Genomic DNA, 576,716 nt, shown 5'->3' on the forward strand with positions numbered 1-576,716 from the left:
TACTCCACCCTCGGAAGTCGTTCTCAGCTGACTGGCAGGTCTCTGGTCCCACAGGAGAGCCATCTTATGGGAGAGAGCCCCAGTAGGCCTGGCTGCAGAGAGGGGTCCAAGGGTTTGAAGGGCCACGGTTGAGTTTCTACCTGGCTCTTCCCACCCAAGGCCAAGTGTGACGACTCCACTCAAGACATCAAGGCGGACCAGGATTGGTACGTGAGCTAGGCTGGAGATGCAGTGCACAGACCAGGCAGAGGCCGGGATGGGGAGATAGGCTCAGGGAGGCTGGGGGCATATACAACCATAGCAGAGATCCTGGAAATGTCAGGGTCCCGTGATCCAAGTCAACCATGCACAATCAGCCTGGGTGAGTACAGACCAGACACCGTGGCCGGCAGGGGCAGGGCTGTGCAGTCACAAGCAGGAGGCTGATGATCTTGGAAGAGAATTCCTCACAAGGAGGCAAAGCTGATGACAATAAGAGAAATGGGAATAATTTGTGAGGGAATTGCAGTCCATAGGAGGAAAGCGGTGGAGCCAGGAAGGAAACTCAGGTCTTTCTAACTCCGAAGTTAATAGGCCTAAATTCTGTGCTTCACGTATATCCTGCTCCTTTTCTATGGGAACAGTGCAGGGTGGTGAGAATATCATGAGAGAACTGCATGAGTTTGGGGGTCGTAATGATGTGTAATGGCGTAATGACTGTGAAGAATAGAGCATGCAACAGAGGCTTAACAAATGGGAGCGCCCTTGCTCTCCTTCCTGAGAGGCTGAGGCCATGACACATCCGTCTTGGAATCTCTCATTTAGCTAAGCACAGAGTGGATACTCAAAAGTGTTTATCAAGCTGGAGAACATTGCTTCCAAAGTCCTCATTTTATAGATGGGAAAACTGAGGCACAGAGACCCAGCATCACAGGAAGGGAGTGGCAGAGCTGGTCCAGGAGGCTGGTGAGGCTCAATCCCTTGCAGCAGGCCTCTGTTCTCATCCCTCACCAGCGATGGCCTTAAATGTGGGCCTGTCCTTCTCTGACCCTCAGTTTCTTCATTAGTTGCAGGGGCATAACCACTCCCTGGCAGGTTTGTGTGATGTGAGATGACGTATGAAAAATGCAGGTTGAACATTGGGGTGACTGGTTTTTTTGTCCTTCTCTCTCCTCAACCAGCACTATAACTGACTCATAGGTAATCCTGGCAGGGAGGGTCCTCCTAAGGAAATATTCCCCTAAATTATGTTTTCAGTGACTGGAAGTACTAAAAACATCCCTGCAATATGTAATTCAAACTAAAATCACTTAATCTAAACCACAAAGCAAATGTAAAGAAGCCCAACATTTTCTGATTTTTACCATGATGCTACACATTAACGTTTTTTAAAAATATCAAATACTGACTTCTTTCTTTCTTTAAAAATAATTTTTTTAAAGATGGTGTCTTGCTCTGTTGGCCAGGTTGGTCTTAAATTCTTGGCCTCAAGCAATCCTCCTGCCTCGGCCTCCCAAAGTGCTAGGGTTATAGGAGTGAGCCACTGTGCCTTGCCTTGAATTCTTTCCAAAATTTATTTATTTATTTATTTATTTATTTATTTATTTATTTATTTATTTATACAGAGTCTTGCTCTGTCGCCCAGGCCAGAGTATAGTGGCACGATCTCAGCTCACTGAAACCTCTGCCTCCAGGTTCAAGCAATTCTCCTGCCTCAGCCTCCCAAGTAGCTGGGACTACAGGGAAGTGCCACTATGTCCAGCTAATTTTTTTGTATTTTAGTAGAGATGGGGTTTCAACGTGTTGTCCAGGCTGGTTGTGAACTCCTGAGCTCAGGCAATCTGCCCACCTTGGCCTCCCAAAGTGTTGGGATTACAGGCGTGAGTCACTGCACCTGACTTTTTTTTTTTTTTTTTTTATGTTCCTATCTAGCTGGTGCCCTAAGCACATGCTCTGTTTTTCCATTGCATAGGCCTGCTCTGCCAAGACAGCAGTGTGAGGGGAAGGAAGTGCTTCTGGGCCTTTGGACTGAGAGGAGCACAAACACCTCAACTGGTTGGTCTGTCCTGTGGCCCCATGTAGGTGGGGCAGCCTGGGCTCATCCCCGACTTACCCCTGGCTCAAGGTGAGTTGATAATCTAGCCCTGTTGAGAGTCTAGTTCTAGTTCTATCGCCCGCTTACTGTGTAACCTTGGGAAAGTCACAGCCCATTTCTGGGACTCCCTTTTCTGTCCCAATCTGTATAATAAAGAGGTTAGGTGAAATGCCAGCACTTTGGGAGGCCGAGGTGGGCGGATCACTTGAGGTCAGGACTTCAAGACCAGCCTGGCCAACATAGTGAAACCCCATCTCTACTAAAAATACAAAAATTAGCCAGGTACGGTGGCATGTGCCTGTAATCCTAGCTACTCAGGAGGTTGAGGCATAAGAATCACTTGAACCCAGGAGGTGGAGGTTGCAGTGAGCCAAGATCGTACCACTGCACTCCAGCCTGTACGATAGAGCAAGACTCAGTCTCAAAAAAAAAAAAAAAAAAAAGAGGTTAGGTGAAAACTACTTAATCACTAATGACCCCTTCATTCCTATTTGATGATTTATCAGCAAAACAAGGCCAGTCGGGAAAGCCGCATTCTGGAGCACTAAGCTCCTGGGAAGGGGGTGCAGTATTAAATAGAAATGATCTGAAAGTGCTTCTGGTGTGGCGAACACATAAATAGACAGTGACAACCCAGTGTAATCATAATTACAACAAACAGAAGCCCAGGAACTTCAAGAGCCCAGGAAAGAGGCTCCTGATATGGTCCAGCCAGGAACATAGAAGACCTCTTGGAGGAAGTAATTAATATTTGAGCTGAATTTGGCAGAAGCACAAGGCAAGAGCAAGGAGTTGCCATTTGACTAGAATAAGGAGAAACAAGGCTGCAAGAAGACAGGCTTTGAATAGCAGGCTAAGGAATCATCCTCTCATGAAAAATCCCACAAAGACTGGGTGGGAGCCAGGACACCAGCTTTAAGGCCTACTTCTGCTATGAATTTGTTGGTTGACCTTGAAAAGACACTATTTCTGGACTTCAGACTCAGCATCTGTCTCTCCTGCTGTTTAATAGAAGTGAGGGAGGAGGTGGGAAGAGAGGCTCAGTCAGGCTTGACGGCTCTGAATTTCTACCCCTCAAACCCCAACTCAGCCTAACTCGGTGGCATTCAATCCATAATTGACTTCCCTGAGCTGTATCAATGTTCAGAATAATGTAGTTTGCATCTCTGGGTATTAGAAAAACCTGGTGATTTGCTTAGGCAGGATGGTTCTGTTAACTGAGGGTTATCTCTTAAGTGGAGGTGCAGCAGTTTTGCTTTCCTGCTTGCGTAATGGGGGCCAATCTGTAGAATACTCTTTCAAGGGAGCATTCACAATGGAGTGGTCTGTCCCATGTGTCTTTTTGTTTATTTGTTTTGTTTAAAAGACAGGGTCTCCCTCTGTTGCCCAGGCTGGAGTGCAGTGGCATGACTGTAGCTCACTGTAGTCTTGAACTCCTGGGCTCAAGTGATCCTCCTGCCTCAGCCTTCTGAGTAGTGAGACCACAGGCACAAGCCACTGTACTTGGCTAATTTTTTAATTTTTTGTAGAGACAGGGTCTTGCTATGTTGCCCAGGTCGGCCTCGAACTCCTGGTCTCAAGCATTCTCCCACCTTGGCCTCCCAAAGTTCTGGGATTACAGCTGTGAACCCCTGTGCCCTGCCTCATGTGTCTTTTAGAAAGACATTTTACCAGCCTTCACTCTCTGACAGAGAACCAGGCCACCCCACACTTAGGAAACTAAAGAACAAACTTGGAAATTTACAGTTTGCTGCTGATAATATCAGCCAAAGATATGGAGAAGGAAAGAGAAAACATTTGCCCCAGTCTCTCCCCTCATGAAAACCTGAACTTCCAGATTCTCCAGGGAACCAACTATAGAAGAATGCTGCTCTGGGAGTTAGAACTTGGGTTCCAGTCCTATCTCTGTGGCTCGCTGGCCATGACAGTATGGGAAAGCCCTGGATCTTTTTGTGTTTTGCCCTTTCTATATTGAAAGAAAAAGCTGGCCAGGTGTGGTGGTTCACACCTGTAATCCCAGCACTTTGGGAGGCTGAGGCAGGCAGATCACTTGAGGTCAGGAGTTCGAGTCCAGCCCGGCCAACATGGTGAAACTCCATCTCTACTAAAAATACAAAAACTAGCCGGGCGTGATGGCACATGTCTGTAATCTCAGATACTCAGGAGGCTGAGGCACAAGAATTGCTTGAACCCAGGAGGGCGGAGGTTGCAGTGAGCCGAGCTTGCCCCACTGCATGCTAGCCTGGGCGGTAGAGCAAGACTCTGTCTCAAAAAAAAAAAAAAAAGAAAAGAAAAAAGGAAAAGCCGACTGGATATTTCCAGGTTTGGTACTTTTATGATTCAACGGCATGAGAGTTATTTTATTAGTGGTAAGAGAAATAGGGAAAATCAGAGAGACGGTACTCTTAGAATCTTCAGGGTCAAGAGGCGATGATGTAAACATAAACGTGAACTTGCTCCTGGATTGTTTATTCAGAGAGACATCCCCAACATAGTAGAGCAGTCAATATTCTCCCTCAGTTAAAGATCTCCGGTTCTGTGGGCAGACAAAAGCACACATCTCTTCTTCCTTGACAGGGGGAGAACAACCTCTAGGATGCGGTCTTCTGCCTTTGGGCACTTGTCACAAGATGTTCTCTAGCAACAATGGCTCCCAAGACTCCCAAGTTTCCAGATTCCTGTAGTACCATCTTATCTGGGGTTAGGGAAGACTACAGGATAGTGATAATGACATGGTTAATCAAGAGCACCTGCTGAACAGCGTCGCTCATAGGAGAGAACAAAAGTCATGCTCTTACACATGGACATCCTCCAATCTCTATTTCTGCTATTGGGTAGAACACACCTTTAACTTAGATTCCAATCTGGAAGCAAGTCCCCTCACAAAAGGCATCTTTTGCCCTTCCTTTTACTGTAATATGACAATAAACATTTATGTATGTATGTATGTATATATTTATTTATTTATTCTTGAGACAGAGTCTTACTCTGTCACCAGACTGGAGTGCAATGGCACGATATCGGCTCACTGCAACATTCACCTTCCAGGTTCAAGCGATTCTCCTGCCTCAGCCTCCTGAGTAGGTGGGATTACAGGCATGTGCCACCATGCCCAGCTAATTTTTGTATTTTTAGTACAGACGAGGTTTCACCATGTTGGTCAGGCTGGTCTCAAACTCCTGACCTCATGATCTGCCTGCCTTGGCCTCCCAAAGTGCTGGGATTACAGGCATGAGCCACCGTACCCAGCCTTATCTTTTTTTTAATCTTATTTTTCATTTTTAAATTTTTTTGTAGAGACAGAGTTTTGCCATGTTGCCTAGGCTGGTCTCGAACTCCTATGATCTGCCTGCCTCAGCCTCCCAAAGTATTAGGATTACAGGTGTGAGCCACCATGCCCAGCCTAACAAAAGCCGTTTAGAGGAACATCAAAAACAGAAAAATGTAACCAATGGTGACAGAAGTCACAACAATAGCTACATTGTGGGTAGGGGAATTTATTGGATCTGGTGCAAGGGAGCTTTCTGGGTTGCTAGAAATGTGCTTTATCTTTAGCTGTATCTCTATATAGATTTGTATTTATATCTATAGTTATCTATATATTATTCATCCCAAATAGTTTTGGGCTTTATTACACCTGAGTACCTAAAACAAATGAACAAACAAAAATAGCTGAATACCTTGTCTTACCTCTTGGTTATATGTCTTGATGTGAAATTGCTGAGTCACAAGTTTAAGAAGCTGTTGCCACACTGTTATCCAAAGTGGTTGTACTAGTTACCATCAATGTATGAGGGTACCAGTTACTCCATATCTCACCAACACTTGCAGTCCTTTTAAGTTTAGTCATTTTAGTGAGTATGTACTATTAACATCCTGTATTTTAATTTACATTTCTAGAAGGCTAATTTTTTCATATGCTTATTGGCCATTTGGACGTTCTCTTTTGTAAAGTGCCCACTTATTCAAGTCTTTTGCCCATTTGTCTATTAGGTCATCTATCTTTTTCTTACTGGTTGTCGAGGTTTTTATATATACTGGATACATGGCCTTCGATAAATGTATTGAAAATAGGAAAATATCTTCTAGTCTGGTTCCTGCCTTTTCTTATTCTCTTTGTATTGTATTTATTATTGTCTTTTTTGAGTGAAGTAAAATTTACTTCTACTGATCTATTTTCCAGGTCTCTAATCCTATCTTCTGTTGTGTCCAGTTTGCTATTTTACCTATTCAGTGAGTTCTTAATTTCAAATATTGGATATTTCAGTTCTAGAATGTTTGCTTGATTCTTTTTAAAATAGATTCCAATTTTCTATTGAAATTGTCCATTTTAAAATCCATTTTGTCAACATTTTCTCTATTTTCTTTAATATATAAACATAGTTATACTAGAGTCCTTGTTTGCTAATGCAGGTAATGGGATCATCTGTATGTCAACTTTTATTGTATATTTTCCCTCTTGATTGTTGGTCACATTTTCCTGCCTTTTGCAATAATTCATGTTGTGCACCAAACATTATTTATATTAGATTCATAGAGGCCCCAGATGATGTCTGTCATCAGACAGATTCCTCCCTTTTCTTTGTTAGGCAGGTAGAGTAAGGTAGGCTGGCCACCTAAAGCCAATTAAGGCTTGAGTTAGGTTAGGGCTGAGTTTCAGTTCTAGTAAAATGTAGTCCAACTTTGGCTTGTTCTTGTTCTTCAGTTATGACCCTCCTGAGTTTTGAGCTTATAGCCTGGTTGATCCTTGTCTCCTCAGCCCTGAAGGAGTATGGGAGATTTGCATCTATCCTTTGGTGGTTTTGAGCTTAATTCGTTAGCTGCGTTCCCCATCCTGCCTTCCCCCCGCCCACTGCATACACACATAGCTTCGAATCTTTGTAAAATGTTTTGAGAGGAAATACCAGTGTGTGTGTGAGGAAATCCCTCTTCCTCTATTCTCTTAAGCATCATGGGAATCATGGAAGATTTTGTTTTGTCTTTTAGAGGCCCTCAGCCCAGCTTTCTAGCCTCCCTTGCATAGCCAGAATTCAGATGTCCCATAGGGAAAACTTGTTATGCATTTAGAGTGCCTCAAATTTCCAATATGTTTTGCTAATCCTTTTTTAACTATCACAAGTCTTACTGGTTTCTCTTTCTCTCATATATGACTCTCTGCCTGGTCCAAGTCTCAGCCACAGTATGGTCCCCAAATCAAATACTCCCGGAGAACAAAAGAGCTGGTGATTATTAGTTAACTTTGGAGGGTCCCCACCCATTGGAGTTTGACTTCATCACATCCTTATGGCACCCATATTCCTCAATTTGTTTAAAAATGTGATTTGTGTAATTTATCCAGGTTTCCCTAGTCATTGCAGTGAAAGTGTTGGGCTATCATGGTCTATTATATCCAATGCAGGAGCAGAAGTCCAGACACCTAGCTTAAATGGAGTCAGAAAGAACCACTACTCAAGGCATACAAGAAAGAAACTTAATAAGAGTGTGAGCAGCTGCATATTACACACAGCCTTGGAGAAAGGAGCCCCTCAATGGAACATGGTGGAACTTTGAGTGAGCGCAAAAGTAGAGACATGAGCTTAAGGACTTGATTTATGAGATCTGACATCAGCCTAAACCACACAGCATGGAACCTTAGATGAAGATCAGCAGAAGCCTTTCCAAAGCACTTTCACAATTATAATTCAACAATCAACTGTTTAGATTTGATTTTCCCAGTAAAATATAAACTCTGGGAAGACAAGAACTTTGCTTGCCTCCTTCGCTTTGATCACTTCATCACCTAAACAAAGTGTACAGACTTCTATTTGGTAGGTTATTAATTAATTAATAATCAATATTTGACAAATTTTGGGTTCACATGGTAAAAGTCAATACCATAGCCCCTCATCAGTCCTCTACAGTTGGTTGTAAATAATTGTGCCTATATTACCGACAGAGTAAACATTATAGAATTATCACTCCAGAATCCTTTGTTTCTATGGTTTCCAGATGTTTCCAGTGTCTAGATGTTCTAGCTGCCCATCTCTGAGAAATCCAGCTCTGTCTCACCATGGATGCCACAGCCTGTAGTGAATCAGTGGATGGCTCACCCATCTTCTATCTGGTGGGCATCCCCTCTCTGCCAGAGACCTTCTTCCTCCCTGTGTTTTTAATTTCCTCCTCTTCTACCTTCTCATCCTGATGGGTAATGCCCTGGTTGTGGTGGCCGTGGTGGCAGAGCCCAGCCTCCACAAGCCCTGTACTTCTTTCTGATCAATCTCTCCACCTTGGACATCCTTTTCACCACAACAACTGTCCCCAAGATGCTGTCCCTATTCTTGCTTGGGGACTGCTTCCTCAGCTTTTCGTCCTGCTTACTGCAAATGTACCTCTTCCAAAGTTTTACATCTTCATCCTGGTGGTCATGGCCTATGACCGCTATGTGGTTATCTGCCACCCACTGCACTACCCTGTCCTCATGAACCCACAGACCAGTGCCACCTTGGCAGCCAGTGCCTGGCTTACTGCCCTCCTCCTGCCCATCCCAGCAGTAGTAAGGACCTCCCAGATGACATACAACAGGATTGCCTACATCTACCACTGCTTCTGTGATCATCTGGCTGTGGTCCAGGCCTCCTGCTCTGACACCACCCTCCAGACCCTCATGGGCTTCTGCATCGCCATGGTGGTGTCCTTCCTCCCCCTTCTCCTGGTGCTTCTCTCCTATGCCCACATCCCGGCCTCGGTGCTTCGTATCAGTTCCCGAGAAGGACGGGCAAAAGCCTTCTCCACCTGCAGCTCCCACCTCCTGGTGGTGGGCACCTACTACTCATCTATTGCCATAGCCTACGTGGCTTACAGGGTTGACCTGTCCCTTGACTTCCACGTCATGGGCAATGTGATATATGCCATTCTCACACCAATTCTCAACCCTCTCATTTACACTCTGAGAAATAGGGATGTAAAGGCAGCCATCACCAAAATCACGTCTCAAGACCTAAGCTGTGACAGGAGCATTTGACCTTTAAATGCAGCTAATTCTGCTTCCAGAACACCAAATAACAGTGCTTAGCACAGAATAAGGACTCAATACATAATAATGAAATAATGTTAATTTTTATAGGAATCTTTAGTTGTTGTATAAAATTTAGCTATTCAGTAATTCAAGAAACCTTTTTTTTTTTTTTTTTTTTTTTTTTTTTTTTTTTTTTTTTGAGACGGAGTCTCACTCTGTCGCCCAGGCTGGAATGCAGTGGCTGGATCTCAGCTCACTGCAAACTCCGCCTCCCGGGTTCCCACCATTCTCCTGCCTCAGCCTCCCGAGTAGCTGGGACTACAGGCGCCCGCCACCTCGCCCGGCTAGTTTTTTGTATTTTTTAGTAGAGACGGGGTTTCACAGTGTTAGCCAGGATGGTCTCGATCTCCTGACCTCGTGATCCGCCCGTCTCGGCCTCCCAAAGTGCTGGGATTACAGGCTTGAGCCACCGCGCCCGGCCGAGAAACCTTTACTAAAATAAAAAATCTTCATGGCAAAAAATTCTTATAAGCAAAGTCAAAAAAACAAATAAAAAACATATCACAGGGAAATGCAAATACTCATATTATACAAAGAATGTAGAAGACTGAAATAAACATTTCAATAAAAACATGGGCAAATATATGCATAGACAAATCATCAAAAAAAAAATGCGGTGGCCTTTAAATAATGAGTCTTCACTTTATAAAAAGAATATGAATTTAAATTGTGCTGAAATGCTATTTTTCACTTAGTCAGATTAGCAAAAATCCAATATTTTGACAATATGCATGTAGAAAAACAGAACTTTTATAACTTGCTTATGAGGATACCAATTGGTATAACACTACCACAATACCTACCAAAAGTACGTATGCATTTACCCTTTGACTCAGCAGTATCACTTCTAGGGATCTATCCCCCAAGGAGTCACTGTCAATCATTCATTAGGTTACGTATTCATCACTACAGGGAACTTATTGAATAAACTGTTAAAATGCATGATGCAGTAATAAAAAGGAAATGAGGAAGCTCTCTACTGATATGGTATCATCTCTGGGATATGTGTTAAATGAAAAAAAGCAAGCTGCAGAAAAGTGTTTTTGTAAGAAAGGAGATAGTTTGCTTAAAATTTCGGGAAAATACTAGGGGGAAAATGCGAACTCATAAAGATGGTTATCTATAAGGAGAGGGAGGGAACAGGAAGGGACGGAACCGGAATGGAAACGAGACTAGATATATGTAATTATTTTTACACAGTTCAAAGAAATCAGAAAGAAAAACCCCACAATTCCCTCAATTTAAAATAAACAGAAGCACTTGACCCTGGCTGTCTCTCAAGTTAGTGGCATGACCACACAGAAAATTACTATAAGTGACTTTTAAACAATATTTTGAGTATACATCCTAAAACGGGTATACTAAAAGGACAAGAAAAATCACATCTTCAACTGCATTGAGGAGTTTTTGTTTGTTTGTTGTTTTGAGAAGAGGCCTTGCTCTGTCACCCAGGCTGGAGTGCAGTGGTGCTATCTCAGCTCATTGCAGCCTTGACCGCTAGGGCTCAAGTGATCCTCCCACCTCACCTCCCTGAGTAGCTGGGACCACAAGCACATGCACCACTACTCCTAGCTAGAGGAGTTTTAAAAACATGCATATTACAGTTTTACCTCTTTAATATATATTAGATGTAAATTACATATTTCTATAACCAAAACCATTTTTATCATTTTATTTTACCATGCATGGTTTTATATTTACAGAGAGTTCCAAAGATATGAGAGTTCCCATATATCCTTCACCCATCTTCCTCTGTGTCAACATCTTACATAACCACGATACACTTATCAAAAGTAAGAAGTTAACATTAGTAAAATACATACTATTAATTGTACTAGAGACTTTATTCAAATTTCTCCTGTTTTTCCAGTAACATCTTCTTTCCATTCCAGGATCCAATCCAGGATGCCACATTGCATTTTATTATATCTTCTTGGTTGCCTGACCTTTTATTGGTCTTTCCTTGTCGTTCGTGACCTTGACACTTTTGAAGAGTCAATAGTAAATTTGGCTAAGTGAAAGAATCCAATCTAAAAAGGCTGCAGACTGTATGATTCTAACTGGAATTCTGGAAAAGGCAAAACTATGAAGACAGTAGAAAGCTCAGGGGCTGCCAGGGACTAGGAGAAGGGAGGGATTAATAGGCAGAACACAGAGGACTTTTAGGACAGTGAAACTATTCTGTATGATACTACAGAGGTGGATACATGTTATATATTTGTCAAGACTCATAGAATGTACTACACCAAGAGTATACTATGGGCTTTGGGTCATAATGCTGCATCAGTGTAGGCTTGAATGTAACAAATGTAACCACTCTGGTGGGGGATGTCATTCTAACAGTTATGTAGTGGTATCTTATTGTGGTTGTAATTCAATTTAATTACATTTCCCTGTAACTAATTGTGTTGACCATCTTTCATGTGCTCATTTTCTATCCATATATCTTTTTTGGTGAAGTGTGTTCAGATACTTTGCCTGCTTTTTAATCCAGGTTGTTTGTTTTCATAACATTGAATTTCAAGTGTTCTTTATATATTCTAGGTATAAATTTGTTATTAGATATTTGATATACAAGTAGTTTCCCCAGTCAATGACTAGTCTTTGAATTCTCTTACAGTGTCTTTTGCAGAGCAAAGGTTTTCAATTTTGATAAAGTCTAACTTATCATTTTTCCTTTATGGATTATGATGTTTTATAACATACCTAAATACTCATCACCAAACCAAAGGTCATGCAGATTTTGCCCTATAGAAAACAAAGTTTCCAGAAGTTTTCCATTTTTGATTTCATTCTGTGAACAATTTTGAGTTAATTCTTGGATAAGGTGTGAGGTTTAGGTTGAGTTTTTTTTGTTTGTTTGTTTGTTTTTTTTTTTTTTTTTTTTTTTTTGCGTATGAACATCCAATAATTCCAGCACCATTTGTTATAAACCATTCTTTATCTATCAAGTTGCGTTTACACTTTTGTCAAATATCAGTTGCTTATATTTGTGTGTATCTATTTGTGGGCTCTCTATTCTGTTCCATTGATATATATGTCTATCCTTTACCAATACCACATGGTCTTGAATACTGTAGCTTTATAGTTAGTGTTGAAATTCCATAATGTGACTCCTCCGACTTTGTTAATTTTTTTTATAATTGTTTGGTTATTCTAGTTCCTTTGCTTTCTAATATAAATTTTAGAACCAACTTACTGGGATTTGGGGAGGAGAGGGACTATGTTAAATCTATAGATTAAATTTGGGACAACTGACATTTTAACAATGTTGAGTCTTCCAATCCATGACTATATCTCTCCATTTACTTAGCTCTTTAATTTTATTCATTACAAACTGCATTCCTGGGATGAACCCCGTTTGGTTGTGACATATTTTTCCCTTTATATATTACTAGATTTGACTTGTGAATATTTTGTTTAGGATTTTTGCATCAAAATTTATGAGAGATACCAGGGTGTAGTTTTCTTGTAATTTCTTTGTCTGGTTTGGTATTAGATAAATGCTGTCCTCATAAAATGAGTTAGGAAGCTTTCCTGTCTATTCCACATTCTCAAACACATTGTATAGAATTGGTGCTATTTCTTCCTTAAATATTTGGTAGAATTTGCCTGTAAAATTTCCAGGGCCTGAAATTGTTTTACAGGAAGTTTTAAACTACAAAATTAACTATTTAATAGATACAGAAAATGTTCCATTATCTATTTCTTCTTGAATGAACTTTATAATTTCTGCCTTTTAAGCTATTAGTCCATTTTGTCCAAATTTAGAATTTATAAACAGAGTTGTTTGTACTGTTCCCTTATTATCCTTTTAATGTCTGTGATGTCTACTCTTTCATTCCTAATATTGGCAATTTGTGTTTTCTGTTATTTTTTCTTGGTTAGTTTAGCTTTAAGTTTACCAATTTATTGATTTTTCAAAGAATCAGCATTTAGTTTGTTTCTTCTAATTGTTTTCCTGTTTTCAATTTTATTGATTCTTCCTCTAATCTTTGTATTTTTTTCCTCTACACATTTTGGGTTTAATTTGATCGTTTCTTGACGTGGGAGATTAGATCATTGATATGAGACTTTTCTTTTTCTTTCTCTTTTTTTTTTTTCTTTTGAGACGGAGCTCGGTCTCCCAGGCTGGAGTGCAGGGGCGCGATCTCGCCTCACTGCAAGCTCCGCCTCTCAGGTTCACGCCATTCTCCTGCCTCAGCCTCCCAAGTAGCTGGGACTACGGGCGCCAGTCGCCGCGCCCAGTTAATTTGTTGCATTTTTAGTAGAGAGGGGGTTTCACCGTGTTAGCCAGGATGGTCTCGGTCTCCTGACCTCGTGATCTACCCGCCTCGGCCTCCCAAAGTGCTGGGATTACAGGCGTGAGCCACCGCGCCCGGCCAAGACTTTTATTTTTCAGTGTAAGCGTTGAAGTCTGTACATTTCCCAATAGCTCCCACATTAGCAACTTCACACGAATTTTGATATGTTGCATTTTTATTTTCATTTCATTCTAAATGTATTTTAAATTTCCCTTAAAACATCCTAATTGACCCATGGTTATTTCAAAGTGTTTTTATTTAATTTCAAAATATTTGGAAGATTTTCCCAATCACTTTCTGTTACTATTCTCTAGTTTAATCCCCTTATCGGTCAAGAATATGCTTTGTATGATTACTATTCTTTAAAAAGCTTTTCTATTCTTTTAAATTTTTTGTTTAATGGCCTAAAATATGATCTATCTTGGTGAATGTTCTGTGCACTCTCGGAAGTGTATTCTGCTATTATGTGGAGTGTTCTATAAATGTCCATTAGGTCTAATTGTTTGATATTGCTCTTTAGGCCTTCTATATCTTAACTGATTTTCTATCTGCTTGATCAGTTCCTGAAAGGGAAATATTAAAGTTTCTAACAACAATTATGGATTTGTCCATTTCTCCCTTCAATTTCACCAGTTTGTAAGAAAATTTCCACTTTTTAGATTCGGGGGTACACATGCAGGTTTGTGACATAGGTAAATTTCATGATGCTGAGGTTTGGGATATGAATGATCCCGTCACCCAGATAGTGAGCATAGTACCCAACAGTTAGTTTTCCAAATCTCGCTACCCTCCCTCCACCCTCTATTAGTCCCCAGTGTCTATTGTTGCCATCTTCATGGTCATGAGTACCCAATGTTTAGCTCCCACTTATAAGTGAGAACATGCAGTACATGGTTTTCTGATCCTGTGTTAATTAGCTTAGGATAATGGGCTCCAGCTGCATCCACGTTACTGCAAAAGACATGATTTCATTCTTTTTTATGGCTATGTAGCATTTCATGGTGTATATAGACCAATTTTCTTCCTCTTTTTTTTTTTTTTCTTTTTGAGACGGAGTTTTGCCTTGTTGCCCAGGCTGGAGTGCAATGGCATGATCTCGGCTCACTACAATCTCCACCTCCCGGGTTCAAGCAATTCTCCTGCCTCAGCCTCCCAAGTAGCTGGGATTACAGGCATGTGCCACCATGCCTAGCTAATTTTGCATTTTTAGTAAAGATGGGGTTTCTCCATGTTGGTCAGGCTGGTCTCGAACTCCCAACCTCAGGTGATCCACCTGCCTCGGCCTCCCAAAGTGCTAGGATTACAGGCGTGAGCCACTGTGCCCTGCCATATTTGGACCAATTTTCTTTATTCAGTCCACCGCTGATGGGCATCTAGATTGAATCCATGTCTTTGCTATTGTGAATAGCAATGAACATATGAGTGCATATGTCTTTTGGTGAATAATTTATTTTCTTTTGGATATATACCCAGTAATGAGATTCCTGGGTCAAACGATAGCTCTACTTTATGTTCTTTGAGAAATTGCCAAACTGCTTTCCACAGTGGCTGAACTAATTTACATTTTCACCAACAATGTGTAAGCATTCCATTTTCTCTGCAGCCTAGTCAGCAACTGTTCTTCTTTGACTTTAGTAATAGTCATCCTGACTGGTGTGAGATAATATCTTATGGTTTTGATTTAAACTTCTCTGATGATTAGTGATGTTGAGCATTTTTTCATGTCTGTTGGCTGCTTATATGTCTTCTTTTGAGAAGTGTCTGTTTATGTGTTTTGTCCGCTTTTTAATGGTATTATTTGGTTTTTGCTTATTGAATTAAGTTCCTTATAGATTCTGAATATTAGACCTTTGTCAGATACATAGTTTGCGAATATTTTCTTTCTTTTCTTTCTTTCTTTTCCTTCTCGCTCCTCACCCCTCCCCCGCCATCCTTTTTTGAGACAGTCTTATACTGTCGCCCAGGCCGGAAGGCAGTGGCGTGATCTCAGTTCACTGCAACCTTGACCTCCTGGGCCTAAGCAATCTTCCCACCTCAGCCTCCGGAGTAGCTGGAACTACAGGCATGTGCCACCACACCTGGCTAATTTCTGTAGAGACAGGGTCTCTCTACGTTGCCCAACTGTCTCAAACTCCTGAGCTCAAGGGATCCTTCCACCTCCGCCTCCCAAAGTTCTGGGATTACAAGCGTGAGTCACTGAGCCCAGCAGTTTACAAATATTTTCTCCCATTCCGTAGGTTGTCTGTTTACTCTTTTGATAGTTGCTTTTGCTGTCCAGAAACCCTTTAATTAGGTTCCACTTGACAATTTTTGCTTTTGTTGCAATTGTTTTTGAGGACTTAGTCATCAATTCTTTCCCAAGGCCAATATTTAGAATGGTGTTTCCTAGGTTTCCTTCTAGGATTCTTATACTTTGAGATCTTTACATTTAAATCTTTAATCTAGCTTGAGTTATTTTTTGTGTATGGTGAAAGGTAGGGGTACAGTTTCATTCTTCTGCATATGGCTAGCCAGCTATCCCAGCACTATTTATTGAAGACGGAGTCCTTTCCCCATACTTATTTTTGCTGACTTTGTTGAAGATCATATGGCTGTAGGTGTGCAGCTTTATTTCTGGGTTCTCTATTCTGTTCCATTGGTTATGTGTCTGTTTTTATGCCAATATCATGCTGTTTTGATTACTGTAGCCTTAGAGTTTCAAGTCAGGTAACGATACCTCCAGCTTTGTTCTTTTTGTTTAGGATTGCTTTGGCTATTTGGGCTCTTTTTTGGTTCCATACGAATTTAAGAATAGCTTCTTTTTCTAATTCTGTGAAAAAATGATGTTGGTAGTTCGATAGGAATAGCATTCAATCTGTATATTGCTTTGGGCAGTATGGTCGTTTTAATGATGTTGATTCTTCCAATTCATGAGCATGGAATGTTTGTCCACTTTTTTGTTTTTTTCAGCAATGTTTTGAGTTCTTCTTGTAGGGATCTTTCACCTCTTTGGTTAGGTGTATTCCTAGGTTTCTTGTGCTTGTGTGTGGCTATTACAAATGGGATTGTGTTTTTTTAAGTTGATTTTTAATGTTTATACACATTATAACATTACGACATGATGTTGTAATGATGTACAAAATCTTTATGATAAATAAAATTATTGCACTTAATATCATTTCTCTGAAAAATGACATTTATTAATTTCATTTTTGTGAATTTAATTTCATTATTGTGAAAACAAAAATCATCAAATTCCTTAATGCTGTATCAAACATAAGCAATACCAGTTCAAATTAGAGAAAAGGTATGCCAACACCAGATTTTGACAACAAAAAGAAAGTTAAAACCCTAATATTTGTCTAATCTAGGTCAGGTAACCATGGAAATGAAAGAATATTAAAATTATTTCTTTTATTATAGCATGATAATTTTTATTATAGCATACATTGAAGAAAATCATAACCCCATTAAAAAGTGGACAAAGCAGGAGTTCGAGGTCAGCCTGACCAACATAGTGAAACGCGTCTCTACTAAAAATACAAAAAATTAGCCGGGTGTGGGCTGGGCACGGTGACTCATGCCTGTAATCCCAGCACTTTGGGAGGCCAAGGTGGGTGGATCACAAGGTCAGGAGATGGAGACCATCCTGGCTAACACAGTGAAACCCTGTCTCTACTAAAAATACAAAAAATTAGCTGGGTGTGGTGGCAGGCGCCTGCAGTCCCAGCTACTCAGGAGGCTGAGGCAGAAGAATCGCTTGAACCTGGGAGGCGGAGGCTGCAGTGAGCCAAGATCATGCCACTACACTCCAGCCTGGGCAACAATGCGAGGCTCTGTCTCAAAAAAAAAAAGAAAAAAGTGGGCAAAGGACATGAACAGATACTTCACGAAAGAAGACATACATGTGGCCAACAAATGTATGAAAAAAAGCTCAACATCACTGATCCTTAAAGGAATGCAATCAAAACCATGATGAGATATTACCTCACACCAATCAGAATGGCTATTACTAAAATGTCAAAAAACAGCAGATGCTGGCAAGGTGGTAGAGAAAAAGAAACACTTTTACACTGTTGATCAGAGTGTAGATTAGTTCAACCAGTGTGGAAGACAGTGTGGTGATTCCTCAAAGACCTAGAGTCATAATAGTACCATTTGACCCAGCAATGCCATTACTGGGAATATACCCAAAGGAATATAAATCATTCTATTATAAAGATACATGCATGTGTATGTTCATTGCAGCATTATTCACAATAGCAAACACAGTAAATCAACCTAAATGCCCATCAATGATAGACTAGATAAAGAAAATGTGGTACACATACACCATGGAATACTATGCAGTCATAAAAAGGAATGAGATCATGTCCTTTGCAGGGACATGGATGGAGCTGGAAGCCATTATCCTCAGCAAACTAACGCAGGAACAGAAAACCAAATACCGCATGTTCTCACTTATAAATGGGTGCTGAATGATAAGAACTCATGGACCCATGGTGGGGAACAACACACACTGAGGCCTGTCAGAGGCTGGGGGGGTGGGAGGAGGGAGAGCACTGGGAAGAATAACTAATGGATGCTGGACTTAATACCTAGATGATGGAATGACCTGTGCAGCAAACCACCAAGGCACCTGTTTACCTATGTAACAAACCTCCACATCTGCACACGTACCCCTGAACTTAAAAGTTGGAAATTAAAAAAAAAAAAACAGAAATCCCATGTGTTATTAATCCCAACTATCAATAATAATTATCGCCCTGGTGTGATTCCATCCTGCACAGCTGTTCTCTTGAGCAGTGGTTGTTTATCTCTGTCTGCCTTCTCTCCCACCTAAGGGCGTGCCGCCACTCGTTGGCAGATTCGATGGACCTACACATGAGCCCCCTGAGGCTCCAGAACTATCTTTTCAGTTGGGAACTAAAGGCCAACAAAGATTATCACTTTAAGGTGGATAATGATGAAAATGAGCACCAGTTATCTTTAAGAATGGTCAGTTTAGGGACTGGTGCAAAGGAAGAATTGCACATTGTTGAAGCAGAGGCAATGAATTGCGAAGACAGTCCAATTAACGTAACACTGGCAACTTTGAAAATGTCTGTACAGCCAACGGTTTTCCTTGGGGGCTTTGTAATAACACCACCTTATGGTTGAAGTGTGGTTCAGGGCCAGTACATACTAGTGGGCAGCACTTAGTAGCTGTGGAGGAAGATGCAGAGTCAGAAGATGAAGAGGAGGAGGATGTGAAACTCCTGAGTATATGTAGAAAGCAGTCTGCCCCTGGAGGTGGTAGCAAGATTCCACAGAAAAAAGTAAAACTTGCTGCTGATGAAGAAGATGATGATGATGAAGAGGATGATGATGATGATTCTGATGATGGGGAAACTGAAGAAAAAGCACCAGTGAAGAAATCTCTACAAGATACTCCAGCCAAAAATGCACAAAAGTCAAATCAGAATGGAAAAGACTCAAAACCATCATCAACACCAACAAAAAACAGGAAAAAACTCCTAAAAACACCAAAAGGACCTAGTTCTGTAGAAGACATTAAAGCAAAAATGCAAGCAAGTATAGAAAAAGGTGGTTCTCTTCCCAAAGTGGAAGCCAAGTTCATCAGTTATGTGAAGAATTGCTTCCAGATGACTGGCCAGGAGGCTATTCAAGATCTCTGGCAGTGGAGGCAGTCTCTTGAAGAAAATAGTTTAAGCAATTTGTTAAAAATTTTTTGTTGCCGGGCGCGGTGGCTCACGCCTGTAATCCCAGTACTTTGGGAGGCTGAGGCAGGCGGATCACGAGGTCAGGAGTTCAAGACCAGCCTGGCCAACATGGTGAAACCTAGTCTCTACTAAAAATACAAAAATTAGCTGCGCATGGTGGTGCATGCCTTTAATCCCAGCTACTCAGGAGGCTGAGGTGGGAGACTTGCTTTAACCCATGAGACAGAGGTTGCAGTGAGCCAAGATTGTGCCACTGCACTCCAGCCTGGGCAACAAGAGCAAGACTCTGTCTTATTTCATTTCTGTAACAGTTGATATCTGACTGTCCTTTTTATGATGCAGAATGAGAACTTCCCCTGCTGTGTTTGATAAATGTTGTCCAGGTTCCATTGCCAAGAATGTTTTGTCCAAAATGCCTGTTTAGTTTTTAAAGATGGAACTCCACCCTTTGCTTGGTTTTAAGTATGTATGGAATGTTATGATAGGACATAGTAGTAGTGGTGGTCAGACATGGAAATGATGGGGAGACAAAAATATACATGTGAAATAAAATTCAGTATTTTAATTAAAAAATAATAATTATCAAGCAACCATGCTGATAGGAACAGCTGAATTATATTTCTCTTTTCTTCTTTTCTTTTCTTTTTTTTTTTTGAGACAGAGTCTCACACTGTTGCCCAGGCTGGAGTTGCAGTGGTGAGATCTCTGCTCACTGCAACCTCTGCCTCCTGGGTTTAAGTGATTCTCATGTCTCAGCCTCCCTGGTAGCTGGGACTACAGGTCATGCCACCACACCCAGCTAATTTTTGCATTTTTAGTAGAGATGAGGGTTTGCCATGTTAGTCGGGCTGGTCTTAAATTCCCGACCTCAGGTGATTCACCCACCTCTGCCTCCCAAAGTGCTGGAATTACAGGCATGGGTCATCGTGCCCAGTCATATTTCTATTTTCTTTGCTAAATAATTATTTTATAAAATTACTGACACATTGAAAGACAATCAAAGAGTATAAAGCCAAAGATATGTGGGGGGAAGCATTAGATATGTCAGGGGGCTCAGTAATAAAAATGTGCATTTTTTTCTGGATTTGGAGGCATATGTAGTCTTTTTTCTTTAAAAAAAAATTTTTTTTTGAGACAGAGTTTCGCTCTTGTTGCCCAGGCTGGAGTGCAATGGTGCCATCTCAGCTCATTGCAACCTCTGCCACCTGGGTTCAAGCGATTCTCCTGCCTCAGCCTCCTGAGTAACTGGGATTACAGGCACATGCCACCACGCCTAGCTAATTTTTGTATTTTTAGTAGAGACAGGGTTTCTCCATGTTGGTCAGGCTGGTCTCTAACTCCTGACCTCAGGTGCTCCGCCCACCTTGGCCTCCCAAAGTGCTGGGATTTTGGGTGTGAGCCACTGCGCCCGGCCTTATTCATCTTTCTATAGATTCTAGTTCTCTCTTTAATTCTCCATTTCTCATATTTTATTTATCTTTTCCTCTTTTTTGTAATATATTTATTAATCATAGTTATTTTAAGGTCCCTGCCCGATAACTGTATCTGAATTATCTGTGTATTTGCTTCTACTCTCTTTTTCTCCTCTTGTTTTTGTTCATTTGATCTTTCATTTTATTTTGTTTTAACCATGACTCATATTTTTTGATTGGTTACCTGATGTCAAAAATTTTTTAAATTTAAAGCTCTGGATGATTCAGTTTTTTTCCTGAAAGAGTTATATTTTTCTAGCAAAGAGTACTAATGGATTGCCTTGTTGTGGCTTGGTTTTAGGCTATATTATGTCATGTTTATTTCAATTTTGCTATTACTTTTAGGGTTTAGCCGTAATTCTAAAGCCTGGAATTTCCAGGGTCTCAACTGAAATTCTGGGGTACTTACAATGGCCCCTCCATTTGCATGGAGCTAAACTCCAACCACTGAATCTCCAACATCATGTGGCTATTACAGTCTTTCTGAAGCTCTCTGGCTTCCCAGATGCTGTATTCTTCTGGGCTCTTTGAGTCTTTCCCTGCATATGCGCACCTTAGGAGTTGGTCAATGACAAGGGGTAATCTGTACACAGGGTTTGCTGTTCCTTCTCTGCACTGTCATCCTCTCCTAGAATTTGCTTCTTAAGTTCCAGTCACTTTGGTAACCTAAACTCCAAACAGTGGGGCTTGTGTTTCCTAATTGGGCTCTACTTTGCCATCCTGCAAGCTGGGAAATACCTTAGGATAAAAAGTTGGAGTCAGGTGGAACTAGCCTCATGTGACTCCCCTCTCAAGGACTGCAGTCCTTCAAGACCTGCCATTGGTGGCTCTCTGAGGTCTTCAGACCATTGTTTTACATATTGTCCAGCTTTTACAGTTGTTTTTGGCAGAAAACTTAGTCCCAGACAAGCCACACTGTCATACTCAAAACTTAAAAGTCCCCTTTGAATTTTCTTTTCTTTTCTTTTCTTTTTTTTTTTTTGAGATGGAATTTCACTCCTGTTGCCCAGGCTGGAGTGCAATGGCACAATCTTGGCTCACTGCAACCTCTGCTTCCCGGCTTCAAGTGATTCTCCTGCCTCAGTCTCCCAAGTAGCTGGGATTACAGGTGTGTGCCACCATGCCTGGCTAATTTTTTATTTTTTTAGTAGGGACATGGTTTCACCATGTTGGTCAGGCTGGTCTCGAACTCCTGACTTCAAGTGATCCACCCACCTCGGCCTCCCAAAGTGCTGGGATTACAGCATGAGCCACCACGCCTGGCTCCCTTTGAATTTTTGAGGTAAAATACACTATTGAATCACAGCACAGCCCACTTGACTTTTAGAGCAAATTCGTGCTTTTTTCTGTAGTTAACTATTCTCCTTCTGAAAAATAGTGCCTGGCCCTGGAGCAGACTGAATGGCTGACTAGGGAACACTGAATGAATATGAGTCCCACGCTGTTCCTTATGAGTTGGATATTAATTTGAACAAACCAAATATAAAATTGAACATGTACAGAAACATCCCTTCTTCAAATGGAAGTAATAAATGTTATTCTATTAGGCTCAAGCAGATCTCGAAAGAGCTATTAAATTGAGTGAGTAGGCAGCTCACACTCCCATGACACCCAGTCTTGCTGTGGTGGCAACTTTCCATTAACTCTAATATATGATCTCATGGGAAGTTCCCTATAACCAATTCCCTGACGAATAAAAACATTCAAACCTGGTTTACAAATATTTCTTCAAAATATGCTGGGGCCACCTGAGTGGACTGCTGCTGCATTGCAGCTCCATTTAGGAGGGCCCCAAAGGATCGCCAACAAGGTAAATCCTGCCAGTAGGCAGAACCTTTGGCAGTGCATCTGTTTTTTCACCCTGGTAAGTTCATCTCACCTGAAAAGTGAAATGGAAAGAGGTATGGATCCATAACAGAGTATGGGCAAATGCTAATGGTTTTGCTGGGACATTCAAGTACTTAGAAAGAAGATTGGTGGAGAAGAGGTATGGAGAAGATTTAAGGTGGTAGACCTCTAAGAATGGGTACAGATTGTGAAGATATTTGTGTGCCATGTGACTATTTACCAGAGGGTATCATGGCAGAAAAAGCTCTTCAAAATCAATAAGAGTAGGCAAAATCAGGTAGACAAGATGATCCATCCATGAAAATCAGTTAGACTCTCTTTCCTAGATGCTTCAGTGTTTGCTCAATAGATTCATGAATAAAAGGCACAGTGACAAGGAATGAAGTTGTGCATGGATTCATAAAGGCTGGTCTGGCTTAGCTTCTGCTATATATACAATATGTCAGCAACAAAGATCAACACTGAGTCTATGATGTGAACCATTGGCCAAGGAAACTGGCCAGCTATGGGTGACAGGATGAACACACTAGATCCCTTCCATCATTGATGGGGCAGTGGTTTATCTTTATTGGAATAGAAACTTATACTGGATATGAATTTGCCTTTCTTACAATGTTTCTTCTGTTATCATTTTCTGTAGATTTAATAAATGCCTTATTCATCATGATACTATCCCATATGGCCATGTTTTTGACAAAAAAAAATCAATTTTATGGCAAAATAAGTGAAGCAGTAAGTCTCATGCCCATGGAATCACTGATCTTACAATGCAGCCCATCACTCAGAAGCAGGCGGCCTGCTAGACTAGAGGAATAACTTATTGAGACTCAGTTTTGGGTGTTGGCTGAATGATAATACCTCAGGGCTTGGGTGCTGTCTTGTAAGCTGAAATACATACTTGTAACCAGTATCCAATATATAGAGCAGTTTCCTGTCTAGCCAGAATACACAGGTCTGAGAACCAAGGTAGGAAGTGGGAGTGCTTCTTCTTATTGCCCCTAAGAACCCAGTTCTAAAATACATAGAACCTGAAAGGGAATTGGGGGGAAAAAAATAAAAAAGGAGAATCAAATGTGCTTCCGCCTCCCTAACTTTGGATTCTGCCAGTTTATGTATTTTAGTTCCTAAGCATGGAATAGACCTACCAGGAGTGAAATAATCATTTCATTGAACTGGAAGCGGAGATTGCCACCTGAACTTTTGGGTCTCCCCATGCCACTGAATTAACTGGCAAAGAAGGGTACAACAAATACATCTGATTAGAAAGAGAAAACAGGGTTGTGACTATGTAATGGGAGGAAGAGGAGGTATTTCTGGAACCAAGCCCTTCTCTGAAGTGCATATTAGCACTTCTGTGTACATTTAGAGAAGTAAGTGGAAAACCAGCAAACCAATAAAGGAGGATCTTTAATATTTAATAGCTCCAGGCCCCATCTTCTTGATTATTATATACTTCTGTTGCATCAGTCAAGGCACTAGGCAGGGAATAAAGCCCTAGGTCTAAATTCCAGCTCTTCCTCTAGCCATCAATGTTAAAATGGACCAGCTGTTTCACTTCCTAGACCTCGTTTTCTTTCTCTTGGACTTACTGTATACCCTATTGTTAATTTCTGTCTTCTCTGCTATTGTGAGGATAAGAGAGGATAATGAGAATAAAGGCTACACCATTGGTTTAAAGTTTTGGGCCCTTGAGGGCTGTTAATAATGATCTTGTTATTATTTGCAAAGCCCAGGGACAAATACTACTTCTTTTTTTTTTTTTTTGAGACGGAGTCTCGCTTTGTCGCCCAAACTGGAGTGCAGTGGCCGGATCTCGGCTCACTGCAAGCTCCGCCTTTCAGGTTTACACCATTCTCCTGCCTCAGCCTCCCGAGTAGCTGGGACTACAGGCGCCCGCCACCTCGCTCGGCTAGTTTTTTGTATTTTTTAGTAGAGACGGAGTTTCACCGGGTTAGCCACGATGGTCTCGATCTCCTGACCTTATGATCCGCCCGTCTCGGCCTCCCAAAGTGCTGGGATTACAGGCTTGAGCCACCGCGCCCGGCCTAAATACTACTACTATCACATACAAGCTGAAGAAGATGCCAGGGAGTTGATCCCTGAGGGATGGTGAGTGTGGCGTGCCATGGAAGCACCATTGAGAGAGAAAGTACCCCAGGAGGCCTGCCAGAAAAGAGGGGCCTGAGGGTTTAATGGGTCATGGCTCAGCCCTAGCCTGTCGCCTCCTCCAAGGTCTCGCATGGAGGAACACAGGAGATACCAGTGTGCAGCAGGCTCAACAGGTGAACATTGCTGGAGATGGGGTGCCCAGAGATAGGCAGAGAAATCTGGGATGGGAAGACAGGGACAGGGTGTCCAGGGACTACAAACCTGGGCCAGAGGTCAGGAAGGCAGATTTAGTATGCACAGAGCAGGCACCCAGGATCCAGGTTGGAAGATGCCTGGGATCCAGTTGCATGCCTGGGCTGTGAAACCTTTGGCCAGATATCCTGACAGGCCTGTGCAATGAATGCACTCACAGACAGGATTCAAATCTTCTTGACCAAGGCCTTCCTGCAGGGAGAAAAGACTGTTAACAGCAGGAACCACTGGAAACACTAGCAAACTTTGTGCTCTTCCATGTTCCGGGCTCTTTGTAAGCATATCTAAGCATTCTCTACATAAAGAAAACCCCATGAGGTCACAGATCAGGGGCAAAAGGCTCAGAGAGGGGAAAGTGACTTGCTCAATGTCACACAGCTGGAGTTAGAAGCAGGGATTGACTCCTGAGCCCACACACATAACCACTAAGGTGCACATGACATAATGAAGGTCAAGAACCCGGTTCTGCTGCGGTGTTCCCTCAGTGCAAGAGCCCTCATCCTCTCCCTTAGAGGCGTGAGTCATGTGACATCTGTCCTGAACCCCCACTCTGCAAAACGCAGAGGGACACTCAGAAAATGGCTCATTGAATTGGAAACCTCTCAGAGATGATTTCCTCAAACCCCTCACTGTATGGATGAGAAAATCAAGACTCAGAGACCCACAGTCACAGAAAGAGAGTGTCAGAGCTGGCCCAGGAGGCAGGACTGTGGGCTGCCAGGCTCCAGGTGCAGCCTGTGCTCTCACCCCTCACCAGCTGTGACCCTGAAGGAGGGCCTGGCCTTCTCTGAACCTCAGTTTCTTCATTAGTTGAAGGGGCATAAGCACTTCCTTGCAGGGCTGTCTGATGGGGAGAGATGATGTACAGAAAGTGCAGGATGACATTTGGGTGATCAGTTTTTCTGTCCTTCTCTCCCCCCACCAGCACTGTAACTGACTCATAGACAAACCTAACTGGAAAGGTCTGCTGGACAAGTTCTGTGCCCTGGGAAAGTGTCCTTTTAGCCCTAAGCACAGGGCTGCATTACTTAGAGATAGCAAGTAATTCAAAATAAAATAACTCTAAATTGTACAGAAAGTCCAGCCAAATTCTGATATTTCCTATGATGGGCTAGTTGAATGGTGCTTTGAAATAATACATATTAAAATCTCTCAGGAAGTATTTTTGGTGCCTCTGCTTTGCTGGTGACCCAAGCCTGGTCTGCCTGTTGGCTAGTCCAGCACCACCTGGCTGTGAAAAGCCTCAGGCTGTCTCTCCACCAGGGGGTCTCAGCATCCATGTCTCCTTCTGCAAAGCAGTGGATACAGGAGAGAGGAGGAGGGGCAGCTGGACTACATGGCCTCCAAGGGCCCCTCTAGCTTTGACCTTCTGAGTTTCTGTCCCTCAGACCCCCAACTCAGCCTAACGTGGGGACAGTCAGCCCATGACTCACTCTCTGAGTGCAGCAATGTCCAGGGAAGTACAGTTGCCCGCTTTGGGTATGAGGAAAACCTAGCTACTGAATCTGTTGGGACAGGGTTCTGGTTAACTGAGGGATAACCTTCTCAACTTGGGACAAAGCAAGTTCACTCTTGCCAGGTCTTGCGACATTATTTTAAAGGAGCATTTGCATTCCTAGACAGTGATTTAGTACCTACCATATAAAAACCCAGAGGAAAATTTGAAATTTAGTTTTGTTTGATGTTATCAACGAGAAAACAAAAAAGGGAAATAGAAACCTTTGTCTTAAAAGACTTCCCCTTGGAAACTTGGACTTCTGTATTCTTCAGGAAACATGTATAGAAGAAAGAACACTGTCCTGCCAGTGTTTCTGGCTCTGCAGCCAGCTGTCCGTGGCACCCGGGAAAGCCCCTAGCCTTTCTGTGAGCAGCCTCTGGACTATGGGGGATAAATTATTTGGACTTGAAAATAAACATCTTTTCCATTTTTTACATTAGTGATTTTATCCATGAGAGATATTTCATTAGAGGAATGGGAAATTAGAAGTGACTCGGGAAAAATAGTGGAAACTGCTCCTGAATCATTGGGATTAATGAGACAGTAATACAAACATCAACAAAGACTTGTGCCAGGGGTCCTTTAGCGCAAGAGACAAGCCTAAAGTAGAGGGTGAATCAGTACTTTCCTTCAGCTCAAAATCCCCATGTCTGTGGGTTGAAGCAGTCATTCCTGGTTCCAAAAGGGGTTCTTTTGACTCGGAGCAGCTACTACAAACAGATTTCCAGGTGGTTCTTTTCTATCAGTTATGCCTCCCAAGTTTTCCCAGGTTACCGTGACACTTTCTGACTAGCAAAGAAGCAGAGAAGCCTGCTGGGTAGTGGGAATGCAGTGGTCAAACAGGAGCACAGCTGAGCTGCAGCAGCCAGCAGGGAGGGAAGCTCAAAGGAGTTACAGAGACTGTCTTGGATTCTCTGTTGTTGCCCAGCTGTGGAAGAAGCCATTATCAGGAACCCAGTCTGGAACGACTCTTCCTACCAAGAGCATTCCAGTGTCACTCCCTTCACTGTAACATAACAAAGAGCCCCACAGTCAGAGACAGGATACAGAGAACTCAGCTTAGATGGAAACAGCAGAACCACTGCACCAAGCAAACAAGAGAGAAAGGAGCCATTCCCTAGTTAATAATTATGATGGAAAGACAGCATGTTGCAGTAAACCTGGGAGACATCAGCCCTCCCTATTCAATGTGGTAACAAAGATGCTGTTTTAAAAAAACTTAAAGCAAATGCCAAAAGAAAAATGAACTTGGTGTTCTGGTTTAAGAGATCTGGGCCGGGCGCGGTGGCTCAAGCCTGTAATCCCAGCACTTTGGGAGGCCGAGACGGGCGGATCGCGAGGTCAGGAGATCGAGACCATCCTGGCTAACATGGTGAAACCCCGTCTCTACTAAAAAAAAAAAATACAAAAAGCTAGCCGGGCGAGGTGGCGGGCGCCTGTAGTCCCAGGTACTCGGGAGGCTGAGGCAGGAGAATGGCGGGAACCCGGGAGGCGGAGCTTGCAGCGAGCTGAGATCCGGCCACTGCACTCCAGCCTGGGCGACAGAGCGAGACTCCGTCTCAAAAAAAAAAAAAAAAAAAAAAAAAAGAGATCTGATATCCCCAAAATAATTATATGGAACATGTTAAAGTGCACTAGAAGTTCTTCCAAAGCACTTAACACAATTACAATTAAATAATTATGTGATTCATTGCTTAATGTCTTTCTTCAGCCCCACTAAGTTGTCTACTATATATCCAGCAAATAACACCTGATTTATATATTGTAGGTACTTTTTCCATACTTGATTTAAAAAGGAAAGAGAGAATTCTGGGATAGGATGAAGAATTTTGAGATAAGATAGAGTCCATCATCTATTTATTATACAGTGATCATTTAGTAATTCTCCTTACAGAATCTCTGGTTGTTTTGGCTTCCAGATGGGCCTGGTTCCCAGGTGTTCCCAGTACTCAACTTCAGAGCCTCCAGCTTTAACCCACCATGGAAACAATCACCTGTAATGGATCAGGGGACTCCTCAGCCATCTTCTACCTTATGGGCATCCCCTCTCTGCCAAAATGCCTCTTCCTTCCTATTTTCTTTGTCTTTCTCCTCCTCTACATGCTCATCCTGATGGGTAATGCCCTGATCCTGGCGGCTGTGGTGGCAAAGCCCAGCCTCCACAAGCCCATGTACTTCTTCCTAATCAACCTCTCCACCTTGGACATTCTTGTCACCACAACCACTGTCCCCAAGATGCTGTCCCTATTCTTGCTTGGGGACCGCTTCCTCAGCTTCCCTGCCTGCTTCCTGCAGATGTACCTGTTCCACAGCTTCTCCTGCTCAGAAGCCTTCATCCTGGTGGTCATGGCCTATGACTGCTATGTGGCTATCTGCCGCCCACTGCACTACCCTGTCCTCATGACCCCACAGACCAACGCTGTCTTGGCAACCAGTGCCTGGCTCACTGCCCTCCTCCTGCACATCCCAGCAGTGGTACAGACCTCCCAGATGGCATTTGACAGCATTGCCCGCATCTACCACTGCTTCTGCGACCACTTGGCTGTGGTCCAGGCCTCCTGCTCTGACACTACCCCCCAGACCCTCATGGGCTTCTGCATCGCCATGGTGGTGTCCTTCCTCCCCCTTCTCCTGGTGCTTCTCTCCTATGCCCACATCTTGACCTCGGTGCTTCGTATCAACTCCCAAGAAGGACGCTCCAAAACCTTCTCCACCTGCAGCTCCCACCTCCTAGTGGTGGGCACCTACTACTCATCCATTGCCTTAGCCTATGTGGCCTACAGGGCTGACCTGCCCCCTCGACTTCCACATCATGAGCAATGTGGTATTTGCCATTCTCACACCCGTTCTCAACCCTGTCATCTACACACTGAGGAACAAGGATGTCAAAGCAGCCATCACCAAGATTGCATGTCCCCAGTAGCCAAAGAATGCTAGGAAACCCTGATTCAAAGAAATAACTTCATCTTCTCTCATAAACATCAATAACATAGAAGGGAAAAATGGAAAATTTAGAAAGCCCAGTAGTCAGAACACTCAATCTCAAAATATAGTCCTAGGTAGTCCTCCATTGTAATCAAATAATAATTTTTTTCTTAATTCATAGAAAAAAAGAATAGGATTTTTAAATTCAATTTTAAGGTGTGAACCCCAAATTTCACAAGACTGTGAATATAATTGAGGTCACATTACCATTAATTCAAACAGTTTTGATTCTTGGAGATTCCAAGTATTTGATTAGCAAGAAACTCTGTCTTTTCCCTTGGATCTCTTCTGTCGATGTTTCTGAAAATCCCTAGCATTGCTGGCTATTGGATATGAATTATTCTTGCCCTTTTTGGTGAAATAGCAACTTAGATAGAAATATCCCTCAATAGAAAAACTCTGAAACGCTCACATCTCAATCCTTGTTGCTTGAAAATTCACTGCCACCACTGATTTTCAATACCAGTCACACAGGAAATTTGCCTCTGCTCTCTAGACCTGTGTGATGTCCTAGAAGCAGAGCATGCCCCTCACGCAGCTTATGCTCAGGCAAGCAGTGTCCCTTAGCACACCTGTTTGGGTAAAAAGCAGTAGTTATTTTAATTCTCAGCACACCATAGTTTCCCACGGTAGCTAAGTAGAGACACTGGGTGGCTGAGTGGAGAAGTTTCTCCTTATCAGAGGTATGCTGTTCCTGGGGCCACCACCCTTTCTCAAAGTATGGTCCTAGATATTCCTCTTCCTGCCCCAAGTGGCAAGCCCAGGCTCATTATTCCCTTCTCCTATGGCAAATTTCCTCTTGAAGACCTGTCAGGTTTGTCCATTGAGGGACATGTAGAACAATGAAAAGTGTTAAGGGGGAACCCAGGTGACAAATATCCTCATTGCTGGCTCTTCACAGATAGCCTCATTCCAATTTCTAGAGTCCCAGTTTTTGTCAATCAAGGCAATACTGTTAACCATTCTCCTATTGCATAAGACCCAATGTAAATGGGACCTCAATGGGTGCAGTTCAACAAAGGATATGATTTGTTCCTGGACTCAGCTTTCTGTGATATCAGAGATCCTGCTATGGTCAGAAAGGGCTTCCCAAAACAGGGTGATATGAAGGCTCTGAGTTTCCTTGTTTACTGACCCTGGGCAGCTGGGATTGGGATTCATGTTCCTTTATCTAAACATTACTAATTTTGCAAGACATTTACTTCCAACTCCTTGAAACTGATGTCTAAATGTCAGTGGGACCTGACACACATCCTCAAGGTCTAAAGGAGGTAGCCTAATAAGTCGCCTTGCCCTAGAGTTCCATGCACTATCAGAATTTAACCTAAGGATGTAGAGGGGAAATTTTTTTTACTGTCGACTCCACCACCACCCAATAAACAATTCCCAAAGTACTCCTGTGTTACTACCAAAGTTCTGTCTGGGGTTTATCTGTTCAGAACCTCCCTTCTGGTACCAATTTCAGTTTCAGATCAGGGCTTTGGTTTGCTGTGTCCCCAGATCATGACATCTTCTCATCTTCAGCTCCCCTTCTAGATAAACAAAGAATCACATGTTAAGTGAATGATAGTGATATGGAATCTCAGGCTAGTTCTACCCTCACTCAGTATTTTCCTGTGGTTTCTCCTAAACATTTATCATGAGTAGACATGAAATCATAGCAACAACAACGTTTTTCACTTGTAGCTATACCTGCTAATTGGTAGTCTGTCCGTATTTCCCAAGAAAAAATTGCCTCAATGTTTGTACATCAAAGGACACTATCAAGAGAGTGAAAAGACAATCCATAGAATGGGAGAAAATATTTGCCAATCACATATCTGATAATATTAATAACTATTATTAATAAAATAATAACAGATAATAACTATTAATAAAATAATAACCAATAACCATTATATTAATACTTCATATAACTTTATTATGTTAGTATATGTTATATTATATATTATATAATATTAATATTATATTATTATAATGACATAATAATTTATAATGATAATTAATAAAATATTTAATAATAAAATTATTGTTAATAAAATAAATCAGAAAATGATAAGTGTTGATAAGAATGTGGAGAAATTGGAACGCTTGTGCATTATTAGTAGAAATGTAAATGATGCAGCTGCTATGGAAAACAATATGGCAGTTTCTCAAGAAATTAAACACATAAATACCACATGACCTGGTAATTCCACTTCTGGTTATATATCCAAAAGAATTGAAAGCAGGGTCCTGAAGAGATGTTTTTATCCTTATGTTCATAGCAGCATTATTCACAATAATCAAGAGGCAGAAACAACCTAAATATCCAATGACAGATGAATGGAAAAACAAAATGTGGTATATACACTAAATGGACTATTATTCAACCTTGAAAAGGAATGAAATTCTGATACATGCTACAACATAGATGAACCTTAAAGACATTATGCTAAAGGAAATAAGCCAGACACAAAAGGATAACTATTATATTATTTCACTTACATGAGGTGCTTAGAATAATCAAATTCGTAGGGATAGATAGTAGAACAATGGTTACTAGGAGCTGAGGGGAGAGGAGAATGGGAAGTTATTGTTTTATAAATACAGAGTTTCTGTTTGGGATGACTACAAGGTTCTGGAAATGGATAGTGGTGATGGTTGGACAACATTGTAAATGTACTTAATGCCATTGAGCTCTACACTTAAAAATGGTTAAATGGTAAATATTATGTTATGTATAGGTATCATAATTTTTTAAAGTTAAATAGTTTCAAGCCAGGCCATAGAACACAGGTCACGGATAGCCTGGGAGTTGGCTGCTTTTTGTCAGATGCCGGCTCTGGACCAAACTAGCTGTGGCCAGAGGGAAATGTATGAGTTCAATCATATGATTTAACAGGGGCACCTAATCAGTGGAAGTGACTGGGGGAGGGAGGGTGGGTGGATTGGGAAGATATCAATCAAAGGATATAAAATTTCAGCTAAGCAGGAGGAATAAGTCCAAGAGATCTATTGTACAACATGATGACTATAATTAATAACCATGTATTGTATACTTAAAAATTGAAAAAGAATAGATTTTGTGTTCTCACTCCAAAAAATTAGTATTTAAGGTCATATACATGTTACTTAGTTTGATTTAGCCATTCTGCAATGTATTCATATTTTAAGACATCATGTTGTACACCATAAATATATAGAGTTTTAATTTTTTTTTCATTTTTTTTAAATAAAAAGAGATGAGGTTTTGCCGTGTTGCCCAGGCTGGTCTCTAACTCCTGGGCTCAAGTGATCTGCCCGCCTCTGCCCCACAAAGCACTAGGATCACAGGCGTGAACCACCAAGCCCAGCCAATATATACAGTTTTTGTTTATTGATTAAAATAAATAAATAAATAACCTACAAAAAGAATCAGTGGAGCAGTTTGTCTTAAAAAGAAGGGTGAGAGGGAGGGAGTTTGAAGCCCTATACACTTGGTGGAGTCTTTTCACCCCTGTGAACCTGAGGTGGTGGTTGTGAAGGTATCCCTAGACACCTTGGCTCCTCTCCATCCCCACATCCTTGACCCGGGTGCAGATGTCACCATCTGATCTCTTCTAGATGAGCACAGCATTCTCTTCACGGATCTCTCTGCTTGTGTGTCCATGTTCCCATACATAAAGTGGCCAGAGCAGGCTTTCTGACACACAGATCTGGTCATATTACCACCCTCCATGTGACTTAAAGACTCTCTCTGATCCAGTCCTGAACGATCTGTTTGGCCTCAAGTCTCGCCATTATCTCTTGCATGGCAATTCTGAATTTCTTTTCAGTTTCTCAAACACACCAAGTTCTCATTCTCTCTTCAAACTCTAGCAAACTCTTCTCTCTTCCTGAAGCACTTTTCCTCCTTGTCCATCTCACTAGCGTACATTTTATTCAGGCTCCTCCAGGGAATTATCCAGGAAATTAGAGAATTAGAAGCCTGCCCTGGCTCTTAATTCTGAAATGTGAGGTAGATGTCATTCTTTTCGTGTGTGTATGTGTGTGTGTGTGTCTGTGTGTGTGAATACATACATACATATATATATGCACAGAGTGGCCAAAATTCCCAGTCATCCTATGAACGAGAGAAAGAGGGAGTCTCACTATGTTGACCAGGCTGGTCTCCAGCTCCTGGTCTCAAGAAACCCTCCCACCTCAGCCCTGCAAAGTGCTAGGATTGCAGGTGTGAACCACCACACCCAGCTGGTGCCCTGTAGCACTTTATAATTCCACCATTACGGCACTTTTTTTTTTTTTTTTTGGACCTTAGGAGAAAAGAGTTCAGAGCATGGCATACTCATTAGTTTCTGCAGGCCCCTTGCTTGTTTTACTTATTTTCCCCTTTCAATCTCCTTCCCACATAAGCACAAAGCATAGTGCTGCTTAGTGCATGTATGTGTAATTTGAATTTACAATAAAATAATTGTTTCATGTCTCAATTTATTTCTTACATTTTTACTCATTCTACTTTTTAAAGATATATTTATGTTGTTATTTATACCTCTAGTTTCATTGGTTTCAACTGATACATAATATTCCATAGTATGATTTGATCACATTTTACTTTTCTCCTACTGAAGGGTGCCTAAATTGCCTCTAACTCTTTGCTACCTTTATGTCTTGATGAATGTCCTTGTGTTATGTCCCTTTACAGACCCATGGAGCATTTTCCTGAAATATATACCAAGGAGTAAAATACATTAGTCATAGAGTATGCATAACCTTTAGCTAAATACAGTCCATCCTCATCGTTTGAAGATTGCAAATTTGCCTACTTGCTAACCCCAACACTCACAGAGCTTGCAGGGTCATTCTCGAACATGCACACAGTGGCCAAAAATCTGAGTCATCCTATGAGCATGTTCCTAGCTGAGATCGAGCAAGATGACGTTCTGTCTTCATGGTTCAGCTCTGTAAATAAGTGTCCTTTCGGCGGGCTATTTAGAGCCATGTTTTTCACATTTTTGTGCTCTTTTTGTTGGTGACATCACTGTTTAAAGTATTTCCAGGCATGGTGCTGAAGTGCTGTCTAATGTTTCTAATGCAAGAAGGCTTGTGGGAAAAAAATTTTGTGTTAGATGAGCTGTGTTCAGGCTTGAGTTATAGTGCTGTTGGCCATGACTTCAGTGTCAACAAATCAATAATACATGTTAAATACAATATCTTTAAACAGAAACATATGTAAAACCAGGTTATGCATTGTTTGATTGATAAAAATGTTGTAACTAGAGGCTTGCAGAAACCTAATCCTGTATTTCCCCTAGAGAAATGATTCAGTATTCACTAATTCAGTGTTTGCAGCAACTTTATAAAACATAACTACTGTAAATAATGACAGTTGACTGTACTTTGAGATTGTTTCCTAGAATGGCTGTGCCATTTAACACTTCCAGCAATGATGAACTAAACAGTTCCCATCTTTCCACATCTTCAGCAAGACGTGCTATTATCCAGTTTTCTAATTTTTGCCATTCTTATCAGGCTAAAGAGCTACTTCATTCTGCCTAATATACATCTTTCTGATTACTAATAAATATAAACATTCTTTAAATACTTGTTAGCACTTAGCATGCCCCTTTTGCAAATCTTATTGAGAAATTTTGCTCATTTCTTTGGATCTTCTATCTTATTGTATTGCTTTGCAGAACTTCCACATGTTCATGCCGTGTCAACTTTAAATTGCAAATATGTTTTCCCAGTTTGTAATCTATCCTCCATTGAGCAGAAATCTCTAATTTGATGTAGTCAAATCCATCACATTTAAACTTTATGGCCTGTGGAGTTTTAGTCTTTTATTCTTTTTGTATCATAAAGGAATTTCCCAGCAGTTTTTTCATTAGCTTCCCAGTTTTATTTTTCAAACTTATATCTTAAAATCATGTGGAGTTCCTCTCTGTTTAAGGTATAAGGAAGAAATTCGTTTCTTTTTCTTCATATCAGAAGCCATTTTTTTCTAAAATCTATCTTTTAAAAAAAAAATTTGTCCTTCCTCATTGTTTTATAGCACCATCTTTATCAATATCAAATTCCAACACACCTCATCTACCTCTGAGCTATTATATTCTATTATTATTTTGTCTATTGTTATGCCAGAACAATACTATTTTATTATTCCAGCTTTGAATTATGTCTTCTATCCTAGCTGGTAATGGAAGCCCCTTCAATCCTTTGGTACTTTTAAAAATTGACTTAGCTATTTGCTTGTCTTTATTCTTTCATTTAAATTTTGGACCAGGTGTGGTGGCTCATGCCTGTAATCCTAGCACTTCGGGAGGCCCAGGAGGATGGATCACCTGAGGTCAGGAGTTCGAGACCAGCCTGGCCAACATGGTGAAACCCTGTCTCTACTAAAAATACAAAAATTAGCTAGGCATGGTGGCAGGTGCCTGTAATCCCAGCTACTCGGGAGGCTGAAGCAGGAGAATTGCTTGAACCCAGGAGGCAGAGTTTTCAATGAGCTAAGATCGTGTCATTGCACTCTGGGTGACAAGAGCAAAACTCTGTCTCTAAATAAATAAATAAATATTGCAGTAAGTTTGCAAGCTCTCTCAAAAATTCAGCACAATTTTCAGGGGGTTGCATTATGCTACTCCTCCCACTTATCTGATACACCTCCCCATTTATTTGAATCTTCTTTCATTTAAGTTTTTAATTTTTTTCAACAAACTTGGTAGTCATTTTTGGTAGGATAAACTTTTTTATTTATGTTACCATCATGAAAAACATTAAAAATTTTTTCTAATTGTTATGCTACAGAAAGAAAATCAGTTTCTAGCTAGTATATTGGTTCCCAACAACTGCCCTTATCACACTGAATTATAATTACCTTGTTGTTACTTATATGTGTTTTTATGAGAAGAATGAAGCCATGTGAGGATGGAAACTGGGCCTTTTTTTCATCTCTGTATCCACAGCACCTCTCAGAGGGCCTGGGACACAGAGTGACTTAATTAGTTCAGCCCATGGGACATGGTGTCACTCACCATTAGTTCCCTCCCTCTCTCTGAACAAACATATCATCAGATTCTACATTGCATGGATGGATAGACTCATGTCCAGAGAGAGAGGACCAGAGAAATTAAAGAAAAACTAGAGCTACAGCCCCAGTTTCCTGGCTGAGGTCCATTTCATTTCCATTAGGCTGTCTTCGCTCATTAAGTGCCCCTCCCCTTAGCCTTATAAGAAGAATGAGTAAAAACAAAGTCAAAGGTCCATTCTCCTCAAGAGGCTTGATGATATGGAGGGTGATTCATGGTGACACAGAATTCCAGGGTGACCCTTCTTTCAGTGCCTGATCCTCTACACCAGGGGTTCTCAAACTTTAGTGTGCATAGAAATCATAGTGACAGCTCATGAAAACACAGGTGCCTGGGCTCTAACCTGATTTTTTTAATCACATAGATCTTGGGTGGTGCTGAAGGATTTGCATTTCTTTTCTTTTCTTTTTTTCTTTTTTTGTTTTGTTTTTTGAGATGAGTCTTGCTGTGTCACCCAGGCTGGAGTGTGGTGGTGCGATCTCGGCTCACTGTAACCTCTGCCTCCTGGGTTCAAGTGATTCTCCTGCCTCAGCCTCCCAAGTAGCTGGGATTACAGGCACACACCATCACACCTGAATAATTTTTGTGTTTTTAGTAGAGACAGGGTTTCACCATGTTGGCCCGGCTGGTCTCAAACTCCTGACCTCAGGTGATCCATCCACCTCGGCCTCCCAAAGTGCTGGGATTACAGGCGTGAGCCACTGCACCCAGCTGGATTTGCATTTCTAACAGACAAAAACACAGAGCAAGCACTCAGTAAGCATTAGCTTTTAATATTATTGTGCAGAATTGATTAATTTAATGTCATCCCCATAATATTATTCAGTGTTGCCCAATAACTTTCTCCTTAAAGATAGTGGAAGAAAAATGTTTTACATAAAAGCAAACTATTTTCCTTTTTTGCTGGGTAATGAAATGCTTCGAATCCAGCTAGATTCTTTTTTTGCCTTAGCTGACAGGAACTCAGCCGCTTCCTCATCTTTTGCACCTCTCTTGTTCAAGTGCCTAAAAATATCAATTGTTCTTCTCTCTCCTCCTAAATTATTTTTTGTCATGTTTTTTCCTTTTTTAAAAACTTTGTCTATAGTTTCTAAAGCTATCTCAAATCTTTCTGATACATAGAATATAAATAAATATATATGTATTATAATATAAATGCATAGATATAATTATGAAGACTTCTGCTTAAAACAAATTAATGACCATCAGAAAAACCTTCAGGAGTGTATTAAGTCCATTCTTGCAATGCTATAAATACTTGAGGTTGGGTAATTTATAAAGAAAAGAGGCTTAATTGGCTCATGGTTCTACAGGCTGTATAGGAAGCATGATACTGGCATCTGCTTGGCTTCCTGGGAGGCTGCAGGAAAATTACAATCACTGCAGAAAGCCAAGGGGGAGCAGGCACTTTACATGGCCAGAGCAGGAGCAAGAGAGAGAGTGAGGGGGGAGGTGCCACACACTTTTAAACAACCAGATCTCACAAGAACTCACCCACTATGATGAGAACACACCAAGAGGATGGTGCTAAACCATTCATGAGAATTCCACCCCCATGATCCAATCACCTCCCACCAGGCCCCACTTTCAACATTGGGGATTATAATTTGGCACGAGATTTGGGCAGGGACACGATCCAAACCACATCAAGGAGTAAATATTATTTTGTGTTACCTTTTATTCTCAGTAGATTGTCTTGAATAATCTCTAGTTTCAGGGAAATTTCCTGTCCCTCAGCTGCTTAATTAATGCTCCTCATGGAGAGGTGGCTATCAGACCTGAGTAGTATGAAGGAAACATTAGGGTGCTACTGAATATCAGACCCTAGACAAAGCCAACAGTTGCTCTATGGCACCTTGCAAGAGCCTTGTGAGATTCCACTGGCATTTCTGTATCTTACTGGATGACTCCTCTAGGTTCCAGAGGCATAATATTCAGAGGAGTCCTAGCCTCCAGAAAGCTCAGAGAGCCCTAGGAAAAGGTCTGGGGAAGGAACCTATTGCCCTCTCCAATGGGCTCATCTGCCCAGTTTGGGATCCTATTCATGTGAGTGGTCACTGGGGAAGGCTTGGGCACCCTAAGCATAAAAAGAAAAGAAACAGCCCTAAGAAGATTGGGTGGCATGGGTTGGGGGTGTGCCAGATTCGGGCTCTAGGCTCTGAGGGAGACTGTGAGGTACCTGGGCAAGGATCAGGTCAGGTTCAAGATGGGACAGTCAGAAGAGAAACTGACCCCTGGGACTGTAAATTCACCATCTACCCCAGTGCCTCCTTATAAATGTCTGAGTTGCCAAATATGTTTCTTTCCTGACTTTAAGTCCCTGACAGCTCAGAGATTCTAGGGTCAGGAGACCAGGGGTCTGAGCCCAAGCTTCTCTGATTCGGAAGACTCGTGACCCCCAAGGCAAGATTCTGAGATTCAAGATTTTCCTTCAAATATCCTAATATTCTATTATGTTAAAACCATTCTTAGAGTATAAAACCATTCTTAGAGTATAAGATTCTAAAGTTCTCAGGTTTGAGGTCTATGGTTTGAGATTGTAAAATTTTAAAATTTAGAAACAAAGATTCCAAGGGGAAGAATGTAAAAATCTAAAATTCCATGATTTTAGATATTTTAGAATTTTGGAGACTAATATGCTAAAATCTTTAGAATCTAAGTTTCAATGATTCCAAATTCTTAAAATTTTAAGTCTAAGAGTCTAACAATCTGGGATCTGTAGCTCTATGATTTTATACCTATTCACTGGTGGTACCTGAACAAATAAATAAACTTTCCAGCCCACCTGCCAGGAAGTGCTTGGCACCTTCCAAGATGATACTCAGGGGCAAACCTACATGAAGGTCATAGCTGCCACATGGTTCAGTCACTTCCTGGTAAGGTCAGATCATTTATGATGTGAACCTCGTCTCCACCTGCAACATCTTCACTGTGGTACTGGAGTGGATACCTATTACTTTCCTGTGTGCCAGGCAGCTCTTGTTTTTAGGAACTGCAATTCCCCCAACTCCATGTGATTCCAGTGGGGCTGGTGACCACACAGCACCACGTTCTCCACCTCAAGGATGGGCACGTGACCCGTTCTAACTAGAAAATTCCCATGTCCTGAATGCAGCAATTCTTCCACAAATGAGCCAATACTTCATACGAGAGACAATTGTGCACTTTCATCACTTGGGATCAGGAGCTGCAAGGATGGAGTAAGCTCTGTTAGTCAGGATTTGCTACTGGCCAACTGCCCCATCCAGGGAAAAGAGCCAGGGCTGAGTTATTCATTAGGAACTAGCAGAAAAGTACCTAGGGCCCACTATACTTTCAAGAGCCCAAGAAAATGTTTTAACTCTTTCAAAATCAGAAGAAATGAAATACAGTTCAGCCTGGATTATATTCAACTTTATACCCATGCAATTGTAAAAATATAATTTTTAATATTGTTATATGGAGGGAGGAACCCAAAAAGCAAAAGTACCAAGGGCCCATGAAAGTTATAATGTGACTCTGGAAAGGACTTACCTGAGAATGAAACCAATATGGGGAAAATATCTTTGAGAGATGGAGCAAAACAGAATGATCGGTTGAATTCTTGGGTCAGCCACATTAGAAGCCAAACTGTCCCCGTGGACATCCCAGTTAAGTGAACAAATGAATTTTGTGTTTACTCAAGCTGGTGTGTTGGACATTGTCATTATCTTGGCTGCCCAGAAGCGTCCTATGTTTGAGGAGTTTCCCACCTTCTCCTGCCACTGAAGAAGCCTTTACTTGCTTTCCAACCTCCCTTGCAAGTAGAGCTCAGACATATGACCCAGATCTCTGGCCCCATATAGATTTCGTGAGATACCTAATATCCTTTGGTAAAATAATCTGTTGATTAAACCAGTCAGAGTTGTTTTCTGCTATTTGCTAGACTGGTACAGCTAGTTTGAGCTAAACTTCTACCCTGTGCAACCAAAAATGTTTTGACTAATACACAGCAGAGCTCTCCTCTGCCCGTCCTTTTTCAGGGTTCAGAGACAATCAGTTGTTGTATCTTCCCAACAGCCCAGCTGCTTTGTCCCTGGAGAAAGGATAGGTCAGGGTGAGTCCTACCCAGGACAGGATCACAGGGACCAGAACAGCTGCAGAGCACAGCTTGAAAAGTCAGTGTGATTTCAAGACTCCTTAATGTTTTTGTCCTTTTTCTCCCAGACTCCAGCCTCTTCTTTACTCAGGACTTTACTTCTGACATCATCTTTAGAAGGTGGGGTGCAAAGAAAAATTATTTTGTTTGTTTCCTTCTCCCACCCACAAGCACCATAGACATTCTCCCACAGGAAAGTATAAGAAAGGTGTCTCCAAGTTGCCTAGATGGATGGACCTGGAAACAAAATCAGAACCAGCTGCAAGGACAAGGCTGCTAGGAAAAGCAGCTGATGGAGAAAAGCTCAGGAGGAGGAAATGCACCCAAGAGCGATGTGGAGGGAGGACAAGGGAAGGGCTCAGGAGACTCAGACCTACAATTTAGTCTAAGTACCTGTGAAGTGGTCTCTCTGCCCCATGGCCACACAGCCAGCACTATCGCCTCATTCACCACCACCATCCTGAGGCCTTCGTCCCAACCCATCCTGTACTCCCAACCCGATTCTAGTATTCTGAAGATACTGACTCCTCATTCTCTTTCCCACTGATGGTCTTGTATTCCCCTACAGATCTGATGCTTCAGATCTGTATCAACTGCCTTATTTGAGTATGGCCCCTACTTTGCTCTTGGGCCTCTTGCTCATCTCAATTCTGCTTCATCTTCTGATTGTACCTGTATCCTCTCATTACCCTGCAAGGCCTGGAGGTGGAGACCAGGTGATATGGTTTGGATATTCGTCCCTGTCCAAATCTCATGTTGAGATGTAATCCCCGATATTGGAGGTGGGGAGCCTAGCGGGGGTGTTTGGGTCAGGGGGGTGGATCCCTTATGGTGTGGTGCTGTCCTTACCATAGTAAATGAGTTCTCATGACATCTGGTTGTTTAAAAGTGTGTGGCACCTCCTACCTCCCTTGCTCCTGCTCCCGCCATGTGCAATGCCTGCTCCCTCTTCACCTTCCACCATGATTGTAAGCTTCCTAAGGCCTCCCCAGAAGCAGATGCCAGTGCCATGCTTCCTGTACAGACTGCAGAACCCTAAGCCAATTAAACCTCTTCTCTTACAAATCACCCAGTCTCAGGTATTTCTTTATAGCAATGCAAGAACAGCTTAATAAACCAGGTGTAAGTCTTCTCAGTCCTTGGGACTCAGCACAGAGTCTGGCACAGAACAGGGGCTAAATCTCGTGACCGAATGAATTGTATGGTGAATAGCAGGTCAACAGGTCATCAGTGGATGTTGGTTGATTGGTTTTACAAATGTACTCATTTAATAGAGATGTTTCTTGGATTAATTTACTGATGACTTCCAGGTTACAAAAAAAGAGAGAGGCTCTCCCTCTTCCCAATGCCTAAATGGAGGGAAGATAAAAAGTATAAAAGAAAATTGTTTACCAGAAGATTATTTGGTATCCTTGAAGTAGAAATCCCAGTGAATGCAATGGAAAGTGTATTCAAAGATAAACAGCAGAAAAGTTCCATGAAATAAAGAACTAATTCTGCAGCACTCTAGGGTACCTATTCTTATTTCAAGAATAATTGGTGCAGGAAGATCAATACCTACACATACCTTGATTAAGTTATCAAACTTCAAGGATAAAGATAAAATATTTCAAGCACTTCAGAAGGAAAAGTCTTCTCCTCAGCATTATTCAATGTCACAACATTGTGGAACAATGTCTCTGAAGACATTGAAGCCCAAAGGCAACAGGCAAATATTCTCAGGAATTCAGAAAGTACAGCACCTATGAGCTTTTCATTAAAAAACCTACTACATAAAGAAATTCAGAAAACCAATGGTTAAGTCAAAATAAAGCATTATGGAATAGAGAAGCAGTGACGAATGATTATGAGCACTGCAAAATCTGTTTAAATGTAGAACTAGGACTAAAGAAGTTTGGGAATTATAACTACACAGTAGAAATCAATGTTTTAAACCTTGACCAAATAAAATTAACGATATAACTAACATTTCTGAGGATCAAAGGAAGGTGAGAATAATGTACAAAGTTAACAGAGTCATGCATCACTTAAAGTCAGAGATATATTCTGAGACATGCATTAGGCAACATCATTAGGCAATGTCACAGTGTGCTTACACAAACCTGGATGGCATAGCCTACTACACAGCTAGGCTCTATGGCATAGCCTGTTGCTTCTAGGCTACAAACCTGTACAGCGTGTTACTATACTGAATACTGTAGGCAATTATAACACAATGGTAACTATTTGTCTGTCTAAATGTATCTAAACAGAAAAGGTACAGTAAAAATATGATATAAAAGATGAAAAGGCTACATCTGCATAGGCCACTTACCATGAATGGAGCTTGCGATACTGGAAGTTGCTCTGGGTGAGTCAGTGAGTGAGTGGGGAGTGAATGTGAAGGCCTAGGACATTACAGTACACTGCTGTAGAGTTTATAAATACTGTATACTTAGGCTACATTAAATTTGTTAAAAATATTTTCCTTTTCAATAATAAATTAACCTTAGCTTCCTATAACTTTTTAACTTTATAAACTTTTAAATGTTTAGAAGCTTTTTGACTCTTTCATAATAACACTTGGCTTAAAACACAAACATACTGTACAGATGTACAAAAATATCTTTATATCCTTGTTGTATAATTTTTTCTATTAAAAAAATATTTTTTCCTGGCTGGGTACGGTGGTTCATGCCTATAATCCCAGCACTTTGGGAGGCTGAGGCGGGCGGATCACGAGGTCAGGAGATCGAGACCATCCTGGCTAACACAGTGAAACCCTGTCTCTACTAAAACAAAAAATTAGCTGGGCATGGTTGCGGGCACCTGTAGTCCCAGCTACTTGGGAGGCTGAGGCAGGAGAATGGCGTGTCCCCGGGAGGCAGAGCTTACAGTGAGCCGAGATCATGCCACTGCACTCCAGCCTGGGTGACAAAATGAGACTCTGTCTCAAGAAATATATATATATACACACACACACACACACATTTATTTACCTTTAATTTTTTTGCTCAAAACTAAGACAGAAACACACACATTAGCCTGGGCCTACATGGGATCAGGATCATCAGTATCACTGTTTTCCACCTCCACATCTTGTCCCACTGGAAGATCTTCAGGGAACAATAACATGCATTGAGCTGTCCTTCTTCTGGAATACCTCCCAAAGGACCTGCCTGAGGCTGTTTTATAGTTAACTTTTTTTTTAATAAGTAGAAGTACATTCTAAAATAATGATAAAAAGCATAGGATAGTAAATATATAAACCAGTAACATAGTCCTTTATTATTATCAAGTATTATATAATATAGATAATTATATGTGCTATACTCATATATGACTGGCAGCACAGTAGCTTTGTTTATACCAGCATCACCACAAACACATGAGTAATGCATTGCACCATGAGGGCTATGATGTCACTAGGTAATAAGAATTTTTTTTTTTTTTCACATGGAGTCTTGCTCTGTCACCCAGGCTGGAGTGCAATGTCACAATCTCGGCTCACTGCAACATCCGCCTCTTGGGCTCAAGTGATTCTCCTGCCTCATCCTCTCGAGTAGCTGGGATTATAGGCATGTGCAACCACGCCCAGCTAATTTTTGTATTTTTAGTAGAGACGGGTTTTTACCATGTTGCCCAGGCTTGTCTTGAGCTCTTGACCTCAGGTGATCCACCCGCCTCAGCCTCCCAAAGTGCTGGGATTAGGTAATAAGAATTTTACAGGCTAGGTGCAGTGGCTTATGCCTGTAATCCCAGCATTTTTGGAGGCTGAGGCAGAAGGATCACTTGAGGCCAGCTCGAGCAACATAGCGACACGCAGTCTTTACAAAATTTTTAAAAATCCACCAGGTATGGTGGCATGTGCCTGTAGTCCTAGCTACTTGGAAGTCTGAGGTGGGGGAATTGCTTGAGCCTGGAAGGTTGAGGCTGTAGTGAGTTGTGATGCCTCCACTGCACTCGAGTCTGAGGAACATAGTGAGACCCTGTCTCCAAAAAAATTTCTTTTTCAGTTCCATTATACTCTTATGGGATTATCATTGTATATGTGGTCCATCATTGACAGAAACATTATACATGCATGACTGTTTCTTCTAAAATTGAAATGAGAAATTTAAAAAAATGACTCCAACCTCAGTGTTTTTCATAATCTTTTAATTTCTTTCTTTTTTTTTTTTTTTTTTGAGACGGAGTCTGGCTCTGTCGCCCAGGCTGGAGTGCAGTGGCTGGATCTCGGCTCACTGCAAGCTCCGCCTCCCGGGTTAACGCCATTCTCCTGCCTCAGCCTCCCCAGTAGCTGGGACTACAGGCGCCCGCCACCCCGCCCGGCTAGTTTTTTTGTATTCTTTAGTAGAGACGGGGTTTCACCGTGTTAGCCAGGATGGTCTCGATCTCCTGACCTCGTGATCCGCCCGCCTCAGCCTCCCAAAGTGCTGGGATTACAGGCTTGAGCCACTGCGCCCGGCCTTAATTTCTTAATCCTTATGTTTCTTTAACGAGTTAACATCTCTTGAGCTGAAGATACATTTATCTGAAGTTCGTTGGTTTCTTTAGTTTCACCTCAGTTCTTTTTTTTTCTCTTAAGTAGAATAAAAGTTATTTAATAGGTACAGAGTTTCAGTTTGGGAAAATGTAAAAGTTCTGGAGATGGATAGTGGTAATGATTACACAACAATGTGAATGTACTTAATGCCACTATATTGTACACTTGAAAATGATTAAAACTTTAAAAAATTCCTGTTCTCTTAGGAAAGCACTAACTGTGGTTGGCCATATAATCAAGTAAGCACCAGAAATGGATTTCAAACCTGTTCTAATCAATGCTGCTATAGGTATGGTAGAGAGAGCTCCTAACAGACTTCCTCTCCTTTCCACCCTTCCCCACAGATAACAATTATAAACTCTGGGGAAATTTTTTTTTTTTTTTTTTTTTTTAACTACTTGAAGATTCTGGAGAGCAACAAAAAGCAGGCAGAGCCTAAAGAGATGTCAAAAACTTGAAAAAAAGTGTAAGTGCAGGATGATTTTCCTGATTTTACATACTACATTTATAATGCCAAGCACAATGACTAACACTTTAATAGAAAATCTGCATCCCTCAAGTCAGAAGAACCAGAAGACAGACGAGAACAACCATCATGTCTGAAAAGTCAGCAGTAAGATGGGGTAGGGAAGTCAGGGTAGACCAAGATACATTATAATCAAATTGTCAAAAGACAAAGAGAGAATCTTGAAAGCAGCAAGAGAGACCTGAATAGTCACATGCAGGGGATCCTAAGGAAGACTTACAGCTGAGTTTTCATCAGAAATCACAGAGACCAGAGGGCATCCAGAAAGGAAAGAACCAGAGAGAAGATTGAGTTCTATGTAGAAACTCTTCCTACATTCCCGGGATGACCCTGAACCATGAGTGTCTGGGGAAAACTCAAAGCAGCATGCAGCTAAGTCTTAAAAAACTTAATTGATATTTTAGTTACAACTGACTGCAAGCAACACCAAACTTATAGTTTGAGTCCAATCAAGTAATTTGCTTAAAAAAAAATCAACCAAGTAACATCACTGAGAATGATGAAATAGAAAGTGCCAAGAATTTGTTTCTCTACTGAAGCAACCATGGAGTTGGCAAAAACTAACAGAATCAAACTTTTTTAGAACCCTGGATCCAATTAAGAAAAAAACTTACAACAACCATGGAATATTTCATGAAGAAAGAGGTGCTACATTTTAGCATTTAAGGAAATCTCTTTCAAGACACTGACCACTAAACTAACAGATGTAGAATTCAGTGACCATATACAACAAAGAATACAGTCTTTGCCAAAAACAGTTTGAAAAAGTCACAAAAGAAAAATATGATGGCAGCATATAACAAACAACAGCAGCAAACTCTGGGGAGGGTGAGGAGAATCTGATTTCCAGAGTTATCACATTAGAATACTCAAAATGTCCAGTTTTAAACCAAAAATTTATAAGGCATGCAAAAAAACAGGAAAACATGACCCATTTACAGAAAGCATAAATTAACAAAAACTATCCTTGAGGTAGCTCAGATATTGAGCTTCCTAGACAAAGAGTTTAAAACACTTGTCTTTAGTATGTTCAAAGAGTTAAAGGAAACTATGAACAAAGAAACAAATAAAACGAAAAGATGTCTCAATAAATAAAGGATACCAATAAAGAAAGAAAAATTATAAAAAGGAACTAAGTAGAAATTATGGAGTTGAAAACTATAACTGAAGTGAAAATGTTTACTATGTGGGTTCAACAGCATATTTGAGCAGGCAGTACAAAGAATCAGTGAATTTGAAGATAGGTCAATTGAGATTACCCAATTGGAGGAGCAGAGAGAAAAAAGAATGAAGAAAAATAAGCAGAGCCTACAAGACCTGTGATACATCATCAAGCATACCAACATATGCATTACGAGAGTACCAGAAGGAGAGGAGAGAAAGGTACAAAATTAATATTTGAAGAAATAATGGCCAAACATTTCCCAAATTTGCTGAAAGACATCAATCTACACATCCAAGAAGCTAAACACACCTCAAATAGGAGAAACTCAAAGACATTGATACCAATATATATTATAATCAAATGTCAGAAGACAAAGAGAGAGTCTTGAAAGCAGCAAGAGAGACCTGAATAGTCGCACACAAGGGATCCTAAGAAAGATTTACAGCTGATTTCTCATCAGAAACCATGGAGACCAGAGGGCAGTGAATTGATCTATTTAAAGCGATAAAAGAAAAAAAGTCTGTCAACCAATAATTCTATATATGGCACAATGATTCTTCAAAATGAAATAGAAATTAAGACATTCTCAGATAACAAAGGTTGAGGGAGCTCATCACCAGCAGGCCTTCCCTATAAGAAATACTGAGGAAAGTTCTTTAGGATAAAATGAAAGGACAGTAACAATGAATTGATGCCACATAAAGAAAAAGATAAGATCTCCGGTAAAGACAGCTACGCAGATAAATATAAAACCCAGTATCAGTGTATGTTTGGTTTACAAATCACTTCTTTTTTCCTATATGATTTAAAAGACAAATACAAGAAAAATTATTAATCTGTAATTAATAATATAATCTGTAATTAATAATAAAAATTATTAATGTTAACAAGAACACAATTTCTAAAGATGTAATTTGTGACAATAACATAAAGGAGGAGAAGACAGCAGTACAGGCACAGACTTTCTGTATGCTATTGAAGGTATCAATTCAAACTAGATTATTATGAATTTAGAATGTTAGTTGTAATTCTTAGGGTAACCATTAAGAAAGTATCTTTGAAATATCCAGAAAAAAAATATGAGGAGGGAATCAAAATGGCACACTACAAGAAAACCAACTAAACACAAAAGTTATAATCTCTTGGAAGCTCTATGGCCCTGCCTACCACCTGAGAAACCAGAATACTTAAACAGGTTTGCATCCTTCCTATAAAACCACAGCTGATGTGATCTTGCAAGTGCCACCTCCTGGCTGAAGGTCAATCAACACAAAACCAGTGCATTAAACAAAAACACAACCAAGGACCCTCACAGAATCCACTTCACTCTCCTGCTACCTCCACCAGAGCAGGTGCTGGTAGCCACAGCTCTAAGACCTGAAGATAGATCACATCACAGGACTCTTTGCAGATGCTCCTAGGACTAGCCCAGAGCCCGGTAGCTCCACAAGGTGGCTAGATTCAGAAGAGCAAGAACAGTCACTACAGTTCAGCTCTCAGGAAGCCCATTCCTAGGGGAAGCGGGAGAACACCACATCAAGGGAGCACCCGGTGGGACAAAAGAATTTGAACAGCAGCCCTTGAATTCCAAATCTTCCCTTTGACATAGTCTACCCAAATAAGAAGGGATCGGAAAAACAATTCTGATAATATGACAAAGCGAGGGTCTTTAACACCAAAAGATCACACTAGCTTACAGTGTGAACTCAGAAAATCTGAAATAGGTCTCAATTTAGACAGTTTATTTTGCCAAGGTTGAGGACACACCTGTGACACAGCCTCAGGAAGTCCTGACGACCTGTGCCCAAGGTGGTTGGGGCACAGCTTAGTTTTATACAGTTCAGGGAGACATGAGACATTAATCAACATACATAAGAAGTACATTGGTTTGGTCTGGAAAGGCAGGACAACTTGAAGCAAAGGTAGGAAGACTAAGTGGGGAGGAGGTTTCCAGGTCACAGATAGGTGAGAGGAACAGTTGCATTCTTTTGAGTTTCTAATCAGCCTCTTCAAAGGAGGCAATCAGATGTGCATCCATGTCAGTGAGTGGAGGGGTGACTTTGAATAGAATGGAAGGCAGGTTTGCCTCAAGCAGTTCCCAGCTTGACTTTTCTCTTTAGCTTAGTGATTTAGGGGCCCCAAGATTTACTTTCCTTTCACACCAGCAATGGATCCAAATCAAGACGAAATCTCTGAATTGCCAGAAAAAGAATTCAGAAGGTCAATTATTAAGTTAATCAAGGAGGTACCAGAGTAAAGTGAAGTCCAACTTAAAGAAATCAAAAACATGATACAGGATATGAAAGGAACATTATTCAGTGAAATAGATAGCATAAATAAAAAACTATCACAACTTCTGGAAATCAAGGATACACTTAGAGAAATGCAAAATGCACTGGAAACGCTAAGCAATAAAATTGAAGGAGCAGAAGAACTTCAGAGCTCAAAGACAAGGTTTTTGAATTTACCAAAACCATCAGAGACAAAGAAAAAATAATTTTTAAAAATGAACAGAGCCTCCAAGGAGTTTGGGACTATGTTAAACGTCCAAACCTAAGAATAATTGGTATTCTCAAGGAAGAAGATAAATCTAAGAGTATGGAAAACATACTTGAGGAAATAATTGAGGAAAACTTCTCCAGCCTTGCTAAAGATCTAGACATTCAAATATAAGAAGCTCAAAGAACACCTGGGGAATTCATCACAAAAAGATCATCGCCTAGGCACAGTCATCAGGTTATCTAAAGTCAAGACATAGGGGCCGGGCGCGGTGGCTCAAGCCTGTAATCCCAGCACTTTGGGAGGCCGAGACGGGTGGATAACGAGGTCAGGAGATCGAGACCATCCTAACACGGTGAAACCCCGTCTCTTCTTAAAAAAATACAAAAAACTAGCCGGGCGAGGTGGCGGGCACCTGTAGTCCCAGCTACTCGGGAGGCTGAGGCAGGAGAATGGCGTAAACCCGGGAGGCGGAGCTTGCAGTGAGCTGAGATCCAGCCACTGCACTCCAGCCTGGGGGACACAGTGAGACTCCGCCTCAAAAAAAAAAAAAAAAAAAAAAAAAGACATAGGAAAGAATCTTAAGAGCTGTGAGGCAAAAGCATCAAGTAACTTATAAAGGAAAACCTATCAGATTAACAGCGGATTTCTCAGTACAAACCCTACAAACTAGAAGGGATTGAGGTTCTATTTTTAGCTTCCTTAAACAAAATAAGTATCAGCCAATAATTTTGTATCCAGTGAAACTAAGCTTCATAAATGAAGGAAAGATACATTCTTTTCCAGACAAACAAATGCTGAGAGAATTCGCCACTACCAAGCCAGGACTACAAGAACTGCTAAAAGTAGCTCTAAATCTTGACACAAATCCATGAAATACACCAAAACAGAACCTCCTTAAAGCATAAATCTCATGGGACCAAATAACAATAACACAATGAAAAAAAAAAAAAAAACCCCAAGGTATTCAGGCAAAAAAATAGCATGATGTATAGAATAGCTCTCCACATCTCAACACTAACATTGAATGTAAATGGACTAAATGCTGTGCTTAAAAGATACAGAATGGCAGAATGGATAAGAATTCACCAATCAAGTTTCTACTGTCTTCAGGAGACTCACCTAACATACAGATTCACATAAACTTAAGATAAAGGGGTGGAAAAAGATATTTCATGCAAATGGACACTAAAAGGGAGCAGGAGTAGCTATTCTTATATCAGACAAAACAAACTTTAAAGCAGCAACAGTTAAAAAAAGACTAAGAGGGACATCACATAATGATAAAAGGACTAGTCCAGCAGAAAAATATCACAATTCTAAATATATATGCACCTAACACTGGAGCTCTCCAATTTATAAAACAATTACTACTTGACCTAAGAAATGAGATAGACAGCAACACAATAATAGTGGGTTGGACTTTAATACTCCACTGACAGCACTAGACAGGTTATCAAGACAGAAAGTCTACAAAGAATCAATGGACTTAAATTATATTCTACAACAAAAGGACTTAACAGATATTTACAGAACATTCTACTCAATAGCTGCAGAATATACATTCTATTAATCAGCACATGGCACATTCTTCAAGATAGACCATATGATAGGTCACAAAACAAGTCTCAGTAAATTTAAGAAAATCGAAATTGTATCAAGTACTCTCTCATACCACAGTGGAATAAAACTATAAATCAACTCCAAAAAGGAACCCTCAAAACCACACAAATACATAGAAATTAAACAACCTGCTCCTGAATGATCACTGGGTCAACAATGAAATCAAGATGGAAATTTAAAAATTCTTTGAACTGAATGATAATAGTGATGTCACCAGTGGAGAGTGTCCAGGCTCTTGGCATCTTGAACAAAGAACTGGACAAAATGCACAAACAAAGCAAGGAAGGGAGGAAGGGGTTTACTGAAAATGAAAGTACACTTCACAGCGTGGGAGTGGGCCCGAGCATAGGAGCTCAAAGGCCCCATTACAGAATTGTGGGAAGTTTACCCCCTAGAGGATTCCAGTGGTTACTTTGGGTACACCCTATGTAAATGGAAAGGATGAAGTAAAGTTACAAAGTCATTTACGGCGTACGCCCTATGGAGAGGATATTTCCTGTCATAGCTGAAGTGTGAATCAGCCTTATGTTCCCTGCCTCCAGACCCTATTTTCCTGCCTTGGTGACATAACTTATCAAAACTTCTGGAATACATCAAAAGCAGTGTTAAGAAGAAAGTTCATACCATTAAATGCCTACATCAAAAAGTCTGAAAGAGCACAAATAGATAATCCAAGGTCACATCTCATGGAACTGGAGATGTAGCAGGACAAGCCGCAGACAAAACTCCTCAGACACGGGGTTAAAGAACGAAGGAGCTTTATTCGACTGGGAGCTTCAGCAGACTTGCATCTCAAAAGCTGAGCTCCCCAAGTGAGCAATTCCTGTCCTGTTTAATGGCTTACAACTCTAAGGGGGTCTGCGTGAGAGGGTCGTGATGGATTGAGCAAGCAGGGGGTACAGGACTGGGGGCTGCATGCACCGGTAATTAGAAAAGGACAGAACAGGACAGGGATTTTCACAGTGCTTTTCCATGCAATGTCTGGAATCTATAGATAACACAAGCAGTTAGGTCAGGGGTTGATTTTTAACTACCAGGCCCAGGGCATGTGTCAGGCTGTCTGCCTGTGGATTTCATTTCTGCCTTTTAGTTTTTACTTCTTCTTTCTTTGGAGGCAGAAACTGGGCATAAGACAATATGAGGGGTGGTCTCCTCCCTTATTCCTCCTTGAGAACTTCACTCATTAGTGGGAGCTCTCACTTTCACCCTCACTACCCATGTCTTCTTGTAGGACAGATTGATAGTGATTTATATAGTATACTTGTGCTAAAGCATTTTGGTGAACTAAGGTAGCGATGAAGCTTTTTATCATTTGAAGGAGTACAGGTAGCAAACAAGGGAGTAGTAAGAAGGTTCCTATTACTATTATAATCTCTATTATAAGAGTTTTAAATCCTCCTAGCGCTGGGAACCATTTTCTAAACACGGCCTTAGGATTAAATCCATGTCACGCTTGCACAGGCACATATGCCAGTTTTGTCATATCTTTAACTATGTCTTCAACTACTTGCCCTTGATCATCTAGGTGTAAACAGCAATTGGTAAGGTTAAATTTCCCACAGACCTCTCCCTCAGCTGCTAGCAAGTAGTCAAGAGCCAACCTATTTTGATAGATAGCATTTCTCATCTGAGTTTCTTGCCGGGTCAGAAGAGTCAAGACTCTGCCGGTTTTATTAGTGATTATTTCTAAGACAGCTTGTAACTGTATGATTTGGTTGAGCATGTAAATGGGAGTCCAGTATCCCCATGAGCCATCTTGTGCCTAAGTAGCAGGCCCATAGTATTGTATGACTTTCTTAGGGGGGCTGTTTATCATCTTTCCAATTAGCTATAGCTATGTTTCTCTTTCTGCGGGAAGCATAAACAGGGAAGCCCAGGAGTTTGCCTGTTTTTATGGGCAGTAGGAAGAAGGAAGGTTTAATAGTGCCAATAACACAACTACCTGCCCACTGGTTGGGTAATCTGGCATAAGCTCTATGCCCACATATCCAGTATAATCCAGTGGGGGCTGTCCAGTCCTGGTGGAACTCCGGGTGGGCCCACACGGTTTGCAACTTTGGGAATTTACTAAATGGATTTTTTTTTTTTTTTTTTTTTTTTGAGACAGAGTCTTGCTCTGTAGCCCAGGCTGGAGTGCAGTGGCGCGATCTCAGCTCACTGCAAGCTCCGCCTCCCGGGTTCCCGCCATTCTCCTGCCTCAGCCTCCCGAGTAGCTGGGACTACAGGCGCCCGCCATCTCGCCCGGCTAGTTTTTTGTATTTTTTAGTAGAGATGGGGTTTCACCATGTAGACCAGGATGGTCTCGAGCTCCTGACCTCGTGATCCACCCGTCTCGGCCTCCCAAAGTGCTGGGATTACAAGCTTGAGCCACCGCGCCCAGCCTAAATGGATTTTTTTTAGTATGGTTTAGACCTCACCAGGTGACCGTTTTTAATTTTATTTTAAAAACTGTGACTGGCCGGGCGCGGTGGCTCATGCCTGTAATCCCAGCACTTTGGGAGGCCAAGGTGGTGGATCACAAGGTCAAAAGATCAAAACCATCCTGACTAACATGGTGAAACCCTGTCTCTACTAAAAATACAAAAACAATTAGCCAGGTGTTGGCAGGCGCCTGTAGTCCCAGCTACTCAGGAGGCTGAGTCAGGACAATGGCATGAACCAGGGAGGTGGAGTTTGCAGTGAGTTGAGATTGCACCACTGCACTCCAGCCTGGGCAACAGAGGGAGGGCAAGACTCTGTCTCAAAACAAACAAACAAACAAACAAACAAAAAAACAAAGCTGTGACCACAGGGGGTTCAGATGGGTTATAACACACGTCAGGCTGGTCACTTCTTGGGCTACATACCTTGTACTGGGTGGCATTATACAAACAAGTCCTTTTTAAAGTTCCAGCACATTTGTAATAACTATAGAACAAAAAGACAGTTTTAACTTTTTGCTCTACCTTAGTGACCTGATGTATATGCTGGGAACAGCCCTTAGTTTGAGGAAGGTCAGTTGAAGTCCGTACTGTACAAGTCCAAAACTTAAGGAAAATAAGTCCCACAGTGAGTTTCCTCATGCTTTGGCTGTGCGTGGATCAGTCAGCTTCTTGGTGTGACTGGAGCAGCGCTTGTCATCTTGTTCAGAGTCACTTTGTAGGGATTGTCCGGGCTTGGTCTCTCCTCCCAGGTCTCAGGTGCTGCGGGTTTCACGTGGCTGCTGTGGATCCAGGCTGGGATTCCTTTCACTTTTACGGCTGTGGGAGTGGTCAAGATGATGGTCTGGGGTCCTTTTCACCATGGCCACAAGGGGGCTCGTTCTAATTCTTGATCTACACCCGATCACCTTTGCTATCTTCTGTACCAAGTCAGTCACAAATGCCGGCCCATTGTCCAAGCCAATTTGTAAGGGCAGTCCAAACCTAGGGATGAGATCTCCACATCTGGGCATCTCGCTGAAGTCTACTTGGAGATCTTCAAAGGGGGCTGCTCTATAAGCCTGTATGCCGGGCAGGACGGTTGGACCTTGCCTAGCATTGTGCTGCTGGGAGGTGACACACGGCTGCGCCACTGTTTTGGCAAGGGCTGACAGACGCGAGATGTAGAAGTACCAGCCTAACAACTTTTCAAGTGACTCTTGGCCTAGGTGGGTGGTCTCATGCACAGCCAGTACGACTGCCACTCCTAGTAGTTGTGGCACGGCTATTCTTCCGGCCGATAACCGGATCCATCCTTCTTCTATTACCTGCCCTCCTTCTGGTTGATGAAATGCCAGGGTGAAAAGGATAGCCAGTTGGACTAAAGCACAAGTGCCACTCTAGTTATTGGGCAGAGTGTCCAGTAAAAGGTCCACCACAATACCATCACACATCCACTCAGGGATGAACAAGGGCTGATTTATTGGTAAGCTCTTGAAAATTCTTAAGCTCACTGCATCCCTTCAGGTCTCCAAGGAACGCTAAGTTTCCTCCCTGACATGAGAGACACGAAGTGAACGTAGTGTTGGGAGACGGAAGCTGGATGGCCCTTGGGGGCTGACCCGCAGGGTGTCAAACTTCAGGATATAGCAGAGAGAGAGTTTGGCATGACTTATTACTCCAAGCTGTAGAAAAGAGCTTGGAGTAATCCTGGAAAAGAGCTACCAATCCTGGAAAAGAGCTACCATGCAGTCCATGCCTGGTTGACTGGAGGACCACCTTAGTGGAAAGGGGACAATCTGGACCTCCGGCCTGCCATGTGCACAAGCATAACAATTGCTTTTGTTTAATCGGCAGATCGAATATTTGATTTATTCCAACCAGGCATTTGCATCTTGGTATCCTGTCTTAATTGTTGAGGTTTGTTTTAAGTCTATAACTTCTATGATCCTCTAGTAAAATGAATGTATGCTTTTAGGAAATTACAAAAACCAGTTGGGGCAGTCCATCCTTGCTCTTTAGTGGTTCACAGAACGTTGGACCAACTACAGCATAAAAACTCTACATCAGGGGAAAGACTCCTGGTTGATACTGGGGTCTTTATCAAAATCTCCTCAGATTAAATGGTCCTAATGTACTAATGCCTAGTCTGAAGAGAGTCAGGAGGGACAGAGGTACTCTTCTGAAGTAGAGAGCAGTCTTTGACTTGGCAAGTCTCCACAGGGTGTAACAAGGCAAGCATTAAATGCAATAGTTTGAGGTGAAATCGACTTGGTTATGTTAATAACTAGATGGTCAGCAATAGAGTGAGGAAAGAAGAAAGTGTAATAGATGAAACAGTTAAATTTTTCTTAGCTGTAGTTCAGTAGGGTTTTCCCCTGCGACTATGGCCCACGACTCTGGAGGGGATGGGGCTTTCTTGACTCCAGTGTGATGAGTCCATCCCTTTTTCACTGTACAAACAGGAGTCTTGGTGGTTAGCAGCACAAGGTAGAGTCCTTCCCAGGCTGGCTCGAGTTTTCCTTCTTTCCACCCTTTGATGAGAACGTGATTTTCAGGCTGGTGCTGGTTTATGGGAAATTCTAGGGGTGGTGGTACATGTGTTAAAAGACTTTTAGTTTTGAGGGAAAGGAAAGTGGAAGATAAACCAAGTACGTAATTTTTAAGAAATTGACCTTTTGTTTTAAATGTGGAGACATCAGCAGTGGACTTTATAGTCCTTGGTGCCTTCTTACTGAGAAATTTCCTTTAGCACCTATTTTATTAGTTTTTAGACCAAAGAAAGCCAAACACCATTTTATATTTGACAATACTTTCTATATGATTTTTATACCAGATAAGCTAAATTTCACGTTTATATTAGGGTGTTATTAATGTTAAACTTAGTTTTAATAAAACTTTGTAGACATGTTTATTCAATTTTTAATGTCTGATCATAAGGTAAGATTTTTATAGACTCTTTTTAACCTTTTATAATTTTTGTTAAAGAGCAGGTTAGTGCTTTAAGAAAAACCTATTGTGTTTTTACTTTAATGTCCAGTTCACAGAAAAACTGGATGATACCCCTTTAACTTTTGCTAATATGTTTACACACAGAATTTCCTTTATAATTAACGTTTCAAAACTTGTTTAAACCTTCAAAACAAAATTTTTTTAACCTTTCAATGTAGGTAAAAATCCACATTCTTATGCCTCCTTATAATCCTTTTACCAGAGGTATATTTTACTTTCCTTACACACCTTGCACATAAACTGTTTTTTCAACACTTTTACATTCAGGAGGCCTAATTACTTTTAAATTATACAACATTTCTTGCATACTTTTTTTTATAACTTTTTTTTTTTACTACTTTCACAGACAATTCTTTGACATGTTTCAACTTTCTGATTTATTATAAACATTTCTTTCTTTAAACAACCAGTTAATATATTTCAGGACAAGAATTTACCGTATAACATTCTTTTTACATAAATTCTGCTCTCCTTTTTTTTCGAAGATGATAACCATTCTTTTCCAAAGTGAACTTCCTTTATGTCTGTGGACTAGACTGTCTAAGGCCACAAGATTAGAAGTTACTATAATACATGTTACACTGTTAACTTTTAGCAAACTTTACTTTTGTTGAAAACCTTGTAAGTTTGGGATTTCCATTAATTAATAACCTTGTAAGTTTGGGAATTCCTTATTGCTATTAATAAGACCTTGTTTATTCCAAATTAACTTAGAATTGGTATAGATAGCTTTTTTCTCCCCCCCTCAATTACCCTGGAGGAACCATCTATCATCCTGTCCTGAAGGAAGTTCCTCCTAGGTCTGGTCGGACCTTTGTATGGTAATTAAGATTTAGTTCCCCTGTTAGGAAACCTGCTGGGTTAAGGGAATTTTCAGTGATTAATGTTAAATCATTTTTTTTTTAACAGAATGCACCTATACATTAAGATTTTTAAGTTAGTAAGCTACCTTTTTGCCTTTTTTCCCCCCTTAGGATACTTCTGAACTGGTGAGGTGTGCTCACAATGAGGTTTCCTCTAAAAGTTATTTTTCTACTTTCTTCGGTTAGCAAAGCAGTTGTCACTACAGATTGAATGCATTTGGGACATCCATGGGTTACTGGGTTAAGGATTTTTGATAGGAAGGCTATGGGTTATCAGTGGCCTCTGTGCTTTCCTTACAAGGGCATATGCCCTTGTTTACATTGACAACAAAATGGTATTGGAGTGTTATAGGGTTATGGAGAATACCTTTAATTATCAATTATAGGTTTTAAATTTACCTTGGCTTTTAAAGGAATAGGGTAACTGTTTTTTTCTTAACTATTTGCATATCTCTCTCTTTCTCTCTTTGACTTTCTGTTTCTCTCTCTGACTTTCCTTTTGCCTCTGTCTCTTCCTCTTTCTCTGTCTCTCTCTTTCTCTCTCTCTCTCCTTGACTCCCTCTTTATCTCTCTGTATCTTCCTCTCTCTCTTTGCCACTTTTCCTCTCTGTCTCTTTCCTCTCTCTTGCTCTGCTGGTCTTTCCTTGCCTCTGCCAGCCTGTTATGCTGCTGTTCTCCCACCTCAACCACTGTGGGAGGTTGAGGGGCATCTAAAACCAGCTGTAATCAAGTATCTACATATGGGAACTGGTCTGGGTGCCCTGGCTTACAGGTTACCTTGTGCTATACCTTTGAAACAAGGGACCTGTTCAGGCTTCCTTTTGATGGTCAACCCACTTGTAATGCTGGCCAGTCTATTTCATACAAAGTTCTAAGTTTTCCTGGTGTCATAGTAACACTGTAATCTCCCTTAAATCCTTTCTCGAAATTTTTCAACATAGTTCCTAGTGGGGTGGGCTTACTTTGTGCCTGACCCAGGCTTCCTCGAGACAAAACACCAGGGTCATACCACATGCACACCACAAAATAAAGAAAGGGTAAAAAGGACACACACACACTTTTACAGTTTATACCAAATCAGATCAAAACCAAAATCAGAATATCAAGAAATCCAAGCCAGGTCAAAACCAAAACCAAAGTATAAAGCAATCCAAGTCAAGTCAAAAACAAAAATCAAAGTGCCAGTACAGGCACACTGTGGGTGATCAGGCCATGCTTCCACTCAAATGGAGTGGGCAAGTTCCAAAGACCAGTCTTACCAAGTTTCAGACGTCCGGACTCCAAGTGCCAGTTCCTTCCCAGGGTTCAGTCACTGTGTTGATCCTCCGTAGGGGCCTGCCACATGCTGCTCTGGCAAGGCATCCCACCGGGGCAATTGCCTACCTGGGAGCGCCCTTTGGATCCGTGTTGCTCAGGCTGCTCTGAGTCTCCCACAGGGATGCTCCACAGGGTTGGGCTAAGTCGCCTAAGGGGCTGCCTCGACTGTCCGCCAATCACCTCGCTTCCCAGTCAGGGAAGCAAGAAATGAAGTAGGACGAGCCGCAGACAAGTCTCTTCAGACACTGGGTTAAAGAACGAAGGAGGTTTACTTGGCTGGGAGTGTCAGCAGACTTGCGTCTCAAAAACCAAGCTCCCTGAGTGAGCAATTCTTGTCCCATTTAATGGCTTATAACTCTAAGGGGGTCTGCGTGAGAGGGTTGTGATTGATTGAGCAAGCTGTGGGTACGTGACTGAGGGCTGCACGCACCAGTAATTAGAACAGAACAGAACAGGACAGGGATTTTCACAATGCTTTTCCATGCAATGTCTGGAATCTATAGATAACACAAGCAGTTAGGTCGGGGTTGATTTTTAACTACCAGGCCCAGGGCATGCGTCGGGCTATCTGCCTGTGGATTTCATTTCTGCCTTTTAGTTTTTACTTCTTCTTTCTTTGGAGGCAGAAACTGGGCATAAGACAAAATGAGGGATGGTCTCCTCCCTTAGACAAACAAGAATAACCCAAACTCATGCAGTGGTGCATGCCTGTAGTCACAGTTACTTGGGAGGCTGAGGCAGGAGGACTGTTTGAGCCCAGGAACTCGAGGCTGCAGTGAGCTATGATTTTGCCACTGCATTCCCACCTGGGTGACAGAACGAGATCCCATCTCAGAAAGAGAGAGAGAGACAGACAGACAGAGAGGTACTGGCATAAATATAAATGTATAGGTCAATGGAATAGAATTAAGACTCCAAAAAATAAACCCATGCGTCTATGGTCAATTGATTTTTGACAAGAATGCCAAGACCATTCAATGAGGAAAAAATAGTCTCTTCAAAATATGATGTTGAAACAACTGAATAATCACATGCAAAAGAATGAATTTGGCTCTTTACCTTACACTGTATACAAAAATTAACTCCAAATGGATCAAAGACCTAGCGTAAGGGCTAAAACCATAAAATCCTTAGAAGAAAACATAGAGGTACATTTTCATAACTTTGGATTTGGCAATGGTTTCTTAGACATAACACAAAAAAACACAGGCAATAAAAGAAAAATAAATAAATTGGACGTCATCAAAATTTTAAATTGTTATACTCCAAAAGACACTATTAAGAAACTAAAAAGACAACCCATAAAATGGGAGGAAATATTTGCAATTTGTATATCTGATAAGTTACTAGTATCCGGAATACATAAAGAATTTCTACAACTCAACAACAAAAAACAAACAACTCAATTTTTATTTTTATGTATTTATTTATTTATTTTTATTTTATATATTTTTTTGAGACAGAGTTTCACTCTTGTTGCCCAGGCTGGAGTGCAATGGAGCTATCTCAGCTCACTGCATCCTCTGCCTCCCAGGTTCAAGCAATTCACCTGCCTCAGCCTCCTAAGTAGCTGGGATTACAGGTGTGCACCACCATGCCCAGCTAATTTTTGTATTTTTTAGTAGAGATGGGATTTCATCATGTTGGCCATGCTGGTCTCAAACTCCTGACCTCAGGTGATCCACCACCCTCAGCATCCCAAAGTGCTGGGATTACAGGCGTGAGCCACCATGCCCGGTTTTCAATTTTTAAATGGGCAAAGGACTTGAATAGACATTTCTCCCAAGAAGATATACAAATGTACAATTAGTGCATGAAAAGATGCTCTACATCATTAGCCATTAAAATGCAAGCCAAAACCACAATGAGATACACTTCACACTCACTAGAATGGTTGTAATCAAAAAGGGAAAATAACAAGTGTTAGCGAGGATGTGGAAAAATTGAAACCCTTATACATTGCTGAGAGGAATGTCAAAGATGCAACCGTTTTAGAAAAACAGTTTGGCATTTCCTCAAATAAACATGGAATTACCATATAACCCGGCAAATCCACTGCTGGGTATATATATCCAAAATACAAAATTTGTACATGAGTGTTCACAGCAGCACTATTCACAATAGCCATAAGGTGGAAACAACCCAAATGTACATCCATTGATGAAAGGATAAACAAAATGTGGAGTATATATACAACGGAATACTATTTAGCCACAAAAAGAAATGAAATTTTGATGTATGCTACAACATGGATGAACCTTGAAGGCATGATGCTTAGTAAAATAATCCAGACATAAAAGAACAAATATTGTGTGATACCACTTATATGAGGTATCTAGAAGAGAAAAATTCACAAGACAGAAACTAGATTAGAAATTACTGGGGCTAAGGGGAGACAAGATAGAGAGTTACTGCTTGATGTTTATAGAGCTTTTGTTTAAAATAATGAAAAAGTTTTTGGAAATAGATAGTGGTGATGATTGCAAAACATTGTGAATGTAATTAATGCCATGGAACTATACATTTCAAAATGGTTACAATGGCTAACATTATATTGATTTTACTATAGTTTTAAAAAATTAATAATTTAATATATCAAAACCCATTGAATTGTACACTTTAAATGGATGAATTGTCTGTGTAAATGGGTGAACTATATCTCAATAAGGCCATTTTTTTTAAAAAGGAATGACATATTGATGAATTTACTACAACATGGATGAACCTTGAAAACATTACGCTAAGTGAAATAAGCAAATCACAAAAGAGCACATATTATATGATTTCATTTATATGAAATATCCAGAATAGGTAAATCTATAGAGACAGAACATATATTAATGGTTTCCTGGGGCTGGGAGGAATTGGGGAGGGGGTAAGGAAAGTCACTGCTAACAGGTGATAAAAAATATTCTAAAAGTGATTTTGGCAATAGTTGCACAATTCTGTGAATATGCCAAAAACCATGTAAGTGTACACTTTAAATGAATGAATTGTATGATATGTGAATTATTATTTCACTAAAGCGGTTTTGTTTTTGTTTTTGTTTTTCAGATGGAGTCACGCTCTGTCGCCTAGGCTGGAGTGCAGTAGCACGGTGTCGGCTCACTGTAAGCTCCGCCTCCACTATGCACTACTAAAGTCCTGCACCACTAAAATCCTCCTCTTAGATGATAAAAACAATCTGTGATTATCTTTGCACTTGTACTTTTGCTGCAAATGGACAAGGTGCCCCCAAGGTCTGCCAATCCCTGAGGGGCCCAGCCCAGCAGAGGAAAATGGGTCTGTCTCAAGCACATACATACATATTTACCTCCCCTCTTCCCACCTCCCAAGCTTCCAGTTGTCTTAATTGGCCTCCAAAAGAGAAACATTTCATTGAAGGGCCCTAATTAATCCCTAGGAATCTGGGTCCCCACATTCTTCTCTCATCCCACCCCAACTCCCCAGTTATTTGTTCCAGACAAAAAAAAAAAAAACTTTGTAGACTCCCCAAGGAAAGAGAAGCCTTAGGAGAGGGCCACATGTATGGTCTGTGCTGGGTGTTGTAATGAGGCCCCAGGAGGCCCTTCCTCACCAGGGGCCCAGCACTTGAAAGTGAATGCTGAGTGCCCTTCCCTCACACCTGCAGGAGAGTTCCAGCAGCATGCCCACAGCCACCTTTACCCCACATTACAGGCATTTCTGCTCTCACCTAGCTCCTCACAGGCATCTCTGTTCATACAGCTCTGTATGTCCTGCAGTTCTGGAGGCATGGTCTGGGTCACTGCCATGACAGAGTGTCCCTGCTGGAGATGGTTCTGCCCTCACAAGGGCCACCTCACCTACCCTGCTCATCTTTCAAGGCCCAGGGCAACCACTCCTCTTTGAAGTCTCAGCCAAGTGCCAGACAAGCTGCCTCACCCTCCCTGGGGGCATCCATGGTTTGTGGCTCGTGGCAGAGTTCTTAGCACTGCAGGCTCTGGAGCAGAACTGGCAGTGTATGTATTACACTCCCTGGCCAGATCGCAGATCCATAAGCATGGGGAAGCCAGATCTGAGGCAGAGGCTTCAATGTCAGTTCTGCTGTAGTGCTGTCTTTACTCCAAAGTGGAATGTTCTGTGGTGTGCTCATAGCTGTTATTTTAAAATGGGGTCTGTACTCAAATAAAATTGTGAACCAAGACATGAAAGTTTCCTTACTACTTGTTAATATACATTGTGAATCTCTAAGAAGGTGACGGTTCTTATGTAACAGTTCCTAGACTTTTTTTGACTATAGGATCTTTTTTATTCCTGAGCATCTTACAGGATCAGCATTCTATGGAATCATTCTGGGAAACTCTGACCTAGATTACAACTCATATGTAGCCAGACCAATTGGGGGGAAATTTAGAGCTTCGCCTCATACCGTACACCAGAACAAACCCAAAATGAGTTAAATAATTAAATGTAAAAATGAAACTATGAAAGCTAAATGAGGAAAAAAATGAAAGGAAAATGTAAGCAGGGCCTTTGGATTCCCAAGCCTGGCACTGAGCCTTGCCACTGTGCTCGATAATTATTCATGGAATAAACACAGGGTTTATGATGTCACTGATGGACATGCTATGTAGGTAACATTCATTTTTGCTATTTTTTTTTTTCTGAGATGGAGTTTCACTCTTGTTGCCCAGGCTGGAGTACAATGGCATGATCTCGGCTCACTGCAAGCTCCGCCTCCTGGGTTTAAGTGATTCTCTTGCCTCAGCCTCCCAAGTAACTGGGATTATAGGCATGTGCCACCACACCCAGCTAATTTTTTTGTGTGTTTTTAGTAAAGACAGAGTTTCTCCGTGTTGGTCAGGCTGGTCTCGAACTCCTGACCTCAGGTGATCTGCCCGCCTTGGCCTCCCAAAGTGCTGGGATTACAGGTGTGAGCCACCGCACCTGGCCAATTTTGCTTTTTAAATAGGCTGCTTTAGCTTAGATGAACAAGTTTCCATTTTGGCCAAATTCCTCCTATGAAATTGCATCTAAGAAACTAATAACCTCGTACTTGGAAAAGCTCCCTAATGGTGCGACTTAATGTGGCCATCAATTGTGCCTGCTCTTTACTACAGAGGCATGAAATAGCCTTTCATTCAAAGCAGTGATTTCAGACCTGAGTCCATGGTTCTGATGGTTGGCTGGGAGGTGGAGAGGGACCAACTCACACAGGCCCTTCCCCAGGCAGAAGCCAGGCTTTCTGACCAAGAAATCATCCTCTTAAAAGGTCCTGTGGGCCTGGGCCTCAGAAACAACCCATGAGGTCACATGTATCCTAAGCTCCTAACTGGCCACCTTCACCTGTGGGTACCCAGGAGCCTGCATACCTCACGTCCTGTATCTGCAGTTGGCCACGAATTCCTGCCAATTCTACCTCCACAACATCCTTGCTTTCCTCTCTACCTACATCACTGCAATGATTTAGCCTCATCTACTCCCTGCCTAAGGGTCTCTATCTCCCATCTCCTGGCCTGTGAGGTATGAGAGGTCAAAGACCAAGTGTCCCTGATACCCAGCAGAGGAGCTCATGTTTCTGAATGGGTGGGTGGCTGAACCTGGCAGGAGCAAGTCCTCATCAGAGACGGAAATCAGGTTGGGAACTTCAGCAAAGGCAAGCCCAAGAGAAGGAAGGAAGTTGAGCCTCTTCCTAGTGAACTGGTGCCTATACAATGCCATGAAGCTGTCAATGGCTAACACTTACAACTCTAATACTGATCTCATCAGGATGGAGACTCCCCAGCCCCAAGCCTGCATGAGCAATAACTTTCTGGGAAGAAATGCCAGCCAGTTATATATATCACCTTCTCCATGGGCAGAGGCCAGCAACCAGATGTACTACTAGGATGAAGGAGAGTCAATCTCTCTCTCTGGGCCCACAGAAGCCGAGATCAGCACTGGTTATTTTCTGAGTCCTTGGCACATGGAAGCCTGGCAAAAGGGAAGGCTTTGGTGAGATATGGATAGATGTGGGTAGGTAGGTGGGTAGATGGGAAGGTGGATGGGTGATGAATAGGTAAAGAGGTGAATGGGGTGGCCTCAAGGTTGGGCCCAGAGCACTTCCCTATAGGAAAGCCTGCTTTCTAGCACTCTCCTAGCCACCACCCTAATCCCTCAGGTCAAACGTAGGCCATACCTTAACTCCTCTTCTCTCATCCCATTTGCTATTCACCTTGGGCTGGACTCAACTGTCAGGAGATCTCTCAAGTCCATCCTCCTGACCTCTTCCCATATTGAACCTCATTATCCTTCTCTGGCATCATGGCCCCAGCATCCTTCCTGACAACCTGTCTTCTGTGGCGCCCTCCAACCTACCTTCCTTTTTACATGCCAGAGATCTTCCTAGAACACATGTGACCGTGACATTCTGTACTTGAAAACCTTCATTGCATCCTCATTTCTTGCCAGACAAAGTCTGGGCTCCTTGGTCTGGCATTCAAGGCCCTGTCTCTCCTGGCTTCAAACTACTTATCTGCAGGTGTTTACATGGCCCAAGCCACCATTATCCTATACCACAGCCAAAGAGAGGATTTATGCAAATCCCCTCATGGCAGATGGATAGTAAAAAAGCCTACTTTTCCTGGTGAATGAATTAGAAATGGTGTCCATTGAGGGCAGAGGCAGTCCGCAGACAGACAGACACACACACACACACACATGCACACAGAGAGGGCTTCCTGGGTGGGCAAGGGCTAAATGGTGGCCTTTGTGCACAACTGTTGCTGCCTCCCAGATGAAGCATGCACTATCCTGTAGGGAGGGACAAAGAAGCCTTCCCTTGCCTGTGGCCCTCTCCCTGGACTCTGAGCTCCTGCAGGGAAGGCTTCTACTCATCTATCACAAGCCCTTCTCAGCACTTACTCCTCTCTGTCTCTTTGCAAGTCCCCCATGCCCCACACTCCATGTCATAGAGTGGGAACATAGTATGCTGGGAGGGCTCCCAGCAAAGACCTGGGGCCTTGGTTTCTGGTCTCAGGCCCAGCCCTAAGATGCTGGGGAAACTAGGCAAATCCTACCCCTACCCTGGGCCTCAGTCTTCCCTTCTGCAATCTCTGAGGATTGGATTCAGTGGACTAAAAGCTCTGATAAGGGACCCTGTGCCCTGGGAAGGGGCCAGAAACCACAACATCTGATAATTGATTAGGCCTAGAGAAATGCCATCCTGGAGGTGGGCCGTCTCTCTCTCATTTTCTGCATCACCTGATGCTGGGCCCAGAAGCACACCCTGCAGATAACCCTAGCCTCTCCTGAGAAGTCTCTTTTGCCTGGGCCAAATGTCTCCCAAAGAGTGGTGCTGTTCTAGGAGAAAGTGAGTCCCTGTCACTGGCGTGCCCGAAACATACTAGATAGGTACTTGGCAGGATGCTGTAGAGGTCCTCACAGCTCTGACTGTAAATGCTCACAAATGCTTGCCCTGGCTACCTTGATTCCCCACTTTCCCTATCCCACCTCAGGAAGGCTGGACATGTGGCCAGGAGGTAAAGTACAGAGATGTGGAAGCCCTAATGGGACAGAACCAGCAGGGGGCGAGGTGAGGATGGGAATGAGACCGGCAGAAACCTCTTTCCCTGCCCTGAGTCTCCTGCTGAGTATCTCACCTCCACCACTGAAGGGAGGGCTGATGGCCCCTTCTGTCCCAGCACATGGAGTGTTCTCTCTATGGTTACCCTACTCCAGCCCTGTGTCCCCCACCCCATGGAGCAGGCACAAGGCAGAGCTCCAGCCCTGCTGTACACTGACTTGCTGTGTGACCACTGCTCCTCCCTGGGCCTCAGTTTCTCCATCTATACAATGTGGGGTTTTAGGAGGTCAAGGTCACCTCTGGGGCCCCTTTGGCTCAGACATTCTCCGGTTGTCAGCAGCAGGAGGGAGAACAGGCAGCAGTCACACCTGATGCTCTGGGGACTCCATGGAGCAGGAACCCTATGGGGCGTGGAACTCCAGAAGCTTCTGGAAAGGCAGAACAGGAGTTTAGGCACAACACTGACCCCACCTACTGCTGTGTTCAGGGCCACAGGGCCTCCTCCTGGTCAGCTTGGGGAGGCCTCATCCTGGAGTCTGAGCTGGAGAGAGGGTGGTAAAGAGGCCAGCCTGAATGGTACAGATAGTTGGGGCACAGGAGGAGTGGGAGAAGAGACAAGATAGGGCCAGATCATGCAGGACCTTCCATGTGACACTCAGGAGCTTGGCTGAGAGCTGTGTGGGGAGCACAGGAAGGACTTGATGCAGGCGAGGGGCATGGTCAGGCACATGCTTTCTGAGTCACTCTGACTGGAGTATGGAGGGGGTGGATGGAGGCTGGGAGGCCAGAGGCTAGTGCACTGGTCAGGAAGAGAGAAAGGAGTACTGAGGTGAGACAGTGGTCATAATTAGAATGGAATGGGGGTGAGGGAGGAATGGATTTAGGGAATACTTAAAGGGAGAGAGGATAGAACTTGGCAGTTGACTTGCTCTGGGCTTGGGGACCCTAATTACTTCATAGATCACCTATGTAAATTTTACAGATGGGGAAACTGGGACCTGGAGATGATCAAGAACTTGCCAAAGATCACAGAGCTAGACAGTGGTGAGACTGGTCCAGAACCCAGGCTTCCTGGCTGCCAGCCCTAGACACTTTCCCATAATGACGCAAGTACTAGACGTAGGACTATGCAGGTTTCCCAACCTTGAATGCCAAGTCTGGGAATTTGGAACATTTCTGTGAGCAATTAGGAGTCATTGCAGGTTCTTAATATTTGGCAGCATTTCTTGTTTGCCTTCCCCCAACCAGAAGGTTTCCAGTTGCTAAAATGCACAAACTGGCTGCTCCTAGGCCAACCCAACCCCTTCAGTCTTTATGGAGAAGAGGGAGGCATCCTTTCCTCTTTACAAAGAGAAAGCACAAAGCCCTTAGAGGTAAAGAAACTCACCTAAAGCCACACAGCAAGTTAGCAGCCCAGATTTTCCCAACTCCCAGAATAGTTTTCCTAAACCCTGGTAATGAAATCAAGAAGGCTAAAATTACTGGCCTAGAGAGGGGAGGGTCTGGTTCAAGGTAATCACAAGCGGGTAGCAGAGCAGGACCTAGAACCCGAGTCAGACCCCGGGGGCCAGTGCAATAGCCAGCTAGCTGTCCCCACTCCCCACCATTGCCCTTCTTCTGTGGCTGCAGTCCTGTGAGAAAGTCTGTATCCTGGTTCTGCCTCCACAGTCATTGTGCTCTCATCTGTCTTGTCAGGGGCCAATGCTGGGACATCTCCAGGCTGCCTTCAATTATGAGCCAATAAATATGAGATGCGCTGTGCAATGAGCGGCTGCTTGGGCCGCCAGCTCCACCTCCACCCCCGCCAGCTTCTGTACCAGGCAAGATTGGATTTTGTGTCATTCATTTTTTATCTCTAGTCCCTGTCGGATGGGGAGATACATGACGTGGGCAGTGGATAATTTTATCCTTCCCCCGTGTAGCAGATGCAGCACTGAGGTGGAGCGTAGGATGTCCTCAGGTTGCCTGCTGCCCTCACATGAGGAGGTCCCCCACCCCCAACCCACTCCTATTCTCCACTGGGGCAAAATGGCATGTGTAGAGGAGAATCCTAGGCAGGAAGATGAGAGACCTGGGTTCAAGCCTCAACCCTGTTGCTGACCCCTTTTGTAACCTTGAGCAAGTGTCTGAAAATATTTGATGAGGCCTTCTTTATATCAAGCCCTGTGCAGGAGGGCAGGGGGCTGCAAAGAAGAATCAAACCCAATCCCTGACCTCAAGGAGCTAGCAGTTGACTCAAACAGACATCCCAAGGAGGGGTGGCATTCATTGGCACTGGGTGTGACGAATGAGGATTTGCCAGGTAGGATGTGAGGGAGGGGAGGGAGAGAATCCATTCGGGCTTAGGCAGAGGGAACTCCTTGAATAAAGCATGGCAGAAGGGAGTGAGTGACCAATGTGTGCTCAGAGACCTGCACGTATGGCTGGGGCATAGGGTAGATGGAATGGGGGGAGAAAACCATTTTAAGAAGGTGAGTGTCATGATCAGATTTGACACTTTAGAAAAATTTTTTCTAAATTCACTTTAGAAAAATTTTTCTGACTACTATGTGAAAAGCAGATTTGGCAGTTAACAGAGAGTGAAGACAGAGAGCCCAGTGAGGAAGCTGATGTGATGGTTCAGGAGAGGGAAGACCATATCTTAGGCAAAGCAATAACAGTGGAGCCAGAAATCATCATCATCATCATTATAATGAATACTATCATTAAGTGTTGCTAGGGACAGGCAGTCTTAAGTATGCACATCATTGTTTCTAATTCTCACAATAACTCTTCAAAGTAGATTATTATCCCCATTTTGTAGATAAGGAAATTAAGACTTGAATGTATTAAGAGAGTTGCCCTTAATATACAGTCACACAGCCGATAAGTGATAGAGGCAGGATTTCAACCCAGGTCTGTCTAACCCTGAAGCCTATTCCTGTCCAACCCAGGTCTTTCTACTGTGTTCTACTTCCTAGAAAGGAAGGTACAGTTTCTGGAGAGCCTAAAGGGGCATAGACTCTACCATGGTTTGGATATTTGTCCTCTCCAAAACTTATGTTGAAATTTGATCCCCAGTGTTGAAGGCAGAGCCTAATCGGGGGCATTTGGGTCATGGGGGTGGACACCTCATGAATAGATGAATGCCCTCCCTTAGGGGTGAGTTCTCAGTCTATTGGTTCTCATGAGAGCTGGTTGTTAAGAAAAGCTTGGCACCTCCCCCCTCCCTCTTGAGAGCTTCCCCTCTCTCCATATGATCTCTATACACACCAACTCCCCTTCACCTTCACCCATGCATGTAAACAGCCTGAGGCCCTCACCAGATGCAGAAGATGAATGCTGAGCTTTCCAGCCATCCAGAATTGGGAACCAAATAAACCTTTTTTCTTTATAAATTATCCAGCCTTATATGTTCCTTTATAGCAACACAAAATGGACAAAGGCAGACTCCATCTGATTTTTGTGAATCTTTGGAAATGGAAAGCAAAAGACAGAGAGTGTTTAAAAATGATGTGCAAGCTTCTGGGCAGGAAGATTGAGTGGACAGAGAGAGAGAGAGAGCACAAAAGGAGGAGCAGGCTTGGGAGAAACAGGTGAGTTTGGTTTTGGCCAGTTGAACAGGAGGGCAATTGAATATTTGGGTGTGGAGCCAGGACCTGTCTGGAAATAGAGATTTGGAAATTGCTGACAAATGAGTACTCACAGTGTGTGAGTGGTTTAGGTCATTAAAGGGAGTGTGTATGGTGAATGGAAGATAAAGGGTGGGATCTTGAAGAATTCCAGACCTTAGAAGATGAGCTTAAGAGGGCAGATGAGAAAGTAGAGTGGCGCAATATGAAATTGCTTCAGGAAGGTCAAGAAGTAAATGGTCCCTGATGCTGCCCAGCAGTCAGTAAGGTGAAAGCTAAAAACTTGACCTGGGTTTAGAGACCAGCAAGCAACAGTGGGGCAGAAGAGCTCCGTGCAGCAGTTATTGGAAACCTTGGCAAGGTAGTCTTCATGGACACAGTGTTAACAAACAGTTGGAGGGACCTACACATACTCTACTTGTGGCCCTGAATTATCTCTGGGCTCTGGGCATGGGGAGAGTTTTGACCAGCGTTACTGGGACACTAGCAACTCCTATCCAACCTCTCCCAGGAATCCTTAGCCAAGTGAGGGAAGTACCAGTATTAGGAAGGGAAACAGGAGAGATGGGGGTATGACAACTGAGAAACCACCAAGAAGGTAAAAAAGAGACTTATTTTAATACTGTTTACAAATAATTTTAGTTACCAATAAAGAACTCACAGTCCACCGTGGCCAAAATGTTAAATGGGTGAAGAAGAATAAAAACTGTGTGGACGAAGCGAAACAGAACAGTGCAGGTATTGGTCTGTTGCCTTTAAGGACACTTTAGCTGTTGTCTTTATACTTGAATGATACCTTGGCATAACATTAGAGGGCATTTGAGCAGAAAAGCAAAACTCCAGCTGCATAGAGAAGGCTCAACTGAGGTGTCATCACCAATTGAGTTATACCAAAGTATTCAGTATTTATCTTTGCTTGTCTTTCAATCTTGATAAAAAATTTGTTTCAGAACTACTAGAGCTGTGACATGTCTTACAATTTACAAAGCTGATTTCAAATTTGATTGACAGTATTTTTAGGCTATTGAAGGGAGTATTTTTTTCCTTCGGAAATGTGGCGGCACAATCTTCCTAAGCTTAGGGCAGTTTAGGCAGAGGGGGCGGGGGAGTGGAGGCTGGTGTGAAGAGGGGTAAGAATAGCTAGCAAGTAGAGAAACTCAAGAAATTGGGCTATAACAGAGAGGAAGGAAAGAGTAGTGACTGCAGAGTAACATGGGTTTGAGGACACTTTTGAGATGGGAAAGTTGTAAACACATTGAATGCTAAGGAGCCAGGGGAGAGAGGAAGCTTGAAGAGGTGAGGGAGGGATTGATGGAAGCAGTTCCTAGAGGAAGTAGGCAGAAAATGGGCTCCCAGACCTTGAACTGGAGTGAGGCTTTGAATCCTGGCTCCACCAGGACCATGTGACTTTGGTCCTTCCTTAAGCTAAGGCAGAGATTTGCAAAACAGGGATCCTGATAGTGTCTATCCTATAGAGTTGTTATAAAGATTGAATGAGTTGATACAGATAAAGTGCTCAGAACAGTACCCAGCACATGTTAAGTTCTTAACAAAAATTATCTGTTAGTAGTAATAAAAATCAGCTGTTAGCTAATTCATTTTGTAAAGCCAGAAAGAAAGGAGAAAATATTGGTGTGGGCTGTGGAAACTCCATTTGGAAGGGAGAAATGATGATAGAGTTCACACCAACAGCTTTGCTCTTTGCACCATGCTCAATCTCAGTTTTCTCATCTGGAAAAACTCCATCTCAAGGGAAGATTGCAAAGAGTTCTTAACATAAATGAGTAAAGTACTGAGCATGGGGACAGGTACTTAGAGGTGCTCAGTGAATGATAGCTACTTATAAAGCTCTCTTACTCCCTTCCCAGTGACACAGAACTTGGCAGGGAGTCTGCTGATGGAGAGAGCAGAGCTGAGGTTGGGAGATTTAAGTGCAAAGTTTTTTGAAGAGCAGGGTGCTGTAGAGGATTGGGGCAGGAGGATCACCCTTCCCCAAGTCCAGGCTGGCCAGGGAAGGAAGGGAGGCCAAGAAAATCTGCAGGAATAAGAGGGATCCAAGGCTGGAGGCCTCTGCAAAGGTGAGGGAAAGGGGAGGGGCCGGGAGAAGGGTCTATGGTGGGAGAGGAAGATTTCTGAGTTTCATTCAATCAAAGTTTTCTGAGTGCTATAGTATGCCAGGCACTGTTGTAGCACTTTATATACATGAGGTAATCCAACTTCAACCCCTCCCTGCTGCCCATCCAGGGCCTGTCACTCCCACAAATCTATGAGGGCCTTGCAGACCATAAACCAGTCTACAAATCTCTGGCAAGGTTGGGCAGGAAGAATCAGAGGGCCAATCAGACTCCCTCTATCATGCATATGAATTGAGCAGGATGGGGAGAAACTGCTAGTTTCTACAAAGGAGCCCAGAGGAACAAACTGTGGAGTTGAATTGTAGCCATGAGCAGTCACATGTAAGAAAAAGTTGTGCTAGAACACAGATTTTGAGGAAGCAGAAGCTGTGACACAGACAGGTGAGAAGGAAAGAATATACCTATGAGTAGTGGAAGGTGAGCAGATAGCAACAGAGACCCATTGACAAAGAAATGGAGGAGAAGCTAGCCCCCAAGTGACCTGTGTTCCTTCCAATGTGCAGGTTCCAGTTCCAGTCCCCAAAGTTGGCTTCTTCCCCAGCCCACTTGGTTGGGCTCAAGTGGTTTGCCGCTCTTTGCAATGGAATAAATCCAAATAAAGCCTATTCCCATTTTGCAGATGAGAAAACTAAGGCCGAGAGGGAAAATGACTTCTTCTTGGGATCCACCCCTGCCCCCCATCTCCCAGTCCCTTTTAGGTTCCTACTTGGGAGACTTGACATTCACGCAAGAAGTCCCCACAGTGGCTAAGGATCAGGTTTTAGGGCTTGATGAGAAAGCAGGGAAGGGATTCACAGGACCCAGGCAGGAAGGACGAGGGCCAGACCTGAGCAGAGGGGGCAAGAATGAAAGTTGTCTCTGAGTGGGTCCTAGATCTAAATAGGACCCAATAATCTCCTTGGAGCCTCATGACTTCCTAGTAAAGTCAATGCCATCATCTCCATTGTATAGCTGGGAAAACTGAGGTTTGAAGAGGCTAAGTCACCTTCCTAGGGTCACATAGCCAGTAAGAGACAAAGCTGAGGCTTCCCCTCTGGTCTCAGACTCCAAGTGCAGGCCCTTCCTGCTGCTGTGCAGGCCCTTCCTGCTGCTGTAGCTGCCCATCTTTTCTGGATAATCAGCTTCACTCAGAGAAGAGCTCTCAGCCTGCCTTGCTGTAGAATGGCTGTGGCCTTGGCCCAGTCCAGTTGCCTCCCTCCCTGGATCTTAGCTGAGTGGGGAGGGGGTCCACTAGATGTCTGAGGTCTGCCTGCCTGCTCTTCTAGTGGGTTCCAGTCTCTCCACAGCTGGGCACCATCCAGGCTACTCCCCATCCTACCTCCTTTATCTAATAATTAATCTCCAGCCAACAGTCCCAGCTGCAGTGCTTTCATCATCCAATTACGAGAGTTGCTGGCACAATAAATCTTGGTCACACAAATGCAGGCAAATCTGCAGCTATTTACATGGCCATTACAGTGCATAGGACATTGGGACTTAGGTCATTTGCCTTTCTGACATGGAATCCTGCCCCCACCTCCTATCTTCCCCATCTTCTTTCATTTTTCAGTGGCAGCTGCCTCCCTCCCCCATCATCTCCCAAGCACCTGCTCCTCCATTCCCCTCTTGGGCTGTAGGCCAAAGATCAGAAGACTGTGTGACCTTGGCCAAGTCAATTCTCTGAACTTCAATTTCTTCACCTGTAAGACGGAAAGAGCATGATTGACCTTATAGGGTTTTGTGAACACTAAATAACCCAAGTGCAGTATACATCTCACTGGCGGCAGGTACGGCCTACTTCAGTGGTCTTTGCTATTTTTTTTAATAGCTATGTATATAATTTAATGTATATTAGGAAAGATATATCAAACCAATGATTTCATGAATATTATTCCTTAGGAGACCATGAATTAGGTATTTTCATAAAATATGCTAAAGAAAATTATTAAGAATCCATGGATTTAGCAAAAATCATGCAGGAGGCATATGAATGAGAGAAACTTGAGAAACGTTAACATAATGGCTGTGTGCTGCTTGCCTTCATCAATATTTGCTCTGTTCTCCACCTTCCCTCAGTTTCCACAGAGAGGTATGTGGCACCCTACAGAAGGAGGGGACTCATTCTGTTCTGAGAGGCTAACTTGCTCTAGTACATGGCCCTTCATTCATGTGAGAACCACCTCCCTCCCCCTGGGGCCTGTCCCATGCAGGCCCTGTGCTGGGTGCTGGGAACACACAGCTCAAACGGCAGTTCAGGGAACTCCCAGGAACTCTCCACTGAATCTGGAAAGGGAGCTGTCATTACCTTTACTTGACAGGATGTAGAGCAGGACTTTCCTTGAGTTCTGGATTTGTGGAATTGCAGTGAAGGCCCAAAGCTGAGGACAAGAGGCTCTAAGACCACACTCTGTAAAGAGGGACATGAAGGAGCATACACGTGCACACACACACAAAGAAAGGACATAAGAGGGAAGAGGGGAGAAGTCGGGGTGGCCTTGTGAACAGTGTGGTGTTTGTGCTGAGAGTCACTGCCATGATGGGGAATGGAGAGTGTGCCCAAGCCCTGCACAGAAGCTGGGCGTGCCTGCCAGAAAGGGAGCCTCACCTGGCATCTGGGCAGAAAGCTTGCTGCACCGAGAACTCACAGGCCCACCCTGGGGCTGCCACTGAGCAGCACAGAGGTAAAGGAGTATCCAGTGGCAGGAAACCTGCTGAGAGGGTCTGGTCCGTCCAGCAGAGCCTTAAGGGAACATGGTGAGTTCTGCAGGAAGAATGCACAGGACTCTCTCCCAGTGTTTCCTGGCTGTAGGCAGGCATGGAAGATGACAGGAGTTTCCATGGCTCCATGCAAAGAAGCACACAGATAAAAATAGGGGAAGGATCCACAGGGCTGTTCAGATGGCCTCAGACCAGGTAAGCCTGACCCCACCTAAACAAGAGGCTGAACCCTGGGCCTCTGATGGATTCCAAGGAAAACTCAGCTGCCCATCTCTGAGTGGGGCTTGGCAACAGCAGGCACAGAGGAGAAACTGAACATTGTGCCAGGAAAATCATGCCCACCAACTCCCAGCTAACAACAGGTCGGCAGAGTCCATCAGCCTTGGAACCAGAAGCAGATCCCATGCTCACATGCACATGCACAGACACATAGAACTTCCTCATCTGTAAAGCCACCATCCCTCTCGGGCATCAATTTCCCCCTGGGGCAGTTTTGAAAATCCAGGCAGAGACTGCTGTTCTGCCACCAACCACAGGCATTACTGCTTAAAATTCCAGGGTGCCTGTGGCCTGCAGGAAGTTGGGGGAGATTGCCACCTGGTGGTCAATTTTGGCAATGCCATGGAGCTTGTAGCAGAGCCTGGGACTAGGAGTCCTCAGGCTCGCCTGGCCTGACTATCTGTATGACCTTGAGCAAGTCACTTCCACTCTTGGAGACTGTTTTCTCAACTAAAATGGGGAATAATGATGCCAGCCTTGCAGAACCATAGTGAAGATTAAACCCACTGCACTACTGTGCCTGTCTTGAGCAGGGCTTCCCTCAGTAAAGGTTTGATTCACCTGGGTCTTGTTCCCACAGGATATGAGCAAGGGTCAGCTCCAGGAGACAGAGGGGGAGGTGAGCCACGCTCATGGAGATCCCCAGCTCCCCAGGTTTCTTTCACTGCCCGCCACCCAGGACCGTCTTTCTGTGTGTATGGAACTGTTCTTAACCTAAACCTGGACAGCTCTTTGGATTCCAGAAGTTCAGAACTGTGAAATGCTGATTCTAGAGTCTGGATCAGGAGAGCTCATTCCAGGCCTAGTTCTTTCACCAACTTGCTGTATAGCTTTAGTCAAGTCACCTGGTTAATATCTAAGCTTTTGTTTCCTCTTTGTACAAAGCAGATAATGATTCCTGCCCTGCCTTTCGGCTCTGCATTGTGCTATAACTCACTTCGTTACCCTCAACTCTTGAAGGAAAGTCTGTTACATGCACATGCTTGCGCCTGGTGCTTTGGGGAATGAGGCAGCAAGGGCAGCATCAGAGTCTGGAGCAAAACAACTCAGTCACAGTCACAAGAATGCAATAGCAGCAGGAATTAAGAGTGAGAGGTGATCAGAATATAAGCTCCCAGGAATTCTCAGGATCTCGGGAAAGACTCTACACTTTGCACAGAATATAGGATGATGACTTGCAAAATCTTTTTTTTTTTTTCTTGAAACAGAGTCTCACCGTGTCACCCAGGCTGGAGTGCAGTGGCGAGATCTCAGTTCACTGCAACCTCCGCCCTCCGAGTTCAAGCAATTCTCCTGCCTCAGCCTCCCAAGTAGCTGGGATTACAGGTACCCACCACCATGCCTGGCTAATTTTTTGTATTTTTAGTAGAGAGGGGGTTTCACCATCTTAGCCAGACTGGTCTTTAACTCCCGACCTCGTGATCCACCCGCCTCAGCCTCCCAAAGTGCTGGGATTACAGGCGTGAGCCACTGCACCCGGACAGTGACTTGCAACATCTTAAGAAACTGAGGGAAACTGTGATCCCAGAAGGGTGGAGGAGCAGACAATCTGAGGACTTCCATGTTACCCAGATCTCTGACTCACTGGAGGGACTGTTCTGGGACTTGTGGGACTGTTCGCTGGGAGCCTCACTCCCACATGGGAAGGACTGACTACAGTATTATTATCCATACCTATCCACCTGAAGTTGTTCCTGAGCCTTGGACAGAGCTGTGCAGGGCCCATGGTCTCCTCTGACTACTCCTTACAGATACCTCAGATTTTAGACTTTTGTCTTGCTAGCCCCAGGCAGTCTTACAGATAACATGTCCTAATTTCTGAAAACAAATTCAGACCTAATCTCGTTTGGTAAAAGAGACCAAAATGATGAGTTCTCAACTCTGTACTCAGTTCAGGTGACCCTCTCAGGCTTGGGGACAAAGCTACTTGCCACTCGCCACTTACTCACAGCTGCCCACCCTATCATTTTCACTTATATACACACTCATTCAACAAACTCTGTGAGGCCCATACTCTGTGCCAGGCCCTAGGCTGGGCACTGGGAACATAGAAAGGATCAGATGTGGTCCGTGTCCTTGAGGAGCTCACAGTCTAGAAAAGGAGCCATATATAGCAACAGAACATTCCACACAGAATGGGCAGTGCAACGTTAGAGGGGGCACAGTGGAAGGCCAGAAGTGGGGCCTACCTGATCTGTGGTCAGGGCAGGCTCCCCAGGGAATGGCATATTTAAGCTAGATCCTGAGAGGAAAAGGAGGAATTCTATCAAAGAAGGAGAAAGAGCATTTCAGACAAAGCAAGGTGTACACAGAGGCATAAATACTGTGACCTGTTTAGGAACATTGGGCTGTGTATGGAGGACTGTTGTGGAAGATGAGGTAGAGAGATCAGGCCCTGAACACCAAGATAAAGGCTTCATCCTCCTGGTGAAGGAGCCATTACGTGGGAGAATGGATTGGAGGGTGGCAGGGAGCTGAAGGAGCAGTGAGGAGGACCTGCTTGAGCAGTCTTGACCAGATGTGGCAGGCCCATAGCCTTCACCGCCTCCAGTCCCCCTAAGTGGGTCACTGTGGTTCCCTCAGACACAGGAGAGACCCCTTATGGCCCCAGTCCCACTGACAGACTCTGCCTCCCGGGCCCACTGGCCCTTCCCAGACATGAGAGTGGTGTATTAGTCTGTTTTCATGCTACTGATGAAGACATACCCGAGATTGGGCAATTTACAAAAGAAAGGGGTTTAATCGACTTACAGTACCACATGGCTGGGGAAGCCTCACAATAATGGTGGAAGGCAAGGAGGAGCAAGTCACATCTTACATGTATAGCAGCAAGCAAAGAGAGGGCTTGTGAATGGGAACTCTGCCTTATAAAGCCATCAGACCTCATGAGACTTATTCACTATCACGAGAACAGCATGGGAAAGACCTGCCCCTGTGATTCAATTACTGCCCACTGGGTCCCTCCCACAATATGTAGGGATTTAAGATGAGATTTGGGTGGGGGCACAGCCAAATCATATCATTCTGCTCCTGGCCCCTCCCAAACCTCAGGTCCTCATGTTTCAAAACCAATCATACCTTCCCAACAGTCCCCCAAAGTCTTAACTCATTCCAGCATTAACTCAAAAGTCCACAATCCAAAGTCTCATTCGAGACAAGGCGAGTCCTTTCCACCTATGAGCCTGTAGAATCAAAAGCAGGTTAGTTAATTCCTAGATACAGTGGGAGTACAGCCATTCCAAATGGGAGAAACTGGCCAAAACAAAGGGGTTACAGGGCCCATGCAAGTCCGAAATCCAGCAGGGAAGTCAAATCTTAATGCTCCAAAATAATCTCCTTTGACTCCCTGTCTCACATCCAGGTCATGCTGATGCAAGAGGTGGGTTCCCATGTTCTTGGGCAGTTCTGCCCCTGTGGCTTTACAGGGTACAGCCTCCCTCCTGGCTGCTTTCACAAGCTGACATTGCGTGTCTGCAGCTTTTCCAGATGTACGGTGCAAGCTGTCAGTGGATTTACAATTCTGGGGTCTGGAGGACAGTGGCCCTCTTCTCATGGCTCCACTAGGCAGTGCCCCAGTAGGGATTATGTGTGGGGGCTCCAACCCCACATTTCCCTTCTGCACTGCCCTAGCAGAGGTTCTCCATGAGAGCCCTGCCCTTGCAGCAAACTTCTGCCTGGACATCCAGGTGTTTTCATACATCCTCTGAAATCTGGGCAGAGATTCCCAAATCCTACTTCCTGACTTCTGTGCACTGGCAGGCTCAACACCATGTGGGACAGGAACCATCACATACGCATTGTGCACACATTATGGGCTAATATGATTACTGTAGGAAAAAATAATAATGAGGGCAGCTCCCATGTTTTGAACACTGTGGAAACTGCCAAGGCTTGATGTTTGCACTCTCCAAAGCCATGGCCTGAGCTCTACATTGGCCCCTTTCAGCCACAGCTGGAGCAGCTGGGACGCAGGACACCAAGTCCCTAGGCTGCACACAGCACGGGGACCCTGGGCCCAGCCCATGAAACCATTTTTCCCTTTAGGCCTCCAGGCCGTGATGGGAGGGGCTGCCATGCAAACCTCTGACAGGCTCGGAGACATTTTCCCCATTGTCTTGGGGATCAACATCCGGCTCCTCTTTACTTATTCAAATTTCTAGAGCCAGCTTGAATTTCCCTCAGAAAATGGAATTTTCTTTTTTATCGAATTGTCAGGCTGCAAATTTTCTGAACTTTTATGCTCCACTTCCCTTATACAATTGAATGCCTTTAACAGCACCCAAGTCACCTCTTGAATGCTTCACTGCTTAGAAATTTCTTCTGCCAGATACCTTAAATCATCTCTCTCAAGTTCAAAGTTCTGCAAATCTCTAGGGCAGGGGCAAAATAACAAGAGTCACCTTTGCTCTAGTTACCAACAAGTTCCTCATTTCCATCTGAGACCACCTCGGCCTGGGTTTCATTGTCCATATAATTATCAGCATTTTTGTCAAAGCCATTCAACAAGTCTCTAGGGAGTTTCAAACTTTTCCACATTTTTCTCTCTTCTTCTGAGCCCTCCAAACTGTTCCAACCTCTGCCTGTTACCAAGTTCCAAAGTAGTTTCTGCATTTTTGGGTATCTTTCCAGCAATGCCTCACTATACTGGTACCAATTTACTGTATTAGTCAGGGTTCTCTAGAGGGACAGAACTAATAGAATAGACATACAAAGGGGAGTTTATTAAGTCACATGATCACAAGATCCATAGTAGGCCATCTGTAAGTTGGGGAGCAAGGAAAGCCAGTCTGAGTCCCAAAACTGAAGAACTTGGAGTCTGATGTTTGAGGGCAGGAAGCATTCAGCAAGGGAGAAAGATGTAGGCTGGAAGGCTAGGCCAGTCTAGTCTTTTCCCATTTTTCTGCCTGCTTTATAGTCTAGCTACACTGGCAGCTGATTTGATGGTGCCCACCCAGATTAAGGGTGGGTCTGCCTGTCCCAGCCCACTGACTCAAATGTTAATCTCCTTTGGCAACACCCTCACAGACACACCCAGGATCAATACTTTGCATCTTTCCATCCAATCAAGTTGAGTCAGTTTTAACCATCACAAGTGGGAAGAAGGCAGGGAGGGGAACAAGCTCACTTTATCTCCATCTCAAGCCCATTACACAAATGCGTTCTAGATCCTCTCAATAAGCTAAGAGGTGAGAGTTGTTGTGCCCACTTTACGGAAGAAGAAAAGTATTAGTGAATTGCCCAAGGTCTCACTCAGCTAGTTAAAAAAGGCAGTGGGTGGGTGGGGAGAGAAAGGAAGGAGGGAGGGAAGGGAGGGCTTTAAAAAAGTGCTAAAACTTGAGTTAGAATGAAGACTTGTCACTTCTGCTCAAAGCTCCTCTTCACTGCAAGCATAACCTTAATTTTTCTCTCTTCTCTAAGAGAGAAATGACATTCTCCTAAATGTCATTTAAGTGCTTTCCTCCCTACCTCCCAGTCTTGTCACAGAAAATAGATTTTACTAATTCCTATCCCAAGATCAGAGGCCCCACTATCCAGTACAGAGGTCTTTTTCAAGAGTGGTCTAGAGTGCTCTAGGCAGAGCAGGCACATCCTAGAGGCATCCCCACATAGCCCTGAGAGAGGAGATCTCAGCCTGGCTCACAGGCCCAGGTCAACCTCTTTCAGATAGTACAAGGAGAGTCAGCCTTTGGTCCCAGTATCCCCAAAGAAGCCAGGCAAGGACTCCTCAGCTCAGCATCCTCAGGCAGCCATGATTAGCCCTACCTCAGACACCCCAAACCAGGATTTCCCAAGGTCTACCCAGTGCTAATTAGAAAAGGTGCCCCTTCTGACAGTTGCAGCCTTATAATTGCAAGGGCTAGGAGCTCAACTCTTGGCTGGATTTCAGGCCTCATTTGCCTCTTGGTCAGATACTTCTGTATGGGGCACCAACAGTAGCAGCCCTGCCCAAACACATCCACCTATCTGAGCCCCTGAATCTGGAACCAATCTGTCCCTAGCTGGTGAGATCAGCCTCAGCACCTTAGCAAGTATAAGTGTGCCTGTAGCCCCATCAAGTTCAGGAAGTCTGACAAGGATCTGCCCCAACTCTGGGCCTAGTACAAGACCTATGCCCTCTCATTTGGAATGCCTGAAGCACTGGGATACTCACTTGCCTTGGAAGCAGACATGAAGCCTACCCTCCCAAGAGCTGTAAGGACATTGTAGCTTTCCTCCAAGTGAGCATCTTCATATGAGGGGTGGAGATTCTTGATTCTGGCCTCAAGATTTATCTTTCCTGTTAGGTCTTCCCTCACTGATTTCTACTGCCACCACCATGCTGGCCTTTGGGAGCCTCACTCTCCACTTTCAGGGCTCTAGGTCGGATGTGTTCACCCAACTATTCCTTACAGCCATTGACACAGCAGATGCCAGGCTAGAGTGTTCAGACCAGGCTTTAGAAAAGGTTCCTGAGCAGCAACAAAGAACATACTATGAACCTGGATAATTGGACTGGCAAAGTAGATCTTTCTCAGCTCCAGTCTGAGATTCTCTCAATGGCACCTTCCTGAATACATGGCTCACTTTAACTCGGCCTGCTAGGGATCATCCTTAGGGTCACTTCAATGCCATAAAGTCTCAAATGAAAGGAGTGTGTCAAGAAAGGCAAGAGTGTCCTATCCTGCCCAGGACCTACATTTGAGTTTCCAATTTTAAAAGATCTCTGCTTCTCCAAGTGATTAAAAATAGAATGGCCATTAATTCTTTCAACAAATACTTAAGTCCCACTATGCTATGGGATGGAATAATATGGTAAACAAACAAACTTGGCACCCCCCCCAAAACTCGTACCTGCCCATAGGACTTGGTGTTAACCCAAAATGCATGGCCTATAAGCATAATTCAACTTCAAAACAGAAACCTGAGCTTCCGAACCAGGCACATAGAGTAGCAGGAAAGGCACTGCAGCTTCTTAAAAATTTTCCAATGCCTTGACCCCAAAGAAACCTGAATCTGGGGTCGTTTAGGGGAGGGAGCTAAGGAGAGAGGTATCAAGAAACACAGGAGGACCTCTGTCTTTGGCCACAGTGTGGCCACCAAAGGTAGAACATGAGAGTCCAGATCAGACAAAGGGTCAGGTTATTGTCTGGATGATGGGTACAATGAAGCCCCACACTTTTCACCCTTGAATCTCATATTTGACCCATAAACTCATGGAGTTCAGCAATCTCTAGCTTGGCAACTGTCCAGACATAGCTTATGCTCTGAGGTCTGACCCTTGTTCTCCCCTTTGCAAGGATAAAAAGCCCCTTCCACACAGCTGAGTCCTTGGCAGCGCAAGTAACTCGAGGTCTGTTTGTCCACAGCCTATCCAGTCCTCGGGTGAGCCCAGAGTCTTACAAACATGCTGTATGGGTGGTGAAGCATCTTGTGCCCACTTGTCCAGATCTGTGCTCATGCTATGTTACCTTTATTGGAAAGAGTATCAGTAGGAATTCCAGGTAATTACTATGTCATAAGAAAGCTAAATTTCTGACCAGGAAGGATACAGCTGACTAACAGACTAGAGACACAAGTTGGACAGCTGTTTGGGAAGTGAAGCTTGATTCCATAGGAACAATAGTAGTGACAGTCTGTATTCCTCCTACCTCAAGAGGCTGGCAAGAGTGTGAGTAGGAGGCAGGTAAGTCAATAGATGAAGAAGAAACTACCATAACATAATCCTACTCCAAGAGTGGTCTGTGCACCCGCAGCATCGGCATTATTTGGGAACTTGTTACAAATGCAAATGTTCAGGTCCCATCCCAGATTTACTGAATTAAATTCTTGTGGAGGGGGAGGCTTGAGGGGCAGTGAGGCCAGGAAACTTTTTTTTTTAAACTTCTACAGGTGATTCATATGCACCCATAAATTTGAAGGTATTGCTAACACGTCTTAGTTCAGGCTACTATAACAAAAACACATTATACTAGGCAATTTTTAAACAGACACTTATTGCTCAGAGTTCTGGAGGCTGAAAAGTATAAGATTAAGCTACCAGCAGATTTGGTGTCCGGTGATGGCTTGCTTTCGGCCTCACAGATGGCACCTTGTTGCTGCATCCTCACATGACTGAAGGGCAAAGGGGCTAGCAAGCCCCCTTGGGTCTTTTATAAGGTCACCAATCCCATTGATGAGGACTCTGCCCTTGTGGCCTCATCACCTCCCAAAGACCCCACCTCTTAAGACCATCATCTTGGGTGTTAGGTTTCAACATATGAATTTGCGGAGGACACATATATCCAGACCATCACATACACATTGTGCACACATTATGGGCTAGTATGATTACTATAAGAAAAAATAATAATCAGGGCAGCTCCCATGTTTTGAACACCTTATATGTGCCAAAGGTTTAAACTTTTATCTAAAAAAGTTTTATCTATCTCCAAGTTGTGACTCAGAGATAAAAGGTATTTTTATTATTCTTTTTTTCTTTTTTTGAGGCAGGGTCTCACTCTGTTGCCCAGGCTGGAATGTAATGGCGCAATCACGGCTCACAGCAGCCTCAACCTCCTGGGCTCAGGTGGTCCTCCCACCTCGACCTCTCGAGTAGCTGGGACTACAAGTGTGTGCCCCTACACCTGGCTAAATTTTGTATTTTTTTTGGTTGAGACAGGGTTTCACCATGTTGCCCAGGCTGGTCTTGAACTCCTCACCCACCTTAGCCTCCCAAAGTGCTGGGATTACAGGCGTGAGCCACCATGCTCAGCCTATTCTAGCTTTTACAGATGAAAAACCTATAAAGATATTTTCCCAAGTGACTCAACCTTTCCAAGGCTGAGTTTCCTGATTTGCAGGCTGGGGACAATGTTTTGCTTCTTCGGCTGTTGTGAGGATTAGGGACGACGTGTGAAGGACCATCCATATTGCAATGGTGGGCTGAGACCTAGCCACTGGGTACAGCTTCAGAGACTGCCCCATAGTGGGGAAAGGCAGAGACAGGGTTACTGGCTGTAGTCCCAAACAGAATCTATCTCCAACTTGTGACTCAGAGATCTGCCTCATGTCACTTGGCACTAAGTCAGCTTCATCTGCTATCAAGTTCTGTTTACCCCTTAAAATAATCCAGGTTCTCGTTTCTGATTCTATTCCTAGTTGGTGACAACAGAAACTATGTTTAGGATGACTCTGAGTCTTGGAAGCCATCTGATCTGAAGCTTGGGGGCACTGGAAAATAATCTCCAGCTAGGTCTGGGCTTCCCAGGAGAGAAACGAATGCATTTCTCTTGGATAAAATGGAAGGGGAAAACCTTTGGTTTGAGAGGCGACTCTAGTGCACGCTAAGACACATTATTACAGTTGCCTCATCAGCTGTCTCTTACCAGCTGCTGAATGTCCACCATGTTCCAAGGACTTAACAGGCACTATCTCTGCCTCATATCAACTTGCAAGGTAAGCATTGCCCCTCAGTTCTGCCTCTTCTTTGCTGTATGACAAAAACAGAGGTTTTTGTCACACTTACTGGTTGTGTGACATTGGAACATATTGTGTAACCTTGCTGAATCTCAGCTTTTCTAGCTCTAAACAGGCTTGTTGAATTAAGTGAGAGAATGTATAACCCAAAGTACATAGTAGGCAGTTTACAAATGTTATTCCCCTTGAACTCTTCTTCCTATACTGTAATATGCCTGGCCTTGTGGTAGGCACAGAGGACAGAGACCACTTAGACCAAGTCCCTTCCCAACTACTTGGGGCTGAGATTTCCCTCTTCCATACCCAGGCTGGGTTGTTCCTCATAGCAGGGGAGCAAAAAGTCTGGGGCACAGTCAGAAGGTTGGTGAAAATCATCAGGCCTTCAGTTGCTAAGGATGGACTGAGGCAAGGCATGATGGCCATCCACCTTGGAGTGCCCTCCTCAGTGAGCCCTGCCTTCCTCCCCTCTTTCTGCATCACTCTCATTTTTAGCATCCAACTGTCAAACCTTGCCAGTGCTGAAGGATAATGGAGATCAAAGGGAGGATGGCAATTTATCTTCTTCCTATTGACACAACACTTCACTGTTTGCTAAACTCTTCTGAGGATTCACTAGCTCATCAGATCTACAGCACTCTCTGGTGAAGGGGCTGGGCAAGGGTTGTGCTCATGATAGAGCCGAATCAACTGGTTCCCAGGAGGGCCAGTGACTTGCACAAAGTCATCCATCAGGTTACTGACAAGCTCTAGGACAAGGACCTTGAACTCCTGGCCCCTCCTAGTCCAGTTCTCTGTTCTAGCCCAATGTCTCTCCTGGTAGTGTACTGGTAGGTAATACTGTTCATTAAACTTTAGTATTTAATTTCTTGGACAATCTTCATGTGACATCACCAACAGGTTAACAAAGCCTTTAAAGCTCATAGTGATTGGAACCTGCAAACACACCACTAGAACTTAGCGAAGTTGATCAACCTGTGATTGTGTTGCCTACCACTTAAGATGTGTATGCTGCCTGTTGCATGGCTCTTGCTTCAATTCCAAGAGCAAACTTTCACTTTGGGAGGTACTGTGTCAGTTGCTATCACAATGTTCATTGGTACTTTTGATCAACTTTATACCCTCGTTCCAGAGCTTAAAGAATTCACTACTCCAGACAGATCAATCATGGGAAAAGAGGGTCAAAATGCTCCATGGTTCATGGCTGACTGGAACAAAATGAGCAACTTCAACACAAGTGCAAAGTCGCTAAAGCTGTCTTCTGATGTATTACATTGTGTGCAAGCTGAGTGGCAATCCAAAGCAACAAATCACCAAAAGGTTTAATGCTCTACTATCTGCTGTCAGGTCTGGAGGTGTCTCTGTCAGTTGATCTAGATCCTGTGCTTGACTTTAAAGAGGCTGCATCATGGTAAGCATGCAAAGGCCTTGACATCAAAATCACATACTTTTGTTTTAAACTTGATGCTGACCCAAGCCTAAGGATGACCCCGTGTGCCTTTATAAGCCAATTTAAACTCATTGCCACATTTTCTGAAATGACACCATATGTGATAATGCATAGGTTCACTGAGGAAGGTTTCAACCATGCAGCTTTGTTGCCTGGAGTAGGTCATGACATCATGAGGTTCCTGAGGGTTGGAAGACGCCTGATTGAGGAACATGGTGAGGAACGATTTCCTTTCCTCAAAGTATTTAGGCTACAAGGATGTGAGGAATTATCACCCGCTAAGTCCCCAAACCTCTGCATGGCTGTAAATGCATGCAGATGGAAACTGGACACGTCATCCAGGGACTATCAATCAACCAAGGAATCTTTGTCAACACTGCCAGATCATGATATTGATAAAGCAGTCTCAAAGCCACCCCTCAAAAAGGCACTTATAAGCAAAGAGGATGAAGATGGATTACAAACTACATACAATGTAACCAGAGAGGAGATCAAGGTAGCTTTAACACCCAAGCCAGGCAATGAGCAAGTGGGGATTCTATCAAGGCTTCTTAAGGCGACATAGGCAAGAGAGTGCATGCAAACTAAGGAAAAAAAAAAAAGTTAACTCCTCATGGCTTACATTTCAGTTCCAGGTAGTGACTAACAGGTTTAGGTACCAATTAATCAAGTTTTCTGAGGATGGGTACTTAAATTCTTTCGCTTGAAAACTATATATGTATGTATAATTCAAGCTAGCTTAAGAAATAAACGCTGGTAGGTCACTGGTTCCCACAACAGTGAAGGACCCTACTGGCTATCATCAGGACTCTTGCCGCCTCTCAACCCATATCAGTTTCTGCCTGGCTCCTTTCTTTTAGTTTTCTACTGACACAGGCATTCTCCACCAGCCAAAGATGTTTTTCTGTGATTCAGCTTTCCAAAAGTGCTGGGATTGCAGGTATGAACCACCATGTCCAGCCTGAAAGCTTTCCAATAGTGAAATTAAGAGAGCAGACTGACCTACTAACAGAGCTTAAGGAGTTATGCTGAAACATTTCGCCAAATTCAGTAGTGCCTTAAACATCTCAATGGAACAAAGTCAAGTAAAAATTAGCAGTTAAGTTAAAGCTATCATTCCACTTGATTTGGCTAGTAATAAATATTTGTGGCCCCTTCAGCTACAAGTTGGGAACAATCTCAAGGTGTTTTGAAAAAAGGTTAAGATACGCAGTGGCAAGCACCAGTATTGGTGTCAGTGGTGACTCTGTACTTCTGGCTCCTCCTCTTAAAAGCTAGTGTATGATATTGTGCTCCGTAACCAGGCATTGTAATCCCTGCTCTGCTTCCCTTAATAGGTAATTATGTTCAAATAACAATGTGTAAAAGTGCAAAGGATTATCATTAGTAAAGTTTCTGAGAGTAAAAGTTCTTATGAGAAACCAAGAAATTGCCTCAAACTAGATATTAGTATAATAATCATCTTACAGTTTAAGAAAAAAGAAACAATAGTCACCAGAATTAAGTTCTTTATTCCTCTTTGTTGTTTCAAAGAATGATGGTAGTTTTTATAGTACAGAGTATTTCTGGCGCTCGGTATCACAAAGCCAAGACATAGAACACATCGAGCCTCAGCAACTCCTGAGAAGCCTGGAAAAGTTGTAACTATAGAAAATTCAACTGGGGACAAAGGGAAAATACCAGTGAAATAAGAACCCCAAATCAAGGCTTGGCTTGATTAGGCTGCCCACTCTTCTCGAATAGGCCATAAATTTTCCCCACTGCACCTTTTGGGCTGTGATCCTTGGGAAAGGCAGGGACAACCAAGCTTAAGACAGAGAAAGGCCCATCCCAGGAAGTGTATAACTGACCTGGAAGCAGGCCAGAACAGAGAATATACATTGAGGGTGAGTGTTCAGCAGGTTTTGAATGCTACACAATCTACAAAGGGATGCAACATCCTTCTCCCTACAGCGGAAGTCCCCCGGCCTTCTCAATTAGCTCCAGAGGCCAAGGATCGTTGACTCATTCATTCAGTGTATCTTTACTGCCGGCTACTCTGTTTCAGGCCCTATGCTGGGTGCTGAGGACAAAGAGAGGAATCAGACATAGTCCTTACCTTCAGGGAATTCAGAATACGATAGAAAAAAAGCTTATACTTTTAGATAAGCCACTGTGATTCAAGGTAAAAAGGACACAGTGAGGAGTCAGTCAAGGAGTTCACAGCCTAGCAGAGGCCTAGAGGGCACAACATAGACAATAATACATGGCAGCCTACGGTAAGGACCAAAGGGAGGCCCAGACTGTGAATTCTGGCACCGCAGAGACGGATGCGTGGCCTACTGAAGAGGTGGATTATGGCCTACTCAAGAAGAGTGAGAAGCCTAATCTGGTGAAAGTGAGATATCAATTTCTACTGCCCTGGGGAGGAGGCTGTGCAGCCTCAGGTTGACCTTTGTGGGTCCTTTGGGCTACCAAACAGGCAGGGTGAAAAACCTCTTACCCATGGCTGAAGCCGCTTGATGTCCTGTGAATATCTGAGGGGAGACTGGTGACCAGGGGAAACAAGTCCAAATTAAGTACCCAGACAATGGCCTGAGGTGAATAGTAAGAACATGAACACAGCCAGTAGGCTGTGTCGGCAGGAGGCTGGCCTGGGTATATACCAGCAGCAGGAGGCCCCTACCCATGCTTCCTGCACTCTCAGTGTTGAGCCATGTGTGCTGGAAGGATCCATTCTAAGAGTCCAAGGAACAGGAAGGGGGCTCCTGAGGGTAAAGGACCGAGGCCTATGTAGTCCTCTCTATATGCCTATAGACAGGCCACCCGTCTGTTTTCCTCTTTTCTTCACAGCTGCTACCACCTGCCCTGTCTTTTCCACCCTGTCAATCTGAGTGGCTGAAATGGGTTCACTTAGGGTACCAGTATCATGGAATAGCGCCCAGGTTGGGTAATGGGGACAGAGTTGGAGTGTCTATAGCTGTCTTTGTTGGTCATCTGGAACTTGGACAAGTTAAGCCAGCTTAAAGTTGCAGTGTTGGGTTAGGACCTTCTCCATAAGCTAAGTGCCAGCCTGTGCAGGTCTCTCTTCCTTTCCACAGGTTTCAGGGAACAGCTCCAGCCTGTTGTCATTTCTTCTTCACAGCAGCTACCACCTACATCATCTCTCCAGCCTAGGCCTCGTGTCTGTGACACTTTTTCTTCCTAAGGTGCCAGGACTCTTCTGATCTGTTCTTTTTCTTCACAGCTGCCATCACCCACTCTGTTCCTCTCTCAAGTCCTTATTCTGGATTTCCCCTGTTCCCAATCCCCTTTTCTTACTATTCCTGAGATAAGCACATAGGCCTGCCCCAATTAAAGAGTTTTGATGCTAGTCATTAAAGAGAAAAAACATGAGGTAGGGGGAAGAAGTAAGAGGAGGGCAATTTAGAGATGGACCTCTTATGAGTACTGGTATTAGACATCTCTGGGTCACAATGGCACAGGACCAAGGTCCCTGCCTTGACTCCCTTCTTGAGTAGTACTAAAGAAGTTGATATTCTCATTCTTTTCATCCTTTAGCCCTGGTTGTAGGACTTGGCCATCCTCCCTATTGCTATCCACTTGCAGTATAGTGTTTAGGAAAGCTTTGCTTAACAAGGAGTTTCTACCACTTAGGAGGGGGCTGCCCTTTTAATCCTCTCCCCTTCCCCAATTCCTCCCTGCACCAATCCTGCCCATCCCTAGACCACCACTACCCTCCACCTGTCAACTTGACAGAGGTTTTCCCTGACACTGGGCCTCATATAAGGAAGTAAAGTGCGCATTATTTCACCCAACAGCTGGAAGGTCCTACATGTCAGGCTAAATGTAAACATCTTTACATTATAATAGGCAATAGGGAACCACAAATGATTTAGAGCCAAGGAATGGCAGTAGAAAGTACCTTGTATTAGGCACTTAAGAAATATTTAGATAAATGTATACATGAGTGAATAAATAATTGTGTATTGGGAAGATTACCTTGGCAAAGGTAGGAGAGGCTAAGGGGATTTTTAAAAGCCACTCTAAGTCATGGCTTAAGCAATCTGCTAAAGTAGGTAAAGTTAATCTCGACTTTCATCCTGTAGGACTCTCTCTACCCAGCTAGTGCAACAGTAGCCCCTAGCTCCTAGGCTATATTTCATGACTAAGACTTGTTCTCTGTGGTCATTATACAACACCAAATATATTTAGTTGATACCAGTTTAAGCATTAGCCTCCTAAAATAGGTACAAAAAAATAAACCTCTCATGATAGAATTTCTGTTGCAAGAACAGGCTATGGGAGAAACAATCTAAGATAGGAACAACCAACATGGTATCATCTAAGAGACTCAGCATGGACTAAGTTCAGCATGAAAATCATTAGACAAAAAGGCATCCCTATTTCACAAGTAGTGATTTCCATGGGCCTATACAAATAGGCCTGATTCTGAGATTTGGGGGTCCAGAGATCTTCCTAATGGTAAAGATCTTCTCACAGGTAAAGGAGTAGCTGGGCCAGGACAATATCCTGAGAAAAAACAAAACAAAACAAAAACAAACCCAGAAGCCTGGACAAGCCTTGGACAGACGACTCCAGGCACACTGAAGATGCAACTAAGAAAATTACATCAGGAGCTACCATCACCCCAACATATAGCCCAACATCTACAAACTCTCCCACCAGCTACATTTATTTTCTTGAATTTTCTCCCTCTTCTAGCCCCATAAACTGGTGAACTCCTTGAAGGCAGAGACTGTGGGAAATTCTGTCCAGTGTTTTAAAGTCCTAATCCATGTCCTTTTCCCATCGGGAACATCCTAATAAGTGAACTTAAGCCCATCCTTCATCAGGGTAATGCCACCAGAAGATACACTGCCACCAGAATAATACACACTATTATCCAGTACTACTGGCACTGAGATTCTCATTGTCCTCCCTAGAAAATGATGTTTCTGGATGAGGAAGAGAAGGTAAGCAGAACTACAAAGCTATAGAAGGTAGGAGACTTCATGATTCTTCTGTTTTGCTTAATTCCTCTAGGATAGAGTGTCTATAGAGCTCTGACCATTATTAGAAGGGTGTGGGTATTTTTGTTATTAAAAATGGAACAAATCATATAGATCTAGTCTTCCTTCCTGCCATGACACCTGCCTGTAACCTCACACTTGGATGAGGGGTAAGTCATGTGAAAAGATAAGTCCTCTGATTTCCGTTTTGACATCAGAGTCTTCTATACAGCCAGGACTTACTGACCATGAAAGATGCAGGCACTATGCTTCTCCTAGGGATGAGAAGATGAGAAATCTTAGAACCAATACTCTCATTTTACAGATGGAAACCTGAGGTCCAGAGAGTTCAGGTGACACATCCAAGGTCCAAAAGCAAGTCAGTGGCAGAGCCAGAACCACATCCTGGTCTTCCAACTCCTAGTTCAGTGCTTTTTCCACTGTAGTAGCTAAGGCAACATTTTCATTTTGCTCTTTGGAGGGGGAGAAGTGAAAAAAGGTAGGGAACAGAATATTAAGTTTTTTGATTCTCTGTAGACTTCAGTAGCTTCTGTTAACCTGGCTGTAACTGCCATTTGCATCTATGGAAATTGGGTCCTAAGCCAATTAATTGCTTTTGAATTGGCTCGGGTTCCTACCAGGGCTGGTACAGTCCCCCTGCAGGTGGCTCAGGATCTCCCGGTCTGTAAACAGGCGGAAGGCAATCTGCTCACACTCTCGCTTGGTCCCACATTCAAACAAACACCCAAACAAGCCCTCCTCCTCCAGAGCAGCCAGATCAGAGTAGCCACAGGGCCCACAGTGCAAGATCCAGGGGCGGGACCAGCAGGCAGCCTCCAAGGGGGTCTGGTTGAGATAGATACCTAGGTCAATCCTCCGTTTCCTACTGGTTGGGTGTGAGTACAAGAGCCATGATTCTGACGGTGTTGTAGTTTCCTCCTCCAGCCTCCGTGAACTGCCTGGAGAGCTCTGCTGAATGGTGGGTACATCTTTGCTATTAGAGTCCTGGCACCTATGCGGGATCTCCAGGGGCCGGAAACTTACCACACTCCCTTGGCAACCATGTGGGGGCTCACAGAGCTGTTGACTCAGGGCCAGCCTCTGAAAGCCTTCACCATGGTCAGTGCTGAGAGCCTCTGCCCGGCACCTGTTTGGTGTCCGGGCACTGCAATATAGCACAGGGTGGCCAGCCCTTCCAGTCACCTCTGCCACTTCGCATTCTACTGTAACCATAGGCCTAATGAGTCTCCCATGGTGCCATGTGACCCCTAGGTCATCACTATAGATCATCAGAGAATGAGGCCTGGTTTTACATGGTAGCTGGAAGCAAAAGAACCAGGAAGGGATGTAGTAGGTATACGCAGGGATGATGAGTCTCCCTGACTGCAGCTGGATGCCATGACCTGGGCCCACAGCAAATGTGGCCCAGTGCTTCAGCTCTGAGCCAATGACCTCCTCAGTCAAGTCCCTCACCTCACTCCATGAACATCCAGCATCCTGACTGCAGACGAAGCAAAGGCGGGCAGCATTCCTGCCTGACACAATCTGTTGACGCTCTGTGACATGGCCCTGCACACAGATGAAGAACAGGAACACACAACCACTCTTCCGTTCCCATACAGGACAGGGGTTCATGGTCCGATGCCCAGGTAGTGTGGCTTCCATCAGTGGCTGCAGGGGCCCCCACTAGACAAGGAGAAGGGAAAAAGTAGGAGTGAGATACTAATAGGAAAACGTGAAGCTCATTAAAATATCAGTATTTTTCATAAATAAGAAATGATATTGAAATCTATAAAATCATGAAGGCCTAATTACTCACTAAATTCTCAAATATTACAGGATAACTTACAAAGCTGGAAAGAGACAATGCTAAATGTTGTACAAGCTGTCTCCTCTGTCTGGAATGCTCTTCCTCATTTCATCTAGATTTCCAAATCATCCTCCATACCCAACTCAAAAGTCACCTCCTTTATAAAGCCTTCCATGAAACTCACTCTCCTCCCCTAATAAATTTATTGTATAACATTGTAACTTTTTGTGACTGTCTTCCTTTTCTAGACTATGAGCCTTCTGAGGGCTTATACTATTAGTTACTAATATTGATTCTCCAGCACCTGGTACATAATAGGAGCTAAATATTTTTACAAAGAAAGAAAGAAAAAAAAAAAAAAAAAAAGAAAAGGAAAGAAAAGGAAAGGAAAGAAAAAAAAGGAAGAGAAGAAAAGTAAGGCAGACAAATAGGGAAATTTTAGGCAAATAAAGGGAAATTTAAGACAAATTTTTTTCCTTCCAGTACTACACTGGGAAGGCAATTCATAACTTTTGTTGAAAGCTCAAGCATAGATTCAGAGACACCTAGTTCAAACCATGCTTTCATCACTTATTTTGTGACTATGGACAAGTTGCTTAATCTTACTTTACCTCAATTTCTTCATCAGTTAAATGGAAAGTTTAATAACATCCTCACAAAGGAGTTATTATAAGGATACAATGAGATAATGCCTAATCAGACATATTGCAAATAAAGAAAGAAAGACCTAATCTCCCTAACATATTTTCAAAACAATAGTAGAAATTGGTAAGACAATTTCCAGGAACCCAACAGAAATGGGCAAACAGCAAGATCAGACAACTTACAGAAAGAGAAAAAAAGTTCAGCTTCACTCATAAGAGAGAAATGCAAATTAAGACTAAACTGACAATGGCCAGGCACAGTGGCTTATGCTGTAATCCCAGCACATTAGGACAGCTTGAGCCCAGGAGTTCGAGACCAGTCTGGGCAACATGGCAAAATCCCATCTCTAAAAATAAAAATAAAACAAAATAACTAAATTGATATAACATTTTACATCTGTTAAATTAGCAAAATCATAAAGTTTGACAATACTGTGTTGGCAAATGTCAAGAAACTGGCACTTTCATATATGGATTGAAGTGCAAATAGTTCAACCTGTATGTAGGACATATATCAAAATTACAAATAACATTTATCCTTTCCCATCATGCCCAATTCTGGGAAATCATCCTAAGATATATCTGCTCATCAAATTAAGTATGTATAAGATTATTCAAATGCAGCATTACTTGAAGTAGCAGAATACTACAAACAACTCAAATATTCATCAATAGAGGATGGGTGAAATGAACATGCAATACATGGGGTAAAACCTTTTTTCCATGTATAGTGATATGGAAAGATTTCCATAATTTTTTTTTTTTTTTTTTTTGAGATGGAGTCTCTCTTTCTGTCAACCAGGCTGCAGTGCAGTGGTGCTATCTCAGCTCACTGCAATCTCTGCCTCCCAGGTTCAAGCGGTTCTTATGCCTCAACCTTCTGAGTATCTGGGATTACAGGCTTGCACCATCACGTCCAGCTAATTTTTCTATTTTTAGTAGAGACGAGGTTTTGACATGTTGGCCAGGCTGGTCTGAAACTCCTGACCTCAGGTGAGCCACCTGCCTCGGCCTCCCAAAATGCTGGGATTACAGGTGTGAGCCACCGCGCCTGGCCTGATTTTCATAATATATTCTTAAACAAAGAAAGCAAAATACACAATAGTATATGTAGGATGCTACTTTTTGCATCAGAAACATGGAGGAAAGGGACTTCTGGTTACAGCAAACTAAATAATTGAACCAATCCTTCCACTGAGAACTTGAAAAAATAGATAAAACATTTAAAAAAAAACCAAAATATCTGAAAGCACCAGAGAGCAGAGAACAAACATGAGAATGAAGAATTACACGCTAAGTTCATTCAGAGAGGTTGGCTGGTCCCTTTTCCCCTTAGGGCATCCTACTAATTCTCAAAGAAGTAACTGAAAGGCTGAGAAGCTGAGCAAGTCATTTGACAACCTTATGGAGTAGGAGGACAAAACTTGAAGGCCTGGTAAACTGTCATGTAATTTGAGATGGAACCTTAAAGGGCCAAATCCAAGGAATAAGGATGGAACTGAGGCAGAACAGCCCTTAAAACCATCACCTGAGAAAACTGGCTGACATTATCTACTGAGGTAGAAGGTACACATACCACATGAACCAGTGATTCCACTCCTAGCTACATACCCAACAAAATGTATGCCTGCAGTACCAAAAACATGTATAAGAATATTCATAGCAGTATAGTCTATACTTATAATAACTAACCCAAGTATCCAACAACAGTAAAATGGATCACTTAATTGTGGTATGTTCATCCGATAGAATATTATGTAACAATGAAAAACAAATTAGGGTTACACACAACAATTTGGATAAATCTCAAGAATACTGAACAAAAAAAGCCAGATCAAAAGACTACATAGATTAAAAAAAGCAAAACTAAACTCTAGGGCTATAAATCAACTTAATATAATTAACTTCTCCTTCGGGAAGAAGGGCGGGGCCATAAGAGAAACTTCTCAGATGCTGACAACATTCTATTTCTTGGACTATTAGTTCTATATATGATGAGTCCACAAGTGTTGGCTTTGTCGTAACTCACTGAGCTGACACTTATGTTTTGTGCATTTCACATTTATGTTTTATGTTTTCTGCATATGTTATCACTTCACATTTTTAAAAGTTTTTAAAAGGGCAATTAAGAGTACATACTTGTTTTGCTTTGCTTCTGTATGAAGCAGCACTGAAAAGATAACAAGAAACAATAGTGATTGCCTATAAGAGATAGGGGAATGGAAATGAGAAACATATCTTTTTATACTATTTTTATTTTTCAGCCATATGAAATGTATTAACTACCTAAAACAAAAAATAAATTTAAAAAATTAATTTCTGTATAAATGGACAAAACAGATTAAGCAGGCTCAGATCATAGACTCTCAGAGCCATTTGCCTGAGGCCAGGAGTTTGAGATCAACTTGGGCAACATAGTGGGTCCTTATCTCTACAAAGCATTTTTTTTTTTTTTTTACATTATCTGGGCCTGGTGGTAAGTACCTGAAGTCCTATCTACTTGGGAGGCTGAGGCAGGAGAATCAATTAAGCCCAGGAGTTTGAGGCAGCAGTGAGCTATGATCAATCACTGCACTCCCCTCTAGGTAACAGAGCAAGACCCTGGTTCAAAAACAAAAAAGAAAACTAAGCCATAATGGACCATAAGGGTTATCTAGTGCTAACTCCCATTCCATAGAAGAGACCCCTCGCAGTCTTCTGGATAAAAAACCATTCCGTCCTTGAACTACGCTAGTTCAAAAGGGAATTCAAGATCTCTGGGACAGCCCATTCTATACCAGAGCACCCTAAGCACACTAAACATGCCAGAGATAAGTGATCAAGTCAGCTTACTTATTAAGCAGTCTAGTTTTTGGGAAGTCAGAAGTTTAGTCATCCTTAGTGGTTGAGAGGAGAAAATAATTTGAGCCAGATATATCTAACATATATATAGTTGACATGAAGGTGGAAGAAAGAGTAAACAAAGCATGAAAGCCTTGGAATCTAAGATGATCTCAACTAGCTGGAGCAATGGGACATATAAAACAAGCTGAGGCTTGACAGAGGTAAAACAGGTTGTGGTTTAAAAATGTGCATGGGGAAAACTGATTAAAGAACAAATGTAGGCCAGGTGCTGTGGCTTATGCCTGTAATCCCAATACTTGGGGAGGCCAAGGTGGGTGGATCACTTGAGGTCAAGAGTTCGAGACCAGGCTGGTCAACATGGTGAAACCCTGTCTCTACTAAAAATACACACAAGAAAATGAGCCAGGCATGGTGGCACACGCTTGTAGTCCCAGCTACTTGGGAGGCTGTGGCAGGAGAATCGCTTTAATCCAGGAGGCAGAGGATGCAGTGAGCCAAGATCACACCACTGCACTCCAGCCTGGGTGATGGAGTAAGACTGCATCTCAAAAAAAAAAAAAAAAAAAGAAAACGTAAAACAAGAACAAATGTAATGGTCAACAAGCATATGAAAACATGTTCAGCATCACTAATTAATGGGGAAATGCAACTAAAAACCACAATGAGGTATCCCCCTCACACCTATTTGGACAGCTACCACACACATACACCAGAAAATAACAAATGTTGGTGAGGATGTGGAAAACTAGAACCATTGTGTACTGTTGGTAGGAATATAAAATGGTGTAGCCACTATGGAAAATGGCATGACAGTTTCTCATTACATACAAAATTATCAAATGATCCAGCAATTCCACTTCTGTGTTTACATCCAAAAGATTTAAAAGCAAGGTCTCAAAGAGATATTTTCACACCCTTATTCATAGCAATGTTATTCACAATACCCAACAGGGAAAAGCAACCAAAGTATCCCTCAGGAGATGAAGGGAGCCCGTGCAACATATAGAAACCCCGATTTCTACAAAAATAAGATAAATTAGCTGGGTATGGTGGCATACACTTGAAGTCCCAGCTACTCAGGAGGCTGAGGATTGCTTGAGCCCAGGAGTTCGAGGTTGCAGAACCATGATCACGCCACTGCACTCCAGCCTGGGCAACAAAGTGAGACCCTGCCTCAAAAAAAAAATAAAAATAAAAAAATAAACAAAATGTGGTATATACATACAATGATATATTTTTCAGCCTTAAATAGGAAGGAAATTCTGATACATGCTACAACATGGATGAAACTTGAGGACATTACATAAGTGAAATAAGCCATCACAAAAAGACAAACACTGTACAATTCCACTTATATGAGATATCCAGAGTAGTCAAAATTATAGAAACAGAAAGTAGATTAGTGGTTGCCAGGGACTGAGGAGGGAGAAATGGGGAGCTGTTCAATGGGTGTAGACTTTAGACTTTCAGTTTTGAAAAATCAAAAGTTCAGCTGGGCGCGGTGGCTCAAGCCTGTAATCCCAGCACTTTGGGAGGCCGAGACGGGCGGATCACAAGGTCAGGAGATCGAGACCATCCTGGCTAACATGGTGAAACCCCGACTCTACTAAAAATACAAAAAACTAGCCGGGCGAGGTGGCGGGTGCCTGTAGTCCCAGCTACTCGGGAGGCTGAGGCAGGAGAATGGCGTGAACCCGGGAGGCAGAGCTTGCAGTGAGCCAGGATCCGGCCACTACACTCCAGCCTGGGTGACAGAGCGAGACTCCGTCTCAAAAAAAAAAAAAAAAAAAAGAAAAATCAAAAGTTCTGAAGATTGGTTGCACAATTTGAATATACCTGGCACTAATGAACTATACATTTAAAAATGGTTAGGATGGTAAAATTTATGTTAGATATATTTTACTACAATTAATTTTTTTTTTAAAAAAGAGAACAACAAATGTGAAAAAGACTTGGATGTTTTGGCTGACCATCTATTCTACATAGTCTACACAGTCTACACAATCTACATAGTCAATTGTGCTATGTAGCTACCAAGAAAGTGCTATTTTACCTTCAATTGCATTAAAGGGAATACAAGATAGGACAGGTCACCTCATTGCTGAGCTGGTTGGTCTACCCTTGGAGTCCCAAGTTCAGTTCCAAATATCCTACTTTAAAAAAGGACACTGCCATCTCAGACCGGATCCCAAGGACATACTTTTCAAGGGACCAGAAACCAAATCAGGACTGTGCCCTAAGAAGTTACAGAAATAACTGAAGTTGTTTAGCCCAGAAAACAGAATACTCAGAGGGCATGAATGCAGCTTTCAGGTACTTCAGAGAGTAGTTCTCTGAAAAAGAGATTGTATCTACATTTTGTATAGATTGACTGCCCCAGAAGGCAGAACAAACCAATGGGTATAGAGAAGTAGAGATCATCTTATTCACACGCAAAAAACAGCTGCCACAGCAATCAGGTGCTCATTTGAAGAGTTGTGCAAGGAGACCCTTAATGGAAAATGACAAATGTTTAGTTCTTACTATGTGGTATCTATTATTAACTATATGTTGCAGATGATAAACAGAGAAGAGTCAAGTCTCCAAGGTCACAAAGCCAATAAATGATAGGTCTTGACTGACTCCAAAGCCACGCTCTTAACCACTAAGATTTTAGTAACTACCAATAGAATACAGATTTCTATACTGGGAAAGAAGTTGGGCTCATGATTCTTCTAACTTCAAGATTCTACAATTAAATAAATCAGAGAATGAAATAAAGAGAGAATGAATTAAAGGGGACATGTCTGTGAATGTGTATGACTACTGAGTAATGGAGTTATGCAACAGTTGTGGTCTGATAAAAAATGCTTGCTTGGCTCAGTGGCACCTGCCTGTAGTTGCTCCTACTCAGGAGGCTTAGGCAAGAAGATTGCTTGAGGCCAGGAGTTTGAGGCTGTAGTATGCAATGATCACGCCTATGAATAGCCACTGCACTCCTGCCTGGGCAACACAGAGAGGGCTTATCTCTAGACAGACAGACAGACAGATAGTTAAAACTTAAAAGGCTGGGCACAGTGGTGTGCACCTGTAGTCCTAGCTACTCAGGAGGCTGAGACAGGAAAATTGTTTGAGCCAGGAGTTCAAGACCAGCCTAGGCAACATAGAAGTTGTATCTAAAAAAACAGTATTTTAAAAAAATGCTTAACAGCCTACTGTCTTGATCAAAAACAGTGCAACATGACCGATGACCACAGGCAATGCTTGCCCTAGAAGAAAGGAAAGAGCTAGAATCCCAAGTTCTACTGGGCTGTAGGGCTGGGCCTCTGTGGAGGCTAGTTATACATGCAGAAGTCTGGTCCTGGGAAGCCATGAGAAAGACTCATGACAAGATAAGGTGAAAGAGCAGGAACTGAAAATCCCACAAAATAAAAAACTTCACCAAGAGAAATGTGAGCCAATGTCATCAAAAGCAAAGACAGGGATTGATGGCAAGGCCCATGTTCAAGCAGAATAGCATTTGTACTGTGTACTTTAACAGCAGAAGGTTATCTGCTATGGATATGAAGATTTAATGGTCAGATTTGAGGCATCTGTAGGTAAAAAAGCAGGGTAGGTTAGGAGTATTAAAGTGCCTAGTAGATAGATATAGAGAGATGACACGGCTATATATTTTTTTACGAAAGACTCTCAAAACCATTGTCTCATTTGTCTCACTTAAGCTAGCCTTGGAAGAGAGGAAAGCAACAATAAGAAATACAGGTATATGTGATTTACTGCACTTTGCTCTACTGCATTTCTCAGATATTGTCTTTATAAACTGAAGGTTTGTGGCAACCCTGAAGTGAGCATGTGCTCACTTCATGTCTTTGTCATGTTTCAGTTAATTCTCACAATATCTCAAACATTGTCATTATTATTATATCTGTTATGGTGATCTTTCATCAGTGATCTTTAATGTTATTACTGTAATTGTTTTGGAGTATGACAACTGTGCCCATATTACATGGTGAACTTGATAAATGCTATATGTGTTCTGACTGCTCCACCAACCGTTCTCTCATGTCTCTCCCTCTCCTTCAGCCTATTCCCTGAAACACAACAATATTGAAATTAGGCCAATTAGTAACCCTATAATGGCCTCTAAGTGTTCAAGTAAAAGGAAGAGTCCCCCATCTTTCACTTTAAATCAAAGCTAGAAATGATTAAACTTAGGAGGAAGGCATGTTGAAAGCCAAGACAGGCTGAAAGTTAGGCCTCTTGTGCCAAACAGCCAAGTTGTAAATGCAAAGAAAAAATTCGTTTTTTTTTTTTTTTTTTTTTTGAAACAGAGTCTCCCTCTGTTGTCCAGGCTGGATTGCAGTGGCTCGATCTCTGCTCACCGCAACCTCCGCCTCCTGGGTTCAAGCTATTCTCCTGCCTCAGCCTCCTGACTAGCTGGGATTATAGGCATGCACCACCACGCCTGGTTAATTTTTTATTTTTTTTTTGTATTTTTAGTAAAGATGGGGTTTCAGCATGTTGGTTAGGCTGGTCTTAAACTCCTGACCTTGTGATCTGCCTACCTTGGCTTCCCAAAGTGCTGGGATTACAGGCATGAGACACTGCACCAGGCTGAAAAGTTCTTGAAGGAAATTAAAAGTGCTACTCCAGTGAATACAGGAATGATAAAAAAGCAAAACAGTCGTATTGCTGATAGGGAGAAAGTTTTAGAGGTCTTGATAAAAGATCAGACCAGCCACAGCACTCCCTTAAGACAAAGCCTAATCCAGGGCAAAGCCCTAACTCTCTTCAATTCTGCGAAGGCTGAGAGAGGTATGGAAGCTGCACAAGAAAAGCTGGAAAGTAGCAGAGGATGGTTCATGAGGTTTAAGGCAAGAAGCTGTCTCCATAACATAAAAGGGCAAGGTGAAGCAGCAAGTGCTGATGGGAGAAGCTACAGAAAGTTATCCAGAAGATCTAGCTAAGGTAACTGACAAAGGTGGCACACCAAACAACAGATTTCCCTGTAGACAAAACAGCCTTCTACTGAAACATGCCATCTAGGACTTTCATGGCTAGAGAGAAGTCAATGTCTGGCTTCAAATCTTCAAAAGACAGGCTGGTGACTTTAAGTTGAGGTCAATGCTCATTTATCACTCAGAAAATCCTAGGGCTCTTAAGAGTTATCCTAAATCTACTCCGCTAGTGCTCTACAATAAAAAAAGCCTGGATGAAGCACTTCTGTTTACAGGCCCCTGTTGAGACCTACTCCTCAGGAAAAAAGATTCCTTTCAAACTATTACTGGTCATTGACAATGTACCTTGTCATCCAAGAGCTCTGATGGAGATGTATGAGGAGATTAATGTTGTTTTCACAGCCACTAATATAACATCCATTCTGTAGCCCACAGATCAAGGAGTCATTTCAAATTCCAAGTTTCATTATTTAAGAAATACATTTCACAAGACTATAGTTGCCATAGATAGCGATTCTTCTGATGAATCTGGTCAAAGTAAACTGAAAACCTTCTGGAAAAATTTCACTAGTCTAGATGCCATTCAGAACATTCATGATTCATGGGAGGTCATAATATCAACATTAAGAGACATTGAGAAGTTGATTCCCACAACTCATGGATGACTTTGAGGGCTTCAAGACTTCAGGAGAGGAAGTAACTGCAGATATGGTGGATAGCAAGAGAATTAGAAGTGGAGCCTGAAGATGTGACTAAATTGCTGCAATCTCATGATAAAACTTGAACAAATGTTTTGCTTCTTACAGATGAGCAAAGAAAGTAGTTTTTTGAGATAGGATCTATTTCTGGTGAAGATGCTGTAAACACTGTCAAAATGACAACAAAGGATTTAAAATATTACATCAACTTAGTTGATAAAGCAGCAGCAGGGTTTGAGAGGATTCATTTATGAGTTCTACTATGGGAAAAATGCTATCAAATTCTGTAGCATTGCATGCTACAGAAAAATCTTTTGTGAAAGGAAGAGTCAACTGTTTCAGCAAACTTCACTGTTGTCTTATTTCTTGTTAGGGGTAGACAGGGTATTGCTCTGTCCCCCAGTGGCACAATCGCAGCTTACTGGAGCCCTGAACTTCTGGGCTCAAGCAATCCTCCCCCTCAGCCTCCCAAGTAGCTGTGGACTACAGGTGTGTGCCACTACACCCACCTAATGTTTTTTATTTTTATTAGAGACAAGGTCTTGCTATGTTGCCCAGGCCAGTCTTGAACTCCTGAGCTCAAGCAATCCTCCCACTTTGGCCTCCCAAAGTTCTGGGATTGTAGATATGAGCCACTGTGCCCAGCCCATTGTCTTATTTTAAGAAATTATCTATGTAAGTAAGAAATGCTTCAATAATAATAATAATAACAACAACAATAGTAATAATACACTAAGTCTTCAGCAACCACCACCCTGATAAGTCAGCAGCCACCAACATCAGGGCAAGACCTACTCCAGCAAAAAGACTGACTAGCCAAAGGTTCAAATAATCATTAGCACTTTTCAGCAATATTTTAAGGTGTGTACTTTTTTTTAGACATAATGCTACTACACACTTAATAGATTACAGTATAGTATAAACATAACTTTTATATGCACCGGGAAACCAAAAAATGTATGTGTCTTGTTTTATTGTGACAGTCACTTTATTGTGGTGGTCTGGAACCAAATCCACAGTATCTCTGACGTATGCCTATTTGGGGTCTGAAATAACCCCGTAGCTTCCAGGTCAAAGAATAGCAACCTTTCTTTCCTCACTAAAAATACAGTCAAAATGTTCTACTGAAGAGGAAGGGCTCCAACTCCAGTTCTCCCACTTATTAGATGTGTGACCAAAGCAAATGAGCTTAATTCTCAGAACTGGTTACCTCCTGCAAAGTGGAGACAATAAATTATACCTCACATACAGCATTTAGTAGTAGAAGTGTGGTTATTACTGGTATCCCCCCGTCATCTGCTAAATGTGGTCCTGAGCAAGTTACTTACCTCTTGGAGCACCAGGATCCACCATCAGCAAAACTGGACTACCAATGCTTACTTCCCTGGGTGATTTATGAGGACTAAATGGAATATAAATGAAAGGCACATCGTACGTTAGCTGAATCTAAATAACTGTGGAGGTTTCTGGAGTCAGCAACTGAGTTTGAAGCCAGCTTCTACTGCTTTATTATAGCTGTATAACCTTGAGCAAATGGCAACCTCTCTGAGTCTCAGTTTCCTTGTCTGTAAAATATGACTGAAAACAGTACCTACGAAACAGAGTGGTTGTGAGGACCCAATGTGCCCCTGGAACACAATAAGCACTCAGTGAGAGCCATTGTTTTTGCTGTTTTTTCTGCCTCTGCTCCCCACATGGCTTTCCTGTACTGATGAGAAGAGGCACAGATCCTGAAGAGCTCTGAGCTTTGTGAAGAGAAACTGAGGCCCAGACTCAGATCTGGGATGAAGAGTCACCTGTACCAAGTGCCCAATCCTCAACCCTCGCCTCAGCACCAGGTGGAGAGCATCCTCATCCTTGCTCGTGGAACGCTTCTCTGCAAAGGCCAGGAAGGTGTGGGTGGGGGGTATGTAGAGCAGGGCTGGGATCCGGTAGGTAATCCCTCTGTCATCTTCCTGCCGGAACAGAGGGCTGTTGAAGGAGCATGTTGTCACTTCTTCCATGACCTCTGCAAGGATAGAAGGCAGCTCAATGTGTGTCCATACCCAAATGCTGGCCTGCATATAAATTCTGCTTCATCATTTCACTTCTGGAGAGCAAAGGGGAGGCACAGATACATATTCAAATGTTTATTTATACAAGAGTAACATATGCTCTCAATAGTATAAAGCAAGCAGTATACATTCTTATTTAACAAATGAGAATTTCATTAACTCCAGACCCTGTGGGAATTCTGTGTGGCCTGTGTCAAGTATGTATCTTGGAGCAGAGCGGTTTTGCATTTGTTTTTGCCAAGCATCCAGGGGTATTACCAGCCTGAGGTGGTTTTTAATGTCAATTCTTAACTTGGAGTTTCTAGGCCATTTGGGTATCTGTACAAGTGAATGGCTGTGGTTAAGAATTTTCTGGGAAAACTTTTTTTTCTGTACAAAAGCCTAGGATAAAAGGCAATCTTCTTTGTCTTCTCTCTGTGACAGTAGGGAGAATTTTTTTTTTTCCTAGTAGATTTGGTATATGTCCCCTCCAAAACTCATGTTGAAACTTAATCCCCAATATGGCAGTGTTGAGAGGTGGGGCCTCTAAGAGGTGACTGGGTTATAAGGGCTCTGTCCTCATGAATGAATGAATGGATGAATGGGTTATCAAGGGAGTTGCATTAGGGGCTTTATAAGAGGAAAACCAGAGATCTGAGCTAGCATAGTCAGCTCCCTTGCCATGTGATGTCCTGTGCTGCCTCCAGACACTGCAGAGTCCCTACTAGCAAGAAAGCCCTCACCAGATGTGGCCTCTGGACCTTGGATTTCTCAGACTCCATAACTGTAGGAAATTTTTTTTAAGTTATCCAGTTTCAGGTATTCTGTTATAAGCAACAGAAAATGAATTAAGATACTAGTCCACCCTATCAGAAGGTATACACCCTACAGAGGGTGCAGATTTTCAAGGGACCTAGTTTCATGTGAGGATTTCACATGCCATCCTCTGTCAAAAACTAGAGTCTAACCAGGCTGGGCGTGGTGGCTCACGCCTGTAATCCCAGCACTTTGGGAGGCCGAGGTGGGCAGATCACGAGGTCAGGAGATGGAGACCATCCTGGCTAACATGGTGAAACCCTGTCTCTACTGAAAATACAAAAAAATTAGCTGGGCATGGTGGCGGGTACCTGTAGTCCCAGCTACTCAGGAGGCTGAGGCAGGAGAATAGTTGCAGTGAGCCGAGATTGCATCACTGTACTCCAGCCTGGGCGACAAAGCAAGATTCCGTCTCAAAAACAAAACAAAACAACAACAAAAACCCACTAGAGTCTAACCCATGCGGACCTATAGCTTCATTTGGTATAACAACAGGCCTATTAAAGTCCAAGTTTCTAGGTGAGACATCCAGTACAGCTGAGGGCAGATTAAGGAGCTAATCACTCTGGTTTTCAGTTCACGTTTGGTTTCTTAGTCCCTGGAGATTTCTCTTACTTTCTCACAAATTCAGCTATAAAGGGCTTTGTTATTTTTTTTTTCTTTTGAGATGGAGTTTTGCTCTTGTTGCCCAGGCTTGAGTGCAATGGCGTGAGCTCGGCTCACTGCAACCTCCACCTCCTGGGTTCAAACAATTCTCCTGCCTCAGCCTCCCGAGTAGCTGGGACTGCAAGCACCTGCTACCATGCCCAGCTAATTTTTTGTATTTTTAGCAGAGACGGGTTTCACCATGTTGGCCAGGCTGGTCTCAAATTCCTGACCTCAGGTGGTCCACCCACCTCGGCCTCCCAAAGCGCTGGTACTACAGGTGTGAGACACCATGCCCGGCTGCCTTTGTTATATTTTACTCCCCATTTTACAGTTTGGCTACCCTGCCATAATGCTCACAATGGAGTCTCCAAGTATTCTTCTTAAAGAAAACCAGTTGTTCCACTCCTCAGAGGCCCAAAAGGGGAATCAAGCCAGACAGACAAAAAGCAGCCTTAGAATTACTTTTTCCTCAAATCAACTGTCATCCAAACCCAATTTTACAAATCATTCGTAAATATTATCAGGCTGTAAGAACGATTTATTCAATAAATATTTCTAGGTGTCTCCTCCATGTCAGGCTCTAAAATAGGTGCTGAGAAGATAGAGAAGGATCAGAGGTTCCTGCTCTCAAGAAACCCAATCCAAGTGAGGGAAACAGACATATACATGGACAATTAAAACACGATGTAATAAGTGCTACTTTAGAGGTAAACACAATAGGAAGTAGAAAAACATAAAAGTGGCATCTGTCCAGATCAAGGCACCAGAGAAGGATTTTTGGAGAGAATTATTGAGCCAAAAGAGCTCCTGCCTCATATAGTCACAGGCTCTGCCTGGAACATTCGTTTCAGATAGTCACATAACACTCTCTCAACTTCTTCAGCTCTGCTCAAACATCATCCAATCAGTAAGGTTTCTCTGTCAACTTCTTTGCCCCAGCCTATCTTCTTTCCTTGTTCTATTCTCCACACCACTTACCACATTTTGATGTCTCCTATGTTACATTTGTTTAATACATACCACAAAATGGAAGCTCCAGAAAGGGCAAGGGTATGTCTGTTTTCTTATTGCTCCACCTTGACACCTAGAACTATGCCTAGTACATAATAGGTACTCAACAAATTTTTGTTGAATGACTGAATGAATGAGTGAGCCGGATCTTAAAGAATGAATAGTGGGTTAGCCAACTGAGGGTGAAAAGAAGAAGGGTAGAGGACGAGGATGTGAAAAGCGTATAGGTGACAGAAAACAACCTATAGGTTCGCCAACTGAGGGTGAAAAGGAGAAGGGCAGAGGACAAGGATGTGAAAAGCCTATAGGTGACAGAAAACACAGAGAGTTGTGGGGCCTCTCAGTAGTTTAGTATGACTACAGTAAGGTGGAGTGCAAGGGATGGGGCAGAGGTGGGACTGAAGGGGTCGGTACAGTCCAGATCCTGGGAGGCTTAGATACTTTATTAAGGTGTTTATTCCACAGATGGGAGACCACTCAAGAGTTCTTGACAGAAGAATGGCACGATGATTTTAGACCAATCTTCCAGGAAGCTTTCAGGACAATGAACTATAGAGCAAAGTTGCACTGCTTTTGGTTACAGCCTCCTAGTGTCAATCAAGACAAACTTTTATCAATAGCATATGAATACTTAGTCACTTGTTCCTAACTTAAAGAAGGGAAAAGAACTATGGCTCAGTATCATGAGGGGAACTGCGGGAGTGGCCTTGCTGAGTCCAGAAGAAAAGCCTCCCTTCATTTCAATCCCAGGCTCTCAACAGCAGAATCAAAAGATAGGCAAGGGGAGACCATCTTCTCACCCAATACTAGAGCACACTTCTCTCCCCTCAATTCAGGCTCTCCTCCCTGGGAGGGTCAGGCTTTGTTCTCAGCAAATAATCTGCCTCTGAGCCAGGCTGGGGTAATGGTTAAGAACATAGGATTTGGACCAGGCCAGGACTATGTGACCTTGGGCATGTTACTTAACTTCTCTATGCTTCAGGATCCTCCCCTATACAATTCAGTAGAGTAGGTGATAGAAATAAAATGCTTAACTACAGTGGCTATTACAAGGCCTGTGACATAGTATGAGTGCAATATATGACAGTTAGTATTTTTAAACTACCAACTAATGTATATTCTAGTTTTATTCCTTGAATCCTGTGGATAACAATGACAATAATAACAATTACAACTCCCTTTCTTAAAAACATTTAAATCCCTCTTTATTGCTGAAAGAGAACATACTTTAAACTCTTAACACTTTAATTAGAAGTTAAACCAACACTACTACCATCAGACAACATGTGACTATTAGTTAAATTTAAACAGGAATTCTCCAGGTGATAAAAAGAATGGATAGGCATGGAGCAGGATAGGGCTCAGAACAGGAAAGGAAGAGGCTGGGTGCGGTGGCTCATGCCTGTAATCCCAGCACTTTGGGAGGCTGAGGTGGGCAGATCACTTGAGGTCAGGGGTTCGAGACCACCCTGGCCAATATGGTGACACCTCGTCTCTACTAAAAATACAAAAAAAAAAATTGGCTGGGCATGGTGGCATCCACCTGTAATCCCAGCTATTCAGGAGGCTGAGGCGGGAGAATCACTTGAAACCAGGAGGTGGAGGTTGCAGTGAGCTGAGATTGCACCACTGCACTCCAGCTTGGGCAACACAGCAAGACTCTGTCTCAAAAAAAAAAAAAAAAAAAAAAAAAGGAAAAGGAGAGGAAATAGGGAAATCACCAAAGGAGAAGCACAACTTGTCAGATGGGCTGGATTCATGTCTCAGCTCCATTTCTTGCTGCATGACGTTTTGATGGTTACTTAACCTCTAGATCTTGGATTCCTTGCTTATAAACTATGGATAATAATACCTACCTAAGCAGATCAATATGAAGAACCACTCAAAAGTGCTCTATAAATTTTAAAGTCCTGTTTTAATAGGTGTCTTTAATTATAAATTTTGATGTCTTCACAATTTCACTTATGCTTTATTATCACTACAACAATTACAGCCATTAATTTTTGTAATTATACTGATCGTGTTGATGACAGAAGTAACATAGATGGTGATTCTGGCATTGCCACCCAAACTATTTCACACAAATCAGGTGCTGGAAACTGGGGAGAGAAAAGAATCAGATATGGTCCTGCTCTGGGGTTCATTTAGGCAGAGAATTCAAATGATTAATTGCTGCTCGATATAATCACTTTCCCATCAAGTCCTCCCCGCTTTCTTACTGGGAGAGAGTATAGCCTAGCATGGACTCTGAAGTCTGACTTATCTTTGACACTTACCAGCAAGTCACTTTACTTCTGAGCTTCAGTTTCCTCCCTTATAAAATGGAGATAATACCGCCTACTTCACAGGCTATAATAACGTAATTCCACAGCCTCCAACTAACCCAATGAGCCTCCAGTGAATCCCAGAAGGAGGCCTCCCTATCTTATTTATTCACTCCTAACAAGTAATATTTAAGGAGCACCTATCACGTGCCAGACCTTTGAAGATCTGTAGTATAAACCACCTCATGGTATATAGATGGGAAAACTCAGGCACAGGATGGGGGCAAAGCTTACTGAATGCCGCTCCACAGTAAAATCTGGACCAAGACCCAGGTCTCCTAAGTTGAAACTGAAGCTCAGGGATCTTTCTGCCGACCAGAGACCTCTGGTAAGAAGGGGTTTTCCAGTTTCAGTCCCCTTTCATCTCTGCAGTGATAATTCTGAGGTTTAAGTTAGGCTTCAGTGAGAAAAATAAAAATAGGACTAGCCAAGAATACTCCGGCCAGGTCAGATCCTAGCGGACAGGGTGGCTCTGTCTCAATGATCCAAGGCTGGATTTCCCAAGCGCAGATGGTCTTGCTCAACCTGTCCCCACAGTTGAGTCCTCCTCGGGGAGCTCTCCTGTCTCCCAACCCCGCTCACCTGCACTGGACCCCGGCTCCTCCGTCTCTGTCGGTGCAGAGCTGGACGCCGGGGGTTCTTCCATGGGGCGCGGGGACAAGTTCCCAGGTCTCATTCGCCGAAGCCTGGGAGAGGCACCGGCCCCAAGGCTGGGGAGACGGAGACAGAGGAGGATAGAGAGGAAGAAACAGCAGAGACGGAGGACACGGAGACAAACCCCGAGAAGCGAAGAGCTGGTCGACTGCCGGAAAGAGGTAATGGCAACGAAAGAGGCGGACGCAGGCTGTAGTCAGTGGCGGTTGGGGCCAACCGTTGGCCTCCTCCGCGAGCCCGCCCCGTCCCGCCCCCTCGGCGGTGCCCCTCCCTCCAGCCCGCAGCCGGGTACCCACCACTGCACTGGACCAGCACCACCTCTACCCTCGCCAGCTCGGCTTAAGCCCTGGGCCTACCTCAGTTCCCAACGGCCGCTTCCTCTCTTCAGTCCCACAGCCTCGAGCTCTTATATTGGTCTGTAGCTCGGTATCACCGCCTAAAACTTCCCCGGACAGCCTGAGAGTTGAGCAAAGGTTCCAGGCCTCAGAGGGTACCCTACAAAAAGGAGGTCCAGAGCATTGGCTATCCTCCTTGCAAAATATGAAAATGAAAATGTATTCATATGTATAATTTATGTGTGTATATACACACATTTACATACACAGATTTTTCACATAGCACTGAGTCCATTCTTTCGTTTCATAGTACCTGAATTTAAGCCCTTCTCTCCCCAACCAAAGAGGAAAGGACTGATCTAAGGTCATTTTTTATCTGGGACTAAGTATAACATAAAGGAAATAGGCTGGGCCTGGTGGCTCATGCCTGCAATCTCAGCGCTTTGGAAGGCCTACGTGGGAGGATGCCTTGAGCCCAGGAGTTGGAGGCTGTGGTGAGCTGTGATTGCACCACTGCACTCCAGGCTGGGTGACGGAGAGAGACCCTGTCTCTAAAATATAAAAATTTTGAAAAGAAGAAATTTTACAAACACCAATAAAAGAAAAGACAGACTGCTAACTTAGAGGACATAAAAATGTAAAGCTTCCGTAAATTTGAATTTGTGATATTTTTTCTCATTAAAAAAAAAAATCCTGTGCTGAGACAGGGAACATACAAGATGAGTCTGGAACGTCGTGGTGCCGTAAAGAAAGAACTCACAAAATGATGAGGGTTCTTTGAAAGAACATAGGAGCCAACCTCAATACAACCTGCTGTATTTTTCTAAAAAAAAAAAAAAAAAAAAAAAAAGGCCTAGAACCAGAGGCCAACTCAATCGTAATAAGCCCAAATAATGGAAATAATGGGTCTTAAACTACTATTTTGTCCCCAAAGGAACTAGGATTCCATGGAAAAAATGGCTGATTTTAGGTGCAGGGAAGAAAATGTATAAGATTAGCCTAGAACATCTTGTCTTAACAGAAAGCAAGAAAGCCATAAAAGACTATTTCAGGACATGTCAAAAGAAGAGTCAATTTGAAGGTAATTCCACTGGCCAAATATGGAAAAATTAGAACATCAAAAAGAACAAGGACTGCAAAGAAAGTTCATATTGACATATGAAGAAAAAAGTCACTTTGGTCACCTCAGAGTTTGCTAAGGAAAGCAGCTTTTTATTCTGCCTTTCCTGTACAAACCATATTTCTGGGTAACTAAATAGTTGATGGGGAAAAGTTCTCCTTCATGAAATAATTAACTGACCAATGCCAAGTGAATGATAGAATGTCATCATTTTGTCCTTTAATGACAAAATGAATTTAATGAATCTAGACAGCAATTATCAATAGCTACTAAAAGCTACACCCTTATTGCTCACCTTTTCTTCCCTTCCTACTTTCCCACCTCATTATGGCACTCCCTGCATCTCTCACATATACTACTGCCCTCAGATCCTGGTCTCAGAACTTGCCTCTGGGAGAACTCAAATAAAGACCCTATACCAGGAGATAAGAACAACAAAACAGTAATGAGTTAAGGATCTCACTTAAGAATGTAGAAAAGGAAGAATAGAATAAATCCCAAAAAGGTAGAAAAGGAAATGATGACAATAAGAACAGAATAAATGAAACAAGAAGCAAAGTACAATAGAGAGGACCGACAAAAGCAAATATTAGTTATCTAATATATGTAATGAAGTGGACAAACCCCCTGGCAAGACTCATTTTTAAAAGTTATAAATGATATTAATGAAAAGGAGACTATAAGTAGGGATAAAACAGATATCAGAAATAATATTATACAAACTTCATTCATTAAGTTTGAAAATCTAGATAAAGTTAATATGGTTTTAGAAAAAGTTACCAAACTAAGATATAGAAAATGTGAAGTCTTACAACTATTTAAAAATCTCAATCAGTAATTAAAAATCTGTTCACAAAGATAACACAACTATCCCAATTATTCCAATCTTGTATTTCCTTCATTAATAGAAGCAATGTAAATTGGTACAGTCACTTTAGAGGAAAATTTAGCAATACCTAGAAAAGTAAAAGTGTATATCCTCTCCCACCAAAGAATCCCACTACCTGTATTAGATGTATCCATACAAGAATGTTCATAGCAGCAAATGTTTAATAGTGAAAATTTATAAAAGACCTAAATGTCCATTAATAGGGTAAACTGTCATGTTTAACAGTATACAGCAGTGAAATAGAATAAATTGTAGCTACAGGTATCAATCTAAATTACCTTCACAAACACAATATTGAACAAAAAAGCAAGTTGCACAATACAGAGAGAATGGTACTTGTGCAGATTTACCATAGCAGGTCTAACAGTGCTGTCCTTATAAAGGCCTGCTTGCAAGGTTGGTGTTTTTTGACTGGTGTCTGGAAACCTGGCTCTCAAGGTGTTCCCAGTCACCAGTCAAGTGAAAAGGGTAGTTGACTATGCAGACTGTTTAAATGCAGTATGATTTATGCTGGAAACCTGCTTGCTTTCTAGGGGTCTTTATTATGTGCTACGCAGATGGTGCCCACATGACCAAATCTCAATAATCTGTGGGTACTCTCTAATGGGCTCCCTGGATAGAAACATTGCACACATGTTGCTGCATTTTTGTTGCTGGGGCAATGTGGGCTCTTTGCAATCCCTCATGGGAGGAAGAGCACAAGGAAGCCTACAAATGGATTCCTCCAGACTCTGCCAGTGTCCTTTTCCCTTATGATCCAGATATGTGTCCTTATTACATCGAGGAATAAATCTTAGTCATATATGCTGAGTCCCATGGGTCCTCCTAGCAAATATCTGAACACGGGGTGGTTTGGGAGACTCTCAATCAAAAACCACATATAAAGTTTAAAAACAGGTAAAACAATAACCATATATATCATATAAGAGCTCCCAAGGAGGTAAAAATAAAATTAAAAAATCACCATATGTCTCTACATATCTGTATATATCCATATATATAATGGACACATATGTATGAAGAAAATGCTTAGGAATAATAAATACCAAATTCCAGGTAGTAGTTACTTCTGAAGGTGCAGGAAGTAAGATGTGATTAAGGATACCCAGAGGACTTCAATTCTATTGGTAATATATGTATTTTTAATGCAGTAGGTTCACAAGTATTCATCTTATTATTCTTTAAGACTTATTTGTCTGAAACACTTCCTTTATAAAAACTGGGTCACTCAAGTCCTGGGGTTCTTTTTTTTTTTGAGACAGAGTCTCGCTCTGTCGCCCAGGCTGGAGTGCAGTGGCTCAATCTTCACTCACTGCAAGCTCTGCCTCCTGGGTTCACGCCATTCTCCTGCCTCAGCCTCCCGAGTAGCTGGGACTACAGGTGCCCGCCACCACGCCCAGCTAATTTTTTTGTATTTTTTTAGTAGAGACGGGGTTTCACTGTGTTAGCCAGGATGGTCTCGATCTCCTGACCTCGTGATCTGCCCACCTCGGCCTCCCAAAGTGCTGGGATTACAGGCGTGAGCCACCGCGCCCGGCCATCGTGGGGTTCTTTATCAGACTTCTTCAAGTTCACAATCACCAACTCTGTGGATCTCAAATTTTATAGACCCAAAGCTAATATCAAATCTTTCTAAATTATTTGAGGTAAACTCAGATGGTCTCATCTTATGCCTGAGACAGTGAAGTTAAGGAGCAATTTCTGTATTTGGAGGTAGAGAATCCTGGCTCCAATCCTCTCTTCCCACTTCCCAGCTGAGTGATCTTGGCAACTTATTAAACTTCTGTGCCTCAGATTCCTCATCTGTAAAATGGCCCAAGTCCTCATTCATGGCTCAGTTTTCACTTCCTGTATGAAGACCTCCCAGACCTCCATGGCAGAACAAATACTCCTCTTCAAGCCCCCATAGCTCTTTGCACCTCCTTCTATTGTGCTGAGATTGTCTAAGTGTCTCAGCAGACTGTGAGCAACTAAAGTGAGGGGATCAGGCCTGGCGCAGGTGTTAGCAGAGCAGAATTATGTAAAAGTTTGAAGGAAGAGGGATGCAGAAGGGTATTAAGAAGTAATGCGATCAAGTAAGACGGCACAGGAGTATCGGGGGAACTTCCTGTTACAGAAGTTAGGGAGCTTCCAAGATATGGGACAGGCAGAAGTAGGAGTGGGGCTGTCAAGAATTGTGAAGGGTCTGAGATTTTTATCTTACCTGCAAGCTAATAAGGTAGCCTGTTACTACCTGTAAAAAGGATAGTTTGTTACTTACAGCAATAGCAGTAGCCAGAGTACCAGCATTTGTGCCAGTTCTGAGCTCCAGTTCCCATATGATGACGCAGAGAGTCAGATGATACCTCCACATGCAATGAAGTGCACTAAAGGAGAGGAACTTTGAGCGTAAGGAACTTGAATCTTCAATAATGGGCAGTGGGCATGTGCACCTTTTGCTCTGATACCTTCTAAGGTTGTTTGCTATACAAACATTCCTGGACAAAAAGTCTGGAACAAAGATAGTCAGTGTCTCTCTTTGCAAAATATGCAGAAATGCTAGAGACCCATGAAAATTGTCTCCCAACAAGATGTACCTTTCATTTCTGTGCCACCATGAGTATGCCACTCCACCTGTCACTCTGATTAAACTGACAGAAACTGGAACCAGGTCCATTAAAGTCTTTTATAACATTTAATTAAAGATACTATCAACAGAACTCCATGTAACAGGATCAGACCAATCAGTATTGACTTCAGTCATATCCAAGGGCCTGTATCCAACAAAGTGGGAAAAAAAAAATCAACAAGCCATCAGGATCTACCTTAGAAAGTCAAGTGACATTCTTGAGTTTCTGTATTGACCTTGTACTTGGTCTGAGACATTAATCCAGTCACAGTGGGATGTATTAGTGATTGCACTGACTCCACTTTGGCCCACAAAGAGGAAGAGCAATTCTGTCACCCATAACCACCTGGGCCAATGAGTTGAGGCTGATTTAAGTGCCATCCAGAGCTGAGGTGGTGTCACTGATGACTACAACTAAAGTCAAGAACAAATTCCTTATCAACATTTCCAATAGGATGACTCTCAAGATAGTGATACTGTTGGGAGGCAATCTGCCACGAGCCCTGAGTGTTCCTGCATTTATGTTCTTCCTTCATATGAATTTAAGGCTGTGATGATTCTTCTTGGGCTGTACCTCAGTGTTCTGTTGGCAGTAAGCTACCTTGAAATGAGCAGGTTTACCTATTGCTCACTAAGTTTTGAGGACCCTACCCCCACCACCAAGCTTGGAGTCTGCATTTGTAGGCATTCATCTAGGCCTACCTTGTGGCACTTTTGGGGGTGTAGGCCATAAGGAGAACAGCTTTGTGTCAGTCAGCAAAGCCATGTATTTACTTTCAGTTCAAGTGGCTACCTACTTGGACTCAACAGCTAAAGTTTTTAGCTCAAAGTTCTATATCTTTATTGCTGCCATCATTTATTTCATCTTTGGGAAATCATTCATCAGCCTTGGCCGTACTGCCTTTCAGCTGGAGCCATGAGCTTGCTGCCTCATTGTCAAAACATCCTCCTGCCTCCTGCCCAGAGACTGAGCAACAACCTAAGTACAATTTGGGCAGCATGGTTCAATCCTACCTCTTGCTCCTTAGCCTCAAAATATTCTCAGGTAGGACTCTTTCTTCAGGTGGGACTTTTCTCAGGACTCTTTCCTCCTCCCTCACTTGGGAATATCTGATTTGCTACCAGATCCCAAGGAATTTCTTTTATCCCGTAATCCAGCCCATGAAAGGCCTTTGTCCTTTCTCTTCTAGAAAACCATGTTGGTCAGGATCCAATTTTCATTACTAAAACTTTCACATCTGTGAATTTTATCCTACTTGTAAGCTAACAAGTTAGCCTGCTATGCTTTCATGGATGTTGCCAGAAGACATGAGATGCCTGGGTCAGAGACAAATAACTTTATTACTTATGGTATAGCCAGCAACATGAGCATGTTTGCACCAGCTGCCCATGGCCTACACCCCACAAAGTGCCACAGGGTAGACCTAGATGGATGCCTACATATGCAGACCCCAAGCTTGTGAGGGGAGGGGTGCTCAAAACTTTCATAGTAAGCAACAGGCAAATTTGCTCATTTCAAGGTAGCTTACTGCTAACAGAACACTGAGGTACAGCCCAAGAAGAATCGTCAGTCTTACATTCACATGAGGCAAGAATATACATGCAGGAACACTCACAGCTCACGGCAGATTGTCTCTCCCAAGTTTCTCTTTCTCCAGTGGCTCACCTTTGACAGTATTAATCAACCAACTCTGGGGCACTAAGAGCCTGACAACTACTCAATCCTCATCAATTGCTTCCCAGAACAGTTTGTCACAGGGAAATCCCTCTGAAAGGGCTATTGCTCCTTTATAGCAGCCAAGAAAAACCTGAGACTTTTCCTGTTGTGTCGGCATGGGTCTAAGCCTGGAATGATAGACTGTAGGAGGGGGTTGGCTCTAAGACAGCCCAACAGTTTCCATTCTTCCTTAACAAGCATTATGTACCCTGAATCCCTCTATGCCCAAGTGAATAAACCAAAGTTCTAACAATTCACCTGGTTTCTGTCCACAGGAGTAAGGAATTTCCCTTCCTTGAAGCTCATGTAAGTACGTGTCTCTGTGACTGTTATCTGAAAGGAGAAAGAACCCGCTGCCTATACAGGAAGAATGTTAGTAGCAGCAGTTAAAATGGGGCAGATCTGAGGCTGAATGCCAGATTAGTGATGAAGTACTTCTTTCTAGAAGACAGTAAGCAACAACCAGGACATAGTTTCAGCAACCGTCTTTGAATCTGTTCCAGGAACTCTGGAACCACCTCCCCAGTTCCTTATTAACAGACAATGATGTGTGTATGTATTTAAAACATTATTCTCAGACGGGGACCATAGGGTGGGTTGTTAGGAATACTCTAATTTAGTAACAAAAAAGGCTGTCAGTGGGGACAGGATATATTCTAAAAGTCTTTTACAGTTTTCTCTGATGACTTCCACCATGGAGAAAAGGTTTGGGGTGTGGGTAGGGCTAGCCAGGAGTGGAAAACGTAGAGTTAGTGAGAGATGGGGCTCTAAGCTGAGGAGGAACTTGGGTCCAGAGAAGAACACAACTTGTGTGTATGCAAACGGACTTTGCATCTTCTTCCATTCCCCGAAATTGTTCTGAAGCAAAACTTGTTTCTACACATACATAAAAGCATGACAAACATTAAATACACATTAGCAGCTGAAATTTGCAAATAATGAAAAAACATTAGGATCTTTTTCCACTGTCCTCAGTGGCCTTCTATGTTCTCAAAAGAAGTCCGTCTGAGGTTAAGTGTGAGGAACTGAGAACTTCACTCATGATGATGCGATGGGTGTCAGGGTTTCCTGGTAGCAAGGCTGTTGCAGACCTACTAGAGGGTACAGAGCAGCCCAGCAGCATTCTGGACTGGGCTGAAGTGGCCACTCCGTAGATGGATGTGTCAGAAGCTGGCCAGAGACTCTACAAAGTGTGCCCTTGCTGAGGCTTGAGCCTGCAGAGGGTACTGTTTGTTCATGTGATGAAACACTTCTAAAATGCCGCAAGTGAAAAGACAGGGGACCAACTGCAACATGTAGCTGGGCTGATAACCCACTTCTTCAGCAAACCTAAACTGCTTCAACTGGTTTCTGGAGTCAGGGAAAAACCTTAAAAGAGATCCATGTAGTCCAAGAAGTCTCAAGCGGGGCTTATAGGCACCTTTTGGGGATATGGCACCCAACATTTTTTGTAATCGTAAGAGATGTTTTATATTTCCCGGGGGTAAGGAGTCTTCATAATCTCAAAAGAATACATTCTCTCAAACTTTTTTTTAACAAGAGACTTCACCCTAGAAAAAGAATAGGATGTATTCAAGGTCACAAATTAGAAAAAAGTTGCCAACAACCCAGGTTTCTTGTCTCTCATTTGAGGACCTATTTTCTTCCCCTCTCTTCAATCCACATTCCTTCCTGGAATAGTGAAAAAAACTGGGGAAAAATTATGATTAATAGGGAATTAAAGTAAAAACACTTATACTAAGAATATTATGTAGCTATTAAAAATGAGACTGACCTGGCCGGGCATGGTGACTAACGCCTGTAACCCCAGGACTTTGGGAGGCCGAGGCGGGCAGATCACGAGGTCAGGAGATCGAGACCATCCTGGCTAACACGGTGAAACCCCGTCTCTACTAAAAATACAACAAAATTAGCTGGGCTTGGTGGCACGCGCCTGTAGTCCCAGCTACTCAGGAGGCTGAGCCAGGAGAATGGCATGAACCTGGGAGGCAGAGCTTGCAGTAAGCCGAGATTGCGCCACTGCACTCCAGCCTGGATGACAGAGCAAGACTCTTAAAAAAAAAAAAAAAAAGAAACTGACCTATGTGTGTGTGTATATATATATATACAGGGGTTATCACCCCAGCTACTTGTTGCAATTGGTCCCCTGCCTTTGCACTTGTGGCATTTTAGGACAGTTTCTTTTATATATGTATGTCAGACTTTTTTTTTTTTTTTTTTTTTTTCAGACGGAGTTTCGCTCTTGTTGCCCGGAATGGAGTGCAGGGATGAAACCTCGGCTCACTGCAACCTCCACCTCCTGGTTCAAGCCATTCTCCTGCCTCAGCCTCCCAAGTAGCTGGGACTAAGGCATCTGCCACCATGCCCAGCTAATTTTTTGTATTTTTAGTAGAGATGTGGTTTCACCACGTTGGCCAGGGTGGTCTTGAACTGACCTCAGGTGTGACTTACCTGTCTTGGCCTGCTAAAGTGCTGGGATTAAAGGCGTGAGCCACCATGCCTGGCCTCAGACTCATTTTTAATAGCTGCATTATACACACACACAGGGAAAATGCCTAAGACATATTAAGTTTAAAACACAAATTACAGGACATATATCAATATAATTCAATTTTTGTTAAAAAAAAGTGTATGTGGAGATACATATTTGCATGTACACGTAAAGAAAAAAGCATATTGGGGGAACTCTAAGGGATCATCATGGAGAGGTTATTCACTGTCTCTATCTGCAAGCCTTGAGACCCCTGTGTCTAACAGTACAGTTGGCCCTCTATATCTACAGATTTAACCAACCATGGATTAAAAATATATTTTAAAAAATAACAAAAAAAAAATAAAAAACCAATACACTATAACTATTTATGTAGCATTTACATTGTATTAGGTATTATAAGTAATCCAGAGGTGATTAAAAGTATATGGGAGGATGTGTGTGGGTTATATGCAAATACACTACACATTTTATATAAGGGACTTGAGCATCCTTGGATTTTGGTATGCTTGGGGATCCTGGAACCAATCTCCCACAAATACCCAGATGACTGTAACTCCTCCATTGTAAAAATACACTTATCTGGTTACATGCTTTCAGAAACTTTAAGAAGCTCACGGATTAGGATTATCACCTTGTGGGAGGGAAAGGAAGCAGAAACCGGAAGCTCAGAGAGAATTCTGCAACTTACCCAAGGTTTATAGGAATGAAGAGTACAGAATCCAAGGCTTTAACTTTCTGTCCAGTGTTGTTCACAATTCCCTACTATGTGGTGTGAGATAGGACAACCTTCCCAAGACACACAGGAAATGCGATAATGGTAATTTCTTACAAACTAAATATAGTGTTGGGGACTAGGCTCAGTCGGATTTTGTAAATCTGCAGGGAAATTCCTAAAGGTCAAAGGATCTTGGCAAGCACCCAGGTCTTCTCTGACCATACTGGGAAAACACTGGAAAAACTGCTGTTTTGTCTCTGCAGGACCACAAACTCTGAAGCCAGACTCCCCAGGTTTGAATCCCAGTTCTAACACTAGCTGTGTGACAATTATTTAACTTTTGTATCTCAGTTTCCTCATGTGTAAAATGGGGATAATAACAGTATCTACCTCTTAGGATTGCTGTGAGCATTAACACATGTAAAGTACTTGGAGCATTTCTGACACAAAATAAGTACAGAATGTTGTTATTATTGTTGTTATCACTGGAAAGCTAAGAGTTCCTCAGCTACAGGTTCTCAGGGGCCTCTGACAAGTAAAATAGCCTAAAAACGAAAAAAACCTATAGTAGAAAGATGTTAACACTTGCTTCTCTGTTCTCTCCATCAAGACTATGACTCATTTTTTTCACATCTTCCTTCCTTTTATTGAAAAAAATTTTAGAAAATGGCAGTTAATAAAAGGCACAAACAAATCAACAGGGATATACTAGTGGAAAACACAATATAAAACTAAAATGCCATTGGCTTCTTTAACTAGTTAAAAGCACAAAATGTAACAGGCAGAAAGTCTGTTTCAAACAAATTAAAAAGCTATGTTTTTTTTTAAATTCTCCCCAAATCAGATATATACACACCCACAAAAATAGTGTGTGAAGGAAAGCTGTCATACACAAGACGTTGTATCCTGAATTCTTCAAGGAAACACATATTGAAATAGGAATTAACAGAGTCAGCAACAGATTAATAATTTTTTAAAATTGAGTCTTAAAATGCTACATGGCCCAAAGCTATACTATATAAAGTATACTAGGTACAAAAGAAAATGTCTGTACAGCTTTTAGCAAAACTACTTTCCCAGAAAAGCAAATTAAAATAATGCAATCAGCAGATCAAGGAGACTACAGCTAGACATCAGAGCTACAACTTCTCATATCTGTGTCAGAAAATCCTATTTATCCAGAATAGACTAAAATTTCAGGACAAAACAGGGACTTTTAAACATTTCTTACTTTACCCATTTTAAGTTCTTTTTATTTCTCCCACCCCTCAAGCCAGTAATTCAGCAAGATCCAGCAGAAAGAGGGCTACTTTTAGAATTGGCTATTTTATTTTTCTTTCTATGGCGAGACTGTCATGGAGCCTGGATATTTCAGGCTCATATGCATCCATGACCAGTGTCCCACTGTGGTCAAAAAACTTAGCAATGGACTTGGTGAACTCGGCTTCCCGCTGCTGCTTTGTTCTCCCACTGATGAAGGTCAGCTTCAAGGTGTATTTGTCATCAAACCTAAGCATGGGGGCAAAGATAACAAATCAAAAACCAAACACAGAGATTCAACCAGTAACAATATGGCACCAAGTGATTCCGAAGAAAAGGAGTAAGTTGGGCACCGGTGATACAGGGAACAAACACATCCTTTAAAAGCAAAAACAAAAACAAAACCCCAGGGCTCCTAACTCTTCAAGATACTAGTTCTGATTCTTAGGTGTTGATATATCTTTCCTGCTTTAATTACTGTGTACCTCCTTTACCTTGCTGTAGACTTTTAAGCCATGTGGACCATCTTCTCCCATCTCTGAACTTTGTATTTGCCATGCTAGATAGGTCTTCCTAGAAGACTCTTCTCCCCTGTCTCACCTGACAAGTTCTTATTTGTTAACACTATACTTGGGCATAAACTTTTCGGGGAAAGCCTCCCAATCTGGGTCAGATGTGTCTCCTCTGTCTTCCACAGCACCATCAATCAATATTCAACTCAAATACTGACCTCCTATCGTATGCCAGGCCTAATAATAGGATCCTATGGTATCAACAAAATTACCTATCTGTTGACATGATGTGTACTATGTTCTTCACTAGACTGGGAGGTTTCTTTTCCCTTTGTTTCTGGTGCTTGAATCAGGATTGTCTAGGAGATTCTTGAGCAAAGATTTTTGTCTTGTTTCATACTCTTAGCTGGGTTTCTAGTAGGCAATCAAATTTTTATAAATAAATGAAGAACCCTTGCTTTCAAGGATGCTCTCCAATCCCAGGGTGTCTAGTCCTTACACTCTGTAATCAATCTAGCTCCAGGTTTTACTCTGATCACAGGCCAGGGATGCCAAATGCTTTACTAAATGAACTCCAGAGACTCCTTATCTATATTTTAAGGTACCCTGAAGGCCATTACTATGTCCATTACTATGTCCATTCAAGAGGGTTTAATGACACCAATTGCTGGTAGGCTGACATCCCCCACCCTGTTTCCATGTATTGGGACATATTCAGTGGATTGTTAAGCTAGTATTATCTTTAGATGAAGCAGTTTCTTGAGGCTCTATTTCTGCATGTTTAAAATGGGAGAACTTCCATCTGCTTTTAGGATTACTGTCATGACTAAAACAGTGCCTATCATTAACTAGTGCTCAAAAGATCACAGCTCCTCAGTAATTGCTGGTCTAGGCAGTAACTACCAACTTGGAGAGCTAGTCGTGAAGTTCCTTTAACTATTTTCAACACCTCAAAAGATTTTCTCAAGTTCTGACCAACTGCTACTAATTGATATCACAGTAATTTTTAGATTTCTGTGCCCAGTTTTATTAGCAGTTACATGGCTTTGGTGGCAGTCCATGAACTGATGAGTTGTGATCTGACACATTTTAGAAATGTTCATTAATTCAGATATTTATTAAGCCTACCTATATGGGTCAGGCAGTTTTAGATGGTAAGAATATATGGCAGTGAACATAATATAAATGCCTGCCTTTTGGGACTTTCATTTTAAGTGTGTGTAGGGAACAGACAGTATAAAAAAATAAGATGTTCTCTTAAACAGGTGGGCAGAAAAACCTTCACTAAGCAGATGTTTGAGCAGAGCCAAGAAAGGTAAGAGAACAAGCTCTCTGGAAAAAGAATGTTCCAGGCAAAAGCAATAGCAAGTGCAAAGGCCCTGAGGCAAGAACATGCCTGAAATGTCTTAAGAACAGAAAGGGGCATAATGTGAACAGAATGAAGTGGGAGAGGATGAGAGCCATAGGAGATGAGGGGTATGTTTGCATAGGTGTGTGGAGTGCAGAGAATAGACATGTATGGACTTCCAAGCCATCCTCAGGATTCTGGCGATTTCTCTGAGTGAGTTTTGAGCAAAAGACTGAATTGATTATGTTTCAAAATGATCACTTTGCTTGCTGTCCTGGGAACAGACTATGGGTGGGGAGAGGGCTGCAGAAGTCCATTAGAACATCATTACAGTAGGCTGGGCGCAGTGGCTCACGAGGTCAGGAGATCAAGACCATCCTGGCTAACATGGTGAAACCCTGTCTCTATTAAAAATGCAAAAAATTAGCAGGGCGTGGTGGCGGGCGCCTATAGTCCCAGCTATTTGGGAGGCTGAGCCAGGAGAATGGCGTGAACCCGGGAGGTGGAGCTTGCAGTGAGCCGAGATCACGCCACTGCACTCCAGCCTGGACAAAAGTGTGAGACCTCGTCTCAAAAAAACAAAAAAACAAACAAAAAAAGAACATCTTACAGTAACTTATGTGACAGAGAATAGTAGCAGCAGAGATGGTAAATGGTCAGACAATACATTTAGATGGTACAGCTAACAGGATTTTCTGACAGAAGGACTGAGAAAGAGGAGTCAAAATGACTCCAGAGCTCTGTAAGGACAGCACTGCCATTTACTGAAGTGAGAAAACTGAGGGCAGGTTTGGACGAGGCAAAGATGAGTAAGGTTTTGGACATGTTGACTTTGAGATGACTATTGGGATCCAACATCAAACAGAATGCCGGAATATATTTAGAGTTCAGAGAAGAGATTAAGGATGAAAATATAAATTTAGAGATCATCATAGAGAAGAGGTTCCAGAACAAGCCCTGGTGGCATTTCAAATGTAAAAAAATGGGAGATGAAGAATCACAAAAGAGACTGAGGAACAGACATTAAGGTAAGAAGAAAATTACAAGCGTGTGGTATCCGAGAAGCCTAGTTAAAAAAAAAAAAGTATTACAAGGTAAGGGTAATTAGCTATGTCAAATGCTGCTGACAGGTCAAGTAAGAGGACAAAAGAGAAGACAAGAGTAGATCCAGGTGATAGCACAAAAGGAAAAGGAGAGTAGAGAAATGAGGAGACTGTCTGAGGAGCAGAAGGGGAAAGAACATTTTTTTTTTTTTTTTTTTTAGTTGGGAGAAATTACAGTATATATGTATGTCAGACGGAATGATCCAGCAGAGGGAAACATCAAGTAAAGGGGAAGGGATAGAATCCCATAGACCAGGGAGGGAAGGTCTTAGATAGGTACTTGGAAGTAGGTAAGTAGTGATGGTAGACTTATGATGGCTTCTATCTTCCCAACAACAAAGCACTGAGAGTAAAGATAGGGGAGGAGGCCTAGGAGGTTTGAGGATAGGGAAGATATGAAAGATCCTCCAGGACAGGGAGAGAGTAACTGGACTACAGAAGTGTCATGGAATCTAAGCCAGGTAAGGAGGAAGTGAAGTGGGTTACAGATGCCACTGGGGCAGAAGAAATGCTGTGACAAGAGAACTAGAAGGAAACAAATTAGAATAACAGGAAGCAATGGTCGGGGTGGGACACTTAAAACTGAAATTATTGAACGTAGTTTGTTCTTAGTAATTGCAAGGTCTACTAGGATATGTCTATGAAAGTAAGTGTTTAAGACATGATAGAAAACAGGATAATGGGAAGAAAGGAAGTAAAACTGAGAGGCCAAATTACTAGAATAATTATCTATGTGAATATGGCAATCACCAAGACTTATGAAAGGACAAATGTTAGAGAGTGCCAATGAGCCAGGAATTATCTTCAAAAGAGCAGGTCTGTATTTAACTGCAAGGAAGAGGCATAGAAGTGGCACAATGTGATGACATGCATTCAAAGGAGGAGGGGAGCGGTTTAGGGAAGAGGAGGCATTGGAAGCTGCAAAGGGGAGACCCATTTCTACCTGTAGTACCAGAGTAATGAAGGCTGTGAGAGAAACATCAGCTACCACTTGCAGTCTGCAGAGGAATTACGTCCTCAGGGATTATGGTCCGGTTTCACTTAGGGCAAGAAAGAGAAGGGAATGTTCATAGAGACGGCTAGGTTATAGGGGACTTTGTGGATGGCTGACAATGACTTGGCTGCAGGCAGAGACTAATTAGGAGGTCATGGCTGCTGCCCAACTCAGATGAACGTCAATCATTCACATAACAAAACATGCCACACCAGGCCCTTGGCTGGGTCTGGTTACCAAGGGGTAAGTGAGAAAGTCCCACCTGGGCTTAGGTTTCTAGTGTAGAGTGAACGGTATAGGAGCTCACGCTTTGGAGGAGGGGGGCAGGCCCGGGAGGAGACACAGACAGTAAATAATTATAGCTCCATGTGGTAATTAACAGAGGTAAGCATAAAATGCTTTTAAGAATAACTGGGCGTGGTGGCTCATGCCTGTAATCCCACCACACTGGGAGGCAGAGGCTAGGGGATCACTTGAGGAAAGGAGTTCACAACCAGTCTGGCCAACATGGTGAAACTCCATCTCTACAAAAAATACAAAAATTAGCTGGGTGTGGTCGTGGGTCCGTAATTGCAGCTACTCAGGAGGCTGAGGCAGGAGAATTGCTTGAACCCAGGTGATGGAGGTTGCAGTGAGCCAAGATCGCATCATTGCGCTCCAGCCTGGGTGACAAGAGTGAAACTCCGTCTCAAAAAAAAAAAAAAAAAAAAAAAAAGAATAACCAGGACCACCTAATTTAGAGTAAGGCATGTCAGGGAAGGCTTCTTGGAAGTAGGAGTGAGCCAGGTTACAGAAAGACAGCTAAGCCAGAAAGAAGAACATGTTTAAAGGTACGGGGTCACTGGGAAACTTGGATAACTCAGCATCTTGCAAATTCCATAATATTGCCAGGGTGAGAGACTGGATTTTGAGAGGGGCATAAAAGAAAGCTGCAGATGTCACTAGGGGATGAATGCTGTAACACTTCATATGCTGAAGGAGTTTAGACTGTATAATGAATGTGCTGGGGAGTCAAAAAATCACTTTTCGCGAGAGAGTCATGTGCTGTCTGCACATGGCAACTGGTAGTCTGTGAAACCTTTCATTGCCATTGTCATATCACATGACCTGGCAGTAGGAATAAGACATCAGAATCAGCTACTGTTAAGCTACTAAATCCGTCTGTGAGGTGGGGGAGGGGGAAGACATCAGCAGAAAGTGGGGAACAAAGCAAGAATGTTCACACTTCCACTCCACCAACAATATGGCAGTTGGTAAAAATCAGCAAGAAACGTGAAAAAATCAGAACCCTTGTACACTGCTAGTGAGACTGTAAAATAGGGCAGCCACTTTGGACAACAGTCCGGCAGTTCCTCAAACAAAGAGAGTTACCATATGATCTAGTAAGTCTTCTCCTAGGTGTATTACCCAAGAGAAATGAAAACATGTCTACCTAAAAACATGTACACAAATATGGATAGCAACATTATTCATAATAGCCAAAAAGTAGAAACAACCCAAATGTCTGTTAACTATCAAATGGATAAACAAAATGGAATATTGCTTGACCATAGAAAGGAATAAAGTACTGGTACATGCTACAACATGAATGAACCTTGTGTACAGTATATATAGGAAGTAATGGCACTAAGTGAAAGAATCTAGTTATAAAAGACCACATATTGTATGATTCCATTCATATAAAATGTCCATAAGAGAGAACAGAGAAAGTAGACTGGTGGTTGCCCAGGGCTCAGGGAAGTGGAAGGATAGGGAAGTGATTAGCTAGAGTACAGAGGTTTTTTTTTTTGAGGTGATGAAAATGCTCTAAAATTGACTGTAATAATGGTTGCAAATATCTGTAAATACACTAGAAACTTTTGAACTGTACACTTTAAATGGGTGAAATGTATGGTAGGTGAATTATATAAAAGTTATTAAAAAATACAAAAGTCAGAATAAAAATAACGAAATTACAATGCCGCTAAGTTTTAGAATTCTGCAACTCTGCTTCAGTGGCCTGGTAGAGGATGCAGATTATGATGGCTGGGGCCAAAGGGCAGCTCGAAGCCCCTGTTAGGAGACAAGCAAGGACTCAACTGCAACAACAGAATGAAGGTCTGCTTCCCTTTCTCATAGGCGCCTCTACAAGTTGGCAATGAGAGAGTCTGTATGGCACAGATGCTACACTTAATTTCATATGTAAATAATTGTACTTATAATTTGTGGGGCTATTATGCACTAGTTAAGTATAATATGTTTTTAAGATAGTGACTACGAGTATGAATTCTGGTTTCAAACTTGGGCTGGAATTCCTGCTCTACCACTTTTGGGCTATATGATACTGGAAGAGTTGATTTAACCTTTGGGCCTGTATTCTTACCTATAAAATGAGTGTTCTAAAATCCAAATGAGATAATGCATTTAGCAGAATACCCAACATACAGTAAATGTTCAAAAAACATTTGCTATTATTATAATTGGTATTTCAAGTTCCCAGAAACTCTAGACATCATTTTTGACCCCGCTAAACCTGATAATTTATATGATTTACCCAAAGTTATACAGCTAGAAAGAAACTGAACTGGAACACGAACCTAGTTCTTGGTACCTATAAAACACATGTGTGTCAGCTGCACAAAGTTATACCTAACACTGGTCAGAAACAGACTGTAGATTGTGCTTTTTTTGAGTTGCCCAGTGCACTGCTCCCGAGCTTCTTGACTGTATTCATGGAGAGAAGACAGGATCATAGAAGACACAGAAGCTAATGGAGTTCTTCAAAGATAACTGATCTCACATCTTTGGCGTTTATAGTTTTGTACACTTAATCGTCTCTGTTACCTGGCCACAGGAAAAAAGAATCATTCTTCATTCTTCCACCAAAGCACTTTCTCCCACAGTTTATCCTCAGAGCATTTCTGTGATAATGCAATCTCAGAACTACAGGGCTAGGACAAACCTTCTAGATCATTCACCCTCCTCTCTTCATTTTATATGACTAGCCCTATGATCCATGTAGAGTAGGCACATAATAAGTCTTCTGTTGATAATGATAACATGCCAGGGCAAATCCAACAACAGGATTGAAAAATCTGTGAGGATAGTCATACCTTTTAAGACTGGAGGACAGCTGCCAAATATCATCAGGATCCATTCCTGTAGGATCTTTCCTGTGGGCCACGAGAAAGATGCTCTTCTCCTTATATGAGGTATAAATAGTCAGAATCCCCATCATCACAAAATAGGTTCAAATAAAGTTAAGGAAAAAATACTCAAACATAAAAGAGAAGTAACACAAATTGACAAGCAAGAGATATAAAAACTTTCATAATGATAGTCCTAAAGAAGACAGCTTTGTCTTGCTGCATAAACACTGAAAATTTAGCTATTTCATTTTCATCCTTGTGTTTATGTACCAAGAGAAACAAGGTTCTCTCTGGTTAATTCTGCAAACATCTCAAAAAGGAAGACAAGAAAAAGATACAGAGCATAAACTAGCTCTCATCTTTATGTTCAAAGACAACATGTATAATAAGATACCTAGTTTGTCAAGACTTTGTCATAATAGTGCTTATTTCTTTATAAAAAACAACTAATAGTCCCAGTGGACTTGACCATGTTCAACTGATTTTAAGGGTTATAAGAAGAGAAGAAAAGTGACCCAAAATAGTTTACTATAGGAGAGTATGTCAAATAGTACTACAATTACTTCCTGTATGCACATAGACTTTTTATTATATTATATTATATATTATATTGTTTTTGACAGTATTAAGTACCATATATAATAAGCACTTACAGTTTGCCAAAAACCGGCATAAGAGCTTTGTGTACACTGTGCCATTTAAATTTCAGAAACAAGGCTGCGCACGATGGCTCACACCTATAATACCAGCACTTTGGGAGGCCGAGGCAGGCAGTCTGAGACCAGCCTGGCCAAAAGGGAACAATGGGAAATCCCATTTCTACTAAAAATACAAAAATTAAGGCTAGGCATGGTGGCTCATGCCTGTAATCCCAGCACTTTGGGAGGCTGAGGTGGGCAGATCACTTGAGGTCAGGAGTTCAAGACGAGCCTGGCCAATATGGTGAAACCCCATGTCTCTACTAAAAATACAAAAATTAGCCGGGCATGGTGGTACATGCCGGTAGCCCTGGCTACTTAGGAGGCTGAGGCATGAGAATGGCTTGAACCCAGGAGGTGGAGGTTGCAGGGTGGCAGTGAGCCGAGATCGTGCCACTGTGCTCCAGCCTGTGTGACAGAGCAAGACTCCATCTCAAAAAACAAAAAACAAAAAAATTTAGCTGGATGTGGTGGTGCAGGCCCGTAATCCCAGCTACTTGTGTGGCTGCGGCAGGAGAATCACTTGAACCCGGGAGGCAGAAGTTGTAGTGAGCCAAGATCGTGCCACTGCACTCCAGCCTGGGCGACAAAGTGAGACCCTGTCTCAAAAAATAAAAATAAAATAAATAAAATAAAAATAAATTTCATGAACAGTGCTCGCTTCGGCAGCACATATACTAAAATTAGAATGATACAGAGATTAGCATGGCCCTAGCACAAGGATGACAGGCAAATTCATGAAGCATTCCATTAAAAAAGAGTTAAAAAAGATAAATTTCATGAACAGGAAAGGCAGGAAAATATAGTGTGAAGTATATGAACTTCAGAGTAGAGATAATCCTAGATTTAAATAGATTTAAATCTTGGCCTTTAATCAGTATAATCATAACAAATAACTTCCTTCCCAAGTCTTAGTATCCTTACCTTTAAAACTGGGATAATACTGATATTTTAGAATTACCATGAGATTTAGAGATGAAGGATATATGTAGTCTATGATACAGAAGAATTTTTTTTTTTTTTTTTTTGAGACAGGGTCTCACTCTGTCACCCAGGCTAGAGTACAGTGGCACGATCTCAGCTCACTGCAGCCTCAACATCCCAGGCTCAAGTGATCCTCCCATCTCAGCTTCCTGAGTAGCTGGGATTATAGGTGTGCGTCACCACATCCAGCTAATTTATTTTTTAATTTATCTAATTACTTTATTTATTTTGAGACAGAGTGTTGCTCTGTCACCCAGGCTGCAGTGCAGTAGTGGATCTCAGTTCACTGCGACTTCCGTCTCCTGGATTCAAGTGATTCTTGTGCCTCAGCCTCCCAAGTAACTGGACTACAGGCATGTACCAACACGCCCAGCTAATTTTTGTATTTTTGGTAGAGACAGGGTTTCTCCACATTGCTGAGGCTGGCCTTGAACTTTTGGGCTCAAGCAATTCGCCCGCCTTGGCCTCTCAAAGTGTTGGGATTACAGGCGTGAGCCACGATGCCCAATAACAGAAGATATTTATAATGGTAGTCCCTACTATTATAAATAAAACTGATATGACTAAAAATAAGACCTTGTTTTATTAAACAAATATAAGCAAACAAATGAATTACCATCAAGGTAGTTCTCTTGGGAGGCCAGATGTTTGTAACAAGATTGCTATCATTTTCAAATCGCTTTGGAATTCCCCTGGGGACTGTCTCTAGAACCTATAGAATATTATTCTTTTGAACTGCCTTAACGGTGAAAAATTCACACTGGGATGATTAATCTGATGACCGGAAGGAGTCAAGGATCACCTGGTACCACTTCTGGGGGCTATGTAGGGCAAACTAGATAATACAATTTTTGACTAGGATCTGCTTTATTAGAGGTTTGCTAACTGCCTCTGAAGATAAATCTCCAACATGAAGTTTTAAAACATATTTCAAGTTGGCTGGGCACAGTGGCTTATGCCTGTAATACCAGCACTTTGGGAGGACTGCTTGGGCCCAGGACTTTTGACACTAGCCTAGGCAACGTAGTGGGACCTTGTCTCTGTAAAAAATTTAAAAATTAGGTAGGCATGGTAGCGTGTGCCTGTCTGCTTAGGAGGCTGAGGTAGGAGAACTGCTTGAGCCAGGAGGCTGAGGCTGCAGTGAGTCATAATCACACCACTGTACTTTAGCCTGGGTGACAGGGTAAGACGCTGTCTCAAAAAAAAAAAAAAAAAAAAAAAAAAAAAAATTTAGGTAGTGGTAACATTGTTTAAAAAAGTAAACTGCCTACCAAAATTATCTGTTTTAATAGTGAAGTATAATTAAGTTCTTTTTTTGTGGGGGGGGCGGGGGGAATGGAGTCTCACTCTGTCGCCCAGGCTGGAGTGCAGTGGCGCGATCTCGGCTCACTGCAAGCTCCGCCTCCTGGGTTCACGCCATTCTCCTGCCTCAGCCTCCGGAGTAGCTGGGACTACAGGCGCCCGCCACCACGCCCGGCTAATTTTTTGTATTTTTAGTAGAGACGGGGTTTCACCGTGTTAGCCAGGGTGGTCTTGATCTCCTGACCTCGTGATCCGCCCGCCTCGGCCTCCCAACGTGCTGGGATTACAGGTGTGAGCCACTGCGCCCGGCCTTAATTAAGTTCTTGATATTCAACTTCTTGAGAAAAAAAATCAACTGGGTAGGCAACAACCATGATCTTATATTTATCATAAAAAAGGGGAAAGGAAATGATTATATATCAAATACAATATAAAATCTCTCATTTAATCTTCATGATAATTCTGAATGCTACCCATATTTATAAATCAGTGGTATTCAAATCATTTCAAAAATAAGTAAATTTTCATTAGCACAAGATCACAAATACCTTGGATTTCAAACCCACATTCTCTAGCTCCAGAATAAGTTCTTAATTCCTCTATAATACAAGTCACACTTGTATCTCATGCTAATTTCCAGTTCAGCTCCTCAGCTTCAAGTAAACTTGATACAGATCTGAGTCTTCAAAATCAGTTCCTTTCCTAATATCCTAGAATGAGTGGCTTGAAGCAGCCATGTCTAATGGGAAAAGTTCTGGGCTAGAAATGAGAAGAGCTGGGTTCACGATTACTATGTGTTTTGCTATTAAGTGCTCATATTAGGATAATAACCTCTACATTAATAACAAAAATGAATTACAATAAAATAACCATACTAAACATAAAATATCAATGACAGTTACTATATAAATGATAGATGTTTACTAGATAAACATCACAGCTCATAATATCAAATTCTAACATTAGCAAGCCCTAACATGAAAGTCTGTTTTGTTTTTTGTAGGGAGAAGTATCAGCAGATTTTTAAAAATGGCCACTAGAAAACAAACCTGAGCATAAAGGATATGATATGACGCACAAAGCCAAAACGGGTTTCGACTCTGGAAAAGGGTGCATATAATCCCAAATCAAAGCCACTATGGCAAAGAAACAGGAGATTGTACAGATGGTGAGGCGACCATCAATTAGACCAAAATTCTCCACGTATTTGTATTTTTCCAGAAGTACCTGGTGAGAAAAAGAAGGAATCAAGCTAATAGGAATACTTCCTTCCCAGTATCTGCTTTTGTTCTTGATTTCCATAATAAAAGAATCTATGAATTAACAAGAAGTTCCCTCCAGTTGGGATTTTACCACACCAAACAAATAAGACTCAAGTCTTCTATAAAGAACCAAGAGAAAAAGTTCATCAATCCCTCATATAAAAACTTTAAACTCTTCAACTTTTCCCACAGCTAAAATGTTCTTCTGACTTTTTCTGTGAGAAATTTTAGAAACTGCTTTCTGACTCAATTTCTAACACTGAAAACTAAGGTCACTCCAAGTTACAAAACGAAAAGATTTTCCAGGAGAGATGGCCATCAGCTGTATAGATACTAACCAACCCCTCCTCAAGAAAGTACCTTTTTGGCAGAATCATCCAAAGAGTTTTTCACAGCTGATCCATCCCACTTGTCAATTTTTACAGGCTTATCATCTATCTTCCACTGTAAAACAAACAGAAAAGTTGTGCATCAAGAACCTAGGCCTCTTACTGAAGGTAAAATGAACCACTTTTTAAGAGCATCCCTCATGCACACATAATATTTACTCTTTGTCTTCTGATGTTGCAGAACTAAAAGACAAAACAGGCTATTCTGGGCACACTCCTATGGGGTAGCCCTGCAAGAAGCAGTTAAAAACAAGCAAACAAAAAAGACCAAACAATTAAAAATCAGGTTGAAGGAGATGAGGTAACCAGAGTCAGGTGGTACTCATGTGATGTTGACATTGCCAGTCTCCATGCAGAGAATACAAAAACAACCCCAGAACCAGAACACGTATATGGGCTGCAGAGACTGTAAGTGTAAACTTGCATATCCCACCTTCATTTTACCCAAATGTGAGTACAGAAAATTACTCTATTTATTCATTCTTTCCTTCTGTGACCACAAAACTCAGAAAATACAGATACATGAATTTACAGACACTAACAAAATGGGGAGGATCTCCTTTAATATCACTTTGTCAGCTAACAACTTTTATTATTTTACCAGCATGTCTTAACTTTAAGACAGCAATTCCAGTATAGCCTGTTGGAAACAACACTAAATTGTAAATTACAAACCAAGTCCCAGACTCAGTCCCATCATGAGTTGAGTGGACAAACTCTGCTTCTATTTCTCTTATCTATAGAGGTTTAGAAAGTTTCTCAAACACTACTATTCAGAGGCAAATAATTCTCTCACTCACTGCTCATGTAGAAGTTCAAAATGTTACAGCACCTACGAATGCCAATTTAGCACCCTGAATTCAGCTTCCCACTTCTGGGAATATTTCTATAACTGAATACATTTGAAATGATATACAAGGCTACTCACTGCAGCATTGTCTGTAATAGTGAAAAGCTGGAAGTAACTCGAATGCTCATTTACAAGGGGATTGGTTAAATAAACTACAGTACATCCATATATCTTATCAGGGTAGAGAAATATGGGGAGGAGTAAGACTACTTACTTATGTGTGCCTTTAAAATTTTTTAACCATATGAATGTATTACATAGTAAAAAATTTTCTCAAATGCAAGTATTTAAGTAAATGTAGCTTAAGAGGAACAGGGTGCTACAAATAATCTGATAAACCTGTTTTTTTTTGTAGAACATTAATGGCCAACTCTTAATTTTTTAGATTAAGTGAACAAATATTATATTCCATAAAAATCACAAACCAGCAATCAATCCAAAATTCATTTGGATTTAGAATGGATTATTTTATGGAAAGACAGAGAATGTCATATTTATCTTTCGGATTGAGCACAAATACAAAGATAATGCCTATAAGAAACAGGCCGGGCGCGGTGGCTCAAGCCTGTAATCCCAGCACTTTGAGAGGCCGAGACGGGTGGATCACGAGGTCAGGAGATCGAGACCATCCTGGCCTACACGGTGAAACCCCGTCTGTACTAAAAAATACAAAAAACTAGCCGGGCGAGATGGCGGGCGCCTGTAGTCCCAGCTACTCGGGAGGCTGAGGCAGGAGAATGGCGCAAACCTGGGAGGCGGAGCTTGCAGTGAGCCGAGATTGCGCCACTGCACTCCAGCCTGGGCGACAGAGCGAGACTCCGTCTCAAAAAATAAATAAATAAATAAATAAATAAATAAAGAGATGGCAGTGGTGAGTACCTGCCGTCCCAGATACTTGGGAGGCTGAGGTGGGAGAACAGCTTGAGCCCAGGAGTTCCAGTCCAGCCTGGGCAATATAGTGAGAACTTGTCTCTGGAAAAAATAAATAAATAAATAAACAATAAAAAATAAAATAAGAAGTGGGATAAAAATAATTGTAAAGATTTTAAACAACTACAGAAATATAATTCATCAACCTTTTTTTTTTTTAAACTGTGATTCTATATATTATTATACAAAAGAGAAAACCCGTTCTGTGAAGTTTGTTGGGAGAAATAACATGAGCTAAAAACAGCCATACTTGAAGTGATTAAAAGTCAATCAAGTTTTTTTTTCCCTTGGTGCCTTGTAAAAGCAAGTATTTTTCTTCGAGAAAATTACTCATGGCAGCATACTGCAATATTGACTGCCATAGACTGCCAGCCTACAAATCAAACATGACATCTAATTTTAAAGATGCAAACTGAACCAAAAAGAAATTAGCAGGCTTTCTAGCTAGATAGCTCATTTACACTGTCAAGTAAATCCCTCTTTGAAGACATGCAAAAGAACCAACTTGTAGAGCCAAACCCACCATAGCATTTGAATTATTTGTGAAATAAAGTCAGAATAAAGTCATTTAAAAATTATGGGTCATTCAAAAACAGGAAAATCATATTCTCAGACACCTAGCCACACTTCACTGCCTGCATTGCATCACAGAAAAGAAACTTGCCTTTATAAGTCAGAAAATAATGTCTTAATAATTTGGGGGAATAAAATGCAGAAGCAGCCATTACAATGTATTGAAATAGCCTCAGCTCTAACTTCACTGCCTGGTACCTAGAAGCAATCTTCAGTAAGTGGAACAGAAACATTTCCAGTGAATTACGTGAAATCACAAGAAAGGTTATAATTTGACTTTACCGCAACATAGGCCATTTTGAACCTAATAGTGTCTATGGTACAGTACAGAGAACCATCTGGAAAAAGGGGAGTTGCTATTAGGGGCTTATTTTTCTGATTATTATTTCTCATCATGCTCAAAAACTGCTCATCAACTAAAATGTATGCTGCTCCTCACGTTCTCTCTACTACTAATTTGGGTATTTTAGAAGCTTTTTTTTTTTTTGGCTCATTTTTGTCTTCCTCAACACTAAGTGCAAATTGCTTTCCTTTTGTAATAATAAAAAGAGAAAGCAGAAATTAGTTTATTTTATGTAGGACCTCACAGGATAAATTACAAAGAAGGGCAGTGTGCAGAAATAAGTGAACCTGGGCCCAAGACTGCCATCTTCGGCAAGGCTTATTTGCAAAGTTGGCCCTTGGCTGGCATCTGACAAGCTGGCTGATAAAACAGTTCCCTACACTGATATAAATACATTCCCTCAGTGATAAGAATGGCTCACTGTGCCTCAACTGTTTGTATAAATGATGTGATTTATGTTGAACACCTTTCCTCCTGGAAATCTAGAAAAAATTAAAGTTCTTTATGTTGGCAGTATTCAAAATTTCAAAATGATAACCCTTACACAGGTCAATTTTCACCCACTGTAAAACTGCTATTGCCACTCATCTTTTTATTGCAGCACTAAGCAGACCCTCAATCCAGACACCAATGTCCTTCAAATTAGAAAACGAGACTTCAAAGAGGTTAAGTGCCATACAACTAGTAAATGACAGCCAACAAAATTCTTTAGGGCTATATTACAAATACATGTCTCATTATAAAACTGTCTCTTCTTCAGTGATATAAATTTATTTTTACTTGACTTAATTCCTGAACTCAATCCCAAAGCAGATTGTGGCCTTATTCTTAAAGGTGTACTGTACTTCAAATCACAAGCTAACTGGTTTTGGCCAGGCGCAGTGGCTCACTCCTATAATCCCAGCACTTTGGGAGGCTGAGGCAGATGGATCGTTTGAGGTCAGGAGTTGGAGACCAGCCTGGCCAACATTGTGAAACCCTGTCTCTACTAAAAGTACAAAACTTAGCCAGGCTAAGTAATCCCAGCTAGTTGGGAGGCTGAGGAAAGAGAATTGCTTGAATCCGGGAGGCGGAGGTTGCAGTGAGCTGAGATGGTGCCACTACACTCCAGCCTGGGTGAACAGAGGAAGACTCCATCTCAAAAAACAAACAAACAAACCAACAAACAAAAAACAGAAAACAAACTGACTGGATTTAGACTAAATACAAATGTATGCAGGCAAATGCTTTTTTTGTCACCCAATAAGGTGAATCCTTATTATCCAAGGGAGAATGGAGTCAGGATACTTTATTTTAATCCTCACTTTTCCACTTAATACTGGAAGGCATTGGGCAAATAATTTAACCATTCTAAAGCCTTATTAGTTTGCTGAATTGTAAAATAAAGAGGGTGAAAGTAATCTATTTCACAGGTTGGTATAAGAAGTAAATAGTGTAATTATAAAACATAGCACAGTGCACAGTACCTAGCAAGTACTTAATAAAAATTAGCTATTGCTGTTGCTATTAATGATATAAAACTATATAATACACTGCATCATGATTACCTGACTGTATGTATTATCTCCCTCACTGGGTAACAGGGACTACACACTTTTGTATTCTCAGAGCCTGGAACACAATATACTCTCAATAGCTTTTTATTTTTTTTATGTCTAAATACTCATAAAGAAAAAAAGGGAAGAAAAACATCTCTAAAATGTCTAAATTTAGACAGTCTAAATTTAGCAAATGTAGACATGCTCAAAATGATCTCGTTTGGTTCTTATTCACAGAATTTTTTTAAGGGATGGAGTGCAGACAGAAGGTATAATCATAGCTATCATTTCCTGAATGCCTAACATGTGCTATGTATGTGCTAAGTATTTTATATACACTACCTCACTTAATTTCCACAATAACTCTACAAGGTAAGAACAGTTAAAATCCTCCTTTCACAGATAACACTAAGGGTTTAAAAAATTTGCCAAAGATGAAAGAAAGTTGTAAAGCCAGGACTCAAAACCCATGCTCTCTCACTATTCTACACTGCTTTCCCATGAAGAGAAAGGAAAGGAATTATTAGCCATCAAAAATACAAAAGAACAGGAAGCAAAGAGGTCCCTGAAGTGACAGCTATACAATGTATCTTGATTCCTAACAAGCTCTAGTTAATAACATTTTAAAAACCTAAAAAAAAAAAAAAAAAAAAAAAAAGATGTTAATCTGAATAGGATCACAAAACTTACAGGGTATCAAAAATGTTGAATCTCCCCACTCAATGTAAAACCAACTGCAATCTGGCTGAAAACAGAGCTCAAAAAGTACTATTTTAAAGAAATTACTCCTCTACACTACCCACTGAAGAGATAAAGACAACTTTTTTTTTTTTTTTTTTGGAGACAAGAGTCTTGCTCTGTCGCCCAGGCTGAGTGCAGCGGCATGATCTCAGCTCACTGCAACCTCCGCCTCCTGGGTTCAAGCAATTCTCATACCTCAGCCTCCTGAGTAGCTGGGATTACAGGCATGTGTCATCACACCAGGCTAATTTTTTGTATTTTTTAATAGAGATGGGGTTTCACCATGTTGGCCAGGCTAGTCTGGAACTCCTGGCCTCAAGTGATCCACGTACCCCAGTCTCCCAAAGTGCCACCACACCCGGCCAAGATAAAGACAACTTTTATCAAACTAACATACCTGATGCCAGAGCTGCCTGGCTAACTAGTTAAAAGAAAACAGGCATTTGATAGCTTTAATAGAACACTATAAAGAATCATTTCAGTTACGTTTCTCCACTGCACATTTGAATAACAAAAAATTCTACGAAGACATTTCACTGAAGGTATGGCATCAGGAACTCCGTAAGTGATTAGGCAGGATATTAAACACAACTCAGGTCTGAAGGATATGCAGTCAATGCAGGAAGGCATTTTCCAAATTAACTCATTTGAGGGAATACAGCCTTCTGCTCCCCATGCATCACCAGGCTTAAAGGGATAGGGTGGGATCAAAAAAAGAGACAAAATAAGCCAGGCACAGTGGCTCACGTTTATAACTTCAGCACTTTGGGAGGCCAAGGAGGAAGGATTGCTTGAGTTCAGGAGTCTGAGATCAGCCTGGGCAACACAGCAAGACCCTATATCTAAAAAAAAAAAAAAATTAACTAAAAAAATTAGCCAGGCATGGTGGTGCCCACCTACAGTCCCAGGTACTTGGGAGACTGAGGCAGGAGGATGGCTTGAGCCCAGGAGGTGTAGGCTGCAGTGGGCCGTGATTGTGCCACTGCACTCCAACCTGGACAACGGAGTGAGACTCCATCTCAAAAAACGAAAGGACAAAATCCTTGGCCATTAGGATATGTCCAACAAAACAGAATTGTTTTGAGTATGACAACATGAACACCTTCAATTTCCTTATTTTAATAACAGTGAAAAGAGAAGTTATGCAGTGATATAAAAGACCTGAATGGATTGCTTCATAAAGTTCCCTGGCTTGATAATAGGACTCAAAGGATTCCTCAATTCACACTGGAGAGATGAAGAATTACCAGGGGTGAGAGTAGTGTCAATGGTGACCCTGTTCTGATTTAGACAGAATTGAGCATGGCTTTAAGAAAAATAAACTTTTTCTCTCCTTTATCCCAGTTTAGAAAGTAGCAGAAGATGAGGCATCTGAGAGAAACCATTTCCTAGTTATTAGGCTAAAAAACTTGAATTTTATTCTGAAGCGGGCAATGGAGAGTATTTTAAGTAGGGGAATAACAATCAAATTTATGTTTTTTTTTTTTAAAGTCATTTTAGTGGCAACCTGGCAGATGATCTGGAGAGGAGTAACACTGGACATAGAGATGCAGATGGAGCCTGATGTAAGTGCAGAGCCTCAATGCTCAATAGAGCAGCAGTAGGGAGAATGAAAGGGAGTATTTCTGAGGTAGAATTGGCAGGACTTAGTAACAGACTAGATAAGAAATATGGAAGAGAAGAGACAGAGATGACCACCTACTAGAATTAGGGCTTGGATGACTTGTTGGAGCCATTATGTCATTTTCCAAGAAGGAGGAAAGAGGATACCCATTTGTATATGTGGAGTTCTAAACTAAAAAAAGGAGATAATAAAAACTGATGGCAAACTCAGAAGCTGAGATTACAATTTCAGTTGGAAATATATATGTGACCATATCCCCCCACACACATATTTAGCAAGAAAAGAAAATGTTCAGTTTGGGGAGAAAATGATGTCTATCTTAAGAATGTGCACTGTCATCTAAAACAGGGTATCTCAAAGAGATTATGCTCTTAGCAACACACTGAATCTTCACTTTCAATCCGTTTTTTATAAAAACGGTCAAGATACACTGCAAAGAAAATTACTAGCTTAACAGTGCTTATTACTGACTGCATTCATCACTGGAGTTAGAAGTTAGGAAATTAGCATGTGTTAATTAAATTATGAGCCTGCACATTAGTGACAACCCCAGAGAAACTGATTCTTAGGTTTTATATTGCCTTCTCTACTCACCACAAACTGCATTTAGCTGTGACAGGGCTGCTTCTACATCAACTCAGCCCATGATAGAGAAGCCTACATGACTACAGCTCTTTGAGGGCCAGGTCACTGGATCCATGACTTAAAATCCTACCACTGAACCCAGAAAGTGTGAGATTTAAGGCTGAAAAGAGCTTAAAGTTAAAACAACTTGATTCAGCATATTAATCAGCAATGCTCCAATAATGAAGTATTTTTTCTACCAGCAAACTGAAATGTAGTCAACAATCCTTTCAATACTAGCAACTAACATCTTCTAAAGTCTGACTGAATTGTTGGCATAATCAACCAATATAAATTTCTTACCTTTGCAATGGGTAGACAAGAAATTAGATACACAAAAAAAATGGTCTTTACAATTGTGTTAAGGAAAATCCTATACTTAACAATGAATTATAAACTATGCTAAGTGCTAAATGGTAAGAAGTAGACATAGAGGGGCAAGGGCACACTACAGGTTCAACGATCTGCAAAAAAGATTCTGGATAAAATGTTACCTATTACCTCAGGGATATCAATCTGCAGCAAAGCTGACTGGGGAGGGTTGGAAGACAGAGGGATGTTGCCAAGGAAGACCTGAATTAAGGCACAAAGACTGGCTAGGAATGTACTACATTGATACGGATGTGTGATGAGTCCTTATTCTAGAAAGGTAACAGATCACATACTCCATTTAAGAATTACATGCAATCAGTTCTGAAAAATGCAGCTGAGTGCAAATTCAGGCGTAGGACCACACAGCTGTTTCATCTGATATCCATCTCCTACTGCTTAGAAAAATAGTAACTGTTATATGACTCTTCTAGGTTTCTTTTTCTTTTTAAGGAAACTGCCAAGTCTCTCAATAGCAATTCATTCCAGTGTTGGACAATCTTTTAAAAGAAAAAAAAATATTTTTAAACACAACCTTTTTGGCAATTACACTTCTTTATTTTCTTTAAATTAATATTGAATGGCTACTTGCTATGTGCCAAGCACTGTTCTAGCCACTAGGGATATAGTTATAAATAAGACAAATTCTGCACTCGTAGAGCTTCTTCTTGTATGGAACATAAAAGAATAAGTAAACAAATATGCATATAATTCCAGGTTGTAAAAAAGATTACACAGAAAAATGCAATAGAGTTTTTAAAAATACTAAAAAATAGTGAGGGAAAATAGTTAACATCTGAGCAGAGCTGAATAAAGGAGTAACCCATGAGAAAATCTGGAGTGCCCTAGTGAAAACAGAACACCAAAATCCCCCAAGCTTAATGTGTTTGAGGAACAGCAGAAAAGCCACGGTTTCCAGAGTCAGTAACTCAAGTAGAAACTGACAGATGAGGATGACAGAAACAGGCAGGATTAAGAACATGTAGTGTAGGGTCCAGTCCCACAGGGTCGGTGGGTTTTTCTCCCCGTGTGCAGAGACGAGAGATTGTAGGAATAAAGACACAAGACAAAGAGATAAAAGAAAAGACAGTTGGGCCCAGGTGGTAGGACCACTACCACCAAGACGCAGAGACCGGTAGTGGCCCCAAATGCCAGGCTGCGCTGATTCTTATTGGATACAAGACAAAGGGGCAGGGTAAGGAGTGTGAGCCATCTCTAATAATTGACAAGGTCACATGAGTCATGTGTCCACTGGACAGGGGGCCCTGGTAGCTGAGGCAGAGAGAAAGAGAGGAGAATAAGAGAGACAGCTTACGCCATTGTTTCTGCATATCAGGGACTTTTAGTACTACTGTCTAAAAGGCAGAACTGGGTGTACAGGATGGAACGTGAAGATGGACTAGGAGTGTGACCACTGAAGCACAGCATCACAGGGAGATGGTTAGGCCTCCGGATAACTGCAAGAGGTGGAGGAGTACAGTCTTCTCTAAACTCCTCCGGGGAAAGGCAGACTCCCTTTCCTGGTCTGCTAAGTAGCAGGTGTTTTTCCTTGACACTGATGCTACTGCTAGACCATGGTCTGCTTGGCAACAGGCGTCTTCCCAGACACTGGCGTTACCGCTAGACCAAGGAGCCCTCTGGTGGTCCTTCCGGGCATAACAGAAGGCTTGCACTCCTGTCTTCTGGTTACTTCTCACCGTGTCCCTTCAGCTCCTATCCTTGTACGGCCTAGTTTTTCCTAGGTCATGATTGTAAAGCGAGGATTATTATAATATTGGAGTAAAGAGTAATTGCTACAAACTAATGATTAATGATATTCATATATAATCATCTATATTATTTATATCTAGTATAACTATTCTTATTTTATATATTTTATTATACTGGAATAGTTCGTGCCCTCAGTCTCTTGCCTCAGCACCTGGGTGGCTTGCTGCCCACAATGTAGGGGCTACAAAATAGGCCACAATTAGGGGTGTGGATTTTAGTTAATTGAGATGGGAAGTTACTGGAGATATTTCAGCAAGAGAGTGAGTGATCCATGTTTTAAAACATCAGTCTAGCTGCTGTGTGGAGAACAAAATGTAAGGGAGCCAAGCACAGAAGCTGGAAGACCAGTTGAAACGGCTACTACAGCTGTCTAGGTAGGAGTGGTCAGATTCTGGATGTACAGCCAGGAAAACACAACGATGGGATGGCTGTGGAGTACAAGGCAAAGAGAAGAATCAAGGGTAACTCTCAGGTTTTTGTTTGAATAAATTAGATGAATGGAGGTGTCTAACTGAAATGAGGAAGACTGAGAGAGAAGCACTTTGAGGGGTAAGCAGAAATCAGGAGACTGGCTCTGGCTATTGATGCCTGATATACATTTAAGTGGAGATGACAAGCAGGCAGTTGGACATAAAAGTCTGGGGTTTATAGGAAAGGTCCAGGTTGAGAATATAAATGTAGAAGTCAGCAACTTCTACATGTTATTTAAGCCACGACATTGGGTATTACCTTGGGATGAGGGTAGACAGAGGAGACGGCCAGGGGTAATAAGCTCAGGGACTGGCAATATTTACACAGGTCAGGAAGAAGATCAAAGAATAATGAAGACAACAGAGACTAGTTGACGGAGGAGGAAAATTGGGGACAAATGGTGTCCAAGTAAAGAAAATGAGAAGAAAGAAGTGATCAATAAGTCAAATGCTACTGAAAGGCTAAGTAATATAAAAAAACTATTGAAATCTGGTAAGAGATCAGAGCAGAGAAATGGTGCTGGCAATAGCTGAAAAAGGTACCTTGGCAGGCAGATTATATATATATATATACCATTACTTTAATTACTAATTAAAAGACTCACTAAATATATGTATGTATATATACTATATATACACATATATAGTCTTTTAATTAGTAATTAAAGTAATAGTACAAAAGTAATCAGTGTCTGTGATACCACTGTGTTACATGATGCATAGTTTAAAAAAGCAAATAATCTGAAACTTTAAGGGTTACTCCATGAAAGACAAAAATAAGTTTCTAAAATTGTGATACAATTCACACACTATAAAATTCACTATTTAAAAATATGCCAATTCAGGGGTTCTTAGTATACTCACAAGGTTATACAACCATCACCACTGTCTAATTCTAGAATACATGCATACCCTCAAAAAGAAACTCCATACCCATTAGCAGTCACATCTTATTCCTGTCCCCTATCCCCTGGCAGCCAACAATCTCCTTTCTGTCTTTATGGATTTGCCTATTCTGGACATTTCAAACAAATGCAGTCATACTATATATGGCCTTTTGTGATTGGCTTCTTTCACTTAGCACATTTTCAAGATTCATCCATATTGTAGTATGTATCAATACTTTATTCTAACAGTCAAATTATATTCCATTGTATAGATATATCACATTGTGTTTATCCATTCCTCAGCTGACAGACTGTTTCTACCTTTAGGCCATTATGATAACTGTGTTATGAACATTTGTGTGCCAAGATTTCCCGTGGACACACATTTTCAATTCTCTTGGGTATATACCTAGGAGTGGAACTGCTGGGTCATATGGTTAACTTTACGTTGAATTTTCTGAGGAACTGTCAAACTGTTTCCAAGAGTGCCACCACATTTTACATCCGTTAGCGATATATGAAGATTCTGATTTATCCGTATTTACACCAAAACAGGTTATTTTCCTTTTTTCCCCCTTTATTACAGCAATCTTAGTGGACGTGAAGCGGTTTCTCATTGTTGTTTTACTTTGCATTTCTCTAATGACTGATGATGTTGCGTATCTTTCCATGTGCTACGGGCTATTTGTACATCTTCTACGGAGAAATGTCCATTTACATCTTCTGCCCTTTTAAAAACTAGGTTGCTGTCTTTTTATTACTGAGTTGTAAAATTCTTTATATAGTCTAGATGCTAGACCCTTATCAGATATATGATTTGAAAATGTTTTCTCTCATTCTGCGGATTTCTTTTTTCACTTTCTTGATAGTGGCCTTTGACACACACATACCTTTTATTTTATAATGAGTTTTGAGATCCTAATAGGATCAGTTTGCAAAACAGTATTAAAAGGCCAGCACCTTGTTTCATTAAACAAACACATACAATTATAGTAATGTCATAAAACCGTTCATCTTCCTTGTCAAAGCTAGATAACGGCACAAGCATATCATCTGGAAGTCTGGCAAGCTAAGGTATCTTCCAGTAGAGTAAAAGAGGAGACACCTAAGGACATGTGGTTGGTAGGTGACAAAGCCAAGGCTACAGCCTAGGTCTTTCACCTCACAACAGATGTTCATCCCACTACTATGTTAGCTAGCACATTAGTTAGCACTAGACACACTGTGGTATGGGAAGCAATGTGCTGAGTAAAGAAAGAGCACTGGATTAAGTACTGGGGAAGCCAGGTTCTGTAAGTGTTACTAATTCACTGTGTGGTCTTGGGCAAGTTGCTTTGCTTGTGTCCATGTCTACAAAATGAGGCTGAAGCATCAGATGAGTTTCAGGGCCTCTTCATTAAAAACATTTTAAAGAAACCACCATTAAGCAGAATAGCTTTTAAAAACAAAACAAAACAAAAACCTTAAAATGTCAGAACCAGAAGAGACTTAAAAAAATCATTTAAGCCAGTAGTTCTCAACCTGGAAGTAACTGTTAAAATGCAGAGGTAATAGAGACATGTGAAGAAAAATGCAGATATTCAGGCCTAAGAAAAGGTCCAAAAATCTGTTAATTTTAACTAATTCTCAAAGGAGTCTGATGTAAACAGATTAAAGCTGTTCTTTACGATCAGGCTGACAGGCTAGCCAGGAGACAGAAATCCAGGTATAAGGCTAAAAGGGTCCAGACAATAGCTTCTGGAAAGCATGGTTTAACACCACATATCAACTTTAATAGCCAAAACAAATTAAGCAAGCAGCTTTTCTTTATAACTGCCAGGCAGAAGAAAATGCTTTGATGTATTTGGGGCAAAATAACACACTGCAATGATCTAAGTCAAGTTATTCCGTGATGGAGGCGGAAAGATTATATTTGCATACTTATTTTTAAGATCAGGAAACAAGAATTGCTGTGTTCTTAAAGTCAGTTTCATAAGAGTAGAAATTCACATCTGCTTAGGGAAAACTAGGAGCATATTTGCATCTCTTTATTGCACTTCTTTATGGCAAGTAAAACTACAGCTGCAGAAATAAAATAAAAACCCGCCCCGCCAAAATCAAGACACATCAAATTAAATAAATTATATTAGGCTAGGTGTGGTGGTGCACGCTTGTAAACCCCGCACTTTGGGAGGTCAAGGCCATTGGATCACCTGAGGTCAGGAGTTCGAGACCAGCCTGGCCAACACAGTGAAACCCTGTCTCTACTGAATATACAAAAATTAGCTGGGCATGGAGGCACATGCCTGTAATCCCAGCTACTGGAGAGACTGAGGCAGGAGAATTGCTTGAACCTGGGAGGTGGGGTGCAGTGAGCAGAGATTGTGACAAATTGAGACTCTGTCTTAAAAAAAAAAAAAAGAAATTATATTAAAGGTAATGGCCTCATTCCCACAAAACAAAAGTCTATTAGTTCAGATCCTGCTCCAGAGAATAACACTTTTTTCCCCAAGTTCTCTCCCACAGTACCCTCAGTCTTCAAACAATTAGAGGCACCATCCTCTAAAGCTGATTCTGAAGACTGAGGTGACAGATCTCAAGTTGTTTCTGTGCGAAATTCAATGCTAAAAGTACTTATCCTGTGTTGATCACTATAGAGAAGCACTCACAGGAAAAGGGGCAAATACAAATTGGTGAAATAATACAAGATAGTATGTCATATTAAGTGACAGTTTAATTCCCATGTGCAGTGTAAGTACTAGAGGAATTCAGAGAGGGAACAGTTCAATATAAGGCTGAAAATCAAGTTTTCCAAGAAAAAGCACTCAAGCAGCTCTTGACTATTTTGTCTCTTCTGTCCCTCACTTATTGGATCTTTCAAGCACTCTTTTGTGAGACCTTTTATCTATTTCTGCTACTCATGTTGGGGTTCTCATCACCTTGTCATTCTATTTTTACCACAGACAGCCCCGCACAAAGAACATTTACTTCTAGTAGATTCCAAAGGACAGGGAACAGAGCTGGGTGTGGTGGCTCATGCCTGTAATTTCAGTACTTTTGGGAGGCTGAGGTGGGCAGATCACTTGAGGCCAGGGGTTCAAGATTAGTCTAGGTAACACAGTGAGACCTTGTCTCTACCAAAAAAAATAGTAAAATAAAAAGGGCAGAGGAAACCAAACAAAAAAACCCAAAGAACATTTACCAGCACTATACAATGTGATCCTTACTATAACACGTATGAATGCCCACAATATTTACATAAGGAAATTTCAATTCAGCAATATCACACAACTTATCCAAGGTCATGTGGCTTTTATTAGGTAGGTGCAAAAGTTATCGTGGTTTTTGCCATTACTTTCAATGGCAAAAACAGCAATTACTTTTGCACAAACCTAATAACATGCTGCACTAAAACTCAAATTTGTCTCTTTTTATTATATATTATACACTACTGTGTATATAGCCTTATTAAGAAGTCTTCTAATTTCTCTCTCTCCAAACCATCTGACTAGTTTTCCTAAAAACCACTTTACACAGTCTCAAAACCCTTCAACAGCTTTCTTCTCCTACTTCAAGCAATCCATGGCCTCCCTAATCGGATTCTATCTACTTGTCACTACAGTTCCTTTAGAGAGCCTTCTAGTCAACTCAATAACTGAGAAACATTAAACACCATCATATCTCCATCTTCACTCAAGGAGACTTTTTTACCTGGCATGTCTTTCCTTTCTCCCCCCAAATAAGGTGCCAGTTTCACTCTCAGGAATGAGGCCTTTCCTTGAGGCTCTTACTCTTCTTTTTTTTTTTTTTTCCGAGATGGATTTCCCTCTCGTTGCCCAGGCTGGAGTGCAATGGAGTGATCTTGGCTCACTGCAACCTCCACCTCCCAGGTTCAAGCGGTTCTCCTGCCTCAGCCTCCCAAGTAGCTGGGAGTACAGGCATGCGCCACCACGCTCGGCTAATTTTTAGTAGAGACAGGGTTTCTCCATGTTGGTCTGGCTGGTCTTGAACTTCCGACCTCAGGTGACCCGCCTGCCTTGGCCTCCAAAAGAGCTGGGATTACAGGTGTGACCCACCATGCCTGGCCGAGGCTCTTACTCTTATCAATAAGCTTGCAGGGATCACTCTCTCTCTCTCATTTGAACTTCTCTAACAAGTACACACTTGCGCGAATATACCATATACTTCCTTAAATAGATTCAATTACCCCATCTTCTATATTCAGCAGTTCTGAGTGCTCTCTGATATTAGGATTCTTGATTTACTCCTCCACCATCACACATTTGTACTGGACACTACAGGTAATGCAGATCATTAACGTGTACTGTCTTACTTGGTTCTTCCCAAAACCCCATGATACAGGTGCCAGAGATTCTAAAATTCCAAATGAAGAAACGTTAATTGACTTGCCAGTCTTCATACTGCTTGGAAGTAGCAGAAATACTTCAAAGCTGAAATCTTACGATCCCCAAATCCAGATTCTTTCAATAACACAATGGTGCCATATACACTATTCCATAATAATAGTATTCCATACTGCCTTAGCAGAATGCCCATACTTAATGTTTGCTGATGATAATCCCACTGCAAGGAAGAGCAAGAGCAGTTAGTGGGCCAGGTAAGCCCAGGTTGTGAGGTGCTTACCCAGGAAGAGGGAAGGATTTGTGTACACAAATGACCATCAATTCCCCATACTCTCATGTCTTGAAGCAATTTACCATCCCAACCTCCAGAATATGTTTCTGTATCTTAAAGTTTGAGTGTGAGGCCAGGTGCATGGTGACTCATGCCTGTAATCCCAGCACTTTGGGGAGCTGAGATGGGAGGATCACTTGAGGCCCAGGAATTTGACACCATCCAGGGCAACACAGTAAGACCCTGACTCTACAGAAAAGTTAAAAGCAAAAAAATTAACCAGGCGTGGTGGTGCACATTTGCAGCCCCAACTACTCAGGAGGCTGGGGTGGGAAGATCACCTGAGCCTCGGAGTTCAAGGCTGCAGTGAGCTAAGATCCATTCTGGGCAATGGAGTGAGACCCCTCACAAGAGAAGTGTGTGAGAACCATGTCTTTCAAAACCAATGACACTCAAAAAGACAAGTAAAAAGACCTGGATCTGAACCCCTCAACATAATCAAGTTTTCATTTCTTAAGCACCTATCATGTGTTATGCAAAGGGAAGTCTGAAAGCTGTTTTCAATTAAATTCAAAACTCCTGTTTACTATAGTAAAGACACCATGCTTAACAATTCTCATCAAACCAGCCCAAGGCCCTACAATGAGAGAACTGGAAGGGAATTTAGGGTTAAGTCCCTCATTTTAAGGCTAAATCTCTCACTTTGCAGATGAGCAAATAGAGAGAGAGCAAGCATATTTCAAGGTCACAAAGCTAATTAGAGGCAAAATCAACACTAGGACGAAGTTCTCCATCCATCTGTTTCTTCCAAGATGCTGTGCAAAGAGCAAGAAGGGCCAACCCAGGGACAGTTTTCCTTTTTTTCTTTTCTTTTAAGCCTTTGTTGCTAGGACTGCAGTTAAAAAAAAAAAAAAATTGGATGAGCAGAGGAGGAAAGGGACAAGCGTGAGCGGGCAGCAGTGCACTTGGTAGCAAACAGGGAGGTAAAGGGGAGAGAGGAGAGGGCGGGGAAAAACAACAGAAAGAAAGAAAAATCTTAAAAGCTTCTTGTCAGCCCAGTAGAAGAATCAATACTCAAATATTTTAAGTATTCGCCTATCATGATAAAATGCCTAAAAACTTAAGTAAGCAAAAGGATAAGAACCACTTTGGAATCTGTAGCAGCACGCAAGGGTGATGGTGGTAGGGAGTTTCGAGGATATCGATTCTTGAATCCTTGGGCTTCCGTTTTCAGCGTCTGTGAAATGGGCACTGGCAACAGTGCACCCAGCACCCCAGGGGAAAAGCGATGGACACGATTAAGTATAGGAAGAACCAAATTACCGAAAAAGCTGTGGCGACCAGGACCAGAACACTTGCGAGAAGCGAAGAAGTCCTAAAGAGGAGAGGGTTCAGATTTGAAGTGTGATGAGGGCAGGCTACAAGCGTGCGTAGGGTTGTCATAGCGGTCACACAAGGGCTCCCCTCGAAAGGCCGTAGAAAATAAGGGAGACGGGGATGGGAAGGTGGGCTCGCCGCCTCCCAGGCCTCCCCGGGATTCAACTTTTCCCAAGAACCGGCTCCTCACCTTATCCAACAAGCCGCTACGGCCACTGCCTGTCCCGCAGTTGGAACCACCGCCAGCCCCACTATTGCCTCCGAGACCACCGCTTCTCCCGCCCTGTGTAGCTGCCGCCGCCATGTTGTGCGCCTCTGCGTCTCCCTCCCCTCCGACTTGTCTGAAGCCGATTGGCTAGAGCTGACAGCGTGACGCGCCACGCGGAGTCAATCGGGATCCGTAGTTTGGGGCTTGCTGGCGCGAGGTAGTCAGAGGACGTGGCCGCGGGGCTTGCTGGGACTTGTAGTTAGACGTCCTGGCTGTCGGTTGCCGCCTACACTGTCTGCCGTCGCGTCGCAGTTACTAAGGCGTGGGAAAGGTAGCGGCAGGCACCACCGTGGAGCGGCTCCGAGATCCCCGGGAGGGTCGCAGGCGCGCATCCCTCCTGACTGGGACTTCGCCTCCGCAGACCCATCGGAGGCTGAAGCGACGCCGGAGGCAGGTGCGACTAAAAACTTAGTTTCCGAGTTTGTCTTTCTCAGGCCCAGGTGTGGAGTTTCCGAAGGAGTGGGCAGGAGCCCGTCCTTCATCCTTTTCTAGCCTGGTTGTGGCACTTACTGATTATTTTCTCAAGCAGCTGTCATTTTAGCTGTTAGTAATGTTTTCGTGTTACGGAGAACTCACATTTACTGAGTGCCTACTGTCTGCCAGGCAGTATCCTATGTGCACTTCCAGCCATTTTCTCTCTCACTGAGTCCCGCAACATCCCTGTTAGGTGAGGAGGAAACTAAAGAACCTACCCAAAGCCAGATAGCATGTATCTGAACTCGGTTTTCAAGCCGGCATTAAAAAAATCAATATATATTCCTTCTGACACTCTGCGTTTACGGTTTTAGGATGTAGTAGGAGTCTACATTTTAATTAATAATTTTTTTCACAAATATATATTGAGCACCAATATTGTACTGATGGATACAAGGGATCAAGATAGACCTGGTTGCTACTCTGGTGGAACTACTCCATGACAGAGTTATCAAATAGCAGAATTGTATTATACTATGCTCTATTAGATTGTATTGTTTTTTAATTCCTATATATCCCCCATAAGCATCTAAATAATTAAATAATTTTGAGTTGCTTACTATGTAGCAGGCCCTATTCTAGTCACCAGGGATATGTTCCTGAATAAAATAGACAAAAACTTGTCTTGGGGAAGCCAAAATTCATGTGAAAATAATTATTATCTAGGCCGGGCATGGTGGCTCACGTTTGTAATCCCAGCCGAGGCGGGCGGATCACCTGAGGTCAGGAGTTTAAGACCAGCATAGCCAACATGGTGAAACCCCGTCTCTATGAAAAATACAAAAATTAGCCGGGCGTGGTAGCGGGTGCCTATAATCCCAGCTACTTGGGAGGCTGAGGCAGGAGAATTGCTTGAATCTGGGAGGCACAGGTTGCAGTGAGCTGAGATCAGAAAGAAAAGAAAATAATTATCAGTAAATAACTAAATTATTACTAAAAAGAAAATAATTTTCACTATATAACAATAACATAAGATGACATTTCATTACCTCTCTGAAGCAATCCCTGGACACTCTAGTCAGATGCCGCTGTAGCTTGTTGCCATTTATCTTTTACAACTTATTTTTCTTTTATTTAAAAGAAAATGAGATGATATACCATTGCCCTAGTCACTTTTTTTTTTTTTTTTTTGAGACAGAGTCTCACTCTGTCACCCAGGCTGGAGTGCAGTGGTGGGATCTTGGCTCACTGCAACCTCCGCCTCCTAAGTTCAAGCAGTTCTTGTGCCTCAGTCTCCCAAGCTGTAGTCTCTGTAGCTGGGACTACAGACACATGCCACCATGCCTGGCCAATTTTTGTATTTGTAGTAGAGAAAGATTTTGCCATGTTGGACAGCCTGGTCTTGAATTCATGACCTCAAGTGATCCATCTGCTTCGGCCTCCCAAAGTGTTGGGATTACAGGTACAAACCACTGTGCCAGGCCAACTTCTCATCTTTCAAGATCCAGCTCTAATGCCACCTACCCTGTGAAACTATCCCTGATACTTGCTTCTTCTTTCTTCACCCACTGCATGAAGTGCTCCTGTGGCATTTTGTTCATGGGTTGGGTTAGTTCAATTAACACTCATTGAGACTTTTCCTTCAGTAAGCCAGGTCCTGTGTAAGATGCAGGATAAAGAGATAAGTAGGACCCAGGCCTGACCTGATCTTGGAGAGATACTCACAGCCTGGTAGTGAGGTGGGGAACAGACAAGGAAGCAGGCATTATATTACAGTGTGGTATAGTGCCTGTATTAGTCCATTTTCACACTGCTATAAAGAATTGCCCAAGACTGGGTAATTTATAAAGGAAAGAGGTTTAATTGATTCAACATGGGTTCTTTTCTATTTCCCTAAGTATTGACTGGTCTGAGAAATAAAGGGAAAGGGTACAAAAGAGAGAAATTTTAAAACTGGGTGTCCGAGGGAGACATCACATGTCGGCAGATTCTGTGATGCTCCCTGAGCCGTAAAACCAACAAGTTTTTTATTAGCGATTTTCAAAAGGGGAGGGAGTGTACGAATAGGGTGTAGGTCACAGAGATCACATGCTTCACAAAGTAATAAAATATCACAAAGCATAACTTGGACTTGGGAAGGGGAACATCACACACCGGGGCCTATCATGGGGAGGGGGGAGGGGGGAGGGATTGCATTGGGAGTTATACATGATATAAATGATGAATTGATGGGTGCTGACGAGTTGATGGGTGCAGCACACCAACATGGCACAAGTATACATATGTAACAAACCTGCACGTTATGCACATGTACCCTAGAACTTAAAGTATAAAAAAAAATAAATAAATAAATAAATAAATAAAATAAAATAAAATATCACAAAGCAAATGGAGGCAAATGGAGCAAATGGAGATCACAGGACCACAGGATGGGGCAAAATTAAAATTGTTAATGAAGTTTTGGGCATGCATTGTCATTGATAACATGTTTATCAGGAGACAGGGTTTGAGAGCAGACAACCGGTCTGACCAAACTTGATTAGGCAGGAATTTCCTCATCCTAATAAGCCTGGGAGTGCTACGGGAGACCAGGGCTTATTTCATCCCTTTGTCTACTATCGTAAAAGACAGCCATCCCCAAAGTGGCCATTTTAGAGGCCTCCCCTCAGGGACGCATTCTCTTTCTCAGGGATGTTCCTTGCTTAGAAAAAGAATTAAGTGATAGTTCTCCTATATGCTTTTGAAAGAAGAGAAATATGGCTCTGTTCCGCTTGGCTCACAGGCAGTCAGAGTTTAAAGTTATCTCCCTTGTTCCCTGAACATTGCTGTCATTCTGTTCTTTTTTCAAGGTGCCCAGATTTCATCTTGTTCAAACACATATGCTCTATAATTTGTGCAGTTAACACAATCATCACAGGGTCCTGAGGTGACATACATCCTCCTCAGCTGACGAAGATGACAGGATTAAGAGATTAAAGACAGGCATAGGAAATCACAAGGGTATTGATTGGGGAAGTGATAAGTGTCCATGAAATCTTCACAATTTATTTTCAGAGATTGCAGTAAAGACAGCCATAAGAAATTATAAGAGTATTCATTTGGGGAACTAATAAATGTCCATGAAATCTTCACAATTTATGTTCTTCTATCATGGCCTCAGCCAGTCCCTCTGTTCGGGGTCCCTGACTTCCTGCAACAAACTCACAGTTCCGCATGGCTGGAGAGGCCTCAGGAAATTTACAATCATGGCAGAAAGGGAAGAGGCAGGTCTTACATGGTGGCAAGCAAGAGAGGGCAAGAGTGTGAAGGAGGAACGGTCAGACAGTTATAAACCCATCAGATCTCGTGAGAGCTCACTCACTATCATGAGAACAGCATGGGGGACCACCTCCATGATCCAGTCACTTCCTACCAGGTGTCTTCCTCAACACGTGGGGATTATGGAGATTACGGTGGTTACAGTTCAAGATGAAATTTGGGTGGGGACACAAAGCCCAACCATGTTAGTGCCTCCATTAAGAAGTGGGCTTGATGGCTGGACAGGGGGGCTCACGCGTGTAATCCCAACACTTTGGGAGGCTGAGTTGGGAGTTTGAGGCAGCCTGGGCAACATGGTGAAAACCCATCTCTATCAAAAATACAGAAATTTAGCTGGGCATGGTAGCACACATCTGTGGTCCAGCTACTTGGGAGGCTAAGGTGGGAGGATTGCTTGAGTCTGGGAGGTAGAAGTTGCAGTGAGCTGAGATCATGCCACTGCACTCCAGTCTGGGTAACAGAGTGAGACCTTGTCTCAAGAAAAAAAGAAAAAAAAAAGTAGGCATGAGGAGACTCAACCTAAGGAGAGGGAGATACAGGAAAGCTAATCTGTATGTAGCCAGGCAAGGAAGAGGGGCAGAAATGTGATAGGCCAAAGGAATGGAACAAGCAAAAATATGCGTTACTGCGTGTGTGTGTGTGTGTGTGTGTGTATGTGTGTGTGTGTGTGAGAGAGAGAGAGAGAGAGAGAGAGAGAGAGAGAGAGAGAGAGACAGGGAGACAGAAAGAGAGAATGTTTGTTTTGGAGGAAGCACTACAGTCAGATTGGCATTAGTTGTGTCAAGTTTGAGATAGAGACCAGAGGTAACTAAAGCTAACCAGGAAGTCAGCCTCCAAGTCTGGAACTTTGACCTTTTTTTCTACTGTATAAAGTTCTTACTTGTCTTAGATAATGTAACCTAGGGGTTATGTGCCCTTCTTGGCCCATTAGTTGTAGATCCACACCTTCTCACCTAATATTCCTAATAGGGAACTGGAATTTCTACGATAGCATCCAGGTCTGCATGCCTCCTACAAGCTTGAGTGTGAGTCATCTTTTGTATTATATGTATGGCAATATCTTTTCCCGGACTGTGTCTTATCTTTAACTTTGACTTTGCTATTTTTATCTGGCAGAAATTTATTTTGTGTAAATAATCATGTAAACGATCCCTTCCTTTCAGATTTGTGCTTCATGTGTCTGATTTAAGCACTCCAGCCATACCCCACTATCATAATTATATTCTCCTATACCACCTTCCCATCTATGTCTTGTCTTTATCTCCGTCTCTGTATCTCTATCTATCTATTTCTTGGATCTTTAGTCCTATAGGCAAGGACTAAAGGCAAGACAAATTTTGGAGTAGAAGGCTCACAGTAGAATATAATTAATGAGAAAGTTCAAGAGCTGTGAATAGCAGGCTAAGAAGGAATGTAATATTTATATTACAGGCAAAGAAACAAGTGAAGAAACAAAAAAAGAAGGAAGTCAAGGGGACATTCCCGAAGTCAAAGATCAAGTAAGTACTCTGGAGACCTGAAACCAGGTCACCATATTCTTTAAGTTACTGACGTCTTCTCCGACAGCCATCACACCTAACATTTTCCAGCCGGCAAATTACATCATATCTAACATTTTCCAGCCAGCAATTTACTCATTCATTCCTTCATTTACCTCTCTAGTGAATGTGTGTGATTGGTCATGAGAGAGAGTTCCTGAAAGACATATTGACGGAATATAAATTTGTCCCCATCCATCCATCTGTCCATTAATCTTCCAAACATATTTTTAGTGAGTTGTAGGCTCTATGCTACATGCTGGGATTACACAGCTGAATAAGGTAATTATAGGCCCCACAGCAGGTGAGAAGTTGATGAGGGGAGAGCAAACAATTATAATAAAGTCATAAGTACTATACTAGGCGAAGTATGCAGTGTTGTAGGAACACATAAGAAGAGCCTCCAACCCTTTGCAGGGAAGATCAGGGATCAGGAAACTCATAGTGCCCTGTGTTGGACCAAAGGAGGTACCAACATTCATTCATTTACTCCACAGATATTTATGGAATCTGTTATGTTAGGTGCTTTGTTAGGAATAAATTGATGACTACCACTGATATTGCCCTTTCCTAGGAAGGTTTTAGAGTCTAATTGATGGGGTGTGTGTGTAGCAGATATATGTATATATATTTTGGTCCTAGGAGTGCCATCATATCCTTCACTTGGCTCGCACGTCTATTGTGTGCTTCGTATGAGCTAAGTCCCAAGGGTGGAAGAGAGACAGTGAAGTAGATGTGTTTCCAGACTTGGAAATCCATAGTCCATTGAAGGTCCCCCTTCATGATCGTTAGTAATCTTATGAGGTCAGGCCATGAAAGAAATACTGATGAAAGACTTTACAGCTTAGCAAAAGCAGCAGTTATTTCCACTGGCAGGTTCAGTGAGGGCTTTGTGGAAGGGTTGGCATCTGGGTGGAGTCTGGAAAGATGCTTTTTTTCTATCCATTCTGTCCATTATTACCTAATTTATTTCTTACTGCAATTCTCGGAGGCACAGAATTTGTATTGTCATTTTACATGTGAGGAATCTGAGGCACAAAGAGGTAAAGTTATTTACCCATGGTCACTCAGCTTGATAGTAGAAACTAGAGTCAAATTTAAAAGTTGTTGCACTTCCTATTGCATCACTCTGTATTCATAGAATTTTTGTCACTGCCAGGAAACCTTCTCTCAGCATGCCTTGATCCGAGCTTTCCACATTGCTCTTTTTTTTTTTTTTTTTTTTTTTTTTGAGACGGAGTCTCACTGTGTCGCCCAGGCTGGAGTGCAGTGGCGCGATCTCGGCTCACTGCAAGCTCCGCCTCCTGGGTTCACGCCATTCTCCCGCCTCAGCCTCCGAGTAGCTGGGACTACAGGCGCCCACCACCACGCCCAGCTAGTTTTTTGTATTTTTAGTAGAGATGGGGTTTCACCATGTTAGCCAGGATGGTCTTGATCTCCTGACCTTGTGATCCGCCCGCCTCGGCCTCCCAAAGTGCTGGGATTACAGGCTTGAGCCACCGTGCCCGGCCTTTTTTTTCTTTTTTTTTTTTTTTTTTAATTGAACTCTTCCCAGACCCTTCGAATTGTGGTCTCATCTCACATACCTTTTGTGGCCTCCCTTCCCCTGGCCAGCGGCTTGCAGGTTCCCCAATCTCTGCTACCTCAAATTGCATGAATCTATCTCAGCACATATTTGGAAATGCCTAGATCACTTTAAGGACAAATTTTAAGAGCTTGAGGTTAAAGAAACTTAATCTTTGAGGTGGTCTTGGAGCTGAATCATAAAGGATGAGATCAACCAGGTGAACAAGATGGAGAAGGGGGTTTTAGGCTGAAGGAACACCAAGAACAGAGGCAGGGAGGGCTACATGTGAATGATCTGTTTTGGGAGTGGAAGATGACACTGTGAGCCTGAATGGGTAAAACTAACTGGAGCTGGAAAGGTTAGGACATAGGACTCCAAGGACTTTCAAGAACAGGCTTAGGCATCTGACCTTCATGTTTAGTGGGAACCCAGTCAGAAAACTGTTGTACTATTCTAGGTGGGAGACGATGAATGATTTAATGAAAGCAGTGGAGATGGAGAAAAATAGACCACTGGAACAGTATTTCCGAGCTCAAATTGTCATGACTCAGTGACCTGTTAGATATATGGGATAAGAAAAGAGGAGCTGGGACTAGTATGTTCACGTTGCATTGAGTGGTGCTGTGCATCTTCAAGACAAAAGGAAATGTGTGTTATTGAATTTGAAAATCCCAGTAGTCAGAGTTTTTTTATTGAATGGGACTTATTGTTTAAATTTCCACACCATGAAAATAGAAGATCAGGCTGGGTGTGTTGGCTCATGCCTGTAGTCTCAGCACTTTGGGAGGCCAAGGTGGGTGGATGGCTTGAGCCCAGGAGTTTGAGACCAGTCTGGGCAATATGGTGAAACCCTGTCCTTACAAAAAATACAAAAATTAGCCAGGCATGGTGGCGTGTGCCTATAGTCCCAGCTATTCAGGAGACTGAGGTAGAAGGATTATTTGAGTCCAGGAGGTTGAGGCTACAATGAGCCGTGATTGTGCCACTATACTGTAGCCTGGGTGACAAAGTGAGACGCTGTCTCAAAAGAAAAAAAAAAAGATCTATCAGAAAAAACAAATGTAGCCTGGAGTTGAATCTGGCTCTCAGGTGTTTGGTTTGGCCTGCACATTGTTTTAAAATGGCAAACTAGTTGCCAACCCTCAAATAGGAGATTTCATATATAAGGCAGACTTTCCTTGAAAAAAATGTGAAGATCTGGCAACAATGACTTAGGTTTCTGTATGGCAGCAATTGGTAAGAGCTGACTAGTTGCTGCCTCTATGAGCATGTGCACTCTCTCTCTCTCTCTGACACACACACACACTCCCTCCTTCTACTTTCTTCCCCTCGCCTCCAGCTTTCTTCACTCACTCACATGGCCTGCCCAACTCCTGTAACCATTTGTGTTTGCAAGTCCTGGGTAAAATGTAGGTTTTTCCAAGGTTTGACATCAGACTGTGGTGAACAATCTGTGAATGACAAATGGTAAGTGCAGTTGTGATTAGGGCTATCTATTCCTTTGAGGAACCGTTTTTATGCCTGTTTCTCTGAAGAGAATAATAATTTGATGAAGAAAAGACTGAGTCATACCCTAGTCAGAACTATATTCTCTTTCCAGCTTTTTTGCATGTGCATGCATGCACGGGTGCGCGCGCGCACACACACACACACACACACACACACACCCCTAAAGAATTTCTGACTCACTGTAAATTGGTATTGGCGAGTCTCTGGGAGCCACCCCATAGCAGATAGAAAATGGAAGGTTATTTCTTTTGTGCTCTTTTTATTCTCTAGGTGTTAGGGAAATGGAACACTCGGGATATTTGAGATCTGTCTCCCATCACAACTGTCCCTGAGGGAGCCTGCCCTCTCTCATCCTCAGTGAGGGAACTCCTCCCCTGGATGCTAGGTGCCCTTCTTCTTGCCTTCTCAGGGATGGCTTTGCAGGTCTGCCCATCTCTCTCCTGCATTGTCAGTCTTTCCTCCCCTACTGGCTCCTTCCTCTCAGGCTACAGATGTAGTCAAGCCTTTCTCATCCTGTTAATAGCATAGTAATGGAAAATGAGCAGCATGAGTTAGCCATGTGCCAGATACTAAGGCGTTTTCTCCTGTAATCATCAAAACAGCCCTATGAAGTAGGTGCACTTACTGTCTACATTTCACAGACGAAAAAGCCAAGGCATAGAAAAGTAACTTGCTCAAGGCCAGACAGCTAGTAAGTGGCATAGCTAGGATCTGAACCCATGCAATGAGCTTCCAGAATTTATTCTCGGTAGTGACTCTGTCTGCCAGGGCTAGGACTAGGGTGGAGGCCAAGTGCTGACACTGCATTTGCACAACTCTGAGAGAGAGCACATGTCCCCCAGGTGTTCCTTAGGCACCTTGCTCACCTTCCCCCAGCACTGGCCCTGATATCACCCATCTCTCAATTTTACCTTCCATCTCACTGCTGTCTTGCTTTTCTCCTCCCTTTCACAATCAAGTTTCTTGAAAAACCTGCTTATATTCACTTTTTGTATTCCCTCGCCTTCCATTCACTCTTTCATACATAAAGTCTGACTTTAACTCCACCCTTCTTCGAAACTGACCTCCTACTTTCTCATGGCCTATTTTCGGTCCTCACCTTGCCTGACTTCCCTGCCTCTTTCATAGAGTTTTCTCTTACCTTGGCTTACCTGGCAGCTCCCACTCTCCACCCCCCAGTTCTCCTACTTCTCTAAAATTATTTTCTTTTGTGGATCCTCCAGGGCCTTGTCCTCCTTTGTCCTCACATTTTTTTTTTTTTTTTAATATGGGGTCTCACTGTCACCCAGGCATGATCATGGCTCACTGCAGCCTGGACTCCTGGGCTTAAGCGATCCTCCCACTTCAGCCTCCTGAGTAGCTGAGACCACAGGCTTGTACCACCATGCTGGCTAATTTTTTAAATTTTTTGTAGAGATAGGGTCTCACTGTGTTGCCTAGGCTGTGTCCACACATGAAATGCTCATACTTCTAATTGGTCTTGCTCCTCTTTTTCTTTTCTGTTCCTCCCTTTCTCATTCCTTTTTTCCTGTCCATCCTTTTTTTTTTAATTCTTTAGTTTATTAACATGAACTCTCATCAGCTTATCCCTGGGTTGCTGCAATACTCCCCTACCTGCAATTCCAGTTGCCACTGGGAGCTGCTTTCACCTACTGTTATTTTTGTCAGATCTCTCTTTCTAAAGCACAGCTTGGATTATGGTTCTGTCCAGCTCAGAAATTATCCATAGCTTCCAGTCACCTACAAGATGAAGCCTGAGCTCCTAGCCTGGTACCCCAAGCCCTTTAGGAGCAGGCACCATCCTTCCTATCCAACTTTATTGTTCAAGACTACCAAACATACATCCCTCTCCTTCTTGGGTCACATTGTTTCTTTACTGTGCACAACTATGCCCCTCCTGTGGCCCTTGCTGTTTGGAATGTTTATCCTTCTGTCTATCAGAAAACTCAATTCATCCCTCAAATACTATCTATCCAGTTCAAGTCTCATTATTTGTACACTATTGTCTCTAAAATGTGAGCCCCTTCTCCGAACTCTGTTAAAACAAAGAAAACTTCTAGCACAGACTTAATATGTATCAGGCACTATCTTTCTCACTTATTTGTCTTTTAAGTTAGGTATTATAACCCCCATTTTGCAGGTGAGGAAACTGAAGTTCGGAGGAGTAGAGTAACTTGCCCAGTCACAGAGCAAGGAAAGACAGAGCCAGGATTCAAACCAAGTCTGTCTGAGCCCGAGGATCATGTTCTTTCTAGGGTTCTGTTGGGTTAGGATTGATTTGAACTGAAAAACCCAGGGTCTTGTTTCCCTCTTCATATAAACAGCCAGCCCATTTCTGAAGGAAGAGCAGTGGGGCCTCCAGGTGTCAGAGGCAGGGTGTGTGCAGGGTGTGGTGGTCCTGGTGGGCTCACGAGCTGCACTGGAGTAAGAGTGCTCCGCTGTGTCTTTTCACTCTTCTGCTTCCTTGCTTTCCTTGCCTGGCGCTCAGGGAGATGGCCTCCTCAGGAATCTACAAGCTGGATGATGGGAAGCCTTACCTGAACAACTGCTTTCCAGCCAGAAACCTGCTTCGTGTGCCAGAGGAAGGTCAGGTGACTTCTCAAGTTGATACCTTTTCCTCGTACCTAGCTCCTGCTTTAGACCATCTCACATCTACTTGTTCTTCTCCAACCCCTTCACTGCTGTTCCCTGCTCTACCCAGTCCTTCCCCCTCCAGTCCTGGTAGCCTCCATGGGACTTCTAAAGTGCACCTTTAACCACAGTGCCCCTTCTGTTCAGTAACTTCTCATTGCTAACTCTTTTAACTGGCATTCTGTGTCATTCTGAGTTTAACCTGCTCTTACCCTCTGCGACAACCCATTTCCTTCTTTATGCTCTATTCCACGGTGCTCGCTTTTCACATAGCTTTTTTATTTGCCCTGAATGTTCCAGCCCTCATTCTTGTTAGCCAAACTCTTCCCATCACACAAATCCCAGCTTTTTTTCTACTTCTTCCAGTAAGCCATGTCTGACTACCCTAGTCCTCAGCGCCTCTCCTCTCGTGAGCTGTCTTCCTGTCTGTATTTCTTATTTGGTGAGTGATTATAGTCTGCCAAACTCCTTAATAAAATGGCTTAAATTTGACTCTGCTAGGTAGATTTTCAAGTATTTATCTAGTTAAAAAATTCCCCAGAGCGGGGAATTGCCGTAATAAGAACCCTATAGGTGGAACACTAAGTATGGGTTCTCTGGATTGGATTAGTTGCTTTGAAAGGGTAGGGCAGGCCGGGTGCGGTGGCTCAAGCCTGTAATCCCAGCACTTTGGGAGGCCGAGACGGGCGGATCACGAGGTCGGGAGATCGAGACCATCCTGGCTAGCACGGTGAAACCCCGTCTCTACTAAAAAATACAAAAATCTAGCCGGGTGAGGTGGCGGGCGCCTGTAGTCCCAGCTACTCGGGAGGCTGAGAGAATGGCGTAAAACCCGGGAGGTGGAGCTTGCAGTGAGCTGAGATCCGGCCACTGCACTCCAGCCCGGGCAACAGAGCGAGACTCCGTCTCAAAAAAAAAAAAAAAAAAAAAAAAAAAAGAAAGGGTAGGGCAAAGGAGAAGTACACCTTGTTTACTCCAGATGTTGTAACTTGTTGGTCACTCTGTAGATGGAATATTGGAAGAACCTTCTCTTCCTGCCTGTCCTTTCTGCTTCTCTAGAGTGATTTTGTTTTTCACACAGAGACTTTCCCTGGCCACCTACCTATCAGACACCTTCAAAGGGAACTATCAGTATGAACTCATAGTTTATCTCTTTGTGTCTCTCTCTCTCTCTCTCTCTCTCTCTCTATCTATCTCTCACACACACACAGACACACATAGATGGATAGCTACAGAAATAAATATAGTTGTATATATCTATATGTCTTAGTGTACATATGTGTATTTCCCAGTCCACTAACAGCAATGACACCTCAGCAGCAAAAAGCATACCTAGTATCTACATCTTGGTTTCTAAATACCATTCTCCAATGAAAACAGCATGGGCTTCTTGGAGAAATAGCTGTTTGCAGGACTAGGGCAGAAAAAATACAAGTTGAGTTGGAGTATCTTGTGGTGCCAGAAGTAAAGAAGTGCTCAGAAAAATAATGGGGCATGTTGAAAGGACACAGCCGACTTGAAGGTGCTCCCAATCACCAAAGGTGGGACAGTTCGAGCAATGAAATAAATAATGGCGGAATTAGGTTGTAGATCATGGAACAACAAATATTCATGAGTCTACTAACGTAAATGAATACTTGAATATGTAAATATGTGGGGGAAACAAAATAGCTCTTTCTTTTCTTTTTTTGAGATGGAGTCTCTCTCTGTTGTCCAGGCTGGAGTGCAGCGGTGCAGTCTCGGCTCACTGCAACCTTTGCCTCCCAGGTTCAAGTGATTCTCCTGCCCAGCCTCCTGAGTAGTTGGAATTACAGGCACTTGCCACCATGCCCAGCTAATTTTTGTATTTTTTATAGAGATGGGGTTTCACCATGATGGCCAGGCTGGTCTCAAACTCCTGACCGCAAGTGATCCACCTGCCTCGGCCTCCCAAAGTGCTAGGATTACAGGCATGAGCCACCACTCCCAGCCAGCTCTTTCTTATAGTAGAATTCCAACTAGAAAATGTAGAAGGAATGAGGGAAATAGAAAGTCACTATTCAAACACTACAGTAATAATTTTTGTAGGTAAGAACCCTTATAGGATGTTGCATTAGAGTTCTTCAGAGAAATAGAACTGGTAGGAGATAAACAGGACTAGTAGGAGATAGGTAGGTGGGTAGACAGATTTTTTTTTCAAGGAATTGACTTCATGTGATTGTGGGGGATGCAAGTCTGAAATTTGTAGGGCAGGCTGGCAAGCTGGAAACCCCTGGGGAGGAGCTGAAGTTGTTGTGTTAAAGCAAAATTTCTTCTTCCTCTAGGAAACCTGTTTTGCTCTTAATGTCTTTCAATTCATTGGGTGAGGGCACCCACATTACCAAGGATAGTCTCTTTAACTTAACATCAACTTACTGTAAATACTTAATTACATCTACAAAATACCATCACAGCAACACCTAGATTAGTGTTTGATTGAATAACTGCATATTATAGCTTAGCAAAGTTGATGCATAAAATTAACCATCATGGATACTAGAATAAGTGGGTAAAAGTATGATGAGAAACAGGATATTTACATAGTCTCTTTTTTCTCCTGTTGATCTCCTGACATGCTCTGAGCCTTCCTTTCTGGCCTTGTTAGGGATTTTGGCACCAACTCAGGCTGAGGTCCCTAGCAGTCAGGGATATGAAGATAGGATAAAGTAGAAGCAAAGTCCATGCCCCAGATGAGGGCAGCCCTGGGAAATGGGGTAACTGGAGTTATCAGTCCCATAATGGAAATGGGAAATGGCTCATATGAGACACAGGACAGGAACTGCATCCAAGAAGCAGGATGGGCAGCTGTGCTGTATGAGCCGGGGCAAGTCCCTGAGGCAGGGATAGTCGGCTTTCCCAGAAGATAGCCAGTGGTTAGAGGCACAAAGCTCGTTCCCACAGCACCCTTTATATTATTATTATACTATTGTGTATAAGATGTTATATTATTATGACTCCTTTGAGTTAGGGCTTCCTTTTTATTCATTCTCATACTCCCAGTTCCCAGCATAAAGTAGATGCTCAGAAAAGATAGGAATGGATGACTGTGTGGGCAGGGGTTATAGGACAGAGTTCATTCAGTCGTTTGTTCAGCAACAGTCACGATGTGGTAAGCTCTGTGCAGGCCTTGGGAATACTGAGATGAATGAGTCAGATAAAGTCCCTGCTCTTACGGAGCTTCCGCTCTAGAGAAGGAGACAGACAAATAAGTGAACAAATAAAAGAATTAAAGATTGCAATGAATACCATGCCATGAATAAACTGCTGGTGCAAGAAAGAACAGATTCCAAAATATGTTATGATTTTTGTTTGGAGGGCTTACTAGTGAACCTCATATTCTTTTTGCTTATGCACATTTTAAAATTCTTTCTACAGTAGACATGTATTATTAGGTTTTTTTTTTTTAAATGCAAACTGTCCTACATTTTCTTATTCTGAGTTTCTAACAGCATCTTTTCTGTGTACTGATAGAGGTTTGGGAAGATGGAACCCTTGAATTGAGGTCACACATTAGGCATTACTCAAGAGATGACCAGTAGAAGAGTAACTGGCATGCGTGAGAAAGAGCAATCAGCTCTACTGAGGGGCAAAAGGGAAGACTACACAGAACAGGAAATACTTGATCTTAGTTTTTGAAGGAATAATAGAATTTGGAGATAAAAAATGTGAAGGAAGGAATTGGGCAAGTCATTCCACCTCCTTTTGTCGCAGCCTTTTCATCTATAAAATAATGACAGTAACATGTTTTTCACTGGGTTTAGAGGTCAATTAAATGACATACCTAGGTAGATATCTCCCCTGCCCCCAGTTGCAGTCCTGTGTCTGGTGCATGTTAGGTAATCAGGAGCTATTTTGAGTTTTAGTATTATAAACAAAGTCTATAATTGCACTCGTTGTAACTTTGTAGTTTTCCCCTTTTCACTGTTTTAATTTTCTCAACAGGCCAAGGACACTGGTTAGTGGTTCAGAAAGGTAACCTCAAGAAGAAGCCCAAGGGTTTGGTTGGAGCACAGGCTGAACGTCGGGAAAGCCTGAAGGTGACTTCTTTTGAGTTCAGGGGGAAGAAAGGGTCTCGCCGGGAAAATCAGGTGGACCTTCCTGGACGTATCCTGGACCAGGCTTTTCTGGTGAGAGTAAATGCATCCTGGAGTGGCCGGCACATCAGCTAGGGTATGGAGGAAGTGGGGAAGGATTTACCCTGCTCTGGCACAACTACCCCCAGTCTACTCCAAACTATTAGAGTGATATTGGCAAATTGAATACAGCCAGGATAATGAAGGGACCCAAAAGTTTCTTGACATGTGAAGCTTTCTTGATAGCTACCTAGTGAGATAGGTATTGTCATCCCTTTTGTGTTGTTGCCATTGGGCAGTTGGGAAAACTGAGGCTCCAAGAGGTAATTTGCCTTGGCTGAGGTTCCACAGCTAGTAAATGGCTGATCCAGGGTTAGAACTCTGGTCTACTGACTCCAAAGCCTGTACTTTTACATTATGTGAGGTAAAAACTCTTACTGAGTTGGAGAGGCAAAGGAGCAGGTCAGGGGAAACAGTCAATTGAAAATTGCATTCCAGCACCTAGTAGGGTTGAGAGATTCCTGCTCTGCTCATTGGGGCGATCTCTACAGAATTGAGTGGGACTGGGGAGATCCTGCTCTCCCACAGACTTTGTCCTTTGACTTTAGTGTTTGGCTGAAAGCTAGGGGAGCTGACCAGATACTACTTAGTGCCTGGGGCAGGCTTTACAAAGAGGACTGGGGTGGTTGTGTTGGAAACCAGCCAGGTAGTTTCACGTCTGCTCTGAGAAATGCCTCAATGGCTTTGCTAAGAAGGATATATTTTGTAAATCAATATTAATGTACTGTCCAGTTCTTATAGCTCCCTAAGAACTCCCTGGCTGCCTGCTTTGTTTCCAGATTCTGCTGTGGTTCCCAAGAGATGGGTATTTGCACAGATCAGATGTTGAAAGAGACCTTTGTTGGTTTCATCTCACTTCAAGTGGGTAGTATAAGCTTTTTGCAGTCCTGTGGAATCAGTTTCATTATTATGTCCACTTCTCATTGGGAATGAGGAGGACTGAAATAATAATACTGAGGAGGGGCAGAAACACTTCCTGTAGTGGCCTTTTTTTCTTCCATTGTTTCCAAATACTTATACATTCCCACATTCAATAAATACGACTTTTGCCACTGTGGGAGGCAGGAGCAATAGGGATGTTTCTCAGAGTTATGGGGTATCCACTCTGCCTATTGGATGGTTTCACTTGAATGTTTCATTGACAGTTGAATCACAGCACCAATGCTCCTACTCCAAATCCCAAAACAGACCTCTTTTCCAGTATCTACTTTACTCTCTCTGTTGGCACTACTATCTACCCCATCGCCAAGCCAGTACCTGAGGTTTTCCTTGACATTTGCCTCTCCCACACTGTCCCCACCCCAACTTTTACCAAGTCCTGGCACTTTTACAAAATAGTTTTCAAATCTGTTTTCTCGTCTCGACTGTCATGACCCTCATCTGGGCCACCATCATCTCTTATTGGACTAATTCAAACATTTTCTATCTGTTGTGAGCCAATTAGGATGCTTTTATGTCACCTGAAAAGCCAGAGGCATTGTTTAGGGTAGATTAATTTACTGGATTAATGATGTCTTGCAAGGCTTGGGTTCCTTCTGTCTTTCTACTGTGCCATTTTACATGTTACCTTGTCCTCTTGGACTGATTGCCTTCGTGATCCTGAGATGGCTGCAGCAATTCTGGTCATCACATACAGAAGATAACATCCTGAGGTAGAGAAGGGATTGCTACTGTCTAATGTCTTTTCAGAAGGGATTGTTACTGTCTAATGTCTTTTCAGAAGTAAGAAAATGCTTTCCAAAACTGGTCCCCCTCCCCAACCCCAAGCAGCCAGTGTCTCATTATCTAGACCTATATCACATACCTGAACAGTTATGAGTTAGGGGAATGAGACCTCCATGATTGGTTTATACAGATCAAGACTTATTGCTTGGAGCTGTGGCTTAAGAACATTCCATTTGGAGAAATGTGAATAACACTGGTGTTCTTTTACAAGGAAGAGTAGTGGTTATTAGGAAAGTAATTAACCAATCTGGTACATTGGTCTTTCCCCTTCCTCTCCTGTCTTCTCATCTATGTGATGTAATCTGTCTGATATGTCTATGTGTAGCTGATGTTACAATTTTTATAAAATTACTATCAGCCCCCTACTAAAAATCTGCTTTCCATTTGTTGTAGGATAAAATCCACACTCCTTTGTAGAGCCAGCGTGGACTCATGATCTCATGGCCATCTCACTAACCTTATCTTGTTTTTCATCCTCTCAGAAGCACCTTGCTTTTTCCTGCCTTGGTAGACTTCATAATCCCTACTACCCACTTTTGTGAGACCTATTTAGCTCTTAGGTCTCTGAAATATTACTTCCTCAAGTAAATATTTCCTCGTTCAGACTGAAGTTAGGACCTCCTGTTATATCTCTTATAGCATCTTGAATTTCTCCTTTAAAATATTTATCACATTTATAAATACGTACTTGCTACTTGGCTTCCCATGACACTGTAAGCTCTATAAGGTTATGGAATGTCTCTGCTTTTTCTTCATTGTCTTCCCAATGCCTTTTAGTGCCTAAATATAGTGGGTACCATAAATAAATAATTAGCAAAAAAAGAATGAAGTTTGATTAAATATAGATGGAAGCTCTATAGCTAAAATTTACCTCTAACTTTTAAATTATGTCAGGTGACATAGGTAGTCAAAAGTGCGTAGAGTTTAGTGATTACAGATTTGGATTAGTAAGATCTGTCACTTGCTAACTGTGGTACCATTTTTTGGCAAGGCACATTACCTCTTTTAACCTTGTTTTTCTCATTAAAAAGGGGAGATAATCTTACTTATGTCAAAGGGCTTAGTTAGGATTAGGAGGAAGTTTGTTAATGTATTTGTTTTTTTTTTGTTTTTTTTTTTTTTTTTGAGACGGAGTCTCACTCTGTCGCCCAAGCTGGAGCGCAGTGGCCGGATCTCAGCTCACTGCAAGCTCCACCTCCCGGGTTTATGCTATTCTTCTGCCTCAGCCTCCCGAGTAGCTGGGACTACAGGCACCCGCCACCTCGCCCGGCTAGTTTTTTATATTTTTTTTTTAGTAGAAACGGGGTTTCACCGTGTTAGCCAGGATGGTCTCGATCTCCTGACCTCGTGATCCGCCCGCCTCGGCCTCCCAGAGTGCTGGGATTACAGGCTTGAGCCATCGTGCCCGGCCAGTTTGTTAATGTATTCAGCAAAGCTTATGGCCCAGTTTAGTGTTTGGTAAATATTTGGTGAATGAATGGATGAACAATGAATGAATGAATGAACAAGCAAACAAATTATGACAAGTATAAAAGATTGCCCAAAAAGAGAAGGCTGAACGATAATAGATTAAACTTTGTAGGGGCCTTAAGAGCCAACTCTTTGTATTATGTTCCAGCTAAAGCACCACTGTGTGAGGAAGCCATCAGATCTGTGCACTGTTAATGTCAGTGGCCTGAAGTTCTCCAAGGTGAGGTCCGCCAGCAAAGATGTGATTGGCGTAAGCCAGACTTGAGATGGTGCACCTGTCTGTTGTGGTTTGTCTCTTGTACCTCCAGAGTCCCTAGGGACTGGAAATCTGGTCACATGGAAGGAGGGAGAGGAGGGTCAGACAAGGATTTATTGGGTAGAAACAATATTCAGACACAAACTTTTGCTACAAATTTTATATTGTCCTTGTCCCATTTGACATGAATTAAAGAAAGTTGCCTTATGGGCCAGGCATGGTGGCTCACGTCTGTAATCCCAGCACTTTGGGAGGCCAAGGCAGGTGGATCATGAGGTCAGGAGCTCAAGACCAGCCTGGCCAAGATGGTGAAACCCCATCTCTACTAAAAATACAAAAAATTAGCTGTAAATGGTGGCGGGTGCCTGTAATCCCAGCTACTCGGGAGGCTGAGGCAGAGAATTGCTTGAATCCCGGAGGCGGAGGTTGCAGTGAGCCAAGATCGTGCCGGTGCACTCCAGCCTGGGAGACAGAGCGAGACTCTGTCTCAAAAAAATAGAAAATTGCCTTATGAAATTGGTTTCAAATTTGCCATGTAATTTTGTGGGTATATAATTCATTGTGTGACACTGAGTTCCCATCACAAAAGCCTACAAAAGACATTTCTTAAGTTTCAATGCCAGGGATTGTAATGGTTTTCCCAAGAAGCTGGTTCATTCCTAACTTACAGGTGCTGTGACTCATGCAATGAATCATGTTTCTTTCTTTGTGTTGGCTTATAGGCAGCTTGGAGCCATATTTGTGACCCACCATTAGCCAGTGTATATACAGGATATTATAACATGCATCTTTGGCATGTAGGCTTTTGTGGCATACCAAGAGAGATTACTTGTATAAACCGTAGCGTAGAGGTTCTAACCCACAGAATGGCCAAGTTTGCGGTAGAGCAGACTGCTCCTTTAACAAGGTTCTGCTTCACTTCATTTAGTACTTATGTTTTCAGAATTGAGTTACTTCGGGACAGGTTAGCCATAGAAATATATTCATCTTGTGGCTGAGAGGCCCTCCATTCTAGGCCAGCACATGGTCCTGGAGATTATAATATATAGTTTACATATAACAGTGAGACAAAGTCGTAGAAGAAGATTTCAGAGGTCCCTGTCAATTCAGCTTTTGAGGGCTACAACATGGCTGGCCAAAGCTCAGTCCCCTCATTGGATGCCATCTGTTCTTCTTTTACTTATTCACTCATCTGCTCACCAAACATTACCGAGGCCTAGTGTGTCTCTGTGCTATTTGCTGGAGGGTATAGAGGTGGCTCAGACACTGCCTAGCCTCTGGAGCATATAGTCCAGTAGGGAGGGAGGAGGCTGGGCTTAGATGGATATGGAGTTAGACGGGACTAGCTAACACAGCCAATGAGAGAAACACGAGAGTGCTGAATATGACCTCATAGGACAGGCCCCTGACTCAGCCTTACACAGGAAGCACACCCTGGAGAGGGTGGTAGCTTAGCTGAGACCCATGGGATGAGCGGATGCTTGCTAGCTTTGTGGTTAAACCATAAAGGAAAATGTCTGTGAAATTTAATTAAAAATATCTATCTAACAAAAGTTACCATAAACAAAGGTAAAAGATAAGCTGAGGCTAGGATAAGATATTAGCAAGTAATATAACCAAAAGGTATTAGGATCCAGAATATGTCAAGAGCTCCTACAAAACAATAGGAAAAAAGTGAAACCCAGTAGAAAAATAGACAGTAGATAAATATGTTAGTATGCAGAAGAGGAACTTGAAAGGTCAGCAAATACAGGAAAAGATATTCAGCCTCATAAGTAATCAGGAAAATGCAGTGCCTTTTTACAATAATCAGGCTGGAAAAAATCGAAGTTTTATAATGCCAATTGCAAGGATTTAAAGAAATAGGACTTCTCATACACTGCAGGTAGGACTATAAATTGTTTTAACTACTTTCGAGAACAATGTGGTATCATCTCATAAAGCTGTGTATTCCCCACAGCTTGATAGGAGTATATCATTAAAGAAACTCTTATGATGAGGAGGTGTGTATAAGAACATTAATTACATCATTGTTTGTAATAAAATTTGGAAACAGACTAAATGGGAATGAATAAACTTGCAATATATTCAAACAATGGAATATTGTACAGGAATTAAAATGGTTGAACTGGGGCCAGGCGTGGTGGCTCATGCCTGTAATCCTAGCAATTTGGGAGGCTGAGGTAGGAGGAGGATCACTTGAGGTCAGGAGTTTGAGACCAGCCTGGCCAACGTGGTGAAACCTTGTCCCTACTAAAAATACAAAAATTAGCCGGGCATGGTGGCAGGCACCTGTAATCCTACCTGCTTGGGAGGCTGAGGCCGGAGAATTGCTTGAACCCAGGAGGTGAGGTTGCAGTGAGCCAAGGTTGCACCATTGCACTCCAGCCTGAGTGACAGAGCAAGACTTTGTCTCAAAAAAAAAGAAAAGAAAAAAAAGATCGAACTAGAACCACATCTGTCAACATATGTAAATTTCAAAAGCTGCATGTATCGACACAGGTAAATCTCAAAAACAGTGTTGAGTGAAAAGGCAGGTTGCAGAATAATACCTACAATATTATTGCATTTAATGTAAAGTTTTACTATCTGTATCTAGCATTATATATAGTTGATAGATACACACACACGTGTATAATACAAGTATAAAAAAGGTATGGGAGCTGGGTACAGTGGCTCACACCTGTAATCCTAGGACTTAGGGAAAAGTGATTATTGTAAAAAGGCACTGCATTTTCCTGATTACTTATGAGGCTGAATATCTTTTCCTGTATTTGCTGGCCTTTCAAGTTCCTCTTTTGTATACTAACATATTTATCTACTGTCTATTTTTCTACTGGGTTTCGCTTTTTTTTGGCTGAGGCGGGCGGATCACTTGAGCCTAGGAGTTTGAGACCAGCCTGGGAATCATGGCAAAACCCCATCTCAGCTAAAAATACAAAAAAAAAAAAAAATAGCCAGTCTTGGTGGCGTGTGCCTGCAGTCCTAGCGACTCAAGAGGCTGAGGTGGAAGGATCACCCAAGCTGGGGAAGTCGAGGCTGCAGTGAGCCCAGATTGTGTCACTGTACTCCAGTCTGGGCAATGGAAGTGAGACCCTGTCTCAAAAACAAACAAACAAGCAAACAAACAAAAACTACCAACTATGGGAATGATAGTCTGCAATTCAGGATAGCTGTTATGGGATTAGTGAGGGGATACATGGACGGGGTGGTAATGGTGGTGGTTCACCCTGTATAATATTTTCTTTAAGGAAATTTAAAGCAAAGACAGCAAAATATTCAGCTGTGTTAAATACATACATCTGGATAGTGGTGATATGGGTCTTCAGAGTGCCATTCAGTATACTTTTCTGTACATTTGAAATGTTTCATAGTGGAAAAAAAGCAGGAAAATGCTTACAGCACTCAAGTGGCTGCTCTTGTGCTAAGGATGTCCCTTATTCCTGTAGGTCTTTGTTCCTTCTGACAGTGGCCCTGAAGCTTCAGCAAGGCTTCTAGGCAGGGAACTAATCTTGTGGATATTTTTTTTTCTGAAATGCTTTCCTACAGGCTAAGGAAAATGACTTCAAGCATTTTCATTCTGTGATTTATATCAATGCCTCAGAAAACCTGCTGCCTCTAGGTAAGCTTTTTCTTTCTTGAAAGCTCTCTTCCTCCTCTTAGCCAGCACAGCCATTCACATGTGTTAGGATTTGTCTATCTATCCATCCATGATTGGCCGCACATCTCTTTCTTGGGGGTATAATAGGCTGGGTCCTGGAGAGCATAAAGACCTCGATTCCAGTCCTGCTCTGGCACTACCTACTTAGAACATTTTTCTGTGATCTGCTACTTTTCTCTCTGTCAATGGGGATAATTCCCTTCTTTTTTTCCTCCCATTGCAGGATACCTCGCAGGCTCATATGAGATGGGTGTATAAAAATGTTTCTAAGCCTGTCAGGTGCTCCTGTGGGAGCATAAAACCTTCTGTTATTCAGCAAATCCACAGCAACCCCTGCTGGGTATTAGGACTATGTAAATACTTGGCTTTTAGAAATGAGTGCATCCAGTCCTGCTCTGGTGAGCTCATGGTTTGGTGAGAGAGATGGACTCAGATACAGATAGTTAGAGCAGAATGAGGGGAGAGCAGTGAAAGAGAGAATCAGGAAATATTATACAAGCATATGTGTAGGACTTCAAGCCAGGCCAGAGTGTCAGGAGGAACTTCTGAGAAGAGGAGCACCTAAGCTGAGACCAAAAAAATGAGTAGGAGTGATTCAGGAACTAGAAGGTAAGAAGGCATTTCTGACTGCTGGAGCAGATGTGGAATGGCAGCACCTGATCAGGAAGACTGGAGAGGTTTTGTATGTTTGCAAGGGAAGCATGTGGGGGACAAATGAAACTAGAGAGATTGACTTATCACTGGATTATCAAGGACCAGGAGTGAATTGGACTTAGTGCTATAGGCGAAAGAGAGCCTTGGAAGGGTTTTAAATAGAGAAGCTCAGTGGCAGTTGTGAGAAGAGTGGATTATAAGATAAGAAGAAGATGGAGGCCAGGATACCTGGGAGATTATTTCAGGTTTTTAGGGGCGTGGAGATGAGGCCTGAGCCAGGATTATGACAAGAAGAGTGCAGAGGATTGAGAGAGAGAGAGAGAGAGAGAGAGAGAGAGAGCAGAGGATTGAGAGAGAGGGAGAGAGAGAGAGAGAGATTGAGATTGGTTTAGAAGGAGTAGAAACCACAGGACTTGGTAACTGATAGACTGATAGGGATGTAAGGAGAGGGAGGAATCAAGGGGGCATTTCACTGAAACAGGGCACAGCACACTAGAGAAAAGGCAGGTCAGAGGGAAATAGGATAAGTTCAGTTTTGTTGCATTGAGTTTGAAGATTGTTTTCAAAGAAGCATGTGATGAGGTCCCGCCCTTTAGGAGACAGGGTGTTCTGTCAGGAGCTTGGGCTTGAAATACAAAGGCCAATAGGTGTATAAAAAGATGTTCAACCTCACTAATAATTACAATGGATCAAGATACTGTTTTCTGCCTGTCAAATACTGGCAGAAGTGAAAAGGGCTGATGACAGCCAGCATTGGTAGGGAAATGGATATTCTTGCATTGAACTGTGGAAGTATAGTCATTGATGTAACATCTTGGAGGTAATTTGGTAATGTTTCTTAAAATTTAAAGTAGTCATTGCCTTTAATCTAGTAGCTTTACTTCCAGGAAATTATTCTATAGAAATACACTCGTACAAGGCTGTTCATTGGAAACATCCAGAAATACTCACAAAGCAGCCTTTATTAGGTTCTACTGAACATTCGGACTTACAAGACTACCATGGGCCATATTTAACATCAGGTTCACTTAGAAGGCTCTAAATAATTCCACACAGAATGCCAGTACTGCCAGCATCAGGAGTTTCTCTTCAGTGGAGTTCCCAAAGCCATCCATGAGGCATTCTTTGTGCCCCTCCTCCCAACCCCTAGTGTCAGCTCAGGTACAAGACAGTGAGACTGTCATTGGGTGGATGCAAAAACCACCCTGGCTTAGAAATCTCATTCGCCACAGGAGCCAATATACGTTATAACACTTATAGACATAGCTTCTAGAGTTTCTGCAAAGGATATGTCCAATTATAGGAATCACTACACATAGGGAAGCCCAAAATTATGGTGCTCCCTTCAGGCGTTTATCATTCATTTACAGTTTCTCCTAGCCCAGATGTAATTTACCAACCTAGGGTGATTTTTACCACAAGTGATGCTGCCTGGAAATGCAGTTACTATACCATTGGTTTCAGGTTACCAGAGGAACAGGGCTAGAAAAAGTTCAGTTCTCATTCAGAGAGAGAAACTTTTGTTCATGTAGTTTCTTACCTTTTATTCATATAGCCTAAAGGCTATCAATAGGGAAATGGATTAGTAAACTAGCATATATCTATACAGTAGAACATCAAGAGATATTAGGCATATCTATATGTTTCGACATGAAATAATCTTTAAGTTACATTGTTAAGGGAAAAAGCAAGTCAGTACAATGTGTACAGAATGACTCTATTTTTGTTAAAAGAGGTATGTGTGTGTATTTTGATATATACATGAGAAAAAGTTGAGTGCTATATATGCAACTTTTAATACTTGTCTCTGGATGTTGGGATTAAACAGAACTTTTTATTTTTCTATGATGTTTGACTCTTTTTCTTAGTTGTGTTTTAATTTTTGTAATCAGGATTAATAAAGATAATTTTTAAAATGTGCTTTGCTGTTGAGCAGACTTAGATTCAATCCTTGGCTCTTTCACTTACCAGCAATTTCATTCTGGCAAATCACTTAGTTTGGCTGCGGCTTAGTCAGCCATAGAATGGAAGTAGTAATCCCTATTTTTCTGCGTTGTTGGAGATTTAGAGGCCATGTATGAAGAGTACCTTATACAGTGCCTGCCTAACCCAGTAGGGACACAGTAAATGGTAATTATTAATATCTTTCTCTTAAGTCCTTTACAAACTGCAGACTCTCTTTCTCCTCCCCATATAGAGGCATTTCATACGTTTCCAGCCCTAAAGGAACTGGATCTCGCATTTAATGGCATCAAAACTATCTACGTGAAATATGGAGACTTTAAGTTATTGGAAGTAAGTTGGCGGTAGGAAGTTTTTGGTGCCCACCAAGTTCCCCTGTAAGGAATGAGTATAGAGCTTTACTGATTATAACTGTTGGGAAGGGGCTTGCTGGGCCTGTACAGCCAGGCCCTTGCTTCATTGCTGGCCTCTAGGGAGGGTGGGGGTGGGAGTTGTAAGGGTAGTGATAGTGATGGAGGTGGTGGTGACGGTAGAAGTGGCAGCAAATAGTTGATACCAAAGACTTAACCATGGTGCATGGTCCTGGAAAATAAATGCCAAAGGTCATGTCCAAGGGAGTCTGTGTGGAAAAGTGAGTTTTAAAATGGAATATTATAGGAGGGAGAGTTTTGAGGGGAGATCTGGATCTAGTGGGGGTTGAGGAGCCATGGAGCTTAAGAGCTAGGTGCAGCAGATTGGACCGGCTCAACTAGAGATATTATAGACTCATTCCAGAGACTCATCGTGGTCTAAGTGAGCTGAATCAGTCTCAGTGGCTGGGATGGAGCAGGCTATAGGCCTAGTCTATAACCTTGGAGATGAGTATGAATAGGGATTCTATGGGATCAGCAGCAGAGTCTTGAACATGTGTACATTCACAGCTGTTCTTCAAACCCCAAATTAGAAAATACAGAAAAATTTTGTTTGCATTCTTGGTTTTCTCCTAAATTTTCCCATAGCCATGTATTTTCTGCACATGTCCTCATAGTTCAAGTTGATTAGTTCTTCAGCTTTCATGAAGACTTGTGGGTCACTTTTTACAAAGGAACAAAGCTTTGTCACTACCTGAGAGTCACTGCATATGTGGAGAGTAAAGGACAACAGAATTGGAGCCACGTGTGGGGCTGGGCATCTGGCCACGCTCACTCACTGAGTAATAGACTCTTCTCCACATGCTGTAGTAGAAGTATTTCAGAGTCAAATCTCAGCAAAATGTCTGCACGTCATGAACCTTGAGGTCGACCCCAAAGAGCTGTTAACTTAAATCATTTCATCAGCAAACATCAAGGGTCAGCCATTCTTCACAAAAGCCTCACTTAACCTGGTGTTGTCAGTGAGGGGAACCTTCTACAAGAGTGAGTTTTTCAGAGTTGATGGCCTTCATATGCCAAAGCTTTAAAAGGTTTTAAGCTCTTGGAATAGCCATCTTCCTAAATTGGATTATATGTCTTTGCATTTTTAAAGCATATTCTGGTGACTGTAGTGGAACCTTCTCTCCATGGTCTCAAGTCATATTGAAGATAACAGTAATTTACTATGATCTGGGACAAAAGTAGTCCTCACACTTGTCCAGGAAGCAAAGCTCTTGAAAGTTGAATAAAATAGAAAATAAGTTTACAACAACTGGTGCATTTTTTTCTGTGTTAATAAATATTTAATAGTAGATTTTGGAATAGACAGAAGGAAACAGGTTTCAGATGGTCTAGAGATATAGGGAGCCATGTCCCTGACCTTTGAGCCTGGGAGCTTCTTAAGAATTTCCATTTATTTGTTTTTCTACTTTTTCAAAGAGTAGTCATTGAGCTCCTGTGTTGTGCATTGTACCATGCATTTTGTCTTCTTACCCTACCATTTCAAACCTGTTTCAAGTGCCAGTGGGTTGAAGGGAGGAGGCATGACCGTAGGCTCTGACCCCACAACTGACTAGCTTGGATCTAGTGATTGATCATGAGTGACTTTTTTGGAGGCCTTACTTTATAGTGTGATTGCATCTGATGAAGATGATTTATCCACAGACCTACCCTTACGAAAGGGTATTTACATAAGAGAGCAGATCAAAGTTAAGATGCAGAATATAAATGAAAACAGGAAATCTCTTGCCCAGCCATCTGTTTTCATCTGTCTGTGATTTGCAAGGGCTCCCTAAGAAGGATAAACCTGTCAAATATCCTGAATTTGCAGCTCACAGTAATGAATATTTTGATGTGTAATAAAACTTGATGTGACTCAGCAGATGTAGTAGCCAGGTTAGGAGTCTTCTGTTCTTGTTTGCCAAAAAGGCTGCCCCAGGAGGAAAAGCCCAGAGTAGAAGAATTCTTTAGGAGTCAATTTAGAAAAACTTAACTTGCCATGGTTTGATTCTCAGATTACAGATCTGAAGAAGGTTCAGCTGGAGCCCTGCCCTGGCAGTCAGAAGACCTTCTTTTGTCTTGGTTTTGCCAGTACTTTGCCATGCCTACCTGGCCAAACATTGTACCCTCTCTGGGACTAACATTTCCCCTCTGTAAATTCTGGGTCAGCTCTGAAATTCTGTGGCCTGTGATTCTAAGGCTATTCATTTCTTTGAATTGCCCTTAATTCTATAGAAAGCAAATTTGGATCCTACATTATGTCAAAGCAGCTAGAATGAGGTCAGCACACTTTTTCTGTACAGCAGGCCAGACAGTGAATATTTTAGGCTATATCAAATATATATGACCATATATATTTAGACAATAATATATGGTCATAAGTAATCATAATTAGTCAGCTCTGCTGTTGTATAATGGAAAACAGCCATAGATAATATGTAAACAAATGAGAAATGAGGATGGCTGTGTTCCAATAAAACTTTATTTATTTTAATTAATTAATTAATTTTTTGAGACAGTCTCACTCTGTCACCCAGGCTGGAATAAGTGGCACAATCTCGGCTTACTGCAACCTCTGCCTCCTGGGTTCAAGCGATTCTTATGCCTCAGCCTCCCAAGTAGCTAGAACTAAAGGGGGAACCACCACACCCAGCTAATTTTTGTATTTTTGGTAGAGACAGGTTTCACCTTGTTGACCAGGCTAGTCTCAAACTCCTGGCCTCAAGTGATCTGCCCACCTCAGCCTCCCAAAGAGCTGGGATTACAGGCGTGAGCCACAGCGCCCAGCCTAAAAGTTCATGACGCTGACATCTGAACTTCACATAACTTACACATGAAACACACTCGTTCTTTTTTTGATTTTTTCAACCATTTAAAAATGTAAAAATTGGCTGGGCAGGGTGGCTCACACCTGTAATCCCAGCACTTTGGGAGGCCAGGGCAGGAGGATCACTTGAGCCCAGGGGTTCAAGACCAGCCTGGGAACAAAATGAGACCATGTCTCTACAAAAATTAAAAAAAAAAAAAAAATAGCATGATTGTGCATGCCTGTGGACCCACAGGAAGCTGAGGCAGGAGGATCACTTGAGCCTAGCAGCTTGAAGCTTCAGTGAGCCATGTTCATACCACTGCCCTCTAGCCATGTTCACACCAGGAGTGACAGAATAAGACCCTGTCTCAAAAAGAAAAAAGCAAAAATTATTCTTAGCTCATGGGTTATACAAAATAGCAGTAGGCCAGCTTCTGAGCTAGAATGCTAATGAAACAGCTCAGTATGGTTGGAATAGAGACTAAGAAACAGTAGAGTGTAGTGATATGTGAACCTGGAGGAGTAGCAGAAAAGAGACTGGGGAGAACCTTGGAAACTTGCTGAGGAGTTTAAACCTTATGGAGAATAGGGATTCATTGAAGCGTTTTAAGCTAAGTGGTAGGGTCAGAACTGCATTTTAGAAAAACCATTCTGGCTTCTGTATAAAAAATAGATTGTAGGGAACAAGTATGAGAGATATTAAGGAGGTAGATAGAATCCGTAGGCTGACTGTTCACACATGAGTATGAGGGAGAGAATGTTCCCCACCTTTCCCTGTGCTTATCTCAGGCACCTTTCCAGGTCTTCCTCCTGTAGGCTTCTCTGCTCCAGCCAAGTGGGATCACCTCATTGTCTGAACCCTCAAACTTTGGAATTTGCTCATGGTAGCAATTCCATGAACTCGGTGCTTCTGTAGTACTTGGCGAGTCTTGTCAAGCCATTTCTTACACCATGGACTTCGGTCATAACCAAACTATTCATGGTTCTCAGAACAAGCAAGGCTGCCTCCTGCCTCCTGTCTTCCATACATGCCACTTGCTGCCCTGAATGTCTCTTTGCCCTCCACAATTTGGTGAATACCTATTGGTCTCTGAGGACAGCTCAGATGTTACCTACCCTGTGAAGCCTGTCCTGATCCCCCGGTAGACCTGACCATTTCCTTCCTTTGTGCCCTGATTGGTCTGTCTTCAGACATCTATCCCAGTAGCATTGCTACATAATGAACATATACATGTATTTAGCTGAGTAGGCTGGGAGCTCCTAAAGGGCAGGGATGGGTGCAAAGTAAGCCTTATGCATAGGGTTGAGGAATGAAAGGATGATGATGATGATGATGATGACAGCCAACATTAAGCATTTACTGTATACTAGACTCCAGGATAAAGGCTTTATTTACATAAGAACCACTTATTTCTACTTTACAGATAAGGAAACCCAGATTAAGTAATTTGCCTAATATCACATGGTTAGTCAGGACTTATGCCCAGGTCTGCAGAACTATCAATTAATTATTACAGCAGAGTCAGACCAAACCCAGTCCTTCTCTGATGGTAACCTGTAGCATGTATATGTCTGACTATGTAATACTGATGTGGCTGACCAAAGACTTACTCCTGTACCAATTGAATTAGGCGCTGAAACCAACCCCATTCAATAGACTTCAGTGTATGTTGAGGAGGTGGGCACACGGAAGCACATAAGAAATAGGGGTGCATGAAAGGGAGCCAACTTGTATATATAGTGTCTACAGAAGCTTAGGAGAAGGAGAACAAATATTGGACAGATGTCATTTATCCTGATTTTCTTTGTTTCTGCGGAGAAACACAGTTTTCTGATTGACTCCTTGGCCCCTTGACCCCAGTCAACTATCTAATGAATACAGAAGGCCAGTTAGAAGGTGGTTGACAATAGGGTGAAAATTTGGGTTTATTGTCCTTATAAGCCAGTTTATTTCTTTTTATTTCTTTTTTTCTTTCTTTCTTTCTTTCTTTTTTTTTTTGAGACAGAGTCTTGCTGTGTCACCCAGGCTGGAGTGCATGGCGTGATCTCAGCTCACTGCAACCTCTGCCTCCCAGGTTCAAGCGATTCTCCTGCCTCAGCCTCCCGAGTAGCTGGCACTACAGGCATGTGCCACCACGCCCAGCTAAGTTTTTGTATTTTTAGTAGAGTCAGGATTTCACCATGTTAGCCAGGATGGTCTTAATCTCCTGACCTCATGATACGCCCACCTCTGCCTCCCAAAGTGCTGGGATTACAGGCGTGAGCCACTGAAGCCAGTTTATTTCAGCTCATTTTTTATGTGCAACTACTTTGCTCCAGGTCTTATGCTAACTTACAAGGATAGTGTTACAGTGGCATGGCACTTGACCCCACAGTCCTCCAAGTACCAGTTTATGATCTAGTCCACCACTGTGTGCCAAGCACTATGCTAGGCATATCCATATGCCAGATACCTGGCAGACTTGGATAAGTACCCCGAGTACCCTGAGAGCAGTTTAGATAAAGCAGTCTAAGTTAGGGGAGGTAGAGATTCCATCTGTCTGGGGCATTGAGAAGGTTTTACAAAGAGGCAACTTTTGAGCTGTCTTTTGGGAGCTTGGATTAGGATAATGGAAGAGGGGCATTCCCATTTAAGCAAAAAGTACAAGCAAAGATCTATAGGTGGATGAGGCAAAGAGCGGGGAGGAGTCTATTTGCCCAGCACTACAGGATAAACAAAGATTTGTAGTGGCAAGTAAGGCTAGAAAACCGGTTGGGTACTGACTCTAGTAGACCTTTAATGTTAAAGGTGCAGGAGGGTTTTTTCCTGTGGGCAATGGGGCACTCTAGAAAGTAGTTCCCACATCATATATATGAGCATCATTGTCACACAGAGTGCTTATCTTCCCCATCTTTCATCTTTGCATGGCAGTTCTTGGACCTTTCCTTCAACAGCCTGACTGCGGAGGCCATCTGTGATTTGGGGATTCTGCCACACCTCCGTGTCCTGCTCCTCACAGGCAATGGCCTCACCTCCCTGCCACCCAATTTGGCCATCGCAGAGCAGTAAGTTCTACCTCCCGGAGTCCATTCTGTGTTTTTGTGTATAAATATCCAAGGAAATAACCCATAGCAGCTTGGAGGTGCCATAAAGATAGGCTGTAAGTGCTCAAAGCAGGGATAATGCCACCTACTGAAGCTCCCAGAAAGGCCGCAGACACGTGCCGCCAATTTCCTGTGTGCTGTTAGGAGAGATCAAGATGTTTGGCAAGCCACTTTCCCTGCCTCTGACTGGTCATCTGTAAATTGTCTTACCAGACGATTCTCCTTCACGAGCCCTTTGTGTCAGCTCAGTAAGTCTGTTCACTGGTCTCTAGATAAGCTTTGTACATTCCCACTCTGCACCTTTGCTGAGGCCATTCCTTCTGGCTGGTCCTTCCTCTCTTGATAGTAATAAAAACACATATGTCGTACTTACAATGCAGCAGACACTGTACTCAGCATTATATATGTTAACTCATTAAGTCCTCATAACAGCTCTGTGAGGTAGGTCTCCTATTATTATCCACATTTTTTAGATGAGGAAATAAGTACAGACATTTAAGTAACTTGCCCAAAGTTGCGAAGCTAGTCGGTAACAGACCCAGGATTTGAACCAAGTCTATCGGGCTCCAGAGACCATGCTCATGACCATTATATTATATTCTTATGTAGATTCTGTACATTTTCTAAGGGCCAGCTCAGACCTTCCTCCTTTCCCTACCAGGAGCCTTCTCTGACTGCTTTAGCCCATGCCTCTTAATCCCTTCTCTAGGGATCAGTTTAATTTAGTGTTTCCAGTTAATTTAATACTTAGCATAGTCTATTGTGAATTATGCCTAAATATATATGTGTATATATGTAATAAGTTACTTAGATTTTATATAGTGATGATTGTGGTTGGTTAGTTACTCAAGGGGGTTGAGATAATAATAGTGATCATTTATTAGGGGTTTCATTAGTTAGGGTTGTTTTGTTTGCAAGTAATAGAAGTCCAATTCAAAGTAGCTGAAACAAAAAGGGGAATTTATTGGTTCATGTATGTGAAAAATCAGGTGAATCTGCTGGATGCTTTGGCTGTATATAGGTGCACAGGATGTTGTCAGGTCTCTGTGTGCATCTCTATTTCTTGAGCATGTGTACAGCTTCTGTTAGTCTGTTACTTGTTCTGTCATACACATGAAGACATCTTTGTTTTCCTTGGTGTTGGCTTCATTCTTTTTTTTTTTTTTTGCAATTTTATAACTTTATTTGATATAGTTGACAATCAGTGATTAGTTCTCATCCACATTGACTGTCTGTAGTTTTTGAAAGTGGTAACAGGTATGTAGGTAACCAAAGTATAGAGCTTATTTGGTGAATCTTCATCCTCATTATGTTTTCTGGACAACTGCGCATGGGTTCGGCATGGGACATTCCTTATTCCTTTGGCCCAGACAGCCTTATTGAGCCTGGTATCAATGCGCACATCTAGAGTTCCCATCTCCTTCATGGCAAATTTCTGAATCTCTTTGAGTGCTCAAGGGGCACGTTTCTTGAAGCCCACTCCATGGATGCACTTGTGAATGTTGATGGTGTATTCTCGGGTCACTACCTCATGGATGGCAGAATGGCCCTTTTTCTTCTTGCCACCCTTCTTCACGGAAGCCATTCTGCCGGGTCCTGGCTTCATTCTTAGATAAGCTTTCTCTATGAGCCTGTCAGGCTGTAGACAGAAATACAAAACCCACTTACGGTATTAAAAATAGAAGGGATTCATTGGTTTATTGATTGGTTTATTCATTTATTAATTCTTGGCAGGGAGAGATAATTGGCATTTTGTTATGGAAAGTTTTTAAACACATATAAAATTAGAGTCAATCATAAAATTGACTCCAGGTACCTATCACCCACAATTATCACCTGACAATTATCAAATTATGGCCAATCTTGTTTCATCTATGCCCCCATCACGCCCCCTCCTGGAATATTCTTAAGAAAAATCTCAGATATATACAGCCATAAATGTTTCATATTATTTCATCTATAAATATTCCAGTATGTAGCTCTAAAAGGTAAGCACTCTTAAAAATCATACCCAGAGAACCATTATTCTACCTAAAATATCACCAGTGATAAAGAGAGGGAATTGATTACGTGGCTGTTAGCAGGGATGGAAGAGCTAAGTGGAGAAGAGGGGTATGCGGCAAACAAAAAGGAAGAAGCGTTGATAACCAGAGATCAGAAGCTGCATCACTGCTAAACTGAAGTCAACAAGTCTATATCCACTGCTGGGCTTTCAGGGAGGGTGTCACTTAATTGTAGACCTGCTGAAGATGTGATGCCTCAACCAAGGCTGGAATCTCTGCCAGTGCAGTTACCATGGTTAGTACTACCATTGCTGCTGCACTATCACTGCTGCTGCAGACAGAAATGCTATCAGAAGCCAAACAAGACAGTTGCTTCTCCCCAGCTCTGGCCTTCCAGTCTCTCATGAATTCCTTCTATTGGCAGTATCTAACTAGTTGGAAAGGCAGTCTGGGAAGTGTAGTTAAGGAGGTGGCTCCAGCCCCCTGCAATACACAGAAGAACACAGAAGGAAGGGGTGAAGGCTGAGAGCAAACAGGCAGATAACTGGCACCGTTCAACCCTTGGAACCCCAATATCTACCCTCCTGCTTCCCTCCATATTTAATTTCCATACAACAATAGCAACTGCACCATGCTTTTACCTAACATGAAGGAACTCTTCCTCTTACACTGAAGACACTTTCACCATCTCCTCAAGAAGGATGAGACACAGTTCCATCAGTTACTGTAGCCATCGCTGGATGATATTTTCCTTCTAAATAAATTTATGGATATTTTATATCCTAAAAACTAAGTTGTAAAGTCAATCACCGCTAGCAGTTTAAGTGTGCATGCGAGTGCACACACACACACACACACTAAGGAAGGAAGAAAATGCACATGAAAATATGCATAGTTGCTACAGTGATCATTTCTTAACTGGTCAGGAGGCCATAGTGAATATTCGTAAATCCTTTTTTCCATCACCTATTTAATGTTCCTTTGTCCTCGTCCAGCACCGTGGCTGGTTGGGGTTCTTTAACTGATGTGGTCTTCTGAACCTTCACTTCTGAAGGGTCTGAGTCTTTAAAGGTCCTGCTTTTCCTGGGTTGCTGTAGTCTTCATTAAAAGACTAAAAGACATAGAACTTCTTAGAGGAGCCCTAGATAATACTGTAGTCCCAAAGATACTTTTTTTTTTTTACCTCAAGGTATAACAGCAATTATATTTATTTTTATAAACCGTATCAGTCACCTAGTCAGTAGAATGAACCCCTCTTTGTCTGACTATAGGTTCAGTGAAATGAGAAATGCAAGTGGCCAGTAGCAATCTTGACTTCCAGTTCAGTGGAACCATGATTGTGTCTCCTAGTAAGAGTACCTCCTTAGGAACTAAGACCTGTAAATCAGAAATGCCAAAAATTATAGAATGAGAAGCAAAAAATCTGCAAGCGGACTATTAGATATATTGTAAGAGGAGCTACTTTCATTTCCATTAATTCCTAGGCCCTTAGATTATGGTTATGAGGAAAACAGTATCCGTTTTGGTTTATGTAATACCCTATGCTGTTAAGTTAGGGTCCCAACTTTAACTATATCTATTTGGTATAGTAGATAAATCATCAAAGACTATTTCACTAGAGGATTCTGAGAAGATGATAGAGTAGAAAGCATCAAGAATGTGTCTCCTCATCTAGACAACAGTTTCATTGGCAGAATCAGTCTGATGTAACAATTTTGAAACTGTGGACACAAATAATCTTCACACTCTATTAAAAGTTTACGTCGGCCGGGCGCGGTGGCTCAGGCCTGTAATCCCAGCACTTTGGAAGGCTGAGGCAGGTGGATCACGAGGTCAGGAGATCGAGACCATCCTGGTGAACACGGTGAAACCCCGTCTCTACTAAAAATACAAAAAAATTAGCCGGGCATGGTGGCGGGCACCTGTAGTCCCAGCTTCTAGGGAGGCTGAGGCAGGAGAATGGCGTGAGAACTCCCAATCTCATGGTTCAAGTTTTAAACCTGAAAATTAGAATAATAAATATATTCATTGGGTAACTCACATGCAGCTTGCAGGAGCCAGGGTGAGCAAAAAGATCCCTGTCCTCCAAATTTTAGAGATCTGTGCTGTGATCACTGATTGCTACTTCTAATCGTTGAGGTGCAGACACAGAGGCACACAACCATTGTTGCACACACACCCATCCACAACTGTCATAAGCCCTTTCTGCTCCAGCTGAAGAAACTTCCAGGGAATTTAAAGGATTTCTTTTCTTAATCCCCATTCCTTTCCCCCTTTTTTGGGAGCCAGACATTAAAGTCTGGGACATTTAAAAGCAGCTTCCTATACAGAGGAAATGAGAATGTCACCACATATACCCAGAGAAATGCACAGGCTTAGAAAAGGCCTGAGAAGACCTTACATTTAGACCTCAGCCTAATCCTTGACACAGAGACAGCCTACAATAATCAAATACAAAACAAAAAAAAAAAAATGAGCAAACCCTGGTAAAGGAGAGAATCTGATTTCTAGAGTTACCATATTAATAGATTCAAATATTCAGCTTTCAACAAAAAAATCACAAGGCATACAAAGAAACAGAAAAATATGGCCCAGCCAAAGGAAAAAATTAAGCAACAGAAAGTATCCCTGAGAAAGGGAGGACTTACTAAAGACTTTAAAACAGCTGTCTTAAAGGTTTTCAAAGAACTGATGGAAGATATGAATAAAGTCAAGAAAATGATGTATTAACAAAATGGAAATATCAACAAATAGATAGACAACGAAAAAAGAAACCAAAAAGAAATTTTAAACCTGAAAATTAGAATAAGAAATGAAAAATCCACTGGAGAGATTCAAAGGCAGATTCGAGCAGTCAGAAGAGAGAATCAGCAAACTTGAAGATAGAACAATTAAATTTATCAAGTCAGAGAAACAAAAGGGAAAAAAATGATTGACTTGAACAAAGCCTAAGGGACCTGTGGGATTCGGATATCTTCAAGCAAACCAACCTATGTATTATGAAAGTCCCAGAAGGAGAAGAGAGAAAGCACGAAGAGATTATTTGAAGAAATAACAGCCTAAAACTTCCGAAGTTTGATAAACGACATCAATATAAACATACATGAGCCTCAGTGAACTCCAAGATAGGATGAACTCAAAGAGACCTCCACTGAGTCATATTATAATCAGACTGTTAAAAGACAGAGAGGATCTTGAAAGCAGTGAGAGAGAAGCAACTCATCACATACAAGGAATCTTCAATAAGATTATCAGCAGACTTCTTGTCAGAAACTTTTAAGGCCAGAAGGCAGTGGGCTGATATATTAAATATTTAAAGTGCTAAAAGAAAAAAAAAAAACTCAATCAGGAATCCTACATCCAGCAGAAGTGTTCTTCCAATGTATGGAAGAAATTAAGACATTCCCAGATAAATAAAAGGTAAAAAAAATTAATTACCACCAGTCCCACCCTGCATAAATACTAGAGGGATTTTTGCAGGTTGAAATGAAAGGATGCTAGACGGTAACTCAAAGCTATAAGAAGAAATAAAGCTCTCGTTAAAGGTAAATACATGGGCAATTACAAAAGCTAGTATTATTATAACAACAGTTTGTAATTCCACTTGTCGAACATTGTGGGCAGGGAAGGCAAATCTATATCCAAAAATACATTTATAATCTAGTAAACAAAACTTGCTGCTGCTTTTTAAAGTCAACTTGGTACTAGATGGCTGTATAATCCCTCTAGAAATGGTGCCATATTAGAGGCTCAGCAGTGGCTTCTGCCATTGGCAGGTTGAATACTCAGCAAGTGTTATAACCAGATTTGCTTTGGTGAAAGGAAGTGTGTAGCCTTCATCCCTGCCACCAAGGGAAAGAGGGTAACTGACATTCATGGAATGGGTTACCTTATCTTCCTGACCATTGAGTCTCCCCCACAGGGGATAGTCTTGGGGAAACAGTCATATGAGACACAAATAATCTTCATACTCTGTTCATTCTGAGAGGTTAAGTCACATAGTTTTTCTCTGTACTTTCAGCAACTTTCCCATATTTTTTCCAAGCTTTGACTATTCAGCTAAACCATCAGCCACTGCCCATGAATCAGTATAGATCTGTACTTCTGGCTATCTCTCTGACCAAGCAAATGGCTGATCAGATACATTGTTCTAAGTTCTGCCTACTTAGAAGATTTCTCTTCCCCTGTCTTTTTGGTCACTCCTATATGGGGCTATAATATTGTAATAGTTGACTTTGAGAAGGTATCAGCATATCATGCTAAGTCATTTGTAAACCCAACTGGAGGTTTTTCTTCCTATATTAGATGGCCACATGACCTTAGTTAAGGGTTGATGGAGAGGTAGCAATACAGCAGGAGAATGCACCGTAGGAATCTGAGCCATATATTCCTGCAACTTTTCCAGACTTGCTGGAGCCTGATTTCAAATATTGCTTTCACTTGATAGGGGAGTTCTGTTGCATGTTCAGTTCATGATGAGTGGCTCAGGTTGCATGATCACATGGTATCCTGTGGTCAGGTATTTGGCCTCTACCAAATGTACTAGTAAGCAAGAAATTGTTTTTCAAAAAAAAAAAAAAAAAATAGTTATCTGCAGAATAGGGCATAACTTTGCTCAAAATGAATCTGCTATGGGTACCTAGAAAAGGCTCTATTCGTAGAATGATGACGTACTTTATCATCCAAACCAGGACATATATGAGAGGGAAAAGGGACAGTATTAATAATTATTTGGAGATAACAGGTGAAAACTCAGGCTATCATTGAAATCTGGGATGTATGGTACCCTATCTGTACAGCACACCTATTTGCCATAGTCCTTTAGAAGCCATTTGGACCTGCTGAGTCACATGCCCAATGGAAGAGCAACTTGCATTACAGTTGGGAACTGTTGTAGAACCTTGCCTTGTTCTGGGCCTCACTCAAAACTAGCAGCCTTGTGGGATACTTAGTAAATGAGTTAGAACAGCACAAATGTTTTATATGTCACTTCTAAAATCTAAAAAGGGGATGGGCACGGTGGCTCACGCCTATAATCCCAGCACTTTGGGAAGCCAAGGCAGGTGGATCACTTGAGGTCAGGAGTTTGAGACCAGCTTGGCCAATGTGGCAAAACCCCGTCTCTACTAAAAATACAAAAATTAGTCAGATGTTGTGGCTGGTGCCTGTAATCCCAGCTACTCGGGAGACTGAAGCAGGAGAATTGCTTGAACCTGGGAGGCAGTGGTTGCAGTGAACCAAGATCACACCACTGCACTCCAACCCTGGGTGACAGAGTGAGACTCCATCTCAAAAAATAAATAAATAAATAAATAAAATAAATATAAAATCCAAAAAGGCCAGTGAAACTTTGTGATTTTTTTCTTACAAGTAGTATCAGATAAATAAGAAGCAAGGTACAGGATTATGTCTTTCACATTAGAAATATATCACAACATGCTTCAGATACCTGGACAACAACAAAAAATTAATCCATATCATAGTACCTTGAATTTTGGTGGGGGAGGGGGCTTACCTCCATCCTGTAACACAAAGGTATCTTACTAAGGCATCTAGGGTGTTTGCAACTTTTCCTGCTTGCCAGGTCCAATCAGCATGATATTCTGTAGGATATCAAAATAACCAAGAAGATCCCAGAGTTGATATAGCCCCAAGAGAAAAGGACAGAGGTGTACTGTTGTCCCTGTCAGGTGAAAGCAGACTGCTTCTGGTAGTTTTTGTTAATTGATAAAGAGAAAGAAATATCTGACAGGTCCTTAGCTGTATCCACAGTACCAGGGGCTGGGTTGATTTGTTCCAGTAAAAAGATTCCACATCTGGAATAGCAGCTGAAAGTTGGAGTCACCTCTTGATTAAGCTTACAGTAATTACAATCATTCTTCAAAACCTGTTTTCTGTACAAGCTAAATAAACAAAGGGTATCTTCTTCACAAGTTAAATAAACAAGAGATGTTAAACAGAGATGTCATAGGAATCACTATCCTTCCATCTTTTTGGTCTTTAGTGATGGCAGTAATCTCTGCAATTACCTCAGGGATTCAGTATTGTTTTTGGTTTACTATTGGGAAGAAAGTTTCCTGGGGTTTCAGTTGGACACTTCCTACTATAATGGACTATACTTTGTTGCTCAGTAAATAAATGTGGGTGTTCTGCCAGTTGTTTAGTATGTCTGTTTCAGTTACACATTCAGGAACCGAGGAGAAACCACAAGGTAGATTTATGACTCCACTGGGTCCGTTGTGAAACAGACTTTGGCTAAATTTTCATTCTTCCATCTGACCTTTATGATCCCCCATTTTTGAGTGAGGCATGGTCTACCATGCCTTTCATATACACAGAGATTAGCACCAATTTGTAGACACTGTCTAGTAATCCTTACGAGGCTGAATTTAGCACTGTGTAGAACTTACCACAATGTTGGAAATGTTCTATATCTGTGTTGTTCATAGTGTAGCTACTAGGCATATTGAGCTCTTGAGCACTTGAAATGTAGCTAGTGTGATATAGGAACTGAATGTTCAATTTTATTTGAGCTTAATTAGTTTTAAGTTAAATGTAAATAGAAACTGAATGAGAGGCCATAGCTCTTTCTTTGGACAACTCAAATCACTTTTTTCCCACCAGATCAAGGGTTTTCTGGTGATCTACATCACTAATAATTTCAAATCATCTTATTTCAATGATAAACATTGAAATTATTTGAAGCTAGTCTTCAGTCTCTGCAAGGTCCATACTATTTCTAGTATATACATCCTTCGAGGGTTTGGTTTTCTGATGACCTAACTTAGAGCATGAGCAGTCAGGCTTCCATTCTGTGGCATGCCTTGGATTCCAGTTTTCGGCCGCTGGCCCAGTAGGGTTGTCAGAATCTCTGCTCAACTTCTCAGCCTCTCAGCCACTTCTGGAGTCAGCAGACAGTCCTAGGGGAAAAGTATTGCATGAACCCCTTTGGATTTCCTTCTTTTTTCAAATCTTAGCACCATAATTCTTCACAGCTTGTTAGTTCCCAGGTACCTTAGGGCAGATTGTTTTTAAATGTATATTGTGTCTGGGTTTTCTAGTTTTTTACTCAGGAAAGAGTTGGTCCCACATTATTTAGTTTGCAACACTATAAACCTTTCTATTTATTTTGGTACCTAGGGTCACTCAGTATGGAAGAAGCTTAAGCTAAATTCCTGACTGGGTGTTTTCTGAACCACTCTGATGATACAGATTTGGGCTATAGTTTTTCAAGAGGACCAGTCTGCCCTTCCCCTTCTCCTTCTCTGTTCACTCCAAGACAGTTTTCTCCTGGCTATGGGATAAGGAGAATGGGTTTAGTTTTGGTTAATTTCACCCTGAGGGTGTATCCCTTTAGGATCCCAAATTCATTTAAGGGTCTCTGATTAAACTCCCCACCTTCAGGGTGCCTGGGCTTTGATTCTGTAGCCCCATGATACTCTCAAACCATAGTTCAGTTTCAACAGGATAAGTAAATGCCCTCAAGGCTTCAGTGGCTTCCTATGTTAAGTTTCTCCCTCTAGGTTTTTAGATTTGGCAAACTGCTTCCTTACTCTCTTCACATCTCTTATACATATTAAAATGATAGATCCACCACCACAGGGAATGGCGGTGTGTGCCTGTAGTTGCCAGCTACTTGAGAGACCAAGGTGGGAAGATTGTTTTAGGCCAGGAGTTCAAGTCCAGCCTAGGCAACATAGCAAGACCCCATCTCTACAAAAGAAAATAAATAAAATGGATCTTTTTTCTTTTTATATTTTATTCATCATTCTAGTTGTTTTCAGTGGAAAGCCTAGTTACATAAAATAACTAGTCTCCTCCACCCTGCACTTCCACGTTCTTATATATGAGGGGGAGAATAAATGTATTCCTACCTGCGTCAGAGTAGTGATTGAAATCAGCACGCTTTGGGGCCGGGCGCGGTCGCTCACGCTTGTAATCCCAGCACTTTGGGAGGCCGAGACAGGCGGATCACGAGGTCAGGAGATTGAGACCATCCTGGCTAACACGGTGAAACCCCGTCTCTACTAAAAACACAAAAAATTAGCCAGGTGTGGTGGCACGTGCCTGTAGTCTCGGCTACTCAGGAGGCTGAGGCAGGAGAATGGTGTGAACCCAGGAGGCAGAGCTTGCAGTGAGCCGAGATCGCGCCACTGCACTCCAGCCTGGGGACAGAGTGAGACTCCGTCTCCAAAAAAAAAAAGAAATCAGCACGCTTTGAAAGCTGTGAGTTGGCCAGGCATGGTCACTCACACTTGTAATCCCAGCACTTTGGGAGGCTGAGGCAGGAGGATTGCTTGAGCCCAGGAGTTCGAGGCCAGCCTGGGCAACGTAATGAGACCTTGTCTCTACAAAAATAAAAATAAAGCTGTGGGTCTTCAGACAAATACCATTGTCATTATTTTCTTCCCACTCATCTATCTAGATTGAGTATGCTCTGTGGGTTCCTTTTCTGCCAGCCTCTTAAACTTTGGTGCTCCCCAGTCATCCACCCTCAACCTACTATTTTTCTTAATCTTTATACTCTTTATTGGTGGCCTCCTCTCCTCGCAAGTCTTCTGAACTATAAGCCTATTTAGCCTACTTATCAAACTCCTCACACACATCCCCATGCCAAAAAGCCCTCCTCACTCTCTATTCCTTTCTTTCCTTTCCTGGCCTCATTGACTGGCACTTCTTCCCATCTACTGTGTAGTTGTCCAGTAGAAACCTGAGCAGTAGCCCAATTTCAGCCTCCCTCATTCCACACATTCATTCACCAGGTGCTGTGAATTATACTTTCTAAATTCTTCTCAAACCTGCTTATTCCTGTTATCCTCCTGTTTGGTCCCAGTCTGCAGTTTCTTGCCTCCCAACCCATCCTCCTATCTGTCAGCCAGAGTGATCTTTCTGAAATGCACATGTGATTCTGTCACTGCCCTGCTTAAAGTCCTTTAGCAGGTTCCCACTGTCCTAAAGATAAACTCCATTAACATCGCTCAAGGCTTTTTATGGTCTGACTCTGTCTGCTTCTCCATCCTCCTTTCTCTTCACTTTTTCCATTCATCATATACCTCATCTATTCTGAACTATTTGTGTCTCCATTTCTTGCTATTTTCTTTGTCTGGGTGAGTTAAGGGAATCATATTTGACCCATTCTATCTTTAGACTATTACTTGTTTTGAGCTGGAATCTGCTACTTTGGCTCTTTCATTAGGCCTACTCCCTTTCTGCTTCAGACCATACAAGTCGGTTTTCTCAGGCACCACCAGCACAGAGCAGAGGATGAATTGTTACCTCCTTTCTTTTAGTCACTATATTCCAAATAGCGCCACCTAAAAGAGCACTAGCTTTTTAGTAGCCACATCACAATCCCCTTTTACACACAATCTGTTAAACCATGTCTCCCTTATTCTGGTGTTTGCACAGTTGATGTTCTATATCTTAACACAGAAGCTGATCTGACATTTGTCCTAATGTAAGTGCTTGCTAAGTTTCATCTTATTTGTTGCAGCCCTTGGTTCAGTCTTTTGAGCAATATTTTTAGCCTGATCCAAAGTCTTACAGTGTAAAGTAAAAGAAATCCCCTTTTACCATATAGATAGAGGATCTAGGCCCAGATATGCTCAACACCAGCCAGAAGTCACACAGCAAGCAAAGCAGCAGCAGCACCCGAGCCAGAGCTCAGGGATCCTGGCCACCCTTCCCATGCATCTTCTAATATGGTACACAAATTCCCATTGCTGAATCCAGCCACTGCACATACCCTTAGCTTCTGAAAAACCTTCATTAAATCTCTCAGATTTTAAGTAGTATTAATTCTGTTTGGCAAGAGAAGTGATAATAAAAATAGCACCACTCTGAACAGCTGGAAACCCTGGCTTCTCCACTACGGACAGACTTTGCCACTTCAGAGAGCTTTTCTTCCAAAACTGCAACAGGAGGGGCTCGGTGGGAAAGCCTGCTGCTTTCCTCTGAAGGTAGGCATCTGTCTTCTCACCCATCTAATGGCTGCCCCTCTATTTTAAGATGTCTATTTTAGACACAAAAAATGAAACTTTCCCATGCTATAATTAGGGTGGAACTTTAAAAAGACAAAGTGGTGTAACTTGTCACAAGAGACAAGACAGAGCCAACTTCTGCATTATGGAGCTTGAGAGGAATTTTTTAAAGGCTTATTTCTTAGCTATTTCATACTTCACTGGAGTAAAATAAAGATTGGCCAATCAATTATAAATCAACAGTGGTGCTGTGCACTGTTCTGTAATAGCTCTCAGATAGAGATTAAAAATTCAGTGTATGAAAGTTGGTCCTTCCAGAAAGAGGAAAGGGCACATCTGTGACCTTGAAATATTATGAACTATAAAGGCTTCCTGCCTTCTCTGTTAAGTGTCTCTGGTCTTTGGACTTCAAGCCTGTTCCCTACACTGTTGCCAGGTCTCTTTCTGAAAGTTTATCTGACCTGTCCCTTTTTCCAGTCAGAACTGTCATAATCTATGGAAGTCTGTCAGTGTTAGGATACGGAAAAAAAGTCAGGGGGGAATTGATTGTAAGAACATTGGGGAATCTCACAGCCGTGCCTTAGGGTCATACTGAACGTAGGCCCTGAGGACTGTGGAGCAGCCTGGAAGTTCTGTCTCTCAGCTTTCACATCTCCTCTTCTCCGTGACTTGCCACATTTTTCTTTACAGGTGGGCTGCCTGTGTCTTTCTAGACCCTATGATGGGAAACATGGCTGCCTATAGCTTCTAATACTGTTACAGATCCAGCCACGAAGAGATTTTTTTTTTCCCTGTTCTCTTTCTTTCACATTGGTTAAGAGCATGACAATTCACTCTCCATTCCTCATGGTTGTGCTTTAACATTGCTTTTCCTAAATAGGTGCCTTCCCCACATACTTCTTTTATAGTGTTTGTCTCACTGCAGGCTGTGTGTCCACCTACTCCACAGACTGTAAGCACCTAGAGGGGAGGGATGTGTTCTTTTATTTGTATTCTTAGTACCTGGCCACATAAATATATGTTAAAGAAATCCATGAGTGTGAATGAATGAATTAATTAGTAATACATTCATTTAGAATATACCCTTTCTAAATTCACCTGTGAAATATCCCAGACTTCATGTATACATTACTGTCCTAGCTTTTGAACTCACTGCCAACCTTTGTTAAGCTCTCTCTAGCTCAGACATCAGCTCCCCCTTCCACTTCCCCATCCTTTAATCCGCATGGGGCTAGTAGATGTGAATGTGAGAGGTGTGATTTGGCAGTGGAAAGGGCATGGGATTTGGAGTCAGGCAGACCCAGGTTCTAGTTTGAGTTGTCCCACTTTCTAGCTATGAGACCAGGCAAGTTGCTCTGAGCTTCATTTTCTTAATCTGTAAAGGAGGTATATAATACCTATCCTTGGATAACACATACAAAGCACATTGCACAATGCCAGAAGTGCGGTAGGTGCTAAAGAAATGTTTGTTTCCCTTCCTCTAGTTGTGTGTGTGTTTGTGGCTTATATATGTGTATACTGTATGCATTTGTGCCTATGTGTACTATTTTGGTGTATGGGTGGCATACAGTATGGAGGGAAGAATGAAAATGTTATTTGCATCATCTGCCTGTGTGGAAGAGAGTTACCTAAGTCTCATCTACCTGGAGGACACAAATGAGGTCACATTAATGGCAGTACTTAAAATGCCACCACTTCCTGCCCACCCCTGTAATTCAGGGCATCACCCCCCTAAATCTCACTCTTAGGTATTTCTGGGAATCTTCAGAGAGTTTGAGTTTAAGAAGAAACTTCTCCACTCCTTACTCGTGTGTTCATTTTATGAAGCCACTTGAGAAGAGAACCTCACTACAGCCAGGGATGGTGCCCTCAATCCACCCTTCTTTACCCTACTAGTTGGCAAAGCTATGGTCTATAACAAGAGCATTGTCTCCTGGTGCTCCCATAGTTACCAGTCTACTAGGTGACACAGCATAACAAGGAGTCTTCCTGAATCAAAATTGTGCAGTGATCTCCAGCAGAATGCTCCCTCCAGCTTGGTCATACCTCTTTCACCCTGGCATTTTCTATAAGCACTACTTATACAATCCCCCACCCTGCCCTAACCTGGTCTCAATGATGTATGTAACCTTTCTCCATACAGAAGACGATACGGTATGTATAATAGTGTTTGGGAAAGGAGAAGGTGGGGAAGGAATTATGCTTTCTGTGCATCCCTGTGGGGACCTCTTTCGGGCACTAGAACAGTTCCTAAGCTGGTTAGGGCTCCTAATTGATTCCCTGTCCTCCATGGCTTCCTGGGAATGGTGGAGTTTGTCCCTCGATCTTGCTCATTACCCAAGATCTTTGAACTCACAGGGAGGCATCTGTAACATCGCTGACAAGCAAGAGGTACATCCTGAGGTTCCCAGCGCTGGAGACACTGATGCTGGATGACAACAGACTCTCCAACCCCAGTTGCTTTGCCAGCCTGGCTGGGCTCAGGAGGTAAAGCCATAAGCCTTTCACTGCTTGGGCCTCCTCTAATCTCCAGGCTTGCTCACACTCTGAGTGCTGTTCTAGAAGCCAAAAGGCTTGGGTTTAAACCCTAGCTCCACAATTTATCTCTACTCTGTGGCCATGGGTAAGTCATTTCTCCCCTCTGAGCTTTGGCTCCTCCATAAAAATGGCCATCAATGAGGACATTTCTGATCACATGACTGAATTAGAAGCAGCAAAGAGAAAGGAAAACAGGAGGAGATTTTACCCAGGATAGGATCCAGACCCTGACAGTAGAGACAGGAAAATTTTTTAAAATAATGAGAATCAGAAAGACAAATTTAATTCCTGAGTTCTAACTGAAGTAAATAAAATAGTGGCATTTACATTGTTAAGCTTTACTTCCCTGGAAAATTTACTTTGGATTCAACTACCATTTACTGAATACTACTTTGTGCCAGGCCATTTACATATTGCCTCATTTAATCTTCACAAGAGCCCTGAAAGGTTAATAAATATTATCCCCATTTTAGAGACAGGGATATTGAATCCCAGAGACAGTAAGTCACTGGCTCAACGCCACACAAAAGGAATAAGTATCCAAGCCTGATTCCATGTTTTTTCCCTAAAGTGGCTTGGTAAACAATCCTGAGGTATCATTATTGCTATGATTCTATATTCACTTTCCTTAATTGAAGACTGAAGAAGTTAAGCCTGGATGAAAACAGGATTATCCGGATCCCATACCTACAGCAAGTTCAGCTCTCTGACGAGTCAGTGGACTGGAATGGAGGCAGGGGAAGTCCCCAGAAAGAGCCCCAATTCATGCTGCAGTCCAAGCCAAGGATGTTTGAGGACTCAGATGAGCAACTGGATTATACTGTACTGCCCATGAAAAAGGATGTTGACCGGACAGGTGAGTGACACCCCTTGTTCCAGAAATTCTAGCCTCGTAGTGGAAATACACTTCTGAGAGTTTATTCTGAAAGTCTCACTTGGTCACGATGAATATCACGAATTGAATTTGCGGATTCTTTGTCAAGGATTTTTGCATCTATGTTTGGGAGATGTGTTGGTGTATTGATTTCTTTTGTTACAGTATTCTTGTTAGGATTTATAATCAAGGTTATGCTTGCCTGATAAAATGTGTTTGGAAGTGTTCATTTTTTTCCATTTCCTAGGAAAGTTTATATACTATTATTATTTTCTCCTTAAAGTTTGGAAGAATTCACCATGAGACCACCTGAGCCTGGAGTTTTCTTTGTAGAATGAGGTTGAAATTATGCAACTTTAGAAAGTTGGAAGAGGTGCTCCTGACACCTGAAATTTAGACCTCTGGGTAAGAGGTGCTGCTTGGCTCTTGATGTCTCTGGGCTGTGATGGGCTTTGTGTAGCTGAGAAGAAGATACTGGCCAGCTGGTGCTGGACCTATGGAGGAGTCACAGTGAAGCTATTTTGTAAAAGTTGGAAAAACTGCAAACTAGATTCAGCTACTGCTGAGGAAAGACTTGCTAGACTACAGCAAAAACAAAACAAACCAAAAACCACATTATTCCAGTGGCATTCACAGGAATCACAAGCAGTCAGGAAACCCATGGGGAGCAGATAGGAAGAGATAAGCCCCTTTTTCCTCTTCCAGCTTTGCAGTCTCCTTTTAGCACCACCCATATTGTCAGAGTCTAACAGGAAACCAGTGGTCAAAGCAGAAATATGGTTTTGAGAGCCTCAGCTCCAGCATTCCAAAGCAGAATAAAGAAAGATGAATTTCCAAGTTAAAAATATTAATAACTGGCCAGGCACAGTGACAGTTATTTTGGGAGGCCAAGGCTGGAGAATTGTTTGAGGCCAGGAGTTTGAGGCTGCAGTGAGCTGTGATCACGCCACTGCCCTCTGGCCTTGATGACAGAGCAAGACCCTATCTCTATAAAAAATTAAAAATTAGCTGGGTGTGATGGCATGTGCCTGTAGTCCTAGCTACTGGGGGCTGAGACAGGAGGATCCCTTGAGGCTGCAGTGAGCTATGATCACGCCACTGCTCTCTGACCTGGATGACAGAGTGAGACCCTATCTCTATAAAAAATTTAAAAATTAGCTGGGTGTGATGGCATGCACCTGTAGTCCTAGCTACTGGGGGCTGAGGCAGGAGGATCCCTTGAGCCTGTGGTGAGCTATGATCACACTACTGCTCTCCAGCCTGGGCAGCAGAGTGAGACCCTGTCTCTAAAAATAATAATAATAACTTAATAAAAGGCACAATTATGTTACTCAGATTCTCCCTAAAATAATTTTCTGTCTACTTAGTTTGTTAACTTTGGAAATAGGTATATTAAAGTCTATCCCCACTATTGTAGATTTGTCAGTATCTCCTTGCATTTCTGGCATTTTTTTTATTATGAAGTTGGTTTGGTTCTCTGTTATTAGGTTTGTGACTTTTATCTTGGTAGATTATGTATTTTAATCATTGTAAAATATCCCAGGTAGATAAATAATTTTGGTTTTGACTTGGGCCTCTGTTTTGTTTGATATATTTATTTTAGGATATCTTAAAAACAATATAGTACTGCATATTTTTCCTAATATGAGTCTTAATGAGTCTTTTTTCATAGAAGAATGTAACTCACATGGTGATTATTGATATATTTCACCTTATGTGTGTCTTCTGTTTACCTATGCTTTTTCTTCTTGTGAGCACTAAGTTTTCTTTCAATTCCAGTCTTTTCACTAATTGTTTAAAGAAAGAAATCTCATGTCTAGATCTCTAATGGTTACCTTAAAACTTTTTTTTTTCTGTTTAGAGACAGGGTTTTACCCTATCACCCCAGGCTGAAGTGCAGTGACACGACCGTGCTCAAACTGTATTGTTGAACTCTGGGGCTCAAGTGATCCTCCTGCCTCAGCCTCCCAAGTAGCTGGGACCACTGCACCTGGCTATTACCCTAAAACTTTTAATTCACATTTTAAAACTCACTTTTCTCTATCAACACCTAGAATCAACCAAATACATGTCTTTTTTAAATAAGAAAATGTTAATATGCATCTATCTATAAAGCCACCCTACTCCCATCACTTCCCATAATGTAATAAACTCTAACAATAATTCAGATTGGTTTTAATTTTTTAAATTATATATCAATGATTCTTTAGACTGAAAGATTGAACCTCATTCTTGGGTTCTTTATCATGTGTACATATGTATAACTTAGGAGCAGAGACTTCTATTTACAACACAACTTAGGTCATAATACAGTATAATTTTTAATCTCTTCAAAGTTCTTCTTGCCCTCTTATTTTTTTTCTTTCGTCCTTAATTCCTAGTCCCATTTCCTATTTTCATATAAATGTCTACTCTTATCTTGGATATATTTTCCTGGATATATGTATTTATCTTTGTAAAATATATATTATTTTGTGTGTAATATGTTTATAATTTACATAATGGTAATATGGTCTTGAGCTCTTTCTGTTACTTTATTTTTTCGGTCAACATTATTTTTATTTTTATTTTTTTTAAGTTTTTTTTTATTATACTTTAACTTCTAGGGTACATGTGCATAACGTGCAGGTTTGTTACATATGTATACTTGTGCCATGTTGGTGTGCTGCACCCATCAACTCGTCAGCACCCATCAATTTGTCATTTATATCAGGTATAACTCGCAATGCAATCCCTCCCTCCTCCCCCCTCCCCATGATAGGCCCCGATGTGTGATGTTCCCCTTCCCGAGTCCAAGTGATCTCATTGTTCAGTTCCCACCTATGAGTGAGAACATGCGGTGTTTGGTTTTCTGTTCTTGTGATAGTTTGCTAAGAATGATGGTTTCCAGCTGCATCCATGTCCCTACAAAGGACGCAAACTCATCCTTTTTTATGGCTGCATAGTATTCCATGGTGTATATGTGCCACATTTTCTTAATCCAGTCTGTCACAGATGGACATTTGGGTTGATTCCAAGTCTTTGCTATTGTGAATAGTGCCGCAATAAACATACGTGTGCGTGTGTCTTTATAGCAGCATGATTTATGATCCTTTGGGTATATACCCACTAATGGGATGGCTGGGTCATATGGTACATCTAGTTCTAGATCCTTGAGGAATTGCCATACTGTTTTCCATAATGGTTGAACTAGTTTACAGTCCCACCAACAGTGTAAAAGTGTTCCTATTTCTCCACATCCTCTCCAGCACCTGTTGTTTCCTGACTTTTTAATGATTGCCATTCTAAGTGGTGTGAGATGGTATCTCATTGTGGTTTTGATTTGCATTTCTCTGATGGCCAGTGATGATGAGCATTTTTTCATGTGTCTGTTGGCTGTATGAATGTCTTCTTTTGAGAAATGTCTGTTCATATCCTTTGCCCACTTTTTGATGGGGTTGTTTGTTTTTTTCTTGTAAATGTGTTTGAGTTCTTTGTAGGTTCTGGATATTAGCCCTTTGTCAGATGAGTAGCTTGCAAAAATTTTCTCCCATTCTGTAGGTTGCCTGTTCACTCTGATGGTAGTTTCTTTTGCTGTGCAGAAGCTCTTTAGTTTAATTAGATCCCATTTGTCAATTTTGGCTTTTGTTGCTGTTGCTTTTGGTGTTTTAGACATGAAGTCCTTGCCCATGCCTATGTCCTGAATGGTACTACCTAGGTTTTCTTCTAGGGTTTTTATGGTATTAGGTCTAACATTTAAGTCTCTAATCCATCTTGAATTAATTTTCGTATAAGGAGTAAGGAAAGGATCCAGTTTTAGCTTTCTACTTATGGCTAGCCAGTTTTCCCAGCACCATTTGTTAAATAGGGAATCCTTTCCCCATTTCTTGTTTCTCTCAGGTTTGTCAAAGATCAGATGGCTGTAGATGTGTGGTATTATTTCTGAGGACTCTGTTCTGTTCCATTGGTGTGTATCTCTGTTTTGGTACCAGTACCATGCTGTTTTGGTTACTGTAGCCTTGTAGTATAGTTTGAAGTCAGGTAGCGTGACGCCTCCAGCTTTGTTCTTTTGACTTAGGATTGTCTTGGCAATGCAGGCTCTTTTTTGGTTCCATATGAACTTCAAAGCAGTTTTTTCCAATTCTGTGAAGAAACTCATTGGTAGCTTGATGGGGATGGCATTGAATCTATAAATAACCTTGGGCAGTATGGCCATTTTCACAATATTGATTCTTCCTATCCATGAGCATGGTATGTTTTTCCATTTGTTTGTGTCCTCTTTGATTTCACTGAGCAGTGGTTTGTAGTTCTCCTTGAAGAGGTCCTTGACATCCCTTGTAAGTTGGATTCCTAGGTATTTTATTCTCTTTGAAGCAATTGTGAATGGAAGTTCATTCATGATTTGGCTCTCTGTTTGTCTGTTACTGGTGTATAAGAATGCTTGTGATTTTTGCACATTAATTGTGTATCCTGAGACTTTGCTGAAGTTGCTTATCAGCTTAAGGAGATTTTGGGCTGAGACAATGGGGTTTTCTAAATATACAATCATGTCATCTGCAAACAGGGACAATTTGACTTCTTCTTTTCCTAACTGAATACCCTTGATTTCTTTATCTTGCCTGATTGCCCTAGCCAGAACTTCCAACACTATGTTGAATAGGAGTGGTGAGAGAGGGCATCCCTGTCTTGTGCCAGTTTTCAAAGGGAATTTTTCCAGTTTTTGCCCATTCAGTATGATATTGGCTGTGGGTTTGTCATAAATAGCTCTTATTATTTTGAGGTACGTTCCATCAATACCGAATTTATTGAGTGATTTTAGCATGAAGGGCTGTTGAATTTTGTCAAAAGCCTTTTCTGCATCTATTGAGATATTCACGTGGTTCTTGTCTTTGGTTCTGTTTATATGCTGGATTACGTTTATTGATTTGCGAATGTTGAACCAGCCTTGCATCCCAGGGATGAAGCCCACTTGATCATGGTGGATAAGCTTTTTGATGTGCTGCTGAATCCGGTTTGCCAGTATTTTATTGAGGATTTTTGTATCGATGTTCATCAGGGATATTGGTCTAAAATTTTCTTTTTTTGTTATGTCTCTGCCAGGCTTTGGTATCAGGATGATGTTGGCCTCATAAAATGAGTTAGGGAGGATTCCCTCTTTTTCTATTGATTGGAATAGTTTCAGAAGGAATGGTACCAGCTCCTCCTTGTACCTCTGGTAGAATTCAGCTGTGAATCCATCTGGTCCTGGACTTTTTTTGGTTGGTAGGCTATTAATTATTGCCTCAATTTCAGAGCCTGCTATTGGTCTATTCAGGGATTCAACTTCTTCCTGGTTTAGTCTTGGAAGAGTGTAAGTGTCCAGGAAATTATCCATTTCTTCTAGATTTTCTAGTTTATTTGCGTAGAGGTGTTTATAGTATTCTCTGATGGTAGTTTGTATTTCTGTGGGGTCGGTGGTGATATCCCCTTTATCATTTTTTATTGCATCTATTTGATTCTTCTCTCTTTTCTTCTTTATTAGTCTTGCTAGCGGTCTGTCAATTTTGTTGATTTTTTCAAAAAACCAACTTCTGGATTCATTGATTTTTTGGAGGGTTTTTTGTGTCTCTATCTCCTTCAGTTCTGCTCTGATCTTAGTTATTTCTTGCCTTCTGCTAGCTTTTGAATGTGTTTGCTCTTGCTTCTCCAGTTCTTTTAATTGTGATGTTAGGGTGTCAATTTTAGATCTTTCCAGCTTTCTCTTGTGGGCATTTAGTGCTATAAATTTCCCTCTACACACTGCTTTAAATGTGTCCCGGAGATTCTGGTATGTTGTATTTTTGTTCTCATTGGTTTCAAAGAACATCTTTATTTCTGCCTTCATTTCGTTATCTACCCAGTAGTCATTCAGGAGCAGGTTGTTCAGTTTCCATGTAGTTGAGCGGTTTTGATTGCGTTTCTTAGTCCTGAGTTCTAGTTTGATTGCACTGTGGTCTGAGAGACAGTTTGTTATAATTTTTGTTCTTGTACATTTGCTAAGGAGTGCTTTACTTCCAATTATGTGGTCAATTTTGGAATAAGTGCGATGTGGTGCTGAGAAGAATGTATATTCGGTTGATTTGGGGTGGAGAGTTCTATAGATGTCTATTAGGTCCGCTTGGTGCAGAGATGAGTTCAATTCCTGGATATCCTTGTTAACTTTCTGTCTCGTTGATTTGTCTAATATTGACAGTGGAGTGTTGAAGTCTCCCATTATTATTGTATGGGAGTCTAAGTCTCTTTGTAAGTCTCTAAGGACTTGCTTTATGAATCTGGGTGCTCCTGTATTGGGTGCATATATATTTAGGAGAGTTAGCTCTTCCTGTTGAATTGATCCCTTTACCATTATGTAATGGCCTTCTTTGTCTCTTTTGATCTTTGATGGTTTAAAGTCTATTTTATCAGAGACTAGGATTGCAACCCCTGCTTTTTTTTGTTCTCCATTTGCTTGGTAGATCTTCCTCCATCCCTTTATTTTGAGCCTATATGTATCTCTGCACATGAATACAGCAAACTGATGGGTCTTGACTCTTTATCCAATTTGCCAGTCTGTGTCTTTTAATTGGACCATTTAGTCCATTTACATTTAAGGTTAATATTGTTATGTGTGAACTTGATCCTGTCATTGTGATATTAGCTGGTTATTTTGCTCGTTAGTTGATGCAGTTTTTTTCTAGCATCAATGGTCTTTACATTTTGGCATGTTTTTGCAATGGCTGATACTGGTTGTTCCTTTCCATGTTTAGTGCTTCCTTCAGGAGCTCTTATAGGGCAGGCCTGGTGGTAACAAAATCTCTAAGCATTTGCTTATCTGTAAAGGATTTCATTTCTCCTTCACTTATGAAACTTAGTTTGGCTGGATGTGAAATTCTGGGTTGAAAATTGTTTTCTTTCAGAATGTTGAATATTGGCCCCCACTCTCTTCTGGCTTGGAGAATTTCTGCCGAGAGATCTGCTGTTAGTCTGATGGGCTTCCCTTTGTGGGTAACCCGACCTTTATCTCTGGCTGCCCTTAACATTTTTTCCTTCATTTCAACTTTGGTGAATCTGATAATTATATGTCTTGGAGTTGCTCTTCTTGAGGAGTAGCTTTGTGGCATTCTCTGTATTTCCTGAATTTAAATGTTGGCCTGCCTTACTAGGTTGGGGAAATTCTCCTGGATGATATCCTGAAGAGTGTTTTCCAACTTGGTTCCGTTTTCCCCCTCACTTTTAGGCACACCAATCAGACGTAGATTTGGTCTTTTCACATAATCCCATATTTCTTGGAGGCTTTGTTCATTTCTTTTTCCTCTTTTTTCTCTAGACTTCTCTTCTCACTTCATTTCATTCATTTGATCTTCAATCATTGATACTCTTTCTTCCAGTTGATCGAGCTTGTGCATTTGTCATGTATTTCTCGTGTCATGGTTTTGATCTCTGTCAGTTCATTTATGGCCTTCTCTGCATTGATTATTCTAGTTATCCATTCTTCCATTCTTTTTTCAAGATTTTTAGTTTCTTTGCGCTGGTTACGTAATTCCTCCTTTAGCTCTGAGAAGTTTGATTGACTGAAGCCTTCTTCTCTCAACTCGTCAAAGTCATTCTCCGTCCAGCTTTGATCCATTGCTGGCGATGAGCTGTGTTCTTTTGGAGGGGGAGATGCGCTCTGATTTTTTGAATTGCCAGCTTTTCTGCTCTGCTTTTTTCCCATCTTTGTGGTTTTATCTGCCTTTGGTCTTTGATGACGGTGACGAACTGATGGGGTTTTGGTGTGGGTGTCGTTTCTGTTTGTTAGTTTTTCTTCTAACAGTCAGGGCCCTCAGCTGCAGGTCTCTTGGAGATTGCTTGAGGTCCACTCCAGACCCTGTTTGCCTGGGTATCAGCAGCGGAGGCTGCAGAAGATAGAATATTGCTGAACAGCGAGTGTTGCTGTCTGATTCTTGCTCTGGAAGCTTCCTCTCAGGGGAGTACCCCACCATGTGAGGTGTGAGGTGTCAGTCTGCACCTAGTGGGGGATGTCTCCCAGTTAGGCTACTCAGGGGTCAGGGACCCACTTGAGCAGGCAGTCTGTCCGTTCTCAGATCGCAACCTCCGTGTTGGGAGATCCACTGTTCTCTTCAAAGCTGTCAGACGGGGTCATTTACCTCTGCCGAGGTTTCTGCTGCTTTTTGTTTAGCTATGCCCTGTCCCCAGAGATGGAGTCTACAGAGACAGGCAGGCCCCCTTGAGCTGCGGTGGGCTCCACCCAGTTCGAGCTTCCTGGCGGCTTTGTTTACCTACTTAAGCCTCAGCAATGGCGGGTGCCCCTCCCCCAGCCTCGCTGCTGCCTTGCAGTTAGATCTGACTGCTGTGCTAGCAACAAGGGAGGCTCCATGGGCATGGGACCCTCCTGTCCAGGTGTGGGATATAATCTCCTGGTGTGCCGTTTGCTAAGACCCTTGGTATAGCGCAGTATTAGGGTGGGAGTTACCCGATTTTCCAGTTGTTGTGTGTCTCAGTTTCCCTTGGCTAGGAAAAGGGATTCCCTTCCCCCTTGCGCTTCCCAGGTGAGGCGATGGATCACCCTGCTTCAGCTCTCACTGGTCAGGCTGCACCAGCTGACCAGCACAGATTGTCCGGCACTCCCCAGTGAGATGAACCCGGTAACTCAGTTGAAAATGCAGAGATCACCCGTCCTCTGTGTCGCTCACGCAGGGGGCTGGAGGCTGGAGCTGCTCCTATTCGGCCATCTTCAATAGTTCACAGATTTGTGCTTTTTAAGGCTATTTTCTGGATCTGGTAGGCATACTTCACTTTTTTTTATTCTTTTTTCTTTTGTCTTCTCTGAGTATTTTCAAATAGTCTGTTGAGCTCACTAATTCTTCTGCTTGATCTTTTCTGCTCTCAAGAGACTGATGCATTCTTTAGTATATCAATTACATTTTTCAGCTCTAGAATTTCTGCTTGATTCTTAATTATTTCAATCTCTTTGTTAAATTTATCTGATAGAATTCTGAATTCCTTCTCTGTGTTATCTTGAATTTCTTTGAGTTTCCTCAAAATAGCTGTTTTGAATTCTTTGTGTGAAAGGTCATACATCTCTGTTTCTCCAGGATTGGTCCCTGGTGCCTTATTTAGTTCATTTGGTGAGGTCATATTTTCCCGGATCATGTTGACACTCTTAAATGTCTTTGGTGATTTACTATAGTCATCATAATCTGGGCTTATTTGTGCTTGTCCTTCTTGGGAAGGCTTTCCAGGTATTTGAAGGGACTTGGACCCCAAGCCCAATAATGCTGTGATTTTTGCAAACTTGTACACGTACCACCTTGGTTGTCTTAGGTAAGATCTGGAAGAATTCTCTGGATTACCAGCTGGAGACTCTTGTTCTTTTCCCTTACTTTCTCCCAAACATGTGGAATCTCTCTCTATTCTGAGCCATATGAAACTGAGGGTGTGGTGATTCAAGCACCCCTGTGGCCCCCACCACTGGTGCTGTGCTGTGTCAGACCTGAAGCCAACACAGCACTGGGCAAACTTCCCTTCAGGGTGGCAAGTTTCCCCAGGCCCTGGGCATGTCCAGAGATGCTGTCTGGGAGCCAGGGAGTGGAGTCAAGCACCTTAGCAATTTACACAATATTCTCTTCTACTGCAGCTAAGCTGACACTCAAACCATAGTACAAAGTCCTTCCCATGCTTCCCTCCCCTTTCAACAGGCAGAGGAGCCTCTTTGTGGCTACCACCACCAGTTCATGGGGGTTTCTGCCAGGCCACTGACAATATTTGCTTAAAGCCCAAGGAATCTTCTCTTAGCTTGTGGTAAATGCTACCAGGCCTGGGACTCACCCTTCAGAGCAGTGGACTCCCCTCTTGCCCAGAGTGGGCCCAGAAATGCTGTCCAGGAACCTAGGCCTGGACTCGGAGACCTTAAGAGCCTGCTTGTCGCTTTACCTTACTATGGCCGACCCAGTGCCAGTGGTGCAAGACAAAGTCTCTTTTACTTTTCTCTCTGCTTTTCTCAAACTTCTGTTTGAATCTTTCACCATAGCCACTACATCTGGAAATGTGCTCCATCACCCCTGAAGCCAGGACATCTCAGGCCTTAAGGCCCATAGTGTACTAACTCAGTATTGCTGCTGGTTATTCAGGGCCAAAGGGCTCTTTAGTCAACAGGGGATGAATCTTGCCAGGACTAGGTCCTTCCCTTCAAAGCAGCAGGTTCCCTTTTGGCCCAGGGTGTGTTTAGAAATGTCAGGGAGCTAGGATTATCAAGGGCCCAAGGGCTCTTTAGTCCAACAGGTGATGAATCCTGGCAGGACTGAGTCCTTCCCTTGAAAGCAGTTTTCCCTTTTGGCCCAGAGTGTGTTTAGAAATGCCATCTAAGAACTAGGGCCTGGAATGGAGGCCTCACAAGTCTTCCCAGTGCCCTATCCTACTGCCCAGTGCCCTATCCTGTGCCTGAGCTGGTATCCAAATATAAGACAAAATCTTCCTTACTCTTCACTCTCCTCTCCTTAAGTAGAAGGAAGGAGACACTTTTATTGCTGTGAACTGCACTGCCTGGGGTTAGGGGAGGGGTGGCACAAGCACTCCCTTAGCTGCGCCAGCTGGTGTCTCCCTAGGTCATGTGCCACCCTAGTTCACTGACTCCAAGCCCAGCCTAACACTAGGAGTTCCCTAAGAATTACAGCTCTTGTGTCCTAGACTGCCTTTCTAGTTTATCTAGAACTCCAGAGCACTTCAGCCAATGGTGGCAAGGCTGGCCAAGAAACGTCAGTTCCAACAGCTGGGATGGGTGATTCCCCTCTGGCTAGGGGCTGGTCCAAATTCTGCCTCTGTGCACCAGCACTAGCTAAGCCCAGCATGGCTTTATTCTCTGCTGTGACAGGGCATCACAGAGTTCAATGTAAGGTCCCTCAGTTGCTGTGGTCTCCGTCCCCAAAATGCACAGATTCTGTCTCTGCACCACATGGCTCCTGCCAGGGGATGGAGGAGGGGTGGTATTGGTAATTTAAGACTGTCTCTCCTGCCCTCCTCAATACCTCTTTCAGTGATGTGATTAAAACCAGTTACTGTGACTGCTCACCTGAGTTTTTGTTCTTGTGATAGTGCTATTCTATGTGTAGATAGTTGTTAAAATTTGGTGTTTAGGGGACGGGGGGGACAAATGGTGTAGGCTTCTGTTCTGCCATCTTGCTCCGCCCTCTTTGGTTACTGATATTTGTTTTAATGTGCACTTTTCTATCTGCTGTTAATGTTAAGCATGCTGCATTTACTTAGCTATTTGGTTTTCTACTTCTATGAATTGGTATTTCATATCCCTGGACAGTTTTAATATCTTCTTTTATTATTACCTATGTTAACTTTATCTATTATAGACGACATTTTTAAGAGAAAAATCTTAACTTTTTAAATCTTTTATTTTATTTTGGGTTCAAGGGCTGATATGGTTTGGCTGTGTCCCCACTCAAATCTCATCTTGAATTGTAATCCCCATAATCCCCACCCAGTGGTAAGTCATTGGATCATGGGTGGTAGTTCCCCCCATGTTGTTCTCATGATAGTGAGTTCTCATTAGATCTGATGGTTTTATAAGTGTTTGGCAAGTTTCTTCTTCATTTGTTCTCTCGCCTGCCACCTTGTGAAGAGTGAGAGAATCATGGCACCCTCACTTTCTGCCATGATTGTAAGTTTCCTGAGGCCTCCTCAGCCATGTAGAACTATGAGTCAATTAAACCTATTCTCTTTATAAATTACTCAGTCTCAGGCAGTTCTTATAGCAATGTGAGAACGGACTAACATGGGGTACATGTACAAGTTCATTATACAGGTAAATTGCATGTCATGGGGGTTTGATGTACAGATTATCTCATCACCCAGGTAAGAAAAGGAATAGTACTGGACAGGTAGTTCTTCAGTCCTCACCCACCCTTTACCCACCCTCCACCCTCAAGTAGATCGTGGTGCCTGTTTTTATTTTCTTTGTGTTAATATGTACTTGATGTTTAGCGCCCATTTATAAGTGAGAACATTCAGCACTTGGTTTTCTATTCCTGTGTTAATTTGCTTAGGATAATGGTCTCCAGCTCATCCATGTTTCTGCAAAGGACACGATTTCATTCTTTTTTTATGGCTACATAGTATTCCATGGTGTATATGTACCACACCAAAATATGTACATTTTCTTCATCCAGTCTACCATTGATTGGCATTTAGGTTGATTCCATGTCTTTGTTATTGTGAACAGTGCTGCGGTGAACATACATGCGCATATATCTTTGTAGTAGATTGATTTATATCCCTTTGGGTATATACCCAATAATGGTATTGCTGGATCGAATAGTAATTCTGTTTTTAAGTTCTTTCAGAAGTTGCAAAACTGCTTTCCATAATGGCCGAACTAATTTATATATCCACCAGCAGTGTATAAGTCTTCCCTTGTCTCCACAACTTTGCCAGCATCTGTTGTTTTCTTGACATTTTCATAATAGTCATTCTGACTGGCATACATGATATTAATATCTCATTATAGTTTTGGTTTGCATTTCTCTAATGATTAGTGATGTTGAGCATTTTTTCATATGCTTGTTGGCAGGATGTATGTCTTCTTTTGAAAAGTATCTGTTCATGTCCTTTGGCTACTTTTTAATGGGTTTTTTTTTTTGCTTATAAATTTAAGTACCTTATAGATTCTGGCCATAGACCTTTGTCAGATGCATAGTTTGAAAATATTTTCTCCAATTCTGTACTTTATCTGTTTGCTCTGTTGATAGTTTCGTTTGCTCTGCAGAAGCCCTTTAGTTTAATTGGGTCTCATTTGTTAATTATTGTTTCTGTCACATTTGCTTTTGGCATCTTTGTCATGGACTCTTTGCCCAGTAGTGTATTTCCTAAGCTATCTTCCAGAGTTTTTTATAATTTTGGGTTTTACATTTAAGTCTTTAATGCATCTTGAGTTTGTTTTTGTAGATGGTGTAAGGAAGGGGTTCAGTTTCAGTCTTCTGCATATGGCTGGCCAGTTATCTCAGCATCATTGATTGAATAGGGAATCTTTTCCTGTTGTCTGTTTTCATTAACTTTGTCAAAGATCAGATGATTGTAGGTGTATGACATTATTTCTGGCCTCTATAACTTGTTCCATTGGTCTATGTGTCTGTTCTTGTACCAGTACCATGCTGTTTTGGTTACTGTAGCCTTGAAGTACAGTTTTAAGTTGGGTAACATAATGCCTCCAACTCTGTTCTTTTTGCTTAGGACTTCCTTGGCTATTCAGGCTTTTTTTAAAGGTTCTATATGAATTTTAAAATACTTTTTTTTCTAATTTGGTGAAGAATGGCATTGGTAGTTTGATAAGAATAGCATTGAATCTATAAATTGCTTTGGGCAGTATGGCCATTTTAACAGTATTGATTCCTCCTATCATGAGCATGCAATGTTTTTCCATTTTTTGTGTGTCATTTCTGATACTTTTTTAAGCCGTGTTTTGTAACTCTTGTTGTAGAGATCTTTCACCTTCCTGGTAGTTGTATTCCTAGGTATGTTATTTTTTTTTGTGGCTATTGTGGACAGGATTGTGTTCTTGATTTGGCTTTCAGCTTGGAGGCTGTTGGTGTATAAAAATGCTATTGATTTTTGTACATTGATTTTGCATCCTGAAACTTTGCTGAAGTTGTTTATCAGACCTAGGAGCTTTGGCGCAGAGACTGTGGGGTTTCCTAGGTATAGAATCACATTGTCTGCAGAGATAGTCTGACTTCTTCTCTTCCTATGTTGAGGCCTCTCATTTCTTTCTCCTGCCTGATTGCTCTGGCTAGGACTTGCAGTACTATATTGAACAGGAGTGGTGAGAGTAGGCATCCTGTCTTTTTCGAGTTCTCAAGGGGAATGCTTCCAGCTTTTGCTCATTCAGCATGATGTTGGCAATGGGTTTCTCATAGACGGCTCTTATTATTTTGAGGTTTATTCGTGAAATGCCTAGTTTGTTGACAGTTTGAAACATGAATGATGTTAAATTTTATCAAAAGCCCTTTCTGCATCTATTAAGATGATCATGTGGTTTTTGTTTTTCTGTTTATGTGATAAATCACATTTATTGATTTGCATATGTTGAACCAACCTTGCATCCCAGGAATAAAGCCTACATGATCATGGTGGTTAAGCTTTTTGATGTGCTGCTGGATTTGATTTGCCAGTATTTTTTTGAGGATTTTTGTATCTATGTTCATCAAGGATATTGGCCTGAAGATTTTTTGTTGTTATTGTGTTTCTGGTGGGTTTTGGTATCAGGATGATGCTGGCCTCAAAGAATGAATTAGGGAGGAGTCCTTCCTCGTCAATTTTTGGAATAGTTTCAGTAGGAATGGTACCTGTTCTTTATACCCCTGGTAGAGTTGGGCTATGACTCTGTCTCATCCTGGGCTTTTTATTGGTTGGCAGGCGTTTTGTTACTGATTCAGTTTCAGAACTTGTTGTTGGTCTATTCAGGGATTCAGTTTCTTCCTGGTTCAGTCTTGGGTGGTTGTATGTGTCCATGAATTTATCCATTTCTTCTAGGTTTTATACCTCATATATTCGTAGTAGTCTCTGATGTTTTTTTGTAATTCTGTGGGGTCAGTGGTAACATCCCCTTTGTCATATCTAATTGTTTTTCTTTGTATCTTCTCTCTTTTTTCTTTATTAATCTAACTAGCAGTCTCTATCTTATTAACTTTTTCAAAAAAGCAACTCCTGTATTTGTTGATCTTTTTTCTTTTCTTTGAGACAGGGTCTCACTCTGTCACCCAGGCTGGATGGAGTGCAGTTGCATGATCTCAGCTCACAGCAGCCTCAACCTCCCAGACTCAAGCAATCCTCCTACCTCAGCCTCCCAAGTAGCTGGAACTATAGGTGCACATCATCATACTCAGCTAATTTTTTTATCTTTTCTAGAGACAAGGTCTCACTGTGTTGCCCAGGCTGGTCTCAAACTCCTGAGCTTAAGAAACCATCCCACCTCAGCCTCCCAAATTGCTGGGATTACAGGCATGAGCCACCATATCCAGGCTGTGGATCTTCTGAATAGTTTTTTGCATCTAAATTTTCTTCAGTTCAGCTGTGATTTTGGTTATTTCTTGTCTTTTGCTTGCTTTGGGGTTGGTTTCCTCTTGTCTCTTTAGTTTCTCTAGTTGTGATATTAGGTTGTTAATTTGAGATCTCTCTAACTTTTTGATGTGGGTATTTAATGCTATAAAATTCCCTCTTAACACTACCTTAGCTGTGTCCCAGAGATTCTGGTATTGAAGCAGCCTTGTTGTCTAGGGTGATACGTGAGGTTCATTGTCTCATGGCCAAGGAAATAAAGGATATGGACACACAAAGAGTGAGTTTAAGAGTGAAAGTTTAATAGGTGAAAGAAAGAGAATATCTCTGCTAGAGAGAGGGGTCCTGGAGAAATAAGTTGCTGGATCTGCAGTGAAATGCAGGGGTTTTTATAGGTGCCTGGTGAGAAGGCAGTTTCTGATTTACATAGGGTGCAAAAGATTGATTAGAGCAGATGTGCCATTTGCATAGGACACTAAAAACTGGTTAGGAATAGCTGTGCCATTTGCATAGGGTATGAAAAGCTGGTCACCCCTACCCAAATCTTTTATTGTGCAGATGGGTCCTCTGCCTGGCCTGTGATACATTGCCCATTCCTTTACTGTACATGTTGTAACAACAAAAAAAGGGAAGATGGAGCCTCTATGTTGGACATGCCTGGCCCACAGGTAGCCCTTTTCTATTGGCATAGCTGCTGACATTCCCCTGTCCAAGATTCCAGCTCTCTTATCTATGTTTGCAGCTTGATTTTTCAGGCTTCTCTTTGTTGGAGAAAAAAATCTTTTTTTTTTTTTTTTTTTTTTTTAGACAGAGTCATGCTTTGTCACCCAGGATGGAATACAGTGGCACAATCTTGGCTTACTGCAACCTCCACCTCCTGGGTTCAAGTGATTCTCCTGCCTCAGCCCCCTGAGTAGCTGGAATTACAGGTGTGCCCCAACACACCTAGCTAATTTTTGTATTTTTAGTAAAGATAGGGTTTCACCATGTTGGCCCAGGCTGGTCTCAAACTCCTGACCTCAAGTGATCTGCCTGCCTCAGCCTCCCAAAGTGCTGGGATTACAGGCATAAACCACCGTGCCTGGCTGGAAAAAAATAATTTCTTGTACTGCCTTTTGTTAAAAGGGAAGCTCTACTGAGGACTCTTTTACCCTCATGATCTGCCTAAATAATTTCTTTCTACCTCCTGTATCATATTTACCCCCTGAGGAGTGGAAATGCTAACAGCTGTTAAGGGTATTGGAGGACAACTCTTTCTGGCTACTTCCTGTGAAAGATGGGCATCGTGTGGGTAACAGCAGCAAAGGCTCCTTCTGGAGTTGATCTAAGGGTTCTTGGAAGAAAGGCATGTCCATGTGTGGTTCCATCTGCAGCACCATTTGGAGTTTAATAGCTTTTAGGCAAGAAGAGATACATTTTACAAGAAGGTTTAGAATATAGGGTTTGAATATGAATATTAAGAATCCCATTATTAGTGAGGGTACTGTAGGCTACAACCATGACAGTAGGGTTTAATACCTGATAGCCATTTTGATGGGTTGTAATACTAGTTGCCTCCATCAGATGTCGCTGTACTTTACCTGAAGCGTAATACAAAAGCAACATTTTTCTTTGAAAAAAAATATATTCCCCCTTGATTTGTCATTAGAAGATAATTTTAGGCCTGGGCTATCTTTTATGACTTGTGATGTGATTGGGAGGAACACATTATTGGGTGGCTAGAATAACTTTAGTGTTAACCTTGGCTAAATCTTTCCTGTAATTATTAATCCTGTTATAAAGATTATAATTAGGCAAAATATTACAGAAATTAGAATTTTCCATACAGAATTCTACATTGCAGGTGCCACAGTATATAGTCCTACTGCAAATAGCAGAGAAAGTGTAACAGTTTCCACAAGGGTGGTGTAGTAGATAATTTCCATCTAAAATTTTACTTACCAAGATATAGAATTTCCCTTTGGGAGTCTATGAAGTTACAAGTGTAATCTCATGGATAATCAAAATCTTCCCACAAGTATGCGTCAAAAAGTTCTAGTATCTGACAGTGAATCTCGAGAGGTAAAGTAGTAGAAATAACTGAAAGTATCTGATAAGGTAGGACTGAGTAGGATGAATAGCCCTTACTCATTTACTTATCTTTTATGATTTTCAGCTTAAGATCTCCTATTTCTTCACATTGATATCCAGCACATTCCTCTGGGCTCTCTGGGGTTGCTCTCTCAGGTTCCAGGCTTTGACTTGAGTGATGCATCCAGGAGTTGATTCCTGTAACATTTTTCGCTGAGGGGTTGGAAGAACAGTGTAGGGCCCCTCCTAACTTGGGCTTAGGTAGGGAGACAGAGGGCAGAGTCATTAATACCACATCTCCTGGGTTAGATAATGATGGTCCTATTTTGGGGGGTTGGGCTTCTGCTAGTTGTGTTAATTCCTATTGGAAGTAAGCTAGGGAGGTTACATGCTTAACCAATTTAGAGGTCTCTTGGTCTAATAGAAAATCATTTGTAAGGAAAGGTTGTTAATACAGCATTTCAAACAGGGTCAGACTTAACTTTGAAGGGGTGTTTCTTACCCACAGTAAAGCCATGGGAAGAAGAGTGACCCAAGGAAGGTGAGTTTCTTGGGACAGTTTTCTGAGATGTCTTTTGATAATATTGTTTGTCTTCTCTACCTTTCCTGAGGACTGGGGTCTCCAAGCACAGTGGAGATGATACTGTATGCCTAGTGCCTTTGAGACCCCTTGTGTGACAGCTGTCTTAAGCAAGGGGCCATTGTCACCTTGAAGGTACTTAGGTACACTAAAATGGGGAGTTATTTCATTAACTAACACTTTTGTTACCTCGGAAGCCTTTTCTGTACAGAATGGAAATGCTTCTATCCAGTTAGTGAAAGTATCTACCCATACCAGGAGGTATTGGATGTCCTTCTTCTTTGGCATGTGGGTGAAGTCTGTCAATCCTTCCCTGGATGGCTTCCCATTCTTTGGGTTTGAGGAGGAAGGAGATGCCTGTTAAGGGGATTATTATAATTTTGAAACACAGTTTCACTTTGTCGCTCTGGCTGGAGTGCAGTGGTGCGATCTCAGCTTACTGCAACCTCCACCTCCTGAGTTCAAGCAATTCTCATGCCTCAGCCTCCCAAGTAACTGGGATTACAGGCGTGCACCACTACACCCGGTTAACTTTTTTGTATTTTTACTAGAGTTGGGGTTTTGCAGTGTTGGCCAGGCTGGTCTTGAACTCCTGACGTCAAGTGATCCACCCACCAAAGTGCTGGGATTACAGGTGTGAGCCACCGTGCCCGACCAAGGGGATTATTTTTAAGACAGACTTCACAAGCACTAACAAGCTGCTTGACCGTTTTTAATAAGTTATCTCCTGAAAAATCTCTGGGCACACGATAAGTTTTATCCTTTCCCAAGTGAAAAGCCTGGTGAAGGATCTTAAGGACTTTACACTGGCAGGAGGCTGGCAAGTGGAGTTTGCCATCCTCTGACTGTAGCCATACTGAGAGCTGAAAAGTATACCCTTGAGAAGTGGCCCATTCTGCTTCTGCAGGGGAATACTGAGGCTTAATTTCTCTTATGGAGCCTTCCCAGATTAGAGGGGCTTCAAGTGCATTGAGGCCCTGAGGCTGACTTGCTGCTGACTTGGCTGCCTGATCAGCTAACTTGTTTCCTTAGGCTACTTCATCTGCTCCCTTCTGATGTCCCTTACAATGCATCACTGCTACCTCTCATGGAAGGAAAACCGAGGATAATAACTTGTTAATTTCCTGATGCTATTTTATAGCTATTTTATTTCTTACTTTAGTAGTAAGAAAGTGTCTTTCCTCCCAAATGGCAGCATGAGCGTAAAGAACTAAGAGAGCATACTTGGAGTCTGTGTAAATGTTAGCTACCTTTCCCTTGCTTCATTCAAGTGTTCTTGTAAGAGCTGTCAGTTCAGCTAGTTGAATGCTTGTGCCTGGGGAGAGGGGTGCACTTTCAATGTCATTCATAGTGTACATTGCATATACCACCTTATAGACTCCTTGCTTCACAAAGGAACTTCCATTTGTGAAGAGGGTCCAGTCTGGATTTTCTAGGGGAGTTTCCCTGAGAGCTTCCCTGGCTGCATAGGTCTGTACCACAACTTGTTCACAGTCATGTTCAGGTTCCCCAGTTTCCTTGGGGAGGAAAGTGTCTGAGTTTAGGCAAGAGCAAGTTTTTAATTGGATTGTAGACCCTTCTAATATCAGAACCTGATATTTAAGGAGTCAGCTTTCTGTTAGCCAAGGGCATCCTGTAGAGGACAGCAGTCCTGCTACATTATGTGGGTTATAAACAGTTAAGCCATTTCCCAGGGTTAATTTAGTGGCCTCTGGTACCAGTAGGGCCACTGTGGCAATGGCTCAGAGGCATGATGGCCATTCTTTAGCCACCAAATCAAGTTCCTTACTTAGGGAGCCCACTGGCTGTTGAGCTGGTCCTTGGGCTTGAGTTAAAACTCCCAGGGCCATTGTCTTCCTTTCTGATACATAAAGATTGAAGACCTTCCCTATGCGAAGTACCCTAAGTAAGGCTTGTTTCAACTGATTAAAGGCCTTTTGAGCTTCAGGTTCCCAGGTTAGGAAATGAGTTTTAGCCACTTGAGTTTCTTTTTTTTGAGACGGAGTCTTGCTCTGTCACCCAGGCTGGAGCGCAGTGGTGTGATCTCGGCTCACTGCAACCTCTACCTCCTAGGTTCATGTGATTCTCCTGTCTCAGCCTCCCGGGTAGCTGGGAATACCGGCATGCACCACCATGCCCAGCTAATTTTTGTGTTTTTAGTAGAGACAGGGTTTCACCATGTTGGCCAGAATGGTCTTGATCTCTTGACTTCATGATCCGCCCACCTCGGCCTCCCAAAGTGTTGGGATTACAGGCGTGAGCCACCGTGCCTAGCCTTGAGTTTCTTTTATGAGGTGATATAAGGGGTAAACTACCTCACCATACCAAGATGAGTTTGCAGAATCCTGTAATGTCCCCAAATCCTCTTAGTTGCTTCAAGGTTTTAGGGAGGGGGAAGGAGGATATTGGCTTAATCCTTTCTTCCCCTAATGCTCTGGTCCCTTCAGACAACACTACACCCAGTACTTCACTGAGGTTTGGCAAAGGTTGACCTTAGATTTTGAAACCTTATATCCTCTGTTGGCTAAGAAATTAAGAAGAGCTTCACTGCCTTCCTGAGATGCTTCCTCAGTTGGGGCACAAAGCATTATGTCATCTACATATTGCAAGACCCTGACCTGAGGATGGGAAAATTCAAAGAGGTCCTTTGACAGTGCCTGTCCAAACAAGTGGGGACTGTCTCAAAATCCCTGAGGCAGCACTGTCCATGTTAACTGGACATCTGGCCAGAGGGATCTTCGAAGGCAAACAGGTATTGAGAATCAGGATGTAACGCTATATAGAAAAAGGCATCCTTTAGATCTAGGACTGTGAACCATTTAGTTCCCTCAGATACTTGGGTTAGCAAAGTATAGGGATTAGGGACCACTGAGTTGGTGATGAGTTGGAACTATGGCCTTATTAATGATGTGGAGGATCTGATCTAGTCTCCATTCTCCACTGGATTTTTGCACTCCTAATATTGGGGTGTTGCAGGGGCTGCTACAGGGTTTGAGGAGGCCCTGCATTTTCAGGTTATTAATAATGGCTTCTAGCCCCTTCCTAGCTTTGGCTTTAGGGGATATTGTCTCTGGTTAGGAAAAGAAGTGGGATCCTTAAGGTGGATCTGGACTGGTCTATTCTTCCTTGAGTTGCTCACACTTCTGGATTAATAATAGCTTCCACCTGGGGGAGACAACGAGTTTTTCTTGGGGCTACAAGGATGCTGGCCCCCACGCAAGCAAAAATGTCTCTGCCTAATAAAGGAGTGGGACTTTCAGGCATGAGTAAGAAGGCATATGTAAATAATAAGTCCTCCCAACTACAACCAAGGGGTTGAGAAAAATATCAGGTTAGAACTTTTCCTGAGATGCCCATCATGGTCATGCTATGGGAAAAGGGGAGGCCTGGATTAGGGAGAAGAGAGATACTGGTTCCAATGTCTAGAATAAGGTCCACCTTCCTTCCTTCCTTCAATTTTCAGAATCACCTGGGGCTCCTATGCAATAATGACAATTTGAGCTGCTAGAGCCAGGGGTCTGAACCCCAGGACCCATCAGTCCTGTTGGACCATCTGTGAGACTGGTTCTGAACCCGGTAACCTCTGTCTCCAGGGGCAGTCTGATCTCCAGTGGTCCCAACCACTGGCTGGACATGCTTGAGGTGGCTTCTGCTTGCTGCCTGGGCACTCCTTCTTAAAGTACCCTGACTTGCCACACTGGTAGCAACTAATGGATGCACCTTGGGGATCCTGGACTTTGCAAGTTTGCAAAGCAGCTACTATAGGCTCTGCCCTTCTCTTGTGTTTCCTCTCTCCAGGGCCTCCTTCCAGTCCCTATTATGAAAGACCAAGGTAACCACCCTCAAGAGGTTTTTCAAGGTGCTATCTGGTCCTATAGCTTGCTTCTACAGTTTCCTTCTAATATTGGGAGCTGCCTGTGTAATAAACTTGTCCTTTAGGGTGAGCTGTCCCTTGACTGAATAGGGGATAAGGAGGTGTGGTTTATTAGTGCTTCTCTCAGCCTTTCCATAAAGGCTGCAGGGTTCTTATCTGGCTTTTGGTTTATCTTGGCCAGTTTAGAGTAATTAAGAGGTTTGGCTCTCCTAGTTCTTTGTAGGCCCTCCAATATGCACATTAATAAGTGTTTCCTTTTCCATTCATCTGTGAAGTCATCGGGGTTCCAAATCAGGGTTGTCAAGAGGGTACTGCCTCTCTTCCCTACTGGGAATGATAGTTCCCCACTGGGAATGATGGTTCCCCTATCTCTTCACCTTCCCTATTTTCTCTTTTCCTTTTTGGCCTACTATAAGAGACATATTGCTTGTCTCCAAATTTCTCTGATGCATGCAGAGCTGCCTGTTTTTCAGCTGCAGTTAGGGTTTGGCTTAGAAGCAGCATAACATCCCTCCATGAGAGGTCAAACACCTGAGTTAAATTTTGGAAAGCTATATACCTATTGGAGTCATCAGAAAATCAGCCTAAGTATCCCTTTATTTGCCTAAGGTCATGCAATGAGACGGGAACTTGAACCCTAATGGAATCACCTCCATTGGTCATTTCCTGTAGGAGTAAGAGTGAAGCTGGGGGAGTGGGGAATTTTGGAGATGGTGGAACTAGAGGAACTGATGGCACAGTTGGAGGGGGCCCCAAATAAGGGTGACAGGAAGAGCCGGGACACTCAATAGCTGCCTGAAGTTGCTTTTTTAGTTTTGGGGAATCATTACCTTTTGGATTGCCTGATATGACTGCTAAAAGAGCTTGGTTGATTGTCCAGTGCTTGCAAAGGTCTAGTAAGAAGGCCATGCCCTTGTGCAAAAGCAAAGTTTCAGGATTAAAGGAGTCTCAGTGCTTCAGAATGCACTTGAGAGGGGTGCAGGCTAAAGATGGCTGGAAAGATAGGGGAGACAAGGAGTCCCTTATTCCCCTCCTTCCTTTGGAATGGCCCAAGGTAGAGAGGAAGACAATGGGAGCATCCCCCAACTGTTTTCCCTTCTTGGTTCCCTGAGCCCCAGCATCTGTTAAAGGTGCTACTCTTGGATGCAGGCATGTCCCTCAGCCATGGATCTAAAGGAGCTAAGTGATGGATTTAGTCACATTCACCCTTGCAACTCTAATCCTCCACTGGTGATTTCCCTTTGACTTCCCAGACTTGTATGATGGATGGCTCTTGGGAAAGACTATGTAACAGCTGTATTTGCAAGTCCCCTTATGGAGAGAGTGTACTGGGTTGAGCTCTATACTGCTATTATGGCCTGGACTAAAATATTTATTGTTAGGCAGTGGTTCTGGTTAACTTTAAGACATAACAAACCCTTACTATTTAAGTACCATTTTAATGGGAGGCAGAATAGATGCCTTAAAAGAATGTAGGAACTGAATGGTGGTTTTCCTGCTGATGGGACAGTATCAAAACTAAAATTTGGTTTTGGAGGACATTTTCCTCCTCATTGTTGAGTTTTCCCATTCACAAAAGAGGCATAAAGCCTGACCTCTAATAGAGGAGTACAAAAAGGGAGGAGAATTGGGAAACTAGAGTGTTTAGGCAAAGGGCTGAGAAGATACTTCATGGAGAGGATTTCTATTCCACTAGGTGGTGCTGTAGACCTTGAAATACCGTGTGATCTCCAGACCAAGGGTAGAGAGATTGATGCTCACAGTGGGGGAAAGGGAGATCCTCTATTCCTAGAAAATCACAAAAATGGCAATCCTTTGTATTATATTCCTGGTTACTATGGCATTTGCTGATACTATCTAACAGGATTATTTCCCTGAAGTATAAAAATTCCCACAGCATTTCATACAGAGAGGAGATAGGAGACATAGCAGTCGACAGGAAAGAAGGAAAAATGCAATAGGAAAAGCTTGGAGATCCTGTTACTGATGCTCATTAGGCAGTCAGAGTCTGAGGTTAATCCAGAAGCCTATAGGTAACACCTGAGTATATCCCTGGCCAGGAACTATCAGTTGCCTCTGGACCTCTTCCAGCCCCATGCAATGGCTAGGCTCTCCGTGAAAGGAAACTGGTTTGAAACAGAGTCAACATTCCCAGCACCCTGAGGGTACTGAGGGATTCATTAAGTTTTCCCCAGCAAGCCTGTCATCTGAGTCTTGAGATGGGTGGCATGCTCTAAGGGCATCTAGGTGGCCATCAGACATCAAGTGTTTTTGGTTTTATTTTAAAATGGAGGGCAGAAGGCCCCGAAATGAAAGTAAAGATTTGGGGTCTGCTTCTATACTCACCCTTCCAATGAGTCTACCTTGGATCCCAGATGGGCCCCACAATGAAGTGGCCTCATTGGTGGGGGTGATACCCAAGGTTTGTTGTCTCACAGCTGAGGAAATCAAGGACCTGGACACACAAAGAGTGAGCTTAAGAGTGGAAGTTTAGGCTGGGCACGGTGGCTCAAGCCTGTAATCCCAGCGCTTTGGGAGGCCGAGATGGGCGGATCATGAGGTCAGGAGATTGAGACCATCCTGGCTAATCCGGTGAAACCCCGTCTCTACTAAAAAATACAAAAAACTAGCCAGGCGAGGTGGTGGGCGCCTGTAGTCCCAGCTACTCGGGAGGCTGAGGCAGGAGAATGGTGTAAACCTGGGAGGCGGAGCTTACAGTGAGCTGAGATCCGGCCACCGCACTCCAGCCTGGGTGACAGAGCGAGACTCCGTCTCAAAAAAAAAAAAAAAAAAGAGTGGAAGTTTAATAGGTAGAAAGATAATAACTTTCTGCTGGAGAGGGGGATCCCACAGAAATGGCTTGTCAGATATGTGGTTAAATGCAGGGGCTTTTATAGGTGCCTGATGAGGAGGCAGTATCTGATTTACATAGGGTGTGAAAGATTGGTTGGACCAGGTGTGCCATCTGCATAGGGTATGAAAAACTCATTACACTAGGTGTGTCATTTACATAGGGCACAAAAACCTGGTCGTCCCCATACTGATCTTTTATTATGTAGGCAAGTCCTCTGCCTAGCCTGCACCATGTTGCCCATTCCTTTACTGTACACATAGTAACAAAAAAGGGAAGATGGAGCCTCCATGTTGGACATGCCTGGCTCCCAGGTAGCCCTTTTCTATTGGCACAACTGCTGGCATTCCCCCGTTCAAACTTCCAGCTTGCTTATCTATGTTTTCAGCTCAATTTTTCAGGCTGCTCTTTGTTAGAAAAAAATAATTTCTTGGGCTCCTTCTTGCTAAAAGGGAAGCTTTGCTGAGGACCCTATCTGCCTAAATAATTTCTTTCTACCTCCTGTATCAGTATGTTGCCTCTTTGTTCTCATTAGTTTCAAAGGATGTCTTGATTTCTCCCTTAATTTCATTATTTCAAAAGTCATTTAGGAGCAGGTTTATTTCAATGTAATTATATGGTTTTGAGCAATTTTCTTAGTGTTTCTATTTTATTGTGCTGTACTCCAAGAGTGTGGTTAGTATGATTAAAAAAAAAAAAATTCTACTGAGAATTGTTCTATTCTGATTGTGTGGTTGACTTTAGAATATATGCCACGTGCATCTAAGAAGAATGTATATTCTGTTGTTTGGGGGTGGAGTGTTCTGTAGATGTCGATTGGGTCCATTTGGTCAAGTGTTGAGTTCAGGTCATGAACATCTTTGTTAGTTTTCTGTCTCAATGATCTAATATTATTATTGGGGTATTGATGTCCTGCACAATTATTGTGTGTTTATCCAAGTCTCTTTGTATGTCTCTAAAAGCAGCTTGCTTTTTGAATCTGGGTGCTCCTCTGTCAGATGCATACATATTTAGGATAGTTATGTCTTCTTGTTGAATTGAGCCCTTTACCATTATGTAATGTCCTTGTCTTTTTTATCTTTGTTGGTTTAATGTCTGTTTTGTCTGAGTTTAGAATAAATTCAACAACCCCTGCTTTTTTTCTGTTTTCCATTTGCTTGGTAGATTTTTCTCCATCCCTTTACTTTGAGCCTGTGGGTGTTATCACATGTGAGATGGGTCTCTTGAAGACAGCATACCATCAGGTCTTGCTTATTTATTCAACTGATCACTCTGTGCCATTTAACTCATTTACATTCAAAGTGAATATTGATGTTAGGATTTGTTCATTATTATGCAGACTTGTTCTTGTGGTTGCTTTATAGTGTTACTGGTCTATTTACTTAAGTGTGTTTTTGTAGTGGCTGGTAACAGTCTTTTCTTTCCAAGGTTAGCAGTCCCTTCAAGAACTCTTGTAAGGCATATCTGATAGTAAGGAAATCCCTTAGCATTTGCATGTCTGAAAAGGATCTTACTTCTCCTTCACTTACAAAGCTTAGCTTGGCTGGATATGAAATTCTTGGTTGGAAATTCTTTTTTCTTTAAGAATGCTGAGCCCTGCACAGTGGCTTACACCTGTAATCCCAGCACTTTGGGAAGCTGAGGCAGGTGGATCATTTGAGGCCAGAAATTCAAGAGCAGCCTGGCCAATATGGTGAAACCCTGTCTCTACTAAAAATACAAAAAATTAGACAGGTGTGGTGGCACATGCTTGTAATCCCAGCTACTTGGGAGACTGAGGCATGAGAATCACTTGAACCTAGGAGGCAGAGGTTGCAATGAGCCAAGATTGCACCACTGCACTCCAGCCTGGATGATGGGAGCGAGACTGTCTCAAAAAAAAAAAAAAAAAAAAAAAAACCAGAAAAAAAAAAGAATGACTGTAGGCCCCCATTCTTTTCTGGTTTGTGCTGAAAGGTCTGCTGTTAGTTGATGGGGTTTTTTGTAGGTGACCTGCCCTTTCTCTCTAGCTTCCTTTAACATTTCTTCTATCATTTTGACCTTGAAGAATCCAATTACTATGTTTCTTGGGGATGGTCTTCTTGTGTAGTATTTCACAGGGGTTCTCTGCATTTCCTGAATTTGAATGTTGGCCTCTCTAGCAAGATTGGGGAAATTTCCATGGATGATAACCAGAATGTGTTTTCCAAGTTGCTTGCTTTCTCTTCCTGCCTTTCGGGGATACCAGTGAGTCATATTTTTGGTCTCTTTACATAATCCCATATTTCTCAGAGGTTTTGTTCATTCTTCCTTACTATTTTTTTATTTTGGTCTGACTGAGTTATTTTGAAGAGCCAGTCTTTGAGCTCTGAGAGTCTTTCCTCAGCTTGGTTGATTCTGCTGTTAACACTTGCAATTGTATTCTGAAATTCTTGAAGTGAATTCTTTAGCTGTATCAGCTCACTTTGCTTCTTTCTTAACATGGCCATTTCATCTTTCATCTCCTGTATTATTTTACTTATTCCTTAGATTCCTTGTATTGGGTTTCAATTTTCTCCTGAATGTCAGTGATCTCCATTCCCATCCATATTCTGAATTCCATTTCTGTCATTTCAACCTGTTTAAGCACCATTGCTGGAGAACTAGTGTGGTAATTTGGAGGTTAAAAAGACACTCTGGCTTTTTGATATGCCAGAGTTCTTGGCTGGTTCTTTCTCATCTGTGTGGGCTGGTAATCCTTCAGTCTTTGAAGGTGCCATCCTTTGGATGGCCCAGTGGTAGCATGGGCCAGGGTGCAGGGCCACGGGTGTCCATGCTTAATGTTCATGCTGGCAGTGGCAGTGTGGTGGCAGTGGAAGTGGGTGTGCTTATGCTGGCAGTAATGGCATGGTGGGGTATGTGTACACACACCCATTCTCCAGATTTGGAAAGTTTTCTGTTATTCTTTGAATAAGCTTTGTACCCCCTTTGTCTTTCTCATATCCCTGTTTAACTTCAGCAACCCTAATATTTTCTTTTTTGATGTTGTCCCATAAATCCTGCAAGCTTTCTTTATTTTTCATTCTTCTTCATTTTTTCTACTCTGTGTATTTTCATATAGTCTTTGAGCTCACTGATTCTTTCTTCTGTTTAATTCTGCTGTTGATACTCTCTATTGCCTTTTTCATTTCATTCATTATATTTTTCAATTCCAGGATTTCTTTGATTTTTTTTTTTTTTTTTTTTTTTTTAATTATTTCAATCTCTTTGTTAAATTTTTCTGGTAAATTTCTGAATTGATTCTCTGTGTTTTCTTGAAGTTTACTGTGCTTTCTTAAAACATCTGTTATCATGCTGGGCATGGTAACTCATGCCTATAATCTCAGCATTTTGGGAGGCTGAGGTAGGAAGATTTCTTGAGCCCAGGAGTTCAAGACCAGCCTGGACAACAAAGTGAGACTCCCATGTCTACAAAAAAATTAACAAATTAGCCAGGCATGGTGGTGCATGCCTGTGGTCCAGCTATATGGGAGGCACATGAGGTGGGAGGATTGCTTGAGCCCAGGAGGTTGAGGCTGCAGTAAGCCATGTTTGTGCCACTGTACTCCAACCTGGGTGACAGAATGAGAGCCTGTCTCCAACAAAACAAAAAACAAAGAAGAAACCCCAAAAAATGTTCTTTTGAATTCTTTGTCTGAGAGATCACACATCTCTATTACTTTATGGTTGATCTTTGGCATCTTATTTTGTCTGTTTGGTAACGTCATATTTCCCTGAATGTTCTTGATTTTTGTAGAAGTGTGATGTCCTTGCCTTGAAATATTAGATATTTATTTTTGCCTTAATAGTCTGGCTTTGTTTGTGCCTGTCCTTCTTCAGAGGGACTTCCAGCGATTCTAAGCAGACTGACTTATGTTTCCTGAGCCTGGGACCACTACTGGCATCTCAGCACTGAGGGATGGTCTAAACCCAGGCTTGCTGCAAGTCTTGCAAAGACTGAGAGGGTTGCGAAAGCTGTAGCCAGAGGGACTGGATTTAAGACTGGGGCATGTTGGGATCTGCTGTAGGAATGAAGCTGGTGGTCCATCTCATTGGCTTAGACAGGTGTATGCCACCTAGCAGGTCCCTGCACAAGTAGTTCCTTGACTGCAACAAGAGGGGCCAGAGCTGAGACTGAGCCCCCTTGGGATCTGCTGTGGGATGGAGGCTGGTGTGCTTGTCATGGTGGTTCAGACAGGCATACAGCTGCCCGCATGGCTCTGCACAGATGGAATAATTCCCTGATTGTAGTGGGTAGGGCTGGAAGTGACCACAGGCCTCCTTGTGATCTGCTGTGGAACAGAGGCTAGAGAGCCCTGTCTTGGTTTAGGGAGGTGCACATTGCCCAGCAAGTTCCTGCACAGATAGGATAGTTCCCTGACTGCAGCAAGAGGGGCCAAATCGCAGACTGGGCCTCCTCAGGATCTGCTGTGAGGTAGAGCCTGGAGAGCCCAGTCTCATTGGCTCAGAGGGGCATGTGTCTCCTAGCAAATCCCTATGCAGATGAGATAGTTACCTGATTGCAGCAGGAGGGGCCAGGGCTGACACTGGGCCCCCGTGGGATTTGCTATGGGAAGGAGCCCATCTTGTTGGCCCAGACAGGCATGTGTCTCCCAGCAGGTCTCAGCACAGACAGGATAATTCTCCACTGTAGTGACAGGGGTCAGAACTGAGACTGGGCTCTCTCAGGATTTGCTGCAGGGTGAAAGCTAGAAAGCCCAGTCTCATTGGCTCAGAGGGGCATGTGTCTTACAGCAAGTCCCTGCACAGTCTGGTTAGTTCTCTGATTGCAGCTGGAGGGACCAAGTCTGAGACTTGGGTCCCCTTGGAATTTGCTGTGGGACAGAAGTTGGTAAACTCATCTGGGAGCCTCAGGCTGCGAGATATGGGTGAGTCTCCCTCTGGGTCCTTGTGCAAGAGATGGTGAGCAGGGACCTCAGCTGAGAGGGGCTGGATCAGAAAAACAGGGCAACTTTCAGGCTTACTGCCAAGACCAATGTCAGCAGGCAGACAAGCCTTTCCACCAAGGCACTAGTGTGCACTACTCCTTCTGGACCTCTCTGCAGATGGTTTTGGTTGCAGGCTCAAGGCCAAATATGGCTGTAGCCCAGGACCTTGGAAGCCTGGGCTGTTTCTAGGCTTGAACTGGGGAGCAAGCTTGGTGGATCAGCCACTGGTGTTGGTCTGTATTCTCAAAACAGTCCTTCAAGGTCTTGGGATCCACCAGTGTTTCACAAACTCCTACCTGAATCTTGATGCTCCTGCAGAGAGACTTTTGACTGTGGGTGGGTGTAGAATTTTTGTGGTTGTGAGGGGACATGAGTGGGTTATCTTCTATTCCACCATCTTCTCTCTGCCTTTTTGCATTCTGAGAGTCTCTCCACTCAGTCTTCTATTTTATGAATTAGTTCTTCAACTGGGTCCATTCTTCTATCCAGCACATGTATGAGTTATTTTCATTATAAATTTACAGCTTTGTTAGTAGCTTTGCTTCCACAGCAATCTGCTTTTGTTTCAGGAGTGAAACTTTGGCATTTCTCAGAGGATACTGATTATTCTATTTTGAAGTTTTTATAACTTTTGTTAAATAAACTTTATTCAGGTGATAATTCTTCTCTTTTTTATATTGCTAATTTTCCTCAAATAGTAAGAGATTCTTGATTGTTTAGTCTGTTCGTATAACAATGCTCAATCAGAAGCTTAAAATGCAGTAATTTCTGTGATTGTGGGGAGAGCAGGATGCGGGATCAGACAGTGTGCCCATCTTTCTAGAGGTGCTGTCGTTTTCTAGGGTTCACAGATTAGCACTCACACTTGCAGCCATGGCCCATCCTGCAGGGAATTCCTACTTTGTTCATTGCACAAGGCTTTCCCAAACTCCCTTGCAGACCCTCATCACAGGAGAAGTTATTTATGCCATGTTGTTCCATCCCCTATTACTGTTTTCTTCATTTTCATGTGACTTTTCTCGTTATAATATCATTAACATTTAGAAGGTATTGGTTAACTAGGGTAAAGGTGAGCAATGTCTGCACAGGATCTAGTCCCATCAGATGCTATGCTGTGTTAGGTTGAACTCAGCTGTTCATTGACTCATCTCATTCTGACGGTCCCAAGAATGAAATCACTCTGTACCCTCCTCCTTATGACTTTGTGCTGGTTGTTCTTGGTATCTCTTCTGAATACACTGACTCAACCCATTCTGTTTCTACTAATATAACAAATATTTCCAAATCTTCTGACAGAATGTATTCTATATATATTTTTCTCTTCTAAGACAGTTGGTTAGCTTTCTGCTCAGTATGGACTCCCCAGTAATTCTGAGGCTCAAAAGTGCTTAGGTGTTTTAAAGTCAGATAAAAGGTCAGTGTGGCTGAAATACAGTGAATGAAGGAGAGAGTATCATGAAATGGGATTGAAGAAGTAGGCAGGGGCCCAGTCATGCAGGACTTCAGAGGACTGGATAAGCAGTTTGTATTTTATCCTTAGTGCAAAGGGACTTATTACCTGATGCATGTCACAGCCAGCTCCTCTTCCTAGTTAGCATTGGGGCCGAGGACCAATGAGGACTCCCTCTAGGAGGTGCCCTGCTGCACACAGTGGATGGCAGATCTATATCCAGGGTGCTCTAGGCATCAGTCAATGCTGTCACCAACCTTCATTCTGTTTCTCTTCTGTTTCAGAGGTTGTGTTTTCATCTTACCCTGGATTTTCAACCTCAGAGGTAGGAACTGACTACTTTATATTTGTGTTCCTGAGTTAGAATATTAATTTTAATAGACAAAATGAAATAAATTAATGGAGCCATGAGACTCATTTCTATAGATCACACTGAGGGAGCCCATTCATTGTATAGGTAGTTGCCAAGTACCTACCATGTACCAGGTCCTGTGCTGGCCACAGACAGACATGTCTTGACCTTACCTGTCTACTCTTAACTTTCATTGTTCTCACATGCTGTTTAGCATAATGTAATAATGGCAGCTGCCTCAAGTGATAAAATTGGCATTGAAGTGGAGCTGCTACCAGCAGCTCCCTAACTAGAGTCCCCCAAAGCTGGAAAAGTCCTTGCCAGATACACCACTATTCAGGACCTAATCCTTGATGTCATAGGTTTAGACCCTTGATTTTTGTTAGCACAGAAAATTGTTTTTTCTCTCTCGGCAGATGCTCATGGAGACTGGTGCATGTAAACTAAATATTGATTTATTCACTTACAATAAATAGTATATCTCTTCATTTAGCCAACCTGCATCCTAGAGAGGCAGCTCAGTACACAACCTCCCCACAGATACAACTGTGTGAGAAATTCTATTAGTTAACTATAGCTGCTTGCTCAGACCAACCCAGAAACAATTCATTATTTTTCACCACTCACAATTGAGTTGATGAAGTGATTCCACTGGCTTCGCCAAGGCTCACTCATGCAACTGCATTTAGCCGGCAGGGTCGCTGTGGTCTGGGCTCAAGGAGACAGCTGGCATGGCTTGGCATCTTCTCTGTGGTCTTTTCCTCCTGGGCTACATTGCAGTATGGTTTCATTACAGCATCAGGGTTTCAGGAGAGCAAGGATGAATTGAAAGGTTCTGAAATTGAAATAGTGTCACTTCTCCACATTCTGTTGGTCAAAGCAAATCAAAAGCCCAGTATTATATTGCTGTACAATTCTGACGCTGACCCCTGAGTTTGTGCAGACCCCACAAGTTAAGCACAGAGCCCGCAAGTGAGGGTAGTTCCCAAAAAGATTTCCCTCGCTTCAGAAGCCAGACACAAGTTTAGGAGTCCCCAGGCTATCCACACTTTGACCAACTGGTGATAAATTCAAGAGTTTCCACAACCCACTCAGGTTCAGTAATTTTCTAGAACAACTCATAAAACTCAGCAAAGGGTTATACTTATAATCACAGTTTTACTATAATGCAGCAGTCCCCAACCTTTTTGGCTCCAGGGACCAGTTTTGTGGAAGACAATTTTTCCATGGACTGGGGTGGGGTGGGTGGTTTCAGATGATTAAAGTGCATTACTTTTATTATGTACTTTATTTCTGTTATTATTACATTGTAATACATAATGAAATAATTACATGACTCACCACAATGTGGAATCAGTGGGAGCCTTGAGCTTGCTTTTGTGCAACCAGACGGTCCCATCTTGGGGTGATGGGAGACAGTGACAGATCATCAGGCATTAGATTCTCATAACAAGCGCACAACCTAGATCCCTCGCATGCCCAGTTCACAATAGGGTTTGTGCTCCTATGAGAATCTAATGCCACTGCTGATCCGACAGGAGGTGCAGCTCAGGCAGTAATGCAAGCAATGGGGAGTGGCTGTAAATACAGATGATGTTTCGCTCACTCACCCGCTGCTTACTTCCTGCTGTGCAGCCCAGTTCCCAATAAGCCAAGGACTGGCACCAGTTTGTGGCCCAAGGGTTGGGGACCCCAGCTATAAATGATATGAGTCAGGACCAGCCAAATGGAAAAGCATATAAGGTGAGGTTTGAGAGTTTTCTTGCCTCTCCCTGTGGAATCAGGGCATGTCTCCCTCCCAGCACACTGAATGTGCTCACCAACCAGGAAGCTCACCCACACCTCAGAGTCCAGAGCTTTTATTGGAGGCTCATTGGCCACCTGATTGAACTCAATTTCTAGTTCCTTATCCTCCCCAGGGGTCAGGCTGGTGCAAAGCCCCAACTCTCTAGCCACATGGTTAGTCTTTCTGGCATGGCCAGCCTCCATCCTGAGTCATGTCACTACCCTAAACTCAGGTGTGACTCAAGGAGTCCTGCATAACAAAGATATTCCTATCACTCAGAAAACTCCAAGGGTTTTAGAAGCTCAGTGCCAGGAACCTGGGACAAAGACCAGACAAATTGTTTCTTATGTAACAGCCAGTCTAATTTCAGGAGGGTAAACACATGGTCTCCACCTCTGAATGGGAGGAGCAGCAAGGTCACACTGCAAAAGGGCATGTATGTGGGATGGAGGGGCTTGTGGCCATTATACAGTCTACCTCACAAGTCAAAGATAATTTGTAGGATTGCTCAGTGCTCAGATCAGCTCTCTGACATCTAAAAATCTAGAAAGTGAGTTGGATAGTTGAGACTTTTAGTGGCCTTTCTCTTATTAAAATCAGATGCATCTCCCTCTAAGACAGGGCCCTCTCTGCCCCCATCAGGGCCAGTTATGCCCTTGGGTCAGGATACTCCTCATCTTGACTCTCTGGCTTTTCCTTGTCTGTACTGCAGTCTGACTTACCCCCTTCAGTTCACACACCCTTGCTCTAAGTAGGGAATTACATAGTGGAGGAGACTGCCTTATCAGACTGCCACTGCATTCCACTCTTGCGTCTCAGAGATTGCCTTGGGATCACTGGGAGAGGCAAGTCATCTGAGTTCCCAGACACCATCACCGGTTTTTGTTTTATTTTCACCCATGACTGACCTGTCCACCCATGTGGTTTTACAAGTTGACCCAGAAGGGTACAAAATACTTGGCTCAAAGTAAGTGCCCCATAAATGTTCATTGAATGAACAAGCAAAATTTAAGTGACTTGCTTAAGATTCCATAGTGATTAATTAATTCAGCTTAAGACAGAATCTAGTTCATCTGAACCTAACCCTTAGCCCAACATCTACCCTTATAATATCCTGTGGTTCCATCGAACTCAGGAATTAGTGAGTGTAGTGAGTTATGTATGGTTAAACCAACAATGACCTTTTTCTGCTTGATCAAATATGTTGAACCTGTGGCAGTCTGGATTGTATGAAAAGAACATGACCCTGCAAGAAGGGATCCAGATGCAGCATGCCACATTCAGCCCCCACGGGCTGGCTGAAGTCATTCAGGACTGTTGTTTCATCCCCAAATGAAGACCCTCCAACTCGAGGATGTGGGCTAGCCCATCAGAGCAGGTGTTCAAGGCTCAAGACACCTCCCTCTCCCTCTCCCCACTAGAAAAATTCCCCTTAAGGACACAAGCACCTTCCCCTTTGCCTTCTGGAGAAATTTTAACCCAACTGTATAGAAGGGCCAATTCAGGGTAAGCTGCTGTAGGGCAGAGAGAGAGGGTGGGGACCAAGTACCTCTGATGTCTGCACCAGTGCTGTATTATTCTGTGGCCTCAGAAAACTTGAAAATGGAACTTTGGGTACTTGAGAATTAGCTCATCATATGACCTAAGAGAACTTGGAGCCAGAATTCTGGGCTGATGGTGACATCTACCCTTATGACCCTACATGTCTCTTTTTGGCTAAGTCTCTCTAGGAAGGTCATTCATTCCACCCTGTTCCATTGAAAGGGTCTGTTGGCCCTTAGTGACCTTATTTATTATCGGGCACTTTGATTTTGACTTTTCCTTCTTTCTAAGACAACCAAGATATGTTCACTTCCTCCCATATTCGAGATCCTTCCTGTGAAGTCACTGAAGGCCAGGAACCAGACGCTGGCCCCACCCTTCCCAGAGCTGAGATACCTTAGCCTGGCCTACAACAAGGTGACTTTCTGCTCCTCTACTGTTTCCTCAGGGGCACAGATGGGAGGGTGGGATGCAAGTTGCTCTGGCCTAAAAACCAACCTTCCATTCAATTCCCTGCATTACAGGTACATGGGCTCAGGAATTCTCAGGGTGGGGAAAGTGGAGGGAGTTCAGGCCAAGGCTGGAGTCCATCTCTTCAGTCACAGATATTTATTTAGCACTTACCACGTGTCAGGCTCTGTGGTAGGCACTAGGTATACAGCTGTGGAAAGAGACTTGGCCTCTGCCCTTTTGCAACTTATCACCTATAAGGAAGACAGGAAGACTGATAGGGACAAATCATCACAATACGAGCATGCTTAGTGTTATGAAGAAATTCACCATGTTATGAAGTAAATGATGGAGGGGAGGTGTCTAACCTAATACTTAGGATCAAGGAAGGTTCTCAAGAAAGTGGTGTTTAAGCTGAGATCTGAATCTGTGAGTTTAATCAGGTGAAGAGGGGTGAGTCAAGTAAGGGTAGAAATGTAGCTTAAGGGGAACAGCAGATACAAAGTCTAAGGGACAGATTTAACATATTTTTCCAATATTCATGTCCTGTTTGGTTTTCTGTAAAATCCCACTAATTGAGCCCTACTCAAGTCTGAAATGCAGGAAACTTGTAAGATACTCTGCTTACATTCCTCTACAGCAAGCAGCTGGTACAGCTGAACTCCCCAAGTGTTTTCTTCTAAGAGTTTTATTGTTTTAGCTCTTACATTTAGGTCTTTATTTCAACTTAGTCTTTATATATAGTGTGAAACAGGTATCAGCTTCATTCTTTTGCATGTGGATATCCAGCTTTCTCAACACCACTTACTGGAAAGACTATTCTTTCCCTCATTGTTACACCCTTGCCAAAAATCAGTGGACCATAGATGTATCACAGGCCCCTTTTCTTGAAATTGGTAATTTATGTCTTTTATTGATCCAAAATAGTTAGACATTACCTCTTTTATTGACTTTTTCTTATTAAACTAGCTGCTGGTTTCACTGGATTTCTCTGTTTTCCACTTCATTGATTTCTGCTCGTAACTTTATTTCTGTTCTTCTACTTAAAATGATTTTAATTTGCTCCTCTTTTTCTTGCATCTTAGGCAGTATAATTTTAGTTAATTGATTTAGACCTTTCTAATATAAGCAAGTAAAGCTGTACATTTCTTCTCCAAGCACTGCTTTAGCTGAGTCCTACAAATTGTAATATCTTTTCTTTTTATTTTCATTAAATTAAAATATTTTCACTTTTTCCTATGATTTCTTCTTTGATCCACAGGTTTTTAAGAACTTAGTTAATTTCCAAATATATGGGGCTCTTCTAGGTGTCTTGTATTTATTTCTAATTTATTTTGTGTGCAGATAACATAATCTGTAAGATGTCATTCTTCTGAAATCTATTTAAACTTGTTTTATGATTCACGCTATGGTCGGTCTGTCTTGGTGAACATTCCATGTGCATTTCAAAAACTATGTATATTCTGCAGTTTTGTGGGAAAGTGTTCTGTAAATGTTAAGGTAAGGTGGTTGGTTGTGTCACTCAGATCTTCTCTGTACTCTTGTCTAGTTGTTCTATCAATCACTGAGAGCAGTGTGTTAAAATCTCCAGACGTGGTTGTGAATTTGCTTATTTCTCCTTTTAGTTCTGTCAGTTTTTACTCCATGTATTTTGAAGTCTGCTCTTGATGCAGATACATTTAGAATTGTTGTATTTACTTAACGTATGGATACTTTTATAAATTATGAGTTGCCTTTTTTTGCCTCTAATAATATTCCTTGTCTTGATGTCTATTTTGTTTGATTTGCATATAGCTACGTAGCTTCCTTATACTTACTGTTTGCATAGTATATCTCTTTCTATCCATTTACTTGCAACCTATTTATATCTTTGTAGTTAAGGTGTGTCTCTTTTAGACAGCATATAATTGGTTTTTCCTAGGGTGCCAGAGTGTTTTTCTCAGTTTTTGTGCTTTGTCCTCAGTTTTCATTCTTCCCTGAGTGCCTGCACCTCAGAGGAGTTTATCTCCACATGCTCATTCCTCCCCCTAGCAAGAGACTGCTTTTGCTTGCTACTTAGTGCTTGCTAAGTAACAAGTGGTGGTAGGGGCCAAAGGGAGGCTCTAGCCCCAGTCTTAGGCAGCCCTGGGACCAACCCTGTGTCTCAAGGATGGGCTTTTTTCTTGGTCCTACCCCTCTCCTAGCAGTAGGAGACCTCTAATGTGCTAGGCCCAGGTTGGTTTCCTGCTCCACCCACAGGAGTAGTGGGTTTTAATTTTTTCCCTACCCAAGATGCAGTGCCCCAGGCTGCAGGGTTTGCTGATCTTCCTCAGCAGCTGAAGGCTTTTGTTAACTATGGAGAAGGGTTCGTAAAGCCCCCTGCCTTTTTGTGGTGGGAGCTATCTCCTCTTCCAGGCTCACACCACCGAGGAAAGCTGTCATCAGTCTTTCTCCTGCCTCCAATCTTTCTCACACTAGTGAGCGTGAACTCCCTGGATGTCTGCAGCTTAAAGGGGTTTGCTCTAGGCCATGCTTGGTCTTTATAAATTCACTAAAATTTTTACCTGATTTCTTCTTAAGTGCTTATGTGGCACTCGCATCTGCCACATTCTGCCACAGGCAGGCCAGTGTCTGTGTCCCACCTCTCCTTGGAGCTATCAGTATTTCCTTAGATTTCAGGCCACAATTGTCCTGGGATGTTAGCTCTCTATTGGACTCAAGAAAAGTTATGATTTTATAGATTATTCAGTTTTTTTCTTAAGGTTGGAGCAGCCCTCCTTCCATTTTTCTATGTTTGCACCTGAGTTTTTAAATGGTATTTTACTTTATGATAGTTACCACCTAATGTATTGTATCTTTTTGTCTATTGTCACGTATCTACTACCAGAATGTGCTTTTGCTTTTAGCAGTAGGACTTTGTTTTGCTTACATCTATATGCTCATTATCTAGAATATTACCTGATACATGATAGGTGCTCAACAAGTTTGTTAGATGAATGAATGATTTTTGTTGTTGTTGAGATGGAGTCTCACTCTGTCGCCTAGGCTGGAGTGCAGTGGTGTGATCTTGGCTCACTGCAGCCTCCTCCTCCCGGGTTCAAGCAATTCTCCTGCCTCAGCCTCCCAAGTAGCTGGAATTATAGGCACCTGCTTACCATGCCTGGCTAATTTTTGTTTTTTATTAGAGATGGGGTTTCACCATATTGGCCAGGTTGGTCTTGAACTTCTGACCTGGTGATCCACCCACCTCGGCCTCCCAAAGTGCTAGGATTACACCATGCCCGGCCCCATGAATGATGTTTTAGTCATGTCAAATAATACAGCTGTGTTGAAATACTCAATTTATTAAAGTTACAAACTTCAAAATAAATTCTGCCTTTAAACAGAAGTTATACATCTAGAATATTCATCAGAAAATCACTCAGAATATTCACTAGAAATTTTTGTGTCAAACGTAAAATAATCACTTTCACTTGGTCTTTAATACTTAGTTCCTAAATGTGACGGATTGTTACACTCTCCTTAACCCAATGAGATTGAGAAGAAATTTAAAGTTATCATTGGAACCTGAATGCATCTCCAGAAGCATTCAGCTCACCCTAGAGGGAACAGGCTAGCACCATGGCCAGATTTCGGCTTGCTGTGTCAGCCAGAATCCTAAGCCCATACCTTTCAGCTGGGCTTAATTTCACAGAAAATGTGATACACATGACCTGAATATCATTCAATTTTTTATCAATTTTTAATTGTAATTTTCTTCAACTTTTTAATCACCTGGTTTGGGTGAATGTAATTTTGCATCCTGACAAGATTAAATTCTGCATCTCCCATTCTTTAGTGATTGTCTCTTGACCCCCTGATTTGCACACAAGAGACTCTACACCCACTTTGACCACCATTATAGTCATTTATCAAAACATATTGGGCACCTTTTTAGGTTCGTCCTCTATCTCTGAAGTCTAGATAATGGCAGCAGAATTTTATATTTTACTCTGTTGCAACTACTTAACTCTGCTCTTGTAGGACAAAAGGCAATATGGCAACAAATGAGACAGGTAGTATTTTTTCTTTTTCTTTTTCTTTTTTTTGAGACAGAGTCTCACTCTGTTGCCCAGGCTGGAGTGCAGTGGTGTGATCTCGGCTCACTGCACCCTCCATCTCCTGGGTTCAAGTGATTCTTCTGCCCCAGCCTCCCAAGGAGCTGAGATTACAGTCACCCGCCAGCACACCCGGCTAATTTTTGTGGGGTTTTTTTTTTTTTTTTTTTGTATTTTTTTAAAGTAGAGACAGGGTTTCACCATATTGGCCAGGCTGATCTCAAACTCCTGACCTTGTGATCCACTTGCCTCAGCCTCCCAAAGTGTTGGGATTACAGGTGTGAGCCACCGCACCCAGCCAGAGAAAGGTAGTATTCTAATGAAACTTCAGTAAATGGATCATGGGCCAGATTTGGGCCATGTACTATATTTGCCAGTCCTGGTTTTGGTACAGCCTGTGTGCTAAGAGTGGTGTTTACATTTTTTAATGATTGAAAACAGTCAAAACAAGGATAAAATTTCATGACATGTTAAAATTAGATGAAATTCAGATTTCGGGGTCCATAAATAAAATTTTATTGGAAAAAAGCCACCACACCTATTTGTTTATGAATTGTCTATAGCTGATTTTGTATAACAATAGTAAAATTGAATAGCTGCAACAGAAACCATATGGTCTGCAAAGCCTAAAACACTTTGACAGAAAAGGTTTGCTGATCCCTGGTCTAGAAGATCAAATGTTAAAGTCTCTCAAAGCCTACTCCTAGTTTCTTTTCTCTCACTCCCTACTGTTTCCCTAGGGATGACTTCAGATACCCATTGGCTCATGAACAGTGACTCACAAATTTCTAACTCTAACGCAGACCTCTCCACTGTATTCCAGGAGGCCTCAAAGGTACCGCCAACATGCACATACCCAAAGCAAGCTAATGAATTTTTTCTTCAAATTTTATGTTCTTTCATTGTTCCCTATCTTAGTGAATAGGTTGATCTTCCATCCAGTTACTCAAGGCACAAACCAGTTGTCACCTTTGATACTTCTCTCTCTTTTGCACCTCCCCATCCTCCACCCACCCCCCAAATATCTACATCATCACCAAGTCTTGTCAAATTTAGGTCCTCATATTTCTAAAATCCATCTAATGAGTTCCCCAAGGACCCAAATCTTAAACTACCTTTTGTTTGGCCCCTACTTGCATTTCTAGCCCCATTTTGCACCAGGTGCCCTCTTTCTCTCTGCTTTTAATTACACTAGCCTTCTTTAAACTCCTCCAGCAGGCTATGAGGCCTTTCACACATTTTTCTCTTTGTATATAGAACACTTCCTCTCTGCATTAAAGTAAGACTAGCTACTGCAACAAACTTAAACATCTTAATCACTTAACACAATAAAAGCGTATTCCTTGCTTTCACAAAGTCCATTTTGGATATTCCTGATTGGCAGGTAGCCTTCCACATGATCATTCGGAGACCCAGGTCCCCTCTGGCTATGTTCTGTCATCTCATAGGGTCTTAACACTACTCAACTGGATCCTATGTATCCCATTAGATGGTTGAGCAGGGGGACTGTGGTAAAAGGAGGGAAGTAGAGGAGGTACAGGAGGGTACAGACTGTACACAGAAGTAACATTTACTACTTCTGCCCAAGTTGCATTGGCTAGAACTGGGTCACGTGACCACATGTACTTGCCTGGGAGGCTAGGAGATAAAATCCATGTGCTAGAGGTAGAGAAATGGTTTTGGTTAATACAGAGGTTTCTCTGCCACACACTCCATGCCCCACTGCGTTCACTAATTACCTCCTTCAGACCTCAGAGACACCTCTTACCTCTCTGACTGGGTCCGATGACCCTGTTACTTCATGCACCTATCTTGTGACATTTACCACATTGTAAGTCTATTCTCCTGTGTTACTGTCTCCCCAGTGCTTGTTTCCCACTAGACAGTGCTCTCTGATGGCAGAAATTGTGTCTGTTTTGCTCATTCCCAACAAAGTGCTTGGCACATGGTAGGTATTCAGTAAATATTTGTTGGTTGAATGAATAAAAATGAAAGAGAAGTTAGTTGCTCAGTAGAAATCTAGTGCTATCCAGTAAGGCTGCGGAGGAAGCTAAACTGAAGTGCCCTCCCTCTTCCAGCCCTTGGACTTTACTACCTTCATTGGGTCCTACATCTGACCCAATACCTTTCAGTGTGTCCAGGGGTCTGATAGGCCACTGCCCGACTCCTGGTCCCTTTGATCCTGATGTCACTGATACATTTCCATTGCTAATAGATACTCTCGCCAAGATGGTCCCCAGCTTTTCCAGACAGTCTGCTCAACAAAGCTTGTATATTTTTTGCCCTTCAGAGGCTGGCTTGGCCAATAAGCCACCACTTGCAGGCTGGCCTCACAGGGCATTCTCTGTATCCCAGATAGCCATGAGGTCTCTCTTAACACTGGCTCTACTTATCCCTTAGATGTGTGGGTCCTCCTTTCCCCCTATCCATCCCCAGAGAAGTGCCCAGAACTGGCTTCAGTGAAAGAGCCATCAGGAGTGTGTAGAGGTTTGTGTTGAGGAAGATGAAGTGTCAAATTGTATCCTGAAGTTAAAGTCAATGCCCTGTCAACCTTCCAGAATCTTCATGAGATAAAGAGTTTGTTTGTTCTTACCACAAATGTTTGTTCTTATTATTTTGCCACCAGCTTCCCTAATACTTGATACAGGCTACATATCCAGCATGGAGAAGAGAGGAAAAACTCTTAGCTCTTAAACACGCAACAGTGATGGTGGAATTTCAGACAGGAGGGGCAAGTCACTCTCTGCACGAGTAGGTGATATTGTAGGGACAAGGCAGCACCCAGCAGCGAGTCCCATCCACAGCAGCATGTCTTACCCAATACTACCCCCAATCCTAGCAAGCGTGTAGCCCTGCAGTGAGGGGCCTAGACATACCTAGGTAGAGGTGGGGATGGTGTCAACCTGAGAGTCTCTCTTGCATTCATTACAGATCGCAAAAGAGGATGCTGTCCTACCAGTAGCTCTCTTCCCATCTCTCTGCGAATTCGTCTTTCATAACAACCCTCTGGTGGCCCATACACGAGGTATGGTGCCCGCAAACCTGCCCCCTCTCAACCCAGTGCCCAAGGAGCAGTGTGGCACCCTCATCCCCACCTTATCAATGGCAAGCCCTGGGATCTACTCTGTGTCAGAGAGGACAAGGTTCATGGTACATTGAGGAGTAGAGGAAATAGCTCTGTACCAGCTCATCCTGACAGTAACCCTGTGAGGCAGGCATTATTGTCCCCACGGACAGTGGTAGAAACTGAGGCTCAGGGAGGTTCATGATCTGCCTAAGGTCACACAGCAAGAAAGAGTCTGAGATGGGAATGGAATATGGAATTCTCTAAATCCTGTATGAGCTCTTTTGAACCACACCCTGCTTTGTGGAACAGTTCTGTCATGACCTCATTTCCCACTTCCCAGTTGCAGAGGGGTGCAGCCCCAACTGCAGGAGCCTCTCTTCCCAGAGCACAAGGAATGGGGTGGTCAGCAGTGGAGCAACTGTGTAAGATACAGGAGCTGGAGGCATTTTAGAGTCCTGGGCCCTGGAGTGACACCAGTGAAGTTCTGATCCTCACTCCACAGTAGCTTTATTATCTTGGACAAATTCCTTAGCCTCTCTGTGCCTCAGTTTCCTTGCCTATTGAATGGGAATAATGAGGTACCTACCCCTAGGGTTGAGAATAAGTTTCATTAATACATGTAAAGCGGTTTGAATAGTGCCTGGCACATAGTAAGCCCCAGTATAAATTTTAGCTAATAGTAATCTTATTTTCCCATCATGGCACCAGGGGTCCCTCCATTGCTGAAGAGCTTCCTCCAAGAGCGACTGGGAATCCACTTAATTCGAAGGAAGATAGTAAAGCCTAAGCATCATGTTTTGATGTCTCAGAAGGAATCACGGAAGGTAGGGCTTCCAAGGCAGGACTCTCACCCCCAGGAAGACTGCAGCCTATTATAATGTATGCAAACCAACCTGGCTGTAGAGCTGCTCACTCCACAGTGCCTGGAATCTCTCCATTAGATTCAGCATTGCCTTCTCCTTTCCTTGCTTTGGGAAGAGCATTTGATAAAACAACAGATACGAAAATATATTTTAAACTCCCAAAACTCTTACCACTGAAAGTTACAGTCACCTACAGTAATTGAGAATGGCTGTGGGCCAGGCATGGTGGCTCACACCTCTAATCGCAGCACTTTGGAGGCCAAGGCGAGAGGATCACTTGAGGGCAGGAGTTTGATACCAGCCTGGGTGAGATCTTGTCTCTACAAAAAAAAAAAAAAAAAATGGCTAAGCCAGGACCAGAATACATCTCCTGCCTGAATTTTAAGGAAGTGTTTCCTTATGCTGAGAGGTCTACTTCCTTTGCCATAAAGTAAGTCAAATCCCTCTTTCATCTGAAGAATTTCAAAACTTTCTGTGAAATGTTCCTCCCTCCTGAACTTTATTAGTCCTTCTACAGCCAAAAGGTGGGCTGAGCATTGCTGATCCCAAAAGTTAAATACAGGCATTTCCTTGCCATCCCCTCTGCAGCCCGCCTCTGTCCAGCTAGGCTCTTGTCTGATGTCCTCAGAGGACTGGACAAGCATTTGAAGTCAGAAATAGAAAATCCAAGGTTTCCATCATCTTCCTTGTTGTCTGTTACCTCCTGTTAAGGATCTGCCCCATCATTTCCCATCAGCCAGCTAGGGAGGGGCAGAATCCTCTCTCTCCTTTACGAAGCCCCATGCCTAGGACTCTGTGGAGCCCTTGCATATATGCTATCTCATAATTCTCAAAGCAGATGAAGCAACAAACTCAGAGAGGTGAACTGACTTGTTAAAAGTTAGTGTGGGTCCTAGGGGACCCCTCACACCTCCTCCCATCAGAGGTTCTGACCAACCTGGGAGCTAAATGAGTTAAATAAACACAGATGCCAGTGACCAAATGAGAAACAAATCAATGCTTTGTTAATTTAGGTAAATACCCTCTATCTTGGACTGGAGAATGTGGCTTAGTCCTGAGTCAGACTGGGGATGCCTGCATGTCCCCATTGTGCATACAGAGATGGGGCTAGAAATGCAGATTAGACCCCTGGGGTTACATGGACAAGGGCTGCAGCCCCTCCCCTCACACCTAGGCATGGACAGACAGGAGGAAAATGGAGAACCTGCCAGAACAGGCCTGTAGCCAAGAAGCTGTGTGAGCCCTTTGATGTGAGGACACAAATAGAAGATAAAATAGCCTGGTCTCATTGATGAGCAGTAATCCAGCCCACGACTGAAGCAGGGCGCAGTGACTCAACCTCTGGCCAGTTAGGTTACCCATTCCTCCCTTGGAAAGAGGCGGGGAAAGTAGCTGTGGGATAGAGAAAGAGCATTTCCTCTAGCACATCTCTCTCACAGAGCCATGAGAGGGAAGGGGAACTGTCCCTTCCCTCCAGCTGCCAAGTGATGGCACTTGGTGTTTTAGATGCTGAGGTGCAGTGCTGTGTTCATGCCCTGTGCCTTGTGGCATGGATTCAGACAAAGACTCTGGGTCCCTCAGGCTTCAAGTCTAAACACTGAGGTTCTACATATTTTCCAAAAGGAGATTTTTTTTTTTAAGTAACATGTTTTATAAAAGTCATCCTTCGCCCTCCTTAGTCCGTTAGGTACGTTTGCACACACCATTTCATTTGGTGGAACTCTGTGAGAGAGGCACAAGGAGGAAATGGGAACTCAAAGGATAGACCTGTATTCCAGCCCATATTTTTCTAACTACAGTGCTTGGAATCTTTCCACTACACAACTTACATCTCTCAGTAAAAGTACAGATGTAAGTGAACCAAATACCTCTGACAAAGAGTGAAAACAATCGACTATGTAAAGGGGGAGAGGGAAAGAACTAAGCCCAGCTGAGGTAAATTGGGCACATGGACACCTCCTGGCAGCTGAGGAGGACGGGGAGAATGGTCACAGGCTTTTACTAATTAAGAAAGTTATTTTCTTGGTCCTGAACCTTCAGAGAGATCTATCTTTTGGACCTTTATATAAGGTATAGGGACCAGCATCCTGAAAGGGGCCTGGTACTGCCATCTTCCAGAAAATACAGGACCATTCCCCAACACCCTCTCCTCGGAGTCCCTGGGGAAAGCCATAGGCACCATGTTAAACCCTCATCTGAAGAGTGAGACTACTGAGGGCCAGAGTGACGTATGGTCAGGGATGCAGCATGAAGCCTGGAGCCCAGGACTGGAATTACATCATCCAGGCACTACTGCTGAATCACTCTGGGACTTGGACAGGTCATTTTACCTCTCTAAGCCTGTTTCCTCATCTATAAAATTGAGGATAATTATTCATTGGGTAGTTTCAAGGTAGAAATAAAACAACTTACATCATGCATGGGGCACATCATAGATGCCCAACAAGTATGATATCCCTTTCCACCTCCCCGTCAGTCCGTACCCAGCACTCCAGCTGCTATACAAGTGGCCTCAGGCTAGTGAGGCCCAGGAGGAGAGACTCTTGATTAGGAAGCACATTCATTCCGGCTCTTCTCCATGACAGGTGAAAACCGAAATCCCAAAGGTGCCAAAGCAGCCTCTGGTGCTCCATCACCCACAAGTGACCACAACCAAGTCTCTCTCAAAGGATATGCTAGAGCCAGAGGCAGAGCTGGCTGAAGATCTGCCCACTACCAAAAGCACTTCTGTGGAGTCAGAGATGCCCACTGAGAGTCTGGAAGGCCTTTCCCTGTCTCGCCGGACCTTCGTGCCACTGCCTCCCATCTGCTCCGACTCCACTGTGCATAGTGAAGAGACCCTGTCCCACCTGAGTGACACAGCTGTCCGCTTCAGCCCAGAGCACCCATCAGATGAGGACTCCAAGAGCACAGAGTCCATCTTCCTGACCCAGGTACCTGTATCCAGCTGTCCCTGCCCACTTGTTACTAGCTCCCACAGGTTCCTCTGCAGCCCTTAGGCTCAACTGCTGTGGACAGCTGGGAGCAACAAGCACATGGCAGGTCTGGAAATGAGAAGTCAGCACCCTTGGTGGAGCTTGCAAGCCTCTTCTGGAAGATCTCTGGTCTAAGGCTACTGATAGGGGCACCCATGGGGACAAGTCATATTTCTGTTGCACAGACAAGATCTGTGGTCTGCCTGGGGTGTGATTCCAACTAGTTTTTCAGAAGGGTTTGCTGCTGCCTGTACCTCTCTACTTCAGGGCTCCTCACTTTTGATGCTGCCTCTGGATCCTGGGAACACAGATCAGATGCAGGTCGTGCCCTTGAGGTGCTCTCAGTATAATGGGGAACACAGACAGACCAGCTCATGCAATCAGTGCTGAGACAGGAAATCCCAGAGGCTGGGAGCCTGGAGGAAGGAGAGATGCCGGTGCCCCAGCCCAGGAGGCTGTCCTAGAAGAGGCTCAACTGAGCTGAGATTTACAGGCTGAGTAGGAATTAAAGGTGAAGATATAGCAGCAAGGGCATTCTGGACAGAGGACACAGCATGAAACAGGATAGAGGAAGAAAATTAAAATGGTACATTCAGAAACCACAAATGTTTAGTGTTAGTGCAGCAGAAGGGTGGCATGTGACAAAGGGTAATATAAGGCTAGAAGAGTTGGCAGGGCCCCCTTGAACTTTATTACTGTACCATCCTTGTCCCTGATCTCCGTGCCTCCAGTCTTGCCCCTCCAATCTACTCACTGCCAGATCTTTCCAGGATGTACATCCATCCATTCATGGAGGTCTAACTCTCCATCCATCTATTTCTTTTTCCACAGATGACTTATAGTGACATATAAATTTATATAGTATAAAAGTATCTTAAAGAACTATCTCAGAACCTTTTTGGAGCAATGCAGAATATAAATAAGCATTTTAAAAGAAACAATTTGAGAGAGTTAGATGGAAAATATGGACAGGAAAGGAAATAGTACAAGAGAAATTCTGTCACTCAAACATGCACATCATGCACTGCTGCTATTATAATAAAGATGTTTTGACAAAATGCAATTCTGAGCTCCTAGCGGCCAAAGCCATGCAATCAATTATGAGTCACCATGTTGTTCAGAAAAAAAAAAAAAAAAAAATCTTTTTTTTTTTTCTGGCCTAATTATCCTGGCTATAACCTTTAATACAATGATGAATAGAAGTGGTGAGAGCAGACTTCCTTGTCTTGTGCCTGTTCGTAAGGGGAAAGCATTCAGTCTTTCACCATTAACTATGATATTAGGTGAGGGTTTTCCATAGATGCTCTTTATCTGGTTGAGGAAGTTACTTTGTATTCCTAGTTTGAGTGCTTTTTAATTATGACAGAGTGGGCTTTTCCTGTGTCTATTGAGATGATCATATGGTTTTGTTCCTTTATTGATATATTACATTAATTGATTTCCAGATGTTAAACCAACCTTTCATTCCTAGGATAAATCTCACTTGGTCATAGTATATAATCCCCTTTACTTGTGGAATTCAGTTTGCTAATATTTTTTGAGAATGTTTGCATTTATATTCATAAGTGATACTGCTTTGTATTTTTCCTTTCTTGTAATGTCTTTCCCTAGTTTGGATTTCAGGTTAATACTAACCTCAGATAAGAAGCCTCTTTTAATTTTTGGAAGAGTTTGTGAAGTATTGGTGTTAATTCTTTTTTAAATGTTTGGTAGAATTCACCAGTGAAACCATCTGGTCCTTAGCTTTTCTTTGCAGGAAGTTTAAAAATTGCTAATTCAGCTTTTTTGCTTGTTATATGTCATATATATTGTATACACATACGTGTGTATATATACACGTATATTCACAAATACACACACACGTATATACATGATGGGTCTCACTGTGTTGCCCAGGCTGTAGTGCAATGGCTATTCACAGGCACTATCCCACTACTGATCAGGATGTGAGTTTTGACCTGCTCCATTTCCTACCTAGGCAAGTTCATCTCTCCTTAGGCAACTTGGTGGTCTCCCACTCCTGGGAGGTCACCATATTGATGCCGAACATAGTGTGGGCACTCGAGGAGCATAATGCACTACAGCCCAGAGCTTCCGAGCTCAAGCAGTCCTCCCACCTCAGCTTCCTGAGTAGCTAGAACTACAGGCATGTGCCACCCCACCTGGTGAGTCATTTTAATAAATAACTACATCCCTACATGACATACAGATTTCTTATAAAGCCATTAGGATAAGCTAAAATCCTCCATGGTTTGCCATCAGAGTGAAGATAAAGAAAATACAAAATAAAACACACCCTCAGCTTGGCATATAGTGGTCCTTACTGATCTGGGTCCTGCTTACCACTGTGGTTGCCTGTCTCTTCACATTTTACTTAACTGTACCAATCTTTAGTTCCCCCAAAATAAACCTTGATGTTTCTTACCTCTGCACCTTTGCTCGTGCTGTTCCTTGTCTGAAACAATCATTCTTTCTCATCACTTGCAGTCTACACCTCTCCCCATTGCTCCGTAGGGATGGCTTTCCTGGCTCTTTAAGACTTAGCTCAGGCTAAGGCATTCCTCCAAGGGAGCTTCTTGGCTAGGTTGGGGCTTCCTCTGGGATCACCCAAAACCACTGTATTCCCTCTGTTAAAGCATTTATTAATTGTCTATTTTTATGTCTGCCTCCTTCCATCCCAGTCTTGGTCTTACTCTTGCCCTTAACAGGGCCCAGCAGAGACCAGCACAGAGATAATGCTCTGAATGTTCATGGAATGAATGAATGAATGAATGAATGAATGAATGAATGAATGAATGAATGACAAATAAATGTGTTCTCTTCCTGGGCACAGGTGAGTGAACTGCCTTCCTCCATCATCCATAAGGATGATTTAGAGTTGAAGGAGAAAGACCAAAAGAAATCACCAACGGCACCCAGAGAGGTAAAAGTGGCTCGGAGGAAGCTCACAACTGCCTCCCTTCCCAGCAAGTACCACGGCTATGAAGAACTGCTGACAGCCAAGCCCGATCCAGCCTTCATTGAGCCAAAGGGTATGTGAGGGCATATCCTTGCTCCAGGGCAAGAGGCCATCTCCACAGCCCAGAGCAAGTCAGGGTCAAGCCGAGGCTGGCACCAAGCTGTCTTTTCCCAACTAGGGTGCTGTTCTCTGTCTGAATACCTGTCAAAGGGCTCCTTTTAGGGTGTCCTTTGTTTGAAGCCCCACATATTGGGACCCCTGTCCTGGCTTGGGCCTTCACTGGAACCACAGTTTATTCAGAGATTCTAGTCGGTCTCAGCCTAGCTGTTCTGGATGATGAAGTCTCTCCTCAGGAAAAGTTTGATGAATGAACACCCAGACTGGCCAGATTCTTGAGCTTTTCCCAGCCCAGGTTAAGTTCCCAAACTGAACGTCCGAAGTCCTTCCTATCTGGTTGGAGGCAAAGGAGGCAGCTTCATCTCTGTGTTAATCTGTACTTCCAAAGCAACTGGCATTCAGCTGGACTGTTGGGGATATCAGCCCCTGCGATATAACCCCCTGAGGTTAACGGGGTTGCACTGGAGCCAGCCTTTTCCCCCACTCCAATACTATCTTCCCATTACAGTCTGTGCTATTTTTCCGTTATAATATGGGACAAATACTCACTGAAGAATGATGGACGTTCAGGCACTGGAACAGACCCGGAAGACACCTGGGAGCAGTGTTTTCTTTTGGGGACTCTCAAATCCTTTCACCTAGAGCTGCTGTGAGACTGAGGAATGAAGCAATCAGGGGAGGCATCTGGGAGGATGGGGCAGTGCCTTGACTCAGTCTTGCCTTCTTGCCCTAGGAATCCAGAAGAATGCACAGGCCCTGCAACACATGCTGAAGCACCCACTCCTGTGCCACTCCTCCAAGCCCAAGCTGGACACTCTTCAGAAACCCTATGTTCCCAAAGAGAAACGGGTAAACATCCAGCTCATTGAGTGTGTAAATGGCCCCTGAGTAACCCCCTCAGGTACAGATGTGGCTGTCACCTTGGGACCCTCTGAGGGCCATGCTTTCCCAGCACCCCCAGATGCTCCTCAGCCTGTTGCTGTGACTGTATGAAGTTAGGCCAGGAAAGTCTGTGCATAAACCTGGGATAACACCCTCCTTCATGACCTTCTGCCAGGCCCAGAGGATCCCGATTCCACCCCCAAGGAAGACTAGAACCCAACTGCTGGATGACATCTTCATTCGCTTGCGGGATCCCCGGAACATTACAGAGGCTCCACTAGGTACGGCTCTGCCACAGCTGCCAGGATCCCAGATCCAGTTCACTCCTGCTGACTAAAGGCAAAGAAAGGGCTTGTGTCAGTGCAGGAAAGGCCCCTATAGAGCAACTGCTGACATCAGTCTCTATATGTAGATGGAGAAAAGGAGAGCCAGCGTGAGGCCCGGAGTTGCCTAAAATCACATAACATGTTAAGGTCCTGAACCAGGGCTTAAGATAGAGTTAAAAGGGGATACCACTGACTTCCTACTGCCCCAAGCTAGAAAGGCCATTTTCAGCCCCTTGGCATCCTCCTGTCATGCCATCCCACTTTCCAAGGGTCTCTAGACCCAAGCCTCTTGCTTCCGGCTGGGTGGGAACCAGGGTGAGCTTGGTGCCTCTCCTGGCTTCTTTTCCTGCAGGTGCTGTCCTGCACCGGCAGACACAACGGCGGCTGGTGAACCACAAGCAGTACCTGGAGGCCAAGAGGCTGTTGAAGGAGTTCCAAGCACGTTACCGGCAGCTGGTGAGTGGCTCTCTGCGGACAGTGTTCGGGACCACCCCACTCCCCCCAGCCTGCCCAGCGCTGAGTGAGAGTCAGCCCAAGTTCGGCCGCTTCCTCGAGTTCATGGATGAATTCTGCCAGGAGCCCACAGCCAGTGACTCACAAGGCTAGGGCTGTGCATGGGGGCTGTGCGCACCATCCAACCTGTGCCTCAGCTCTCCCTGAGGGCTCCGTGCCCTGGACCGCACCTCAAGGTTGACCAGCCGGCCACAGGCTTCAGAGCTCAGCTGGGCCCCCCTCGCTGGCCAGAAGGTGGCCTCCCCTCGTTAGGATCTCCCCTCTTTGGGCCAGGCATGATGGGGTGCCTGGCCCAGCGGCAATAAAGAGTGGGTGCACAGGGCAATAGACTGGGTGCCACGTGCATTCTTTCTTGGAACCCAGGCCACAGCAGCACTGTCACACTTCCCTCTAAAAATGGTTTTCCAGTTCAGATGCAACAGGGATACATTTGTTCTCTGTTGTATAAGAAACTGACACCGGGGGATCTTAACAAATTCCTGAACAATGGCTCCAAAAAGGGTATTTTTAGAAACCAGATCTTGTGAGTACAACCCTAATGTGCAGGGACAGCGTCATCCTGTATATTCATTCTTTACTCACTCTCTTTCTTGGTTCCTTCATTAGGAGCATGAATGGTTGAATGTGAACATGACAGTAAATTGGAGCAAACTGTCAACTGGAGATAACTTATGCCAAAAGACATAGTTGTATACCATGGAAACCCCATCCCTGCTCCTAATCTTTACTGCCGTTCTGAATACCAAAGCAAGACATTCAACATAGGGCATTTCCCAGAGCACATACAGCACCAACAATCCACACACAGCCTAAGCTTAACCCATGTTTTTGTCTGAGATTGTTCTCCAGAGACAAGACTCTGACTAGAAACAGAACATCCACTTTCATGAGTTTTCTTTACTGTATTCTCAACTTGGGCCTCACCTCAAGCAGGCAAACATACATTGAAGAATGCGCTTTGGTACTGTTTAAATAACAACACATCAGCCCACTTGATTCCATGCCATGTCCTTGCTGACAGAAGCATCCCCAACAGGGCATGCCCTGGTCCAAGTCCTCTGTCTTTGTCAAAATGTTCTTCTGATGAGTTGGAGAGGAGGCAGCCAGCAGTGGCAGTCCACAAGGATCCAGGTACCTTCTCCAATCCTAAAGCAGACAGCAGGTTGAATAAAACCAACACACAACCTATTTTCTAGGCAGGAGGGGAAAAGGCCCTTAGGACAACAACATTTGTACAAAGAGTTGAGAGTAAACAGTATATCAGGCTCAAAAAAAAAAAAAAAAAAAAAAAAAAAACTATTTGTTGGCATTTAAATTTTTTTCCCTTGCATAGTATCTATTCTCTCACTAGGACTTTTAAGTGCTCTGCTGGAGGCTCAGCGTTGGTAATACCATGTTTGATGCAAACTTGAACCCAATGAGGAAGAACCCCTGCTCTCATTGGTGGCACATCTTTGGAGGGTGGTGGCCCCAACAAGGGGCAGTCTGCCTGCTGCTATATTAATCTGGAACCAGGGCCAACAGCTACTCCTGAACTATGGTATTTGAAGAGTGAGTTCATTGCCTGTTTTACCTTATATTAAATGACAGGAAAGGAAGATAAACAAACCTTGCTTTGCCTTGGCTTCAAACTAGTTCTTGATTTAAGACACCAGAAAGGGAGAGAGGGAGTCTGCTCAGAGTTTGAGGTTGCCTCTCACAAGATGATGGCTAAAAGTTGCCACCTTACTCAAAAGGCATTACGGAGGCATTTACTCACAAAGGAGAGAGAGTAAATTTTTTTCTTAGGAGGAAAAAAAAAAATACTGATAATACGGAGAATAATCTGCACATCCAGTCTTGGCACTTTTTCCTTCATCCAATTTGACTAATCTCTAAACTGGTGACCCTTGCATATATCTTAGTCTCTTTTCTATGATCTTCTTCCGAAAGCTACAGCAGTTAACAGTCATGTATAAAGATGCATTTCCTAGATCATCTTCAGAAGAAAATCTCTTCAACACTTTCCCTAGAATCTGCCCCACGACTACCCTGCCCCAGACCTGCTTTCTCTTTGAGAATTCATAACCAGCTATGTTTAGATGCCAGTTCAAAAGACCACTCTATGGGTTGATGAGGAAAAGGCTGGCTGAGAACAATTTAAGACCAGAGTGAGTTTCCAGTTTTTAAAGAAAATTTGGCTAGCTGGCTTTTAATTCTTAATTAAAATCATTAAATTTTAATTAAAATTATTCCAATCAAAATACATCACTCTCCAAGATTCCACATTCATATTACTTACTTATACTATGGAGACTTTCTCTACCTGAGCATGTATTCAGGGTCTATAGGTACATTTAACTGAAAAAATCAGGAAGAAAAAGCTAGTAAAATAGCCTCCTAAATCATTTGGGGGTATCCCCATTATTGGTGTGTGTGTCTGCGTGTGTCAAACTTTAACGATTATTTATTCAGACCCTGGAAAACTACACTATAAAATAGGGCACTGGATTGCAAGTTCCTCATTTGGTTAAAAAGAAAAAAGGGGGGGTGGGGGCGGGGGGGGCAGAGAAGAAATATAACCTGGATGATTTCCATGCCCATTCCAGCTATAACATTCTATGGCTGTGACCCAGCCTTTGATTCTTCTCTTTTCCCATTCTCCTACTAGACATTTCAATGAAAAGTTAGGCAGGAAAAAGGAAAGGAATCCCAAGTTGCTGCCAGCTCTGATGAGAGATCAGGTTGGGGGAGAGATTAGGAGGTTACTAAATTGAGGTGTGGGCCTCCCCTGACCATGTCAGTGATCCACAGCCCACCTCATTTCTTGGAGCTTAAGCTAAAAGCAGCATCTGAAGAGATGTTAATGTCCTGTAATTACTAGACGAGAAAATTCATTCTCCTTCCATAACATGACTTAGTAAAAGAAAAGCAATGGTGCAAATTCACAAATACCGATGGGGTCTCTAAAATGTAGAATGCAGCCTGCTGGGTGCTGGGCAGTATCCTAAATGGGACCAGAAATGGCTTTCCTAAGACCATAAATAAACTCCCCAGCCACACATACATTCAAATGCATTCCATTAGACATGGAGCTCCTCAAGAGGAGGAACTGCTTTATCTCCACAGTCCAGCTCAGGGCTGGCACAAGTTTGAAGCTCAGTAAATGTATGTCAAATAGAAAAAAAAGGATGAATAGCCTTCGGTCATCAGCTGCATGAGTCAGGCACCGTGGCAGCTTCCCATTTTAGTCAGTTTGCCAGTTTGTAACCAGACAGTAATCAATTAAGAGCTTTAATCTCTTAAGGACATCTTTCCTTTAGGGAAAATGAACAAAAAATAAAACACTTATCACCAGTGCTGCTTTCAGGCAAAAATTTAAAAATTAAATTAAAATTAAAAAAATAAGTGAAGCCACTTAGGAGTTTTCCGGGCAAGCCTCACCCAACAAGACTTAACCTTTTTAAAACAGAGGCAATTATATGAAAGGGGCCAGGAGTTGGATACATAGTCCCCTGATTTGCTACCAACCCAACAGGCCCAGATGACTTCTTCCAGCAGATACAATCAACGGGTCAAGAACATTTTCTCAAAGTATGTTTCCCTCTCTATGGAAAGGAGCTGACAGCCCCCTTCTGAGGGCACCACATTTCTTGGATTTCCCCTCAGACTGACCTTCACCCTCCCACCTCTCATACCTTCCCCCATAATAAGAAAAAAACCCACAGACTGCATATGTACAAGGAACAGAGTAAGACATGGGTAATTTGTGTGGTGAACTGGACTTCAGTGATTTGTGAGGAATTTGTGAAATCCTGCACCTCTTCTTCTAGCTCACAAACCCTCCCCATCGTTCTGTTTCCTTCCTTGTTCTTTTCTTTTCCCCCAAATAATCCATATTAACATATCGACTTGTAACCAACTTCACAATCATAGAAGGAGAGAGGGAGACTTTTCAGAAAGAAAAAGCATTCAGGTTTTAGTTACTAAGGATGGGAAACATCTTAAAATACAGATAGATTATCTTAGTGGTTTTTCCTTTCTCCAAAGCCAACCTGATTAAAGATCAAGCCTCCGCCCTCCTTAACCTAGACCACTCTACCTATATTGAAGGGCTGTTGCTCAGCAGGAAGTTAAGAAAGCAACTGCCAATACCATCCTAGGCATCACTGTAGGTACGAGGGGGGAGGGCAGTAAGCTGGACCTAGTGTTTGGAATATTTGCTTAACAAGAATTTGTTCTTCACTCTGCACTTGTTGCAACTGCTATGCAATTCTTAAAATGAAAGTATTAATTTGGGGAAATATTTAAAATATATATCTTTTATCTATTAAAAATATTTCTTTTTACCAAAGACAAAAATCAATTCCAACTGAAGTGTTTTTTGAATTACTGGAGATATAGAAAAAGATGGCAAGTGGAAAAATAAGTGTTTTTGCTCCTACCAACAAGACTTGCCTTCCAATAATATTTACTAAGATCAAAAAGGAAATGCGTGAAATGGCAGTAACTGATAAGTTTCCTCTAAGGGCGTTTATAGTAAGGTCACCCTCCCTGTCTTCTGTAAACCACAGCCAGCTCTTCTGTTTTGGGCACAAACATGCCCTCCAGCAGCTCTTGGAGAACGTAAGTTGTTGGTAGGGCCTAAAACTGAAGTGGTGTGACTATAAAATCGTGAGATTGACATATGTTTTTAAAACATACATCTGCACATGTGCACACACACACACACAGAACACAGAATACATACATTCAGGTGAGTGATGTTCCCCACCGAAGTAGTCGTCAAAGAGATTCTACCTATCTCAATGATGACCACAATGTTTAAGACATCTCTGGAACTTCTCTTTGGGAACCGTTTGGGAACTATGAGCTGCACAAGAAAATGGCTCTGACTGCTTTACAGCGGCACTCCATTTATTACTGCAAACCCACTTGATAAGCCACCTTCTTTCCCAGAGGCTTCAAATAGCTGCTGGCTAGTCTCAGACTTTAAATTCTCTCTCCTAACCACAAACCACCACAAAACACTGAAGATTTGCCCTAAGAAAAAGGAGGCAAATCTGAGAACACTTAAAAGGAGTTATACCATCTGCCTTAATCAATGGGTCACTGTTCTGGGCTTTGGCTTCTAGGTCTAGAAGCTGAGGAGGACCGTAGGAGTAGGCTGGAATGGATAACCATTAAGGTCCCCTCCAGTTCTAGCATTTTGGGAGTCATTGTTTCTAGTCTTTGAAGACAGTTCCAGAAATGCTTTCACCAATGGCACTGGAAAAACTAAGCAGTATCCTGCTGGGGGAGACAACATATATTGGGATATATAAGCTCTGGAAGGTCTATTAAAATGCCAGTCACATGACTTTATAGTAACAACTTATACATACATGGGGAATGCCAGCCCATCAGAAATTCCCTAAAATCATATCTTGATCCCTATTCTCAATGAGCCCAGATGGGCAGAAGCACCAAGCACCACCAGGGATGCAAAAGACACATGGTGTCAGCTGCTAAGGAAAATAAACCCCCAAAGGTCCATGGGACTGAATTTACCAGCTGCATCCAGCTAGATACCTTGTTTCCATAGTATGGAGTTTCAGTATTGTTCTCTGCCTGACTTCAGGGCAAATTTTTCGGATTTTAGATCAACATTGCAGATAACCCTTGGCCATGTGAAAAGTAATAATTAAGCCTGATTATAGTTTGTCTCATAGGCTGAAACCCCCAGAAAAGCAGAAGGCTGTAAACTGTGGGGGATGGGGATAATACATAGTATATGTTTATCTACCCTGTCGATCTTGTTTGCATGTGGATTTTGCACTATCTGTGTTCAATGCCCAGTCTAGCTTCCCCTAGGCTCCCCTGGCACACCCTTAGGTCGTAATCTATTTGGGAAACCTTTAGAAAACCCATGGGTTATGCCTCTTAGTAGTTGAGAGAACTGGAACATCTGCGCTGCAGTTTCATCATCTAAAAATGGGGCTAATGCCAGCTACATGAGAGGTCTCTTGGAAACACTAAATTAAATAATGTCTGTAAATGTGTTCTGTCAACTATATAGCATTCACCAAATGTTATTTTTTTAAACAGAGAACGTAAATTAACTTTTGTAAAGGCATAAGCTTAACTGATATAGATAGGTATTTATTTTTTGGCAAGGGACGGCAGAAAGAGGAACATAACCATTATCATTTTGGATCTGCCGAGGAACTGTTCACTTCTTTGAAAAAGATGTAATTAATTTTTGTCTGCAAGGCTGATTTAAAACAATACCCTGCTGAAAGAAGTCAGGAAGTCTATCAGTTTAAGCAGGTATCCCCTCTTTACCATTACTAACTGTGGCCATTATGTTCCTGAATGAGGCTGTTCCAAATCTCATTCCCAGTGGGTGCTGCCAGGTTTGGCCCAGAAGCCCTTAGGGATGGGTCACTTAGGCTTCTGGCCTGGGTCACAGAGAAACGGAAATGCTGCTCCCTTGGATATTGACTACAAAGTCCCTGGAACCTCTCAGAACCATATTAGACAGTGTTTTGCCATTAAAATAAAACCAAAGTGAGAACACTCAGCTCTTCAGGATAAATGATCAAGGCTGAAGACCTTTTAAAACTAGGTAACACTGTTCATTAGGTGCTACTTGGCCCCGGCCATGTTGCTGGACCGTAGGAGATACTGATCCACACTTCCTTTTCGCCGGCTCACAGTCCGCCTCTCGTTGTCAAACATGCGCTGCAACTGCAGAGCCAACTGTCGGTCCTCTTCCTCTTGCTGAAGTTTCTGCTCCATCTCTCGCAGGACTGGGTCTTTTGGGGCCAGACCCACCTCACCACTGGTTTGTCGCAGTTTTTTAAGGGAGCCATTTTGTTCCAAGTGCTTGGTCTTGCAGTGTCTTTTCCGGCCTCGACGCAAAGGAGGAAGTGGCTCTTCACTTAGGCTCTCGACTAGAACACCATTAGTCAGATCAAAATGATTTAATGTCTTCAATTGTTTCTTTGTTTTGAGGACTCCACCCAAAACACTGTTTTGGGGTAGCACTGAATTAACTGTGGTGATTTTCATGGCTCTGCTTATACAGGTTTTGTCTAAGTTGGCATCTGGAGTTGACCCTGAGCCCTCAAACTGCTCCCTCTCCAAAGAAGTCCCACTGCCTCCCACTTTGAGTTCTGAGGAACAGCAGGTTTCCAGTGGGATCTCAGTGTTACTTTTATTATCACTGTCATGTTCTGCTTTTGTTTGGCTAACAGAGGGGAAATAATCAAGATCGGCAGAGATGGGTCCAGTATACTCAGAGAGGACCTGCCCACTGGAAAATCTTGTATTTACAGCCACAGGTGGCTTCTCCTTGCTAGAATGGATACCTTCAGAACCTAGTAAGTCTTCCCCCATTTCAGGAGCCAGAGAGGTAAGAGTGGCTTTTGACAGGGTCTTTTTGATCTGTCGCTCCTGAAAGATCTGTTCCCACTTTTTGAGGATCCGTGGACTGGCTTCATAAGAAGTCTGCTTCTGCAGGCTTCTGTTTAGGTTGCGTGGAGTTGATTTGATGATGAGGGGACTTAGCACACGGCCATCAGGGAGTCTTTTGGGAGGGGTACATGGTGAGCAGACAATGGGCTTGAAATGGTTTAGTTCTTCGGAGATGCTGTCATTGCTCTCAGGGCTGATAGAACGCTCTGGCTTATGCAGGGAAGCCAAGGATGAAAGGGAGCTGAAGGGTAGACGCTTTTCGATGGTTAAGTCAGGGGCTGAGAGGCAGCGGTTGTTTTGAGTTGACAAGAGGACACCAATGATGGGGTTGGAGGCTGGAGTCATAGTTGTGACCTGAAAGAGATTAAAAAGATTATGCATTCATACACACATACATACACATTTTCCTTCATCATTCCTTTATGATGGTGGAACGACAGGGAAGGGGAGGACAAGAAAAGGGATGAAGGGTAATGTGAGCCCAAGAAGGGGAGAAAATCCCTAACTTAGAAAGCATACCATTTAGCAGAACATCCTATATACTTCAAACAATAAGACTGAAAATCTGTAGGGGGGAAAAAACTTATCTAAAGCTTTAAAAAAGGTTTCTTATCCAGGCATGGTGGCTCATACCTCCCAAAGTGCTGTAATCCCAGCATTTTGGCAAGCGGAGGCAGGTGTATCACTTTGAGACCAGCCTGGACAACATAGCAAGATCCCATCTCTACAAAAAATTAAAAAATTAGGTGTGGTCGCATGTGCCTGCAGTCCCAGCTACGTGGGAGGCTGAGGTGAGAAAGGCTACTTGAGCCCAGGAGTCTGAGGCTGCAGTGAGCTATGGTTGCACCACTGCGACACCAGCCTAGGTGACAGAGTGAGACTCTGTCTCTTAAAAAAAAAAAGAAGGGGGGATTCTCTAGTAGCCCTTATTCTACCCATCGGGCTACTAATTCAAACTTTCTTCCTTCACATCTGCTTGTGGACTTCTCCAGCATAACTAGTATGCCTGAGCTCATTCTGCTTCTTCTCTTCTGGAACAGTTTATTTTGTGACTGTGTGCAGAGGGGGTGATGGGGCAGGCCTCGCAAGCCCCGGAGGTCTGTGGCTGAGGGTGTACCTTGGCTTTGTTGCCTGGAGCTGCTCTGAGTCTGCTCTTCACTCTTTCCTGGGCTGTGTCACTACAGCTCTGACTCCTTTCCACCTTGCAGTTTAGCTTCCTAAAAAAGAATAAATTAAAAACAAGTAGTCAAAATTAGTCTATAAGGAAAAAGGATGACAGTATCTTTTTGCTTTCTAAGCCACTCACCAAGAAAGAATTCCCTTGGGCAGCTACAATAGAAATGAGTTAATTTATTAACAAAATACATTCTGAGAAGAAACTCTGCACAAAGAGAGTGCTCCAGAGAGGAGCACTATTTGGTTCAAGGTTTTGTTTCCAAACTAGACCCTGCCAAAAGGAGGCAGAACCAGTGGCTATTTTGAACATGCTTAGAGAGATGTAGAGATACTTCACTGTCCTTAATAGTGTGGATACAATGTTGAATCACCTTTACAAGCAACAGATTTTTCTTTTTATTAGACCCAAACCTCTCTTCAATCTAAATCAAGCACAAAACAAATATTGAAGTACTTACAAAAATGCACAGCAGTGCATTAGATCTTTATGTACAGAGTCAAAATTAAATGTAGTCTCTCCTTTAATCCATTACATTTGAGCTTTCAAAGGCCTAAATCCTAGTGATTTCAGAGGTTTAAAGAACACATGATTTTTGTCTTTATAACATTGAGTTTATAACCCAAACCAAACTCCACAGTACTTGGATTATATACTGAAGTCCACTACACTATACCATAGTAAGTGCCATAAGACAGCAGTTAGTATGCAACTAAACTTCCCAAGTGTTTTCTTCTAAGAGTTTTACCATTTTGACTTTTAAGTTTAGGTCTTTGGTCCATTTTGAGTTAAATTTTATAAATCAAAATGGTGTGAAGTTGGAGTCCAACTTTATCCTTTTGTATGTGGAAATCTATTAACAGTTGTCCCAGGATCATATGTAAATCTATGTTAGAATTATATGCAGATGACTGTCACCTGCCCCAGAAACAAGTAGGGACACTTCATTTCTCACTCGCCTTTGTTTCCGTTCCTCAACTCTTGCCTAAATATATGTCTGTTCACCAAGCATGTATCATATACTTACTATATGTATGCCAGACACTGATGGCCACTATCCATGCACTGAGAATACAGAGAAAAATGAGACGCAGTCTAGGTCTTCAAGGAATTAGAGTCCAGTGGGCAAATAAATAAATACAATACAGTGAAAGGGCACAACAAAAAAAAAGTATGCAAAGGAAGCAGAAATGGCGTAACAGAGAGAGAATTCTTTATAACCTGGGACGAAGTGAGATCTGGGTTGGAAATGTCTTCCTGTAGCATGTTCATTTCAAAGGATAAACACGAATTTGCCATAAGTCAAGATGGACACATAGTTATGCAGATGATCTCAAACAGAAATTATTTCTTCAAATGATTCGATTTAGCTTTGGAATGGAATGCATCATATCTACTCTTTTGTAGCAAAAGACTTGTTTTCAGAGTTTTACCATGCCAGTATTAGCCTGAAGAAAACTTGAAAAGGAGGTAAGGTATCTTCCCAAGGTGCCTCTCTTCTCCCTACATCTCTAGTAGGTAGAGTGGGGAGCATGTCCTACCCACTCGTAAGGGCTTCTATTCCAGCGTTTCTGTGTTATTCTTCCCATTCAAAACCCTCCCATCCTATGTCTTATGGCCACATAGTGTTAACAGGAGAAAGAGGTGGCCAACCTGTATCACATGCTTGCACTATACCAAGAAATTCAACATTTAACCCAAATGAAAGATGTGAAAGTTGTACTATCTAGTGGGAAATACATTTTGGAGCAGGTAGAAAATTTCAACATCCCCCTACAAAAGCAGCTGTGTAAAAGTCAGTTTGTTTGGTAGTTTACTTTAAAAAATATTGATATTCATTTGCATCCCTAGAAGTCACAGAAACTGTCAGTGGTGTAAGCCACCCAGAAGCATACTGTATGGCAGATTAAAATGCTATGGTAAATAATATATACCTTGGGTTAGAAGAAAGGGATATAAAATTGAGAGAGACAGCATTGTTACTTCAAATATATCAATTGCTTGGTGTGATTCCATTGGTGAAACAAGCAGACACCAAGAGGAAAAGATTTTCTGATCAACCTGAGAAAGACCTTTGTAACTTTCAATAGAGCAGTTCACTGATAGTTGCCTGGGAAGACACTGAGCTCCATGCCATTAGAGGTATTCAAACTGAGGCTGCATCTAGACCTTAAGTTCTAAATGTTACATAATTAAGACATAGCTTAATATAATTTTTAAAAACAGGCTATAAATCCATTTTGTCAGGTGTAAAACAGTCAAATTGAAAGTCACTGTTTTCAATCCTGCATTATCAGATACACAAATGACAACTACCTGCAGTTGGGGAGATCATCTTCACATGCCCCATAACCTCCATTTTGGCAAAAGAAAACGCCCAGGGAGGAAACATACTTGCAGTGACCAAGCACACAATGAAGAAAAAAAAAATTCTGAAAATCTAAAATCTTTTTGGTAAACTTTAGTATAGCTGAAATTGTCCTTATCTCTCCCATTCATATTTGATCAACAGACTTTTTACTGAGCACCAACTCTGTGCAAAACGTTAGAGACAGATTGATCAAAAGACAGCCTTCACTGAAAGGAGCGTCTAGACACTGAAGTCTACCACTATAGCATAAGTGCTGTAAGAGAGCAGTTATTATACAACTGAACTCCTCAAGTGTTTTCTTCTAAGAGTTTTATAGTTTAAGCACTTACATTGAGGTATCTGATCCATCTGGAGTTCATTTTTGTATGTGGTATGAGGTTGGGGTCCAACTTCATTCTTTTGCATGTAGATATCCAGTTATACCATCACCATATGTAAAGTGGCTATTCTTTCCCCACTGAATGGTCTTGGCACCCTTGTTGGAAATCAGTTGACCACAGATGTATGGGTTTATTTCTGGACTTTCAACTCTATTCCATTGATTTACATGTCTACCCTTATTCCAGTACCACACTATTTTGATTGCTATACTTTGCAGTACGTTTTGAAATCAGGAGTTGTGAGTCTTCCACCTTTGTTCTTTTTTTTTTTTTTTTTTTTTCCTTCAAGATTGTTTTAACTATTTGGGATCCTCTGAAAATTCATATATGTATTTTGGTACGTTTGTCCATTTCAGCAAAAAAGACCATTGGAATTTTAATAGATGTTACACTAAATCTGTAAAATGACTTCAAGAGTATTGCCATCTTAACAATGTTATGTCTTCTAATCCATAACACAGGAGGTCTTTCACTTTACTTAGATCTTTAATTTCTTTCAGCAATGTTTTGTAGTTTTCAGCATACAAGTCTTGCACTACTGCGGTTAAATTTATTCATAAGTATTCTATTTTTTGATGCTATCGTAAACTGAATTGTTTTCACAGTTACCTTTTTGGGTTGTTCATTGCTAGTGTATAGAAATGCAACTGATTTTTGTGTGGTGAGCTTATATCTTGCAGCTTTGCTAAAATGTGGCTATTAGCTTTAACAATTATTTCATGGATTCTTTAGGATTTTTTGTGAATAACATGTCATGTGTAAAGAGAGATAGTCTCCTTCCTTTGCCATCTGGATGCCTTTTATTTTTCTTGCCCAATTTTTCTGGCTAAAATTTTCAGTACAAGTTGAACAAAAGTGGCAACAGTAGACATCATTTATCTTGTTCCTGCTACTGGGAGGAAAGTTTTCTCTTTCACCACTAAGTATGCTGTTGCTGTGGGTTTTTCATAGATTCCTTTTATAAGACTGATGAAGTTCTCTTATTTTCCTACATGTTCAGCATTTTTCTCATGAAAGGGTATAAGATTTTGTCGCTTTTTTGTGTGTGTCTACTGAGCAATTCATTCTACTAAAATGGTACATTACATTGATCTTCATATGCTGAAACACCTTGGCATTCTTGGAATAAATCCCGCTTGATCACGGTATATAACTCTTTTAAAAAAATGCTGCTGGATTTTGTTGGCTGGTATTTTTGCTGAATAATTTTTATCTATATTCCTAAGAGATCTTGGCCTATAGTTTTCTTATGAAATATCTGTCTGGCTTTGGTATCAGGGTAATGCTTACCTCACAGAGTATTTATTCTAATTTTTGGGAGAGTGTCAGGATTCATGTTAATTCTTCTTTATTTGGTAGAATCACCAGTGAAGCCATCTGGCCCTTGGGTTGTATTGTTGGATTACTATTATTGTTATTATTATTATTATTGGTTCAACCTGTTTATATAGGTCAATAAAGATTTTCGACTTCCTCAGGTACTTTACATGTTTCTAGGAACAGGTACATTTCATTACATTCACTCTAGGAACTGGTACATTTCATCTAAATTATCTAATCTGTTGGCATAAAATTGTTCATAGTGTATAATCCTTCTTAATTCTATGTCAGTAATGTCATAATTTTTCTTCCTAATTTTGGTAATTTGAGTCTTCTCTTTTTTCTTGACCAGTCGTTAAAAATTTGTCAATTTTGTTGATCTTACGAGAGAACCCAACTTTTGGTTTCATTCATTCTACTGTTTTCCTATTCTCCATTAATCTTCAATGTAATCTTTATTATTTATTTCGTTTTGTTTTCTGTGTTTAGTCTACTCTGTGTGTTTAGTCTTAGATCTTTTATAATGTACGCTTTTACAGCTATAAATTTCCCTCTGAGCACTGCTTTCTTTACATTCAGTAAGTTTTGATGTATGGGTTTTCTTTTATTTTTACCTTAGTTTCTAACTTTTAAGTTCAGGGGTACATGTGCAGGATGTGCAGGTTTGTGTCATAGTGGTTTGCTGCACAGATCATCCCTTCACCAAGGTATTAAGCCCAGCGTCCATTAGCTATTTTTCCTGATGGTCTCCCTCCTCCCACCCCCATCCTCCTACAGGCCCCAGTGTGTGTTGTTTCCCCACGTGTCCATGAGTTCTCATCATTCGGCTCCCACTTCATAAATGAAAACATATAGTGTTTGGTTTCCTGTTCCTGCATTAGTTTGCTGAGAATGATGGCTTCCAGCTCCATCCATGCCCCTGCAAAGGACATAATCTTGTTCCTTTTAATGGCTGCATAGTATTCCGTGGGGGTATATGTACCACATTTTCTTTATTCAGTCTTATCACTGAATGGCATTTAGGCTGGTTCCATGTCTTTGCTGTTGTGAACAGTGCTGCAATGAACATACATGTGCGTGTATTTTTATGAGGGAATGATACATAATCCTTTGGGTATATACCTAGTAATGAGATTGCTGGGTCGAATGGTATTTCTGCCTCTAGGTTTTTGAGGAATCGTCACACTGTCTTCCACAATGGTTGAACTAATTTACATTCCCACCAACAATGTAAAAGTGTTTCATTTCTCCACAACCTTGCCAGCATCTGTTTTTTTTTTTTTGTTTTGTTTTGTTTTTGACTTTTTAATAATAGCCATTCTGACTGGTGTGAGATGGTTATTACGGTTTTGATTTGCATTTCTCTAAGGATCAGTAATGTCAAGCTCTTTTTCATATGCTGGTTGACCACATGTATGTCTTCTTTTGAGAAGTGTCTATTCAACCTCTGTCCACTTTTTACTGGGGTGGCTTTTTTTTTTTTCTTGTAAATTTGTTTAAGTTCCTTGTAGATGCTGAATGCTAGACCTTTGTCAGATGGATAGATTGCAAAATTTTTCTCCCATTCCGTAGGCTGTCTGTTCACTTTGATGACAGTTTCTTTTGCTGGGCAGAAGCTCTTTAGTTTAATTAGCTCCAATTCATCAATTTTACTTTTGTTGCAATTGCTTTTGACACCTTCGTCATGTAATCTTTGCCCATGCCTATGGTCCTGAATGGTATTGCCTAGATTTTCTTCTAGGGTTTTTATAGTTTTGGGTTTTACATTTAAGTCTTTAATCCATCTTGAGTTGATTTTTTAATTTTTTGTATGGTGTAAGGAAGGGGTCCAGTTTCAGTTTTCTGCATATGGCTCACCAGTTCTCCCAGCACCACTTACTAAATAGGGAATACTTTCCCCATTGTTTTTGTCAGGTTTATCTAAGATCATATGGTTGTAGGTATGCAGTCTTGTTTCTGGATTCTCTATTCTGTTCCATCGGTCTGTTCTTGTATAAATATCAGGCCGTTTTGGTTACGGTAGCCTTGTAGTATAGTTTGAAGTCAGGTAGCATCATGTCTCCAGCTTCTTTCTTTTTGCTTAGACTTGTCTTGAATATTCAGGTTCCACATGAATTTTATATGGTTTTGGTTCCATATGAATTTCAAAATATTTTTTTCTAATTCTGTGAAGAATGTCAATGTAGTTTAATGGGAATAGAATTGAATCTATAAATTGCTTTCGGCAGTATGGCCATTTTAATGATATTCATTCTTCCTATCCATGAGCATGCGATGTTTTTCCATTTGTTTGTGTCATCTCTGATTCCTTTGAGCAGTGGTTTGTAGTTCTCCTAGAAGAGGTCCTGCCTTCCCTTGTTAGCCATATTCGTAGGTATTTTTTTCTTTTTGTGTCAATTGTGAGTGGCAGTTCATTCATAATTTGGCTGTGTGGTTACCTGCTACTGGTGTATAGGAATGCTTTTGCACAATGATTTTGTATCCTGAGATTTTGCTGAAGCCGCTTATCAGATTAAGAAGCATTTGGGCTGGGACAATGGTGTTTTCTAGATATAGAATCATGTCATCTGCAAACAAAGACAGTTTTACTTCCTCTCTTCCTATTTGAATACCCTTTATTTCTTTATCTTGCCTGACTGCCCTGGCTAGAATTTCCGATACTATGCTGAATAGGAGTGGTAAGAAAGGGCATCCTTGTCTTGTGCCTATTTTCAAGGGGAATGCTTCCAGCTTTTGCCCATTCAGAATGATACTGGCTGTAGGTCTGTCATATATGGCTCTTATTTTGAGGTATGTTCCTTCAACACCTAGTTTATTGAGAGTTTTCAACATGAAGGGATGTTGAATTTTATTGAAGGCCATTTCTGCATCTATTGAGATAATCATGTAGTTTTTGTCTTTAGTTCTGTTTATGTGAAGAATCACATTTATTGATTTGCCTATGCTGAACCACCTTTGCATCTCAGGTGACATCATTAGGCTTTGTGTCCCCACCCAAATCTCATATTGAATTATAATCCCCATAATTCACACAGAGATGGTCTGGAATTGGAACATATGTTGAAAAGGAAAGCAGAGCATAAGTGTTTGGAAAATTTCCAGTCTGATGGAGCAATAGAAAACAAAAACTCAGCTGCAGAAATTTGCATAAGTAATGAGAAGCCAAATGTTAATTGCCAAGACAATGGGGAAAATGTCTTCAGGACATGTCAGAAGTCTTCACAGCAAGCCCTCCCACTGCAGGGCCAGAAAACTAGGAGGAGAAAATGGTTTTGTGGGCTGGGCCCAAGGCCTTGCTGCTTTGTGCAGTCTCTTGGTGCCCATGCCCCAGCCGTGGCTAAAAGGGGCCAATGTACAGATCGGGCCATTGTTTCAGAGGGTACAAGCCCCAAGCCTTGGTGTCTTACATGTTAGGTATTGGGCCTGTAGGTGCACAGAAGTGAAGAAATTAGGTTTAGGAACTTTCACATAGATTACACAGAATGTATGCAAATGCCAGGATATACAGGCAGAAGTCTGCTGCAGGGGTGGAGCCTGGAGCACCTCTGCTAGGGCAGTATGGAAGGGAAATGTGGGGTTGGAGCCCCCACACTGAGTCCCCATTGGGGCACTGCCTAGGGGAGCTGTGGTAAAGAGGGCTACCTTCCTCCAGACCCCAGAATGGTAAATCCACCGACAACTTACACCATGTACCTAAAAAAGCCATAAACACTCAATGCCGGCCCATGAAATCGGCCAGAGAGGGAGCTGTACCTTGCAGAGCCACAAGGGCAGAGCCACTCAAGGCCCTGGGAGCCCACCTCTTGCACTAGCGTGACCTGAATGTGACACATGGACTCAAAGGAGATCATTTTGGAGTTTTAAGATTTGGCTGCCCTGCTGGATTACAGAATTGCATGGGGCCTGTAGCCCCTCTGTTTCGGCCAATTTCTCCCACTGGGAATGGGTGTATTTACCCAATGCCTATACTCTTATTGCATCTATGAAATAACTAACTTGCTTTTGATTTTACAGGCTCATAGGCAGCAGGAACTTGCCTTGTCTCAGATGAGACTTTGGGGGGCTGTTGGAAAGGTTTGATTGTGTTTTGAAATGTGAGGACATGAGATTTGGGAGGGGCCAGGGGTGGAATGATATGGTTAGGCTTTGTGTTCCCACCCAAATTTCATCTTGAATTATAAACCTCATAATCCCCATGTGTCAAGGAAGAGTCCAGGTGGTGGTAACTGAATCATAGGGGTGGTTTCCCCCATGCTGTTCACATGATAGTGAGTTGCATGAGATCTGATGGTTTTATTTATTTACTTATTTACGAGGTGGGGTCTTGCTCTGTTGCCCAGGCAGTAGAGAATTGGTTCAATCTTGGCTCGCTGTGACATCCACCTCCCAGGTTCAAGCGATTCTCATATCTCGGGCTCTGGAGTAGCTGGAATTACAGGCGCATGTCACCACACCCAGCTAATTTTTCTATTTTTAGTACAGATGGAGTTTCACTATGTTGGCCAGGCTGGTCTCGAACTCTTGACTTCAAGTGATCTGCCCACCTCAGCCTCCTAACGTGCTGGGATTACAGGTGTGAGCCATTGCTTCTGGCCAAGATCTTATGGTTTTATAAGGGCCTCTTCCCCCTTCATTCATTCACTCCCTCCTGCCACCTTGTGAAGAAGGTGCCTGCTTTGCCTTCCACCATGATTGTAAGTTTCCTGAGGCCTCCCCCAGCCACGTGGAACTGTGAGTCAATTAAACTTCTTTTCTTTATAAATTGCCTAGTCTCGGGCAGTTCTTTATAGCAGTGTGAAAACAGATTAACACACAGGGGATGGACACTGCTTGATCATGATGGATAAGGTTTTTGATGTGCTGCTGGATTTGGTTTGCCAGTATTTTATTGAGGATTTTTGCATTGATGTTTATCAAGGATACTGGCCTGAAGTTTTCTTTTTTGTTGTATCTCTTCCAGGTTTTGGTATCAGGATGATGCAGGCCTTATAGAATGAGTTAGGGAGGAATCCCTCCTTTTCAATTTTTCGGAATAGTTGCTGTAGAAATGGCATCAACTCATTATCGTACCTGTGGTAGAATTCAGCTGTGAGTGCCTTGTCCTGGGCTCTTTTGGTTGGTAGGCTACTCTTTATTGCCTCAATTTCAAAACTCATTATTGGTCTATTGAGGGATTCAATTTCTTCCTGGTTCAGTCTTAAGAGGGTATATATATCCAGGAAGGTTTTTATTTTCATTCCTCTCAAAGTATTTTCTAATTTCTCTTGTGACTTCTTCTTTGGCCCACTGGTTTTAAAGAATGTGTTGTTTCATTTCCACATATTTGTTAATTTTCCAGTTTTCTTCCTATCAATTTCTAGTTTCATTCCATTGTGGTCAAATATATAGTTATTATTTCAACCCTTTAAAATATATTGAGACTTGTTTTATGGTCTAACATACAGTCTATATTGGAGAATGTTCCATGTGCACTTCAGAAGAATTCTTCTTGTTGAGTTGATCCTTTTATCATTATATAATGTATTTCCTTGTCTTTTGTAACAATTTTTAACCTGAAGTCTATATTGTCTGATATTAGTATGGCTACTCCAGCTCTCTTGTTTACTGTTTGCATGAAATATCTTTCCATCCTTTCACTATCAACCTATTTTTGTCTTTGGATCTAAGGTGTGTCTCAGCATATATCCGAATCATTTCTTTTTTAAATCCATTCTCCCAATCTCTTCCTCTTAATTGCAGAGTTTAATCAATTTACATTTAATGAAATTGCTGATGAAGGACTTCTGCTATTTGTTTTCTACGTCTTATACAGGCATTCCTTTCTTTTTTGTCCTTTGCTTTATTGCACATTGCTGATACTGCATTTTTTACAAACTGAAGATTCATGGCAACCCTGTATCAAGCAAGTCTATCACCATTTTTCCAACAGCATGAGCTCACTTCTTGTCTCTGTCACATTTTGGTAATTCTCACAATATTTCAAACTTTTTCATGATTATTATATCTGGTATAGTGATTTGTGATCTTTGCTATTTCCAGTATTCTGTTTGGCTTTCAACAGTCTGATTATAATGTGTCTTGGTATAGACGTCTTTATCCTACTTTGGAGTCACAGAACTTCTTGGATGTGTAGACTTATGTCTTTCATTAAATTTGGTTAGTGTTCGGTCATTATTACTTCAAATATTCTTTCTGCCCCTTTCTCATTCTGGGACTACCATTTTGTGTATATTGGTACACTTAATGGTGTCTCACAGATTTCTTAGGGTCTGTTCATTTTTCTTTATTCCTTTTTATTTCTGTTTCTCAGATTGGATAATCTGAATTGACCTATATTCATATTAGTTAATTATTCTACCTGTTCAAATCTGTTCTGTCACTGTACTTTTCAGGTCCAGAATTGCTATTTGATTCCTTTTTCATAATTTCTCTTTATTGATACTGTCTACTTAGGACATTGTTTTTCATGGTTTCCTTTAGTTCTTTGCCCATAGTTCCTTTAGATCTTGAGCATATGATTTAAAGGCCACATTAAAAATGTCAAATGTCTCAGCTTCCTTTGGGACATTTTCTATCGGTTTCTTTTTTCCTGTGTATGGGTCATTGTTTCCTGCTTCCTATGCCTTATATTTTTTGCATTTTGAATATTATAAGCTGGCAACTATGAAAATCAGATTCTCTCCCTACCCCTGGGTTTGTTGTTGCTGTCTTTTTTTTTTTTTTTTTACATTTCTTTTTTATTTATTTATTATTATTATTATTATTTAAGTTCTAGGGTACATGTGCATAATGTGCAGGTTTGTTACATATGTATACTTGTGCCATGTTGGTGTGCTGCACCCATCAACTCGTCATTTACATCAGGTATAACTCCCAATGCATTCCTTCCCCTCTCCCCCTTCCCCATGATAGGCCAAGGTGTGTGATGTTCCCCTTCCCGAGTCCAAGTGATCTCATTGTTCAGTTCCCACCTATGAGTGAGAACATGCGGTGTTTGGTTTTCTGTTCTTGTGATAGTTTGCTAAGAATGATGGTTTCCAGCTGCATCCATGTCCCTACAAAGGACGCAAACTCATCCTTTTTTATGGCTGCATAGTATTCCATGGTGTATATGTGCCACATTTTCTGAATCCAATCTGTCACAGATGGACATTTGGGTTGATTCCAAGTCTTTGCTATTGTGAATAGTGCCGCAATAAACATACGTGTGCGTGTGTCTTTATAGCAGCATGATTTATGATCCTTTGGGTATACACCCAGTATTGGGATGGCTGGATCATATGGTACATCTAGTTCTAGATCCTTGAGGAATCACCATACTGTTTTCCATAATGGTTGAACTAGTTTACAATCCCACCAACAGTGTAAAAGTGTTCCTATTTCTCCACATCCTCTCCAGCACCTATTGTTTCCTGACTTTTTAATGATTGCCATTCTAAGTGGTGTGAGATGGTATCTCATTGTGGTTTTGATTTGCATTTCTCTGATGGCGAGTGATGATGAGCATTTTTTCATGTGTCTGTTGGCTGTATGAATGTCTTCTTTTGAGAAATGTCTGTTCATATCCTTTGCCCACTTTTTGATGGGGTAGTTTGTTTTTTTCTTGTAAATGTGTTTGAGTTCTTTGTAGGTTCTGGATATTAGCCCTTTGTCAGATGAGTAGATTGCAAAAATTTTCTCCCATTCTGTAGGTTGCCTGTTCACTCTGATGGTAGTTTCTTTTGCTGTGCAGAAGCTCTTTAGTTTAATTAGATCCCATTTGTCAATTTTGGCTTTTGCTGCCGTTGCTTTTGGTGTTTTAGACATGAAGTCCTTGCCCATGCCTATGTCCTGAATGGTACTACCTAGGTTTTCTTCTAGGGTTTTTATGGTATTAGGTCTAACATTTAAGTCTCTAATCCATCTTGAATTAATTTTCGTATAAGGAGTAAGGAAAGGATCCAGTTTCAGCTTTCTACTTATGGCTAGCCAGTTTTCCCAGCACCATTTATTAAATAGGGAATCCTTTCCCCATTTCTTGTTTCTCTCAGGTTTGTCAAAGATCAGAAGGCTGTAGATGTGTGGTATTATTTCTGAGGACTCTGTTCTGTTCCATTGGTCTATATCTCTGTTTTGGTACCAGTACCATGCTGTTTTGGTTACTGTAGCCTTGTAGTATAGTTTGAAGTCAGGTAGCGTGACGCCTCCAGCTTTGTTCTTTTGACTTAGGATTGTCTTGGCAATGCAGGCTCTTTTTTGGTTCCATATGAACTTCAAAGCAGTTTTTTCCAATTCTGTGAAGAAACTCATTGGTAGCTTGATGGGGATGGCATTGAATCTATAAATAACCTTGGGCAGTATGGCCATTTTCACGATATTGATTCTTCCTATCCATGAGCATGGTATGTTTTTCCATTTGTTTGTGTCCTCTTTGATTTCACTGAGCAGTGGTTTGTAGTTCTCCTTGAAGAGGTCCTTTACATCCTTTGTAAGTTGGATTCCTAGGTATTTTATTCTCTTTGAAGCAATTGTGAATGGAAGTTCATTCATGATTTGGCTCTCTGTTTGTCTGTTACTGGTGTATAAGAATGCTTGTGATTTTTGCACATTAATTGTGTATCCTGAGACTTTGCTGAAGTTGCTTATCAGCTTAAGGAGATTTTGGGCTGAGACAATGGGGTTTTCTAAATATACAATCATGTCATCTACAAAGAGGGACAATTTGACTTCTTCTTTTCCTAACTGAATACGCTTTCTTTCTTTCTCTTGCCTGACTGCCCTAGCCAGAACTTCCAACACTATGTTGAATAGGAGTGGTGAGAGAGGGCATCCCTGTCTTGTGCCAGTTTTCAAAGGGAATTTTTCCAGTTTTTGCCCATTCAGTATGATATTGGCTGTGGGTTTGTCATAAATAGCTCTTATTATTTTGAGGTACGTTCCATCAATACCGAATTTATTGAGCGTTTTTAGCATGAAGGGCTGTTGAATTTTGTCAAAGGCCTTTTCTGCATCTATTGAGATAATCACGTGGTTCTTGTCTTTGGTTCTGTTTATATGCTGGATTACGTTTATTGATTTGCGAATGTTGAACCAGCCTTGCATCCCAGGGAGGAAGCCCACTTGATCATGGTGGATAAGCTTTTTGATGTGCTGCTGAATCTGGTTTGCCAGTATTTTATTGAGGATTTTTGCATCGATGTTCATCACGGATATTGGTCTAAAATTCTCTTTTTTTGTTGTGTCTCTGCCAGGCTTTGGTATCAGGATGATGTTGGCCTCATAAAATGAGTTAGGGAGGATTCCCTCTTTTTCTATTGATTGGAATAGTCTCAGAAGGAATGGTACCAGCTCCTCCTTGTACCTCTGGTAGAATTCAGCTGTGAATCCATCTGGTCCTGGACTTTTTTTCGTTGGTAGGCTATTAATTATTGCCTCAATTTCAGAGCCTGCTATTGGTCTATTCAGGGATTCAACTTCTTCCTGGTTTAGTCTTGGGAGAGTGTAAGTGTCCAGGAAATTATCCATTTCTTCTAGATTTTCTAGTTGATTTGCGTAGAGGTGTTTATAGTATTCTCTGATGGTAGTTTGTATTTCTGTGGGGACGGTGGTGATATCCCCTTTATCATTTTTTATTGCGTCTATTTGATTCTTCTGTCTTTTCTTCTTTATTAGTCTTGCTAGCGGTCTATCAATTTTGTTGATCTTTTCCAAAAACCAACTCCTGGATTCATTGATTTTTTTGGAGGGTTTTTTGTGTCTCTATCTCCTTCAGTTCTGCTCTGATCTTAGTTATTTCTTGCTTTCTGCTAGCTTTTGAATGTGTTTACTCTTGCTTCTCTAGTTCTTTTAATTGTGATGTTAGGGTGTCAATTTTAGATCTTTCCAGCTTTCTCTTGTGGGCATTTAGTGCTATAAATTTCCTTCTACACACTGCTTTAAATGTGTCCCAGAGATTCTGGTATGTTGTATCTTTGTTCTCATTGGTTTCAAAGAACATCTTTATTTCTGCCTTCATTTCGTTATGTACCCAGTAGTCATTCAGGAGCAGGTTGTTCAGTTTCCATGCAGTTGAGCGGTTTTGATTGAGTTTCTTAGTCCTGAGTTCTAGTTTGATTGCACTGTGGTCTGAGAGACAGTTTGTTATAATTTCTGTTCTTGTACATTTGCTGAGGAGTGCTTTACTTCCAATTATGTGGTCAATTTTGGAATAAGTGTGATGTGGTGCTGAGAAGAATGTATATTCTGTTGATTTGGGGTGGAGAGTTCTATAGATGTCTATTAGGTCTGCTTGCTGCAGAGATGAGTTCAATTCCTGGATATCCTTGTTAACTTTCTGTCTCGTTGATCTGTCTAATGTTGACAGTGGGGTGTTGAAGTCTCCCATTATTATTGTATGGGAGTCTAAGTCTCTTTGTAAGTCTCTAAGGACTTGCTTTATGAATCTGGGTGCTCCTGTATTGGGTGCATATATATTTAGGATAGCTAGCTCTTCCTGTTGAATTGATCCCTTTACCATTATGTAATGGCCTTCTTTGTCTCTTTTGATCGTTGATGGTTTAAAGTCTGTTTTATCAGAGACTAGGATTGCAACCCCTGCTTTTTTTTGTTCTCCATTTGCTTGGTAATCTTCCTCCATCCCTTTATTTTGAGCCTATGTATGTCTCTGCATGTGAGATGGGTCTCCTGAATACAGCAGACTGATGGGTCTTGACTCTTTATCCAGTTTGCCAGTCTGTGTCTTTTAATTGGAGCATTTAGTCCATTTACATTTAAGGTTAATATCGTTATGTGTGAACTTGATCCTGCCATTACGATATTAACTGGTCATTTTGCTCGTTAGTTGATGCAGTTTCTTCCTAGCCTCGATGGTCTTTACATTTTGGCATGTTTTTGCAATGGCTGGTACCGGTTGTTCCTTTCCATGTTTAGTGCTTCCTTCAGGAGCTCTTAGATAGGGCAGGCCTGGTGGTGACAAAATCTCTAAGCATTTGCTTATCTGTAAAGGATTTTATTTCTCCTTCACTTATGAAACTTAGTTTGGCTGGATATGAAATTCTGGGTTTAAAATTATTTTCTTTAAGAATGTTGAATATTGGCCCCCACTCTCTTCTAGCTTGTAGAATTTCTGCCGAGAGATCTGCTGTTAGTCTGATGGGCTTCCCTTTGTGGGTAACCCGACCTTTCTCTCTGGCTGCCCTTAAGATTTTTTCCTTCATTTCAACTTTGGTGAATCTGGCAATTATGTGTCTTGGAGTTGTTCTTCTCGAGGAGTATCTTTGTGGCGTTCTCTGTATTTCCTGAATTTGAATGTTGGCCTGCCCTACTAGGTTGGGGAAGTTCTCCTGGATGATATCCTGAAGAGTGTTTTCCAACTTGGTTCCATTTTCCCCCTCACTTTCAGGCACCCCAATCAGACGTAGATTTGGTCTTTTTACATAATCCCATACTTCTTGCAGGCTTTGTTCATTTCTTTTTCTTCTTTTTTCTTTTGGTTTCTCTTCTCACTTCATTTCACTCATTTGATCCTCAATCGCTGATACTCTTTCTTCCAGTTGATCGAGTCGGTTACTGAAGCTTGTGCATTTGTTACGTATTTCTTGTGTCATGGTTTTCATCTGTGTCATTTCGTTTATGACCTTCTCTGCATTAATTATTCTAGCTATCAATTCTTCCACTCTTTTTTCAAGATTTTTAGTTTCTTTGCACTGGGTACGTAATTCCTCCTTTAGCTCTGAGAAGTTTGATGGACTGAAGCCTTCTTCTCTCATCTCGTCAAAGTCATTCTCCGTCCAGCTTTGATCCATTGCTGGCGATGAGCTGCGCTCCTTTGCAGGGGTAGATGCGCTCTTATTTTTTGAATTTCCAGCTTTTCTGCCCTGCTTTTTTCCCATCTTTGTGGTTTTATCTGCCTCTGGTCTTTGATGATGGTGATGTACTGATGGGGTTTTGGTATAGGTGTCCTTCCTGTTTGATAGTTTTCCTTCGGCCGGGCGTGGTGGCTCAAGCCTGTAATCCCAGCACTTTGGGAGGCCAAAATGGGCAGATCATGAGGTCAGAAGATTGAGACCATCCTGGCTAACAGGGTGAAACCCCGTCTCTACTAAAAAATACAAAAAACTAGCCGGGCAAGGTGGTGGGCGCCTGTAGTCCCAGCTACTCGGGAGGCTGAGGCAGGAGAATGGCGTAAACCCAGGAGGCAGAGCTTGCAGTGAGCTGAGATCGCGCCACTGCTCTCCAGCCTGGGCGACAGAGCGAGACTCCGTCTCAAAAAATAAAATAAAATAAAAATAAAAGATAGTTTTCCTTCTAACAGTCAGGACCCTCAGCTGTAGGTCTCTTGGAGATTGCTTGAGATCCACTCCAGACCCTGTTTGCCTGGGTATCAGCAGCAGAGGCTGCAGAAGATAGAATACTGCTGAACAGGAAGTGTACCTGTCTGATTCTTACTTTAGAAACTTCCTCTCAGGGGTGTACTGCACCGTGTGAGGTGTGGGGTGTCAGTCTGCCTCTCGTGGGGGACGTCTGCCAGTTAGGCTACTCAGGGGTCAGGGACCCACTTGAGCAGGCAGTCTGTCCGTTCTCAGATCTCAACCTCTGTGTTGGAAGATCCACTGCTCTCTTCAAAGCTGTCAGACAGAGTTGTTTGCGTCTGCAGAGGTTTCTGCTGCTTTTGTTGTTGTTGTTGTTGTTTAGCTGTGCCCTGTCCCCAGAGGTGGAGTCTACAGAGACAGGCAGGCTTCCTTGAGCTGCTGTGAGCTCCACCCAGTTCGAGCTTCCTAGCGGCTTTGTTTACCTACTTAAGCCTCAGCAATGGCGGGCACCCCTCCCCCAGCCTCGCTGCTGCCTTGAGGTTAGATCGCAGAGTGCTGTGCTAGCAATGAGGGAGGCTCCATGGCCGTGGGACCCTCCTGGCCAGGTGTGGGATATAATCTCCTGGTGTGCCTGTTTGCTTAAAGCGCAGTATTGGGGTGGGAGTTACCCGATTTTTCAGGTGTTGTGTGTCTCAGTTCCCCTGGCTAGGAAAAGGGATTCCCTTCCCCCTTGCGCTTCCCAGGTGAGGCAATGCCTCGCCCTGCTTCAGCTCTTGCTGGTCGGGCTACAGCAGCTGACCAGCACTGATTGTCTGGCACTCCCTAGTGAGATGAACCCCAGTACCTCAGTTGAAAATGCAGAAATCACCAGTCTTCTGTGTCGCTCGCGCTGGGAGTTGGAGACTGGAGCTGTTCCTATTCGGCCATCTTGCTCTGCCCCCCTCGTTGCTGTCTGTTACAGCTGTTATTTGTTCAGTGACTTTTTTGAACTGATTTTATAAAGTCTATTTTTTGTCATATGTGGCCAATGAATTCTCTGTTCTGTTAGCTTAGTGGTCAGTTAGTGATCTGACAGAGTTCCTTAGATGCCAAGATTCTGGTGTTCTTTTCTTTTCTTTCTTTCTTTCCTTTCTTTTTTTTTTTTTTTTCCTGAGACAGGGTCTTACTCTGTTGCCTAGGCTGGAGTGCAATTAAGTGATTATGGCTAACTGAAGCCCCTATCTCCTGTTCTCAAGAGGTCCTCCCACCTCAGCCTCCTGAGTAGCTGGAACTACAGGCATGTATCACTATGCTTGGCTGATTTTTAAAATTTTTAGTAGGGACAAGGTCTCACTATGTTGCCCACGCTGGTCTCAAACTCCTAGGCTCAAGCAGTCCTCCCACCTCAGCCTCCCAAAGTGCTAGGATTACAGGCATGAGTCACCACACTCGGCCACGTGTGTTTTTTCTAGATTGAGACACTGCTTATTTGCTATAAACTTTTGATTAGTTTCCAGAGTTCCGATAAAGTTGGTGTTGGCTGTTTTTGTCAATTATTACTGCTTTTATGGAAGGCTTTTGGAGTTCCCTGATCTGCCAAGTTTGCTCATGTCACCAGGCAAAGTATCTTTTAAGAAACAGTGAGATATATTTAAATTATAAAGCAAGAAAGGTGTTTTATTACCATGGCACTACTCAAAAGATCAAGCAGTACTTCTAGCAACATGCAGTATAAATCTGGACACTAACAGTCACTAAAATCATGAATGTAAAAATATTATATAAAACATAAACATAATACACAGATAATATTATTATTGTTGTTGTTATTGTAACATTTGGTCAGGGGAAGAATCTTCAAAATGCTGGTACAGAATAAATAGTCAAGAGCAATAAACTTGATGTTCTTATGATTAAAGTGCCCAAACAATAATCTCACTAAAAAAAAAAATGGAAGCAGTAACTACTCCTTCCTCTTTTGTACGGAGTCCATTTCTGTATCCCTAAACTCTAACATAGTGCCTGGCATATAGTGGATATATTGAAGAAATTTCTTATAAATACATAAAAATATGTGCAGAAATAACCTCTTTCTATCCCTTAAGGAAAAGAAAGAAAACGTCAACATTTATTAGAAACCCATTATCTGTCAGGCACTGTGCTAAGTGTTTGAAATATATTGTATCTCATTTAATCCAGAGACTCTATGACATAGCTATCATCATCCCCAATTCATGGAGAGAGAAATGAGAGAAGTGATCTTTCCAAGGTCACACAGCTGAAGTGAATTATTTAAACCTATAGTATCTCTATAATTCTAAGGTCTGTGCTGTTTGCACCACAGCATACTGATCTAACTTACTCTACTCTGCCACAGAACAGACTCAAAACATCTAGGGAAGCTCTGTCTATCTGAACACATAAAGAAGGGATAAACTAGAGAAAGCAGCACTGTCTGAAAAGCAACTTGCTTAAAATTTCCACTGCCAAGAGACCAGATGGTTTCTGGGATATCTAGTTAGGCTAAAAATACCTGCACCCACAACGAGTTTGATTTACAAACAAAGAAAAGCAGGGGTAGCCAGTATAAATATACAGCTGGAAAACTAGAAGATTTAAGTACTTAAAAACACTGCTTAAAGGGTTTCAAATGGCCATATAAGATATAAAACGTTAGATAGCTTATGCTCTCAATTGCTTGCTCATTACTCTGTCTGTCTCTTACATACCTACACTATACTTGTTTCTTAAGGATACCTTCAGGTCTGACAGAGCTGAGTCGCACCAACTGGCCTAAAAGACCCTTCCTACCCTCTCCATCCTGTCACACACACACACATCTCTCTCTCACCCACCTACCCACCCACTCACTCACTCACACACACCCTGAAGTGAAACCCAGAAGCTTCTTTAGACCTTGGTGCAGCTGCTATCTACCCAGAAGTAGGTAATATTTTGTTACACTCTGGGTTATCTGCCTTGTCTACACTAGTATTCTTTTTATTTTTTTAGGTGTACATTGTAATGGTTTTTAGTATATTCAGTTATTTAACCATCACCACAATTAATTTTAGAACATTTCTGTCACCTCAAAAAGTTCCCCATACCCTTTAGCTATCACTCTCAAACCCCACTTCCTCCAGCCCTACTACTCATGTATTTTATGTCTCTATGTATTTGCCTATTCTGGACTCACGCTTGTATTCTTTTACTGATGGATAGGAACACTTGTTTCCATAGCTGTATTCCAAAAGGCCTAACATAATGCAGAAGGATTTGAGTTCTCTTAAATGAGAAATAACCGGACAGATTCTCACTTTCCTCTGTAGCAACCATGTATCTTTTTGGAACAATGGAGGGTATAAATTATTTTTTTAAAAAATGGAAGGAGAGCAGCCGTCTGTTGCAAAGGTAGATAATTTCAAAACACATATTTAAGTGCAGGGCCTTTTGTCATAGAGCTCTGATAATGGTCTGACAGAAAGAACATAGATTTGGAGTAAAAAGAGAACTGGGTTCCAATTCCATCTCTGTACTCTACTGAGTTGAGAGGTTCTTGGGTGAGTCACTTAACCTCTTTGAATTGCAGCTTCCTTTGCTGTAAAACAGTGACATTACACATTTTGCAGGATGAATGTGAGAATTAAATCACATGAGGTATGCTAGGAACTCAACATGGCAGAGAGCCCAAGGAAGCACTGAGAAAGGGCTAGCTCCTGACACTACCCCTCACCAAACTTCCAGGCCTTTCTGAAGACTATGAGAATATTTCTGTTCTAAAATGGCAGAGATATTACTGACACCTCTAAAACCTGCCATTCTCCTTAAGCTCCATGTTGCTTCTCCTTAAGCTATCTTCCTTTTCCGGCCATATTCCATTACTTTTAATAAGATTTGTCCTCTTAATAAGCAGGTTGGTAAACACTTGACTTGTTCCAATTCCTTTCTCTCTCCTCCAACACACACACACACACACCCCAGGCCACCAAGCCTTGCCATTTCAACTCACTGCTTCATCTTCTCATAATCTCCTCTCCCTCAAGCCACTATTTGACTATTCCCCACACTCAATTTAAGTTTGATCTTTATTGTTACAACTTCCTAATGGCCCCCTCCCCCTTTCTTTTCATGCCCTGGCCTCATTTCCTCCATAACTCAAAACTCTGGTTTAAGCCACCTCTAGACAGTTCCATTTTAGAGGAAGAATCTTAAGAAATCACAGAGTAAATCCCCCTGCTCTAGCTTGTAGATAAGGCATAACACTCTGCATTTTACATAGATGAGACTGAAGGAGAGCCAACTGATTTTACTCAAGGTCACACTGCTACTTCTTCCCTAAAACTCCACCCCTTAGTTCTCTGAATCTGCTTAGTTTCCTCAATCCTGAAGCTAGTATTCCAATATCACATCACTTACACATTTCTGTTACCTGAATGCTTCTGTATTTCATTTGTGAATTTTAAGGAAAGGTACCTATTTCCCAGAGGGTCTTCAGATTTCAATTCACTCTAACACTGGCTGGACATGTGTTTAGTATCTCTGAGTCTGTCAGTAAGTCTGTCTATATCTCTCCTTATACATACACTGTATAGAAAGCACAGCCACTTTAAGTCCCTTGATGTGCCACACTCTGAGCCACCAGAGATTCAGGCTTAAAAGTATCTGGAGTTTAGAAAACAAAATGATGTAGCTATGGTTAATTTCTACTAAGTAGAACACCGATCTTTCTTTTATAGCATCTATAAAAAGTATCAATATAAGCTATTGCTAAAGCATTCGAAGACTAAAAAGCAACTTCATAGCACATAAAAATTTTATCAATGTGGTCACTAGACTTCCCCCTAAATCCCATATTAATCCTATGGAATCTAATCTAAAAAACAGCCATTAGCCAATCTAAGCTCCTAGAACCCTCCTAGAGGCCCTCTGCTGCAAGTTTGACAATCAGTTCTCACAAAGCCCCAATTTAACCTACCAACAGGCACAAGGCCTATCTTATTCAAACGTTCCACAAATATTTACTGAGCCCTTACTATGTGCCTTACTATAATACTTAGGCACTGTATTAAGTATTATAATGATGAACAAGATGCTATGCCTGCCTTTGATGAGTTTAAAGTCTAGAGAAGAAGATGAACAGAGGCAGCATGAGGATCAAGGTATGGAGTACAGCAGAAAGAGCAGTAAACTCAGAGCCAAGAAGCGTCAGTTCTAACTCAGTTTCCTCCTGTTTTAGCAGTCTAAGATTTGGCAAGCCATGTTCTCTCTCTGGGCTGGGCTTTAGTCTTCCATTTAGAAAACAAATGGACTGAGTAAGATGATATTTAAGGTCCTTTTCAGCTATAAGAGTCCATGTTCCAAAAGAAGATAAAAATTGCAGCAGCAGCAGCAGCAGCAGCAGCAGCAGCAGCAATATTCACTGAAGACTTAGTATGTGCCAGAAATCTTGCTAGGAACCATTTACTTAAGATTTCATTTTTGTACGAAATGGCATTACCTGCATTACTATATCACTTAAAAAGAAAAAAAACTGGAAAGAAGACTGGTTTGATTATGTTTCTTTGTATGGTTATACTCTAGTTACAAGAAGAATCTGAAGTGATTTACAGTAAAAATACATAAAGACTAAGCCTTAAGACAAATAAAGACCACATTAAGTAATACATGTAAGAAGGGTACAGCAAAAATTATTTTTTTAAAAAATTAACAGGCCATGTCAGAAAGCCATGGTGACTGAATTGAAAATCCTGTCCTAAACCTAACTTGCCTGACAGCCAAAGCAAAGAGGAAAATGCAACTAGACATGGAGCTCTCTTAAAGGAAAAGAAGACACTAGCTCAAAAAAAGAAATCTTTTTCGTGCTGCACTATAAGATGAATTGCAACCATGTGTTTAGTTCGTTTCTCTTGGGGAAGAGGAAATGAGAAATGAAGGGAAATAAGTTTTTAAAAATAATTAAACCAGTTTTCAGATACTTAAATATTTAACTTTACAATGATATATCCTTCTTATGGTTCAAACTAATTTTTTTCAATTAACATATATTTTGTGATTAACCTAACAATAATCTTGGATAAACTATTATTCTATCTGCCTATTTGGAAAAAGTTTCATTTTCAAAGGGATGTAGAACTTCATTAATATGGCTGCAAAACCCTCTTTACTATGATTTTTTTCAAATGAAAGCAAACTGACCAACTGGCAAGACTTACAGAATCTATTGATGCATTCCTTCCAAAATAATCACCTCATCAGTCATGCCTATTCACCCTTACCTCCATGCTTTCGTGCTTAAGAAAGAAAAGTTTATAAAGTAAACAGGAAAAACAAATGGCAGATTCATTTGATTCAAATACAGGTATAAAACCTTTAAAAGTTTTTACACAGTCTTCTCTTTAGGAGAAGAATTTGCAGGAAAAAAAACCTATTGTTGTTGCTTTAACAGAAAAAAAATGCATTTGAAATATCCAAAAACTCTAAATGATGCTAAATTTTTAACTGTGGTAAAAGATAAATTTATAATTTTAACCATTTTTAAGTGTACAGTTACACTGTTGTACAACCATCACTACGCTAATTCTTTTTGAATATGTCCATATGCTACATTCTCATTGTCAGCACTAATAACTCCGTATTGTTTTCCTAAATATAATTTGGAACTAAAACTTACTGTTTTCTTATCTAAGGAAACGGCATGTTCTAAGTAAAAGATGCAATTCACAGTATTACTATAACTGATTTTGCAAACTAAGGTTTCCATGACATCAGCAAACTATTTCCTAAAAAGAAACCCTAATAAACTAAATTCGATGGTCTTGATAACTATACTAATAATTAAACCTCAGTTGTTAGGCAGAAAGTGAGCCCTGAAACCCAGAAATGTGTAATACTGATTATAGGCATTTCTTAATAGCAAAATCTTAAGTGAATATTTTCCAATAAATTAGTTCCATTGTGGCTCAATGGAACAGGGTAAGGACAAGGATGGGCTGGAAGAGGAAAAGAAGATATATAAGAGATGTTCCAGAACCACTTATAATCAAAAGCACACTCCTCCATATAGGCTTTGCAGTTTTGTCCATTAGAAAAGAATATTTAAAGTTCTATGGTAGGCATCTCTAAGCAATGAAATATTAACCTGCTACCCCCTTTAAAAGAATGAATTACAAAGGTATAAGAGACTGGAATTAGTGATAAGCAATTTATCCATTCAATACCTACTCCAACTAACTGGGGCAACTGTCCCTTGGTATAATATTTGGATTTTAATATACATTTCTTTTTTTCTAACTTGTTTTAAATTATGAGATATTAATTAATTACAGATTTCATAAAACAATAATTACTGGCTTCAGGGAGTATTTATTGTCACTCGATGGGAATGAAAAATTTGATCTTTTTCTCTTTGCAGTAGATCCCTCTTATAATCATTAAAATATGTATCCTATGAATTGGGGGAAAATACACACACACAACCAGGAGCTGAAAATTCTTAGTCAAGCAATCTTGACTTTTTTTAACTTTAGAAGGCATCTATAGTTCAAGTTCATACAATGCAAGAGTCCCATCTTCATCATAAATAGAAAGGACACTGGCTTACTTACTGGGTCCTGTTTACATCAAGCAAGCCTAAGTGGCTATGCTACAATGGCCATTCAACAAATGTCAAATGAGTCAACAAATATTATGGGAGGTACTTTACTGGGAAAAGAGCTGCCATCACCTAGTGAAGGGGAGGCATTTAAGCGAAAGGGAGATTCAGTGAATTTTATTCTCAGAAATAACAGAGGAAAATGAGACTACTCACAAATAACATATACAAAAAAGATTCAAAAATTAAAACTACATAAAGGATCATAATAGTAAGCATTTTTTAATATTTTTAAACTTTTGTAGCTTCTTTCTGTCATATTTATGAATAACTAGCAGTAAAAGTCTTATGACAGAAAGGGTCTATCTAGGTGTCTATCTAGGCTCACGCCTATAATCTCAGCACTTTGGGAGGCTGAGACGGGCGAATCTCTTGAGCCCAGGAGTTCCAGACCAGCCTGGGGAACATGGCAAAATCCCATCTCTACACAAAATATAGGGGAAAAAAAATTAGCTGGGCATGACAGTACACGCCTGCAGTCCCAGCTACTCAGGAGGCTCAGATGAGAAGATTGCCTGAACCCAGGAGGGCGAGGCTGCAGTGAGCTGTGATCACACCACTGCACCCCAGTTTCGGCAACAGAGAGCTCCTGTCTCAAAACAAAAACAAACAAACAAACAAAAAACCCAAAAAAAGAAAGGGTCTGGGTGTGTATTCACAGGAGCAGCAAAAGAGAGATCTACTAAATAATACTGGTGGAAAGAAAGAGTTGAACCCTAGAGATAAGGGTGAGCAATACCAGCTTTAAACAAAACAGAAAATGAACTGGGGTGAAGATTGTGTCTTTGGCTAGACACAGTGGCTCACACCTATAATCCCAGCGCTTTGGAAGGCTGAAGCATGAGGACTGCTTGAGCCCAGGAGTTCAAGACCAGCCTGGGTAACACAAGGAGACCTCGTCTCTACAAAAAAAAATTTTTTTTAATTAGCCAGACATGGTGGCACACACCTATGGTCTTAGCTATTTGGGAGGCTGAGATGGGAGGATCGTTTGAGCTCAGGAGATTGAGGCTACAGTGAACCATGATTACCCAATTATACTCCAGCCTGGACAAAAGAGTGAGATACTGTCTCAAAAAAAAAAAAAAAAAAGATTGTATCTTTACATCTGTTTATTAAAACAGAGCCCAGCATGTAGCAGCTGTTCACAAAATGTCTGTTGAATGAATGTATCCATGAGTCCTTCCTTCTTTCCTCCATTTCTTTTTCGCTTCCCTTCCTTCCTCCCTTCTATCTATTCATCTTTCTTTTCCTCCACCTAGCCCTTCATTATCCTTCTAGCACCCATCATCTATCCAATTCCTTCTTCCTTTCCTTCCCAGGGCCTACCAAGTCTAAAGGATCAAGAGATTCCTTGACAAAGGTCTTAAAAACTTTTCAGTTTGCCCTCTTATAACCTATAAAGATATATTTTAGGTTTAGTCACTGAAAAGAAAATCAGTTCTGCCCTCACTTCCTACTAAGTCCAGAGGGAGAGTCCGTGCATATTGTCAGACTGAAGAAGACTTTGTTGTTTCCTCCCAAGATAAAAGGGTCATACTTTGCAGCACAGCAATTAGCACAATCCTATCCTGAGGATGTCAGAAAAGGGGTAAATGTTACTTTTCCTGAAAAGTTCAGGTCAGCCCTTTTTCCCTAGTCCATATTTGAAAACCAATTCCCACCTCTTTTCTCCCCTTCCACCTCCTCACCAAAGTAGCCACAACAAATACCTTTGCTCCCCCAGTCCCTTTTATCTCATACCCCAAAACCAAAGAATGCTGACTGAATTCAGCATCAGTCTCTTACCCTGCCAGGAAAGCTAAGGAGTAGGAGTTGTTCTTGGAAACAAATGCTGAGCGATGTGTCTGTGTCATCTGGCCTCGAGAAGGTTCTTCATTCTCTGAATCTGAGAGACGTGCAGGACACTGGCAGGGAGACAAGGGAGACAACACTGTCCATTTGGAGTTCCCAAGGCATCTAGTCTAGCTATAGGTTCAAATCTCTTTCTCTATGTCACTTCTCTGTGAGCTCCAACCTGTGTTTCCAACTGCTTCCTGGAGATACCAATCTCAAATGTGGTTCAAATTCAATATATCCAAAATCAAACTCACTATATTTCTCTTCTGTAAGCCCCATAACCAACCCATCTAGAAAACTAAATGCCACCTATTTCTGTCCCTTACTTCTAATTCATAGTAACATTTGGACAGCAGCTTTAGGTACTCCAATACTTCTAAATATTTTATTTCATTTACTGTTTATGTCACTCCCATTAAAAGCAGGGTGATTATCTGTCTTTTACAGATAGCAAACTGAGGCTCAGAGTAGTTAATTTTCCTGGAATTACAGGGTTAATACATGGATAAAAGTGGTTCTTAAATTAAGAGCATTAGTCTCCAAGCTATTTCCACTCTAATCTATTCTACTTCTAGAATGTCTCTCAGATCCAACTCTTCCCATTTATATTCATGGTCATTGCCTTACCTTAGATTCTCATCATCTTTTGCCTGGACTATTCCAACAGTCTACTTACTGGTCTCATTCTCTTCAGGCTTTCTTCTCTCTAATACCCTCCACACCACCAAGAATTATCTTTCCAGCAATCACTCCCCTGCTTAACTGCTGGTGACTTCAGGATAAAGTCTAAATGCCTCAGCCTAATACCACAACCTTCACAAACTAGACCTAACCTTCTTTCACAGCTTTTCCCCCACCAGTTCCCACACATGGAACTCCCTGAGCTCTAGCACAACCAAACTATTTTTACTCTCCACATGTACCACAGTCTTTCAAAACCTCTATCTACCCTTTGGATATGCTACACCCTTTGCCTAAAATTCCATCTGCGCTCTCTGCCTATAAAGTACTCATTGGCCTTTCAGAGTCATCTAAAATATCACTTTTTCTGCAAAGGCTTCCAAATTATCCAAGAGTTAGTTTTTCCACCTTGTTTATATCCATTCATTTATCATTGTTTTACTTTGGAGTCCCTTTTTAGAGTCTTTCCAATTACATTAGAAACATCTTAGAGGTATGTCTTTTACATATAATGTAATGAAGTTTTGCCTCATTATTAAACATGAGAGTCTTTTTCTTTTAATGGATAGCAACTAATCACACTGAACTGTAGCTTCTTATTTAGGGGACTGTTGTGCTTTATGCAATGAGCCCTGTGAGAGCAAGTGACCATCTTTTTAAAAAATTTCCAATACTGTTATATAGTAGGTAAAGAAGAACCTTTTAATCAGTTGATGATTAACCAATTATCTAATGATCAAGTATTATCAAAGTAAGAGTTGTAGATGTAGGCACGCAAGGCATCACATGGCTCCAAGTACCCTGCATTCCTGAAATGCTTTGTTTTCCTCTAGGCTGACAGGCACAGCGACACAATAGACTGATTTGAAGAATTACAATTTACAGAGAGGCTTTTCAATTTTGTAGGGTATCGTTCCTCAAAGAACCCTGTTGTACAAAATATTCAATGAAGAAACTTTAATAGCACTAACCCATTATCAAATTTTATATAATATTCTCTTCTCACTCTATAAAAAAGAAAAGCTTTGATACGAATAGACTCAATAGGGAATAATGGCAATTTCTGTCTATATAAGCCTCTCTTCATAATTAAATCAGTACCAAGTAAAAAGTGTTCAAATCCTAGCTCTGTCAGCTATCACTGTCACTATGGGTTAGTTGTTGCTTTATCTTCCTGAGCCTCAGTTTCCTCATCTGTAAAATAAAGACTTCTCTGTCTACTCTAGTGACAGGCCATTAAAAATACCTAGAGTACATTAGCTAACAAGTAATAAGTGCTCAAAAAGATAGATCTTATTTGTATGAACTTCCAAACTATTAATCTTTTAAGAAAAATTTCAGTTTTATAACAGATATATGCCAAGTTCCTTTTTTTTGAGACGGAGTCTCACTCTGTTGCCCAGGCTGGAGTACAGTGGCACGATCCCGGCACACTGCAACCTCCGCCTCCCTGGTTCAAGTGATTCTCCTGCCTTAGCCTCCTGAGTAGCTGGGATTACAGGTGCCCACCACCACACTCGGCTAATTTTTGTATTTTTGGTAGAGACAGGGTTTTACCATGTTGGCCAGGCTGGTCTTGAACTCCTGATCTCAAGTGATCTGCCTGCCTTGGCCTCCCAAAGTGCTGGGATTACAGGTGTGAGCCACCATGCCCAGCGCCAAGTTCCTTTCAGTTATTGCAAAATAAATTACATTACAAATAAATAACTATTTATTTAGACAAAAGCTCTCCCACCCCTCTACATTTCTATTCCCAATATTTACCCCTCATCTTTCATCTTTGATGAAAATAAGCCCCAAGGCACTATGGATTCCTAAAATGGTACAAAGCATGCATAAATTAAATCCTTGCAGTGACATCTAAAACAATGTTGTACCTAAAAAAACTAAAAGAAAGATAATACTCAAAGTTGGCAAGATGTAAGGAAATTACTTTAGCACTCCTCACGCACTACTGGTGGGAGCATAATAAACCTATAATAAATATAAACCTTCTGGAGGGCAACCATGTAATAAACACTAAAAATGTTAAAAAGAGCACTCCTTTTGACCTGGTCATTCTACTATTCTAAGGAACTAATAAGAAAAAAATGAGACAAGTGGATTCCATCACAGTGGTGTTTAAGATAGCAAAATATCAACAAAAGATTACTTAAATAAATTCTACAGTCAAGAATATTAGAAGACCACTGGATAATGATGTGGATTATTTATTTACACACAAAAAATAGGCCGGGCATGGTGGTTCACACCTATAATCCCAGCACTTTGTGAGGCTGAGACGGGTGGATCATTTGAGCCCCGGAGTTCGAGACCAGCTTGAGCAACACAGTGAGACCCTGTCTCTACAAAAACAAAAACTTTAAAAAAACTAGCCAGGCATGTAATAGGCTCCTGTGGTCCCAGCTACTTCAGAGGCTGAAGTAAAAGGATTGCTTGAGCCCAGGGGCTTGAGGCTGCAGTGAACTATGATCACGCCACTACACTCCAGCCTGGGTGACACAGTGAGACCCTGTTTCAAAAGAAAAAAAAAAAAAAGGAAAGAAAGAACACCTACACTTTGTTTGTTTTTGAGACAGAGTCTCGCTCTATCACTCAGGCTGGAGCACAGTAGCGTGATCCCAGCTCAATGCTGAGATCACTGCTCCGCCTCCCGGGTTCAAGCAATTCCCCTGCCTCAGCCTCCCAAATAACTGGGACTACAGACGCACGCCACCATGGCCAGCTAACTTTTGTATTTTTTATTAGAGATGGGTTTTTGCCATGTTGGTCAGGCTGGTCTTGAACTGCTGACCTCAGGTGATCCATCCACCTCAGCCTCCCAAAGTGCTGGGATTACAGGTGTGAGCCACCGCGTCTGGACAACACCCACACTTTAAGATGAATTAAAACAGGTTATAAAACAGTATCTAGGCCGGGCGCAGTGGCTCATGCCTGTAATCCCAGCAATTTGGGAGGCTAAGGTGGGCAGATCATGAGGTCAAGAGATCGAGACCATCCTGGCTAACATGGAGAAATGCCATCTCTACTAAAAATACAAAAGATTAACTGGGCGTGGTGGCACGTGCCTGTAGTCCCAGCTACTCAGGAGGGTGAGGCAGGAGAATCAATTGAACCTGGGAGGCAGAGGTTATAGTAAGCCAAGATCACACCGCTGCACTCCAGCCTGGCGACAGAGTGAGACTCTATCTCAAAAAAACAAACAAAAAACCAGTGTGTATACTAGGTTACATTTTCTGAAAAGAAAAACAATACATGGTGTGTATTTATATGTTCTTAGAAATGAACATATCTATATGTTCTGTATGTCATATGGTACATATCTATAAGGATATGTACTAAAATGTTTATAGGGATCATTTCTAGGTTGGGGGATGACAAGTAATTTTTCCCTTTTTGCTTTCTAGTATAACCATAACTGCTGTATCAAATTGTTTTCTAATAATTCGATTATTGGATTAAATGTACCATAACTAATTGTAATAAACACTGTGCTCACTTTATTTCCATTCTAAAAAAAAAACACGTGATAATCTGCTACTAGAGTAAGCTTCTTCCTCCTTCTATTCAAATTTAATTTCATAAACATGTATCAAACACTTCCAATGTGCAGGGTACTGCAGGAGATTTAAATGGATAAGACATTTCCTATACTCAACAAACTTACAATCTAGTAGAGAAACACAAACACACAAAAAACCATGATGTAAAGGAAAATGAGAGAACTCTTATGCTTGGGGGAGTGGCTAATGGGAGTCGAGAAACAGAAGAGGAATTCCTATAGGCTTCATGAATGTGACAGCTTTTGAACTGGGCATGGAGAGATAAATAACCTTCCAACAGGTAAGCTAGATGGCATTTCAATGAGATGAAAATGCAAGAGCAAAGACCTTGAAAAGGGAAAGCACAGTGTATGTATTTGGGGGAAAGCAAATATATACTCCTTAGAGTTTTGGGGTATAAGCAAGGATGAAAGCATAAGCTAGAATCACACTGAGGGCCTGAATGTTGGGGTGAAGAGTCCTCATTTAATTTTACAAGAGGAGTCATTAAAATTTTGGGGACAGGAGAGAGAAATGATCAGTCTCGCTCTAATCACAATAGTTTCTATGTAAAAAATAATCCTTTGGTCAGCTTTCTTAAGATTCTTTTGGGTCTCAATTTGAATGTAGTCTTGGCCAAACTAAATGGAATTATTTGCTCAACACCGAAAACTCTTAAATTAGAGCCATTTAAAAGTCCTCGAAAATATAAAAGCAGCCCAGGCACACTGGCATGATCATGCCTGTAATTCCACACTTTGGAAAGCTAAGGTGAGAGGATCCCTTGAGCTCAGGAGTTTGAGACTAGCCTGGGCAACATAGGGACACCCTCATCGCTACAAAATAAAAAAAGTAAAATAAAAATTGGCCGGCCATAGTGCTACACACCTGTGGTCCCACCTACTTGGAAGGCTGAGGCGAGAGGACTGCTTGACCTTGGGAGGTCGAAACTGTAGTGAGCCATGACTGTGCAACTGCACTCCAGCTTTGTCAACAGAACAAATCCCTATCTCTAAATAAATAAATAAAAAACTATAAAAGAAAACAGAAAAAAAGGCAAAAATCACAAAAATCTAAAACTTGACACATTCGTAGGTCAGATTTTATTCAACGCCTTTGTAAAACTGGCTGTTATCAAGAACAAATCAGAATTTGTACTTTCTGACTCCTTTTAAGATTAAAATTAGGTGGATGCATTTGATTTCTATTTCAAAAATGGTAGTGGCAAATGAAAACATAATTAGAGTAATTTCCTAGTCTTGGCATGACCTAGGAACAACAGGTTATTTCTATCAAAGGACCATTGTGAAGGGTCAGCTCTCTCTGTCAAGGCTAGTTTATCCTTCTGGGTTGTTCTGCCTGAGGACCCTAATGGGTAGTAGAACTGTCAGGGTGAAGAGGTAGAGCTGCGGTCTTCAGAGACTACAAACCACAGCTGGGGCTACTAGTCATACAACATACTACACACACAAGACCATCATAGAGCTTATTCTTGTCTAGCTAAACTGTAGCCTCTCTAGTAGCAGTCTTTTTTGCCCTCTGTGGTTTCCAATGTTCAGAGCATTAAGAGTACACAAACACTTCATGCCTGTAAACTGAATCTTTTGGAAGGTTGAAACCCTGTAAAATGTAAGTGGCTGTTTTTAATAATTAAATAATTATTATTATTATAACTAGAATCAGAAGCTGCACATGTATGTGGCACTCAGCAAACACTACTTTACCAAGAAAGTTTAAAGAATTTTCTTTTTTAAGTTCAGGAAAAACACCCTTGCAAAAATAAAACCAAGGCCGGGCAGTGACTTACGTCTGTAATCCCAGCACTTTGGGAGGCCAAGGCAGACATATCACTTGAGCCCAGGAGTTCAAGACCAGTGTGGGCAAAATGGTAAAACCCTAGCTCTACAAAAAATACAACAATTAGCTGGGTATAGTGGCACAAGCCTGTAGTCCCAGATACTTGGAAGGCTGAGGAAGGAGGATTGCTTGAGCCTGGGAAGTTGAGGCTGCAGTGAACCATGATCACACCCCTGCACTCCAGCCTGGGCAACAAAGCAAGACCCTGCTCCAGAAAAATAAAAATAAACAAACCCAGAAGCACAAAGAAATTAAGTAACTTGGCCAAAGTTGTACAAACAGTTACAATGCTGGGACCTGTGTAAGAGGTAGACTGCTGATCCAGAGATTTTTTTTTTGCCGCCACTCAGCTATCTTGCCTGTCATTATAGATGGTAAAGCTTTATCGATTCTAGCTGCCCAGAAAGATAACCTGAAATATTAACAAGCCCAAATCACAAAATATTTTAAAAGATAGGAGTCTAAAGATGTGCTAAGTACATACACAAGCAATGTATGTCCAATCCAATATGACTTACTAAAGAAATAAAACTCAATTGTGATTATCCATTTAGGTATAATTAGTGGATCCTCCAAAAGTGCTTCCTTATGTAAGTTAAATACACAACTTGCAACCTTTTCTAGTAATTTACTTGGTAAATAAGTAATGAAACAAACTCAGGCAGGATTTGGCCCAATTAGAAGTCTAATTAAATATAGACTAAGTATCTAAACCTACCTTATATCTACACTGTGCTGCTTAGGGTATTACAACGAATAAAGGAAAGTAAAATACATGCTTTAAGAAAATCTAGTTGAGGACAGAAGACAATGTACAAATCTTAAATGTCAAATAACACATAAGTCAAAATAACAACATACATATAAATCTTATCGCAAGTAGTAAACTATACTAGGTTTCACTCACCTGCTTTTCCCACTTTTCCTTCATCTTCCCACAAGTCTCAATATCCCATTCAAAAATTATTTTCTCAAGCTCTGGCCTGGATGTAAGTTCTTCACTACTTTTAAACTGCACAGTCAATGACTGTTACTGGTCTCACAGTTTACCAACACAGGTCTTTCAGGTCCAGGTCACTTGGGCTAACCACTGATTTCTGAGGCAGGTATCCATTAAAAAGGTGATTTACTTACACGTTCCAGATTTGTTTTCAGTACTAATGGTTCATCTCTTTTTTTCTGTTCATCCATTTTCCTTTTCCCTGTTTCTGTATCCTCTGGTAACAGCTTGTGGATTTGATCTTCAGAGGGTTTTTCCTCTTGTAACTTTTCTTCTCTCAGCTAAAAATACAAATAATGCAAATACAGTAGAGTTTTAGGCAACTTTAAACTTAAAAACATATTTTACTCTGTAGTTTATTAGAACAAACAGATCACATGGCAGTTTTGAGACTATTTTTCTTATCAGATATAGAGCCCTCTTGATTTCTAAGTAAATCTACTTTTACTTGGCTCTTGCCAAACATACTCTTCAGGGCTAAAGATTTAACTGCTCTGCATTGTTAAGCAATATGAAATCATATTCCCATAAGCCAGATGTAACTGCATGGGACTAGGAGAAGAGCAGAGATGGCCACAGAAAGCCAGAGAAGCTGGATGAGGCCTCCCTGGCAACAAAAGAATGACTTAATGCAGTTCTAATGTCCTACATTTTTATGCTGTTATCCTGCAGTTACAGGATAAGTCAAGATACACAGTCTACAAAGAAATTTTGTTTTAATTTTATAATAGTAGAGATGGGATCTCACTATGTTGCCCAGGCTGGTCTTGAACTCCAGGGCTCAAGCAATCCACCTGCCTAGGCCTCCCTAAGTGCTGGATTACAGGCATGAGCCACTGCACCTGGCTGTACAAATTTATGGCAGAGAGATATGCTCTTTATTTTGGGGAGGTGGCACAGCATTATCAAAACAGAATGGGCTTTGCAATGAAAACTTTGGTGACCGTGAGCAAAGGACGCATCATTTGCTTGTCTTCAAAACAGGGATAGTGCAACTTACCCTGCAGGAGTAAATGAGATAACAATATAATAGCATTTATTAACAGAGTCTTGCTGTGTACCTATAGTACATCAAGACTCCATTTCTACTTTTTTTCCTTTTTCCTGTCTAGAGTTTTAATAACATTTAAATAAAATGATGTATATCAAAGCAATTATAGGCTACTAATACTTTTAATTATTCTTATGAAAAAATTAAGCTAAAGAACAAATAAATATTTTTGATAGGCTGCTGCCTCTGGGTTCAAAACAAAACAAACAAAAACAGAAAAAAACCCACAACAACAAAGCCTTAGTCTTATCTTTCTGATTTCTGTAGGTCTGATTTTTGTAAGCCTGAAATAATCTTTAAGATATTAGTCGAATTCATGAGGTTATGAATATGCAAAGAATACCAAACACAGTGCTGTGCCAGGAGGAGATTAAAATTTAAAAATGTACTACCATCTCTGCCCAATCCAAACAGGAACACAGAGGGAAGGAAAGCAAATCCATAGCTGGGGAGAAAACAAAACTATAGTCTACACTAACTGCCCACTTAAAAGATTTAAGGTCTTTTGAAGATCTTAGATGAGAAGACCTTATTCAACAGCTTGACTACAGGGGTGGTTTACTTTTAGAGGACAGAGGAGCATAATGGTTCAAAAGAGAACAGGTTTTAGCATCACTGGAATTATCATTTACTGAACTCTGTGTGTCAGGTGCTTAGCCAAGCACTATGTCTACTACATTGGTTTAAGTGTTAGGTAACATGTTTAAATTCACACTGCCATAGGCATGGGGAATGATATTTATCATTCCATGGGGATGGAATGCAAATCAAGGTCTATCTCAGCAGTTCTCAACCAAGAATTATTCTGCCTCCCTCCCCAACTTGCCAGAACATTTGGCAAGTCTGGAGACAATTTTGATTGTCACAACTGGGGAAGTGGAGTCTGTGTGCTACTAAACATCCTAAATGCACAGGATAGCCTCCTCCAATATATATATAAATATTGCTATTTTTAAGAAAACTAAATATGACATGTCTTGTTTTATATATCTTAGTGTTATTTTGTTTGGTGCTTAATGGTGTTAACATACTATGTTCTCTGGCTTTTCTAGTGTTTTAGAATGTGTCCTTCTGCCTCCAAATAATTTATTTTTTTCTTAATTTTATTTTTTAATAGAGATAGAGTCTCACTATGTTGCCCAGGCTGGTCTCAAACTCCTGAGCTCAAATGATCCTCCTGCCTCCCAAAGTGCTGTTATTACAGGCATCAACCACTATGCCCGGCTTCCTAATAATTTTTACTGCTGCTCTCAAAGTTTTTGACAATGTACTTGGGTTGCTGGCAAACAACATTTTCATTGCAATGCTGAGCCACTGCTAACAGACCATTAGCTAAAAATTTACAAAAGTGAAAAAAATCATGTATCCATTTAAATATTCAAATGAATCATGTTGGTGTTTTCCAATATGGAGTTCTATACAAGTTTTTGTTTCTTTGTTTTCATTGCTTTTGGTTGTTATTTATAAAGATTTGAGAACTTGGTCTCTAGAAGCGAGTTTTTATACTGAAAAAGACTAAGGGAGGGTCAAAAAATAGCTTTTTTTTTTTTTTTTTGAGATGGAGTCTCGCTGTGTCGCCCAGGCTGGAGTGCAGTGGCACGATCTCGGCTCACTGCAAGCTCTGCCTCCCGCATTCACGCCATTCTCCTGCCTCAGCCTCCCGAGTAGCTGGGACTACAGGTGCCCACCACCACGCCCAGCTAATTTTTTGTATTTTTAGTAGAGATGGGGTTTCACTGTGTTAGCCAGGATGGTCTCAATCTCCTGACCTGCCTCGGCCTCCCAAAGTGCTGGGATTACAGGCATGAGCCACCGTGCCTGGCCAGAAAGTAGCATTTTAAACGTGAATAAAAAATATCAATTGCTGTTGTTTGTTGAACACTTCTATGTTCTAGGCATTAAGTTTATCAAACTTACCTCATTTAATCCTTAAGGACTCTGTTTCTATTTATTTATCATTACTATTTTATAGAGACAAAAATTAAGACTCAATGGTTATTTCTCAAATCATAGACATTAAATACTGAAGAGCTTGGATTCTAAAGCAAACTATTGGCTTCAGATATCGGTTTCTCAACCTCAGCACAACTGACATGCCGGGCTCTGTAATTCTTTGTTGTGAGGACCTGGGCAGTCTGAGAAGGCTTATGCATTAATACTTCTGCAGGGTGTAGAAGGACAGAGCAGCATAACCAAAAAAGACAGAGAGCCAATATAAAGTGCTGCAATAGTTAGCCCATTAGTTGGCTACAGGTATATGAAATGTATCTCAAGACTGTCAGTCTGAGGTGAAAAAAAAGGAAGCATGTATCTATTGGCTCCCACATCCCACTGACCAAAGTGTGCCCCATGGAGTGTTAAATATTCCACATTGATTGGCTTGTACAACCTGAGTAAGTCCCCATGGTAGGTACTGCAATAGAGACAACAGAGAAGCCGTAGAGCTAAAAAGCAGCAGGACCCTAAACAAGAAGATAGAATGAAGCCATCCACTACTGTAAATGAGGTCATTTTTACTACTTCCATTTTCAGATGCTAATTACTAGAGAAAAGTTATTGACATCTGTACATTAATCTCATACTCAGCCACACTATCAGGATTACTAAGCAATTTTTTTCCTGAAAAGAATCTTTACTTTTCCCTCATTAATTTCTAAAACTAAAATTTTAAAAATCAAAGCATAATATACACACAGAAAAGTATACAAATAAAGGAATGATAAATTATCCATTCACCACCACCAAGATCAAGAAACAGTTTATTACCAATACAGCCCTTATGCTTACCCGTCACCCAATAGTGAGTGAACTATGGTAGAAACCATGATCCTGGTTTCTAACACCAAAAAAAATCATTTTACCTATTTCTAAATTTTATAATAAGTGAAGTCTTACATGCTTACTGAATCTTTCTGCCTTCACTCAACATTCTATTTGTGATATTCATCCATGTAGGTACAAGCAGTTTATTATTTCTTGTTTTGCTGTATAGTATTCTGTTGTTTGACAATAAAACAATTTAACCATCCTATTGTTGATGGATATTTAAGTAGTTTCTATTTTTGGCTATTTATAAATTGACTGCTAAAAATATTATGGAATATGTATGCAGGTATACACAATGTTCTCTGGAGTGTATCTTAGAACAGAAACTGCTGAGTCATAAGGTATGCAGCCACAGTTTTCCAAACTGGTTGTACAAATTACATGCCTCCCTCCCCAGTGTAGAATGACAGTTGCTCCCAGCTTTGCTGACACTCAGTACTATTTGTCAGTTTTAGCCATTCCAATGTGTATATACTGGCACTGCATTATTATTTTAATTTGTATTTCTCTAATGACTAAAGATGTACAACAGCTACAATAGCTTTACATGTTTATTATGCGGAAATACTCTTTTATGAAGTGCCTATTGATATCTTTACCCTTTTTTCTTTTAGATGTTTGTTTTTTTCCTCTAGTAATTTGTAAGACTTCTTTATATTTTTTGGATATGAAGCAGTTGTCAGGAAAAATATATGAATACATATATCTTATATATGTATGTGTGTGTGTGTGTATATATACATGTATACTTTTTTCCCCTCTCACACAGAAGCTTGACTTTCTCACTATCTTAGTACAGCTGTCACTCGGAATATGTGGGGGATTGGTTCCACGACCCCCACATATACCAAAATCCATACATACTTAAGTCTCAGAGTAGGCCCTGCAAAACCTGCCTAAATAAAAAGTCGGCCCTCTGTATCTGCAGGTTTTGCATCCCATGAATACTAATTTTCAATCCGTAGGGTTGAAAAACAAAATGTGCATATAGATAAACTCACGTAGTTCAAATATCTGTTATTCAAGGGTCAACTATACTCTTCTGAAGACAAGAAGTATCAGGTTCTAATGCAGTTCAATTTATCACTCTTTTACCTTATGGTTGGTGCTTTTTCTATCCCATTTATAAATGTTGCTTACCCCACTATCATGAGAATATTCTCCCATGTTATCTTTAACGAGCTTATTATTTGACCTTTCAGTCTACATAGAATTCATTTTTTATGTTAAGATATAACCTACATATGACACACATGGAATGTATAGTTCAATGAGTTTTGTCAAATGTATCTATCCATGTAATCATTTCCCTAATCAAGATATGGAACATTTCTGCCCTCCCCAGAAAGTCCTTTTGAACCTACTGGCAATCAATCTCCCAAACCACTTAGCCCCAGGCTACCACTAATCTGATTACTATATTAGTTTTGCCTATTATAAAAATATACAGGATGTATTTCTTTGTGTTAAGTTTCATTCACTCAGCATGATACTTTTGAGACTGATTCATCCATGTTACTGAGTTTACTAATAAGACACTTCTTTCTATGGATAAGATATAACATATTGTATGAATAAACCACAATTTGCTTATCCACAAGTGTTGGACATTTGGGTTGCTATTTAGTTCTGGGCTATTATGAATAAACCTACTGTGGACATTCATGTCATTTTGTGGACAGGTGTTTTTATTTTGGTTGGCTAAATAGCTACAAGTGGAATTGCTGCATCACACAGTTAAGTGTATGTTTAAATTTATAGAACAACAGCCAAAAGGTTTCCAATGGTGGTTATATTTTATACTCCTACTACTACTGCATGAAAGTGTATCTTATTTTGTGGAATGTCTGTTCAAATCTTTTGTCCTTTTTTTCAACCTTACTAGTTAGATTAGCAAGAGTTCTTTATATATTCTGGATCCAAGTCCATTGTTAGATACACATTTCTTAACGTTGTCAACAGGTTCTCAGAAACTGAAACTTCAAGCAAATGACATATAATAAAACAATTTTACCATAGGCTAACTGGTATAAAAGAGTTAAGTTCCTACGGCATATTTCGATTCACAAAAAAAACCAAACTTTTTTTTTTTTTTTTTGAGACGGAGTCTCGCTCTGTCGCCCGGGCTGGAGTGCAGTGGCCGGATCTCAGCTCACTGCAAGCTCCGCCTCCCGGATTTACGCCATTCTCCTGCCTCAGCCTCCCGAGTAGCTGGGACTACAGGCGCCCGCCACCTCGCCCGGCTCGTTTTTTGTATTTTTTAGTAGAGACGGGGTTTCACTGTGTTTGCCAGGATGGTCTCGATCTCCTGACCTCGTGATCCGCCCGTCTCGGCCTCCCAAAGTGCTGGGATTACAGGCGTGAGCCACCGCGCCCCGCCCAAACTTCTAAATAAAGACCCAACTACTTCTAATATTAAACACTGAGATGAATGAGAGCTACACATACATTTAAGAAAGATAAAAACAAGCAAGATAATTATTTACCCAATTTTGGTGAATCAGTGAGTGATAGTGGTTGCAGTAGTGATGCGTTAAATCAAAGAATACATGTTTGCAAAGAAAAACTCTAAAGAGCACCTCCTACCACTATGCAGTGCAAAAACAATGACAGATATGATAGGCTCACTGACCACTTTCGTACTACATAGTTCATTGTTCTCCATTTGTATGATTATCATATACTTCACAAATTGTTATTTTACAAAAATTTGTACTCATTTATTCACTCGTTTCCTAATCTATTTATTCCAGTTCAGGGTTACAGGTGGCCAGAGCCTATCCCAGCAGCTCAGGGCATAAGATAAGAACAAACCCTTGACTGGACACCATTCCATCACAGGGCACACTCACACACATACCCACTCACTCAGACTAGGACAATGTAGATATGCCAATTCACCTAATGTGCACATCTTTGAGATGTGGGAGGAAACCAGAGTATCCAGAAAAAACCCACACAGATATGGGGAGAATGCAAACTCCATGCAGACAGTGGCCCTGGCTGAGAAGTGATTTTTTTCTCTCATGGATGTCATAATGAAATGATGTTGAACAAAATAACATCATTGTTGAACAATGACCTGCTGTATACAGTATACGATATGGGTCCAGTTTCATTCTCTCACCGTATTCTTAAATTCTCTTCATGCAAGGGCAGAAATGCCTGCACAATATTTACCACCAATCCACGTATCTTGAATAATGCTCATTTCCTCATGAAAAATTATTAATATTTATCTTCCTAATTGTTTATTAATATAATTACTGATTCTAGGTGATGGATATATGGAAGTTCATTTTTATTTTTCTTCCCAGTTTTATGTCTGTTGAATATTACAAAAATCAAAAATTCTGGGCCGGGCACGGTGGCTCAAGCCTGTAATCCCAGCACTTTGGGAGGCCCAGACAAGCGGATCACGAGGTCAGGAGATCGAGACCATCCTGGCTAACACAGTGAAACCCTGTCTCTACTAAAAAAATACAAAAAACTAGCCGGGCGAGGTGGCGGGCGCCTGTAGTCCCAGCTACTCGGGAGGCTGAGGCAGGAGAATGGCATAAACCTGGGAGGCGGAGATTGCAGTGAGCTGAGATCCGGCCACTGCACTCCAGCCTGGGAGACAGAGCGAGACTCCGTCTCAAAAAAAAAAAATAATAAAAAATCAAAAATTCTGAGATCATTTATAACATCTGTTATGTCTGTTAACAAACCCCAGGTACTGGGTGATGATTAAAATAACTGATGGGTTTATAGGAGCCTATGAAGTGAAAATTCTGATTATAATCTTTTACATACTAAGTAACTACTCCAGAGTATATATTTCCTGTTAGTACTTAAGATGTTAACTAGCCATCCTTGGAACATAGGCTAAAACATATATACATGCCACACTATTTCAAATAAGGCATTTTAAAATATATTTCATAACACCCAGAACATATCTCATATCTCTATCACAGACTTCTAATATAAATTACTTGTGTTTGATCGGGCATGGTGGCTCACACCTGTATCCCAACACTTTGGGAGACCGAGGCAGGCAGATCATTAGGTCAGCAGATTGAGATCATCCTGACTAACATGGTGAAACCCCATCTCTACTAAAAATACAAAAAAAAAAATTAGCCTGGCATGGTGGCAGGTACCTGTAGTCCCAGCTACTCCGGAGTCTGAGGCAGGAAAATAGTGTGAACCCAGGAGGCAGAGCTTGCAGTGAGCCAAGATCGCCCCACTGCACTCCAGCCTGGGTGACAGAGCAAGACTCCGTCCCCGCCACCCCCCCAAAAAAATTACTTGTGTTCAATTACTTGTTTTCAAATCCCTTTTCCCCCAGATACTGTGAGCTTCTTTTAATCAGCAACCTATGCATCCTTGATTTCCACTCCCCTACTTGAGTTCCAGATACAGGGTCTGTGTTCAATAAGCTCAGTTCCACAAATATTTACAGTGCATCAGATTCTATGTGTAGGCAAATTTTTAGTGCTAAGACTATAGTCTTGACCAAAAATGACAAAGTTGCTTACAAGCAGAATGCTGTTGAAGATTGGACTAATTGATTTTTTTTTTTTTTTTGAGACAGAATCTCGCTCTGTTGCCCGGACTGGAGCACAATGGCACGATCTCAGCTCACTGCAACCTCCGCCTCTCAGGTTCAAGTCAGTCTTGTGCCTCGGCCTCCTGGGTAGCTGGGATTACAGCTGTGCACCACCGCGCCTGGCTAATTTTTGTATTTTTAGAGACGAGGTTTTGCCATGTTGGCCAGTCTGGTCTCGAACTCCTGACCTCAGGTGATCCACTTGCCTCAGCCTCCCAAAGTGCTGAAATTACAGGCGTGAGCCACCATGCCCAGCCTAGACTAACTGATTTTTATAAACGGTCCTTCCAACAAAGATATTTTTTGACACAAACCATACCTATTGTGGTGACTGTTCCATGCTTTGTGAGGAACCGCTGTATTCTCAATTCCACCATAAAAGGTAACCAACCAGACAGTGCCATGGGTATAAGGCTTATAGGGGGAGTGCTGCTCAATGGTACTTTAAAGACTAGAGCTTATATATCCATAATTTTCTGATTTTCTTATCTCAACTGGTTAAATGGACCACCATCCAATAATAGTAGACTAAAGAAATAATTTGGGAGCGCCGTAGAACCATACAGTCTCATGGTGTTTAATTAATCCTTCTCCTGATAAGGGGTAACAGGTTTTTCCTTATAAAATAAAATGATGTACATGAAACAGTAAACTATGAGTTATGAACATTTTACTCATGTTCTGGTTATCTCTGGGCCAATGGTTCTCAACCTGGGACCCTAGATTCTAAGGGGGGTTTCACAAGCTAATAATGGGAATCTTTAAGTTAATTTTTAACATTAGACACTTATAGTCCATAAGTTTCTATCTATTAAATATCACCCTCTTTGCTTTTTAGAGACAGAGTCTCACTATGTTGCCAAGGCTCCATTGATCCTCCCGCCTCAGCCTCCCAAGTAGCTGGGATTATAGGCATGCACCACTGTGGTAGCTTAAGTATCACCATATTAATAAGTAGGCTGAATACACTTTTTTTGATATCTAGAGCTTTTTAATAGAGCTATTAAAATACTTTAAATTCATATGGGGATCATGAAAGGAATATAATACAAGCTGGTAAAAAAGTTGGAGACCACTGCTTCAGAACCACTGATTCAGAACATAAACTAGTTAGATAATCAAACTGGTGTCAGAACATTTCAATTTACTTTGGTATCTAGAACAACTGATGCTTTATATCCTCTGTTTCTTGTACTCTCACTTGGCAGTAACAGCTACGGCTTCTATAGGGTCTGACTGGTTGGTGACTACTGCTGATACTATCCACAAAAACAATGTATTTGGGGTGAAAGGACTACTCTTAGCTCCCATTTAAAGCATCCTGAACTCACAGCAAACGATCTCTTGCATACAAGGTAATGTGCATAAAAGCCGTAACTTTTACTTGATAAATCACATAAATAGCACCAAAGCATCTGACTTGCTCTTATGAGTCTTACCTAATTTTGAAGAAATCACATTTATGATACTATGTTCTCTTCACTTTAAATTCTAGACCACTTTCAAATTAAATGTTAGATTTAGAATTAAACATATCTAAATATTTATGCCAAAACAATATTTTACCAATTTTCTCCTTATGTAATAAGATATTTAAAATTACTTCAATACAGGTTTTAAATTATTACATGCATTTTGTAGAGAGGCATATAAAATGAATTGTAGGCATCCAAGTTTACATATAAATTGAACCAGCAGATATATTATCAGTCATATGTTTAGCTGCCAAGCCGAAAGGCTGAATGAAAAGGGGGACAGTTGCTTACGGGAAGCAGAAAGAGTTCTTAAGTCATCAATTGTAAAAAGACAAAGACACATCTTCACTGTCCAAGTTCAAGAAAATTGAGAATTCATTTGTGTTTCGTATCAGTAACTTGCCAGCCTCCAACTATGACTTTTTGAGTTTTCCATTTCTTACCCAAAGGCAGCAAATAAATGGTAGCAACAGAAGGAATTACTTCGCGCTAGATTTTTGAGAATTCCAAATACTAAATATTAATAAGTAATACTTACATACAGTTTACTATGGACCAGGCACTATTTTACAATAACCCTATAAGCTTGGTACTATGATGTCTATCTTAACAGACCAGAAAACTAAGACATGGAGAACTCAAATAGCTTGCCCAAATTCACATACTATTAAGTGGCAGAGCCAGGATTTTAACTCAAGAAGTCAGCTCTTAATCACACTACTATTTCTCAGCTTAGGGTAAAATATCTAGATCATCTGTATTATGATTTGTTGAACCACCTGCATTTTTAAAAAAGTTTGCGATAAACAAAAAGTTTACTCTCAAATGTAAACAACAAGTAAGACCTTAAACCCTGATTTGAATCTAGAAAAATATAACCAAGTTTGCAATTTTAGAGGAACAGTCATCACTGAAAGCAGATTACTTGTGAGTTTTTAAACAAATTTGGCTAGAGATGGGCATTTTAAAAATCAGTTTATCTTATGGAATGTTTTCTACATATTATATTTTTAAAAGTTATTTCTGACTCTTGAATGGTTTTGGAATTAGGGAAAATATTGGCATACATGTGATATATTACAATATTTTCTATAATTCTATATAGCCATTAAAATGTTGACATAAATCTATATTAATATGGAAAACTTCATGTGATATGCTAAATTTTAAAAGGGCAGTAAAAGTGGCATGCATAATGTGATCTTAAATCTGTTTTTTAAAAAGTCTTAAGCTTAAATTTCTGATAAACATTTAAACATGTTAATTAAGTGGCAGGATTACTGGCGATTTTCCCTTTCTGCTTTAAAACTTTTTGATAACCTGAATGTTTTTTTCCCAATTAACAGAAATGCACAATTCTGCTTATGTTCATAAGCAGAAAAAAATAAAGCTATTCTAATTTATTAGAAGCCTCACTCATTACATATTTTAACAAAATATTTATTTTATACTAGAGACAACAGTGGCAACAGCTTCTGGAAAATTCCTTAATTTGGCTTCCAAGTAGTAGTTAAATGATTTTATTAATACTTAAACCATAAAAATAATTATACTAATATAGTAAACTTATAACTACTGATCCTGACCCTAAACAGTAAGACAAGGAAAAACAGCACACTGCAGAAATAACCTGAATAACCTGCTATTCTAATTGAATTTGATCGCGTTTTGAATGCTCCAAGTATGTTCTTTTCTTTGAAAAGCACATTATTTGACAAAACTGTTTCTCCACATCTGGGTAGTTACAAATAGCAAAAGGAGACAACTATATCTAATGTTCTTAGATCCTAAACATTCTATAAATTAACTGTTCTTCCCTCATGTAGTTAAAATTCAAACATTATATTCAGAATTTTTCCTTCTTAATACCACACCTGTTACCTGTACATCTTAAAGATGTACTATGAGATTCTGTACTTATATTCTGGTTTTAGAAAGAGATATTCTAGCACATGCTAAAAGTGGGCATTTCTTCAAACATTATATAACATTTCAAAAGAAAGAAGAAAAAATAGCAATAATGTAGCAAAAAAAAAACTCACTGGAAATCTTTTTTTTTTTTTTTTTTTTTTTTTTTGAGACAGGGACTTGCTCTGTTGCTAAGGCAGGAGGGCAGGGATGCAAACCCAACTCTCTGCAGCCTCAACCACCCAGGCTCAAGCAATCTCCCCAGTTCTGCCTCCTGAGTAGCTGAAACCACAAGCATGCACGACCACACCCGGCTAACTTTTTAAAAATGTTTTTGTAGTGATGAGGTCTCACTATATTGCCTAGGCTGGTCTCGAACTCCTGGGTTCAAATGATCCTCCCACCTCAGCCTCCCAAAGTTCTGGGATTATAGATGTGAGCCACTGTGCCCAGCCAAATCCCTAGAAATCATAAAATATATCTAGCTGTATCATGAACCAGCCATATATACATCCTTACACAAGTCATTTCTAGTAAGAGAAGGGGCTGTGAAACTAGATGATTAGAAATTCAATTAGATAAGTACTCGGTGAAGAGCTAAGTGCAAGATATTACATTAGATACGGTGGACTTAAAGAGACTAAAACAGACAGATCTATCTTGAAAGATTTGTAATCTAATAAGAAAAGCTTTTAAAATAATCTGCTTGTCACAGCTAACCTCAGCCTCGACCTCCTGGGCTCAAGCAATCCTCCTGCCTCTCAGCCTCCCGAGTAGCTAGGACTACAGGCACGTGCCACCATGTCCAACTAACTTATTTTTTTGTAGAGATGGGGTCCCACTGTATTGCTCAGGCTGGTCTCAAACTCCTGGGCTCAAGGGATCCTCCTGCCTCAGTCTCCCAAAGTGTTGGGATTACAGACATGAGCCACTGTGCCCAGCCTCTTACCATTTCCCACTTTCACTTCTAGGAATTTAATTGAAGGGATTGTATTTGCCCACATAGGTTCGTGGGTACTCAGCACAGCATTCCTTTAAAACTGGGGGAAACAGGCTGGGCCTGTAATCCCAACACTTTAGGAGGCCCAGGAGGGAGGATCGCTTGAGTCCTGAAGTTCAAGTCCAGCCTGGGCAACACACTGGGCATGGTGGCATGTGCCTGTAATCTCAGCTACTTGGGAGGCTAAGATGGGAGGATCGCTTGAGCCCAGGAAACAAAAGTTGTGGTGAGCTGAGATCACACCACTGCACTCCGGCCTGGGTGACAGAGTGAGACCCTGTCTCAAAAAAAAAAAGAAAGAAAGAAAGAAAGAGAAGTACCTATATTAAAAACACACACACCACCCTCCCCCCCCCCAAAAAAATGCTGTTCAGTGGAAAAAAGCAAGTCACCAAATATATTGTATTATTTCTCAAAAATTCTTCCCTCTGGCCAAGTGTGGTGGCTCACACCTGTTATCCTGACACTTTGGGAGGCAGAGGCAGGAGGACTGCTTGAGCCCAGCAGTTCAAGACCAGCCTGGACAACACAGCAAGACCCTCATCTCTACAGATATAAAAACTTTTCAAGTAGCCAGGCATGGTGGCATGCTCCTATACTTCCAGCTACTCAGGAGGCTGATGCAAGTGGATCACTTAGAGCCCAGGATCCAAGTCAGCAATGAGCTATGATCCCACCACTGTGCTCCAGGCTAAGTAACAGAGAGAGAATCTCTCTCTTCAAACAAACAAACGAACGAACAACCTAGCTTCTTCGAAGTATTTAGCCTTAGACTGTAACACTCATGACCCCTCTCTGTCACTCTTCTTCATTCCCAGAAAAACTGGCACTTAAATTTTAACTTCTCTCCAACTATTCCAGTGATCATTCCTGAAGGTCTCAATATTGGTACACTCTCTCGGTTCCTTCACCTCCTCTTTAAATACATCTTCTTCTCCATCTTATTTCAGCTATCTACTCCATAGTCATACCCTAAACTGTGATATCCATAACTAAACTCTCTCCCAAGGCTCACATTTAAGCCTTTTATATTGGGACCACCACTTCCTAGCTTTCCAGCTTTACTTATATATGCTAGCGATCCTACTTTTACAATTTTCACCATCAAAGTTTCCAATCCATTGACCCTACAACTCTTTCACTGTCTATCACATCCTTTATGTACTCAATTTTCCCCTTAACCTAGATCCATCATCCAGAACTGTAACAACTTCCTTGTAACACTTCCCCGTCCATCTACCGCATCTCTCCATCATACTTCTGACAGAATCACAACCCCAGTTAAACCCAATATACTGCTTACTCTCAAAGTGTCCTAACCAGTCTTATTTCCATTGTTGTCCCAGGAAACAGAGGCAGCTAGTTGCCAACCCAATATCCATTTTCTCCTTCCTTACTAAGAGAACCCTGATTTTACTTAGGAAGTTAATGTTCCCAGCTAAAACATATGCTTCCCAGCCTCCCTAGTAGCTAGGGTAGTTTGTAATATCCCCAGTGCCTCAGCACATACTAGTGGCACAATATTTCATTAACCAATGAATATATATCATGATCTCATTTATACAGAAGACTAAAGTATACGTATGTGTCTGCATGTACAGGTAAGCATATAAGGGGTCTAAGATAAACACTAAATTTGATTCTAGGTACTTCTGGGAAGGACAGTGGGAAGAAAGGTAAAACGGGACTTTCACATTTTGCTCTGATTATTTTTGCGTTATTTTTCTTATGTTAAAAAACGACAATTAACTACAACACATGCAGAAAGAAAAAAAATCTAAATATATTTAGAAATATATGGCTATTCACAGAATAAAATTTAGAAACTCATAGTGACCTCAGTAAGCATACTAACTCAAAAGACTCTGTCTAGAAAGGATGTTAAGAATACAGCTCCCTGTCCTCAGTAGGCCCCTCGGTCTTGGTTCAGTCCTGTTCTACAGTAGTCCCTTACCCCAGCCTGGTTTGTTCCCAAATCTCCCACAGGTAATAGAATCTAGGATTTTTAAATAAAGTAATACCTTTTAAAAGAACTAGAATTAGGGGAATAAAAATTCTTGTTAACTTTTTACAGCCTTTTTAAAGGTTTTTACTGTCACTTAAAGTAATAGCGTATACTAAGTGAAAAGTATATTAGTAGCATCTCACACATCGAATTAGTAATAATGAGTTGTGTAGAATTAATTTCCACTTATCTTCCTTTGCTCAGCAGAAACTTTTGAAGATCTACTGAGATCTGTTTTAGAAATCATTATGTCACTTCAATAAAATTCTTCATTCCCATTTACTGTTAATCCCTGTTCCCACACCCTGTCCCAATGGACCACTAACCTATCTGTCGCTACTATTTGTCTATTCTGGCCATTTTCTATAAATGGAATAACAATATATAATATCTTATATCTGCCTTCTTTCACTTACCACCTTTTTGAGGTTCACCCATGTGGTAGCATGTATCAGTGGTTCACTCCTTTTTATTGCTGAATAGTATGCCATTGTATGGATATGCCATACTAGTGCCTTTTAATGTTATGGCTTAGACTTCCATTTTCCAGGTTGTACAATGGATGTAGGATAACTTGGGTACTCGGGGTGGGTGAGAGGGACCAGTAACTAACTTTTATTTAAGCCAAATGATATAGATGAGTGTTTCTCAAATCCAATCCAGTTTGCGTTATTTTTCTTATGTTAAAAAACGACAATTAACTACAACACATGCAGAAAGAAAAAAAATCTAAATATATTTAGAAATATATGGCTATTCACAGAATAAAATTTAGAAACTCATAGTTTCTAGGATGAGATTATCCTAGCTTCACTCAAAAACATTATGGCATCAGCCCCTTTTAAAACCACCGTCCCATACCTCTCCTCTAACAGGAACATAAATCACAGTTCCTCAAGGTTTCCTTCTCTCTCCCAAGGTTTATAAAAACCCCTACTCTTGCCAGGCGTGGTGGCTCACACCTGTAATCCCAGCACTTTGGGAGGCGGAGGCAGGCGAATCACAAAGTCAGGAGTTCGAGACCAGCCTGGCCAAGATAAGGAAACCCCATCTCTACTCACAAATACAAAATTTAGCTGGGCATGGTGGCACATGACTGTAGTCCCAGCTACTTGGGAGGCTGAGGCAGGAGAATCGCTTGAACCTAGGAGGCGGAGGTTGTGGTGAGCCAAGATCGCGCCACTGTACTCCAGCCTGGGCAACAGAGCAAGACTCTGTCTCAAAAAAAAAAAAAAAAAAAAAAAAAAAAAAAAAAAAAAAACCCTACTCTTACTATGTCTTTTGCTACCTCCTACTCCTTGTTTTCTTTAAGATTACCTTCAAACTGACAGCTTCAAAATTTCCACATTTTCAAAATGTTTAACAAGATATATTAGAAATAAATATTGTATGTGCACATTCTGAAATTTTATTTAAGAACCTGTTCTTTTTATGTGGTCCCTGAAAATAATTTCTTTTTCAACAGAAAAAAAACTTTGTAAGTAGTTTTAAAAGAGACAAAAACCTCACAATGCCAATACAAATGAAGCATGAAGATCCAAGTCAACATTTGACACCCTCATTTACAAGCAAAGATCAAAGAACATACAGTAACTAGCCACAGTTTCCTATTATCTTTTCTCTTTAATACGACCTTTTTAAACATTGATTTTTCATTCAGTGAAAAACACCACAATAGTGATGGCAGCAGCAGCCTGCCTGGAGTGGGCACTGTGAAGATGCCAGCTGCAGTGGGAAAGGCACAGCTGGGACTGTACGCTCCACGGAGCCGGAAGGAGTCAGTGGGAGCCAGGAACAAGTAGGAGCCATGCCCACTTCTGAGTTGAAGGGGCAGGATCTCTGCCATGCCAGGTGTAGCTGCAGCCACCCAGCCATGGCTGCAGGCATCCCTGTACTCTTGGGGGATCCCAACCCCATCCCCTACCCCTACAGGCTCGGAAGTGCCTGCTCCCACTGCCTGGCCTCTCCCCACTCCCAGCACCCATGCCGATTTCAAAGGAAAGCTGTGACTGAGCCCAGGCACTGTCACTACCTGGCTGGGTGGGAGCAGACTCGGGGTGGTGCTGACATGCCAGTGCCCTGCCACCTTGGTCCCCTCTGGATTTTGGGCACCCCAGAGGACAGGAGGAAGGCTGTGGGAGTGCTGAGAGCAGGTTGGCACAGGCCTGCAAGTGCCCTGTGGCACAGACTGGGCACTGTGGGTACTGTACAGGGCAGGTTGATGGTGGCAGGAGGTAGACAGGCTCTTGGGCAGAAAGGGGCGGATCCACCTTCAAGTTGGGGATGACCTGAAGCCGGCGGTTGGGCTGCCAGTTCTGCAGACTGGAGTGAGAACTTACAGTGCTTTTTCCAGGCCTGCCGATGGACCAATCAGTATGCACTTCCTCCCCGCTGAAGCCCATAAAAGCCCTGGATTCAGCCAGACTCCAGCAGACATGGGGATGACCTGCCTGTGTAGGGGAGCTACCCACTATGGATCTCCTCTCAGCTGAGTGCTGAGTAGATGTCCGGATGACCTGCCTGTGGAAAGGAGCTACCCACCTCAGTCTCTTGAGAGCTGTACTGTCACTCAATAAAGCTTCTCTTCACCGTACTCACCCTCCAGTTGTCCACGTACCTCATTCTTTCTGGACGCGGGACAAGAGCTTGGGACCGGGACAGAAAGAGCTGTCACACAAATGGCTGAAACACGTCACTCACTCACCATGTTGCGGGCAACGAGAAAAGAGAGAAGAGCTGCAGCCCTTCAGGGAGCCCAGACCGAGGTGCTCCCGAGCCAGGGCTATGACACCCTCTTTGGGGGTCTGTGGTTCCTGGCACCTCCAAGCTTCCAGGCACCACCACGTTCCTCAGTGCCAGCAGTGGAAGCCGCTTGCAGTAGACCTGGTCCAGCCACAGCCTCACAGGAGCCAGTGCCCATGCCAGCACCTGGAGCTCCCTGCCCAGTCGCAGCCAGTATGCCTGGCTGTGCACAGCAGCTGGAACCCATGCTCGCTTGCTCACGCACCCCTCCCCTCTGCACCTGGTTCGCCTTTGGCAGGCATGGGATCCAGGCTGGTAGTGCGAGCTGAGCACAGCCTGGCAGAATGTGCGGGCAGAACGAGCCCAGTAGGCCCAAGTAAAACTTGGGCAAAGGCACCCCCAGCCACAGAGGTTTCCAGCTGGCAAAGCAACACCCCAAGCATCTTGTGACAACAGCATTATTGTCTCACCTCTATCTTATGATGATGCTTGATCCAGATTAAGTGGATCACTTACATTTACAAAGTATTAGATGCTCACATGTAGAATGATTAATCAACTATAAAGCTGAGTGAGGAATGATGGTGCAGGGAGAGGGCTGGGAAAGAATGACACACATCTAGCAACATACTTCTTATTACCAACCTTTTTCACTTCTTAATTCTCTAGGTGATTCCCAGACAATTAGTTTGAAAACATCATAAATAAGATGATATGGACACAGATAAAAGCTTTCCCAAAGGCAAATGTTTTCTAACTAGGAAATTATTTCACTATCCCCTTACTGACCTACATGACAGTTCTTTTGGAGTATTTAATAGAGTGAGCAATAACGGGTAACACCAGCTACACGTAATTAGAAGAACCTTGCGAGACAAAAATAATACAAGCAATTATTAGTAAGGGCACCTATTAAAAGTACCAAGAATACCTCTCTGGTGGCCAGTAGCAGCTGGCATGTGACAGACTCTGTGAACTACATCTTCATCTTTGAAAAGACAACTAAAAAGGTAATCTTGGGTTAAGGTTTACTCTACTTCCATTATAGCTCCAAATCTAACTAGGCTGGTATAAGGCAGTGTGCAGAAAGGCTCTGCATTATAAATTTTTTAAAACCTGGTAAATCAAGACTCCCACTAAGTATTCTTCAATGTCATTATTTCAATCTACTTTAAGAAAATTAATGACATGATAATACTATACCTTTCTCAAGCTTTCATATTCCTCACGAAGTTCCCCAGGCTTGCTTATTTTGATTGGTGCTCTGAATATAAAGTCTGAAAGAAAGGGAAAAGAAAATACTTTTTAACAGGACTTTCTAGGAAGGAACCAATATCTTGTCCTACTGCTGCCCGATACTATAAATCACATTAGAAACTGTGGTCATCTCAATTTGAATATGCATTCTTTCACTTAACAAATATTTATCAAAGGTGACAAATCAGGCACCGTTCTAAGCACTGAGGAGCAGCACTGCACAATAAAGTCCTTGCTCTCATGCAGCTCATAATCTTGTGAAAGGAAACAGACAGCAAACAAACAAGTGTGTGTGTGTGTGTGTGTGTGTGTGTGTGTGTGTGTGTGTGTTACGGCTGCTGTACTAAGTCCTATGGGGGAAAAGAAGTATAGGATATATATGGTTGTCTAGAAGGGTCTAACTAATAAAGTAACATGTTAAAAGACCTCAAGGAAAAACTACATTTAAAGCTCTTGAGTTCAATGTTACCGAGTGGCATTTAAAATAAGCTGGAGTTTTGAGATAATCATGTGGTTCTTGTCTTTGGTTCTGTTTATATGCTGGATTACGTTTATTGATTTGCGAATGTTGAACCAGCCTTGCATCCCAGGGATGAAGCCCACTTGATCATGGTGGATAAGCTTTTTGATGTGCTGCTGAATCCGGTTTGCCAGTATTTTATTGAGGATTTTTGCATCGATGTTCATCAGGGATATTGGTCTAAAATTCTCTTTTTTTGTTGTGTCTCTGCCAGGCTTTGGTATCAGGATGATGTTGGCCTCATAAAATGAGTTAGGGAGGATTCCCTCTTTTTCTATTGATTGGAATAGTCTCAGAAGGAATGGTACCAGCTCCTCCTTGTACCTCTGGTAGAATTCAGCTGTGAATCCATCTGGTCCTGGACTTTTTTTGGTTGGTAGGCTATTAAATTATTGCCTCAATTTCAGAGCCTGCTATTGGTCTATTCAGAGATTCAACTTCTTCCTGGTTTAGTCTTGGGAGAGTGTAAGTGTCCAGGAAATTATCCATTTCTTCTAGATTTTCTAGTTGATTTGCGTAGAGGTGTTTATAGTATTCTCTGATGGTAGTTTGTATTTCTGTGGGGTAGGTGGTGATATCCCCTTTATCATTTTTTATTGCGTCTATTTGATTCTTCTCTCTTTTCTTCTTTATTAGTCTTGCTAGCGGTCTGTCAATTTTGTTGATCTTTTCAAAAAACCAACTCCTGGATTCATTGATTTTTTTGGAGGGTTTTTTGTGTCTCTATCTCCTTCAGTTCTGCTCTGATCTTAGTTATTTCTTGCCTTCTGCTAGCTTTTGAATGTGTTTGCTCTTGCCTCTCTAGTTCTTTTAATTGTGATGTTAGAGTGTCAATTTTAGATCTTTCCAGCTTTCTCTTGTGGGCATTTAGTGCTATAAATTTCCCTCTACACACTGCTTTAAATGTGTGAAATACCATATGATCCAGCCATCCCATTACTGGGTATATACCCAAAGGATCATAGATCATGCTGCTATAAAGACACACGCACACGTATGTTTATTGCGGCACTATTCACAATAGCAAAGACTTGGAATCAACCCAAATGTCCATCAGTGACAGACTGGATTCAGAAAATGTGGCACATATACACCATGGAATACTATGCAGCCATAAAAAAGGATGAGTTTGCATCCTTTGTAGGGACATGGATGCAGCTGGAAACCATCATTCTTAGCAAACTATCACAAGAACAGAAAACCAAACACCGCATGTTCTCACTCATAGGTGGGAACTGAACAATGAGATCACTTGGACTCGGGAAGGGGAACATCACACACCCGGGCCTATCATGGGGAGGGGGGAGGGATTGCATTGGGAGTTATACCTGATATAAATGACGAATTGATGGGTGCTGACGAGTTGATGGGTGCAGCACACCAACATGGCACAAGTATACATATGTAACTAACCTGCACGTTATGCACATGTACCCTAGAACTTAAAGTATAATAATAATATAAAAAAATAAAAATAAAAACAAAACTCATTAGGCAAAAAAAATAAATAAATAATAAGCTGGAGTTTTATTCACAATACTGTATTTTTCCATTTCTTTCTCAACACTGCCAAAGTATTTTCCTGTAAAAACCTGCATCTAATCTTGTGTATATTTTCAGTATATAACTTGATTTGTTTTTATCCTCAAAGCCTTCAGTGATTTTGACTGGCCTATAGAATAAAGTCAAAACTTTTCAACATCATTCAAGATTCTTCAGAGATGGACCACAACTTTATCTTTCTAAAGCACTGTGCAGCTCAACCCTTGACTGTCTTGTCACAACATATACACGCCATACAGTATTTTAAAACCGTGTATGCTGTTTTCTCAACTGAAATTCCTCTGTCTTTTCCCCTTCTTTCTATGTATTTTTAAATCCAAGATGTCAGACCCATAAGAGGCACAATACATGTGGGTTATATAAATAAATGATAAAAATCAAAGCTAAGAACAGAATAAATGATAAGTCTTAAATACTATCAAAAAGGTGGAGGAAAGTATACACTTCTGTCTCCTTAAATGTACATGACACTTCTTTATACCTTCAATGTATATTTGGTGGTCTAAATATATATTAATTTTAAAGACTTAATAACTCTGCATCCCACTGAGGTTGATAAATATTCATTATAGAAAAGTAGTCTCCCCAGAAAGTTGCCTTTTGTCCTTTTTCAGTTGTCTCAACTATCTTATTTTTTTCCCTGCATTTCCCTCACACAGGAATCAACTATTTTAGAAAGACTCTTAATTAGTATACTGAGTAATGCAGAAGATATTTAGATAGAAACATTGGACCTAAAGCAAATACAGAAAACAGTAACATAAACCTTTTCCAACCACTACAGAATTATTAGACCCTATGTTCAGGAGGCAAACATTCCATCACCTTCACCCACTTGAAAAAGAAGTCCTGGGCAACATAGTAAGACCCTATCTCTACAAAAAATAAAAAAGGAGCCAGGTGTGGTAGCATGTGCCTGTAGCCCCAGCTACTTGGGAGGCCGAGGTGGGAAGATGACTTGAGGCCAGGAGGTTGAGGCTGCAGTGAGCTGAGATCATGCCACCGCACTCCAGCCTGGGCAACAGAACAAGACTCTGTCTCAAAAATAAAAAAGTCCTGATGATTATTTTAGTCCCTTAAGCACATTCAGAATTATAGGCAAATAGTGTTAAAATTAGATGCTTAAAAAAATAAAAATAAAGGGATGGAAAGCCTTAAGGCAAGTGAGTAGTTTACATCCATTTACTGAAAACCTACTACATGTATATTCATGTAAATACACATTTTTTTGCTCAGTGAATTTTCACAGAAACTTGATAAGGTAGGTATTATGCCCATTTTACAATAAGAAAACTGAGGGATTAAATGACTTAATCCAAGGTTACAGAGCTAGTGCATGGCGAAGCAGGGAGAAAAGCTTTAAAAGGAATCAAGAAGGAAATACAAAATGATTAAAAAGGTAACCCATCTAGAGCTGAGCTGACTCTCTCCCCTTTTACAAACCCCATTGTAGTGGCCCTCCCTGAATAAAATCTTCCTCACTATCTTTTTTAAAACAAGAGCAACCCATCAAGAAGATGTAACAATGATAAAATCTGTATGAACCTACACCACAGTAAAAATTAATGACTATATAGAGAAATTAATCAAAAATTAATTTAAGAAATTTTTTAACACACTGCAATTAAAAACAGATAGATCAGGCCAATCACATACCTGTAATCCAAGCACTCTGGGAGGCCGAGGCAGGCAGATCACTTGAGGCCAGGAGTTCAAAACCAGCCTGGTCAATATGGTGAAACCCCAGCTCTACTAAAAATACAAAAAAATTAGCTGGGCGTGGTGGTGGGCACCTGTAATCCCAGCTACTCGGGAGGCTGAGGCAGGACAATCACTTGAACCCAGGAGGCGGAAGTTGCAGTGAGTCGAGATCATGCCACTGTACTCCAGCCTGGGTGACACAGTGAGACTCCATTTCAAAAAACAAAACAAAACAAAACAAAATGGATCAGGCAGACCAAAAGGTATACACAGAAAAATTGAACAATAAAATTAATGTGGTCATGTGTGTATATATATATGTATGTGCGTGTGTGTGTGTGTTTATGTATATATTAAACTCCCAACGAATAGAATATATACCTCTTAAGGCAAACAATTTAAAATACTGATGATACATTAGGTCATAAAGATGCTTCAAAAAATTTCAAAGAATTTGTATTACTCTTTGATCCTGGATGCCATTTTCCCAGCCTAGTTTTCTAGCAACCAAGGTGGTAATTTTGGGCTACCTAATATTCTTTTTCAATAAGTTCCTTTTCTGATTCAATTTGCCAGAGTAGATTTCTGTTGATTGCAACAGAATTCAATTTTTTACATGGTACCTTGAAATAACCAACAAACCAGTCTCTAGTAAAACTGATTAAGAAAAAAAGAGAGAAGATAAAATTATATTAAGAATAAAAAGTTCTAAATATAGATAACAAGGTGAGTTTAAATCTCCAGAGACTATTAAAAGAATGCTGTAATGAATATCTTGCATGTATATCATTTTACATGAGTGCAGGTGTATCCATAGGATAAACTGCTAGAATCAGAATCCCTGGGTCAAAGGATATGTGCTTTTTGAGAGGTAACACCAAATTGCCCCTCTGTCATGAAGCCTATATCAATTTACAGTCCCACCAGCAACGCATGGGAGTGCCATTTCCTCACACCTCCTTTTCACTGTTTTTAGAGATGAGGCCTCGCAGTGTTGCCCAGGAGGGAGTGCAGTGGCTATTCACAGGCACAATCATAGTGACCTATGGCCTCAAACTCCTGGCTTCAAGAGATCCTCCTGCCTTAAGCCTCCCAAGAAGCCGATCTACTCACATCTTTTCCAACACCATGAGTGCGGAAACCTTTTAGCTTTGCTAATCTAACAGATGAAATTTTGCATTTTATATGCTTATATTTTATGAGTGAAATTGAGTATTTCTATATGGTTAAGAGTAATCTGCATTTCTTTTGATATGATATGCATATGCATTTCCTTACTCCTACTTACACTAACATTTTCTTCTTGATTTGTTAAGAAAAATCAGCTTTATGTTACATGACTAGCAATACTTTTCCCGGTTTATCTCTTGTGTTGACTTTGTTTATAGTGGTTATTTTTATGTAGTTATATTAATCAAACTTTTATGGCTTTTGCATTTTTTATTATATTTGGACAGACTTTCCTTTAGGCCAAGATACAAGAACAAATTCCATCACATTTTCTTCTGGGAGAATGCATAAGATTCTTCTCAGATCTACTTTTTAAAAATTATAAATCTTTATTTTTATTTGAGAAGCAACATAAGGAGCATAATCTTATTCAGGCTTATAAATAAGCATACTATCCAACACAAGAAACCAAAAATATTTTAGCAATAGTCTGTTAGAAATGGTAATTTTCACTTACTGTTGGAGAATTTGCTTTCTCTAAAATACTTCACTGATATTTAGCACAAAATGTCTCAACAGCTTAACATCTTCATTTTTTACACAGTAAGCCTGATCCCCAACTTAGAAGGTTCAACGCCTTGGATAAGTCAGTCTCAACTTCCTTTTCTGTAAAATCAGAATACCTATCATCACAGGCTATTATAAGGATCAGATGAGTGCAGTAAGAGTAAAAACACTTTGCAAACTATTTCAGCCAGTAGAGTGGCATGCAGCAGAAGTTGCTAAGTATAAAATTCTCTCTGGTATTGTTGGGACAGCATTATTTAAATTGTGGTTTGGTTCAACTTACTTGCAAGTACAATCTATATGAAACAAAGACAATCTCCAGGTGTGGTGGCTCATGCCTATAATTCCAGCAATTTGGGAAGCTAAGGAGGGAGGATCTCTTGAGGTCAGATGTTTGAAACCAGCCTGAGCAACACACAGAGACCTCATCTCTGCAAAAAACAAACAAAAATTAAACAACAACAACAAAAAAAACCCAACAATTAGCAAGGCATGATGGTGCACACCTATAGTCCCAGCTACTCAGGAGGCTGTGGCAGGACTGCTTGAGCCCAGGAGTTTGAGGCTGTAGTGAGCCATGACTGTGCCCCTGCACTCCAGACTGGGCAACAGAACAAGACTTCAACTCTTAAAAAAAAGAAGAAACAGGCCGGGCGCAGTGGCTCACGTCTGTAATCCCAGCACTTTGAGAGGCCGAGGCGGGCAGATCACAAGGTCAGGAGATCAAGACCATCCTGGCTAACACGGTGAAACCCCATCTCTACTAAAAATACAAAAATTAGCCAGGCATGGTGGTAGGCGCCTGTAGTCCCAGCTACTAGGGAGGCTGAGGCAGGAGAATGGCGTGAACCCGGGAGGCGGAGCTTGCAGTGAGCAGAGATTGCACCACTGCATTCCAGCCTGGGCCACAGAACGAGACTCCATCTCAAAAAAAAAAAAAAAGAAAAGAAAAGAAAGAAAGATAATGTTCCAACTACTTTGCTAGATAATATTACATGAAAAGTTAAATTCACTTTGGGATATTTATTTAAAAATCTCAAAGTTCATATAAGACCAAGGAGGAACTCAGCATAATGACTGAAATCTTAGGATTCCTCTGGCTTATTTGACTGCAAAAGGTGATGGGCAGGGGTAGAGGTACAGTACCAGTTTATATTCACCAAAATTAATACTGATATTAATCAGTTTAGTTGGATTAAGATGAACAATGTTTAATGCTTTAAGGATCATTTTTTGCCCCAACAGGACTGTGCTACGGTAAATGACACCATGGCCAAAAGCTCAAAAATTACATAGAAAGTAAAGTACTTCTTGAATACTAAAACAGTTAAGCATAAAAGGTTGTGAATTGGTCCAAAGTGATATTAACTTAAACATTTAATCCTATGTTCTATTTTAGCAGTACCCTCTAAAAATGCTAAGACAGAAAAAAAAAATCCTCGCCTTTTTTTTTTATGGGTTTGCAAAAAGAACATAACATTAGGTTCAGATACCTGCTCTGTCAATTAAGTGAGAGTATTTAGAAATGTCAAAACTTAAATGGAGCCTTGGGAAATTTTATACACACACACACACACACACACACACACACACACACACACACACACACACACGTTGAAGCCTCTCTTTGCCTTAGTCTTCCTGTCTGTCAAATGGGGATCAAAATGCAGGCCAAGCTACCTCACAGGAATGCAGAAGACCACAGTTAAAAGTAACAGTAGTAGTAACCAATGAAGAATCCCCATAATAAATAAGTAAAAACAGCTAACGTTTAATGAAAAGCACACTAAATGTTGCATGCATGCATACGCACAAGTGCACACATGTACACATACACACAGAGCAGAAAAGAGTTAACACGGCAGGCCTGTCTAACCTTTTCTTTCTTTCTAACACATCAGTGGGAGAAGATGTCTATCCTTAAAAAGGTCTGCTTCCAAGGATTGCCCTTGGCCGGTGCCTAGAAACTTGGGTGTCAGGAGGGTTCCCACCCTCCTTAACTGATGAGTTGTTCACTGTACCTAAACTATAGAAACAATATAATTATGCCAAATATCTGCTTTCCTGTGGGGAAATTCTGGCATGTGCTAGGTAGAGGATGCCTATGTGATCAGCTAATACAAACCCTAGTCACTAAGTCTCTAAGGAGTTTCCCTGGTTGGGAACATTTCACATGCTGTCACAACTCCTCGCTAGAGTATTAAGCACACCTTGTGTGCCTCCACTGAGAGAGGACTTCAGAAGCTTGTAATTGGTTTTCCCCAGACTTTGTCCCACACGCCTTCTCCCTCTACTGATTTTGCTCGGTGTCTTTTCACTGTAATAAATCATAGCAGAGAATACAACTACGTATTGAGTCCTTTAAGTCCCCCGAGCAAATCAATGAACCTGTGGGTGGTCTTGGAGACCTCCCAACACACACATACAACACATGTCATAAACTGAAAATCTCTTTAGATCACAGTTTCAATCTCAGAAATGAAGACAACACATCAGATAACTTCTAAAATTAGTGATTCAGTAACAATACTTTGAATTCACTTTTATTTCCTACTCAGTATGTTTCTCGAAATTTTTTTAATCTCCATTAAAGTATAATATTATAGGTAAAATGCTATTAGGATTTCAAACTTACATTAAGAGCATGTATAACATCAAAATAACTTCTCTGAAGCCTTGTGAAATGTGGTGTTTCAATCCACCTGGACAATTATGAGAAAGGAACCGGGAAAAGGCCAGAAAAATGAAGATCTGCCCCTTTCAAATCAAAGTCTCATAACATCTCTTAAAGGTGAATGGAGAACATGTATGCATTCAACAGTATCAATTACACCAAGACAGTTATTATGAAGCTTTCAGTTTCCCGGATTTTTAATAAAGAAAGAACAATGACATACAATAAAACAATTGTTACTGCTGATGTGAGACTTTACTTTTCTTAATTTTCTCTTTACTTCCCTTTCCTTCCTGGGGTCACATGTCAGCTTCCTCCACCCCAAAAGAGGAAATTGTGGGTGAAATGACAGCAATACTACCCTACCACAAAAGCAGAGCAACAAGACGTCAAGTCAGAACCAGAAAAGGCAGCATCATCTTCCTCAGTCCAGAGGAGTTAGTCACAAATCTACCAATCCTTCTACCAGCTTTTACAGGGATTTTTAAGTGTTTGGTAGCACAGAAACAACAATTCACCCTTCCTTCACCTCACAGAACAGAAATACTGGAAACTACTTCAGGTGTCACTGACATACTGAATATCTTAGCATTCATAAATGAATCTAACGGTTGAAGTACTTTCTTAATGCCTATCCTTTGACTATTACTATGCTTAACAGGAAGAGAAACTCTCTAAGGATACGATGCCTTAAGAATGACATGCACCTGTGGCCAGTGACCTAAAATGAATCTTATGTGAATTATAGGAACAGCTATAGTTCCCTGAAGATCCTTCCTGAAAAAGGATTTTCACTTGGTCAGAGTGACTGCTTATTAATAAAGGTAAACAAACAAACTACAAGACAGGCATGTTGCTAATTGCATCAAACCATCAGGAATGAAGTGTCATTGTCAAAGCATCCACACTCAATGCAAAATTAAAAATTTAACAACCTCACTCAACTGTGATGGGAAGATGCTGTCCCAAAAACTCTCAAATCCGAAGGAAAGCATCCCTTGGTACCTGAGTATGCATGAGTTTTTGCCCCTGTACATTCATTTTCTATGAGTGCAGCAGAATGAAAAAGAATTTTGGACTTACTGAGTCCCAAGACCAAGATACTCATTTGAATAGTCCCACGTACTAGCTACTTGTCTTTGAACAAATTTAAAAAATAAATAAATAAATAAAATAACTCTTTGCACATGAATTTCCTCATGTGTAACTTGGTAATAATACAACCATATATCAGAACTATAGACAAGATTAAATTAATGTTGAATTCAAAAGCTTGTAAACTGTTGTTTGCCAAATTATTTAGCACTATACAAATATATAGTTACATATAATATAGTTATACTAATATATGTTATAAAATGGTTAACTGAGGACTAATGTGTTTTCTTTAAACATACAGAGATAATTTTCTGTAATCACAAGAGTTGATGCTATACCACTTATATTTCAACATGACATAAGGGGCCATCCATATCACTGGTCCCCAGCTTTTTTGGCACAAGGGACCAGTTTTCTGGAAGACAGTTTTTCCACTGACTGGTGTAGGGGTTCTGGGGGGAGCAGATGGTTTCGAGATGAAACTGTTCCACCTCAGATCATCAGGTATTAGCTTGTCATAGGACAGCACAGCCTACCTAGATCCCTTGCATGCACAGTTCACAAGAGGGTTCGTACTCCTATGAGAATCTAATGCTGCCACTCATTTGCTGTGTGGCCATGTTCCTAATAGGCCATGGACCGGTACCAGTCCACAGCCCAGGGGTTGGGGACCCCGATCTATATGACGTGGATCTGCCTATCTCTTCATCTTCATACCACTTCATTCCCTGCCTATTTTACATTCCATCAACAACTATGGTTCTTGCTCTAAACCATGCTATTTCTGCCTCTATGCCTCTGCCTGAAATGCCCTCAGTTTCCACACTTAACTCTCCACAGTCACTTCATAGGAAGCTAAAAACAACTCATCCTTAAAACTCAGTTTAAATTTGTACAAAGCATAAGATAATAAAACAAAGCCAAAAGATGAACTTGGAAAAAGTATTTGCCACACATATAATAAAAGATTAATTTCCATCTCTATCACCACCAGCAGCATCATTACAGTGGCTGGCAGTTATGTAGCATGCCAGGCCCATTTCTAAGCCCTGAATATTAACTAACTCAACTTCATAATGACTCTATGGGAAGGTGCTATGGTTATCCGCATTTTACAGATGAGGACACTGAGGTACACAGAGTTTAACTTGCTAAGGCTACCACCGCTATAAGTGAAAGAACTATGATTTAACACAAGCAATCTAGATCCAGTGTCTGTCTGTGCATTTACCCACTATGCCTTATATATATGTATAAGCCTAACAACCCCATACAACAATGGATAAAGGACATGTACCAGCAGTTCATAGTACAGAAAAATAAAAACTAAAAACACTTTTGTATCAAGTTGGCAGAGAACAAAAAGTTTCATAAGACAAGAGTTAGCAAGGCTATGCTTTATCTTAAAGATATATATGTGTACAAATATATACATACAAGAATGTTCACTGCTGATTACTCACCATACTAAAGACTGGGAACAACCTAAATGTCCTTCAAATAAAGACTGATTAAATAATTAGATGATGGGGAGACACATGGATCTATTTCTATACTGTCTGGCTTTATTCCTGTTCTGGTCTCTGGGTTTACCTGTAATTTTTGTTAGAATGTCATTCATTGTGTATGAAAAACTGTAACAGCCCTCAATGATGTTATATTCCCACAGAGAATTCACCATGTTCTCTGATAGGCAGTTAGAATGAGAGGGCAGATCACCTCACAATCCAAACATGACATGAGCTGACTCAAAGTCAGCTGCAGTATAAAGTTTGTACAGCTCATTCTCCCCTAGTTTGTAGCCCTCCAAAGATCCAACTGAGATCAGTGTTTTCCAAGCCTATCTTCCTTGAAAGATCATGAACTTTTTCTCTTCAACACTGGAGAACTGTTCGAGTCTGCCTTGCTTTCCAGTAGCTTTCTGTGAGGCTTCTTAGCCTTTTACCCTGCACAGTTAACAATCAGCAAACACCCTGGAAGCTAGGTAGTGGGGAAGTAGGTGGAGGGGCAGGAAGCTATACATCTCTTCTCTTTGGGATCTTGGACTCTCAGGTTCTGGTTGCCTTGGCAGCTCTGAACTACAATTTTTGTATCCTCAGTCTCATGAAGAAAGCACCGCTGACGTTTTTGCCTCTTAATAGCTGCACTCTCATTTTGCCAAGAATCCACAAATGTCTGAAATCCTGGCTGCCTTGGCAACTTACAATGCCTTCATATAGATTTTTTTAAATCAAGCTTTTCTAGTTATTCTCAACAGGAGTTTTTGTCTGCTACAATCTACTTCATCATAGACAGAAGCAAAATCTACATCATAAGCAGTGGAGAATATAAGATTTTCATGATGAAACTACAAGCCAAAAATTAACACCATTTTTTAAAGTATGAAATGATGCACATAAGGCAAGTGTGCATACATATGTAAATCTGAGGAAAGGAAAAAGGATCAACGAGGCTGAATTCTTAAAGGCAAGCCTTCCTGGAGGAGGTGAATTATGTTAGGCATTAAGAACTAAGTACTAGCAAGGAAAAAGCCATTTCTGGCAAAGGAAACTTCACGAGCAAAGGCAGAAATGACTATGTTGTGTCAAATGGACTGGGATAGGGTGGGTGGGCAGTAATGCTGGATAGATGAGATTTGAAGATGTAGTCACCATAGATTAAGAGGGTAAAGAGGGAATGAACAGCAAAGAAGAAAACAAAAGTAGAGAGAATTCTTTGAGAGTCAAGAAAGGGACATAATAAAAAGCAGAACGCGGGTGATCCAAGTCCTAAATAAATGTACAACCTTACAAGGAAAGCAAAAACATACTTGGGTGAAACAACTATAGAATGTCAAAAGTTATAAAACTAAATACCTAAGTACTGCAAGAGGTGGAGGTGCACAACAGCAAAAGGAAGGCAATGAAAGAAAGCACACCTTTTACAATGAAACATATGTTAAGTGCAGAGATACACAAGAAACGAGGCAATTATCCATATTAATCTCATATTTACCTGCTTAGCAGGGCACAGTGGCACATGCCTGTAGTCCCAGCTACTCAGAATGCTAGAGTGGGAGGACTGCGAGTTTGAGACCAACCCCAGACAAAGTAGGGAAACCCCATCTCCAAAAAAAATCAGCCAGTCAAATTTACTTGCTTATACTATCTACTAAACCTTGAACAACTACTGTCAAATGAAATAAGTAAAAGGAGAAACTTCAATGTTTAAAATAAATGCACCATTTAAAAGTAGGAAGGTAGAAATATAGGAGTGAACAACAAATATACTCTAAAACCAAACTATTGTAAATAACTTTTTTTGAGAAGAAAATAAAATCAGCTAGAAATGAACCCTCTCAAAAAATAAAACAAAAATAAAACCAAACTAAAGTGTTTCCCATTTTATCTATTTTTTGGATTACTCCTTCTGATTCTCCAAGAATATAGATAGCCAAGTACCCACTGTCTTAAAACTAATGCAATTTTCACCTACCCCCTTGCCTAAGACAAGTAACAATTTACAATAGGCAATATAAAGAGTGTTTACCTAGGAACAAGAGGAAATACAGAGAGAAAGTTGAACTAAGCTATAAAATTTAATATCAATATCTAAGGCTGCTTACTTAGGTTCTATAATTTACACCACCAATTACTACTGTGTTTTTAAACTGTTCTTTGGCAAAGTACTAATCAAACAGAAATGCCACAGCCCACACAAGAACTTATGAAATGCTATGTAACATTTGATCTAGTAATTTAATTTCTAGGAACTGATCTAAGAGAGTTATCTGAAATACAGCAAAACTTTTACATAAAAATATTTTCATTGCAACATTGTTAACAATTGCAAAATAAAAATCAAGAATAACCTAACTGTCCAATACTGAGAAATGGTTAGGCTAATTATGAACAGACCATATACTTGTACTATTATTCAGTCACTAAAGCTGTATACTTTTAATAATATGCAGTATTGCTTTCATAAGATGGGAAACTGCTTAGGTTAGTGAAAGATGTAAGTCACCTGTATGGTAAATGCACCTGATAGCAGTAACTTCAGCATACCCTGAGAATAACCCATATGGTGGACACATCTGAATGTGTGTTCCAAGCTAGGGAATCTGGGAGTGGCCAACTCAGAAATTCATTCCTTGTCTATGAGGAACATCTGAGCCCCTGTCCAGTGGAACCTGGGCCATACAAGACGTCCTAACTTTTGAGTTGAATGAAGGGGGCCAGGTGGAGGTTGTTAGATAAAGGGTGCTACGTAAAAATACTATACAAACTGCAGGCCTTTTGAAAGTGGCTGCAGTTCTCTCACCCAGCCTGCCACCACTGGAGTCTCTCCCTGTATGTAAAGCCCCCAGGAAAACTCCATGTCGCGTTTATTGGCTGAGTCTCTTCTTTGGCCTCTTGAACCTGGTGCCATCCCCACCGGAGTTGACAGGGGTTTGGCACAACATCACCAGATTAAGTATACCTTATAATCTCAAACATGAAAAACCATTAAACACAGAAGCAACAATAACATACTGGAAAAAGAAACAGTGACATAATCGTAGAACTCACAAATGGAAAAAAAAATCATAATAACATATCAAGTCATCATATGTAAATGTGTAAGAATGATAGAAACAGTCACTAGAGATTAGTAGGTTAAAGAGGGAATGAGCAATGAGGAAGAAGGGAGGTGCTGTAGAAAAATATAAACAGAAAAGGCATGAAACTCTTTCCCCAAAACACTTATAATGCAATTTATTAGCTAAGATTAATTCATAAAAAGCTTTAAAAATAGTTTTAAATAACTAGGGAGATGATGACAGATGCAATGTCACAAAATAACTGCCAAATGAATCTTACAAACAAACGCAGCAGTTAAGAGTCCACAGGAGAAAGAGAACAGGGCTGGGAAGGAGAGGCAACACTTTCACAAGATGAGATGAAGCTGCATCTGGCCTGCTGACCGTAGTCTGACAATCTCTGGATTAGCAAGAAAGACAAATTAAGACAGTTGAGGCTGGGCGTAATCCATGGCTCATGCCTGTAATCCCATCACTTTGGGAGGCCAAGGCATGAGAATCTCTTGAGACTAGCAGTTTGAGACCAGCCCGGGCAACATAATGAGACCCCATCCGCACAAAAAATAAAAAATTGGCCAAGCATGGTGGTGCATATTTGTAGTCCCAGCTACTCAGGAGGCTGAGGTGGGAGGATCACTTGCTGCAATGAGCTTTGATTGTGCCACTGCACTCCAACCTGGGCGACAGAGCAAGACTCTGTCTCAAAAAAAAAAAAAAAAAATTTAAGACAATTCAGCTCCCTTCAGAAAACGAATTCTTTAAAAGACTATAGTGCAAAATGATGCTGTCATGAAAGCAGACTTTCTCACTGGTTGATTCAGAAAAAAAAAAAAAAAAAAAAAAATTAAGACAACCGAGATCAACAGGATTTGCAAAAGCAGGTTATCAGATAAGAGTAGAGTCAAAGTGAATAACGTTTCCTGTTGAATCCAGAAATGGCCCCAACAACAAGGCTTTGTTGTTAGGTAATCCACACTGGATCAGCACAGTCAAAGCAGCAAGAGGCACACGATAAAGGAGGTCACGGAGTCAAACACAGACATAGGAATGCTGCTAAGATGAAGGCTTTGGACCTTATGGCCTTTTATCCTAGGCAGACCAAGACCATGTGGTTGTCCCCACTACCACATCTACCACCACCATGGTACAAAATCCTTCAGAATTAAGTTTTGCCCTGTTTGAGGCAAAGAACTATTCCTGTTAGTCCACAAGGTAGAATGATACCAGAATTTTTAAAAGTGCAGGATTTGGAACCAGACAGACCTGCAGTCACCTAGTGACTATGTGCCTACCAGTATTTATCTTTACTAAGCCTGTGTCTTCACTCATAAAATGGGAGTAGCACTTACCTCAACACAGTTATTCATCTCACCTAATCCTCTAATACCTACTTGGTATAGATGGTAGGCATTCAATGGTAAGTAACTGGCCTCCCTGTCTCTTAGACTCTGTCTTTCCATCTATCTTTCACATTGCTTCCCATTCTTTATAAAGAGAACTGACCCTACCACCCTCCCACTTAATAATTTTTATTGGCTTCCCATTGCCTCCAAGATTTGTAAACAGGACCCAATCTGCCACTTCAGCCAATCTTCTACTATTCCTTCAATACTCCTTTTCTCCCCAGCCCTCACACATCTCCCTAATCCTAGATATGCCATATCCTGCCTCCACTAGGACTTTATATATGCCACTTCCTCCTCCCAAAATGATTTTGTTCCCTTTTCACTATATGATTTGCTATTCATACTTCAAAACCCTGTTCACTGCTCTCTCCTTTGCAAAGCTTTCCCACTAACCCAGAGAGAATTGTGTTAGCTTCCTGTAGGCCCTCATGGCATTCTGCACTTATCTCAATTGTAGTAACATTTACTACTTGTGTTACAATTACTTGACTTTGCCTCTGACTTCCTAACTTGAAGTTAGGGATGATCTCTAGGTATGTGTCTCAGTGTCAGACAATGGCTCAATTTTTTTTTTTTTTTTTTTTTTTTTTTTGCTGAATCAACCAATGAGAAAGTCCTGCTTTCATGACAGCATCATTTTGCACTATGGTCTTTTAAAGAATTCGTTTTCTGAAGGGAGCTGAATTTTGTAAAGTTTTTCTTTATAATTAAGGCAAAGGTGAATTTACTAAAGTCAAAGTCTCATTATCATCAACTTTAGATTAACACAGTCCAATCTTTTGAGGCTGCATTATAATAGTTTTATAGAACTAAACACTAGAAAATTACAAGAGAAATGGCAAAACAGAAGGAAGGGAAAATGAGTCCATAAACACCAAAACTGAACATGAGTTGTCTTCGGGCTTACAAATTTAGTTGTACATACATGTGAGGAGAAAGACTGGCATGATGGAAGTTCATGCAAAAAATAAAAAAGAACAATTTTTGTTTTGCCTGCCAATACAACCTTTGGCATCATTAATAAGAATTTAGCACTCAGATGGGAAGACAGTAAGTCATGTTATACTTGGCTCTGGTCAGGCACTAAAGTATCAGGTTTTCTGAGTGGCATATTTAAAGATGACTAGAATGGTTAAGGAATCATGACATATAAAGAAAAACTTCCCAGCTTTTTAGGAATTTTTCCTTCATTAAATATTTACTGAGTGTCTAATACATTCCAGATACCATATTAAGTGTTAAAGACATAATCCCTGACCTCAAAGAGCTCGGTGTAGTGCCAGAGACAGACATATAAATAAAGAACTTTAACCCAGTGAAATGAGGGATTCGCAAGATCAAATGGTGGCAAAAATGAAGGAAGAATCAACTCACGTTTGAGTGAGAAAACATTTTACCGAGCACTTACGTTTCACTTGGGTCTTAAAGGGTAAGTATAAATTTGCCAGGTAGGTAAGAAAGAAGAGTATTCCAGGCAGAATAATCATAGGTGAGGAATATCAGAAAGGCTTCAAAAAGCATATGATATTCCAATAACTCTGAGCAATATGATAAGATCAGAATCTTGGGGAAGGAAAAAAAACAGAACAAAGGGATGAATATGACAAGTTTAATCTAAAAACTTAGAAGTAATCATGGTCTCTAAATACTTGAAGACTGAAACTAGGGAAGCAGATTTTGATTCACTAAAAAAGAAAACTTTCAAACAATTAAAATTGTCCAAAACTATTCCTCTTTGACTAGAACAAAAAATAAAAATAAAAATTATCCAAAAATAGAGAGCAGGGAGTACAAAGTAATCAGAATGGGAGAAATATCCCTATTAATGTATATGATCAATACCTCCACAGGTGTTCAGACCTCATCTTCCTTTACCTCTTCATTGACTTAGCTCATTCCATTTCCTCCACGCTCTCCAGCAGCATCAATTTCTTCCTCTCTACTATGATAATATACAAATCTAAAATACAAACATGACTTGATATCATCTATCTTAAAAATAAAACATTCTTGGGCTCTTGTCCCCGCTGTAGGTACTGACCCATTTATCTGCCCCCATTACTGCAAATTCCTCCAAAGAATTGTCTAAATATTATATTCACTGTTTCTGCTTTCTCATTTCTTTTTTGTTTGAGATGGAGTCTCGCTCTGTCGTCCAGTCTCTGTCACCCAGTCTTTAGATGGAGTCTCCCTCTGTCGGCTCACTGCAACCTCTGCCTCCCAAGTTCAAGCAATCCTCCCACCTCAGCCTCTCAAGTAGACAGGATTGTACCGCCACGCCTGGCTAATTTTTTTTGTATTTCTTGGTAGAGACAGGGTTTCACCATGTTGGCCAGGCTGGTCTCAAACTCCTGACCTCAAGTGATCCGCCCGCCTCGGCCTCCCAAAGTGCTAGGATTACAGGCATGAGCCACCACACCCAGCCTTGCTTTCTCATTTCTAATTCTCACCGTAACCCACTCTATTAGGGCCTTTTCTTTGTCCTACCACATTACCAAAACTGCTCTTAATAAAGTCACCAAGAAAGACTTCCAAGGTACCCCAGGGTACATATACAATATAAGCACAAAAGAGTTCAATGAATAAGTGAATCTGATCTACAAACAGAATCTTTACTTAGCCTAAAAACTAGGGATCTTTAAAATTAAAATATCTAATACTAGCCTTATTTAAGTTATCAATCTGGGATAAATTGGCTCAGCTTCAGCCTTTTTTTTTTTTTTTTTTTTTTTTCTGAAACAGGGTCTCACTGTCATCCAGGCTGGAGTGCAGTGGTGTCATCTTGGCTCACTGCAGCCTCAACCTCCTGGGTTCAGGCGATCCTGCTGTCTCAGCCTCCTGAGTGTGCCACCATGCTTGGCTAATTTGTATGTGTGTGTGTGCGTGTGTTTTTAGCAGAGACAGGGTTTCACCATGTTGGCCAGGCTGGTCTCGAACTCCTGGCCTCAATTGATCTGCCTGCCTCGGCCTCCCAAAGAGCTGGGATTACAGGCATGAGCCACCGCACCTGGACAGCTTTAGCTTAACATTCTTTCACGAGGTTTGTGTCTCACTCATCTTTGTATCCCTAGCACCTGGCAGAGTGCTTGGCGCAAATATGTGGTATGTGCTCCATGAGGGTGTACAAAACGAATGACTGCATATAATAACAGTTAACATTTATCAGATATTTACTTTCTATAAGCACTTTACACATATCATTTCATTTAATCCTCACAACTCTGCAAAATAACTCCCATTATCCTCATACTAAAAAAGAAGAAATTTAGGCACAGAGTTTAAGAGGCTTGCCCAAAGCCACACAGCTACTAAGTGGTAGAACCAGTATGCAAACTCAGATCCACTAACTTCCAATCCTGTGTCCTTTCCAGAATGCTATTTAGGATGCAAAATGTTTTTATACTGAAGTATTTAGTGAAAAATTTTCTCTCTCCTGTAGGCATTTTACAACCCTTCTGACCTCATCAGAAAAGTAAACATGTAAGAATATCATTGTGCCTGGGATTCAGTAGGTGAAACATCCAGGCAAGCTCACAAAGAAAACTGGCCCGGTGGTGCATTTGCACAAATGACCATCTTTCTTCCTCCTTTCATTCATATTTAGCTTATACTATACAATTATCATCTTATTTTATATTATCCTAAGTGCTATAATCAAGTCATCTAAGCTGATAAACACATATGAGAAGCTTTAGAGAGGTATTAGAGAAATGCAACACAACAGTAAATCTCAGTCAATGAATTGATCAGGTTGGTGTTAAAGATCGACTAGTTGAGAAATTCTGAACTGAGGCTACAATAAAGTCATTTATCACACAAATATTTATGAACCTACTCCATGCCAGATACTGCAGCACCATGGAAATTTAGGCCATCCTCCCCAAATCCTACCCCAGGTCTCGGCATTTCAGGCCAAATCTCCTAGTCACCAAAAGCTCAGTTTAAGTTCTTAGAAAGTACAAAAAACAAGTACTTTTTCACTAGCAAATGTGATAAAATATTTGTGTGACTGGATTCCCAAACCAATATGTATCTATTTTGACAGTACATCTCCATTACAGATTAAATATTTCTATTGTTACTAACATTTATTGATGACATACTATGGACTATTAGTACCTAACCAATAGCTTTGGACCTTTTAATACAATCCACAATAAGAAATACATTTTACATCAATCCCCAGTCATGATCAAATACATGTGAAACTGAAACAAATGGTTCATTATGCTAATATCTATTCTATTCCTTTAAAAAATGCTAATCTTATCCCATTAATCTGATTTTACTGTTTAAACATCACTATGAAACACTTAATATTGATTATCCTATTTAAACCTTACAACAATCCTTTGAGGCTGTTACCATTATTATCTCCACTTACAAATATGGAAGCTGAGGCTCAGAAAAGCTAAATGTTCTACTCAAAGTCAAAAAATTAGCTAAGTAACTGAGGGAGCAGAATTTAAACCAGGCAGTTGGCTATGCAACTCATAGGGCAAAAAAGAGGTTCACAGTATAGGGCCCAACACAGCTCAATACATAAAGTTTAAAACAAAAAACAAAAAACACAGCATCCCTAGTAAATTAATGTTTACTGAAGGATTAAGTGCCAAGTACTGTGCTAGGGGTTTCCATACATATTCTTATTTAAGCTTTACCATAACCCTGTGTGGTTGTAGTATTTACTTTTTACAGACCAGAAAACTGAAACCTCTCAAGGACGTTAATTAAGCAGCTTTGTCAGGGTCAATGAGAAAAACTGGCAGAACTGAGATTCAAATCGAGATTTTCTGATTTCAAATTCATTGCCCTTCCCTAAAACACATGACCTGCATAAATAAAAGTGATTTTTTTTTTTTTTTAAAGACCTATTTTTCCCTTAGATCAGGCAAAGGAATCATTCATAGAACTAATTCAAATTACATCAAGAAAGTTAAAACTTTCTATTTTCCAGACTAGTTTATACATTACAGAAGCATTTTCCACAACGCTGAATACAGAATGAGTATCCCTTATCTGAAATGTTGGGGACCATCAGTGTTTCCGACTTTCTTTGGATTTTTTAATATTTGTATATACGTAATGAGTTTTCTTAAGGACAGAAACCAAGTCTAAATACGAAATTGATTTATGTTTTCTTGTTTTAAATTATTTTGTAGAGAGAAGGTCTTGATGTTGCCCAAGCTGGTCTTGAACCCCTGGCCTCAAGCAATCCTCCTACCTCGGCCTCCCAAAGTATTGGGATCATAGGCATGAGCCACCACGCCCAGCCCATTTATGTTCCATATATACCTTATATACATAGCCTGGAGGTAATTTTGTATTTTTTTTTTTTTTTAAAGACACAGTCTTGCCCTGTCACCCAGGTCAGAGTATAGTGATGCAATCATAGCTCTCTGCAGCCCCAAACTCCTGGGCTCAAGCAATCCTCTCACCTCAGCCTCCAGAGTAGCTGGTAGCTGGAACTATAGGCATGCACCAACACACCTGGCTAATTTTTTTTTACTTTTGTAGAGACAAGGGTCTCCTTATATTGCCCAAGCTGGTCTTGAACTCCTGGCCTCAAGTGATCATCCCACCTCAGCCTCCAGAGTAGCTGGGATTACAGGCACAAGCCATTGTGACCAGCTAATAATTAAAATCGTTTTGTGCATGAAACAAAGTCTGTGTTAAGTACTTACATGTAGAATTTTCCACTTGTCACGTCAGCACGTACAATTTCAGATTTGGGCACATTTTGGATTTCAGATTTTCAGTTAGGGATATTCAATCTGTAGTAGACAGAGCCAAAGACTCAAAAGCAAGCCAAGCCCAAGACTATACAAAACTAGCCCAAATCTACTTTAAGTGAAGGTAAAAAAAATTACTACAACTAGTATTTCCCCAACAAGTTACCTTAATGTTAGTATGACTAAGTATCAAAAATGCACATGGAGGCTGGGCATGGTGGCTCACACCTGTAATCCCAGCACTTTGAGAGACTGAGGCAGGAGGATTGCTTGAACCCAGGAGTTCAATAATGAAAGAAGAAATAATGGGTAAGAGAAACCTGCAACTGTAAGATTAAAGTGTACTGATTTAATTGATTTTTTATAGAATTCTGTTATTCCTAGTCATTTAATGAAAACACACTAGCCAAGAGGCTGTATGTATGCAAAGTACTATGTAACACAGGAAATAAACATATTCATGTACATTATTCACAGAGGAACTGCAAGCAGTTATTTTGAAAAAATAAAGCGCTACTGGTAGATATGTTTAGATGTCAGTAACCATGTATCCCCATAATTTAACAATTTGGGGGATATCTTTCATATCTACAGCTAAAATGAACAAATGGCTTCAGTAATCCTAAGCCTGGCCTCTACCTTCTCCTATGAACTATAATTCTTATATCCATAACCTGCTTTCTACCAAGATGAGACAAATATTTCCAGTCCCTGGAAAAGCTAGTGGCAATTTATAAGCAAACTGGCAGCTTACTGTTCCTGCAGTATACATCAAAAAAAGAAATATGATGGCTATCGCTTAGATTCTCAAGTTCTGCCCAAAGCCCAGGAATGGGCTCTCCAAGAGTCCCTGAATTCAAATTCTGAGTAAAATCTGTTCTGCTCTTGGTTCTTACAATTGTACTTTCCCTTTTTCATGCACTCTATTTCCTTCCTTTCATTATCAAACTGTGAAACAGTAGTCTAAAGCCAGGCATGGTGGCTCACACCTGTAATCCCAGCACTTTGAGAGACTGAGGCAGGAGGATTGCTTGAACCCAGGAGTTCAAGACCAGCCTGGGCAACATGGTGAGACCCTGCATAGTACTAAAAACACAAAAAATTAGCCGGGCGTGGTGGCACATGCCTATAGTCCCAGCTACTTTGGAGGTGGGAGAATCGATTGAGCCTGAAAAGTAGAGGCTGTAGTGCACCATGATTTCACCACTGAACTCCAGCCTGGATGACAGAGGGAGACCTTGTTGGGGGTACAGGGAGAGTCGAGTCTATATTGGGTGATTGTTTCTTCATTTCTCACTCAACCTATTGAAATGATTCCTATCTTTTGCACTTATATAAATGGCATCAAAGGATACATATTCTTTTGCAACTTTTCCTTTTGCAAATATTTTTCCAGATTTATCCATGTTGATATATAAATACCCAGTTCATTCATTGTAACAGCCGTAGAAACTAATTTATCCCTTCTCCTATCAAAGACAACTGTTACTACATTTTCCAGTACTATAGTGCTGTAATGTGAGCATCACTGTGTGTATGCATATGTACACAAGAGTTTCACTATGGCACACACCTATTAATGGAATCTCGGCATAGCAAGGAATCTCTCTCTTCAACCTTACTAGATATGGCCAAACTGCTCTCCAACATGGTTGCATGGCAACTTATACTCCTCCAGCAGTATACACGTGCTCATTAATTATAATTAATCAATTACAAATTATAGCAGTCTGATAGCATCACATCACTGGTTTAATTTGCATTTCCCTGATTACTAATGATGTTGTGTATCATTCCAGATGTTTACTGGCCTTTCAGTTTCCTTCTTCTATGAAATGCCTATTCAAATCTTCTCACCATTTTTCTAATAAGGTATCTGTCTTAGTGATTTGTAGTTCATATATGTTGGATATCAATCTTTTGTCAGTTATTTCACTGCAAATATCTTCTCCCAGCCTCTGGTTGGTCTTCTTAATCTCTTTTTCTGTTTCTGGTGTGTTTGTTGTTTTATGTTTCTTTTGAGGCAGGGTGTCGCTTCTGTCACCCAGGTTAGAGTGCTCACTGCAGCCTGAAACTCCTGGACTCAAAGTATCCTTCCACCTCAGCCTCCTGAATAGCTGGGTCTACAGGCACGCCCCACCACGACTGCCTACATTTTTATATTTTTTGTAGAGACAAAGTCTCCCTATGTTGCCTAGGCTGGTGTTGAACTCCTGGCTTAAGCAATCCTCCCACCTCAACCTCCCAAAGTGCTGGGATTATAGGCAAGAGCCACCATGCCCGGCCCAATTTTTAATTTTAATAAGTTTTACAGTTTGACTTTTAATCCATTTACAACTTTTTTTTTTTTTTTTTTTTTTTTTTTTTTTTTTTTTTTTGAGACAGAGTCTAGCTAGCTCTGTCACCCAGGCTGGAGTGCAGTGGCATGATCTCAGCTCATTACAGCCTCTGCTTCCCGGGTTAAAGCGAATCTCCTGCCTGCACCTCCTGAGTAGCTGGGACTACAGGCATGCGCCACCACGCCTGGCTAATTTTTGTATTTTTAACAGAGACAGGGTTTCACCATGTTGGCCAGGCTGGTCGCAAACTCCTGACCTTGAGTGATCCGCCCACCTCAGCCTCCCGAAGTGCTGGGATTACAGGCGTGAGCCACCATGCCTGGTTCTACAAATAATTTTTTGTATATGGTGCTAAAGATCTATTTTTTTTCTTGTTTTCTGTAAGGTTAGCTAACTACCCATGACAAGTAAAAATGACACCTTTACCCCAGTGCCTTGTAATGGCCACCCATTATCCACCAAATTTAAACATATGAAGGCATGTTTCTATGCTCTTTAATTTTAAAATTAGTTATTCAACCACCCTGATACTAATACCTCACTGTCTTAATTAATATGGCTTTAAACAGCTTGATATTTGAGAAAGCAAATCCACCCATCATGTTCTTCAAAATGGTCTTGACTATTCTTGGCCACTAATCATCCTTATTAATAAATTCCACTTTAAAAGCAAAGACAGTGGCTGGGTACAGTGGCTCACACCTGTAATCTCAACACTCTGGACAGGCCAAGGCAGGGGGATACACTGAAGACAGGAGATCAAGACCTGCCCTGGCAACATAGCGAAACCCCATCTCTATTTTTAAAAAATAAAAAAGAATTGGGAGGCCGAGGAGGGCAGATCACAGGGTCAGGAGATTGAGACCATCCTGGCTAACATGGTAAAACCCTGTCTCTACTAAAAAAAAAAAAAAAAAAAAAATACAAAAAATTGACCAGGCATGGTGGTGGGCACCTATCGTCCAAGCTACTCGGGAGGCTGAGGCAGGAGAATGGCATGAACCCGGGAGGTGCAGGTTGCAGTGAGCCGAGATCGTGCCAGTGCACTCCAGCCTGGGCGACAGAGCGAGACTCCGTCTCAAAAAAAAGTAAAAATAAAAATAAAAAAGAATTAGCCGGATGTGGTAGCTCATGACTGTAGTCCCAGCTACTCAGGAGGCTTGACTGAACCTGGCAGGTGGAGGCTGCAGTGAGCCCAGATCACACCACTGAACTCCAGCCTGGGCAACAGAGTAAGACTCTGTCTCAAAAGAATAAAAAATAAAAAAAAAAAGTTTCTTTCTCCTATTCCACAAGTTGTAGTTTTTTTTAAAATAATGATAAATTTTGTCAAATGCTATTTTGAGCCATCTATTGCAATGACCATATAGTTTTACTCTCCTTTAGTTTGTTAATATGGTGAATTACATTAGATTCTTAATGTTAAGCCAAACTCCTATTCTTCAAATAACTGCTACTTGGTTGTGATTTTCTAGAAATATACTACTAGATTCAGTCTATGTTTCACCTGAGATTCTAAAAATCTGTGCTTATGCCAGGTGTGGTGATTCACGCCTGTAATCCCAGCACTTGGGAAGCAGAGGCAGGAGGAACGCTTGAGGTCAGAAGACCAGCCTGAGCAACATAGTGAGACCCCCATCTCCACAAAAAAATAGAAAAAAAAAGAAATAAAAAGATAAAAAATTTAAAAAAAAAATCTCTGTTCATGAGAGTTGCCTGTACTTTTCCTTTTTCATACAGTTCTTGTGGGAATTTGTTATCAAGTTGTAAAAGCCCCCAAAACAAGTCTGGAAACATTTTGTTTATTCCCTAGAACCATCCATCCTTCAATATCTGGGTAACCATCTATGCCTGGTACTTCTTCAATGGACAGTATTTCTTCTTGCTTTTTTTATGGAAAAGTTTCAAATATATTATTAGAGAAACCAGTAAAATGAACTACCACAAATCATCCAGCTTCAGCCATCAATCATTAGCAATCTTATTTTCTGTCCTCCCCTAATCAATACCTGCTCCCTATCTCCTGGAACAAATTTGAAGTTATTTTGAAGCAAATCCCAGACATCATATCATCTTAGCTATAAACATTTTTAACATCTAAGAGAATGATTATTTTAAAATATATAACCAGAAAACTACTGTCACACTAAAAATATAAGTCTTTAATTAACCAACAAATATCCAGCTGGCATTCAAATTCTCATCAAATGTTTTCATACAGTTTTTTCAAATCAAGACCCAAGTAAGTTCATACACTTAAACTAGTTGTATCTTTTAATCCATGGGTCACCCCTCTATTGCTTTTTTTCTGTAATTTATTTGTGTAAGAAAGTGGGTCATTTGTCCCTTAGTTTCCCCATGTTCTGCATTTGGTTCATTGTGTCCACGTGGTGGTATTACTTAGTGGGCAGATTTTACTCTTTGCTAATTAGTTACATTTAAATTTTGTTTTTTTCAATTTCCAAACATGAATTGGAGGGGGAATTAGTTATCTTTTCATTATTAATTTCTAATTTTATTATACTACAGTCAGATAAGATGGTTTATATATCTTTCGTATTTGTCAAAACTTCCTTTGTGCCTAAATGAATCTATGAAAATTACATAAATGTTGCATATTTGTTTAAAAAGAATGCATGTTCTCTAATCTAAGAGGTGTATGGTTCTATATATGTGTAGTAGATCAAGCTATATATTGTATTTCTTTTCAGGATTAACCCCATCGTTTTGAGACAGGATCTCACTCTGTCACCTAGGTTGGAGTGCAGTGACACGAACACAGCTCATTGCAGCCTCGACCTCCTGGGCTCAAGCAATCCTCCTGCCTCAGCCTCCTGTATTGCTGGGAACACAGGCGCATACCACTACATCTGGCTAACTTGATTTATCATCTGGCTAAATGAGAGACAGGGTCTCATTTTTTTGCCCAGGTTGGTCTTGAACTCCTGGACTCAAATGATCCTCCCACCTCAGCCTCCCAAAGTGATGAGATTAGGATGAGCCACCACGTCCAGTCTACCTGTAAATGTTTAATGTGCATCTGACTTAAAGCCTAAAGTTGATCAATATCTCTATCTTCTTATTGAACTACGTTATGTATAGACAGAACTTTAGAAATCTGTAATGAGAATCACTTTTTTCCCCACTTACATTTTATCCTTGCCCAGTATTTTAGTTTTACCTTGGTTTTAGCCCCTACACATCAGTCATAATTATTTTGTTTTATACAGTCAACACTAGCTTAGACTACCTACTAACTTCTTTCTTCACCACAACTTCTTATATCCTATTTTCTCCCCTAAGTTACATTTTTCTTCCTGCACTATATGCTTTGTTTATAATAGTACTTTTAGAAAGTGTGGTAAATTCTCTTTTTCCTGTCTGAAAATATTTTTATTTTGCCCTTTTTTTTTTTTTTTTTTTTTTGAGATGGAGTTCTGCTCATGGTTGCCCAGGCTGGAGTGCAGTGGTGTGATTTCAGCTCACCGCGTCCTGGGTTCAAGCAGTTCTCCTGCCTCAGCCTCCCAGTGATTACAGGCATGCGCCACCACGCCCGGCTAATTTTTTGTATTTAGTAGAGACAGGGTTTCAACATGTCAGGCTGGTCTTGAACTCCTGACCTGAGGCGATCCGCCCACCTCGGCCTCCCAAAGTGCTGGGACTACAGGCGTGCGCTACCTCGCCCAGCGCCCTTACTCTTATAACTTACCTGAGTATGAAATTCAGATCTCTCTCAAGGCTGAAGATATTATTCAATTTTCTTCTGGTCTCTCTTATAGGTTAAAAGATATATGCTCTCAGTCCGATTACTGCTCCTTTGTCTTTCCTTTTTGGTTATACTTAATAGTCTTTGGTGTTCTGAAGTTTCACTGCAATGTGTTTAGTTGTGGGGTTTTGTTGCTGCCTTTCTGTTGTTAATTCTTACAGGTGCAGTGGCTCACACCTGTAAAGTCAACACTTTGGGAGGCCAAGGTGGGAGGATCACTTGAGCCTGGGAGGTCAAGGCTGCAGTAAGCTATGATCACACCACTGTACTCAAGCCTGAGCTACAGAGCAAGACCTTGTCTCAAAACAAAAACAAAAAACCTCTTGCTAGGGCCTCATGAGACTCGAACCTAAGGATTCAGGACTTTTTACTAATTCTAAAAAATTATCAAGTCATCTTCTCTTCAAATTCCACACCTCCTCCACATTTTTTTTTTTTCCTCCTGGAAGTACTATTACATGTTGGATCTTCTTGATTTGTCCTTCTCATTTTTCTTCACCTTCTTTCAAATTTTCCTTTGTTTATTTGTATTCTTGAGAATTTCCTCATGTCTATGTCCCACCTTACTAATCTCTCTTCATCTGTGTAAACTATTGTTTCACTTGTTTATGAGATTTTTAACTTCAATGACTATATTTTTCACTATGTTTCATTCTTTTTCAAATGTGCCTGTTTCATAATGCTTTATTCATTTCTTGGGATTTCAATTCTTTAAAGTCTTTAGCCACTTAAAATATGCTAATTTAAATTATCTCTCAAATTGTCACTCTCTTATTCCAGTTCCTGGAGCTATAATCCTCCTGCTTGCTCCTTCTGCTGACTCTCATTTGTGGTACAAAGCTATTTCCTCATGTGTCGTCATTTTTAATCATAAGTTCATCTTCAGTTGGGCTTATTTCTTCTGTAAGAATCCCTTGTGGTCTAAGGTATGGATGTACCTCTCAAAGTCTTGTTTTTCCTGTCTCCAGGTGACCCAGATGTATCACTAGCTTGAAGTCTGTTTTTATATTAATTTCTGAGCCATATAATATAAACCCAGTTCCCAAATGTAAGCAAAGTATAGATCTTGTGCTTCAATTTCCCAGGCAAACTTTTTTCATTTTCTCTTTGCATAGAGCTCAAGCAAATCAAGACAAGATTTCTTGTCGTCTCCTTGTGTAATAGGGAAGATTATTTTTCTAGCCCACCCTTTCACCTAGAGTGCAGCACATAAAAAATCTCAGCTTTATGCAGAAATCTTAGTTCTGGTTCCTTTTTGCATATGGTTAAAACTCAACCTGCTAGGAAGAGGACACCTGAAATAACCCTTCTCCACACTCCTCACTCTGCTCCAGGGCAATATAGCACAGGGTCAAGGGCTTACAGTTTTGGTTTGTAGTTCCATTTTTGTTTTTGGAAACTGGAGATTTTCCTATCTTTCCTATATATTCAAGAATGCATTTAAAAGAATTGTCATTCTTTATTATGCAGCTTTTGGGCTTTCAGTTTTGGTTTGTAGTTCCATTTTTGTTTTGGAAACTGGAGATTTTCCTATTCTGTATATTCAAGAATGCATTTAAAAGAACTGTCATTCTTTATTATGCAGCTTTTCTGCGTATTTGTGTCAGGAGTTTTAGCCATCTTGCTAAAAAGAGAATTTGGGCTCTCCAATCCTTTTGGTACAACACTCCCATGGGAGTGATCTCTCTAAAGTTCAAAGATGAACTCCTCTTTGAAACTGCTCAGTCTATCCTCATTCCTTAGCATTGCACTCAAAGTCCACTATTATTCAGCAACTGCCCATTTCTGCAGTCCCACGTGCTTCCACTCTCCCACATGCACTCTATACTCTAACTACTCCTGCTTACAATCCCCAGAACGCTCCTTGTTTCATGCTCCTATGCCTTTAAATGTACTGATTTCCCTCTCTCATCTTTATGCTGATGTCATCCACCTAATGAATACTCATGGTCAAATGTCTGGCATTTATTGGAGCCATTCTTGACCCATCCAAACTAGATCATCATCTTTGTGAAAATACCTTACATTTGTGGAGCTAGCTCTTTAAGTGCCAAGCATTGTAATAATTCATTTAGTCTTTAACAACAACCTTATGATTTTAATACTATTACTACTCCCATTTTCCAAATGAAGAAACTAAGACACAGAGATTGTTCAATAACATACAGCTATAAATAGCAAAGCTAGAATTTGAACCCAGGTAGTCTGTCTCCAGATTTTCCTTTATTAGCCTGCTCTATTAATATATACTATATTGCCTTCTACAATTATATCTTGCGTAACAGCTGTTGCAATACTTATCATACCACATTTCAGTTGCATATTTACAACCCAATCTTCCCAACTACACTTTGGGACAGAACCATGCTTTACCTCCTCTATTTGCAGCTCCAGTGCCTAGGCCTAGCACACAGAAGACCCTCAAATGGTTACTAAATGAATGAATGTCTGAAGTTAATGCCACAGCCAATGCTTTAGTCCAGGCCCTCTTCATCACTTGCCTAAACTACTAAAACAGTCCCTTAACGACTTCCGGTCTCCAGTTTCTACTCACATCTTTCCTCTTCCAACCAATATATATTGTCTTTCTAAAGCACATTATGATGTCATTCCACCACTTAAAAATCTTGAAGAGTTTTGTAGGATAAAGTCCAAGATTCTTTTACCCTAATACACAATGGCCTTCATGATCTAACTTTTTCAGTCTCTTCTCTACTTCCCCACTCCAGTCCACACTCCACCTATATTTAGCTTTTTGCCAATCCCTGAACATCCCAAGCACCTTCAAGCCTTTCTACATGCAGGCTCTTCTACCTGGAATGGACATCCCCTCCTTTCTCATCTGGTGAATAACAAGTATCTCCTAAATTCCTGCTGTTCAATCTTGAATTCTGTAAGTTGGAGCTATTCTTCAATAGTAATAATGTTTAGTTGGTAAAGTTGCATGTAATCTCAAGAGCTTTAAAAAACATCTTAGCACAAGGCAAATGTTTCCTGCACTGGTATAACACATAAGGATACTTTCAAATTATCGGATATGTGTCATTAAGGATAAAGAAATGAGTCATTTTACATATTTTAAACAAATCCTTACAGACTAGGGAATTCCTGTCCTCTTGCATTACAATCACATGGTTTCATTATTCATTAGTCCTAAATGTAATTTAGGCTGCACACATAGCAAACACTGTCTGTCAACTGAGTAATAAACCAGAATTACTTGCTTTTCACAGAAAGGGGAAATTTTTTAAATGCAGAAATGTTAACCCTAAGTGAACAGGGAAGTTGAGATGGGATGAGAAGGGTTAAGTGAGGCACTATCCAATAGTTTTTTATCTAGTCAATTTTCATGTTTTGTTTGTTTTTCAGAGAGAGTCTCGCTCTGTCACCCAGGCTGGAGTGCAGTGGCGCAATCTCAGCTCACTGCAACCTCCGCATCCCTACCTCAGCCTCCCGAGTAGCTGGGACTATAAGCATGCACCACCATGCCTGGCTAATTTTTGTATTTTTAGTATAGACGGGGTTTCCCCATGTTGGCCAGGCTGGTCTCAAACCCCTGGCCACAAGTGATCCGCCCACCTCTGCCTCCCAAAGTGCTGGGATTACAGATGTGAGCCACTGCGCCTGGCCTATCTATTCAATTTCTGAAAAGCACTTTCAACACCACGAAGAGAAAAAAGTTTAAACTGCCAATTTAAAAGATTCACCAGCCTTTGTCTAGCTTTTCTTCAGTCATTACCCACAGCAGAAGAAAAAGAATCCAAAAAAGTAAAAAGGTCTTGGTTTCAAATTCAAAAGCAGTATGATTTGGAATAATCATACTTGATTTTAAACAGACTAAATGAATTCTTAAAATCCATTAATCATTTTTAAATGAAACTTAAGTGTGGCTGCAATGTATAGTTCAAAATCTACCTATGTAAGCCTGTATGGTATGTTTTTTAAATCAACAGATAAGGAATGTCTCTAAATTTAGAATATAAGTTCCATGAGAGAGAGATGTTTAATATTTCATTCACTAATGTTTCCCAAAGACCTGGCACAGAGTAGGCACTTACTACACAATTCCTGAATATTGCTCAAAATGGTCCAAATATTTAATATGTCAATATATACAATGAGTTGTAGATCCTCAAAGAATATGAAGTTAAGTCTGAGTTCATTTTGAAATGATCATTGATGTAGCCCTTACACACACAGTTTCACAAATCAACAAGAACTGATACTATATCCAAAAGCAAACTGTCAATGCATAGAAGAATTAAATAAAACACATACACAGGGGTCATTAAGGTTCTGAACCTTAAAGCTTGCCAAAAAGGCTGGCAAAGAACAAAAATGTCACAAGCGCAACCAAAATTTTCAACAAAGCACAAACTCTTTACACTTTTTCCAGACAAAGCAATTCCTAAAAGGCACTGGACTTCAACAAAAGAAAAAAATAAAATTAAGAACTTCACTTAAATACCAGTGCATTTACTACAAAATTTCATTTCCAGCAGGCCTGACATTTCCTTTATCAATTGATCCAACTATGTGATGAGAATACAACTAAGCAATATATCTCCGAATATTACTAAAATTGCTATTAGGCTGGTACAAAAGTAATTTTGGTTTTTGCCATTGAAAGTCATGGCAAAAACCATTATTACTTTTGTGCGAACCTAGTAATTCTGTTGCTGTTTCCACTCATAAAAGTATATTGTAAATATTTGTAAAACTGGTATTATTAGTTTTCTTTTTTTTTTTTTTTTTTTGAGACGGAGTCTCACTCGGTTGCCTAGGCTGGAGTGCAGTGGCCGGATCTCAGCTCACTGCAAGCTCCGCCTCCCGGGTTTATGCCATTCTCCTGCCTCAGCCTCCCGAGTAGCTGGGACTACAGGCGCCCGCCACCTCGCCCGGCTAGTTTTTTTGTATTTTTTAGTAGAGACGGGGTTTCACCATGTTAGCCAGGATGGTCTCGATCTCCTGACCTTGTGATCCACCCGTCTCGGCCTCCCAAAGTGCTGGGATTACAGGCTTGAGCCACCGCGCCCGGCCATATTAGTTTTCTTTATTAAAGCTATTATGAACATTTCACTGTGAACTAGGCTGTTTCTGTTGACCCTTTTTTTATCTACTATTAACTCATGTAAACCCTTATTCTCTTATCTGTTCTGGGCCTCAGTTTTCTCTTCTGTAGAATGAGAGATGTAGATTAAAACAATGGTTCAGATTCTGGTGAAAGCTACTGGTGACTTCTCCATAAAAATGCACATATGCATTTACATAATTATTTATAACAGCAAAAGACAGGAAACAACCAAAATGTCCACCAATAGGTGGTTAAGTAAATTACGCTATATCCATTCAGTAAAATTCCATACAACCTACTGCTATGGACTTCGATGATGTACTGTTAAACCAAAAAAAAAAAAAAAGTTAACAGAACAGTGTGTATAATATACAACCTTTTGTATAAAAATGGCAAAAAATAAGTGTACTTGAATTTTCATGTAGATCCATAAACTGTGGAAGAACAAACAAGAATCTTTTTTTTTTCTGAGACAGAGCCTTGCTCTGCCACCAGGCTGGAGTGCAGTGGCTTGATGTCAGCTCACTGCAGCCTCTGCCTCCCAGGTTCAAGCGATTCTCCTACCTCAGCCTCCCCAGTAGCTGGAAGTATAGGCGTGCACCACTGCACCTGGCTAATGTTTGTATTTTTAGTAGAGAGAGGGTTTCACCATGTTAGCCAGATTGGTCTTGAACTCCTGACCTCAAGTGATCCGCCCGCCTTAGCCTCCCAAAGTGCTAGATTTACAGGCATGAGCCACCATGCTCAGCCCAAGAATCTTTGATGGGAGTGAGAAATAAGGGCGTAAGGGAGAACCTTTTTTTTTTTGTTTTTTTTTAGACGGAGTATCCCTCTGTCACCAGGCTGGAGTGCAGTGGCGCAATCTCAGCTCACTACAACCTCCACCTCTTGGGTTCAAGAGATTCTCCTGCCACAGCCTCCCAAGTAGCTGGGACTACAGGCACGCGCCACCATGCCCAGCTAATTTTTGTATTTTTAGTAGAGACAGGGTTTCACCATGTTGGCCAGACTGGTCTCGATCTGTTGACCTTGTGATCCACCCACCTCAGCCTCCAAAAGTGCTGGGATTACAGGCCTGAGCCACCGCACCCAGCCAAGGGCAATCTTTTCATTGTATATTTTGTTACATTTTTGTTTGAATCCTGTGAATGCACTGCCTATTAAAATTTTTAATTTAAAAATACTGTATATAACTTCAAGAGGATCAGACAATACACTGAAGCTAAAAGATACTTCCTAAGCCTTTCGGCAATATTTTTGTATTCTAAAATTCTTCCACTGAATAAGCATATAACTGTATATACGAAACAATCCAACAAGAAGAACATTTACGAAAAACATTTTTCACTTTGGTCCTCAATAAACATATAAAGTAATTGATGAATACTAAGTGACTCAATAGATTCTAATTTGAAATCTCATTTTAGATAATTTCCCTTAATCACTGACAAATTTTATGACAAAAACTTTTTCAAGGGAAAAAGTTTGCACAAATCATCAAGCCAAACTCCCTCTCATGGTTCAAATTCAGAACTGGTATTTCACAACAGTCTCCAAGCTTAGAAATCAAAACGACAATTTCTGGGCTGGGCGTGGTGGCTCACACCTGTAATTCCAGCACTTTGGGAGGCCGAGACGGGCGGATCACGAGGTCAGGAGATGGAGACCATCCCGGCCAACACGGTGAAACCCCGTCTCTACTAAAAATACAAAAAAATTAGCTGAGCATGGTGGCAGGCACCTGTCGTCCCAGCTACTCGGGAGGCTGAGGCAGGAGAATGGCATGAACCGGGAAGGCGGAGCTTGCAGTGAGCAGAGATCGTGCCACTGCACTCCAGGCTGGGCGACAGAGCGAGACTCTGTCTCGAAAAAAAGAAAAGAAAAAATTCTATCCTACATGGCCATATAATCACTGGTACTAATAGGGAGACCAGAGAAATACTGTCTTATATTGTGACCATAACCTCAGAATTTAAAGCAAATTAAGTAGCATATGAAACCATCACACCACATCCACAAAAATAAGGACGTCTGGGGAGGTTTTTATCCCTGATTTGAGCAGGAATAGGATAGAATTGGGTTTTCATCCTTACGCAAGTTACTCAACCTCTCTGGGCCTCAGTTTCATATATAAAATGGAAATAAAAGTACTTATCTCATAGGAATGTCGTGAAGCTTAAAAGGAATAACGAGGGCTGAGCACGGTGGCTCACGCCTGTAATCCCAACACTTTGGGAGGCAGAGGTGAGCGGATCACTTGAGGCCAGGGGTTCGAGACCAGTCTAGCCAACACAGCGAAATCCCGTCTCTACTAAAATTACAAAAATTAGCAGGGCGTGGTGGCGCCTGCCTGTAGTCCCAGCTACACGGCGTAGGTAAGAGAATCGCTTGAACCTGGGAGGCAGAGGTTGCAGTGAGCTGAGAGATTGCGCCACTGCACTCCAGCCTGGGCGACAGAGTGAGACTCGGTCTCAAAAAAAAAAAAAAAAAAAAATTGGGAGGCCAAGGTGGGCAGATCACAAGGTCAGGAGTTCGAGACCAGCCTGGCCAACATAGTGAAACCTCATCGCTACTAAAAATACAAAAAAAAAAAAAAAAAAAAAAAAAAAAACAGCCGGGCGTGGTGGTAGGCACCTGTAATCCCAGCTACTCGGGAGGCTGAGGCAGAAGAATCACTTGAACCCGGGGTGGGGGAAGGGGCAGGGGCTGCAGTGAGCTGAGATGGCACCACTGCTCTCCAACCCGGGCGACAGTGCGAGACTCCGTCTCAAAAAAAAGGGAGTGACAAGGAACATAGAAAGTAAGATGCAGGTCCCCCTCAACCCCAGGAATAAAATAGCCCGATATCCTAGGATAGTGACAGGTGTCTCTGGCGGCTTGAATCAAAACAGAGTGCATTCTAGAACCTGTGGTTTCTAGACGCTGCACTTGTATACACAAGCAATGCCTCTCTTTCCCTGCCGAAAATAACACATGGTAGAATTCCCAAAACAGAAGGTGCAAATATCTGGCCTCTCCTGGTTTATGTTTCTTGAAAATCTCATTCAAGATAAGCATTTTTTATCAAACAGAGCTGTAGATGTTGACTGGGTGTGTCCCCAAAAGGATCCTAAGTTATAACACAGTCTTGTTTTATTTTATACAGGGCACTTTTCTATCTAAAAGCTCAGAACCGAGATGCTGGTGTTAATGGAAAGAAGTTCAAGGCAAGAGTCCTACAACAGACTTTTAATTGCCAGCAAGTCAGTGGGAAACCCACACTGCCAAGGAGATCGAAGCAGCCCCTGCCAACCCAATCTTCGTTTCCAAAACTTTTAAACCCAAGCCAGTTTTCTTGGGCACTACTGGACTTAGTAGTAGTAGTATTACCAATATAAACGGCAGTCACTTACTCCTCCTCACTATGTGCCAAGTTGTGTGCTAAGCATGCATTTTCCAAGATGTATGAAAACAACTGCACATGTGTGCTCCCAACCCCCTCAGTCTGAAAAGCTCCCTTCACATCCTCAAATTCAACCTGTCCCCTAAACTCCGGATTCTCCACACCCTTCACTGACCCATTCAGGGCCAGGAGCCACATCTCTCCAAGCAATATGACCCCCAAACTCTTCATGCAACATTAAACCAAGCACTTCTCTGATCCATGGCCCCTCCCACTCCCACACACCAATTCCAACCTGCCCCTAACTTGTTCCAACAATTCTGTTTCCCTCCAAACTTCGGACTTACGTAAGGCGCCGGGAGCCCTCACCGCCCCTCCGCATGCAACGTGCCAGTCCTTAACTCTGAAGTTCAAAATTCACAAACACACTGCACCTGGGCAGAGCCCGGGTTCCAATCCCACGAGAACTCTCCACACCCGCCCGAGTAGGGCCCGGGACTCTCCACCCCCTAACCAGGCCAGGCCGGGCCGGGGCGCGCTCGGCCTCGCTCCAGACCCCAAGGGGAAGTGGGGAAGCTCCACCTGGCTCCGCAGGCGCGGCACGCGGCTCTTGGTCTGGCTCGGGCCCCGCGGCAGCCGCGCCCCCGTCCCGGCGCGGGCGGCAGCGCTCGGGTTGGCTGCGGCGGGCGCGCTCGCCCAGCACCTCTGCGTCGGCCTGGCCGTCGTCGCGGGCCCGACGGCGGGCCCAGCCTGGGCCGCGGGCGCGGCAGCGAGGGCAACCCGGGTCCGCCGCGTCAGCGGCGCGTTGGGAGCAGCCTCGGCACAGCGAGTCGCCGCACGGCAGGGCCGCTGCTTCCCCCGGGGACCCTAGGCACCCGGCGCAGCCCGATTCCTCCGGCCGCGGCGGCAGCGGCGGCTGCAGCAACGGCGGCGACAACACCAACAGCGAAGGTCCAGAAGCCGGGCCTGGGGCCCCAGTCTTAGCTGCCGCCATCTCGTCACAGCGGCCCCGCCGGCCCCGCCGACTCAGAGCGGCCGCTGCCGCCGCGGAAGAGGCCCGAGTACTCGGACCTGCAGCCGCCATCTTGTTTCCCGTTTGAAGGGAGAGTCGGTTGCGAGGGAGAAGAGTGGCGGGCGGGGCATTGCGCGGTGGGCAGCGCTATCTACATATTCATGAGGGGCGAGGCTTCCGTGAGCCCAAAGTGAGTTCTCCCCAGACCTGATTGGCCACAGGGGATACTTCATTAATATTTATTATTCTTTATATATCCAGTCATCAGCTGCACTCTCAAAAAGTCCTTGCAGTTTCCTTTTACTGAACTGAAAGAGGTGGGAACTGAGGGGCTTTATTGGCTATTCTGAACGATGTTAAACTTTGGTTTACTTATCCTGTAATGCCTTGATAACTGAGGAGAATGTGAGTTACTCAGAAACCTGCCTTAGTGTTCATTTGATGTGAGGGCCTGAGCTCTCTCCTAAGGATGGAGGTAGCTTTGCGACTGAAACCAGGGCCACCGTGGTAGCTGCCAAAAGGAGCAGCCTCTTGTCAGTGCTACCTCCTCATCCTCTCTCTCCATGTCCCTTCCTGAAACTGTGCCCCTTGGCTGGTAAAACCACACTTTCCTGGTTTTTTCCCAGCCCCTTGGCTCCTTCTCAGTCTCCCGTGTTTGGGGCTTCCATGTGGGTGTTCCTCTAGGCTCAGGCCTCAGTCCCCTTCTCACTCTGCGTGCTGCCCTGGTCCACATTTTCTTCCCTCAGGAGCTCCCAGATTGCTGTCTGCAGCCCAGGCCTCCTGAGTCCAGCCCAGGCCTCCTGAGTCCAGCCCTCCATATTCAACTGCCTGATGGAAACATCCTCTTAGATCCCTACATCCCTCATGTACAAAACTAATGTCACTGTCTCCCATCCTCTCTTCAAAACTGCTCTTCTTATTTCCTTCATTCTGTTAAAGGTCCCATCCTCCCAGGTACTCAAGTTCCAAACCTAGCCATCTTGAACTTCTCCCTTATCTCCACAAACCATCAGTTATTTAGTCCTGTCAGTTCCACTATCAAAATGACTATTTCCCCACCTCTTCATCCCATTCCCACTGCCCAATTCAGGTCTAATCATCTCTCACCTAGATTACGGCAGTAGCTGCCAAAGATTGATTGTCTCCCCTCTCTCAACCTCTTCTAATCCATCCTCCACACTCTTCGAGTTGCTTCCTAAAGGCCAGTTCTGACCATGTTACTCCTGCTTAAGCTAGGAAGAGGTGCTTGGACTTTGATGCTAGCACCCTTTCTGGATGCAGAGGTTACAGGAGAAAGAATGACCCCTCTCTAATGGAAAGGTGGTTCTGCTGCAGTAGTTCTCCCATTCTTTGCTTTCTTTGCCCTAGGATAGATTTGGAGCAGGAAAGCATTAAATAAATGACATTTCCTGGTGGAAATCTTTATAGGATAACACGAGTTTTGTTAAGAGAGAAAAGTAAAAAAGCAACATAGGCTGGGGGCGGTGGCTCATGCCTGCACTTTGGGAGGATGAGGCAGGCAGATTGCTTGAGCTCAGGAGTTAAAGACCAGCCTGGGCAACATGGTGAAACTTCATCTCTACAAAAAATACAGAAATTAGCTGGGCATGGTGGCACTCACCTGTACTCGGGACGCTGAGGTAGGAGGATCACTGGAGTCTGCGAGGTTAAGGCTGCAGTGAACCATGATGGCACCACTCACTGCATTCCAGCCTGGAAGACAGAACAAGACATTGTCTCAAAAAAAAAAAAAAAAAAAAATCAACATAATATAAGTATAACAGAAGGCATCAGAAGCCCTGGGTTTTGATGAGATTGTGCAGAGCTAGTGGTAAACCAATCCAGTGCTGAATGATTGGTTAACTCAGAGAGCAGGGGGCAAAAAAAAGAAAGAGAGAGAGAGATGTATTCCCAAGATAAGAATCAGATGGCCAAAGGACAGTCAAGAGTTGAAGAAAGGCCAATGAGTGATTGAAACAAAGACCTGTTTGCACAGAGGCCCAGACAGAATCCTGCCAGACACAGAAGTATGGCCTTGGCTGGGCTATCCTTTATCCGTGGGTCCTCCCGACTTCCATCCCAACTTAAAGTTCTTGAAGACATTTTTCCCAGATTCTGACAAAGGAGATCTGTGATCCAGAGATCAAGCCAACCATCATTAGAAATAGGGCCGTTTGTGCAAGCTGTTCACTCTCGATGGCTTGGATCTTTTAATCTGTTTACTGTTGGAGGAACTGAGCCACAGAAACATAGCATGCTTTCTTGGATACAAATAAATATAGAAAATTTCCTTTAGCAGAGGGAAAAAGCAAGAGGTCTGAGTAAAACTGGACCAGAAGCCAGGAGATCTGGGCGAGCTCGCCCAACATCTCTGCATTGGCCTGGCAGTCATCACGGGCCTGACGGCGGGCTCAGCCCAACCCTGGCCCGCTGCGTCAGTGGGCGTTGAGTGCAGCCTGGGCACAGCGAGTGGCCGCACCCGGCGCAGCTGCATTTCAAACAGCTAACTTCCCCCTGGGCCTCAATCTTTTAAACAAGAGTATTGAAGGCCGGGTGCGGTGGCTCACGCCTGTAATCCCAGCACTTTGGGAGGCTTGAGGTGGGCGGATCACGAGGTCGGGAGATCAAAGACCATCCTGGTTAACACGGTGAAACCCCGTCTCTACTAAAAATACAAAAAATTAGCCGGGCACAGTGGCAGGCACCTGTAGTCCCAGCTACTCAGGAGGCTGAGGCAAGAGAATGGCCTGAACCCGGGAGGCGGAGCGTGCAGTGAGCTGAGATCGCGCCACTGCACTCCAGCCTGGGCGACAGAGCGAGACTCCGTCTCAAAAAAGAAAAAAAAAACAAGAGTATTGAAATTCATCAGTTCTCAACCTGGGACGCACCTCAGAAACCTATATATATCAAAGTCCCGCCTTAGATCTAGTGAACCCAGAAACCCAGGTGGGGGATACCAGGATGTGAATTTTTTTTTTAGTGCCATAAGAATTGTAATGAATACTCCTAGGTAAGACCACTACAGTAGATAAATTCAAAGGACCGTTCCAGCACTAACATTGTAGAAGTCCAACTTCGATTTCCAGCCTCTTCTCTCCTCTATGCTGTTGCTGAGTAATCTTAGTAAAAGCAATAGTGGTGACAGAGAGCAAGGTACACCTAAGAAATCTGGAGAGTCACTCACTATGTGGGGAGCTAATGGCAATGAGGATGATTCTAAAGTTTCAAGCTTAGCAGCCTGGGATTGTGATGAAAATTGACAACTGACAAAAACGCATCCAAACCTCCTTTTCTTTTTTTTCTTTCTTTTTTTTCTTGTTTTTTTTTTTTTTTGTTTGTTTGTTTGTTTGTTTGTTTGTTTTTGAGACAGGGTCTCACTCTTTTGCCCAGGCTGGAGGGCAGTGATGCAATCTGCAATCACGACTCACTGCAACCTCTGCCTGCCAGGCTCAAGCAATCCTCCCATCTCAGCCTCTTGAGTAGCTGGGACTACAGGCACACGACACCACACCCTAGTAACTTTCATATTTTTTATAGAGACGGAATTTCACCATGTTGCTCAGGCTGGTCTCGAACTCCTAACCCCAAGCAATCTGCCTGCCTTGGCCTCTCAAAGTGCTGGGGTTACAGGCATGAGCCACCATGCCTGGCCCAAACCTCCTTTCTATTTGGGGAATTCCCCGTTCTGTATAGTATTGATGAGGCTAGGGAAGCTGAAGCTGAAGGGATATTCTTCTCCCTGCCCCCTAACGGCTAGAACGTGACACATGACACGTGACCCAGGCTCAGCCACCTGGCCACTCTTCTCTGAGGTTGGCATCTTCAGCAAGTGACATGAAAACATAGAGACAATTTTAGAATTATTCATAGCAACAGAGACTGTAGGTATCTAACAGCAGTGGGGGCCCTGGTGGGGGTTGAGGGGGGTGGCCCTGCAACGGTGAGGGTGGCCATGCCAGGCTGTACCTGAGGCACGGACTTGGCTGTGGTTGCCGTTGCCGAGCCTGCCTAGGTTACAGCCCATTTTCCACATCTGACACTGCAGTTTTCCTGTCAACTCTTTGTATCCTTTCAGTAAATTTCATTTTTTCTTAAATGACTCACAATCTCTGTTGTTTACATCAAAGTACTCTAACTGAGACATTAGCTTGTTGTTTTTGAAGTGTCACCTAAAAATGGTTGTTAAGGGTGCTTGGTAGATTATAAAATGATACAAGAAGCTTAAGCCAACAGCCTAGAATAGAACGAGCCCAAATAGCTTTTCTCTAAGGCCCCACCTGCACCACAGACCACCATGGGAAGAAGGACTCATAGACTCCCTTTAATGTACGATGCCAACTGGAACATGTGGCAGTGCAGCCACAGGTACCAATGCTTCCCCTCCAGCTGCTTTCTGAGGATTGTGTTGCTGTCAGAATTCCCTACCATCCTTCTCATAGCACCTCTACCCAGATAGCTCTGCATGGTTCCACCACCACCACTAACCCTTTCTCACTCCTCATTAACATCACTACAAACCTTCCCTCTTCCCTCCAGCTGATGGCTCCAGCTTCTCCTTGCTGGACTGAAAGACTCAGATATGAGCAAGACCATTCAGCCTAGTTCCAGGTGGAGACAAGGCTGTTTCTTCCTACAGGCCCAAGACCCCTTCCTCCAGCTTAAGTGCTGCTGGGTCCATCCTGAGACCTCACACATCTAAGAAGCAGAAGGCTCAGCCCCTCAGACCACACCAGTGCCATCTCTCCTTTAGCGTCCTCATCTCTTTGGATGGCATCTTCTTCCTGTACTCTTCCTTAAGTCAGATCTCCCCTGAGATTTGGCCCCTTCCATTTTGCTTTAAAGATTCTTGCTACCTTCTTACTTTTATTCATCTTCAGTTCCTTCCCTTTTGTTTCAGAGGAAGAGGTAATTCTTTTTGCAAATCTAATCCCTCCATCTGTGTTTGTCATGTCATCTGCCCAGTCTCCTCCAGACTCTTTCCAAACACTCTACAAATACAAATAAGACTTGGTCCTTGCCCCCTCAAAGTCAAAACCTAACAGAGAGGCAAAAGTAGAAAAAAAATACAGCAGAAAATAGAAGAGTTATAGAAGAATTGCAAGGGCTACAACAGACATAAACAGAGTACCATGGAAGCAGAGGGCAAAGGTGAGCAGAAACTGGGGAGATTTCACAGAAGAGGGGACATTTGAGCTCCTTTTTGAAGACTGAGGGAAGGGAGTTCACTACATGGATACAAGGGAAAACAGAGAGAAAATAAGAGCCAAGGCACAAAGGCATAAAAGTTTGGGACCTGTGTGAGACTGATAAAGAATTTGATGTGGCTAGAACATCAGGTTAGAGATGAGGCTAGAAAATCGGAGAAGAAAAGAAACTAGAATTTATTGAGCAACTACCATGTGCCAAGTGCCATGCTAAGCAACCATATATCTCTCTCATTTAAACCTAAAGTAATTGAAAGATTTAATATTTGGCCCAAGGGATTGGTACATACGGATTTGTATTTTTGTTTCTTGGTTTTTTTTGTTTTGTTTTGTTTTTTGTTTTTTGTTTTTTGAGATGGAGTCTTGCTCTGTTACCCAGGCTAGAATGCAATGGCACAATCTTGGTTCACTGCAACCTCCACCTCCCGGGCTCAAACAATTCTCCTGCCTCAGCCTCTTGAGTAGCTGGGACTACAGGCATGCACCACCACGCCCGGCTAAATATTTTTTTTTTTTTGTATTTTTGTAGAGATGGGGTTTCACTATGTTAGCCAGCCTGGTCTCAAACTCCTGACCTCAAGTGATCCACTCTCCTTGGCCTCCCAAGTGCTGGGATTACAGGTGTGTAATCTGTAATTACAGGTGTGTGATCTGTAATCCATGCCTAGCCTGGATTTGTGTTCTATAAGGATAAATATCGATTCTATAATTATCAGTGAATAATAAAAAGAATCTAAGCAGGCTTCATCCCACCCCCAGAGTTGAGATATTACTGGAGAAAGTATGGTGCAGCTAATGTTCATTCATTCATTCGTTCATTCAACAAATATCTATTGAGTACCTACTATGTGGCAGGATTATGTAAGTGCTAAGAATTCAGCAGTGAACATGGAAGGCAAAGTCTGGATGCTGGCCAGTTTGAGCAGGAACAGCATTAGGTACAGTGTTTGACACATTCCAGCTGCTGTGGAATGAATCAATGTTATCGCCTTAGTTATACTTTCATGTTTAGTGAGTTTCAAAGTACTCATTGTCAGAAAAAAAAATTCTAACAAACAAGCATGTCGATGGAGCAAAATAGTTCTTTAATTTCTTTACATTTTCCCTCCAGATGCCTATAAATCCACTTAGAATTGGCAACTAGTCTTACTCCTCTCTGCACCTCCCTCTCCTCACCTCAGTCTTTCTTCCTTTTTTCCCTGCACTCAGGGCCCCTATTCTTCTTCCTCTAGACTCTGACCCCAAGTTCCAAGCAACCAATTAGTTTCCTCTTTGATTTAGTTGTATTTATTTATTTATTTATTTATTTAAGACGAAGTCTAGCTCTGTCGCCCAGGCTGGAGTGCAGTGGTGTGATCTTGGATCACTGCAACCTCCACCTCCTGGATTCGAGCGATTCTTCTGCCTCAGCCTCCTGAGTAGCTGGAACTACAGGCACACGCCACCATGCCCAGCTAATTTTTTGTATTTTTAGTAGACACGGGGTTTCACCACATTGACCAGGCTGGTCTTGAACTCCTGACCTCGTGATCTGCCCACCTTGGCCTCCCAAAGTGCTGGGATTACAGGCATGAGCCACCGTGCCTGGCTGTTTTTTACATTTTAATTGACCAATAGAAATTGTATATATTTATAGTGTAGAGTTGTTCTTTTTGTTTTATAAGAGGATAGAGGTGGCTTTAAGAAATCCTTTAGGTTCAAGATATAGAGAATAAGAGGGGAAAGAAATTGGCAAATGGCCTTACCCAGCTGCACTCAGAGTGAAATATCTAAAAGATAAAACTTTCTGTGCTAGTATTGCTCACCTTTTACACTGTAAATCACATTTCTTATTCTTGCAGAGTCTCTGTATTTTCCCATTCTCATCAAAAAAATCCTACTACCTTCACTTTGGTCCAAATCTCCAATAAGGAGTGGGTCATGGACCTGCCCCAGGAAAAGAATGAGAAGAGTGAAAACTGCTTCTTGTCATAAATAAATAGACGAATAGTTACATTGAGCAGAATGGAGGATTTGCCTCAGAAGAGAGATGGGAGCAGAAGAAAAAGTCAGGGGAGCTACAAAATAACCACTCAGAGATTGACTTTGTCTACTTTGGAAAGAAACAGGGGAGAGATGGGTTCAGCCGGAGGCTGAGAACAGAAAGCATGATCTCCCAAGTTCCTTTGTCCTGAAGGAAGACAGGCTTCTATACCAATCTACTAGTGATCAACGAGAAACCTGATGGGTTCTGTTCTAGAATGGTCATCGTCCCAGAGTTCATTGTTTACTTGGCTCTGTGCTCTGCAATCCCATCCCTGGGAAATGCCTGCAGGCGTCTCCTGGGTCTGTGATGTTCCTCAGTTTGACCACCAGGGGGCAAACTGAGCCTACGCAGTCTCCTCCACCCAGTTTCCAAACTCCAGAATCAGAATGTCAGAGCTGTAACTGGATTTAGAAATTATCCAAGGCTTCCAATCAAACCTTTTTGTTTCAAGAGAAGAAAACCAAGGTCTAAAGAGGGGAAATAATTTGCCAAAGCCACATAATGAGTGACTGGTAAAGTAGAAACTAGAAAACAAGTCTTTTGACTCACTACTCCAGTTCTACACGTTCCACACCAAGCTTTCTCCAGTCTCATATTTAATTCTAGAATACATCGAGTTTCAATGCTGTATCTCTATGAAAAGATTCTCTCCCAATTAGATTGTAAGAACTTGGGGCAAGGGACCATGTTCTGACCAACACTGTACATCTTCTCCTGTAGCACACTGTTCTGCAAGGCAACCTGAATGCCCAATACAAAAACGAAGATTTCAACAAATGTTAAACTGCTACGTGGCAAGTCCAATAATGGTTCCTGATAACACACAGATGAAATATACCACCTCTGCCCTCACGATGCTCCCTATCTAGGGAGGGAAACAGATACACCAACAAACACCTATAATTTAAGACATGAGCATTTAACAGTGGTGTAGAAAAGGCAATATGGAAGCACAGGAGAGGAAGTGACTACATACCTGAATGGGATACAGAATTGGGTCCTAAAGGAAGAATGCGAACTCATCAGAGAAGGAAAATGGAAATTACAAATAGAAGGAATAGCAGAGTAAGCCAACACATGGAGGCATGGAGGCATGTGTTCAGTGAAAATGACTCTGAGTAGCTACACACAGTATAGATAAGAAGTTGGACTGGGGCAGAGGAGGAGGAGTAAAGAAGACTAAAAAGGAAGTCCAAGGTCAGCTGTAAAGTTGCTATTCATTTATTCAGTCATTCAACAAACATTAAATACTCCCACGTGCCATGCAGCGCTGTTATTGAGAATGATGGTGGTGGGATGATAATAAAAGTAAGGACAATAATAGTGATGATGAAAATACTGATGTGGGTGAATTCCAAGGGTTTGGGGTCTTGAATCTAGGGTTCACTCCTCACATGAATCAGATAATACAGATAAATATTCCATCCTCCATTTCTTTTTAAAATTCACTTTCTATGTCAATAGCACTCCTGCAAACATGGTGAACATTCCTAAAGCCTGCCAGACTTTCCATAAGAAGTGAAGCAAGCACCAACCCCACAAACCGACACAGTACAAGAAGGGTAAGGATCCACTGTATGTCCAGGGAAAGCAGCATTATAACAAGAAGCAGAGTGGCTAGGGTGGGCGGACTAAGCCAATTTTCCAGAAAAAGGTTAAAACCACAAAAAAGACTGTGCTGAGCCTTGAGTGCAATGAGCCCAACTGCAGAGCTAAGAGAAGGCTGACTATTAAGAGAAGCAAGCGTTTTAAACTGGGGGGAGATAGGAAGAAAAGGGCCAAGTGACCTAGTTCAAAGCTTCATCTTTTTTTTATTGTAAAGCCAATAAAATCTTGAAGTTAGGTTCACACACACATACAAAATCTGTTATGTATTAGGCATTGTTCCAGGAGCTAGGGATATAGCAGTGATCAAAAATTAAAGTCCACGGCCAGACACAGCATCTCACACCTGTGGTCCCGGTACTTTTGGATGTCAAGACAGAAGGATGGCTTGAGCCCAGGAGTTTGAGACCAGACTGAGCAACATAGTGAGATGCTGTCTTAAAAAAAAAAAAAAGAAAGAAAGAAAGAAAAAAAAAGAAAAGAAAATTAAAGTCTAGGCTGTCGCAGAGCTTTTGTGCTCATGGAGGAGACAGATAATATACAAGTGAAAACATATGTTTCCGAGAATTATAAGAAAAGGAAAGAAAACAAGGCAATAAGATAGAAAAGTACTCAAAAGCAGGCATCATTACATAGGTTGGACCAGGGAAACATCACTAAAGAAGTGACATTTGAACTGAATGAAGTGTTATCTGTAGAAAAAGTTGAGGGAAGAGCATTCCAAGCAGGAGAACTAGCAAGGGCAAAATCACTGAGGAGGAACTGGGCAGCTTGATGTACCCCAGGGACAAAAAGAAGGCCCGTGTACTAGAGCGTAGTGAGCACAGGGAGAGTGTTCTGAAGTCAGTGTGTAGACAGGACCACAGCATGGAAGGATTTACATATTTGGCAAATGATATGGATTTTATTCTTATTTATTTATTTATTTAGAGACAGGGCCTTGCTCTATTGTCCGGGCTGGAATGGAGTTGTGCGATGTTGGCTCACTGCAGCCTCCACCTCCCAGGCTCAATCAATCCTCCCACCCCAGCCTCCAGAGTAGCTAGGACTACAGGCTTGTGCCACTACGCTTGGCTAATTTTTTAATTTTTTGTAGAAATGAGATCTCACGATGTTGGCCAGGCTGGTCACAAACTCCTGGACTCAAGTGATCCTCCCACCTTGGCCTCCCAAAGTGCTGGGATTATAGGCGTAAGCCACTGCACCCAGCCTTTGGATTTTATTCTAAGTGCAATGGAAATGTTTTAAGCAAGGAAGTGACTTCACTAATTTACTTTACTTTTTTTTTTCCCCCAGAGATGGGGTCTCACCCTGTCGTCCAGGCTGGAGTGCAGTGGTGCAATCATGGCTCACTGCAGCCTTGACCTCCCAGGCTCAAGCAATTTTCCTGCCTCAGCCTCCCAAGTAGCTGGAACTACAGGTACACACAATCATGGCCAGCTAATTTTTAAGTTTTTTGTAGAGACAGGGTCTCATTTTGTTGCCCAGGCTGGTCTCAAACTCCCGGGCTCAAGCAATCCTCCCACCTCAGCCTCCCAAAGTGTTGGGATTACAGGCGTGAGATATGGCACCTGGCCTGATTTGCATTTTTCAAAGATAATTCTGGTGGCTCTTCATTCCCACCTTTGAGTGGATACAGTGCCTGCCACCTTCCGACTATGTGACCCAAGTTGTATGGCACTGTTTTCTGGTGCTCTAACTGCATCCTCACAGACCTATTGAAAGAAGTGTTTGAGAACAAACTGCTTTTCAAAAGTCCACTGAATGTGGAGGAGGTAAGAGAGCAAGGTCCTCTCTCTTTGGTACTTGGTAAGTGAGGATGCTCCAGTAGAGGAGGCCTCTGGCCAGTGGCAGAGCTTACGACTCTAGAAGAATGATGATCCCACTCCATGTCTTCTGCTGAAGACAATGTCCCCACTCAGTTTTCCTCCTAAGGGCTCTCTGACATTAAGGGCTATGTGTTCCCCATTCTGGTTGCCTGATACTTCCTCCTCTTGCTGTGTACAGATTGTCCTGGGAACAGAGGGCTCAATGAGGGAGAAAAAAGACTTGGGAATATTCACATAGCCATATGGAAACCCATGTACATACGGATGAGCCTCACTTTAAGAAGATCCATTCACTTACTCACATAGATACTGATCGAGCACCCACAATGCACCAGGCACTATTTCAGGTGCTGAGGATTCATTCATCCATTCTACAAACATTTTTATTTAGGCCAGCTATATGCACAATATCTGGAGAGCCAAATAAATACAAAAATGATAGTAGGTTCTAAATAAATATTTGTTATATAGGTGAGTAACTGACTCAGTTGAGGGGTGGGAGTAGGGTAGGAATTGTTCACAAATAAATTAACTTTGAAGGTCCTTTAAATAAGACTTTCCTCCTAATGTAAATAAATTGGACCCAGCTTTATTTATTTATTTATTTATTTATTTATTTATTTATTTATTTATTTGAGATGGAGTCTCGCTCTGTTGCCTAGGCTGGAGTGCAGTGGCGTGATCTCGACTCACTGCAAACTCCGCCTCCCAGATTCACGCCATTCTCCTGCCTCAGCCTCCCGAGGAGCTGGGACTACAGGCGCCCACCACCTCACCCGGCTAATTTTTTGTGTTTTTAGTAGAGACGGGGTTTCATCGTGTTAGCCAGGATGGTCTCGATCTCCTGACCTCGTGATCTGCCAGCCTAGGCCTCCCAAAGTGCTGGGATTACAGGCGTGAGCCACTGTGCCCGGTGTACTTATTTATTTAAATGATACAGGGTTTCATAATGTTGCCCAGGCTGGTCTCAAAGTGATCCTCCCACATCAGCCTCCAGAGAAGCTGGGACTACAGACATGCCACCACCACTGGCTGAACCCAGCTTTAAAGAGTCTATTTGTTCATTGCTTTTCAGCACCTAATCATGTAAAAGCAGTGTACTAGAGCTGGCTTTTACCAGCTAAGAAGAGCCAGGGGTTAAATTTTTAGAAATGTTGCAAGCTGGTTATTGAACACAATCATTCCTAAAAATTAAATAACATAACATATAATTAAATAAGTTACACTTAAAACAGAGGTAATAAAAACTGAGTCATCACTTCCCAATTACTACTCTAAATGTCCTTGAGGTTATTTACATCTACTATGTCAATAGGGAGGAAATACTGTATAACGTTATCTCACCGTGCCTCTCTTCTCCACTGCGCTTTCAGTGATGTCACATTGGTAGCGTGAATTGGCCACAGTGGGAGTATTTACACCACAGACGTTGGCAACTGTAAAAAACAAAACTTTTTATCCCCTGGAGAACCTGTTGTTAAAAACTTACCAGCACACCACTGGTGTAGAGTCTCTATTATGTAATCTTCTTGTGGTGAATCTTCTTTTAGAATCTTATGGACAGAATTAAACGGACTAGGCTAAGTCTCTCCTTGACACTGATCCCTATGATCCTTATCGCTATGGTAATTTTACGTAATTAAGCAACCTGCAGTGGAGAAAGTGGCCTTTTAGTCACAAATAGCATGTCACAAGAGGACTGTTTGAAGGAACTAGGATATTATTCAACAAACCTTTATTTAGCAGCAAATATGTGCAAAGCTGTGTGTTGAAGGCTAGGGAAGATATTAAATAGTAGTCTATGTTCTCAAAGAACTCACTATAGAGGAGGTGACACAAAACCTATTGAAAATACACTGTAATAAGTGCTATAACAAAGAAGTGTAGAGGGAATGGAGCTAACTCAGAGACCAGCAAAGAGGATTCAGAGCCCCTAGAATATAAGCTTCGGTGTGTGTCTTGTTCTCCACTGTGTCCCTAGCACCTAGCACTATGTCTGGCCCAGAATTTGCACTCAATAATTGTTGCATGGAGGAGTTAGCAATTATCTTAATAACCCTTGAAAAATAAGTAAGCTTGCCAGACAAATCAAAGTGGGTACAGAGAGGGCATTCCAGGGCGAAGAAACAGTGTTTGCAGAGGCATGGAGGGCCAAGAGCTTGGCACATTTGAAGAAAATGTTTAATGTGGCATGAGGGGTCCCGGGACCCAGACTGGTAAAGGTGAAGGTACGGAAGAGGGGTTCTCTGCCCCAAATCTCTAGAGAGCTCTCAAAAGACAAAAGGACTTGGCTTGTTCTGCATAGCCCTGGGGACAGAGCGAGGGGCAACGCAGGCAGTCACAGAGAATCAGATTTCAGTTTAATATAAAGAACTTTCTAACAGAGCTGTCCAACAGTGGAATGGGCTGCCTTGGCAGGCAATGAGCAAGCTCGCTATGAAGGAAGCAAGCAGATGCCAGATAAACTCTTGGTGCAACAAATTGCTGTGGGGAGATGCATTTTTTTTTTTTTCTGACTAGATTTTGGAAGAATTTATTCAGTCTCGTTTTTAAAAGGATATTAAATAATATATGGACAACCCTCTTCAATAGTAATTCTACAGAAGACACAGAGACTTTCTTTCTTTTTTATCTTTTTGAGACAGAGTCTTGCTCTGGAGCACAGTGGTGCGAACACGGCTCACTGCTGCCTCAACCTCCTGGGCTCAAGCAATCCTCCTGCCTCAGCCTTCAGAGTAGCTACGACTACAGGTGCGTGCCACTATGCCCAGCTAATTTTTTTTACTTTTTGTGCAGACGAAGTTGGGGGGTCTCACTTTGTTGCCCAGGCTTGTCTTAAACTCCTAGGCTCAAGCAATCCTCCCACCTCAGCCTCCCAAAGTGCTGGGATTACAGGTGTGAGCCACTGCGACCGGCCTGACACAGAAACTTTCAAGTGTTTGTTTCTTATGTCAATCATTGACTAAAGCTAAGGCCAATAGTGGGCTGAAGGCTTTTCCAGTCACTGAGATCTTCACTCACTCATGTAGCAATTATTTATTCAGTATCTTTGTGTGTTAAGGACTTTGCTAAATGCTCAAATTACAGATATAAATTTTAAAAGGCACCTGCACTCACAGTGCAGGGTAAAAATGCAAATAAATACTTACACTCCAAAAGCTACAATTCAAAGTGCAATGGGAAACACAAAGACCAAACATTGACTTTGCCTGGGGGACTCAGGGAAGACCTCAGAGTGGAGGTGACCTTTGGAAAGTTAAATGGGATTCACTAGATGGAGGAAGACAAAGAGTCCAGGCAGAAGGAAAACATGTGCAGGGATATGGAGGTGCGACGATGCATGGTCAGTTTGGGGAGGTAAGCAGTTGGCCAAAGTGTAGGGTAGGTGGCAATGGTAGATCGGAACTAAAATATGCGTGGTGTTCCATTCAGTGCTGACAATTTTAGATTTTAATCTATAAATGATAGGAAGTGAATAATAGGTTTTTTGTGGGAAAGTGATGTGATCAGATTTGTCAGTAGAAATGATCAGCATAGTTCTCACGGCAGGTGTGAGGAAAATAGATAGGAGGGATCCAGATTAGTGGGAGGAGACCTGTTAAGAGGCTGTTGGGAAAGTTCAAGTAAGGAATGAAGATGGCCGGGCACGGTGGCTCACACTTGTAATCCCAGCACTTTGGGAGGCTGAGGCTAGTGGATCACCTGAGGTCAGGAGTTCAAGACCAGCCTGGCCAATGTGGTGAAACCCCATCTCTACTAAAAATACAAAAATTAGCCGGGCATGGTGGTGCATGCCTGTAATCCCAGCTATTCGTGAGGCCGAGGCAGAAGAATCTCTTGAACCTGGAGGCAGAGGTTGCCGTGAACCAAGATCACGCCATTACACTCCAGCCTGGGTGACAAGAGCAAAACTCCATCTCAAAAAAAAAAAAAAAAAAAAAAAGAATGAAGATGGCCTCAACTCTGAGGATAATGGGGATGGACAGGAGGGCTGAGATGGTGGAGGCCTCTTTTGAAGTATGATGGGCAGGATGCAGAGGAACCTCATCTTAATCCACTTCTTACATCTAAGACACCCAATATATGTGCACAGCACATTTTAAACAAAGATGGAGAAAGGAAAAGATCACTGTCCCAGACCCTTGGGATGAGATTGTTTATGCAATTAAGCAGCACGGGATTTAACTCTGAGCTCCCTGGAAGCAAAGGCAAAAAAGGAAGCATGGTGACATGCATACGTTTGCATTATCTGTTAAAATAAAGAATACTCAAGGGAAAGGAAGAGACTGGCCAGATTAGAGTAGAAATTAAGCCAGAAGTTAAGCCTGAGGGCGCTGGACAGATCATGTTAGTGCCTGATCCTGAGAGCCCTAGGAAGGGCCAGTTTGGGGATCACTGGTTCCTCCTACTGCTCTCTTTTGTGGGGTGGAGATGTTGGGGGTAATACCCTGAAAGCACAGTGCAATGGGGAGCCCAGCCTTGGCCCAGAAAGATACCTTTACAGCCAGCCAGCCAAGTGTTTAAAGCCGGAAATATGATTCCCTACCAGAGTGGGATATGGCTCAGCATCCCTTCCCACCTCATACTCCTCTGGCACTCTTTGGAGTCTCCAGTAGCTCTTCAAGAGAAGCTGGGCAGAAGGATTAGGTCCAAAGCAAGGATAGATGTATTTACTCAAAGTGGCCCAACAAGTTAGGGATGGAGCCAGGACAACGACTCTGCCCTTTTGATTTCAGAGTCTGTGTGTTTCTGGTCTGGCTAGAGTTGGTTATTCTCTTCTTAGGGTCCTATTAGAGCATGTATTCATTCAACACAAGAGATGGAGCACCAGTTGTGGGCTGGGGGGTGTCAGGGCCCTATCCTCAGGGAACTCCCCTTCTGGTGGGAAAGAAAACTCTTTGACAACCAGCTCCCCCTAAAGATGACTGAAGGTGACCACCACTCCCAGAGAAGTGCAGCCCTCACTTGCAAAGGCAAAGGAGAGATCTTGCCTTGATTCGGGAGTGGGAGTGGGGAGCAGAGGAAGACCTCCAGGGGAAGGCACAGGATCCCTACGGGCCTCCTTTCAACCTGAGAATGGCGCATGGGCAGACGCAGTGGGAACAGGGGCAACTGGTGTTGTAGGCACCTAGAATTAGGACCCTTTCTCTTTGTGGGGTGAGTGCTTCGGCGTTCATTACCTTATTTCATCTTAGCAACAATCGTGGGAAGATAGTAAAGATATTTTAAAATCTTAAAATGACCATTTTAAAGCTGGGGAAACAGACTCTTAGGTGGCGTGCTGAGGACCACAAACTGAATTAAGAACGCCAGTGTTCTCATTCCATCCATCTGCCGAGTTCCGGGCACGCACCGCCGAGCGCCTTACCCTGAGCCTTCCCGGTACCCGCAGCCCCGACAGCTCAGCATTCCCCACCTGAAAGTTCCACCTGAGGTCTCCCTTGACTCTGCCCTCCTGCATTCTGGGCGTCGCGGAGAGTCAGGGGTTAAACCCTGTGGCCCGGGTGGCCCCTTCCCCCTCCGCAGCCCCCTCGCCTCCACTCGGCGCCGCGCCTGGAGCTTCTGTCCGGGAGACCCGCACGAGAGAGGAGGGGAAAAAGTGGGCCTGTTTCTCGGGTGGCCAATCCACCGAGCCCGCGGTGTCCCAGAGGAGGCGCCAGCGCTAGGCCAGCGCCAGGCCGGGCTGCCTGCTTCCCGCGGCAAAGTACAAATGCGCCCGAGCGCGGCGCCTGGAGCCCTTGGCGAGCACAGCCGGCCCGCGCTCAGCCTCCCTCCGCGGCCGCCTCGCCGCCGCCGCCGCCGCCGCCGCCGCCGCCGCCGCCGCCTGGACCGCCGCCCCGCCGGGCCCCAGGACCAGGCGGCCCGACCCCGAGCCCACTGAGCAGGGGGCGCCGGCCGCCTCTAGCCCGCGCGCCCGGAACACCCGCTGGTCCCGCGCGCCTCGCCCGGCGCTGCGCGCTCAGCAGACGCCGGTCCTCTCCCTGCTTTCTCCTCCTCTCCTTCTCACCTTCCCCCTTTCTTTGATCGCTTCTCCCTCCTGCTGGACCTTCCTCCGTCTCTCCATCTCTCCCTCCTTTCCCCGCGTTCTCTTTCCACCTTTCTCTTCTTCCCACCTTAGTCCTCTCTTTCTGCCCTCCTTTCCTGCCCACCGCTGCTTCCTGACCCTTCTCCGACCCCGCTCTAGCAGCAGCCCTCCCGAGATCTGTGGGTTGATCTGTGGCCCCTGTGCCTCAGTGTCCTTTTCGTCTCCCTTCCTCCCGACTCCGCTCCCGGACCAGCGGCCTGACCCTGGGGAAAGGAAGGATGGTTCCCGAGGTGAGGGTCCTCTCCTCCTTGCTGGGACTCGCGCTGCTCTGGTTTCCTCTGGACTCCCACGCTCGCGCCCGTAAGTACACCGGGAGACTGGGTGGGCAGAGGAGGGATGCAGCCCCTGGAATGTGCGGGACAGCGCCAGGACCCAGACCCCGAGCTCTTCTGACAGCCGTCTAGGCAGCACCTGTGCCGGAGGGGTGGAGACTCCGTGAGGACCAGTATGGGCCGGGGACCGGAGGAACTCCGCACGACTCAGAACCGAGAGAGGGCTGCTGCCAGGGACCTGAGGAGGGGCACCGAGGGCAGCGGGGGAGAGGGCAGGGCACTGTGCTTTGGGTTGGGGGAGGACTTACTGTTCCTAGGAGGGAGTCGGGCATGTCTGGCTAAAGGTAAGGAGTGTGATGGAGAAGAAAAGGCCTTTTGCCTTTGGAAAGAGTCATTCGACAGAAATGAGCGGTAATTAGGATAACCTTCCCATTCCTTTCTCTCTTTTGATCCTTGCAACTCTCCAGTGAGGTGGGTATTATCATTCGCACTTTACAGGTGAGAAAACTTAGGCTGAGTAAGGAGGAGGAACTTGCTAAAACTTACAGAGCTAGTAAGCCATCCAAAGCCAGAACTCTAGTTCCAGATCCCATGCTTTATTCCCCGCCTCACAGTGTCTAGAAGGAACCCTGAATCTGCAGCGTGAGACTCTGGGAGGAGGCAGGGCACAGTGAGATAGACCAGTGTCTTCACCATCCCAGCCCCGCTGAATGACAGCTGCTGAGAGGCCGTCATGGAGAGCACCTCTCTGATCCTGGGTTTCCTAATCTATAAAGCGGAAGTAAAAATCCTAGGAGAGTTGATAGGATTAAATTAGAGAAAACAGGTAAAGCGGCTAGCACAAGACTGGTGCTTGATAGCTTCCAAAAAAAAATCAGTTCCCAATTATGCTTTTCCACGTAGATACAGTGTAACATCAAACAGTTTACATCATCAATCTGAGCCTCAGTTTCCTCACTGCCCCCACAATAGGCTGGTGGGCCCCCTCCCCATGCCCTGCCAATCTCTTAGAATACTGTGAGGATGGGAAACCAAACCACATTCTCTTAATCAGAAGAAAGGAGCTTCATTCAAACCCTGAAATACCCATAGGGAATCTGAGGCCAACGAGGGGCAGTTGGTTTCTTCAGGTCATACATGGCACAGCCTGCGATTAAGAACCCGCGTTCCCAACTCCTAGTCTGGTGCTCTTTCCTCTCCCCAGCTCAGCTCCTCCATCTATGCTTTTCTTTTGCATGTGACATTCTGGAGCTGGTAGTGGTGGGCTTTGTTACAGTCTTGTTTCTACTCATGAGAGCAGGCTGAGTGTCTCTGGCCTGCCAGCAGCATGAGACTCATAGAAGTCTTTCCTTTACATAGAACAAGTAAGGAATTAGCTCAGTGTTGGATTCAAGTCCTGGCTGTGCCCCTTATAGCTGTGTGACTTTTGGTAAGTCATAACTTCTCTGAGCCTCAATTTCCTCATCTGTCTAAGAGAGATACTAATCCAGAACTTGAAAGGTTCTTGGGAGGATTAAAGGAGGTAATAAAGTGCCCAGCACAATGCTGTGTACTCAATAAATATCTCTTCCTTGAACCCTGAATGTTTCCTCCTAACACCTGCCTTCTATTTCTTAAAAGAGACTTTGCACAGGATACCCTCCATGCCTGCCTCCCATCCACTTCACACCTTGTTCTTAGTCCATGCAATTTTTTCTCCAGATATCATTGCCCTTGATGCATCTTAGAAAGATGTCCTAGAACGAGACTCTTATCCTACCCACACCCCACTTCTTTGCTTCCTATATCTTGTCAGCCTTTCATGGCCTTGCTTAGGTCATACCTCTTCAAGCAAACTCTCCGTGGTGACTTGATCCAGTCTGATCTCCCTCCTCTGTGCCTCCCTGGCCTTCAGCTCTGTACCTCTCAGCAGGTCCTGCCAGTATTCCATCTCTCTCCCTACAGCTTTGTAAATACAGAGCTCCAGACATGTGAGAAAAAGACTTGGAGCCAACTCATTAGGATGAGGTGGACTGGCACTCATTAGGGAATGTTAAGATTACTGGATGTTAGAACTGGTGAAACTATCAAAAACCATCTGCTTCTACCCATCGATGTACCTATACTTAGAGTTAAATTGAAGCCCAGAAAGGAAGAATGACTTGCCCAAGGTCATACAGCAAATTTATTAAAGAAAAGAACAAAATCCAGGAACAGTGGTATACACCTGTAGTTCCAGTCACCAGCTACTTGGCAGACTGAGAGGGAGAGGAATCCTTGAGCTCAGGAGTTCAAGGCCAGCGTGGGGAACACAGTGAGACCTCATCTCTTAAAAAACAACAACAACAAAAAAAAAAAAAAAAAAAAAAAAAACAGAACAGACCTGGATCCTGGACCCTGATTTGTCACTTATTGGCTGTGTGAGTTGGGACATACCACTTCTTTATCTGAGCCTCATTTTGTTTAGTGCTGACAACCTATGAATCTAGAAAGGATCCTATAGTCATTTGCCAAGATGCTATTTGAAGGTCTCTTACAAAGGTCCTCATCTTAGCTTCAGTGAGATCTCAAGCCTGTTGTGGGTCAGAAATCTGGTGATGTCTTAGGTGCTTTCAGAAACCATGCTAACAGATGGAAATTTTCAAGTCTGTGTGGTATCAGGCTCCTGAGGTGCCGGAGCCCTGAAGAATGCCAAGGGCCTGTGAACACAGGTAACAATTTGCTCCTCAGGCTATTCAAACAAAAATTATTCTCTCTTTGGTTCTATTTCCAGCCATAGATTGAGCCCTAATCCCAATACAGACTGTTTCAATTCCAGCCACAAGCCAAGCCCTAGTCCTCCAACCTTGGCCACAGGTTGAATACCAATTCCACCCCTATACAAGACCCCTTACCCAGGCTGGGTCCCTGACCTGGTTACTGACTGGTACTGGTCCCAGCCCCAGGCTGAGCCACAGACATGGGTGATGCTGGTCACTCTAGACAATCAGTCCTTTGTGGATGAGTGTCCACCAGAGGTCTACTATCTTCTTACCTCCCTCTGCAGTGCTTTCTGCCTTACTCCTCTCAGCTCCTCTCTTTGTTTCACTTCCCTAGTTGTCCCTTGTAGGTGTCTAGTATGTTCTACTTTCTCTTCCCTCCCTCCATCCAATCCTGCTTTCAGTAGAGAGTCAGTTACCAAGTAAAAACATGGGGCTGGGCGCAGTGGCTCACACCTATAATCTCAGCACTTAAGGCCGAGGTGGATGGATTACTTGAGCCCAGGAGTTTGAGACCAGCCTGAGAAACATATCAAGACCCTATCTCTAGAAAATATAAAGCAACTATCCTGGCATGGTGGCACATATCTGTGGTCCCAGCTATTTGGGAGACTGAGGTGGAAGGATTGCTTGAGCCCAGAAGATCGGGGCTGTAGTGAGCTGTGATTGCACCACTATACTCCAACCTGGGTGTCACGGTGAGACCCTGCTCAGAAAAAAAAAAAAAAACCATCTTTTTTCTTCAAGGGTTTTGTGTATTATGGTAATCCAAGCTTTCATTCCCAGGTGATGGATTCCAGGCCCTAGACTAGATGCAGGCATGGGACAGGAAGGGAGCTCCCCTGGTAGGATGTGATGCAGAGGGCAAACCTGGAATCAGAAAGTCAGGGATCCAGCCCTGGCTGTGCCATCAATTCCAACTGTGACCCTGGACAGGTTGCCTTTCTCTGCCTCTCAGTTTTCCCCCCTGTAAAGTAAGATGGTTGGACTCTAGTGAATGATTATTGAGGACAATTCTAGTTTTAACACCTCGTGATTCTAAGTCTCCAAAACCCTAAGATATGGTTGCCTTGATTCCAAGTCCACTCTGGCCTTTGGAATAGGGCTGTGGGAGGGTAGTACTCCTGCCCTGCCAGGGAGGAGTGGACAGGCAGACCCTCAGACACCAGAAAAAAGTGCCTGGATGGCCTGTGGCAGTGGAGGTAGTGGGAGACCTACCAGAGGGGACTCTGCTTTTCTGTTCAGCTTAGTTGCATCCCCATCTACCTATGCAGGTCTGCGTGAGGCAGTGGGGAGCACCTAAGTGAAGGCCTGAAGTCCGGCTCCAGGCTGACCTCTCTGGATCTGACTGGGCCGTTCTGCACCTCTCCTCTCCCACCAGCAGAGGTCTCTGCCTCACTCACTGGCGTGCAGGCTGCTGAGCCTGAGCCCGGCAACAGCTGCGCAGTTGCTCCAGCTGTTGCACCTGTTCCAGGACTGGCCTCTCAAGTTCCCCCGGCCGCCAACCATGGCGCCCGGCTCTGGGAGAGGGACCTTGAATCCTTCATATTCTCAAAGAAAAGGACTGGCGTGACAGTGGTACCCCTGGAAGGTATAGTACAGAGATCATTTCAGGCGTCCCCCTATCTCTGTCCAGGACCCCATCTTCATTCTTGTACTCAGGAGTTCTTTTTTGTATCTCGTCAGAAGCCTTCTGTTTACAAGTTAAAGCCATTTCTTCTAGTCCTGCCTAGTAGGGAATGGGTGTCTCTGTAAGCATTCTCTCCACATCTGACAACTGGCATTGAAGTTTGTGCTGGAGTGAATCAAGCTTACGCAAGGCCCGATCTCTCTCTGGGACTCAATTTCCCAGAAAGGAAACCGGGGACTAGATGTCTCTGAGTAGCTTTCTACGATTCTATGAATCTAAGCATATATGTCCAAGGCAAAAGAGAATGTGAACAGTCCCCACCCTGCTTCCTGCCCTTTAAGAGGTAACAGAGCTGCCTTTCCTGGTTTGACAGTTCTCTCCCTAGAGGCCCTTCTATGCTCCTGTATGTCTGTCATGTGCCAGAGGAAACAGTCAGGTTCAGAGAAATGCAGTTCCTTTCCCCAGGTTGCACAGCTCAGCCCCGGAGGAGCTGAGGCTTTTCTTCTGGTTTCCTTAAGAGGCCTCTCCCATCGGGTGCCAGAGCCCAGAGCAGGACTTATGTCTCAGAGGGGAGCAAGCTTGTTTGTGTGAAGAGGGGATTATAAATAAATAGAGAAAGTATGGCTGTGTGGGTGTGAGGGAAGAGATGTAAACGTTCTACATTCCTGGGCAGGCTGGCTCACTCAGGTTTCCTGAGTTCTTGCAGGCTGGGGACAGGCCAGCCACAATTCCAGACCTCTCTCCTCTCACCCCAGCCCCTCCTGATCTCCTTTCCATGGTCTTGTCCAGCCTCCTCTTCAGCCCAGAAGCTTCTTTCTAGTTGTCTTTTCTGCTTCCTATTGGGGAAGAATTCTCAACCGCACTAACCCCTCCTAACTGACCCCATAAAAGACCTTTTATCACAGCATGAGAGTTTCAAGCCAGACTGTGGGATGAACTTGGAACTTGGATGGAGACAGTTTGGAAATTTTGACTTATGTGTGAAGATCATGGAATCACTCATCCCCTTAACTGCTCTGGGCTCCTGACCTTTTTGTACATGTTGTCATTTGGTTTGGCCAGTGGTTTGAGCATTCAGATGGCAGGGGGCTGGAAAGTGGGGGTTGTCAGAAGCTAATTTCTGTTAGGTGGCAAGGTAAAAGTGCTGAAAGAGAATTGGCCCTCTTCCCATATAATGAACTACTCCTTTCGTTAAAGAAAGAGGCTTCCAGGGCCAGGCGCGGTGGCTCAAGCCTGTAATCCCAGCTCTTTGAGAGGCTGTGGTGGGTGGATCACGAAGTCAAGAGATTGAGATCATCCTGGCCAACATGGTGAAACTCTGTCTCTACTAAAAATACAAATATTAGCTGGGCGTGGTGGCTCGCACCTGTAGTCTCAGCTACTTGGGAGGCTGAGGCAGGAGAATAGCTTGAACCTGGGAGGCGGAGATTGCAGTGAGCCGAGATTGTGCCACTGTACTCCAGCCTGGTGACAGAGCAAAAAAAAAAAAAAAGAATGAAAGAGGCTTCCAGGATTAAGGACCATCAATTGGCTCCTCTTCCAGAATCTCTCCCTCTTTGTTAACTCTGTTCTTTCATCATTGATTTCGTTCATCAGGCACCAACTCTATCTATGTAGGCTCTGCATTGAGCACAAAACTTAATGAGATCTGGTCCTGGCTCCCAAGAAGGTCACAGTTTAGTTAGGAAGCAAAGCTTACTTAAGAAGTGCCTCTAATCCATTTATGATGAGCATTGTAATGAGGGCTGAACTCAGTTCTGCAGGAAAGGCCAGTGGCTGGAAGTTTGGGGCTGCTTCACAAAAAGGGTAGCATCTAAGCTGGCTTTTGAAGAATGGGAAGGAGTGGTCAAACACTGGAGATGGAGAATCCCATTCCAGGTGGAGGAAACAGCATGTTTGAAGGCACAGTAGGAGGAGGCCTGGGGGCTGGTGGAAGAGTGAGGAATTTAGCAAGAGGAGATGAGGCTGAAAACAGGGCCACCACAAAAAGTTTTGCTGGAAAAGCAGGCAGGAGCCAGCTCATGATAGGCTTGGGATGACACAGTGACATTTAGAATCTGTCTGGTAAACATTGCTGTCCAGAATTCAGATTAGATCAGCTAAGTCCAGTCACTTTAAATCTGTTGAGACAGGTAAAGAGCTTTAGCTGTGGCCTATCCAAGTGGACACTTCCTGTGGGAAAGGGAGCTAGTGTCTAGCACTTTGTATATGCCAAAGAGAAGCCTCCATGTCCTTCATGAACCACATCCACTCCCACCTCTGTGCCTTTGCATCTAGTACCCAATGCCTAAGAAGTCCTTCCCCTCCTGCATCTTGTTAATTTCTCCAAGATCCAACTCAGGCATGTTCCTAGAAAAGCCTCTCCTGAAGACCCTATGCTCACACCATCATAGCATTTGTCAGACTGAATGTATTGTATCTATATGTCTTCTTCACTAGGCTGTGAGCTCCTTCAGGAGGTGACTTTGTTTTATTTAAGTCATGTACCAGGCCCATGGATGTGTATAATATTTGACATACAAAAAGTTCAATAAATAAATGATAATGGGAAGTAATATTACTGTAGCAGTCCCCCTGTATTCATGGTTTCAATTTCTGAGGTCTCAGTTACCTATGATTAACCTTGGTCCAAAATAATAAATTGGAAATTCCAGAAATGAAGAATTCGTGCGTTTTAAGTTGCACATCATTCTGAGTGGCATAGTGAATTCTGTTGCCATCGCTCTGTGTCCCATCCAGAACGTAAATCGTCCCTTTTCCAGCGTGTCCACACTGTAGATGCTCCCCACCTGTTAATCACTTAGTAGCTGTCTCAGTGATCAGATCAACTGTTGAAGTATTGCAGGGCTTGTGTTCAAGGAATCCTTATTTTACTTCATAATGGCGCCAAAGCACGAGTAGCAATGCCAGCAATTTGGATATGCCAAAGAGAAGCCATAAAGTGCTTTCTTTAAGTAAAAAGGTAGAAAATTCATAAGGAAAGGAAAAAAATGGTATAGTGAGTTTGCTAAGATCTACAGTAAGGGTGAATCTTCTATCTGTGAAATTGTAAAGAAGGCAAAAGAAATCTATGCATGGTCTATCTAGGGTTCAGTACAAACTGTGGTTTCAGGCATCCACTGGGGGTCTTGGAATGTATCACCAAGGATAAGGGGGGACTACTGTATTACTAATGATAATAATGTTTACTGCCTGTTATGCCAAGTGCCCCACACTCACATATGCGTTCAGTCCCGAAACCTCAATCCTGTCCTTGGTGGCTCCTTTGCCCTCTCTACCCATATCCTATCCAGTCTGTCCCAAAGCCTGCCCATTGTACCTCCTAAGTGTTTCTCAAATCTGTACTTTTGCCCATCAGCACAACTTCCATCTTGGTACAGGTCCAGCATGATCTCAGAACAGGATGACTGCAATAGCCCCTCCGTGGTCTCTCTACCTCCAGTCTTGCCCTCCAATCAGTTCTCCATTCCTGTGAGCACAGTGATGATTCTAAAATGCAAATCTGATCATGGGACTCCCCAGTTTAAAGCTTTTCCATGGCTTTCCTTTGTCTCCTGGGCTCTCGAAGCCCTCCGTAAGCCTCTGCTTCTCTTTCCAGACTGGTCTCTTGCCTCTCACGTCTGCCTTCCCATTCTCTCCTCCAACTTCTGAGCCACTTTCGTCTCTGTATCCCCGCCCAAGGTCTGTGGGCATGAGGCGAGTTGAGGCAGACTGATCTGGCTTGTGAGTAGGGCTAGAAGAATGCAGGAGGCCACCAGAATCAGGGTTGGTGCAGTTGTAAATGAGACCAGGGAGATTTGGCCTTAGTGTGTGCTATGATGTTCGTCCCCTAACAGGTGCCTGGGGATGACCACAGAGAGTTCTGGGAGTCAAAGAAACACCACAGGAAACAAGCTATTAAGGGATTAAGGAAGTCTGGGGTCAGTGCCCAGATCTGGTTTTTTTTAAACCTATTTAGTTGAGCACATAATATATGTCAGGCACTAGGTGTATTACATGTATTATCTAACTTAATTCTACAGTAATTCTGAGAGATAAGATTGTTACTAGTTCCATTTAATAGATGTGGAAACAGAGGCCCGGAATGGTTAGGTAACTTGTCTAAATTCAGGCTGCAAATAAAAGCCAAATCCACAATTTGAACCCCAGCCGATCTGACTCCAAAAGGTCCCTGAGAAAAGGCATGCTTGGTCTCTGAGATGGGGAGGGATGCATGGGCACAGGTGGGATGAGACGTGGTGGTGGGGAGGGAGAAGAATCAGGGCAGATCCAAGGCCAGGTAGGGGTGGGAATGCCACAGAGGGCCAAAGGAAGTGTATGGGAAGGGAGTGAGATGTGAGACAAACTTTACCTCCTTCACACTCAGGTGACACTCTTGTGTCACTCAGGACTGGTCCTACTGTTTCCCTGAACTTCATCCTAACCGACTTTAGAGGTTCTGAGAGCCTAGGATGTATGAGACCATCAGCACATCCAAGAATCATAGAATCTTGCAATGATCAAATCTTAGAACCACAACACTGGACAATTCTAGAAGCTTTGTATTCTAAGGAAATATAGGTTCTTAGAAACATGGAATTCTCAAAATCCTGAATCTTAGAATCCTAGAATTTTGGAGTCTTCAAATGTTGAAAGCATGGATTCATAAACTATGCAGAAAATCTTTGAAGATCATAGCTTACCCCCTTCTCTTATTTTGCAGATGGGAAACTGAGGCTCAGAGAAAGGAGGATGAGTCTCTGAATGTCACATAGTGAAGCTGTGGCTTAAAGAACTAAAACTGTTTCCACCGGCCATGTTCAAGGGTTGGGGCTAGTGCCAGCACTGCAGAAACTGAGGCGGCCTGTCGCCGCCTGGCAGTTCTTCCTTCTGCTTGGTTTTGGCATGGCCGTGGGCACTCATCTCACTTGAGAGAGCTCCAGGCCATGCCACCCTTCCTTGTGCCTGTCACCTTCTAGGGTATGGTGGGGTGGGGATTGTGGCCACTGGAGGCCTCCTGCCAGCCCCCCCACATTCTCAGCCTCTGCCAGGTCTGTTGGTGGGGAGAAGGGGCCTCCTGCCTGGGCATTGGCTGAGACACTCTTTCTGTCTTCATGCTCTGAGCAGGCAGTGAGGTGAAGGGGGTGCCAACTGGCACAGAGGCATGGGCTCCAGGGCCGCCCCAAGGAAGGTAAGACAGGGTTTCTTCAGCAACAGGCTGAGACCTAAGGTGGTGGCAGTGTTGCAATCGCCCCCTCCCTGGTGGGAGGAGGGGACTGAGGAAGAAAGACATTATTCACTCCTTGGAGAGTTGGGCTGGCTCTGACCAGCACCCCAGCTGGGCCCGTGTCCCACCCTCTCTGCCAGTGGAGGCTGAGAGATAAACACAGCTCATTTGATACGGGCCAGCCGGGCCTTGCTGGCTTGCTGGGAATGTGAGCTCCACTTTGGGGAGCTGGGAAGGGAATGGCGAGGGAACTAAGTCATGTGTTCCTACTCTCAGTGACCCTCAAAGCACAGACTGAAGGCATCGTGACAGCAGTCTCAAATCTTTGTTCTAGGAGGCCCAAGAGGGCAGAGTAGGAGCAATGCAAGGGACCAGAGAGAGGCCAACTCCAGCTCCTTACAAAGAAAACCTTCTAATGGTTAGGAATGGCCCATGAGCTCCTGTTCCCTGAAGGCGTGTGTCAGGCAGGGGCTGCACGCCAGCCCAGCCCCCGTGCTGAGAGGGAATTCCTGCACTGAATGTGAGCTCTCCGCTCACCCCACGGAACTCATTACTGCTTTCAATGCTCTGCAATTCCGTTTCAAAGTCTAAGAGAATGTGATTTAGGAAGTGTGAGAACCCATGTTCCCAAGATGCTTGACTCTGGAAAATGAGAAGCAGGAGGCATGAGAGGCAACTTCTCCATTTTAGACCAACAGGGGACTAAAAGAATAAGCTAGGGAGTTGGGGATGGTGGCCGGTGGGGCAGAGAGAGAAGGCAGTTGAGCCTTTAGGCCCTGGAATTGGGTAAAAAGCCATAGGAGATGAGGTGAAGAGAAAGGAGCTCTGCTTTGGAGGCAGGAGTCCTGGGATGAAATCCTAGCGGAGGACTTGAGGCAAGTGGCATAGTCTCTGTGAGCCTTCTCATAATTGTGGTAACAGTCACAAAGCCACTGCAAGATGGATACTGTCATCTATTCCAGAAGATGACAATGTCCATTTTGCAATGGCTTTGTGACTGTTACCACAATTATCATAATAATAGCATTCAACTAAGGGTCAGAAACTGGACTGAGTAAGCACTTTACAAGCGTTATCTAATTTAATGGTCAAAACAACAATGTTAATGAGATAACTAACTTCTGTAAGGAGTTCGGCAAAGAGAAGATAGTCAATAAATGTTGGTTCCCTTCTCCATATTTCAATCTCATTTAATTCAACAAACCTTTACTGGCACTTAGCTTGTGCTGGGCCTCCCAGTTCCTCCTGAAAAGAGCTCAGGCAATGGAATGTTTTTCCCTGCTGGCGTGAAGATCACCAGGTACCTGTGTAGAGGAGGGTTGGCGAGGATAGGGCGGGAGGCAGAGGGGCAGGGCACGAGGCTGCAGTGCTGGGCTGGGAGGTGTGACCCAGGGCTGGGGATAAGTGGGTAGGATGTGGGAGCAGGAGTGGATCAATAGGTTACGAGAGGTGAGAGAGGCAGAGGTTTCAGGAATGCAGGATTGTAGGAGAGGTAGCCAACCCACGGAACAAATGACTTTAGTAATTCTTAGAAGCATTCATCCAGATATTGACAACTGATGTACGATTGCAAAAAAGTCCATTGATGTGCCAATCACAAATCATAGTAGTAGCAACGACCATTTTTAAAGATACTTGAAAGTCAGTTTCCTAACAACCTTTCCATCATGGCTCACCAAAATATAAGGACATAGTAAGGTGTGAAAGCAAGAAAGCTCCCAGCACCATGGCCTTGGGCCCCATCCCTGCCAACCCTCCTCTACACAGGTGCCTGGTGATCTTCACACCAGGAGGGCTTTGTTCAAAAGGTGGGCTACAGGAGCCAGAGAATGTGTACACGTGTGTGTGTGTGTGTGTGTGTGTGTGTGTGTGTGTGTGTATACAGGGGAGCAGGATGAGAGAGGAAAGAGGGGTAGGAAAGGAGGGAAGGGTGTGGTGATGTACTAAATAAGCCGAATGGGACAAATAAAAAGGAAACAAGCGTGAATGTGAGGGCAGAGGAACATGGGACTGAGTCAGGAGACTGATGCTGTCATCCCTGCCCGGTGACTGACTTGCTGTGTGGCCCTCAGGTGTAACTTACCCTCTCTGGGCCTCATTCATCTAATCATAATAATTAATGTTACCGTGATATAAATCTGTACAGCATTTCACTGCTTGATTCCCTAACTGCCCTGTGAGATAAGCATTAAGGTTCAGAGACAGTGGCATGGCCAGTGTTGCACAGTAAGTGTGTGGTCAAGCCGAGATTCAAACTCAGACCTTCTGGCCCCCTGCCTAGGAGAGCATGTCCAGTTGTCCAGCAGATTCTCTTTTGCCTGAGTGGCCCAGATGACATCTCTTCTAGAGCTAGAAAGAAGGAGAAATGAGACAGGGTTTTTGGGCTGGAGCCTCCTGGGACTAACATGGCACTGGTCGGTTTGCCAGGCCCAGACATGTTCTGCCTTTTCCATGGAAAGAGATACTCCCCCGGCGAGAGCTGGCACCCCTACTTGGAGCCACAAGGCCTGATGTACTGCCTGCGCTGTACCTGCTCGGAGGTAGGTTCCTCTGGTCACCTTGCCACCTGTGTCAGGGATATCTGAGAACCCTCCAGAGAAGTCACCCCAGAGGGAGGACCAGGCCTTCTAGAACTGTGCTATCAGCAGCAGCTGAGGGACTTGGGAAAAGCCATTTCACTACTGAGTACTCAATATATAGGATTAGATGGCTACTGTGTACCTCCCAAAGATAAGTCACACAAACATTAGTGGCTGGGTTGGGATGAGGACCCTGGTCTCCCGTCTCACATTCCAGCTTTCTTTCCACCTCACAGTGGTGCCAGTCTCCCTGCCTCCCATGCAGCCCAAGACAGAGCCTTTTTGACCTTATCTCCCATTCCCTCCTTTTCATGTACTATTTCCTCCAGCCACTTCGGCCCTGCCTTAGGATGTGTTCCCCCACCTCCACTAGCCCAATTACTTATTCCTCAGGGATTTGCCCAAATGGGAAAATGACCTCCACCTGGAAGAATTTTCTTCTTCTGGGATCCCACAGAAGTTTCTCTGCCCCTTTCTCCTGGTCACTATTGACCAGGCAGCATAGTTACTGCCCCTCCTAGACTGAACCTCTGAGACTAGGACTTGCTGGGCCCTCACTCATGCCTGGCATGATTCCCTGCCAAAGGCTGAACCACCTGAGGTAGAGACCATGTCTTTGTTTTCCATCTCCTCCCACCCCACCGTACCCCATAACAATCCAGCACCTCCACAGGGCCTTGTAAAATCAACTGTGTAGAATAAATGAGACCCCCATGTGGTCCAGAATTCACAAGCAAGGTATGAGATTGGAAGGGCAGAAGAGGAGGAAGTGGCTTAGGAGGCTTGAAAAACGCTTGGTTTTAGCTCAGCTGCCTGGAACCCAGTGTGGATGTCCCCAGCTTTCTTTGTCTGGGTGTTGGTGCTTGGAGGGAGGGGTAGCTAGCTCCTAGCCCAAGCCAGCCTCCCAGCCCCTCTCTTTCCCTGCACAGAGCCAAGAGAGGAATGCAGAAGGCCTCTAAGAGTCTCCCTTATTAAAACAGAACCCTCTGGGGTGGGAGCAGAAAGAGCTCTGGAGGCGATCCTGTGGGGTGGCGGAGGGGTGGCTTAGCCCCCTCCTGACTTTGACACTGGGGTCCCACTCCTCCTGGGGTCTTTCCCCCTGACTCACCACTGCTTCTACTGTGTTGGCCCCAAGTAGAAATGGGGACACAACCCCCATCATGACTGCCTCCCCTCGATTTGCCTTGGCACATCTGAGGCCAATCAGCGTTTTCAAGAAGGACTTTATGAAATATAGCCAGAGAACAGAAAGGAAATCATAACAGAAAATTCCAGACATATCATGTGGTCCAGTTGACAAAGTCCAAGTTTTTTGAGCCATTGGAGTTAATTCATTTCTCCTCTCCCAGAGTTCACATACAGTTTCCTCAACCCAGAGGACTTGTGCTGTTATCTGCAAAATATACCCTCAATCCCTCCACTTCTCTCCACCATCACTGCTCCCCGTAATCCAAGCCACCATCATCTGTCATCTCTTTCCTGGGTTGCCACACAAGCCTCCTAACGGGTCTTCCTGTTTCCCCCTCTAAATCCATCCTCCATGTGGCAGGGAGAATGGTCTGTTTTTTTTTGTTTTTTTTTGTTTTTTTTTTTTTTTTTTTGAGACAGGGTCTCACTCTGGTACCCAGGCTGGAGTTCAGTGGTGCAATCTCAGCTCACTGCAGCCTTGACTTCCCAGGCTGAGGCAATCCTCCCACCTCAGCCACCTGAGTAGCTAGGACCACAGGTGCATGCCACCATGCCCAGCTAATTTTTGTATTTTTTGTAGAGACAGGATTTTACCAGGTTGCCTAGGCTGGTCTCAAACTCCTCAGCTCAAGAAATCCACCCGCCTCACTCAGCCTCCCAAAGTGCTGGGATTATAGGAGTGAGCTACCGTGCCCTGTGAGAATGGTCTTTTCTCAGCATGAAACTGATCATGCCATTCCGCTCTTAAAACCCTCCAGTAACAGATGATGAACTCATTGACAGGCATGCAGAGACTGTGTGCTGATTGTCATGTTCTGATTTAGGGAAAAAAGGAGAGAAAAGAAAAAAAAAACCTCCAGTAGCTTTTCGTTGGACCTAAAGTAAAATTCAAATTCCCTGCTGAGGGCTCTGCTTCTGTCTTATTCTCCAATTTCTTTTCTTTTCTTTTTTTGAGATGGAGTCATGCTCTGTCACCAGGCTACCAGGCTGGAGTGCAGTGGAGCAATCTAGGCTCACTGCAACCTCTGCCTGCCGGGTTCAAGTGATTCTCCTGCCTCAGCCTCCCGAGTAGCTGGGACTATAAGCACCCGCTGCCATGCCCAGCTAATTTTTGTATTTTTAGTACAGACAGAGTTTCACCACCTTGGCCAGGATGATCACCATCTCTTGACCTCATGATCTGCCCGTCTCGGCCTCCCAAAGTGCTGGGATTACAGGCATGAGCCACCGCGCCCGGCCTTATTCTCCAATTTCATTTCATACCTGCTCCCTCTGCTGCAGCCACACTGACCTCTGTCAGTTTTTCCAACACTTGAGCCTCATTCCAACTTGTTTCCTCCACTTGGAATGTTCTTCCCTCAGATCTTCTCACGAACAGTTCCTTCTGATCTCCCAGTTCATAACACAAATGTTACCTCCTTATAAGGCCTTCCCTGACAGCTGTTTCTAACATAGTCTACTCCTATTAATGAAATAATATTCCTATATTTATTTATTTATTATTGATTGATTGATTGATTTTGAGACAGAGTCTCACTCTGTCACCCAGGCTAGTGCAGTGGCACGATCTCGGCTCACTACAAACTCTGCCTCCCAAGTTCAAATGATTCTCATGCCTCAACCTTCTGAGTAGCTGGGATTATAGGCACGCACCACCACGCCAGGCTAATTTTCATATTTTTAGTAGAGACGGTTTTACCATGTTGTCCAGGCTGGTCTCAAATACCTGACCTCAAGCCATCTGCCCACCTTGGCATCCCAAAGTGCTGGGATTACAGGTGAGAGCCACCACACCAGGTCCTCTATTTTATTATATATAATAAATTTAACGTCTGAAATCTTCTTGTTCCTACTTGTTTACTTTTCCTTTCTTTCTTTCTTTTTTTTTTTTTTTTTTTTTGAGATGGAGTCTCACTCTGTTGCCCAGGCTGGAGTGCCATGGCATAATCTTAGCTCACTGTAACCTCCACTCCTGGGTTTAAGCAATACTTCTGCCTCAGCCTCCCAAGTAGCTGGGATTACAGGCGGGCTACTACTGCCTGGCTAATTTTTGTATTTTTAGTAGAGACAGGGTTTTGCCCTGTTGGCCAGGATGGTCTCAAACTCCTGACCTTAAGTGATCCCCCCGCCTCAGCCTCCCAAAGTGCTGGGATTACAGGCGTGAGCCACTGTGCCTGGCCCTTGCTTACTTCTTTAATAGTTTATCTTTCACTGCTAGGATGTGAGCTCTGGGAGGGCAGAAACCTTGTTGGTCCCACTCACTGCTACATCCCTAGTGCTCAGAAGAGGGCCTGGCACCCAGTAGACCTGCAGCAAATATTGAGCATGAATGAGTCCACACCTACTACCCACCAGAGGCAGCTCAGCATCATGGAAAGTGCATGGGCCCTGGTGACAGTTTTTACCTGCTGTGTGATCTTAGGCAACTTAACCTTTCAAGGCTCTTTTCTCATTTAAAAAGTGTGACTAATAGTATGGTACCTTCCTCTAGGGGTGCTGAGAATATAAAGTGGGATGATTTTTATATAACGTAAAGGCCCTACCGCAATAGCCACTCAATAAATGGAGGCTATGACTTCCTGAGAGGTTCCCTGTGACTGCAAAGGGCTTTTCGACGTGCCTTACCTGCCCTTTCACCACTAACCTGTCTCCATCCTATTTCCTGCTTTGTGGTGCTAATAATCATCGCCATCCTTGGCTCCTCCAAGGCCAGAATCAAGAGACCGATTCTAACTCTTCAGGCCACACAGTCCCTTGCACTCCATCCTAGTTTCTCATCTGGGAGCCTCAGATGTCTAGCGTCTAGTTTATCCTCTAGACATTTATTAATCCCCCATGTGTGTTGGGACTCTAGAAGGCCCCTATTAGAGCTTAGCCCAATTCTGTGGACTCTGGGATGCCCCTTAGCACTGACTAGTCCTTGCAATTACCTCTGGCCATCTTGGGAAGCAGTGACCCGAGAAGGCATAGGGCCATTCAAGGGCCTTCCATGGGGCAAGAGGCTGCCTCTGAAGTGCTATCGGGGAACTCAGGTCCAGGGAGAGGGCAGGGGGAAGGAACCAGGGGGGAGAAGCAGGGATAGAAACAAACTTTGCCAACCTCAGAATCGTGAACAAAGCAGGCTCCATTCATCTAGGAGAGGACCATCGACCCCTCCTTTCCTTACTCTCATTTATTCACTCACTCATGTATTCATTCAGACTCCAGCAGCCACTAACTTGGAGCAAGGCCCTATGCCTACTATTCTTTGGAATTCGTGGTTGAATTGGTAACACAGGTGTAAATGGTTCATCACAATACAGCAGAGTGACCTTTGTAACAGAGTGAAGAACAAGGTGCGGGAAGGCTGAGGGGCCAAAGAAAAACTGCCTGGAGAGCTGGGAAGACCCCCATGAGGGGTGGTGGCCACTATCCGTTGGTTTCTGCTTGTCTCTCTCTGCGTACATTCCCCTGCCCAGTTATCTCACTTGCTATACTTGAAAAAGAGAAGGAACTTCAGGCCTCTCCTTCGGTGGTGCCAACTCCAAAGGCTTTGTGCAGGATTACCCAAACCTCCCAGAGATTTAGGGGCTGGATCATAAAGCCATCCATCTTCTCTACATTAGGTTTTTCGTCTCACACCCCCTCCCAGTCACGTGTCCTCATGTTTCATTCCTTTCTTGACCACAAGGCTCAGGCCCAGAGTTAAAAGGACCAAGCCCCAGAGTTAAAATAGCACAGTCAAAGCATTAAGATCAATGTCAAACAACTCCAGGCTTTCCCTTGTCTTTCTCTGTGAAGGGGACACAGTGTTTAAGCAAGTCCATGAACAGGTCTGACCTCCTCCAGGGTAGGGGAGGCACATGGATGTGTGGGCCAAGTGAGATCCCCTTGGTGGGCAGGAACGGGGAGGGACTGGGCGCACTTGAGTTCATTGTTTTCAGTCCAATCACAGGCTTACTACAAGTACAGACTTCTGCAGTTGGGGTGGGAGTTTTGGGAAAGGACAGGTACAGGTGGAAGATGATGGTTCTTTGAACCAGGGCTGACCCTTGTGTCCCCTTCAGAGCGCCCACGTGAGTTGTTACCGCCTCCACTGTCCGCCTGTCCACTGCCCCCAGCCTGTGACAGAGCCACAGCAGTGCTGTCCCAGGTGTGTGGGTAAGTAGCCATGCTCCTCCCCATCGTCCACTGACCTTTCTCCTACTCCCAGTGTAGCCCTCTAGCTGAGGGAGAACTCTGCAAGGAGAGGGGCAGTCTCTCCCCATCAGAGGTGTAAACACACAAAGGTACTCAAGGGAGGAAATATCCCAGATCCGCAGGCAGTGCTGGGGTAGCAGAGACTTCATGTCCTTAAGTAGGTGTGCATGGCAGGGGAGGGAGGACATGCAGAAAGTAGCTGCAGGAAACAGGGCCTTGCTTGGCCTGCTGACTGACACACTTGGGCTCTTGTCTCTCTCGGGCCTGCCAGAGCTGGAGGGTGTGGGCACAGTCTGGGAAGTGAAGGTGAGTGATCTTGGGCTTGAAGGTCCTATGGGGAGACCCTAGAATTACCACTGGGGGGCTGAGAAGGACTAAAGGAGTCAGGCCCTGTTCTCTGAGATTCCTCGCACTGCTGAAATTCAGGGACTCTATGTGTCCTGATGCTCAATGTCTATGATTCCATGATTTTAAGATTCTAAGCCTCTGAGAATGAGATTCCAGGAAGAAGAGGTCAGAGAAAGGAGAGGTGGTCTGGGAAGAAACTGGCAAAAGCAAGTGTCCAGTGAGGGGCAGTCAGAGGGGAGGCCAACTTGGAGGTGGGAGGGGAGGTTGAGAAGAAAATTGATGTTTAGAAGCGTCAAGAAAGTGGTGAAGAAGAAGCTTTAGATTCTGGTCTCGGGTCCAGGCTCTGGAATCAGGGCTTTCCTGGTGAGCTGATATGGAGTGGGGCTCATTTTCCAGCGGGAAGCCCAGTAGGGATCTGACTCGTGGCCCTGATATGGGTCATAGAGATTCCTGGCTGCGGGTCCCTGAGGGGAACAGTGGCTCTCAGCTTCATCCTGCACAGTGAAGGAGTGTCCTCATGTCTGATGCTGACTCCAGGGGCCTCAGCTCTCCTTGCTGACTTTGGGTTTCCCCCTGTGCTTGGCCCAGGCCTCTTGTTGCTAAAATGCTCTTCACTCCCTCTCTCTTTCCATCCCCTGCTCCTCTGCCTGCTTGGCTCCACAGTTCAAGACTCTGCTTGCCATTGGCCCTTCAGGAAGTCTTCCCTGGCCACTCCTTCCCGGCTGAGTTAGAGGCTCCTCTTCTCTGCTGTCACAACTTCTGTGCTTCTATCCACCCCAGCCCTTACCTGCTACAGCATCATTGCTTGTGGCCTGTCTTTCTGCCTAATTAGATTTCAAACTTCTTTTTTTTAAATTAAAAAAAATTTTTGGCCAGGCGCGATGGCTCGCGCCTGTAATCCCAGCACTTTGGGAGACTGAGGTGGGTGGATCACAAGGTCAAGAGATTGAGACCATCCTGGCCAACATGGTGAAAACCCATCTCTACTAAAAATACAAAAAAATTAGCTGGGTGGGGTGGCAGGCGACTGTAGTCCCAGCTACTTGGGAGGCTGAGACAGGAGAGTCGCTTGAACCTGGGAGGCAGAGATTACAGTGAGCCAAGATCATGCCACTGCACTCTAGCCTGGTGACAGAGAGAGACCCTGTCTCAAAGAAAGAAAGAAAAAAAGAAAAAAGAATTAAAAATCATTTTTTTTTTGTAGAGATAGGGTCTCACCATGTTGCCCAGGCCAGTCTCGAACTCCTAGAGTCAAGTGATCCTCTCACCTCAGCCTCCCAAAGTGCTAGGATTACAGGTGTGAGCCACCATACCCCTAATTTTTGAGTTTCAGTTTTTTGATGGCAAGGGCTGCATCTTACTCATTGCTCCATTCCCAATGCCTAGCATGGTGCCTGGAACAGAGGAGTGCTTAGTAAAGGGGTCTTGAATGAATGAGTGGGTTCTCTCGGGACCAGAGACTTACCCCTCCACCTGGCAGGATAAGGATGGACTGATGGGCAGGTGATGGGGAGGGGGACTCTGGGGGCCAGTGAATGACAGGAATTTACACAAGCACAGGGACAATCATCCCAGCTGGCGCCACTAGAATGTAACCCTGTGAGGGCAGGGACTGTTTTGCTCACTGCTGTATCCCCAGCACCTAGAACAGTGCCTGGCACTGAGAAGTGCTCCATGAGCCCTCATGGAGCTCGTGGAGCCCCACTAACTTGGCACCACTGAGCGGAAGCTGAGGCTGCTGGCTTTACCTTCTTGCTCTCACTGGGGCTGGCTCAGACACTGAGGGGGCTAGAGGGCTGTGGTAGGGGTCATGGGAGGGAGGACACAGTCAGATGTAGGTATCAGAGGGACCTCTTAGCTGATATGGGAAATGGCTGGCAAGGCCCAGGCCAGAGCTTGGTTTAAATTTCAAGTTGGGGTCAAATGCAAAGTCTTCAGAAAAGTGGCCTCGTTAATTTCAGCAAAGGTTTTTAGATTCACATGAAACCTCATTTTAATCTTCCTCCTGCCCCTCCCCAACTGCAGAACCTCACACTCCTTCTGGGCTCCGGGCCCCACCAAAGTCCTGCCAGCACAATGGGACCATGTACCAGCACGGAGAGATCTTCAGTGCCCATGAGCTGTTCCCCTCCCGCCTGCCCAACCAGTGTGTCCTCTGCAGCTGCACCGTAAGAACTCCTGCCTTCCCTTCAGCACAGGCCAGCGCTCTGGGCCTGCAAAGAACACAGTAGCCTGGACTGCGGACTGGGGGATTGTCCCTCCTGGCCAAAGCAAAATGAATGGGCTCAGGGGAAAGGGAACATCTGGGGTTTGGAATGTCCTGTCCCTAGCTGGGTCAGGTGACCATTCTGTGAGCTTCCACACCTTCCTGAGCCTTCTGTTTCCCCCAGTAGATGCTGCATTCCTTGAGGGGAGGAAACATATGTGTTTCATTTCTTTATCCTCTGCTGTCAGTCCAGGGCCTAAAGCACAGAAGACATCTGTAATGATTGTTGAATGAAAGAATGAATATGCAAATGATCAGTTATCAGTCCTGGGGGACAGAGACAGGGCCAGATTATCTGTAGTAAATGGAAATTTATCTGAAGCTACTTAAACTCCTCCTGCCTATTGTTAGAGCGGACCTCGGGGCAGGCAGGGCTGACTCACAGTGTTATCATGGGACAGAGACTGAAGCTACCCAGGGCCTCCTCTAGAAAGTCTTCAGCCTCCTCCTTGTAAGGGAACTGCGGTCTAGGCATGGCCTTCCTATAGGTTTGCAGGTGACTTTCAGCATGTCATTTTTAACCCTTGGCTTGGCAACTCATCCATGAATTGGCAGGAGAAGCCCCTGTCCTCCCGATTTCCTTACTACCTGAATACCACACTCGGGCCTCTGAGTGCGTAAGGGAGTCTGACCAAATGATCATTAATGTTCTCTCCAGACGAGGTATCAGAAACCTGTGTTTGAGCTCCAGCACTGTCCCAGTTCCCTGTGTGACCTCGAACAAGTCACTTCTTTTGGGCCTGCCTCCTCATCTTTTCAGTGACAGGGTCCCATCAGTCTGAGTCTCTGAATCTTCAAGTTTCTGTGCTGCAGAGCAAACAGCCTGCAAATAATGAGGAGTGATTACTTGTAAATCAACCTAGTAAGCGATTGCCTTTTGCAGGGTGTGAGCCTTTTGCAGTGGTCTATTGTGTCACCAGGTTCATAGAAATGCCTGGTTTATAGACAGTATCCGAATGACCCTAGGGGAAGGATATCACTATTTCTGTTTTTCAGATGAGGAAACTGGGGTTCAGAACAGTTAAGTGACTTGCCTGAGATCACACAGCTAGTAAGTGACAGAACCAGAATTCAGACCCAAGGCCACCTGGCTCCAAAGCCAATGTTCCTTTCCCTGTGCCTCCCCTGAAAGGATGAGGCCTGGATGAGGAGGGGCTGTAGCAGGAGACAGAAATGCTGGGTGGTGGGTGGTGGGTGGTGACAGCATTCCCGGGATTCCTCTGTTCATTCTCCCTGGGTACTTGGGCCTTCCCTTCTTTCTTCTCATCCCTGATTATATGAGACTGGCGTGACTTCTGGCCTCGCCCGAGGGACCAGAACACTCACTCCTCAGACCCTCTGGAAAGGGAACAGGGAAAGGTCTCAAGGCAACAGCACTTCCCCCCAGGCACGTTGTGCCTTGTGCTTTTCACAACCATTCCCTCGCTGGGTCTTTACACCCCAGATGGGTGTGACCCCACTTCACAGAGGAGGGATCTCAGGCCCGGAGGAAAGAAGTGACCACCAAAGGTCACCTGGCCCCAGACTCCCAGAAGGCCCCTTCCCCTGCGGTCTTGCCTTTCAAGGCTGGATCCCAAAGCTAGAGACCAAGGGCTTTCAGTAAAGAGCAAGATGAGCCCAGGTATCACCTACCCGTCCCCCTCCCATGACGTTGATTTCAGTGGGAAAAGCTTGAGGACTGGGCCCCAACTGTCTTTCTAACTTGAGATGGCTCAGGCCCCGCTCCAGCTCCTCATCTGTAGGACAGGGAGATTCCCGCCTCACCAGGTGGCACCTAGGGACAAACTGGCTGTGAGTGAGTCAGAAGCTGAAGGCTGGATGTTACCTGCAGGGCCTGGAAGTGGGGCTGGGAGGTCATGGGGGACCCTCCTCTGAGCTGGCTGGGCCTTGCCGAGGAGATGCTGCTGCTTCCCCTCCCCACCACAGGAGAGACCTCAAGACCATTCGCTCCCAGGGAAGCGGGTGTCCCTAGTCCCCAAGGCTAGCCCTCGTCAGAGCTCATTTCCCAGCTGGTTTGCTCTCTCTGTCAGGAGGGCCAGATCTACTGCGGCCTCACGACCTGCCCCGAACCAGGCTGCCCCACACCCCTCCCACTGCCAGACTCCTGCTGCCAAGCCTGCAAAGGTGAGTCTGTCCCTCCATCTGGCAGCGCTCACCCACCCCTCCACTCCATGGGCCTAGCCATAGACTGTTAGAGCCATGAGGAACTGCAGGGGACACCCAGCATGTAGCAGACGGCTCTTTCCTCCAGGGTTGTAGCTTAGCCTGCACCCCCCCAGAAAGCAGAGCCTGGCAGAAGCTGATGTGCTACTTATTTTTATTGCAGTCCTTGGGGGAGGAAAGAGGGAAAGGCGGAGTGAAGCAGGTAAGGAGAGAGAAGCAATACAGGAATATGTCCAGGGGCTGGCCTTTGCTTGCTAACCAAGCAAAAGTGACCTATTGCTCTAAGTAGTCTCTGCTTCTCAGAAAAGTCTGGGGTGGTAGAGGAAGCAGTAAGAATATGTCCACCAGCCACCAACTATCTCTCCACTGAGCCCAAAGGCTCATCCATGCGTGGGACTTCCTTGCTGTGCATGCATGGGTGGGTGCTAAGTAGCCCTGGGAGCAGAGGCAGGAGTGGGCTGGGGTAAGGAGTGGGGGCAGGGGATGTGGACCGGAGCTGCGGACTTGAGGGAGGGACACTGTGAGGCTGAGCCTGAGGGAAGTGTTGGGGAGCCTGTGCAGGGGGGCTGCTGCTGCGGTGCCTGCCATGGGGGCACAAAGTCCCTGCAATCAGATGAGCTGAGAGGACCATAAGTGGCATGTGAGAGGGGTCTCGTACAGGTAAGGACTACGTCTCATCCTGCCTTCCTCACGGCAGAGCTGGTCACAGTATTGGGCTCACCAGGGATCAGAACATGTCTTCCATACAGAACCAGGTAGAACCTCTTCTAAAACAGGGAGGCAACACATCAGCTAGTGAAGGGCAGGCTAGGCTTGAGCAGAATGAAGTGGTTGGACTGTTCCCTGCACGCTGGGGTGGTCAAGGAAAGCCTCCTGGAGGAGGTGGCACTCAGGTAGGGGAGTGCTCCACAGTGGATGCATCCCCAGATGTTGGCGTTTTGGAAGGAGCACTGGACTAGGGATCAGGTGACTCCAGTTTAGTCCTGGTTCTTCCAACTAACTCCACAAATTGCTTCCCTTCTCTGGGCCTCCGTTGTGCCCTGTGATTTCTAACACAGTCTAATTCTAATGTTCTGGGTCTTTGAAGCGAGAATGACTGGTGGGAACCAGACTGTGGAGTGAGGCAAGGGCTAAGGAGAGAGAGGTCCACTTGGGTTTAGGAAGCTGCAGGGCTCCAAACGGCTTTATGTGCTGGTTTCCCAGGGGAATAGGGACTGGCAGCATCCTCAGGCTGGAGGGGCCAAGGGGCTGTAGTGTGGGGTCCTGGGAGTGTAAACCAAGGCCTGGTGACTTCAAGTGTGGCTGTCCAGGAAACTGCATCTATGCAGGCTGCAGGGATGCGACTCTGGGCCTTTGGGCCATCCATGGTAGATACTGAAGGGTATGGCCCAGTGTCCCAGAGAGGTGAGTTTCAGTAAGGACCAAACAAGATGCTCTGTTTCAAGGAGTTCGGTCCTAATGGTGACCAGGAGGTCAGTACAGGGAAACTGAGGCAGCAACCCAGTTGCAGGGGGCTTCATCATCCCAACCAGGATGAAGAGAGGCTGTAATGGGAAGTGGAAGAAGCCCCCACTGGGGCAAAGGAGCCGGCTAGTGGGCTGGGGCTGCAGATGTGACAACAGGCCTTGGGAATGGGCGGAACCTATAGCTGGAGGCCTCAGGGCTCTATCTAGCCAGCAAAGCTGGGAAGCCTGAGGCTGACCCAGCTTCCCTTTGAGTTTTCAGATGAGGCAAGTGAGCAATCGGCTGAAGAGGACAGTGTGCAGTCGCTCCGCGGGGTGGTGAGTACACAGCCTTACTGATGGGGTGCGGGGCAGGGGGCGGGGATCCAGGGCCTAAATCTCATGACTCTGGGGCAGGCAATACCAGTTATTGTCTTCATTTCTTGTTTGTCCCTGGGTCAGCTACGTGAACCCCCACTATATTCTAGCCCCTCTCTTTAGCCTCCCATCGTGGGTCCCATCATGGTTGATGGGCAAGGAGTGCCCTGAGGGAACAGGTCACCATGCAGGGCAGCAGCAGGCCCCAAACTTCCTCATTTTCCTCTAGAGAAACACCTTGACGCTGTTCCATCTACAGCCTGTGTCTCCCCTTAGTTCAGGCACCTTCCTCCCAGGGAATGGCCTCTATCTTGGGCCAGCCTTCCCCACCCAGTTCCTGAGGTACTGGTTCTTTAGAGCCTGCCTGTCTGTACCCACCTGTATCTTGGCCCTCTGAAGCTTGGTCTAGGTTAAGATGGGCTTAGTTGGCCATTTGTCTCTGGTCTGAGAGGAAGGAGATAGAGAATGGGCTCACACATTGATTCAAGTCCCTGACGGGTCCTCTCTGCTATGTCTGCCACATGAACAACTCCACCTGCTCTTTCAGCCTGGGTCTCCTGGTCTTTGGGAGACTAGAGGCTGCCTCCCCTTCCCAGAGATTCCCCAGGAGCCTGAGCTCATAACCGCACCCTTCTCCTCTGCCAGCTCATCCTGCTGCCCTCCCCACCTAGGCGAGGCCTTCTCAGGTAGGGACCTGAGACCTGAGAACTGGGGGTACTACAGGACCTGAATCACCATTCCCTCCACTTTCCTTCCTGTCCTCTTCCTAGGAGGCAGTACGTAAGTGAAACCCACCCAGGTTGAGTTCCAGGCTCTGATCAGCTATTTACTGATGGGTTGGGTGACTGGAGCAAGCATTAGGAGACTGAGCTGTTTGATTCCTTCTTGCCTTTATTCCACTCAACACACATCTCCCAGGAGTATCCTATGTGCCTGAGCCCGTGCTGGGGCCTGGGACAGTTTCTACTCTGGGAGCTCTTGCGAGCTCAGGCTCTGGGCCATCAGAGAACTGATGCAGGGACTGTACCAGGCAGGAATGCGCTCTAGAAGGAATGTGTGTGGCTCCAGGTCAGCTAGGGAGATAATAGGCTCTGGTCCCTGTCCCAAGCCCACTTGCTCCTCTCCTGTGGCCGGGAGCTGCCCACTCCCTAAACTAAGCTGTCCTCATCACACCCCTATTGCTGTCACTGACAGCCCTCTCAAGACCTGGTCTGGAGGGACAGGGTCTGGGGGTTTTGGATCCCAGGGGTTCAGGAAAGGGGGCCTAAGCTTCAGAGACCCTTTGTCTGGGTCTGGATGGGGCCTGCTCTTGGTCTTCACGCCCCATGGGATTCTGGGGCCTGATGCAGTCTTCAGAGGGCCATCCTCTTGTCCAGCCACCAGCTGAATCTCTGCAAAGGAGAACTGCCTGCGGTGCATCCTCATTGCATGCTCACCTTCTGTTTCTCAAATCAAGGCCCAAGAAAGGCTTCGTGGAGGCCTGATTTCCAAATCACTATCCTCTGAGAGCTTTCAAAGATCGAACTGTCTGAAGACATCTTAGACCTCATCCAGTTCTTTCTATCTCTGGCCTCTGCCCTCTCTTCTCTGGGAAGTCATGCTGGGGTCTCCCCGCAGCCTCTTGCTGCAGCCTATCTTGCTGTTCCCGCCCCAGATGGGGCCTGCTACGCTCAGTCAGTGACCTTCATCCTTCCTGCTATTTGCAGAGACATCCTCAGGATCCGTGTTCCAGTGATGCTGGGAGAAAGAGAGGCCCGGGCACCCCAGCCCCCACTGGCCTCAGTGCCCCTCTGAGCTTCATCCCTCGCCACTTCCGACCCAAGGGGGCAGGCAGCACGACCGTCAAGATTGTCCTGAAGGAGAAACATAAGAAAGGTGGGGACTGAACCCTCCTCCAATCTGTGAGGCAGGGAAGGAGGGCCCTGACTGCTCCCACCTCCCACCCCCAACCCCCTGTACTCCCCACTCAGCAGTTCCCCAATTCTAACTTGGCCATGAGCTTGTAGACCCAGAGAATGCCAAAACTGAATGAAGGTGCTCTTAAAGATCATCAGGTTCAAGCCCCCATTTGACAGATGAGGACACTGAGGTTCAGAGTACTGAGTTAGAGACAACTAGTCCTGGAACAGTACAAGATTTTGTTTTAGCATCTACTGCATCTTTGCTGGGAAGAGGGGCAGACAGAACAGACAGATGGGAAATGGAAAATGGTCTCTGCCCTTGAGGGGCTCATAGACTAGTTGGGGAGGCAGACAAGTAAATAAATGACTTTAATATAAGGAAGTGTGCTGAGGGACAGTTTTTGACAAAGGAAGGAGGGAGCAGAGCGAGGTTGCAGGAGGACAGTGGGGATGAAGTAGGGAAGGTGGCCAGATGGGCAGCCATGGCCACAGAAGGGGAGAAGAGTCCTCCCTGCAGAGTTCCCCGATTGCTGGAGAAGGAAGAGCTGTGGCGCTACTGAGTCCTGGCCCTGCCTCGTTCAGATGGGACACTGAGGCAGAGAGGGGAAGGGACCTGCCAGAGCTCACATGACCAGGTGGTGACAAAAGTTGATCTCAGTTCTACCACAAGATCAGCACTCTCCTTGCTCTCGCAGAAGTGCCCTGAAGGGCGAGGGAGGACTCTCCATCTTCAGCAAGTTCCTTCTGGGCCCATCTCAGCTCTGAGTGCTACAGTGGGCAGTGTCAGGGAGAGGGGACAGGTTTTATACCCTGGCCTATGCTTTGCAGGCAGTGTGGCTAGGCTGGACTGGTAAAGTGAGGACTCCCCAAGGGCCCACCCCACCTGCTGCTGGACCAGAGGCCCTGGACAGGTCTGAGGTCCTGATCCTCCTCCTTTCTCACCCTCATTCAGCCTGCGTGCATGGCGGGAAGACGTACTCCCACGGGGAGGTATGGCACCCGGCCTTTCGTGCCTTCGGCCCCCTGCCCTGCATCCTATGCACCTGTGAGGATGGCCGCCAGGACTGCCAGCGTGTGACCTGTCCCACCGAGTACCCCTGTCGTCACCCCGAGAAAGTGGCTGGGAAATGCTGCAAGATTTGCCCAGGTACACAGGCGAGAGTGAACCCTGGCCGGAGTGAACCCTGGGTGCTGGCCAGAGTGAACCCTGGGTCTCTCTCCCCAGGGCCACAGACACTTGGAACATCTCAGACATGGAAGGGCATGCATCAGTGCCACAGGATGCAGGACATGTCAGACACACAGGAATGGAAAATGTCAGATGAAAATATCAAATGGATAGAACCATGTGGTGTCAGGATAATAGATTCAGAGGTTGTTAACATAGAATCAAATAATGTTCCAGATTCCATGAAGTCACAACATTTTAGAATGTTAGAGCTTTGAAGAGGTATAGCCACTGTTTATTGAACAACTTCATGAGCTTCTTGTCTCTCCAGAGGACAAGGCGGACGCTGGCCACAGTGAGATCAGTTCTACCAGGTGTCCCAAGGCACCAGGCCGGGTTCTCGTTCACACGTCGGTATCCCCAAGCCCAGACAACCTGCGTCGCTTTGCCCTGGAACACGAGGCCTCAGACCTGGTGGAGATCTACCTCTGGAAGCTGGTAAAAGGTGAGTGTTTGCCCACTCCCAGTGGTGTGTACCTCTGGCCAGTCCCCCTTCCCGTGCCCCAGACCCCACAGGGGACTTAGGGACATTTTGCTGATCAGGTGCCTCTGGCTGCCCCACCAGGTTTAAGAGCCCCTGATTCTAAGATGCAGGGAGATAGTGAGCTTGACTGGTTCTCTACAGTTCTGATAAGCTCCTCCTGCTGATGCCAAGGCTCGATAGTGCTCCCTCTCCTGGGAGGAAGGCGCTGTTGCACCTTGTGAGGAGCCAGGCAGGGTGATGCCTGCCCTGGAGAAATAGATAGATGTCTAATGGCAGGATTTTAGCACTGGGGGTGGGGGTGTGGGGGCGGTCTTCTCAGGCAGGAGGGCCCTCACAGCATCCTCAAAGTAGGAGGGCCTGGAGGCTGGCTGTGTTCAGTCTTTTTAAAGTGGTGATCTTATCACTCCCAGGTAAGTGGACATCAGAACCATAGTTCTCATTCGGTGAGAAACCCACCCTCTTCAACAGTCTGTTGCTATCACCAACTTAAGGTCAAGAGGAGTTTTCTCTACTTTTTTTTTTTTTTTTTTTTTTGAGACAGGGTCTCAGTCACCCAGGCTGGAGTGTAGTGGCATGATCTTGGCTTACTGCAACCTCATCCTCCTGGGCTCAAGCGCTCCTCCCATCTCAGCCTCCTGAGTAGCTGGGGTCACCACGCCCAGCTAAGTTTTGTAATTTTTTTTTTTTTTGTAGAGATGGGGTTTTGCCATGTTGCCCAGGCTAGTCTCAAACTCCTGGACTCAAGTGATCCTCCAGCATCAGCCTCCCAAAGTGCTGGGATTACAGGCGTGAGCCACCACACCCAGCGGGTTTTCATTGATGAAGAAATTGCTGAAAGTTCAGTTTTGTGGCCTTTCTTGTAAAACATAAGTCCTCTGGGTAGAGTGAACTGTTAAGCCATGATCCAAACTAAACTCTTTTAAGTGTGAATTATCTCTAAAGTTCCTTTCCTCTACTGATGGTTTTGGCTGGCGGGGTGGGGTGGAAGAGGGAATGATAAGAAAAATGACAATGATAATAATAACCAATATGTGTAGCACTTTGGAGTTTACAAAGTGCTTTCACATTCACTATCTCATTTGATCCTCAACGATCCTGAGAGTTAGGTATTATTATCCCCATTTTACAGATGAGGAAACTGAGGCTCAGAGAGGTGAAGTACCTGGCCCAAGGCCACACAGCCAGTAAGTGGAGGACGGGAGCTAGAGCCCATGTCTTGTGGCGTCAGATGCGGCTCTTTCCCTGCTCTACTCTGCCCCCTGTCGTAGGAGGAATGGACGAAGAAAGTGGAGCTGTTCAGCCTGGAGAAGAGAAGACTCAGGGGGACAGGACTGCTGGCTTCGTGGCTCTGAAGGGCTGTCCCAGGCAGAGGGAGCAGCCGTGTTCTGAGTGACCACAAGGGTCAAACAACAAGCAGGGGCTTTGGGTTCGAATCCCAACTCTGCCAGTTTGAATCCAGACTGTGCTATACCTTAGCTGTGTGGCCTTGGGCAGTCACGTGATCTCTCTGGGCCTCAGGTTTCTCTTCTGTAAAGTAGGGAAGAGGGTTTTTGGAGGATTAAATGACATGACATCATTGCAGCCCCTGACATACAGCAGGCACTAAAAAGGTTAGTCTTCTCATTCCACCACATTGGGTTGGTGAGAAATGCAGAGAGGCAGCTTTCAGCTCCAAGAGAGGAAGAACTTTCTCATGCTTAGAGGCTTCTGCCAGTGGAAGGGAGGGAGCAAGCTCCACTTACAAGAAGCGTGCAAGCAGGGGCTGGTGGGGATTCTGTCTGCAGCTGGGGAGTTAGATTCAGTAACCCTTAAAATTTTTTGAGCCTTAAGATTCCATCAGTCCCAGCTGGGCCCGGTGGCTCACACCTGTAATCTCAGCACTCTGGGAGGCCAAGGTGGGTGGATCGCTTGAGCCCAGGAGTTTGGCCAACATGGTGAAACCCCATCTCTACTAAAAATACAAAAATTAGCCAGGTGTGGTGGGCGCCTGTAATCCCAGCTACTCGGGAGGCTGAGTCAGGAGAATCACTTGAGCCCAGGAGGAGGTTGCAGTGAGCTAAGATCGTGCCACTGCACTCCAGCCTGGGTGACAGAGTGAGACTCTGTCTCAAAAAATATATATAATAAAAAGATTCCATCAGTCCCTGGGCAGGTTTTGGCCACATATTTACTCTGGGCCTCTCTCCCTCTGCTGCCCACAACTAAGTGCCACGACATGGAGCACAATAGGCCCCAGCCTCTGTCTTTAGGAGGTCATGGCTTAGTGACCTGGGTGCAGCGGAGCTTACTGGGAGCTGAGCTGGTCACGGAAGGCTTCGTGGAGAATGGGCCTCAGTGATGTAAAGAGCCAATGAACAGATAGTGTACCTAAAAATTAAAATAAATAAGTAAATAAAGAGGCAAGAAGGGTACACTGCATCCAGGATGACAGCGAAAGCCTCAAACACTGGTTCCAGAGCTCACACCCATATGCCCTGTGCTCTGTGACTGGTGTGTAGCAGGCACTATATATAATGTATCTCATTTAATCCTCTTAAGAAACCTAAGGGACATGTATTAATGCCCCCATTTTGCAGGTAAGAAAACTGAGTCTGAGAGGTCAAATGACTTACACAAAGTCACGCAGTTTAAGCAGTAAAGCAAAGATTCAAATCCAGATCTGACTGTCCCCGGTGCCACCTCCATAGAGGTGACTTTGTGCTTTTAGGGAGGATGGCCAAGGTGTGCCAGGATGGCACAGTGGGGACATAGCTCATAGCCAATCTCATTGCCACTGGCCCAGCAGAAAAGGAAAAACAACTTCACAATGCCAGGCCCTGCCATCCTGTCACTAGCAAACCGCACCCCATCTCCTCACCCTGTGGGTTGCCTAAATGCCCCATCAGCCTCCCTGTTCCCTCCCTGTCCCAGACCGTGGGAGTTAAAACAAACACTCCCCAGGGCTGATTGTCAGTGGGAGCCACTCACTGTTTCCCCAATCCAAGGAACGGAAACAAAGTGAGCAGGCAGATGCTAGGTGAGGCCACACCACGAGGGGCCAGCCCCAGACACCAGAATCTAACCAGATAGTTGGCTTAGGGTTAAGGGCCTTTTAGATTTTAAAGTTTCACAGTAGAAAGGATGTCAGGGGTCTCAATTCCAAGCCCTGCCTAGGAAGGAAGCCCCCCTGCAGCCTCCTGATGGCCTGATGATGTCTGGTGCCTGACTGTACATACCCCCACTCCCACACCAGATATGTGACTCACTTCCAACACTGTGAATTGCTCAGCCCAAAGGGCATCTGACTTCACACTGAGCTGAGCCTATCCTGTGTCCCTGGACTCACCCATTGGTCCCTGCTCTGCATTGAGGATCCACAGAGCCCACCTGCCCTCAGACCTGCCACAGCCCTTCAAAGGGCAAGAGGCACAACCATGACCCTCAGGCTAGCTCTTGATTCCAGGCCAGAGACCCAGTCCTTTCAATTATGCTTTACACACCACAGTGTGGGAACCCGCCCTCATCCCTGCCACCTTCTCTCCAATTTTTCTGTAACTTGGGAGCATGCAGTGGCAGGCCTGTGCCACAGGACCCAGCCCCATCTCATCTCTCCCCATCTCATCTCATGCTTGTTGCCTGCTGCTATGATATAGTCCCTGGGCCTTTGGAGTTTCTTCCATATCCTGGTCCTTGGCATCTGGGCTGGGTGGTCCATGGACAGTGCTGGACATTTCCTGATTCCTGGAACTCAGTCCCAGGATCAGGGTTTTCTGTTCCCTATTGGCAGGAATCCCACACTGATTCCCATAAAGCAGGGCCAGTTCTTGGTCTTCTTAAAGGCGGTGTTGGCCTAGCAGAGGCCTTGCTGGTTGCATCTGTTCTTTCTGGCCAGAGACCTTGGTGGGTAACAGCTGGTGCAGCCTCACAGCCCACGTGCTCAGGGCCTCAGAGCCATGTGTGGTGCCAGTGGCCAGCTCCCCATGAGATGCAAACATCAGGGGATCCAGCTAATACCTCATTCCCCCTTGAGGCCTGGCCTAGACTGGGTGTGTGGTGTGTGTGTGTGTGTGTGTGTGTGTGTGTGTGTGTGTGTACTTGTTCATCTGTCCAACCAACCATCCATCCATCCATCCATCCATCCATCCATCCATCCATCCAGGGATTCATTCATACTACATGCCTAATGTGGACCAGGCTCAAGAGACCCAGAGAGGAGAGCCCTCTGGGAGTCCCCAGTCTGGTAGAGGAAGCAGGAGTAGACACAGTGAGAGGACATTAGAAACAGGCAGAATCACAGATGGAAGCCAGGTGCTGTGGGTGCCCCAAGGAGGAATTGCCTCGGGTGGATTAGGGAAGACTTCCCAGGTAAGGCTTGTAGCACAGGTAGGAGTTCATTTGGTGCCAATAGTAGAAGTAGTGGCCAGGTGCAGTGGCTCACGCCTGTAATCCCAGCTTGTGCTTTGGGAGGCCAAGGCGGGTGGATCATTTGAGGTCAGAGTTCGAGACCAGCCTGGCTAACATGTGAAAACCCAGTCTCTACTAAAAATACAGACACACACACACACACACACACACACAGTTAGCCAGGCGTGGTGGCGGGCACCTGTAATCCAAGCTACTCAGGAGGCTGAGGCAGGAGGATCGCTTGAACCCAGGAGGCAGAGGTTGCAGTGAGCCAAGATCACGCCATTGTACTCCAGCCTGGGCAACAAGAGCAAAAACTCTGTCTAAAAAAAAAAAAAAGAAGTAGAAATAGAAGGCAATAGTAGAAGGTATTCCAGGAGAGGGAATGGCATTTGAAAAGGCTTGCCTCCTCAGGGGACGTCAAGTATTTGGTTAGGGCTAGGGCACAGGCAAGCCACTATTACTCTGCCACTTGCTCGTTCTTTGGTATCTGAATAAGCATGCCTATTGATTTTTATCATATGTTCTATGCCTTGAGAAAAGTGTGACCAGTCCACATGAGCCAGCCAACCTTCCTTCCTCCCTTCCTGCCCTCCTTTCCTTTTTCCTTCCTTCTCTTTCCTTTCTTCCTTCTCTCCTTCCTGCCTCCGCCTCCTTCCCTCCCTGCACTGGGGACAGGTGGGTGTTGTGAGAGCAGGATGGTGCAGGTGACAGGAGCAGGGTCGGCAGAGAGAACAGATGGAAGAACACAGGCTTCACCGTGGAGGCGACAGGACGTCAGGGAATGGGAATGACAGGGTGATGTATACATGTTCTAATGACCACAGCTAGGACTGCAGATTAGAGTGGGGGTGAAAGGGGTTAGGACTCTAGTGTAGTGACCCAGACAAGAAAACAGGGGCCTGAGTGAGGACAGTGGCAGCGAGGTAGGAGAATGGATTCAAAATATTGAGGAAATGTCATCAGCAGGATTTTGTGTCTGATCAGAATAGGGGTGGGGGAGGGAGTGACTGGGTCCGTTCTGTGCTAAGTCACCTTGTTTCACTTTTCACTGACTAAGTTTTTGCCTTTCCTGCTCACGTCCTTGTCTCTGCCCTCAGGGATCTTCCACTTGACTCAGATCAAGAAAGTCAGGAAGCAAGACTTCCAGAAAGAGGCACAGCGCTTCCAGCTGCTCGCTGGCCCCCACGAAGGTAGGAGCTTGCTGAGGAATGGGGCCTGGGGAAGAAGGCAAGGACACAGACCAGAGCCTCTCGGGGAGTTCCCAGGCTGCTGGTGCTGGGAGGAGGGGCTGTCAGCCACAGACGTCAGTTCCCAGCACAGGAATCCAGTGGGTGTCCGCGCCAGAGATTTCCCAACTCCAGAGCGGGAAGGTGAAGCAGAGCTGGCTGGATTTGGTCTTGGGGGTGGAGAGAGACAGGGCTGTGGAGTGGGGAGGTCTGAGCCCCCAAACCTGTGTGCTGCCCACTCCCTCTCTACTGGAACATTTCCCACTTTCCTTCTATACTTTACTTTTAGGAAGATGGACCCAGGTGGGGCTTCGGGTCGGGTTGGGGAGGTCACAGAAGGGAGTATTACCAACAGGTGTCAGGAAACCAGCTCTGTCCCCCAAGATTGTTTGAAAGCTGAGTCATGTGCCCCAGCCGTGTGATGGGACACTCACCTCCAGGCTCCCTGTGGGCTCCAAACCCTGGCCCTTGCACTTCCTCCTGGCCCAAGGCTTTTCCAACCCCCAGCCCCTGCCTCTGTTGTGCACGTGCAGACATACGCACCCTTCTCTTTTCTGCCCTCCTCCATGCAGGCCACTGGAACGTCTTCCTAGCCCAGACCCCGGAGCTGAAGGTCACGGCCAGTCCAGACAAAGTGACCAAGACATTATAACAAAGACCTAAACAGTTGCAGATATGAGTTTTATAATTGTTGTTATTATATATTAATAAATAAGAAGTTGCATTACCCTCAACCCTGCCTTCTGGGTTCGTATCCAGTCTCCTGCATGCTCTCCCAGCAACTCCGCAAGGCAGGCCTGGTTATCCCCATTTTACAGGGATGGAAACTGAGATCCAGAAGGGATAGAGAATGGTCCCGGTCCTCACAGTGAGTTGTCACCAGAGCCAGGGCTAGCTTCCCAGCCTCCTCACCCATGTCCCCCAGCTGCAGTGCCTCCTGCTTTTCTGGGCAGCCCCCCTCCCACAGCTCTTTGACACTGAGCCTCAGAAAGAGGAATGACTCAAATTAGCCAGGGGAGGGCGCTAATTGAGCCTTAAAGCACTTTCCCAGCAAATATTCTTGGGATCCTCACTATTCTCTTCACACCCTACAACGAGGAAACCCAGTTAGGGAGGAGCAGCGGGCAGTCATTTGCCCGAAGCTGCAGAGCTGCTTAGTAGCAGATCTGGAGTTGGAAGCCAGATCTCTCACTCCAGGCTAGCACTCCTTCCCCAGTTCCACAGTGTGGCCAGTGTCACAAGCCCAGATAGCCTCACCTCAGAGGATTTCCAAGACTGGGCGGTCAGATTGCCAACTGGCACCATGCTCTGAGAAGGCCCAACAGTTACTATTAAAGATACCATTAGGGCCAGGCGTGGTGGCTCATGCCCACAATCCCAGCACTTTGGGAGGCCGAGGGCGGGTGGATCATCTGAGGCCAGGAGTTCGAGAACAGCCTAGCCAACATGGTGAAACCCCATTTCTACTAAAAATACAAAATTTAGCCAGGCGTGGTGGTGCACGCCTGTAATCCCAGCTACTTGGGAAGTTGAGGCACGAGGATTGCTTGAACCCAGGAGGCAGAGGTTGCAGTGAGCTGAGATCATGCCACTGTACTCCAGCCTGGGCAACAGAGCAAGACTCCATCTCTAAAAATATTAATAATAAAATAAAGACACCATAAATTATTTATCCTGCCGACGTGTACAAATCCTTATAATTTCAAAGATGTTTTAATGCCCATGATTTCACTAAAGGTGAATGGTATAGGCACTACCCACATTTTAGAGAGGAGGAGACAGGCTCGGGACCACCGCATGTCTTCCCCAAAGCCTCACAGTGCTGTGCTGAAGCCAGGGCTAGAACTCAGGTCTTCTGGCCCCAGGCAGGGTTCTCTCCTCAGGACAGCTGGTCTCAACCCTCTCACAACCATGGCTTCTCCATCCCCTCCCCACCCAAGCCTGATCAAAGCTCCAGAGAAATGGTGGACAGTAGTCTGTTGACTGGACTTGTGCAGCCACTCAGAGGGCTTGGTGTCATTGTCTCCATAGCCTTGGTCTTTTTTTTTTTTTTTTTTTAAGAGATGGGGTCTTGCTATGTTGCCCAGGCTGGTTTAGAACTAATGGGCTCAAGCAATCCTTCTGCCTCAGCCTCCCGAAGTACTGAGATTACAGGCACGAGCCACTAAGCTGGCCTCCATAGCCCTAATCTTGAACCTAGGGTTACTAAGGTTTGGGAAGTCTTATTGAGCAGGGATGAGTGTCTCCCTCACCTAACTCCTCTGCCAGCTCCCAGGGTCTGGGTTTGAAAGTTTGGGGTTTCAGGCAGGAACCTCCTGACATTCCCTGAGTCAGAAGACATTCGCCTTCTCCCCTCACAGCCTCTACCTGTCCCTCGTCGATGACTCACAATTTTGGCCTGGCTTGCTCACACAGAGGGTTCACTTGGAGCTCTGGAGATGGGTTCTGAGCTTGCCTCATTTAAAGTGCAGGAATCTGAAAGCTTAACCATTCACAGGATAAACTCTGGTCATCCTTCAGCCTAGCTCAGATGTCTTCAGTGATACTTTCCCTGACACATCTGTGCCCTGAACTGCTCCTCCTTTCCTGGAAAATGGGGTTTGGAGGCAGGGCTCTTCATCAGAGGCAGTTCCAGGGTCTCTGGAGAGAAGTGGACTTCGCTGTACACTTTTCCTGATGCTACAGACCAAACTGCGTTCCTGGTTTCTCTGACGGCTTATGGGATGCCTATGAGGTTCGCTTTTCCACCGGGGGGACACATTCAGCACATTGCCCTCTCCTGACTTTGGTCCAGACCTTTCCGAGTGTGTAAACACGGGCTCGCCATGTGAGTCTTTAGGCAGCTCTGCCATGTTGTCTTCTCTTTCATGGATTCATTCATAAAACATCTTCTGTGCTGCTCTTGGGTGGGCTTTATGCTAGAGCACCAACACAGTGTAGGGAGCTAATTGCCCTTCCTGTGTTTTGGAGCCTCAAGTCTGGAGGAGGAGATGGAGGAGGAGATAGAGGAGGGAGTGGCATCTGAGCCCCTGAGTGTTGCAAGTGCTAAGGGCAGGGACCAAAGGGGCACAGCCCCAACCCAGACTGAGGACACTCAAGCAGGCTCAGAAGGTGAGCAGGAGATAGAAAAAAAGGAGAGAGAGAGAGGAGGGTGGGTGATGGCACAGGAAGAGAAAACTTGGTAGAAGGTGAAAAATAGCAAGTTACGGCAGAACCACAAATAGCTCACTGTCACTGGATGATAATTTGAGGCAACGTGCAAAGGGAGGTGAGGCTGCACAGCTAGCTGAAGAGCTCTGACTGCATCCTGAAGGCTAGCAGGTAGGCCCAGGAGAGTTTCAATACTTTGGTCAGATTTGTGGTTGAGAACACTGGTTCTACTGGCCAGGTAAAGAAGGGCCTGGCAGAGTGAGGCTGAGGCCAGGTAGGAGGTGGCTGCTGTGGGATCCATGTGAGGATGACTCTGGCCTGGGTAGGAGAGAAGTCATGGGCAAGGCACAGCGGATGACTGGCTAGATTCGGGATTGAGGGAGACCGAGGAGCAAGTGTGTACCTGGTGTCTCACTTGGTGATACCTTCTGGGAGGAGAAGCCAGAAGTTTCAGCTGAGTACACACTGAGTCTCAGGAGGTATCCACAGCCCTCTGGGTTTAATAGGTCTGGAGAGAAAACCGGGCTAGAGGTGGGGAGTTGGGAGCTGTTGGCCTGTAGGTGGTAACTAAAGCTGGGAGAGGGGGTGACACTGGTGTGGGAGAGATGGTGGAGTAAACAGAGTGGGAGCAGGACGGACCCCAGAGCATCAGCAAAGGGTCAGCATGGCAGACGGAACAGGTCGGGGAGCAGGGTGCTGAGAGGACCAGGGGTAAGGCCGGCAAAGAGACCTTCATGGAGACAAGGAGACTCCAATGGCCACAGCAGGGAGCAAAGTCAGGAGAGCTGAGAGGTGGGAGCTGGGTTTTAGGTGCTGAGATGGTTTCTGGGAAGTGAGGAAACAAGCATTTTAAGAAAGCTGGCAATAAAGAAGAGAGGCAGGCCCATGGCTGACTGCACATGGGCTTGAAGAAGACAGCTTTCTGGCTGGGAGCCAGTCTGTGATGAGGAGATGCCCCAGGAGAGGGAAGATTAGGAGAAATAGGAGTGAGGATGGATGAAGGCAAGATTTAGGGACAGGTTAAAATCCATTCTTCACTGGCCTCTAACCTGCTGCATAACCCTACTCATCTCCCTGTGAGTGTGATGAAAGGGGAGTGGAGGGCTCCCAGATCTGACCAGCCATGCCCCACCATGGGGCTCCCCAAGGCTCCAGCAGGGAGTCCCATGGGATCCACTGTCCCATCGGTGGCCCGGCTGGGCACAGCCAGAGCTCCAGCTGAGGTAGTGATATCCCTCCTGGCCATTGGTTAACAAAGCACATTCAAATCCACTGTCCCATCTGATCCCTAGCACAGCCCAGTGAGGTGGGGCTTGTTACCCATATCAGACAAGGGAACTAAGCCTCCAGGGAGAGAAGGTCACTCACCAAGGTCACAATAACAAATGGACAGTTGGATTCCAACTGAGGTCTACAATTCTATATCCTAAAGTCTTAATTTTATTTTTTTTCACTTTTTTTGTGCAACTTTATAGGGTACATGAGAAATTTTGCTGCATGTATATAATGTGTATATAACGCGCAGTGATCAAGTCAAGGCATTTAGGGTGTCCATCACCTGAATACATTTTTGTTAAGTACAGTCACCTTACCGTGCTATCAATCACTGAATGGAATCCTTCTGTCTTACTGCATGTCTGTACCTTCAGCCCAGTGTTCTTCATCCTCCCGCTCCCTGCACCCTTCCCAGTCTCTGTCATCTACCTTTCCACTCTCTACCTTTATGTGATAGGATTCTGTATCCTCATGGGTCCCAGAGCACAGGATGGGGCCGGGTCTTGGGCAGGGGCAGGCACCACAGACCTGGGCTCAGAGCCCTCATTCCACTCAACCTTCCCAGGTAGCTTTCTGGCCCTGAAATGTGATCATCCTTCACAATGCCAGGCCTGGCCTCCAGGTTTCCTGGGGATGTTTCCTCCTCCTCTGGCAGCTGTCACGTCACCTCCCTTTGTCCCCCCACAAATGCTGGGCTCTGGGAAATGGCAGTATTTCTGAGAAACAGGACGTGGCCTGTGGTTTAGGGCTAGCCTGGGGGTGAGGGATGGCCTGGGGCCCCGCTGGGCACAATGGCATCTCTCTCTAGGGCTGGCTCAGCCACCCTGCTTCCCCTCACCCTGGTCCCTGGAAGACACCCCCTGCCTGCCACGTCCTCCATCAGAGTCAGTTCATGGAAGATGAGCAGGAACCGCTGTAGGAAGCTGGCTGAGGTTGGAAAGGGGGTGGGTTGGCATGGGTTTCTATGTATACGGTGTTTTCTCAGACTTTCTAGAATTAGAACCTGGATCTCTGGTACCCAGCTCAAGACTGATTTAATGACCACATGAAATTTGATTTCTCTCACCAATCCCACCTTTTTCTTCCTCCAGCACACATCAGAGCTCACATACTTGCCCAAAGTCAAACAGCAACTGGGACGTGGGGCTGTGATTGGAACTCACAGGGTCTCATTCCAAAGTTCGAGCCTCTCCTGCCGGGTTACAACTGGGCCAAGGATGAGATCAGCCTTCTCACCAGCTCCCCTGCCACCAGCCTTTCCTCTCCCACCCCTGCCTCTTCCCAGTAAGTCTTGCCTATCAGAATGGTCTTTCAAAAACACAAATCTGACCATGCCTCTCCCTTATTAAGCTACTCCCTAAATGACTTTCCTTTGTCCTCAGGATGACACCAAAGCTCCCCCCGCAAGCCTTCATGATCTGACTCCTGCTGCCTTTTCAGTCCAACCCTTGGGTTTATCTCCCAGAAATACGCAAGGGTCCTGCTGTACCATCTGACCGAGTTGGGATGGATCTGGGCTCCAGCAAGACCTGAATCATGGACTCTGACACCATCAGAACATTCCTTCTCCATTCTCAACTCTGTAGATCCTGAATAGCCATACCTTCTTTCCAACCAACTCTTTTAAGAAAAAGACAACACACTACACACCGTTGAACATCCTAAGAGCTCCCAACCAGATCGGGTACAAAGGACCTTCCCTTCCCATTCCAATAGAAAAACTTTGGGGAGGAACTCTGACTGGTCCATATTGGGTGACATACAGCCAGTCTTGGGTGGTCAGGGATGAGGTATTAGCACCACATGATTGGAGTAGGGGAAGAGCAGTGCCCCAAAATAAGGGAGTAGGTGGCAAACACAGGGAGTGGTCACCAAAGGGATCCCTGTTCCCAGGCTGCCACTGCTACAACTTTCTTGAACCTGTGTCCTCTCTTCCATGCCTTTTACAAGCTGTTTCCTCTTTCTGGAATGCCTTTCCCTATTTTATGCCTGTACTATTTCATTTTATCTTTCAAGATCTCCTAGAAAAGCCCTCTCTAGTCCTTGGCTGCCCCAGCATTGTCTGCTCCTCAGTAGTGGAACTCATCCTTTTGTACTGCAGTTATCTGTTCCTCCCACAGGACAGTTAGTGTCTGGAACCAGAGACCACATGTTATCATCTCTGCACTTCCAGCCCCTAGCATGGTTCCTAACCCACAAGAGGCATTCAATATATGCTAATTGAAGGAAGGAAGAATTATAATGATGGTAAAGGCAACAGCGGTAAGATGTGGTTGACTGCTGACATACAGTAGGTACTCAATAAATGGTTGTTCAATCCTTGAATGATCACCACTACCATTGTCACTGCCATTACCACCACCGCCACCACCGTTACTGCCACTTCCACCACGAGGACCACCCCTTACACTTGCAGGGCCCAAGCAAGAATGCATGTGAAGACTACCTATCACATCCTGAATATTTAAAAGTTATAAATCAAACAAAACTATTACATGAATATGTTTTGTGTTCCTACCTTGACAATTATAACTTCTTCACGGCCTGGAAGGCCAAATTCAAATTTAAAATTTTCTGACTTCTCTGAATTCTTGGCCAGAATATGTAAACCCAGGGAGAGCCAACCCTTAACCCCTGGCTTCCAGCTGTTGGCCCACCTCTCTCCTCATTTCATCTCCATCCTCTACTGTGAGGGGTCCTGTACACACACGTATGGACACCCCAATCTGCATGTCTATGGTGGTTTTAAAACATGTCCACAAATGCTTTTATACTCCTCCCATTGAGAGGTGGCCCATGTGTGGCCCATGTCCCCACCCCTTAAATCTGAGTAGGCTGTGACTCATTTGTACCAACAGAATGAAACAGAAATTATAAGGGGTGATTTCCAAGGCTAGGTCAGAAAAGGCAATGCAGCTACTGCTTTGCTTACAGAGATAACTGCTTTTGGAGCCCTGAGCCATTTGTACAAAGTCCAGCTGCTATGAGGCCACCATGCTGTGAGGAAGCCAAAACGACATAGGTGACACACACATACGCTCCACTCAACAGACCCAGCCGAGCTCTGGACGAACTATCGGAAACACCAAGCAGATATGAACATAAAGATCCCTCCAGGGGGATCCAGACCTCAGCTTAGAGTTTCCCCAGCTGAGACCCCAGGCATTGTAGAACAGCGACAAACCATTCCCACTGTGCCATGCCCAAGTTGCTGCCCCACAGAATTCATGAGGATTGAAAAACAGTTGTTGCTGGGCATGGTGACTCATGCCTGTAAACCCAGCACTTTGGGAGGCTGAGGTGGGAGGATCATTTGAGCCCAGGAGTTTAAGGCTAGCCTGGGCAACATAGCGAGACCCTGTCTCTATAAAAAATAACAGCTGGGTGCGGTGGCTCACGCCTGTAATCCCAGCACTTTGGGAGGCCAAGGCGGGCAGATCACAAGGTCAGGAGATCGAGACCATCCTGGCTAACACGGTGAAACCCCATCTCTACTAAAAATACAAAAAAAAAAAAAAAAAATTAGCCAGGCGTGGTGGCAGGCGCCTGTAGTCCCAGCGACTCGGGAAGCTAAGACAAGAGAATGGCATGAACCCAGAAGGTGGAGGTTGCAGTGTACTGAGATTGCACCCCTACACTCCAGCCTGGGTGACAGAGCAAGACTCTGCCTCAAAAATAAATAAATAAATAACAAATAACAAATTACCTGGGCATGGTGGCACATGTCTGTAGTCCCATCTATTCAGGAAGCTGAGGTAGGAGGATCGCTTGAACCCGGGAGGTCAAGGCTGCAGTGAGCTATGATCATGCCACTGTACTCCAACCTGGACAACAGAGCAAGACCCTGTCTCAAAAAAAAAAAAGAAAAAAGAAAAAAGAAAAGTTGTTTGAGCCGCCAAATTCTGGGGTAATTCATTATGCAGCAAAAGCAAATGGAACTTTTTCAAATTTCATCCAGAGCCCCAGCAAACTATCCCTCAGGTTTAGAGAACAGACCTAGGGAAGAGGTGCAGTCCAAGAAGCAGACTCAGGGCTGCTTGGGCAGAGAATTCCAGGATCCTAGGTCCCCACTGTGGTCTAGAGAGGAAGTGGGGTCCACATGCCCTTGATCCTATGGACCCCTTGGGCTGTGAGTAGGAGTGCAGCTGAAAGTGGGTCATACTGGGGCCCTCCAGAGGGCATGGTCCGGGCTGGGGGTCCCTCTTTACTGGGCTTAAAGGTGGTCCTGCCCTCCTTCACCACCATTGCTACCTGCTACTACCAGCAAAGGGGATGTAATTGTCCTCTGTGTCCAACTGCATCCTCAAAAGTCTCCAGTCTGGAGAGGGAAAGAGAGACACAAACAATGACAACAGAGTGACAAACACAGAAGAAGGCACAGGGGGGCTGTGAGAACCCATGGCCAGGGGGCAGGGAAAGGGGTGTCAGAGGAAGCTTCCTGGATGAGGGACATCCAAATAGAGACCTTAAGGAATTATTCAGGGAAAGTGGAGAAGTTGTGTTTCAGTCCTAGGAAACAGTGAGGTCAGAGGCCTGGAAACAGGCAAAAGTGGTGACAGGCAAGGATACAAATAGAGATTCCATGTCATATCACATATTATGATACGTAGTCTCCGTTTGCATTCTTGCCCGGGTGCTGCAAATAGGAGCGGTGGTACTGGTGGTGGTGGAGGCAATAATGGTGGTGGTGGCAGTGGTAATGGGAGTAACAATGGTAGCAGTGATCATTCCAGAGCTCAACAACCACTGATTGAGCACCCACTGTATGTCAGACATCTGGGAAGCAGCAAAAAGTTCGGCCTGGCAAGAGAGTAGTATCGGGCAGTGGAGGTGGGTGGTGCAGGAAGTGGGGGTGAGGGGAACGGACTCTAGAGGGAAGCCTGGAGAGGCAGCAGAGGTCAGTTTCCCCAGGGACACCAGAACAGGGCTGATATTCAGGAAAGATGGGCTGGCAGGGCTGTCAACACTGGGGCCTATCCTGATTGCCCAGGGCCTATTCCAAACCAGTAGTTACTTTGAATATCTCCCCTATTTTTGAGCCTGGAACAATTTCCAGCAGGGGAGTGACTCAAACAGATTTGTGTTTTACAAAGATCCCTGAGGCTTCTGTGGGAGAAAGACTTGGAAGGAGTCAAGAATGGAAGCAGGGCAATCGGTTAGTATTAATAAGTTATTGCAGCTACCAGTGACAGAGATGGTGGCAGTCTGGACTAGGGCATGGCAACAGAGAGGGAGAGAAGTGGGTGGGATTGCCAGCCATTTAGAGGGTAGAATCAACAGAAGCCACGGTGAGTCGCAAACAGCCCCTCACAGTGCAAAGGGGAAGGAAAAGCATGGATTTCGATAGCAATTAAAATCAGCATTGTTGTGCTTCACAGGTTATAAAGCCCTTTCACACGTACTGGTGACATGACCCAGGGCTGGTGGAGTGAGCAGGGAAGATTTTCCTTCTGTAGGGGAGGGTCATGTGAGGAGAAAGGTTTTTTGCTGCAGCCCTCCCTTTTCTTCCAGCCTCAGATGCTGTCAGTTAAGGACATGAGCCCTGGTGCTGCAGCAGCCATCTTGTGGCCATGAGGCTGAGAATGATAAAAGCCAGGATGCTGAGGAAGGCTGTCCTGAGTTGAGTCCTCAATGACCTTGATGGCCCACACTGAACCAGTCTGGGGACCACATACCTCCACATTTCTTGTTAAGAAAACAACAGATGTCCTTGCAGTTTATGCCACTGTAGCAGCACTGCCATTGACCCAAACACAATGCCTGTTATCCCTTTACCATTGTCATACATACCAGCTCCAGTGAGCTTTCATTCCCAACAGCCAGCACCTGCTTCTCTTTGTCAGAGGACTGCCCTCAGGCTGCCCGAGCCCACTTTGCCAGTGAGCATGGAAAACCAGAAGAGCCTGAGAATGTCCACCCCAACTCCACCCCAGGTGGCCCTTAGCCCAGACAGATGAGTATTGAGGTGCCAATCCTCCAGCTCCCTTATGCTGATGTGGATGACTCAGGAGTGACTGCACGATCTCTGGCGCTCCTCTGCAAGTCTGAGTCAAGCTCCCCTTTGTGGGACTTGGCCTGAATCACACCCTTGCCTTGCCTTCTTCCCTTCCCACTTCTCCACTCCCCTACTACTGGTTTGTCTTGGAAACACTTCCCAATACATCACTTTCACATGACTCCTCATCTCAACTTCTGTTTCTAAGAATCCCAACCTAAGACAGCCACTGTTAGTCAGGTTTTCTATACTTGCAGCCTAATGCATTCTAACAGATACAGGCCTAGCAAAGTAAAGGTCTAACAGCAACTTTGCTATGTTTCAGATGTAGGTTTCCTGCCTGCAAAACCTATCATTTTTTTAAACATGCTAATAAGCTGATGATTAAAAACATACCTTTGTAAAGTGCTAATCCTAAACATAATAGCATTGGCAGCTAATTACTACCAATTACTGAGCATTTCCCATGAACCAGGCACCAGACCAAGGCTTTATTTACCTCTGTGACCTCATTTAATCTTCATTAGAACCCTATAATGTGGATACTGTTTGTATTAATTTTCTATGCTGAGTAACAAATTACCGCAAATTTAGTATATTTATTGTCTCACAGCTTCTGTAGGTCAGAAGCCTGGAAACAGACAGTTCTCTGCTTTAGGGTCTCACCAGCCTACAATCCAGGCATCAGTTGGGGCTGTGGTCTCATCAGAAGCTTGACTGGGAAAAGATCCACTCCCAAGCTCCCTTAAGTTTGAAAAATTCACCTCCTTGCAGTTGCAGGATTGAAGCCCTGGTATTCTTGCTGGCTGTCAGCCAGGGTCCACTTTCAGTTCTTAGAGGTGACCCACAGTCTTGCCACGTGACCTTTCTCATAGGCCTTCTTGCAGCACAACAGCTTACTTCTTCAAAATCAGAACTCAGAGTCTCTGACTCCAGGGAGGGTACAGTTCCTCTTTTAAGGAATTTTACCTGACTAAATCAGGCCCACTCAGCATAATCTCCCTTTTGAGTAACTCAGAATCTAATAATTTGGAACCTTAATTACATCTGCAAAATCCCTTCACCTATGCCATGTTCCAGTGGTCAGAAGCAAATCACAGGTCTTGCTCACACTCAAAAACTGAGGATGATACAGGGTGTGAACATTATGGGTGCCATACTAGGGTCTGTCTACCACACTATTATCCAAATTGTACAGTTGAGGAAACTGAGGCAAAGAAGAGTTTAGTAATTCTACCCAAGCTCATACTGCCAGTGAGTGAGGGTGGAGTGTGGTTTCAAACCCATGCACTGCAGTTCAGAGCCTGCACTCCTTTTTTTTTCACCCATTTCTCCTTTCAAGAAAGAGCCTGCACTCTTGTCTGTTACTCTGCACTGCCCAGACACTGCTCCAAATGCTTTCCCTTCCTTATGTCCCCAAACTTCCTTGAAAATACAAGGAGGAAATGGAAGCTCAAAGAGGTTGAGGAACTTTTCCAGGGTCACACAGTCCTGGAGTCAGGGCCACAAACTAGGTTTATACATCTTCCAAACCCAAGATCTTTAGAGCTTGTTCGGAAGTTTAGTAGGGGAGCATAGCTCCTCATATACCCCTGACAGAGGGATTGTCCTCCTCTATCAGGAAGGTCATCCTCTTTGACCAAGCATGCAGCTTCAGGAGGGATGCACTGGAGTGGTAAGGGAGGAAGGGGACACCCACCTAGTCAGCCAGACCAGCCAAATCAACCCTGCGATCATTGAGGTGACAGATGTCACAGCCAGATTGCCCTCACATCAAAAACCCAAGATCTTAACCAGTGTAGAAGGCAGTCAGTGCTTTAACAGAGGAATAGTGAGTACACAAGGAGTTCACAGGAGACAAAGAGCACCCCTACTGGGGCAGGGTGGGGCACAGTCATAAAGAAATAACAACATATGGCTATCTGAAAATGGGGGAGAGGGAAAGGAGAAAGTATATTTCCAAGGAGGGGACAGGTCAGGCAAAGGCAAAGCAGCAGGAAAGCACAGGTGTTTGGGACTGAACAGGGGTGGAGGGTAGTTTTGGGGGCACTGAGAAAAAAACACTGGAAATGTAGCCAGGTCACAGTTTGGAACACCAGGCTGAGGGGTCAGTTTTATTCTGAAGACAGTGGGGAGCCGCACTCCAGTGACCCCTCTCCTCTGCCCACAGGGAGCTCTCAAAGGGTGCTGAGCAGCAGCAGTCATGCACAAAAATGCCTTTACGAGGGTGAATGCAGTGTGTGGAAGACAGGACTGTTTAGGGGTCTTCCTGCCTCTGATGGCATTTCCCACTCAAGGCCCATGTGTGATTCTCCCATATCCCTAGGAGGGAGGGTTGATGTGAGGCCATGACCATTTTATGAGCGAGGAAACTGAGGCCCATTGGGAGACATAGGGGCCTGTGAGGGTAACAAGGCCCAGTGGTGGGAACAAATATCCCACTTGAGTCCTGGTGCTGGGGGTATGGGGACCAGCGATTATACTTTTCCTACAGATTATGGCTCATCCATCCTCATTCATGTAACAGAATCAACATGGGGCTGTGGATTCCAAGGCCCCAAGCCCAGGGGTTCCGATTCAGCCGATGTGAGGTGGGGCCATCAACTGGCCTTTTTAAACAAGCACCTGGTGACCCAGGGCCAGGCTATCCTTCAAGAAACCCTCAAGGGTGTAAGGGTCCAAACCTCAGTGGGAGAACGCTGCTCATGATGCAGCCTTACCTCTGAGGGCCTCCTGCTCCTGCCCCTTCCTCTGGGGGTGCCTCAGCCCAGCTCAGGCCTCATCAAGTCACTGCCTCCAGCCTCAGCCCTTCAACCCCTCCTTTACACAGCAGCCCAAGTGAACTTTCCAAAAGCAAAGTTGGCCTTCTCATGGCCCAGCTCAAACCCCTCCCGTGGCTCCCCATCACACAGGTGGAGGTCCGCCTCCCCGCCTGGGCTCCCGGTCCAGCTCCAGACAAGGCAATGCACCTGAGTTTTACTCCCCCGTTGCCTCTGCCTGGGCTGCCTTTTCCCGTGTACCGGGGGACCCCTCCTCAACCTCACCTGAGACGCAGCTCCCTGCCCCCTAAAAAGGCTTTTTGTTCCTTGCCCCAGAGCTAGAATTCTTGCTGACCTTCTGTTTCTTACGTAAACCTCGCAGCAGCACTCTGAGGGCTGGCTCCGGCGAATGCTATTAATAATGGGGAAATGGAGGCTCAGAGCGTCAGTAACTTGCCCCAGGTTTCTCTGCTGTAAAAGGTAAGATTCGAACTCTAGACAGCCGCCCCTGGAGGGCTCCACTTCCCGCTGCTGCCAGCAGGGGTGCGCGGAGCTGCGGGGATCCGAGAGGCGGGGGCCGCGGTGGGGGCGCTGGAAGAACGGGGGCTTTGATTCCCGTCTCCCGGCGCAGACCCAGACGCTAATTAAAATCGCCTGGGCCGCGGGGGCGGCGGGGCGGGCACAAAGCCGGCTTTGACCGGGCGGCGGCGGCGCTGGCGGGCGCGGGGCCGCGTCGCACAGGGGCTGCTTGTGGCCGTGTTTGTTTTCGCTTGTAAAGCGCGGCCGCGAGCGGTGCCCGGGCGGCGAGGGGGTGCCCAGCCCGGGGAGGGCCCCTGAGGCCACGGCGCCTGCCCCCACCCGCCCGGCCGCGATTGCTCCCGGGAGCCACTCTGGGCAAGGCCCTGCCCGCTAGGGCCTCAGCTTCCCCTTCTCTCACACGATAGCGGTGTCGCTAGGAATGAACGCTTATTGGGCGCTTACTGTATTCCAGGGCCTGGACTGAGGCTTCTCCCACTTGGTTTTATGTCATCCTCCCTGCTCTATTAATATCCCCATTTTACAGATGAGGCCCAGAGAGGTTGAACACTTTGCCCAAGGTCTCACAGGTTTAAAGGAAAGAGCAAGGCCTAGAGTCCAGCAGAGGGAGAGCAGGGTTTGGGGCAGCTGGGTCACGGGAGGTGGGTGTAGCAGGGATAATGTTCCTGCTCAGAGCCCGCTCACTGCCTATCAAGCTCCTCTTCCAGAGTGAGCTCCCAGCACCTGGGTATTGAAGCCGAGCCTTCGAAGGAACCAGTGGGGGCCCTCTGAGCTTCCTTCCAGGCAGGGCCATTAGGGTCCCTCAGTGTGCAGGAGTGTCACTGCCCTGAAAGGAAGGCCTTTTCTGGGCTGCACTGGGCATTGGGGGTGGGGTCCAAGTATTGCTAGTGCTGGCAGAGGAGCAGGTCTGTGTGGATGAGTGGGAACCAAGAAAAGATGGGAGCTTCTTCCTTGGGAGCTCCCATGTTTGGAAGAATCTCCTGGCTTCTACAGTCATTGAATCACCAAATCTTACTGGCCTTTGCACTTGCACCCGCCCTGTGGTTCTGTCTTTCACTCACTCTTCCCTGGATTCCTACTCATCCTTCAGTTCTCAGCTCAGAGCAAGCGATACCCTCCCAGCACCCATCACTTCATACCATCACTTCTTCATCCCAGCACCCATCACAGTGGTCACGGTGCGCTCAAGGCCTTGGCCCTTTCTGCCTGACCCAGAGCCCTGAGGATGGGACTGTATCAGCTTGTCCCCCTCTCAGCCACCAGGTCCCTCCCTTCATAAATGGGCCCAGGAAGATGCATTGGGGAGTGTTTCCTCTGGTGCCTCCAGATCAGAGCTCAGTCAAGGCCTGGCTGAAGGTCTTGGGATGAGAGTGGGCATGGTCAGAGAAATACAGAAGCCTGATGGAGGCCCAGGCTCACTGCCTAAGGAGGTGACTGACAGGGCGGCTGACTGTCCATCCAGTAACATGGCACCAACGGAGTGTCCTGTGGCCGGGAGTCCTGCCTCCCTTCTGAGACTGGTCCTCTGGTAGCCTCAGCTCTATGCCTCTCTTCCTCCCTCAAGCTAGCCCCCCAGTCCCCATTTGCCCTGTCTCTGCAGTTGGCTGGCTGGGAGGGCTTCGACCTGGATAGGAGTCCCCCACTTATCCCAGCCACCTGTGAGGAGAACAAGGCAGGAGGGAGGGTTTCTCCAAGGCTCTCCCCCTCCCTACGACCTGGGAGCCAGAGCTTGGACAGAGACACTATTAACACAAAATTTGCAAACATGGCTTCTAAAAATAGCTCTGGCTGGCAAGGACCACCTGGCACAGACTGCACCTTTGCGGCTGCTGGCCTGCTTCCCTTGGAGCATGGGCCATCAGTCTGTCAGCAGACATGTCACTCTGCCCTCTTCCCCCAGGGGACGGGGCAGCCACAGCCTTGGGTGGGATCCAAGGGAGAGACCCTCGTGAAGATGGGACTTGTCCCAAACTGATGAGGGGGAGAGGAAGGATGTGCAATGTCAGGAGGAAGACAGTCTTGGCGATAAGGTGGATTGAGGAGACAGCACTGCCCACAGGGAGCTCTCAAAATGGGTGGGGGCAGGACACATATGTATGAAAGAAGACCAAGCAGCATTTAAACTCCTGCAAATGAAAGTAGCCAAGACGAAGAAGGAAAGCCTGCGCAGAGAAGGGCAGGGCCAGGAGAGCAGTTCCATGATCATTATAGACCCAGATGGGGGTGGGCATCTGGTCACCCCCCCAGCAAATCCTCAGGACCTCAGAGCCAGGAAGGAATCCGAAAGCTCACCTTGTCCAGCCCTTTTATTGGACACATGAGAAAACTAAGGCCCAGGTTGTTGAGCCTTGCCCTAGGTCCCTCCACACGGTTCTGCTGGCCTCATGCCATTTCCACCAGGCCCCTGGGCCTCCCTCTTTGCCGGCTGATGGAATGACCATAATTGATGATTCTCAGAATGCTCCTTTTCCATTGTCAGTTTATTGAGAAAAGTTTTACTGAGTACCTATTGTGTGCCACACACTGGGTTCACAAAGCTGAACTGGACAGGCAGGACCCTGCTTTCCAGGTTAATGGTAACATCTGCTTGTGTGTACAGAGCTCTGCTGTGCATTCACATAAATTCACAGAATGGAACAGTTTCCCAGCTTACAGCTGAGGAACCCAAGGCTCACGGAACTGTCATCAGCAAAGTTGGGGCCAGAGCCTCCCCATGTTGCCTCAGGAGGCTTTGGGTTGCCTCTGAGTCAGTGGGGACAGGCCTGTAGGAGGCCAGTCACGTGCTCCTGGAAGCCTCCTGTCCCAGATGCCACCATGAAGGAGAGCTGAGAGGGCGCTGGAGGCCCTGGGACCGGAAACGCGTGATTCCGCTGCAGTGCCCTGCTTTTGGTTGGGCTCAGTGGCATACCTGGACACATGACATAGGTAGACCCCTGCCCTCGCAGAGCTCATGGGGAAGCCCTGCTGCTCCCTATTGGGTAGCTTCTAGTAGTCCTCCCTAGCCCTCCTCATGAATTCATCAGACCACACACAAATGCCCATTCCTGGAGTGGGAAAATAAAGCAAGAGCTGTTGTCTTCCTCCCCACCCTCACACAGGCTCCATCGGGGTCTATGGAGGGGAGGGGCATAGTGGTCAGTAGATGCGAAGCCACCTGACCTCCCTCAAGGGCCCCTGTCTGTGCTGGTCCCTCACAACCAGCTGAGTCCTGGGAAGTGCCCATCTGAGATCTTTCTTTTTTTTTTTTTTTTTGAGAAGGAGTCTCGCTCTGTCACCCAGGCTGGAGTGCAGTGGCCAGATCTCAGCTCACTGCAAACTCCGCCTCCCGGGTTTACGCCATTCTCCTGCCTCAGCCTCCCGAGTAGCTGGGACTACAGGCGCCCGCCACCTCGCCTGGCTAGTTTTTTGTATTTTTTTAGTAGAGACGGGGTTTCACCGTGTTAGCCAGGATGGTCTCGATCTCCTGACCTCGTGATCCGCCCGCCTCGGCCTCCCAAAGTGGTGGGATTACAGGCTTGAGCCACCGTGCCCGGCCCATCTGAGATCTTTCTGTAGGCACCCCATGCTCACCCTCAGTGAGGACCAGTGTTCCTTTCTCCTCTTTTTCTGGCATCACGGTGATTTCTCTGCAGTGGGTTCATTCAAGGTGGAGCCTGCACATCCGCTCCAACCATTCCCCCATACCCCCAGGGGCACATCCCCGCATCTACAACTCCCTGCTTGCCGCCCAGAACTTTCCAGAACACCATGATGCAATGCTTGCCTAAGTCTCCACATCCATCACACACCTTGTGGGCTCACAGGGCCCTGACCACAGGTCCAGAAAGTAGCCAGCTGTTTCACTCTGCTCACAGACTCTGGAGATCCATCGGCCACAGAGAACTCTCCCTGCCTTAGAAGGCCCGCTCCGTGCACAGCCCCATCTGATGAAAATGGCCACTCTGAACATATGATTGTCATTTTGAGTTAGATGACCCTTCCACCCTAGCCTTTCCACCTTGGGCAAAGTGTTCAACCTCTCTGGGCCTCATCTGTAAAATGGGGATATTAATAGAGCAGGGAGGATGACATCTTGGGTGACCCTAGTCACCCAAGATGATTCTTGCCACACCTGAGCAAGAGCCACATCTCTGGGCTGGACCTAAGAGAGGTGTGTGCTCTGTGAGGCAGCCCAGCTCTGGAACACTGAGGGTAAGTAGAGGCAAAACCTAACCTGAGGGCACAAAGCATGTTGGCAGCCGTGCCTTCCCTAATATTTTGTTCTCATGAAACGGCTCCCCATTCCCTTTCACAGAGGCAGGGCTGGGCAGGTCTTTGCCCAGCGCAGGCCACTGACCAGCCAGAGGTGGGGAGAGTCCCAGCTTACAGGCCCCCAGAGCCTGAGGAGGCCCCTGGGAAGGGTCTGCCAGTGAGGTGATGAGCTCACTGTGCTCCCTCCAGGGATCTATCCTGGGGCCGGCTCAGAGCACTGGGCCAATGGGAATGGAAGGGGCAAAGCACACAGAGGGCTGCCTTGGTGTCTGAGCCTTCCCCAGTTCCAGGCCACACATGTCCCCCAGAACTACTCCCAAGGTGCCCTGAGAGAGCCTGTGTCCCTTGCATCCAAAATGCTGGTCTAGCAAACAGATCCTTTCTCTTCCGGGTTTAAGTGGGAGACCCAGCAAGTGTGAAGGAAAGAGAAGCAGACCCGGTGTGAGGCTGGGGAAGGAGCTAGGGCTGCTGCTGCTCTGGAGGGCACTGAGGAGCCACTGGGCCAGCAAGGCTGCAGTGTAGACACGGTCATCAAAAGGCCAGTGACACTGGAGGAGTCCTGTGCTCCCTCACCAGCCCCACAGTACCTCAGGGGCTCTCTGTTCCTTGTAGCCGGAACAACCCAAACATGCCACTGGACTCCTGCAAAAACCCTTGGGCCAGAAGGGAGAAGCCCCAGCCATGGCGTGAACTGCAGGGTGACCTAAATAAGTCACTCAGTCTCTCCAAAGCTCAATTTTCCCATCTAGAAACTGGGGAGACCAATCCCAGTTTCTCCATATCCTCCCACATGACATGGTGTTGGCAGGAGGCGGGGGCTGTGAGAATACAATGAGATCACAAACTGGAAAACACATGGAGACTCGGCCTCCAGTTACAAGTGATTCGTCATTTATGACCTATCTGCACGAAAACACCAAATGGCAAATCCTTGCCTCTGCCCTCCCTCATGTTAAAAAGATTATTCTGTCATGCGGTCAATGGATACAGGAGAGTCTCCCTTGGGTGCCTGACTCCATTTAGGGGTGGAGGTCTCCACATCCATCACACACCTTGTCTGGACAGGCAGGCCCCTGCTTTCCAGGTTAATGGCAAGACCCCAGCACAACCCTCCCAGGGCTCACAGTCTGAGATGATGAGATTCACATACACATAATTGCCACCATATTTTGGTGCCAGCCCCGAGCAATGTGTTTTATACATAATGCCAGCATCAGTAGATCAGCCCCATCGCTTGGTGGTGCTATCCTCCACCCTCACTCTATGATGAGGAAACAAAGCTCAGGGAGGTGGCTGAGAGGCTTGTCCAACATCACAGTTGGGGAAGGTGGGCTGGAACCCAGGACAAGCTGAGTCTGAGGCCTTTGGTCTTCCCAGCACCCCTGGCTGCCTGTGAGGCTGTTCAAAGAGGGTTGTCGGGGAGCACTGCCTCACAATCAGTCCCTGACTGGCCCTGTGCTGGGCACGGGCATCCAGAACAGAATCTTGAGCTTTAACCCCTGAGGATCCTGTGGTGCGACCAGAGCTGGCTCAGCTGCACATCTCAGAGCTCCCAGTGCCCCACGCCCTGTCCTGGCACAGCTGACCCCTCACCAGCAAGAACTGTATCTCCAATGTGTATGCAGCTATCTCTTCAAAAAGACTATGAGCTTGGCCAGGTGCAGTGGCTCGCACCTGTAATACCAAAATTTTGGGAGGCCGAGGCAGGAGGATGGCTTGAGGACAAAAGGTCAAGACTGGTCTGGGCAACATAGTGAGACCCTGTCTCTACAAAAAATTTTTTAAAAATTGCCAGGCATGGTGGCACGTTCCTGTAGTCCCAGTTGCTTGGGAGGCCAAGGTGGGAGGATCACTTGAGCCCCGGAGATAAAGGCTGCAGTGAGCCATGACCATGCCACAGCACTCAAGCCTGGGTGACAGAGTGAGACCCTGTCTCAAAAAAATAAATATATAAATAATAAAAAATAAGAAAAGCCTATGTGTTCCGTATTTGACAGGTTAGAGAGAATAAATCCCCTCACCTTTGACTCTTCATGAAGTCGAGGTGGGAGGCTTAGCAAGGTCTAAGGAACTAGGCGCAGCTCAAGGTGTTAGCAACAGAGCCCAGCGTGAGCCCAGGGCATCTATGGGAGTCACACAGCTGCCATCTACCGTGGGTAAATGTGTGTGTCAGCCTCTGGGCTGGGTACTCTCCCTGCACTGACTCATTTCATCTGCACATGAAATGCTATTGTTATCCAGTGTTACAGATGAAGCTATGGTGGCTCAGGGAGGTTTAGTGACCTGCCTAGGGTCACGCAACTAGTTCATGATGGAGCTGGGCCTCAATCCGCAGCCCTTTGAATGAAGATCAAATTCTTCATCTGGCATTCAAGAACCTTTTGCAGGATGACCTCAAAAGCATCAACCAGACTGGTCTCCCTCCTCACCATACAAGCAGCTGTTTCCTCCTGTCTGGAAGGAGTGGGCTTCGGTTGATCTCTAGGACCTCGCCAGCTCTGACGCTCTTCCCCTGAATGAAGCAGCTGCAAGGCTTTCTCCCACCCCACCATGCCCTGGAGCTCCCATGCTCCAGATGAAACAGCGGCCGTGACCAACACCACAGGCTCTTACACAACACCCCAGTCTTCTCGAAGCAGGCTTCCAGGGGCGGGGGTGGGGGGATCCAGCCCTGGTGGGTGCTCCCCCATGGGAGGGGTCTCAGGAGCACTGGAATAAGAGGCAGGAGCCTTGGCTTCTGGTTTTGCTCTGTTGTCCTCTCTGGATGACAGATGACATGGGGCAGATGGGTTGTCCTCTCCCAGCCGATTTCTTCAGCTGGAAAATGGGGGTGGGGAAGGGCTGCGTAGTCTCTAAGTGTGATTCCAGTCCTGTAATCCATGACTTTATGAATAAAATGGAAATGAAGGAATTCCGGGCATTGGTGGGAAAGATGGGGGGAGTTTTAGAATCCTTGGAAAGCAGGGCCTGTGGCAGGAAGTAGAGTTGCTCTCTCCACCTAGGCCGCTGCTTGCCCATAGAAGAGGAGCTGAAGCAGAGAGGAGATGGGGATTGACGTGACAAGGCAGAGAAGCTGAACTACAAGGAAAGGAGAGGCTGAGGAAGAGGGGAGCACAGAGAGCACGGAGGTCAGGCGGGTGGGAAGAGAGGCAGGGCAAGGGGCCACACCAAACCAGGCCCACAGCTACACACCTGGGGCAGGAACTCCCAAGGGTAGAGTGACATCGCTGGGCCACCCAGCACCAAATGTGGGAAGGAGGAGCCAGTCCAAAGCTGTTTTTTTATAAGGCAATATTTTCAAACTACTGACTGTGGCAGGGTTGGGGACCTGCTGATGTCCCTCCTGAGCTCTTCTGGTATCAAACTGTAAAATCACAGGAACGTCAACTAAGAAAAAGCAATATACATAGAGAAAAACCTAGAAAGACCTCTTGGCAGGGAGGAAGGAAATATATTTGGTAACAGGTGTGCCAGACTTCAATAATATATAGAATATCTTATTTCTTAAGCTGGAGAGTGGGTACATGGGTGTTGATCATATTATTCTTATACTTGTTCACATGTCGAAATATTTTATTTAAAAAAAAAATCTCTGTAACATTGGGTGAATGGGAAGTTAAAAAAAAAAAAAAAAAAAAGAAGGAAAGAAAAGAAAAAGGATAAAAAGAAAAAAAGAAAAAAAAATCCCTGAAAGGAAATTTGTCAAAATGTTATCAGTGGTTCTTTATGAGTATGGAATTATCATGATCGTTATTATTTTCTCTTTCCTTCTGTTATTTTCCAAATATTCTACATTGAACAGATATGGAAAACAATAAACCTTTAAAAATAAATAGATAATTACTCCTGCTGTGACCATAATCTCAGTCTTCAGTGGAAATTAAACACAAGTTGTTGAGCCACTGCATCCTCATACCCATTCTCTCATAGACTCAGAGGCTCAATACATCCCCAACCCCGCCATCATTCTCCATCTCTACCCTAAAGCTGGGCTTCTCCAAAGTAAAGCTTCTAATCCTCTTAGGCCCCTAAGCCCAACAACCCTCTAAGTACAGAGGAAATAATTCGCTTTGTAATAAGAAAGATTTGAGTTTGAAACTTAGCTTCAGTGCTTACTGGTTGGTCACTTAACCACTATTAATTGGTTCCCTATGTGAAGACCAAATGAAATAATACATCCAAAGCATTCGGTATCAATTAACAATGCCTGGCCCACAGTAAGTGTGTAATAAATTCATCATTATCATCTTTCTTATCATCACTGATGACTATGCCTACCACTTCCTCTGGGAAGTCTTCTTGATGCAAGAAATATCTCAGTCTGAATTGGGCACCAACCTGTCCTCCTCCTGACAAAAGATCTGGGTTCTAGTCTCAACTCTGCTACTAGCTGTGCGACACTGGCTGGGCATGTTCTTGCCCCTTTCTCCCTCAGTTTCCTCATCTGCAAAATGGAAGGCTTGACCTTCCTGCTCTGATGGTCTGTGACTAGGGTAATCATATAATTTATTCTTCAAGCCAGAATGTTTTTGAGAGCAAAAGCATGTACGATCACTCTCAGGATGACAGCTTGAAGCCAAGACAGTTCTAAGCACACTGGAAGTCTGGTCACCCCACCCTCAATAGTTCTATTCCATTACCTCCTTGCCCACCAGCGTGGTAGACAGAATAAGGACTCTCAAATGACCGGGCGCTGTGGCTCACACCTGTAATCCCAGCACTTTGGGAGACCGAGGCAGGCAGATCACCTGAGGTCAGGAGTTCAAAACCAGCCTGGCCAACATGGCGAAACTTCATCTCTACTAAAAATATAAAAATTAGCTGAGCATGGTGGTGGGCACCTGTAGTCTCAGCTACTCAGGATGCTGAGGCAGGAGAATCACTTGAACCTGGGAGGCAGAGGTTGACGTGAGCCGAGATCACGCCGCTGCACTCCAGCCTGGGTGACAGAGGGAGACTCCGTCTCAAAAAAAAAAAAAAAAAAAAAAAAAAGATGGCAACTTCCTAGTCCCTGGAACCTGAGGATGTTAGCTCACATGGTAAAGGGAATTACAGTTGCAGATCAGCTGAACCTTGAGATGAGATTATCCCGAATTATCTCGGTAAGACCAATATAATCACAAGGATCCTTATAAACTGAGAAGGGAGACAGAAGAGGAAGTACAGAGGGATGCATGTGAGAACTACCCAACCGGCCACTGGCTTTGAGAAGGGAAGGGGACCATGAGTCAAGGAATGCAGGAAGCTTCTAGAAGCTAGAAAAGGCAAGGATATGGAGTCTCCCCTCCAGCCTCCAGAAGGGAAGGCAGACCTGTTAATGCCTTGATTTTAGCCCAGTGAGGCCCACTTTGAACTTCTGACCTCAGGGCTGTAAGACAAGAGATATGTGTTGTTTTAAGCCAGTAAGTGTGGTGTTTTTCTTTCTTTTTTTTTAGATGGAGTTTTGCTCTTGTTGCCCAGGCTGGAGTGCAGTGGTGTGACCTCAGCTCACTGCAACCTCTGCCTCCTGGGTTCAAGTGATTCTCCTGCCTCAGCCTCCCAAGTAGCTGGGGTTACAGGTGTGCGCCACCACGCCCAACTAATTTTTGTATTTTTAGTAGAGACAGGGTTACATCATGTTGGCTAGACTGGTCTCGAACTCCTTGACCTCAGGTGATCTGCCTGCCTTGGCCTCTTAAAGTGCTGGGATTACAGGCATGAGCACCGCACCCATGTGGTGATTTGTTACAAAGCAATTAACAATGAATATGCCCAGTTTGGCTCAGGTTCAGTGATCCCTTTGTTTCTTTTCTTCCCTGCCCCCCTCTTCTTTTCACAGGTGTTGAATGGGTCCCTTTGGCTTGCTGCTCTATGAATGCTGTCCTTCGTGCATAAGAGAACTAGTCTAAGCTCCCAAAGAGCTGGATGCTAATCCCTGTCCTGATACTAACTCACCCTGGGACATTAAACAGGTCAAAAAACTCCTCTTGGACCTGTCTGTAAATGGAGGCAAACACTCCCTGCCTTATCCATCTTTGTGTGTGTTGGGTCGGGGGTGGGCTGACATTCAATCAACACTTACCGACTCATTCTATGTTCAGTTCTGAAATGGGGGCTGGGACACCAAGATGAACCAGATCTAGTCCCAACTCCATCCCACGCAAGAAGTTTAAGAAGCTCTCATTCTGGATGGGGAAATGGTTATGTGAGCAGATAATTCACATGCAATGCAAGGACGTAAAGATAGATGATTATGCAAGTACAGAGAGAAATATACAGGCCTACCTGCTGAGGGCATGGTCAGGGAAGGTTTCCTGGGAAAGGTGACAGCACAGCTAGGCCCTAAAGGATGAGCAGGAGTTAGCAAAGCAGATAAGGAGGGTGGGGGAAGAGGAGGGAAGAGTAGCCCACGCAGAGGTAGCAGCAGAAGCAAAACCCCAGAGATGTGAATCAGCACAGCGTGGGGACAGACGTGCAGGCAGTTTGGTGGTGCTGGCTTGGAAACTGTGTGTATAAAGGGGATTAAGTGGGATGATGGCCAAAGGCATGACGTGAGCATAAGGCTGCATTATCAGTCTGTGTCTCCCAGACCAGGGCTGGGACAGGAGATGGTACATAACCAAAAATTCCTCTTGACCTGGCTTGAAGTGATCTCTTCTGTCTCATCTTCACATTCCCCTCCAGACCTGTGCCAAAGGCCTGGCAGCTTCCCCAGCCTACTGGGGGGGATGAGGCCGTGCAAAATTACAGCCACTACGACGAGGCCGGCGTGACCTCAGGAGCTGGGTTTCATCATTCTGAAATCATGCTCCTGGCCTTAGTCAGAGCCAGAGAGGTGGAGGGGAGAGGGTGGGAAAGCGAAGCGGGTGGCAGCAGATTTGGGCGAGGTGCCAGGGCTGGAGAAGCAAACAGCTGGGACCAGAGCAGGGGGTGAGAGGCCAGCTCAGATGCTGTCCTTCAGGCTGTGTGACCTCAGGCCAGCTCCTTGCCCTTCCTGGGTTTCTCTAAGCAGCACAGGTCCTTGGTTCCCAAGGTCTGTTCCCACTGGAGCCTCCTTGTGGAAGGCAAGAACCTCAGGGCCCTTTCTCGTCATTTCTGTGGATGTGGCCCTTTGTGAGGAGGAGCACCTAGCAGGCTTGCCAGGGTTTGAGGCAGGGCCCCACCAGGAGGCTGCTCTGAAACACCCACATTTCCAGGATAGTGGTGCCTTTGTAAATGGAACTGGCTTCTGTCAGGCACAAACCTATAGAGAGATCTCTAAGCTCTGGGTTACACAGCCCACACTGCCCAGAGGTGCTTCCTATTTATGTTCTGTATCCTCTTGGGTTTTTGAAGCTGTAGTTCCTGGGTGAGGCTGGGTGTATTCATTTGCTAAGGCTGCCAATAATAAAGACTGGTGACTTAAATAAGAGGCATATGTCTCCTCACAGTTCTGGAGGCTGGAAGTCTGAGATCAAGGTGTTGGTAGCGCTGGTTTCTTCTGAGGCCTCCTCCTTGGCTTGTAGTTGGCCGTCTTCCCCCTGTGTCTTCACTCTGTGCCTGTCTGTGTCCTAATCTCTTCTTATAAGGACACCAGTCATAGTGGATTAGGGCCCATCCCAATACCTCATTTTACCTTAATTACCACTTTAAAGACCCCATCTCCAAATACAGTCACACCCTCAGGTACTGGGGGTTAGGAATGAAATGTGTGAATTTGGGGGAACACAATTCAGTCCATAATCCTGGGCTTTGGGGTCACCACTGGAGCTTTTCTAAACACAGATGTTGGGGCCCACCCCAGAGATTCCAACTGTAAGCTCCATGAAGGCAGGGGCTTTGCCCATTGCTGTGTCCCTACTACCTAGAACAGTGTCCACATGTGCTATGTGCTCGAGAAACATTTCTGGAATGGATGCATGATCTAGTAAACTTGGGATGGGGCCCAAGTGTTTCTCATTTAGAAAATTCCATGGTGGATTCTGATTCATCCTTGGGTGAAAAACCCTGAGACTGGATTGGGTTTCATCCTTCCTATTGCTGGATGGGAAGCCTCACCCCCAGGAAGGAAAAGCAATACCAGGCCTGGCACTCCACAAAGAACATGCACTCGTAGGACCTGCCCTGGCACCTCTCCAGGAGGCCCAGGACACGAGAGAAATGGGAGAGTCCTCTGTCCCCTGGCATTTATAAGCTAGGAGGGGGTTTCTAAAAGGCACATGGGAGGCTATCTCCCTTGCTCAAAACTCTTAAATGGTTTCCCTGTCATGAACGGGATCAAGTCCAAACATTCACCTGCCTGCAGCACCCTTCTCGTATGGCCTCTGCCGACTCCGCTCCCTCACCTCTGCCACTCCCGCACAGGCTGTGGTTTAAGTCATACCAAATTCAGCACTGTTCCCTGAGCCCATCATCCCTGTTACCGCTCATCTTAGCATGAGCTTCCTGGGATGACTTTCCCACCTTGTCTGTCTAGGAAATGTCTTCTCATCTTTTAAAAAGCCATTTGGTGGCCAGGCGCGGTGGCTCATGCTTGTAATCCCAGCACTTTGGGAGGCCGAGGTGGGCGGATCACCTGAGGTCAGGAATTTGAGACCAGCCCAACCAACATGGTGAAACTCTGTCTCTACTAAAAATACCAAATTAGCTGGGTGTGGTGGTGGGCAACTGTAATCCCAGCTACTCAGGAGGCTGAGGCAGGAGAATTGCTTGAGCCTGGGAGGCAGAGGTTGCAGTGAGCCGAGATCGCGCCATTGCACTCCAGCCTGGGCGACAGGAGTGAAACTCAAAAAAAAAAAAAAAAAAAAAAGCCATTTGAGCTTGCTGAGGCCTTCCCTTAACCCGCCCCAGCTGCAGGGAGAGGGTGCATCCTCTGGGCCCCTGGAGTCCTCTTGTTTTTCCCTCTGTCACGTGCCCATTACGCTGGTGGCAGATGCCCATTCTGACATCTCCTTCACCAGCCTGGGAGCTCCTGATGGCAAGGCTGCATTGGTAAGGGGTGTCTGTGCCCCGGCACCCTGACAGGGCATGGATTGGCATCTAAATCCTCAGTAAGGTTGTGCTGACTGAAGGATGAGCATTGAAGGGACAAACAAATCCTCCAGGAGGAAGCGTCAGGAGGGACAGGAGAAGCTCCAATACAGGGCCTGGGTAGAAGAGTTGTTTTTCAAAAAGTAGCATTCTCTCAGTCCCTCTCAGACCCACAGTGGCAGAGCTGGGCCTGCAGTTGTGGCTCCCAGCTGAACCTCAGCTCCCGGCCTCTGTTCTCTGCTTGCTCCCTGGGAGCTTCTCTGTGGCAGCTCAGGGCAGGGGATGCTCTTGGAGCTGGCCAGTGGGCACCAAGCAGAGTCAGGGAGCAGAATCGTAGCCTCAGGTGGGGACCTCAGAGCAGTAGGGCTGGCCAGGAAGATCTGAGGGTGGGGAGAGGGCAGCAGCCCCAAGGGGAAGAGACTGGAAAATAACAGCCAGGAGCTAAGAGGGAGGGAAGAGGAGGGTTGGACAGCTGGGAGGCCAGAGACCTGATTTCTGCTCCCAGCTCCATTGTGCTGCCTCAGAGAAGCTCCCCGACTCTAACCTTTAGCAAGTTCCTGCCCACTCTGGGCCTCAGGTTCCTTAATCGAAAATGAAGGAGGAGCTGGACTACAAGGTCTCTAAGATTCTCTCTAGCCTTGGCCAGGAAGATTTGGGGAAAGTGTGGCCACCTTAAAGGTGCAATTGAGGGGACTGCCCCCGGGCTGGCACGCAGATTGCAGGGGCTCATATCCAGCCAGGCATTTGGGGGACGTGTCTCTGGGCCTGGAAAGAACTGGAAGCAGTTCCCCAAGCCTCCTGCACTGGACTTTGTCCTACGGTTCTGGCAGGCTCAATGTGGCCCTCAACACTTAATGAGGCTGGCCACCTGGGGAGCCATAGAAACTTGGCCTGGCCAATTTTGCCATAAAGCAGTGGTCTCTTCTCTGCCTAACCCTGAGGTGATGCTCCTGAACGTGGCTTGGGGGCCAGGCAGCACCCTTCATGGGCCACCTGGGGCTCGGAGGAGAACATCTGGTTGGGCAGGGCCTGATGGACGTTCCAAGCTGCAGGGGCACAGGGCCCAGGTCTCTGGCCATGTGGACGGCCTCAGTTGGCCCTGTACTCCCTGGGTCCTATCCCGCTAGGACAGGGCCTGCTGTCCTGGGCCTGTGCCTGCAGCAATTCCCTGGGTGGTGATTTCAGATTCAATTGGTGAAGACAGGCCTTCTGGGATGAGCCAGTTGGCCCCTCTCTGTTATTTGCTTCTCAGAGTTGGAAAAACTACGCCGTGCACCTGGCAGTACTTGTGGCTGCTAGTTTTTCTTTTTTTTAAAGAAACAGAAAGTAGCCCCTGTGCTTACTGCAACCAAATCCATTTTATCGGCCTCCTGCATCTCCCACTCCAATAATAATAATCCCTTACATGTGATGAGTCTTTTGAGTGGCTTACAAAGCACTTTCTTGTGCATTCTCCCTTTTGGTCCATATAATACTTTTGGGAGGGAGAGAGGGCTGGCATTATTGTCCCTGGTTACAGGTGAGGAAACTGAGGCACTAACAGTAAGGTCGGCTTCCCAAGGTCACACAGCAAGATGGTGCTAAAGCAGAGACCCTGGGTCCTCTGACTCAAGTCGTGTCCCCACACCACACACCCCTCTTATCATTTGAATATCCAGGCTCTCAGAAGCCCTCTTCTAAAAAATAGAAAGGGCAGAAGGCTCAGCTCCTTTTATTCTAAACTTTTTCTCTTGGTGAACTTAACCATCATGTCACTTGAAACTACCACCTCTAAGTCAGTGACTCTTAAATCTGTGCTTCCGAGGCTTGAGATCTTCAGATCCTACCCTACCTCTCTAACCCCCGGCTGGGCATTTCCACGTAATGTTCCAAAATGTCTAGTGAGTGGAACTGCATGTCCAGCACCAGTATAAAAAAACAACACAACAGAAAGGAAAACTCTATATATCTTCCATTTTCTCCCATTACACCCCCTAACCCCATTCTCCCTCCCAGCTACTCCAGGCCTCTTTAATGCTCCCACCCACCCTTTCTCACCCAGCTTAAGAAAGCTCAGTAGTACCTTAGCCTTGTTTTTCCTTCACCTTCTAAATCCAGTTGGCCCTGTACTGGGTATTTTACTTAATACATTTATTCATCCAGCAAATACTGATTGTATGCTATACCTTTCCCGTCTATTCTGGGTCCCCTTGCTACGTGGTATGTCGTCGTTTGTGTCTGCCTTCTTTCACTTAGCATAATGTTTCAAGGTTCATCCAGGTAATGGTATATATCAATATTTCATTCCTTTTGGGTTGGACAGTATTCCATTCTAATGATATATCATATTGTATTTATCCATTCATCACCTTATAGACATATGGCTTGTTTCTATTTTTTGGCTATTATGAATGATGCTGCTATGAACATTTAAACATTTATGTACAAGATTTTGTATGAATGTATGTTTTATTGCTTTTCAGTACATATACAGCAACGAAATTTCTGGGTCATAGGGTAACTCTATTTAACATTTTGAGGAACTGTCAAAGTGTCCCAAAGTGCCTGCACCATTTTATATTCCCACCAGCAGTGGATGAAGATTCCAATTTATCCACAGCCACATCAGCACTTGTTATTGTCTCTTTTTATTTACAGCAATTCTAGTAGGTGTAGTGATTTCTCATTGTGATTTTGATTTACATTTCCCTAATGACTAATGTTTTCCCTAATGACTAACGATGTTGATGTTTTGATGTTTGTTGTCATTTGTATACATTCTTTGAAGAAATGTCTTTTCAGACCCTTTGCCAATTTTTCAGCTGGGTTGTCTTCTCGCTATTGAGTTGTAAATGTTCTTTATAGATTCTGGATATAATTCTCTTGTCAGAAAAATGATTTGCAAATATTTTCGTCCTTTCTTTGGGTTGTTTTTTCATTTTTTGAGAGTATCCTTTGAAGTCCAATTTATCTTTTGTTGCTTATGCTTTGGCGTTGTGTCTAAGAAAGGTTTTCCTAACCCAAGGTCACAAAGATTTACCCCTGTTTTCTTCTAAGAGTTTTATAGTTTTAGCTTTTACATTCAGGACTACGGTCCATTTTTAGCTAAATTTTTAAATTTTATTTAAAAATTTTAAATTGCAGTAAAATATTCATGACATAAAATTTACCATCTTAATTGTTAAGTAAACAGTTCAGTAGTGTTAAGATCATTTGCATTGCTGTGTAACCAATCTCTAGAACTTTTAATCTTGCAAAACGGAAACTCTATGCCTATTAGACAACTCTCCATTCCTCCCTCACCTAGCCCATTAATTTCTACGTATGGTGTAAGAAAGGGGCCTAACTTTATTCCTTTGCATGTGGATATCCAGTTGTCCCAGTATCATTTGTTGAAGAGAATATTCTTTCCCCCATTGATGCTCGGGGTGCCCCATTGATTTTATTTATTTATTTATTTATTTATTAGCACTTTTAAACATCAATTGCCCATAAATGTAAGTTTTAATTCTGGACTATCAATTGTTTCACTGATCTAGATACCTACTGTTATGCTATAACCAGCCTGTCTTGATTACTGTGGTTTGTAGTAAGTTTTGAAATCAAGAAGAATTTCTCCACTTTTGTTCTTCTTTTTCAAGATTGTCTTGACTGTTCTTGGTCCCTTGCGTTTGCATATGAATTTTAGGGTCAGCTTGTCAATTTCTGGGAAAAAAAAAAAAAAGAAATCCAGCTGGGATTTTGATAGAGATTGCACTAAATCTGTAGATCAATTTAGGGAGTATTGCCATCTTAAGAATACTAAGTCTTTTGATTCATGAGCATATGAAGTGTTTCCATTTATTTAGGTCTTCTTTCTCCTTCCTTTCCTTCCTTCCCTCCTTCCTTCTCTCTTTCTTCTCTTTTTTCTTTTTTTGACAGTTTCACTCTTGTTGCCCAGGCTGGAGTACAATCTCAGCTCACTGCAACCTTCACCTCCTGGGTTCAAGCGATTCTCCTGCCTCAGCCTCCCGAGTAGCTGGGATTACAGGCACCCACCACCAAGCCCGGCTAAGTTTTGTATTTTCAGTAGAGATGGGATCTCACCATGTTGGCCAGGCTGGTGTCAAACTCCTGACCTCAGGTGATCTACCCGCCTTGGCTTCCCAAAGTGCTGGGATTACAGGCATGAACCTTCAAATGGCTTTTTAGAAGATGAGAAGACATTTCCTGACAAACAAGATGGGAAAGCCATCCCAGGAAGCTGGGATTAGTGGTGTGAACCACCACACCCTTTAAACAATGCTTTGTAGATTTCAGCATTTATATAAGCTTTGAACTTCATTATATGTATTCCTGAGTACTTTTAAACTTTTTGATACCATTGTAAATGCAATTGTTTACTAATTTCATTTTCAGATTATTTCTAGCTTGTAGAAATATAACTGATGTTTGTACATTAGGCTTGTATCCTAAAGCCTTGTTGAACTTACATATTGGGTTTAATAGGTTTTTTAGTGGATTCTTTAGGATTTTCTATATAGAAGATCATGTCATCTGAATATAGAAATAGTACTTCTTCCTTTCTAAAATGAATCCCTTTTCTTTTTCCTGCCCAAATGCCCGGGCTAGAGCCTCCAGTACAATGCTGAATATAAGTGGTGAGAGCAGACTTCCTTGTCTTGTTTTTGATCCCATGGGAAAGTTTTCAGTCTTTCACCATTAAGTATGATGTTAGCTGTGGGTTTTTGTTGATACCCTTTATGAGGTGGAGGAAGTTTCCTTCTATTTCTAGTTTTTTTAGTGTTTTTAAAAAATTATGAAAGGGGCCAGGCATGGTGGCTCATGCCTGTAATCCCAGTACTTTGGGAGGTCAAGGCGGGCAGATCACCTGAGGTCAAGAGTTTGAGACCAGCCTGACCAACATGGCAAAACCCCCTCCACTAAAAATACAAAAATTAGCCAGGTGTAGTGGTGCATGCCTGTAATTGCAGCTACTTGGGAGGCTGAAGCAGGAGACTTGCTTGAACCCGGGAGGCAGAGGTTGCAGTGAGTTGACATCTCGCCACTGCACTCCATCCAGCCTGGGTGACGGAGCAAGACTGTCTCAAAAAAAAAAAAAAAAAATTACAAAAGGGTGCTAGATTTTGTCAAATGCTCCTTCTGGCTCTATTAATTTCACTTTTTTTTTTTTTTTGAGAGTCTCGCTCTATTGCCCAGGCTGGGGTGCAGTGGCACAGTCTCGGCTCACTGCAACCTCCACTTCCTTGGTTCAAGTGATTTTCATGCCTCATCCTCCCAGGCAGCTGGGACAACAGGCGTGCAGCCCCATGCCCAGCTAATTTTTATTTTTATTTTTTTTTGAGATGGAGTCTCACTCTGTTGCCCAGGCTGGAGTTCAGTGGTGTGATCTCAGCTCACTGCAACCTCTGCCTCCTGGGATCAAGCAATTCTCCTGCCTCAGCCTCCCAAGTAGCTGGGATTATAGGCATGTGCTACCATGTCTGGCTGATTTTTGTATTTTTAGTAGAGACAGAGTTTCAGCATGTTGGCCAGGCTGGTATCAAACTCCTGGCCTCAAGGGGATCTGCCCGCCTGGGCTTCTCAAAGTGTTGGGATTACAGGCGTGAGCCACCATGCGCAGCTCTGATTCTACTGAGATGATTATATGGTTTTTGTCCTTTATTCCATTGATAAGGTTTACTATATTAATTGATTTTTCAGATATTAAATCAACCTTAAATTCCTAGGATAAATCCCTCTTGCTCATGGTGCAAAATTTTTTTTATATGTCACTGGATTCAGCTTGTCAATTTTTTTTTGAGGATTTCTGCATCTATATTCATTAGGAATATTAGTCTGTAGTTTTCTTATGAAGTCTTTGTCTGGTTTTGGTGTCAGAGTAATACTGACCTCATAGAGTAAGTTGGGAAATGTTCTCTCCTCTTCTAATTTTTGGAAGAGTTTGTGAAGAATTGGTATTAAATCTTCTTTAAGTGTTTGGTAGAATTTATACTTTTTCTTGCTGAGCTGTACTCCATTATATGAATATACCACAATTTATTCATCCATTCACCTGTTGATAGATATTTGGGTTGTTTCCAGTTTTAGAATAAAGCTGCTATGGATATTAGTGTACAAATCTTTGTATGGATGTATGTTTTCATTTTCTTGGGTAAATATTTAGAGTGGAATTGCTGGGTCATTTGGCAGATGCATGGTAACTTTATGAGAAAGTTCCAGACCAATTTTCAAAGTGGTTATGTCACTCCTACCAGCAACGTATGAGACTTTTGCTTATGCTCTACAATCTTACCACTTAAGCTGTTGCCACCCTTTGATTTTAGCCATTCTAATGGGCATGTAGTGATATCTCAATGTCATTTTCATTTACATTTTGCTGAATAATAGTATTAAAACACATTTTCATGTGCTTATTAGCCATTGGTATATCTTCCTTTATTCAGTGCTGGTTCTTATTTTTTGCCCATTTTTTTAAAAATTAGATTTTAATTGGGTCTTCTCAATACTGAGCTGTAGTTTTTTACATATTCTGGATAAAAGACTTTTGTCAAAAATATATAGACATAGAGAGACAGAGATATATGCATGGTGATAACTTATTCTCATTCTGTGGTTTTCCTACTCATTTCTTAATGGTGTCTTTTTCTTATCAGAAGCTTTAAATTTTTATGAATTCCATTTTATTGACGTTTCTTTTATGGTTATTGCTTTCTGGGTCCTAAAAAAAGTTTGACTATTCAAAGATGATGAAAATGTTCTTCTATATATTTTCTTCTAAAAAACATTTTAATAGCCAGTTGTTCCAGCATTGCTTGTTGAACAGACTTTTCTTTACACATCAAACTGCTTTTCCTCCTTGGATGAAAATCGACCACTATTTATGGACTAACTATTCTGTCCCATTGATCTATTTTTTCTATCTTTATGTCAACACCACACTGTCTTGATTACTGTGGCACTACTGTAAGTCTAGAAATCAAATTTAAGTTCTTCACCTCTGTCTTATTACAAGACTGCTTTGTACATCTTTTCCATTTCCATGCAAATTTTAGAACTTCAACTTATCAATTTCTACAAAAAATCCTACTGGGAATTTGATTGGCATTGCTTTGAACCCATTGATGCATTTGGAGAGAACTGACAAATTAACAATATTGCATTCATCCAATCTACAAATGTGTTATATTACTCCATTAATTTAGTTTCTTTAATTTCCCTCATCAAAAACAGAGCAAGACAGCTGAAGAGAAGCTTCCAGTGATCATCCTCCCCACAGAACACCAAATTTTAACAACTATTTACATAAGAAAAGCACCTTTATAAGAACCAAAAATCAGGTAAGCAATCACAGTACCTGGTTTTAACTTCCTATCACTGAAAGAGGCCCTGAAGAGGGTAAACATGATAGTCTTGAATTGCCAGTGCCCCTCCTCCCCCATCGCCTTGCAGTGTCCTTGGCGCAGAGAGAGAATCTGTGTGGTTCGGGGAGGGAGAGTGCAGCAACTGTGGGACTTTGAACTCAGCAAAACTGGGCTGAACTCAGCAGATGTGTGTCCATGGAAGGAGCACTTAGACCAGCCATAGCCAGACAGGAATCGCCTATCCCAGCAGTCAGAACTTGAGTTTAGGCAAGCCTCAGCATGGTGGGCTAAATTGTTCTGGGGTCCTAAGTAAATGTGAAAGGCAGTCTGTGCCTCAAGGACTGCAACTCCTAGGCAAGTCTTACTGTTGTGCTGGGCTTGGAGCTTGTGGACCTGGGGGGCATGTGACCTAGTGAGACACCAGCTGGGGTGGCTAATGGAGTGCTTGTGCCACTCCTCCTCCAACTGTAAGCAGCACAGTTCTCAGCAATGAAAGTGACTCCTTCTTTCTGCTTGAGGAGAGGGAAGGGTAAAAAGAATTTTGATTTGCACGTTGGATACCAGCTCAGGCACGACAGGATAGGGCAGTGGGAAGAGTTTTGAGGCCCCCATTCCAGGCCCTAGCTCCCAGATATTTCTAGACACACCCTGGTCCAGAAGAAAACCTACTCCCTTGAAGAGAAGGGACCAAGCCAGGCAGGATTCATCACCTGCTGACTAAAGAGCCCTTAGTCCCTAAATAATGAGCAGCAATAACCAGGTTGTATGCCACGGGCCTTGGCGAGACTCTGAGACATGCTGGCTTCAGGTGAGACCCAGCACGTTCCCAGCTGTGGTGGCCATGGTGAGAGACTCCTCCTTGAGAAAAGAAGAGGGAAGAGTAAAGGGGACTTTATCTTACACTTAAGTAACCAGCTTGTACACAGTGGGGTACAGTACCAAGTGGGCTCCTGGGATCCCCAATTCCAGGCCTTGGCTCTTAGATCGTATTTCTGGACCTGCCCTGGGCCAGAGAGGAGCCCACTGCTCTGAAGGGTGAGTCCCAGGCCTGGCAGCATTCACCCTAAGCAGATGGAAGAGCCCTTGGGCGGAAAGTGAACATCAGTGAGACTGCCAGTACTCCCCATGGGCCTGTGGTGGTGGCGGTCACTGGGAGAGGCTCCTCTGCCTGTGGAAAGGGAAGGGAAGAGTAGAAAGGACGTCTCATAGTATGAGTTCAGCTTAGCCACAGAATAGAGCACAGGGTAGATTTATAAGTCTCTGGCTCCCAGATAGCATCTCTGGACCCACCTGGGGCCTAGGGGAACTTGCTGCCCTGAGGAAAAGGACACAAGCCTGGCTGGCTTCACTACCTGCTGATTGTAGAACTCTAGGGCCTTAAGCGAACATAGGGGAAAGCCAGGTAGAGGTAACGGGGTCTTGGGCAAGATCCAGAGCTGTGCTGGCTTCAGGCCTAACCCAGCCCAGTCCCAGTGGGTGGCCACAGGGGTGCTTGTGTCACCCCACCTCCAGCTCCAGGTGGCTCAGCACAGAGAGTGAAAGATTGTTTGGGAGAAAGTAATGGAAGAGAGCAAGAGTCTTCATCTGGTAATCCAGAGAGTTCTTTCAGGTCTTATCTAAGACCACCAAAGAGGTACCTCTATGAGTCTAAATCATAGTGTTACTGGACTTGGGGTTCCCCCTAATGCAGTACAGCTCAGATTATAACATTCAAGTCCCTTCAAATACCTGAAAAGCCTTCCCAAAGACAGGTACAAACAAAGCCAGACTGTGATGACTACAATAAATGCTTAACTCTTCAATGCCTAGACACTGACAAACATCCACAAGCATCAAGACCATCCAGGAAAACATGACATTACCAAATGAACTAAATAAAGTGCCAGGGACCAATCCTGGAGAAACAGAGACATATAACCTTTCAGACAGAAAATTCAAAGCTGTTTTGAGGAAAGTCAAAGAAATTCAAGATAACACAGAGAAGGAATACATAATTCTATCAGATAAATTTAACAAAGGAGTTGAAATATTGAAAAGAATCAAGCAGAAATTCTGGAGTTGAAAAATGCAATTGACATACTGAAGAATACATCAGAGTCCCTTAAGAGCAGAATTGACCAAGCAGAAGAATTAGTGAGCCTGAATACAGGCTACTTGAAAAAATACAGTCAGAGGAGACGTATTAGTCTGTTTTTGCATTGCTATAAAGAACTACCTGAGACTATGTAATTTATAAAGAAAAAGGTTTAACTGACTCAGTTCAATAGGTTTTACAGAAAGCATGGCTGGGGAGGCCTCAGGAAACTTACAATCATGGCAGAAGGTGAAGAGGAAGCAGGCACACCTTACCTGGCCAGAGAAGGAGGAAGAGTGCACAGGGGGAAGTGCTACACATTTTAAAACAACCAGGTCTCATGAGAACTCACTCACTATCATGAGAACAGCAAGGGGGAAATCCACCACCATGATACCATCATCTACCAGGCCCCTCCTCCAACACTGGGGAGTACAATTCAACATGAGATTTGGGCAGGGACACAAATCCAAATCATATCAGGAGACAAAAGAAAAAAGAATAAAAAAGAACGAGGCATGCCTACAAGATCTAGACAACAGCCTCAAAAGGGCAAATCTAAGAGTTACTGACCTTAAAGAGGAGGTAGAGAAAGAGAAAGTATAATAGTAGAAAGTTTATTCAAAGGGATAATAATAGAGAACTTCCAAAACCTAGAGAAAGATACCAATACTGATATGGTTTGGCTATATTCCCACCCAAATCTCAACTTGAATTGTATCTTCCAGAATTCCCACCTGTTGTGGGAGGGACCCAAGAGGAGGTAATTGAATCATGGGGGCCAGTCTTTCCCGTGCTATTCTCGTGATAGTAAGTCTCATGAAATCTGATGGGTTTATCAGGGGTTTCCAGTTTTGCTTCCTCATCATTTTTCTCTTGCTGCTGCCATGTAAGAAGTACCTTTTGCCTCCTACCATGATTCTGAGGCCTCCCCAACCATATGGAACTGTAAGTCCAGTTAAACCTCTTTTTCTTCCCAGTCTCAGGTATGTCTTTGTCATTTACTAATACAGTAAATTAGTGTAGAAATGGACTAATACAGTACATTGGTACCAGCAGAGTGGGGCGTTGCTGAAAAGATTCCCAAAACTGTGGAAGTGACTTTGGAACTTGGTAACAGGCAGAGGTTAGAACAGTTTGGAGGGATCAGAAGAAGACAGAAAAAAGTGGGAAAGTTTGGAACTTCCTAAGACTTGTTGAATGGCTTTGATGAAAATGCTGATAGTGATATGAACAATAACATTCAGGCTGAGGTAGTCTCAGATGGAGATAAGGAACTTGTTGGGAACTGGAGCAAAGGTGACTCTTGTTATGTTTTGGCAAAGAGACTGGCGGCATTTTGTCCCTGCCCTAGAGATCTGTGGAGCTTTGAACTTAAGAGAGATTATTTAGGGTATCTGGCAGAAGAAATGTCTGAGCAGCAAAGCATTCAAGAGGTGACTTGGGTGCTGTTAAAAGCATTCTGTTTTAAAAGGGAAACAGCATAAAAGTTTGGAAAATTTGCAGCCTGACAATGTGATAGAAAAGGAAAATTCATTTACTGGGGAGAAATTCAAGCTGGCTGCAGAAATTTGCAAAAGTAGCAAGGAGTCTAGTGTTAATCCCGAAGGCCATGGGGAAAATGTCTCTAGGCCATGTCAGAGACCTTCATGGCAGCCCCTCCCATCACAGGCCCGGAGGCCCAGGAGGAAAAAGTGGTTTCGTAGGTCAGGCCCAGAGTCCCCGTGCTGTTGCGCCTGCGGGTGCACAGGAGTCAAGAATTGGGGTTTGGGAACCTCCACCTAGATTTCAGAAGATGTAAGGAAATGCCTGGAAGCCCAGGCAAAAGCTTGCTGCAGGGGTGGGGCCCTCATGGAAAACCTCTGCTAGGGCAGTGTGGAAGGGAAATGTGAGGTTGGAGCCCCCACATAGAGTCCCTACTGGGGCACTGCCTAGTGGAGCTGTGAGAAGAGGGCCACCATCCTCTAGACCCCAGAATGGTAGATCCACTGGCAGCTTGCACCGTGCACCTGGAAAAGCCACAGACACTCAATGCCAGCCCTTGAAAGCAGCCAGGAGAGAGGCTGTACCCTGCAAAGCCACAGGGGCAGAGCTGCCCAAGACCATGGGAACCCACCTTTTGCATCAGGGTGAGCTGGATATGAGACCTGGAGTCAAAGGAGATCATTTTGGAGCTTTAAAATTTGACTGCCCCGCTGGATTTCAAACTTGCATGGGTCCTATAACCCCTTTGTTTTTGCCAATTTCTCCCGTTTGGAATGGCTGTATTTATCCAATACCTGTACCCACACTGTATCAAGGAAGTAACTAGCTTGCTTTTGATTTTATAGGCTCATAGGTGGAAGGGACTCAGCTTGTCTCAGATGAGACTTTGGACTGTGAACTTTTGGGTTAATGCTAAGATGAGTTAAGACTTTGGGGGACTGTTGGGAAGGCATGATTGGTTCTGAAATGTGAGGACATGAGATTTGGAGGGGCCAGGAGCAGAATGATAGTTTGGTTGTGTCCCCACCCAAATCTCAACTTGAATTTTATCTCCCAGAATTCCCACGTGTTGTGAGAGGGACCCAGAAGGAGGTAATTGAATCATGTAGGCCGGTCTTCCTTGTGCTATTTTTGTGATAATAAGTCTCACAAGATCTGATGGGTTTATCAGGGGTTTCCGCTTTTGCTTCCTCATTTTTCTCTTGCTGCTGCCATGTAAGAAGTATCTTTCACCTCCTGCCATGATTCTGAGGCCTCCCCAGCCATGTGGAACTCTAAGTCCAATTCAACCTCTTTTTGTTCCCAGTTTCAGGTATGTCTTTATCAGCAGCATGAAAATGAACTAATACAAATACCCAAGTACAAGATGAGAGAACACCAAATAGATTTAACTTGAAGACTCCCTTGAGGCATCTAACAAACCTTACAAGGCAGGAGGGGGTGGCATGACATATTTAAAGTCCCAAGGGAAAAAAACTTTTACCCTAGAATAGTATATCTGGTGAAAACATCCTTCAAACATGAAGGAGAAATAAAGACTTTCAAAGCTGAAGGATTTCGTCAACACCAGATCTGTCTTACAAGAAATGCTAAAGGAAGTTCTTCAATCTGAAAGAAAAGGATGTTAGTGAGCAATAAAAAATCATCTGAAGATACAACTCACTGGTAACAGTAAGTACACAGAAAAACAGACTATTTTAACACTGTAACTGTGGTGTATAATCTACTTTTACCTTAAGCAGAAAGATGAAAAGATGAACGAATCAAAAATAATAGCTACTTTTCAAGACATACAGTACAATAAGGTATAAATAAAAACAACAAAAAGTTAACAAGTGGGGAGACAAAAAGTGTAGAGTTATTAGTTTTCTTTTTGTTTGTTTCTTTATGCAATCAGTGTTAAGTTGTCACCAGTTTAAAATAATGAGTCATAAGATAGTATTTGTAAGCCTCATAATAACCTCAAATCAAAAAATATACAACAGATATACAAAAAATAAAAAGCAAGAAATTAAGTCATAACACCAGAGAAACTTACCTTCACTAAAAGGAAGACAGGAAGGAAAAGACAACCAGAAAACAACAAAGTGGCAGAAGTAAATCCTTACTTATCAATAATAACATTGAATGTAAATAGACTAAGTTCTCCAATCAAAAGACACAGAGTGGCTGAATGGATTAAAAAAAAAAGACACAATAACCTATTGCCTATAAGAAACATACTTCATCTATAAAGACACACAAGGGCTGGGCGCGGTGGCTCACGCCTGTAATCCCAGCACTTTGGGAGGCTGAGACGGGCAGATCACGAGGTCAGGAGATTGAGACCATCCTGGCTAACATGGTGAAACCCCGTCTCTACTAAAAATACAAAAATTAGCCGGGCACGGTGGCAGGCACCTGTAGTCCCAGCTACATGGGAGGCTGAGGCAGAAGAATGGTGTGAACCTGGGAGGCGGAGCCTGCAGTGAGTGGAGATTGCGCCACTGCACTCCAGCCTGGACAACAGAGCAAGACTCCGTCTCAAAAAAAAAAAAAAAAAAAAAAAAAAAGACACACAAAGACCGAAAATAAAGGGATGGAAAAAAATATTCCATGCAAATGGAAATTTAAAAAAGAGGAGTAGCTATACTTATACCGGACAAAATAGACTTCAAGACAAAAATTGTAAGAAGAGACAAGGAAGGTCATTATATAATGGTAAAGGCATCCATCCATCAAGAGGATATAACAATTGTAAATATATATGCCCCCAAAGCTGGAGCACCCAGATATATAAAGAAAATATTATGAGAGATAGACCCCAATGCAATAATAGCTGGAGACTTCAACACCCTACTTTTAGCACTGGACAGATTTCCTACATAGAAAATCAAAAGAAACCTCAGACTTAACCTGAACTACAGAATAAATTGACCTAATAGTTATTAGAGAACATTTCATCCAGTGGCTCCAGAATACATATTCTTCTCCTCAACACATGGTTCATTTTCAAGGACAGACCATATGTTGGGTCACAAAACAAGTCTTATAACCTTAAAAAAAAATCCCTGAAATATTATCAAACATCTTCTTTGACCACAATGGAATAAAACTAGAAATCAATAACAAGAGGAATTTTGGAAGCTATACAAACACATGGAAATTAAACTACATGCTCCTGAATGACCAGTGGGTCAATGAAGAAATGAAGAATTGAAAAATTTCTTTTTTTTTTTTTTGAGACGGAGTCTAATTCTGTCACCCAGACTGGAGTGCAATGGTGCGATCTTGGCTCACTGCAACCTCTGCCTCCCGGGTTCAAGCGATTCTCCTGACTCAGCCTTCTGAGTAGCTGGCATTACAGGCGCACGCCACCATGCCCTGCTAATTTTTGCATTTTTAGTAGAGACTGGGGTTTCACCATTTTGGACAGGCTGGTCTCAAACTTCTGACCTCGTGATCCATCTGCCTCGGCCTCCCAAAGTGCTGGGATTACAGGCGTGGGTCACCTAGCCTGGCCGAAAAATTTCTTGAAACAAATGATAATGAAAACACAACACACAAAACCTATGGGATACAGCAAAAGCAGTACTAAGAGGAAATTTTATAGCTATAAGCACCTACATCAAGAGAGAAGAAAAACTTCAAATAACCTAGTTTTTGTCATCACTGTTTTAGTTTTTACGTGTAGAGATCTTGAACATATTTCATTAAATTTATCCCTATTTTATGTTCTTGACACTATTATAAATGGCATTTTAAATGTTATTTTAATTTTACAATTACTTATTGCTGGTATACAGAAGAACTGAATCTATATTGTCTATTGACCTCGTATCCTGTCACTTTACTAAATTCACACATTAGCCCTAGATTTTTGTTTTGTAGATTACTTGTTTGTTATTTGAAAATAGTTTTATGCCTTCCTTTCAATCTGTATGACTTACTTTTCTCATCTTATTGCTTTTGCTGAAACCTCCAGTCATATAATAATACTGCATGAACTGATACCAGACATCTCTACCTTGTTTCCAAACTTAGAAAGCTTCAATATTTCATCACAAAGTATGATATATGGTATTTAGTGTTTTGTATATTCCATTTAGCAGGTTGAGGATGTTTTCTTCTATTCCTACTTTTTGAAAAGTGTTTTCTTTTTTTTTTGGTCAAATATAGGTGTTGAATTTTGTAAAAATCCGCAGGATTTGTCTTCTATGCATGCTTGAAAAGAACAGGCATTCTGCAGTTGAGTATTGTGTTCTGTAAATATCAATTAGGTCAAGTTGATTGATAAAGTTTTCCAAGTCTTGCATATCATTTTATTTCCTGCCAGTATGTTACATGTTCCTGTTTCTCTGCATATTTCATAGCATTTCCTTTCTGTTGGGCACTCTCACATTTCCTCTGTGTTCATGGCCTCAAGTTCTACCAGGTGTATGTGGATAGCTAAGGCACTCTTTGGTCTCTCCTGCCCATGTGCTTTGCTAGGGATATGTGGCAGCTTATTGAGGGTCACTATGGCTCTCATTCCCATTATCTCCCTGGTCCCTTGCTTGCTCCCACCAGGACCTCAACTTCAGGCTAGCTGAATTGTTGGTCTTGCTTGTTTTTTGTTTGTTAGTCTGTCACTGAGACTGCTATTATTTCTTTCAATACCCCTGGGCGTGCAGTTTTTCAAATTCTGCTTCAAATCAAGTGAGCCCCTTCCCACAGCAAAGCTGCAGGTTTTCGTGGTATCTTTCCTTGTAGCACAATTACTATGGTGACCAATCCGGTGGGGAGCAGAGGAGAGGAGGTGGGTTGCAAGCAGCCCGAGATTAAAACACCACAGACTCCCACTATTTTAACCCGAGGGTCAGTAGTTTTTCATGAATGCTTCTCAATTTGTTGTCAGCCTTTAATCAATTTTGTTCTTGGCAATTTCTTTTTAAAGAGGATTTTCTGAGCTTCTTACTCTGTCATTCCAGAAGTCCTGCCTCATCATTCTACATTCCCCTAAATTACAGATTTATCTACTTGTTTTTAGTTCTGTCAGTTTTATTTCATGTTATTAAGTGTGTGCACATTTACGAGTATTATATATTCTTGATTCTCTTATTATGTCTCTTTACATCTGGTAATACTCCTTGTTCTGAAGTCTACTTCATGTGATATTAATATAGCCACTCCAGGTTTCTTATGATTTATGTATGCATGGTCTATCTTTTTCTGTCCTAGTACTTTTAACCTACCTGCATCTTTAACATGCTTTCTTGTAAACAGCATGATACAGTTTGGATGTTGTCCCCTCAAAACCTCATGTTGAAATGTGATCCCTCATCTTGGAGGTCAGGGCTGGTGGGAGGTATTTGAGTCATCTGGGGGGATCACTCATGGTTTGGTGATGTCCTCCCAATAGTAAGTCCTCATGAGATCTGGTTGAGCAAAAGTGTGTGGCATCTCCCCTCCCCTTCTTTCTCTTGCTCCTGCTCTGGTCATGTGACATGCGTGTTCCTGCTTTACCTTCTGCCATGAGTAAAAGCTCCCTGAGGCCTCCCCAGAAGCTAAGCTGATGCTGGCACCATGCTTGTACAGCCTGCAGAACCATGAGACAATTAAACCTCTTTCCTTGTAAAATTACTCAGTCTTAGGTATTTCTTTACAGCAATGCAAGAACAGACTAGCACACAGCATATTTGTATCTATTTACAGAAAAAAAAATCTAGCCTGATAGTTTCTGCCTTTTAATTGAAGTGTTCATTCCATTTACATTTAATGTTGATATGGTTAAGTCTAATGTCTTTTGATTGCTTTCTATTTGTCCCATCTATTCTTTGTCCTTTTTTCCTTCTTTTCTAACATTCACTGGTAATTTTAGTATTCCATTTCATCTCCATTATTGGCTTATTAACTATATTTTTGAGTTACATCATTGTTTTCAGTGGTTGCTCTCAGGTTTACAATATGTATATTTAACTTAAAACAGTTAAATTATTTAAAGTTATTAATTTAAAAATAATATACCACCTCAAGTATAACATAAGAAGAAGAGTATACTATACTTCCATACTCCCTCCTCCCATCCTTTGTGCTAGTTTTGTCAAGTATTTTATTTCTACTTAGGTTATGGACCACACGACGTATGTGTGTGTGTGTGTGTATGTGTATCTCTCTCTTAGGTATTTGAAATACAACTTTATTCTGTTTCTAAATGAAAAGGAATGGGAATGGCAGTAAAACAAGATCCTCACCACTGAATATTATGATGTGAAATATTAGGATGGTGCAAAAGTAACTGTAGTTTTTGCCAACGTATTGCAAAAACTGCAATAATTTCTGCACCACCCTAATATATATGAAACTCCAGAAGGAAACAACCAAAACAGCTAAATATGCAGGTCCAAAAATTGAAGGTATTTTTGAAGTCCATTCATCTCCTTCAGCATCCCAAAGATAAAGCACATGTTCTGCTTAGCTACATAATAAAATGGCAAACACACCACACTACTGACAGCACAGCACAGATGCTTATAAAACTAGACTTCTGATGCTGGGCTCCAGCTTCATTTTCTCACAGATCGTCATTCTTATTCGGGAGAGCATCTGAACAACCTGTAAATCATGACATATTGTGCTGCCAAAGCTGGGTCCATGACAACCTCCGGTGGGGCAAGGGCAAGCATAGCAACAAACTCCAAGTTAGGATCTCCAATTAGTTTTCTAGCAAGCCAGAGGAAGGGCTTTTCAAAGTTGGAGTTACTTTTAGCAGAAATGTCACAATGCTGAAGATTCTTCCTTTAGTAGAATACAACAGAGTTTGCCTTCACTTTCCTGTCTTTAATGTCTAAGTTGTCTGCCTCTTCACAATGAACAATGCCTTGGGGAGTTTTCTGCCTCCTTTGGACACTATCTCTATAGCTTCATCTTCTTCCTCAATTCAAATTGCCAAAGCCTGCTTGAGTTTCCTGTCTCTAAGTGAACAAAATATGTATGATTAGAAAGTAAGCTCTGTTCAGTTTTGCTAAAATTAGAGTTGGTCTCTATTACCTGAAGCATTGAGAAAGCCACTGTCATATACTGATGATGATAAGCAACCTCTGGGAAGGCAAGTTGGCAATATGTATGAAAAGTTTCTTAAAATTGATATCCTTTGACACAGTAATTCTATTCCTAACACTCTATCCTAACAATAATCTAAAATGGGCATCAAAGATATGGTTGTAGTTACCCAAAATGCAAGCATAATGCTCTGGAGGGATTTGTTGCTAACAGAGTTGCCTAAAAATTGCTTATGAGACATTCAATTTGCAGATGAGAGCTGTTATTACAAGGCATTTAGGTCTAAAATGTGGCTGTCTAGAGTATGTGAAGGGAAAGAAAACCCTCTCAACTTTGTAATGTGATACAGTATTGAGAGAAGTAGACTAAGATTTTAGAGATCAAGTTCTACCACTGACTTGCCTAGTGGTCTTGGTAAGTTACCTATCATCCCTGGGGCCTATTTCCTCAGCTACAAAATGGAGGTACTATGTGCTCTACCTACCTCTGACAGCCATGTAATGCTGAGTTCAGCTTTCCCCTCTGTATGTACTAGTAAAGCCTTTGTAATGATAGGAATTGTTTTCAATGACTTCCCTTTGTCTTTAGATATGACAAAATCCTTACCATAGCTCACAAGGTTCTGAACCATCTGGCCCAGCCTCCCTCTCTAGCCTGATCCTGGCATGACCTCCCTGTTGGTCACCATGCTACAGCCACATGCCCACCCTGGACTTTCACAAACGCTCTTCCCTCTCCCTGAAAAACTGTACCATCTTTGCCTGGTCACCTACTTATCTGTAAAGTCTGACTTAAATATCACTTTCACCAAGAAATCTCTGACAACCCCCAACATGGCCCTCATATGTGGTTTTTCTCCGAGTGCCCTGTACAGATCCTTTTATAAGGCTTATCACAATGGTCATTATATAATTGTTCATGCAATTATTTATTTGGTTGTCTCTCTCTTTCAAAACTCCTTGAGGGCACATTCTGTTTCTGCCTTGTTCATGACTGTGTAGTTTTAGGGCTTGGCAATACCCCCTACGGAGACACAAGGTAATTTGTTAAATGAATGAATTCTTAAACTCTTACAGCATCAGGGATAGAGACCTAATGCTTTCATTTGAGTTGATAAAACTGAAAGAGAAGATAAAAACCAGAGAAGAGAATGACTTTCCCATGGTCACATGGCCAGTGAGTAGAAGAGGCAGTTTTATAATTCATTAATTCATTCAATAAGTATTTTCTAAGAGCCTACTACGTTCTAGGTACTGTCCTAGGTACTGGAGATAGAACGATAGACTAAGACAGTCCCTAACTTCCTAGAACTTATACTGTGGTGGTGGAGATAGCCGATAAGCAGATAAACAGATACACAATTAGCAGAGATAGTGATAAGTGCTATGAAGAGGTGCCCTGTAGACAGAAAGCACATAACCACCAAGCACTCAAACCCGTGCTTTCTGCGTCCAAGTGCAGGGCTCTTTCCACTACACCACGCTGTCTGACCGAAGTAAACAAACAAAACCATAATTTATGAGGCTCCCTCAGCTGCCTGTGTGTGCACTTGGTGGGGTGAAACCCTCATGCTGTCCATGAAGAAGAGCCAACATCATCAGAAGCAGCAGCTGACTGGCTTGCCTGCTAAAGCAGGTGTCACGGCACTAGCCAGCCAGGCCTCTGCTGCCTTGAAACTTCACATCTGGCACCCAAAGAGAGAGAGAGTGTGTGTGTTTAAATAAGACAGCTATTGAATGAGTGGACTGAAGAGGGGTGGAGTTGGCTGGGCTTAGGGAATGATGCAAACCGCAAGGGGACAGTGCTCAGGAGGTGAAGAGAGAAAACAGATGGGCTCAAACTGCAGGCATGACTATAGCCCAAGCACCCCATACATCAGTGGGAGAGGCTTCTTTGCTGCTAAATATCTGTTTATTTTCTCATTAATAAACAGCATTCTCTGATGTCTGTACTTGAGGAAATAGAATGCACACTCAGACCATTCGCTTTCCTCTAAACAACTTCAAGTAGAAATATGGTTGAAACAAGGATGTGTTGTGTAGCACATAGAATGACATGCAGCCCACCTGAAAGGTATGGGTGCTGGTGGGGCAAAGGGGAGTCAGGAATTTGACAGGTGAGCAGAACCACAAGGAAACACTGGGTCCATTAGCCCTCCCTCCTCACTTTGTTAGAACCTCAGTTTTGACAGTCTAATGTGTTGTTTACAACACGAAGTAGGCACTCCAATAAAGGTTTGTTGGCAAAAAAATTAACAAAGTATGACAACTCATTTTTCTCACACAGGTAAGATTAAAGCCCAAAGCATTACTCTGAAACAATAAAAGTCCAACCACTATAAACTGGGCACTTTACATTTGTTATCTCTAATCCTCACTATAACCTCGAGGTAGATACAAGCTTCATCTTACAGATGAGCAGACTGAGGCTCAGAGAAATTCGGTGGCTTTTTCTGGGAGTCACACTGATGGTAAAAGGGCATGAACTCCAGTTTGCCTGACTCTAAAGTCCAAGGACTTTCTACAACACCAAAAAGTGAGGCAGTCTGCTCTCCAACTGCAGCAGGAGTACACTTTCCAAAATATATATATAATCTCACTTTCCAAAACATAAGTCTCTCTCTCTCTCTCAAATAAATAAAGACGGGGTTTCACCACGTTGGCCAGGCTGGTCTCGAACTCCTGGACTCAAGTGATCCACCTGCCTCAGTCTCCCACAGTGCTGGGATTACAGGCATGAGCCACCGCATGTGGCCAGAAAGCAACTGTCTCTTGCTGCTTTGCTGCTTCTAAAGTGTACAGGCTGGGAAGACACATAACACATATTATGAACTATGCACAATTCTAAGAGTGGGGCGTTTCATGCAGGAGCTTCAGGATAGCTGTTCCTGTATTTTAGGGGTGACCTTTGGAGTTCACAGCAAAACTTACTGCTAGAAAAGAACTAAATCATTGGTACATTCCTAAGTATAATGGTCATTCAATGTCTAATATGAATGTCACTTATGATATGCAAAAATGTTTACTATACTTCACACCACTGAAAAAAAAACTTACACTAAGAAAGGATGACAATAGGATACTCTGTGTGCCTCTCAAATCCCAGCTCTACCATGTACTAGCTGGACAGCCTCTCTACCACTGAATTTCCTAATTCATCAAATTGGGCTGATACCTACATCTCACAAAGTTGTTAAGGATCAAATGATATAAAGTATATGAAAGCATCTGGCATAGAATAGGTGTATAGTAAGATTTGGGATGAATTTAGTTCATTAGTCTAGGACTATGGGTCATTTTTGACCGAAAGAATTCCAGGGAGATGCCGTCAGTTCCAGGTCTGAATCAGTGTATGTGCGTCAGAGAATGGCCTACATGAATCCTTGGTGAAACCGTGGAACCAATCCCATCTCCATGGTTTAACTAGGACCATGGCTCAGGCAAGAGCCAGAGAATTTCCAAGCATGAGATGACCTAGCAAAAGGCTAATCATTCCACATTTGAAGTCACTCCTAATACTCTCCTCTCCTGAGTTTCCAAGGGGATCAAAGGAGTCCTCTGCCTAAAACAAAACTAGATCTAACTTCAAATTATTTTCCTCTGCTTGTTCTAACTTGAGATGCAGGTTCTATTTGGCCCTTACTTATGATCTACTTTATACCAGTAATTATTCAGGCTACTAAAGCTGATTTTTCTAATGTACAAATCTGACATGTTAAAATTCAGTGGCTTCCTACTGCCTACAGTGCAAGGTCTAAACTACTTAGCAAAGACCTCTGTGAGCTGGCCTCTGCTTACTTATATGGCCTCATAGCCAACCAGTCTGCCTCTCACTAAACCACTTACAACTCTCTAAACAGTCTGTGCTTTCTCGTGTGTCCATGCCTTTGTATGTCCTGTTCCTTCTGCCTGGAATGCCCTTCTCACTTTCCATCTGGCAAACTCCTATTTTTCTCAAGACCTGTTTAAGCACCTCCTCCTCTGTGAATCTTCCCTTAATCCCTCAGGCAGTCATAGGCAACCCTTTCTTGGGTCCACACTGACCTATGAACACACACCTCCTTTACACAGGCGGAAGGACATGGTACGGTAGTCAGAATATAGACTTCAAGTCAGAAAGACTAGAGTTCAAACAGTGGCCCTCTCCCCAGGCCAGCTAGAACACCAACCAGAGGGGAGAAAGCCTTCATCTCTAGCCTAACATATAGTCCACTGGTGTGTGTTTCCTTACATGGAGATACGAGCTGAAGATCATAGCCAAAAGACTCAGAATCACTGGCAAGATCACACCTACCTGAGAATGACAATTGTAAAGGTCTAATTCATTTTGCTCCTTTTGATCCACCCGAAGGGAAGTTGACTTCCATGCAGGTTTGCTAATCACAAGCATTCAAATATACTAGTTTCTCTAACTTTTCATTATAAATTATTAAACAGAGACATGTCTCACCTTTGCCACTTATTAGGCAAATCATTTAAACTCTCTGAGCCTTCCTGTCTTCATGTGTAAATAAAGTATTGTGAGGATTAGAGAAAGTGTATTAAATATCTAGCAAAAATTTGGGCCCATGGTAAGCACTCTTATAAATATTATTATAATATAATTATAGCATATTTGTCTGTCTCTCTCCTCACCAGATAGTAAATGTTTCAAGGGCAAGAAATTCATCTTTGTATCCCCAGTATTTAATGCACCAGTGCTGAGCACATAGTAAACTTTTAGTCAAAAATCTGTGAAATGTACAAATATGTACATGTTTTTTTGCCTTCCCAACAGACGGTCAGTCCCAGGAAGTCAGAGAACTTGTCACGTACTTTTCTTGAATCCACAGTAGCCACCATAGTTGTTGGGCAAATAAGTAAGCATTGAATGACTCAAGCCACATTTATAAGTGGACCCATATATTCTTCTTAGGGGTTGCTATACTGTGGGAAAGTCACATGATGCAGAGTCTGAAGACGCAAAGTCTCAAGTCCTAGGTTCCAGCCCTGGTTCACTTTCTCACTGTATGATGCTGGCCATACTAGCTCAACTCCCTGGGCTTGTTTTCTGCAAAATGTGGGAGAGAAAGACCTTGCAGGTTATCATAAGGATGAAGTAAGATAAAGTAAAGCATCATATAAATACATATACAATACAACTAAGAGGGACAAGGGAAAACACTCCAATCAGATTTTATGGTTTGCAGGAAAATGGTTCTGCCTTCTGTATATCCCATTCCAGGACAGAACTTTAAAAAGTACACCAGGGGTCCCCAACCTCCGGCTGTGGACTGGTACTGGTCTGTGGCCTGCTAGAAACCTAGCTGCACAGCAGGTGAGCAGCAGGTGGGCAAAGAGCACTACTGCCTGAGCTCTGCCTCCTGTCAGATCAACTGCAGCATTAGAGCTCACAGGAGCGCAAACCCTAGTGTGAACTGCACATGCAAGGATCTAGGTTGTGTGCTCCGCATGCGAATCTAACTAATGCCTGATCATCTGAGGTGGAACAGTTTCATCCCGAAACCATCTCCCCTATCTGGCCATGGAAAAATTGTCTTCCATGAAACTAGTCCCTGGTGCCAAACAGGTTGGGGACCACTGCACTGTACCATCATTATGGTATGTTTATGTAATCTTCACATACCAGGTAAGCTTGAAACCAAGTATCCTAGGAAAACAAGGTTTTGACATTCAAAATGGAGACCACCACCCTGACCTAACTCACTTGCAAGCACCCCAGGACCACTTTCAACCTATGAACCTGCAGCATGGCTTAAATAGGGCACAAATGCCAAATGTCCTCTTGATTTTCTTACAAATGTTAAGTCAGAGGCAAGGCCAAGAATCAGACAAACTGTTTCAAGGAAAACAATGTTCTCAACTTAAACTGAAACCAATTAAATGGACTGCTTATGGCAGTATGCTCTATTTGGAAGTTTCTTGGTGATCTAAAAGTAATTGGAAAACTTAATTTTAGTCCAGCCTTTCTTTAAATTCTTCTTAACATTTATTAGCCTACTTATCTAACTTTGTAATTTAGTTAAGTATGGTATACTGAACATAATTGAATCTTTGTTTATAGATTCAAGACCACTTGGCAGGGATGCTGTAGAGAAGATGCAGACTTCAGATGAGAGGTTGATTTGGATAAGCATTAAGATTGCCTTCAAATTTGACAATCTGGGATCTGAACAACCAGCTGCACTTTCACTTATAAAAATGAACATCAGGAGGCCGAGGCAGGCAGATCAGCTGGGGTCAGGAGTTCGAGACCAGCCTGGCCAACATGGTGAAACCCCATCTCTACTAAACATACAAAAATTAGCCAGGTGTGGTGGCGTGCGCCTGTAGTCCCAGCTACTGGGGAGGCTGAGGCAGGAGAATTGCTTGAACCTGGGAAGAGGAGGTTGCAGAGAATCACTTGAACCTGGGAAGAGGAGGTTGCAGTGAGCCGACATTGTGCCACTGCACTCCAGCCTGGGTGACAGAGCAAGACTCTGTCTTAAAAAACAAAAACAAAAAAAAAATCAATCGTCACTTGGTGGTATGGAAGTGTGAACTAATATATAGCCAAGAGGCGATACAGCACAGCAGTTAAGACTGAGGGCAATAAAGCCAAATTGTCATGATTTATATCATGGCTCTGACCTTGGGCAGATTACTTAACCTCTTTTCCGCCGTTTTCTCATGTGCAAAACGCAAATAAAACTACCTATCTCACAGGGCTGAGGATTAAAAGAGGTAAATGTGAGTTACTCTGCTTTGTATTAGTTTAGTACGTGTCAAAATACTGGGGACTGCCCATGCATTATTTCATTAACGCCCTAAAACAACCCTTTAAGGTAGGTGGGTAGCTCATTTTGAAAGATGAGGAAACAAGTTCAGAGAGGATGCATACTTTGCTTAAGGTCAGCGCCTCAGACAGGGTTTGCATCCAGCGCCCTCTGTCTCTCAAGTCTGTGTTGTTTCCATCATGGCATCCGGCCTCCCTAGTAGGTCAAAATTGTTGAGTGTGTACAAAACTCAGTGGAGCCTACACAGACTTTATATTGTATAAACTGCCCTTTGAAGTAATTCCTGGTAACTGCTTGCTTTCTCGTCAATACTCTCATGCTTAAAGCGCAACAGAAATAACTCCATTAATTAAAGATTCACTAAATCATGGTTTACTTACACCATGAATACATAAATGGCAACTGAAGTTCAAATAGTTGAATAACACCCAGTAAAATAGTGAGCCTACCTCAGCCTGTTTCTTTAAATCTTTTATTGTTCTTTGCATAGGAATATAACATTTTGCCCATAATGATTATCCTAATTTGTTCCTAAATTATTAAGTTCCATGTCTATCACTCATCTAAGCATTGTCTCAAACGCTAAATGCTGTTTAGTATGTTTGTCTTGTCACTCCAAAATGGTAACTTCTGGGCTCTTACAATCCCCGAAATATTTTATCCAGGACTAAACATAACCAGCTTCCAATAACTGCTTTATGCTTTGGATCTGACTGATCCCAAACAGACACTAAACAGAGTAGTTTTTCCATTCTTCAAGAGCAGTCTGGTAAAATACATGCCATGAAAAGCCTTGAGAAAGCCTAAAACACCAAAAGAATGAAGCTGAAGAACTAGCCATGAAGAACTTTGATTATTAAAAATGAAGGTACAGGGAGCCAAGGTGAAACCTCAAGAAACATGGAATCTGGAAAGAGAAAATGAGAAAAATTAAGGGGAGTGGGTGTTCAGAAAACATTAAGGATTTGAAGTAGAAGGGGAATTGTAGAGTTAAGGTGGATTCTGATCCAATGGAAAAATATTGGATCAGAAGCCTTACCAAGTTTCTCTGGCTAAAGAGCCTGGGTGGCAATCTGTGGGTGGTCTGCACTTAAGAACACAAAAAACTGGACACAGATACAAGTGGAGAGAAGTGTCATGCAGCAGGGAGTGGTAAGAGTCAATCCTAAATGCAGTCATTTGGGTACAATGTGCCCTTCAGAGAGGGCATGGTGACAGCATGGGCTAATTTACAGAGCTGCCAGGGCAATAACTCAGAAAGCAATACTGCCTTCTCACAGCAAAACGAGGCAGTCCCAGAATGTTTCATGGTGGTAAAAGCTGCATTACAGCATACTGAGATCCTGGAACCAATGAAAGGAGACAAGTTTACCAAAACGAGTCTTGACACAGAGTACGTTTCTGGCAAATACATTATTAGGCACTCATTCTACTCATGTCCTGGAGAAACTATTTACTTTCCTTATATGGCCCTTCTCTTCAGCTCTCTCCTGTATAATAACTAATGTCTTCTTAAAGAAACAAAGATAGAAAAGGAATAGACAACTGTTTCACTCGTTTACCAGCCCCCTCTGCCCCCAAATTCCCAGTTTTTTCCAGGGAGGTGAGTGGAGGTTCATCACTGAGAGTGTCAATGAAGAAACACCAGCTTTTGAAATCACTTTAAAAAACTGATTCTGCTACAGAAATCTACGTTGACAGGGGAAGACAAGGGAAACAGTGCAATTGTCTATGCTGACTGCCAGAATTAAGCAGCCTTGTTTTAACCAAGATAGTTTTCTTTAATCCGCTAGAATTTTAAGACACAATGTGCATATGCAAGGGTAGAAATACTATCATGGATACAAAATCAAAGTAAATATTGGCTGTCACTCTTAACTGAGAACCAACTTCTGTCCCTCTTCTTAAATTTCTTCAGTTGGCCCCCATTATCTACAAATCAAATCCAAACTGCTTAGCAAGACCCCAACTTCATTTCTGAATACACTTTCCTCCCTATTCTCAAGTTCTACAGGCCACCTCTCCCAAAAGCCATGCTCCTCTGCCTAGAAAATAGTTTCCATTCCTCTTTGCCTGGTGAAATCCTGCTCATCATTCAAAGAACTGCTTGCTTTCCTCTCCTCCAGGAAGACTGCCTTGATACCTATCCTCCTAGGAACTCTTGGAGGACCTGTACCTTGGACTCACATATGGCACTGTCATTTCATTTTAGTGGCTTTCCCTTCCACTACATTGTGAGGATCAAGTGCCAAATTCTACTGTTTCTATTATATCCTCTAGTCCCCAGGTCATAGGCTTGACACATAGTAGATACACAATAAATGAACAGTAAATATAGCCATCTGTAATTCCTTCAATAGGAAAATATCTACTCTCTTTAAACCTTTCATGAAATAGGACAACTATCTTCCCCTTTTTACCACATGTACAGCCAGAATGACTGAAGAATTCACCACCTGGGCCGTATAACTGATAACATTTCAGTAAGTTGCTAGCTGATTACATCACTTACGACATCAGAAAGGAAGCCACCATTTGTAGAGTACGTATGTGACTACCATCATGTACCGAATTCATGCTACATACACTTGACGTTAGTCTTGACAACCCTTGGTAATTCATTTTAGTTTTATTTTGATAAAGAACTTGAGGCTGTGAAACTTGCCCAAGGTCATACAGCTAGCAAGTGATGAAGCCAAACTAATACAATGTGCTAGATTTTCTTATACATGAACTAAACAATGAGGTTCGCTGAAACTAAGATTTCCCCAGGGCTGAAAAAACGATGAAAGCAGCAAATAACTTGTTCATCTCAGACTATAGGTATGCAGTTTTAACAGTATCAACTGAAAACCAGCCTTCTTCCCATTCAGAGTTTAAATAATTGCAACACTGTTACCATCCATCAAATAAGAGACTCATCAGATACTCAGTTTGAAGCACTGTCTTAAAACTTCTCAAATTTATTTAACTCATGTGGTTAACATGGTATTATGTAAAAAGAAAAAAAAAAACCCACCACTCAATACTTACTAAGCCTTGCAGGAGCTCAAGTTGAGGCAGCATATTGGGCATAGAGATCATAGGATTTGTATTATCCCTTGAAAGTTGGAACTCCAACCAGCATCAGAATTTTCCAATTCAAATTGTTTTAGTCGAGACCCCAGCATAATTTTTAGAAAAAAGATTGGATTGTTGCTTTTAATTTTCCATTCCTATTTAGACAAATGACCAGAGGCAATGACAAAAATAACTGTTTAAAAGGATTTCTCTCCAGAAGTTTTTTCTAATGGTTTAAGTCCATCCTTTTTCATTTTAAAAAGAAAGGGTTTTGGAGTATGTCAACCTTGCTATACAGCTTGCTATACAAAGCCACTGCTTCAGCCTTAGACATAATGCCAGGACTCATCTCCCACACTTCTGGTCTTAATCAAGTTCATACTTGGTTGCTAAAGAAGCTCATGTTAATCCCAAGGTCAGCACAATCCCAACCTTAAAGAGGAGACAGCTGATTGCATCACTTAATGACATACACCAGCCTGAGGCGGAAGAAGCTGGTCAGACACCCCTTGTCTGCTACGTGTGAGACACATCAGCAGCTGAGCGTGACCCCTTCCGCAGAGCTCACTGTGCAAAATCACCAGCACACCACTGCAATCCACTGAGCTCACCGCCTGTCTAGCCATAATGGAAGTCGCTTGAAGGTTATCATTGTAATAGACGATTTTCCATAAGTAACTAATAAAAATGTTTTCTTTGCTGTTTAGACTACTAACAATTCAGTCTCTCCCTCTCCATCCTCTCTTGGGGAGCCTGTACTTTTAAGCAAATAGGGGAGCTAAAAATACAAAGGAGCAACATCCATGTATAAATGTGTGCCTTATCTTCCTCACTAACTTCCTGGAAAAGTGCTGTTTTTGAATATTCTGTTTTCTCAAGAAGAAATTTTATGTAAATGCAGTACACTGTATATAGGAAGGGATTTCTCTTTTTAGTCTTTATCTCATTGTACAGGTTTCACTCTCTAGGTACTGAGAGTGGGGGAGGGGGATCAACAAACCACAAAGAGCATCATAAAGCACACCCCGTGTCAGCAGCACGGCAGCTCCTCCAATATCGTCAATGCTGACTCGAGGTAATTTCTGGTGGAGTTGAACACATCATTAAATTTCTATTTGTGTTCTGCCTGAGGCTTTTCCCTAACCACTAATTGCGAGTGAAGGTCCCAGAGAGCTTTTGTGTAAGGAACAGAACACAAGCCATGTCCTGGTCTGTAGCCAGGTGCCCGTATACTGCATAATGGAGGAAGAGGATTACAGGGAGATTTTCACTTCAGCCTTTAGTCCAACCAAGACTTAAAAGACTTACAGAGAACAGCCTCAGGAGGTTAGGGGACAGAAGTGTGGTACTGGAGGAAGACAAGAGGGGTAAACACATCCAGCAGCATGTAAGGATAAGAAACACCCACATGAATTCTCAGAATACAAAGGAACAAGAAGGAATAATTCCTGTGCCATATGCGGACCAGGGCATAGGGCGAGTGGGGAACACTAAACGGCTTCAGTGAGAATTCTGAAAACTGTTCCAGTATAATTTTGGAGTAAATCCTTCTCCTGGACAGGTCAAAGATTGTGCTTTTTAAATGTCATTAGAAGGTAACAGCTTTTTGCCTCCTGCTTCCAGATGATTTCCTTTTGGTTAAAAACCAGAAATAGTATAAACCTCACAGGATGAAAGAACAGTCTTTTGATACAAGTGAGGTGGAGATCTAGATGAACTTACATAGTAAGTGAGGAGCACATTTCTTGGTCTTCTCCCTTGACCACTTCAAGTCTCTGATCTACCAGAGATGGCAGTTTATTTCCTCTGGAAGAAGCCAGTAATGGACACCTGTCTGTTGGCTTTGCCCAGAGCAGCAGTCCCTTTCTTGGGGCCCTTTCGTTCCTCTTTGGGTTCTTTTTTCACAGTCATGGCAGGGGGTCTGTGTACTGAGGATGTCTTCATCTTAAGCTCCTCTTCACTATCTGTGCAGGATTCACTCTCGTAGACTTTTTCAGTCACTGGTAGGATGAGAAAAAAATGGAACATGGGCGGGTTGAATCATTTACTCTATCAAGAAAATGGGATGTCTTGCTAACCCCAATCATTTCAGACTCTCTGATCAAGGCAAATATGCTTACTTAGGACTGAATCTTTCTCCCACTGGGAGATCAGATCTAGCCTAAGGTAGTAAGTATGTGGAATCCTGAGCTCACACTGCCTCTATTTGATGCTTAGAATTAACATTCACTTTTCTCCCTCACTGCTATATCCCATGCCTTTAAATGGTCCTTTATCAGTGAATTGCCTAAATCCTTTATTTGGGTCCTGGCCTATGTTAGCTAACTTCCTGAACTCTGTATCTGAATTGTCTATATCTCAAACACTTACTTCTAACTCCATGCTTTGACTGGCTTCTTAAGTCTCATCTCACTGACCTACAATGCCTGCCTATTCCCGTTATTGGTCTTAAACCGCTGGCCTATCTGCCTGCCTCCATTCTGTCTAGCCAAGCTCACCGTGGACCCTCCTGTCTAGCTCTATCCTGATGCTACCCACTCTCTGCACATCCTAGGTACAGAGAATTGAAGATTAGTTACTCAGCTGTTCGGTTCTTAGTTCTTAATGGCTGCAAATTAACCCAAGATTTAGTAGTAGTCTGTATCACTAAAGTTAACTATCTCAAGCAAATGCTATCAGATGACACACTTGTTAGTTTTAAGGAATGACAGTGATAAAATGAGAAACAAAGTTACCAGTTTTCTTACTCCCCATCAGCCAAAGGCATAAATTGCCTTTCCCCTGCTATTAAAACTCACTGAACCTTTCCCAAGGTAAACTTGGAAAAGAACTATACCAGTAAGCACTCATTATGAGCAAGCCCCAAAGGGCACAGGCAGATAGTGGCTTCCAGCCATGTCGTCACATAACCAAGGAGGATCCACACTACTGCAACACATACACCAACCACAAGAAACAGCACGCCACCTTTCTGTAATTTGAGAGAGCTGTGGCAGCTGCATAACCAATACTACCTAAATTCTTTCTCAGCCTTCCTGGTTGCAGCAAGTGATAGAGAAACATTGAAGGAAAAGAGCTCGTTCTTAGCTGAAAAGTGTAACCTAACATGCATATTAAATGCTCAAATGATTAAAGTTTTTTTTTTTCATTAAAGAACAATGAGTCTAAAGCTCTTATTGATAATTCTTTCTAATAAAATATATCAAATTGTTCTAGAGGCATAAGCTTTGGAATCAAATGATTCTGTGTCCTAATACCTAATCTGCTACTTAAGATATCATCTCAAACTTTACTGTGCATCAGAACCACCTGGAAGGCTGGTTAAAACATAGATTGCCAGACTCTGTTTCCCAAGTTTCAGATTCAGCAGATCTGGGGTGGAACTGAGAATGTGCTTCTCTAACATCCTCCCAGAAAATGCTGATGCTGCCGGTCTGGGGACCACACTCTGGGAATTAATGTTCTTTCCTTCCCTGTTTTAAATGTTGAAGTGCAATTGCCACTGGAGCACTCCTTCTTTCTTATCCAGCTAATCCCATTAAGGCTGCATAATCAACAATCCCTTCCCAGAGAGTTCCCAGAGTTTGTCTTTAATTTTGTAAGAGCCCAGAATTCACTTTGATTTTCACTTAGAGGCTAAACAATACTGATAAACTTTAGATAGTATTATACTAAGTATTCTCAAAGGCCTTACTACTCAAATTGTGCTCCACACACCCGAGGCAACGGAATCTCCCATGAGCTTATTAGGAATGGACTCTCTCAGTTCCCACTCCTGGCCTACTGATGCAGAATTTCAATTTTAGCAAGATCTCCAAGTAATGCACATAGTCGGCAAAGTTTGAGAAATGTTGCTCTAAGATAATTAGAGAATTCCCACAGGCATACCTATTCGTTCAGCAATTAGACCCCAGAACACCACCTCCGTCTCACATGCATCTTCAAAAGCATTATGTAACTGAATTAATGGGACAAAATTACGAGCTGTTATTTATTCAATATCTTAAATTAGAAAAGTCTGAAGAGCCATCTACAGATACAGAAAGGAAATGACTTTCTACTAGTTGGTGGTATAAGACTTTGCTCCTTCATAAGCTATATTCTGTATTCAAATAGCAGCGTATCTACAACATTACACTTCAGCATCAATTAGCTCATTATTTCATTACTTATTAACGAAATCAATGGCTGTCTCATTGCCAATTTTGTGTAACACATTGCTTGGGGGTGTTAAAAAAGAGGGCAGCACCAACAAAATTTCTTTAGCAGCATATTCAGTATACTGTAAGAGCTAAAAGGAATATTTCTATATTCAAAGCTGTAGCTACCTCAAACCCCAGGAAAAAGGACGCCTCCATTAAAAATATGGGGCCTTTGTTTTAGCTGAACAACATGCCACTTTTCTGGGTTGCCATTTAAAAAAAAAAAGCAAACAAACCTGGTTTTTGTGGGTAACATCAGATTTCTTTTCCACTTAACTGCTTTGCTCTTAGAAACCCATCCCCTTGTCCAGGAGTCTACTCCAAACTTATCTCAGGGACCCAACTCCCCAGTTTCTGCTGCAAACTCACAAAGAGGGAAAGATGAGTTTTCTAAACCCACAGAACAAATCTGATTCAGCACAGAACAGGGCAAACCCCCTATGCTGGTACATTTGGAACAGTCTGAGCAGAGAGAGGAAAGCAGAACTCCTTTGTTGGTAACCAAAGCCAAGATTCATTAGGTTGAGCTTGGACCAAAAACCTTAAAAAAAAAAAAAAAAAAAAAAAAAAAAAAGTGCAATGTGAGCACAGTTTTCACTGTTGCATCCAAGGCTCTTAACAGTCCTGTCTGGAGACAGGAGTGCAAAAAAGTCCACATCACACACCTGGCCAAAACTCGAGTACTATGTTTTAAACAAAGCAATAAATAATTACCCACAAATTCCCAATGAACTCTCACAAAGACATTTGACTTTTTTCTTTGGGGCAGAAAGAGGAGGAAAAAACTGGCACCAATGCTTTTGTCCTCCTAAATTTAAAAAATATACTGTTGAATTAAGAAAGTCAACAGTAAATACATACATTATCACCCATGGCCAAACCAAGAGGCTTGAAAATGGCAACTATTAAAAGACTGAAAGCCAAAAAAAAAAAAAAAAAAACCCATTCAAAGTCCAGAATTCACAGGTTCACAAGAAATTTGGCACTGAAAAGACAGAATTTCCACATGTAAAGAATTTTACTCCCCAATCGCATGCTACAATTAAAATGGCAGAGGCCTTTTCAGAGGACTGGGAGGTTGGGAACAGTGGGACAGGGAACACAGATGACAAAATGTCCTCACTAGTTTTCAGAACCAGGAAAGGTTGATTCTTCAGAGCCAATCTTTTAAAAACAAGTTTGAACTAGAAGAAAAAAAAAAATCAAGAACAGGAAAAATAACCTTCTCTGAAGATCCAAGCTGTGGCAGGTGCCACAAAAGGCAAAAATGACAACCATGGGCTATTCAACTAACAAAGGTAAAAGCCTAAACCCACAACTCTTTTCAAACACAAAAATATAGTACCAGGATATGAGCATCCCATCAAACCTCAATTGCTAAATCTTAAAAGCTCCACAGAAGTCTGGTTTGATTATGGAAAGGGCAGAAGAAGCTAAAACATGGCTGAAGAACCAGCCAATGACTCAAAGCCTGAACTCTAATTCTTCCCTAGGCCTTCATAACAAGCACATGCTTTTACCTAACATGGCTTACAAATAGGAAACATAAAGGAAGCAATCTGGATGAGTCATTCCCTTCTGAAGAACAAATGGAACCAAATACCAAAAATGACTCTTGATAAAGCCTAATCATCTGTAGCTTCTTTTCCACTGTTCAAATTTATAAAAACAAATATTCTAGGAAAAAAAATGCTTCTCAATGTCTATGATAACATCCTAAGCCCATACTGTGGTTTCCATCTTGTTTTTAGACATATTTATGCCACCTGAATCTTCATAACAACCACACATTTAGGCAAAATGGTTATTCCACAGACAAGAAACTCTTCACCAGAGACGACATAACTTTTAGCCAACATCTCAGTGCTTATTTTTATAGTGTATGACCTAAACAAGAACCTAGGTGTTCTGACTTACACTCTGCTACACAAAGTGTATGCCATAGACAAACAGCATCGGTAGCACTTGGGGATGATTCATATGTAAATTAAAGTTTGAGATGTACCTGTTCTAAAAGGGATTATGGTGCCTCTACGGTAATAAGAGACTCTCTCCGGATTTGGAGCCAAATATTTGCCTTACCTATGCAGCCTTCCTCATCCACGTAAGTTTTAGATTTTAGTACGCGTTTTCGTTTTCTTTTGTTTTCTCCACTTGAGCTCTAAAAGATCAGAGGATACAATGTTAAGCTGATCAATTATATTATACAGAAAAATAACAAAAGCTTTTAAATCTATACTAATCATTCTCCAATACTCCATTATGATAAAAAGTTGAAAGAGAAACTCTACATTAGTTTTAGAGAACCAACCCCATCACATAGACAAGTTACGCTCACTATATACACAGGCTTGATATTTCATTGTTCATAAGAAGGAAAGCAGCATGCTGAAGAAAGAACTGTGTTCTGTTCATTCGGTCAATAAGTTTTTGCTGGGTAGTGCAGGCGACATGGTTAAAAAGCAGGATAAGGACCTTAGTGGAGGAGACAGATAAGGAAAGCAGACCACTGCAATACAGTGTGGTGAGGGCTTCAATGGAGGGCTGAGGCAGATATTATGGGAGCACACAGGGAAGGCCCCTAAACCACACCAGGGGTTTCTGTGGCATATGCCCTTGCTGTAGATACTTGCTATGTCAGCCTTCACATTTCTTGTTTTCTTTTTTTTTTTTTTGGTTTGTTTTTTAGAGACAAGGTCTTGCTCTGTTGCCCAGGCTGGAGTGCAGAAGTGCAATCATAACTCACGGCAGTAGTCCAACTCCTGGGCTCAAATGATCATCCCGCCTCAGCCTCCCAAGTAGCTGAAACTAAAAAGCATGTGCCACCATGCCCAGATATTTTTAAAGTAGAGACAAGGTCTCCCTGTGTTGCCCAGGTCTCAAAGTCCTGGACTCAGGCGTTCTGCCCACCTCAGCCTTCCAAAGTGCTGGGATTACAGGTGTGAGCCACCATGCCTGGCCAGCCTTGACACTTCAACCTTACACCTATCTAATTTAGTCTCAAACAGGTATTACTAATACCAACTTCCTTTTATCTCCACTGGTCTCTTTCATCCCATTTTCTCTTCAGCTAATGAGGAAATCAGTGTAAGATTTAAATGATGGTCTTAACACAATGAATTAAGAAAAACTAACAGCCACAAAGGAAAAAAAAAACTGTCAGCAACTATTTTTTCAACTCTTCATTATCTACACTAATAGATGTAAAAAAGATGCAGCTGAAGAGCGTTCCAAGCTGTATTTCCCCTTTGGCTGACAGTTTTCCCATCCAGCCCTTTTCCAGAATTGCTTCTGAAGGGCAGCAAATGTGTTTAAGTTGTTTGTTCCCCTGTCTTTCACATGTAGCTCTGATGCAGAGGGATCTCTTTTTGCACCACTCTAACAGGAGGTGTACAGCACAGCAGAGATGCCGAGGGTCATGAATACAGAACAGCTCCCAGGTTCCACCTCTGCAACGTTCTTGAGACTATACCCGCTAGCGAAATCTCCCTTCAGGTGAGAATGGAGGAATACCCATTCTGTACAACCTGTAGGAGAGCAGAATGAGACAAGAGCCATCTACTGGCATTTGTGAAGTATACAGCAAAGGAACTGATTTAGCAAAGTGGTGGTAGGTCCTTCAGACATAAAGGATACATGGATATGCAAGAATCCCAGTATAATTTTACCTTGACAGAAGGAGGTTCAGGCTCAGTCTTTGGCACTGGTTCAAGAGGTGGAGACGGAGGAGGAGGTGGGGATGGTGACTCAGCTTCATAAGCCCCAGGAGAGTCTGGGAAGACTGAAATAATGAAACAGACTTAGATCAGAGAACTACAAGCACTATCTGGTATAATGCCTTCTCCACTGGTTCTCTAAATTGACATGTCCAGCAAAGGGGATTTAGCAAGCAGTAATTCATGGTAACCAAGAACTTTGCAGTTATATAGTTATCTTTAAAATATATATTTTATTAATTTTATACAAATAAAATCAGAGAATCAAGAATTATTACAGCCAGAAGTATCTTAGCTAAATGTTTTCTTTTATAGCTAAGTCAGGTTATGAAGTTGGTTTGTAAATATCCACTCATCGCCTTCCATATGCCATGTATTTCACTTTATTTTTACAACAACTCTGAGACAGATTTTCTTATTTGCACATTACAGTAAATAGAGGTTCAGAGGGGTTCCGAAACTTGCCAGGGTCACACAGCTTATAACTGAGACAGGAGGTTTTAAGCCTAAGTCAATCCAATTCTACAGCCTTGCTATTCCAACTATACCATGCCACTTTACCATTGAGGACAAGACATTATCTCTCAAGATCTATGTGGAGACAATCCCTCAGGTTATAACGAATGTTCTATGCCAGAGTCTTTCACTGTGACCTAAGGCTTTTCATCACCTGAGATGTTTGTTAGACTGCAAATCTCCAGCTGATGTTAAGAGTATAAACTTGGAGGTGGGTGAAGTCATCTTTTAAATGATTATCATTATTTAAGCTCTAACAACTAGGACCTGATTAATATTTTGCATATTTCTAGTGACTGCTCCACTGATAAGGCTTGTTCTGCTACACTGAGGTTAACAGGAAAGCATACTTTTAGGGAAAAAATACTGCTGTGGAAGTGGCATCACCCAAGAAATGAGCACCACCAGAGGGATCCCATGATTTCTCAACAATTGCAGAATTGGTGGTCTTAGTAAACGGCCCATGAGAGGGGAAGCAAAAATCCTCAACTGACCTATTACTCAATCACCACAAAGAAAGTGCTGGTCAGGGGACTGGGTAGTGACTTAGCCTCACCTGCTCCCTGAATCTCCTGGCTGTATTCAAATTTTTAACACAAGTCTTGGGTCTGAAATTCTCCCAACTGAATAGGTCAGTGTTAAAAATTATGACAGTGAAGAGAGTTCAAGGCCAAATGACCTAAAGAGGTGAAACAGAACAAGAGCCAGAATGAACAATAAATTACACACTTTAAGTATAAAATGGGCCCCAAAAACTTTATAAGCTCTGGGAAACAAGAGAGAGAAACATAAAAGGAAAAGCAGTCCAGCTATCAGCACAGCTCTGGGAGGCTAGAACATGATGGGAACTCAGGCAAGAGAAAAGTCAAACCCCAGAAGCAAGCCTCCATTGTTCTGAAGGAACAGCTATGAAGAAAGCTGGGCTATGATGGTAGATGTGTTATAATGGGAGGAGGAAAGTTTAGGCAATGAGGAAGCCAAAGGAATTTTGAGACTCACAGTAATAAACTTAGGCATTCTTATTTCCAGTTCTGAAACCAGTTGACTTAACCAAAGAAAACAATCCTAGTGACACCCTCTAAGACCCCTTCACAGCACTGTATGCAAATGTTTATCTAGATCCCCACTCTAGACTCTAAGCTCCAAAAAGGCAGAGACACCACGATTTCCCTGGCATAAACACAGAGTAACTGTGTGTGTGTGTGTGTGTGTGTGTGTGTGCGTGTGTGTGTGTGTATTTATTTACATAAAGGAAAACCACCACTTTCTGAACTAAATTTGGAATGAGGAACCCAGGTCAAGGAAGACAACATCTCTCTCTCTCTCTCTTCCACACACTCCCTGAGAGAAACACTGTGATAATAAACAAGCAAAACATCATGACTCCCCCAAACAGAGAAGAGAATAGTAGAGGAGTCAAGAGCCCTTAATGATTAAGAAATTTCAACAAATCCTGGAAGATGGAAGGCAGATGGGAGAAAGTTGACAAAAGAGGCATCAGTCAAATTAGATGAGTCAGAGAGTAGAGATTATTATCTATTATAAAACTTCTATTTTTATCTGACTTTTAAGATTGTAGATATCGACTACTTTGTTTAAACTTGCCGCCATTCATGTACTAGAATATGTCTGTCTGCCTTAGTCTTTACCAAGCCAAACATCCCCACTCAATACATTTTTACTGACACAGACATAAAGAATGTTCCATGCACTGGTGTATTTTAAACAGATTTGTAGCCAATCTGCAGCTCTTCAAGTGAAAGGTAAGCAATGAAGTATCACTTATTCCAGGAAAGCAACCTTTGTTGGGACAGAATAAAAACTGCAATGAAACTAATTTCAGAGATCCAGTATGTCAAAGAGTTCTCTGGCAGGGACAGGTAATTAGAATTCCCGGAAACCATTCACAGCTTCCTAGGACTCAGTATTTTTTAAAAATACCTATCTTTACCTAAAAATGGGGATCATTTGCTTAACATTCTCCATAAGCACCTTGCAAGGACTGAAAATATTAGCAAAGACTTAAATATTTATCAGTTAAAACTACATTTCTTCCTAGCAATGTAGATGTTATTCTTAATGTTATTTCTTTCTGGGTCTGGCCTTTTGTTTTTTGCTTTACAAAGAGAGTATGTAGAACTACTAAAGGTGCAAATGACCCTGCGGGGTAAAAGAGAAAGGAACGGTCCCTTGGGTAGAGAGTTAGAGAAAGGAACGGTCCCTTGGGTAGAGAGTTACAAACAGAAGTGGAAGGGAATTCTCTGAAAAAACTGAAGGTACTTGCAAGTATGGGCACCTCAGCAGGAAGAGTAGAGTGAGTAATAAGAAAACTATCTGAACTTGTTTCCAGACACAGGTAAAAGAAAAAACAGGCCAGGTGCAGTGGCTCACGCCTGTAATCCCAGCACTTTGGGAGGCCAAGGCGGGTGGATCAAAGGGTCAGGAGTTCAAGACCAGCGTGGCCAACATGGTGACACCCCATCTCTACTAAAAATACAAAAATTAGCTGGGCGTGGTGGTGGGCGCCTGTAATCCCAGCTACTTGGGAGGCTGAGGCAGAGAACAGGTTGAACCCGGGAGGCGGAGCTTGCAATGAGCGGAGATCGCGCCACGGCACTCCAGCCTGGGCGACAGAGCGAGACACCGTCTCAAAAAAAAGAAGAAGAAAAGAAAAGACAAAACAAAAGAAAACCATGTACCAAGCACTGTCTTGGCACTTCTGACACATCATCTTATTTCATGTTCATAAAACGCCTGTACCATTTGTGATAAAAATCTCCATTTTAGAGATGCAAAAACAAGGAATTAAACAAGTTAACTAACCTGCTTAAAGTCACACAATAAATGGTCAAGGTAAAATTTAAACCCAGGTCTGCCTGACTCCAAAGTTCTTGTATTTTCTCTACTCCTGCTGTTCCTTTTCTAACTTCTGGCTGAAGACAGCATATTGAACTATATGACATACTCAGTGTAACAGAAATAAAGCAATAATAAGTTAGAGACTGTGTAAGGGTTTAAAATAAAATCCCACTGGCTTTGAGACAAAGATGAAATTTAAGAATAAAAAGGCAGAGGTTTATAAATTTAGTCAGATGCCAAAAATTATCTTTGCCAAAGGAAAAAAATCTAAGAGCTTCTGCTCTATATCATCTGTTATTATAGGCTGTGCACCTCTATCGCATTTCTTCACATTCCTTTCAAAACTAAATAACCCCACTTATATTTCTAATCACCCAACAGTATTATTTTTGTAGGCTACAGATCAGAACTACAGGGAATATTTCAGAATGATATAATGAGTGCTCAACCAACCATAGTAATTCCTTAACTTAGAACTGACTCCTTCACTAATACTAGAGTATCTAGTTTACCTTTTTAATGTACATTAGGTCGATGGCTTCAAAGACCTTTCCAAAATCTTCCCAAGGTCTTTTACTGATTGGAAATAGGGAAGACTGTTCCAATTAGCACCTATTCCTACATTTACTTCCTAATTATTTTCCCATGTGTCTACATGGAGTTGTTCCTTTCTGCAGCCTTGGCCAAAGCATTTTGATAAATGACAATGGAATGAAAATATAGCATTTGCCTCTCTGGGATGCTCATGTGTCTTATCCTACCCATTCTGAAGGGCCACTATAAACCACGGAAGGACATTGTACCTCTCACAGCATATCAACAGCTGTAATTCTAAACACATAGCATGAATGGTAGAATCTAAATCCACAGAAGTGTAAAAGATGCTACATCTCTATCACAGACTCAACTTTTTGCTACTATTTCTTGGGTCTGTTCATTTTTTTGCATTACTGTCATCCATATATATAATTTGTTTTTTTTTCACTCACTTGTATAGTTGAACTGATATCCTTTTTTCAGAAGCCTCTCTTAGCATTTTCAATTCCTCTCAGTTTCTAGAAAAAGTAGAATCTTACAAGTTTCATTTTGTCCATTGATAGCACAGTAGGTTCCTTTTTTGCATTCATTATTATTCTTTACTCTCCCTTTTAGTATCTGTTTGTGTTTGTCTCTATATCTTCATGTGATGCTGAAATACTTTAGACTAGATTTCCCCTCATTACCTAAAATGTTTTATACCCATTATGCCATGAATTCATGGACAATTGATTAGAGCAGTTCAAACTTTTCACCACTGTGTCTCAAAGTGGGCTTTTCAAGGTAGAGTCATCCACCAGCATATCAGTTCAACCCATTTAACTTTCTTTTTACCCTCCTTCTTTTTCTATATACTTTATACAATTTGGGGCAAGATCTTGGCTCTTCAAAATACTTGATATTTTTTAAAAAGCATATTAATGTTCCTGGTAAGACTCTTGCCCTTATGAGGTTTGCTTATCTTACACTGCCCACAGCCTAAAACTGGAAGGGTCCACAGTGTCATTCCCTTCCAACAATGACACTGCAGGTTGTTCCAGTTAACCCTAGTTTTACCTGTGTGGACCACCACCAATAATATCCTGGCTGCCTAGAATGTCACAATTCTTAAAAGACTCACATGAAGGTAGCCAAAGGAATATCCTCCCCTTAAAAGAAAAAAAAAAAAGAAAAGAAAAGAAAAAGTCTTAGATAGTGTGTACAATAATAATTCTTATCCTCTTTCCCTCTGTGTTATTTTGACAAATTGACAAAAGATCATGGTTCTAGTCAAAAGGCTAACGCAAATTTCAAACAGGAAGAGGTGCTATGGTGTCTCTCAATGCTAGAATTACTACTCTTATTGTGATCCTTAATCCATTACTGTTTTAGCTCCTTGAACATTAAAAGTAGAATTGATCTCCCTAACCAAAAATGACTGGTAATGCCCACCTTCATCTTCACTGCTATCAGATTCAGGAAGTTTGATTCTTCTCCTTTTTTTCTTCATGTTTTCAGTTTCCTTTGTCTCATCATCAGATAACGCTACTCGCTTCCCCCTGTTGTCATCCAGAAATAAATTAAGCTTGTTACACATAACAAAAATGTAAGTATTCACATGCTCTTATGGGTTTTGCTTTATAACTCGTGGTCTTAATTCCAGAGGGTAGAAAAGGACAGCCAAATAGTCCAATAAGGACTCTTGTTAAGGATACTCTGCTAACCCATAACTAGGTCACTTTATGAGGTGACTTGAATAAAAAATTTCTAGAGTTTTCTAGAAACTGCTGGAAGCTACAACCAGGTTATCAAAAATCTCTCCAAATTCCTTCTTAATTCCCTGATAGGACTTTCAATTATCCAACAAGCATTAAATAAGCAGCTACTACATACATACAAGGCTCTTTGCTGGCCACTGAGAATACAATGATACAGAAGAAAATACTGTTTTCAAGAAGCTCTGGCAAGCACCACTGGCTATAAGGCAATGTGGTAGATTTAACTGGACAAATAAAATGTTATGGAATATAATTCATATTTGGAAAACTTAAAAGCTAAGTAGAAGTTCATCATGTAGAAAGGGGAAACATATTTTAAAGAGAAAGAACAATATGAGCAAAGGCAGAGATATCCTTTTAAGGTGATTCTAATGACATAATAATAATAATAAAAAAAAACCTAGACTCTGCCGTGACATTATTTAGCTCCTCAGGATGAATGGATACTCCATCACACTCCTCATGCAACCAACAACTAATTTATCAAAGGCCTACTGAATGTTAGAGACACAAATATATACAAGACATAATCTTTGCCATCAAGTACCTTATGTCTTATATAACTTGAAATACCAACTTTCCTTTCTACCTTGAACTAGAAAAAGAACAATTAAACCCAAAGTAAAAGGAAATAATAAAGATAAGAACAGAAATCAATGAGATAAAAAAAAGAAAATTAACAAAGCCAACGTTGTTATTTGTGGGAAAGAGATTAATAAAATTAATAAGCTTTTTATAAAACCCATTTTGAAAACAGAAAAATATAAATTACCAATCAGGAATGAAACAGTGAAGAAATCTGTATTGAGTACAGGTTCTACAAACTCGAAGAATAAGGTTATATAATGAACAGGTTTATGCCAATAAACTCAGCAATTTAGATCAAACTTTGAGTTTTAAAAGCACAACTCAGTCAAAACTGATCCAAAAGAACTAGAGAATTTGAACAGCTCTAGTTAAATCAAATTCACAATAAAAAACCTTTCCCACAAATAAAATCCAGCCCTGGATTCACTGGTAAATTTTATTAAACATTTGAAAAATATGTACGTATATATAAACTCCTTCAGAAAACAGAGGAAACTTCTCCCAACTGCGGTCATGGATCACTTAATGACAGGGACACATTTTGAGCAATGCATTGCTAGGTGATTTCACTGTGTGAATGTTGTAGAGTCTACTCACACAAACCTAGATGGTCTAGTCTACTGCTCCTAGGCTACAAACCTGTACATCATTATTACTGTACTCAATACTGTAGGCAACTGTAACACAACAGTATTTGTGTATTTAAACATCTAAAAAGAGAAAAGATAGTAAAAATACTGTATAAAAAAGATTAAAAATGGTACACACGTATAGGGCACTTGCCATGAATGGGGCTTTCAGCACTGAAAGTTGCTCTGGCTGAGTCAGTGAGTGAGCAGTGAGTGAATGTGAAGGTCACAGGATGTTACTGTACACTACTGTAGACTTTATCAACACTGGATACTCAGGGAACACTAAATTTATTTTAAAATGTTTTTCTTTCTTCAATAATAAACAGCTTACTGTAACTTTATTTTCAATTTTATAACGTTTTGGCTCTTTTGTACTAACAGCTTAAAACACAAAAAATTGTACAGCTGTACAAAAATATTTTCTTTATATCCCTATTCTATAGGCTTTTCTCTGTTTTAAAAATTTTGTATTTACTTTTTAAACATTTTTTGTTGAAAGCTAAGACCCAAACACACGTCAGCCTCAGCCTACACAGGGTCAGAATCATTGTCTTCCACCTCCACATCTTGTCCCACTGGAAGGTCTTCTTCAGGGGCAGTCACACACATGAAGCTGTCATCTCTAATGATAACAATGCCTTCTTTTGGAATATCTCCTAACAACTGCCTGAGGCTATTTTACAGTCAACTTTTTTTTCTAAGTAGAAAGACTACTGTCCTCTAAAATGATAAAAAGTATAGTGCAGTAATTATAGTAGCCCAGTCATTTTTATTATCAAGTATTATGTATACATAACTATTAATATATATGCTATACTTTCACATGACTGGCAGCACAGTAGGTATGTTTATACCAGCATCATCACAAACACGTGAGGAAAGTATTGTACTACCATGTCATGACAGCTATGATGTCACTAGGCGATAGGAATTTTTCAGCTCCATTATAATCTTATGGGACCACTGTCATATACGTGGCCCATTGTTGACCCAAACATTGTTTTGCAGTGCATGACTAATCTTATGAAGTTAGCACAATTTTGACACAGCAACTTGATAAAGACATTACCAGAAAAGAAAGTAACTGACCATAGCCCTCATAAACACAGGCAACAAATGCTTAGTGTAATATTAACAAATTTAATCCAGCAATATATAAAAAGGGATAATACATCATAACTAAGTGGAGTCTATCCCAAGAACACAAGGTTGGCCTAATTCGCCACATTAATAAAAACACCATCTGAGCATCCAATAAATTCAAAAAAGCATCTGTCAAAATTCAATAACCACTCATGATAAAACCTCTTAGCAACCTTGGAACAGAAAACAACTTCCTCAATCCGGTTAAGGGTATCTATTAAAAATCTACATTTAACATCACATTTAGTAGTGAAATATTGAATGCATTCCTGGCAATAAGCATCAACAGTGAGTGATGTACTCATGGTTGGGAACATTTTTATCCATACAAGTCATATGTTCCCAGGAGGTGAGGCCCACTGGACAGAGCTTTAACCCTCTAAAATTTCACCATTTTGTTGATGTTTTCAACGAGAGTAATCCCAACCTTGCCACAAAAGTTGTCTTTCTAGGCCTATCAGGGTTGACAGTGTCCTTTAGAATTTCTTTCAACAGACTAATTCTACCAACTATGAGGTAGTGTCTCCAATTCCTGGATCTAGTTTTAATAGCTTATGTGCTTTTTATTTTCTTTTCTAATTACATTTTACCACTTGAAAAATAAACTCATTGATACAAAAAGAAAACAAAGAACTTTTTCTCTTAAATTTGACTGGAAACAGTAACCCTTCATTTGGCAAATTGAAGTGAAACACACACACACACAATTAGACACACTTATGCCATGTCCACAAATTTGAAACAAAAACTAACAATCAATTTAGATCAATAAGGCCAAAAAAATGACTTTGGTCCTTAAATCATCCAAACTGGCTGATTCCACAGTTCTACTCCACTAGATAAGCTAGTGGGCTCCTCTTTCCATTTCGGTTGTATAGTTGTATCCCTAAGGCATTAAGTGGGATTTAGTACTTAACTGAAAACTGCCTGCTGTCAAGCCCAAAGAGACCTTTTCACCCCCAGTAGAGACTCTTCCCCAACAAGCAACAACATTTTCCTACCTTTTTTTTTCCTTCTGCAGCAACTTAACAGGCTCTGCTTTTTTGCTGGATTTTTTCAGGCCTGCAGGAGTTGCCAGCTTTGGTTCAGTGACAGATACTGTAGGCTGCTCCACTATTTTTTCTTCTTTCACTGCTTGTTCTGAGTCCAAATTGACTTTAAGTTTATCTATAAATAGAGTATAGCAGACGACATATGACCCCATCATGCAATATTAATACATCATTCTTTTGACAGTCTACCATGTGCCAGGTAATATGTTAGGAGCAGGGGCAAAAAGGAGCTCATGGACTATTTAGAAAACATTCCTCCTTTCCAACTACCACTCTAACTGTAACTTTTCATTTCTGCCTCCTGCTAATCCCTCATTGTATCACAGCCCCCAGGCTAAATGATAGTAAAAGCAAGGCTTAGAAAAAACACATACAACCTTATGAGGTATCATCCTTTTCATTTTCAGATGAGGAAAATCAATAATCAGAAGGATTACAAGATGTTTCCCAACAATACACAGTTTACAAATGGTGACAACGATTTGTAGCTAAGACCTTTACTTTCCATATATTCTATCTTTTAATGCCTGGATACCCTTAATATCTCACTACTACCTTAATGATAAAATTTAAAGACATTTTGGATTCAAGGAAGTTTGGTGCAAATCCCGCTTCACTCTGGGCAAGTTATTTTATCTAAAAGTCAGTCTTTTCTACACCTGAGATAATACTTACAAGATTATTATAAGGATTAAAAGAGATCAGTATTGGTTAAATGATTTATCCAAGGTAACACTGACAGAAAAGGTAAGAGTTGGGATTTGAACGGAAGTCAGTTTAACTCCTCAAAGTCCTTAACCCTTTCCCTACACCGAGCTGAAGAACGACTACTGTGCAACAGGGAGAACTAAGAAATGCAAAAAGGCCTAGCCATCTGAGGAACTATAGAAGCATGTCATCTAGCCTTCACACTGTACTTAGTGATAGCTTTTCACAAGTGAAGTCACAAAATACTATTAGAAAGCTGTCAATAGCTGGAGGCGCTTCAATAAGTAGTTTTGGTTCTATGTTGTTATAATAGCTTAAACCTTCTACAGTGTAGAAAAAAACTGGTATCATAGTCTTGGCTATTATGCATAGCTTAGTATAATAATTTATAAATAATGTGTATTATTTGAAGGTGTAGGTGATGGACCAAAGTGTAAAATGCAATCTATTTACACTTTTCTTTTTCCTGAAGACTTGAATGGAAAATGCGAACGGTGGAATCCACCTTTCCAATGATGGCATACTCTTGCATTTTCCACTGTTGTTCTCAAGTATCAGTGCCTCTCAAATATCCCAAATTGCATAAGAGAGTAAACATGCATCTCCAGGGCTCTAGGGGTCAACAGCCAATCCAAAAAATACAGTTCACTGGAGTCACATGTGTAGCTTTAAAATTTATGCAAATTTTGCAATCTATCATATAAATCATATTGTTTTAATAGCAATTGTTTTAAAAATGGCATCATTAGGAGAAAAAACCTCCAAATACTTCCGACCTACCTTATGGATTAAGGAAAGAGAGGCTATTGCATTGAGTTTACCAATTACAGAAAACTGATCTCAATTAAAATGCCACTGATCAAACATTAGATTCAGCATCCAGAGTTTCTTCTCTCTGTCTTGGTTTCACAGAATTTTGAGAACTCCAACTTAAACATATATGCAGCTACCAATACCCAATTAACTGGTAAAAAGGTAGTTCAATGCAACAATTTAAGGCGATTATTAAGGAAAATTTAATGACATTTTGTTACCTGAACGATCAAGTCACCTATTTTCTAGCTGATTAAAAGCATTTCCTTCTTATACTCAAGAAAACATGAAACCTTTTCAAGCAAATAAAGATAACCAATTATGACCTTTAAATTTTGTAACCAATGCTGAATTTTATTACATATAAAGCATTACTTTTAAAAATTGAGATATAATTCACATACCATAAAATTCATCATTTTACATTCAGTGGGTTTTAGTTGTATATCCACCATAACTGTCCAATTTTAGAGCATTTTCATCACCCCAGAAAGAAACCCTGAACCCATTAGCATTCCTCCTCGACCCCAGTGCAGTCCCTGACAACCAACCTTTCTCTCCTCTCCTCTCCTTCCTCTTTCTCTTTCTTTTCCCCCTTTTTTTTTTTTTTTTTTTGAGACAGAGTCTCACTCTGTCGCCCAGGCTGGAGTGCAGTGCAGCGATCTTGGCTCACTGCAAGCTCCGTCTCCCGGGTTCACGCCATCCTCCTGCCTCAGCCTCCCGAGTAGCTGAGACTACAGGTGCCTGCCACCACGCCCGGCTAATTTTTTGTATTTTTTTAGTAGAGATGGATTTTCACCGTGTTAACCAGGATGGTCTCGATCTCCTGACCTCATGATCTGCCCGCCTCAGCCTCCCAAAGTGCTGGGATTACAGGCATGAGCCACCACGCCCGGCCCCTACTTTCTGTCTCTATAGACTTGCCTATTCTGGATGTTTCATACAAATGAAATCATATATGATCTTTTCTATCTGGCTTATTTCACTTAATATTTCAAGGTTCATCCATGTATATCACATATCAATCTGTACTTCATTACTTTTTTTTTTTATACTTTAAGTTCTAGGGTACATGTGCATAACGTGCAGGTTTGTTACATATGTATACTTGTGCCATGTTGGTGTGCTGCACCCATCAACTCGTCAGCACCCATCAATTCGTCATTTATATCAGGTATAACTCCCAATGCAATCCCTCCCCCCTCCCCCCTCCCCATGATAGGCCCCGATGTGTGATGTTCCCCTTCCCAAGTCCAAGTGATCTCATTGTTCAGTTCCCACCTATGAGTGAGAACATGCGGTGTTTGGTTTTCTGTTCTTGTGATAGTTTGCTAAGAATGATGGTTTCCAGCTGCATCCATGTCCCTACAAAGGACGCAAACTCATCCTTTTTTATGGCTGCATAATATTCCATGGTGTATATGTGCCACATTTTCTCAATCCAGTCTGTCACAGATGGACATTTGGGTTGATTCCAAGTCTTTGCTATTGTGAATGGTGCCGCAATAAACATACGTGTGCATGTGTCTTTATAGCAGCATGATTTATAATCCTTTGGGTATATACCCAGTAGTGGGATGGCTGGGTCATATGGTACATCTAGTTCTAGATCCTTGAGGAATTACCATACTGTTTTCCATAATGGTTGAACTAGTTTACAATCCCACCAACAGTGTAAAAGTGTTCCTATTTCTCCACATCCTCTCCAGCACCTGTTGTTTCCTGACTTTTTAATGATTGCCATTCTAAGTGGTGTGAGATGGTATCTCATTGTGGTTTTGATTTGCATTTCTCTGATGGCCAGTGATGATGAGCATTTTTTCATGTGTCTGTTGGCTGTATGAATGTCTTCTTTTGAGAAATGTCTGTTCATATCCTTTGCCCACTTTTTGATGGGGTTGTTTTTTTCTCGTAAATTTGTTTGAGTTCTTTGTAGGTTCTGGATATTAGCCCTTTGTCAGATGAGTAGATTGCAAAAATTTTCTCCCATTCTGTAGGTTGCCTGTTCACTCTGATGGTAGTTTCTTTTGCTGTGCAGAAGCTCTTTAGTTTAATTAGATCCCATTTGTCAATTTTGGCTTTTGCTGCCGTTGCTTTTGGTGTTTTAGACATGAAGTCCTTGCCCATCCCTATGTCTTGAATGGTACTACCTAAGTTTTCTTCTAGGGTTTTTATGGTATTAGGTCTAACATTTAAGTCTCTAATCCATCTTGAATTAATTTTCGTATAAGGAGTAAGGAAAGGATCCAGTTTCAGCTTTCTACTTATGGCTAGCCAGTTTTCCCAGCACCATTTATTAAATAGGGAATCCTTTCCCCATTTCTTGTTTCTCTCAGGTTTGTCAAAGATCAGATGGCTGTAGATGTGTGGTATTATTTCTGAGGACTCTGTTCTGTTCCATTGGTCTATATCTCTGTTTTGGTACCAGTACCATGCTGTTTTGGTTACTGTAGCCTTGTAGTATAGTTTGAAGTCAGGTAGCGTGATGCCTCCAGCTTTGTCCTTTTGACTTAGGATTGTCTTGGCAATGTGGGCTCTTTTTTGGTTCCATATGAACTTTAAAGCAGTTTTTTCCAATTCTGTGGAGAAACTCATTGGTAGCTTGACGGGGATGGCACTGAATCTATAAATAACCTTGGGCAGTATGGCCATTGTCAGGATATTGATTCTTCCTATCCATGAGCATGGTATGTTCTTCCATTTGTTTGTGTCCTCTTTGATTTCACTGAGCAGTGGTTTGTAGTTCTCCTTGAAGAGGTCCTTGACATCCCTTGTAAGTTGGATTCCTAGGTATTTTATTCTCTTTGAAGCAATTGTGAATGGAAGTTCATTCCTGATTTGGCTCTCTGTTTGTCTGTTACTGGTGTATAAGAATGCTTGTGATTTTTGCACATTAATTGTGTATCCTGAGACTTTGCTGAAGTTGCTTATCAGCTTAAGGAGATTTTGGGCTGAGACAATGGGGTTTTCTAAATATACAATCATGTCATCTGCAAACAGGGACAATTTGACTACTTCTTTTCCTAACTGAATACCCTTGATTTCTTTCTCTTGCCTGATTGCCCTAGCCAGAACTTCCAACACTACGTTGAATAGGAGTGGTGAGAGAGGGCATCCCTGTCTTGTGCCAATTTTCAAAGGGAATTTTTCCAGTTTTTGCCCATTCAGTATGATATTAGCTGTGGGTTTGTCATAAATAGCTCTTATTATTTTGAGGTACGTTCCATCAATACCGAATTTATTGAGCGTTTTTAGCATGAAGGGCTGTTGAATTTTGTCAAAAGCCTTTTCTGCATCTGTTGAGATATTCATGTGGTCCTTGTCTTTGGTTCTGTTTATATGCTGGATTACGTTTATTGATTTGCGAATGTTGAACCAGCCTTGCATCCCAGGGAGGAAGCCCGCTTGATCATGGTAGATAAGCTTTTTGATGTGCTGCTGAATCCGGTTTGCCAGTATTTTATTGAGGATTTTTGCATCGATGTTCATCAGGGATACTGGTCTAAAATTTTCTTTTTTTGTTGTGTCTCTGCCAGGCTTTGGTATCAGGATGATGTTGGCCTCATAAAATGAGTTAGGGAGGATTCCCTCTTTTTCTATTGATTGGAATAGTTTCAGAAGGAATGGTACCAGCTCCTCCTTGTACCTCTGGTAGAATTCAGCTGTGAATCCATCTGGTCCTGGACTTTTTTTGGTTGGTAGGCTATTAATTATACTTCATTACTTTTTATAGCTGAATAACATTTCATTGTCTGGATATACCACCTTTGTTTATCTATTCATCAGATGACAGACTTTTGGACTGTTTCAATTTTTGGCTATTACGAAGAATGCTGCTATGACCATCTATGTACAAGTTTTTGTGTGGACATACAGTTTTAATTCCCTTGAGTAGATATCTAGGAGAGGAACTGCTGCTCTATGTTTAACTTTTAGAAGTACTGCCACATCATTTTCCAAAGTGAGTATACATCATTTTACATTCCCCACAGCAGAGCACGAGGGTTCAATTTCTCCATATCCTTGTCAACACTTGTTACTGTCCAGTATTAAGTTTACACGGTTCAAGTCCCCACAATGAACTCTCTTCATCCAATTCTCAAGCTTCATTTTCATTGTAATGATCTTGTCGTGTCAAATACAATAAAAAAGTCCTAATTTTACTCTGAACATTCAGCCTCGAAGAAATGTCTGTTAAATAAATTAACTTTGTAAGCAATTCTTTTTTTACATTAATATTTAATAGTATTTTATTTTATCCAGGTTTTCCCCCTCACTGAATTACGTGCCATTATAACACCTTATTACTCCTACCTAGCAATTACAATCATCCACTATTTGAATGTTTTCTTTCCCCTTTTTTTTTTTTTTTTTTTTTTTTTAAGGAATGGGGTCTTGCTATATTTTTGGCTGGATTGGATTTGAATTCATGGGCTCAAGCAAATCTCCTGCCTCGGTCTCCCGAGTAGCTGGGATTATAGGCATGTACCACCATGCCTGGCTTTTTTCCCATATTTATTTGTTCATCTCTTTCAGTAGAGTATAAGGACTTGAGGCAGGGACCTTGTCTTTTTCTCTATTGTATCACCAGTGTATAACAATGCCAAGCATATAGCAGGTGCTCGATCTATTTGCTAACTAAACACATGACTTAAATAAGCACACTTCTGTATAGTTTGATTTTTTTAAACAATTCACAATCACATATTTTATGTATTTTAAAAATAAGAATTTTAAAATTCACTGGGTTTTTAAGGTTACAAATGCATTAAAAAAAAAAAAAAGCAACCAACAAAAAGATGGGTCTCATCAAAGTTGCCAAGAAACCATGATCTGACTGGGTACAGTGGCCCATACCAGCTAGGCAGGTCAGTGACAGCATGATGCTTTAACACAGCAGTCCTCAACCTTTTTGGCACCAGGGACCAGTTTCATGGTAGACAATTTTTCCATAGGCAGGGGTGGTGGTGGGCAGCAGGGTAGGGGTGGTTTCAGGATGATACTGTTTCACCTCAGATCATCAGGCATTAGATTCTCACAAGGAGCCCGCAACCTAGATCCCTCACATGTGCAGTTCACAAAAGGGTTCGCAATCCTATAAGAATCTAATGCCAGCACTGATCTGACAGGAGGTGGAGTTCAGGCATAATAATGCTTGCTCATTTGCTGCTCACCTCCTGTGCAAACTGGTCCCCAACAGGCCCCGGACTGCTACCCATCAGTGGCCTGTGGGTCGGGGACCTGTTTTAATAGAAGTAGGAAGCATTTCCTGTGCACCAACTGTGCCTGCAGTAATACAACAATGCTTCCCAGAAACCTTTAAGTATCACATTTTCCATTCACTTTTCTAGTTACCCATTCTGAGCTGCAAGAACACAAAAATGTTCTCTGACAGCTTTTATAGCAAACACAAAAACTGTCACGCTTACATAAGCAGAATATGAAAAAAAATTTAGCCATCATGGAAAGGCAGAATTCTGACTAATTTTGCTTGCATGGGCATGTAACAAAATGCCTCCTTGAAAAATCTTTGTAAAACTGATGCTCCAAGAAAGTGTGCCATAATTATCCTGTGGCTCCTGCATTCTTCCTGGTATTCTACCACATACTCTCAGGGGATGTACACTTGATATGAGAAGTATGAAAATATGTGACTACTGGTTCTTTCCATACGGAAGAATTCTTACTTAAGTATCTTTTTAAAAATAAAGAAGATTTTTGCTTTCTCAAAAAAAGATTTTTAAATGTCCATTACGACTCAGACCCTTCTAATTCACACTGGAAGTCTAATTCATTACTGTAAGTAATCTGCAAAAAATAACCGAAGAAAAGCAAAATATTTGCTTTTGTGGACCCTTGAGAGATAGAAGAAATAAAGGTCACACCAGGCAAACTGACTCTAGCATCCATGTTATTAACCTCAACACTATACTGCGTAGCCAGGTAGCCTCCCTTTTATTTTAATCACCCATTTTCAAGGGCCCTATGAAGGAAATAGTTCATTATCTTTTCAAGGCGGGAAGTTAAACCAGGAATAATAAATTGCTCTCAAAGGGATCTCAATTGAGCCTAACTCACCCGTAAAGTTCCAGCTGAGTTACTTTCATCAATATATTTACAGTACACTGTAAATTTATGTTAGGATGCAGGTAGTCTGCTGGATAGGCAAAAACTAAACAAAGTAACTTTCACTTCCAGTATAATATGTCATTACATTAACATTCATTCATTAGTCAAAGTAAGGTAAGAACATGCTTACTCATAGCAGCTTTTCCAAAAAAGTTGCTCATCATATTCCCTTTCCCTGGTGCCTTGTTGCCTGCTGAAGATGCCTACAAGCACAGAAAACACATACGATTTTTTGCTAGCATTTAGGCTGTTCATGAAGTAGCAGTCTCAAACAATCTCTTCTATAGCACACTGTTGCGATAGTATAGTCTCTACATAATGGTGCCAAAATGCGGAGGCGTTAGATATAAGAACAAATCCACACCAGATAGTAACTGGTGTTAATCTCTAAAGCTTAGTTTCTTATAGATCTTATAAAATTAATTACCCATGGATATGTCTAAACTTTTCTTGAGCACATTTAAAAACTATTTAATTTGACAGAATTAAAAAAGATCAGAGGCAGTATGTACACAAAGCGGGAAAACCTAAAACATTACATTTTTAATCATCAGAAGTAGATCTGAATTCCTGGTTCCCACTATTTAGTAGCAATATGAGCTCCAGGCAAATTACTTAAGTCTAGGTTTCAGTTTTACCATATGCGAAAGGGAAATAGTTAATACCTCCCTCACAGAACTGATAAGAGGATCTGAACAAAGACCAAACTATTGGTACACAGCTGAAATTCAATAAACATTATTGTTTTCCTCCATCCTTCTTTCCCAAGACAGACACTTGAAAATGACAGTGATCTAAATTAAATACACTTGACACTTGAAAATGACAGTGATAATAATAATAATAGTAACAACAATAATTATACTTTTCTGGATTTTAAAAATAGTATCGGAATGATACTTTTCTTAAGTCAATGCCCTTAAGTTAGTTCAGATGACCGAACAATAAAAATCTAAGGGAAGCAAATAAAGCAAAAACAAAACAAAAATACCCACATAAGGTATAATAAGAATGGGAAATACACTAGGAAGGAAGGTATATATTGCAAAGCCCAGAACATAAGATGTTCCTCAGAATGACATATTGCAAATAAACATTTTTTTGAATGTTAACAATTCTAGAGGTGTTTTCACATGTTTTCATCTGGGTCTCACAACAATCTCGTTCGCAAAGGAAATCCAAGGCTTAGTGAGAATCATTATCAAAAGCAAAAGAACTCTTTCAGATAACAGTATCAAGTATTAAAGGGTTCAAACTAAAGTAGAAAAATCAGAACTGAATATCAGAACCTTATATAAATAAACTACTACCACTGGGACCATTAATGCTTTTCTAGTTACCCACTCTGAGCTGTAATGAAGGGTATCTTCAAAGAAGACTTACATTTGTTACTTCCTTAGCCTCTATTTTAGCTTCCTTGTTGGTTTCTTGGGTTTTAGCAGCAGCTTTGGAGGCAAACATTCCCATAATTCCTTTGGGCTGCTGGGAAACCTGCTTGGATGCAGGTGGGCCATGACCATTGGTGGTCAGCTCATTGTTGGCTTGTGTCTCACTTGACATGTGAAGATGTGACTGCTCAAACTTTTTGGAAGATGAAGAGGATTCAGCAGGAGATCTAGGGACTGCAGCTGCACATTGTATAGCACTAAATCTGGGGACAGAAATGTTACATTCAGTTAATGTCAGCATATGCATTCTTGGGTGGTTCAACAAAAAAAAAGAGAAAGAAAAAAAAACTAATGTCAGTATAAAACCTTATTTTCAAATTCTTGCTTCTTCCACACAATACTTAACTCTAATATTGTTTAAAATCGACTTTAGAAAAATGTTGTATGAAACTCTCTATTACATAAAGAAACAAGTATTAGAGAGAAGTGAGTCACTTGTACTAGGTCATACATCTAGTTAGTAATAGACAGGGCTGGAATTAGGTGCCTTCTACCACCACTAATTGAATATTCTTGCTTTTTTTGAAAAAAGTATTCTAATTCAAAAGAGTAAGAATGCAACCAACAATAATAAAAGACGCAGTAATTTCATTATCCTTGGGAAATGAAATAGCCCTTGTTTTTAAAGACCTTCCTCTGATAGGGCTAGATTTGTAATAAATATTAACTGAATCAAAACTAAGCTTTAAATATTAACAAATTTCCTGGCAACTCTCTTGGCCAGAGTAAATCATGCTGTAGGGTTGGGCGCGCTTGCTCACGCTTGTAATCCCAGCGGTTTGGGAACCTGAGGTGGGCGCATCGCTTAAGTCTAGGAATTTAAGATCAGCCTGGGCAACATGGTGAAACTTTGTCTCTACAAAAAACACAAAAATTAGTTGGGTGTGGTGGCACATGCCTATAGCCCTGATTACTCAGGAGGCCAAGGTAGGAGGATCACCTGAATTCAGGAGGTCCAGGTTGCATTGAGCTATAAGTTCGTCACTCAACTCCAGCCTAGGGAACAGAGTGAGACGCTGTCTCAAAATAAATAAACAAATCATGCTTTAAAACAAGGAAAAGGCTGGGTGTGGTGGCTCACGCCTATAATCCCAACATTTTGGGAGGCCGAGGCAGGTGGATCATGAGGTCAGGAGTTCAAGATCTGCCTGGCACACGGTGAAACCTTGTCTCTACCGAAAATACAAAAGTTAGCTGGGCATGGTGGCACATGCCTGTAATCCCAGCTACTCAGGAGGCTGAGGCAGGAGAATTGCTTGAACCCGGGAGGCAGAGGTTACAGTGAGCCAAGATCACACCACTGCACTCCAGACTGGGTGACAGAGTGAGACTCTGTCTCAAAACAAAAAACAAAAAAAAAAAAAAAGAAAAATAGGAGAAGCTGGGAGCAGAGCCACTGGCTCCTATAACCTATAGTCCTTTACAGCCATTTGTTAATAATTTCTAATAATACTAACAGCACCAGACAAGTAAGTACGCCCAAGGCCAAGAGAAGAAAATTGGTGGAACAGCTTGCGTGGCATATTAAAGGGAACATACATCTCTTCTCTAATCATTATAGAAGTGCCGTTTCACACAAATCCGTAACATTCCACATTGTGAATGGGTAATTGATTTAGCCTTCTCACAGGATTATTTTCTTTGTTAGAAAAAGCAAAGTTCCCCAGCTTTTTCTAACAAAGAAAAATATTTTATTTTTCCCAGTCTTGCTCATTGAGCATACGTAAGACCTCCTTGAAGTCTTATTTTTTATTTCAGGCACCCAGCTCAAGACCTGGCACAGAAAAGTGCTAGAGACAACATGTTGAAAGAATGACTAAGTGAATGAAAGTGAGGCTTCTGGTTTCTCTCCCTTCTTTAGTGTATTACCTTCAACTTGGGGTGGGAGATTTCTAAACTATGTGGTGATAGCAATTATCTTAAAGATCAACCAGGTACAACTTCAAGATTAACTGCTAGAATACCTGGTCTAATGAAAAAAAAAAAGAAAATCCCTGATACATCATTTCATCTCAGAAGTAACTTTAAACTGGGCAGCCCCAAAGCTAGAGTCAATAGCTCCAAAAATCTTCCACTGATTTATTATGGTCTTCATCAGAAAACTCTGTATTTACACACATCTTTTGTGCATCAGAGTTAAGAACAGATGGAAATCATTTGCTTTCACCCACTGCTCTTCCTCTCTGGCCTTGCAGTACTTCCATATACAAGGAAAAGGGTAATGTTTTATTTCACTGTCAACGTCTGAAGTTGGCGTTGAAACAACTCTTTCTCCTTCTGGTCTGAATTCCACACCTTAGGGTCAGGACCAGGAACTGGCAATGAGAAAGAGACCAAGTTAGGCTGGGAGTATGTCTGATGACAAGAGATCTCTCTGGTCAATCCTAAAATTTCAACTTTCTTCATGTCACGGCACTTAAAACACACGAAAGCATGAGTCAGATCTCAGTTGGCCCATAATTCTCAGGACCAAATACAAACTCATTTGTTGGAGATAAATTCACTTTTCTACTGAGGATACTTTAAGTAATTAGGTAAAGTTTCACTGAAGTGCTTCCTCTTACCACATTTCTACTTGCCATGTTTATTTTAGTGGGCCTTGGCAGATTTCATTTTGAATTTTTGCGTCACTTTTATTCTTGTTTGCTTACTTGCTAGATACAACAAAGGAACTGATGTTTAGAGCCTGGAATACCCAACTAGATTTAAAAATTTTTTGAAATCTAGTAATATATTTCAAATAAACTTATCAGGGTGTTAATATTTTCTTGAAATCCTTCCCTAAAAGACAAGAGACTTGTAAATTATTACTCTTTGGCTATATATTTGTTTATTTAATAAATATTTGTATGCCTACTATGCTCAAGGTTTTGAGCTAAAGAAAAAAAAGAACTAATGTCTATCACTAATTCACTCAATAATTACTTATTAGTGTGCCAGGCACTATTTTGGGTATATAGTTAACAACTGAGACACGATCCCTATTCTCATGGAACTTACAGAAACTATGGCAATTCTGTCTCTCTCTCTCCTTGAGGACCCATCTTTATCAGTCATCCCACCTCCCCAGGATTTTCAGCCTTTTCTTCTCTATAGCACCCTCCTAACAATCCAAGTTCAAGTCATTCTCAACTTTAGAAATGTATATATCCTTCCCGTCTCAATCCCTCCTTAGCTACCACCCTCTTTTCTGCTTTGCAGTCAAATCTCCTGGAAAGAGCTGTCCATATTTGCTGTCTCACTTCCTGTGTTCCCATTTACTTAGCTCACCAGAATCTGGTCACTCCACTGAAAATGCTCTTACCAAGGGTATCACCAAATTCCGTGGATAATTTTCACTTTCTAACTTACTTGGCTTCTCAGCAACATTTAACATTGTTGACTGGTTCCTCCTACTTGAATCTCTTTCCTTAGGGGCTGAAACCCCACATACTCTTATCTCTGATGGCTCCCTCTTGAGCCTCCCTTTTTCTGTTCTTCCCTTGAAAAGCAGCTATCATTAAATAGTGCTTACTATGTGCCAAGTGCTATTCTAAGTGCTTAACACGTAATAGTCCATTTAATCCTCTACAACCCTATTTAGCTGGTACTATTATCAGCTTTACTGACAAGAAAATTGAGGCACCGAGAAGTTAAAAAATTTGCCCAAGGTCACACAGCTAGTAATTTGGCCTAGAGTTTTACTTTCTGCCCTTCTTGCATTCTATACATTCTCTCTGCATAACTATCTACTACTATGGCCCAGTTACTATTCTTTCTGATTCCAAAATCTCTCTTTAACCCAGATTTCTCTCCTTAGCTCTAGATTCACCTATCTTTTGCGATGGACATCCTCACTTGATTTCTCACAGGCTTCTCAAACTCAACATCTCTAAAACCCAATTTGTCATTTTTCTATCTCTCCTAAAGCCTGCTCCTCCTGTTATATTCCCCTTCTCAGTACTCAGCTGCCCCAGCCAGAAGCATGGGTATCAAACTTTTAATACCAAGAAAGGCTGTCTTCCCCCATCCCCTACCCCCACACACCTTGTCCCTGACCACTACCATACATTGAGGTTGTTTTTCATTTTTATTTTTTTTGAGACGGAGTCTCGCTCTGTCGCCCAGGCTGGAGTGCAGTGGAGCGATCTCGGCTCACTGCAAGCTCCGCCTCCCAGGTTCATGCCATTCTCCTGCCTCAGCCTCCCAGGTAGCTGGGACTACAGATGCCTGCCACCACGCCCGGCTAATTTTTTGTATTTTTAGAAGAGATAGGGTTTCACCGTGTTAGCCAGGATGGTCTCGATCTGACCTTGTGATCCACCAGCCTCGGCCTCCCAAAGTGCTGGGATTACAGGCATTAGCCACCGCGCCCAGCCACGTCAAGGTTTTTTGATGGTCATGACTCATTAACCTTCACACCTCTCCATCCCCAACAGCACAACTTTATATCAGAAAACTGTCGCATCCACCTGGATCACTGCCACATTTACTCCTCCGTGAGGGCCTTGCCTCCAGATTATTCTCTTCTGATCTATCTTCAATACTGCAGCCAGAGCAATCTTTCTAAAATGCAATTTTGATAATTTCACACTATCTACTTAAATATTTTCAGTGGCTCCCCAGTGCTCTCGGAATAGAGTCTAAATTTTTATCCTACTAGTCAAAGCATAATGTAATTCCTGCTTGGCCTCTTTAGTCTTCTATCTAATCATTTCCTACCTTTCACTCTAAGTTGCAGCCACAGAAAACGACCGTGGTTCTGCACAAGCATGTTTTCTCTCTTAGCTCTGTCCTTAGTCTCTCATTTCTCCTTTGCTTGGCTATTTCTACTGGGCCTTCAGGCCTCAAGTGAGATGTCATAACCTTCAGTGTCATAAGTCATAACTGTCTTGTCCCCTGACTCTATCCACCCAAAAGTGGGAGATAAGTGCCCCTGCCAACATCTTCCCCCAAGATTCCTCCTATTACAGCACTCTTACACTGTATCATAACTCCTGTCTCCCATCAGTTACATGAAAAGGTACGCGGGCACATTCGCTCTATACTGTATGGTATGTCATAGGTATCATGAGATATTTGCTGAATGAATTCAAATGATTTTGTTCAGTACCTGTCACAGCAGTAGGTGTTCAATATATATCTGGGGAACTGATCTGAATTCTCAATACAACCCCACGAAGTAGACATTATTACATCGAATTTAAAGGCAAAGAAACCAAAGCTCAAAGAGTTTAAGTAATTCGTCCAATGCCACCGGGCTACTAAGCAGCAAAGCCACAACTCAAGCCTGTGACCACCAATTTCCAAAATGTACATGCATTATAGCCCATTATCTCCTTGTGCTGTTAAGGATACAAAAGATTTTAAAAACCTGATCCTGGTATGGAAGCTCAAGAAAAAGTTGCTTTTGGATGAAAAGCAGAGGGGTATCATATTAGGAATTATTTTTTTAAGGACAACATTTGAACTAGTTGAAGGATGGGTAGGATTTAGACAAGCAGAGACTGGGTAAGGGAGTTAGAAAGGGCACGACAAACATTTCTGGTGGCAGTGACAGGATAAATACATGAGAAATAGATTTATGGGGAGTCCACTGGGGTTTTCAATATGGGTTGTGGCTGCTATTTTTCACCTTATGATGTACTAATAAAACCAGGCATGTGTCTTATTGCAAGATAAATGGGGTTTTACTAGACTTGGCATTCACTCTTAAGAAGCAGCCACTGTGTAAACATCTTACAAAATCAATTCGTAAAGAAGCCCACAAGGAACATTAAGAAGCTTACTTGCTGCAGTTCTGCAAGTTGCTTTTAAGGATGTCATAGTCAGTATTGAACAGAGGCCCACTGTCCTTTAGCATGGCTTTCTGGATGCTGTACACATGGATGCTGGCAGTCACAGCTAGCTTGGACTTCACTGCTACAAGTCAACAGGAAAAGCAGTCTGTTAATACACAAACTTCATAGCATAGGGGACTTTAACAAGAAACCCTTCTGCATTAAAGCATTTGTAATCTGCGGTGGTCCAAAAAACTCTAAAAGGCCACATATACAGTAAAACATCAACCCTTCTGTCTGCAATGGGGACATTATGACAAGGTAGGTGGTGGTGAGTCATTTCTAAGTAGAGCACCTGTGAGGGTATCAGTCATGCAGTGGACACTCAGTAAATATTAATGATTGATGATGACTACGATGATCTTTTTCTTTCGGTCAGAAAAGAGCCTTACACTATAGCATATAATTAAAGAGGACTAAGTAATTTCTATCTGAGAATATCACTTATATATTTCAATTTTAGTTTAGAGAAAGCAACTCTATAATAAAAACACTAGAAACTAGATAAGCCTACGGAGGAGAAACACAAAAGAACACCACAAGAACAAATGTTAGGTTCCGTGAAGGAAAGGATTGCAGCTAACTTGTTCCATGTCCCCAGTTCCTAGTATAGAGCTTGGTACATAGTAGATAATCATTACCTATCTATACAATAAAGAAATTTTGCTTTGCTTACCACTGTGGGAATTCAGAAAGTAAAAAGTAACAAATCCACCACTCTGAATACTTCAGAGTTAAATTTGGTAAAATACCCCCATCCTACCCTCACAGGCAGGAGCTCTTTCTTTTTAAAATACACACATTTTTTGTGTCCCTGACATGGCTGCCCTCCACTCTCCTCAGTCCCAATCTGTGAAATGGGGCCTGCAGGCCAAGAAGCCTTTATATACAAAGTACAACAGTACAGGTTTTGTCTTGAGATATAGGTCCAAGATCAGGAGGACCCTGACTGTTATTAAATTCCTTTGAATTGGGTTTTTAAACAATCGAATGGTAGCACTAATAGTCTTGAAAGAGTGAGACAAATTTAATTTAGAAGTCTTTCTGACTTCCAGAAGAGCATTCTTTAACTTGCTTCCTAAAAAAACTGCCACTGTCTTTTTACAGTTGATGAGGTAGCTCATTTGGTATTCATAACAGTTTCTGCATGTGTCACGAGTTTTGAAATTCTGTGATAAAAGTGCTTTATAAATGTCAGCAGCTATTGGCCCTAAAAATGGGAAGTTAGGCAGATGTAGTATCATATTTTAACATGCTTCAAAAACTACTAATAAAATGACTATTGGGCTATTCGGTTAAATAGCTAAATATATGCAGATGTTAGAGGCAGATTTTTTATTGCACCTACATTGATGCCATAAGAGGAAAACTTGCTAAGTCACTAAAACACTTACCTTCCAATTTATCTTCTCTCACTACTGCAACCTTGTGGCACTGTAAGAAAACAACACTTTATTAGTGCTTAATGTAAGAATCTGCAATTTTAGTTTTCTTGCCCCAATAATTCAATTGTGCTGGGATGTGAAATTAGGAAAACACCAGGCACTCCTTAAAATACATGTTATAATTTAATAAAGTCAGACTCACTTTTAATTTGCTTACTTTCAGGAAAAAAATAATTTGCTTATCTTAAAACTTCTCAAAGGAGGGGGGGAAGCTCTGGAAGCATCTTATTTTGTTTAAAAGCAAGAAATAAAAATTCCTTTTGTGGAAAAAAAAAAAAACTTCTCAATAAAGTTAAGAAAAGTGATCTAGTACAGATTTCAGTACTACAATTAAAAGAATAAAGCATCTCAAATCACTGTGAGCAAAGGCTTTTTAGTGAGTGATTTAATAAGAATTACTGTATAATTGGCCGGGCGCAGTGGCTCAAGCCTGTAATCCCAGCACTTTGGGAGGCTGAGACAGGCGGATCATGAGGTCAGGAGATCGAGACCATCATGGCTAATACGGTGAAACCCCGTCTCTACTAAAAAATACAAAAAACTAGCCGGGCAAGTTGGTGGGCACCTGTAGTCCCAGCTACTTGGGAGGCTGAGCCAGGAGAATGGCGTAAACCCAGGAGGCGGAGCTTGCAGTGAGCTGAGATCCGGCCACTGCACTCCAGCCTGGGCGACAGAGCAAGACTCCGTCTCAAAAAAAAAAAAAAAAAAAAAAAGAATTACTGTATAATCACATGGAGCCACATAAAAATTGGATCTGTTCCTCATACCATATACCAAAATAAATTCTAAATGGATCAGAGATTTAAATGTAAAAAATGAGGCCGGGTGCGGTGGCTCATGCCTGTAATCCCAGCACTTTGGGAGGCTGAAGTGGGTGGATCACCTGAGGTCAGGAGTTTAAGACTACCCTGGCCAACACAGTGAGACCCTGTCTCTACTAAAAATACAAAAATTAGCTAGGCGTGGTGGTGCGTGCCTGTAGTCCCAGCTACTCGGGAGGCTGAGGCAGGAAAGTCGCTTGAATCCGGGAGGTGGAGGTTTCAGTGAGCTGAGATTGTGCCACTGCACTCCAGCCTGGTGACAGAGTAAGACTCCGCCTCAAAAAAGGAAAAAAAAAAATGGGCCAGTGGTAGGAACAGACAGTTCACAGAAAAAGAAATATAAATATCCCTAAAATATATGATAACATATGCTGTACGTTAACAGGCACTTTCATACATTGTTGGTGGGAACAAGAAACAGACTGATATTTGGCAATATCCAACAAAAGTACACATGCACTCACCCTTTGACCGAGCAATCCTACTCTAGGAATGTAACCCTAAAACACACTAGCAAAAATATACAAAACACATAGACACTAAGCTATTCACTACAGCACTATTATTATCCGTAATAGCCAAAGATCGTAAATAACAACTACCAATAAAGGATTGCTGAATAAGCTAAGGTATATCTATCAATGTGGCACTATGTGGCTATAATAATGAGGAATATTTCTATAACTGCTGTGGAGTGATGCTCTGAATCTACTGTTATGTAAAAAAAACCAGAGTGCAAAATAGGTTGCACGTATGAAAACATTTATCTAAGAAAGAGAGGCAAAATTAATATATATTTTCTTATATTAAAAATACATGCAACAGGCCAGGCGCAATGGCTCACGCCTGTAATCCCAGCACTTTGGGAGTTCGAGGTGGGTGGATCTCGAGGTCAGGAGTTCAAGATCAGCCTAGCCAAGATGGCGAAGCCCCATCTCTACTAAAATACAAAAAAATATTAGCTGAGCATGGTGGTGGGTGCCTGTAATCCCCAGCTACTTGGAAGACTGAGGAGAATTGCTTAAACCCGGGAGGCGGAGGGTGCAGTGAGCCGAGATCGCGCCACTGCACTCCAACGCCTGGGCGACAGAGCAAAATTCCATCTGGAAAAAAAAAAAAAGGAGAGGGCAAACCCAACGTAACAGTTACCTGTAAGGGAAAGGAGGGAACCTATGAATTGAAAGCAAAATGGAAAAAAAAAATTGAATTTAACTAGATATTGAATTGGTGGCTTCAGTAGAGTGAGGAATTATTTCAAGTGATTCTAAAATACAGGATGACTGTGCATCCTTAGCAGGACATATCCTACAGACAAAGAACTGCAAAGAAATCTTATTTTCAGTAATCAAATTGTTGGTAATAATACTGGTTTTGCTTTTTGAAACCTTGTATATTTGTGTAAAGCAAATAGATATTTTTGTTAATGTTCAGAACCACCAAAATTCACAACATAAAAAAAAAGCAATCTAAACATCAAATAAGTATTTTAAAAAGTGTAACCGTAAGTTTGAGCTGGGATTATTAATGTTCTCATAATGTGTTTTCTCTTAAAACAGGCAGTCCTAAAAATGTCATTTTCACTGGTTTTATTCAAGGGAACAAAAAAGTCATGTTCTGTAAAACTGCACACTAAAAATTACAGAGATTATAAAAAGTACAGACCATTAGGAATGAATCACTCAAAACCTATGCAATTTTGCAGTAAAGAGCCCTAAAAACAGTAATTCGCACCTCATGAGAAGATCTGAATAGACCAGACAGGTCAGTGTGGCTATATACTGCCTCGGGGGATACTGAAAGTACCTAAAAACAACAGAATGGAAATGCCAGCTGGTGCTAAAACAATGCAGACCAGAGTAGAGCTCTGATTCAATGGGTTCCTATTAAAGTGGACATGGGAGTTAGGGAGCATCCACAAACCCAGAGCCTAGGAGGGGGTAAGCCCCCTGTTCTTAGCAGAACAGGGAAAACATGGCTAGCTGATGAGAGAAAATTCTTCATAGAAAAATTACGGCTAAAACAACAGAAAGGCCAGGTGTCATGGTTCATGGCTGTAATCCCAGCAGTTAGGGAGGCAGAAGCATGAGGATCATTTGAGCCCAGAAGTTTAAGACCAGTCGGCCAGGTGCGGTGGCTCACACCTGTAATCGCAACACTTTGGGAGGCCGAGGCGGGTGGATCATGAGGTCAGGAGATCGAGACCATCCTGGCTAACACAGTGAAACCCCATTTCTATTAAAATACAAAAAAATTAGCCGGGCGTGGTGGCGGGCACCTGTAGTCCCAGCTACTCAGGAGGCTGAGGCAGGAGAATGGCGTGAACCCGGGAGGCAGAGCTTGCAGTGAGCCGAGATCATGCCACTGCACTCCAGTCTGGGCGACAGAGCAAGACTCCATCTCAAAAACAACAACAACAACAACAACAACAAAACCCAGCCTGGGCAACATAGTGAGACCTCGCCTCTAACAAAAATAAAAATAAAAAATTAGCCAGGCATGGTGGTACATGTCTGCAGTCCTAGCTACTCAGGAGGCTGAGGCAAGGGGATCGCTTGGGCCCAGGAGTTCAAGGCAAAACATCACCATTTTGTAACCTTTAGTGAATTAATGATTTAGGCAATGATTAAAACTAATCTCAGCTAAAATCATTAGATGAAAAGCTAATAGGGAACCCATAAAGCATAGCTCAGGTTGACAGTTCTTCACATTACAAAAAGAACCAGCCAAACATTTCCTTGAAATTTTCAAATAATCCTCTGGAAGAATCTCTGAAATGAGATTTGAAGGAAGCTTTCACGTTCTATATATTTTTAAACATTTTTTATAATAATCATTGGAAAAATAAAAATTATTTACATTTAAAAAAAATCCAGGTCAGGCACAGTGGCTCACTTCTGTAATCCTAGCACTCTGAAAGGCCGAGAAGGGCAGATGACTTGAGCTTAGAAGTTCGAGACCAGTCTGGGCAACATGACAAAACCCCATCCCTACAAAAAATACAAAAATTAGCTGGGTATGGTGGCGAGCACCTGTAATCCCAGCTACTTGGGGGGTTGAGGCAGGAAGATGGCTTAAACCCAGGAGATTGAGGCTACAGTGAACCGAGATTCTGCCACTGCACTATAGCCTGGGTGACAAAGTGAGACCCTGTCTCAAAAAATAAATAAAAATAAAAATGATTAAAAATTCCATACAAAGCCATGTAATGTCTTTTTTTTCTTTCTAGAAGCACTAAAAACTTAAAAAGGAAATTATTAATAGAAGAATTAAAAGAACAAAACCTGACATAATGCTTAAGAATTTGCCTTTCCTTAGGATTCCCTTTAAGGGAAAAAAAGCATAGGTAAGCATCCACATTTGGTCAGTTAATTCCACAGGGCTCCACAGAGCTTCCCAGTGAGGCTATTGGGAGGGAAGTCCAGGGCTCCAAAATCCTCACAACCACTCCAACCACACTCTTAATAAATTGTACATATAGAACTCTGATTAAGATTTTGTTTGAAAAAGCATTCTCCCGCTAAAAAAAGATAGGCAGAATTTAAATGCCATCTTATACTTAGAAACAGAAAACCTTTTTATAAGCAATCCATGGCTTAGAAGTTTGTTTTTTTGTTGTTGTTGTTTTTTTTTTTTATTATACTTTAAGTTCTAGGGTACATGTGCATAACGTGCAGGTTTGTTACATATGTATACTTGTGCCATGTTGGTGTGCTGCACCCATCAACTCGTCAGCACCCATCAATTCGTCATTTATATCAGGTATAACTCCCAATGCAATCCCTCCCCCCTCCCCCCTCCCCATGATAGGCCCCGATGTGTGATGTTCCCCCTTCCCGAGTCCAAGTGATGTCATTGTTCAGTTCCCACCTATGAGTGAGAACATGCGGTGTTTGGTTTTCTGTTCCTGTGATAGTTTGCTAAGAATGATGGTTTCCAGCTGCATCCATGTCCCTACAGAGGACGCAAACTCATCCTTTTTTATGGCTGCATAATATTCCATGGTGTATATGTGCCACATTTTCTTAATCCAGTCTGTCACAGATGGACATTTGGGTTGATTCCAAGTCTTTGCTATTGTGAATGGTGCCTCAGTAAACATACATGTGCATGTGTCTTTATAGCAGCATGATTTATAATCCTTTGGGTATATACCCAGTAGTGGGATGGCTGGGTCATATGGTACATCTAGTTCTAGATCCTTGAGGAATTGCCATACTGTTTTCCATAATGGTTGAACTAGTTTACAATCCCACCAACAGTGTAAAAGTGTTCCTATTTCTCCACATCCTCTCCAGCACCTGTTGTTTCCTGACTTTTTAATGATTGCCATTCTAAGTGGTGTGAGATGGTATCTCATTGTGGTTTTGATTTGCATTTCTCTGATGGCCAGTGATGATGAGCATTTTTTCATGTGTCTGTTGGCTGTATGGGGTCGGAGTTAGCTCAAGCGGTTACCTCCTCATGCCGGACTTTCTATCTGTCCATCTCTGTGCTGGGGTTCGAGGCTTAGAATTTTTTAACTGATTATAGGTTATACATCATTTTGAAAAATGGTCTCAGAAATATGCACTCAGGAACACAATTTGAACACTTTCAGTGTCATCCAAGAAAACTCTGGACTCTGAAGACCAACCATGAAGACTGTCCAAGAATCCTAAATTAAGAGCCCCTGTTATAATGGGTCAGTTTGAGTAAAAATCTATATTATCTTAAAACATAAATTATTAACTTAAAACATGGATCCTATTCCAGAAGATCCATGAACTCAAAATTTTATGTCAACATACGCATTTTTCTTTCAGATTCTCAGTGACCAAAACAAGAATAAAAATCACTGCTTTAAAGAAATATAAAGATTCCCAAGTAAAGGCTTGAATATGACTAGATTGAGGGTACTGACATAACTAAAGAAAGAGACAGAAGGTTAGTTGACCCTGTAAACAGAAGAAAATATGACAATCAGCTATAATCTTTGAAAGTATCCATTCAAGAGCTCTACAGTGGCAGAACTCTGGAGGCAGGTTTATCTCTGAAAGTAAATGAGTCACGCCTATTTAACTTTGCTTCAGAGATATAAATGACATCTTATTTTACACTTGCAAATATCTATATTTGGGCTGGGATTACAGGAGTGAGGCACTGTACCCAGCCTGACATTTCAGTTTTAAATCTCACATGCTTGAGACTCAATTGCTAAAAAACAAATCCAGTCAATATTTTGACACATCAGGGCTCTGAACTTATGATTCTGAGGGAAAATCAAAGGAAAGAGGAAAACGTAGTGGATCTTTGAGAAGGGGCCACCTGACCTTTGGGCAAAGTCCCATGGGACTTTTTATGCCCAAAAGAACCTTCAGACAGGAAGTCTGAGGAAGTGAGAACAGAGGAGGTATGTCTTACTTTTGGGAGGATGCCAGAGAGGGGGAATTATTAAAGTTCCCAAGGCCCAGTTTGGTGCAGGAGAGGGAACAAGACATCTTAGCAGAGCTTCTGGTACCCAGCAAGGCATGGGAGTAACAGAATGATCCCTGTGCCCCTGAGAGGGACATGAAAATAGCTAAGAAAAAAATCAAGCAGATCTGAGAAAGTGTTACAGTTAGGATGATGAAATCCAGCAGTCACCTGCGTTGCCAGATGACCAGATACCAGGTGGGACTACAAAAAGAAGAGGAAGGAGAATAAAAAGTTCCCAGCCTATGCACTGCATTAGCCATGCTCCTGCCAAAAACCCTTACCCTTCAGGCACTTAGACGTAAGCCTACCCAAATGAATGTTCAAAATTAAAATGAAGTTCAGTTAAAGAAATTACAATTTTTGAACACTTGTATTTGTGATTCGAAATTTGAACAGGTGGAAAATTAAGCACCATTGTTCCCCATATACCTTCAAGAGGGAAAAAGAGATATAGGGAATAACAGAAGCAGTCTCCTAACATCTTATTGCATAATAATGATACAGTCTCTGCATTACAGCCAAGATATTACCCAAACTTCTCAGTTTTAGATTTAGTCTAAAAACCCAAAATAATCATCACCATCAAACAACTCTTCAAAACTACTATAACACAGAATCTTGGTTATTTTCTCTCCCCTAACCTATGTTATAACACTCTTCATAACACAAACACATTTAAGCTCATTACAAGGCTCTGAGAACTTACGGAATGTCCATTCTGAATGAGACTGCCAGACACCAAATAGGTAACATGCAGTTGGGCTCCTGAATTTTCTTTTCGTTTCCTTTCAACATAATCATACAGCATCCTATTCCAAAGAAAAGAAGCCACAAGTAAGTCATCAGTAAGAGTTCTTACATGATCAACTCTTAATTAATGACTTAAAAGATATATGAAATCTGGTAGTCCATCAAATTTTCTGAACAGTAGCATTTTTGCTTGGCCTATGGTCAGTTAAAAAAAAGGATGGACTTTAGACAGGACATGGGGAGTAGAGTCCACTTGTATGGAGCTGGCACAGTGATCAGTATATTAACTGAAATAAGATTAATAATAGACCAAGAGGGACTGAACCTGCATTAAAACAGTGGCAATGATACATAATATATAGAACACTCAATCAAGAAGTAGTTTGGTAACTGTCTAAGCTCTGGCTAAGATAATTAATTTGTCTAGGCCTCTTAATATCCCAAGGTGTAAACAGGAGGGTTATATTAGATTAGTGATTCTTTTAACCTGGGATTCAGGTGGCCATCTATAACCCTCCAACCCTAAAGTTTCAGCAAATGTTTATGTGCTTTTTTGGGAGGAGATGTGTGAGGGTTTTCAATGGATTCTGAAGAGTGAATTACTCCAAAACATTAAGAACTACTAAGTATACGATCACAAATGTCCAGCTCTGAAATTCCAATTTTAAGATTACTCAGATTTAATGCCGATTCAGAATTGCAGAATATAACAGCTTACTCACATTGCCCAGTATTCAGAATAATTCATTAACCTGAGATAGCCAAATACTAAATGCAGAAATAATGCTTTTAGTAAAATCTCTAAATTCATTTTTACCCTATGATCCAGCAAGTATCAGAAGTTGGCTCTCTTCAATAATCTAGTTTAAAAACAACAAAAAGAGACATAACATGTCTTTTATTTTGAGAAACATTTACAGTCTCTCTGTAATATACTTCTGCCAAGCACAGCTAGAAATTAAAAAATCCCCAGAGAAACTCAACCTATATTGCTGTTCACTCTCTTCTTGAAGAGCCTGCTCTCTCAACTTCCATAAAACCACGACCCACTGAGTCTCCTGCTACCCCTCTCACTGCTTCTGCTTCACTTTCTGAAGAGACTTCTCTACCTCCTCCCTTTCCTTAACTGTTGGTGTTCTGCCTTCAGCTATCTTTTCACTCTATGTATTAGAGTGACTGACCATTGCTGTCTGCCTGGGTCTGAGGGGTTTCTTGGGATGTGGAACTTGCAGTGACAAAACCGACCATCCTGGGCAAACCCAGGGTGGCTGGTCCCCCTACTCCATATTTTCCTCGGTTTATTTCATCCATCCCTGACTATAACATCATCTGCTCAAACCACCCAAGCCAGAAATCTGGGAGTCATTATCCTTCACTTCTTCCTATCCAGTGAGTTGCCAAGTCTCATCAGCTCTCCTTCCCAAGTAATTCTTGACTCCATGCCCTCCAAATCTCTTGACTAGACTATTTCAATTCCAAGTATCAATTCCTCTTCTCCTCCGCACTTCACCTTCATTATCCATGATGCTGCCAAAGTGAAATTTTAAAAATGCAAATCAAGTCATTCAGCAAACAAAACTTTACCGAGTGATTACTTTATGTTCTATGCCTTAGAGACAGAATAGTGAATAAAGCAAGTCTGCTCTTAGAGCTTACATTCTAGAAATGAGACACACAATAAACATATATAATCTCAGATGACAGTAAGTTTATGGAAACAAAATTAAGTAAGGTAAGGAGGACAGAGGGTGCCTGAGAAGTTTTGCTATTTTATATAAGGTGATTAGGGAAGGCCTCATTAGCAGAGCCCTGCACAGAGGGAGGGAGCCAGCAAGGTGGATATCTTGGGAAACAATGTTCTAGGCAGACAGTCCAACAAATGCCAAGGTTCTGACGCAGGAAGGTCGGCAAGATCCAAGGAACAGAAAGGAGGCCAGTGTGCTGCAGTGAAATAAGGACAGTAGTAGGCGAGAGAGGGCAGAGTGTCAGGCACATGGGGCTTTGTGGCTACCATAGGACTTTAAGAAGCCATTAGAAAGTTGAGAGCAGAGGTAACATGATCTCACCTTTTGGAAGGATCTGAGAAGGTTATGTGGACGATATACTGTAGGGGAGCAAGGGAGGAAGCAAGGAGACCAGTTAGGAGGCTATTGCAATAACCCAGCCTAGAGATGATTGGTGGCTCAGTTTGGGGCAGTAGCAGTGCAGGTAGTAATTAGTGGATGAATTCTGGGTATATTTTAAAGTGAGAAACAAGAAGATTTGCTGATATACCGTGGTGAGGTGTAAGAGAAAGAAGAGTCAAAAATGACTGCACTAGGCAACCCAAAGAAGCAAGCTGCAATTCACCGAGATGGGGGAAAAGCAGGAAAAGCAGGTGTTGAGGGGAGAAGTCAGGAGTTAGGTTTTGGGGCATATTAAATTTGCAATGCCTATTAGTCACTGTTGATGTTGAAAAAGTTGCTAGAGAGTCTTGCTTGAAATATAATTCCTTGTTTTAAATCTTTCAGCAGCGCCAGGCACGGTGGCTCACGTTTGTAATCCCAGCTCTCAGGGAGGCAGAGGCGGGAGGATAGCTTGAGCCCAGGAGTTTGAGACCTGCCTGGGCAATATAGTGAGACCCTGTTCTCCACAAAAAGGGAGGGTAAAAAAGACAAAATAATAATAATAATAATAATAATAATAAGTGTAACAAAGCTTTCAGTAGCGTCTCATCCCCTAAGGATCAACTTCAAATCTCTAGCAATGACAGGTAAAACCCTTCTTGTTCTGGGCCCTGTATCTCTGACCATTCCCCATCACACCTACACTATCTTCATCCTTATGAAACATTTTAGAGTTCCCTTTATTCCTTTGTATATGCCCCTCCTTCTGCCAGCCTGGCCTCAAACCCCTGGGCTCAAGCGATCCTCCTGCCTTGGCCTCCCAAAATGCTGGGATTACAGGAGTGAGCCATCATGCCTAGACAATGAGCCTTTGCCTTCTAAGCTCTAACAAGTCTTATCCCATATCCATTATTACAGTACGTATCACCCTGCATTCTAACTACTTATTTTACATATGAGGCATCCGCTCTGGACTGTTAACTCCTTGAGTATAAAAATGTGCCCTAGTCAGGATTTTTGCTGATTCCTTCTCTTTGCCCTCTAATGTTTCTTTCCATTACAACAACCGTGTTAGAAGAATAAATGAGCTAACAAGATCCATGAACATTTTGGTTTGTTGATGCTAGTTTGGACCATGCTAAAGGAAGACGTGATAGGCAGGTACCATGCCCAAGATGCTCTCAAGCTTGCTGGCCAAATGCAGTATTTTTTATCCACAACTAATAGTCCTGCCCATATCATCAGTCATTGTCCTCTACGTACCTGTCTCCCCAAATTGACCCCAGTTCTTCTCTCTTATATGATTAACAGAAAATTCAAAGCAAACTCTTATTTTAAAAAAGAATTCCTATGGCCGGACACGGTGGCTCACACCTGTAATCCCAGCACTTTGGGAGGCCAAGGCAGGCGGATCATCTGAGGTCGAGAGTTCGAGACCAGCCTAACCAACACAGAGAAACCTTATCTCTATTAAAAATACAAAATTAGCCAGGCACGGTGGTGCATGCCTGTAATCCCAGCTACTCAGGAGGCTGAAGCAGAAGAATTGCTTGAACCTGGGAGGCAGAGGTTGCAGTGAGCCAGGCTTGTGCCATTGCACTCCAGCCTGGGCAACAAGAGCAAAACTCTATCTCAAAAAAAAAAAAAAAAGGAAAGAATTCCTGCCTATTTTTTTGAGTCTTTAAAACATATTTTATCTAATCTAAGCCAAACTTTCTTTTTTTTTTTTTTGGAGATAAGAGTCTCGCTCTGTCGCCAGGCTGGAGTGCAGTGGTGCGATCTCAGCTCACTGCAATCTCCGCCTCCAGGTTGAAGCGATTTTCCTGCCTCAGCCTCCCAAGTAGCTGGGACTACAGGCACACGCTGGCTCCTTTTTTGTATTTTAGTAGAGACGGGGTTTCATCATGTTGCCCGGGCTGGTCTCAAACTCCTGAGCTCAGGCAATCCACCCGCCTCAGCCTCCCAAAGTGCTAGGATTACAGGCATTAGCCACCGCACCCAGCCTAAGCCAAACATTTTTTAATAAACAAAATGTAAAATATTCTTAAATAAGAATGACAACAGGCTGGGCACAGTGGCTAACTCCTGTAATCCCAACATGTTAGGAGGCTGAGGCAGGCAGATCACGAGGTCAGGAGTTCGAGACCAGCCTGGCCAGCAAGGTGAAACCCTATCTCTACTAAAAATACAAAAAGTTAGCCAGGCATGGTGGCACGTGCCTGTAGCCCCAGCTACTTGGGAGGCTGAGGCAGGAGAACTGCTTGAATCCGGCAGGCGGAGGTTGCAGTGAGTCGAGATTGTGCCATTGCACTCCAGCCTGGGCAATAGAGCAAGACTCCATCTCAAAAAAAAAAAAAATAACAACATATATGACTTCTTACAAGATACACTTCCCACACATAAGATTAATTATAGCTTCCCATTTTAATTCATTAATCTTCCCTCCTGATCAGTTCCACCCATAATGTTCCCCAGGATGAGTACAATGTATTGCCCATACTGCTTTCTCTAACCTAACTTAATTCTTTCACAGCATTTTCACAAACTGAAATTATCTTGTTTAAATCAATTGGTGGGTGCAGGGGTGGGCTTGTCTGTCAGGTTTACTGTTGTATGACATAGCCTGAAATAATGCTAAAGAAAACAGTATGAGGCCGGGCACACTGGCTCAAGCCTGTAATCTCAGCACTTTGGGAGGCCGAGGCGGGCAGATCACGAGGTCAGGAGTTCAAGATCAGCCTGGCCAAGATCGTGAAACCCTGTCTCTACTAAAAATACAAAAATTAGCCAGGCATGGTGGCGGGTACCTGTAATTCCCCACTATTCGGGAGGCTGAAGCAGGAGAATCGCTTGAACCTAGAAGGCAGAGGTTGCAGTGGGCCAAGTTCCACCATTGCACTCTGGCCTGGGTGACAGAGCAAGGCTCCGTCAAAAAAAAAAAAAAAATTATGTGAGAGAAATGTTTGCGAAAATAGTGAGGCCGAGCTTGGTGGCTCATGCCTATAATTCCAGTGCTTTGGAAGGCTGAGGGAGGAGGACTGCTTGAGTCCAGACATTCAAGACCTTTCCTTACACCATACACAAAAATTAACTCCAAGTGATTCCTAGAAGATATAGTCAATATTTATACATTTCAGTGATTCATTTAAAAATTAGCTTGAACTAACACCTAATCTGAAAGCTTTAGTATAGTCTTACTATAATGACTAAAGCATTTCTTTTTCTTTCTTTCCTTCCTTTTTTCTCTCTCCCTTTCTGTTTTAGAGACAGGGTCTTGCTCTGTCACCCAGGTGGGATCATAGCTCACTGCAGCCTTAAACTCCTGGGCTCAGACAATTCTCCTGCCTCAGCCTTCCAAGTAGCTAAGACTACAGGTGCATGCCACCACACCCAACTTATGTTTTAAAAAACCTTTTTATAAAGATGGGGGTCTCACTATGTTGCCCAGGCTCGCCTTGAACTCCTGGGCTCAAGCAATTCTCCCACCTCAGCCTCCTCAAGTGTTGGGACTAATACAACTGAGTCACCACACCCACCTGCCTGAAGCATTTCTAATGTTAACAAGTACATGGCCAGGTGCAGTGGCTCATACCTGCAATCCCAGCACTTTGGAGGACAAGGCAGGAGGATGGCTTCAGCCTGGGAGTTCGAGACCAGCCTGTGCAACACAGTGAAACCCCATCTCTACAAAAAATACAAAAAGTAGCCAGGTGTGGTGGCGTGTGCCTGTAGGTCCAGCTAGTCGGGAGGCTGAGGAGGGAGAATCACTTGAGCCTGGGAGGCCAAAGTTGCAGTGAGCCAAAATTGCGCCACTGCATTTCCATCTGGGCAACAGAGTGAAACGCTGTCTCAAAACAATAATAATAATGATGTTAACAAGCACATGATCTGTAGAAAACTTAAATATAGTGATAACAACGATTTTTTTTTTTTTTTTTTTTTTTTTTGAGACGGAGTCTCGCTCTATTGCCCGGGCTGGAGTGCAGTGGCTGGATCTCAGCTCACTACAAGCTCCGCCTCCCGGGTTTACGCCATTCTCCTGCCTGAGCCTCCCGAGTAGCTGGGACTACAGGCGCCCACCACTGCGCCCGGCTAGTTTTTTGTATTTTTTTTTAGTAGCGACGGGGTTTCACCGTGTTAGCCAGGATGGTCTCGATCTCCTGACCTCGTGATCCGCCCGTCTGGGCCTCCCAAAGTGCTGGGATTACAGGCTTGAGCCACCGTGCCCAGCCGATAACAATGATTTTTTTAAAACTCTAAGTGGATTGCAGAATTAAATGTAAGTGCAAAAACTAAGAAATCTTAGAAAAAAATCTTAGAAAAAAAGCACAGGAGTAAATCTTCACAACCCTGGGTTAGGCAAAGCCTTCTTAGATACTATGTCAGAAGCATATGCAACACATCAAAAAGAAAACACAGCAAGGGTATGGAGAAAAGAGAATGCTTATACACTGTTGGTGGGAATGTAAATTAATATAGCTATTGTGTAAAACGGTATGGAGGTTCCTCAAAATATCAAAAATAGAGCTACTGTATGATCCAGCAGTCCCACTACGGATATACATCCAAAGGAAATGAAATCAGTATGTCAGAGATATTTGCACTCACATGCTTATTGCAGCACTATTTACAATAGCCAAGATATGGAATCAACCTATGTCCATTAACAGATAAATGCATAAAGGAAATAGAGTGTATATACACAATGGAATACTATTCAGCCATAAAAATGAATAAAATCCTATCATTTGCAACAAAATGGATGAACCTGGAAGAGACTATGTTAACTGAAATAAGCCAGACACAGACAAATACCACATGATCTCACTCATTTGTGGAATCTGTAAAAGTTGATCTCACAGAAGTAGAAAGCAGAATTTTCTTTCCATAGGCTGAGGTGGTTAGCGAAGGGGGAATGGGGAGATGTCGTTCAAAGGATACATAATTACAGTTAGACAGGAATAAGTTCAAGAGCTCTACTGTATAGCATGGTGACTATAGTTAATGATGATATATTATATTCTTGAAAAATGCAAAGATGGTAGACATTAAATGTTTTTACCACCAAAATAACTGTGTGATGTAATACATTTATTAGCTAGATTTAACTATTCCACAATGTACATATACTTCAAAATATAATGTTGTACACAATAAATACATACAACTTAACTTGTCAATTTAAAAAATCTTGGCTGGGCACAATAGCTCACGTCTGTAATCCCAGCACTTTAGGAAGCCAAGGCGAGCATATCACTTGAGGTCAGGAGTTCGAGACCAGCCTGGCCAGCATGGTGAAACCCCATCTCTACTAAAAATACAATAAAATTGGCCAGGCGTAGTGGCACATGCCTGTAGTCCCAGCTACCTGGGAGGCTGAGGCAGGAGAATGACTTGAACCAGGGAGGCGGAGGTTGCAGTGAGCCGAGATCACACCATTGGACTCCAGCCCTAGGGGACAGAGCAAGGCTTCTGTCTCAAAAAAAAAAAAAAAACAAAAAAAAAAAACAAAAAAAAACTTCTTAGGCCAGGCACAGTGGCTCATATCTGTAATTCCAGCATTTTAGGAGGCCAAGGTGGGAGGATCACTTGAGGTCAGGAGTTTGAGACCAGCCTGGGCAACATAGCGAGATCTCGTTTCTACTAAAAAAAATAATAATAAGATAAAAAAAAATTAATCCTTTTAAAATTTAAACTTAAAAAAGCATAAGCAACAAAAGGAAAAATAAATAAATTGGACTTCATCAGCAATAAAAACTTCCATTGGCCAGGCATGGTGGCTCATGTCTGTAATCCCAGCACTTTGGGAGGCCAAGGCAGGGGCTTGAGCCTAGGAGTTCAAGACCAGCCTGGGACCAGCCTGTGAAACATGGTGAGACTCCATCTCTACAAAAAATAAAAAAATTAGCTGAGTGTGGTGGCATGCACCTGTAGTCCTGGCTACTTGGGAGGCTGAGGTGGGAAAATCACCTGAGCCCAGGGAAGTCAAGGCAGAAGTGGGCTGAGATCACACCACTGCACTCCAGCTTGGGCAACAGAGTGACATTCTGTCTCAAACAACAACAACAAAAAATGTCTGCACTTCAAAGCACACCATCAAGAAAGTACAAAGACAATCCACAGAATGGTAGAAAATTTTTGCAAATCATTTTTCAATCGGGGTCTTATCTTCAGAACATATAAAGAACTCTTAAAACTCAAAAACAACCAAAAATACCCAATGACAGAAATGGGCAAAATTTTGAATATCATTTCTCCAAAGATATACAAATGGCCAAGACGCATATGAAAACAGCATCATTAGTCATTAGGAAAATGCAAATCAACATCATTTATGAGATACCACTTCACATCCACTTGGGTGGTTAAAATAAGACATAACAAAAAGTTTTAGCCAGGTGTGGTGACGTACACCCGTAGAGCTACTTGGGAAGCTGAGGCGGGAGGATCCTTGAGTTCAAATCCAGCCTGGGCAACATAGTGAAACCCCATCTCAAAAAAAAAAAAAAAAAAAGTTCCTCCACAAGAAGTCTAAGGGAAAAAAAAAGCGTTAGTGTTGACCAGAATGTGGAGAAACTGAAATACTCATATACTGTTAGGACGGTAAGACAGTGCAGCCATTTTGAAAAATAGTTTGTCAGTTCCTCAAAATGTTAAACACAGAATTATCTCATAACCCAGCAATTCCAATCCTAGGTATAGATACTGATATGGTTTGGCTGTGTCCCCACCCAGATCTCAACTTGAATTGTAATAATCCCCACGTGTCAAAGACAGGACCAGGTGGAGGTAACTGAATTATGGGGGCAGTTCCCCCAACCTCTTATCATGATAGTGAGTTCTCACGAGATCTGATGGTTTTACAAGGGGCTTCCCACTTCGCTCAACACTCATTCTCTCTCCTGCCAACCTGTGAAAAGATGCCTTCCGCCAAGTCTCCTGAGGCCTCCCCAGCCATGCAGAACTGTGAGTCAATTAAACCTCGTCTTTATAAATTCAATCTCACATATGTCTTCATAGCAGCATGAGAAGGGACTAATACATATACCCAAGATAACTGAAAATATATGTTCATATAAACACTTATACATGAATGTTTTATACATGAATGTTCATAACAGCATCATTCATAGCAGTCAAAATATGGAAATAACCCAAATGTCTATTAATGATGAATAAACAAAATTTGTTGTATCCATATATATTTGGAGACTGAATCACATCTCCAAAAAGATATGGTGAAGCCCTAACCCCCAATACCTTAAAATGTGACCTTATTTAGAAATAGAGTTATTGCACATGTAATTAGTTAAGACGAGGTCATATTGGAGTAGGGTGGATTCGTAATTCAATATGACTGGTGTTCATATAAGATACACATGCAAAGATACAGATACACAGGGAGAATGCCATGACAATGAAGGCAGAGATTGGAATTACACAGCTACAAGCCAAGAAATGCCAATGATTGCCAGCAAACCACCAAAGGTGAGAAAAAGTAAAGAATGAGATTCTTTCCTATAGATTTCAGAGACAGCACACAGCCCTGCCAACACCTTGATTTTTACTTCTAGCCTCCAGTACTATAAGATATTAAATATCTGTTGTCTTAAGCCACCCAATTTGTAGTATATTGTTACGGCAGCCCTTGGAAACTAATAAATTATATAATGGGATATTATTTAGCCATAAGAACAAATTAAGTAGTGATGCATCCTAAGTGAAAAAAAAACAGACATTATAAGACTATATATGATTGCATTTATATGACATATTCAGAACAGGCAAATCTATAGGCAGAAAGATTAGTGGTTGTCTAGGGCTGAGGGCATAGAGGTAGGGGAGAAATGGTGAGTGAGTGATAGTGGGTAGTTTCTTTTTAGAGTGACGAATATGTTATAAAACTGTGGTGATGGTTACACAACTCTGTGAATATACTAAAAACTACTGAATTATACACCTTAAATTGGTGAATTATATCTCAATAAACTTTTTAAAGGGAGAATTACTAAAGAAATTAACAGAATGATATGACAGAGTTGGGGAGGGGTGGGGATACTTGAAATAGAGGATTAGTAAGATTCCTTACAAGTGGTAACATATAAAATCTGAGCTGAAATCTGAAGGACGAGGACAGCTGAAAGAGCATTCCAGGCAGAGGAATCCTAAAGTGAGAATAAGCTTGGCATATTTGGAGAACAGAAAGGCAAATATGGCTAGAATATAGTAAGTGAGGTAGAAGTGGTATGAGATGAAGTTGGGTAGATAGGCAGGAGCTAGACAGTGCATTAATGCTACAAAAATTAGAGGTAATCAGGTAGCTACAGTAAAATTGCAGGCATCTTCATTTCACCTTTAGGGAACTCTAGTTCACAGTATACAACTTTATATCCCAATAGGCTTAGTAATAGTTGCCTAATTTCACTTTAAACATCCATAACCACAACGAACAATAACCCATAGGTATCCATTCCCAAAGTTAACTGAACCTCTTGGGTTTGGGCCAGCTGCTCTTGGGCAATCTCAGTCAAAACTAGTCCCAATCTATCCCTAGGCTAAGACTTTCAGGTTTGAAAGCCTAACCATCACCACCAAAATCAGACTCCTAAACCTGCCTAACACTAACTCAGATAGAGTCAAAGCAACCCATTCTAGAGACTAGGAACTTTCTAAGACTTGTGGAATGTTCTTAAGGCTCAAAGAAAGTTCCTATGGCTCCTTCAGGCATGGTGGCTCACACCTGTAATCCCAGCAATTTGGGAGGCTTTGGCAGGCGGATCATTTGAAGTTAGCAGTTTGAGATTAGCCTGGCCAACATAGTGAAATCCCATCTCTACTAAAAATATAAAAATTATCTGGGTGTGGTGGTGGGCGCCTGTAATCCCAGCTACTTGGGAGACTGAGGCAGGAGAATTGCTTGAACCTGGGAGGCAGAGGTTGCAGTGAGCTGAGAGCACGCCTCTGCACTCCAGCCTGGGTGACAGAGCAAGGCTCTGCCTCAAAAAAAAGAAAACGGAAAAAAAAAAGTTCGTACGACTCAAGAATAGAGAAAACTCAGACCATCCTTAGGAATAAAACAAACTAAATGAGCAATTAACCCAATATTTGTGTCCTCAACCTGTTTACTAATTCCCCCTTTTGGGACATAGATGATACTGGCACCTATGCAGGTCAAAACATTCTAAAGTTATTTCAAAAGCTTGCCTTTTCCCCTCTGGTTTCAAACTGGATCAAGGTTTCAGTAAGAAAAGGTGATATGGCAAAATTCAAGAACAATAATGTTCTGCACCAGCCTAAACATATTCTTTTCAGTTTCACTTAAATAGTTCTCCCATCACATGAGCCTAAGAAGAACATGTGAAAACATAGTGAAGATGTAAGAAACAAACATACAAATCCGAGATGTAAACAGAACTGGGCAGGCCATTTAATAAATTTGAATTAACAAAGTGATGTTAACCAGAGCCCAAGGCTGCAAATAAATCCAATAAATTTACCATCATACCTTTATACATTTAGGTTGCTGCAAAAGTAATGGCAAAAACCACGATTATTTTTGCACCAACCTAATACAAGTCCACCAATATTTTAAACAAGACAAAAGGTAGTAAAAAGAGTATTATTTTCATTTACCCAGAAAATTAGCTCTAATCTATAGGCTATCTGTAGAGTTAAAAGCAAAGCACAAAAAAAAACAAAACAAAAAACTCCAATGTGATTAAAATTGGTAGTAAATTGGACTTACTGTTTGGCCTGGTTAACATGAACCCCTAGGGTATAGCTCAGCCATTTGTATGTCACCTGTAAGAAGAAAAAAATTTTCAAATGTTTTATTAGATGACTCCAGAGTGCGGATCAGTCCCGAGGGTCTGTTCCTAAAGATTCCTATTCTTAGATGGTTATGCCTTATAAATTACAACAAATGCCACTGCAGCTTTGCCAAGAACTATCTATCTGGGTAGGCAGGACCAAGTTATTTATCTTAAAAATGCTAGTAAGTTTGTTTCATGAACTAATGAAAAATAATCTAAAAAGACAGGTTGAACATACCTAACAGAAAAAGCTCTCATTTTCCTCACATTCCTTGTTTTACTTAGGCCCTTTCCTCATGATGTCTTTTTTTTTGGGACCACCAGCCAAACCCATCCTAAAACTCATGCAGAAGCTAGATGACTTTAAAGTGTGATGTCTCAGAAACTTCTAAAGAAAGTTACACCCATGCAAACATTAAAGGGGGCAGGTGGTGCAGGGGTCAGGAAATGAACAAAGTGGGTAAATATTTTTATAAGAGATCAGATTGGGAACTACCAGCATCAAGCCTTCATCCCTCTTAGACCCAGGATGCCTGCACTCTCTTCTCTCAAAGTCTCTTCCAATTCCAAATGTCAAGCTTCCAATAGTTAGAAGACTTGCACAGGTTAGGCAAAGGCAGTGTGATGTAGAAGAAAGCATTAGTAAGAGGACAGACGTAGACTGAAAAATTGCCTATTCTTTACCAACCGGAAATAAACAAGTTATTTGGCCCCTCAGATTCAATTTCCTCATCTAAGGATACCACCACCGACCTGGGGTAGGTTGCGGGGAGGTCACTGTAAAGATTAAAGTGCCTTGGCACACAGCATGCACTCGATCATCAAGGTTTGAAAAGTGCACTCACATCCATCATCTCGCTTGATCTTTACCGCACCCCTGTGAGGCGGGTCAAACCTCTATCAATGCTTAAGTTTCCAGGAAGAGGAAACAGTATCTGGAGGTTACACAACTTGTAACTTAACACAGTTAAGACACGATTTCCTCAACTATAAACGTAAAACTTTAAACGCCAACCACCTTAAAAGATAGGTGTAGGGACGCCTTAGAAATACTCAGCCAACGGCCCTCCCTCCGCGCCCGGTCTCCGCGGCTCCAGCCCCAGGCTCTGTTCAGAGCACGCCCACCCAAGGGACGCGGACTTCCGTGTGTGCCGGAGGACCTTCCCGACGAGTCCTCGCTCGCCCTGGGGCACAGAGCTCGCCCAGGTCCCCTCGTGGGGACCTGTCTCCCCCTGCTCCCCACGAAGCCACCGCAGAGAGAGGGTCAAGGCTCCCGCCGCCCCAGCAGGGCCCAGGACCCCAGTCGCACGCCCGCGTTCCCCAGTAGTAGCTGCTCACGATCTTGTTTTGGTCCGTGACGAACTCGTCTATATTTTCCAGATAAAGCTGGTCCGCCATGGTGCGGCAGCGCTGGGACCCGCCTCTAGCCCCTTTCTCAACCACAGACACAGCTCCCGCCGGCGGGAAACGTCTTTGCTCCCTCCCAGGTCCCGGGTCGTTTCCCCGGCAACGGAAGCGACGCACTACGGCGGCCCTCTGTGAGTCAAACTAGTTATGCAGACGGCGCAGACTGAAGTAGGCAGAGCTAGTATGAAACAGCGAAGTGCGGGGCCTCCTGGCTAGTTTTTTCCTATACCTACGTGCTTGTGTTAAAGTTTAATTTATAAATTAGGCACAGTAAGAGATTAACAAAAATAACTAACGATAAAATAGAACAATTATTATTATTATACTGTAATAAACATGAGTGAATATGGTCTCTCAACAGATGTCATTGGATATAATATTTCCCTACCGAGGTTGGCTGCGGGTGATGAAACCCGGGAAAGCCTGGATAAAAAGGAACTATTGAAAACAAGTAATTTTAGTAGTGCTGCCAACTGGGGAAAAGTACTGCCTGTTACAATCCCTCAGAGTTGAGAAATTAGGGAAGGTTTTTCCAGAGGGGATGAGGAGAGGCTGAGTGTTTCGGATAGAGGCAGGAGAATTTGCTGGAAAAGAGTTCATTATCTCTGGATTATTAGGAGAAGAGGCGGGTGAGGGACACTTGGGAGAAACCAAATAGTTGTGCCTAGGAGAATGTGAAGAGGTGCATGAGCTGTGTTCTCAGGAAAACTTGGAGAAAAGTTATCAGGTTGTGGAATTTCAACTCAAATTTCTCCTAGTATCACCCCCCAAAAATCTTTAATAATTGACTTCAGCATAAGCTGGTGCAGTTCAGTACCGCAGCTGTAGTGCATAAGTGAATCAGACTTACTGGGTTTGAATCCTCGTTTTGCAGTTTGTTGTGTAAACTTAGGTAATTCCTTAGCCACTAGGAGCCTATTTCCTTATCTATAAAATGGGAATAATAACAGTACCTATTTCAGAGGCTTGTTGCAACATGCATTCATTCAAAGCACAGCAAAATCCTGAAAAAGGCCAGATACTATTCTGAGTGCTGAAGTGCTGGGGCTGCAGCTATGAACAATAATAAACCGAGCCTGTTCACATGTAGCTTACATTCTGAGATATTTAAGTGAAGGATAGTGGTGGTTTAAAATTAGGGGAGCAGACCGGGTGCGGTGACTAACGCCTGTAATCCCAGCACTTTGGGAGGCCGAGGGGAATGAATCACCTGAGGTCAGGAGTTCGAGACCTGCCTGGCCAACATAGTGAACTCCTGTCTCTACTAAAAATATAAAAATTAGCTGGGCATGGTGCCACATGCCTATAGTCCCAGCTACTCGCGGGGCTGAGGCAGGAGAATGTCTTGAATCCAGGAGGTGGAGGTTGCAGTGAGCCAAGATCATGCCACTGCACTTCAGCTTGGGAAACAGAGGGAGACTCAGTCTAAAAATAAAATAAAATGGCTCGGCACAGTGGCTCACACCTGTAATCCCAGCACTTTGGGAGGCCGAGGCAGGCTTATCACCTGAGGTCAGGAGTTTGAGACCAGCCTGGCCAACATGGCGAAACCCTGTCTCTACTAAAAATACAAAAATTAGCCAGGTGTGGTGGCACATGCCTATAATCCCAGCTACTTGGGAGGCTGAGGCAGGAGAATCACTTGAACCTGGGAGACAGAGGCTGCAGTGAGCTGAGATCATGCCACTGCACTCTAGCCTGGGAAACAGAGTGAGACCCCCTCTCAAAATAAATAAATAAAGTAGGGTAGCAGTACCGGACACAGTAGGTCACACCTACAATCCCAGCGCTTTGGGAGGCCGAGGCAAGGGGATCACTTGAGCCCCAAGATTTCGAGACCAGCCTCAGCAACATAGTGAAACTCCGTCTCTACTAAAAAAAAAAAAAAAAAAAAAAAAGCCATGGTGGTGGTGCAAGCCTGTGGTCTGTGGTCCCAGCTCTGAAGTGGGAGGATGGATTGAGCCCAGGAGGTACAGGCTGCAGTGAGCACTTGATAACGCCACTGCATACAGCCTGGGTGACAGGGTGAGACCCTGTCTCAAAAAATAGTAATTTTTTTTTTTTTTGAGATGGAGTTTTGCTCCTGTTCCCCAGGTTGGAGTGCAATGGCGCAATCTCGGCTCACTGCAACCTCTGCCTCCTGGGTTCAAGTGATTCTCCTGCCTCTGCCTCCCAAGTTGCTGGGATTACTGGTGCCCACCACCACGCCCAGCTAATTTTTTGGATTTTTAGTAGAGACAGGGTTTCGCCATGTTGGCCAGGCTGGTATTGAACTCCTAACCTCAGGTGATCCACCCGCGTCGGCCTCCCAAAGTGCTGGGATTACAGACGTAAGCCACCGTGCCCAGCCAATACATTTTTAAAAATAGAGTAGTGATAGTGGAAATTGAGAGAACTGAGTGACTTGAGTTTTCTGCTAGTCGGCAAAACCTGCTGATGAATTAGATGAGTGGAGTGTGGAAAAAACAGGAATCAAGGAAAATACCTAGATATGGAACATAAATCTTTAGGTAAGTGGTGATGCCCTTGACTGAGACATGAAAAACTGGAAGCAGATGAGAAAATCAAATAATTCTATTTGGCCAATTATAAATGAGGTAATATACCTAAAACCCTCACGCAGTACCTGCACACAATAAAATCTATAATCATTGACTATTACATTATTATATACCAGACACACTGTACCAGGTACTTTGAGAGCAATATTTCATTTAGTCCTCATAGCAATGCTGCAAATGCATTATATTGTCCATATTTTATTTATTTATTTATTTATTTAATTATTTATTTATTTATTTATTTGAGATGAAATTTTGCTCCTGTTGCCCAGGCTGGAGTGCAATGGCGCAATCTCGGCTCACCGCAACCTCCACCTCCTGGGTTCAAGCGATTCTCGGGCCTCAGCTTCCCGAGTAGCTGGGATTACAGGCCTGCACCACCATGCCCAGCTAATTTTGTATTTTTATTTTTATTTTATTTTATTTTGTGTATGTTTCAACATCTAAAATACAAATATTCTTGTACCTAAAAATTGTAACTTTTTTTTTATACTTTAAGTTCTAGGGTACATGTGCACAACCTGCAGGTTTGTTACATATGTATACATGTGCCTTATTTTGTATTTTTAGTAGAGACAGGTTTCTCCATGTTGGTCAGGCTGGTCTTGAACTCCCAACCTCAGGCAGTCCACCCGCCTCCGCCTCCCAAAGTGCTGGGATTACAGGCTCATGCCACCATGGCCGGCCTATTAATTTATTTTGTTTTATTTTTTGAGATGGCGTCTCGCTCTGTCGCCCAGGCTGGAGTGCAGTGGCACGATCTTCACTCACTGCAATCTCTCTGCCTCACAGGTTCATGCGATTCTCATGCCTCCACCTCCTGAGTAGCTGGGATTGCAGGCATGCACCACCACACCAAACTGTATTTTTAGTAGAGAGGGGGTTTTGCCTTGTTGGCCAGGCTGGTCTTGAATTTCTGACCTCAAGTGATCTGCCCACCTCTGCCTCCCAAAGTGCTGGGATTACAGGTGTGAGCCACTGCACCTGGCCATTGTCCATATTTTAGAGACTAGACTGTTGAGGCTTAGAGAGAAGTAGATTTTTCCAGGATTATTAGGTGGTTGCTGTGGGATCAGAACTCAGGCCTCTTGTCAGTGCTCCACAGGAGTGGGAAGTAAGTCAAGATAATTGGCCAGGGAAGAGTCTTGATACTATCCCTATGCCAAATGGAGCAGATGACAGTGAAGTGGCTACATTGTGTGGGCTATATACCATACCCTGGGGTTGGTAGTCTGGCGCCAAGAAAATTTAGGACACTAACACAAAGAGTTTAGGAGCAGAGGTTTAATAGGCAGAAGAGAAAGAGAAACAGTTCTCTTTATATATAGAGAGAGGGGTCTCCTAGTGATCATGGTGGCAGATGCGCTGGACTTTGTAGTCCAGCTTGAGGAGGCGGTGTCTGATTTATGTAGGGCTCACAGATTGTTTCGATCAGGTGTGACATTTACATAGCCCAGGGAGAAGGCTGGTATCCCCACCCTAATCTTATGATGCAAATGAACTCTCCTTGGCTGGCACCATCTTGTCTGCTCCTTACTAGCAGAGAAGGGATGATGGAGCCGCCATCTTGAACATGTCTAGTCCCTAGTTCCTGCCCACATTCACCCGTGCAAGCTCCCAACTTGCTTGTCTACATCTGCAGCTCGACTTTACAGGCTGGTCTTTGTTATAAAATGATTTGGGGCTGCTTTTCATTAAAAAGAAAAGCCTTACCGTGGACTCCTATCCTCTTACTATCTGCCTAAGTGATTTCTTCTTAACTCCTATATCAACCACACTGTTTAGAGTACCCAGCCCAACCCAATGGACATGCCAATATTAGGGTTGAATGACTTAGCTGGATTAGTGGTTACCCTTGGTAGGGTAGAAACTGGAAGGGAGTATGAGGAGGCTTCTGAGATGAAGGTAATGTTCTTGATCTTGGTGCTGGTTGCATGGTGTGTTGAGTTTGGAAAATGATTTGAGGTATATACTTTTGATATGTATATATAGTTTTCTACATGGATGTTTGCATTAATCAAAAGTTTAAGGAAATTGATTATTTGAGGAATCTTTTTTTTTTTTTTTTCTCACTGCCTGTATGATCAGGTATTTTTTCAAAAGAAGCTGTCCAAAATGATGTGACCCTTATGAAATAATCAAATTTAAGAGTTTATGCAGCAGGCTTCTTTTCCTCTGTAGTAGGTTTCTTTTCTGCAGGCTTCTTTTCAGGGGCTGATTTCTTGGTAGCTGCTGCCTTTTTTCCCACTAGAGGTTTCTTCTGCTTCTTAACACCAACAGCAGCCTTCTTTCCTTTCTTACCTACCACAGGCTTCTTGCCTGCAACCTCCACCTTCTCATCTGATTTGGCTTCTAGCGCTGCTGCTGCAGCAGCTGCCTTATCCACCCGGAGCTTGTGATTCCTGGCCTGGCGAAGAATGGTATTCCGGTGCATGGTCTTTGCATATGGGTTTAGCTTCAACATGATTCTCAGATTTTTCAGTGGGTTCTTCTTTAGGACTCTGCGATGAATCTTCTTGCGTGGTGCTCGAAGGGCTCTTTGGATCTCTGGGCTTTTCAAGATTCTGCTAAGATCTGTATTAATCATCTTGTGCATGGGAAGATTGTAATTACTCTTGAGGGAAGCGGCTTTACACAAAGTGCCATACAATTCATCTAACTTCCGGAAAGCACTCTCAGTCCAGATGCAGAAACGTCCCACATGCCCACCAGGAGCAAGCTTCAAAATGTTCAGTTTGCTTACATTAAGCAGAGTAATTCCAGGGATGTTTCTGAAGGCCTTGATGATGCCATTATCCTCATTATAGATGATGCACGGCCCCCTGCGCTGGATACGGCGACGGTTTCTCATTTTGCCTTTGCCAGCTCTCATTCACTGAGAGGCATAGACCTTTTTGATATCATTCCAGGCTTTAAGTTTCTTAAGGAGCAAAACAGCTTCCTTGGTCTTCTTGTAACCTTCAACTTTATCTTTGACTACCAAAGGAAGTTCAGGAACTTCCTCAATACGATGACCTTTAGACATGACCCGTGCTGGTAGGGCTGAGGCAGCCAGGGCAGAACAGATGGCATATCATTTTTGGGTTGTGTTCACTCTACAATGCCAACAGTGCCAGGTTTTGGTTGGTGCAGACATTCGGCCTCCACAACACATGTCTCCAAAAGCACCCTGCCAGAGCGGTGAGTCCCACCACCTGGAACTCTGGGAATTCGAGCCACAGCTCTGCCAGTACCCCAAGACTCAGCACTGGTCTGATGACCTGCTAATTCACTGACAGCGTAGGGCTGTCTGTTGTTTTTGCGCAAGTTGGTATGAACAAAGTTCACAATATCTGGTCGAATAGGAGCCTTGAATACAGCAGGCAAAGTGACATTTTTGCCAGATGACTCCCCCTTTTCAGAGTACACCAATATCAGTGGGAGAGCACATGCCATGGCAGAGAGAGGAGACAGCCACGCTCCTCTCACCCCGGCTGCTGCCACAGGAAAAGGTATTTGCGGAGTCTTAACTACAGTGGCAAGCCTTCTCAAACTAGGAAAATAGAAAATAGGTAGAGGTATTAGAAAGACTGGGTTTAATCTTAACCTTGGACAATAGAAAGGAAATTCTGGGAAGAAGGGATAATGGGCAAAAGTGGTGCAAAGCAAGGCAGTAATTATCAAATCAAGATAAATAATGAAAGGTATCTCTAAGTCTGGGTTGGGATAATGGGACTAGAAAGGAATGACTACAGCTGTGCACAGGATTGGGTAGACTAGGGGTTGAGAGTGTACATTAAGGGCAGGAGAGCTGGAGGGGGAAGAAAAGAGATAGCTTTTCTGTTTCTGTGTCTAAGGTCTACCCAGTTTGACTATTCCTTTTCCAATTTGGAGGGTAACTGAATGAAAAGCATATGGGCTTTGGAAACAATTTTTCTTGTAAAAAGCAAGAAAGCAAACAAACAAAAATCTGGGCCTGAATCCCAGCTTTACCACTTACTAGCTGTGTGGCTTTAGGCAAATCATTTAACCTCTTTTATCATCTTAAAAGAAGAGATAATAATATCCAGCGATGTACAGATAAATGTGTAATAACCAACTTGCTAAATAAAAAAAGCCCTGATCTGAAGTGGTTGCACTTCTGTGGTATAAATGCTCCACATGGCAAAATTCAAGCTACAGATATTGATGCCATAGAATGCAGAGTTAGGAAGAGTTGCACAGTATCACACCATTATTTCCACCATACAGACACAATAAACATAAATGACCTAAAGAGCATAGATAGGCCAGGCACAGTGACTCACATCTGTAATCTCAGTACTTTGGGAGGCAAAGACAGGAGCATCCCTTGATCCCAGGAGTTTGAGTCCAGCTTGGGAAACATAGTGAGACCTGTCTCTCTAAAAAAAAAAACAAACAAACGAAAAGAGCATAGACAGTAGTAAAATACTTAGGAAGTGATGAAATTTGAATATTTATTGCCTTGTGTTTAATATAATTTGATTGTACATTTATATAATTTAATTTTTAGTAATGTCTCTGTTTAACTGACTTGCAAACTTTCTGAAAATTTAACATTCAGCTCTCATAAGCAAGTACCGGCCAGCCCTCCTGCATCACTGTAAATAATGTATCTACCTTGCATGATTGAGAGGGTTGAAAGTAACATGCTCTGTGCCTGGGAGATAACTAAGCCTCCATAAATGGCAACTGTTATTGTATAACAAACACTTACATACCACTGACTATATGACAGGCTCCATTCCAAGTGCTTTACAAACATTAACCCATCTAATCTCCATAACAACCCTGGAAAGTAAAGCATGTTGTTATTCCCTTTATTCAGAAAAGTAGACTCTGTCACAGAGAGGTTAAATAACTTGCCCAAGGTCACAAAGCAACAGAGCTAGAATTATAACCCAGGCAATCTGGCCACAGCATCCATGATCTTAAACACTGTGTTTTGCTATCTCATTATTAGTTTACAACTGTACGTATAAAACCAATAATAAGTACAGTAAACTCTAACATGTTTTATTGCAGAATTTTGGGATTCCTGTGCACATCAGTCAAGTGAGAATTGCTTTCAGTAGAAACCAAGTAACAAATTGGATATGTTGAGTATCACATGATATGACAACATAGAGTCCAGGCAAAAGTTAATATTGAAAGTTTTGGGTCAGGTGTTGGAGGTAAGGGAAGGTTGTGGGGAGTATAGACCTTTGATTAGATTTGGAAGGGAACTACAGCTAGCAAATGCCAGTGAAGAAGCCTAGGACTGTGTCCAGGAGATTAGTATTTTATCTAGATAATGCCTGAAGGCTTCATTTTAGGGTCAAAAGTAAACCAGAAAAGAGTCCAGAAAAGAGAACTCCTCTGTACTTTTACTCCCATAAATCCTAAATGAAGAGTGTTGTAGGTTGTATACATTGCTTGGATGATAATAACTATCATTTATTGGGCACATACCGTGTTTTGAGTACTTTGCCTAGAGTGGCTCATTTAATCCTCAGCCAATCCTGTTAGATTCAATTATCCCTTCACCAAAAATGGGCCCAAATTTGAGATTGATTTTGTGTTGTCAATGGGACGAGTGAGTAGAAAACAATTCCATGTAAGTTCTAAGACAAGGTTTGCTTAAACAAATAATTAAGTAGTAGGTAGTAAGTAGGACTTTACAACTAGCCTCATCCTAATGTAACAATAATAATGACATCACCACCACCAGCATCTAATAGCTTCTTAATAAATGTTTACTGATTTAGTTTTTTTGTTTGTTTGGTTGTTTGGTGTTTTGAGACAGAGTCTCGCTCTCTCACCCAGGCTGGAGTGCAGTGGCACGATCTTGGCTTGCTGCAACCTCTGCCTCCTAGGCTCAAGCAATCCTCCTGCCTCAGCCTCCTGAGTAGCTGGGATTACAGGCACCTGCCACCACACCTGGCTAATTTTTATATTTTTAGTAGAGATGGGGTTTCACCATATTGGCCAGGCTGGTCTTGAACGCCCAACCTCAGGTGATCCATCCGCCTTGGTCTCCAAAGTTCTGGGATTACAGGCATTAGCCACCGCGCCTGTCCTAACTTAGCTGTAATTACACTAAAAGCAGTGAGATTTAAGGGGAAAAATATAGGATTGAGAAACAAGGAGACCTCAGAGAGTGTCCACTATGAATTACCATTCACTACATGTGTAGGCACTATGCTAGGCCTTTTACTTGAATATTTTCATTTAATCTTTGAAACGACCGATAAAGTATTATTACTTACCTACTAGTATCTCTATTTTATAGATGTCATTTAGCTTAAATTATTATCCCTATTGTACAGATGAAGAAACTGGAGCTCAGAGAAATTAAGTAAGTGGTAAAGATGTGTTTCCGGCCCAGGTGTGCCCAAACCCCATGTTCTCAACACTGTGGTTGTCTTTACACAATAGCATTTGGCTGATTTTTGTTTTCTTCTTTGTATCTATTTTTTCTTATATGTGTTTGGAAGTTTTAACAAGAGTCTGTATCATTTTTATTTATTTATTTTTTTGAGATGGAGTTTCACTCTTGTTGCCTAGGCTAGAGTGCAATGGTACGATCTCAGCTCACTGCCACCTCCGCCTCCCGGGTTCAGGTGATTCTCCTGCCTCAGCCTCCCGAGTAGCTGCGATTACAGGCATGCACCACCACACCCAGCTAATTTTGTATTTTTAGTAGAGATGGGGTTTCTCCATGTTGGTCAGGCTGGTCTCAAACTCCCCACCTCAGGTGATCTACCCGCCTCAGCCTCCCAAAGTGCTGAGATTATAGGTATGAGCCACTGCACCCGGCCAAGAGTCTGTATCATTTTTATAATCAGAAAAGAATGAACATATTTTCATTTTGAAAAAAATGGAGCATTTAGCAATGTTAAATTAACTCTTTTTATTCCAGTCATCTGTAATGTTTCCCTATTTAAAATGTGAAAGGTGGCCGGGTGAGGTGGCTCATGCCTATAATCCCAGCACTTCGGGAGGTCGAGGCGGGCAGATCGCCTGAGGTTGGGAGTTTGAGACCAGCCTGGCCAGCATGCAGAAACCCCATCTTTACTAAAAATACAAAAATTAGCTGGGCATGGTGGCAGGCACCTGTAATCCCAGCTACTCGGGAAGCTGAGGCAGGAGAATCGCTTGAACCCAGGAGACGGAGGTTGCAGTGAGCCTAGATCGTGCCATTGCACTCCACCCTGGGAAACAGAGTGAGACTCCATTTCAAAAAAAAAAAAGATGTAAAAGGCAATCTCCAAAAAGGACTAGAACCACCATTCCTACCTACAACATCTTAAATGTCACTTAAAAAAAAAAAAAAAAAAAAACCCAAAAAAAAACACTCACTCCTTATTCCTTAAGGATGGTGCCTCATGTTGAGAACAAAAGCAGTTCTCCAGAAGCCAGAATAATCAATCAGCCAAAGCATTTTCTAACCAAAGGAGAGGCCAGACAAAACTGTCGGGGATGTTGGCGTCAGGTGCCACCAGCAGTGGGAACCATAGGACCTCAGCCTCCATGCCTCAAAAAAGAACCTAAGTGTCAGAAGTAGAAGGCTGACCCTCCTCTGTCTTCTTCTTCATCCCCGCCTCATCCCAGAAATAATCGCATCAGAGAGTCTAATGATTCTGATAGGGCATGGAGTGGGAAATCTAGACAGGGCTCAATATTGGGGCAGGGTGATGAGCAATCAACCTTTGTGCAGGCAGGATTCCCAGACTCAGAGGAGGGAAGGAAGCCAGGCCTCTGCACAGGAAAGGAAGCCCTTGGGGGCCACTTAGGAACCCTACCAGTTGGCTGGCCTTCAGGGATACTACAGGTTTATTGGTGGTAACATTCCAAGCGGGGTAACAGGTCAACTAAGATGTAGAAGATTAAAGTAATCTTAAGACCGGGCTCTGTGGTTTACGCCTATAATCCCAGCACTTTGGGAAGCCAAGGCAGGAGGATCGCTTGAGGCCAGGAGTTTGAGACCAGCCTGGCCAACATGGGGAAACACTGTCTCTACTAAAAAATACAAACATTAGCCAGGTGTGGTGGCTCACGCTTGTAATCCCAGCTACTTGGGAGGCTGAGGTGGGAGGATCACTTGAACCTGGCAGGTGGAGGTTGCTGTGAGCCGAGATCCTGCTATTGCACTCTAGCCTGGGCAACAGAGTGAGACCCTGTATCAAACACAAAACAAAATAAAACAAAACAAAAAAAGAAGTAATCTTAACACCAATATATTTCTTGTTGACACAGATGTATTTAGTAATTAGATCACTCATTCATTCATTCATTCATTCATTCATTCATTTGATGAACATTGCTAAAGGCCTCTTGTATACCAGGCTCTATGTGATTAATGGGGACACAGCATGGTCTTCATCTCTGGGAGTTTACAGTCTGTATAGGGCAAACAGCAATACAGTGTGAGGGAATCACAGCGTGCCAGAAAAACTCAGAGGAGGCAGCTCACCTAGCCCAAAGATCAGAGGAAATCAGGGAAAAACTCTGGGCCTGGATACCAGGAATATATACCATGTAATCCTTCCTTTCATTTGGCAAAATATATAAAAATGAAATCAGAGTGCTGTCTTTTTTTTTTTTTGAGACAGAGTCTTGCTCTATTGCCCAGGCTGGAGTACAGTGGTGCAATCTCGGGTCACTGCAACCTCTACCTCCTGGGTTCAAGCGATTCTCATAACTCAACCTCCTGAGTAGCTGGAACTACAAGTGAGCACCACCACGCCTGGATAAGTTTTGTATTTTTGGTAGAGACAGGGTTTCACCATGTTGGCCAGGTTTGTCTCAAACTCCTGGCCTTAAGTGATCCGCTCACCTTGTCCTCCCAGAGTTCTGGGATTACAGGCGTAAACCACCATACCCGGCCAGAGTGCTGTCTTTGTTACAACTTTTAATAAAACATCACAAGCCTGTATTTCTTCTTTTTCAAAAAGTTGTTTAGGCCAGGCACGGTGGCTCATGCCTATAATCCCAACACTTTGGGAGGCTGAGGTGGGAGGATCGCTTGAGTCTAGGAGTTTGAGATCAGCCTAGGCAACACAGGGCAATCCCATCTCTACAAAAAAAGAAAAAGAAAAAAATAGCCAGGTGTGGTGGCTTGTGCCTGTAGTCCTAGCTACTCAGGAGGCTGAGGCAGGAGGATCACTTGAGCCCAGGAGGTCAAGGATGCAGTGAGCTATGTTCATGCCACTGCACTCCAGCTTGGGTGACAAAGCAAGACCCTATCTCAAAAATAAACGCATTTTTTTAAAGTTCTCATAAAGTTTTATGAGAACATGTGTATCTTGCATAGACTGTCTTGTGGAATGTATAGCTACCCAGGCCAGGCCAGGACACATCACCCTCTTGACAGCTGGTGACATAGGAGCTCAAGGACAGTGAGATAAGCCTCCAGGTGCTTGCTCTAAAACACCTTATCAGTACTATAAAAATCAATGCAAAATCCATCAGTTACCAAAACTAAGTGGGTGAGCCAAGAGGACACTGTGATACTGGTTTTCCTGCTCCATATGTATACCACCCCATCATGCTCCCAGCCACACTCACAGCCTAGCCTGTTTATTCCTCAGCTCGCTCACCAGATGTTCATGTCTCTACCTTTGCTGCCTCAGACATTCAGAAAAAGATCATGAGGACCTCCCATCCCCACCTTGCATATACTTTGTATAATTTTTTTCCTTTCTCCCTTCCCTTGGGGGTGGGGAGAGTGCTTGGAGTAGCGATGCTAAAAGTGAAGATAACTGGAAACTGGCTATGGGCAGTTTTGTCTTAAGCACATCATTTCTGAATTTTTTTTTTTTTTTTTTTTTTTTTTTTTTTTTTTTTGAGACAGAGTCTCCCTCTGTCACCCAGGCTGGAGTGCAGTGGTATGATCTTGGCTCACTGCAACCTCTGCCTCCCAGGTTCAAGCAATTCTCCTGCCTCAGCCTCCCGAGTAGCTGGGATTATAGGCACCCGCTGGGCTAATTTTTGTATTTTTAGGAGAGATGGGGTTTCACCATTATTGGCCAGGCTGGTCTCAAACTCCTGACCTGGTGATCGCTGACCTCAGCCTCCCTAAGTGCTGGGATTATAAGCATGAACCACTGCACCCGGCCTCTGAATTCTTACAATGTGTGTCAGGTGGGGTTGGCATTCAGGGCTAGAAAGAAGCATATGATCCTTTTTTCATAGAACATTGCTTTCTGCCCCCAAACACTGCTGGTCAGGGAGACTTGCCGAGGAGCTGTCATGTGGGCTTAGCTTTCATGTCAGGTAAAGAAGGGCAAGGGCTGTTGCAGACACAGTCTTGAGGGAGTGAGCTGCTCTCTTTGCCTCATTGTCTTTTGACCTCATTGCTTCTTTCTGTATGACTGCTCTGTTTTCTTCTCTGCTTAACCACAGTTTTTGTTTCCTCATAATTTTAGTATAAACAGAGCCATCGTTGCTATGGTTCATCTCAACCATCACTTCCAGCTTTTGGCCCATGACTAACTACAGATTTTCTCAACAGTTCCCCATTTTGTAATTCCTAAATGGTCCCCATTTTGTAATTCCTAAATGGCCCAGTCCAATTTGCTCAACTTATTTCAGTTTTTGTTTTGTTTTTCTTTAAATCTCAGATTATCAAAATTTTTTTCAGGATACTAAGCAGCCCATGGACAGGTTCCTCTTAGACAAGTGCTCATTCATGCATTCCTCACTTGTTCACTGAGTTTCTTCTTAGAGTTCACTATATATATATGAGATACAATAGTATACAAGAGACATATGACCCAGGTTGGAGACAGATAAGTTAACAGACAGTTAAAAGACCATGTTGGCCGGATGCAGTGGCTCACGCCTCTAATCCCAGCACTTTGGGAAGCCGAGGCAGTTGGATCACCTGAGGTCAGGAGTTCAAGATCAGCCTGGGCAACATGGTTAAACCCCATCTCTACTAAAAATACAAAACTTAGGCTGGGAGCGCTGGCTCACGCCTGTAATCTCAGCACTTTGGGAGGCCGAGGCAGGTGGATCACGAAGTCAGGAGTTCAAGACCAGCCTGGCCAACATGGTGAAACCCCGTCTCTACTAAAAATACAAAAATTAGCTGGGCGTGGTGGTAGGTGCCTGTAATCCCAGCTACTCGGGAGGCTGAGGCAAGAGAATTGCTTGAACCGGGAGGTGGAGGTTGCAGTGAGCCGAGATTGTGCCATTGCACTCTAGCCTGGGTGATAGGGTGAGACTCCATCTCAACTAAACAAAACAAAATGAAAAAACAAATATTAGCTGAGTGTGGTGGTGGGCGCCTATTATCCTAACTACTTGGGAGGCTGAGGCAGGAGAATTGCTTGAACCCAGGAGGCGGAGGCTGCAGTGAGCTGAGATCATGCCACTTCACTCCAACCTGGGCTACAGAGTGAGACTCCATCACAGAAAAAAAAAAAGGAATGCATTGAATTTGGTTTCCATCGGCTAGAGGAGTGACAGGCACAAAAGCCAGAGTTCAGTAATTTAAGGAATGAAGAGTGAGAAGAACTGAAGATAGAAGGTGAAGACAACTCTGGCCAATTAACTACGTGGAAATGGAGAGGTGGAAGGGGTTGAGGATGATCATGAGCTTCATAGCATGTCTGTCTAAACCACAGGGCTAGGAGGTCGTGGTGGACATTTGTCTTAGGAAAAGGCACGCCAGGCATTGTGGGGTCTGCTCCATCTAGAGTGTTGTCAGTCAGGGGGGCAGGACTGGAGGAACTGAAGGCTGGAATCTGCAGGAGGGGACATGGAAAGGGAATTCTTCAAAGGCCTTTTCATCCCTGGTTCCCAGCACCCTACTTGGCTAAAACTGGAATGGACAGGCCCTTAGCAAATATTTATTGGCAGAAACTGAATGCCTGGTGAATAGATGGATGGGTGGATGAAAGTGAATTAAATATTGTTCTGCTCTATAGTCCCTTTTGTTCAGTTACAGAATATTGTTTGTGGAAGGTGTTGTCTACTTTTCCTTGCACCACTGCAATGACTATTGTCTGTTATCAGGTGAACATTATAGATAAGCTAATGGGGAAATCCAGCTTCCTTGAAAGACCCAGTGATCAGAAATAAGGACAGAGAGGCAACGAGCCCAGGTCCTAAGCAGGCTTGAGGGCTGCAAATAGCCTTGCTGCTAGAGACCCCAGAAAGAGGCTTCACACGTTCCTACATACAACCTTGACACATAGTACTTTAGTAAACACTCCATATGTTTGGGGTTGACTAATTTGAAGTATCTTACCTTTCAGTATTTTCTTCCTAAGGCAAAATCAGATAGTGGACTTACCCAACTAACTTCTCTCATTTTCCCTTGCTCTGTGATGCCTCCACCACTCCTCTGCTCTCATACCTGCCCTATTTCAGGCCCTCCTATCATCAGTCTTTTCTTTTAAGTTGTTTTTCTGATAATAAAGGAAATGCCTGCTCGTCCTCATCTTTTCTAGCCTCATCTCTCCTCCAATCCGCCCTCCCTGGCCCTGGTTCATCTTTAACACAAGTTCTAGGATGACCTTCCTTCCTCCCTCCCTTCCTTTCTCCCTCCCTCCCTCTCTCCCTCCCTCCCTCCCTCCCTCCCTCCCTCCCTCCCTCCCTCCCTCCCTCCTTCCTTCCTTCCTTCCTTCCTTCCTTCCTTCCTTCCTTCCTTCCTTTCTTCCTTCCTTCCTTCCTTCCTTCTTGACAGAGTCTCTGTCGCCAGGCTGGAGTGCAGTGGAGTGATCTTGGCTCACTGCAACCTCTGTCTCCTGGGTTCAAACGATTCTCCTGCCTCAGCCTCTGGAGTAGCTGGGACTACAGGTGGCCATCACCACGCCCGGCTAATTTTTATATTTTCAGTAGAGACGGAGTTTCACCATGTGGGCCAAGATGGTTTCAATCTCTTGATCTCACGATCCGCCTGCCTTGGCCTCCCAAAGTGCTGGGATTACAGGTGTGAGCCACTGCACCCAGCCAGGATGATGTTTCTGAAACACAGATCTTATGATGTTACTCCCTGCTTAAAACCCTTTGGTTGTTTTCTGTTGATTTCTCCTTTCTCTCTTCCTTCCTTCCTTCCTTCCTTCCTTCCTTCCTTCCTTCCTTCCTTCCTTCCTTCCTTCCTTCCTCTTCCTCCCTCCCTCCCTCCCTCCCTTCCTTCCTTCTTTCTTTCCTTCCTTCATGGAGTCTCACTCTGTCACCCAGGCTGGACTGCAATGGCACGATCTCAACTCACTGCAACCTCCACCTCCTGGGTTCAAGGGAGTCTCCTGCCTCAGCCTCCTGAGTAGCTGGGACTATAGGTGCATGCCACCACGCCCGGCTAATTTTCTTTCTTTTTTTTTTTTTTTTTGTATTTTTGGTAGAGATAGGGTTTCACTGTGTAGGTCAGGCTGGTCTTGAACTCCTGACCTCAAATGATCTGCCCACTTCAGCCTCCCAAAGTGCTGGGATTACAGGTGTGAGCCACCATGTCCGGCAAGTCTCAGTTTCTTAGAGAAGACAGGAGCATTCAAGGCTCTTCAGGGTCTGGTCCTTCTTCCACCTTCCTCTTCAGCAATGTCAAACTGCAGTAGCGCCAGCATCATCCAACAGCACGCACCTGCTTTCACAGCCACACGCCTTCGCTTCCGGCTTCTGCTGCAGCCTGAAATATTGCCCTTGACTCTGCTCCATTCCTTTGTGTCTGGAAGCTTGAGAGCCTCCTTCCTGGCATTTGTCTCACAGCCTCCTGCTGATTAAACACAGTCCAGATGGTGCTGCTGCTTCTCATCTGGCTGGGCGAGATTCTGTTTCAGCTTCTGATTTCCACAAAATATCCAATCCTATCAGGCATTTGGGGATTTGGGTAGTGTACTAAGGATGTGAGGAGTGTGGGGGGAAGGGGTATACTGCACAGTTCACACAATTTACACCTAAGATTTCCCATATGAGGTCTTTCCTCTCCAAAATTCCTTTGTTTCAGCCAGCTTCCCAGCCCAGGGTATTTTAGTCTTCCCCCTTCTCTTTGTTGGAACACATGCGTGCATGCATATGTGTGTGTGTGTGCGTGTGTGTGCATGCATGCATGTGTGTATGCATGTGTTGCGTGTGTGCGTGCGTATGTGTGTGTGCGAGCATATATGTGTGTGTGCTTGTGTGTGTATGTGTGTGTGTAAACCTCCCTTGTCTAATGCAACACAATCCCACCCTTTCTCTACCCAAGTACCAGGCAGCCATAGGGTAGTTTTTCATAGATTATCCTAATTTCTTCTCAGGATACTTTGGCACCAGTTGCTAAAAAAATTAAAGAGGCATCCATACCTTACACAGCTCTCTCACTCAGTTTGCTGTGAGCTCCTGAAGGCCAGGCCCATGTCTAATCCATCACTCATCCTGTTCCAGCTGGAGCCTGGCACAGACATGGCCAGGCCACAAATGAGCCACTGGACTGTGGTGTGGCTAGAAGAGGCTGGGAAGTGTGGGGATAGCAGGTCAGTAAGGAATACCTTCATTTTTCATCCTGGAGGGTTGGGTTTCTGATGAGCTGCCCCCACCCAGAGCTGATTCATACCCAGAAATGTGTCCTCTGCCTTTGTCGATACATCTCGGCCTTTCAGAACCCCATTAGGCCAGAAAAAGGATCCATGTGCTGGGTTCTTTCTTTCTTTCTTTCTTTCTTTTCTTTCTTTGACGGAGTCTCGCCTTTAGCCCAGGCTGGAGTGAAGTGGTGTGATCTCAGCTCACTGCAATCTCCGCCCCCTGGGTTCAAGCAGTTCTCCTGCCTCAGCCTCCCGAGTAACTGGGATTATAGGCGTGCACCACCACACCCAGCTAATTTTTTGTATTTTCAGTAGAGACAGGGTTTCGCCACGTTGGCCAGGCTGGGCTCAAACTCCTGACCTCAGGTGATCCACCTGCCTTGGCCTCCCAAAATGCTAGGATTACAGGTGTGAGCCACCACGCCCAGCCTGCTGGGCACTTTCACGAGGCATTCCCTCCTCCAGGAAGCTGGTGTCCCTCTGGCCATCCCTGGGAACCATATTTCCCACACATCACCTGTCCAACAGCAGGTGCCAAGTATACTCCCACCCTTACTGCCCCTTGTTGAGCACAGGCCCGGCCATCTTTCAGCCTCCCCACTGGTCTTCCTGTCTCCATTTCCACCTCTTCCAGTCTGTCCTCCACACTCACCACTAGAAATATGGTTCTAGGCTGGGTGCGGTGGCTCACGCCTGTAATTCTAGCACTTTGGGAGGCCAAGGTGGGTGGATCACTTGAGGTCAAGAGTTTAAGACCAGCCTGGCCAACATGGCAAAACTCCACCTCTACTAAAAATACAAAAATTAGTCAGGTGTGGTGGCACGTGCCTGTAATCCCAGCTACTTGGGAGGCTGAGGCAGGAGAATGGCTTGAGCCTGGGAGGCATACATTGCAGTGAGCCGAGATCACGCCACTACACTCCAGCCTGGGCAACACAGCAAGACTCCATCTCAAAAAAAAAAAGATGGTTCTAAATGCTAAACTGACCTTGACCTTGACCACCCCCCCCAAACCCCAGGTAAAACTCCTTCCATGGGCCCCCTACTGCTTTATTTTAATAACTTTATTGATAAACAATTTAGATACCATAAAATTTATCCATTTTAAGTATATGGTCAGGTGAATTTTAGTAAGTTTATAGTTGTGTAACCATCACCCAAATCCAGTCTTACAACACTTCCATCATTCCCAAAGTTTCCTTGTGCCTTATATTCTCCACTTATGCAGTCAATCCTACTCTCACCCCTTATCCCTAAGTAACCACTGACCTACTGTCTCTATAATTTTGTCTGTTCTAAAAATTTCATGCAACATGCTGGGCATGGTGGCTCATACCTGTAATCCTTGTGCTTTGGGAGGCCAAAGTGGGAGGATAGCTATGAACTCCTGGAATTCAAGACCAGTTTGGGTAACATAGTGAGACCCTCTCTATACAAAAAATTTTAAAAATTAAGCCGGGCATGATGGCTCATTCCTGTAATCCTAGCACTTCTGGGAGGCTGAGGCAGGAGGATAGATAGCCTGAGCTCAGAAGTTCAAGACCAGCCTGGACAGCATGGCAAGACCCCATCTCTAAAAAAAAAAAATTAGCTGGGCATGGTGGTGCATACCTGTAGTCTGATATACTCAGGAGGCTGAGGTGGGAGGATCACTTGAGCCGGGGAGGTCGAGGCTGCAGTGAGCCATGACTGTGCCACTGCATTCAATCCTGGGCAACATAGCAAGATCCTGTAACAACAGCAAAAACAACAAAATTAAAAATTAAAAACAGAAACTTCATGCAGATGGAACCATACAACATGTAGTTTTTGTGTATGACTTCTGTTTTGGGCTGAATTTTGTCCCTTCCGAATTCATATGTCAAAGTCCTAACCTCCAGGACCTCAGAATGTGACTGTATTTGGAGACAGTCTTTAAAATGGTACTTAAGTTAAAATTAGGGCATTAGAGTGGGTCTTAATCTAATGACAGGTGTCCTTATAAGAAGAGATGAGGACTTGTACGTGTACAGAGGAAAGACCATGTGAAGACATGGGGAGAAGATGGCCTTCTGCAAGCCAAAGAGAGAGGCTTCAGAAGAAATAAACTCTGACAACACCTTGATTTCTAGCCTTCAGAACTGTGAGAAAATACATTTATTTTCTTTGTTTGTTTGTTTTTTGAGATGGAGTCTCACTCTGTTGCCCAGGCTGGAGTGCAGTGGCGCAATCTCAGCTCACTGCAACCTCTGCCTCTCAAGTTCAAGCGATTCTCCTGCCTCAGCCTCCCCAGTAGCTGGGACTATAGGCGCCCACCATTACACCCGGCTAATTTTTGTATTTTCATAGAGACAGGGTTTTGCTAATGTTGGCCAGGCTGCTCTCAAACTCCTGACCTCAAGTGATCTGCCCACCTCAGCCTCCAAAAGTGCTGGGATTACAGACATGAGCCACCGCACCTGGCCAAAATTTGTATTACGTCATCTAGTCTGTGGAACTTTGTTATGGCAGCCCAAGCAAAGTGAATATGTCATCTTTCATGTTAGTGCAAACATCAGTAGCTGATTACTTTTTATTGCTGAGTAGTATTTTATGGTATGAATGTACCATATTTTATTTACTTACTGACCAGCTGATGGATGTTGGATAAGCTCCAGTTTTGGTACTAAAAAATTTGCATACGAGTCTTGGTGTGAATGTGTTTTTATTACCTAGTGGCACATCTCAGTGCTTTTTTAAATTTTATTTTATTTTTTGAGATAGAGTCTCACTCTGTCACCTGGGCTGGAGTGCAGTGGCATGATCTCAGCTCACTGCAACCTCAGCCTCCCGGGTTCAAGCGACTCTCCTGACTCAGCCTCCCGAGTAGCTGGACTACAGGTGTGCACCACTACGCCCAGCTAATTTTTGTATTTTTAGTAGAGATGGGGTTTTACCATGTTGGTTGGCCAGGATTATCTCCATCTCTTGACCTCGTGATCCGCTTGCCTCGGCCTCCCAAAGTGTTGGGATTACAGGCGTGAGCCACCATGCCCGGCCATTTTTTTTTTTTTTTGAGACAGAGTCTCGCTCTATCGCGTGGGCTGGAGTGGAGTGGTGCAATCTCGGCTCACTGCAATCTCCGCCTCCCGGGTTCAAGCGATTCTTCTACCTCAGCCGCCTGAGTAGCTGGGACTACAGGCCCCCACCACCACCCCTAGCTAATTATTTTTTTGTATGTTTTTATTAGAGATGGGGTTTCACCATATTGGCCAGGCTGGTATCAAACTCCTGACCTTGTGATCCACCCACCTTGGCCTCCGAAAGTGTTGGGATTACAGGCATGAGCCACCATGCCCGGCCCTCTCAGTGCTTTTAAGATCGAGTTTGAGGCTGGGTGCTGTGGCTAGTACCTGTAATCCCAACACTTTGAGAGAATGAAGTGGCAGGATCACTTGAGCCCAGGAGTTTGAGACCAGCCTGGGCAACATAGTCATACCCCATCTCTACAAAAAATAAAGAAATGAGTCAGGCATGGTAGAGTGTGCCTGTGGTCCCAGCTACAGGGGAGGCTGAGGTGGGAGTTTCGCTCAAACCCAGGAATTTGAGGCTTCAGTGAGCTGTGACCGCGCCACTGTACTCCAGCCTGGGTGACAGAACAAGACCCTGTCCCAAAAAAAGAGATCAAGTTTGAGCTTCTTACCACCTCAACTTCACCTCTCACCCCTAGCTGCTTCTTACCTATGCTCCAGCAACACAGACTGCTGATAAGTCCAGGTACATACTGTGTTATTTCCCAAAAATCTTTACATATGCTGTGCTCTCTTCAGAAGTACCCTCCTCAGTGACCTCAGCCATAAAGAAGGCAGGTGTCTTCTCTGCCAGGCTAGTTTAGGGCTCCTTTCCTTTGCTCTCATAACCCTTTGAGGTTCTATCATGCTAGATTACAGCGTCAGGTTGAATTTTTTTTTTTTTTTTTAACTAGGCAAGTTTCTTAAGAAAAGGAATATTGTGTTATTTATTTCTGTATTCTCAGCGTCCAGGACCTATGTAATAATTAGTGTTCAATAAATGTTTGCTTAAAAAGGAAATAAATAAACAAGTGATTCAGTCATGTGAAAAGTTTTCAGTGAGTGCCTACCATGTTTTTAGTACAATACTAGCCACCACCGAGGCCACAAAATAAATAAAAGACCTATTATACATCCTTAAGGGCCGGGTGCAGTGGCTCACGCCTGTAATCCCAGCACTTTGGGAGGCCAAGACAGGCGGATCATGAGGTCAGGAGTTTGAGACTAGCCTGGCCAATATGGCGAAACCCTGTCTCTACTAAAAACACAAAAATTAGCCAGGCATTGGTGGCACGTGCCTATAGTCCCAGCTACTCGGGCAGCTGAGGCAGAAGAATTGCTTGAACCCGGGAGATGGAGGTTGCAGCGAGCCAAGATCGTGCCACTGTACTCCAGCCTAGGCAACAGAGTGAGAGTCCATCTCAAAAAAAAAAAAAAAAGAAAGAAAAAAATGTCCTTAAGGAATTTTAGTTGGGGAAACAAGACCTGCTCAGGAAAACAGGTTATAGAACAATGCAATAAAGAACCAAGTTGCTGAAGAGCACTGCACACACAGGTCTCCGTACAGATTCTGGCTGAATGATCATCTGCAAGCCCCCTAAGCTCTCTAGGCTTCAATTTCCTCATCTGGAAGATGGAGATAATTACCAGATGTATTGCGTTTGAGGTACTATTGGAATACAGTGCTAATCATTAAACAATGCTGCTCCTCTGGACAGTGTTTTATAGAAGTTCACAAAGCTGATTCACGTTCTTTATCTCATGTGATAATCCCTGTGAAACAGGGATTATAGTATAGCAGTTATGGCAGATGGTAAAAATGACCACAAATTATCCTCTTTCCTCTACCCATACCTTTTGAAATTGCCTTTGCACACTCAGTCTGATTTGGCTTTGCGATGACTTGAAACACGCTTGAGCATGGAGGCTTGTCTTCTCTCTCTCTCTCTTTTTTTTTTTTTTTTTTTTTTTGAGATGGAGTCTCGCTTTTTCACCTAGGCTGGAGTGCAGTGGCATGATCTCAGCTCACTGCAACCTCTGCCTCTCGGGTTCATGTTCATGCGATTCTTCTGCCTCAGTCTCCTGAGTAGCTGGGATTACAGGCATGCACCACCACACCTGGCTAATTTTTGTGTTTTTAGTAGAGACGGGGTTTCATCATATTGGCCAGGCTGGTCTTGAACGCCTGACCTCATGATCTGCCCGCCTCAGCCTCTCAAAGTACTGGGATTACAGGTATGAACCACCACGTCCGGCCTGTCTTCTCTTGTTAAACTTGGAATCTTTATCCCGCCAACTCAATGAGCCTAAGCTAGCCTGCTGGAGGATGAGAGGCTATATGGAAGAGCATCAGAGTGCTCCAGCCAACTGCCGATCACCATATATGTGACTGAGCCAACTCACCAGCTATCCACAGACCCATGCATGTGGGAATCCAGCATAGATCAGCTGAACTGGCCAAGACCAAAACTGTGACCTGTATAAATATACTATACTGTAGAACTGTGAACTAAACAAAATGATTGTTGTTTTAAGCCATTGCATTTCAGTGTGGGTCATTTAATAGCAAAAGCTCACTGAGACAGAGATGCAGAGCAATAAAGCTTTGGAGCTAAGCAGTCTAAGTTGGAAAGATAGCTCTGCCATTTTCTAGCTATATGGCCTTGGGCAAGCCACTCCATTTCTCAGAGCTTCAGTGTCCTCACTTGAATAATGGGGGTAATGGTAGTGCCCATTTCCTGGGGATGCAATAATTCAGTAAGATGATAGATGTCTGACATTAGCTTGTATGAAGCTTGGCTCAGCCTAACGGGAGCCATTGTTACCATTGCTCCGTTGTTCGGATGAGTAAACTCAAGATGAGAAAACTAAACTCCCAGGTGTTTGGTCACTTTCCCCAAGGTCAGTCAGCCAGAAAATGATTGAACTTGGGACTCACACTCAAGACGTCTTAATTCCTACCAAGTGTAGGATTCTTAATAAGACTAGTGGGGTGACTGGCAGGGGGTGGGGAGGGACATTTATTGTCTACCTGGTGACAAATTTCCTTGTGTCCTGATTTCAGTAGGAAGCCAAAATAGGCTGGAGGTAATGAATAATCAAACTGAAGTTCTACGAAGATTAGTCGGTAGCACAAAGTACAACTCACTGACAGGTACTGGCAGTTCTAGCCCTTCATTCTCTGAATCCACTGTCTTATCAAGTTGGATTTTCTTTTATTGTTTCTCAAATCCACTCATTTCTCTCTCTCTCTCTCTCTCTCTCTCTCTCTCTCTCTCCTTTTTTCCCTTGCCCCTGTTCCTGGAGCTGTGCAATGGCTTCCAGCTTCCTTGGCGACTTCCACTGCAATCCTCTTTCCTCTCCTCTCATCCTTCTCCAGCCACACTTTCAGCTCTGTGGCAGCACATGCCTGATGCCTACCAGAGGACAGATTCTGCTTGTGGGCTTTACCTTGGAGCCGGCTTCATGGATTCCAGGTGTTGGGATATAAGGCTTCCATGTGCCTGACACCCCAACCATCAAATTAGGGTATTGGAGATGTCCCCAACAAAGCCTCTCAGAGCTGACCCTTTATAAGGGTGGCACCTGAATCCTACTGAGGGCCTGCAGGTACATACCATCAAGTGAGCAGCAGATGGCAGAGTCACCTCTTCTTTTGCCATCTCCCATTAGGCGTTATTGCCACTCCTTCCTCCATGAAGAATAACAATGAAGATAGGACCTCAGTAAACAATTAGAAAACGCTCTGTGTGAAAACGTTTAATTGAATTAATTGCCCAAATTTAAAGAATAAGGGATTTCCTAGTAAAATCGTATTTCAGGCTTTTAAAAAATCCAAATTATCTTGTGCCATACCATGGTGGAGCCTTGGTCCTTATCATTCCCTCTGTTCTCCCAACACGGAGGCCAAGTTATTTTTGCCATTGATCAAGGTGGTTATACTATTATTTTTCTTAAAACTTTTTTTTTTTTTGAGACAAGGTCTCACTCTGCCACCCAGGCTAGCATGAAGTGACACCATCACAGCTCACTGCAACCTCCACCTCCCAGGTTCAAGCTATCTTCCCACCTCAGCCTCCTGAGTAGCTAGGACTACAGGTACGTGCCACCATACCAGCTAAGGTTCATATTTTTTGTAGAGACAGGGGTCTCCCTATGTTGCCCAGGCTGGTCTTGAACTCCTGGGCTCAAGTGATCCACCCGCCTCGGTCTCCCAAAGTGCTGGGATTACCAGCGTGAACCACTGCACCTGGCCTAAACATTATTTTTAATGTGTGAAATATTTATTGATCACATCTTTAACAAAAGTAAGAAAATTCTGGGCGTGGTGGCTCATGCCTATAATCCCAGCACTTTGGGAGGCTGATGGGGGTGGATCACTTGAGGCCAGGAGTTTGAGACCAGCCTGTGCTACATAGCAAGACCCTGTCTGTACAAAAAATTACAAAAATTAGCTGGAAGTGGTGGCACATGCCTATAGGTCCAGCTACTCAGGAGAAGGAAGTAGAAGGATTGCTTGAACCCAGGAAGTTGAGGCTGCAGTGAGCCAAGATAGCACCACTGCACTCTGGCCTGGGCAATAGAGTGAGACCTCATCTCAAAAAAAGGAGGTGATAAATTATAAGTGAATAAAATATAATTGAATAAATGAAAGAGTAACACCCTCTGAAGGTTGTAGGCATTTGAGATTGTCCCCTCTAATCCAACCCCTCTCCCCGCCTAGCCTCCAATCTCCAACTCCTGCTGTTTTGGATGAGATAGCTGAGACCCGGAGACACAGAATAAATTGTCTAAGGTCACAAAGGTAGGAAGTGGCAAAGCCAGGAGCAGAAATCATGTCTTTGGACTCTGTCTCCCCTGCTTCTTCCATATGTCCTATGGCCACAGAGCTTAACAAACAGTTGTTGAATTGATGACAGGAGGCCTAGTGTAGGGGGAAGAACATTAAGTTGGCATAAGGAGTTCTAGATTCTAGTCTTAGCTGTATCACTGACTGGCTGTGTGACCTTAAGCAAGTCACTTTCCTTCTCTGGATCTCATTCTCTACATCAATGTACAAGGAAGATTAAATTCGGCACTGAAGGTTAACTGGGAAGTGTGTCACATTAGCCAATTATAGCCATTTTGTCCTGGGACTAAGAACTTGGCCCCAAAGAAAATAGTAAAGGCCTCATGGTTATAAAGAATAGAAATCAATATTGTCTTATTTGAATAAGAAAAAAGTTTGTTAAGATAATTTTCTGTAACTCATGGAGTCACCAGAAAGCCTGAAGAATTAGGGTCAGCAAATGGGCAGAAAATGAAAACATATGCCCACACAGAAGCTTGTGTATGAACATTTATAGCAGCATTGTTCGTAATAGCCAAGACATGGAAACAACCCAAATGTCTGTCAACAGATGAATGGATAAACAAAGTATGATATACAATGGAATATGATTCAGCCACAAAAAGGAATGAAGTACTGATATATGCCACAACATAGATGGACCTTGAAAACATCATGCTAAATAAAATAAGACAGCTGCAAATGGCTACATGCTGTATGATTCCATTCATGTGAAAGTCCAGAATAGGGAAATTTATACACAGAAAGCAGATCAGCAGTTGCTCAGGGTTGGGAAAGGGTGGGGGTGTGGGTGGGATAGGAAATGATAGTTAAAGGGTATGGATTTTTTTCGAGGTAATAAAAATTGGCTATGGTGATAGTCTCATGTATTTGTAAATATACTAAAAGTCAAGGAATTTTACACTTTAAAAGGGCAAATTGTAAAACATGTAATAGCAAAAACTGCAATTATTTTTGCACCAACCTAATATTTCAATAAAGCTGTTTAAAAAATGGCAGAGACTGGGCCGGGCCCGGTGGCTCAAGCCTGTAATCCCAGCACTTTGGGAGGCCGAAATGGGTGGATCACAAGGTCAGGAGATCGAGACCATCCTGGCTAACATGGTGAAACCCCGTCTCTACTAAAAAATACAAAAAAACTAGCCGGGCGAGGTGGCGGGCGCCTGTAGTCCCAGCTACTCGGGAGGCTGAGGCAGGAGAATGGCGTGAACCCGGGAGGTGGAGGTTGCAGTGAGCTGAGATCCGGCCACTGCACTCCAGCCTGGGCCACAGAGTGACACTCCATCTCAAAAAAAAAAAAAAAAAAAAAAAAAAAAAAAAATGGCAGAGACCAAAGGAGCCAAGACAGGTACTACCTTAGCCCAAATCCTGCTATGGAACCAATTCAGTAAAGACACCACTGCCACCTCTATCCCTCCCCTGAACCCTGGACCCAGAGGCCACCCATTGCTGTGCTGGCATTGCTGCCCTATACCTAGATGTTACTGCCACTGCCCCCACCTCTGCCAAAACGAACTCTCCACTGTCCCTGCTTCTTTGTGGCACAAGTTTCTTAATCAAAGTTCCAAGAGGACATACCTAATTGATTGAGCCTATATCATATGTGCATGTCCTAGCTGTTAAGGGCGTGCTGGAAAGCAAATATCTGGACTTTTTCACTTCATAATAGGAGACAAAATCTGCTTCTCTCCAATGCTCAGATGACGGAGAGTTCTCCGAATATAAGGAAGGGGTGGTTTCAGATGTTGGGCAACCAAAACAAGAAAACCAGCCAACCAAGCAACAGACAAAAATTTTTAAAACCTGGCATCTATACTTATATACATAATCCAGTTAAAATGCAAAGGCTGGGAGTACTGGGTCATGCCTGTAATCCTAGCACTCTGGGAGGCCAAGATGGATGGATCATTTGAGCTCAGGAGTTTCAGACTGGTCTGGGCAACATGGCGAAACCCCACCTCTACAAAAATTACAAAAAGTTGTAAGAAATTGTACATAAGATTAATTTATCATTGATGCCTATTGAAGTAAAAAGAGGAAAGGCTGGAAGTGGCAGACAGAATCCCTAGTTTGTTTGCTGTCATTCATTGTAAGTAGCACATTGCAACAACAATCATGCTTAAGCCCAATACAGTCACTAGGTTGTAGTTTTTTAAAATAAAGCAAATGAAAGCAGTATTGTCCTGGTTTTAAACAAACAAACAAAAATTGAAATTCAGAGGTGGATGGCCTGGAGGTACAGAGAGAGTGCAGAAAAGATGAGATAACACATTGCTGTTATCATTTTGGGCTGATGAGCTATAGACCTCTTTTTCATGTTTGGTGAATTCCTCATCTTTCAAAAAAATTTATAATTTTTTCTTTTTTATTTTTAGAGATGGAGTTTTACTGTCTCCCAGACTGGGGTACAATGGCACAATTATAGCTCACTACAGCCCTCCCAGGCTCAAGTGATTCTCTTGCCTCAGCCTCCCGAGTAGCTGACTACAGGGGCAAGCCCACCAGAGTTTCTCATCACAGGATGAGAGGGTTGTAGTATCATTTAATACTCTGGTCTTGTAAACCAGAAATGGAGAATCCCTCCCCAGGGCAACTCAGGGAAACAGTATTCCCACTTCACCGTCAACACCCAAAGCTGAAATTCTAATTAAACTACTCCCTGAATTCTTCTCAGCACATACTTCAACTACCATGTCAGTATTAATCAACTAGCACTAATACATTAGCACTAATACTAATACATTTTAATCAACTAGCTTGGTTATTAATCAACTAGCACTAATACCTGGTTTTTACTCAACCAGTTTCCTATCACAGGAACTGAAAATGCCAGACTCAATTCTCCAGAGTCCCCTGCAACCAAGACATGGCATATGGCCTAAGTGCTACAAATCAGACCACCTGCCTTAGAGAGATTTTGAATTGGAAGCTAGTGAGGCAAAGGAGCAGGCCATGCAGAATCAGTGTGAGCCATGACCAGCAGCAGAGTCCAGGGCATGGCCTTTGCCGTCTGGACGGTGCCTGCGGTGGTAACACTTCCCCAGAGCAGCAGCTGGCATGTGTTCATGGAGCCAGTTCTATATGGTGAATTTAGGAGCTGCTCTTGCAGTGAAAGATCCCAGCCTTGTTCTCTGGCCCTCCAGGAGATTCTGTGAGCTACCTAATAGCTTTTCAATAACTCCTATTCTGCTTCAGTCGGCCGGAATATGTTTCTGTTGCTTGCAGGAAGGCATCCTGCCTGATAATGAGGAAAAGGAGCAGGAGCTATCAGTAGCCTAGGTGGCCTAGGATGAAGACTACATCAGGGCATTTAATAATTAAACTCCGAAAGCTCAAAGATTAAGAAAGGATTCTTTTTTTTTTTTTCTTTGAGACAGAGTCCCGCTCTTGTTGCCTAGGCTGGAGTGCAGTGGCGCAACCTCAGCTCACTGCAACCTCCGCCTCTCGGGTTCAAGTAACTCTCGTGCTTCAGCCTCCTGAGTAGCTGGGATTACCACCACACCTGGCTAAGTTTTGTATTTGAGTAGAGATGGGATTTCACCATGTTAGCCAGGCTGGTCTTGAACTCCCAACCTCAGGTGATCCTCCCACCTCGGCCTCCCAAAGTGCTGGGATTACAGGTGTAAGCCACTACACCCGGCCATCTACTTTCTTATAGTATCCTCGCATGGCAGACAGAGAGTGAGCTCTGGTCTCTTCCTTTTCTTATAAGGGCACTAATCTCATCATGGGAGCTCTACCCTCATGATGTCACCTAAACCTAATTACCTTGCAAGGGCCCCACCTCCAAATACCAACACATTGAGGGTTAGAGCTTTAACATATGGATTTTGGGGGGCACAAACATTCAGTCCATAGCAAACTATTGACTGAGCGACCTTGAAAAAGTCATTCATCTGTCTGAGCTCTAGTTATCTCAACTATAAGACAGAAATATTAAGAGTTTTGCCTCCCTCAAAGGGCTCTTGTAAGGATCAGATTAGATCATGGACATGAAAATACTCTATCAAGTATAAAGTGAACTCAACAAATGTTTGTAATTTATCTTAGTGCTCAACATAAAGTATGGCAGACCAAAGGTGCTCTTTAATATCTGAGGTAAAAGCCTGGACAACATGGTGAAACCCTGTCTCTACAAAAAAATACAAAAATTAGCTAGGTGTGGTGGTGCACACCTGTAGTTTCTGCTACTCGGGAGGCTGAGGTGGGAGGATCACTTGAGCCCAGGAGGTCAAGGCTGCAGTGAGCTGAAATGGTGCCACTGGACTTCAGCCTGGGCAACAGAAACAAACAAAAACAAAAATATCTGAGGCAAGAAGAAAGGATAATAACAATTACTTATAAAGCAATTGCAGTGTGCCGGGTGTTGGGATAAATGCTTTCTCAACATTATCCTCCTTGTACCCTAAGGTAACCAGCCCAGGGTTTAGCACTGAAAGTCTCACATCCTGGGAATCCCCTGGACATGGACATAGGTTTGAGTGTCATGCTTTGGCAAATGAGGAAAAAGAGGCTCAGAGAGATTATGCAACACGCCCTTAGTAAATGACAGAGTCAAAATTTGAACCCAGATCTGTCAAGGAGGAAATATGAGGGGAGAAGCTTTAGAATGATGGCTGAAGAGTAACAAATCCTGCTCCTTAGCCATGTGACTCTGTCTCAAGCCCAGCTCGGTCTCAGCGCTGGTGGTAGGAGATTGCCCAGAGAAAGCCAAAAGTTGGGCCCAGCCCCTGTCACCCGCTCGTCCTGGGCAGTCTCTGGCAGATCATGGTGTTTTGTTTTCTTTTGTGTTTTTACTTCATAGAAACTCTGCTGTTTCTACAGGGTAATTAAGCCTCTCGTGCCTCATCCTGTTTATATTTTGCTTTTGTGTTTTGTTTTGCTTATGAGTGAAAGAACAATTTAACCTTCTGAATCCAAACTACTTGACCCCTTAAAGCAGGTGTTTCTGGTCTTGAGCAATAGCGTTATTACAAACACTTGGATGGAGTAGGGGGATTCTGTGCCCAGTCAGCAACAGAAGCAAAGCATTTCTCAGAGACTGATGGGTAAGTTTTGTGTGGGGTGCAAACAAAAGGTGCCTAGGAAAGGAAAAAAAAAAAAAAAAAGCCTGATTGACCTCAAGATCGAGCTTCCTTTCTGCTCAAATCTCACCTTCCCTCCCATCAGTGCACCCTCATGCTGTGCTGTTGAATCCAGATTCAGGAGGCTAGTCTGTGGCCCCTAGCTCTGCCCACTGGTAGTGTGTGGCCTAGACAAGTCTCTTCCCGCTCTGAGCTTCAGTTTTCTTATCTGTCAGATAAGGGAATCAGATGATTAAATTAGATGCTTCTAAATTAGATGTTTCCCAAGGGGCCCTTGTGGAGTTGTCACTCTAGGACACCATAAGGTACACATAATTGAACTGCTTCTGAAGGCAGGTTTCGGGCTAGGTGGTATGTGTGAGTGGATGTGAGTGTGTATGCACAAGCATTTGAGTGACAGTGTGTGTGTGGTTGTGTATGAATGTGCATGTAGGTCAATATTAAAAAAGATATTCCTGGCCAGGTGCAGTGGCTCACACCTGTAATCCCAGCACTTTGGGAGTCCGAGGAGGGTGATCACTTGAGGTCAGGAGTTCGAGACCAGCCTGACCAACATGGAGAAACCCTGTCTCTACTAAAAATACAAAATTAGGTGATCGTGGTGGTGCATGCCTGTTATCTCAGCTACTTGGGAGGCTGAGGCAGGCGAATCACTTGAACCCAGGAGGTGGAAGTGGCGGTGAGCTGAGATCGCACCATTGCACTCCAATCTGGGCAACAAGAGTGAAACTCTGTCTCAAAAAAAAAAAAAAAAAAAAAGATATTCCTAAGGCTTGCTTAAAATTTCAGCTCTGGTGGAAGCTCATTCACCCCCACCCCTGCCCAACTCTCCTGAATTGCTCTCCCAGACTCAGCTTTCCCAGAAGGTGGGAAGTAAAGGCATTTTTCTTGGTGAGAGAGCATTGAGGACAGAATAAGCCCTAACTTTGAAGTTGGACTTGGGGTTTGTATCCTGGCTCTGCCCCTTACTTGGTATATGACCTCCAGCAAGTCATTTACCTAAGCCTAAATTTCCTCTTGGAGCTAGCAGTTCCTAGCTCAGCATAGTTGTGAGGCTAGGATGAAACAAGTATGTAAAATACTTGACATAGAACCTAACACATGGGACATTCTCAATCAGGACCAGCTACATAATTTGCAGGGCCCCATGCAAAACGAAAATGTGGGGGCCTCTTGTTCAGAAATTGCCAAGCATTCAAAGATGGCAACAGCAGAACATTAAACTAAGCAGGAGGTCCTTCTAAGTATAGAGCCCTGGACATCTATACAGGTGATGTGTTCTTGATGTTAACCTCCTTCCCTTCCAAGGACTGGTTTGTTGATTTGTTTCTATTTTAACAGGGGATTCCTAGAGAACAGAGAAGCTTCAAGATCCAAAGAAATGACTGCTCAGTGGTGAGAGGCTATGCTAGACTGTGATGGGTGACGCTTTCCAGGAGTGCCCTCAAATCAAGCTCCTAGTAGGCCTAGGAGCCACCTACTTTTTTTTTTTTTTTTTTTTTTTTGAGACGGAGTCTCGCTCTGTCCCCCAGGCTGGAGTACAGTGGCCAGATCTCAGCTCACTGCAAGCTCCGCCTCCCGGGTTTACGCCATTCTCCTGCCTCAGCCTCCCAAGTAGCTGGGACTACAGGCGCCCGCCACCTCGCCCGGCTAGTTTTTTGTATTTTTTAGTAGAGACGGGGTTTCACCGTGTTAGCCAGGATGGTCTCGATCTCCTGACCTCGTGATCCGCCCATCTCGGCCTCCCAAAGTGCTGGGATTACAGGCTTGAGCCACCGTGCCCGGCCGAGCCACCTACTTTTTTTGGGCTAACAGATGAAGTGCAGACATGGGGCCATTCAGCCCAAAGAAAAGCACACTTCCTGCTTCTCTGTCTCAGAAGGACTGTCTGGTGGCCCCAAAAGTAGAGCTGTCACTGGCTGTGGAGTCTCAGGAAAGGCTTGTCTGGAAACAAATAATTTCTTCACCAGCGCCAAGACAGTTTACAGATGCCATGGCAATGTCAGTAAGTTACCCTATATGGTCTAAAAAGGGGAGGAACCCTGAATTCTGAAAAAACTCATGAATAATCCACCTCTTGTTTAGCATATAATCAATAAATGACCATAAAAATGGACAACCAGCAGCCCTCAGGGCTGCTCTGTCTATGGAGTAGCCATTCTTTGTTCCTTTACTTTCTTAATGAATTTGCTTTAGCTTTGAAACAAAAAAAAAAAAGAAAGAAAGAATTAAGTTCTCCACTCCCAGAAGTCCACAAGGAAGGGCAGCTTGTCATGAAATTCCCCTCAGTGGGAGGATGATTTCTTAGGTCCTTTCCCACTAAGGTAATAGGATACCAGGACAGTTGATGTTCAGGGAGATGGAAGTCAGGATTCAGGACACCTTTTGTGATTTCTATTTGCTCCACAGCCTCTCCTTCTGGGCAGCATCTGGGATACTCAGGTGGTCAATCAGAAACTACTTACTGATGCCAACTCTCCCAGGTCCTGCACTGGGCACTAGGGACACAAAGATGAAGCAGATCCAGGCTCTGCCCTCAAGGGCTCACAGTCTGGTGGAGAAGATAAATATGGAAACAAATTATCACCATACTTGGGGTCAGAATTATGGCTGAGGAAAGCACAGGGTCTGTGGGTGCCCGAGGGAATGGTGACAGAACAGGAAAATCAGAATTTTCAAAGCAAAGAAGAGGAACAAATCTGTCCCAAGAAGGAGGGACAGCACAGAAGCGTGAAAGAGCATGGTTGGGGTAATAGCAGGCCCTCCCACATGAACAGAACTTGGGGGAAAGTGGGATGAAGCAAGAGTCATCCACCTCTTCAACCACTGAATAGGTCAATAGTTGCTCCCTAGTTGCTAGATCATAAGGGGCCTTGAATGTACAGCTGTGGAGTTCAGGCTTAATCCTGTAGACTGTGGGGATCCAGATAAGTGATCTGGTTATATCTGAATGTTAAAAATACTGCTCTATCAAAGGGAGGGCTTTTCTCATAAAAAAAATACTGCTCTGAAACTTCAACAAGATACCACCACTTATCGGCTGAAAGAACCAAAATGAAAAACGCAAACAACATCAAGTGTTTTCTTTTTTCTTTTTGGGATGGAGTCTTGCTCTGTATCCAGGCTGGAGTGCAGTGGTGCGATCTCGGCTCACTGCAAGTTCCGCCTCCCGGGTTCACGCCATTCTCCTGCCTCAGCCTCCTGAGTAGCTAGGACTACAGGTGCCCGTCACCATGCCTGGCTAATTTTTTGTATTTTTAGTCGAGATGGGGTTTCACCGTGTTAGCCAGGATGGTCTTGATCTCCTGACTTTGTGATCCACCCACCTCGGCCTCCCACAGTGCTGGGATTACAGGCATGAGCCACCACGCCCAGCCAACATCAAGTGTTAACAAGAATATGGAACAAATGGAACTCTCATGCATCACTGATGGGAGTGTAAACTGACATAACCACTTTAGTTTGGCAGTTTGGTAGTATTTTCTAAAGCTGAACATATACAAGACTGATGACCCAGCAATTTCCCACCTATTTACACCAACAACCACGTATAAGAATGTCTACAGCAGCACCACTTGTAATAGCCCAAAATTGGAAACACACCAAATGTCCATCAATAGTTGATAGAATAAAGACATTGGACATAACCAATCATTGGAATACTATTCAGCAGTGAGAATGCTACCTGCAACAACTAAGGTGAATATCACAAACCTATTATGAGTGAAAGAAGTTGGACACAAAAGAACACATACTATATGATTCTACTTAACAGTTCAAAAACAGGCAAATCTAATTTTTGACGTTAGAATTCAGGACAACATTTAGCTTTGCAGGGTGAAGTGGCTGGAAGGAGGCACAGAAGAGCTTCTGAGCTGCTGGTCATGTTCTATTTCTCCACCTGAGTGTTGGTTGCATGGAAGTGCACTTTCTCAAAACTTATGGAACTGTACATGTATGATTTATGTACTTTTCTATGAATGTTATGCTTCAGTTTTTTTGTTTTTGTTTTTTGTTTTGAGATGGAATTTCGCTCTTGTCACTCAGGCCGGAGTGCGGTCGTGCGATCTCAGCTCACTGCAACCTCTGCCTCCCGGGTTCAAGCAATTCTCCTGCCTCAGCCTCCTGAGTAGCTGGGATTACAGGTGCTTGCCACCACACCCAGCTAATTTTTGTATTTTTGATAGAGACGGGGCTTCACCATGTTGGCCAGGCTGGTCTCGAACTCCCCAGATGATCTGCCCACCTCGGCCCCCAAAGTGCCGGGATTACAGGCATGAGCCACCATGCCCGGCCACTTCAGTTTTTAAAGTTGAATTTTGAAAATGCATTCCAGCTACTCTGTGGACTGGAGGGAGCAACTCCTCAGGCACAGAACCCACTGGAAAAGCTGTTGGAAGAGGGGAGGCACCTCCTGCTTTCTCATTTTCTACTCAGCATGCCATGTGCTTTTTGATGACTGTTTCTTCCAGGCAGGTTAGCTAAGCTGTTGGGAGAAGCGTGATAGATGGAAGGGGCATCATAAGTAAGGGGTCCCAAATAACTCAAGAAACAAAAATCGAGACTTGGAAATCTCTTCCACCCCACCTCCTCCCTACACCCACTCTGGCCGTGGCAGTGGATGGATGAAGGTCAGAGCAGGTGAGTCACTTGCTTCCTTAACCACTGAGAATATTTTTCCCACTCTGTGCATTCAGTCTCCCCCCACTTCCCAGACATGGAGGCTTAGCTTAGGATAAGACATCATGCATCCTTTCCCAGAGACTCAATCTTCATTTCTTTTACCTCTTTTACGTCACCTAAGTCCTTCTGGATCCTCAGGACAGGAACTGAGGCCCTGGGGATCAATGACAAGGAAGGAGCTGCTGAGAGAGGTCCCTGTCCACGGGGCAGAAGGGATACTCCAGTCTAGAGTGCGGCTGAGCACTTGGAAGCTGGGAAGTCAGCCAGCATTTCATCTTTTGTTTTTTCCTCCTGGGCCTTCCTGTCTCAGAGGTGAATGGAGAGGGGTCATGGGGACTTCCTGGACTCTGCAAATAAACCTTTCCATTGTCGTTGGCCAGGCAGTACTTCCAGGCCAGACAGCCTAGGTTGATGTGCAGTAACCGAAACAGCAATGCTGCCTTCAAAGGAAGCTTACCCCTAGTCCCATCAAAAGTCCCTATGAGCTGGGCATGGCGGCTCACACCTATAATCTCAGCACTTTGGGAGGCTGAAGCAGGAGGATCACTTGAGCCCAGGAGGTCCAGGTTGCAGTGGGCCCTGATTGCATTACTGCACCCAACAGAGCAGGACCCTGTCAGAAATAAATAAATAAATATCCCTACAAGAGGAGGCCATACACTGCTGAGGTGGGAAAGTAGTCATGATTGCAGCCAGAACTTGACCACTCATTGTTGGCCCCCAACATCAGAGAATGTGAGGGCTGGTAGGGCCTGAGAAGTCAGCTAGTTTGTTTTCTGATGATTCCTCATACCCAGACAGTTCCTGACACATAACAGGGACTCGATAAACATTTACTGAATAAATGAGTGAATCTAGTCCTGCATCTTCATTTAAGTCAGCTGTCAGGAAAGCAAGGCCCGAAATGGAAAAGGATGTTTCCCAAGGACACACAGTGAGTTAGTATCAGAACCCAGACTAGAGCTCAGGGTTCCTGAATCCCTGTTCTTTCTGTTAATAACTGGGTGACAATTGGTATATGGGGAGGGGAGCCATATTCTCCTCCTTCCTTAAGCCAAAGGAAACTGGGGACTTCAAGAAAACCACTCACAGAGCTTGACATATTACCCTGAAGTTTGGGGATCGTAGATATGGAGTTTGACATATGATTGAGGAATTTAAAGATGAGAGACTGAATGGAATTTATAGGACAGGAGACAGATGGTTGGGCTGAGAGTAAACTCTTCTCCCACTGGCCATGGGGCAAAAGCGGGTTTTTCCTAGGAACTGAGGTAGACCTGGAAGAAGGGAGCTGACCCAGGATCTTCCTAAAAGAGGTCTGTCCTCAAAAGAATTGCATTGAGGGCACTGGGACCCCAACAGAGAAGACGGATTGCTCAAGTTCAGGAGCCAAGCCAGAGGAGAAGCTTTGCTTCTCAAAGGAAGTATAGTTGGGGGCTCCAAGGGAGGATCCCTAAAGGTTCCCCTAAAGCCTTTCAAAGAGATGGAATTGGTTGCCCAAAACAGCAACACTATATTATAGTTGACACCATTTTTCCTTCATTTTCTCTCCTTCTTGGAGGCAGAGATAGACTTACCTTGAAACTAATGAAGCTTAAGTTTCAGGGTCACTCACTTACAGACCTCTTTAATCTCACAAATTTTGTATTTGTAATTTTGTATTTTAAAAAATATATATATTATAAAATTTATATTATTTTTGTATTGATAATAAACAATTTTATACTGATGCATAAACAATTATCACAAACTTAGGCACTTACTACAAATTTATTATTTCTGTTTCTGTATACCAGAAGTCTAGGCAGGGCATGACTCAATTCTCTGGTCAGGATCTCAGCAGGCTAGATTGAAAGTGCTGGTCATGTATGGGGCTTAGGGTTCTCCTTCAGCTCACTGGTTATTGTCAGAACGCAGTTCCTTATGGTTGTAAGACTGAGGTCCCCATTGTCCTGCTGGTTATCAGCTGGGGACCACTCTCAGCTCCTATAGGCCACTCAAAGTACTTTGTCGCATAGTCCTCTGTTATGGACTGAATGATTGTGTTCCCCTAAAATTCACACGTTGAAGCCCTAACCTCAATCTGACAGTTTGGGAGATAGGGCCTTTGGAAGGTAATTAAGGTTAAACGATGTCACAAGGGTGAGATCCCGACCTAATAGGTTTAGTGTTCTCATAAGAAGAGACACCAGAGCTCGCGGGCTCTCTCTCTCTACATGCACACACTGAGGAAAGGCCACGTGAGGACACAGCAAGAAGGTGGCCAACTACAAGCCAAGAAGCGAGCCTTCCCCAGAAACTGACCATGCTGGCACCCTGATCTTGGACTTCCAGCCTCCAGATCTATGAGAAAACACATTGCTGTTGTTTTAAGCCACTCATTCCATGGTATTTAGTTATGGTGCCCTAGCAGACTGACACGCCCCCTTATGCAGTTCACAGCACAGATGTCGCTTTCTTCTAGGCCAGCCACAGTGCATCTCTTTGGCTTCCTCTTTTGCAACCAGATGGAGAAAATTATCTTCTTTTAAAGAGCTTACCTGATTAGATCAGGCCCACTCAAGATAATCTTTCTTGCCACTTAACAGAATCACAGCAGTGATGTCACCGGATTCACAGGTTCCACCTACACCCAAAGGGGAGATTATACAAATGCAAAGGTCACTGATGGAGGCGGGGGGGGGGGGATCATCTTAGAATTCTGCCTGATATAAGGAGTCTGCCCAAATTGTGGAAGCTTCAGCCCCCACAAAACCTGAATCCACCCTGTCTGGAGGGGGTCAGAAACAGCTGCTATGGAATAGGGAGGAGGTGAGGGAGCAAGAAAGAAGCCTTGTACACCTGCTCTACTGCTGCAGACTTCCTTTCAGTTTCAGGAGGGGACAAATCAACTTCTATGTGCTTGGAGATCTGATATCACACAGGGCTAGATCAGGGCTAGGTGATCACACAGATTATACTCTGCTTTTTATTTTTATTTATTTTTTTCTGAGATGGAGTTTTGCTCCTGTTGCCCAGGCTGGAGTGCAATCGTGCAATCTCAGCTCAACGCAACCTCTGCCTCCTGGGTTCCAGTGATTCTCCTGCCACAGCCTCCCAAGTAACTAGGATTACAGGCACCCGCCGTCACGCCCAGCTATTTTTTTTTTTTTCATTTCCTTCTCTCTCTCTCTCTCTCTCTTTCTCTCTCTCTCTCTCTCTCTCTGTGTGTCTCTCTCTCTCTCTTTATTTCCCTGTCGCCCAGGCTGGAATGGAGTGTGATACCAGTTCACTGCAGACTCAACCTCCTGGGTTCAACGATCCTCCCACCTCAGCTTCGGGAGCAGCTGGGACTATAGGCATGAGCCACCACACCTGGCTAATTTTTAAATTTTTTTTAGGGACCAGGTCTCCCTATGTTACCCAGGCTGGTCTTAAATTCTTAGGCTAAAGCAATCCTCCCACCTTGTCTTCCCAAGTGCTAGAATTACAGGCATGAGCCACTGCACCTGGCCAAACTAAGTTTCCCTCAGTTTATTACCATTAGATCATACTTTTTTACATAATAATACTTCTCCACAGCTATCCACTTCTTTGTCAAAACCGGCATAAAAAAATACACTGGTTTACCAATGGCCTTGCTTTGCCTTGCCTTGCCTTGCCTTGCCTTGGCTTCCCTTGCCTTGCCTTGTCTTCCCTTCCCTTCCCTTCCCTTCCCTTCCCTTCCCTTCCCTCCCTCCCCTCCCTCCCCTCCCCTCCCCTCCCCTCCCCTCCCCTCCCCTCCCCTCCCCTCCCCTCCCCTCCCCTTTCTTTCAAGACAGAGTCTCGCTCTGTTACCCAGGCTGGAGTGCACTGGCATGATCTCGAGGCTCACTGCAACCTCTGCCTCTGCCAGGCTCAAGCAATTCTACTGCCTCAGCCTCCCAAGTAGCTGGGATTACAGGTGCATGCTACCATGGCCAGCTAATTTTTGTATTTTTAGTAGAGACAGGGTTCAACCTCTGCCTCTGCCAGGCTCAAGCAATTCTACTGCGTCAGCCTCCCAAGTAGCTGGGATTACAGGTGCATGCTACCATGCCCAGCTAATTTTTGTATTTTTAGTAGAGACAGGGTTTCACTATGTTGGCTAGGCTGGTCTCGAATTCCTGACCTCAAGAGATCTGCCCACCTTGGCCTCCCAGAGTGTTGGGATTACAGGCATGAGCCACTGTGCCCAACCTAAATGTGTATGCTTTTTTCTTATTAATCTGTCTTCTGTTTTAGAGGCCTCGGTCATAAACCTAAAATGGGAAAGGAATATCTTACAAGAGACTAGAGAACTTTTACTTCCTGAGGACCAAAAGAAAAAAAACAACAACCAAAACCCTCCTATGAAATCTTCCCAAACTTTCACCAAGTGATAAGGGAAGACCTATTTGGTAAATTGAATTTTAGAGAAACTGGTGGGGAAAAAATAAGGTTTCCTGCCTGCAACAGTATGACTCTAGCTTGTTCAACAAACTAGTTATATTTACATTATAGCATAATTGGCATAAATACAATAAAACAAATATATAGCACAATAATAAAAACACATCATAGTTCAGGAAGAGGCCACAGTAGAGAAATTCCTGGACTGGGAGTTGGAAGACTGAGTTGTAGTTCCCATTCTTTCATTGACCACTTAAGTTGCAGTGTGGAATGTACACAACACAAACAACCCACAGAGAAACTAGGGAAATGATTTGAACAGGCAATTCACAGAAGAGGAAATGCAGATGGACAATAAACATATTAAAAGCAACTCAAACTCACTAGTTATCAGAGAAATGAAAAAATTTTAAAAATAGGATACAGTGTTTCAATAATATGTCTGACACAAATTGAATTATTGAGAACATCTAGCTCTTGTCAATATAAGGGAAAAGACGTGTTTTTCCTTCCCATCTTAGGTTCATGGCTAAGGTCTCTAAAACAGTAGACAGATCAATCAGAGAAAAGCATATACGTTCATCAATTATAAATTTTATGTGACATAGGAGCCTTCAGAAAAATCTGAAGAAATGGGTAAACCCATGTACCCATCAAAGAAATTAAAACCTATGTATTTTTAATGCTAGTTTCAATGAAGAAGTGGATAGCTGTGGAGAAGTTTGGTTATATAAAAAAGTATGATCTAATGGTAATAAATTGAGGGGAACTTAGCAAGGTTTGCTTGTTCAGATTCTCCTCCATGGACCTTTGTCTTCAGACATAAGGACGCTCTTTTCCTCTGGGTGCAGGGAGGGCACTTCTTGAATGAGGGTCTTATGACCTGCTGCAGGGGAAGATCAAAACAGCCCTCTGAGGTTTTAGGACTTGCTTCAGGAGAATAGGACAGGAGGAAGGTGTGAGTGATTTTCCTGCTTCTGATGTTTTTGGGTAGCATGTCCTGAACTCCATTATTACAAAGTAAGAAAATGGACATCATTACACATTGCTGGTGAAGGTATTACATTGTACCATAATCTGTTTGGAAAGTATTCTAGAAGAAAAATTTTAAATGTATATACTTTTTGGCCAATGCACTGCTCTTTTAGACTGTTTTGTTGGAACAAAAGTATCATTACCTAAAAATATATGTACAAAAATGTTTGCCTGAGGTCAGGCAAGGTGGCTCATGCCTCTAATCCCAGCACATTAGGAGGCCAAGTCCAGGGGATCACTCTGAACCCAGGAGTTCAAGACCAGCCTAGGCAGCACAGTGAGATCTCATCTCTACAAAAAACAAAAATCTTAAAAAATTAGCCAAGTGTGGTGGTGTGCACCTGTAGTACCAGCTTCTCAGGAGGCTGAGGTAGGATCTCTTGAACCCAGGAGGTGGAGGCTGTAGTGAAACTAGATCGCTCCACTGCACTCCAGCTTGGGCAACAGAGTGAGACCCTGTCTCAAAAAAAAAAAAAAAAAAAAAAAAAAAAAAAAAGTTTATGGGAACACTGCTTATAGTAGAAAAAAAAAAAAAAAAGGAAATAACCTGAATGTCCAAGAGCAGATAAATGATTTGAATATATTTGTATTCTATTATGGAATATGATCTAGCTATTTATGAGACAACTTAAATCTTTAAATCTATATATACTGTAACCAGGGACCTCAGTTTTAAAAATCACACACTTTCTTTTTCTTCCTCTGCTCCCCTCTCACCTTGTCATTCCTTCACTGTCTAGACACTTCTCTCTGGCAACGTATGCTTATCTAATTATGCTGTTGCTTAAGAAATTCCAGAGGCTAATCTTGAAACAGACCACGCAGGAAGACCCTGTGGAATCCTCCCTAAGGAATCCTCCCACTTAGGGGTAGTCAGAACAATTAGGTCACCACCATCAGGCCAAAGTCAGGATAATGCCAAGCAGACCTCCAGAGAGACGATGACACGAGATAGCCGTCAGAACAAAGACCCAGAACTGCAGTCTGCTGCACTCCCCCATGTCTCCCACACCAAACTTCTTTTAAAAACCCTATGGTAAATTATAAAAATTTATAAACTAACACTTTCCTATGCTAGTTCTCCATTGTCTCGGTTTGTTGGCTCTCCAGTTAAACCCTTGTCTCTCCTGTTTGGTTTTTGAGCAGCGAGCAGCCAAACCTGGGTCCAGTTATAGTACCAACCAGGAGGAATGACAATGAAATACTGTTGTGTGAAAAAGCAGGTTGCACAGTAATGTATATTGCATGCCCTTGTTTTTGTTTTATGAAAGAGAAAACAGCCAGGTGTATTGTTGCATGCCTGTAGTCTCTGCTATTGGGAAGGCTAAGGTAGAAGAACCCCTTGAGCCTGGGATTTTGAAGCCAGCCTGGGCAACACAGCAAGACCTGGTCTCTAAAAGAAATAAAATAAAATAAATTAAATTAAATTAAGGAAAAATAAGTCCTTTGTATGCTTATATTTTTGTATGAGCGAAAGAAAAAGTGTGACAAGTTACACAATATGGTGTTAATATTGGTTAACTGGGGCATGGGCTGGGGAATGGTGATAAGGGAGTGGTGAAGGTATTATAGGGAAGAAGGGATAAATTAACATGTATTTTATAATATGTTAATTTTTTATTGTTTGACTTATTATGAAGAATATACAATACTCTTCTAATTTACAAAAAAAGTGTATTGGTCTGTTCTCATGTTGCTAATAAAGACATACTGGAGACTGGGTAATTTATAAAGGAAAAGAGGTTTACTGGACTCACAGTTTCACATGGCTGGGGAGGCCTCACAATCATAGTGGACGGCAAAGGAGGAGCAAAGACACGTTTAACATGGCAGCAGGCAAGAGGGCTTGTGCAGGGGAACTCCCATTTATGAAACCACCAGATCTTGGGAGACTTATCACCACAAGAACAGTATGGGGGAAACTGCCTCCATGATTAAATTATCTCCACCTGGCCCCACCTTTGACATGTGGGGACCATTATAAGTCAAGGTGAGATTTGTGGGGGACACAGCCAAACCATATCAAAAAGTATATTTAAAAATTAACTTAAAAATAGCATAGGTTTGGCAGTCAGAAAAATGCAAGTTTGAATTCCTGCTCTATCACTAACAAGCTTGGTAACCATAAATAATCTATTGAAAGCTGAGCCTCAGCTTGTCATCTGTTAAAATGGGTGTAATACTTACACCCCAGAGTTATTCTGAGGATTAAATAAGAGAATTTATTTAAGTGCTGAGCACATAGTAGGTCCTCAAATAAATGATAGCTATTATTATTCCCATTTAGGATTGGATTGACTTGGAGGATCCCCGAGCAGGTTAATGGCACCTTTCAGCAGCTGAATCCCTTCAGAAACAGAATTCACAGCAGACACTTTGACAGAGAGAATGTAATATAGGGAATTAGTTAAATAGGCACTAGAGGACTGAAAAAAGAGAGTAAGGAGATAATAGAGAGAATTACTATAAGCAGCTACCTTCCCCAGGGGTGGGGGAATAAAGGGAAGAGGATAGGGTTGTCAAAACCTAGAAGCTTTGCATCTGGGTGTGTTCTCAGAGAGCCTCCCTAAATCTGGAAACTGGCGCCAACTGCTGTTGTCAAGGTGAATGGCCTTTGCAGGGGGTTGCTGACAGGACAGGAAGCAAACAGAAGCTACAAATTCCCTCTCCCTCCTCCAGTGTTCCAGCTTCCTCTAGGGCCACTTACAGCAGAGTCTAACAGGCTGCAAGGCTGGCAAACACAAAGTGTGGTTTGCAAGTCCTAGCCCCAGCTTCTCAGAGTTTGGGTTCAGCTCGTAGCTATAAAAGGTGTAGCTAAGAGACACTAGCACACTTACATCAAATCAGCTTTCTTTAACTGTTGTTCAACCATGAGTTAGAGGACAGTTGAGTGCCATGAAGGGGAAGGGCTGGAAGGAGCACCAGAGGTAGCAGTACTAACACTCACCTTTATTTTCTGGGGCAATTCAGCCTGGACTCAAACTTGCATACTCCATTCTGCAAAACAAAAGCCCTTTGTTTATCCAACCCAGTCTCCTTAGGAAGCTGCTGAGTGAACATTCATTGTTGTTCATTCTCATCTTACATTATTCACCAAAGTATTCCTTACAACAACTACTCTGTCCCAGAGGAGTTCTGATATACACAATTTTGCCCACCTTGTTAAATTTCTAGCAATACTTTGGTACCCAGGGATGTTTTGTCATCTGTTATAACCTGGGGTCTTGGTCAGCTGCTCAGCTGACCTGTCACTTCCTCCAGCTCAGATCCCCATTGTATGACCCTGGGCAGGTCACTTTTTTCTTTTTTTTTTTAATTTTGAGTCAGTCTCCTCTGTCGCCCAGGCTGGAGTACAGTGGCATGATCGCAGCTCACTGCAGCCTCGATCTCTCAATCTCAAGTGATCCTCCTACCTCAGCCTCCCAAGTAGCTGGCACTGCAGTCATGCTACCAAGTCTGGCTAATTAAAATTTTAAAAAAAATTTCTTTAAGAGATGGGTTCTGTTGCCTAGGCTATTTTCGTGGCCTCAAGCCCGGAAAACAGATCTGACCCGCCACACCCAACTTTTACTTTATGTCTTTGGTCCTCAGTTTCCCCTCGTATAAAATGAGAACTTTAGGCTAGATTATCCCTAAAATTCCTCACAATTCCAGCATTCTATAATTTTGCCTACATTGTAAACAAAACGAGTCATTGTGTTACAGGAAAGGGGTCCCAATCCAGACCCCAAGAGAGGGTTCTTGGATATCAAGCAAGAAATAATTCAGGGTGAGTTTATAAAGTAAAAGCAAGTTTATTAGGAAAGTAAAGGAATAAAGAATGGCTACTTTATAGACAGAGAAGCCCCAAGGGCTGCTGGTTGCCCATTTTTGTGGTTATTTTTTGCTTATATGCTAAACAAGGGGTGGATTATTCATACCTTCCCTTTTTAGACTATGTAGGGTAACTTCCTGACATTGCCAATGGCATTTATAAACTGTGACGGAGCTGTTGGGAGTGTAGCAGTGAGGACGACCAGAGGTTACTCTTGTCTCCATCTTGGTTTTCATGGATTTTAGCTGGCTTCTTCACTGGCAACCTGTTTTATTGGCAAGGTCTTTATGACCTGTATCTTGTGCCGACCTCCTATCTCATTCTGTGACTTAGAATGCCTAACAGTCTGGGAATGCAGCCCACTAGGTTTCAGCTTTATTTTACCCAGCTCCTATTTAAGATAGAGTTGCTCTGGTTCCCATGCCTCTGACAATGGCTTTTTTTTTTTTTTTTGAGACGGAGTCTCGCTCTGTCTCCCAGGCTGGAGTGCAGTGGCCGGATCTCAGCTCACTGCAAGCTCCGCCTCCCGGGTTCACGCCATTCTCCTGCCTCAGCCTCCCGAGTAGCTGGGACTACAGGCGCCCGCCAGGTCGCCCGGCTAGTTTTTTGTATTTTTAGTAGAGACGGGGTTTCACCATGTTAGCCAGGATGGTCTTGATCTCCTGACCTCGTGATCCGCCCGTCTCGGCCTCCCAAAGTGCTGGGATTACAGGCTTGAGCCACCGCGCCCGGCCGACAATGGAATTTTTTTACAAAAAAAGATTAATAAGCTAAAAACGAGTGTTCCAAAAAGTTAGATTTTTAATGACTTTGAGGCTAAAGTTAAGGTTTATTATATTATTATTATTATTACATTCAGGTTAAAACTGTACCTTGACATAAAGAATTTGATGCTTTGGCCCAACTCAGGTATGAAATGTCAATTAACACTTATTAATGGCCCATTATGGGCCGTGTGCTGTACTCCATGTGCTGATCCAGAAGAAAGAGAAAGTTATCACCAAGCCTCAACTCTGAGGAATCTCTAACCATAATAATAATTAACTAATAAGATGACAAAGCAAGTGATCAATACTTGAGTAATGTACCAACTTGTTCTGAAATGAAATTGGCTGGGTGCATTATAATGATGTTTGTTGGTGTGGGAGTAAGATTTTTCAAAGGAAATAAATGAGCTGAGTTCTTTAGAATTCCACATATGCTTCATTTATTTAAAAATGAAAAAAAAAAAAAGTCTGGCTGTTAATAAGGTAATGAAACTTGATAATATTGGACCAAAAAGACAATAACTGTGTTAGAGTCAGTGAAGAAAAACAAAATTCACACTTAGGACTGACCTACCAAGTTGAAATGCTGTGTGGAGTTATTAACTACTTTCTGAAGTAATGTGTCTAATAGTGCTTGGGCTGGGTTATCAGGCTGAAAGGGTAGATTAATCCACCGCCCCCTATTAGTGCTATGCTCTAGAAATTTCTTTCCCCAGGAGTCCTAGTGCCTCTGATTTTCCTTACTTCTTTTTTTTGAAATGGAGTCTCACTCTGTCACCCAGGCTGGAGTGCAGTGGTGTGATCTCAGCTCACTGCAACCTCTGCCTCCAGGGCTCAAGCAATTCTCCCACCTCAGCCTCCCGAGTAACTGGGATTACAGGTGCCTGCCACCGTGCTTGGCTAATTTTTGTATTTTTAGTAAAGACGGTTTTGCCATGTTGGCCAGGCTGGTCTCGAACTCCTGACCTCAGGTGATCTGCCCACCTCAGCATCCCAAAGTGTTGTGATTACAGGTGTGAGCTACTGCACCCAACTGATTTTCCTTACCTCTGCCACTGGCCCTGCATGAACACTCTTCTCATAACTTGTCTGAATACTTCTCAGCCTACACAGCCTAGCTTAAGCCCCAGCTTCTAGTGAAGTCTCTGGTGTGTGAAATATTAGCATGTGTGAACTATTCTCTCTGCTGAATAGACAGAGCTGATTTTAACAATACCTGACTATCTGTACCCCACCTCCTATAGCCTGTAATTACAGTCACCCACAGGAACACCTCTCCATCACCTCGGAAGAATAAACACAATGTCTAGATCAACCGGGAGGGTGTGTGAATGCAGATCATTCCCAGAAACATTTGACCATTGGCATTTTCTCTCTCTCTGCCTCTCTTTGGTCTCCCTTCCTCTTCTCCCTGACTGTTTTCTTGGTCTCTGTAAACTTCTGCCTCCTTGTAGAACTCCCTCATCATGGAAGAGGAAGCATGAGATCTTTGAAAAGCTACACATCATTTGGAGACTCTTGCATCCTTCAGCTCCTGCAGAATGAAACATCACACAACAAACAAAATCTTCTTTTAAAATATTAACTACTGGCTGGGTGTGGTGGCTCATGCCTGTAATCCCAGCACTTTGGGAGGCTGAGGTGGGCAGATCGCCTGAGGTCAGAAGTTCAAGACCAGCCTGGCCAACATGGAGAAACTCCATCTCTACTAAAAATATAAAAATTAGCCAGGCATGGTGGTGCATACCTGTAATCCCAGCTACTTGGGAGGCTAAGGCACAAGAATTGCTTGAAGCCAGGAAGCAGAGGTTGCAGTGAGCTGAAATCGTGCGACTTCACTCCAGCCTGGGTGAAGCAGTGAAACTCCATTTCTTTTTTTTGTTTGTTTTTTGTTTTGTTTTGTTTCGTTTTGAGACGGAGTCTCACTCTGTCACCCAGGCTGGAGTGCAGTGGCGAGATCTTGGCTCACTGCAAGCTCTGCCTCCTGGGTTCACACCATTCTCCTGCCTCAGCCTCCTGAGTAGCTGGGACTACAGGCACCCGCCACCACACCTGGCTAATTTTTTGTATTTTTTAGTAGAGATGGGATTTCACCGTGTTAGCCAGGATGGTCTCGATCTCCTGACCTTGTGATCCACCTGCCTTGGCCTCCCAAAGTGCTGGGATTACAGGTGTGAGCCACCGCACCTGGCCGTGAAACTCCATTTCTAAACAAATAAATAAATACCTACCACCCAAAACACAACTTCTTTTGCAAACAAAGTCTCTGTCTCCTTATTCCTTTCCAAAGACCACACTTCCTTGTTGAGACAAGAGAGAAGGAAAACTCAGATTTGCCCCTGTAGTAGGTTGACTAGTAGCAGCTAAAGATGTTAGATCCCAATCCTTGAAACCTGTAAATGTCATTTTATATGGAAACAGTATCTTTGCAGGTGTAATTAAGTTAAGGATATGGAAGTGAGGAGATTATCCTGGGCGGGCCCTAAATGCAAGGTCACACGCATTACCTGTGACCTTGCCCTGACACCTTAATTTTGGCTGAGTGAAAATGATTTCAGATTTCTAACCAACAGAACTGTGTGAGAATAACTTTCTGGGTTTTTTGTTTGTTTGTTTTTAAAGAGATCCGGTCTTTCTTTGTCACCCAGGCTGGAGTGCAGTGGTGCAATAATAGCTCACTCCAGCCTCAAACTCCTGGGCTCAAGGGATTCTTCCACCTCAGCCTCTCAAGTAGTTAGGGCTACAGGGGTGCATCACCATGCTCAGGTAATTTTATTTATTTTATTTTATTTTTATTTTTTGCAGAGATGAAGGTCTCATTATGTTGTCCAGGCTGGTCTCAAACCCTTGGCCTCAAGCAATTCTCCTGCCTCTGCCTCCCAAAGCTCTGGGATTACAGGCATGAGCCACTGTGGCCCGGCCTGTGACTTAACTCTAGTTACAGTCTTTGTGGTTAGGAACAGGTGGGGCAGATCCTGAGGTTTATGGTAAGCACACCTGATAGCAATAACTTAAGCATAGCCTGAGAATGACCCTCTATGGCAAACACACCTGAATGTGTGTTCTGAGCTAGGGAATTGGGAAGTGGCCAAACCACAGACTCGTTTCTTGTCAATGAGGAACATTTGAACTTCTGGTGCATCCCGTGGAACACGGGCCATACAGGGGATCAAATCGTTGGGTTTTGGGTTAAATGAAGGTTGCCAGGTGGAGGTTGTTAGCGGGAGGGTACTAAGTGAGCATGCTGTAGAAACTGCAGGCCTTTTGCAAATGGCTGCAATTCTCCTGCCCAGCCCACCGCCACTGGACCTGTTCTCTGGTCCAGCGTGCCACTGCTGGACTCTCCCCTGTATGTAAGCCCCCAGTAAAACTCCATGTCTCATTTGGTGGCTCTGGGTCTCTTTTTCAGCCTCTTGAACCTGGTGCCATCCTCACTGGAGTTGATAGGGGTTTGGCACAACATGAGGGGGGAACATTTTATCTTGAAGGTCTGAGTTCCCTGCATTGCCTTCGAACAAGCGAGGGAGGTGGGGGTGCTAGCTCTTAAGAGAAGGGCACTACTTCTGAATGCTCAGAGGATTTAGAGGAGTCTAGGAGTTCAAAATATACCCACAGGTCCCCATTCTAAGTGCCAGAGTTCTACTAACAGCGTATTGGACCTACCATTGTCATTTAATTTTCTCTGGAGCTTGACGGCTGTATTAATTCTCAGCTCAGGTCTTCAGCTTTTTCTGCCTTCTTGCTGTAGGGAATGAAAGCCTCTTTGTAAACTTTCACATTTGGCTTTCACTGCCTGTTAAATGCCTGCAGTTTTTTATTGTCTTTTTCTAACATATCCATGAATTTAGCAATAGTCACTCAATTCCATTATAGTCACTCAATTTCCATAATAGAAATAGTTACTGTTTCTCCTATACTTCCCAAATGCTAAATACAACCAGCTAGTGAATTCCCCTCCATGTCTATACAACCCTAATTCATCACCGGTAAGAGGTTTGTTTGTTTGTTTTTGTTTTTTTCTTTTGAGACAGAGTCTCACTCTGCTGCCCAGGCTGGAGTGCAGTGGCGTGATCTCAGCTCACTGCAACTTCTGCCTCCTGGGTTCAAGCGACTCTCCTGCCTCAGCCCCCTGAGTAGCTGGGATTACAGGCATGCACCACCACCATGCCCAGTTAATTTTTGTATTTTTAGTAGAGAAAGGGTTTCGCCATGTTAGCCAGGCTGGTTTCGAACTCGTGACCTCAGGTGAACCACCTGCCTAGGCCTCCCAAAGTGCTGAGATTACAGGTATGAACCACTGCACCCAGCCACTGGTAAGAGTTTTAACAATCAGACCTCCACCTTGTGCCAGGTGTTGTCTCTGATCCTTCTATCACCAGTGATGAGGTCTTTATGGCCAACAAGGTGGTGAGTGATCCAGGTTTAAAATCCCATCTTACCAACTGCATTTTTGGGCCATTCCTAACATCAATTCCTTAGAAGGAAGAAACACTGAACAGAGGGAAAGCCTGAAAGCTATATAGTCTGACAAAGCTTCAACCAATCCATGGGGACCTCTGGAACATACATAACCCATCAGTGTTTCCCATGGTGGGCCAAAATGGCCAAACTTTTATACCCATGCCTTGCTCAGTCACCTCCCATGGGCTGCTCCAAGAGGGGCAAGGCCTTGGGTAAGGCAGCTCTCTACACGACTAGGGCAAATCCTAAAGGAGATGACAGCTAGAATTTGTCTGTTGGCAACACCCCCATCAATTGAGGCAACTAGTCCTCCTTGAAGAGGGATATAGTGCAGCATATTCGTGTCTAGTGCAGATAACATGCCGGTCATTTTATATAAGTCATCTCACTTAATCCTCACCATAACTATCAGACATTCATACTACAGATAAGGAAATTGAAGCTCAAAGAGGCTAAAGAACTTTCCCAAAGAATTAGCTTCTAGAACTGGTATTAGAACCTATGTCCCTCTTATTTCATACATGAATACAGATTTCTGAAAAAAATGGGTAATGTACCAATCAGGCTCACAACAGAAAATAGCACAATTAGATAATTCAAGGAGGTGTTTTTTTTGGGTTTTGCTTTGTTTTTTTCACAAAGGGATGATTTTCCTCTTCTTTGAGAATCTAGCTCTGTCACTAGGCTGGAGTGCAATGGCGAGATCTCAGCTCACTGAAACCTCCGCCCCCCGGGTTCCAGCGATTTTCCTGTCTCATCCCCGAGTAGCTGCGACTACAAGCGCACCATGCTCAGCTAATTTTTGTATTTTTAGTAGAGACAGGGTTTCACCATGTTGGCCAGGATGGTCTCGATCTCTTGACCTGTGATCCACCTCTTGACCTCGTGATCTGCCTGCCTCGGCCTCCCAAAGTGTTGGGATTACAGGCATGAGCCACCGCACCTGGCCAGGGATGATTTTAAAGTGTCATGTTCTAACTGAGGTCTGAGGGGAGTTGGTAGACCAGTGCCAGGCAGCTGAAAGAACACTCAAGGAATCATATAGGAAGTTTTGATATGGTTTTTTCTCTCTGAGTGCGAGTAGGCTTAGGCACAAGGTGTGAGCACAAGCTGTGGGTGCAAGCTGTATGTTTAGCATCAGCTGGATAGTTACACCTTTTACAGACAACAATGGCTCTGAGCCAAGCATGAGCACACCTGGTTACCTAATGTGCCTCACATGGCATGGTTACATAACGTGCAGTGTTGTGCACCTGTGCTCCAAACCCACTGAGTCATGCTGTGCCAGAAGGCCACCTCAGCCTGTTCCCAACTAAAGCACAGCCATTGCCCTTACACTCCACCCCCTAGGCCAAGGCCATCCTCTGAGCAGGGACACATGCCCAGAGACTGGAGCCCTGAATCCATAACCCACAACAACCATACGGAGAGCAATAGCACACTACTAGGATCCCAGCTATGCTACTTTTGACTATTAGGGCCCAGCATAGGCCAGAACCCAGGGATGCCCACCCTGCAGGGGGTTGTCAGTAAGGCTCTTGACTGCCTTAATCTCCCATGAGACCCCTTGAAGGGCTGCTGTTATGTTCTGCCAATTGTCAGGGATAAAGGTACCACAGTGTGTTCCTAAAAGAGCACAGGTGCCTTCTTGGACAGTAGTCATTATGTCTAAAGCCATTCAGTTTTGCAACACCACCTTTCTGATCTGATCAACCTTATCTGTTAACAGGAGGAGGGCCACTTGGGTGTGATTTGGAGCCCGAGCAGTGTGCTCTGCAAGAGCAGTAACTTGTGCTTCTACAGTTATGACACCCGCTCCAAGAATAGTCATTGCCAAGGGGTAGAACCACCAGGGGGCTCGTTGCACTGGCAAAAACTGAGAATGTAGTGCCTCCCAGTTATGTGGGATGAGCATCTGGGGAGAACAGTGGCAGGTACATGAGACCACCCCTAGGTACAATATTCAGTCCGGTCCACTGGTAGGTAAGGATACCCTGTGTCACCACAGACCCATAAACTTCCAGGGGGCACAAAATCCATCGGGGCCTGATCTTGTCTACTTGCTACCTGGTTAAGGGCACTCGCCGTATCATTACTTGTTGTGTAACACTGGGTAGTGGTCTCCATTTAGGGTATGCCTGAGCACATGCTGGGCATTTCTGACAAGCCTCCCAAATATCTTGCATGGGCAGGGACAGACCCCAACGCTTATTGACCTGTTGCATTAGTTTACTCCCAGTTTCCAGTGTAGCCAGAAGGCCACATCTCAAGTAGGTGCTGTCTCTAACCATCAGACCTTGGCCAAAGCATCTGTCTCATCATTGCCAGGGGTGGCAAAAGGCATATGGCCTGACAGATGATAGTTACCTCTTTCTGATGACCCATTTCCCAGAAGTCTTGCCACATGGCTTAGCCCCATATGGGTCGGTGGCCAAGTAGCCACTTCTGTATTTTCCAGGTAGTTAATCACAAGGTTAAGCCTCAATAGACTGCCCAGCTATTGGTACAGATTACTGTAGGTGTCACCTCCTTGGTGATCACCATCCATACTGCTCTAAGTTCAGCCCATTGACTACTCTATCCACCCCTGGTTTCAAATCACATGGTAATCAGGCAGCAGTAGCACCTCGGCTAGACCCATCTGTGTATCATACCCCATTGGGAATGGGGAAACGTCCTTCCTTAAATGGTGAAGTTTCAGGGTCTAAGGGTGCCTCAGGCCCCATGGCTCTAGGCCCCATGGCCTTTTCTTGCATTAGGACTACAGGTCCCAAGACCTCTTGCAACTCTACTGCTAAGGGACTTGTACTCAGCGTACTCCACTGCTCCAAGTAGGTGCCCCACTTTGCCAAAGTGGATGTCTGCACCATCCCAGTCCGGGGGGGTTGTTATCCATGAATATATCCATCCCACTCTCAGGTAAGTTATCCACACAATGACTGTAGCCCGTCTCCGTTCTGCCACGCTCTCATGAGCCCTTACTAACTGCTTTCACCATCCAGGGGGTTGTTATCCATGAACACACTCATCCCACTATCGGGTAAGTCGTCTGCACAATGACTGTAGCCTGTCCTGCCATGCTTTCATGAGCCTGAAGGGCAGCATATACAGTTACTGACTGCTTCTCTATCAATGAGTATTGGAGCTCAACTCCTTTCCATAGTTGGGATGAAAAGCCTACTGACATTCTCAAGCTCTCCATGTGCTGCTATAGGCCCAGCCAAAACTATCTATGGTCACATGCACATGAAGTTTAAATGGGTGCCCCTGGTTAATCAGCAGTAGGGCCTGTGCCTGCTGAATAGCCTGCCAGGCTGCCAGAAAGGCTGTCTCAGCCTCATCATCTTAATTCTAGGCAAGGGGAGCATTGCCACTTCTAAATCTGCAAGAGAATCAGAGGTTAGCATAATATCATTAACGAGACCATGACATATGGTGAGGCACTGCATATAGCCCTGTGGCAGCACTGTGAAAGTCCACTGTCACCTTCCCATGAAGGTAAGCTGTTCCTGGCTTTCTGGAAAAGAATGCATTAGCTAAATCCACCACATAGTGGTACTGTTCCAGTTCTGTCATCAAAGGGTCCATCAAATCCATGATTGATGGCACAGCTGCCAAGCTGTGGAAAATATCCACCCCCAGAATATATCTGCACTGGTGTCTACCAGCACCAGCACTTGCTGTACGTTGGTGGGGGACCAGTGAATTGCTAATTTCACATGTGGCCTCCCGTCATCTGGTGTTCCCCCAGGCTGGGCACCTTGGTCAGTTCCCTCATCAAACAGAAAAGGCTTTACAGCCCTGTCCGGCTGCAGCACATAGTCTTTGAGCCAAAGCACCCACCAGGTGGGACCGGGTCATGCAGCAACGTCCTTCTTCCCCTTGGACATTTTCTGGAATTGCTGCTCTGGAGACAGCTGTCTCCACAAAGTTAATAGTACTTCATTGGGCTGCTTATTAATTTTCTCTCAGTCAACCCCAGCCAAAATCAAATCTACCCACATCTCTGAGCATGTCACTCGTTGGGACCCCCTTTCCTCCCATCAGGGGGGCCCCCTGCAAGTGGGGCATCTTCTCCTTCTTTATGGTGCAAACCCAGACCAAGTGGGAGTCTCTCAGGCCAAGATGATGGACCAAGGCTTGCATTCACAGCAGCCTCTAATTCCTTTTCTAAGCCCTATGGCCAGGCCTCCAGGCACTCCGCCTATGCCTGGAGGTCCCCATTCATAGCAGCTTCTAACACTTTTTCTGAGCAGTGTAACCAGGCCTGCTGGCACCTGGGGGGCCCTTACCTCTGCTGCATCCCTCAGGGACTGGGTGTGTACCTCTCATAGTGCAGTCAAAAACACCCATTCAACTCTGTCAGGAAAGGTTCACTCCTTCTCAGTGCTCTGTGCTTCCAGCTGCTTCAGTGCCTTCTCCATGCTCTCAGGAGGCCCATCTACCACTGCCCAGGTTTCCACTGGAGCCCATCTGAGCAGCACAGCTGCCATCGGGTACCACCACCCATGTTGCGGCCACATGGCTGACATGGAATCAGTGGGGACCAAAGGCTCACTCACTCTGGGATCGTGTTCATGATGCCAATTGTCATGTTCTAACTGAGGTCTGAGGGGAGTCGGTGGACAAATGGTGCCCAGCTGGAAGAACACTCAAGGAATCATAGCAAGTTTTGACATGGCATTTTCTCTGTCTCTCTGGGCATGAGCGAGCTTGGGCGCCAGCCTCGGTGTAAGTCATGGGCACAAGCCATATGTACAGCGTCAGCTGGGTAGTTATACCTTTCACAAACAATAGTGGCTCTGTCAAGCACCAGCACACGTGAGTGGTTGCCTAAAGTGCCTCATGTGGCATGGCTACACAACGTGAGGAGTTGTGTGTCTGCACTCCAAACCTGCTTGAGTCACGCTGCGCCAGAAGGCTGCCTTGGCCTATTCCTGACCAAAGTGCAGCCACTTCCCTTACATAAAGGTATGAGCAATGTGTAGGGGAGTTGAAAGTGGTAGTGAAGTAACTACTTCTAGCCAGAAGAGATGGGGAAAGAAATGGCAATTGGAAATGACAAGGAGTCATTCAAAGAAGGCTGCACAACTGAAGGGAGCCAAGGGAATAAACACTCTGATCTCATCCTCCTCCCTCCCTCCAGTCTCCTACTGGGGCATTTATTGGCAACTGGAAGCCTGAAGGCATGGAGCCTTATTGATGTAGCCCATACATTTCAGCTTCCTAGGAAAAAGAAGACAGTAGAAAAGGGTGGAAAGTACATTTTACATGTTAAATGAAAGAGGTTCTGCCTCTGGAATAGTGGAGTAAGGAGCCCCCCCAGACCCATTCCCCAGTGAAAAACCTTAACTGGTAAAAATTATTAAGCAATCATTTAAAGTCTCCACAAATTGTCCAGTCATGGTGGCTCATGCCTGTAATCCCAGAACTTTGGGAGGCTGAGGTGGGAGGATCACTTGAACCCAGGAGTTTGAGACCAGCCTGGGCAACATAGTGAGACCCTGTCTCTATTTTCACTATAATTTTAAATTTAAAACAATGAAAAAGAAAAGGAAAAGAAAATAAAGTCTCTGTGAATTGTCCCAAGACATACAACAAATGAAGAAATGCTTATTCAAGAAAATCTACTAAATCTCAGTAATAATAACAAGAATTTGTGGCACTTGAGCCATGACCCCCTCCATTTCTCATTGCTCCCTGCCCTGCCTTCAACTTAGAGTGATGGAAGCTCCATCCAGAAGGTGTGGCCAGGAAGATGGGGCTCCTACTTCCCTCAGCTCCAAGTAAAGGGATACAGTGTATTACCATGAGGAACAGGTCACCAGCATTTTTCATCATTTCCAGCTCTGAGTTGCAGAAGCTAAATTCCTGGCAAGTGCAGCCAAGAGGTCAGGGGCTCTCTTCTTCCACCCAGTCCTCACTCATAAAAAGAGGCCCCTCCCCAGATGCAGCAGGCTGAGGATACTGGGACTCTGATCACCCTTACTCCACCTTGCTGATAGAGAGGAGGTTCCATTCAGGAAGCAGCAAGCCTAGAAGACCAGAGGCTATCACCTCCACCCAGAGTCTGAAGCCATGGCTCAGAGATTTTGCCCAGGAGGAGAGGCAGTCTATAAGAACAGAAATCTCTGAAGCTCTTCCCAAAGGGACTGGCTTTACTTGAAACTAAGTGTGAGAAGTTCAAGTCTAGGGTGCTCTTGACAACAACACAAATTTTGGGGGTAAGCAGTTAGCAGGAGGATGGTAATTCTTGATAGCAACAAGCTAAGCCATAGGCCTGCTATTTTATCTGAGAACCAGGGAAAGAACAAAAAGAGACTTCCTGCGGTTTGAACAAACCTCAAAGACTAGCTTCAAAATTTACTCCTGCAGAGATCTGGATTTAATTAAATCAGACTGCAGCACCATTTATGCTTCAGGGCATAAATGAGCAATCAGCCAGCAACTGGTAGAGCCTAAAAGCTTGGTGTGATACCAAATGAGGCAGACAGTTCAACAGGTCAGGGAAAGAGACAGTCTTGCTGAAACCCCTGCAATTCAAGGGTAACTGGGCACATACCTAAGGCTGTATCCTTTGAGGAGTGGGACTAGAGGCTTCACACTGTGGGGGAATTAGAATTCACTAAAATATTCTGGCCAAATCACTAAGCAAACAACAAAAACAAGCCCCACAGAGGGAGAAGGGAATCAGTGCCTACAGTAGTATGTAACTGAAAGCATCTAGTTTTCACCAAAAAATTATGAGACATGCAGAGAAACTGAAAAGTGTGATCAGCCCACAGGGAAAAATATAGGCAACAGGAGCTGCCTGTGAGAGGGCTCTGATGTCAGATTTAATAAAGACTTCAAAGCAACCATTATGTTCATGCATTCAATGTTCAAAGATCTCGAAGAAAAATAAACATGCTTAAAGTAGTAAAGAAAGATAAGATGATTGTCAGGCCTCTGAGCCCATGCTAAACCATCATATCCCCTGTGACCTGCACGTACACATCCAGATGGCCTGAAGCAAGTGAAGAATCACAAAAGAAGTGAAAATGGCCGGTTCCTGTCTTAACTGATGACATTCCACCATTGTGATTTGTTTCTGCCCCACCTTAACTGAGCGATTAACCTTGTGAAATTCCTTCTTCTGGCTCAGAAGCTCCCCCACTGAGCACCTTGTGACCCCCGCCCCTGCCTGTAAGAGAAAAATCCCCTTTGATTGTAATTTTTCACTACCTACCCAAATCCTATAAAACAGCCCCACCCCATCTCCCTTCGCTGACTCTCTTTTCAGACTCAGCCTACCTGCACCCAGGTGAAATAAACAGCCTTGTTGCTCACACAAAGCCTGTTTGGTGGTCTGTTCACACGGACGCGCATGACATTTGGTGCCGAAGACCTGGGACAGGAGGACTCCTTCTGGAGACCGGTCCCCTGTCCTTGTCCTCAGTCCTTGAGGAGATCCACCTACCACCTCAGGTCCTCAGACCAACCAGCCCAACGAACATCTCACCAATTTCAAATCGGGTAAGCAGTCTTCTCACTCTTCTCCAGCCTCTCTCTCTACCCTTCAATCTTCCTCTCTCCCTACCCTTCAGTCTTCCTCTCTCGCCACCCCTCAATCTCCCTGTCCTTCCAATTCCAGTTCTTTTTCCTCTCTAGTAGTGACAAGGAGACACATTTTATCCATGGACCCAAAACTCCAGCGCCAGTCACGGCCTTGGGAAGACAGTCTTCTCTTGGTGTTTAATCACTGTGGGGACACCTGCCTGTTTATTTACCCACACTCCATTGGTGTCTGATCACTGCAGGGACGCCTGTGTTGGTCATTCACCCACATTCCCTTGGTGGCAAGTCAATTGCGGGGACGCCTGCTTTGGCTGCTCACCCACATTGCCGCCCAAGGCTGCTCACCAGCCCCCTTCTCCATGTCTCTACCTTTCTCTTTAAACTTACCTCCTTCACTATGGGCAATCTTTCGCCCTCCATTCCCCCTTCTTCTCCCTTAGCCTGTGTTCTCAAGAACTTAAAACCTCTTCAACTCACACCTCACCTAAGACCGAAACGCCTTATTTTCTTCTGCAATACTGCTTGACCCCAATACAAACTTGATAATGGTTCTAAATAGCCAGAAAACGACACTTTTGATTTCTCCATTTTACAAGATCTGGATAATTTTTGTCAAAAAATGGGCAAATGGTCTGAGGTGCCTGCTGTCCAGGCATTCTTTTACACATTTGTCCCTCCCTAGTCTCTACCCCCAATGCGACTCCCAAATCTTTCTTCTCTCCTGTCTGTTCCTTCAGTCTCCACCCCAAACTCTGAGTCCTGTGAATCCTCCTTTTCTACAGACCCATCTGACCTCTCCCCTCCTTCCCAGGCTGCTTCTTGCCAGGCCGAGCCAGGTTCCAACTCTTCTTCAGCCTCCGCTCCCCTATCCTATAACCCTTCTATTACCTCCCCTCCTCACACCCAGTCTGGCTTACAGTTTCATTCTGCGACTAGCCCTCCCCCATCTGCCCAACAATTTCTTCTTAGAGAGGTGGCTGGAGCTGAAGGCATAGTCCTTTTTCTTTATCTGACCTCTCCCAAATCAGTTAGCATTGAGGCTCTTTTTCATCAAATATAAGAACTCAACCCAGTTCATGCCCTGTTTGGCAACAACCCTTAGATGCATTACCACCCTAGATCCAGAAGGGCCAGAAGGCCGTCTTATTCTCAATATGCATTTTATTACCCAACCCGCTCCTGACACTAGAAAAATCTCCAAAAATTCCGGCCCTCAAACCCCACAACAGGACTTAATTAACCTCACCTGTGAGAGAAACCTCAGCCATGTCTCCAGCATACAATAACTTCAAAATGCCTGAACTGCAGCAGCCAGGCATTCCTCCAGGACTGCCTCCCCCAGGATCTTGCTTCAAGTGCCAGAAATCTGGCCACTGGGTCAAGGAATGCCCACAGCCCAGGATTCCTCCTAAGCCGTGTCCTATCTGTGCGGGACCCCCCTGGAAATCAGACTGTCCAGCTTGCCTGGCAGCCACTCCCAGGGCCCCTGGAACTCTGACTGACTCCTTCCCAGATCTTGTTGGCTTAGCGGCTGAACACTGACGCTGCCCAATCGCCTTAGAAGCCTGTAGGACCATCACAGATGCTTTGGGTAACTCTTACAGTGGAGGGTAAGTCCATCCCCTTCTAAATTAAAATGGAGGCTACCCACTCCACATTACTTTCTTTTCGAGGGCGTGTTTCCCTTGCCTCCATAAATGTTGTAGGTATTAACGGCCAGGCTTCTAAAAATCTTAAAACTCCCCAACTCTGGTGCCAACTTGGACAACATTCTTTTATGCACTCCTTTTTAGTTATCCCCACCTGCCCAGTTCCCTTATTATGTTGAGACATTTTACTTTATTTTATTTGAGACAGAGTCTTGCTCTGTCTCCCAGGCTGGAGTGCAGTGGCAAGATCTCAGCTCACTGCAAGCTCCACCTCCCGGGTTCATGCCATTCTCCTGCCTCAGCCTCCTGAGCCGCTGGGACTACAGGCGCCTGCCACCATGCCTGGCTAATTTTTTGTATTTTTAGTAGAGATGGGGTTTCACCGTGTTAGCCAGGATGGTCTTGATCTCCTGACCTCGTGATCCACCCGCCTCGGCCTCCCAAAGTGCTGGCGTGAGCCACCGTGCCTGGTCACGTCAAGACATTTTAACTAAATTGTCTGCTTCCCTGACTATTCCTAGGCTACAGCCACACCTCATTGCCACCCTTTTCCCCAGTTCAAGCCTCCTTCATATCCTCCCCTTGTATCTCCCCACCTTAATCCGCAGGTATGGGACACCTCTACTCCCTCCTTGGTGACCAATCATGCACCCTTTACCATCTCATTAAAATCTAATCACCCTTACCCCACTCAATGCCAATATCCCATTCCACAGCATGCTTTAAAAGGATTAAAGCCTGTTATCACTTGCCTGTTACAGCATGGCCTTTTAAAGCCTATAAACTTTCCTTACAATTCCCCATTTTACCTGTCCAAAAACAAGACAAGTCTTACAGGTTAGTTCAGGATCTGTGCTTATCAACCAAATTGTCTTGCCTATCCACCCCCTGGTGCCAAACCCATATACTCTCCTATCCTCAATACCTCCCTCCACAACCCATTATTCTGTCCTAGATAAACCTAGCTGACCCCATAAATCCTAAATCCTTTCCCCACTCCCCTTTCCATTCCTTAAAAAATAGCCCTAAAAGCTGCTCCCACACTAGCTCTCCTTAACTCATCCCAACCTTTTTCATTATACACAGCCAAAGTGCAGAGGCCTGTGTGGTCAGATTCTTACACAAGAGCCGGGACCATGCCTTGTAGTCTTTCTGTCCAAACAACTTGACCTTACTGTTTTAGCATAGTCCTCATGTCTGCATGTGGTGGCTGCTGCTGCTTTAATACTTTTAGAGGTGCACCCAGGTGAAATAAACAGCCTTGTTGGTCACACAAAGCCTGTTTGGTGGTTTCTTCAAATGGACACACATGACAATGATAATGTTGCATCTAATGAAAAATGTCAATAAGGAGATAGAAAAAAATAACAAAATGGAAGTTCTGGAGCTGAAAAATACAATAACTAAAATGAAAATTCACTAGAGTAGCTCAACATTAGGTCTAAACTGGCAGGAGAAAGAATCAGCAAACCTGAAGATAGATCAATAGAGATTATGCAATCTGAAGAACAGAGAGAAAGAAGAATAAAAAAATGAACAGCCTCAGAGAATGTGGGGTCACCATTAAGTGATGGTAGTTTCAAAAGGAGAAGAGATGGCCAGGTGCAGTGGCTCACATATGTAATTCCAGCACTTTGGGAGGCTGAGGCAGGTGGATCACTTGAGGTCAGGAGCTCAAGGCCAGCCTGGCCAACATGGTGAAATCCTGTCTCTACTAAAAACACAAAAATTAGCCAGGCATGGTGGCGCATGTCTGTAGTCCCAGCTAGTCAGGAGGCTGAGGCAGGAGAATTGCTTGAACCCAGGAAGCAGAGATTGCAGTGAGATGAGATCATGGCACTGCACTCCTGCCTGGGTAACAGAGCAAGACTCCATCCTAAAACAAACAAACAAAGCAAGACTCCATCTAAAAACAAACAAATAAGCAAGCAACCAACAACAACAAAAACAAAAACGGAGAAGAGAGAAAGGAACAGAAAAAAAGGTTTGAAGAAATAATAGCTGAAAGCTTCCCAAATTAAATGAAAAATATTGATCTTCATATTCATATAGCTCAATGAATTCCAAGTAGGATAAAAACAAAGAGGTGCACACTTATATATCGTGGCAAAAATGCTGAAAGACAAAGATTAATTGTGAAAGTAGCAAGAGCAAATGACTTATCACACATAAGAGAACCTCAGTAAGATCAGCAGATGACTCCTTACAAGAAATAACTGGCCAGGCATGGTGGCTCACACCTGTAATCCCAGCATTTTCGGAGGCTTTGGCAGGAGGGTCACTTGAGCCCAGGAGTTCAAGATCACCCTGGGAAACGTAGTGAGACTTTGTCTCTACGAAATATAAAAAAATTAGCCCGGTGTGGTGGTGCAACCTGTTGTCCCAGCTATTCCAGAGCCTGAGGTGAGAGGATTGCTTGAGCTTGGGATGTTGAGCCTGCAGTGAGCTGTGATCACACCACTGTACTCCAGTCTGGGTGACAGAGTGAGACCCTGTCTCAAAAAAAAAAAAAAAAAAAAAAAAAAGAAGGCGTTAGAAAACAGTGGATGATATATTCAAAGTACCAAAATTAAAAAAATCAGTCAATAAGAAAGTTATATCCAGCAAAAGTATCTTTCAGAAATGAAGGTGGAATAAAGAAAGATGAGATAAGTTTTTGTTAGTAGACCTGCCTTATGAGACATGCTAAAGAAAGTTCTCCAAACTGAAAGCAACTGACCCTATATGGTAATTCAGATTCAAATGAAAAAGCAAAGAGTACCAGTAAAGGTAATTATGTAATTATAAAAGACAGTGTATTTCTTCTCCTTTATTAAATGATTGAAAAAGCAATTGTATAAAACAATATATATATATATTTCATAGATATGACACAAAAAATTAAAACAAAAGAAAAAATAAACTGGACATTATCAAAATTAAAAACTCTTATGTGCTTTAAAGGACACCATCAAGAAAATGAAAATACAACACACAGAATGGAGGCATTAAATAGTTCCTCCCACTTTTATGATGCTCTAAGTACTATTCTTATTTATTTTTGTTTTTATTTTTATTTATGAATGGGTCCTGGCTTCCCTCAAGGACAAGTATGTCTTCTTAGTCATCTTAGCTTAGCTCAGTGGCTACTTGATAAACAATTGTTGATAGTGAAGATAGTCTGAACCCACCACTGCAGGGAGAAGAAAATTTGAATGGGAGAATAGTTACACATGGACTTGATGGAGTACTTTGGAAAGTTTGCCAACTCCTATTGTAACCTCCTGTGGGAGCCGGACGGGAGGCACCCTGGAGCCAGCTATGACTCCATCAATGTTAATGGATTATTCAATTAAAAAAAAAAAAAAAAACAATGCCACAGGCTAAGGAAACTTTCTTTCCTGATAGCCATCTGGCTACTTTAAAGTTCCTGGTGAAATGCCCTACAAAGTTCAGATGAAGAGCAAGAACGCTGGCCCTGGGTTCCTGGGAGTATATGATAGCAGGTGCCATGACTTCCTGGTGGGGTCATATCTGCAGCAACCACCACAAACATGGCACCATGTGGATAGGTTTGTGGAGTGAATGAAATTTCAGGGAAAAATAATTCAAGGCCAGAAACAATCTGCAAGAGAAATTTTATAATAAAGATATTTTAGCCTCTATAAGACAACATCAGGAGAAGATATAAAAGTCATCTTGGGCCAGGTGTGGTGGCTCACGCACATAATCCCAACAGTTTGGGAGGCAGAGGCAGGCAAATCGATTGAGCTCAGGAGCTACTCACCAGCCTGGGCAACACAGTGAAACCCCATCTCTACTAAAAAAAATGTACAAAAAATTAGCCGGGCATGGTGGCGGGCGCCTGTAGTCCCAGCTACTCAGGAGGCTGAGGCAGAAGAATTGCCTGAATCCGGGAGGCGGAGCTTGCAGTGAGCTGAGATCACCCCACTGCACTCCAGCCTGGGCGACAAAGCAAGACTCGGGCTCAAAACAAAACAAAGTCATCTTCAGATGTTTATAGCCTGGGACCAGTGGTGCTGGTAAATCTCTGACGGAAAAAGACCCTCATTTGTAGCTTTACTGATTTCCATGGTGTAAATATTCCTACCATGGCGGATTTCAAATTATTGACATAAACACAATCGGCTTTGACAGCCAATTCATTGCTGGCTGCACCATAAAGTATTTCAACACTGGAGCACATGTATGTGATCACATTATTTTTCTTTTCTTAGTTTATACCACTCCAGACTCTCTCGTTACTTTGCACTTTGAGCTCCATGATCTCTTTTGCCCCTAGCCTTCTCCCAATGCCTAACTTCCCATGTCTTTTAACATTCAGTTCAGGAATCTTCTCCTTTGGAGCACTTTGCCATGTCGTGACTACTCCAGTTGGATTAGGTGCCTCCCTCTGCATTCCTATAATCTCCTGCTGTTTCTTGTGTCACAGCACTTACCACAGCTGTATTTTTTTTTTTTTTTTTTTTTGAGACAGACTTTCACTCTTGTTGCTCAGGCTGGAGTGCAGTGGTATGATCTTGGCTCACTGTAACCTCCACTTTCTGGGTTCAAGTGATTCTCCTGCCTCAACCTCCCAAGTAGCTGGGATTACAGGCATGTGCCACCATGCCCAGCTAATTTATTTTTTCCTTTTTTTTTTTTTGTTTTGAGATGAAGTCTCATTTTGTTACCCGGCTGGACAGCAGTGGCGTGATCTAGGCTCACTGCAACCACTGCCTCCCGGGTTCAAGCAATTCTGCCTCAGCCTCCCGAGTAGCTGGGATTACATGTGCACGCCACCACGCCCAGCTAATTTTTGTATTATTTTTAGTAGACATGGAGTTTCACCATGTTGGCCAGGATGGTCTTGATCTCTTGACCTCGTGATCCACCCACCTTGGCCTCCCAAAGTGCTGTGATTACAGGCATGAGCCACCGCGCCCAGCAAATTTTTGTATTATTAGTAGAGATGGGATTTCTCCATGTTGGCCAGGTTGGTCTCAAACTCCTGACCTCAGGTGATCCACCTGCCTTGGCCTCCCAAACTGCTGGGATTACAGCAGTGATGTGGTTTGGATGTTTGTCTCCTCCAAATTGCATGTTGAACTATGACTCCCAATATTGGAGGTGGGGCCTAGTGGGAGGTTACTGGATCATGGGGACTGATCCCTCATGAATCATTTAGCACCATCCCCTTGGTGATAAGCGCATTCTCCCTCAGTTAGTTCATGTGAGATCTGGTTATTTAAAAGAGTCTAGGACATCCCCTTTCTCTCTGTTGCTCCTGCTGTTGCCATGTGATATGCTTACTCCTCCTTTACCCTCTGCCATGATTGAAGGCTTCCTGAGGCCCTTACTAGGAGCAGATGCTAACACCATGCTTTCTGTACAGCCTGCAGAGCCAAGACCCTACATAAACCACTTTTCTTTTAAATTACCCAGTCTCAGGCATTCCTTTACAGCAAGAACAGACTAATACAAATACGTGGTGCAATGCAGAGCATTCAAAAAAACATCTGGTCTGAATAAGTGCTTAAGTGCTTGATAAATGTTAGTGATACTTACTGTTAAGTGACACATTTGATCTCATATTCTCTTATTCTCTGTGCTCAGTTTTTTAAATCATGAAGTTTTCTCTATTCTAACCTGCCATTGATTATAAACCAGACCATAAATTTAATAGCAGCTTATCCTAAAGATAAGGAAATAATGCCACATTAAATATATGATAAGGCAGTACAGTTTAATGATTAAAGATATGGGTGCTTAGAGACAGACCGCCTCTCTTGTAATGACCTTTGACAAATTAATTAACTTCTCTTGGCTTAGTTTCCTCATTCGGAAATTGTAACTGCTCAATACGTGTTAACAAATACTCCTACTTATTCATCAGTAGTAACATGCAACAATAATTCACAAGGCATCATACAGAGAGGAGAGAGAACTTCACTCAAACAGAACTCCAGAGACCTTCAGAAGGTCTTACTTGAGTCTTTCAGTTGATTAATGATCAGTGTGTATGTGTGAGGAAACTATCAAGGCCAGGGAAAGAACCATTCTGAAGGACTAGAGGTGACAATACTCAGCGCTATCCAGGAATAGTGTCTCTTCCCACCAGCCAGACTGGAAAAACATGTTTCACAGGGCACTGGATGGAGAATCAGGAAGGTATTGGCTCAGTAGTGCAAATAATTATCCCTAGAATGGGCACGACTCCAGACCCACCTTAAAAATCATAAAGGCAACACCCAGGAGGATCAGACTGTTTCAAACTGTGCCCCAAAACAAAGCTGAAGATTATTTATAGAAATTAAAAAATATCCAGCACTCAATAAGGCAGAAATCACAGTGTCTAACATCTAATTAAAGGTTAGGAGACATGCAAAGAGGCAGGAAACCATAACTCAAAATGAGAATAATCTGCCAATTGAAATTGAGCCAGAACTGACACAGATGTTAGAATTATCAGAGAAGGACCTGAAAATAGTTATTATACCTTTATTCCATATGTTCAAAAGTTAAATAGAAACATGGAAAACATAAAGGAGATACAAATCAAACTTTTACAAATGAAAACCTCAATGTCTATGCTGGCACATTGGTGGGATTAATAGCAGATTAAGCCCAGCAGAAGAAAAGATTAGTTAATTTAAAATTATAGCAATATAAGCTATACAAAAAAGAAATACAGAAATAAAAATGAATTAAGAATATTATTAATGTGCTGAGTGCAGTGGCTCACATTTGTAATCCCAGCACTTTGGGAGGCCGGAATGGGTGGATTGCTTGAGGCCAGGAGTTCGAGACCAGCCTGGCCAACATGGCACAACCCCGTCTCTACCAAAATTACAAAAATTAGCCGGGCACGGTGGCACAGGCCTGTAATCCCAGGCCTGTCGGGAGGCTGAGACAGGAGAATCACTTGAACCCAGGAGGCAGAGGTTGCAGTGAGCCAAAATCATGCCACTGTACTGGGCAACAGCGTAAGATTCTGTCTCAAAAAAAAAAAAGAAAAGAAAAGAAAAGAAAAAGACAACTTCAATCAGTCTAATATACATGTAATTGGAGTCCCCAAAGAAGAGAAAGAGGGCAACAGAAGAGATATTTGAAGAAATAACGGCTGAAATTTTTCCAAATGTGATTAAAATTATAAACGCATGAAACAAAAAGTTCAACAAACACCAAGCACAAGGAACATGAAGAAAACTGTACCAGTCACATCACAGCCAAATTATTAAAATCAGTGATAAAGAGAAAATACATTCATGCGTTACTTAAATCTGGGGATACAGTCTAAGAAATGTGTTATCAGGTGATTTCCTTGTTGCATAAATATCATAGAGCATACTTACACAAACCCAGATGGTATAGCCTACTACACACCTCTATGACGTGGCATTTCTATTGCTCCTAGGCCATATAGCTGCACAGTATGTTACTGTACTGAATACTGTAGCCAACTGTAATAGAAAGGTAAGTATTTGTGTATCTAAATATAGCTAAACATAGAAAAGGTATAGTAAAAGTACCACATAAAATATGTAAAATATTAAAAAATGGAGCCAGGTACAGTGGTGCATGCCTATAATCCCAGCTACTCAGGAAAATCAGGCAGGAGAATTGCTTGAGCTCAAGAGCTCAAGACCACCTGGGCAACATAGCAAGACCCTGTCTCAAAAAAAAGATTTAAAAATGGTATACCTATATAGGTCATTTATCATGAATGGAGCTTGCAGAAATGAAAGTTGCTCTAGGTGAGTCAGTAAAAGAGTGGTGAGTAAATAGGAAGGCCTAGGACATTACTGTATACTACTATAGGCTTTTTAAGTGCTATACACTTCGGTTACTCTAAATTCATTTTTTTAAAAGTAATTGTGCTACAATATTATGATGGCCATGACATCATATAATTGATAGGATAAAGTGATGGAAAAATTTCACAAGGTGATAGAAATTTTTCAGCTCCATTATAATTTTATGGAATCCCCACTGTATATGCGGTGTGTTATGCAGCAAATGACTACCTTGACAGCAGCCAGAGAAGAAAGGCATTACATACAAAGGAGCAAATGATGACAACTGATTTCTTGTTGGAAACAATGCAAGTGAGAAGACAGTGCAGCAACATCTTTAGGATATTGAACAACAACAACAACAAAAAACCACTTGTGAGTCTAGAACTCTCTATACTTAAAATGATGTTTCTATGGAAATATCATATGAAGAAATCAAAACAGTTGTTTTCAGACATATAAAAACTAAAAGTATTCATCACCAGGAGACAAACTTTGTAAGAAATGCTAAAGGGAGTTCTTCTGCAAGAAGTAAAATGATACTAGACAGAAATATGAATCTATGCAGAGGAATGAAGAACACCAGAAGCCAGGTGCTGTGGCCCACACCTGTAATCTCAGCACTTTTGGAGGCTGAGGCAGGAGGATTACTTGAGCCCAGGAGTTTGAAACAAGCCTGAGCGACATAGCAAGACTCTGTCTCTACAAAAAAATTTTAAAAACTAGCTGGGCATGGTGGCACATCTCTGTAGTCCTGCATACTCTGGAGGCTGAGGTGGTAGGATTGCTTGAGCCTAGGAGTTCGAGGCTGCAGTGAGCTGTGATTGCCCCACTGCACTCCAGCCTGTACTTTAGCCTGGACAACAGAGTGAGAATGTGTCCAAAAAGAAAAAAGAAAAAAAAAATCACCAGAAATGCTACCTATCTGGGTAAATATAAGAGAATTCTTATTACTTATATTTCCATAACAGAAAATTAACTATTTAACAAAAATAAAATGTGTGACAGCATAAACACAAAGGGCTGGAGAAGAGAAATGGAAGCATCCTGTTTTACAATTCTTATGTGAAATGGCATAATGTCACCTAGACTGTGAAAGTTAAAGATGTATACTGAACCCTAAAATAATCACTAAAATAACAAAACAAAGCATTCTAGCTGATAAGCTAACAAAGGAGATAAAATGGAATCACAAAAAAATTTAATTACACCAAAAGGAGGGTGAGGGAGAAAGGCTCACTTTCCACATACAAAAAAGCTGATTATGGTGTTTTTAGAAAAAAAAAAACCTTGTCTCTGCTGATGAATATGAGATTCCCTGGAAGACAAACATAAATTTTGTTTTCAATATCAATTGAATGGTAAATTTAGTTTTCAATATCCATTTTCCACCTTCTTGCTACAATGTATGAACATATACTAAAATAATCTCAGGAAGTACCCTGCTCCAAGAAACTTAATCTGACCACAAGTCTCATGCTGATGTTTTGCTACAGCTTTTGAGATGTAGAATGTTAAAGATTGGTAGGACTTCACCAAGCACCCAATCCACACATCCCCCCACCCCACTTTCCAGAGCGTGGGGCCCAGTGAGGCAAAATGACTTGTTCAAATCAGACACTGTAGTTGCAGGACAGGGGTTGGAGGCCAGATCTCTTGGCTCCATTCAATTCATTCAATTTAACAAACACCCAAGTGAGCCCCTGGGGATCTGGCCAAGGAAAAGGAGTGGTGGGGGTTTTCAGGGAAGAGGCTCTGGATGTGGGTGACTTCACTGGGTGGGGACTCATTTGATTGTCCCCAGACCTCTGATAATTTGCCTTCATCCCTTGCCCCCTGAAAAGGGTGTGTCCTGGGTAAACTGACCCTGTATCAGGCAAAGCTAGATTAAATTCCTGCAATCCAAGAGGCTAAGCAAAAGGTATGAATGAACACACAGGAGGAGAGCTTAATTCTGGTAAGGGTGTTAAAAGGCAGTCAAGATTTTCACAGGTGAAGCTGGCAGGGCATGAGTAACGCATGTGCAATGGTCACAGCAAAGGCAGTTGGCATGTTTGAGAGTTAGGTTTGAATCTCAGTTCAGTTATCTGACAAACTCCCTGCACCTCTCTAAACTTGTTTCTTGAGCTATAAAATTGGGATAAACTATCTCTGGGAGACTTACTAGGAGGATTAAATGAAAGAAAGTAGGAAATGTATTTAGTGTTAATGGTGACTATTCTAATTGGTTTTTTTTAAGAGATGGTCTTGCTCTGTCACCCAGGCTGGAGTGCAGTAGTATGATCATAGTTCACTGGAGCCTCGAATTCCTGGGTTCAAGCAATTCTCCCTCCTCGGCCTCCTGAGTGGCTAGGACAACAGACATGTGACACAAAGCTTAGCTAATTAAAAAAAAAAATTTTTTTTTGTGGAGACAGGGTCTCATTATGTTGCCCAGGCTTGTCTTTAACTCCTGTGCTCAAGTGATCCTCCTGCACTGGTCTCCCAAACTGTTGGGATTACAGGCAGGAACCACCTCGCCTGGCCTGGAATTATTATTGTTGTATTCCAGCATTTACCCATTCGATCTTCACAACAACCCTGAGAGGTAAAGTATTATTAGCATGACTGTTTTACAGGTTAGTAAACTGGATCTTGGAGAGATTAAGAACTTTACCCAAGTTGTTCAGTGAACCCTGCTAAAATATCAACCGCATGGCTGCAGCAGAGGGTGTATGTTGGGGGGCAGTGGAAAGTGGTAAAGTACACGTCAGCTGTGCCTAACCCTGGAAGATGCTTTTACCTCCTAGAGGCCCTGTGCACTTTTTTTTTTTTTTTTTTTTAGCTATATGATAATAGGTTATGGTTCTTCTTTTCGGAGGTGATTTTGGCCTAAGGTGGCAGCAAGAAGGACTCCCATTAAACTTAAGGAAGATCTTCTAAACAATGAGGATTGCTAACCAAGCAGCTAACAGAATGTTCTCAAACTCAAGTAATGGAGGTGCCCCTGTTCAAAAATCTTATAGATTCACCCCAAAGTTGACTTAAATTTTTTTTTTTTTTGAGACGGAGTTTCACTCTTGTTGCCCAGGCTGGAGTGCAATGGCACGATTTCAGCTCACCGCAACCTCCACCTCCTGGGTTCAACCAATTCTACTGCCTCAGCCTCCCAAGTGGCTGGGATTACAGACATGCGCCACCACACCCAGCTAATTTTTGTATTTTTAGTAGAGATGGGGTTTCTCCATGTTGGTCAGGCTAGTCTTGAACTCCTGACCTCTGGTGATCCACCCACCTTGGCCTCCCAAAGTGCTGGGATTATAGGCGTGAACAACCGCGCCTGACCGACTTAAATTATTTTAATACCACTTGTATATTTTAATACCACTTGAATTTTATTATTTTAATACCACTTGAATTTATACTGAGCACAAAACTCAGTATAAATTCCTTATGCTAATAGCTGTTCTATAACTCTAATCCAAGACAAATGGAAAATAAACACAATTACTAACCCTATAAAATTCAAACAAACATTCTAACTTAGTATGCCAGAAGATGTTTTACTGAAGTTAAATTGCCATTTAAAACCTGAGTATGGGGCAGACTGCTATGGCACAGGTCTTTTTTAGTACAGCACACTCAGAGCACTGTAGACTGCAGGCAGCTCCCATCATGCTTCTCTGGTCAAACTCCTGGAAAAGTCTTCATTGTGACAGTGCACCAAGTCCCCATTTGACTTTTACTTGGCATAGAAGTATCATTTCCATTAAGCTCACCTCTATTTTCCTTGGTTGGGCTATAACAATTAACGTAGCACTATCTGGCTTCAAAGTGATCAGAAACACAAAGTCAGTGCCCAAATGCTATGGCAGGTGGTAGCCTTCCAGACAATTAAGAACATGCTGATTTTATTTGCATTACCACCAAAATGAAACATAACATTTAAAAGTTTTCATAGACACAATTCAGGCTCCTCACAATATATTTATTAACCTTGAGGGGTTTATAGTCCCAGGTCTGAGAAACTCTGATCTAATCATTTTCAAAACCCTGGGATGTGTTTACCAGAATTGCTGTAAGGCAGGACATTGGTGCCCTGGGATTGGAATGACTTCATCATACAGCAGCACTTGTGCATATGCTGTTCTGCTGTTTCTCCCTTTCTCTGCCTGAAGAGCTTCTACTTATTGAGTAGATTCTTCATCTGGAAGCCTCTCCTGGCCTCCTCAAGCTCAGCAGGTCTCACCCACACTGCACCCCTACCATACCCTGCATGTTCAGACCCCAGTTCATAGTCCTTGGTAACATAATCACTCAGTTACCTTCCTGCCTCACCCCCAGGTTCCCTAGATTGAGAGCTCCATGAAGGTAAGGAATGAGTCTGATCCATTTTTGGTCCTCACTTCCCTACACAGAGCCAGGCTCAAGTAGAAATACTGAATGGGTAGATGGATAAATGGATGGATGGATGGATGGATGGATGGATGGATGGATGGATGGATGGGCTGGGTGATCTCTCACATTCTCTTCCAACTCTGAGACATTCAGTTCCACCATCCAGCTCAGCATTTTCTTTCCTCACCAACTCCCATTATTGTTCTCTCAAGGGCTTGAAAAGAATATATCCTAGAATCATGAGTATTAGAGATATTATCTGAGATGGAAGCACCCTCAGAGGTCATCTGGTGGCTCCCCTCATTCTGCAAATGAAACAGCTGAAGTGCAGAGAGAGAAGGTGACTTGTCCCAGGTCACCCAGCTAGGATGTGAACACACCAGGCCAGAAGCCATGTGCCCTGATACCCACTTCAGTGTTTCTTCCAGGACATTGTTTTTTTTATCGTTTATTCCTTTATTTATTTATTTTTGGTCACAGCTGCCTTGGGGAAAAACAATGTTCCCTTGTGACCTCAGCTCCCCATGGTAGTGTTTTGGGAACAAACTGGATTCTCACAGTTTTCCCAATGGTGGCAGGGTGCCCATGTCAGGCAAGGTATTTTTCATAATGAAAAAGAAACAAAGATAGCGTCAGACCTCATTTGTAATTTCCCCATAGCAGCCGGAATCTACAATCTCTTTGTTTCCCTTCTCAACTTATTATGCTACCCTTGTCCTTGGTGAAGTAGAGCAAGAAGGTGGAGTTGAGCGCTTTAAAAAAATCTGTACTTATTTATTTACGTATGTATTTATTTCTAGATGCATTTATTTTTGCACCATAGGCCAATATAGACATCCTGCAACTCCCGCTTGCCTTTCCTCCTTAATTTAGATATCTTACTTCTCTCCCACGGCCAAAAACACTAGTGTCATCCCTGACCCCCGGACATCCTTCTTCCTTTCAGGCAGGGAGGCAACTCGCCTCCTCATGCCTGGCCTTTTCAGAGGGCAGTCCTGGCTTTGACCCCACAAACACCATATCCTCGTTCAACATTTAATCACTTCCGCTCCTGACACCCGTCCTGCTCTCCCTCATCCTGCCTCTTGGCCATGGCCCTGGAACCCAGGTGGAGAGAAATCCAGAAGGGAGGAAGAAGGAAACTCAGACGTATGGATCATCTGCTGTGTACCTGGAACCATGCTGAACACTTTTTGGAGAGGGGACAATGAGGGAAGATCTTTCATTCAGCATATATATTTATTTTTATTGTGGTAAAATATACACAATACAAAATGTATCATTGTAACCTTTTTAAGTGTACAGTTCAGTGGGATTCAATATATCCACATTGCTATGAACTGTCACTACTATTCATCTCCAGAATATTTTTTTCATATGAAATATAACTGAACCTCTGTACCTATTAAACAATAACCCTCATTCTCCCTCTCCCCTCTCCCTGACACACTTTTATACACATTATTTCATGAAGTAGGTACTGTTATTTTCATTCTCTCACCTGAAAAATCTGAGGCTCAGAAAAGTGAAGCAACTTCTCCGGGGTCACCCAGCTCACAAGACTCCAGGCTGAAATTCCATTCTACCTGACCAGGCTCACCCTTGCTTTTCATTTGTGTGCTTTTTTTCAGGCTGTGAAGGAGCAAGAAGTGATGTGGAAAGAGTGGTCTTTGCTGTTAAAGAACCTATTCTTTCAAGAAGACCAAGTTTAGTTTGTCTAAATTTGTGACTTCCACATGCACAGAATTCATGGAGTGAGGGTGGGGCTGTAGCAAATCCAGTCAGGATGCTGCCTCACCATCTAGTCCTTTAAGATTTACTGGAACTGCTCCATGCCAGGGCCTTGCTTGGCCCAGAGAGCCACCAGCCCCTGTCCCTGACCTGGAGGAGTTCACAGCCTAGTGCAGAAAGCAGGGATCTAAACAGAGATGCACAAGGCAGGGTGCTCTCCTCTGTTTGGAGGAACCATGGAAAACAGGGTGGGAGGCCTCAGGAGGCAGAGACATGTGAGATGGCCCTGAAGGACAAGGAGGAGGGTGGCCAGTGGAGAAGACATGAAAGGGCATTCCAGGTAGAGGGAATAGTGGGTGCCGGAACACACAGTGATCAGGCATCCTGGCAGGGAGCTGAAGGGAGCCACATGGAAGCTGAATGATAACCTAAGGGAACTGCAGGGCCAACCTAAGGAAATTTGGGCTTGATTCCGCAGGCAACAAGAGTCAACAAGCTCCATCTCCAGCTCAGACATCCCCTTTCAACTTCTATCCATAAACTTCTATCCTTGGATTCACATGCTTCCTTCCCCAATTCTATCAGCAGTGATGTTTAAAATATTGAGGGTTACAGGCACTAGCAGGTACCCCTGGATTTGGATCAGCATCCTGAAGACCCATTACGGTGCCAGTGATGTGCCAGGTATTAACCATTTAGTTGCTGGAGAGTGGGAGGATCTGAGGATCCCAGGGTGAAGGCCAGGTGGCTTGGTGGCAAGAAGGCTCAGAGTAGCAGCATTTTTGTTTTTTTTTTTTTAAATCAGTATTGCACTCCTGGAATGCACCAGCTGAATACCAGCCTTGCCCCGACCAAGCCTAATCCTCCTGGACTTACCTCATCTCTGTAAATGGCACCAGTATCTGTCATTTACCTACTCCCGCCAGAAACCAAGGCATTAGATGGGGCCCAGGGTGGAAATACAGTAGGGCCCACATGTGATAAGTCTAAATATTTAAAAGTTATGCATCAAGTTAAATAAATTATTTTATTAAAAGATAAAGTCAGCCTGGCGTGGCGGCTCATGCCTGTAATCCCAGCACTTTGGGAGGCCAAAGCGGATGGATCATGAGGTCAAAACATCGAGACCATACTGGCCAACATGGTGGAACCCTGTCACTACTAAAAATACAAAAATCAGCTGGACATGGTGGCAGGCGCCTGTAGTCCCAGCTACTTGGGAGGCTGAGGTAGGAGAATCGCTTGAACCCAGGAGGCGGAGGTTGCAGTGAGCTAAGGTCATTGCCATTGCACTCCAGCCTGGCAAAAGAGCGAGACTCTGTCTCAAAAAAAAAAAAAAAAAGGATGAAGTCTTCCCAAAAAGAAAAAAATTTTAAAAACACACACAAAAAGATAAAGTCTTCTTAATTAACTTTCCTGAGGTACTGAGGTGTATTTGCATACAGCAAAATGTACACACTTTCAGTGCATACTTTGAGGAGGTTTAACAAATGTATGTATCTGGGTAACCACTGCCCCAATCAGTTATTGATATAGAATATTTCCATTACCCTAGACAGTTTCTTTATGCCTATTTGCAATCAATTTCCTCTCCCTTTCACTCCAGGCAACCACCCATCTAATTTCTATCACTATAGGTTAGTTTTGCCTATTCATATCAATGTTCTAAAAGTTCATATCAATGGAATTATATAATATGTACTCTTGTGTCTGACTTCTTTCACCAAAAACTATAGATTTTTTTATTAGCTGGGTGTTGCGTGGCTTGCCTGTCGTCCTCGCTACTTGGGAGCCTGAGGCAGGAGGATCATTTGAGCCTGGGAGTTCAAGGCTGCAGTGAGCCAAGACAGTGCCATTACACTCCAGACTGGGTGACAAAGCAATTCCCTGTCTCAGAAAAGAAAGATACCTGCAGATTTTTAAAATTTAATTTAATTTTTAAATTTTGTGGGTACATAGTAGATATATATTTTATATATACTTATTTTTATATATCACATTTTATATATTTGTGTTTATATACTTATATATTTATATGTATATAAACGTAAGTATATATGAATATATATGTATATATATAAGTATATATATTTATTGGGTACATGAGATATTTCGATGCAGACATGAAATGTGTAATAATTACATCAGGGTAAATGGGGTATCCATCACCTCAAGCATTATCCTTTGTGTTACAAACAATTCAATTATACTCTTTTAGCTATTTTAAAATATACAATTACATTACTTTTTACTATTGTAATTTACTATGTAATGTAATTTACTAAATTACATTATTTTTTACCTGTTGTGCTAGCAAATACTAGGCCTTACTCATTCTTTCTGTTTTTCATACCCCCTAACCATCCGCAGTTCCCTCCCCTCTACCCCCAACTACCCTTTCCAGCCTCTAGTAACCATCCTTCTATTTGCTATCTCCTTAAGTTCAATTGTTTTAATTTTTAGATTCCACATATAAGTGAGAACATGTGATGTTCGTCTTTCTGTACCTGGCTTATTTCACCTAACATAATGACCTTAAGTTCCATCCATGTTGTTGCAAATAATAGGATGTCATTCTTTTTTATGGCTGAATAGCACTCCATTGTGTTATGTACCACATTTTCTTTATCCATTCATCTGTTGACGGACACTTGGGTTACTTCCAAATTTTGGCTATTGTGCGTAGTGCTTCAATAAACATGAGAGTGCAGGTATCGCTTC

At 42.9% G+C, this 576,716-nt stretch overlaps 7 protein-coding genes, 2 non-coding genes and 4 pseudogenes across 20 annotated transcripts; 7 read left to right on the forward strand and 6 right to left on the reverse strand.

The window, feature by feature from the left end:
* Window positions 1-8,123: 8,123 nt before the first annotated feature.
* On the forward strand, window positions 8,124-9,074 carry LOC104665108 (annotated as a pseudogene).
* A 7,455-nt stretch (window positions 9,075-16,529) lies between these two features.
* Window positions 16,530-26,671, forward strand: LOC104665201 (annotated as a pseudogene).
* Window positions 26,672-28,293: 1,622 nt separating this feature from the next.
* On the forward strand, window positions 28,294-29,236 carry LOC104665202 (olfactory receptor 2AT4-like). The gene is given in 2 exon segments (XM_030918629.1): window positions 28,294-29,106; window positions 29,108-29,236. Coding segments are annotated over 2 exon segments (942 nt in total).
* A 57,774-nt stretch (window positions 29,237-87,010) lies between these two features.
* NEU3 (neuraminidase 3) lies at window positions 87,011-109,308 on the reverse strand. 5 transcript variants are annotated; one of them, XM_010366809.2, is made up of 4 exons: window positions 109,286-109,298; window positions 108,858-109,077; window positions 103,240-103,451; window positions 87,011-92,196 (listed from the first exon to the last, which is right to left on the reverse strand). In XM_010366809.2, exons 2-4 carry the CDS (start codon window positions 108,949-108,951, stop codon window positions 91,117-91,119), a joined length of 1,386 nt encoding a protein of 461 aa, XP_010365111.1. In that variant the 5' UTR covers window positions 108,952-109,077; window positions 109,286-109,298; the 3' UTR covers window positions 87,011-91,116. The 5 variants fall into 5 exon arrangements, with proteins under 5 accessions (XP_010365111.1, XP_010365110.1, XP_030774480.1 ...); XM_010366808.2 differs by lacking the exon at window positions 108,858-109,077 and having other exon boundaries at window positions 109,286-109,308; XM_030918620.1 differs by lacking the exon at window positions 108,858-109,077 and having other exon boundaries at window positions 103,240-103,532; window positions 109,286-109,300.
* Window positions 109,309-119,428: 10,120 nt separating this feature from the next.
* SPCS2 (signal peptidase complex subunit 2) lies at window positions 119,429-148,840 on the reverse strand. Its single transcript, XM_010366810.2, has 5 exons — window positions 148,688-148,840; window positions 131,759-131,842; window positions 131,203-131,363; window positions 127,117-127,251; window positions 119,429-120,316 (listed from the first exon to the last, which is right to left on the reverse strand). The coding sequence occupies exons 1-5, from the start codon at window positions 148,799-148,801 to the stop codon at window positions 120,130-120,132; spliced, it is 681 nt and encodes a 226-aa protein (XP_010365112.1). The 5' UTR covers window positions 148,802-148,840; the 3' UTR covers window positions 119,429-120,129.
* On the forward strand, window positions 128,504-128,607 carry LOC115893715. The gene has a single exon (XR_004053776.1). It is a non-coding gene; the product is annotated as a U6 spliceosomal RNA (small nuclear RNA).
* A 59-nt stretch (window positions 148,841-148,899) lies between the features above and the next one.
* XRRA1 (X-ray radiation resistance associated 1) lies at window positions 148,900-248,355 on the forward strand. Of its 3 annotated transcripts, XM_030917413.1 has the most exons (19): window positions 148,900-149,159; window positions 153,929-153,996; window positions 159,600-159,697; window positions 163,703-163,887; window positions 167,237-167,308; window positions 170,894-170,966; window positions 173,857-173,954; window positions 179,731-179,864; window positions 194,245-194,373; window positions 195,063-195,280; window positions 226,390-226,430; window positions 230,077-230,202; window positions 237,243-237,336; window positions 238,087-238,202; window positions 240,827-241,174; window positions 244,050-244,248; window positions 245,026-245,141; window positions 245,350-245,455; window positions 245,853-248,355. In XM_030917413.1, the coding sequence occupies exons 3-19, from the start codon at window positions 159,604-159,606 to the stop codon at window positions 246,104-246,106; spliced, it is 2,403 nt and encodes an 800-aa protein (XP_030773273.1). In that variant the 5' UTR covers window positions 148,900-149,159; window positions 153,929-153,996; window positions 159,600-159,603; the 3' UTR covers window positions 246,107-248,355. The 3 variants fall into 3 exon arrangements, with proteins under 3 accessions (XP_030773273.1, XP_030773274.1, XP_030773275.1); XM_030917414.1 differs by lacking the exon at window positions 167,237-167,308 and having other exon boundaries at window positions 245,853-246,106; XM_030917415.1 differs by lacking the exons at window positions 167,237-167,308; window positions 170,894-170,966; window positions 173,857-173,954 and having other exon boundaries at window positions 245,853-246,106.
* Window positions 181,056-181,538, reverse strand: LOC115893500 (annotated as a pseudogene).
* RNF169 (ring finger protein 169) lies at window positions 246,891-343,071 on the reverse strand. Its single transcript, XM_030917416.1, has 6 exons — window positions 342,528-343,071; window positions 306,339-306,412; window positions 287,669-287,815; window positions 280,404-280,522; window positions 254,568-254,667; window positions 246,891-253,804 (listed from the first exon to the last, which is right to left on the reverse strand). The coding sequence occupies exons 1-6, from the start codon at window positions 343,027-343,029 to the stop codon at window positions 252,620-252,622; spliced, it is 2,127 nt and encodes a 708-aa protein (XP_030773276.1). The 5' UTR covers window positions 343,030-343,071; the 3' UTR covers window positions 246,891-252,619.
* Window positions 343,072-359,358: 16,287 nt separating this feature from the next.
* CHRDL2 (chordin like 2) lies at window positions 359,359-394,054 on the forward strand. 3 transcript variants are annotated; one of them, XM_010366816.2, is made up of 12 exons: window positions 359,359-360,006; window positions 371,980-372,092; window positions 377,366-377,459; window positions 379,872-380,014; window positions 382,143-382,236; window positions 384,001-384,056; window positions 385,802-385,970; window positions 386,949-387,143; window positions 387,496-387,669; window positions 388,838-388,892; window positions 393,192-393,284; window positions 393,893-394,054. In XM_010366816.2, the coding sequence occupies exons 1-12, from the start codon at window positions 359,925-359,927 to the stop codon at window positions 393,981-393,983; spliced, it is 1,359 nt and encodes a 452-aa protein (XP_010365118.1). In that variant the 5' UTR covers window positions 359,359-359,924; the 3' UTR covers window positions 393,984-394,054. The 3 variants fall into 3 exon arrangements, with proteins under 3 accessions (XP_010365118.1, XP_010365120.1, XP_030774118.1); XM_010366818.2 differs by lacking the exon at window positions 388,838-388,892; XM_030918258.1 differs by lacking the exons at window positions 359,359-360,006; window positions 377,366-377,459; window positions 388,838-388,892 and having other exon boundaries at window positions 371,986-372,092.
* Window positions 374,079-374,141, forward strand: LOC115893754. Its single transcript, XR_004053809.1, has one exon. It is a non-coding gene; the product is annotated as a small nucleolar RNA SNORD43 (small nucleolar RNA).
* Window positions 394,055-447,585: 53,531 nt separating the features above from the next.
* On the reverse strand, window positions 447,586-501,859 carry POLD3 (DNA polymerase delta 3, accessory subunit). Of its 3 annotated transcripts, none has more exons than XM_010366820.2 (12): window positions 501,677-501,859; window positions 500,272-500,327; window positions 488,378-488,480; window positions 481,346-481,385; window positions 479,901-480,033; window positions 474,068-474,335; window positions 472,815-472,887; window positions 464,984-465,149; window positions 461,294-461,400; window positions 455,903-456,015; window positions 454,317-454,395; window positions 447,586-450,032 (listed from the first exon to the last, which is right to left on the reverse strand). In XM_010366820.2, exons 1-12 carry the CDS (start codon window positions 501,734-501,736, stop codon window positions 449,830-449,832), a joined length of 1,401 nt encoding a protein of 466 aa, XP_010365122.1. In that variant the 5' UTR covers window positions 501,737-501,859; the 3' UTR covers window positions 447,586-449,829. The 3 variants fall into 3 exon arrangements, with proteins under 3 accessions (XP_010365122.1, XP_030774251.1, XP_030774252.1); XM_030918391.1 differs by having other exon boundaries at window positions 501,357-501,813; XM_030918392.1 differs by lacking the exon at window positions 501,677-501,859 and adding an exon at window positions 501,092-501,327.
* A 4,518-nt stretch (window positions 501,860-506,377) lies between these two features.
* LOC104665115 lies at window positions 506,378-507,791 on the reverse strand (annotated as a pseudogene). The gene has a single exon (XR_748371.2). The product of XR_748371.2 is annotated as a 60S ribosomal protein L4 pseudogene (transcript).
* Between the last annotated feature and the right edge of the window lie 68,925 nt (window positions 507,792-576,716).

This window comes from Rhinopithecus roxellana, chromosome 15, assembly GCF_007565055.1.
Source record: "Rhinopithecus roxellana isolate Shanxi Qingling chromosome 15, ASM756505v1, whole genome shotgun sequence".
Classification (NCBI taxonomy): domain Eukaryota; kingdom Metazoa; phylum Chordata; class Mammalia; order Primates; family Cercopithecidae; genus Rhinopithecus; species Rhinopithecus roxellana.

Bases quoted from the DNA above. Each gene is read 5' to 3' on its own strand.
- NEU3 (XM_010366809.2), bottom strand. From the start codon at position 108,951: ATGAGACCTGGGAACTTGTCCCCGCGCCCCATGGAAGAACCCCCGGCG. The intron at 103,452-108,857 runs GTGAGCGGGGTT...CTATCCTTGCAG, and splicing joins GGAGCCGGGGTCCAGTGCAG to AGGTCATGGAAGAAGTGACA. The intron at 92,197-103,239 runs GTGACTCTTCAT...CTCCTTGTCTAG, and splicing joins GGATTGGGCACTTGGTACAG to TGGGGGCCCCTGCAGCCACT.
- SPCS2 (XM_010366810.2), bottom strand. From the start codon at position 148,801: ATGGCGGCGGCAGCTACACAGGGCGGGAGAAGCGGTGGTCTCGGAGGC. The intron at 131,843-148,687 runs GTGAGGAGCCGG...TTTGTTTTACAG, and splicing joins GTAGCGGCTTGTTGGATAAG to TGGAAGATAGATGATAAGCC. The intron at 127,252-131,202 runs ATATCCTTTATG...CTTTATTTGAAC, and splicing joins TTGGCTTTGTGCGTCATATC to CTATTTTGTGATGATGGGGA.
- XRRA1 (XM_030917413.1), top strand. From the start codon at position 159,604: ATGGCCTCCTCAGGAATCTACAAGCTGGATGATGGGAAGCCTTACCTG. The intron at 230,203-237,242 runs GTGACTTTCTGC...CATTCATTACAG, and splicing joins TTAGCCTGGCCTACAACAAG to ATCGCAAAAGAGGATGCTGT. The intron at 241,175-244,049 runs GTACCTGTATCC...TCCTGGGCACAG, and splicing joins AGTCCATCTTCCTGACCCAG to GTGAGTGAACTGCCTTCCTC.
- RNF169 (XM_030917416.1), bottom strand. From the start codon at position 343,029: ATGGCGGCTGCAGGTCCGAGTACTCGGGCCTCTTCCGCGGCGGCAGCG. The intron at 306,413-342,527 runs GTGGAGCTTCCC...CCTTTCTTTCAG, and splicing joins TGCCGCGCCTGCGGAGCCAG to ACTTTATATTCAGAGCACCA. The intron at 287,816-306,338 runs GTATAGTATTAT...TTGTATTTTTAG, and splicing joins AATATGAAAGCTTGAGAAAG to CTGAGAGAAGAAAAGTTACA.
- CHRDL2 (XM_010366816.2), top strand. From the start codon at position 359,925: ATGGTTCCCGAGGTGAGGGTCCTCTCCTCCTTGCTGGGACTCGCGCTG. The intron at 377,460-379,871 runs GTAAGTAGCCAT...CCCCAACTGCAG, and splicing joins GTGCTGTCCCAGGTGTGTGG to AACCTCACACTCCTTCTGGG. The intron at 380,015-382,142 runs GTAAGAACTCCT...TCTCTCTGTCAG, and splicing joins GTGTCCTCTGCAGCTGCACC to GAGGGCCAGATCTACTGCGG.
- POLD3 (XM_010366820.2), bottom strand. From the start codon at position 501,736: ATGGCGGACCAGCTTTATCTGGAAAATATAGACGAGTTCGTCACGGAC. The intron at 474,336-479,900 runs GTAAGCTTCTTA...TTCTGTCCCCAG, and splicing joins AACTTGCAGAACTGCAGCAA to ATTTAGTGCTATACAATGTG. The intron at 472,888-474,067 runs GTAAGTCTTCTT...CTGTGCTTGTAG, and splicing joins AGGCTAAGGAAGTAACAAAT to GCATCTTCAGCAGGCAACAA.